Source organism: Culex pipiens, chromosome 3 (genome assembly GCF_016801865.2).
Source record: "Culex pipiens pallens isolate TS chromosome 3, TS_CPP_V2, whole genome shotgun sequence".
In the NCBI taxonomy this organism is placed as follows: domain Eukaryota; kingdom Metazoa; phylum Arthropoda; class Insecta; order Diptera; family Culicidae; genus Culex; species Culex pipiens.
The window spans coordinates 121,694,365-122,271,080 of record NC_068939.1 but is presented as its reverse complement, the minus strand read 5'-3'; the positions used below and the strand labels follow the sequence as shown (position 1 = coordinate 122,271,080).

Sequence of the window (576,716 nt, the reverse complement as noted above, 5' to 3'; positions counted from 1 at the left end):
TCACTAAATTTTCAAATGCCGATATCAATTTGTGAAATAAATTTCAATTCAATGCCGTCAAGATCAACATAAATAAAATTCATTAAAAAAGATGGAACGGTACTTTCAACTCGCTGGTTCTCGGGCATAACTCAACCAACCGGGACATTTTTTTTGAGTGAATTATAAGGATGTCTAGATGATCCTTAAACTTTGCAGAACTCGATATGATCAAATCTGTAATTTATGCGATCAAAAACGTCGATCCAACTTTTGTTTGCTCTAGTAAAAAAAATCGCCCGAAAATCCGCGGAGACAAGCCCGAAAACCTGTGAGTTGAAGTTACCGTTCCAACGTTTTTGGAAGGCTTTGGCATCCGTGTATATTGGACATGCGTTGGGCGTCCCAGTGTTAATAATTTCAAAGATATTGAAAAGATTTAAAAATTAACTTATTTAATTTTTTTTTGTTTTTATTTTGAGGTAATATCTCCAACCAAAAGTTGGATCAAAAATCTTAAATCGTAGATAATTGCCTATTTAAACAACTGAAAAAAGTGTAAAATAAATTCCAAATTTTAGTTCAATCTTTTTTAAATTTATCAAAACACGTAGTCGATTGCAAAATCAATTTAAAGTAAGAGTAAGACTTAAACAATTTGGATGTCCATGATTAAAATAATGATTTTTAGCGCGTTGTCTACAACTTTTCCAAAGACACGAAATCGATTTTTCTATACAAATTCAATTCAATTCAATTCTATACAAAATCGGTCTTTATTCTTAAATTTTAATTTCTTGATTTTTTTAATCCGTCTGAAACCTTTTTTGGTGCCCAAGCCATTTTGCATCATTAGTTTGTCCATATAGTTTTCCATACAAATTTGGCAGCAATGAAAATTAAAAAATCTGTATCTTTTGAAGAAATTTTTGGTCGATTTGGTGACTTCGGCAAAGTTATAGTTATGGATAAGGACTACACTGAAAAAAATGATAAATGGTAATTTACTTTGCTGATTTTTAATTTCACTTTTTGTCACTAAATCATGATTTGAAAAAACACTATTTTTATTTTTTTTTAATTTTGCCAACTTTTCAGAAATTTTCAGAACGGGCAAAAAATCGTTGTTTGAGTTATGATTTTTTGAATCAATACTGATTAAAAAAAATCGAAATATTGACCGCAACTTAATTTCAATTTTATTTTTCGATAAATCAAATTTGCAATCTAATAGTTAATTAGTGAAATTTTCATAAAGTGCACCGTTTTCAAGTTATAGCTATTTTTAGGTAAATTTTTTTTAAATAAGTTGCAGTTATTAATTTAAAAAAATTAGTGCCCAAGTTTGCATAATTTTGAAAAAAAAAATATTTTTGATATGCTGAGAAAATTCATTGTTGCTTTGTTTCTAAGATATTGCCATGCAAAGATTTTAAAACAGAAAAATTGATGTTTACTATCCAAACAACCCATAATTTTCTTATGTCGATATCTCAGCAACTAATGGTGCGATTTTCAATGTTTATAAATAAAACTTTCGTGAAATTTTCCGATCTTTTCGAAATCAATATTTTCAAAAAAAAATTAAGACTTACATTTCAAAAGGTCGTAATATTGAATGTTTGTCCCTGTCTCTGATTCTTGTATGGAGAAAAAAATTAAACAGCTCGACTTTTTTGGACACACTGAATCATTGGAATCAATCATGCTTAATTAAAAAGAAAAGTTGCTTTAGTTTGGATTTTTATGAATGTTTGGAATAAAATAAATATTAACTAGGAGCTTTCATAACTAGATATTTTCCTTAAATAAAATGAAAATATTTTTTTCCTGAAACAAAACTGTTCTATTTAATTAATTTCAATTTTAAGAAAATATTTTAAAGCGCATTTAAATTAAATCATGAATGCTGTTTATGCATCAAAATAGCTTTAATTCTTAAAGCATATTTATTCTGGATGCAATTACTTGCACTGCAATTCCATAATTTTTAATACATATGTTTTACTAAGTTGCTTGTTTTGTTGAGAGTATTTTTTACTTTCTGTACCATTTCAATAAATTGTTATACTGTTATTATTTACCTTAAACTTTGTGATATCATACTTTTTTCACACTTTTAAGTGAATTTATGTGGTGTTACAGCACCTACACAAATTAAAATGTTTTCTGTTTGACCCAATGTCACCCCCTCTAAAGGGTGAGTTTGAGTTAATTTTAAACGATTGGCATTTATGAACGGTGTGATTATACTAGCCATATTCTGGGAAAATGTTGGTAAATTCAGGAGCATTCCCCAACAATATTTATTTCGATATAATTTGAAATGTTTTTATTGTGTTAAAATAACAATAGTAATATTGTTTTTTGACCAAAAGTCACCACCACTGACGGTTCATCATTTGTGGATAAACATTTTTGAAATCTATATTTATTTTGTTTTTTTAAAGATTTTTCACCTGGGAGGAAAAAGCCACGTGGTCATATAAGGGGGGGGGGGGGGGGTTGGCGTGAAACCACGAAAAACGAAAAACCATGAGGGGAGGGGGGGGTCAAAAATTCTCCAAAAAAAAGGCCACGTGGTTTATGCACGACCCCAAATTAAAAAACTGTCAAAGGAAAATTTATGGGAAATAGGACGAGCTTCCCGGTAAAAATATCAACGAGACAGAAAAACCAAGTTTGTCAAAGATACAAAAACAAAAACAATGTAAGCTGTATTATTTAATATTGGGAAAGTTAAATATCCTTGTCTAACACTCTTTTTACTTTTTCAGAAATCACTTGTTCATGACAATTTGCAATAAGTTTTTGAAACATTAGTTAGTCAAAGCCAACCTTCGATAGATCACAAATTCGCGCCACAAGACACCACCCCAAACACGCAAGTCCACCTTCTCCAAGAGGTCCTCCAAACGGTTGGAAATGATTTATGGCCATCTTATTGGTTCACTCCCCCTCGTCGAACATCGCCCAAAACATCGACGCTCGCTGCTTGGGAAAATCGGGAAAATCACTTTCCCTCCCCCCTTGAAAATCCCGACCTTGCCTGCCGGTCGGATCCAAAAATGATAAACTTGGCGCAAGACAACTTCCTAGGTTTTTTTTTTCACCGTGCGTGACACGGACATGATATATGATCGAAGCGGAAATAAATTAAGGGACAATTCCCGGGCTCACGGTCATAAAGTTTATGCTGCTTGTTCTTTGGGCGCGGCGGAAAACTCAAGAAGTGGTTCTGCTTGTGTGAAAATGTGTTCAGAGCAGAGTGCGGGAGTGGAGTGGATTTATTCAATAAATATTTATGAACCGTGTAGGAATTTTCCTTCCTCAAGCGGGGACTCTGGCCGGCGAAGTGGCCGCCTGTGACAGGGAGCCTCCGGGGAGAAATGATATGGAGCGCATTGTGTCCAAGTGTTGCACAGGGATGGTTTACATATGAGCAAACATGTCAATCAGGGTGAGCAATTGGTGGGATGATTTTTTATAGAAATTTTATGAATTTTTTATTTTGATTATTTTGATCTCTTTTTTCAGAAAAACAAAACTCACATTCCCTTCACCACAAAGACCACGCGAATTTCGTGTTTGATCAAAATCATTCCCTGGAACCTGTCGAATTCCACTTGCACGGCACTTCTCAAGTTCAACTCCAGTGTTCGATAAATCAGTCCCTGTTTAAGGAATCCGATACGGCCACGACGGCGCGACGGCCTACAAATTTACGGCCACCGTCGCCGTCGCTCGCGATGGAAATTTTGTCAAACCCACCATCGCCATAAATCACCGCGAGAAAAGCCCCATAAAAGAGCTCTGTACCAAATCTCTCTGTTTTAAATGCATGTTTTCCTGCCCACAAAACAGATGTAAAGTGCTTTGTGTGGAGTGTGATGGCGTTTAAATTTCCTTCGATCTCCCAAAAGAAAAACTAGCAGAAAAACATCGAGGGAAAAAAAACCTCCCAAAATGCTTCTAATCTGTTTATTTATTTACCTCTAAGTAAAAATCATACTTAAATATCGGAGGCAAAACAAACCGCGCCATCATCGTCATCATCCCTGAAAATCTCTCTCTTTTTAACTGACCCCAAAAGTGACCCCGTGAAGCTCGTTGAGATCGTGCGTGCCGCGATGCTGGTTTTCCACTCTCACTGCATGAGGAAAATTGAGAAAAAAAGATGCCAAGTGGAAAAGTCAGGCAAGCAGACAAGGTCCACATTAAATTTAGAGAAGAAAAAATTGAGCAGCACATGCTGCCCGACGAGACGTGATCCTAAAATCATAAACGCTCTCGATTTTTTTTTCCAAATTTGAATTTGAAGGAAAAAAGTTGTTTCAAAATGGACAACAAAAACATCGACGACACACTTTTTAGCATTTTTTTATACAGACTAATGCCATCTGCATCGCTGCACTAGAGAGCAGATGCTAGAGCATGGTTCGTGTTTTTCTTAGTGTCAAAGTACTTTCTTTAGGTTGACATCCCCGGCAGGTTCGGGGTTAATGGCTAATAAGTTCATTGTACGTTATTTCTTGTGATTGAATGCAAGCCGGGCCTAGTCAGAACAGAATTGAAGATTGAAAATTGAAAACAAACAATTACATCAAAGGAAATCAATATATTTTTATTATTTTTTGTATCACATGCTTTAAATATAACTCATTCCTATTTAAACAATCTTAATTTCAAAAGATTTTAAAACCAAAAAAAATGATCTTGTGATGAATTTTATGTTCTCGTTAAAGTTAAACTATTTTTAAAAAGGTCGTTTATTGTAAGATCAGTTCCTAACTGGACAAAATAGGCGTCGGGTCAGAAGCGGGCATAAAAATGTCAAAATAATATTTTTCCGACTGAATAAAAATATTGCGAGCATGTTCAAACAATTGTTCCTGATGTCAGAGAAGTAACTAAAAATCAAAATTTTAATCCATAATTTTTCTAGAATTGAACTTTTTACCGTTTCCAATGACCGTGAGAAGATGCCAGAAAATCCAGCTACCAGCTAAATCCACAATATAATCGTGCCAAATCTAGCAACAAATTACGAAGGGTTCATTTTGATGTTTATTCTGACTTAAATGAAACATGCTTGTAGAACTCAAAAAGCAAACTGAAAGTTACAGACATGATATTTCATTTCCGTTCGCTAATTATGATAACATAGCAGAACCTTTGGCTACGGCTAGAATTTCTCATAAACATTTTGTTTATGTGTAGTTCGCGTTTGTGTTTTAAAAACCGAGCAAACACATGTTACCGAAACAAGCACAGACAGTTCTAAAAAATTAAACTGAAAAATGCAGCACCGGGAACCAGCAGCAACAACAGAGTATTAGTAGCCATCGATATTGATCAGCATTTAAAAATGATTTGAAAAAAAGATCTCCAAAAGCATAATAATGAAATTGAATGATATTTTTATTATTCATGGTAAAGGGATGTAACCGTTTCAAAACTAATAAATCACAAAACTGGTAGTTAAAGCATCGTAAAGTGACATTACCCACAAGAGTTCTCAGGAACGTGGGAAAACATATAAAACTAGTTTTAATTTTTCGAGTATAAATACCCGTCTTTTCCGAAGTTTGTATGAAAATCTGATTTGACGTTCCAGAACGACTTTTTACACAGATCCCAATCTCTATAATTTCCCAGAATCATATCAAAAATCAAATTATTCACTCTACAGCATTGCAATGCATTGCCTTGTCGTTCTCGATTGCGAGATTCCTACTTCCTAACAAAAACAAAACCAAAAACAAAAACAAAAACAAAAACAAAAACAAAAACAAAAACAAAAACAAAAACAAAAACAAAAACAAAAACAAAAACAAAAACAAAAACAAAAACAAAAACAAAAACAAAAACAAAAACAAAAACAAAAACAAAAACAAAAACAAAAACAAAAACAAAAACAAAAACAAAAACAAAAACAAAAACAAAAACAAAAACAAAAACAAAAACAAAAACAAAAACAAAAACAAAAACAAAAACAAAAACAAAAACAAAAACAAACAACAAAACAAAAACAAAAACAAAAACAAAAACAAAAACAAAAACAAAAACAAAAACAAAAACAAAAACAAAAACAAAAACAAAAACAAAAACAAAAACAAAAACAAAAACAAAAACAAAAACAAAAACAAAAACAAAAACAAAAACAAAAACAAAAACAAAAACAAAAACAAAAACAAAAACAAAAACAAAAACAAAAACAAAAACAAAAACAAAAACAAAAACAAAAACAAAAACAAAAACAAAAACAAAAACAAAAACAAAAACAAAAACAAAAACAAAAACAAAAACAAAAACAAAAACAAAAACAAAAACAAAAACAAAAACAAAAACAAAAACAAAAACAAAAACAAAAACAAAAACAAAAACAAAAACAAAAACAAAAACAAAAACAAAAACAAAAACAAAAACAAAAACAAAAACAAAAACAAAAACAAAAACAAAAACAAAAACAAAAACAAAAACAAAAACAAAAACAAAAACAAAAACAAAAACAAAAACAAAAACAAAAACAAAAACAAAAACAAAAACAAAAACAAAAACAAAAACAAAAACAAAAACAAAAACAAAAACAAAAACAAAAACAAAAACAAAAACAAAAACAAAAACAAAAACAAAAACAAAAACAAAAACAAAAACAAAAACAAAAACAAAAACAAAAACAAAAACAAAAACAAAAACAAAAACAAAAACAAAAACAAAAACAAAAACAACTTCTGACTTCTGACTTCTGACTTCTGACTTCTGACTTCTGACTTCTGACTTCTGACTTCTGACTTCTGACTTCTGACTTCTGACTTCTGACTTCTGACTTCTGACTTCTGACTTCTGACTTCTGACTTCTGACTTCTGACTTCTGACTTCTGACTTCTGACTTCTGACTTCTGACTTCTGACTTCTGACTTCTGACTTCTGACTTCTGACTTCTGACTTCTGACTTCTGACTTCTGACTTCTGACTTCTGACTTCTGACTTCTGACTTCTGACTTCTGACTTCTGACTTCTGACTTCTGACTTCTGACTTCTGACTTCTGACTTCTGACTTCTGACTTCTGACTTCTGACTTCTGACTTCTGACTTCTGACTTCTGACTTCTGACTTCTGACTTCTGACTTCTGACTTCTGACTTCTGACTTCTGACTTCTGACTTCTGACTTCTGACTTCTGACTTCTGACTTCTGACTTCTGATAGGACGCCGTCTATTTTTAGACGATGACTCAGCCCTTTTCCACTTTTGCACTTAAAAACCCCCAAGTGGCAGCACGATGTAACGTCACGTCACTATTAGAAAAATAAACAAAAAATGCAAAATTGAAGCAAAAATCAATAATAGGTTCATTTATCTCAGAAACGGTGCACTTTATTACAAATTTTGTAGAGCTTTATTTGAATCCGGTTTTGAATCTATAGGTGATGTTATTTTTTTAAGTTTTTTTTACAATTTTCAAAGCACTTTGTCAAATATTCTTTGGTCCATGCAAGGGTTGCCATGTCGAATTGAAAAAATCTGGCCAATTTCCATAATCACAATCTGATAAAAACTGATTGACAAAAGGTTGAATTTTAGTTAAAATCTAACTTAATCCACCTATGTGGTTGGAGCCTTCCTCACAAAATTGGCTGTACACAAGTTTCATCTATTTTTTAGATCCGGCTTCAAAAAAGTACATCGATATCACTTAAGTGGCCATATCTCGAGACAGGGTTGCCAAATCTTCAATGTTTTGGGCTCGTTGGAAAGGATTTTTGATAATCTAACCAACGTTGGGTCGGATGATGGACCCAGACATAGTTTACATACATTTAAGTGAGATCCGGCTTCAAAAAAGTATACCAATATCACTTAAGTGGCCATATCTCGAGACAGAGTTGCCAGATCTTCAATGTTTTGCACTCGTTGGAAAGGTCTTTTGATAACCTAACCAACAATAGGTCGGATAGTGGATCCGGACATAGTTTACATACATTTAAGTGAGATCTGGCTTCAAAAAAGTACATTAATATCACTTAAGGGGCCATATCTCGAGACAGGGTAGCCAGATCTTCAATGTTTTGGACTCGTTGGAAAGGTCTTTTGATAACCTAACCAACAATAGGTCGGATAGTGGATCCGGACATAGTTTACATACATTTAAGTGAGATCCGGCTTCAAAAAAGTATACCAATATCACTTAAGTGGCCATATCTCGAGACAGGGTTGCCAGATGTTCAATGTTTTAGACTCGTTGGAAAGATATTTTGATAACCTAACCAACAATGGGTCGGATGGTGGATCCGGACATAGTTTACATACATTTAAGTGAGATCCGGCTTCAAAAAAGTATATCAATATCACTTAAGTGGCCATATCTCGAGACAGGGTTGCCAGATCTTCAATGTTTTGGACTCGTTGGAAAGGTCTTTTGATAACCTAACCAACAATAGGTCGGATAGTGGATCCGGACATAGTTTACATACATTTAAGTGAGATCCGGCTTCAAAAAAGTATACCAATATCACTTAAGTGGCCATATCTCGAGACAGGGTTGCCAGATGTTCAATGTTTTAGACTCGTTGGAAAGATATTTTGATAACCTAACCAACAATGGGTCGGATGGTGGATCCGGACATAGTTTACATACATTTAAGTGAGATCCGGCTTCAAAAAAGTACTACAATATCACTTAAGTGGCCATATCTCGAGACAGGGTTGCCAGATCTTCAATGTTTTGGACTCATTGGAAAGGTCTTTTGATAACCTAACCAACAAAAGGTCGGATGGTGGATCCGGACATAGTTTACATACATTTAAGTGAGATTCGGCTTCAAAAAAGTACATCAATATCACTTAAGGGGCCATATCTCGAGACAGGGTTGCCAGATCTTCAATGTTTTAGACTCGTTGGAAAGGTCTTTTGATAACCTAACCAACGATGGGTCGGATGATGGACCCGGACATAGTTTACATACATTTAAGTGAGATCCGGCTTCAAAAAAGTATATCAATATCACTTAAGTGGCCATATCTCGAGACAGGGTTGCCAGATCTTCAATGTTTTTGACTCGTTGGAAAGGTCTTTTGATAACCTAACCAACGATGGGTCGGATGATGGACCCGGACATAGTTTACATACAGTTAAGTGAGATCCAAATATATGTGAAAACACATTTTTATACATAACTTTTGAAATACTTATCGAAACTTCAATCTGTATAAAACTCGATCTATGGGACCCTAAACCAAGTTGAATGCAACAAGTTCGGGTCAAATCGGTTCAGCCAGTGCCGAGAAACATGAGCTAGTTTGTTGGTCACATACATACATACACACATACACACACACATACACACACACATACACACAGACATTTGTTCAGTTTTCGATTCTGAGTCGATATGTATACATGAAGGTGGGTCTACGACGTTTTTATTCGAAGTTCATTTTTAGAGCAGGATTATAGCCTTACCTCAGTGAGGAAGGCAAAAGATGCTGAATTGTTTGGCGTCATCAGATTTTTGCAATCAAACTTTGATGCATGTTGCGCGATTGAAAATTTTACACGCAATTTTCTCAATATAGGTGCATGCATTAAATGATGATAATTATATTCTTCGATGGTCTTCAATATTGACAACTGGAGAGTCCACTATACATTAGGGCGACAAGAAAAATTGAAAATTTAGGAAAATCTTATTTGTTAAGGTCAAAGAATCACTTTTTATCGTTGAAATTTGTATGGAAAAATTCGAAAAAATGTATGGAGAAAAGCAAAACTTTCATAATTCCACCATAAGGTGGCGTTAAATGGTAGTGGCTGATCATTGTGTGAGATTCTTGTGTAAAATTTTATGACAAACAACTTTGTCGAAGACGGCAAAACGATCCGAGCGTTATTAGCGATTTAAAGAAGACGTTTTTGCATGAAAAGATTTTTTCACCAACCTTAACTGTAACCTTTGGCTCAAAATTGGCACAGTTACTTATTTTTACCTAAATTATCGAGCCATGGGATATCCCTGAAGACGATTATTTTATTGTCATTCTATTCATCATGCGACGTAGCATTTAAAATATTTCAGAGAAACCTTACCTATACATATATTTTTAATCACGGAGCTCGATGTTTTAGGTTTTAAATGTAAAGTTACAAGATACATGATGGCCATGTTTCTTTCTATAAATTACCCGATAAAAAATGATCTATTTTACCCTTTTTTGTAACACAAAAATAAACTATTACAAAATTGAACATTTATACTTATTTAAAATTCCGGTGCGGTGCCCACCTGCGACCTCCCTCAAGGAATAACTAATGATCCCGGCTGAATGCTAGGGGCGAATCACCTTCCCGGTAATATATGTATTTTCATCCCTTGATGGACCCTGCTGGTTGTAGATGGTGTCGAGATCGGCCTTGCTGATTAAGTAATTACACACCACCCACGGGCATCTTTCCTTGATTTTTTGCACCATGGACAGATAGGGGAAGACTACACGTAAAGCAGGACGAGGACGAGATCACTCCCGTAAATTACCCAACTCGCCGCACGGGCTACCGTCGTAGTGCAAGTGCATATTAGCAACCGCAGAATGGGGTGACTTTGGTCTCTGGGTTGATGAATTTTCTTTTTAAGTTGTTTAAAAAGTTTCTCAAAAAATGTAGGAAAGGTTAAATAAAAAGGTGCAGGTGGTTATGTTACACATGACCAGTATGACAAAGAACTTAGCAGAAAAGCTTTTAAAACTAAGCCATTTTGTTGAATTATGCGTCAGATAAAATCAAAGCATCATTGGATTTTATTTTCGCTCAATTTCTCTTTATGCTTTGTATAAAAAACCATGATATCTGTATGGTTCGATGTTTGTCCCCCAATCGGAACAATCGTGAGGTAGCGGCCTCTCCAGATTGTGGCCACCTTTTTCGAAATGGCCAGTATTGAAAACCATGAGTTGTGATACCCATAATGCCAATACTTCAGTTGGTTCAGTAGATGTCTCCCCGGGCAAACTTTCCTTTAGGGCACTGGCCACTCCAGCTTTTGGCCAACTTTTTTCTAAATTGCTATTTTTATTACCAATATTGAAAACCATGAATATTGATACCAATATTGCCCAAAATCGTATGGTTCGGTAAATGTCTTCCTGAGAGAACCTCCCTGGGGTACCGGCCACTCCAGGTTGTGGCCAATACGGTCAAAATGGCCATTTGCATTACCAGCATTGAAAATCATGAATATTGATACCAATATTGCCCAAAATCGTTTAGTTCGTTAAATGTCCACCTGGAACAACCTCCCTGAGGGCACCGGCCACTCCAGGCTGTGGCCAATACTGTCAAAATGGCCATTTTCATCACCAGTATCAAAATGCCAGAAGATTGATACCCATATTGTCCAGTCTCGTATGGCCTTCCATCGGAACAACCCGTAGGGATCTGACCATTCCGGGTCTTGGGGCCAGAATGTTCTGGTGGCTCTCAATAATTCCGGCTGGCCTGCCTCCGCTTGGTCTGCTCCTAGCTCCAGGCTAGCTGCTTTTCGGCCAACTGCTTTCGGGCCTCCAGGTCATCTGATTCCAGGTCCAGTTTGTTGTTTACTCCTCGGCGTCCAACGATAGATTGATTTCCCAGGGTTGACCGAGCGGGCTTATATTGGCTTAGAATGGAGACGGATGCCCCGCCCCTTTGCGCCGGTTATCCCATTCCTACGTCATTCGCTTTTTTAATGCACTGGTGGGGATGGGAAGTCGTAAAGGCAGCATTTTTGCCAACGATTTTCATTCCATCGTCATCGTTCGAACCGACAACATCGTAGCAGCAGCAGCAGCAGCAGCGGAAAAAACAACGACTGGAGGAAATCAAGAGCGAGCTCCGAGAAGAAGAAACACGCCAGCGTGTGCGTGAAATTGCTGCCAAAATGACGTCGAAGGAGAAAAACAAGGCCTACTTGGATGGACGCTCGAGAAGATGGCCGCAAGAATCAACTTCTGCTGCAATGCAATAAAATGGCGCTTTTCAGGGCCAACGCAAAATTCACGAAAGAGTTATTGTTTCAAATGATTCATGCACTGCCTTGGTGCATTGTTATAGCATTTGACGCTTGGCGTTTAAATTAATTTAAATATTTCCCCCAAAGTTTTCATTTTTAAAAAATTTGAACGAATATTAAAAATTTTCGCTTGCAAGTGTCAAACGATCGCAGTTGGCCTTGAACAAGCAAGCGCGTGCTTTGACCCACGCAAAAAATCTTTCCGCTCTCTGATTGGCTGTTTTGTTTTGCCGTGGAGTCGTGAAGGCAGCATTTTTGCCAACGATTTTCATTCCATCGTCATCGTTCGAACCGACAACATCGTAGCAGCAGCAGCAGCAGCGGAAAAAACAAGAGCGAGCTCCGAGAAGAAGAAACACGCCAGCGTGTGCGTGAAATTGCTGCCAAAACGACGTCGAAGGAGAAAAGCAAGGCCTACTTGGATGGACGCTCGAGAAGATGGCCGCAAGAATCAACTTCTGCTGCAATGCAATAAAATGGCGCTTTTCAGGGCCAACGCAAAATTCACGAAAGAGTTATTGTTTCAAATGATTCATGCACTGCCTTGGTGCATTGTTATAGCATTTGACGCTTGGCGTTTAAATTAATTTAAATATTTCCCCCAAAGTTTTCATTTTTAAAAAATTTGAACGAATATTAAAAATTTTCGCTTGCAAGTGTCAAACGATCGCAGTTGGCCTTGAACAAGCAAGCGCGTGCTTTGACCCACGCAAAAAATCTTTCCGCTCTCTGATTGGCTGTTTTGTTTTGCCGTGGAGTCGTGAAGGCAGCATTTTTGCCAACGATTTTCATTCCATCGTCATCGTTCGAACCGACAACATCGTAGCAGCAGCAGCAGCAGCGGAAAAAACAACGACTGGAGGAAATCAAGAGCGAGCTCCGAGAAGAAGAAACACGCCAGCGTGTGCGTGAAATTGCTGCCAAAATGACGTCGAAGGAGAAAAACAAGGCCTACTTGGATGGACGCTCGTGAAGATGGCCACAAGAATCAACTTCTGCTGCAATGCAATAAAATGGCGCTTTTCAGGGCCAACGAAAAATTCACGAAAGAGTTATTGTTTTAAATGATTCATGCACTGCTTTTGGTGCATTTTTATATTTTTTGACGCTTGGCGTTTAAATTAATTGAAATATTTTCCCCCAAACAATTTCCATTAAAAAAAAAATAGAATGAATATTAACAATCAAATGTCAAACGGTCGCATTTGGCCAACTTATGAGGTTGCGGCCAATACTGTCAAAATGGCCATTTTCATAACCAGTATCAAAAAACATGAATTGTGATACCCATATTGTCCAAAATCGTACGGTTCGGTAAATGTCCTCTCGGGAGTACCTACCGGAGCACCGGCCACTCCAGGTTGTGGCCAATACTGTCAAAATGGCCATTTTAATTACCAGTACCAAAAACCAAGAAGTTTGATACCCATATTGCCCAGAACCGTATGGTTTGATAAATTTCTCCCCGGGACAACCTCCCTGAGGGCACTGGCCACTCCAGGTTGTGGCCAATACTGTCAAAATGGCCATTCTAATTACGAGTACTAAAAACCAAGAATTTTGATACCCATATTGCCCAAAACCGTATGGTTGATAAATGTCTCCCCGGAACAACCTCCCTGAGGGCACCGGCCACTCCAGGTTGTGGCCAATACTGTCCTAATGGCCATTCTAATTACGAGTACTAAAAACCAAGAATTTTGATACCCATATTGCCCAAAATCGTATGGTTCGGTAAATGTCCTCCCGGGGCAACCTCCCTGAGGGCACCGGCACTTCAGGTTGTGGCCAATACTGTCAAAATGGCCATTTTCATCACCAGTATCAAAATCCAAGAAGTTTGATACCCATATTGCCCAGTCTCGTATGGCCTTCCATCGGAACACCCCTTAGGGTTCTGGCCACTCCGTGTCTTGTGGCCAGAATATTCCGGCTGGCCTGCCTCCGCTTGGGCTGCTCCTTGCTCCAGGCCAGCTGCTTTTCGGCCAACTGCTTCTGGGCCTCCAGGCCATCTGCTTCCAGGTCCAGGTTGTTGTTCACTTCTCGGCGTCCAGCGATAGAATGATTTTCTTGGGCTGATCGAGCGGGGTTTATATTGGCTCGAAATGGTGACGGATGCCCCGCCTTTTTGTGCCGGTTATCCCAAACCTCATCATTCGCTTTTTGTTTCAACTGTGTGGAAAATTCCACGCAACAGTGCCTTGTTGCGTCGCAGACCTCTTCCCCAGTACCAAGCATGCAACATTTTCGTAACGCGCGACATTTTTCGGTTTTCTGGATTGACACCTCACCAGAATAGAGCCCTTAGGACAAAGTTCTTTGTCAAAAAAGCGTTTTAAGAATTGAGTGTTAACTAAACAAAGTCACATCAACTCACTGTACCAACACAAGGTAGCCAAGGTGGCCCACCTCGGTAGCTCGGAGTGAGTACTTAAACGGAAATAAAAATAATGAGTACCAGCTGGGATGATAAGAGCGGATTCTCCGAGGGGTGGAGAGGAGATTTTTAATTCCTCCTACCAAAAGCCAAGGATGGTGGTAGTGGCCGTTAATCTCCTTGTTTTAGCCAACAGTTAGGGGGAAGTTAAAAAGTGCAGCTTGTGGAAGAGAGAGGGGGGCAGCGTATAGTCTCTACGCCACTGGAAATTATTAAGTGCTTAACATAATGGCTGCTTAGTGCCGGGGAGAAGGAGCTCCGGCCGAGGCTTTTTGGGTAAATTACCCGGGAAGAGAACTGTGCGGACGAGGGAGTGCTGAATAATGATTATTATGATTTACGGAAAATTGCGTTTTGACCGTCCGCCGAGAGACAATTAGGAGAGCGCAACCTGTCAAGGGGGCTAGATTTAGGGGGGAGGGGGATTTGGATGTTGGTGGGTGTATCCCGGATTGTGGCCAAAGCCATTTGCCAATTGTTATTGCTCCCTAATGATCAATTTGTCCGACGTGAGTGGAGCAGGTTGTTTTGTGGGATCGGTGTACAAGTGTTGACTTGTTGAGAGTAATTGGTTGGATTAGTTAAGATTTACTGCTTACATATTCGAAATGAGGAAGTTCAGGGAGAACAAGTGTGAAATAAAATTCCTAATTGATAATATATTTCTTTGAAAATTTGAAGAAGCATTTTTTTCAATCGATATTATATTGACAATCATGGATGCGATCCTTGTTTACAGTTGAAATTTTAACCAGCTAACGAGTCACTTGTTCCGAAAAGTATAACTTTTTGACACTGTTTTTGTTTTTAAATTGGTCAAAGTCAAATCTCACAAGTTACTTTTGTTTCTGTCATTCTCAAATGACAAAACGGCCTACTTTTCATCGCTAAAAATAATAGTACTGAAAACTCACTTTTCAGCATGCATTTTAGTGCTGAAAAGTTCAACTTTTCAGCATTTGTATCAAAAAGTAATTGAACTGCAAAAGCGAACTCAACAAAACTCACAACTGCAAACTCTGAATGGAATCCACCCCTGCCGACGCTGCTCCGTTCTTCGAAATGAATTAATTACGATGATAATTCATTCACAGAAATCTCCAACCGTGGTTGTGTTGCGTCCCTTCCAGTGGTCCCTCCCCACCACACTCCCGGAAGATCCTTTCCACCGTCGGTCATCGCCAGGTTTTGGTTCAAAGTGTGAAAGCTTGTAAGTGGCCTTTACCAGGGAGGTCCTCCAGTAAAATCCGTCACACACAAACACACAGAGCGTCACACACACGACCGGTGGGGGATGTTACGGCGGTTGTTATCTTAATTTTTATCTCCCAAGCCGTGCCACCGATGCTCGATCTCAATTATATGCTAAATCAAGGAGCCCTCCCTCGGTGGGAAAAGGGGATCGTCCTTAAGAGGGACGACTATTTTTTTTCAAATGTTTATCTTAACTAACTTGTCCCACGTCGTGTTTGACCTTGAATAAACAAAAACGAGTGCAGGCTATGTAAACAGTAACAAACACTTTTTGTTTGGTTGACAATTCTGTGTTGATTCTGTGCATTGTGCCAAACGCGTTCTGAGCTGAAATCCCTTTGGCCAGTTGTCGCACTTGCAGCAATTTTCAGGGTGTGTCAAGATAGCACGACAAGATTGAAACATCTTTCTCATGAAATGTGGCAAATATGCATGGAGTTGTTTCGGTTTTTATTGAATATCTCAGGATCGAAATCAAATTTTGAGGATCTGTGAAGGTCAAAAGGTGAGTCATTGACTCAATTTGGCCCAAAATGCGCGTGCCTCAAGTTAGCACGACAGTGACGATTTAAGAGTCCTAAAGTGATTTAGTAATCATCAATCACTTAAAATCTCATGAAAAAATATTGAGTGGGATTGAGTATACGAGTGAGCAAGAGCGATAAATTAAGAGACCTAAAGTAGTGAGTTTAAAGGGAGCAAGTTAGAATAAGTATGTAACTGGGCGAGTAAAAATAAATAATCAAAAAAATGAGTGGGTGAATGGGAATGGTAATTAATGAGTGCAAATTTGTGAGTGAACGTATGATTTTTTTATGGTCTATTGTGTAAGTGATTAAGTGATTAGTGAGTCCGTAACCATTAAAAAAAGAAAAAAAAACAATCTCTTGATTCTTGTCATATTTTTTCAGGATTTCTACATAAGACAGATGGTAAAAGTCAGTGAGTGTGTAAGAATTACTGAACGTTAATGAGAATAAGTGAACATTAATGTGAATTAGTAAGTGATGTAATGAAATAGTAGGCCGAAACAGGTGATTTTTTGATAATGTTTAAGTGAGTGAGAGAGTGAGTGAGAGAGTGAGTGAGAGAGTGAATGCGTGAGTGAGTGAGTGAGTGAGTGAGTTGGTCAGTGAGTTAGTATGTGAATTATTGAGTGAGTGTGTGACTGAGTAAGTGAGTGAGTGAGGGAGTGAGTGAGTGAGTGAATGAGTGAATGAGATAGTGAGTGAAATAATGAATGAGTGAGTGAGTGTGGGACTGAGTGAGTGAGTGATTGGGTGTGAGAGAAAGAAGGTGAGTATAAAAAGAGAGCGTCCAGTGACGTAGCTAGTGATTGAGAATAAGTAACAGGTTGTTGAAGTAAAAAACCCGATTTAATATCACTAGTGGTAAAATAAAACCTTTCTTATAAAATGATGAAACTCCGAAAAATATATTGGTGCAATTAATTTTTCAGAAACATAATGATATCACCCAGTGAGAATTTGACCTAAAGCTTTGAATCTTTTTAGACTTAACCTCGAATGCAATTTTTTGATTTCAGAAGTACATTATGGGTCGCAAGATAATTATATTTAATTAAGATAAACTTATTGGATTGACATTATTAGAAGAAAAGGGTACTCAGTCTTTAATGTTAGTCTATGATAAACTTAAAAAAAACATGTATCGATATTGCACTTTGTCGATCTATTATCAAAAGCCAGAAAGAACACTTTCATGCTCAGCGTAAAACGCACAGCGTAAATGTGCTGGCGTTTATGCTTCGACTTGACGACTGGTCGATCTTTCAAGCGAGAACGAGCTGGGACTTCGATTTTGATGTTCAATATATGATTCTGTATAAAACAAAAAAATTAATGGGAAAAAATGGTAGAAATAAGACGAAAAACACTAATATGGACTAAATTTTGAGCCCAAGCAGTTTATTGTGTATGTTTTCGAATGGCTTTTTGTTTGAAACTGAATTCTTTTAATTTGATAGTGTTATATGTAAAATTGTCTAAAAAATACGTCTAAAATGGCTTTGACCACATTTACTGATCGAAAATTGTGAATCGAAAAATAAAATGGTCGTCTCCGACCCCACGGCTACAGATCTGAAATACAAAAATTGTGGGTTTTACGAGTGGTTTTCCAATGATGGATGACACAAATTTTTAAGAGCTGATACAGACATCGCACAAGTATTTCAGAAAAAGAGCACTAAAAAAACAGCATTTGAGTTCCGAGTTTCGGGCCAAAATTCAATCGAAAGAGCGCATCAAAACCTTCAAATTAGTAATAGGATTTTTTTCTGGGACGATTCCATGCCGTGCACGAATTTTTTAAGATTTCTAAGAAAAGCGTTTTTTCCAAAGGAAACCTTAAACCTTCCTTTTATAAGAAAGGCAAAAAGTAGTGTATCCATAGGGGAAAGTGGGGAGACTTGATCCCCTGTTTTGTATCGCACATAACTCTGTCAATTACTCACAAAACTATGATCTTTTTGCGTGAATTGAAATCTTAAACATTCAACTATGTTTGGCTGATAAGAGTATTTCATCAAATAAACTCTTCGAATCATGCCAAGCGTTTTAAAAAAATATTTTAAACCAGCATTTTCAAAATGTTGGGGGTAATTTGACCCCCCTTTCAACATTTTGAAGAAATCTTAAGCAAAATGTTTCATTTTCATCCAAACTTTTAATTTTCTATAAGTTACAGCAATTTAACATTAAACCTGTACGTTTGTGTTCAAAATATAACAAGTTTAGCATGCAAAATATTTAAAAACTTAAATTTTTTTTTACTGAGCATGTTTACAAAAGCTGGTAATTTTTGTTTACAAAACTTTTGAAAAATGGTTCAAACTGCAGTAAGTTATGTACAACTATACTAAAGGAAACTATGTACGAAAAGCCAGCCCAATTATTTAATCTTGAGGCTGATTCCAGTGAATGTAAAAATGCAGGGATCAAGTCTCCCTAAACGCACTTTTTTAAACAATTGATTGTAAAAATAGTATGACGATAAATTTAATGTCAAATGCGTAAGGGTTTTGGAGTTGATCTGTTTATCAAACAATTCATGTATAAAAAATATTTTTTTGAACAATTTTTGAATTTTTTTGCTGCACTTTTTGAAAAATGTGTGTTTTTTGCTGCACTTTTTAGAAAAATGTGTGTAACTCAATCTAAACATTTTTTAATTTTTTTCTTTGTTTTCTTTAATGAGTTTTAGTCAATTTCGCACATCTTTCTAGAACAAAGCTAATTGTTTTACCCATATGCTGACGAGATATTGGCTTGGGATCAAGTGTCCCCGGGGATCGAGTCTCCCCACTCTCCCCTAAGTAAGTTAATGAAAAAGTAGATGAGCCATTGAATAAAAGATGATGATGGATAACAAGGATTGAGTTTGGAATTGATCAAAAGTAAGTGAAGGCGAGTTAGTGTTACTAAGTGAGAGTGAATGAGCCTGAGTGAGTAAAGGTGTACTGAAAGTTTAAGTGTAAGAAAGTTAGAGTGAATGGGTAAGTGAGTTAGACAGTGAAAGTGAGAAATAGTAAGAATGAGAGATCACGATTAATGTAAAAGTTTTAAATAATACTGATAGAAAGCACGAAACAGGCATGCAGATAAAGAGCATAATTTTAAAAATTTAAAATTGTGTTAAACTTGTTCTAAAATCTTAAAATTCAACAAAACATTGCCAAACGCAAAAAAAACACCATGCTGTCACCTCATTCGTGGACGCCTCCCCCACTACTCCAGAAGTAATTTAGAGTCAACATTAAAGTTCATCTGCTTCGCGATGCAACAGCCTGCTGCCTGCACAGTTCGATTGAGTAGCAGTAGCTCCAACATCCCCGACGACCGGTGGCCCACAGAGACCAATGCTAATGAATTGAAGGTGACCATGTCGGGAGGAACCTCACGATGGTGTCCAAGATTTCGCGAGATGTGTGGCAAAATCGACTTGATATGCGCTTATTTAGCACTTCCTTCGATTCAAAACTGAGCTAAAAATAAAAAAGAGAGAACCTCGAAAAAAAGACATGAATGAAATTTTACTCAAATGAAAGGGTCCCCACCGGTGAATCGCGGCTAAATTTATTCCATTTTCAAATTGCTGATGATGGTCCGCGGTGTTCAACCCAGGGGGGTCTTTTGAACCTCCGGTCGTCGTGGCGATGGGGGTTGACCCTTGACTCCGAACGGGACAACCCGCCGCCAACACCGTGGTGAAGTGTTATTTGCATCGTGTGCCGTGAATTAAAAACAACAAACCGAGCGTGGTGTGATATAAACGAAATGGTTTTCAGTGTGATGTAAATTTAAATTGAAAAAAAATCCATGGTTTGAGGTGCGTGGCGAAACTGTTACGCACCTATTTGATGGCGTTGATGAGCAAAAAAGTTGCGTGGACGAGTAAATAATAAAATGCACCATAAAATGGCGTTTAAAAAGGATATAAATCTAAAACCATTCTGCGTAATGCTCTTTTTACTGTTTTTGGGCTCTTTCAATCAGAGCTTAAATAAAGAACATGACGCTACTGGAAGAATCCGTAGAAACATTGAATTCTTAAAGAAAATAATAACACTATAAAATGAAAAATGCAATCCCAACAATTCACTGGCATTTTTACCTGGGTGCAGAATAGTGGTCCGCAAAGCGGCTTCAATTTAGAACTGTCAAAGCGGAACCAATTTACTGTTTGAAAAATGATGCCAAGAAGTGGCAAGTATTGTAATCGATCTATAGTTTATTTTGTCAAAAAAAGTCGAGGGCGTCGAGCTTTTGAGGTATTCAAAGTCAACAAATCTTTAGAAAAGGGATGAAATCGAGATTGTCATAATTCGTCGCTAACATTTCAATAAGCGCTATGTCTCACGCAAAACCTATGTTTACGAATTGTTTACGACGAATTATCAGTAACTGTGAATGACACCTGCCAAATAACATTGAATAATCTTACTCCTGTATTATCACTGCGCTTCAAAGATCCATAATCTTCTCTTTCTCTCTGGTTGCTCTTCTGATTCACAAAATTCCCCCACTTCAAACGCAATTTTTCATGACGTTGAAAACAAAGAAGGACTCTTTTGGCCACCCATTGTTTGGTCTACGAACAAAAAAAGCACGAAGAACTTAATTTTTCAGCGTAAACTTTAATATCATCAGATCCAAAATGTTTCAAAACGAGTCACTTCAGCAGCAAAAAATATGTCACGCTTGAGCTTGAACAAAGCCTTCTACTTTGTTTATATTTACAGCTGTAGTGCAGTTGTATTAGTAAGGAGCAATGTGGATCATTCGGAAATCACGTTACGCATTCTGTCTTTTCAGCACCCAGTTTTTACGATTAATTGGGATTTCATGAATCAATTTCTGTTTCTGTTCAGTTTAAACCATGTGCATTCTTCATTATTTTTGTTGTGTTTTTGAATATAAAACATTAAAAAGATTTATTGAATAATTTTCTTTATTTGTTGGATTTTGTTTGATCACGAGAAGATTTATAATTTCAGCGCTTTCTGTGAGTTCTGTGTTAATACATTTGCCTTAACTTGATTGCTCTTGAAAAACTTTCAAAATATTTTTGCATGTTTTTTTATTTTTTTAAAGCTAATAAAAATGATATTAATTATTTGCATTTCATTTAACATAATCCGTTTTACAATCTACTGTTTAAAAAATGCTATGGGCATAGAACTCTCTCAGACTTGTGGAGTGTATTTGTTTTATATTAGAGGTGGGAAAAAAACGTTTAAAGAGCCGGTTCACTAAAAAGAGCGAACGAATCATGGCTCACAAAAAAAAAGAACCGCGGTTCTTTTTGAAACTACGGTCTTTTGAATGAACCGTTCCAAGATGGAATGATTTTGAAACATTTGTGTATTTTCATGTTTATGGATATAATTAATTGCATTGTAGTATTAAATTTGTTTTTGAGAATTGAACGAATGGAGAATTAAAGAGACGAGGTGTTACTTGTAATTCCACTTCCTATAATAATATTAACCACAATTAAGTCTTGTCTTATTTTATTTGTCTAAAACGAGTCTTCATACAATTTTTTCAGCTGTCCATAAAAAAAAACAATGTAAATATTATGGAAATCTGTATCTTGACAGGGGATTTATGATATTTTTTAGTCTTTGGCAAATTGGAGGAGATGATGAGGACAATCTAAAAAACAAAATTCGCGAGGAGCAAACACTAAACGCAGAAAGCGCTTCATACTATCTGAAATCTTTAAATCATTTTCAAATAAAAAAAATCATTTTTTGGACCTAGATGTATGGGTATCAAAAGATCGGAAATTGTATGCCCTTTCCGATGCCACATAGGTTGACTTGTGAATTGTGGACCGGTTCGGATGCCGGCGGATTTTCCGACGACGTAATTCCGGGTTGGTACGAAATTCCAACGAAAAATCTATTCTAGCGATACAAAGAACACCAAAACGGTGTAATACCCACTCCAGAATGTTTATTTAGCAATTCTATGGTAATATATTGACATTTAGTCAAATTGAAAGTTTGCAAAATTTAGTTTATATAAGTTTTATATAAAATTTCCACAGTTTTATTAACTTGTATACTAAGTAGTTAATCATCTCCCAGAACACCAGGTAGCGGCGAATGAAGCTGATGTAGGTAATCTCGAAAACACAAAACTTTAAAATTCTATATCTCTGGAACGAAACATATTCATTTCTGTTGATAAGTGATTCTTATGTAAAATTGACCGGGGAACACGGTGGTGAGGTCAAATAAAAAAATAAGTTGAGGTGTCTTGAGATACGGCCGTTTCAAGTTTTCAATTGCGCAATACAGATAGAAAAAATAAATTAATCAACATTTTGATCACGAAAATGGATTCCACGTCGAATTTCCTTCAAAATTGAGTCTAAGACTGACCTTCTAAGATTTGTGATTCCTGAGTTATCGCCGTTTGAAGATAGGGGTTTTGTTCAAAAATCGGCAAAAAGTCGATTTTTTGGGAGGGTACAAAAATGGAGGGGGTGGTCCGATTTGGATGAAATTCGGGATTCTTGCATGTTTTGATAGTATCAACAGCCCTGCCAAATTTGAGCAGGATCGGAGAGGGTAAGAGATGGAATGACCCATATTCAATCCAAATTATTTTTTAAATCAGTCAAGGATGCCTATTTGGAGTTGGGAGACTAGATTTATGGTGATTTGTCAACAAATAACTTTATTTATGTTAATTTTTCGAAAGGTGTACAAACTTTTTTTGCACCTTTTTGATTTCTGTAATAGTATTTGTATTTTTAGACGATGACTCAGCACGATGTAACGTGACTTCCTATAATAGCACATAGAATTTAAGGGCGCTCGCCGCGCGATTCGAACTGCTGACCTCTGGATTGTGAATGCAGTGCGCGGTCCGATTGATTCACATAAGGCGGACACCGTCGTGATACCACGGACGAACGGACATGACACCAGAAACAAATTTTCTTCAAATTTCTGAAGCAAATTATCACTTGCGCCATCTACATACGAGTTGTCAAAGTAGCATCGCGCAATTACGCATGATTTCTCAAAATGTCTTATGCAATAATTAATTAAAACATTTAGCATTAGTATGGTGCTCGAAACAGTTTTGTGACATTGAGTTTGTCTTTATGATTCTATGTAATTTATCATGGATACTAAAATTGCCGAAAGTTTTATAGAAATGGCATTTTTAATATAAATTCATACGACTATTTCAAAAAATGCCCATGAGTTAGCATCATCTTCTGGCTTTGTTTACGTTTTAAACCACGTGACGCGAAGATTTTGACATAAGCGATCTCGCTTGCGCTGATTTTCGCCAAGAAGAAGTTAAAGAAAACCTGCTTCACTATTTGAAACCCCGTGTCATGTCCGTTCGTCCGTGGTGATATTACTTTCTTTTCCTGTCATCCTCCAACGACAAATCGGCTTACGGACCATCCTTAAACCACGTGGACACTTAAGGGGGGGGGGGGGGGGGGTATGGTGGTTGTCCACGCTCCATACAAAAAAAAATGTCCAAGAGGGAGGTGGGGTTGAGATTTACAAAAAAAAGTGTCCACGTGGTTTGTGGATGGTCCCCTACTTCTCTTTACAAAATAACAGAACCAAAAAGTAACCAAAAAAGTTTTATCTTTCAGCACTGGAATGTATTTTTTACTAGTATTACTTTTGCTACACATTTGATATGACATATAAGCTATAGCACGGGATTGAAACTCGTCTGAAAAACCTGTATCATTTTCTCAATCGAAACAGTGGCGCCACGTGGTGGTAGCTGCCCTGTTTATTACACTGTGAAATTATCCATAGCCAATCCAAGGAATTAGAAGGTGATAACAGAAATGTCTGTCCAAAAGAGGTGCTGCAAAAAAACTTATTATTTTTAACAAATTTTCGAACAAATGAGCAACGAATTACAAGTTTGACCATCGAACTTCCCTTAAAAATGGGTTTTGTTATTTGTTTTTTCACATATTTTTAACGAAATTGCCACATATTTTTAACGAAAGTGCCAAAAATGTTCGTAATCACCAACGTCATGATTCGAAATCCGGACACTTAAAAGCATATCATTTTTGTAATAGCTGGCAAAAAATCATGTAATTAGTAGGAAATGTAGAAATATCATAAGGATGTAGAATAAACAGTGAATTTGAAGAAAATACATGCAAAGTATGTCTTTTCTAATAATTTTTCATCAGAATTTTAAAATTAAAATGACTTGTTGTGCTTCGAATCCCGAACACTGATAAAAGCTGATTCGAAATCCGGACACTTTTGCTTCGAATTCCGGACACTCAATTTTACTTAAGAATCGCACAAATTTGGACTGAAATGTTAGTGAATGGCATTCTTTAGGTCTCAAATAAGCTGTTAACATCAAAACAATCGATAGTTTATATAAAAATTTGTTAGAATTTAAGGAAATCGAAACCATAAATTTCTGCTTTGCCTTTCCGGTGCTTCGAACGCCTATGAAATATTTCAAGTGAAATGCGAAAATTTTTGGTAAACTTATAATTTTATTGTATTCAATTGTTTTGGCATTAACAACAGCGTTCAAACAAACTTTAAATGAAAGTTGATGTTGGAATTCATCAAATGACACAGTTTTGACATTCATAGTGCGAACTTATATCCAAATAATTGATAAAACAAGATGAAGTGTCCGGGTTTCGAAGCGTCCGGGAATTCGAATCATGACGTTAATCACCTTTTGCCTATAGAGTTATCTACGTGCGCATGTATTGCGTGTACGTACACGAAAAAAGTGAGGTTAAATTTTGTACCAGCCAGCAAAACAAATGGTAGTGTGTGTGAGATCGGGCTTAGATAGCTCTATTGGTGCTGCTTTGTGTTAGTATGTGTGTGGTCGATGTTTGCGGACGTGCACGCAGAACACAGAACAGTGAGAACTAGCGAAAATGCCTCACTTTCTTCTGATACAAGTCGCCATATTGAAATTGTTTGAAGATTCATACCCGTGCTATAGCTTAAGTTTATACAAACCATGTGATTTTTTTTTTTTTTTCAAAAATCGAAAATATTACTCAAAAAATTGAAAGTTGTGTTGAACTAATTTACAAATTGATGTGTGCTAAAGTTTTTTTTTTCTTCATCATTAAAACTCCTAATTGATTAGTTTCGTTGAAAACAACTTAATGTGCCGAATCGGTTGCACGTGTTTGCGTATTCGTTCCCATCATCACACCCTGTACTTATCACTCAAAAACGTGTTTCCCAATTGACACGCATGGTAATCAGTCGGGGATCTGAAATGAGTGATAATCATTCTCGCACCTTTTTTTTGCGCTCACTTTTCACCAACATCAGAAGCGACTCAAACTTCAGTCACGTCCAGTTGGTTTGCGGACTCAATTTTCCCCCCAACCGCTGCCCCATAAGTCATTTTCCCCCCGGAGTGTCCATACTCCGTCATAAAAAAAAGCAAAACTTTGAAATGCCCCTCGCTTCTCCACTTGCAAGAGATCGTTATAAATTTGAGAAAATGATAAATGATACCCGGTAATGAATTTATGAAATGTTCGTTTACTTGGGAGTTTTTGAGCGCTGGTTGAACCTCGCACACTAATGATTGACGGACGTCTGTCCCAGGGCTCGAAAGTGGCAAACGATCATCATCAGTTCAGCTCGAAGGCGTTACCGTAAGTCATTTGGGTGATTCCAGCACGGGGTCTCTCCGCTGGCCACTTGACCCCCCCTTGGTGGGTTCTCTCTCCAATTGTTTGGTTGATGGCCGAGAAGAAAGAGATTTATAAACATTTCAATTAGAAATAGAGTTCATTAATTGGATTTACACGCTGGAGCGGCTTACCTGTCGAAGAGGCAGCACGGAGAAATGTTTGTCTTTTTGATTTTTTTTTGTTTTCAGCCCACTAACCCACCGACGTGCCTTCCAAGCGATGACGTTATGAGATGAACCAAAAAAAATCAAGAGCTTACCATTTTTGAAATGAGAAAAATTGTTAAGATTTGCAAAATGGACAATCGTTCTTCTCTCCGTGTATTCAGGTGAGTAATCCCCTCGGGGTCTTAAGGAGGGCTCTTGAGTGGCCGAGCAAATTCTTTCGTTTTGCACCCCATGTTTGGAGCACACAAAAAAAGGGAGCTCCTTCAACCCGCTGTTCAGACCATCCATGATCCCGATGATTAACCATCATTTTTCTTGCCTTTCAAAGCATCCAAACAAGACTTTTTGGCTCCTTCCTTGGAAGTCTCGGAGATGTATTTTTGTGTGTGTTGTCTGTTAGGACCCCCGATGGTTCCCGGGTGGGCAAATTGAAAAGAAATTGGGTCTCCCCCCTTGCTCCCCTTGCCGGTGGGTGAACTCTCGTTATTAGATTAAGCTCCACTTGATCTCGGGCTAATTAATCTAAACGTGAAAAGTGGCCACCTGGCTGGTGGTTGGGTCATGGCACCCAATTGTAGGTCATTTCACGCCGTTTTTTTCTTTGTTGAATTTGGAAAGGTAACACAAAGAAGTGGGAATAATATTTTGAGGGCGATCTAGGTGATCATTATGAGATGTTGTTAATCATGTCTGGTTAGGAATTTCCTAGACTTTCATTTTTTCCTTGCTTGATTTTTTCGAGCATTCTGAATAATAAAATTGCAAGTGAAGTGAAGTGAAGTGAAGTGAAGTGAAGTGAAGTGAAGTGAAGTGAAGTGAAGTGAAGTGAAGTGAAGTGAAGTGAAGTGAAGTGAAGTGAAGTGAAGTGAAGTGAAGTGAAGTGAAGTGAAGTGAAGTGAAGTGAAGTGAAGTGAAGTGAAGTGAAGTGAAGTGAAGTGAAGTGAAGTGAAGTGAAGTGAAGTGAAGTGAAGTGAAGTGAAGTGAAGTGAAGTGAAGTGAAGTGAAGTGAAGTGAAGTGAAGTGAAGTGAAGTGAAGTGAAGTGAAGTGAAGTGAAGTGAAGTGAAGTGAAGTGAAGTGAAGTGAAATGAAGTGAAGTGAAGTGAAGTGAAGTGAAGTGAAGTGAAGTGAAGTGAAGTGAAGTGAAGTGAAGTGAAGTGAAGTGAAGTGAAGTGAAGTGAAGTGAAGTGAAGTGAAGTGAAGTGAAGTGTCTTTCGCAACTGCAATCTAAATTCAATTAATTAAAAAAAAACAAAAACAAACAGGGGAAAATTCAGCTGTTTTAAAACTAGTAAATAAAAATAGTCTTTTCAAACATAACAAAGGCGAAAAACAAGCAATGTACCATTCTTCGCTTCGTCCCACGGTCCGTGAAAGGTCGAAATGGAGATATCTCCATATGATACCTTCCGCAGAGCTCACATATTAACCCAACGGCGTAAACCATTCCGCCGAGAAGGCGAAATTATTTTCTCTAACAAATGACTCACCTTGACCACGGGGTACTCACATCGTTCGTCAAACAAAACGAAACGCGGTACGAAAAAGTGTTGCCACAATCACACCTGAGAGTTGAACCCCCGCCCCTTCTGTGGTGGTCACGCAGCATCCCGCCATGACCTGCGAGCATAAACACTTAGGCCGTGTCTTCTCCTGCCTGGGGATCTAAAAAGATGCCTGCAACAAAAACTAATATCAAAGAAGCCAACCTTTTCTCCTCCGGACAGGGGTTTGGAACAATCAACCGATTCCACCGCGAGGAGCAAGATTGATGACCTCGCGCTCGCGAGGGCTTGATGGTAACTAATGGTCAAAACATAATAAATTTTATTCAATAAATTAAGGGAATTTGATGGTACTCGACCTGGGCTGGCGATGGAATTCTGGGCATTCCAAGAGGGAAAATTTGTTTTTAAGAATGTTTTGTATTTAGTTTTGTTTAGCATATTTTAGGAAAAGGTAAATTCAAAAAGTAATCAAAATACTTTAATTAGTAGTTACTATGTTTAATATGTACAAACAATGGGTATGCTTGGTCGTGGACTCGCTCTTAAACACTTTTTTATGTTAAATTATTATTTTTTAACAAGAGATTCAATTTTTTTTTTGCTGAACTGTTGTTCCCAAGAAGCCTATCTTTTTTAAAAAAATCCAAAACCAGAAAATAAGTTTCATAAAATGCATCTGCTCAAATCACAAAATGTTCCCATCCTCGATGCACTTCCTGATTTTTCACCTGCATTTTTTCACACATCGTTGACCACTGCCAGAAATAATCAAAAAAAGATAGGGGGGATGTACACCCTCACGTAAATGCATTACGTTACACAACGGAAGCCCACCACCAAACTGTGGAAAGTGCAACAATTAGTGTATCCTTTTTTCGATTTTCGTTGAGGTCCTGACAACGAAGGGGTGCTTCACCGCGGGGCACTGTCATGTCATGTCACGCTGCTTGGTTGGTTTGGCGTGGAGTAATTTATGGTCACGCTTCGATTCCGGTTAATGTGAAATCTGTGTTTGAACTGTAATTATTGCTGTGATGGGAAATGTGATTTTTTTTTTCTGTACCGCAGGATTGCTCGACAAATTATATTTGATTAATTTTTCAGTCACTTTTGCCTGACTTTTTGAGGGAAATATTTATGAGGGTGGGTAGCAAACGGTTTCCGCTTGATGTGTGGGAATTTTCACGTTCTTTTGGAAATTGTCCTTTGGGAATTGTGAGCAGTTGCGTTTTGAGTCCTTTCGGTTTTAATTTGGCACCCTCGATTTATGCCATGCGGACCATGATTTATCAGTTGAGGGACAGAAATGTTAAAACGAATAAAATGCTGTCAGCCAAGCGTGATAGTTGCATCGCCTGATGTATTTGGTTGAAAACGAACGTTAACAATCTCATAAATCGACAGTGTTAATGCATTTTTATTTAAAAAAAAAATAACAATATTGTGATCAATCAATTGAAGAAAATGTTATTTTAAAATGAGCTAGGCTTTAACTTTCATATTTCGACGGTAACATTTCAAAAGGCATCATGTACATTTTGACACTTTCTGGGTTTTTGCATATTCTGAAAGTACTCCTAATAAGCTACCTCTCCACCAAAAATAAGCAAAAGTTACTTCAGTAAAGTCTGTTTAATCATGATTTTAAATAAAGTAACATAAACAAAATCTCTGCCATCAGCAGTCCCTGTTTATATAGCCCTGTCAACCTGTCAAACAAAAGGCTACATAAACCTCGTGACGAAAAAAAAGCATCATGAAAAGACGCCATGTACATTTGCCGACGAAAAGCGAATCATAACAAAACTTCCTCTCCGCTTGCAAAAAGCGCCATGTACATTCGGCAAAGAAAAACGAATCATAACAAAGCGCCCCACTCAGTGACAGCAGGGTGATATCGACGTTGGTGATTTCAAAAGAAGTTATGTTTGTTTTTCTTAAATAAAATTACGGAAATAATGTTTTATTGAATTTGGATGATCAAGTATCAATAAAAGCAACGTTTTTCATCGTTTGTTATCATTAGAACATCTTATGTTGCTTTTATATTAAAATGGGAATTGAAAATGGATGCTCAACATTTAAATGCGTTTTTCTCAAAACGCATGGTTTGTACATGATGCTTTTTGAATTGTTGGCGTCGATTTGTCATTTTTTTCTAATTTAGGCCAATCAACAATGCCTCTCAAGATAACTAAGCCATGTATAGGACATAATTTTAAAAATCTGTACCATTAACCCTACATTTTGTGGGCTCATGAGAAAATTGTAAAAAAATCCTACTACAGAACACCAACAAAAAACCAGTGTCCACCGCCAATACCGCCCCATAAAATCAATGACGGGGCACCGGAAGGTGACAGTTTTACGGCGTTCTTAATTGAAAATCAAAACTACCGATTAAATGCACCTCTCTCTCCCGATTCAGTGAGGTCTGCCGACCTTCTGGGTCACACCGTCGAAATTTTGCGGCCCAACTTCAAAGTGTGGGCCAAAGCCCACATGGGTGTCATCAGCAAAAAAAAGTGCAACCACGCCACGCCAGCCAGACAGGTGCGATAAATTAACAATAAAAATAATAATTAATATTCATAAAACCAACCCCGGACACTTTAAGCTTCCTTTTTTGCAGCGTTGATGCGTTCTGATCCACGTTGAGGACAGGAAGCAAAAGGAGCAAAACTCAGTGTCTCAATGTCCAACAGTGCCATAAAGTATCGAAATTATTTGAAAGCTGATATCGAAACCCACAAGACATTGCCACCGCTTAAGGACAGACAAAAAAGAGGAATCCGTTAAGGAAGAAACTACAAGAAACTGTCATCGAGCCCCTTTTAGTCGTCTTCGGCACAAGTATCGAATGCTATCGGTTCCCCTTTTCCTAATCGGTTTATTAAAGACCGGAAGATGTATCGATTTACTCCGATCGTCCCCGTTTGGGATCATGACTCGCCACAGACGGCGGACCCGTGGGTCAAGAGCTTCTTCGGCAAAAGGGTAATGTTCCCGGTTGACATGCCAGCGTGGGACTTTGCTGTGGAAATTAATAAGGGTTTGAAGAAAATTTTACTAGAATAATATAATAGCTTGCCTCGACAAACTTCGTTCTGCCTTTTTTTCGTTTGTTGACGTTTTAAGCTTTTTTGCCTATTCAGCCTCCTGTGATCAAAATTTGATTTCATGTAACTTTTACATTCTGCAGGTTTTCCGGAATCGGTTCCAGAGTGGTCAGAGTTGTCCCTTTTTGGCGTAAGAACCTTCCTTGGGCTTATACGAACCCAACGCAACAAAAAGCACCTCGATCCGACGCTCCGTATTGAACTGATTCGCGTTCGAACAAAACCGACGAAATTTTTTATATATTTCAGAAATTTGAAAAGCATTTTATGCATCGAAACATGAATTTCAAAAATACGATTTGAAAATACGTTTTAAAATAAATAAATTTAAATTGCAAGCAATGGTTTTCATTTAAAAAAAAAAAGCAAAATTTATGCAATATTATAAAAATGTGTTGGAAAGAGCAAGTGTATTTCTATTAAAAATTAGTTTTTTTTTTTTGCCACAGAATTGAGGACAGGCGACAAAAAATACAATTCAATTTTCACCTAGTACCTAATGAACTAACCAGCTCTGAAAATGCCATCTCAGAGTTTATTTTAGACGGTCTTAATGTATGAATCATTCAAAGCTGGGAATTCCCTAAAAAGCTCTTGCATATTTGTTGGGCAACAGAAATTTCGACATTATGAAACGACCGGGATGCGTGGTGTAGAGTTAAGCGTGGTTGCCTCTCACCCAGTCGGCCTGGGTTCGATCCCAGAAGGTCCCGGTAGCAAATTTTAAGACGAGATTTGTCTGATCACGTCGAACGGGGAAGTACCGTAAAACGGGGTGACTTTGATAGCCGGGGTGACTTTGATAGGTTTGCGATTTTTCCGCAAAATGAAGAGTACAGTTAAAATACGTAAGGAATGGTTTAAAAGCATACTGACCGTGGTAGAGAAGTGTTCGAAGTACCTCAACAAGAACTTTTCATAAAATTTTGACAAGTTTAAAAAGTTAGTTAAGTATAGTTAAGAAAATGTTGATGAAAATCATTACTTTAAACTTCTCAAAGTGTCATGATTTTCTCAAAGAACATGATTTTTAATCGGAAAATGGAATGCATTTTCGGATTCTTTGGACAATTTTCCACTAGGAGAAGGTTAAAAAAATTGTAAATAATAAATAATATTTTGTTTTTGAAACACAATTAAAAAAATCACCAACTTTATTGGCAATTTCAGTTGAACAAATTTCATGTAAAATGTGAAAATCTGTGATTCGTGCTTGAAATTCAGTATAAAATCGATAATTTTATAAGCTTTTTATAAGGTTTTTACAAATTTCAGGCAAAATTCCGACTTTTTAACAATTTTACCTTAAATTTATATGTATTTTGCTAAAAAGCTTATACACATAGTTTACTAACTATAAACATTGATTTTTTTTCTTAAAACTATATCAGCTACATTAGGTAAATGTTGGCCCGGTCTAACATGGAGGTCAGGTCGTTAGCTCAGTCCAGGTGTAGGAGTCGTCTTCCTGGGTCCTGTCTCGGTGGAGTCGGTGGTCGCTGGTTGCTCACAAACGAGGGGTAGTCAGTTCGAATCCCGCGGTGGATGGCAGCTTAGGTGTAAAAAGAGGTTTGCAATAGGGGGATGGCGTCGCTATTTTTAGACCACATTTTCCACTTTTTCGCATCGAAACCGACTACTTTATCGACTTCATTTTGCTGGGCGAGATAGGGCGCCGTCTATTTTTAGACGATGACTCAGCACTTTTACACTCTTGCGCTTAAAAAAACCAGGTGGCAGCACGATGTAACGCCACGTCCCTATAGGGAAATGGCGTCACTATTTTTAGACCACGTTTTCCACTTTTTCTCATCGAAACCGACTACATTATCGACTTAATTTTGCTGGGCGAGATAGGACGCCGGTATCAGTATCGTGCAAGCAGTGGTGATGGGAAGGTGGATTTTTGTGGTGTTCTCTTTGTGCTATGTTCGTGTTCATGTTCAAGTCATGCATGCAGTGGGGGTAATTAATATTATTGCGCGTCAGTATCGTGTGGGCAGCAGGGCCAGGAAGATGGTTTTATTGTTGTGTTCGTTTTGTAATGTATTTGTATTGAAATCTAGCATGGCTTTTTGTGGTAATGGTATGGTTTTGGTGGTGGTGGTGGTGGTGTTAAAAAAAAACAAACGTTCAATTTACTAACATTGAGTCCAAAACCTCCCTACAAACATCTATACCACAAGGTGACGTAGAGATCTCTGCGCATTCTAGATAGATGTTTACTAACATACCTTCAAATCCCCGAGGTTAGCAAGGTACCGGCCAGGAGCCCCTTATCTTACTGGATAGTATTACACGCTCATCTAAAGAGGAAAACATGGTATTAATCTTCTCATTGAAAAGTTCCGGCGACAAAATTGGGCGAAAAGTTCACCGCCCGGAGATCGCGAGTTGGCGCGAGCGAATGAACATCGCGAAAAAAGATTCAAGGGTGCATTGGGGTTAAATGATTATTTCGTCATTCGGTTTAATTAGAAAATAATTATTTTTTCGTAAATATCGCTACTTTGAAGTGATGTAATTCATTTTTACAGTAAATTAGGCATATTTACATCAAATTTGACCATTTAAACGCACCAGAATGGCAAAATATTAATACAACAATGTTTGTCAATTTGACCGTTTTACCCCCAATTTCCCTAGTAGAACAAAAGAAAAGTTCATCCGCGGTCTGTCAGCAGCGCGCTGTTTTGTTTGCTGGATCAACATTTGGAAATGTCGAACGTTGAAGGAACGTCGCCCAAGAAATGGAAATTAGCCGATTTCAAATGTTCTGGCGGTAAATGAAAGGTAAGGGTGGCTAATTCTTGATTCCAATCTGTAAAACTAGCTCTGGTGAGGGTTCTGTGCACTGCGGCAATCGAATGTTTCGGCGGGTTGCTTCCAGTTGAATTTGATTGGAGGAGAAGGTTTTTCAATCCACTAGCGGCTTTTTCGGGGGAAACAGTTTCGGTAATCCGGAACTTCCGGTAAATTTCATATTTGCAGTGTTAAGCATAAAAAACAAACTTAGACCAATCTTTCAAACCCGTTTTTTTTTAGGAACTGAGTACAATAAATCCCCAAAGTGCGCTCTTTTTGGGGGGCGCAAACCGAGGAAGAGCGCAATTCTGGGGAGCGTTATTTCGGGGTTTGAGCGCAAATCGGGGGAGCGCTATTGCGGGGTTTTTGCGTAAAACGGGATTTTCTTTTTTAATGTACTTTATTTACAAATAAACGAAACATTTATATAAGGGGTCATCAATAAAACACTGATAAGGGGCCATCCTCAAATCTGGGTATCCAAGAACTACCGGAAGTCATGGCCTAGATCTAACGGGATCTATATGGGTGAATTAACCATCGGTGTAGCTTCAGGTAGCTTCAGTGAGCCACGATGGATACTCTTCGCCATGTTGGATTGTTATGGGTTCTCCAGGAACTCCCGAGAGTTATGACCTGATGATCTACCTGATCAACGGGGGTTATACCCTGGAGTATCTACGTGGTTAACTTAAGCTACTTGAAGCTATACCGATGATTAATATACCCATATAACCCCCGTTGATCAGGGAGATCATCAGGTCATAACTCCCGGGAGTTCCTGGAGGACCCATAACAATCCAACATGGCGAAGAATATCCATCGCGGCTCACTTAAGCTACCTGAAGCTATATCGATGGTTAATTCACCCATATAAACCGTCGTTGATCTGGTAGATATCCAGGTCATGATTTCAAGGATTTCTCAGAAGATGTATAACAATCCAACGTACCCCAGAGTATCCATCGTGATTCAGTGAAGCTACCTGAAGCTACACCGATGGTTAATTCACCCATATAGACAACCATTGCGCAGGTAGATATCCGGGCCATGACTCCCGAGAGTTCCTGGGAAACCCATAACAATCCAATATGGTGCAAAGTGTTCATCATGGTCCACTGAAGCTTCTTTAAGCGATACCGATGGTTGATATACCCATATAGACCCCCGTTGATCAGGTAGATCATCAGGTCATCACTTCCGGGAATTCTTGGATGATCGATAACAATCCAACGTACCTCAGAGTATCCATCGTGGTTCACTGAAGCTACCTGAAGCTACACCGATGGTTAATTCACCCATATAGACCTCCATTGATCATGATCTCAGAGGGTACCGGAACCCCGTAATGGCGGACAATAGGGTCCGAAAGTCCTATGTCAATTGTTATGTGCAACGGTAAAAAACAGATTAAAACCCATTCATGATCACTTTTTTCATTGAAATACAATAAATAGAACAGGGCAACATTTTTCCGTTGGATAAACTACGGTCCGCTTAGAACAAGCTGTCGATGTTATTTTTTTTTCAAATTGATTTAAAAATCGATTTTAAATCCTTCTCGGTCGTACAAAATGTCATTGGGATTGGATACCCAGATTTGAAGATGGCCCCTTATCAGTGTTTTATGGATGACCCCTTATATAAATGTTTCGTTTATTTGTAAATAAAGTACATTAAAAAAGAAAATCCCGTTTTACGCAAAAACCCCGCAATAGCGCTCCCCCAATTTGCGCTCAAACCCCGAAATAACGCTGCCCCAGAGAAGAGCGCACTTTAGGGATTTATTCTACTCAGTTACATTTAAAAAACGGGGTTGAAAGATTGGTCTAAGTTTGTTTTTTATGCTTAACACTGCAAATATGAAATTTACCGGAAGTTCCGGATTACCGAAACTGTTGCCCCCGAAAAAGCCCCTGGTGGATTGAAAAACCTTCTCCTCAAATCAAATGCAACTGGAAGCAACCCGCCGATACATTCGATTGCCGCAGTGCACAGAACCCTCGCCAGAGCTAGTTTTACAGATTGGAATCAAGAATTAGCCACCCTTACCTTTCATTTACCGCCAGAACATTTGAAATCGGCTAATTTCCATTTTTGAGCGACGTTCCTTCAACGTTCGACATTTCCAAATGTTGATCCAGCAAACAAAACAGCGCGCTGCTGACAGACCGCGGATGAACTTTTCTTTTGTTCTACTAGGGAAATTGGGGGTAAAACGGTCAAATTGGCAAACATTGTTGTATTAATATTTTGCCATTCTGGTGCGTTTAAATGGTCAAATTTGATGTAACAATGCCTAATTTACTGTAAAAATGAATTACATCGCTTCAAAGTAGCGATATTTACGAAAAAATAATTATTTTCTAATTAAACCGAATGACGAAATAATCATTTAACCCCAATGCACCCCTGAATCTTTTTTCGCGGTGTTCATTCGCTCGCGCCAACTCGCGATCTCCGGGCGGTGAACTTTTCGCCCAATTTTGTCGCCGGAACTTTTCAATGAGAAGATAAATATGTAGCACTCATAACTTGTCGACTGTTGAATAATAGTTAGATAGCTGTTTTGGATCAACATACGAGAAAAAATGTCAACGTTAGTTAAATATCAGTTTGTTTCACTACTTTTATAACTGTCTTATGTAACTCATGAGATGTGTGCCATACAAGTGTTAAAACACAGTCAACTTCAATTTTTTTCTTCTTTTACACACAACATAGCTGGAGCAACATTTGAAAAGGGCGCATAAGCATTTTGACAGCCAGCACTATTTTGCAAATTCCGAGCCAACAGGTATTTATTTAACAAAACGCACAGTGTAAAACGGTAGCTGGGAAAGCCAGCTATTGTTTAACATTTCGAGTTTTGTGAATAAGTTACCTGTTGGCCCGGAATTTGCAAAATAGTTCCAGCTGTCAAAATGCTTATCCGCCCTTTTCTCGTGTTGCTCCAGATAGGGAATATGCACTCGCTCCTAACTCCATCCAATTTGCTGATTTTCACTATTAAAACAATTTATTTTGGAACACTTTTGATAAAAACTTACTTGCTCACTTCCTATTGAGCTATTTATCACTTTATTTCACTCGAAAACACTTTTTATGAGCTGTAATTGAACGTCCAAGTGCTGATATGCCAAGATGCTGTTCCCTCATCAGCAATGTTTGACTCGAAAACTCCTGAAAGTAAGCTTGGAGCGCAAGCGTAATCCTCGTGCTTATTTTTGTACAGGAATTTTAGAATTTTTATTTTTGAAGGCTGTTTTGCCTTTTCGGCAATGGCTTGATTTAATTTGAGATATGTATGTCTTATGTAAAATTGTCCGGGGAACGATGGCGATCAAATAAAATATATATAAATATAAGGAATGTGTGAAAATCACGTTTTAAACCATAAACTGCAAATAAAAAAATCAGTTTTTTTTTAAAGAACCTATAAGCTATTCTGTTTTATATGTTTATAGGACCTATTTAAAAAAAACTCTAGAATTTTCGAAGGCATTTGAGGGTAGTCATTTAATTTTTAATGAATTACTTGATGAATTTGCAGGCCAAGGGTGATACTGATGATACCTCTTCAGTTGACGCTCAGGTGAGGAACATCCTGGAAGGAGCGTCACTGACTACGTCCGTAGTCCTGTTAGATCATTCTTGATCAGGACAGTATAGCTCTGGTTCCTTGCGAGTGTCCTATTTTCTTACCTCCACGTTGGCTTGGTTTTCATGATGACCTAGCTGGTGGCCTGTGGAAACGGATCGTAAACCTTTGACCAGCGAGGGTCAGAGTCGAGACGGCTAGAAGAAAGGGGCGCGTCAATGTGGGAAAGGGAAGTTATTTGTGATTGTAGACGGTATTGTTTTGATTCGCAGTATGTTGAGTCAATTGCTGTGGATGTACCTGAAACATCGCACAACGGGGTTTCTCTTCTCTTCATTCTCAGCTACCATCTATCTCCTGTTTATATTCTGCTCTACTGATTCGCACTTCTTTATTAATTCTTCTGTTTACCATTTGGTTTTTAATTTTATCATCTCTTGATTCTCGTATCTCTTAATGCTTGTCACACTTTTTTCCAAATAATGCTGCTTCAACAAATTGTGTGTTTTCTTTAAAATAAACCTTCCCTTAATGTACTAGTTATACCAAGTCTATTTATCATTTGCCTATTCTTTGTTGATTCACTTCTTTATTTATTTATTTGAATTATTTTTTATCTTGCCCATCATAACAATAATCTAAGCTTGTTGCTATCTCTATATATTTACTATTGCCTATTTCTACATCTACTACATCAAGCTTGTTCTTTTTATTTTTTAACATACAATTATGATTCTCTTACTATTGCTTCTTTATAAAGTATATTCTCCTCTACTGTCTATTGTTTTCTAACAAGTGAGGTTCGAGCCCTTATTCAATTTATGGAATGATTGAAGGATTAACACAAATACTACTATTGTACTTTTGGTAAACTTTTGAATAACATGCTTAGGGCCAAAAACTTGTAACAAAACATCGCGACATAAGAAATATCGACAAATAAACCCGACTTAACATTAGGGAATATTTCAGGAGAAAACAAAACACAGTAAAATAACAATTAGTTTTTGAATTCAAACTAAAATAAAACAGTTTTTGCTTTAATGAAAATTGATAGGCACACTATAAATGATTAGGCGCTTATACTTACATCAAACCCTACCCCGGCCGAGTTAAAATGTGTAACCGGAAAAGCCTGGCACGAACACTCAAAGCGTGTTCTAGCGTGTTGCTCGTACTGACTCAGAGCAAGGGTGAGATGTAGGTGTAAGGGCAGTGCGTGTTCGTCTGGAACCTAGTGCATAAGATCGGTCAAGGCCCGTTCTTACACTGAAAATTGCAAATTGCGAATTACTTGATGAATTTCCTATAAAATGCAACCAGAAGAAAGTCTCTTGGTCTAACAGTTGAAAATTTACGAGTAAAAGTAAAAAAAAGTTTTTAGAAAATCGTCAAAAAAGAGGGCGGTACCAAAGAAAGAGGGATGATCCAACCGGCAACCAACTTGGGATTTCTGTTAACTATCGATAAATGAACGTTCCCTGCAAGTTTGGCCCAAATCGGTGATTTCCCAATTTCCCAAAATCCGTATTTTTTTTAATTTTCGAGATTAAAAACCCTCTACTTTTGAGCTATTGAGAAGTGTTGTTCTTGAATTTCTTAACTACCTGGATTTTGGTATAAAATTAAATAAATAAATTGTGATCTCAAATACCCTCTCTAGCACATGAACACCAGACTTTTAATTAACTGTAAGAAATGTTCAACATTCTCTTCAGGACTATTATTTTCATTTCACAAAACCTCTCCCGATAAGCAAAACGAAACAAAACCAGCATACTCAACAAAACACTAAATCCTCTTTTTGTGTGTTGTTTCTTGTAATGTGCCCCTCTTCTCCCAAAATCAAGATAGTAAAGTACTTTGCCGCCTTCGTCGCCCGCTCCGTTTAGTTTGAATAATTGTTGCGTAAATAAACCGCCACTCAAGTAGTGAGCCCTATTTTCTTGGGTTTTCTTGCGAAAATCGAATTAAGATTAAGTGCGGCGTCTTAATTTACACTTCAAAACAATAGGAGAGAAAATCATCGTCGCATTTTGATCTGGACTTAATTTTATTCATCAAAATGGAAACTTTTACAACAACTTCAAGTCTGTCTATCTCGTTCGATTTCCTCCTTCCAAGCAGCAAATGATTTGTGCGCTTCGACGATGACACTCGGCCGCAACAACCTCAGCAATTAAAGTACGGTTACAGCTCATTTTTGGACTTTTTGGAATCGGGCTCGGAATCGGCGGCGGCGACACCCTCCTGGAACTGCTCGTACCGCTGCTCAAAGAACTTGAACACTGCATCCATGCACGAGTAGGACGTCATCTCGTGTTTGGTGTGACCTGTGGAAAAAATGAATATTCGAAAGGGGGAAATTATTAGCTCACTCTTGAGTCAAGTGGCGGCATCTGAATGGCAATATGCAAATGCCGAGCAACGAGTGCTCGAGTGCTCACCTGCTGAGAAGCGCGGCAGGTCGTTCTTGGTTACGGTGAGCGTCTTGTCGAGTGGCTCCGACGAGGCAGCCCAGTTGCGGCCAATCTGCAAACAAGTACAATTACCCAAAATTAGCTCAAAATTCAATTACAAAGCGATTAGCGAAAAAAACCTCAATCAGCCCCTTCGGCACGAGCGACGCCGAGTGGACACTGTCGGTGAACCCGACGGCAAACACTTTGTCCTTGAAAAACTCCGGGAATCGCTGGGCCAACTCGACGGTCACCACCCCGCCGTAACTGTGCGCCACAATCGCAACCGACTCCGGGTTACTCGCGATGACGTACTGCTCGAAGGCGGACACGGCGTGCTCGGTCGGGTTGCGGCTGCCCTTGATGGCTTTGCGGGTGCCACCGGACGTCCGGTAGTTGTCGTTGGTGTTGGTGAGCAGGACTTCATAGCCCAGCGAGCGGGCGCGCTCGATGTACGGGATCTGGGTGCCGCTGTCCAGGCTGTGGTTGATGATGAGGCTGGAAATTTAAAATGAGAGAGAAAGTTTACATTAGGGACTATCCATAAACCACGTGGATGCTTTTGTTGAAATCTCTTTGGTCCTCAAAAAGTACCTGATTTCAAATTCTTGCCATTTTTTGGTCTGGGGGTGAGATTGGGTCATAAGCCCGTTGCAAATATTTGAAGTTCATGTCCTTCTAACCTGACCAAAGTGCAAGTCTGTTTCAAATTTTGAGGTTTTTCGAAACAATTTTCAAAGATTAAAGAAATTTAAAAAACTAAACAAAAATTCAATAAATTAATAACAAAAAGAATTTAAGCAACATGAAATGAACACAATTCCTTACGAACTTGGATTAAGCAAATTAAAAAATTCAAAAAAAATTTAAAAATAAAAAATAAAAATAAATCAGAAATTTACAAAAAAGAACTAAAAAAAATTAAAAAATTTAATAAGTTAAAACATTTAAAAAAGATGAAAATTAAAAAAAAATTTAAAAAAATAAGAAATAAGAAATATAAGAAATTTAAGAAAATTAAGATATTTAAGATAATTAAGAAATTTAAGAAATTTAAGAAATTTAAGAAATTTAAGAAATTTAAGAAATTAAAGTAATTTAAGAAATTTAAGAAGTTTAAGAAATTTAAGAAATTTAAGAAATTTAAGAAATTTAAGAAATTTAAGAAATTTAAGAAATTTAAGAAATTTAAGAAATTTAAGAAATTTAAGAAATTTAAGAAATTTAAGAAATTTAAGAAATTTAAGAAATTTAAGAAATTTAAGAAATTTAAGAAATTTAAGAAATTTAAGAAATTTAAGAAATTTAAGAAATTTAAGAAATTTAAGAAATTTAAGAAATTTAAGAAATTTAAGAAATTTAAGAAATTTAAGAAATTTAAGAAATTTAAGAAATTTAAGAAATTTAAGAAATTTAAGAAATTTAAGAAATTTAAGAAATTTAAGAAATTTAAGAAATTTAAGAAATTTAAGAAATTTAAGAAATTTAAGAAATTTAAGAAATTTAAGAAATTTAAGAAATTTAAGAAATTTAAGAAATTTAAGAAATTTAAGAAATTTAAGAAATTTAAGAAATTTAAGAAATTTAAGAAATTTAAGAAATTTAAGAAATTTAAGAAATTTAAGAAATTTAAGAAATTTAAGAAATTTAAAAAATTTAAGAAATTTAAGAAATTTAAGAAATTTAAGAAATTTAAGAAATTTAAGAAATTTAAGAAATTTAAGAAATTTAAGAAATTGAGGAATTTACGAAATTTAAGAAATTTAAGAAATTTAAGAAATTTAAGAAATTTAAGAAATTTAAGAAATTTAAGAAATTTAAGAAATTTAAGAAATTTAAGAAATTTAAGAAATTTAAGAAATTTAAGAAATTTAAGAAATTTAAGAAATTTAAGAAATTTAAGAAATTTAAGAAATTTAAGAAATTTTAGAAATTTTAGAAATTTTAGAAATTTTAGAAATTTTAGAAATTTTAGAAATTTAAGAAATTTTAGAAATTTTAGAAATTTAAGAAATTTAAGAAATTTAAGAAATTTTAGAAATTTTAGAAATTTTAGAAATTTTAGAAATTTTAGAAATTTTAGAAATTTTAGAAATTTAAGAAATTTTAGAAATTTTAGAAATTTTAGAAATTTTAGAAATTTTAGAAATTTATTAAATTTTAGAAATTTAAGAAATTTAAGAAATTTAAGAAATTTAAGAAATTTAAGAAATTTAAGAAATTTAAGAAATTTAAGAAATTTAAGAAATTTAAGAAATTTAAGAAATTTAAGAAATTTAAGAAATTTAAGAAATTTAAGAAATTTAAGAAATTTAAGAAATTTAAGAAATTTAAGAAATTTAAGAAATTTAAGAAATTTAAGAAATTTAAGAAATTTAAGAAATTTAAGAAATTTAAGAAATTTAAGAAATTTAAGAAATTTAAGAAATTTAAGAAATTTAAGAAATTGAAGAAATTGAAGAAATTTAAGAAATTTAAGAAATTTAAGAAATTTAAGAAATTTAAGAAATTTAAGAAATTTAAGAAATTTAAGAAATTTAAGAAATTTAAGAAATTTAAGAAATTTAAGAAATTTAAGAAATTTAAGAAATTTAAGAAATTTAAGAAATTTAAGAAATTTAAGAAATTTAAGAAATTTAAGAAATTTAAGAAATTTAAGAAATTTAAGAAATTTAAGAAATTTAAGAAATTTAAGAAATTTAAGAAATTTAAGAAATTTAAGAAATTTAAGAAATTTAAGAAATTTAAGAAATTTAAGAAATTTAAGAAATTTAAGAAATTTAAGAAATTTAAGAAATTTAAGAAATTTAAGAAATTTAAGAAATTTAAGAAATTTAAGAAATTTAACAAATTTAAGAAATTTAAGAAATTTAAGAAATTTAAGAAATTTAAGAAATTTAAGAAATTTAAGAAATTTAAGAAATTTAAGAAATTTAAGAAATTTAAGAAATTTAAGAAATTTAAGAAATTTAAGAAATTTAAGAAATTTAAGAAATTTAAGAAATTTATATAAATTTAAGAAATTTAAGAAATTTAAGAAATTTAAGAAATTTAAGAAATTTAAGAAATTTAAGAAATTTAAGAAATTTAAGAAAATTAAGAAATTTAAGAAAATTAAGAAATTTAAGAAATTTAAGAAATTTAAGAAATTTAAGAAATTTAAGAAATTTAAGAAATTTAAGAAATTTAAGAAATTTAAGAAATTTAAGAAATTTAAGAAATTTAAGAAATTTAAGAAATTTAAGAAATTTAAGAAATTTAAGAAATTTAAGAAATTTAAGAAATTTAAGAAATTTAAGAAATTTAAGAAATTTAAGAAATTTAAGAAATTTAAGAAATTTAAGAAATTTAAGAAATTTTAGAAATTTAAGAAATTTAAGAAATTTAAGAAATTTAAGAAATTTAAGAAATTTAAGAAATTTAAGAAATTTAAGAAATTTAAGAAATTTAAGAAATTTAAGAAATTTAAGAAATTTAAGAAATTTAAGAAATTTAAGAAATTTAAGAAATTTAAGAAATTTAAGAAATTTAAGAAATTTAAGAAATTTAAGAAATTTAAGAAATTTAAGAAATTTAAGAAATTTAAGAAATTTAAGAAATTTAAGAAATTTAAGAAATTTAAGAAATTTAAGAAATTTAAGAAATTTAAGAAATTTTAGAAATTTTAGAAATTTTAGAAATTTAAGCAATTTAAGAATTTTAATAAATTTAAGAAATTTATATAAATTTAAGAAATTTAAGAAATTTAAGAAATTTAAGAAATTTAAGAAATTTAAGAAAATTAAGAAATTTAAGAAAATTAAGAAATTTAAGAAATTTAAGAAATTTAAGAAATTTAAGAAATTTAAGAAATTTAAGAAATTTAAGAAATTTAAGAAATTTAAGAAATTTAAGAAATTTAAGAAATTTAAGAAATTTAAGAAATTTAAGAAATTTAAGAAATTTAAGAAATTTAAGAAATTTAAGAAATTTAAGAAATTTAAGAAATTTAAGAAATTTAAGAAATTTAAGAAATTTAAGAAATTTAAGAAATTTAAGAAATTTAAGAAATTTAAGAAATTTTAGAAATTTAAGAAATTTAAGAAATTTAAGAAATTTAAGAAATTTAAGAAATTTAAGAAATTTAAGAAATTTAAGAAATTTAAGAAATTTAAGAAATTTAAGAAATTTAAGAAATTTAAGAAATTTAAGAAATTTAAGAAATTTAAGAAATTTAAGAAATTTAAGAAATTTAAGAAATTTAAGAAATTTAAGAAATTTAAGAAATTTAAGAAATTTAAGAAATTTAAGAAATTTAAGAAATTTAAGAAATTTAAGAAATTTAAGAAATTTAAGAAATTTAAGAAATTTAAGAAATTTAAGAAATTTAAGAAATTTAAGAAATTTAAGAAATTTAAGAAATTTAAGAAATTTAAGAAATTTAAGAAATTTAAGAAATTTAAGAAATTTAAAAAATTTAAGAAATTTAAGAAATTTAAGAAATTTAAGAAATTTAAGAAATTTTAGAAATTTTAGAAATTTAAGCAATTTAAGAATTTTTTTATAGAAAACAAAACTAAGAAAATTAAGAAATTTAAGAAATTAAAATAAATTAAGAAATTTAAGAAATTCAAAAAAATTAAGAAATTTAAGAAATTCAAAAAAATTAAAAATTTTAGAAAGTTAAGAAATTTAAGAATTTAAATAAATTAAAGAAATTCAAAAAAAAAAGAAATTTAACAAATTTAACAAATTTAACAAATTTAAGAAATTTAACAAATTTAACAAATTGAGGAATTTAAAAAATTTAAGAAATTTAAGAAATTTTAAAAAATTAAGAAATTTAAGAAATTTAAGAAATTTAAGAAATTTAAAAAATTTAAGCAAAAAAGAAGAACAAGAAATTTAAAAAAATCGAGAAATTCATATAATTAAAGAAATATAAAAAATCAAGAAAATTAAAAAAATTAAGAAATTCAAGAAAATTAAGAAATTTTAGAAAGCAATTTAGGCTTCATCCATAAAGTACGTCACGGTAAAATCAGCCAATATTTACCCCCCCCCCCCTCCCCCCCTTTGTCACGCTTTTCCTATACTTATAACACGCAATGTCACACTTGCTCAGACCCCCCCTCCCCCCTAGAGCGTGACATACTTTATGAATGACGCCATTATTCCAGAAATTAAAAAAAAACGAGAAATTGATAAAAACGTAAAAAGTTTTAGTTATTTTTTAAAAGAAATTCAAAATTATTCGCAATTTGCAATTTTTAGTGTAAGAATACGCACTGCCCTTACACCTACATTTCACCCTTGCTCTGAGTCAGTTAGAGCAACACGCTAGAACAAGCTTTGAGCGTTCGTGCTGGGCATTCGCAACATTCCGGGTACCGTCATCTGGGGCGAAGCGGGACATGTGTGACTTTGATCATTCAACATATTGAGTAAGGATTCGAAACTTACTTGCGGGAAAAAGGTCGTAGATTAAAACAAAAGACAGTAAAAGAAACCATGCTGCATAAAGTTTGATACTAAAAGAATAATTTTAGTTTAAAGAAAGAAGAGTAAGTAGTTCCAAAATATCGACAATAATTTATGAAAAAAGATATGTGATAAAGTAGGACGAGATGATCGATTTGTCTTTAGAAGAAATAGTCATCCGCAAACAGATTGAATGGGACTAAAACCTGACAACTTTCGAAGGAACTAATTCACAATTGTTTGCAATAATTTCTATCGTGTCTTCAATTAAATTGTGGCGGTGCGTTTTCCTGGTCACCCTATTCTCCTCGATCACTGCGCCATCTAGAGAGAAACGTCATTCGAGTCACAAACACAAAAACGAAAAGCACGTGTAAATTCTCGCGGAAATAAAATTAGTTTATTAGCAGGAAACTCGCTAGTGTTTCGATCGGTTCCATGTCCGGTTCTGACATCTGGTGACCCCGACGTGATATACGGTGAAAGTTCAAATCTGGAACTCTTCGGACATTTTTGATCGCGCTCGGGATAGCTTTCGCAAACTCTAACCTCAAAATGACTGACCCGCCGAGCCGCCGTCGTTGAACTAGCGGAATTCTGGAAAAGTGATCCGAAAATGTGTTTCACTCAAGCGGAAGCTCAGTTCCGACTTTTCCGGATAACAAACGACGAAACAAAGTTTGGCATATCGTCGTGTAAGTTGACCAAACTGTCACCAGCCATATTGCGGATCTGGTTACCGAGCCCCCAGACAAATAAAAATACAAGACCGTCAAAGATGTGCACATCGGCCTAGACATCGGCCGATTTGGGAAATTAACGAGACGCCACAAAATGTTTATGACATTTTCCTGTGAACTAGGTATTACCTGCTAAATGACTTGGACAGGGTTCAGAAAAAAAAGATGGGTGCAATATCGAGAAGAACACGATGATCCTATCTTCGGAATAATCTGGCAAAACTCGGTACTCTCGCTCGAAGTAAGTGAGAATGAATCAAGCTTTTACATCAAGTTTAAAACACCAAGGATGAAGCAGGGCTTGACTAAAAGTAACGAACCAACATGGACAAGACTAGCTGTATAGCAAAATTTTCCGAATTTTCCGACATGGACTCTAACCAGTGAAGTCTGTGTTTGGGAAACGAAAGACCCCTCTCCAAACTCACCTCCTCGCCCACTGCCCGGCCCGAACCACACCACTGCCGTGAATCAGCACCAGCAGCTTCTTCGGCCGTTCCAGCCGCTCCTGGGTGCAAAAAACAAAGCTGGCCTCTTCCGGCGGGGCACCCTCCGGCAGAACCAACCGCTTCAGTCCGACCTTCTGCTCGAGCCGCTCGTAAACCCACTCCGTGATGTGCTCCCCCAGCGCCTCGTAGTGTTCCTGGTTCTCCGTGGCGTTCGTGTAGATGTTGAAATCGAAGCCCTTGTCGGTCAACTTGCCCGTTTCCGGATCAATCTGCCGGAGCTTCCCTTCTGCAAAAGAAATTCGATTAGACATTGTTGCAATCTCTTCTTGCATATCTCACCCTCGTCGAACCCGTAACCGAAGCCCTCCAGCGTTTTGGGGTAGGTCTTGGTGCCGGACATTTTGTTGGTGGCGGAGGAAATTCCGGTCTGAAAGAGACGAGCAAAAGTCGAACGCATCAGGACGAGTGGTTCTTCTAAAACGCTGCAGCTACTGAAAAACGACAAGGACGACTAACAACAGCCACCAGAACTGAGGCAATTATGTAAATTGCACTGTTTTGATTGAGTAACATATCAAAGGGAGAGGCGCACAGTGTAAAATGTTGTTGTTGTGTTATTTACTTGCACTTTTTCTTATTTTGTGTTTGTCGCGTTGAATCGTTTGTTGATGTCGCGGCTTTAATTCGCGGTTTTTGTTGACATTCCGTTGCTGAACGGCGAGTTGCACCCACCCGGCATTGACAGTAGTGGGTGGAAGTGGGTGCAATTTATCGATTAAACTTTTGCCGATAGATGGCAGTGTGCAGCGCACTAGAGACATCTGTCATTTGAACTGCAAACTAGCTAGAATGCGCTAGGTGGCAGCAGGTGTTTAAAAGTGCCATCTCTTGAGAATATTTGAAATGCTACTGCATGAACAGACTCAACGCGCTGTGAACGTGCTCCATCATGGTGTCGAATGAAAAAATAAATTATCGATTTTGTTGCGATGACTCAACTTCGAAAGATGGTAAAATAGTGGTTTAGAAAGAATTTTACATATTTTTAGAAAGGTATTCATATTAAATTTCCAATGATTCAAAAGAGCTTTTTGGTGGAATTGTAAGATCTGACAATCCAATAAAAAGTTATGAGCACTTAACGTGAAGACTTACATCATTTGCTAAGGCTACCAACTCTTGCTGAGCAAAAATCCGTACACTTTGCCGAGGTTCCCCAGAATGACTCATTCCCCGAGAAGTGTTTTTCATTAGGATTGTGATAAGTTTAGATTTCGTGAAGTTTCGTCTTTATTGTTATAACTGCTGACAAAAGTTTAATTTTCCCTTAAAGTTGAATTTTGCCTGCTTTATAGAAAGTTAAACTCTCTTGCCTGTCAGTACCGCTAACAAAAAAATGAAATTTCCCTTTTAAGTTGAATTTTCCCTTCTTTAAAGAAGGGAAAACTCTCTTGACCGTCAATACTGCTGACAAATGTTGAAAGTACCCTTTAAAGTTGAATTTCCCTTTTAAAGAAGGGAAAACTCTTTTGACTTGTTATAACTGCAGCATGCTGAAACAAGTTGAGTTTCCATCTAGCAGTTATCCTCAGTAAAAAGATTTTTAGAATGAAAAAAATCAATAATTGTCAGCAGTTTTAACAAGTCACGATGTCTTCTTTGTGATTTGATTCTAATATTGAATTGGGTCCTAAAATGAAGCTTAGATTGCTGATATTATTATTTACAGCGATAAAGCTTATTTTTCTGAGTACAATGACCCTTTGTACAATTTTGAAAAATTAACCTCGCGGTCCTTCTTCACAGAAATAGTACTACCACAGACCATCGAACAAATTATGACTTGTCAACTTTTTTTTTACACAAAATAAAAAAAAGTGATCAGAAATGGGTTTTAAGCGTGTTTTCAATCGTTGTACATCAAAATTTACAAAGGGCTTGGACCCTATTGACCATTATGCGCCATTGTGCCAAATTACGATATTCCAAACGGCGTTATGCTAAATGGCATTATGCCAAATGGAAAACATAACATGTTTTCAAGGTCCTAAATATGGGTCAGTGGGGAGTAGAATTCTGGGGAATGGGATAGAATCCTTTGCCTATACGACCCCATGTTATAAAAAAAAACTGTCAAGGAAATGTTCAGATTAATTTAGGAATTTAAAATATAAAATAGTGTCGTATGAACAGTTTCTAAATTGCACCTAGCTATAAAAGTGTACATGACTTGCACGTTTTAAAAACATTCTCAAAATAAACAGTGATTTGCTGAATCAAATCTTCAAGGTTTTCCATTTTTTAATGTTTAAAAGTTTGGAAATGACAAGTTTGCTGAGACGAATAATATCGCTCTGAGTGTTATCGCGAAAATAATTCGATCCTGTTCAAAACGATAAAGCCTTTTTTTCTGACTACAAGGACCCTTGGTACGACCACAAAGGATTTAAAATGGATTTTTAAATCAATTTTGAAAAAATACCATTGTTGATCCGAAAAAAGTAGTTTCAGTCATCATATTTTTAGGATTTTTTGCTGAAAAGTTATTAGCTTCCAAAAAGGACCGTTTTTGCGCAGACGGCTCTAACAGCCAGGCTTACTGCGTAAAGTTTACCGCAGAGATGATTCTTTGAAGAGGGTTGAGTTTGAGCACAATTCTGGATCTACAGGAGAGGAAGAATCGTGTGGGGACACATTTTTTTTGTAAATATTGTTTATTTGACTTGCTTAAAACATAAACTTAATAATTTGATAACCACACATCAACGTTTGCTCCGAGTTTTAGGCAATTATTTGTTGGGAGCATCATGCTAAGAAGTTTTGGTGTTCCGGGACTCTTTGTAATGGGACATCGTATTTACTGGATACTATTTGCTGTGGTTATAGCGCCACAACTCGCTTCCTTTAAATCTATTAAATATTTTAAAAATATCAAAAACTAGTCGACGCCATGCTGTTTCTGGAGAACGTTCTCCTCTCATTTGACAGCGATTTGTTTTGTTTTGCTGCTCAGCTGATGCTGATTTTAATCGCGACTTTCGTTAGACATCGCAGCCAAATTAAATTAGTGGCCCCATAGCGCTTAAATTCTGTTCCAAAAATGCGTCGAAGACAGATCGACACGTTGAAAATATTCAATTTGAAGTAAGTTGAACCTTTGCAAATCAATAACGTCACCGAAACTAGCAATAACATTAATTTTAGCGTCCAAGAGGTCAAGGAAAACGAAGAGTATCTGGTCAACTTTGACTCCGGAGGTCGGGAAATTGCGATAAACATTATCTTAGGAGCCGGATTTCCCAACGAAAAGCCCAAGCTGATCGTCAGTCCCATCTTGAACCATCCGTGGGTGAATGCGAATACGGGCGAGGTTGAAAACGCCCCGGGGATCTTGAACGTAAGTTTTTGGCTTTTTATTTTCTTTCGGAAGTCTTAATTTGATTTACCTAGCTGATTTACTCGTATATGACTATCGTAAGATTGTTAATTTTGGTTTCTTCACAATCGATTTCCACCTCTAAACCGGACGTCAGTTTTTAGATGTTTATGGATCTGTACTAAGAAGAGATATTCTTCTTTTCTATACAGCAAAATGTATTTTACGAAAAAGTCTGGCCTTCGTGCTCCATCTTGTTTCGCAGTCAAGAAATAGATTGTACGGAAGGTACTTTGAATATTGGTTTGGTATGCTTGACATCCGGCGTCCAAATTATGTTTCTTTTTCCTCTTTATGACTTAACTTTCACATTTTCAGGCATTGAACTAAACGTCCTATCCATATAGAATAATAACCCCATTTGATAAAAATAATGTTATGAATAAAAATAGTATAGTAACCCCACATTCCGGACACTGAAACACTCAGTTTTGGTGTATTTAATGAGCCGGATGCACGCGTCGATATCGCCAAATGTTACTTCATACGCGGGACAGCCATTTTGACTTTAAAAAATGATTGCTTGAATTTTGAAGCAAATTGAATGCTCCATTTATGTCGATTATAAATTACATATGACAATTCAAACTAAGAGATTATGTTTCGATCAGTGTTGTACATAATTACGATTCGTTATTATGTCGATTGTAAGGTTACCTGCTTTCTTTTAATATAATATTCAAGATTCAGTTAGATGTTAAATTTATATTGTTTAGTGTTGAGACGCAACCACTGTAGCTTTTGGTCGAATCCTGTGATTGGGAAGTACTTTTAAAACTCTGATCAGTTTTTCAATCCGCTGTCACGGATATCTTGAGCCAATCCAGTAATCTTACATGAATTTAGGCCCGTTTTCCGGACGGATTTTTGTAGCTTTAGTTTTATCAGTTCCGGTAAGATCTGTCCATTTGGCGAGTTGCCGTAAAGCTTCATTAAAGCAAGGTTCTCCTGTATCCGTTATCAGATAATACTGATTTCCAATGGCTTCCTATCTGAGGACAGGCAATGAAAATTCACGAATAATGTGTGATTCAGTGTGTAGATGTATTGGTGTGTGTTTTATTCTTGATGATTTTTAATGTTTTTGCCTCCCACACCATACTGCGGAAAGGCTATAAAAACACCTGAAAAATTAACTTCTTGATTCGACCTCGTGGACCTTCACGTATACTTATCGACTCAGAATCAGATTCTGAACAAATGTGAGTCCGTGCACCAACAAAAAATGCACTCACTGCCTGAACCAGTAACCCTAGTTAATATTATGAAGTATTGAAAATTATCAGGGTGGCCACTCAAGAAATCGGGAAAGTCGGGAAAATGTCGGGAATTCGATAAAATCCGCCAAAAATCTGGAAAAAGTCGAGAATTTGTGATTTTTTGTCAAAAGGTCGGGAATCCCAAGCATTGCTGTTTGAAAATTATTTTCTCATTTTGTAATATTTTATACGATTTTCAAAATGATTTCACTCAATAATTGAATTATTCTACTCTAATAACTTACTTTAAATTCAAGGTTCCTTTCACAATTTCAATCTTTTTGATAATGCGAAGGATATTTAAGTCATTAATAATCCCATTAAATATTGGATGCATTTGACACAGATTTTCAAATGTGTTTTTTTAATTGAAAGATTTTTATTAATTTTAGTTTATTAAACAAGAACAATTTTGCAAACAACTAATATAGAAATAGATCCTAATTTCAACAGTTATGGCCGGCGTAAAGTTATGATTCTGTTTCATTTTGTCTCATTGATTAATTATGAGAAAAAAAATCCAACAATGGTTTATTTTTGTGGTTCAACTAGCGGAACCGACTAGCGGTTGGTCATTGCTCTGCGAACCGTACTACTGACCAGTTCAGATCTTTATCAGACGCAGAATTACTAAGATTAGTGTTTACAGTCCACTATGTAGTCCGTCCAATTTACTGACCGCGAAATATAACTGACGAATCAAGAATAAATGTTTTCTGTTTAACCCGCGAGTTCTGATTTGTTAACAAAGATCCGATTTTGCAAGGCACCGGGAATCTGACGCTAGTATGTGCGCAAACAATGTCATTTCAAATATTTTTTTCTTCTAGAAGTTTCTCTTGAACTTTTTTGTAAGCATGGTCTTGATTTTCAGTCATCGGAAAACATTTTTTTTATTTAAAAATATCGAATAAGATTAAATTGTTGTTAATGCTGGATTAAAAAATGTTTTACGAATTGGAAACATGAAAAAAATATTGACATTGCAATTCTGTAAAAAAAATATTGACATTGCAATACAAATAAATCCAAGAAATTTTGATGTTAGTTATTGCAAATATGTTTAAATAATTTTGAATACAATAATTTTGAATAGTGGAAACAAAATAAATTCTTATCACACTGAATAAATACTGACAACGAGACAAATTAACATTTATTCAAAAATTCAATATCAAAATTTACAAAATTAAAATGGGAACTTGGTAAAAACATTAAAAATATTAAACAAATTCTTAGATATTTTTCAATATTCTTTGATAGAATAGTAACAGGAATCATGATTTAAGCGTTAATTGATTTAAAATAAAATTTTAAATTAAATTATTTTTAACTTCTTGCCATTCCAGGTGAAACGAAGTATCTTATACGTTTACCAATTTAAAAAATAAACATTGAAATTAGGGGGAGAGAGGGGAAAACTGTGATTTCTCAACCATAACATCAATTCTGTGGAAGAATTTAGTTAGATGTTCTAAAACAACTATTTTTCTTCGTCACCCATGTGTAAAAACTCTTCAAAACCCCTCAAAATTGTTTAAAAATGCATATTTCTAAAAATATTTTTTATTCATTCCAAACAATCATGCGGGGCAATATGCACCACAACAATGGGACAAAATGAACTACCACGTAAAAGCAGTTTTCACTAGTCACCACTAGATGACACCGCTGTTTTTACAAAGGAGTATCACAGCGGTGCATTTTGCCCCGAATATCTTAAAATTTAATTAAAAATACATTTTTAATGTTTTTGGACTTACCTATCTATAGAATAATGAAGATTGTGGTAAAAACTATATACCTCAACACTTAGAATATCAATAAATGCTTTTTATATTGTTCAAATATCATATTGGAAGTTCAATAAAAATTAGATCAAAACACTACATTTTAAATGTTTGCAAATAACTTTGGCTGTGTTTATCCTACCATGCTCAAACTTTTCCAGCATAGTTTTAACAATGTTAAGCTTCCAATTTCTATGATTTTTTCCCCGGAAAAATCTTCCTAATATCGAAAAAAGCTGGGGGTGCGTTTTGCCCCGGGGGTGCATATTACCCCCTCTCCCCCTATAAGTATTGTTAATCATTCAGATATTTTCAAAGAAAAAAAAAACGTTAGTAGTAAAAAACAAAATAGAAACATAAACAATTAGTTATGTTTCTGCTCTGAATCAAAATTGAAGTTTTTTTTAAAAATTTTTTGTTATGATTCTGTATTTTTAGAAAATTGTCAACAGTTTGATTTTTGTTTGAAATCATTTTTATGATAAGAAATGGCAATTATTTGAGTTTCTGGAAAAGTCGGGAAAAATTCGGGAATTTGAAAAAAGGGTTTGAGTGGTCACCCTGCTGAAAAGTACTTCAAAAGTTATGCTAAAAAACAATTTTGGCTTAGGTTCGGAAGATTGTAGAAAGGATGTTTTTAGTAAGAAACTCCGTCTTGTTACATATTAATAGAAAGGTATTTGATAGACCTTTGCAATGAGCCTAAAGTTTCGAAGATCTGATAACCCTATCAAAAGTTATGAACACTTGTGTTATTCATGCACTTTTCGGAAGTAAAATCTCAGATATTTTGATGAAAATGATGCCCGGATCTAGCATGCAACTCATCGTTGGTTGAGTTGTCAAAAGACCTTTTAAATTAGCCCAAAATATTCAAGATCTGGCAACCCTATTAAAAGTTATTAGCACTTAAGTGTTAATGACATTCTTTTTTAAAGCCAGATCTCAGAAATTTTGATAAAAATGACGCCCGGACCAGTTCAATGAAAAAAGGGTTGTAAAATGTATTATATATCAGTACAGTTGTATTTCAATCATTAGTTTTTAAAAATCTAACATTTGTTGTGTTATAATTTTTTCGTTAGAAAACAATAGTCCACGTGGGAGAGGGGGTCCAGAAATTCAAAAAAAAAGTATTCACGTGTTTTATGGATGGCCCCACAGATATTGCTCCAGTTTTGAATATTAATTCACCAGATAGGCTCAAATCAGGAATAACATTTCAATCTCTTTCCAGTACACCATCCACTCCGACCTGGGCCGCATCGTGCAGGCCGTCAGCCGCGAGTTCGAGAAGCATCCGCCGGCGCTGCTCAACGAGTCCGGATCCAATTCCCACCAGAACGGTTCCCATTCCACTACCGAGCAAGACAAGCGAAATGCCGCCGCATCGCCCAGCGGAGAACCGGACGTCTTTGGGCTACAAGCGTTAACCCTGGAAGAACTGGCCCGTCTGAACAGTGACGAGGACTATTTGGAGGGTTTCATCGAAAAGTTGGGATTCGTGCAGAATCAGAGCAACGAGATGGAAAATTTGATGGGACAGATCGAGACGATCGCGACGGAAAATTTAGCTAAGCGGCAGTTGATTATGGACCGGCGGGAGAAGTTGGAGAGGATGGTGCTTGACTTTAAAGAGTTGGGCGAAAAGTACGACGGGAACAATAGGAAGTTTCAGCAAAAGTCGGAGGATTTTTCGCCGCAGCATATTAAGGAACTGCTGCAGATTGCCGTGTCTGCGGCGGATTCCAAGAGTGACGAGGAGGCGCAAAAGTTTCTGGCTGGGGACTCGGATGTGGGCACGTTTTTGAATAATTTTATTGAAACCCGGAAGAAGTACACAATGCGGAAGGCCAAAGAGGACCGGCTAGTGCAGCAACTGACCGCGCTGGAACGATCGGCCGCTTTTTGAGCGGGATTTCTTGGCGTGATAGTGATTAATAGCATTCTTTGGTTACTTATTGTTTATTATGATATCTAGGTGTATATTTATATATTTGTATGAAATCGATCGAATAAATCTTGAGCAAACATTCAACTGGTTTTATCATGTGGGAAAGAATCCTAATCAGCTGCAGCTGACACCAAAGATAACATTCTCTCAAACCCCCTTCTTTTTCAAACAAAGAACCGAACACGAAGTCGCACTCGAACTGCATCGGAATGTAAACCTTCCGAGTGCGCAGACTCTCTCTCGCGGAACTACCTCATCCCAAACCCCCAAAAATACCCGACTCCAGCTTAATGCAATTTCAAATTACTGTGTGTCACCCACTGTACTACAGGGCACATGAATGGAGCATGCAATCTGAAATGTAAAAAACGTGTTTCGTCCCCGCACCACCCACGCGCGGGAGACTTGTTGACTTCCCGCTGGGGGTCGGTGTCGTTGGCCAGACTAGCGCCACAAAATCGAGTCGAGTCAGCAGGCTGACCAATGTCAACTTGCGGAAACGCACAGAGTTGAGACTTCCAAAATCTTTGGAGCCATAATTTTATTAACGACCTTTTTGATTTTTAATAGAATCATGTGGCGCTGCGATCGCTAACAAAGTTAATCTGTCAAACTCTACTTGTTGTCGAATTTTACTTGCACATAATTTTAAACAAATTGTACTGGTTTCAACATTATGCGCAAAAAAAATCCAAATAAAAACTAATTTTAAATACCAAAACAACATGCTTCAAATTTCATCCCTGTCGGCAAATTAAATTTTCATCCTCGACGAGAAAATGCACTACATGTTGCGCGGAATCACGCGTTCGCTCTTTCTGGCATGCTCTCTCACCGAACGACTCCTTATCAAAAAGTCTCCTCTCTCTTCTCCCAGGAGCACCCCAGTCAGTAAACCACCCCACATGTGCTTTGCTCAGATGAGTGAGAAAAGTCATTACCACCCACTGGTTGCGGACCGTGAGCGGTGGTGAATTGAGTTTTATTACTATAGCAAGACAGGAATCGAACCCATCACCTTTCGCTTACAAGGCGATACCCGTAACCTCACGACCACGGTAGCTCGGCAATTGCATTACTATAGCTGCCTTGAAGACTATTTCCCGTGGTGATTTAAAATTATGTTACGTTCAAATAAATTGACTGTACTTGCACTATGACTAATTGTATATAAAAAAAATAAACAAAGTATAACAGTTGAAATAACACTTCGTCGCCGTCGTGCTTACTTGTCGCACGTGCATTTTGGACCAACTTGAGTTAATTTGTGCTTTTTTGTGCAGCTCACAGTTCCTCACCTTTTGACCATCACAGATCCCCGAAATTCGATTTCAATCCTGAGATATTCAATAAAAACAAAAAAAAAACGCAGTGTATTTTTGTCACTTTACATATGAAAGAAGTTTCAATCTTGTCGTGCTATCTTGTCACTCCCTGAAAAATGATGTAAGTGCGACAACTGGCCAAAGGGATTTCGTTCAGAACGCGTTTGACGCACGTACAACTTAGACTAGCGTAAACATTTGTGTTGTAACTCGGGACTCCCGCAACCAACTTCAACCAAACTTCGGGACAATGCAAAGAATGGTCAGCCAAACAAAACGTGTTTATATTGCGTGCTCTAGTTTCTGTTTGTTCAAGGTTAAATAAAATTAAAACGCGTTTTCTCGGAAAGTCGAAATGGCGGGAAAGGGGAAGGTGCCGTAATTTTTAAACTTTTGATTATTTCCAGTATGAGAAATTGTTGCTAGCAATGCAATTAGCTGATTCTACCGTCAAAATGACGTACCGTAAACTGGGGTGACTTTGATAGCCCGGGGTGACTTTGATAGGTTTTCCAAATGCCCGTCAAATTAATATCTAAACATTAAGAGAAGAGAATTTTAAGTATGTAAGCATTAAGGGATAGCTTATTATCGAACATATATGCAAAAATGTGACTGTTACATTGGATGTATCAAAATTAGTGGCCAAATCCAATTTCTATCAATGTCACCCCGGGCTATCAAAGTCACCCCAGTTTACGGTAAACAACACGACTTACACCTATTAAAAGTATGATTTAACTTTTGGTTATTTTTGTTGAGAGTTTAAAAAAAACCTTTATGCAATTCGGTCGTGAAACTAATTATTTTTCCTGTCATTCTTGAACGAAGAAACAGCCTACTTTTCTGTGCCAAAAATAACATAATCGAATAATAACCCTTTTCAAAACAAATGCTGAAAAGTTATGCTTTTCAACATTTGTTGACTCCATGCATGGACTCCATGCATGGACATTTTTCTATAATTCTGTTCAAAGGGTGTTTTCGGAATTGCAAAAAAACGTTGTATGGAACTCGTTGCAAAACTTGATTTTTTCATCACTCGTCGTATTTATCCAACTCGGTGAACCTCGTTGGATAAATGTACGACTCGTGCTCTTAACTACCATTTCAGGTGGGGCAAGTGTACCATATGGATTTTTAGTATGGAAAAAAATACGAATCTCTGTAACAACATATTTTATTGGGATATTTTATACGTAAAAGTACATAAAAACTGATAAACAGTTGATAAAGAAAATTGTCCACACAAAATATCGTGATATTATGAAAATTTACTATTTATCATCTAAGTAATTATTTTTTTCGAAAAAACGATCAAATTTGTAGTAAAATATATTCGGAACGGTTTCCAGATTGGCCAATGTTCAAAAATCATAGCAAATCGATAATTTGAACTTATTGATTCGTTTTTACCTTCATTTGAAAGCTTTTCTTGCGATCTTTCGAATGTTGTATCGAACATCTGCAAATTTTAACTTTAATATGAAGTTTTTGAAGAATTACTTTGACCCTTGAAATCCACAAATTCGGAACACTTTTTTCTTACGAATGTAAACAAACTTTGGATCTCTCCAGAAGTACATATTTATTACCAAATAATGACTTCACACACTGAAACCAATGAAACTCAAGCTTAGTGATGTTTTATACATGGTTTGATAACTTTTTTTTTGTGAAAATATCAGTTAAATTCAGGTGTTCCACAATTGTGGGAGGCACAATAACATCCCACTAATATGAAACAGGCCATTTGGAGGCAGTGTTTTGCTGCTCTGGGCAAAATAGTCTTTTTTTTCTTAACTTATTTTTATTAGATCCTTTTAGGTGCTGTGACCAGGTTGGGACCGAGGATCAGTAAAACAATATATAATAACAAAAAAAACTCCTTAAATTCCATACTTGGAGATCATGTAACTGACGAGGGTTACTTGGTCCAAGCGGGTCTTGCAGGTCTTGAACCTGCCGATGTACTCGGAGAAAATCCCCCACAACTCAGCCGAACTGTAGAGTACCTCCCCGGCTTCCTTCTCCATGGCTCCACCGTCTCGGGGGCCACCTTGGCTGCATCCTGCGGGACGAGGGCGATCCTTGGATTTTCCGTCCGGAACTGCGCCCGGCAGCGGAGGGAACTCCGCCGGCGTAAACGCCGGAACTGCTGAACTCTGCTTCTCCGCCTTCCTTGCCGGCGGTTTCGGTTTCGACGCCTGCTGGCGCCTCCGGATGAAGTTCGCACGCTTAGGGCAGCTGCGGTCCGTGGCTTCGTGGGCTCCAGAGCAGTTGGCACACCGCTTCGGCTCGGCTTCTTGGACTTTGCACTCGTCCGTCTTGTGGGGATCCCCAAAGTTGTTGCACCTGCCTTTCAGGTGACAGTTTCTGGTTCCATGACCCAGCTGCAAGCAGTTCCTGCACTGGGTCACGTTCGGCCGCTTGTTCCGGTAGGCCTCCCACCGGATGATAGTGCTTACCACAACTTTCATTGCAGAGAGCTTCTTCAGATTGGTGTATCCCTTGAGGAAGACCACAATGTACGGAGTTTCGTCCACGGTGTACTTTTCCTTCCGCTTGATGACATGCACCTCCAGCGCGTCCAACTGAGATCCCTCTTCAGAACAGGGATGCCAGATACACAGATTTGTCTGTGTTTCACAGACTTTTGAGCTTGTGCCAGACATTTTTTGAGGTACACAGACATTTAAAAAACTTCATTGAATTAATATTTTGTAATCTTTTTCGTCGAAACTTATTTCGTTAGACTTCAAATGCTTAAAAACGCGATTTCTGATGGATTTCAATGACTGTGAATTGATACATTTGAATTTTAGACAAATGCACATACATACACAGACTTTTTTACAGACATTTCTAAAAACCAAGTGGCATCCCTGCTTCAGAAGGTACTTGACCTCGTCCGGTTTCAGTTCATCAGGAAAACCACGAAGAACCACCCGAAGATTTCGTTCGCTCCACCGATCGTGGGTGTAGAATTCCACTTTCTTCTTCTTGAGTAGCTCTTGCAACTTGTCAAAATCTTTGACAGAGAAGCAGGTCACCTTGGTTCCAAATCGGGTTAGTTTGTAAATCGGTTTGAAACCTAATTTACAACTTTCCACTATCGCCACGAGCTTGTAAAAATCCGTGGTGTTCTTCACCACCAAAGGTGGTTGCTTTTGTTTACCTGCCGACTGGCCGGGTGGTGGAACCGCCGGGGCGTCCCCTCCTCCTGCTGGGCTGGCATTGTTGTTGTTTTTGTCGCCCGAAAGCGCGCTGAATTTGTTGCTATTGAGCAGGGTCTTCTCAACTTTTTCTCCTTCGATGCCGATTTCAGTGACCTCGCTGGACTTCTTCCGCTTCCGATTCCCGCGGACGGGACGAAAATCTTCCTCCTCGGAGGATTCCTCCACCTCCATCTGTCAAAAACTTCCAAGCACGCGAGATGACAACACGAGCAAAACACGTCTTAACTTGTCGCTGGCTGGCGACTGAGTCCGGCAAAATAGTCTTGGAATGAAGTTTTTTGTTCAAAGAGTACTAGTTTTACTAGTGAAATAGCAAGATAATGTCCAAATGAAGGTTCTAAAAATAGTAAGGTCGACAGAAAAGCCACTTTTGGCATGCTATTGACAAATTATCATAAAGGTTTGGCGAATTTGTGGGTGTTCCGAATATGTGGGATGACTGTATTATGTATATTTAATCTAAAAATGAAAGAAACGTTGTTTCATGCATTGTTCATGGGTTGTTCGTCTTGCCCCGCTAGTTGAGTAGAACATACGGGAAATCAAAAAAATTAAAATTATTTTTGTTTTTTACATTAAAAACAGGATTTTTTTTAAACTTGTTCTATCAAATTCTTAGTCAAAACCTGGAATAAGATGATTATAACAAAATCCGACAGATTTTTTGCCTTCCTCATCTTACTGAGGAAAGGCTATAAAATCACTCGAAAAAAGAACTTCTTAATTTGACCTCCTAGACCAACCTTCACGTATACGTATCGACTCAGAATCATGTTCTGAGCAAATGTCTGTGTGGATGTGTGTAGGTGGGTGGACAAAAAATTGTCACTCGATTTTCTCGGGACTGGGTGAACGGATTTTGACCGTATTAGTCTCATTCGATCCGTCTTGGGGTCCCATAAGTCTCTATTTAAAATCAGCAAGTTTAGTTAAGTACTTCAAAAGTTATGCTAAAAAAACGATCTTGACTACATTTCAGAAGATTGTAAAAAGGGTGGTTTTTGTTAGAAACCCCGTCTTGTTATACATTTTTAGAAAGGTATTCAAAAGACCTTTCCAACGAGCCCAAAACATTGTAGATCTGACAACCCTATCAAAAGTTATAGGCACTTAAGTGTTATTTACCCACTTTTATTAGGCCGGATCTCATATATTATGATGAAAACGTTGTCCGGATCTATCAAGCGACTAATCGTTAGATGGGTAATCAAAAGACCTTTCCAACGAGCCCAAAACATTGAAGATCCGACAACCCTATCAAAAGTTATAGGCACTTAAGTGTTACTTATCCACTTTTTCGAGGCCGGATCTCATATATTATGATGAAAACGTTGTCCGCATCTAGCATGCGACCCATAGTTAGATGGGTAATCAAAAGACCTTTCCAACGAGCCCAAAACATTGAAGATCTGACAACCCTATCAAAAGTTATAGGCACTTAAGTGTTACTTATCCACTTTTTTGAGGCCGGATCTCATATATTATGATGAAAACGTTGTCCGGATCTAGCATGCGACCCATCGTTAGATGGGTAATCAAAAGACCTTTCCAACGAGCCCAAAACATTGAAGATCTGACAACCCTATCAAAAGTTATAGGCACTTAAGTGTTGCTTATCCACTTTGTTGAGGCCAGATCTCATATATTATGATGAAAACGTTGTCCAGTTCTAGCATGCGACCCATCGTTAGATGGGTAATCAAAAGACCTTTCCAATAGTCCTAAAACATTGAAGATTTGATAACCCTATCAAAAGTTATAGGCACTTGAGTGTTGCTTATCCATGTTATTTGCAATTAAGTTTTCATAATACTGTTTGTTAAAGCATGTTCTCGAATATATAATCGACCTGGATTTCTATCGTTTTCCCCAAATTGACCTCATGCACGGGCTGATTCTCTCAGATGTTTTCTGGCAAACCACATTTTCTTTGAACAAAAAGGAAACTCAGAATTACTAGGTTGCATTTTTAGAAAGAATTTTATTTCTTAATGTTGATCTCTTCCGGGAGTTTCATCAATTAATCTTTCTTGAAAACCGTTAGTTTGAGAACTGGAATAATCTGAGTCATCCTCTCGTAGCCGCAGCACCACCCAGTTCCGTCCAAACCCAGTTGCTGCTGAGCTAGTTCTTTAGGTTCTGATTGCACTTCGCCACCAGCAAGAGGTTGTCCACTAGAGCAGATTGTCGTCGACTTGGTTCCGAACGCCGTCCAGTAGCTCACTATCGAACTGGTCCTGTTCCAGGTTGTGGGCATTTTTCCATCGGTGCAAGAACCTCTAGTAATGATTCTCCTTCTCTGGCTTGTGGTCAACATTTTTGTAGCCTCAATCCCCGCGCCTCTCACTTACGTCGGTTGCAATCCGGGCCAACAGCGACGACGACGGTGGTGATCTACTGCCAAGAACCCGTGCCAACCCGGAACAAGTTCCTGAGAACATGGACCGGTAACGGTCGATGGCTTAAACAGCAGCCGCCAGTGGGCACCGGAGCCGCACAGCTTCGTGAGTGACATCGCTCCTGCAAAAAGTGTAGCACAAAACCTGAAAGAGGAAGAAAATAGGAAAATTGAGTGATCCCTTTTTCCAACCAAATAACTCTAAAACTCACCCAAAAACTGCGGGCAATCAGATCCAGCTGGTCACGCTCTCGGTAACCAGAAGCAATGAGCTAGGGGAATTATGCCTATTTTCAGCCTATTAAGCGGCGACTCTTGATTTCTTTAAGAATTTCTCAGCTATTCTCAACTAAATCATCAAGTTTCTATGTTTATTGGAAAGAGCAACTCTTCCTGAACATTTTAATATAAAATAATATGAACTTCAGTTATTTAATCTATTTTTAAAATCATTTTTAATTCACTTCATCAAATTTGTATATTCAGCCTAATCAACCTATTATAATCACTCCCAGACCCCTATTCTAATCAACGCCTTTTAAGCAAGGGAATGATGGAAAGAGAGGAATCACAAATGCGTATAAATAATTTCAAGATTGTTCAGGTGTAAACCGAAAACGCGATCAAAAATTTAAAGTGGAAGAATAAGGCTTTTAACTGCTTATTTATTTGTCGGTTTACAGGCCGCCGCACGGTTTAATCATTTTCTGACGTACACTCAATTTTGCAGGCCAAAACCAATCATTGAATTGAAAAAATAAAATTCTTTTTCAAATTTTCTTTTCTTGATTTGTGTGCACCTACGTCGAAGACCAAGATTGTTTACTTTTTGCTCTTTGGTCTGACAGTCTTGGTCTGACAGATTTGGTCTGACAGCTTTATCATGGATTTTGGTCTGGTCTAGGCGAGGGATAGGACACAGCACCTTCCTGCTTTTAAGCACCACTACAAAGAAAATCTGCATGAAAGCCATAGAGTTATCTACGTGCGCATGTATTGCGTGTACGTACACGAAAAAGATTGAGGTTAAATTTTGTACCCACCAGCAAAACAAATGGGGTGCTAGTGTGCGTGAGCTCGGGCTTAGATAACTCTATAATCTCGAATTGCAAAGGGCCTGTGAAAACTTAGACAGTTTTAAAATTTGTTTTCAAAATGACCGTTATATTTGAAATAATAAACGCTATATTTTTTTCAAAATCAGGCAGCGTAATTTTAATAGAACTGCAATCAGGGGGAAATAGGGACAAAACTGACTAGATTTTATTGCAATTTAATGCATATTATAAAAAGAGCATGAAAATATATCGAAATACTATAACAGCGAATATTCAGAAAATCAATTCAAATGGTCCATATCGAAGGATTCCGATCTTTTTGAACAGCTGAAGTCGGACACAGCCGCAGCACTTAAAACAATGAAAATCGTTCCAACCACTTGTTTGAAAATAACACCTTAATACCCATGTTCAAGAAAAGATTGAATATCCTGTACAAAATTTTATTATTTTATAAGTGCTTGGGAGTTAACTGCCATAATAATGTCATGTAATTTTTTGACAATTTTGAGTTGTTGGAATTTTTATGTTTAGTCCAACGTATACTTAAAGAAAAAGACATACAATCTAGTACTTTACTCGCAAACCCATTAAAAACAACATCAAGTCTGTTCAATCGTTTTAATTCTACGCAAAATTGTCCCACCAAGTATTTTTTTTTCGCGAAATCATCGGCTTTACGAAGTTGATCTTGATTCTGCTGGTGGTGTAGTTTCTGGGGCCGCTTCCGGGCGGGTTGGTCTCGAGAAACATCGCGTTCTCCTCCGGTGCAGCGAATGCACGCATGCTGCTGGTTCTGCTGGTGGCGTAGGTACTGGGGCCGCCTCCGGGCGGGTTTTTCACGAGGAACGTCTTGTTTCACTCCGGTGCCACGAATGCACTCACGTTGCTGATTCTGCTGGTGGAGTATGCTGTTCCGGGGCCGCCTCCGGGCGGGTTAGTCTCGAGGAACGTCAGGTTCAACCCCGGTGCAGCGAATGCACGCATGTTGTTGGTTCCGCTGGTGGCGTAGATTCTGGGGCCGCCTCCGGGCGGGTTGTTCTTGAGAAACGTCTTGTTCCCCTCCGGTGCAACGAATGCACTCTCGTTGCTGATTCTGCTGGTGGAGTATGCTGTTCCGAAGCCGCCTCCAAGCGGATTGTTCTCGAGGAACGTCGCGTTCTCCTCCAAAGCGCCGATGTCGTCATGTGGGCCGGCAGTCACTGGTTGTTTTTGTTATTCCGGAGGTCAAGTGGTAGAGTTGCTTAGAATAAATAACGCCGACGAGGATTGTTGTCCTGGTTGCTTTCACAGCTCGGAATGGACAAATCCGGAAGGATTTCTTCGGGTTCTGAAACAAAAGATTTAAAAAATTTATTATTTGCTGCAAAATTACCTTTTTTTAACTCACCAGAAATAAAAAAAACAACACGCCACGAAAATTTTCACAATGTTGACACTGCTGAACTATCAACCAATTTTACAAAGGGTCTAATCAGTTTTCAAGTTGAAAATGACGCATGAGTTGCCAGTTTCGTGGCAAACTTGGATTGCATGGGAGGAAAAGATTTAGGAGTCATAGAAAAACAAGAAAAAAAATGTGTTCTCGTTTGGCAACACTGCAAATATGTTAGTGTTTGTGCCAGCTTGAAAGAATGCCGAAGTTTGATGAAAATACAATTGCAGCTGGTGTTTTTGAATATTTTTTAAAGTGAATTTTCTTACTAAAAACTAACATTTTCATGAAAAAAGATATTTCAGTGTAAATGTGGAAATGATTCTTTAGACGTTAGCGTCGAAAAAAGTTGTGAAGTGCGTTAAAATAAGTGAGAAATAATGAAAACAAAATGATGTGTTCCAAAAGACTGTGCTTAAGCGATCAAAAGTTATTTTCAAACCTGCCTAATCGATGCTTTCCAGACAAAGGAAAAATCGATCAAAATCATGTTTTTCGCAAATTTTCGTTAAAATAGCTTACTTTTGGCTCTGAAACATTTACCAGACTGCGTGCTTACTCGTCTTTGATCGTTTGGTTGGTATATTACAGTGAAAACACAATTTTTGAAGCTTTAATCGAGCAACAAACTCTCCATATGGCGAAGATAGGTGTTTGATTAGAATACATATATTTCCCCTATTTCCCCTATTATGCACCACGTCCAGAAATTCATAAAAATTTAAATGAGAAAAAATCACTTTATTTGATCGAGACATGACCAACATGACGAACTGCTGTGGAGTGCGAAGATTGTTTTGACAGTTTTCTGTTGGAGAAAACGAGAAAACAAACAACACTCGTCGAGGGGAGCGTGGATGGAAAATAGGTTGGCAGGATGTGTAACCGGGTGATGTCGGAGTCGTAGAATAGAGTTATCTACGTGCGCATGTATTGCGTGTACGTACACGAGAAAGATTGAGGTTAAATTTTGTACCAGCAAGCAAAACAAATGGTGTCCTAGTGTGCGTGAGATCGGCCTTAGATAACTCTATTATAAATACAGACAAAACAATGTAAATGGGTCAATGTCGGGAAATGTGAATTTCAGAAATTGGGTACTAAAGCTCTATGTCAATTTTTATACACAACGATAAAAAACACGATTAAAAACCATTTCTGATCACTTTTTTTTCATTTTAACGCAATTTTTTTTTTTGACAAGACAACATTTTTTCGATGGATCAACTATGATCCCCTTGGAACTAGCTGTCAAGTAGGACCTTTTCTGTCAAGAAGGGCCGTGAAGTTAATTTTTAAAAACTGAATTAAAAATCCATTTTAAATCCCTTGCGGTCGTACAAAGGGTCATTGTACTCAGAAAAATAAGCTTTATTGTTGTGAACAATAATAACTCAAATTTAAGCGTAATTTTAGGACCCAATTGTTGCCTTACTGAGGAAAGGCTCAAAACACTCGAAAAATGAACAATCATGGACCCATTCTTGAAAGCGTAATTAAAATTCCTATACAACGCGTCCAAAAGATAGAACAGAGAGATGGTATTTGTAAGTTGGACATTTTTATATTACCACTAAAACTATAATAATGTGAGGAAGGCATCAACCACCTTACGGTGGATTAAGTAACGTTTTTTAACGTTTTGAATGGGTTATAACTACAGTTTGTCTAGGAAACAGTTTGGCCAATGTTTGACAGATCCAAACGCGCTGGACACCAAACGCCCTTTACGCCCAGCAAAACTGGCAGTGTCGCAAGCGCAAAACATACGTTGCTAGTGCCTATTTATTGTGCATCGGCCAGTCTGATTCCCCTGGACAGTCTGTAGTTATAACGAGCATTGCCTTAGTTTGTTACACTTGCCCCACTTTCCCCTAATTGTTACAAATGGGCTCACATCGTTAGGTCGAATATCAAAAATCCAAAAAGCTTTGCAAAAAGCCGATCTTCAAAATCCGAAAACAAAAGGCTTACTTTTCAAACAAACGAACCAGTCCAAACACAGCCGTTAGACCCATTTTTTTTAGGCTAATCTTTTCATTTGTTCTTCAAGGGGAATTGAGAGTAAAACGGTCAACTTGGAAAACAGTTTTGCATTTTTTCACACTTATTTTGGACGTTTTTAAAAGTATGCCTCAAATTGAAAATTTCGAATTACAAACGATTGAAAAGATCAAAAATTTCGACGAAACAAAAATTGCAAATTAAAAAACTTTTGAGGATTTGAAGGTTGGAATCCATTTTTACCAAATTAGTTCGAAATATTCCGGCGAGATACGTTTGATTCCATTTAGTAATGTCCGAAATTGTTCAAAATTCTTGCAACATATGAAATAAATTTAATATTACAGAAATTAGTAAATAATGTCGGCTTCATTTCACACCACCGCTCGGTACTCTCAATTCAAACCTTCCCCAAAGTCGCAAACGTAATTCCAGGCACAATTTTCTCGCAGTCACACAGTTTCTCTCCCACCAACCCACCCACTAACCTCACCTCTCTCCGCCCATCCATCATCGTCGTCCTTGCTCTTATCGTCATCGGTCGTCGCTTTTCCACTCAACCTTCGGAATTTTCCGAGCAAAATCGGAGATAAAACATCGCCGAATCTCGCCAGAATCTTCATTCTCAGTGCCGTGGTCGACCCAAGTGGACGTTTTCTCCGTGTCTGCTCCGTGAAATTCGTGAAAACCCCCGTGAATCCGAATCGCGATTTTGTGTGTAGGAATTTTTCCTTCCAAGCTTTCCCCCGACAACCCACAACCACCCACCACTGTGAAATTTTCCCCTCGTCAGAAGAAAACTGTGTGCGTGTGAGTTTGTCGTTTTGCGTAAGTTTTTCCGTCGCGAGCCACAAGTTTTCGGACAAGGATTAATTTTCCGCCCGCCGAGCCGTGAAAGTGCGATTTTGGCGACAGGCCCCAAAGGCAATTTCCACCACCCACCCTCTGCGCTCCACGTGAAAGCCACCCACCCACGTGAAAAAGGAGGGAGTAATTGTGGGTGACGCGAGGTGGGAGGAATTTTCTCGCGGTGGAAAAATTGCCACGGAAAAACGAGCCTGTGCTGCAAAATTTATATGGCGATGTGCTCCAGTGAGGAAGAACCGATGGAAATCAGATCATAAACTCGGAGGGAACATTTCAAAAGGGGCATAAAAATTAAAAAAGCTAAACAAATTTTCTCAAGTCTCACAACTAAGCTCATATTACAAAGCTAACAAATAAAATTCAACCAAACTGTAAAATAAGTACCCTTCTCAAAAGTGACTACCCCTTTGAAAAGTGTTGAACAATCAGTGCGAAAGATAACGAAAGGAAAAGCCTTTATCGGAAGATCCGCGAGAACGCAGAAGAATTTAACATTCCACAAATAGACCGCATTTTCGCGGTGGAATTTGATTTCCGCCCCCCAACAAATCAACAACAACCTTTTTCTTGCGGGAAGATTTCCCGGATTTGTGCCAAAACGAGAGTGTTTTCCTGAGAACAACTTTTTCCATTTGCGCTGTTTATCTTGTCAACGAGATTTTTGGTGATACTGCAATTTGGTGGTTTTTCCCGCGAAACCAGATTTATCAAAACGGATTATTTGGTCTCGCCCATTAATGGCTTATCAACGTAGCTTAGGGCTGAACAGGACAGAGCCGAACACCTACGCAGCACAATTTTGCGTGCTGAGTAAATGTTGACACAGGAATATGTTTTTAATGTTTTCAGAATGAACCTTATTTAAATTATTCTAATTTCAAACATGGCGATTATTTTTCACGTTTTTTAAAAGAAGAAACATGGAAATTTCGTACTTGCAGAAGGGGTAGCTGAAACTGTCGAAACTCGTGTAACGTAATATTTGAACGAACCCTTTTCAGTTCTTATTTATAGGGACTATCCACAAACCACGTGGACACTTTTTTTGGTAATCTCAACCCCCCCCCCCCCTCGTGGACAATTGTCCATACAAAAAAAATCTTTTTTGTATGGAGCGTGGACAATCGCCATACTCCCCCCCCCCCCTAAAGTGTCCACGTGGTTTATGGATGGTCCCATAAGCGAATTCGACCAGTATTATAAGCGTATCCAAAACTGGTCTAAATTGCTGAAGTGCCGTTGCAACTAGTTACCATGTTTTCTTCTGGAAAGTTTAAAATAATATTTATTCATAACTCTAAAATATCGAAACCGAATTTAAAAAAATATATATATTTTGACAATCGTGGAAAAAAACATTTTTGGCTTTATATCTAAATATAAAATCAAAGTACATAGCATAAGATTTGATGTCATGCATACTTTTTTTTAAATTTTAGCCAATTAAAATTATTTTGTTTTCAAAAACGGGAACCATAAACCAACCTGATCCTATCAATTTTTTGTTCAGAGTTTTGTCATGATTACTACAGGTAAACAAAGTCACGTTTTTAACCAAAGATAATAATTTTAAGTGGCTGTAACATAAAACGGGACACAGTATCAAATTTTAAGGTACTGTATTTCAATTTAAAAAAGGCTCTAAAATCACTCAAAAATTGAACTTCTCAATTGGACCTCGCAGATTCGAAAAAACGAAGTTGACTTTATAGCTGTCGGCCACTATTACTAGTACCAACAACTAGTGTCTTCCTTTCAACTACAAGGACTTCGCCGCCCTGGGCTCCTAAGTGTTTTAGTACGGCACGGAGCGACGGCACCGGATACCTATATTTACACTTAGAATTTTAGAGCACCCACCGCGGGATTCAAACCAGCAACCTTTGGATTGTGAGTCCAGCGCGTGGTCCGATTGAACCACACGGGCTGGGCAACACGCAGATCCACCTTCAAGCATACATATCACACAGAATCAAATTCTGGGCAAATTTGTGCGTGTGTGGTGGAATGATGATCGACATAATTGCACTCAATTATCTGGCTGAACCGGTCCGTCTTACCATAAGTCACTATATATTAATTATGATGATGATGTAAAGTACTTCAAAAGTTATGATAAAAACCGATTCCGAATAAAGTCTGGAAGATTGTAAAAAGGGTGTCTTTTGTAAAAAAAACACGTCATGTTATACATGTTTAGAAAGGTATTAAAAAAACTTTTTTTTTCGTAAAATCGCGATAACTCGTGACGTTTATAAGCAAACCCCTTATGTTTACATATAATTTTTTATAATTGTCTGCTCTAAAACTTTGTAGAACACTCTAAAAAATAATCCTGCAAAGTTAGAAAAAACACGAAATTTTAAAATGAAAATTTTTATTCTAAATGAAAAAATACCCTTCTGGGCCAATGTAGATTCGAAATACATTAAATTTCCCTCAAAATGACATGTTCCAAAATTTTACAGTTGAGTAACGGAAAGTGGCTGAGTTTTTTTTTTAAATAGTATTTTTTCGATGAAAAATACGCTTTTTCGGAATTTTGAGTACGCTATCAAATCGGGCTTTCTCATCTCTTTATCCGGCTGCAAATTATTGAAAAACACCTCTTTTTTCGCATGTTCAAAAATGAAAGGGGCCGTACCGCCCCTCCGTTACGAGATATCAAAAAACGGACCACGGATTCGTGATCAGGGACAAAAGTTACCCCTTAGGACAAAGTTTCACGCAAATCGAAGAGGGGTCGGGGCATCTGCTGTCTGAGTTGACGGAGAATTACGCACATAAAATGTTATAAAATGTTAGCAAGAAGCACAGCACCCTAGAAAAAAAACATATTTTATAACATTGGCAAAATCACATATAACAAGTCACAAGCTTTCAACCAGTGTTGGTATTCTGCGAACGAAAATGCGAGCGTGAGCGAGAAGAGAAAAGTACTACCTTCCATACTACAAATAATGTGTATGGGCAAGAGGTGGGCCATCCAAGGCAAAAAAAAACTACAAGTTCTCTCCCTCGTTCGCGAACGAGAATTGCTTTCTTTCTTCTCGCTCGAATTCCAACACTGCTTTCAACCATTTAATTTTCTTCAAAATTGTAGGGTACGTTATTAATTAGTGGAGCCCTTTCCTATAGTGGCCCCTCTGAAAGGTTTTTGATGAAAACATCAATAAAATCACAATTTAAAGCGTGTTGTTGTCTACAAATCTTTTATTTGGCAAGTTCAGCATCATTTAAATCAATGTTGACTGATATTGAATTGTCCTTTTCACCAAAATAAGTGATTTGAGTTCGACATCTGAAATCAGCCATGGCCACTAGCATTTTCACAACAAAACTGCATTTATATTTTTTGATTGAAATAACTATTCAATCATTTTTTGACTGATTATTTAACTTCAGCAGGTCGAAATAATGTAAGTTTAAGGAACTAAAAATAAAGCGAAGAACTGTTCATTTTCGAGCAAAAATTAGGGGGGTCCAATATAGGACAACGAAAATCCAAACTTTTCCAAAAGTGGATCCCTGTTAATAAAACCTTCAAAAATGAAGAAAACTGTGTATTTAAGCAAAAATTTCTATTAAACATTCAATAAATGCTTGTTGTTATCAACCTAAACGCATATTTTTTTCAATTGTGAGTTTAAATATACTGCCCATATTCGCATAAATGTCCCATTTGCAAAAACAGCAAGCTGAGAAAAACGCATTTAAAGTTTGTCCCATACATAAGGCTACGTGTTAAGTTTTCGCGAAAAAACGCGATTTCCTCCTGATTTCTAGAACAAAGTACTGGATGTTATCACTTGTAGCACCAACGGGGTCAAAACTTACGCGAAGCACCAAGGGGGTCAAAAAAGTTGGAAATGCAACTTCATCCGGCTGTATCTCGGCGAAAACTCAACCGATTTGGATTATTCTTATTGCATTCGATCCGGAAGGATGTCAAGAATCACCTACAACAAGGTAGATCCAAAACAGATGCGTCTACCCTAAGTGACAATAAAAAAGTCATTTCCAACTTTTTTTCCAAGGTTCCAAAGAGCCGGTGTATTTGTATTTCCAACTTTTTTGACCCCGTTGGGGCTACAAGTGTTAAAGGCTCTTTTGAAAGAGCACACGATTTTGAACCAAACTGCATCAAAAACTCGAAATCGATGAAAATGCATATGGGACATTTATGCGATCAGGGGCAGTATAGGTGTTTCATGTTAAAAGCTGGGTGCTGAATAGTGGTTCGCAAAACGGCCTCAATTTTGAACTGTCAAAGTGGAACCAATTTACTGTTCGCCAAAAGTATAGAGTATTGTTATCGAAATGTTTTTTTTTTCAAGAATCTTAAATTTGTACCTTTTGAGGAAAAACTTGAAGGCGAGATTGTAATTTTTTTAAAATTATGTATTGAATTTGTTTATGGAGTCGATGCAGTTATATGCATCCAGAAGCTGTCTTAATCTTAATTTGACTCCCTTTGAAAACCTACTGGTCTAGTGAAAATCTTCTCTGTTGGTTGGATCAGCTTCACTAGAATTAGCGATGTTTTTTCGCTGGACCAGGAAGAGCTGCAGGATTAAAAATCAACCAGAGAATTCTTCTGCCTCATCGCATAATGACATTCCGTAGTTCTTCATCATCCGTAAAAAAGAAAAACCTCTTCTAACCGATCCAAACCTGAAAACACATACAATTTTCCAGCAAAAAATATCAAAAACTAGCCAAAATGATACACAAACAACTGATTATAAAACAGCTCATTTACCGGTAAGAAAAAAGTCATGCTTGTGCTTGAACAGTTCCTTCTTTGTAGATGTAAACAAAGTGGGATCATTCAGAAATCACGTTACGCATTCGCTCTATTCATCACCCAGGTTAAAAGTACCAAAAATGCCGTAAAAAAATATAATTAATCAAAACTTTAATCAATTAAACTTAACTGAAGCATCATAATTGCAGTTTTAAATGATATTTTATAATAATAAAAAAGAACAAAACATTTTTTTTAATAAACATGCGTGGTTTCATCAGCAACTGTAAACAAATCTATTGTTTAGTTTCGGTCAACCATTTATGTAATTATTATGAAAAAATGTGCACCAAAATTACTTTTTTTTTTATTAATTTTATGTTTACAGTGATTTTCGAAACAATTTCTCTGATCTTTTTCGGAAATAAATGTTTTTAAATGTCGGTTAGGTTTTTTTGTTGTTTAAAGCCAAATTTGTTAACAAAACATATTTGTTTATGATGAAAAATGAGCAAAATCCTATAGTGGACCCAGGTCCACTATAGGATAAGGGGGTCCATAACAGGCAAAAAAAACATTTTTTTTTTCAAATAGCTATTTTCCTGCTCAAAAACAAATAAACTGATGAAACAAATAGTCAAACTGTTCAAAAGACTTCACTTTTCATTGTGTTGTACAAAGGGTTATGAAAAAGTGCTTAAAATATTGAAAATTTGTGAAAAATGTGTAATGGTTAAAATACCCTAGAGTTCTTCAAAATTACTTTTCCAATGCTTTTTAAAGATCAAAAATTGGCTGAAAAAATGATTTTTCGCGAGTTTTTAGATCGAAGCCCGCTTAGAAACGGGGTTGGGCTATAGAGGGTTATGTGTTATTTATACAATATTTTTGATGCCGCATCTGAGATATTTTGATGAAATACTTGTCCGGATCTATTATGCGACCCATCGTTGAATTAGTAATCAAAAAGTCACAACAATTGAAGATCTGACACCCATATCACAAGAAATTAGTAATGAAGCTTAATTTTTTAAACATGTTAAGAGGGAATGATGCTATTTTGACAGAATGTAATTACTATATGAATGTAAGGAAGGCACCAACCACCTAAAGGTGGATTAACTAAGGTGTCATAGCTCAAAAAATTTAATTTTTATCATCTAACATATATTTATCATAAACTATTGGTGTGAAAAATCTAAACAAAAACAGGATTTTTTTTATAGTGTAACTTTTATCAGAAAATTTGTATGGACATTTTGTTACGGGGTCCAAAAATCCAAAGTTTTGCGTTACGTAATAAAATAACTCTCTCTTAAGCGCTCGGGTAGTCTTTTGACCCATTTTTTTAATCTTCTAACTTTTGATAAAAATTATCAAATCGTCTATATTTTCAACTGTGAGAAGAGGAAAAATATGGTTCAGAATTTTCCATAGACAAAAATGATAAAAAAAAAGTTATAAGCATAAACCCGTAAAAATGAAAAACTATACTAAACCTTAACTGGTATACCGAAACGGATTTCTTCTTTCCAATATTTTTACAAAAACTGGATGGACATTGAATTTAAGACTGAAGTACACGGGGTTGGATTGTAGAGGGTTGTTTTTTTTTTGCAGACAAAACAAGTAGCTTATCCACCTAACCGCTAAACCACCTGACATAATCATTATCACTAAGTAGCTGCCAAATTTATTATCACACTCCCAAAACGTTCTTCAAGTTTTGAGATGAAGACAACGACGTCTCCTAAATGATCCTCCGGGAGGAACATCCTCATCATCGTTTTAGCGCGCCAACAAAGATGAGACGGTAACGGCGAAGCACGAAACTTAATTTGATTAATTAGCAACCATTAAAAAGCACTGCACGTGGGGCATTACACGTGGTGGGAGAGAGGGAGGAGGGAGTTTGGGAGAGAATGTATGTGAAAATGATATTAGTGCGCAAGTTTTTCCAAAGACAAAGAAGCATTATGTTCTTTGAGAGAGTGTTTCAAAAGATGTTGGTAGCGTCATAACTAAGTTTCGTGCAAGTTTCATTAGGTAACAGATTCAGAACAGGAAGCCTCACTTTGGGAAACGATGCAATCTTCGAGCAATCATGCAATTGGTACACCCAAACGAAAGGTGCCGTACAATGAATGCCGAAAAGCTTGCATCAAAATGAAACAAAAGTCTTTCAAAGAGATCCGGATCAAATCTCAGTAAAATTCTAAAATTTTGTTTGATTTTTGCTGCTTGCATGACGTGACTCAATGATGATTCAATGTAAACGGGACAAAAGTAAATCACATCCACCCTCACACTCTTTCTCCCTTTCCGGAAGGCATGTCACGTTGACCACAAAGCGGCCACGTCCCGGCCATCACATAACCAAAGTGTCCAAAACGAGCGATTTAATTTGCTCCCCGTTTCTCCCTGCTCCACCGTGTACGATCACGTCCCAAACTCGTTTTCGATATGTTTACCAATTGTCCCCATCCCATATTTACATGCCGGAAGTGTCCTCCCGGGCGCGTAGGTGGGTAGCCACGTGTCACCCGGACATGCCTCGCAGCGGGGTGGTGAGAACCTGTCAGCACTCGGTGAAATTGCGTCCGTATTAGAGGTCACTTTGCCAATATCAGAGAGAGAGAGAGAGCGAATAAGAGGTGTTTGTTCGAGGAAATATTTGCCGTGGCAAGATAATTCCACTCGACAATGAACAGAGGGACTAAACGACGACGACGACGACAACGAGGAGACATCCGGAGAATCATTGTCCTCTGTCAACACGACGGGGACTTCATTGACGATAACGACGGTGTGTCGTCCAGGTCATTATTATTGTGCTCTCAAGTCAGTGGCGCTTGGCAGGCACTTTCTGATAAATTATCTGGAAATTCGACATTAAGATTTTCTGTTAAGAAAACGTTACTTAATCCAGCCTTAGGTGGTTGTTGCCTTCCTCATATAGAGGGTAATGCTATCCAAAATAGATACACAAGGGCGGACCTGTCAGTGTTCTATCAACTTGATTCATTATTCATACCATCGGATTGGGTAGTCAGATCTTCATAATTATGTGCTTATAACTTTTGATAGGGTTGTCAGATCTGCATTCTACTGAACTCGAACTCGGTCTTTTGATTACCTATCCAACGACAGGTCGCATGATAGATCCGGACAATGTTTTCATCGAAATATATGAGATCCGGCCTTTAAAAAGTGCATAAATAACACTTAAGTGCGCATAACTTTTAATAGGGTTGTCAGATCTTTAATCTTTTGAACTCGTAGGAAAGATCTTTCGAATACCTTTCTAAAAATGTATAACATGACGGACGGGGTTTCTTACAAAAACCACCCTTTTACAATCTTCCGGACTTTTGTTAGAATCGTTTTTTTTTAGCATAACTTTTGAAGTACTTTACTAAACTTTATAATTTTCTATAGCGACTTATGGGACCCCAAGACGGATCGAATTAGGCCAATACGGTCCAAATCGTTTCAGCCAGTGCCGAGATAATCCAGTGCAAATTTTTTTGATCAACATCCCACCACACACACAGACAATTACTCAGAATGTGATTCTGAGTCGATATGTACACACCAAATTTTTTATACTGAAATTCCGTAAAGTTTTACTGCATTTTCATATACTGAAATTTCAGTAAACGATTCAGTAAATTAGATTTTTCTGAATTCTCAGTTAATTGATATTCGTCACTTTGATAGATGATTTACTGAAATTTCAGTAAAATAGTTGTCAAAACAACTGAAATTTCAGCAAAAGAAACGTCAAATTATTTTGCTGATAATTCAGTAATTTTCTTGTGGCAGTTTGACAGATCATTTGCTGAAGATGAAATAAAAACACAACATGTGGATTTTCTCTCGGCAGCATCCCAACAATAAGTCATAAGTGACATTTCAGTTTGACAGATATGCAGTTACTGATTTTTCAGCAATGTTTTTGTTCATTACCAAATTTCAGCAAAAGTGATGATTACTGAATCGCATTCAGCTATTTTTTTTTTACTGAAATGGCAATCAAAAATTTGCTGTGTATACACAGCAAATTTTTGATTGATTGTTTACGCAGCAAACTGAAATGTCACTTATGACTTATTGTTTAGATGCTGCCGAGAGAAAATCCTCTTTCAAACATGTTATGTTTTTATTTAATCTTCAGCAAATGATCTGTCAAACTGCCACAAGAAAATTACTGAATTTTCAGCAAAATAATTTGACGTTTCTTTTGCTGAAATTTCAGTTGTTTTGACAACTATTTTACTGAAATTTCAGTAAATCATCTATCAAAGTGACAAATATCAGTAAACTGAAAATTCAGTAAAATCTAAATTACTGAATCGTTTATTGAAATTTCAGTAGATGAAAATGCAGTAAAACTTTACTGAATTTCAGCATAAAAAATTTGGTGTGTACATGAAGGTAGGTCAAATTAAGAATTTCGTTTTTCGAGTGATTTTATAGCCTTTTCTCAGTAACAAACATACAGGAACATATAAAAAACACCTTCAGTGGTGGTTCGTCGCTGTTGCACACACTCCAAAAATTGCATGCAATATATACAATTCGGTCCTGCCAGAATATTTTTGTAAAATTCAAAGTGCACGTTTTTCCGGGGACCCTAAACTTCATGCATCCCCTCGAGTTGAGCCTGCGCAGAAATTTTGTTGGTCGGTGTAATTGTATCTTCTTTTTCAAATATTGCGCGTATTCCCGAAAAAGACACGCGGCATTTCAGCCTCGAAACGACGCGCCGCACTTTCGGCAAATGCGCGCTGTCAAATCCCATACTGTGCGTTTTGTTTTTGTTGATCTTCTTCTTCGAATTGCATGGCATTGTTGCCGGAAATGTTCTTTATTGCACCAAAAGTGTAGAAAATCGTTGGCAACAGTGTCTGCGGCACATTCTGAAATGCCGCGCGGCGTGTACCTTCGAAAGAAACGGACAATAGTCCTAATCATAAAGTACTACTTTGCTGAAGTCATCAAATCGATTAGAAAATCCCTTCTCCAGATACAAATTTTCAAATATTTGCATAGGGAGCAATCTTTTATTACGTAACGCGAAAATGTGGATTTTTGGACCCCCTTCTCCCTCCTCCTAACAGAATTTCCATAACTCGGCCTTCGACCACCCACTCCTCTCAACTGCGTTACGTAATAAAAAAAAGCTCCTATAGCACTTTTCTTGAACAGGCCCCATATTCCTATGGAGACTTGTATGGAGAAAGCAATAATGTAAAATAGCTTATTTTAACCTGTTCATTCATATTAAAAATAAATACATAAAAAGAGATATTGTGTTTTTTTACTCTCTGTTTAATGTTATTTTTGTTTTAGAATTTGAATAAAGAAACATATTTTATATGAATTCAAGCTACAATTTTTTCAATGATATAAGATTGAATAAGGTTTTACTTATGTTTTTCAATGTTTTAATCATAAGCAATATTTGAACGGTTTGGTTACACAATAAAATACATTATTTTAACACGGTCTCTAAGTTCTTCAAAAAAAAAAACATTTATGTAAATTAAATTTTGCGAGAGGAATTCCACATTGACGTGCTATCTTGTGGCACCTTGAATAAACCAAAATTAGTGCACGTAATGTAAACAATAACAATCACGTTTTGTTTGGCTGATCATTCTGTGCATTGTTGCGACGTTTGGTTGAATGTGGTTGCCAGAGACCCGAGATATAATTACAAATGTTTATTTTAGTCCGGCCTGTACGTGTGTCAAACGCGTTCTGACCTGAAATGTCTTTGGCCAATTGTTGCACTTACAGCAATTTTCAGGGTGTGTCAAGATAGCACGACTAGATTGAAATTTCTTTCATATGAAGAGCGACCAACAATGCACGGATTTCTTCGGGTTTTATTGAATATCTCAAAATTTGTTATTGGTTTGATATTGGTTGAAAGCCAAAACAACATTGGAATAACATTTTTTTGTTATGGGACCATCAACTGTTATTGGGATGATCGGATTAGTTGTTAAAATAACAAAAAATAATAACAAATATTTGTTCGAAGAATAACTAAAAATATTTTTAGTCTGTTATTACAATAACAATCCAATAACAAAAAATTCATAACGACGAATAACAAATCCTGTGATAAATAACATAAAATGTTATTGGCCTAGTATTTTCGAATATCAAAAAATGTTATTCCCCAGTTATTTCCGTCTGCTCGGGTATGAATCAAAAATTTAAACTTTCAACAACCCAACTGGCCAGAGAATTATAATTCACAGCATCCTCCTAGCCCCCGTGACAGTGGGATGGGGTCAAGTGGTCCTCCAGAGTTGGGGCTGGGTCATGTTGAGCACAACCGACCTCCGTACAAACGCCCGCAAGCAAGCTTGCTATCAATCGATGTCGATGCTCTTCTGCGTTGAGGGTCGCCCCGAAATGTCCTCGTCTAATTCGAGGACCGTTCACCGAGACTCTCGACGAACGACGCCTTTTAGAGTTGACAAATTTTGCCCCCAAAGTGGACACTTCAAGTGTGAAGTTGCATGCAAGTATGTATGCGATTTGGTGTCGGTTTATGTTTCGTAGAAATTTGGAAATTAATGTTTGAATTTTGAACTTTGTGCTTAAACTTATAATCGATTGTAGCATTCAAAAAGGGGTTTGATTTAGATCGAAAAGAGAAGAAGTTGAAATTCAATCAAACGAATACTACATGCAGTTAGAAATCCAATATCATCCCACAGTACTACAGGGGTCGTGCATAAACCACGTGGTCTCCTTAGGGGGGGGGGAGGGGGTCCGAAATCCGACCGAAAAAAACCATGAAAAGCCATGGGGGGGGAGGGGGGGGGTCGACGGCTGACCACGTGGCCTTTATAAAAAAATCTTTTCTTAAAAAAAAAAACAAAAAAATACGCTTTTTGAATTTACTTACATGCATACATTTTTCTTACACTTCAAAACCATACAATTATTGTGTTTAAAATTATTACTTATATTTCAATGTCATAATATTTTCCAATTCAATATTGAATTATGTATATATCAATACTTTGAGCCTGTAATTGAATGTACACTTTTTAAAACTCATGTAACTACGTTTTGCAAAAGTTTAAAAGCTGTTAAAAAATAAAGAGACAGTATCCAAAGTTAATATACCCTAAAAAATGCGTACCAAAATGCAAACACAATTTCATCTTTTTGTTGATGGTATCAAGTAGCTAAAAATGTGCTTGCAAATTTGCATTGAAAGTAGATGTAGTCTTCGATAGTTCTATTTTGGAACAACTTAAAAAATAAATATTGCTTACAATTTTATAAGTTTTTCGTAACAAGGCAAAAAACTAAATATGTATTATAAATGAAGTGTCTAAAAATGATTCTATGCGAAAAAAAAAATCAAAATCTCAGATCTTAGCTAATTACCGTAGCTGGTCCTATAAGTGATCGAAGAATCTTAATCGAAAGATTTCCTTTTGAAACTTAAAACAAACTCAAGATATCTTGTATCTCCTCTCTCATGCAATATTTTTTTAAGTTCAAAGAAACTAAAAACCCCAATTTCAGGATTATCGCGCAAAATTTCAGTTTCACTACCTCATTTGCAAGTGAAACGTCTAACATTAAAAAACAACCAGTAACGAAAAAACGAACGATACATACTTTAAGATTCACCAAAAAAGTTGATGAATATTTTGATATAAAATATATTCCTTTTTTCATGGGTTACACAATTCGGATTGTTATATTACATAACATTTCATAAAATACACGTTTACTATCCATCGTCAAAGTTGTAGGTATTTTTTTATGTTAATAGGGACCATCTATTGAGCCAAAGAGAAACATGGGCAAACATTTTAGATTTTTAGAGAAAAAAAAACGAGCTTCAAGCAAACATTGTTTTTGTTTCTCAATTAATTGAAGATAAAAAAAATAGGGGCCAAAGGTGCCCTTTCCTAAAATATTAGTTTTTCTTTAAGCTGAGAAAATATACTATACCCTCAACTTCATATTTGAGATAAAACCACTCAAATATATAGACACATTAAAAAAATTTAAGTTTTAAAGAGTCACTTAATTTTCAAATGCCAATAACAATTTGTGAAATAAATTTCAATACAATGCCGTCAAGATCAACATAAATAAAATTCATTAAAAAATATGGAACGGTACTTTCAACTGGTTCTCGGGCCATTTTTTTGAGTGAATTATAAGGATGTCTAGATGATCCTTAAACTTTGCAGAACTCGATATGATCAAATCTGTAATTTATGCGATCAAAAACGTCGATCCAACTTTTGTTTGCTCTAATAAAAAAAAATCGCCCGAAAATCCGCGGAGACAAGCCCGAAAACCTGTGAGTTGAAGTTACCGTTCCAACGTTTTAGGGAGGCTTTGGCATCCGTGGGACATGCGTTGGGCGTCCCAGTGTTAATAATTTCAAAGATATTGAAAAGATTGAAAAATTAACTTATTTATTTTTTTTTTGTATTTATTTTGAGGTAATATCTCCAACCAAAAGTTGGATCAAAAATCTTAAATAATTGCCTATTTAAACAACTGAAAAAAATGTAAAATAATAAATAAATTTTAGCTTAATCTTTTTTAAATTTATCAAAACACGTAGTCGATAGCAAAATCAATTTAAAGTAAGAGTAAGACTTAAACAATTTGGATGTCCATGACTAAAAGAATGATTTTTAGCGCGTTGTCTACAAATTTTCCAAAGACACGAAATCGATTTTCGAGCAATTCTATACAAAATCGGTCTTTATTCTTAAATTTTATTTTTTTGATTTTTTTTTTTTGAATCCGTCTGAAACCTTTTTTGGTAAAAACCTTTTTTGGTGCCCAAGCCATTTTGCATCATTAGTTTGTCCATATAGTTTTCCATACAAATTTGGCAGCAATGAAAATTAAAAAAATCTGTATCTTTTTTAAGAAATTTTTGATCGATTTGGTGTCTTCGGCAAAGTTGTAGGTATGGATAAGGACTACACTGAAAAAAATGGTAAATGGTAATTTACTTTGCTGATTTTTAATTTCACTTTTTGTCACTAAAACATGATTTGCAAAAAAAAACACTATTTTTATTTTTTTTAAATTTTGCCAACATTTCAGAAATTTTCAGAACGGGCAAAAAATCGTTGTTCGAGTTATGAATTTTTGAATCACTACTGATTAAAAAAAATCGAAGTATTGACAGCAACTTAATTTCAATTTTGTTTTTAGATGTAAAATCGAATTTGCAATCTAAAAGTACATTAGGAAAATTTTCATAAAGTGCACCGTTTTCAAGTTATAGCTATTTTTAGGTAACTTTTTTTAAAATTAGTTGCAGTTATTAATTTAAAAAAATATTTTTGAAATGTTGAGAAAATTCTTTGTTGGCTTGTTGCTAAGATATTGCCATGCAAAGATTTTAAAACAGAAAAATTGATGTTTACTACTCAAACAACCCATAATTTTCTTCTGTCGATATCTCAGCAACTAATGGTGCGATTTTCAATGTTTATGAATAAAACTTTCGTGAAATTTTCCGATCTTTTCGAAATCAACATTTTCAAAAAAAAAAATAATACTAACATTTGAAAAGATCGTAATATTGAATGTTTGTCCCTGTCTTTGATTCTTGTATGGAGAAAAAAATTAAACAGCTCGACTTTTTTGGACACACTGAATCATTGGAATCAATCATGCTTAATTAAAAAGAAAAGTTGCTTTAGTTTGGATTTTTATGAATGTTTAGAATAAAATAAATATTAACTAGGAGCTTTCATAACTAGATATTTTCCTTAAAATAAAATGAAATTTTTTTTTCCTGAAGCAAAACTTTTCTATTTAATTAATTTCGATTTTAAGAAAATATTTTAAAGCACATTTAAATTAAATCATGAATGCTGTTTATATATCAAAATAGCTTTAATTCTTAAAGCACATTTATTCTGGATGCAATTAATTGCACTGCAATTCCATAATTTTGAATACATATGTTTTACTAAGTTGCTTGTTTTGTTGAGAGTATTTTTTACTTTCTGTACCATTTCAATAAATTGTTATACTGTTATTATTTACCTTAAACTTTGTGATATCATACTTTTTTCACACTTTTAAGTGAATTTCAGTTTTTTTATATATTATTAAATTGGTTTTAATGGTGTTGTTTTCTGATGGACCCAATGTCACCCTCTCTAAAGGGTGAGTTTGAGTTAATTTTAAAACGATTGGAATTTATGAACGGTGTGATTATACTAGCCATATTCTGGGAAAAAGGTTGGTAAATTCAGGAGCATTCCCCAACAAAATTTATTTCGATATAATTTGAAATGTTTTTATTGTATTAAAATAACAACAGTCATATCGTTTTTTGACCAAAAGTCACCACCACTGACGGTACATCATTTGTGGATAAACATTTTTGAAATCTATACTTATTTTGTTTTTTTTTTTTAATTTTCACCTGGGAGGAAAAAGCCACGTGGCCATATAGGGGGGGGGGGGGGGTTTGGCGTGAAACCACGAAAAACCATGAGGGGGGAGGGGGGGGTCAAAATTTCTCCAAAAAAAGGCCACGTGGTTTATGCACGACCCCTACAAGCCTCCCTTTAATACCGGGGAATCTTTTCTTTTGCTTCTTTCCGGAACGGTCCTGCTCAAGCAAGGGACGTGTGAAGGATTGCTTGATTTTATTACCTTCCCCTTAACCCGATGAGCCTGTCCAACCTTTTGGTGAAGATTCTCCGCACCAGGACGTTAGCTAAGCTCTGACTTCTTCGTTTGCCACTGCCGACGACCATTATCATGTCAATAGAGAGAGAGAGTCCCTTCTCCTCAGTCCGACAACAATGTCAACAGGGAGTTCTGTATCCACATCCCAGAGTCCCAGAGTCAGAGACCGAGTCAATCTACGATGGTGATGTTGTGCGCCCGTGGGTAGTAGATATACGTGACCCGGTCCTATTTCGGGTCAATGGGAAAGGAAGGACTGCTAATGTGCGCCATTCCGTCTGCCCTGCAGTTCTCTTTTATGGCACTGTTGGCCTCTCCATGGGGCTCAATGGATATCACGAGGACATCCACTGATACTTATTGTTGGCACCAGCGCAGCATCTTGAAGCTATTTGCAGATGATGCTCGAGTCGAGCCCTGTAACGCGTAATGTCCACGTGGGCGAACCTTGTCCAACGCAGGTTAAACCCAACTGTACGAAGGACTACTGTGGTACCGTAACGGTAACTTTCCGGATCTGTCCTGGAGCGCAGACTGTTACGGTTCATAGTGTGCCTTAGGGACTGAGGGATTTGTTTGATTCATGTGAAATTCTGAGGAGAGCCGTTTGTTATTCTCCGCCCAGCAATGTTATCGGGACGTTGCTCATTACGATGCAAATCGTTGCTCGCACACACTGTGCTGGCTATGTGCAAGGATTCCAAATATTTGTGATCGGTTAGTGAATAGTGAAAACCTTGAAATCTCAGTTAAGTGTTGAAAATGTCGTAGGAGAATTTACCTTGACATTTTTACATGATTCTCGAAAAATTTAAGCAAAATTTTACTATTCTTCATGATTAAATCGTAAAATACCCTCAAAGTGTATCGGGGCCACAATTGCAAAGAGTACAAACTTCAGTTAACAGATCGTTTCTTTTCGTTTTCCTACATGCTTGTGACAGTACAGTCATCCCACATATTCGGAACACCCACAAATTCGGAACACTTTTGTGATTTTTTGTCAATAGTATGCCAAATGCATTTTTTCTGGCGCCCCTGCTATTTTTAGGACCTTTATTTGGACATTCTTTTGCTATTTCACTAGTAAAAGTAGTTCTTTTGGGACAAAAAACTGCATTTCGAGACTATTTTATTCAGAGCAGCAACACACTGTCTCCAAATTGCCTGTTCCATAATTGTGGGATGTTATTGTGCCTCCCACAATTGTGGAACACCTGGATTAAACTGATATTTTCACGAAAAAAGTTATCAGACCATTCATAAAACATCACTAAGCTTGAGTTTCATTGATTTCAGTGAGTGAAGTCATTATTTTGTTAAAAATATGTACTCCAAGAGAAAATCAAAGTTTGTTTACAACCGTAAGAAAAAAGTGTTCCGAATTTGTGGTTTTCATGGGTCAATGTTTTTCTTTAAAAACTTGATATAAAAGTTAAGATTTGCAGTTGTTCGATACAGCTTTCGAAAGATCGCAAGAATAGCTTTCAAATGAAGTTAAAAGCTAATCATTATGTTCAATTATTGATTTGCTATGATTGTTGAACATTGGCCGATCTGTAAACTGTTCCGAATATGAGGGATGAGTGTACACTGGTTTGCGTTATTGAATAGATCGTTTCCAGAAAGGAACAATTATCAGTTGTGTTGGTCCATATGGCTACGTGACTTGATATTTTTCCGGAACATTACGATGTTTTTTAAAATATATTTTTGAGTTGAGAGCATTTCTCGAGCTAGTTTGCATATGGTCCTATCAATCATCACGACCTCCAGTACTAATTTGCTTTTTTTATCTAAAATAAATTGAATTTTTATTGTTCTTGATTTGAGAGCATTAAAAAAATTTGCAGATGAACAAGCCAGTTTTAAATTTGATTAATCGTAAATTGGACCGAAACCGAACTCGAAAACCGGTCAAAAACAGATGAGCAAATCTGTACGAAACTGGCTAATTTCGATAATTTTTTTTTTAAATTAGCTTTTTTCATGTTTCATAATATTTTGAATAGTTCAAAAAGTTCGTTAACTATAGTTAAGAAAATGTTGAAAAAAGTCATAATTTTAAACTTTTCAAAATGTCATGATTTTCTCAATGAACATGATTTTAAATCGGAAAACGGAATGCATTTTCGGATTCTTTAGACAATTTTCCACTAGGAAATGGTTAAATAAGTTTGTAAATAATAATAAATATGTGTTTTGGAACACAATTTTAAAAAATCTTCAAATTTATAGGCAATTTCAGTTGAACAAATTTCATGTAAAATATGAAAACTTGTGATTCGTGCTTTGAATTCAGTATAAAATGGAATAATTTTTAAAAGTATAAATGCATTATTTAAAAAAATCTAGTACTAACAAATTTCAGGCAAAATTCCGACTTTTAAACAATTTTACCTAACATTTACAGTATGTAAAAAAAGTATTTACACCCCTTGGGCACTATGCACAATTTGTGATGAAACATGTAAACAATTTAATGTTGACATAAACCTAGTACTACGTTTGTTCAGAAACTCATGCTGAACATTTTGCTGCAAAAAGCTCATAAAAAGATGTTTTCTATAAAAAAGTTATATAACAAATACTATTACAAAAATAAAAAAGGTGCAAAAAAAGTTTGTACACCTTTCGAAAAATTAACATAAATAAAGTTATTTGTTGACAAATCACCATAAATCCAGTCTCCCAACTCCAAAATAGGCATCCTTGACAAATTAAAAAAATAATTTGGATTGAATATAAAGTTTACTAATTACTTAGTATAAAAGTTTATATAACTCTGGAAATTCTAAATAAAACTTATCTAAACTTAATTTTGCAAACTTTCAATTTAACTAAATGTCAATATATTACCATAGAATTGCTAAATAAACATTCTGGAGTGGGTATAACACCGTTTTGGGGGTCTTTGTATCGCTAGAATAGATTTTTCGTTGGAATTTCGTACCAACCCGGAATTACGTCGTCGAAAAATCCGCCGGCATCCGAACCGGTCCACAATTAACAAGTCAACCTATGTGGCATCGGAAAGGGCATAAAATTTCCGATCTTTTGATACCCAGACATCTAGGTTTTCTATAAAACCCACGTTTTTAAATACCTAGGCAAAAACGTTGTTATGGTTTCGTTAGAGCAATCTGCCAAAAATGTATGGAATTTCGTAATTTTTGTTCTCGTGGATCAAACTTACTTTTTGCCCAGGTATTTAAAAACGTGGGTTTTATAGAAAACCTAGATGTATGGGTATCAAAAGATCGGAAATTTTATGCCCTTTCCGATGCCACATAGGTTGACTTGTGAATTGTGGACCGGTTCGGATGCCGGCGGATTTTCCGACGACGTAATTCCGGGTTGGTACGAAATTCCAACGAAAAATCTATTCTAGCGATACAAAGACCCCCAAAACGGTGTTATACCCACTCCAAAATGTTTATTTAACAATTCTATGGTAATATATTGACATTTAGTTAAATTGAAAGTTTGCAAATTAAGTTTAGATAAGTTTTATTTAGAATTTCCAGAGTTATATAAACTTTTATACTAAGTAATTAGTAAACTTTATATTCAATCCAAATTATTTTTTTAATCAGTCAAGGATGCCTATTTGGAGTTGGGAGACTGGATTTATGGTGATTTGTCAACAAATAACTTTATTTATGTTAATTTTTCGAAAGGTGTACAAACTTATTTTGCACCTTTTTTATTTTTGTAATAGTATTTGTTATATAACTTTTTATAGAAAACATCTTTTCATGAGCTTTTTGCAGCAAAATGTTCGGAATGAGTTTCTGAACAAAACGTAGTACTAGGTTTATGTCAACATTAAATTGTTTACATGTTTCATCACAAAATGTGCATAGTGCCCAAGGGGTGTAAATACTTTTTTTACATACTGTATATGTACTTTGTTAAAAAGCTTAAAAACTTAGTTAACTAAATATGAAACTTGTTTTTTGCCTTCCTCACCTTACTGAGGAAAGGCTATAAAATCACTCCAAAAATGAACTTATTAATTTGACCTCGTAGACCCACCTTCACGTATACATATCGACTCAGAATCATGTTCTGAGCAAATGTCTGTGTGGATGTGTGTAGGTGGGTGGACAAAAAAATTGTCACTCGATTATCTCCAGACTGGATGAACGGATTTTGACCGTATTAGTCTCATTCGATCCGTCTTGGGGTTCGATAGGTCTCTATTTAAAATCAGCAAGTTAAGTTAAGTACTTCAAAAGTTATGCTAAACAACGAGTTTGGCGTATGTCCGAAAGATTGTAAAAAGGGTGGCTTAAAAAGACCTTTCAAATGAGTTTAAAACATTGAAGATCTGACAACCCTATCAAAAGTTATCAGCACTTAAGTGTTATTTATACACTTTTTGGGGGCCGGGTCTCAGATATTTCAATAAAATTGATTTCCTGGTCCATCATACGACCCATCGTTAGTTAGATATTCGAAAGACCTTTCAAATGAGCCTAAATTATCGAAGATCTGACAACTTTATCGAAAGTTATTAGCACTTAAGTGTTATTTATACACTTTTTGGAGGCCGGATCTCAGATATTTCAATGAAAATGATGTCCGGGTCCCTTATGCAACCCAACGTTTGTTAGATAATTAAAATACCTTTCAAATGAGTTTAAAACATTGAAGATCTGACAACCCTATCAATAGTTATCAGCACTTAAGTGTTATTTATACACTTTTTGGAGGCCGGATCTCAGATCATTCAATAAAATTGATTTCCTGGTCCATCATACGACCCATCGTTAGTTAGATAATCGAAAGACCTTCCAAATGAGCCTAAAACATCGAGGATCTGACAATCCTATCAGAAGTTATCAGCACTTAAGTGTTATTTATACACTTTCTGGAGGCCGGATTTCAGATATTGTGATAGAAATATTGTCTGAATCTTCCATGCGAACTATCGTTGAGCATGAGCATGAGCATGAGAGACCACCCATGGTTGTCCTTCTCCGTTGCTGAACAGGACCGCAATACCCTATCAACTCGACTGATCGTACGCTTCAACGTTCTAGTGACGTTTCTCTTATCAACAGCATGTATGAATGCGTTGAAAAGATAAAACATCAAGATTTTCAAAACTAGAGCTAGAAAAAATAGGTAGCAGTCGTTGGCCACCAACGGCGCCCGCCATGTCAGTTTGTAGATCTCGGGGGAATGGGACGGGAATGTTAGTATGCACAGGTTGCTACCAAGGGTGGGTTCTATACAATATCCACACCCCCACGTGTGCCGGAAAAAACTACTTCTACTTGGGATTTTGTTAGTAGGTAAGGGTAATGATCAGGATTCATCATAGACGATGATGATGTGACCCAAAAATCAATATGTATTGTTTATAGGGTGATGTATTATTCTCAAGGCAAACAATCGGGTGCTGCTGATGAGACAATTCCCGTTTATTTGCTGTTGAGTTTAATAAATGGTTAAAATCTTAGACAGCCGGCTGTGGAAAGATATGACCAAAATGATATGAAGTTATTGGGACAGATTTTAAACTTGAACACTTTTTTAGGCTAAAACTTAATGATTGAGCAGTTAGCTTCGTGCTATAAAGAGAAGTTGTATAATAACGTTTACTAAATACTTGTCGCCGTGCCTCCCGAGCTACGATGCTAGAGGAAGGTCTTGTCTTGTGCTCTGTCACAAACGAATTATTTAAATCAACGCGGGATATTGCTATTTTTACTGAATGAATTGAATAAAGGAAGGCACCAACCACCTAAAGGTGGATTAAGTAACGTTTTTTTCTTAAAAACTATATCAGTTACTTTAGTGATGGTACATTTAACGTACAAATAATGTTTGAAAATCTAAAATATGATTTTAACAAGAAAAAATATGACTATATAAGTCACCCCGGAATTCAAACTAAGAGTTTTTAACGTAACTATTTGTCTAAACACTATTGAAAAACCTTACCTGTTGGCAAATATTCCAAAAACAAATTGAAATCCTATCAAAGTCAACCCGGTTTACGGTATATTAGATTTATATTCTATACATGCAAATAACTCGCATAGGCATTTGGAAGGTGTTAGCTCTGCCGAGCTTCGGTGATTTCTATGCAGGCTAGCCGTGCGCGAGGTACCTCAGCTTGAATCGACAAGCCCCGCCCTGAAGAACGTTTGCATCAGTCGGATTCAAACGTTATTTAGATTTTCCGGATCCTTGTCAAATGGACAAAGACCCAGCACGTATTAAGTAAGCAGATTTTTTATTATTTATGCTTTTTGGATGGATCTCACCAAATTTCAGTTGACTTCCCCTAAAGATGTAGTTCCCCAACATAACCAGCTCCTCCTACCCTTCCTCTTTGTCGGTTGATGGAAAACATGTAACAAACCAGATTTCACACACATCAATGGAGGAAACACCACGAAAGTCCACTTCAAGCATTTTCTGTGGTCCACACAGCATGTTCATAAAAAATCGTACGTAAATGTTTACCTTGTGGGGTAATATGGACACCTTTTTTGGGGTAATTTGTGGGGTAATATGGACACCTTTTTTGGGGTAATTTGGACACACGTTGAAGAATAAGTTTAACATTTGATTTTTTAAGCATGTTTTAAATCCTTAAACCTGGTTTTGTAATTGCTTTTATTAAAGGAAAAATTAGAAATTATTTCATTAAAGGTTCAAATAATGATTTTGTGATAGAATTATAATTCAATAGGAAGATAACAAATAGTTCAGTGTTGTATACATAATTTAATCATCCATTCTGAAATGATTTAAACATTGATACTGGATTAGGCACAAGTATAGTTTATAGTGATTAAGGTATCGTTTAGATTTATCGGAACCAATCTTTATATAGAACTAATTAACCTGAAACTATCATTTTTGTTTAAATTTTAGATTCCATAGCCCTCTAAATTTGAATATTATTGTAAACCAGCATATAGAAATTAGAAATGTCAAAGAAAATAATTCTAAAAATCTACATTAGAGTTTATTTGAACTCCTAATGTGCAGTTATCAAATTTTCATCAATTCAAATATTGAAATAAATTTATCTAAATTAAAAAATAGGGGTTTTGTGAATGTTCTAATTGGTCACATTCCTTTTTGAGTGTTTTGACATTTTAAATACCTCTAAATTTATCTGAATCGCTTTGAAAACTCCGACAAAGCATGAAAGCTACATTTTTTGCCTGACATGTAGACTTTCAGGTATGCCCAAATTACCCCACTAGCCATGTCCAAATTACCCCCATAGCATGTTCTATAAAAAATTGAAATTTTTGATGATAAAAATGGATAAAATGCACAATATTTATACGTACATATCTCAGGCATCGTCCAAGTAAACCCCTTAAACAAAAATTGTCCGCTTTTTTGCCATATAATCCCTGCAAAACCTTATTTCCCAACCCTCAAAAATTAGAACTAAAGGCAGTGTCAGTCGGCCTTTGGAAACTTTTACATATTATACCAAAACTACTTAACCTATTCCAATTTTTTTGGTTTGTCCATACTCCTTGGCCATTACTAGTACTAGCCTTTTCACTTAAATTGCCGTTTTCACTTTATATCCAAAGAAAAAGTGATTTTTAAAGGGGTGTCCAAATTACCCCTACTGTTCATATTACCCCAAACTCCCCTACTTGTTTTTTCTTCTTTTTTAATTTTTTTTTGCAAAAAATAATAAATTCCCAAAATTTGCATGTTTAAATTTTTGAAATTTTCTTATCTGTTTTAGGGGCAAACACCTAAACTTTTGTGTAACGTTTTTTATGTGTTTTTTGCCAAAAAAACATAAATTGCAGTCCAATAATTTTTAAGACTTCAGTTAGGCCGTTGCAAATGCCCCCCCCCCCCCTTCCATCAAAATCGGTCCGAAAAATAAGAGGGCATTTTTTTCAATTCAAACGTCTAAATTTTAAAGGAAGTAAAAGTCTAAGCTACTGAAAATAATAGAAATGCATTTCTCTGCGTTTCAAATCATTATCAGCATGTTTGGGATCGATCATCATTTAGAATCATTTAGAATTTTTGTTAAATTCCATTGCACAGAACACGGTGAACCTCGTTGGATAAATGTACGACTCGTGCTGAAAAAGTACTCTTTTTGCAACTTGTTGCATAAACTACTATTAGAAAATCGTCAAAAAAGAGGGCGGTGCCAAAAATAGAGGGATGATCCATCCAGGACCAAACTTGGGATTTCTGTTAACTGTCGATAGATGAATGTTCCCTTCAAGTTTGGTCCAAATCGGTGAAGGTCGAGTCCAAAAGTGTACCCAGTTGCCCTGGAATGACCCATATGCGTTTATGCCTACCATGCTTTATCGGTCTGATGGCCGAGCGGGCAAAGGCACCAGTCCTTACTGTTGGTGCTGGGTTTGAATCTCGTCGGTTGCAACATTTTTTTTTGTGTTTACAAAAATTGTACGAAGCTGATGTGCATGCTTTTGCATGCGATTTTATCATCGAATTTTTTGCTGTGAATAGATGTAAATGATAATTGCAAAACACATATAAAAAAAATATGATTTGGATACTTTTTCCAGCTAATGGAGGTGGAATAAACAATTTAAAAAAATAATGGTTTAAGGAAGAAAAAAAACCATGAATACACATGAAAATGTGAAGTAGATATTCATTTTTGTATAAAACTGTACAGCTTTAAAGCGAACATTTTGAAAATCAAAACATAAAAATGATGCGCACGCTCATATATTTATTTGTAAGTTTATATCGCAATCCTTTTTCGTTTTAATTTTACAAGATCAAACCATGATTGCGATGCCTTGTAAAAGAAAGCCTTAAAAGTGTAACTCTGGATCTTTGCTTGTAAAGAACTTTTTATTTTAAATCATCAGATTCAACAATTTTATATTTTTCGCGACTTAAAAATTAGAGAAAAAATTTCTTGGTATCGCAATCAAAATTGGGGGAAGCCTGGTCACGCTACTGATTTCAATAGATGTTTCATTGCCCAAAAAAATGGTAATAATGCATCTGGGAATGGCGACATATTTTGTGTGTAATTTGACATCTGAAACCGGTAAATTTAAGTTTTGGTCGATTTTTTCTTCTTTTTAACACATTTTACGTAAAGCTACACAATAATGAGGTAATGTTCAACCATCATATTTTCAATCTTCCAAGATTAAACATTTTTCACTGCGATAATCCACCTGTTTTTCTTTCACAAACAAAAGCACCACCATTCTTTCATCCAGCCACAAGCCAGCCAACCAACCAACCAACAGACCAAACCACCATGAAACAAACATCAACTTTGTAGTATAAATCATACATCTTTTGAAAGCCAATCCCTAACCTGTCTCAAAGTTGTTGTGCACCTCTACATTTATTTGCTGAGTGATTTACGATTTTCGACCCTTTCTTTTCTGTATCCCACATGGTTTTTTTTTTTTGGCACAATCTCACCCCACACACTGCACCACCACATCACTACACCACTCTTCAGACGACATCCAGCACTACACGGCGGACGACTGCCAGGTGACGCCGGTGATCCACGTGCTGCAGTACCCGGGCTGCGTCCCGAAGCCGATTCCGTCGTTTGCGTGCGTTGGCCGCTGCGCCAGCTACATCCAGGTGTCCGGCAGCAAGATCTGGCAGATGGAGCGGTCCTGCATGTGCTGCCAGGAGTCGGGCGAGCGCGAGGCGTCCGTGTCGCTCTTCTGCCCCAAGGCCAAAAATGGCGAGAAGAAGTTCAAAAAAGTATGGCGCATTTTGATCCCGCGAGGAGTTGGAGAGCTTTTTGTTGGTGTTTTTTGGTGTTGTTATGGTGCATGTTTGAACGATGCTTAATTTGCTTTTGTTTTATATAATTTTATTTTCATAGCTTGCCTTTTAAAGTGACCCAAAACCAGTAGTTTAACTTAAATTTGATTTTAAACTCATGAAATAAGTTAATTACAAAGCTTTCAGAACATTTTCATATGATTCTACGATATTTGAATGATTTAACTAACTCATCAATGGATAAAATATGTTGACCTCACTTTTAAAGTTTTTTTCATTCGAAAAGTTTAATTCTAACAAGACTTTACCTTTTAAAATTTCTGGATCAAGAAGACTTCGAATTTGGCCATTTTTATATTTTTATTTATTTATTTGAATCTTTTTTGCTTGCGAAATTTCTTCACCGCGAAAGAGAGAGGAGGTGAAACAGGCAAAAGAAAATCGCTCACGAACTTCTCACAGCAAATCAATCGACTGAAAATTTGTATGAGTTTTATTGTTAGCAAATCCAGCAATTTCGTTTAGTTTACAAACAGTAATTTCTCGACGTGTGACCTGCAAGTGTAGTAGTGAAATCGGTATTTTGCCAAATAATCCAGATGATGATTTTTTGAGTTTCGTTTTACCGATCTTTCGTGTGCGAGAGAGGATAGCCGAATTCCCTACCAATTCTTTCTCTTGATGGGCGTCAAAAGATTTTCTTCTGATGAAGATTCTTCCATCCAAGCTTCCATCACTGCTCCTGTCCATACAAAAATTGTCCGTGAAAAACTTTTCAGAAAAAAACAGGTGCATTGATTTTTATCGATTTTTTAAATAACATTCGTAAAAAAAATCTCTTTCCCAAAATATCTCTGTTTAATATTTTTTTAAGTTTTGAGGGAAAAAGGGAAAAATGATACCGACGAGTTGGTGTTTATTCGAAAAAAGAGAAGAATTCATACTCAAATGCTTTTTGACATTCTACAAAAATATGTAACTCTTCACTCTGATACAATTTAGCAATTTTCTACGAAATCGGTCTGTTTTTTTTTTAATTTTAATTTTTGTATTTTTTAATTCGACTGAAACTTTTTTGGTGCCTTCGGTATGCCCAAAGAAGCCATTTTGCATCTTTAGTTTGTCCATATTATTTTCCATACAAATTTGGCTGCTGTCCATACAAAAATGATGTATGAAAATTCAAAAATCTGTATCTTTTGAAGGAATTTTTTGATCGATTTGGTGTCTTCGGCAAAGTTGTAAGTATGGATATGGACTACACTGAAAAAAAATGATACACGGTAAAAAAAATTGGTGATTTTTTAATTAACTTTTTGTCACTAAAACTTGATTTGCAAAAAAAAAAAACACTTTTTTATTTTTTTATTTTTTGATATGTTTTAAAGGATGTAAAATGCCAACTTTTCAGAAATTTCCAGGTTGTGCAAAAAATCTTTGACCGAGTTATGAATTTTTTAAATCAATACAGATTTTTTCAAAATATCGAAATATTGGTCAAAAATAAATTTCAACTACATTTTTCGATGCAAAATCAAATTTGCAATCAAAAAGTACATTAGTGAAATTTTGATAAAAGGAACCGTTTTCAAGTTAGGGCCATTTTAGGTAACGTTTTTGAAAATAGTCGCAGTTTTTATTTATTTATTTTTTTTCAAATTAGTACACATGTTTGCCACTATTGAAAAAAATATTGATGAGAAAATTCTCTATATTTTGCTTTTTTGAACTTTGTTGATACGACCCTTAGTTGCTGAGACATTGCCATGCAATGGTTTAAAAACATGATAATTGATGTTTTCTAAGTCTCACCCAAACAACCCACCATTTTTTAATGTCGATATCTCAGCAACTAATGGTCCGATTTACAATGTTAAAATATGAAACATTCGTAAAATTTTCCGATCTTTTCGAAAACAATATTTTCAAAAAATTTAAATCAAGACTAATATTTCAAAAGGGCCAAATATTCAATATTACGCCTTTGTAAAATATTAGTCTTGGTTAAAAAAAGTGAGCAAACATGTGCACTAATTTAAAAAAATGAAAAACTGCGACTGTTTTCAAAAAAGTTACCTAAAAATGGCTTTAACTTGAAAACGATGCACTTTATCAAAATGTCACCAAATTACTTTTGATTGCAAATTTGATTTTACGTCGCAAAATGAAGTTGTCAATTTTTTGCGACCAATATTTCGATTTTTTGAAAAAAAAATAGTATTGATGACAAAAATCATAACTCGGTCAAACAATTTTTGAATTTGATGTCCCCTAAAACATATCGAAAATGAAAAAATTAAAAATATTGATATGAATTGAAATTATACCAATATCATCAAGATGTTATTATGAACAGTTCATTTCGAGATAAAGCATGCAAATATGTCTTTTCCAACATTTCTCATTTTAGGCACACTCTTTTTTTAATTTTTGGTTTTGAGATAATTTAAATAAGATTGACAACAATATATTTGTTAATGAATAACAATTTGCTGAACTGTTCACCTCAATTTCAGTAATATTTGAAATACTTGAAAATATGCTAAAATTGTTAGATAACAACATGCTTTTATTCCTGTAGATTATTTTAAATATTCTAACAAAAGGTTTAGTAAGCTTGATCGACATTTTTGAAAATTTGGCTGATAATTGCCTTGATTTTTGTTTTTGCGACGGTTCCAAATGGAACATTTCACATTTGTATGCGTTTAAAAATTCATGGAAATTTAAATCTAAAACTTTCATGAATTTAAATATTTTCTACACTCTATTTCTGAGTAATGAAGCTAACTGTAAATGTTTTATCTTGCTATTCGACAAACAATTGAAGTTGGTCTTGAACAAAACATTAAAGTGAACAACCCTTGAAAAGACCCACAAAAACCTTGACCACCACAAGTGCAATGATACCGAAAGCTCTAGCACAACCGACTCCCAAAAAAAAGCTCGTTTCTCACTGTCTGTGATGCATTCCTGTGGCTTTTCGTTTTTTTTTTTTTATTTTCTTCTTGCTCTTTTTTGTGTGTTCACCATCGTTTTCGCTTTAATTAAGTTGAGCTTGCTCCGTCGTGTGTCTGTGTGCATGTCGTTAACGTTGCACTCTCCCTCGTTGTGATTCTGTGTGCTGCGAAATATGCTAACTGGAGCGAAATTAAAGCATAAATTCTACAGGAACAAGAAGCAGGAAAAAAAAGTGCGGGATGATGCCCCGTGGCGGCGGGAAATGGGAGTTTCTTTTTTCTTGTTTTTCTCTCTCGACTTTTATTTCCAGCTGGTCACCTACATCAACGCAGACGAATGGAGCACACACACACATACACACACACCTTTGCACACATACAGCAACACCATCATCTTCTTTGCAGGCAGGATAGAACACCAAAAATGATAAAAACCGGTCGTGCTCATCTAATTAGAAAGTTTTTCCACAATTTTTATCACATCGTTTCAGATTTTTTCATCTGGGCAGCGTTTATCGCAATGAGTTTGCTCCCGCCCGAGGAATGTGGCACCAGTGAATGGGTCAGAAGATAAAAAATAATTATTCTTCGGCAAACGAAGCACGTGATGCATTAAATTATAAATTTTGAAAGAATGCAATCATGTGAAAAATAGTCCCGTTTTAAACCATTTATACATATCGTGCCTCATAACTGACTCTGATTACTACTCTGACTGAATTAAAATTCAACAATAGTCCCATAACAAAATAAATTATAGCGATGATTACAAAAAAATGAGAAAAGATAGCTTTTAAAATTAGAGCAGTTCTCTCAGATTTCGGTCATTCGATTTTTTTTGTATTTTTTAATCCGACTGAAACTTTTTTGGTGCCTTCGGTATGCCCAAAGAAGCCATTTTGCATCATTAGTTTGTCCATATAATTTTCCATACAAATTCGGCAGCTGTCCATACAAAAATGATGTATGAAAATTCAAAAATCTGTATCTTTTGAAGGAATTTTTTGATCGATTTGGTGTCTTCGGCAAAGTTGTAGGTATGGATACGGACTACACTGGAAAAAAATAATACACGGTAAAAAAAATTTGGTGATTTTTTTATTTAACTTTTTATCACTAAAACTTGATTTACAAAAAAACACTATTTTTAATTTTTTTTATTTTTTGATATGTTTTAGAAGGCATAAAATGCCAACTTTTCAGAAATTTCCAGGTTGTGCAAAAAATCACTGACCGAGTTATGCATTTTTTAATCAATACTGATTTTTTCAAAAAATCGAAATTTTGGTCGTAAAAATTTTTCAACTTCATTTTTCGATGTAAAATCAAATTTGCAATCAAAAAGTACTTTACTGAAATTTTGATAAAGTGCACCGTTTTCAAGTTATAGCCATATTTAAGTGACTTTTTTGAAAATAGTCGCAGTTTTTCATTTTTTTAAATTAGTGCACATGTTTGCCCAGTTTTGAAAAAAATATTTTTGAAAAGCTGAGAAAATTCTCTATATTTTGCTTATTTGGACTTTGTTGATACGACCTTTAGTTGCTGAGATATTGCAATGCAAAGGTTTAAAAACAGGAAAATTGATGTTTTCTAAGTTTCACCCAAACAACCCACCATTTTCTATCGTCAATATCTCAGCAACTAATGGTCCGATTTTCAATGTTAATATATGAAACATTTGTGAAATTTTCCGATCTCTTCGAAAAAAATATTTTTGGAATTTTCAAATCAAGACTAACATTTCACAAAGGCCAAACATTCAATATTACGCCCTTTTAAAATGTTTGTCTTGATTTGAAAATTCCAAAAATATTTTTTTCGAAAAGATCGGAAAATTTCACAATTGTTTCATATATTAACATTGAAAATCGGACCATTAGTTGCTGAGATATTGACGATAGAAAATGGTGGGTTGTTTGGGTGAAACTTAGAAAACATCAATTTTCCTGTTTTTAAACCTTTGCATTGCAATATCTCAGCAACTAAAGGTCGTATCAACATAGTCCGAATAAGCAAAATATAGAGAATTTTCTCAGCTTTTCAAAAATATTTTTTTCGAAACTGGGCAAACATGTGCACTAATTTAAAAAAATGAAAAACTGCGACTATTTTCAAAAAAGTCACTTAAATATGGCTATAACTTGAAAACGGTGCACTTTATCAAAATTTTAGTAAAGTACTTTTTGATTGCAAATTTGATTTTACATCGAAAAATGAAGTTGAAAAATTTTTACGACCAAAATTTCGATTTTTTGAAAAAATCAGTATTGATTAAAAAATTCATAACTCGGTCAGTGATTTTTTGCACAACCTGGAAATTTCTGAAAAGTTGGCATTTTATGTCTTCTAAAACATATCAAAAAATAAAAAAAAATAAAAATAGTGTTTTTTTGTAAATCAAGTTTTAGTGATAAAAAGTTAAATAAAAAAATCACCAAATTTTTTTTTACCGTGTATTATTTTTTCCAGTGTAGTCCGTATCCATACCTACAACTTTGCCGAAGACACCAAATCGATCAAAAAATTCCTTCAAAAGATACAGATTTTTGAATTTTCATACATCATTTTTGTATGGACAGCTGCCGAATTTGTATGGAAAATTATATGGACAAACTAATGATGCAAAATGGCTTCTTTGGGCATACCGAAGGCACCAAAAAAGTTTCAGCCGGATTAAAAAATACAAAAATTAAAATTGAAGAAAAAAGACCGATTTCGTAGAGAATTGCTCAGCTTTTAAAATTAGAGCAGTTCTCTCAGATTTCGGTCATTCGATTTTTTTTTGTATTTTTTAATCCGACTGAAACTTTTTTGGTGCCTTCGGTATGCCCAAAGAAGCCATTCTGCATCATTAGTTTGTCCATATAATTTTCCATACAAATTTGGCAGCTGGCCATACAAAAATGATGAATGAAAATTCAAAAATCTGTATCTGTACACTGAACAAAAATTATACACGGTAAAAAAAGTTTTGGTGATTTTTTATTTAACTTTTTGTCACTAAAACTTGATTTGCAAAAAAACGCTAATTTTTTTTTTTATTTTTTGATATGTTTTAGAGGGCCAACTTTTCAGAAATTTTCAGGTTGTGCAAAAAATCTTTGACCGAGTTATGAATTTTTAAATCAATACTGATTTTTCAGTTTCATTTTTCGATGTAAAATCAAATTTGCAATCAAAAAGTACTTAAGTGAAATTTTGATAAAGTGCACCGTTTTCAAGTTAAATCCATTTTTGGGTGACTTTTTTGAAAATAGTCGCAGTTTTTCATTTTTTTAAATTAGTGTACATGTTTTCCCACCTTTGAAAAAAATATTTTTGAAAAGCTAAGAAAATTCTCTATATTGTGCATTTTTAAACTTTGTTGAAACGACCCTCGTGGGTCTCGTGGCGCAGGGGTAGCGGCTTCGGCTGCCGATCCCGATGATGCTATGAGACGCGGGTTCGATTCCCGCCTTATCCACTGAGCTTCTATCGGATGGTGAAGTAAAACGTCGGTCCCGGTTTCTCCTGTCTCGTCAGAGGCGCTGGAGCAGAAATCCCACGTTAGAGGAAGGCCATGCCCCGGGGGGCGTAGTGCCAATAGTTTCGTTTTGAAACGACCCTTCGTTGCTGAGATATTGCCAAGCAAAGGTTTAAAAAAACAGGAAAATTGATATTTTCTAAGTCCCACCCAAACAACACACCATTTTCTAATGTCGATATCTAAGCAACTAATGGTCCGGTTTTCAATGTTGAAATATGAAACAATCGTGAAATTTTCCGATCTTTTCGAAAAAAATATGTTATACTAACATTTTAAAAGTGCGTAATATTGAATGTTTGGCCCTTATGAAATGTTAGTCTTGGTTTAAAAAAAATGAAAATATTACTTTTTTCTTTTTTATAACTTCACCAAAAAAAATACAAAAATTTAAATTTAAGAAAAAAGACCGATTTCGTAGAGAACTGCACATTAGTAAACCGCCGAAATTCGTAAGTTGAATCATTATATTTATTTATTCATTTTCATCAGCACAAATAAATTATGAAATCGAAAATTGCATGTTCCGTTTACTCTCTAGAATAACATTTGACAAGGGCGTTTATGGAAAAATTCAATGTATTAAAATATTCCTGTATCTCAAAACCCCTTTAATTGCACTACAAAGGTGTCATAGACATACTTGTTGGAAATCAAACGAGCATTTTGAAAAAACTAAAAGAAGAATACACGCTATTTCTATCGAGAAATAAAAGTGCAACACGAAGTTGAACTTTCTATCAAGCTGCTGTGAAGTTTTCCATAACAGCTGTGAAAGTTTCACTACATGTTAAAGGCTCACATCTTACTTTAAATTTCTCGATGAGGTTTTTTGATTTCCAAGGAAAAAAGTTCAATTCTGGAGTTTTTTTTTAATAAAATAAATCAAATTCTCAGTTTTTGTTTTTTGAGTGTTTTTTAATATCCTCAAGGCGATAAACGTTTCTGCTCTTTTCTATAAAAATAATACATTTTTTTAGAATCGAGAGTAACATTTTGAAAGGGTGAAACTTTGGATTAAATGTCTGGAGTTTTTTTTTTAAATTGTCCAATCAACCAGAGTTGAAAGAATTAAAGAATTAAAGAATTAAAGAATTAAAGAATTAAAGAATTAAAGAATTAAAGAATTAAAGAATTAAAGAATTAAAGAATTAAAGAATTAAAGAATTAAAGAATTAAAGAATTAAAGAATTAAAGAATTAAAGAATTAAAGAATTAAAGAATTAAAGAATTAAAGAATTAAAGAATTAAAGAATTAAAGAATTAAAGAATTAAAGAATTAAAGAATTAAAGAATTAAAGAATTAAAGAATTAAAGAATTAAAGAATTAAAGAATTAAAGAATTAAAGAATTTAAGGTCATTGTTATCCGAGCATTCGTTGGTGAAGATTGTCTGAATCAACATGACTCGTCGCGTCCCGGCGCAAAACGCCGGCAATATTGCCCTACCTGCGGCTCAAGCAGGCAAAAAAGTGGGAATTTCCAAAAGGAAGGTTGAGGCCTCGACTGATGGCCAAAAACCGGGGATTTCCAAGAGGAAGGTGCTTTTGGAAGTGACATCGAACAGCAAAAAGACGAAAAAGAGCGACGGTACTGTACCGATGGATGAGGAGGAGGAGAACTCTTCGTCGCACGAGGAGCAGCTATTGAAGAACAACAAGTTTGCTGGACTGCCTGACGAGGACCAGGTAGCGGAAGCAAAGGAGAATGAAGTGAAACAGCGAAAGGAGAAACTGCCTCCTTTTCATGTGCGGCAATCAGCAGCAACGATCGACTTTCGAGCGGGGCTGGTTGAACTCATCAATTCTGGGAAAGTCCAAGGCAACATTCGTCTGTGTCAGGACGGATTTAAGGTACTGGTGCAATCCAGGCAGCACTATCAACTGGTAAAGGATTACTTGACCGAAAACGAGGCGGAGTACTTTACCCATGATGTCGCCATGGATAAGCCGTACAAAATCGTCGTCAGAGGTCTGTACGACATGCCAGTGGAGGAATTAGCTGCCGAGCTAAAAGTTTTGAAACTGGATGTGTTGGCCGTGCACAAAATGAGCCGACGCAACAAAGACATCAAGTACCGTGACCAGCTCTACCTGCTGCATTTGGCTAAGGGATCGACGACGCTTCCTGAGCTGAAGGCAATTCGAGCGGTTTTCAACATTATCGTGTCGTGGGAGCGATACCGACCAGTGCATCGTGACGTCACACAATGCTTCAACTGCCTGGGTTTCGGGCACGGAGGTAAGAACTGCCACCTGAAGCGTCGTTGCGCCAAATGTGGTACCGATGCGCACATCACATCCCAGTGCATCCAAGATTCGCTGGTGAAGTGCCTCAACTGCAACGGTGAGCACTCGTCAACCGACCGAAAGTGCCCCAAGAGAGCTGAGTTCGTGAAAATTCGGCAGCAAGCATCGACGAAGAATCAGCCTCAGCGTCGTAGAACTCCTCCAGCCCTGCTGGAGCAAAATTTTCCACCTCTTCAACCGCGACGCCAGGTCCCGAACTTGGCACCGTTGCCGTTGGATCCCAGGAAGAGAGCTGAGATGAATCATCCACGGCCGGGTTCCAGCCAGGAACCGAGACCGCCACCACCGGGCTTCAGCCAGGAGCCAAGACCAACCCAAGAACTAGCAGTTGAGGAAAACGGTAATGATCTTTACACCTCAACCGAACTCCTCAATATTTTCAAACAGATGTCCGCTGCACTGCGTGGATGCAAAACCAAGACCCAGCAGATTGAAGTGCTGACCTCGTTCGTCATCCAGTATGGATCGTAGGTCCCTCAAGCTGCTGAATTGGAACGCTTGCTCCATTAGGAGGAAGAATTTAGAGCTGGTGGATTTTCTTCGCGAGAAGGAGATCGACGTAGCTGCCATCACGGAAACTCATCTGAAGCCCGGTGAAAAAGTTTATCTGCAAAACTACAAGATCGCGACGCAGCTCGATAGGACCACCTCTGGAGGAGGAGGTGTGCTTGTCGCTGTTCATCGTGATCTCAAGCCACGCCGGCTGCCACACTTTAAGCTGGACATCATCGAGGCCGTTGGGGTGGAAATTCCCACTTCGGTTGGCCCAGTACTCTTCATTGCTGCATACTGCCCACGTCAGGTGAATGCCAGAGATGGTTCAGCAGAAAAACTGAAGAGCGATATCCAGAAGCTGACACGGCGGAGCGCAAAGTACATCATCGCTGGTGACCTCAACGCGAAGCATGAAGTTTGGGGCAACAGCAGGAGGAATCGGAACGGAGTGATTCTGCACAACGATCTGCAAAACGGATACTACAACGTTGTGAGTCCAGATCGTCCAACGAGGGTGGCCCGGTCTGGGAATCACTCAATCATCGACTTCTTCATTACCAATATGGCTGAGAACGTGGCTCATCCTGAGGTGTTTGAAGAGTTGAGTTCTGATCACTATCCGGTGGTTGTGGAGGTTGGAGCTTCCGTTACTCCGCAGCGGCAACCAACCCGGAAAGATTACCACAACGTTGACTGGCAGCAGTTTCAGCAAGTGGTCGACAGCAACATCGACTATGATCAACACCCGGAAACTTCTGCCGATATTGATCGTTCGCTGGAGGTGATCCAGCAGGCTATCAGCCAAGCAGAGGCTGCCAACGTTCGGGAGGTTCCTGTTAATTTTAAGGTAACTGATATTGACGTAGATACTAAACACTTGATTAGACTTAGGAATGTTTATAGGAGACAATATCAACGGACTGGGGACTATGACAAAAAGATTTCTGTGAACAATTTGAACAAAATCATACAAGACCGACTTGACAATATCAGAAATCAAGAATTTTCAAAACATGTAAGCCAGCTTGGGAATTATTCAAAACCATTTTGGAAACTTTCAAAAGTTCTTAAAAACAAACCAAAGCCTATTCCTCCTCTTATTGTTGAGGATTCTCCTTTGATTACATCCGAGGAAAAGGCAAATGCACTTGGGCTTCATTTTGTTAGTTCACATAATCTTGGCGCTTCCATGACCAGCCGTAAAGAAACATCAGTTGCCAATAGTATTTCAACAATCAATGACTCTACCTTTGAATTTCCTGCAGATTCCCATGTTTCTGGTGAGGAAGTCAAAGTTGCAGTAAAACAAATGAAAAATATGAAAGCTCCTGGCTTTGATAACATTTTTAATCTGGTGTTGAAAAAACAGAGTGATCAGTTCTTTCAACATCTAGCCAATATTTTCAATAAATGTTTGCAACTTGGTTACTTCCCTACCAATTGGAAACTGGGCAAAGTCATACCAATTTTGAAGCCTCAAAAAGATCCAACATCGCCAACAAGTTATCGTCCCATTAGTCTTTTGAGTAGTCTGTCCAAACTCTTTGAGAAGGTCATCTATTCAAGGCTTTTGGATTTTACCAACGATAATAATATAATTTTGAATGAGCAGTTTGGCTTCCGAAAGGGTCATAATACTGCTCATCAGCTTACGAGAGTTACTAAAATCATCAAGCAGAACAAGCTTGAGTCTAAATCAACTGCTATGGCTTTGTTGGATGTTGAGAAGGCTTTTGACAATGTTTGGCATGATGGTTTGATACATAAACTGTATTTATACGGTTTTCCAATGTATCTTATCAAAATTATCCAGCATTATCTTTCGGAGAGATCGTTCAAGGTTTTTCTGAATGGGATTGCTTCTGGATTATTCAACATTGATGCTGGGGTTCCCCAAGGAAGTATTCTTGGCCCACTTCTGTATAATATTTTTACATCTGATTTGCCTACTCTTCCTGGTAATGGTGTGTTGTCACTTTTTGCTGATGACACTGCTGTTATTTATAAGGGTAAAATAACCAGATATTTAGTTGGCCGTCTTCAAAAGGGTCTTGACGTTCTTTCCGAATACTTTGGCGACTGGAAAATTCGCATAAATGCAGCCAAAACTCAAACCATCATTTTTCCACTTTCCAAATCGGCCCGATTTGTCCCAAAGGATGATGTTTTGATTAAAATGAATGATGTTTCGATACCCTGGTCAAAAGAAGTTGTCTATTTAGGTCTCATACTTGACTCGAAACTTTTGTTTCGACAGCATGTTGACAAAATATTGAACAAGTGCAGCATTCTCATCAGGTGTTTGTATCCTTTGATTAACAGAAAATCAAAGCTATCTTTGAAAAATAAGCTAGCAGTTTACAAACAAATAATTTACCCCGTTATTGAGTATGCAGTACCTGTTTGGGAGTGTTGCGCTAGAACTCATAAATTGAAGCTCCAGCGTGTCCAAAACAAGGTACTCAAAATGGTTTTGAATGTTCCTGGCTGGACAAGATCAAGTGAGGTTCATGAATTAGCAGAAGTAAAAATGTTGGATCAGAAGATTCAAGAAAAATGTTTGAAATTCAGGGAAAAATGTGCTATATCTGAATACCCCTTGATTCAAGGATTGGTTTAGTTTATTGTAAGTTTAAGTTAGTTTTAGGTTAGGTTATGTTTTCTTAACATTTTTTTTTCCTCATTGTACCTAGTGTTACAAAAATGATAAATCATATACTTTTAAAGTTAAGAAAATGAACAGTGTTTAAATCACGAAAAGCAAACTAAAGCTGAAGAGCCACAGCTGACCACTTATTATGTAAACCAAATGTAATTATTATAAGAAAGATTCAATAAAGTATATTTAATTCAAAAAAAAAAAAAAAAAGAATTAAAGAATTAAAGAATTAAAGAATTAAAGAATTAAAGAATTAAAGAATTAAAGAATTAAAGAATTAAAGAATTAAAGAATTAAAGAATTAAAGAATTAAAGAATTAAAGAATTAAAGAATTAAAGAATTAAAGAATTAAAGAATTAAAGAATTAAAGAATTAAAGAATTAAAGAATTAAAGAATTAAAGAATTAAAGAATTAAAGAATTAAAGAATTAAAGAATTAAAGAATTAAAGAATTAAAGAATTAAAGAATTAAAGAATTAAAGAATTAAAGAATTAAAGAATTAAAGAATTAAAGAATTAAAGAATTAAAGAATTAAAGAATTAAAGAATTAAAGAATTAAAGAATTAAAGAATTAAAGAATTAAAGAATTAAAGAATTAAAGAATTAAAGAATTAAAGAATTAAAGAATTAAAGAATTAAAGAATTAAAGAATTAAAGAATTAAAGAATTAAAGAATTAAAGAATTAAAGAATTAAGAATTAAAGAATTAAAGAATTAAAGAATTAAAGAATTAAAGAATTAAAGAATTAAAAAATTAAAGAATTTAAGAATTTAAGAATTTAAGAATTTAAGAATTTAAGAATTTAAGAATTTAAGAATTTAAGAATTTAAGAATTTAAGAATTTAAGAATTTAAGAATTTAAGAATTTAAGAATTTAAGAATTTAAGAATTTAAGAATTTAAGAATTTAAGAATTTAAGAATTTAAGAATTTAAGAATTTAAGAATTTAAGAATTTAAGAATTTAAGAATTTAAGAATTTAAGAATTTAAGAATTTAAGAATTTAAGAATTTAAGAATTTAAGAATTTAAGAATTTAAGAATTTAAGAATTTAAGAATTTAAGAATTTAAGAATTTAAGAATTTAAGAATTTAAGAATTTAAGAATTTAAGAATTTAAGAATTTAAGAATTTAAGAATTTAAGAATTTAAGAATTTAAGAATTTAAGAATTTAAGAATTTAAGAATTTAAGAATTTAAGAATTTAAGAATTTAAGAATTTAAGAATTTAAGAATTTAAGAATTTAAGAATTTAAGAATTTAAGAATTTAAGAATTTAAGAATTTAAGAATTTAAGAATTTAAGAATTTAAGAATTTAAGAATTTAAGAATTTAAGAATTTAAGAATTTAAGAATTTAAGAATTTAAGAATTTAAGAATTTAAGAATTTAAGAATTTAAGAATTTAAGAATTTAAGAATTTAAGAATTTAAGAATTTAAGAATTTAAGAATTTAAGAATTTAAGAATTTAAGAATTTAAGAATTTAAGAATTTAAGAATTTAAGAATTTAAGAATTTAAGAATTTAAGAATTTAAGAATTTAAGAATTTAAGAATTTAAGAATTTAAGAATTTAAGAATTTAAGAATTTAAGAATTTAAGAATTTAAGAATTTAAGAATTTAAGAATTTAAGAATTTAAGAATTTAAGAATTTAAGAATTTAAGAATTTAAGAATTTAAGAATTTAAGAATTTAAGAATTTAAGAATTTAAGAATTTAAGAATTTAAGAATTTAAGAATTTAAGAATTTAAGAATTTAAGAATTTAAGAATTTAAGAATTTAAGAATTTAAGAATTTAAGAATTTAAGAATTTAAGAATTTAAGAATTTAAGAATTTAAGAATTTAAGAATTTAAGAATTTAAGAATTTAAGAATTTAAGAATTTAAGAATTTAAGAATTTAAGAATTTAAGAATTTAAGAATTTAAGAATTTAAGAATTTAAGAATTTAAGAATTTAAGAATTTAAGAATTTAAGAATTTAAGAATTTAAGAATTTAAGAATTTAAGAATTTAAGAATTTAAGAATTTAAGAATTTAAGAATTTAAGAATTTAAGAATTTAAGAATTTAAGAATTTAAGAATTTAAGAATTTAAGAATTTAAGAATTTAAGAATTTAAGAATTTAAGAATTTAAGAATTTAAGAATTTAAGAATTTAAGAATTTAAGAATTTAAGAATTTAAGAATTTAAGAATTTAAGAATTTAAGAATTTAAGAATTTAAGAATTTAAGAATTTAAGAATTTAAGAATTTAAGAATTTAAGAATTTAAGAATTTAAGAATTTAAGAATTTAAGAATTTAAGAATTTAAGAATTTAAGAATTTAAGAATTTAAGAATTTAAGAATTTAAGAATTTAAGAATTTAAGAATTTAAGAATTTAAGAATTTAAGAATTTAAGAATTTAAGAATTTAAGAATTTAAGAATTTAAGAATTTAAGAATTTAAGAATTTAAGAATTTAAGAATTTAAGAATTTAAGAATTTAAGAATTTAAGAATTTAAGAATTTAAGAATTTAAGAATTTAAGAATTTAAGAATTTAAGAATTTAAGAATTTAAGAATTTAAGAATTTAAGAATTTAAGAATTTAAGAATTTAAGAATTTAAGAATTTAAGAATTTAAGAATTTAAGAATTTAAGAATTTAAGAATTTAAGAATTTAAGAATTTAAGAATTTAAGAATTTAAGAATTTAAGAATTTAAGAATTTAAGAATTTAAGAATTTAAGAATTTAAGAATTTAAGAATTTAAGAATTTAAGAATTTAAGAATTTAAGAATTTAAGAATTTAAGAATTTAAGAATTTAAGAATTTAAGAATTTAAGAATTTAAGAATTTAAGAATTTAAGAATTTAAGAATTTAAGAATTTAAGAATTTAAGAATTTAAGAATTTAAGAATTTAAGAATTTAAGAATTTAAGAATTTAAGAATTTAAGAATTTAAGAATTTAAGAATTTAAGAATTTAAGAATTTAAGAATTTAAGAATTTAAGAATTTAAGAATTTAAGAATTTAAGAATTTAAGAATTTAAGAATTTAAGAATTTAAGAATTTAAGAATTTAAGAATTTAAGAATTTAAGAATTTAAGAATTTAAGAATTTAAGAATTTAAGAATTTAAGAATTTAAGAATTTAAGAATTTAAGAATTTAAGAATTTAAGAATTTAAGAATTTAAGAATTTAAGAATTTAAGAATTTAAGAATTTAAGAATTTAAGAATTTAAGAATTTAAGAATTTAAGAATTTAAGAATTTAAGAATTTAAGAATTTAAGAATTTACGAATTATAAAAAAAAATAATAATTTAAGAATTTGAGAATTTAAGAATTTAAGAATTTAAGAATTTAAGAATTTAAGAATTTAAGAATTTAAGAATTTAAGAATTTAAGAATTTAAGAATTTAAGAATTTAAGAATTTAAGAATTTAAGAATTTAAGAATTTAAGAATTTAAGAATTTAAGAATTTAAGAATTTAAGAATTTAAGAATTTAAGAATTTAAGAATTTAAGAATTTAAGAATTTAAGAATTTAAGAATTTAAGAATTTAAGAATTTAAGAATTTAAGAATTTAAGAATTTAAGAATTTAAGAATTTAAGAATTTAAGAATTTAAGAATTTAAGAATTTAGGAATTTAAAAATTTAAGAATTTAAGAATTTAAGAATTTAAGAATTTAAGAATTTAAGAATTTAAGAATTTAAGAATTTAAGAATTTAAGAATTTAAGAATTTAAGAATTTAAGAATTTAAGAATTTAAGAATTTAAGAATTTAAGAATTTAAGAATTTAAGAATTTAAGAATTTAAGAATTTAAGAATTTAAGAATTTAAGAATTTAAGAATTTAAGAATTTAAGAATTTAAGAATTTAAGAATTTAAGAATTTAAGAATTTAAGAATTTAAGAATTTAAGAATTTAAGAATTTAAGAATTTAAGAATTTAAGAATTTAAGAATTTAAGAATTTAAGAATTTAAGAATTTAAGAATTTAAGAATTTAAGAATTTAAGAATTTAAGAATTTAAGAATTTAAGAATTTAAGAATTTAAGAATTTAAGAATTTAAGAATTTAAGAATTTAAGAATTTAAGAATTTAAGAATTTAAGAATTTAAGAATTTAAGAATTTAAGAATTTAAGAATTTAAGAATTTAAGAATTTAAGAATTTAAGAATTTAAGAATTTAAGAATTTAAGAATTTAAGAATTTAAGAATTTAAGAATTTAAGAATTTAAGAATTTAAGAATTTAAGAATTTAAGAATTTAAGAATTTAAGAATTTAAGAATTTAAGAATTTAAGAATTTAAGAATTTAAGAATTTAAGAATTTAAGAATTTAAGAATTTAAGAATTTAAGAATTTAAGAATTTAAGAATTTAAGAATTTAAGAATTTAAGAATTTAAGAATTTAAGAATTTAAGAATTTAAGAATTTAAGAATTTAAGAATTTAAGAATTTAAGAATTTAAGAATTTAAGAATTTAAGAATTTAAGAATTTAAGAATTTAAGAATTTAAGAATTTAAGAATTTAAGAATTTAAGAATTTAAGAATTTAAGAATTTAAGAATTTAAGAATTTAAGAATTTAAGAATTTAAGAATTTAAGAATTTAAGAATTTAAGAATTTAAGAATTTAAGAATTTAAGAATTTAAGAATTTAAGAATTTAAGAATTTAAGAATTTAAGAATTTAAGAATTTAAGAATTTAAGAATTAAGAATTTAAGAATTTAAGAATTTAAGAATTTAAGAATTTAAGAATTTAAGAATTTAAGAATTTAAGAATTTAAGAATTTAAGAATTTAAGAATTTAAGAATTTAGAATTTAAGAATTTAAGAATTTAAGAATTAAGAATTTAAGAATTTAAGAATTTAAGAATTTAAGAATTTAAGAATTTAAGAATTTAAGAATTTAAGAATTTAAGAATTTAAGAATTTAAGAATTTAAGAATTAAGAATTTAAGAATTTAAGAATTTAAGAATTTAAGAATTTAAGAATTTAAGAATTTAAGAATTTAAGAATTTAAGAATTTAAGAATTTAAGAATTTAAGAATTTAAGAATTTAAGAATTTAAGAATTTAAGAATTTAAGAATTTAAGAATTTAGAATTTAAGAATTTAAGAATTTAAGAATTTAGAATTTAAGAATTTAAGAATTTAAGAATTTAAGAATTTAAGAATTTAAGAATTTAAGAATTTAAGAATTTAAGAATTTAAGAATTTAAGATTAAGAATTTAAGAATTTAAGAATTTAAGAATTTAAGAATTTAAGAATTTAAGAATTTAAGAATTTAAGAATTTAAGAATTTAAGAATTTAAGAATTTAAGAATTTAAGAATTTAAGAATTTAAGAATTTAAGAATTTAAGAATTTAAGAATTTAAGAATTTAAGAATTTAAGAATTTAAGAATTTAAGAATTTAAGAATTTAAGAATTTAAGAATTTAAGAATTTAAGAATTTAAGAATTTAAGATTTAAGAATTTAAGAATTTAAGAATTTAAGAATTTAAGAATTTAAGAATTTAAGAATTTAAGAATTTAAGAATTTAAGAATTTAAGAATTTAAGAATTTAAGAATTTAAGAATTTAAGAATTTAAGAATTTAAGGAATTTAAGAATTTAAGAATTTAAGAATTTAAGAATTTAAGAATTTAAGAATTTAAGAATTTAAGAATTTAAGAATTTAAGAATTTAAGAATTAAGAATTTAAGAATTTAAGAATTTAAGAATTTAAGAATTTAAGAATTTAAGAATTTAAGAATTTAAGAATTTAAGAATTTAAGAATTTAAGAATTTAAGAATTTAAGAATTTAAGAATTTAAGAATTTAAGAATTTAAGAATTTAAGAATTTAAGAATTTAAGAATTTAAGAATTTAAGAATTTAAGAATTTAAGAATTTAAGAATTTAAGAATTTAAGAATTTAAGAATTTAAGAATTTAAGAATTTTAGAATTTAAGAATTTAAGAATTTAAGAATTTAAGAATTTAAGAATTTAAGAATTTAAGAATTTAAGAATTTAAGAATTTAAGAATTTAAGAATTTAAGATTTAAGAATTTAAGAATTTAAGAATTTAAGAATTTAAGAATTTAAGAATTTAAGAATTTAAGAATTTAAGAATTTAAGAATTTAAGAATTTAAGAATTTAAGAATTTAAGAATTTAAGAATTTAAGAATTAAGAATTTAAGAATTTAAGAATTTAAGAATTTAAGAATTTAAGAATTTAAGAATTTAAGAATTTAAGAATTTAAGAATTTAAGAATTTAAGAATTTAAGAATTTAAGAATTTAAGAATTTAATAATTTAAGAATTTAAGAATTTAAGAATTTAAGAATTTAAGAATTTAAGAATTTAAGAATTTAAGAATTTAAGAATTTAAGAATTTAAGAATTTAAGAATTTAAGAATTTAAGAATTTAAGAATTTAAGAATTTAAGAATTTAAGAATTTAAGAATTTAAGAATTTAAGAATTTAAGAATTTAAGAATTTAAGAATTTAAGAATTTAAGAATTTAAGAATTTAAGAATTTAAGAATTTAAGAATTTAAGAATTTAAGAATTTAAGAATTTAAGAATTTAAGAATTTAAGAATTTAAGAATTTAAGAATTTAAGAATTTAAGAATTTAAGAATTTAAGAATTTAAGAATTTAAGAATTTAAGAATTTAAGAATTTAAGAATTTAAGAATTTAAGAATTTAAGAATTTAAGAATTTAAGAATTTAAGAATTTAAGAATTTAAGAATTTAAGAATTTAAGAATTTAAGAATTTAAGAATTTAAGAATTTAAGAATTTAAGAATTTAAGAATTTAAGAATTTAAGAATTTAAGAATTTAAGAATTTAAGAATTTAAGAATTTAAGAATTTAAGAATTTAAGAATTTAAGAATTTAAGAATTTAAGAATTTAAGAATTTAAGAATTTAAGAATTTAAGAATTTAAGAATTTAAGATTTTAAGAATTTGAGAATTTAAGAATTTAAGAATTTAAGAATTTAAGAATTTAAGAATTTAAGAATTTAAGATTTAAGAATTTGAGAATTTAAGAATTTAAGAATTTAAGAATTTAAGAATTTAAGAATTTAAGAATTTAAGATTTTAAGAATTTGAGAATTTAAGAATTTAAGAATTTAAGAATTTAAGAATTTAAGAATTTAAGAATTTAAGAATTTAAGAATTTAAGAATTTAAGAATTTAAGAATTTAAGAATTTAAGAATTTAAGAATTTAAGAATTTAAGAATTTAAGAATTTAAGAATTTAAGAATTTAAGAATTTAAGAATTTAAGAATTTAAGAATTTAAGAATTTAAGAATTTAAGAATTTAAGAATTTAAGAATTTAAGAATTTAAGAATTTAAGAATTTAAGAATTTAAGAATTTAAGAATTTAAGAATTTAAGAATTTAAGAATTTAAGAATTTAAGAATTTAAGAATTTAAGAATTTAAGAATTTAAGAATTTAAGAATTTAAGAATTTAAGAATTTAAGAATTTAAGAATTTAAGAATTTAAGAATTTAAGAATTTAAGAATTTAAGAATTTAAGAATTTAAGAATTTAAGAATTTAAGAATTTAAGAATTTAAGAATTTAAGAATTTAAGAATTTAAGAATTTAAGAATTTAAGAATTTAAGAATTTAAGAATTTAAGAATTTAAGAATTTAAGAATTTAAGAATTTAAGAATTTAAGAATTTAAGAATTTAAGAATTTAAGAATTTAAGAATTTAAGAATTTAAGAATTTAAGAATTTAAGAATTTAAGAATTTAAGAATTTAAGAATTTAAGAATTTAAGAATTTAAGAATTTAAGAATTTAAGAATTTAAGAATTTAAGAATTTAAGAATTTAAGAATTTAAGAATTTAAGAATTTAAGAATTTAAGAATTTAAGAATTTAAGAATTTAAGAATTTAAGAATTTAAGAATTTAAGAATTTAAGAATTTAAGAATTTAAGAATTTAAGAATTTAAGAATTTAAGAATTTAAGAATTTAAGAATTTAAGAATTTAAGAATTTAAGAATTTAAGAATTTAAGAATTTAAGAATTTAAGAATTTAAGAATTTAAGAATTTAAGAATTTAAGAATTTAAGAATTTAAGAATTTAAGAATTTAAGAATTTAAGAATTTAAGAATTTAAGAATTTAAGAATTTAAGAATTTAAGAATTTAAGAATTTAAGAATTTAAGAATTTAAGAATTTAAGAATTTAAGAATTTAAGAATTTAAGAATTTAAGAATTTAAGAATTTAAGAATTTAAGAATTTAAGAATTTAAGAATTTAAGAATTTAAGAATTTAAGAATTTAAGAATTTAAGAATTTAAGAATTTAAGAATTTAAGAATTTAAGAATTTAAGAATTTAAGAATTTAAGAATTTAAGAATTTAAGAATTTAAGAATTTAAGAATTTAAGAATTTAAGAATTTAAGAATTTAAGAATTTAAGAATTTAAGAATTTAAGAATTTAAGAATTTAAGAATTTAAGAATTTAAGAATTTAAGAATTTAAGAATTTAAGAATTTAAGAATTTAAGAATTTAAGAATTTAAGAATTTAAGAATTTAAGAATTTAAGAATTTAAGAATTTAAGAATTTAAGAATTTAAGAATTTAAGAATTTAAGAATTTAAGAATTTAAGAATTTAAGAATTTAAGAATTTAAGAATTTAAGAATTTAAGAATTTAAGAATTTAAGAATTTAAGAATTTAAGAATTTAAGAATTTAAGAATTTAAGAATTTAAGAATTTAAGAATTTAAGAATTTAAGAATTTAAGAATTTAAGAATTTAAGAATTTAAGAATTTAAGAATTTAAGAATTTAAGAATTTAAGAATTTAAGAATTTAAGAATTTAAGAATTTAAGAATTTAAGAATTTAAGAATTTAAGAATTTAAGAATTTAAGAATTTAAGAATTTAAGAATTTAAGAATTTAAGAATTTAAGAATTTAAGAATTTAAGAATTTAAGAATTTAAGAATTTAAGAATTTAAGAATTTAAGAATTTAAGAATTTAAGAATTTAAGAATTTAAGAATTTAAGAATTTAAGAATTTAAGAATTTAAGAATTTAAGAATTTAAGAATTTAAGAATTTAAGAATTTAAGAATTTAAGAATTTAAGAATTTAAGAATTTAAGAATTTAAGAATTTAAGAATTTAAGAATTTAAGAATTTAAGAATTTAAGAATTTAAGAATTTAAGAATTTAAGAATTTAAGAATTTAAGAATTTAAGAATTTAAGAATTTAAGAATTTAAGAATTTAAGAATTTAAGAATTTAAGAATTTAAGAATTTAAGAATTTAAGAATTTAAGAATTTAAGAATTTAAGAATTTAAGAATTTAAGAATTTAAGAATTTAAGAATTTAAGAATTTAAGAATTTAAGAATTTAAGAATTTAAGAATTTAAGAATTTAAGAATTTAAGAATTTAAGAATTTAAGAATTTAAGAATTTAAGAATTTAAGAATTTAAGAATTTAAGAATTTAAGAATTTAAGAATTTAAGAATTTAAGAATTTAAGAATTTAAGAATTTAAGAATTTAAGAATTTAAGAATTTAAGAATTTAAGAATTTAAGAATTTAAGAATTTAAGAATTTAAGAATTTAAGAATTTAAGAATTTAAGAATTTAAGAATATAAGAATTTAAGAATTTAAGAATTTAAGAATTTAAGAATTTAAGAATTTAAGAATTTAAGAATTTAAGAATTTAAGAATTTAAGAATTTAAGAATTTAAGAATTTAAGAATTTAAGAATTTAAGAATTTAAGAATTTAAGAATTTAAGAATTTAAGAATTTAAGAATTTAAGAATTTAAGAATTTAAGAATTTAAGAATTTAAGAATTTAAGAATTTAAGAATTTAAGAATTTAAGAATTTAAGAATTTAAGAATTTAAGAATTTAAGAATTTAAGAATTTAAGAATTTAAGAATTTAAGAATTTAAGAATTTAAGAATTTAAGAATTTAAGAATTTACGAATTATAAAAAAAAAATAATAATTTAAGAATTTAAGAATTTAAGAATTTAAGAATTTAAGAATTTAAGAATTTAAGAATTTAAGAATTTAAGAATTTAAGAATTTAAGAATTTAAGAATTTAAGAATTTAAGAATTTAAGAATTTAAGAATTTAAGAATTTAAGAATTTAAGAATTTAAGAATTTAAGAATTTAAGAATTTAAGAATTTAAGAATTTAAGAATTTAAGAATTTAAGAATTTAAGAATTTAAGAATTTAAGAATTTAAGAATTTAAGAATTTAAGAATTTAAGAATTTAAGAATTTAAGAATTTAAGAATTTAAGAATTTAAGAATTTAAGAATTTAAGAATTTAAGAATTTAAGAATTTAAGAATTTAAGAATTTAAGAATTTAAGAATTTAAGAATTTAAGAATTTAAGAATTTAAGAATTTAAGAATTTAAGAATTTAAGAATTTAAGAATTTAAGAATTTAAGAATTTAAGAATTTAAGAATTTAAGAATTTAAGAATTTAAGAATTTAAGAATTTAAGAATTTAAGAATTTAAGAATTTAAGAATTTAAGAATTTAAGAATTTAAGAATTTAAGAATTTAAGAATTTAAGAATTTAAGAATTTAAGAATTTAAGAATTTAAGAATTTAAGAATTTAAGAATTTAAGAATTTAAGAATTTAAGAATTTAAGAATTTAAGAATTTAAGAATTTAAGAATTTAAGAATTTAAGAATTTAAGAATTTAAGAATTTAAGAATTTAAGAATTTAAGAATTTAAGAATTTAAGAATTTAAGAATTTAAGAATTTAAGAATTTAAGAATTTAAGAATTTAAGAATTTAAGAATTTAAGAATTTAAGAATTTAAGAATTTAAGAATTTAAGAATTTAAGAATTTAAGAATTTAAGAATTTAAGAATTTAAGAATTTAAGAATTTAAGAATTTAAGAATTTAAGAATTTAAGAATTTAAGAATTTAAGAATTTAAGAATTTAAGAATTTAAGAATTTAAGAATTTAAGAATTTAAGAATTTAAGAATTTAAGAATTTAAGAATTTAAGAATTTAAGAATTTAAGAATTTAAGAATTTAAGAATTTAAGAATTTAAGAGGGAGAGTTGGCAGCACTGCCAGGTGGAAGTTCGGTGTTTTGAAGCTCCGTATTATTTTGTAATTTCAAGCCGTTTTTGTGACCCTCCGGACGAGGTTTAGTGTCCGAAAGAAAGCTAAAATCGCGTTTCGCCGCGGGTGATTGGAGTTCATTAATTTTAAAACAAGTTTATGCAGAAAGGAACGTTTTTTTTTTCAAAACCATTGGCCGGCATTGTTTTGATTTTGTACCTGGCCTGCAGCAAAGTGCGTTTGCAACGTGAGGGCCAACTTCGCGCTTTTTGTCATTCCCGCAGGGAGGAATGTTTCGTTTTGCAGCTGCTGCATGGGCTTTGACAGGAGCTCGGCCGGCCGTCAGCTTTACGCTCGTTTTTTTGGTTTGCTAAAAAATTGAGTGAAAAGGAAAGAAATGAGCGGCTGGACGGAGAAAAAAAAAGTGAAAAGGAAGAAAAAAGAACCAACTCAAACTATGTCACTGATGGAAGTAAACATAAGCTGTGCAGTGTATCCTTTTCAAAGAATTAATTCAATATTTCTTTCAAAATTTTTCCTCTTATTTTTACTTATTGCTTGTCTATCTAACGAAAATCTCTTAAAAATAGACCCCCTTCTCCTCGCCCCGTGTCAGTTTTTCTCATCAAACATTCAAAACGTCTTTGCGATCTTCTACTATAAAATAATCTTAAATAATCTGGTACTATCTATAACTTTCCGTCCTCTCTTATTTAATTTTGATATATTCTAAAAGATTTCAGCAAGGTATGAAGGTAAATTGTTAAATGATAAATTGTAAGAATTGTAAATGATATATAAAATGCTACACTTCACACACACACACACACACACTACACAACAACAATGCAATTATTGATCGGAGCGTTTGGTACGGTATGTCCACGCATCCTTCCTCCCCTGTAGATTCTCTGAAATGTGATCCGTTCTCAGAATCCTCTCTGCGGTAAACGCAACGTAGTAGGGCTGGCCGCTTTAATTTTTGTATTACATTTTCGGGTGTTCTCGGATGTACTGCAATTATTAATAATGACAAGAAAAGTGCTTGGGGCGTCATCTAATCACAAGACTTTCCAGCATGCTTTCATCGGACTGGCTACGTTTGTGTTAGATTAGATTAGATTAGATTAGATTAGATTAGAATTGTCCAATCAACCAGAACTGGGCATCGGCATACGAGAGAATAAAGAGCACGATCCGGTAGTAAAATGGTACTGTGTGCGGACTGAGAGGATAAATCCCGAAATTACCGAGAGTCCATTACTCATGGGTATGAACCTTCAAAAAAAGTTCATCTTTAAAAAAAAAGTACCGGTACCGAGACTCGAACCCAAGATCTTCGGCATATTGAACCGTGCCTTTGCCGTATGGGCCACCATAGTTCGGTGACTAAGTGGCGGTCATGTGTCCATATAAGCCACTCAATAGGATGAACTGTTCCAACGAACGAATGAACACGCGAGAGGAATATACTCTCACAAAAATAGCACTTTCCTCACGTTTCTTTTCGTTAGGACTATCCCCCTCGTTCTTTAACTTTGGGTGAATATACCAAGTTTTCATGTTTTGCTTTTTGGGTGTTTCTTAATACCCCTGACTCAAGGCGGTTTCAAAAACACCCAAAAAGCAAAAACTGGAAATTTGGTTTATTGGACCTTATCAAATAAAAACTCCAGATGTGTTAATCTAACATTTCAATAGTTTCGTAATTTGCATCAATACCAAATTAAAATAATGAATTAAATAAGCAAGTAAATATTCTCATATGTACACCCAGAACTGGGCATCGGCATACGAGAGGATAAAGAGCACGATTCGGTAGTAAAATGGTACTGTGTGCGGACGGAGAGGTTAAATCCCGAAATTGCCTTGAGTACTTTACTCATGGGTTCATTTTCCAAAAAAGTTCATCTTTCAAAAAAAAAGTACCGGTACCGAGATTCGAACCCAAGACCTTCGGCTTATTGAATCGTGCCTTTGCCGTATAGGCCACCATGGTTCGGTGACTAAGTGGTGGTCATTTGTCCATATAAGCCACTTAATAAGATGAACTCGTCAATGAACGAATGAACACGCGAGAGGTCTTTACTCACGCAAAATAGTACTTTCCTCACGTTTCTTTTCAGGAGGACTTTCCCCTCGTTCTTTAACTTTGGGTGTACAAGTTGTTTTAAAACAGTCTTAAATTAACCAACTGTAGTCCTATTTTTAGGTCTCAATTTACGGAAAGTCAGTAGGTTTTAATTTTTTTAATTCTTTACTATTAACTTATGTATGACATAGAAACCAAACTCCATTCATAAAATGGCTTGTTTTTGTCTAAAAAACTTTTGTAAGTTGACTGGTCAAGTCAAGTTGACCTCGCTTGAATGCTTCGGTGGGTTTTGAACAAAAATCGTTTTGTGCGACGTGTGTTTCAAAGTCAAGTGTAACAATTGAAAAGAACTATTTTTCAATAATAAATGGACTTATTCTTGAGAGATGCCAGTCCAGAAAACCTGAGAGTGCATTACACTTCTCTTTTCAATGGAACGTTTTTAAATACAGTTTACTCTTGAGACTTTTTAGCATTGTTACGCTTAAGTTGACTCACGTTGAGTGATCATAAGCATGGCAAACGAAGCCTATATATTCCTTTGACGCGTGGCGCGCAAAGCTCCAAGGTTATAACTGGAGTTCTTATTTTGTGTGACTTTAGTTTGTTACTGATTCTGAGACTGTTTAGATGCGGATTCTCATTCCTTTTTTAAAGACGAACGTGCGGTGAATTTAAGTTTAATTTGTTTTAAACTGTTTAATAATGGTTCATCTGCGAAAGAATTATTTCTTCAGTTTGTCTTGGAATCCGTTTTGCAGGGTATGTATTATGATATATTTAGAACCACATCATTTTTTTTAATTCGAAAGTCATCTGAAATCTGTTTATACAAATTGTAGTCGTAAGTTAAAACATGTTGTATCATCATTGATGGGATAAAAGTGATGAAGTGCTTTAAAACTGAATCGAATTTCTTCCTGCCAAATTGTTTACCTGATCAAAAGCTAAATTTAAAAAATCAGCAAATCCATTGCGGTAACGCCAAATTTGTTCAATTGAATAAAACCCGACAAAAAAGGAAAACACTCTTGTTTGCGCGAGTAAAAAATCATAAAAAGAACAAACTTTACAATAATAGACCCCCACCCCCACACCTTCCAGTTCGGCGGAATATCAATGAGAGGCCGTCGTCGCGAGTGCCACACCCGAGTGCCGCAGAGTTGAGCGCGTTGATCCTTCTGCTTCTCCCCCTTGCTCCCCCATCACCAAGTCCTGGATCCTGGAACAGTGAGACCCCAATCAGTGAAGAAGAAGAAAACGAAGACGAAGAAGACAGAAATCTTCCCGTGTGTGTGTGTGCGTGTAACCAATTAGGCCAACAACAAAGCAAAATCCAGCCAAGTTGGAAGGTAAAATCTTCTCGGCGGTGAACAGCTTTCTCACTGCGTCGACCTTCGTCAAGGATATCCGGCAACTGATTATGGTGAGTGTGGGTCCGTCCTACTCGAAGTGTGGAGTTTTGATATTTGTGGATATGTTTGAATTTGAAAAGGTGATACATTTTAGGAGGTCCTCAGTGAATAATAAGCGATCCTATGTGTCTTACCTTGAAAAAGCTAAATAATGTTATTATTTTGTAAATAGAGCTAAAAATGAACAAGTAATAACCTTTTTTCAATTATTTGTGTTTTTGACGTAGACTACGTCTTACGCGAAGGTACTGGGGTGCCATTCCAAAAAACCCAGGCCGAAGGCCCTGGAATACTGCGTAATCCGTCAAACGCTTATAACCTTCTTCCCTAAAATCGAATCGGCACGATTACTGCTGCATTCGATTCGAAAATTATTCAGCAATTTGCTATTAAATTTTCAATGTTGGCAAAATAGTTTTACTAATGAAACAATCTAATGTTTTAAAATGTTTTCAAAATGCAAAGATTTTGCAAGCAAAATGAGCGCTTCCCAAACACGGACTAGAATGTCAAGTACCTATTTTGAAGGGAAAATCACCCGAGCACCGCGGCCGATGTCGGTCGCGAAAAAGTAGCCGAAAACATTTATAAGAAATTGCGCCAGTTTTCAGACCATCATTCACGTCTCAGACGTCGGACCGGCCAGACCAGCAGCAGCAAAGCAGGGAGACCAGAACAACAACAGCAGCAGAAGAGGACCAGAGCAGCAAGAGAGAGAGGGACCAGAGCTAAAACAAAAGAGCGCTTCGCTTTCTCGTCATCGACTGTTGCCTCTTGATGGCCGGACCGTTTGAATATTCTGAGAAAGGGAGTGAGGACTGCTCAACTCTTCGGAGTTGCCCTCACTCCCCGTCTCTCGTCCCACCCGGGACGAGTCTGCAACAACAAAGCGTCGCCTGCTGCCTTCTCGCCGAACATTTGCCTCTAGAGGGCCTGGAGCTTATTAGATAATAAGCTCCAGGCTCTCTAGTTGCCTCTCGTAGGGCAAGCTGTGGTTGTCAAACAAGAGGAAGGGCGTGAGGACTCCAAACTTTTCGGAGTTGCCCTCACTCCCCGTCTCTCGTCCCACCCGGGATGAGTCGGTGAAATGCCTTTCAGGAACAAATGTTGGTCTTCGGGGGTGACGGATTGCACAGCTTTCTGAGGCTGCTCTCGCCCCCAACCCTTCTCCCTCCTTCTCATTCTACTACCAAACATTCATTCGGCTCGCGAAAAAATCGTTTTTCGTTCTTCTCTTTCATTCCTTCATTCGATGTTGTTGTCTAGTCAAAGATTTACCAACACATTCAAAGTATGTTTACATGGCAGCTGCGGTTTTGTTCGCATTAGATTTGCCATCTCTTTCTAGTAAAAGTCAACTCAATCGGAATTCAATTCGAATCGTATACGAATTCCGTTTCAACAACCGGTACGTACACGGTCCGATTGAGTTTACTGGTTTACTGTATCTAGCTAATTCTTCAAAATTAAGCTATGGAAAACTCTATGTCCACTAGGGTGTAGTATCAAAATCGATTTTAAAGCACAGCAGTTTTTCAGTTCCTTTTGGGGCCCGAAACAACTCCCCAAAGTTTGGGACCGATTGGTTTAGTCCTCACTTTGCGCAAAGCAATTCAATTTTCCATATAAATTTGTATGGGGAAAACATTTTTTTTGGATTTTGATATTTATCAAATCCACGTTTCATGCTACATATATCAAAACCGGACTCATATTCAGAATGCTCTGGAATGTGCTCTACAACCTTTTGCGGAGGTCCTTTTAGGTTTTAACAGAGGTTTATCGGGGTTCTGTTACGACTTAGTGGTTTTACATAGGAGTTCAAGGCTTTGGCAACTGAATCCTAACAACATCCTCAAAGCCTTGATAAAACCTTTGTTAAAACCTAGTCAGGAGTTAAGGAAACATGACATTTCATACGTCTTCAAACGTCTTATGCAAAACAGGTTTTATTTTGGCAAAGAATAAGTTTTTGTCTTGCCAAATGATAAAATGGAGATGGTTTGCAGAAATGGCGATGATAAATAAAAGATATTGAAGGTAATCAAAATAATTTGAAAGCTGATTTCTCGCAAATGATGGCTCAAATTCAGCTGCGGTTGAAATTTTATTGATAAATGTAGGGAAGATAGAGCCAAAAAATCAACTCGCTTCATAAAAAAATCATTATTTGTTATCATAGTGTTAAAAGTTAAAAAATATTTGATGCAATTCTATGAAAAAAATGTTCAAATTATTTATAAATATCATTCGCTATAGTAATTATACCAGAAATTCAGCATAAATTAGTGTTTTCGTCAAATTTAAATGAAATTTATCAGTTCTCTATAGTTTCAACCAAGATGGCGGTCAATCACATTCAATCAGAACACGCGTTTAGCGCCATATTTATGCACAGCAATTCCCCACGAAAACAGCATGATTCGAAAAAAAAGTTCTCCGATCGGGCTCAAAATTTTTCTGGGGATTCCTTGACCGAAATTCGCGATTAAAAGCTCAAAAATTCCGACAGATGGCGCAAAGCATCGAAGAATGACGATTCAAATTTTCGCTGTTCGGTTACATAGGAATGCAAACTAAAAATTGAATTTACAGCTCTTAGAACAACTTTTGAGAAAAAATTCAACTAGAACGAGTGTAAACTTTTTGCCCCCTATAAAAAAACGCAATAAAAAAAATCAAAAAAAAAATAATTTTGAAAAAATAATATTGTTTAAAATGATAGAGCATCAAAAGTTAACAAAGTATCAGCTCGAATTTTTGCTCAAAAGTTGTTTTGAACGCTGGAATTTAACAAAACAGAATTCGCATACATAACCTCAAAGGGCAAAAATTTCAATCGACATCCTTCGCTCTGTTCTGCTACTCAACACTAGGTGTCGCATGTCGTTTAGCTTATGAATGCCAATTGCCGTTCAAGAGCCAAACGACATGCGACACCTAGTGTTGAGTAGCAGAACAGAGCGAAGAATGTCGATTGAAATTTCCGCCCTTTGAGGTTATGTATGCGAATTCTGTTTTGTTAAATTCCAGCGTTGAGAACAACTTTTGAGCAAAAATTCGAGCTGATACTTTGTTAACTTTTGATGCTCTATCATTTTAAACAATATTATTTTTTCAAAATTATTTTTTTTCAATTTTTTTTTTATTGCGTTAATTTATAGAGGGCAAAGAGTTAACAATCGTACTACTTGATTTTTTTCTCAAAAGTTGTTCTATGAGCTGTAAATTCAATTTTAAGTTTGCATTCCTATGTAACCGAACAGCGAAAATTTGAATCGTCATTCTTCGATGCTTTGCGCCATCTGTCGGAATTTTTGAGCTTTTGATCGCGAATTGAGAGATTCGACAGAAACGTGCACGCATCCTGGTGGCGAGTAGAAGCACTACGCAACGATGTTCGGAATGACAGCGTGCTTGGAAATATTATTTTTTTTGCAGTTTTTGATTTTTATTTCCTTCAAATATTTTTTAACTTCGATGAAAGTTATTGTAAAGTGTGGCAATCGCATAAACGAATCGAATGATGTATAAATCATAGGGGCTGAGTTAATTTTTCATGTTTTTTCCTCAAATTTACCAAAAAGATCTTTTGAAAAATTGATTTAAATATGTTTTATTTGATTGATAATGCTCCTTATGCGTATATTATTGATAGAACAAACTATTAGAGTCATATTACAGCATAATTACAATAATTTTCTGAAAAAATTCCAGTTATTCTAATTTTTCCAAAAAAAATCCAAAAAATCACCAAAATGCATTTTTATGGTCAATATTTTGCTCAAAGGAGAAGAAAAGTAAAGTTTTAACACTTTTACATAACAATTCATCATTACTTTTAACTTTTACAACATTTAACTCAAGTTATCCAAAATATCGATCATCTTTTTAGAAAAATCGTTTAAATAAAATACCAGTCACAATTAATCTCTACAAATCACCACGCATTATGATCGTTAGCAAAATTGCCACACATTGCAATACCCCACTTTTCTGAAAATGCTTGATTTTTCATCATAAACGCGATTTTTCCCTAAAAACTGCTCAAACTTTATGGGGGCTGTCATTCCGAACACCGCTGGAACAACAGCGAACCTAGCGGAAAAAACGTCGTCGAATTTTTCAATAATCAGACCCGATTTTTTTTTGTTTAGCCATTAGGGTGACCTACGCCGTATTAGGGTGGTCCAAAAAATGACAATTTTCGTCGGTTTTCGCAAAAACCACTTTTATCAAAAAATCATATCTCCGCGCCATTTCATCCAATTTTAGCTGTCTTAGGCGCAAAGGAAAGGTGATTAGATTGGCTATTAGGGGAAAATTAGTAAGAAGTTCCAAAAATCTAGTTTAACATTTGAAAAGTTCGTATGAAAACTTAAAATGCTGTTTTGAAGGTCTCGGGACCAAAGAGCCTATGTCTGAAAATATTTTTATCAGATTCCTCGGAAAGTTTTACATGACATATCAAAAAATGGTGAAGTTATGTTTTCAATACTCTGAGATACGATTTTTTGAAAATAAAAACTGGGTTTTTCGACGCGCCACCCGCAAAAATGGGAAAATAACGAAAACGGGAAAAATCGACTTTTTTCACTAAACTCAAAAATTTAACGATGACCTGTACATGTTAGGGAGCGTTCTTTTATTACGTAACGCAGTAGGGGGGGAGGGGGGTCGGAGGCCGTGTTACGCTCCATACAAAATTTTTAAAATTTGTATGGAAATTTGGTTACGAGGGGGGGGGAGGGGGTCTAAAAGTCCGATTTTTCGAGTTACGTAATAAAAGAACGCTCCCTTAGGGTACCAAAAGTTGCGTATTTCAATTACAAAAATTTTGGCTGGGTTAAAAGCTTTTTCAGGAGCTTGTGGTTTTAATTAGGCTTTTTGCATGCCTAATGGCACTTGACAGTAGAAACATCCTTGGTTTGAAAGAAGCATGCGATAAAACCGTTTGGCATGACATTGCCATTTTTGCCATCGGGTTTTGAAGACTCTCTTAAAACTTTCATAAAACCTTATTGAAAGCCTTTTTTGTCACAAGGTTTTATGTCCGAGGCATAAAACCTTGTTAGAACCTATTAGTTAGCTCTTACTGGTTGCGGTGAATGCCCAAATAAAACTATTAAGCAATCAAGATGCTACCATAAACCTTAATAAAACTAGATGGTGACTAGTTGGTTCAAAAATGTTACTTGTTAAATGCCACACACAAACCTTGACAAAGTTGTTTATTTAGTGTATCGTCATCGATTGCTGTGTACTTCCCCGTTTAAGTTTCCTACTCTTCACTATCAGACGAGGGGATTTTTATCTGCCTGTTTATTGCCCATCTTGTGAATCAGGCATTCTTTACTGCATGAAATCCCTTAACTATTTTGAAGGCTTTGTTATTATTGCCAGTATTAGCAACGATGAGCAACGATGGAATTTCGCAGTTGAATACTTTACTAAAAAAAATTCAAACGATTCACTTGATACGTTACATTTCTAAACATGCGATCCAAAACGATTCAAACTTCTTGTGCAGTTTGCTTGTAATGATGTTCTTAACAACTATTTCACATTCTCTTCAAATGTGATATCCATAAAATAAATCAAAACTAAGAATTTATTCCTGAACCGGAACAAGCTGGAATGCACAAATATGTACAGAACACTTACATCTGAACCAGCAACCCAACAAGCTCAAGTCTAGTGGTGGTCGTCTATGCAAATCTTATCACTTTAATTAGTTTTCTCGAACGGGCAGAACGATGTTTTTTTCGCTAGCCTCCAGCATGTTCCCAGAAGAGAATCCCCCGAGGGATCCCAGATTGAGGTTATGAAGGAAAAATGGAGAGGAAAAAGTTGAACCCAACGGGAATATGGAAAAAGTTTTGTTTTTTTGCTCGCATTTTCTTTTCAAAAGATGAAAATCCTTGTCGGACCGGGAGAAAAATATGGAACTTTTGTCTGTTTCAAATCCTGCGTTGATGGTGCTGCTTCTGGTGAAATTCGCACCGAGTGTTTATGTTAAGCCACGTGTGGCACATTTAACTTGTCGTTGAAAGTCTTTTTCAACACTGCAGGAAGTATTTACTTTGAAACAGATGTTTGAATTACGTTTAAGAAATGAATTTGTAAACGATTTCCCCTCCAAAACAGTTACATACCTTCAAAAATTCCTAAGTAAGCAAAGAACCCCGTTTACGCAAACTAATGATCCAATCCATCGGCAAACCTGCCATGGTTCAAAAGGCACGTGCCATCCTAAAAAGGGCTTACCATGCTCCGCCAGCTCAAATCGTGTGAAAATCCTAGCAAACATAATCACTCACCTCCCACGGCATCGGCAACGTGATGGAGAGGGCACCCACGTGGATGTTACGGATATAGACCCTGAACGACGCCCGAAGTTAGGCACCTGTGATGAAGTGCAGCTAATTTGATTACAAACGGAAACAATTTCATTCTGGCAACGTGAGTTCGCCGGCATAGGTATCATGCCCGCAGTTTAACGTGTCAAAGTATCAATTTCGGTGTGAATTTCGATCTCAATCAGGGATCAGGTATTGATGATTGGTTTGCAGTGTCCTTTGATGAGATAAAAGGAAAAAAAAAACTTTTGTCAATGTGTTATACTGAAACGATGGGCGAAATTTTAGAAAACTGTTCAACTGCTGAGCCTGCGTTTCCCGTTAAAAAAATATCAAGCTTTAATTTCACCCGGCAGTTATTACGCCACCCACTTGGATGGTTCGATTAAACCTTTTACTTCGAATCGAGCGTCGCGACGCCTGTCGTGCCAAAATTACGTCAAAATTGAAATTCCAACAAAAATCTGATTTTTTTTTTCGAGATTCCAGGAAAGCAGACTCTTGTTTACTTTTTGGGGTCCGTCCACCAGTCGGATATCTGGTGGATTTCGTTCCATTTCGGTAACTTAGGTTTATCTCTTGGGAATTCAACAACGATGGGAGCTGATAAAAATAACCTTGCCCAAAGGGGCAAAAAAAGCGCGTTGAGAAAGCATTTCTGCCAATTACGGTTAGGATGAACGCCTTTTTCTTCGAAGAAGCATCGGAATGAGGGAAAATGTGACCGGAAAAGTGTCAGTATTATGGCTTTTCCTGTCGATTTAATTTGATTTCACTCGGGAAAAAGGCGTCAAAGCGGATCGGCTTTGGGGACGGGACGAATTAAATCTGTTCTTTTACGGTTGATTTAGTTTTGGATCAACTTTCATATGGGAAGATTTTAAGGGAAAATTACAATTATTCTTTATTTGTGATCATCAATATTGGCTTTTGAAAAAACATTTCTATATCAACAAACCGTCATGACATCTGTTGCCAACCAATTAAAATACATGATACCTTTGAAACTAATCAGACAGTCTATGAATACGTTCATTGCCCGAAGTGGTGAATAAATTAAACTTAATAAAACTTTACTATAAGAATGCGTAGATGACTAAAACTCATAGAAAATTGCAAAAATCAAAAAAATTAAAACAAGTTTTCAAAGCATAAACATAAGCATACAACATTAACCAATTATATTCATTTTTTCGACTTTTGCTCAAAAACAAGCTTAAGGTGAAGACTTCCATCATTGTCATGATTTTTCGTTCAAAGATATAAATTTTGCGTCGCTTTCAATATTTTGACAAAATTCCTTCAACAAGTTGTTTAGAATTGTGCCCTACACATGCTGATTTCTTTTAGTAACGATTATCCCATTCCTTGTAAAGTTATGGAAACCGTCATTGATCAATGATTGCCAACTAGGACGTCAAAGACTGTGCCACAAAATTATATATGTTTTGAAGCACAATTGATTTAGATCAAAAATTCATTGAGTGGCTTCAAGATGGCAACAGCCGGCACATGCTGATTCCTTTTGGTGCTGAAATTCGTTAAATTGAATTTAATACAGAATATTTTATAGTGATGATCAATTTTCTTCGAAAATGATCAACGGCTTCACCTTAAAGTAAGCAATCAAAGAACACACGCGTCGAAATTTGTAAACAACAGTAAAAAATTTACAACAACTGTCAAGAGAGAAACTTTCTGTCATAACAGACCACCAAGTAAATTTTTCAAAATTGATTTAAGATTAATGCATGATCCCTTCAAATTCCCGCAACTTTGACGAAAATTCGCAAAATGCCCAACTTTTTTCTGATTATTTCTGTTTTTTTTTTCGATTTCGACTTCCGAACTTATGCGGCTACCTGAATGAAGTTGACTTTATAGCTGTCGGCCACCATTGCTAGTACCAACCACTAGCGTCTTCCTTTTTGTCTACAAGGACTTCGCCGCCCTGGGCTCCTAAGTGTATGAAAGTATGGCACGGAGCGACGGCGCCGAATACCCATATTTACACAAATAATTTTAGAGCGCCCGCCGCGGTTTTCGAACCAAAGACCTCTGGATTGTGAGTCCAGTGCGCGGTCCGATTGATCCACCTCCTGAATATATATTTTAATTCCAAGAATATTTCAAGAATTTCATTCCTCCATTAAATATCCATTCAACTGTAGAAAGATTTTTTTCGGAAAAAATGTCAAACTTTGAAGATCTGTACTCCAAATTTCCAAATTTTAATGTGATTTATACCAAAAGATGTGCAAGAATCTGGCCTACACGAAAATGATGTTGAAAATAAACGCGTCAGTGGCCAAAATGCCTCAAAAAGTAACTTTTTTGAAAAAAGCTTTTTTACGGGTTAAACACCATTTGAAATTCAAATGCAAAGCGCCACCTCCTTCCAAGTAACTTTTTTAAACCAACTAGCCACCAACAAGTTTTATTGTAGCATCTTGATTGCTTAATCCTTTTATTTGGGCATTCACAGCAACCAACAAGCAAGAGCTAATTAATAGGTTCTAACAGGGTTTTTTGCCTCGGACATAAAACCGTATGGAAATAAAAGCCGACTTGCTTTCAATAAGGTTTTATGAAAGTTTTAATAGAGGCTTGAAAGCCAGATGGCAATGGCATGCCAAACGGTTTTATCGCATGCTTTGTTAAAACCTATGGTGTTGTAGCTGTCAAGTGCCATGTAAAAGTGCATGTAAAAAGCTCACATATAACCAAAAAAAGCATCAAACCATCCACATTAACGACCCCCGGGTCTTTTGTGGTCTCTATTGCAAGTTTCTGCTCGAACCTAGGAGTCCGAAGGCTTGAATGGGGTGAGCACCCAAACCTCTTTTTATTCCAAGGAACCTTCCACCCCAGTGTGTTTGAACTGACGACCTTTGGATTGCGAGTCCAACCGCCGCCAGCGATTCCACCGGAGTAGGCTTGGTTTGGTGTGTTTTTTGTACTTATGGCATGGAGACAAAACTCCTACACCTGGAATGTTTTAACGGCCTAACAACCAAGGCCGGGACCGACATTTTACTTCCTCATCCGATGGAAGGTTGCAGCAGATGGGAATCGAACCATAAGCTCCTAAAAGAGCATTTATCGCGGCCAAATTGCAGTGCATAAATATGGCGCTAAACGCGTGCTCTGATTGAATATGATTGACCGCCATCTTGATTGAAAATCGAAAACTGAAAAATTTGATTTAAATTTGATGAAAACACACATTTATGCTGAATTTCTGGTAGGTTTTATAAATAGGCCGCAACCTCCGCAACCTTTTGCAGTGTTTCTGATCGTACAGTCATCCCACATAATCGGAACACCCACAAATTCGGAACACTTTTATGATATTCTGTCAATAGCATGCCAAAAGTAGCTTTTCTGTCGTCCTTACTATTTTTAGAACCTTCACTTGGTCATTATCTTGCTATTTCAACACTTAAAGTAGTACTTTTTGAACAAAAAACTTCATTCCAAGACTATTTTGTCCAGAGCAGCAAAACATTGCCTCCAAATGCCCTGTTTCATAATTGTGGAATGTTATTGTGCCCCCCACAATTGTGGAACACCTGAATTTAACTGATATTTTCACACAAAAAAACTATCAAACCATGTATAAAACATCACTAAGCTTGAGTTTCATTGGTTTTAGTGTGTGAAGTCATTATTTGATAATAAATATGTACTCCTGGAGAGATCCAAAATTTGTTTACATTCGTAAGAAAAAAGTGTTCCGAATTTGTCGATTTCAAGGGTCAAAGAAATTCTTCAAAAACTTCATATAAAAGTTAAAATTTCCAGATGTTCGATACAGCATTCGAAAGATCGCAAGAAAAGCTTTCAAATGAAGGTAAAATCGAATCATTAAGTTCAATTATCGATGTGCTATGATTTTTTGAACATTGGCCGAGCTGGAAACCGTTCCGAATATGTGGGATGACTGTACATTAAAGTATTAGCCGAATATAATTTTGAGTATTTCGAATTGCTTAACTATTAAATTATTACGAAACATAGAGATTTTTCCTATTGCCCGAATAAACTTCAGCGTTATAGACTTTATCGATCAAATCAGAATGTAGTAAAGAGTTAACAGAATATTTTCTCTAATAAAAATATCAGCATTAGTCCAATTGCGGCAGAAATAAACGCAATTTTAAAATTGATAGCAATTTCTCCAAAATCTCCGATTTTAGTTTGAATGCCATTCAATTATTCGAACGATTAGGTTCGAGTAGAAATGTTGACATAGAGACCGCCAAGGACTATGGTTTTTAAGGGTATCTTCTCGTTTTCAGTTAATTTGTTTCATATAATTTTTATAATTCCAATGTGAAAAAGGTTTAAACATCATTTTCATCCATATTTTGAAAAAGAGCGAAGGAGTTGAGCGAATGAAAAAGAGCGGTTTGCCCACCTCTAGAAAACTCACATGACTTTTCAAATAAAATTTAGTACATAAATGTCCCATATGCAAAAACAAAAAGTTGAGAAAATCGCAAGGCAAGTTTGTCGCAAACATAAGGTTTCGTGTTAAGTTTAACGAAAAAACTGGATTTCCACCTGATTTGTAGAACAATGTACTGGATGTTTTAGGCTTTTCTAAAAAAAACACACGATTTTGAACCAAACTGCATCAATAACATAAAAGTGAAGAAAATGTATATGGGACATTAATGCGATCATGGGCATTACATGTCATTTTTGAAAACAAGAACAAAAATATTTACGAACTGTTCATGTTTCATTTGTCAATTGAATGCTTAGGTTGGAGAGCACAAAATCACAGATATGATTTAAAATATTATTCAAAAATTTATATTAAAAAAAAGTTCAAAGAATTATTTATTACGTTGACAAACCCTCCCCCCGCACTTACAGCTATATTTATAGGGTGTGTCAAAATAACATGATCGAATTTCGATCCATTCAAACCTCTGGATTAGGACTAGACCGTGGTCCGATTGATCAACACGGGCGGTACGTTCTACTACGTACCTACGTACGTTGTAATAACAAGAAGCGTTCATATCGCCACTCCAATTGACTTATGATTGATGAAGAGAGAATGCATGCCACACTGCTGGAATCGATTTCTTCGGCTCTTCAAGGAGCAGCATCATAAAAGAAGGAGGTTTCTCCCCCCGAGCCATGGTTGATTCGGGTAAATTGACCATGATGACCACGACAAAGCACCATTTATCACAGCAGGGCAAGCAAGCTTTCACTTTTCCCTAACATCGTTCTCCGAAGTGGTCGACCTCCTAATGGGAGAGCCAGTTAAATGGAGTATTCCGACCACGTGACTCCTGCCGGGCCATGTGGCACGTTACTTCCATTAGACTATACAGGTTCCGACTGTGACCGGATCAGATTCCGAGGCGGGGAAGAACCCCAAACCGCATGGCATCCTGTGGTGCTGGGAAAACTTGTCCATTTTCCTTCCCGGGTGGAAAACTGCCAGCGAATTTCAAAGTTTTGCGCGTCAATCTTCGGTTTGGCCTTGGCATTTGTGTGTGTGTGTGTGTGTGTGTGAGCGGTTTTGGAAACCCCGAACGGAGTGCCGGCAAATCACAGAGGACGAGTAAACACTTCCCAGAAGCTTGTAAGCTTAAGAGTAAACCTCTTAACGATGATGATGCGTAAAATTGTTGGGGTCGTTGGAATATTTTTCCGCAAAATCAAAAAAAAAATCACTTAATTTTTGTTTTGTATTTATTTAGTTTTTTGAAAACCTTTTCCTACTTCTCGTTTAGTCAAATTTAATATATTCAATAAATTATGTGCACCTTGTTTGCTAAGCTGCTCCAAACATTTTATCACGCAAGAACAAACATGACCGATTTTCTCCAGCTTCCCCAATGCAATGTGGTTACGCGAATTTTCTGCAATGTTTGGAAAATCCGACTTTTCACCACCCTTTCCTTTCCATGAAGCTCTTGGGGTGTACTTGTTTCGAGTTTACCTTCTTTTTTTTTATTTGGAGCACTCAAAATCCAACAAGGAGAATCGTTTATATTTAATGTGGTGGTGGTATTTGTACATTTATTTATTTCACTTGGATTGATGTGCTGATTTTAATGTGGTTTTGGAAGCTGTGCAGGTTTGTGTCCTTTTGGGAGTGTTGACAGAGTGACATTTGTGAATGAATGAATTTTCATAATCTGGCTTCGTCATGCAAACTGGATAAATTTTGAGAGGCTTCACTCCAAATTTGGTACTATCTAGTTTTGAAATATCGTGACATTCGTGCATAATCTAAAAAACTAAAAACTAAAAACTAAAAACTAAAAACTAAAAACTAAAAACTAAAAACTAAAAACTAAAAACTAAAAACTAAAAACTAAAAACTAAAAACTAAAAACTAAAAACTAAAAACTAAAAACTAAAAACTAAAAACTAAAAACTAAAAACTAGAACAAAAAAAAAATACATATTTTTTATGGAATTGCAGCATAAAATGGATGGTGGAAAAACCCTAGGTGTCACCTAGGATTATCCAAAATCTCCCATATTTTCATTTCATTCTAGTCATGGTTGATCAATACAATGTCCCGTTAAGAATTTCAGCAAAATCAATGGGGACTTACTAATTTTGTTACACGTGCGCTTCCCACTCACGGACCTCAACATCAAGTACGGAGCACCCGCAGTGAAAAGCTCTCTTTTTCGATAATATTCACGTGGAGCTAGAAGGCATCAAGTAACACAGCATACGGAACACGAAATGATGCCGATGTTCTACGCCATTTCCGTAGTTTTATTGTCATAAATAATTTCTTTTTTCACGTTTTTGTAATGCATCCTAAACTTTAGCATGTATATGGCCCTTCCCATCCAACGTACCCTGGTTGAACTTCCAGCTTTCCAAAATCAAATGTGGATCTCAGCATCTTAAATAGGATATGAAAGTAATAACAGTCGTTGCTCAAAAAATGGTTTTGATCTAACGGCTCCAGCATTGATTTGAATTCGTCTTGAGGTCTATATGCTTGAGAAGTAGTTTAGGGTTATGGAGGCGATATAATATATATATAATAAGCAGGAATTCAGTAGTTGTGATCAACGATTGCCTTTACTACAGGCAAGGTTGTCTTCTAATTGCATTATGCGGTAGCATTTTTCCATCCCAGTGGATCGTTAGAGGTACATTCGTTTTGAATTCTTACTTTATTTAGGGCAGCAACAGTTACAACTTTAGCGAAGTCAGGCTTGACTGATCGAATTATAATCCAAATCATTAGTTTTTTCACATTTTTTTCTTGTGCTCTGCTGAACTCATTAACATTACTTTTTCCCGGTTTTCCCCTTGCCTCAGACTCGACAAACCAACGACCCAAACAGCGCCGAGCAGCAACAACAGAGCGAACCCGAATCGAACCAAAGCAGCACGCACCAGAGCAGCAGCCACAGCTACCAGCAGCCGTCGTCAACGCAGCACCGGTTGGCCGGATCTCCGTCGAGTAGTGCCAACGCGAGTCCCGTGATCGGCCGGAACATGCCCCGCCACCAGCACCAGGACACCGCACCCAGTGACGATGGGACCTCGAGCAGTCTGGACGGGAGTGTCTTTGCCGCCGACGGAACTCCGACCGCTTCGGGGGCGTTGGCCAGGACGCGCCGCTCGCAGACCTCGGAATCGATCACCTCCAGCAACTTCAACTACAGTTTGAACCGGAGGTTCATCTCCAAGAACCAGATGAAAGAGTTCCGGGAGGCCTTCCGGCTGTTTGACAAGGACAACGACGGGTCGATCACGAAGGAGGAGCTGGGCACGGTGATGCGATCGCTGGGGCAGTTTGCCCGTGTCGAGGAACTGCAGGAGATGCTGCTGGAGATTGACGTCGATGGTAGGTTCAAAAACTAGACGGCATGCTGTGATCATGAAACACATGTTTTTTTCTTTCCCCTTAGGTGATGGCAACGTCAGCTTCGAGGAGTTTGTCGACATCATGTCCAACATGACCGACACGGTGGCGGAGGCATCCGCCGACCAGGAGGAGCGCGAACTCCGGGATGCGTTCCGCGTGTTTGACAAGCACAACCGGGGCTACATCACGGCGTCGGATCTGCGGGCGGTTCTGCAGTGTCTGGGAGAAGATTTGGACGAGGAAGAAAGTTAGTTCGGTGATCTTACACTCTATCAATGACTAACTTTGCCGTCTTTTCCAGTCGAAGACATGATCAAGGAGGTGGACGTCGACGGCGATGGACGGATCGACTTTTACGAGTTTGTGCACGCCCTCGGAGAGCCGGAAGATTCACAGGAGAACGACGACGAGGAGGACCCCCTGTCACCTCCGTCACTGTCGTGTGACGTAAACGCCTAAACGTCAGCATTCCTAATTCGAAAAAGGGTTAAATTTGATAGAAGAGAAAAAAACAGCAACAAACAAACGATATCACATATTTACTATCTTGAGCAAATATTTCGCTTACTCGTAATTGTAATTCCTCTTGAAAGTTACAAACAAAAAAAAATCCAACAACATTTTGCTGATACGAGAGAATCAATATGATAAATTACCAAAACAAATCTAACAAACGGTAGTAGAGTGTATGCAAACATATCAAAGTTATCAACAGAAAAACCAAATCGCTAACCAATTTCGAACAGAATCCGCAAAATAAAAAACAATGCAATACACAAGAACTAATCAGAATTTTAAGCGAACCAAATCCAGAACGAAACATTCATCAAATCAAAAAAGTAAGAAAAATAACTAAACCATAAACTAAGAACATTCAATACCACTATCAATGTTGTGAACTTGAAATTTTTAAATTATCGATTTTTGCAATCTTTAACTGTTTTTAAAAGTCAAAGTCATACGCTAGTAGAACACACACAGTGCGACGGAATGTAACTTTTAGCTCGAGAAAGGATTGGAGAAGAAAAGGAGTGAAACCAAGCATTGCGGAGAAAAAATTTAACATCAACTTTTACAAACTCTTTAATATATTGTTACATAAGCGCCAGTGTACAATCTTTAAACATACCATGTTGGATAATAAACATTAAAACAATGTATTACTGTCAATGTTGGGTGGAAAATGTCTCAAAGCTAGTAGTATCACATTGCCTTTTTATATATACAAAATGATTTTTTCTTCTTATATTTGATCACCGCCATCTTGAATTTAAAAATTCTAAATCACTTTATCGTAATTCAGTGGTCATACTGAGGCACGACAATCAAAAATATGAGAGCAAAAAAAAATGTTTTTCGTGACTCGGTTATTCGAAGTGAAGCCGTTGCATTTTTTTTTTTTTAGGTTATTGAAGTATGCTGAAAAAGGCATGAAATTGGAACAAATTGGGAAAATGTTTCTCTAAAAATAAGCTAGTCAACGACAAATACTCTTCCATAATTTCATTGCTTATTTATTACTTCACATTAAATGCTTTCAAATCTTCACTTCCTAACCTCAAAATAAATTCAAACCCTCCAACGCCCCCACTTCCTCTCACTTACCGACTGAGCAGCTCCTTGGGCATGTGGCCGGTTTCGCCGAGCGTCCGCAGCGTCACCCTCCCGTCGTCCATGACCGAAATCCACAAACTTCGCAGCTTCCTAATTTTTTCATATTTTTTTCATTTTAAAGTTTTTTTAAATTAAAAATGCTATAAAATTTGTAATTAATGTTTTTTTTTAAATATATTCGAAATTTGACATTTGATTTGCCTTGGTTCAACAGCTGTGGAGACACCCTAATAAAACCGCCAAGGAGAGAAGCTGCCCTAACAATTCAACATACCTGCAACGGTTCGTTCTCGAGCACAAACGCTCCGGCAACGCCATGTGATCCGTGTCCGTGACCATGACCGCGACCCCACCTCCAACTTGCGACGCCTGATAGTGGTGGTGCGGCCCTCCGTGATGCACGTGGTGATGCCCTCCGCCAACCAATCCGTGACTAATCACATGGTGCCCACGGTGATGATTCTGGACGCCACTTCCGGCACCTCCACCAGCACCACTCGAGCTCCACTGGTTGCTGCCGTACGAATAGTTAAACAGGGAGTACTCGTGCGCCTGCGCATTCGCGTGAAGGTTGTTGTTGAGCTTGGACTGGAGCTGATTGGCAATGGCCGCAGCTGCTGCGGCTGCCGCCGCAGAAGAAGAAGAGGCGGACGAGGTTGGTATTCCGCTGCCGATGGGACCGGCGCTGCTGCTGCTGGACACGGCGACAGGGGTAGATATTGTCGCTGCCGCGGAAGAAGTGGGCGCGGTTTGAAGTAACGTCATGATTCGAAATCCGGACACTTAGTACCATATTATTTTTGTTATAGCTGGCAAAAAATCATGTAATAAGTTGGAAATGTAGAAATATCATCAGGATTTAGTATAAACAGTCAGTTTTAAGAGAATGCATGGCTGGGGGAGTTGGACTGCGTTGACAGAGTGTTGCTGGCCGTTGGCGTTGTTCGTGTTGTTTATTTTGCGTCATTTTCTATTCCGTTTATCAACAGAGCATCTTTTACATACTCTTTGAATATTTCGCAACCACTGCCTTCCCAAACTGGATGCGGTTTGACGAAATAGTCAAATATGGTGGAATTCGTTGGGGGTGTTTTATTTTCCATTATCCAGTAATTTAACACTGTACACTGCTTACCAACGAAGGACGCGGTGGCTTTCCAAAAGGCAGTAGGTACTGCTACATTGTTGGGCCCGTTGACGTCGTAATGGACATATTTTGAAGATCCATCTGCTGCTGTCAACAAAACGTGCATTCTCCCCTTCAAAACGATTGTGTAGTCACATTTCATGGCTATTTGTCTGATGAACATTTCTTTGTTCTTATTGATTGTTCTATTCAAAACTGAGTTTTCGATGTAAATATTGATAAGGTCGTTCGCCTTAGGATCAAATCCTACGTCTACAGCCGTAACTGAATGTCCCATATCATGACCCGGTCGCTGGTTACCTTTCAGGGATGATCTGAACATTTTTTTTACAGCTTTTGCTCCGGTATAACTGTTTGATCTTGACAAACCTTGCACCCTATCCCACAGCATTCCGCTTGGTGTCAACACATGGCACGTTATAATTGGTGATTTGTCGACCGTGCTGTATAACACGTCGTATAGTCCTTTTGCTGCGAACTGGTATGGCAGTGGAAACTCGTGCCCCAAAACAACGTGATCTGCTCTACAGAAAACATTTGGTGATGGGAGCGTAACTGTTGGTCTCGTGGAACTTGGTTGATATATCTTAACGGTCGGTTGTTGACATAGAAGATTCATATTGGTGAGATCCGGCAACGGTGGCAATTTTGTCAATGGTAGCATATCCGGAATGGTGTCCTCATCTAAATGCTTAAAGTACTCATAATCTGCCAAACTGGAGGATGAACAAACCGAATATGCGATAGAGTCGGAGTCACGCACACGGTCCAAGGTGTCTTCAATATCGTCGAATCCCAGCCCTCTGTCACGACGGCCATGTTTATGAAACCTAAATGTTCGACGCGAACATAAAGACAACAAAGAAGATGAAGAACGCATTTGCTGTCAAAATTGTAAACAAAGGTATAATTTCATAATGTTGAAATGATTTCCATGAAAAAATAACGACACGGGACGGACTTCCAAACACAAGTTCCCGAAGGACCCTACCCGCCAGAGACTATGGATAAATGCCCCGCGAAGTAGCGATGAAGACGGTTTTGCAAGTTCAAAGTTCTGATTTATTCGGACCACTTCGCAATGAACTTCTTGTGAGTCCACAAAAGGTCGGATTCTACACAAGCACGCGATTCCTTCGATTCCCTGTGCGAGTCGACAGCGGGAGTGGGCCAGTCCTCGAAGAAGGTTATCGAAGGATGCTCGGAAAGACCAGCTCCGCCAGAATCACCGGAATCACGGATGTTTCTGCACTTGGTCGGTTACTCCCTGCCGGAGATTGCAGCGAGTTGTTCGGAAGGATCAACAGCGGGACTTGGCCAGTCCCCGGTCCAGTACTACCCAGCAAATCTTACCGGTCAATCGACAGCAACAGTTTTCATCTTTTTTCGTAACAGATTTGCACACACAAAAAAATGATGTTTCTCGAAGATTTGGTATAAACAAACAGACAACACCAATACTGATACACTCACAGAGCCCACGCAGTAGTATTAGTGAAGAGCCCACGATAAACAAAGTGGGCTCTTCACTAATACTACTACGTGGGCTCTTCGAGGTTTTGGTGACTGTCAAACGTTCTAGACACTTACATTGGTGCCAGAGGGTTGTCGAATCCATACGATGTTGGTGACAGATCCATATCGGAATCTTCTTCCGCGATGTCGTTGTTGTCCGACGCATAGTCCGTCCAGAAATATTTTTTCTCGACAAACACAGCATCAGCTAGTCCTTCGACATCTTTTGTCTTACAAAAAAAGGGTATTTCGCTAAAATCAAACTTTCGGTGGCTATATCTTGAAAACGGAGCCCTTTATCAAAAATCTGTAATAGTAGTTTATGCAACAAGTTGCAAAAAGAGGATTTTTTCAGCACGAGTCGTACATTTATCCAACGAGGTTCACCGAGTTGAATAAATACGAAGAGTGCTGAAAAAATCAAGTTTTGCAACGAGTTCCATACAACATTTTTTGCAATTCCAAAAAACACACACTGAGTGAAATTTTATGTCAAATTTTCATGTATTTTGTCAATAAATCGTTTAAATCAAAAAAATGTTGAAAAGTGTTACTTTTCGAAACAAGTGCTGAAAAGTTCAACTTTTCAGCACCCATTTGAGTGCTGAAAAGTAGAACTTTTCAGCATTTATTTTGAAAAGTGTTGCTATTCGATTCTGTTATTTTTGGCACAGAAAAGTAGGCTATTTCGTCGTTCAAGAATGACAGAAAAAGTAAATAGTTTCACGACGGAATTGCAAAAAGTACTTTTCGATTGCAAATTCAATTTTGCATTAAAAAATAATGTCAAACTTGTTTTTGCGTGAAACTTCATTTTTTTCGTTCGTTCGGCAAATGTTCCTGTCCTCCATCGGAACACCCCGTTACGTAATAAAAGAAAGCTCTTTTCGTGGATTTTTCGTGCAATCTGTGCAGAATTTTACACAGATCTTTGTTATCTGGATTTTGCGTGTAGAAAAAGCACATTGTGTATTCTTTTTCTCAAACGTACGAAACGCTCTCGATTTTCCTTCGGAAGGTTTCGGTTCCGTGGCCGTTCCGGACAGAAGGAGGCTGAAAAGCTGTGAGTTAATTCTAAACAGAATTTGAACGAACTTTTGACGTAGGTGCCGCAGGGGGTAATAAATCGATTATTGCGAAATTATTGCAATTAAGAACAACTCTTTCGTAACCAATCCGAGCTCTGAAAAGGGCTATTTAATGTTTGATGTTGACCAAAATCTCAAAGAATTGCTCTGAGGGTTTGTTCAAAGATTACGTCCAGAGATTTTTCGGAATTTTAGACCCCCCCTCCTCCCCCCTGTCACGCACTATTCCTTTACGTTTAACATGGGCTGTCACAAAGTCCAGACCCCCCCCCCCTCCCCCTATTTATGGACGTAATTTTTGAACGAACCCTGAAGCTTTAACCGTTTTTCAAAGTTGGTGGTCTTTAAAGTGATAGGTTTTTAATTATTTTTAATCCCAGAGCAAATGGTGGTTCATTTTGAACCCCCGCTCTCTTTCCTTCAATCAATCTAATAGATTAAGAGTTTGCATTTTATTGGATTATTTTTATGTTCCAGTGACGCAGATGATGAACAACTGCCGGCTTGCGCAAACGAACTGTCCACGGAAAGAGTATTGCTCGTTATCACGACATTGTTCGAAAACGTTGACGGCAATGTTGGTGTAATAGTTAATGAAAATGAGTTAGTATTTTGAAAGCCCCTGGGCTTTGTCATAATGAGTGTCATAGGTTTGATGCTTGTTTGGCAAAGAGTATGATTTGATTCGATGTGGAATTAAAATCGAAGTGTTCAGTATATTGCTGAAGCTTCCATTTTTACACATGGACACCACTTCATGCTGCGAGAACCCACTTTGGCGTAGTCTCAGGGCTTAATCGATGGCTGGTAAGCTGTCATCGAGACAAGGAGGTTCTCTGATAGTGGAAATATCACATTTGTACAATGAACCGCTACATATGTGATTTTTCCCTATCTTAATGTGGGTGTCAGGTTAGGATGCGGGTTTAAAAAAATAGTGTTTGTAGAATTTAGGATTTTAACTATAAATATCAACCTTTTTATACTTTGCCTTTAGTTATTTAGGGACAAAATTAGTAACAGTGAATTTAGTAATTCTATCAGAATCGGTGATTTTCATTCAAGTAGCATAAAAACCATTCTGATTTGTCAAAATTTCCATAGAGTCTCGATCAATCAATAGTGAAATGATATCGGACTAAATTCGTTGATCTGTTGAACTAACGGTTGTCGGATTATGATTGTATCGACCATTGTTGCGAATCGAGGATCTACTGGAATTCTGACGAACAAATGGTCGTCTCTTTTTCAATTCACGACTTGTAAAATATCAACTGTTATTTATTTATTTATTTATTTTTAAAGAAGCCAAACAGGTTTTAAAAGAAACGTTTTTTTTTTTGGTTAATAATTAAAATGTCGGGGATTTGAGATAAGAGTAGCTTTCGGATAGGTTGCTTTAAATCTTGTATTCAATTCAAGTTAGGTAGTTATCCGCAAATGAATATTTGGACTTATATGAATAATTGAACATTTTGGACTTATGAATAACACACAACTGTGTCTAGAGTCAGATCCATACAGCGTCAGTGTTTATTTGGTCGAAGTGTACTAATTCATTGGCAGATCTGGTTCTAGTTGTAATGTACGACAAGACTACTGACGGACGTGACAGGACGAGGGCCCAGTTTAGAGGTTTCGACATCAACGATGTGCGGCTGGATCACCCTCCCAAAAAAAAAAAAAAATGAGTAAGTATTTTGAAAGCATGGGAAATTCAAAATAACAGCGCAATTTGTTAAAGCCTAGTTAACGTCATTGATTAATGACGATTTCCATAACTTTACAAGGAATGGGAACTCAATATATAAGGACATTAGCACAGTGGTCAGCTGGCATATGAATTTCCTCCCAGACCTTTTTCAAAACTCATGTAGATCGTGCAGCACTCGTTCCCCTCTGTACTTCGGGTATTCTTCAATTCAATTCAATTCATTTTATTTACCGAAATGACAATTTTACATCTTGTGTAATTGGCTGGTTCATAGAGATTTGGTGTTCCTTGCAACTATTTCTTTTACATTTACCGCTTGGTTACAGAAGGTTCTTTAAATGCAATTAAACAAAACCTAGGGAAAATTTGGACAAAAAACCTAGTGAGATCGAAAGTTGGGGTTCCTTGAAACTAATATCACAGACGAGTGGTGGGGTTGAGTTCCGCTCCATTACAGGGGAAGGATGGCTTCTATCAGTTCTATGAAATGAATTGATTTTCAAAATTAGCAATCTAACCTCAATCTCGCGTTTCTAATCCGGATCTCAGAATTGCAATGCAACTTAGCAAAAATAATAAAAAAAAGTCAATCGATAAAAGTTTTTATTTATTACCTCCTGTTAACTTTATTTTAATCCAAAAGATCAATTTTTATTTAAAAAAAGGTGCAGGTGGTTATGTTACACATGACCAGTATGACAAAGAACTTTGCAAGATGATTATTGAAATTTTCGATTAGAATGTCCGGTCCAAATTCCCCCTTTATAATAACCGTCCTATTGAACTAAGGGGACGGAAATTGCAAGTGGAGCTGAAATAGAAATCGAAGTGGAATCAATTTACTTTCCTTCACCACTCGTAAGTTACCAAGATGCGGGAATGTTATTGCAAGGCTGTTGCAAGCAATCGGTGGAAGTAAAGGAAATTTGAACAGCAGACATTAAAAACTACCCTTTACAGGGCTCTTGATGATAACGAGAAAGTTATTCTAAATTTCCAGAAACAGATTTTCGCAGTGGCACAAAAAAATGTGCATCGCAGTAATCTATTTATTACAATATATTTTAACTCTCGTTTTAACTGCTTAATTTCAGATAATGGCCAAATGCAACTTGTTATGTCCAGTATCAAAAATCATAAAGTTTGATACCCATATTGCCCCAACTCTTACGGTTCGGCAAATGTCCCCCCATCGGAACATCCGCGGGGCCTCCGGCCACTCCGGATTGTGGCCACGACTGCCGAAATGTCAAATTTTATATCCAGTATCAAAAACCATAAAGTTTGATACCCATATTGCCCCAACTCTTACGGTCCAGTAAATGTCCCCCCATCGGAACATCCGCGGGGCCTCCGGCCACTCCGGATTGTGGCCACTACTGCCGAAATGTCAAATTTCATGTCCAGTATCAAAAACCATAAAGTTTGATACCCATATTGCCCCAATTCTTACGGTCCGGCAAATGTCCCCCCATCGGAACATCCGCGGGGCCTCCGGCCACTCCAGGTGGTGGCCACTACTGCCGAAATGTCAAATTTCATGTCCAGTATCAAAAACCATAAAGTTTGATACCCATATTGCCCCAACTCTTACGGTCCGGCAAATGTCCCCCCTTCGGAACATCCGCGGGGCCTCCGGCCACTCCGGATTGTGGCCACTACTGCCGAAATGTCAAATTTCATGTCCAGTATCAAAAACCATAAAGTTTGATACCCATATTGCCCCAACTCTTACGGTCCAGCAAATGTCCCCCCATCGGAACATCCGTGGGGCCTCCGGCCACTCCGGATTGTGGCCACTACTGCCGAAATGTCAAATTTCATGTCCAGTATCAAAAACCATAAAGTTTGATACCCATATTGCCCCAACTCTTACGGTCCAGCAAATGTCCCCCCATCGGAACATCCGTGGGGCCTCCGGCCACTCCGGATTGTGGCCACTACTGCCGAAATGTCAAATTTCATGTCCAGTATCAAAAACCATAAAGTTTGATACCCATATTGCCCCAACTCTTACGGTCCGGCAAATGTCCCCCCATCGGAACATCCGCGGGGCCTCCGGCCACTCCGGATTGTGGCCACTACTGCCAAAATGTCAAATTTCATGTCCAGTATCAAAAACCATAAAGTTTGATACCCATATTGCCCCAACTCTTCCAGCAAATGTCCCCCCATCGGAACATCCGCGGGGCCTCCGGCCACTTCGAATTGTGGCCACTACTGCCGAAATGTCAAATTTCATGTCCAGTATCAAAAACCATAAAGTTTGATACCCATATTGCCCCAACTCTTACGGTCCAGCAAATGTCCCCCCATCGGAACATCCGTGGGGCCTCCGGCCACTCCGGATTGTGGCCACTACTGCCGAAATGTCAAATTTCATGTCCAGTATCAAAAACCATAAAGTTTGATACCCATATTGCCCCAACTCTTACGGTCCGGCAAATGTCCCCCCTTCGGAACATCCGCGGGGCCTCCGGCCACTCCGGATTGTGGCCACGACTGCCGAAATGTCAAATTTTATATCCAGTATCAAAAACCATAAAGTTTGATACCCATATTGCCCCAACTCTTACGGTCCGGCAAATGTCCCCCCATCGGAACATCCGCGGGGCCTCCGGCCGCTCCAGTCCAGGTGGTGGCCAGTTGCAATGATCGACTCCCGCGACTGGCATGTCTTAGCTGGTCCTTGCCTCCAAGCCATCTGCTCCCGGACCTCCAGGCCGTCTGCTACCGGGCCACCAGGCCATCTGCTTCTGATGTGTTCTCGTCGACGTCCAGCAATAGAATGAATTTTCTGGACCGACCGAGCCGAGTTTTGATGGCTCGTCGACGATCCAAAAATTATGAGGTGGAGTGGGGGTGATTTTAGATACATCAATCTCACGTCTCTCGATTGACTGATTGGGAAACGTTCGTTCATCCAACCAGCGTCCACCAAAAAGAGGGGAAATTTGCCGAGAGGGGAATTCGTCACGTAACGTTTTCGCTTCGCAAAAATTTTGGATTGACATCACGTATAGAAACCTTAGGACAAAGTTCTTTGTCAAAATCATAAAATAGTTTTACTCCCATTTGCACTAATCGCGCAAAAACGTAAACGTAACCTTATGGCGTAGATGGCGCATCAAGTTTTTAGCTTTGGGTTTGGGATCCTATTCTTATTATTTTGGCTCCAAGATTGTCACAGCCGGCTGTCTAAGATTGAATCATTTATGCTAAACTCAACACAAAATAACCGGGAATAGTCTCATTCGCATTGGTTTTGAACGCCTAATACAGACCTGCCCAACGTCCGGCCCGTGAAGTTATTTCGTCCGGCCCGCGAAGGCTTTTTAAAATATTTCTATGGGCTGGTCAGCTGGTCAGGTTGTTCATGAAGTATTAAATAAATAAAATTATTGTCTGAATTAAACAAATAAGCTTAAGATCAAATTATAACATATTATGAGAACATTCTTCATATTTAAATTTCATTCTTATAATTTTTATATTGATTTTTTTTTTACTGAAAAAATTGTGCAGGAAAACAAAATAATCCATTTCGTAAAATTGTGAAATTGATGTAAAAACTTGGATTGTTGTCTTAAAATTAACAAAAAGAGACTAAATGTTATTTGTTTCAGTTTTGACTGTGTTTACTTGAATTTGAAGTTTTTTTTTCTATTTTCTTTTTTTTAAATAAATAAGTAAGCAAAATTAATGTATTTTTTATGTTTTTCAAATATTGAGAAATGTATCAAAAACTTGAAAAAATTACAACGATCATTTAAATTTTTAAAATCAAGGTATATGAATCATATTAGCAACACTAGTTCTTTTATGTATTTGCTTTAAAATTGAAAAAATGTGTTTACTTTTTCAACTTTTATCAAATATTAATTCCGGCCCGCCACTGCTTCAGAAAAATCAGTACTTGCCCGCTGGGTCAAAAGGTTGGGCACCCCTGAGTAGGTAAATGGTAGTATTGGACCTTTTTCGTGGACTGACCACAAACCGAACGGCCCGAGTTCCCCCTGGGATGTTCCGGGACACAGTGTGACGTGTAGCCCTCGGAACTTTCCAACTGTCGCGGCTTGCAACAGGCTTTGACAGGTTGCGCTCGTATTGTAGAGTAATTGTCATCATTAAACATTTTCATTTTTAGACTCGAAAATCACCAGGGCCATAAAGAAAAAGGATCGTTGCCCGGAATGGGTCAAAGGAGAAATTTGTTTGTTTCTGTGCAGTGGGGTGAAAAATTGGGCAAATGTGCTAAAATTCCCAGATTTTATTGAAGCCATTTGTCCAATGGACCGAGTAGCCGTGGCGGAGCAGCAGCGCACTGATGTAAGGATGTTCCAGAGCTTTACAAACATGACATATTGCAGATACTGTCCGCATGCAGTAATTCGTTCCCGAATCCATTCGGAAGTTTTTCCGGAAAAAAATGTATGCACAGAGACCTCTGCACCAGGTGCAACAAAGTGTTTACCTGCGAGCAGTGATCGAGATGATCGATCCGACCAAAAGAGCTGCATTACAATTTGCTTCACTTCTACCTACAAACAAACTGCTGGACCGTGTTTGGAAGGCTACTACTATGATAAACCTCAGCAACCACACCCGCGACATTAACTGGAAAGATGTTCGAGCAGGGACTATCTTCGTTGCCATCATGCCTTGCTGCATGAATCAGGAAAAAAAACTCCAAGGCTTGATTTGTATGAGAAGTTGGAGTACAAAAATTGCGTCAACGACTTCTTTGCATCCGGATATAAATGTGTTTGAACCGGGGATACTAAGAAGGTTATTGCAATAATCTTTCCGAAATGCTCAGTAGTGATGGAAACTAATCCAGAAGCTGGCGGAATCCAGGAAGACTACCAGGAGTTCAAGAAGTTCGATGGAGAATACCTATGTCCTGACTGCCCGTACCGAACAATCACAAGAAGAGATACAAAAATTGTGCAACAATGCCACGCTGCTCAATCTGCAATCAACTTCTTCCAGGCAGAGCTCTTCATACCTGTAGAAAACTACCTGACAAACGTAGAGATTGTGAGCGATGTGGCTATGTTTTTGCTAATAGCCATGAACGAAAACGACATCTGAGACGCAATGGAAAAATGTGTAGTTTTAACAGCAACATTTTACACTACACTAAATTAGTCGAGCAGAAGCAGCGAGAAGACGAGGGGCAGGTTATATTTGAATTTGAAATTCCATCATTGCCTGATTGCCATACTCCAACGGGCTTCGAGAATGCGCTACTCCCCAGCCCTCTACTACTACCGTATATCTGAGGACTCGAATAGAAAAGTGTACCTGCAGAAGCTAAATTCAACACACTCGCTGAGCTAGTCCATTACTACAGCGTCCTGCACAAGGGCCATGTACTGATTACGGCCTTTCTATACCCGGTACCAAAGGAACAACATCCCACGGTGCCGGACGGACTTCATGATAAAGCAGAAGATAGGCGGTGGTCAGTACGGTGAGGTGTTTGAAGCAATGTGGAAACAGTGCGGTAAAACGGTGACGGTCAAGACGTCGAAGGACCCAAAGGCGCTGATAAACTTTCGGCCATAATGAAGGATTTGAAGCATCCAAACCTTGTACAGCTGATGGGTATGTCTAAATATATATTTTTGTATGTTCACCTTTGCTCAAAACTGTAGCAACTGTAGTCTCTCTTGTTTCATTACAGGTGTGTGCACGCGCGAACCTCCGTATTACCTTATCATCGAGTTGATGAGCCACGGCAACCTAGTCGACTTCTTGCGCTCGGCGGCGGCGGCCGTGCCACTGTTGTACATGGCCACTCAGATCGCGTCCGGTATGAACTACTTGGAGAACCGCAAAATTATCCACCTCGATCTAGCGGCACGAAATTGTCTTGTTGGCGATAACTACCTTGTCAAGGTGGCCGACTTCGGACTGGCCGTACTGGTGCAAGACGACTCGTACTCGGCCCATACCGGCGATAAGTTCGCGATCAAGTGGACCGCCCCGGAGGGCTTAGCGCATAACAAATTCAGCCCTAAATCGGCGTGTGTGGGCGTTTGGTGTGCTGCTTTGGGAGATTGCAACGTACGGAATGTTGCCGTACCCAGGGTTCGATCGAACCGAATTGTACCACCAGCTTGAATCGGGCTATCGGATGGAGCGACCACAGGGATGCACGCGAGAAGTATACGAGCTGATGCGAAAGTGCTGGCAGTGGAACTTTCAGGACAGGCCAACCTTCAAAACCATACTCCACGACTTAGAACACATGTTTCAGGCGGAACAGCAAAAACAAGTCGACGTTAACAACAATAATGTCGAGGTCGAGGTGGTTGATAAGCAGGTTCAAGTAGAACAACAATTGAACAGTTGGGTCAGAAGTAGTGTTCCGACGCGGCGCAGCAAATGTCGCCGTAGCAACCCCCCGGCTGGGTCGGTCATCAGCTCCCTTAGGAATGATGACAGCCGCGCAACCAGCTCTCGGACGTGTGTTGACAGCTAGGGGAGGAAACGTCATACGGAATGATGTGGGCAAAAGTTTGTTTACGAAGAAAAAAGTAGAAGGTTGCGATACCGTGTGTGAAGGAGAAAATTCCTGCGATTGACTGGATCAAGGCTGAAAGGGTTAATTTGACTGCTTTATTTCGCAACGGAAGTTGTAAGTACGGTGACAAAAAAGGAATATTTAAAACTAATCCTAAAACTATTTAAAACTAGGAGGTCCGCGGGGTAAAACCTCTTGTGTCATCGGCTGCTCTGTGAAGTAGTTGTAAAGTTGCCTGTGTGTGAGTTAATGTAAATAAGGAAATGTAAACAATAAGTTAATTCTAGAGTACTTTTTCAAAAGGTCCTATGTGCAAAAAACTCAATCTGAGTAATTTGATGACAAAGTTTTGGTGCACATTTTTAAATCGCATTTAAACACGCTTGGGTATTTTTCGATTCTGAAAACGCCCAAATGGGTCTAGAGTTATGCTTTTCAAGTGTGCATCTCGGGATCATAAAAAGACAATATTACACTTAGTTCTGAAGCAACTTGGTTCATACAACCTGTGAGTGCACATAGGACACGTTCATAGGACAAATTTTGCACATAAGACTTTACGCATTGGACTATATTCACGTGTCATTGCACATAAAACTTTATCAAATAAAATTTAAATCCCGATTTAAAAAATCAATACTTTTTTGATAACAATGTATGCTCAACCCTCTCGCAACGTGTAGGCAACAGCTGACGAAGAGCATGAAATATTTCAATGCTTCCAGTGCGTGAGAGGAGAGAGAAACCGTTAATAACCAATCAGACTTCTGTCAGATGGGTGGCGGGTAGGATAATTTACCATGTTAAATTAACCAATGCGCCAATGTAAACAATGATTATTGTTTACCTTGGCGCATTGGATAATTTGACATGGAAAATTGTCCTATCCGCCTATCGTGCTGTGAGCGCACATACTACTGTTGTTTTTATTTTTTTAAAGCAATATCAATCAATGTACGGTCGAATACAGGTGCGTATTTTATGCATAATTAATAAGGTGAGATTGTACATCGAATAAAATAATTTCAGCAACTGCAAAGCTTTTAGCTTCATTGCGTGAATGTCCTTTACATCGACGGGGTCCTCTCTGGTCGGCCCGCAATGACTCTGTTCGCGTGCATCACGGCGTTGACATCGCGTGCTAGTATCACGGCTGGTATCAAAGCTGCATACAAAGGACAATCGGCTCAGAAACAACTCCGGTGTAGGGGTGGTTGCCTCTCACCCAGTCGGTCTGGGTTCGATCCCAGAACGTCCCGGTGACATTTTGTGAGACGAGATTTGTCTAATCACGTCTTCAGTCGGACGGGAAGTAAATGTTGGCCCTGTCTAACCTAGAGGTTAGGTCGTTAGCTCAGTCCAGGTGTTGGAGTCGTCTCCCTGGGTCTCCTGCCTCGGTGGAGTCGCTAGGGCAGTTGGACTCGCAATCCAAATGTCGTCAGTTCGAATCCCGGGGTGAGGTTTAAAAAGAGGTTTGCAATTGCCTCAACAATCAAACCTTCGGACACCTAGTTTCGAGTAGGAATCTTGCAATCAAGAACGCCAGGGCAATGCAGTAGGGCAGCTGTTCTCAACCTTTTCTTGGCTAGGTACCCCTTTTCGTTTTGCCCAAGGTGCTGACACCCCTTAGTTTTTTTTAACATGAAATTTTTCGCTTATAGGAGTATCCTTTAAATTCCAAATATCGGATTTATTTGTACGAGAAACATTAATTTTGTAGAAAAAATCTGTTTAAATGTTCTGTAACTGTAACTCGGGGGACAATGATATAATTTAAACTAAATTTGGATTTTTTGGACCAAATTTTCCTTTTTTTGCTTCCTGGGTGTTTTTGAAACCGCATTGATTCAGGGTTATTCAAAAACACTTAAAAAGTGAAAAAATATTTTATTGGACATTAAAAAAAATCGAAAAATATTGTTAAAAAGTTAAGGCTTGTATCTAGAATTGTTTGAAAACAAGTACTGGGTAGGCCACACAATCTCCATGTACTTTTCTTTGATACATTTTTTCCAGCTGAAAAAAAATGGAAATATTGTAAATTTTACTAAAAATCTTTTTGATAAAGTGAAGTTTTCAGGTTGTAACTGCTTTCAATTTAAAAAAAATCAAATATTTTTCATCTCTAAAAACAAAATTCATCACTGCTTTTCTGGACATTGAACATTAGCGTGGTTCACGTTTCTATGAAAAAGACAAAAGTTGTTATTTTGTCTTGCATCAACCGGAATTTCGTTCTTTTATGTCCCCAGAAGCACTCCTGAAAATTTGAGCCCATTTGGTAAGGTCTAGGAGCTCCAGTTTTAATTTGAAATTTATATGGGATTTTGATTTATTTTCCATGGGAAACTATCTTTTTTTACATTGTATTAGGCATTTTTTTTATAAATCGATTAAATGACTTGATTCTTATAGTAGGAGATAGGTTTTGAACTGGGGAACAACTTTGTAGAACATACCAACATGCTAGGAAGTGACCCTTTAAAGATACAGATACTTTTAGATGGTGGCTGGCCCCTTCAAAAGCCACCATCTAAAAATATCTGTATCTTTAAAGGGTCACTTCCTAGCTTGTTGGTATGTTCTACAAAGTTGTTCCCCAGTTCAAAACCTATCTCCTACTATAAGAATCAAGTCATTTAATCGATTTATAAAAAAAAATCCTAATACAATGTAAAAAAAGATAGTTTCCCATGGAAAATAAATCAAAATCCCATATAAATTTCAAATTAAAACTGGAGCTCCTAGACCTTACCAAATGGGCTCAAATTTTCAGGAGTGCTTCTGGGGACATAAAAGAACAAAATTCCGGTTGATGCAAGACAAAATAACAATTTTTGTCTTTTTCATAGAAACGTGAACCACGCTATTGAACATATTAACATTCTAAACAACACGAAAGAGTGATTTGTTTGATAATTTTAAAATAATCTTGAAGTTAAAATAGAAAAATTCGAAAAAAATCACTTCATTTTTTTGTAACATTGAAAATAAGATCCATATTTGCCAAGATAACATCAATAAAAAAATTAGGTACCTTATTGGCAGTGATGTCAACCATCGCGACGCTCATTTTTGGTTCGCGGCACATTTTTTGTTTGTAGTGCTTTTCAGTTACGGAATTTGACAAAGTTGTGTATGAAGGACTTGTAGAACACACCAAATCGTACAACTTTGCTGAACATAGTATTAATTTTTGATGAATACTAAAAAAGTTACAACCAAAAATGCGTTTGGCAAACGAAAGCATCGCGAACCATTTGTCCTGAGGTCTGGAATCTTCTTGTATCTTTTTGCGTATGAATTTTACAGCTATACAATGTTCTGAAGAAATGTTGCTGTTGGTGAGTTCTACAAGTGCTTCGAACACCATTTTGTCGAATTCCGTAACTGAAAAGCACTACAAACGAAAAATGTGCCGCGAACCAAAAATGAGCGTCGCGATGGTTGACATCACTGCTTATTGGGTAACATTTACAATCAAAACATTTTTTCCTAAGTTAATTTTTTGGCAAAACTAAAAGACAGGTCGAATAAATAATGTTAAATAATGAAACTTTAGAATCTTTTACCAACCTTTTGAATTGTTCTAAGAGATGGTAGTTTTTTTTCTTTCTCTTCCAAATTTGAGACAAAAATTTGAAGAAAAAAATTAACAAAAATCTAAAAAACGGTACACTTTATTTAAATTGACAAAAAAATATTATCGAATGCAAGCGATTTTTCTCATTTAAATTTTTTTTTAATATTTTCTGTGTGTTTTGACGATTTTTTAGAATCATAGCATGGCCAATAATTAGAAAAAAAAATCTTTTTAGGAAAACCTTATCATACACTTTGCCAAAGATTTGTGATCAGAACATGCCATCACAATGTACAGATTTTCGAAAATATTCATAGCACTCGGACATAATCGACGTCAGAACCTACCGTGGCGCGGACATCGACTCGGACCACTACCTGGTGGTGGCAAAGCTGCGCCAACGCCTGTCTGAGGTCAACAAGATCCGGTACCGTCGCCCGCAGCGGTATAATCTGGAGCGGCTCAAGGATCCTGAGGTCGCTACCCAGTACGCGCGGGAACTCGAAGCTGCGTTGCCTGGCGAGGGTGAGCTCGCCGAAGCCCCTCTGGAGGCCTGCTGGAGCCACATGGAAGCAGCCATCAACGCAGCGGCATCGAGCGCCATCGGGTACGTGGACCGAGTTCGACGGAACGGCTGGTTCGACGAGGAATGTCAGGCGATTTGGGACGAGAAGAAAGCAGCGCGGGACAAGTGGCTGCTGCACAACACCCGTGGGAACAAGGAGTCGTACAAACAGTTGCGAAGACAGCAAACCCATCTCTTTCGGGACAAGAAGCGCCGCCTGGAAGAGTTGGAGTGCCAGGACATGGAACAGCTGTATCGCTCCAACGAAACGCGTAAGTTCTACAAGAAACTTAGTCAATCCCGGAAAGGCTTCATGCCGCGGGCCGAAATGTGCCGGGATAAGGACGGAGGCATCTTGACGGACGAGCGCGAGGTGATCGAAAGGTGGAAGCAGCACTTCGACGAGCACCTGAACGGCCCAGAGGCGGAGTACCAGGACGACGGGGGAAACGACGTCAGCGGTATGGTGGACGGCGGGGACGAGCCAGCGCCCACGATGAGGGAAGTTAAGGATGCCATCAAGAAGCTGAAGAACAACAAAGCAGCGGGTAAGGATGGTATCGGTGCTGAACTCATCAAGATGGGCCCGGACAAGCTGGCGGCCTGCCTACACCGGCTGATAGTCAAGGTCTGGGACACAGAACAGCTACCGGAGGAGTGGAAAGAGGGAGTAATATGCCCGATCTACAAGAAGGGGGACAAGTTGGAATGTGAGAACTATCGAGCTATCACCATTCTCAACGCGGCCTACAAAGTGCTGTCTCAGATCATCTTCTGTCGTCTGTCGGAGCGAGCAAAGGATTTCGTAGGGACGTACCAAGCCGGTTTTGTGGAGGGGAAATCGACGACGGACCAAATCTTTTTGCTACGCCAAATCCTCCAAAAATGTCGCGAGTACCAGATCCCGACGCACCACCTGTTCATCGATTTCAAAGCCGCGTACGACTCGGTCGATCGCGAAGAGCTATGGAAGATCATGTACGAGAACGGCTTTCCCGGGAAGCTGATCAGAATGGTGAAATCAACGATGGACGGGGCGCGGTGCAGCGTGAAGATTTCGGGTGCTATGTCCGACCCGATCGAATCGCGCAAGGGACTGCGACAAGGCGACGGTATCTCCGGCCTCTGTTTCAACATTGGGCTTGAAGGTGTTATGAGGCGGGCGGGCTTCAACATGCGAGGCACGATTATCAACCGGTCCAGCCAATTCATCTGCTATGCCGACGACATGGACATTGTCGGCAGAACGTTCGAAGAGGTGGCCAGGCGGTACACCGAATTGAAGCGGGAGGCGGATAAGGTTGGATTGAAGGTGAATGTTGCGAAGACGAAGTATCTGCTGGCAGGAGGAACCGAGTCCCTTAGGGCTCGCATAGGACCGAGCGTGACGATCGACGGGGACGAGTTCGAGGTCGTGGAGGAGTTTGTGTACCTCGGATCGTTGGTTACGTCGGACAACAACTGCAGCAGAGAAATTCGGAGGCGCATCATCACCGGTAGTCGTGCCTACTATGGACTCCACAAGACCCTACGGTCTGGCCATCTTTCCCGGCGTACAAAGTGTACCATGTACGAAACGCTGATAAGACCGGTCGTTCTCTACGGGCACGAGACGTGGACGATGCTCGAGGAGGACCTGCAAGCGCTCGAAGTTTTCGAACGGCGAGTGCTTAGGACGATCTTTGGCGGCGTGCGTGAGAACACTGTATGGAGGAGAAGGATGAACCACGAGCTGGCGCAACTCTACGGCAAGCCAAGTATTCGGAAGGTCGCCAAGGCTGGCCGAATCCGGTGGGCCGGACACGTCGCAAGAATGCCGGACGCGCTGGATGCGCGCCAACCGAACCGGACAATCAATCCGGTGAAGTTGGTGTTCAATTCGGAGCCGGTTGGAACGCGGCGGAGGGGGGCGCAACGTGCACGGTGGTTAAACCAAGTGGAGGAAGATCTGGAAAGTGTGGGAGTTCCGCAGCGGAATTGGAGAGTAGCAGCCCAGGACCGAGTCCAGTGGCAGCGCATCTGGAGACAGCTCATGACCCGGAGGTTGTACGAGCAGTAAAAGTAAAGTAAGTACTGTTTGTTTGTTTTTTTTTCTCTGTTTGTTTGTTCTTCTCTCAAATATTTTGTCTGGGATATTATTCAAATGTCCGCCATTACAGGGTTCGTCTTCCGGTACCCCCTGAGACCGCTCGTGGTACCCTAAGGGGTACATGTACCCCAGGTTGAGAACCGCTGCTGTAGAGCGAATAATTTGATTTTTGACGATGAAATGCCAGTTGAATTAGAGCTAGTTTAATCAAACAAATGGACGTGGTTATGTCCCCGCTGATGGACTGATATAAAGATTTTTTTATAGAGAAGAAAAAACAAAACATGTTTCCAAATTGAAACAAATCACCTTCTTATTATTTCAACTCTATCGTTTGAACAAAAAAGATAGCCCAATCAATTTTAAACATTTGTTTTCGAATTTTCACAGTCATGGTGTCGATCCAAATCCCAAAATAAAATTCCCTGACTTTTCCCTGACCTCTCCAGACCACCAATTTTTTTTTATTTTCTATTTTTTACTAACATATTATTTGGAGCGTTTTTATGGTTTCATGCATTTTCCTATTGGAAATTTAACACCTAAACTAACAAGCTCGAGAAAAAGGCGAAATTTCGGGATTGCCACAAAAGGCGATAACTCAATAGGCGAGATCTCGAAAGGCGAAAATTCAAAAGGCGAAAAAGTAGACCCACCACGCTAGGCGAAATAGCACAAAAGGCGAAATGGCTCAAATGGCGAAAAAGTATTATTTGATTAGGATTCCTCCTTTCTCTCAGACAATGAAGTACGAAGTGTAAACAAACAATTCTGGAGTTTTTTTTGAAAAGGTCCTATAAACCAAATTTTCATTTTTTGCTTTTTGGGTGTTTTTGAATACCCCTGACTCAAGGCGGTTCTAAAAACACCCAAAAAGCAAAAATTTAAAATTTGGTTTATAGGACCTTTTCAAAAAAAAACTCCAGAATTCATCCTGCTCGTTCGAGGATGGATTGTTTGTTTACACATCTACACTGAAATAAAAAAAAGTACGACATTGCTATTAGGGCCTTTGGTCCCATTTTAACGCGTGTAATGAAATGCCGTAAGAGCAATGTCGTACCGCCCCTTTCCAATGTGTTCCAGTTATTAAGTAATAAAAAAACCCAATTACTAAATAAGGAAAGGAGCCAAAATTCCTAGAATTTAGGAATTTGGTACTTTTTTTTTATTTCAGTGTAGAGTATTTTTAAAAGGTTCTATAAGCTATTGTCTTTCATAGGTTTATTATGTTTATAATCGGATTGATAATTGGATGTAGACATTTAAAAAAGCTCTAGACTTCGTATTTGACCTTTTACGTGGTTTGGTTGATCTGTAGTTTTATTGTGTAATGTTTATGCATTTTTAATTCTGAATCTTTATCATTCGGGTATGGGCAACGAACACACGACCTCTGGAAGTCCAGTACGCTGCTAGTTGAAACCCCTACGGTCAGGATTTCGAGTGAGCACTTTGCTCTTTGAAGGGAATCTGACTTTGGCGTGCCAAATAGTAATCTAGAGGCTTTGTTTTGGTCTAAAAAATTGTTGACAAATCTGTAATAACTAATTTGAAAAAAGAACGGGAATATTTGAGGAAATGCTTTATAAAAAATACATTTAGCGAAAAAATACCCAAAGTACGCGCCAGGTGGCCGTGTGCACCGAGGCCGCGGCCGAGGTGCACACGGCCACCTGGCGCGTACTTTGGGTATTTTTTCGCCAAATGTGCTTTTCGCCTTGTGTGGTTTTCGCCTTATGTGGTTTTCGCCTTTTGAAACATTTCGCCTAATGAATTTTCGCCTTTTGTGATTTCGCCTTTCGAGTCTTCGCCAAACGTAGGAGACTCGAAATTTCCATACCAAATTCCCCCTTTTTCTCGAGCTTGGGAGTTTAGGTGTTAAGATATTGAAGAACTTCAATGACTTTTTTATTTTATTTTTTTAACGATGGATTCTGCAAAAACTTAAAAACTTTTTTTATTTTGTCAATCATTTTTTTCTTATCGAACATCCAAAATGAGTAACCATAAAATTGTCCTATGTTTTGACAAAGAACTTTGTCCTAAGGGCTCTATTCTGGTGAGGTGTCAATCCAGAAAAACGAAAAATGTCGCGCGTTACGAAAATGTTGCATGCTTGGTATTGCGGAAGGGGTCTGCAACGAATGAAATGTGGCAACAATGGTGCAGCATTCTCGCGTGACAGTTCCAAGAAAGCAGGAGACGAGGCAAAATTTGCACCATGTTGCCACATTTCATGCTAACTATATAAGCTAACAGATAGCCTCTGAACAATTTTAGTTTTATTCGAAAATCCGTCAGAGACGGATCGACGGTAGTAATTTTATTGCTCACACACACATGCTCACATTGAAAGACACAGGTTCGCATTCGCATTCGCATTCGCATTCGCATGGAGATGGTGATCTTAGCGGGTTGCAGACTGGATTTCTTCATGTATATGTGATGATTGTCCAGCCCAGGTTGCTTAGAAAATGATTAAAGGGAATTAAAACCAATTCTACCCGAACAGGACAGGCAGCACCATGAAAGCCATCCATTGCCGGCCGCTCCCATCTCCACCATACACCGGGAGAGGAAAAAGGATTCGGAGCACGGGAAATGTTGATGCTTGACTTACTTAGAAAAAGGTAGCGAAACCGCAGGCTCTTTTTCCCAACCCTATTGTGGAACTCGACCAAATTGACCGTTTGACCAAATTTGATCGAATTTAAACAACAGGGCTGCGTAAGCGTCGCGTGGAGTTGGTATTTGTGTAGGGTAAAGGTCTGGGAGTCGCTCTAAGCAAGCGATACGACCATTGGCATAAATGAGTTTAGGTGTTGTGGCATTAATCTCAAGGCAAGCAATCGGATGCTGCTGTCGAGACACTTCCGGTTTATTTATTTGTCATATGTTAGAACTTTTATGAAGTGTTATATTATTCTCAAAGCAATAAAAAAGATACTGCTGTTGAGACAGTTTTTTTTAATTTAAGTTTTTGGTAATTTTAAAGCTTATCCCGACGCGAATATTTAGTTAAGATCAAATCTTAGGCAGCCGGCTGCGGAAAGATAGGATCCGTGTTCAATATAATTATTTCTACTCTTGACCGAAAGAGCATATCAATAACTACAACACATAAACTAATAAATTAACGCGTCCGTTGTCATTATGACTTTCTCTATCTTGCGGCATTGTTGTTTCCACAGAACGTAAAATGAAATTTAAGTTGTACCTATGATAAAATGAAATATTACGTATTTGCTGTATCTCCAGGTTTAATTCTGTATGCACGGATTAAATCGCAAAATGAAACAAATCCAACCCGACGTAAACGCGTTGCAAATCGTGTTCAAAAGTTCCTAAAAAAAAAAAAAAAAAATAGATCGCCCAACCACCGTAACGCGCAAAACCGAAACCAACCTTATTTGACGGCAAACCTTGCGACGGTAGTATAAATAATCTTTACGCGCAACGAACCGCTCAAAAAGTCCACTCCAATTTTCATAATCACAATCATCTAAGCTGAAAAGTTGTTTTTTTTAACAGAACATAAAATGAAAATTAGAATAAAGGGATACACTCACACTCACTTTTATTCTCAACTAAGCCGAAACCATAGAAACATCGGACATTTCAACGTTTCAAGAATAAAAGAAAAAAAAATTAAGAGCAGCAAACGGATGTTGCTTATTTGTCAGCACCCAAAACATGGCACCGCTCTCCTAAATATGCACATGCACACATTGAAAGACACAGGTTGTGCACCAACTTGGGAGGAATTCTGTTCTAACGAAGATTGTTAGATCGGTCACTCGAAAACCAGAATGATTTAAGGCAATGGGGTTGGGACCAAACTAGTAGGATATTGGCCACACCCGGAGTGGCCATGACCCTGAGGGAAGGTTCTACCGGGGGTACATTTATCGAACCATTCGACTTGGGGCAATATGGGTATCAAAATTCATGGTTTTTGATACTGGTAGTGAAAATGGCAATTTTGACAGGATTGGCCACACCCGGAGTGGCCATGGCCCTGCGGGAAGGTTCTACCGGGGGGACATTTATCGAACCATTCGACTTGGGGCAATATGGGTATCAAAATTCATGGTTTTTGATACTGGTAGTGAAAATGGCCATTTTGACAGGATTGGCCACACCCGGAGTGGCCATGGCCCTGCGGGAAGGTTCTACCGGGGGGACATTTATCGAACCATTCGACTTGGGGCACTATGGGTATCAAAATTCATGTTTTTTTATACTGGTAGTGAAAATGGCCATTTTGACAGGATTGGCCACACCCGGAGTGGCCATGGCCCTGAGGGAAGGTTCTACCGGGGGGACATTTATCGAACCATTCGACTTGGGGCAATATGGGTATCAAAATTCATGGTTTTTGATACTGGTAGTGAAAATGGCAATTTTGACAGGATTGGCCACACCCGGAGTGGCCATGGCCCTGCGGGAAGGTTCTACCGGGGGGACATTTATCGAACCATTCGACTTGGGGCAATATGGGTATCAAAATTCATGGTTTTTGATACTGGTAGTGAAAATGGCCATTTTGACAGGATTGGCCACACCCGGAGTGGCCATGGCCCTGCGGGAAGGTTCTACCGGGGGGACATTTATCGAACCATTCGACTTGGGGCACTATGGGTATCAAAATTCATGTTTTTTTATACTGGTAGTGAAAATGGCCATTTTGACAGGATTGGCCACACCCGGAGTGGCCATGGCCCTGAGGGAAGGTTCTACCGGGGGGACATTTATCGAACCATTCGACTTGGGGCAATATGGGTATCAAAATTCATGGTTTTTGATACTGGTAGTGAAAATGGCAATTTTGACAGGATTGGCCACACCCGGAGTGGCCATGGCCCTGCGGGAAGGTTCTACCGGGGGGACATTTATCGAACCATTCGACTTGGGGCAATATGGGTATCAAAATTCATGGTTTTTGATACTGGTAGTGAAAATGGCCATTTTGACAGGATTGGCCACACCCGGAGTGGCCATGGCCCTGCGGGAAGGTTCTACCGGGGGACATTTATCGAACCATTCGACTTGGGGCACTATGGGTATCAAAATTCATGTTTTTTTATACTGGTAGTGAAAATGGCCATTTTGACAGGATTGGCCACACCCGGAGTGGCCATGGCCCTGAGGGAAGGTTCTACCGGGGGGACATTTATCGAACCATTCGACTTGGGGCAATATGGGTATCAAAATTCATGGTTTTTGATACTGGTAGTGAAAATGGCAATTTTGACAGGATTGGCCACACCCGGAGTGGCCATGGCCCTGCGGGAAGGTTCTACCGGGGGGACATTTATCGAACCATTCGACTTGGGGCAATATGGGTATCAAAATTCATGGTTTTTGATACTGGTAGTGAAAATGGCCATTTTGACAGGATTGGCCACACCCGGAGTGGCCATGGCCCTGCGGGAAGGTTCTACCGGGGGGACATTTATCGAACCATTCGACTTGGGGCAATATGGGTATCAAAATTCATGGTTTTTGATACTGGTAGTGAAAATGGCCATTTTGACAGGATTGGCCACACCCGGAGTGGCCATGGCCCTGAGGGAAGGTTCTACCGGGGGGACATTTATCGAACCATTCGACTTGGGGCAATATGGGTATCAAAATTCATGGTTTTTGATACTGGTAGTGAAAATGGCCATTTTGACAGGATTGGCCACACCCGGAGTGGCCATGGCCCTGAGGGAAGGTTCTACCGGGGGGACATTTATCGAACCATTCGACTTGGGGCACTATGGGTATCAAAATTCATGTTTTTTTATACTGGTAGTGAAAATGGCCATTTTGACAGGATTGGCCACACCCGGAGTGGCCATGGCCCTGAGGGAAGGTTCTACCGGGGGGACATTTATCGAACCATTCGACTTGGGGCAATATGGGTATCAAAATTCATGGTTTTTGATACTGGTAGTGAAAATGGCAATTTTGACAGGATTGGCCACACCCGGAGTGGCCATGGCCCTGCGGGAAGGTTCTACCGGGGGGACATTTATCGAACCATTCGACTTGGGGCAATATGGGTATCAAAATTCATGGTTTTTGATACTGGTAGTGAAAATGGCCATTTTGACAGGATTGGCCACACCCGGAGTGGCCATGGCCCTGCGGGAAGGTTCTACCGGGGGGACATTTATCGAACCATTCGACTTGGGGCACTATGGGTATCAAAATTCATGTTTTTTTATACTGGTAGTGAAAATGGCCATTTTGACAGGATTGGCCACACCCGGAGTGGCCATGGCCCTGAGGGAAGGTTCTACCGGGGGGACATTTATCGAACCATTCGACTTGGGGCAATATGGGTATCAAAATTCATGGTTTTTGATACTGGTAGTGAAAATGGCAATTTTGACAGGATTGGCCACACCCGGAGTGGCCATGGCCCTGCGGGAAGGTTCTACCGGGGGGACATTTATCGAACCATTCGACTTGGGGCAATATGGGTATCAAAATTCATGGTTTTTGATACTGGTAGTGAAAATGGCCATTTTGACAGGATTGGCCACACCCGGAGTGGCCATGGCCCTGAGGGAAGGTTCTACCGGGGGGACATTTATCGAACCATTCGACTTGGGGCACTATGGGTATCAAAATTCATGTTTTTTTATACTGGTAGTGAAAATGGCCATTTTGACAGGATTGGCCACACCCGGAGTGGCCATGGCCCTGAGGGAAGGTTCTACCGGGGGGACATTTATCGAACCATTCGACTTGGGGCAATATGGGTATCAAAATTCATGGTTTTTGATACTGGTAGTGAAAATGGCAATTTTGACAGGATTGGCCACACCCGGAGTGGCCATGGCCCTGCGGGAAGGTTCTACCGGGGGGACATTTATCGAACCATTCGACTTGGGGCAATATGGGTATCAAAATTCATGGTTTTTGATACTGGTAGTGAAAATGGCCATTTTGACAGGATTGGCCACACCCGGAGTGGCCATGGCCCTGAGGGAAGGTTCTACCGGGGGGACATTTATCGAACCATTCGACTTGGGGCAATATGGGTATCAAAATTCATGGTTTTTGATACTGGTAGTGAAAATGGCAATTTTGACAGGATTGGCCACACCCGGAGTGGCCATGGCCCTGCGGGAAGGTTCTACCGGGGGGACATTTATCGAACCATTCGACTTGGGGCAATATGGGTATCAAAATTCATGGTTTTTGATACTGGTAGTGAAAATGGCCATTTTGACAGGATTGGCCACACCCGGAGTGGCCATGGCCCTGAGGGAAGGTTCTACCGGGGGGACATTTATCGACCCATTCGACTTGGGGCAATATGGGTATCAAAATTCATGGTTTTTGATACTGGTAGTGAAAATGGCCATTTTGACAGGATTGGCCACACCCGGAGTGGCCATGGCCCTGAGGGAAGGTTCTACCGGGGAGACATTTATCGAACCATTCGACTTGGGGCAATATGGGTATCAAAATTCATGGTTTTTGATACTGGTAGTGAAAATGACCATTTTGACAGGATTGGCCACACCCGGAGTGGCCATGGCCCTGCGGGAAGGTTCTACCGGGGGGACATTTATCGAACAATTCGACTTGGGGCAATATGGGTATCAAAATTCATGGTTTTTGATACTGGTAGTGAAAATGGCCATTTTGACAGGATTGGCCACACCCGGAGTGGCCATGGCCCTGAGGGAAGGTTCTACCGGGGGGACATTTATCGAACCATTCGACTTGGGGCAATATGGGTATCAAAATTCATGGTTTTTGATACTGGTAGTGAAAATGGCCATTTTGACAGGATTGGCCACACCCGGAGTGGCCATGGCCCTGAGGGAAGGTTCTACCGGGGGGACATTAATCGAACCATTCGACTTGGGGCAATATGGGTATCAAAATTCATGGTTTTTGATACTGGTAGTGAAAATGGCCATTTTGACAGGATTGGCCACACCCGGAGTGGCCATGGCCCTGAGGGAAGGTTCTACCGGGGGGACATTTATCGAACCATTCGACTTGGGGCAATATGGGTATCAAAATTCATGGTTTTTGATACTGGTAGTGAAAATGGCCATTTTGACAGGATTGGCCACACCCGGAGTGGCCATGGCCCTGCGGGAAGGTTCTACCGGGGGGACATTTATCGAACCATTCGACTTGGGGCAATATGGGTATCAAAATTCATGGTTTTTGATACTGGTAGTGAAAATGACCATTTTGACAGGATTGGCCACACCCGGAGTGGCCATGGCCCTGAGGGAAGGTTCTACCGGGGGGACATTTATCGAACCATTCGACTTGGGGCAATATGGGTATCAAAATTCATGGTTTTTTATACTGGTAATGAAAATGGCCATTTTGACAGGATTGGCCACACTCGGAGTGGCCAGTGCCATGGGGAATGTTCTTCCGGGAGGACATTTACGGAACCATATAAATTGGGGCAATATGGGTATACAAATGCATAGTTTTTGATACAGGTAATGAAAATTGCCATTTTGACAGGATTGCCCACACCCGGAGTTGCCAGTGCCATGAAGAAGGTTCTACCGGGGGGACATTTATCGAACCATACGACTTGGGGCAATATGGGTATCAAAATTCATGGTTTTCGATACTGGGAATAAAAATTACGGGAAGGTTTTCCCGGGAGTGTTCTGTTGGATGACGTTGTAGGGCTTTGGTGTATCGGGAAAAGTTGTAGAGGAGAAAATTTCATGAAAGTTTGTCAAAGGTGCCAAATTTGTAGCTCTTAATCTGCTCGAGATATACGCCATTTTTGCAACAATGGTTAAAAAGCACTTTTTTGGTGATAACTTAAAATGTTAGCATTTTAGCGGCCTACTATGTTCTGAAGAGTTGTTTATGACATAAAATTACACATCTTTGCCGAAGACAGCAAAATGTGTTGAGCCTTTATTGAGGAAGTATAACCATTTTTGAAACTGCCACAGAATCCGCTTTGTAATTGCTGGCCACTTGTAATTGCTGGGCACTCTGGAAAAGTTGCCGTAATTTTTCATAGACGATGTAATTTCCATAAAAATCGATCAATTTACCCTTCAATTTACCGATTTTCACCTTGTATTCATTATGATTTCGAATAACATTTATAAATAAATTTATTAAAAATCTGACGAATTCAAATTGAGATATCTGAAAATAGACACAAATAAACACGAAAATATTTTCAGAAAATGTAGTTGAAAGTGTGTACTTTCAGGTGCATTGTTTGATTATGCGCCAAAATGCGCCATTTGAAAACATTGCAACTTGAAAATAGGCTCAAAATCACTTAATTTTTTTATAAACTCCTCAATAAAGGCTCAAAACATTTTGCTGTCTTTGGCAAGGATGGGTAATTTTATGTCATAAACAACTCTTCAGAACATAGTAGGCCGCTAAAATGCTAACATTTTAAGTTATCACCAAAAAAGTTCTTTTTTACCATTTTTGCAAAAATGGCGTATATCTCGAGTAGATTAAGAGCTACAAATTTGGCACCTTTGACAAACTTTCATGAAATTTTCTCCTCTACAACTTTTCCCGATACACCAAAGCCCTACAACGTCATCCAACAGAACACTCCCGGGAAAACCTTCCCGTAATATTTATTACCAGTATCGAAAACCATGGATTTTGATACCCATATTGCCCCAAGTCGAATGGTTTGATAAATGTCCCACCGGTAGAACCTTCCCTCAGGGCCATGGCCACTCCGGGTGTGGCCAATCCTGTCAAAATTGCCATTTTCACTACCAGTATCAAAAACCATGAATTTTGATACCCATATTGCCCCAAGTCGAATGGATCGATAAATGTCCCCCCGGTAAAACCTTCCCGCAGGGCCATGGCCACTCCGGGTGTGGCCAATCCTGTCAAAATGCAGGGTTGTTACGGGAGAGTCGAAAAAAAATCCGCGCCAAATCCGCGCCGACCGAAAATCCGAAACCGCGCGAAATCCACGCAATATAAAAAAATATCGCGATCAACATTTAAGAAATTTTATGTTTTAATTTAGAAAAAACTAAATATTTGATTTAAAAAACTCGTTTTATGTTTAATGGCTCCAAAAGAATGAAAGCATGAAAAAAATCTTCAAAATAGAAAATACAATATAAAATTTGACTTCTAAAATTTAACCTAATAATTAAATCAAAAAAAAATTATTTTGGATCTGAGATTTTTTTTCTATATTGTTTTGAATTTGATATTTTTTTAGTTTTTGAATTTTTACTTTTTAATTTTGATTTTTTTTTTAATTTTAAAATTTTCGATTACCCAAATTTTTTATATTTTGAATTTCAGATTGCTAAAATTTTGAATTGCTTCTAATTTTGTAAATTACAATTTTAGAAATTTCAAAAAAAAAATAATATGATTTTGATTTTTTTTTTGTAATAAAAACTATTAAAACAATTTTTTTTCGAATTTTTGAATTTCTGAAGCTTTGAATTTGGAATGTTCTGATCTTTTTATTTTCGCCAAGAACGGTAAAATTTAGAAAAAAAAATATTTCTACCGATTAAATTCCATTCCCAAATTCGAAAGTGGAGGACAGCTTCTGTTACGTCCAATCAAGCTCATATTTGGCTCCCACCAGAACAAGCCCCAATAATAGTTTTTGTTACACATTCTAATGTCTATATCTTCTGGAAAAGTTTGTAATATTTGATTTACAAAATTAAAAATTGAATAAATCCAGTATAAAATTTAAAATAAATAAGGTTAAAAATCATTACTCAAAACTCAAAAGAAATTAAACATTCAGATTCGGATATGTTAAGAAATGACAAGAAACATATAAAAAATAACTTCTACATAATCTTCATCTTCATTTTTCGACGTTTCGTACTAAGAAAATTCAAACAAACATTTTCATAAGAAAATTCAATTAATAAAAATTATTAAATTCTTGCACTCAAAGGAAAAAACAAATTATCTTAATTCCTGATAATATTTTTCTTCATAACTTGAAAGTAATTACATCTCTCTCAATTAATTTATTTATCAAAATTGCCATCCGCGCGAAATCCACGCCTGAGCAAAATTAGCTAGCAAATCCGCGCCAGATCCGCGCTATCCGCGCGATCCGCGCGAAACGCGCCATCCGCGCCGTCCGTAACAACCCTGAAAATGGCCATTTTCATTACCAGTATAAAAAACCATGAATTTTGATACTCATATTGCCCCAAGTCGAATGGGTCGATAAATGTCCCCCCGGTAAAACCTTCCCGCAGGGCCATGGCCACTCCGGGTGTGGCCAATCCTGTCAAAATTGCCATTTTCACTACCAGTATCAAAAACCATGAATTTTGATACCCATATTGCTCCAAGTCGAATGGATCGATAAATGTCCCCCCGTTAAAACCTTCCCGCAGGGCCATGGCCACTCCGGGTGTGGCCAATCCTGTCAAAATGGCCATTTTCATTACCAGTATCAAAAACCATGAATTTTGATACCCATATTGCCCCAAGTCGAATGGTTCGATAAATGTCCCCCCGGTAAAACCTTCCCGCAGGGCCATGGCCACTTCGGGTGTGGCCAATCCTGTCGAAATGGCCATTTTCATTACCAGTATAAAAAACCATGAATTTTGATACCCATATTGCCCCAAGTCGAATGGTTCGATAAATGTCCCCCCGGTAGAACCTTCCCTCAGGGCCATGGCCACTCCGGGTGTGGCCAATCCTGTCAAAATTGCCATTTTCACTACCAGTATCAAAAACCATGAATTTTGATACCCATATTGCCCCAAGTCGAATGGATCGATAAATGTCCCCCCGTTAAAACCTTCCCGCAGGGCCATGGCCACTCCGGGTGTGGCCAATCCTGTCAAAATGGCCATTTTCATTACCAGTATAAAAAACCATGAATTTTGATACCCATATTGCCCCAAGTCGAATGGTTCGATAAATGTCCCCCCGGTAGAACCTTCCCGCAGGGCCATGGCCACTCCGGGTGTGGCCAATCCTGTCAAAATGGCCATTTTCATTACCAGTATAAAAAACCATGAATTTTGATACCCATATTGCCCCAAGTCGAATGGTTCGATAAATGTCCCCCCGGTAGAACCTTCCCTCAGGGCCATGGCCACTCCGGGTGTGGCCAATCCTGTCAAAATGGCCATTTTCATTACCAGTATAAAAAACCATGAATTTTGATACTCATATTGCCCCAAGTCGAATGGTTCGATAAATGTCCCCCCGGTAGAACCTTCCCTCAGGGCCATGGCCACTCCGGGTGTGGCCAATATCCTACCAGTTTGGTCCCAACCCCATTGCCTTAAATCATTCTGGTTTTCGAGTGACCGATCTAACAATCTTAGTTAGAACAGAATTCCTCCCAAGTTGGTGCACAACCTGTGTCTTTCAATGTGAGCATGTGTGTGTGAGCAATAAAATTACCACCGTCGATCCGTCTCTGACGGATTTTCGAATAAAACTAAAATTGTTCAGAGGCTATCTGTTAGCTTATATAGTTAGCATGAAATGTGGCAACATGGTGAAAATTTTGCCTCGTCTCCTACTTTCTTGAAACTGTCACGCGAGAATGCTGCACCATTGTTGCCACATTTCATGCGAACTATATAAGTAACAGATAGCCTCTGAACAATTTTAGTTTTATTCGAAAATCCGCCAGAGACGGATCGACGGTGGTAATTTTATTGCTCACACACACATGCACACATTGAAAGACACAGGTTGTGCACCAACTTGGGAGGAATTCTGTTCTAACGAAGATTGTTAGATCGGTCACTCGAAAACCAGAATGATTTAAGGCAATGGGGTTGGGACCAAACTGGTAGGATATTGGCCACACCCGGAGTGGCCATGACCCTGAGAAAAGGTTCTACCGGGGGTACATTTATCGAACCATTCGATTTGGGGCAATATGGGTATCAAAATTCATGTTTTTTTATACTGGTAGTGAAAATGGCCATTTTGACAGGATTGGCCACACCCGGAGTGGCCATGGCCCTGAGGGAAGGTTCTACCGGGGGGACATTTATCGAACCATTCGACTTGGGGCAATATGGGTATCAAAATTCATGGTTTTTGATACTGGTAGTGAAAATGGCCATTTTGACAGGATTGGCCACACCCGGAGTGGCCAGTGCCTTGGAGAAGGTTCTACCGGGGGGACATTTATCGAACCATACGACTTGGGGCAATATGGGTATCAAAATGCATGGTTTTGATACTGGTAGTGAAAATGGCCATTTTGACAGGATTGGCCACACCCGGAGTGGCCAGTTTCCTGAAGAAGGTTCTACCGGGGGTACATTTATCGAACCATACGACTTGGGGCAATATGTATATCAAAATTCATGGTTTTTGATACTGCACCCAGAACTGGACATCGGCCATCGAGAGTATAAAGAGCACAATTCGGTAGTAAAATGTTACTGTGTGCGGACTGAGAGAATAAATCCCGAAATTACCGAGAGTACTTTACTCATGGGTTCATCTTCAAAAAAAGTTCATCCATAAAAAAAACGAACCGGTACCGAGACTCGAACCCAAGACCTTCGGCATATTGATCCGTGCCTTTGCCGTATGGGCCACCATGGTTCGGTGACTGAATGGTGGTCATTTGTCCATATAAGCCATTCAGTAGGATGAACTATTCCAATGAGCGAATGAACACGCGAGAGGTCTATACTCTCGCAAAATAGCACTTTCCTCACGCTTCTTTTCGTGAGGACTATCCCCTCGTTCTTTAACTTTGGGTGTGGTAGTGAAAATTTCCATTTTGACAGGATTGGCCACACCCGGAGTGACCAGTACCTTGGAGAAGGTTCTACCGGGGGGACGTTTATCGAGCCATTCGACTTGGGGCAATATGGGCAATTTATATCCACAGAGGTGCCATTGAATGCAAATATTCAATTAGAATTAATTACTCAGGATTAAATAAATTGGCAAAGAACTAAAAAATATAAATAAAAATAGCATGATTTTTTGAGTTTTGTACAAAGTTCTTTGTCATATTGGTCATGTAGAACATAACCACCTGCACCTTTTTATATGTGGTGATGCCATTTTAAATGTTGCCCTTTACCAAAAAATCTAGAGTCCTTTTTAATGGGTCCTATAAACATATGAAACACAATAGCTTACAGGACTCTAGAAATAATTAATAATTACAATTGTTGCAAATTTCAAATTGCGATTCGATCAGTTGAAAATTCGAATTAAAGTAAGAAGACATGTTTAATTTTGAAATTGTTGCCTTTTGCCGAATTTTCAAACGAATTAGGCCGATGCCATTTTTGATTGTGTTTTTATAAAAAAAAATTCTAAAGGTTTTGGAGACAAAAACTTGAAAAAATATGTAATTTTGTAGAACCTTAAGAAAGATTAAAACAAAACTGAAAAACTATGAAAAATATACAATGAAATGTGAATTTTTCAAGTACATGTTTACGATTTTTAAAAAAGATCTAGGTCCCTTTCAACAATGATTGTATTTAAAGTAAACGGTTTTCTGGATATTTGAATAATTTTAAATAATTTTACAAAAAAAAACATGTTTGCTATAAAACAAAAAAATGGTTTCTACTTTGATCAGAGCCTACAGACGATCATTCACACGATCAATACATTTTATAAAAATAAAAACAAAATACAACCTGCTGGAGCCTTTCAAAAAGTCATTATTTATCAAACCTAGATATTTGGGTGTTTTGGATTAGATTCCAAATTTAAGCTCGATCTGACCACGGGAACTCCTCCTTGCAACCCCTTGAATATTTTTTTGGGAAAAATATGTAAAATGTAGTTGTACAATCCCTATGAAATCTCGGATGCTGGAAACAACTTTTCCGAAGAGACCATATTTTACGAATTCCGTTATTAAGGGTTGTTACGTAGAAATCGAAAAAAAAATCCGCGCCATCCCAAAACCCAATCCGCGTCATTTTAAGAAAAATAATTTTGCGACAAACAAAAGAGTTTTATAATAATTTCAATTTTGTAATTTCAGAACGCAGAATCTTGAAACGCTGAAAATGTATTTTTGCTATGATTAGGTAAACTAGAGGGAAAAGCCAAAACATGTTGGCAAAAAAAATCAAAAATTTCAACATATAGAAATTTGGATCTAAAAACTGAAAGAAATCTAAATAACAAAATAATAAAATTTCAAAATTGTAATAAATTCTCGATCATGAGATTTTAAATTAAAGATACAGTTCATGCTCGATGATCTTACCAAAGCATCACTTAGAAAAATCGAAGCAAATTTTCCTACATCTTCTTCTCAAAATTTCTCTAACCGAAATAAAAACTCCAAAAATACTTCAAATTTTATCAGGATTTCTGTAATCTAAGATGGCAACAAAAACGGCAGCATGCAAGAACCTAGGAATTTAAAATTTTAAGAATTTAAGAATTTAAGAATTTAAGAATTTAAGAATTTAAGAATTTAAGAATTTAAGAATTTAAGATTTTAAAAATTCAAGAATTTGAGAATTTCGCAATTCGCAATTTTCAGTGTAAGAACGGGCCTTGACCGATCTTATGCACTAGGTTCCCGACGAACACGCACTGCCCTTACACCTACATCTCACCCTTGCTCTGAGTCAGTACGAGCAGCACGCTAGAACACGCTTTGAGTGTTCGTGCCAGGCATGCACACCTTCTTTTCCGGTTACGCATTTTAACTCGGCCGGGGTGGTACATTACGTAGGGTTTGATGTAAGTATAAGCGCCTATCCATTTAAAGTGTGCCTAACAACTTTCATTAAAGCAAAAACTGTTTTATTTTTAGTTTTGTTTTCTCCTGAAATCTTTTCTAGCGTTGAGTCGTGTTTATATGTTGCTAATTCTTTTGTCGCGGTGTTTTGTTACAATTTTTGGTCCTAAGCATTTTATAAAAGTTTTTTCAAAAGTACAATAGTAATATTTGTGTTAATTCTTTGATCATTCCAAAAATTGAGTAATGGCTCGAACCTCATTTGTTTGAAGAAAAGGGTGAAGATTGAAAACAATGGACAGTGAAAGAAATATACTATTTGAAGAATCAAAAGTAAAAGAAAGATAGTAATTTATGAAGTAGAAAGAAATTAACAATATTGATAAATAGAGGTAACGAACAAGCATAGATTGTATTGAGGGCAATTTTTGCAGGGAAGATGAGAAATTATTTAAATAGATAAATAAAGAAAAGGCACATGATAAACAAAATTGACATCGCTGCCAAATTAAGGGAAAGCAGAAAGTTGGTTACAGAAGAATCAATTGGTAAAATAGAGTGGAAAAGCGTTGAGAAATAAGAGATTCAAATGAGTAAAATCGATACCAAATAGAAGATAGTCAACAGAAGCCGCGTTAGAAAATCAGTGAAACAAAATAAACAGAAGATAGGAGGTAGCTGAAATGGAAAGAAGAGAAACCCCGTTCTGCGATGCTCAGGTACATCCACAGCAGTTGACTCAACATACTGCGAATCAAAACAATACCGTCTACAATCACAAATTACTTCCCTTTCCCACATTGTCGCGCCCCTTTCTTTTAGCCGTCTCGACTTTGACCCGCGGTGGTCAAAGGTTTACGATCCGTTTCCACAGGCCACCAGCTAGGTCATCATGAAAACCAAGCCAACGTGGAGGTAAGAAAATAGGACACTTGCAAGGAACCAGAGCTATACTGTCTTGATCAAGAATGATCTAACAGGACTACGGACGTAGTCAGTGACGCTCCTTCCAGGACGTTCCTCGCCTGAGCGTCAACTGAAGAGGTATCATCAGCATCATTCGCACTTGGCCTGCAAATTCAAGAATTTAAGAATTTAAGAATTTAAGAATTTAAGAATTTAAGAATTTAAGAATTTAAGAATTTAAGAATTTAAGAATTTAAGAATTTAAGAATTTAAGAATTTAAGAATTTAAGAATTTAAGAATTTAAGAATTTAAGAATTTAAGAATTTAAGAATTTAAGAATTTAAGAATTTAAGAATTTAAGAATTTAAGAATTTAAGAATTTAAGAATTTAAGAATTTAAGAATTTAAGAATTTAAGAATTTAAGAATTTAAGAATTTAAGAATTTAAGAATTTAAGAATTTAAGAATTTAAGAATTTAAGAATTTAAGAATTTAAGAATTTAAGAATTTAAGAATTTAAGAATTTAAGAATTTAAGAATTTAAGAATTTAAGAATTTCTGAATTTCTGAATTTCAGAATTTCAGAATTTCAGAATTTAAGAATTTAAGAATTTAAGAATTTAAGAATTTAAGAATTTAAGAATTTAAGAATTTAAGAATTTAAGAATTTCAGAATTTCAGAATTTCAGAATTTCAGAATTTCAAAATTTCAGAATTTCAGAATTTCAGAATTTCAGAATTTCATAATTTCAGAATTTCAGAATTTCAGAATTGCAGAATTTCAGAATTTCAGAATTTCAGAATTTCAGAATTTCAGAATTTCAGAATTTAAGAATTTAAGAATTTAAGAATTTAAGAATTTAAGAATTTAAGAATTTAAGAATTTAAGAATTTAGGAATTTAAGAATTTAAGAATTTAAAAAAATATTTTTTTTTTGTTCTCTTCATTGTTTTATTTTAATTTTAATTTTTAAATATTGATATCTTTGATTTTTTTCATATTTTTTTAATTAAAAATCGGATCTGTATTTTTTTTTAATATGATTTTTTTTTTGGGTTTAAATACTATTTTTCATTATTTTATTTCCTAATTTCAGAATAATCCAATTTTAGATGTTGGAGCTGTAAATTTTTCAATGTTTTGATTTTTTTTTTATCTTTGTTCAAGAATGTTCAAACTAAAAAAAAATAAGTCTGCTGGTTGAATCCCATCTAAAATTGAAGGTATCCAGTATAAAAGAACACTAAATAAGGATAAAAAACATTACTCGCAAATTTAAAGAAATTCAATATTCAGAGTCCGTATGTTTAAAAATGGATTGGCCGGGTACGGTGGTAAGCGTGGTAGCCTCTAAACCCCAGTACGGCCTGGGTTCAATCCCAGACGGTGGCATTTTTCGTGATGGGGAAGTAAAACGTCGGTCCATTTACGTAAAAGAGGTTTTGGGTGAGTCACCACACATAACCTTCGGACGCCTAGAAATGAGCAGAAACTTGCAACAGAGACCACAAAAGACCCGGGGGTCGTTAAAGTGGATTACTTTGCTTTTTGACGTAGACTTACGTCTTTGTCGAAGGTACTGGGGTGTCATTCCAAAAAACCCGGGCCGAAGGCCCTGGAATATTGCGTCATCCGTCAATCGCTTATATCTTCCTTCCCTCAAATCGAATCGGCACGATTTTGGTTCCATCCGATTCGAAAATTATTCAGCAATTTGCTATAAAACTTTCATTGTTGGCAAAATAGTTTGACTATTGAAACAATTGAATGTTTTAAAATGTATTCAAAATGCACAGATTTTGCAAGCAAAATAAGCGCTTCCCACTCACGGACGGGAATGTCAAGTACCTATTTTGAGGGGAAAATCATCCGAGCGACGCGACCGAGTGTCGGTCGCGAAAAAGGAGGGGAAGTAGCAGACCGGAATCGTATATAAGAACGCGCGCTCAGCCCATTCCATCATTCACGTCTCAGACGTCGGACCGGCAGCAGCAGCAGGAAAGCTCAGCCCAGAGCAGCAGCAGCAGGAGAGAGACCAGAGCAGCAGCAGCAGCAGGAGAGAGAGGGACCAGAACTGCAAAAGAAGTGCGCATCGCCTTCTCGTCGTCACCGTCAGCCAGTTGCCTCTCGATGGCCGGACCGTTTGGATCGTCCCACCCGGGACGAGGCAGCAACAAGATGGGGCGCGCGCTTGCTCCTTCTCGCCGAAAAGTTGCCTCTCGTGGGTCAAGCCGTGGTTGTGAAACTTCCAAATTCTAGTTGTTAAACTTTCCAACTCTTCGGAGTACCCTCACTTCCCGTCCCTCGTCCCACCCGGGGCGAGGCAGCGCAATGAATAATTACAGTTTAAATTTCAGGAACAAATTTTGGTTTTCGGGGGCGACGGTCTGCACAGCTTTCTGAGGCTGCTCTCGCCCCCAACTCCTAAAAACCCGGGCCGAAGGCCCTGGAATACTGCGTCATCCGTCAAACGCTTATATCTTCCTTCCCTCTAATTGAATTGACACGATTTACTTCGGGGGTGACGGATTGCACAGCTTTCTGAGGCTGCCCTCCCCCTCATTCTGCTACCAAACATTCACTCGGTTCGCGAAAAAATCGTTTTTCGTTCTTCTCTTTCCTTCCTCCATTCGATGTTGTCTAGTCAAAGATTTATCAACACATTCAAAGTATGTTTACATGGTAGCTGCGGTTTTGTTCGCATTAGATTTGCCATCTCTTTCTAGTAAAAGTCAATTCGAATCGTATATAAATTCTGTTTCAACAACCGGTACGTACACGGTCCGACTGAATTTACCGATCGCATTCACGATCTTATTCCGTTAATGTATTTCAAGTGTCTAGCTAATTCATCAAAATTAAGAAATGATTCACATATCAAAACTTTACGTAGTCTACGCCATTCCGGTTATGTCTGTGACATAACTACTTTGACTTTTATGTTTAAAAATGAGTTGAGTGTAGTAATACATAATCTTCTTCTTTCGTTGTTTCTTAATGAGAAAATACAAACAAAAATTTTCGGATTCAATTATTAAGAAATCGATGTTTTTGCACTCAACGAAAAATAATTTTATCTCTCTCAATATTTTTTTTAAATTAAAACTGCTACCGCTCGAATTCCGCGCCGTCCGTAACAACCCTGTTTATTCCATAAATGTTTGTCTTACCTCTTCAATTCTTGAATTTAATTCTTTAATTTTTAATTTCATTTCACCATCACTATTTTGCTTACATTTTAGATTACACAAAATTAGATAACTTTGGATCATTTTTAAATCATAGTTCAGTTTAATTTCGAGATAAATAAAAATTTAAGTAACGAATACTAAAGTGAAATTTTGGAAAATTTTCTTACCTTACATTTTTTTTAGAATTTTAGAATAAGAATTTAAAAATTAAGAAATCAACAATACCAAAACATCAGAATTCCTGAATTTTTAAAATTTATAATCTTCATGGTTTAGAATTTTAGATTTTTTTTTTTAATTTTCAAATGTTCGATTTTTTTCACTTTTGATTTTTTTAATCATTCAATTTTTGTATGATATGATATGACATGTATGATATGCTGAGCAAACGACCAACTTTAGAACAAATCTCTGAGGATGGTGTGGCAACTGCCTCATATTGTCCCACCTTGTGAGCGCTAGTAATTTGTAATTTTCAGTTGAACTCAAACCCAAAGCAAATCCTCATTATTTGATTTTTAAACCTAAACATATTGCAAACAAGCTACGCGCTTTTCATCGTGACCCCTTTCTTAAGCATTCCCTATATCGAGTTTTGCGTTTCTTCCGGACTGACCAATATAAAAAATTAAATATTATCAATGTTGCAAAGTTTGGCCAGGAAGACATTTAAATACATCATCAAGGGTGAATTTTCAAAAAGAAATGAAATTTTGTTGTAATATTCCTATGATCATCGAAATTCCCTGACCCAGCTTAAAATTCCCTGACTTTCCCTGACTTTTCCAGGTCAAACAAAATTCCCTGACAATTCCAGGTTTTCCCTGACTTTTCCAGAAATCGACACCATGACAGTTTATACAACATATTTACATCGTATTCTTTGTCTTCATACTCCTACAACCTACATCTAAGTACCATCTTCTTCCTCTTCATCCGTTTTGCCGACACAGAACGATCCACGGCATCAGCCACATTGGATCGCGGCATCTAATGCTTTTCGAGAAGTTCTGTGAAAAGTTCTGCTCTGTCGATGTACGACTGTGGAAAGCTGATCGACGGGATGTACCGAAAGTGGGATAAAAATCCCGTGATTGTAACGTTTGACGAGAAGGTCACCCCAGTTTGGGCGATTTCGTTTCCTGCTCGGAGACGAAGGTCGTATGGAGCAAGGTGAATTGCGTCACTCTCGTCCAAACTTTGATCACCTCCATCACATGGGCTTCGGCTGCGGTTTACCCTCAGTGGAACGCTTAGATTGTAACCAACAATAAGCAAAAATGTTAGATTTGCATACCGGCCGATGCTGAAACTGGACGATCCAACAATTCCTTTCCAGATCGATTGCGCCGGGGAATGCTCCAGCTGGACCTTCCATCGGGATGCAAACTGTAAGGGATTAGACATCTGGTCTCGGGGCGTGGCCTGGCCATCCTGCAAATAACCATCGTTCTGCGATAGAAGGTTTCAGCGAGCTGTCATCCATTTCTGCGAGAATAATTCACGTTAGATACTATTTGATCATAAAAAATAAACAAATACAAACCATCAACGGAAACTGCTGGAAAATTCTCAACCTCTTCTCTTTGACTATCGATCGAGTCCCGCAGCAAATGAGGTATTCTTGATTCAGGCGTAGATGTGATGGGCGCGTTGAAATCGCCGAACGTAATGTCAAGAACGGTCAAATTCCCGGAATCTTCTTTTGGTTTCTGATGTTTCGTCTCTGCAAATAAATAATTTATGTAACTTGCATCTTTTGGTTTAAACAGTTCAATTTACATACCGGTCCGTTCCTTCGATTGACTTGATGTGGGTGTCGCTTCCTTCTCTGGGTATTCCAAGTACGACAGTACCAAAGCTGGCCGTTCGGATGGCATCCAATTTCATCGGTACCTTGCGGATGACACCTTGGCCCGTGCAGCTCAACCGGGGTCTTTCGAGGAGTTCGGGCAGGAAGGTAAATTTTGTTCGAACTTTTCACAACTGCCAACGGAGGCCCAGAGTCGGAACTAAAACAAAGCAAAGCAACTTTACCGGAATGGAAAATTCCATTTCTGGACAACCGTATCTCCCGCTGCTTCTAGAGGGCCGGGAGACTTCCGCAAAAGATCTTCCGCCGGTAAATGACAACCGAGAAGTACCGGAGCGTGTGCAAACCACAGAGCAATTCTCACTAGTGTCAAAACAAAAGTTATGCTTTTTTGTTCAATCCAATTTATGCTCACATTCGGCTCGCATTCAATCAATCCTATCTGTCAAATTAGAGAGAGGGCGGGTTGGTCGTTTTGCACTATTCCCTTCGGCTTTGGCAGCATTGAAACATTTCATGCTCTCTCCCAGCTGATGACTACACTCTGCGCGAGAATCGGATAGATTGTTTATTGTACATAAATTGAAGATTGTAAAATAATTTAGTTTCATACAAAAACGACGCATAATTTATGTTTTAATTATCCATTTTATCTTTAACATAGGTCATTTTGATGTGAGCGTATGCGTATATGTAAGGCTACCAACTGTACGGATTTTTTCCTTACCATACGGATTTTCGGACCTCTTCGCGGATTTTTAACAGGCCGGAATTTTTGTAGGGAATTTTACGCATAATACGGATTTGTACGGAATTTCAACAACTTTTTAATCATTGAATTGCTTTTTTGATTTGGTCGAAGCTTTTGTTAACTACACAGAAAAAATATGTGAATTTACTTGACACGGAAAAAATGAATTACATGTAAACTCAGTTGATGTTAACGTAAGATTCGACGTAAACGGTTGAATCACACGTAAAATCATGTTTTTACGTATAATTTGTTGCAAATTTACATCAAATTGCATTTAAATTTAAATGTTTAATGACGTGCAAAAGTGTTACATCATAAATGATGTAACATTTGGAAATATTTTTTTGTGTGTAGAAATTTTTATTTTTCTGTGAGTTTGATTTAAAAAGGGAGAGTTTTCCTGGGTTTCCTCAATTCAAACTTTATTATCAGTAATTCTAGAGTTTTTGAACTATTGTCTTTCATATGTTGATAGGACTTTTAAAAAAACTCTAGAATTGTTCTTTTAGAAATTCCTTACTATATATATTTATCCATTTCCAAAGGCTTTCTAAAACTTGTGAAAACATTTGAACATTTGAATTAACAAATCTAGAGTTTTTTTAAAGGTCCTATAAATTGTTGTGTTTCACATGTTATAGGGCCTTTTCAATAAAAAAAAAACTCTGGAAAAGTGTTCGTGAAAACACTAAGAACGATATTATTCGTAAAAGCAAACTTGACATTTTGTAAACTTTAAAACGTTTAAGAAAAAACATTGAAGAACATAATGATTTGATTCAAATCACGGTTTATTTTATGAATACTTTTAAACGTGCAACGTGTGAAATTTGTTAGCTGTAAAAACGACACAGTTTTATGTTTTTAATTTTCAAATTTATTAAATTTAATTTATATAAATAATTCATTGACAATTTTTGTTATACCATGGTGTCATATCGGCAAAGTGTACGGATTTTTGCTCAGCAAGAGTTGGTAGCCTTACGTATATGCATGATGATTAAAATACATTTATAATTGCTCATAGGTCGATTTGCTACCGTTCTATGTACACGTTCGACTGGAAAGCACATAGAACAACGAGTTGGTAAAATGACCTATAACCATTTTGTTAAAAATTTATTGAGAATAGTTGTAGGTTGTTTTGTAGATTAATAATATATTTAAAAATATAAGAGTTTCAAGAAATCGGGTTAGCGGATAGCATAGTTTTTAGTACACAGAATATAATGCAATAACTAACTCAGTTTGTTTACTTTTGGCGCATAGGACCTTTTGAAAAAGTACTCTAGAATTTAACTACCTACCTGTTGTAGTTGCCCGCAAACTACGGTGTTAAATTCTCTTTGGGAGTTGGTCGAATTGAAGAGTAAAACTAGGGTGACCGATGTGATTAGGAACAAAACGGAATTTAGTACTTAAAATTAATAAAATATTTTTAACTTTTAGCAAGCATTACACTAGAAACCGACGGTGTTTATTTGCTGAAAAGAGCCCGAAAACTCGTCCCAACAAGTAGCGGTAAACGAGAACATGTATGTGAGTGTGGAGTTACAATGAAACAAAAGAGAACTTGAACGAACATATAAGAAACGTCCATTTAGGCATAAAATCATACGTTTGTTCGGTGTGCGGACTAGCAGTAGGCTATAGAACCAGCCTAAATCATCATTTTAAAACCCACACAAAACCATACGCGTGTGAATGGCCCAGATGTGGACGAAAGTTCAGCAACAGAAACGCCGGCATGAAAAAGTGCACGTGAAAGGCGAGGAGGACGGCATGGACATGGATGATGAGGAGGACTAAACCACTAATTAGCAAACTCAACTAATATTTCAATCCGGACCGTATTGTTTCGCTACCTATCGACTCTGCAGTTCCGGCGGAATGTGACTCGCTTCGCCGAGCGACCGCAGCGACACCCTACCGGTGTGCCCAATCGCGATCCACGTCAGCGAGGCATGCTGCAGCGACATCCGGAGCCACGCTTCCGGCGGAATCTGCAACGCTCGACACACCAGATAGCGAATGACGTTGGCGTGACAAACCACCGGCGTGTACGTGTCGCCCTGCTTCTGGACTGCCCGGTGGAAGTACTTCCGGAAGGCGGCCACGATCCGTGCGTGGGTGGTGGCGATCTTGGAGATTTAAATTACGGAAAAGTCTATCCCGGTTTGAAGTGTTCTGTAAACTAACCTCACTGTCGGAATGCCGACTGGGCGATGGCGGATCCGGTCGAATCGGAGTTCCCTCCATCAGCAGGGGTTCGTCAAGGAGTTTCAGGCCGGGAAACGATCCGGAAATTATTTTCGCCGACTCCCGGGCACGTGTCATCGTGGAGCGAACGATCCTGTCAAATTTGACGCCTAACCGCTTGAGATAATCTGCCGTGAAGGCGACCTGCTTTTGGCCCACCTCGGTCAGATACCTTTCGGAATCGTTTCGTCCGTCCAGGTTGTACTGGCCGTGACGGATGAGGATCAAATTTCGGGTGCCTCGAGCTTTTGTTTGGTTGCTTGGACTGAAATAAAAGTGTGGTGTGTTAAGGCGCCTAAAATATTTCAAATTGCACAGATGTCAAATGAAATATTTCAGGCGCCCAAGTACTTACTAGTCCCAATTGTGATCCCATTTGCCACATTTGGCTACATTTTGTTTGCCGTAGGTTCCTTGCAGTGACCACTGCAATGTAGTCAAGAAACATAAAGCTGCCACAATACTGTTCAGCACTGCCATTCCGTTCTAAAATCAACAGTAGATTGAAATATTTCACTACTTTCGCTTGAACTCTTTACAGTTTCGGAACGAATCAAATTTTGTATGCTGAAAAAGGCATGAAATTGGAACAAATTGGGAAAATATTTCTCTTAAAAATAAGCTAGTCAACGACAAATACTCTTCCATAATTTCATTGCTTATTTATTACTTCACATTAAATGCTTTCAAATCTTCACTTCCTAACCTCAAAATAAATTCAAACCCTCCAACGCCCCCACTTCCTCTCACTTACCGACTGAGCAGCTCCTTGGGCATGTGGCCGGTTTCGCCGAGCGTCCGCAGCGTCACCCGCCCGTCGTCCATGACCGAAATCCATGTGATGGACGCGTGCCCCAGCGAAATGCGCAACCAGGCCTCCGGCGGGAACTGCAGCGCGCGGCACACAAAGTACCGGATGACGTTGGCGTGGCAAACCACCAGCGTGTACGTGTCCTGCTTCTGGTCCGGTTCGGCCCGGTGGAAGTACTTGCGGAAGGCGGCCTCGATGCGGGCGCCGTCTTCGAAGAACTGCTGCAAAAGGAGGGAAGACCGGAGCGGGGAGAGAGATATTGTGTTTAGCAGTCTTCCCGAAACGCGCGCACGCCGTACACGCCGTACAAGTTTTCAGTGCAGATGAACCTCAAACACACCAGGCTGCCATGTTCGAGTTCTCCCCGCACGGCGCACTCAAGTTTACACGCGGTGTAAACACGGGGTGCACACCTCGGGTACAACGCCGTGCGAGTGAAGAGCGTATAAAGAGACGAAAAAATGACTGCTTCTCACTCTCTCTGTGGCAAACACTGTAGTGTGACTGCAGCGGAGAATGAAACACCACTTTACAGCAGAGGGAGCGTGAGGGAACTATTTTTGTCTCTTTTCTGCGTCGTCGGCTTGCACGGGGTTTGTACCCGGGGTGCAAGGTTCGGTTTTAAACTCGAGGTTTGTGTGCGCGTACAGACTGTACACGGTAGAGTTTAGGTTTGCTTGTACGCGTGCACACGCGGTGCTGGTGTTTGATCGAGTACAGAAAACAGAGAACGCGGTTGAACGCGGTGCACGGGGATCACTGGTGTTTAGAGTTAGGGCCTTCAACAAAAACATTGAATTACGGCATATCGAAATAGTCCAAATCGGTGTTGAAAGTGATAGAAAAAACTATCATTTGATGATTCCACCAAAACATTAGAAGGTATAGCGACCGTCATTAAATTTAGCTCTCTTTTATCTCGTAAATTCCAGCATGAGCATTCTCTTTCTATCACTGCTTCCCGTTTCCTCGTTCACGAACACTCGCCGAAGATTTTTTTTGTTTTCTCAGGAAACCGCAAAGAAAGAACACGAGAGGAGGATTGGGAACCGACCACGCGTAACGTCCCGTTGAGACCAAATTTATTTGGAACCCCGGTCGTACAGGACTTCAAGTTAAACACGGGGTTCCAAATTACTGTGGGCTTAAACTGCGTTGGCAAATTTTGTTTCGAGGGAGAATGGTTGTGAATCCGGGAATGAAAGAGTAAACGGAATGTCACACATGATTGTGAAAACACGAGGTAGAGATCGTTGATTCTTTTTGTTGAAATAATGCGACTAGTGCCGAGGATTCCCGAATCCCGGGATTTTTTTTTATAAATTGTTCCGGATATTCACGAAATTGAACAAAAGAAAATCAAATTTTGCTCTGGAAATTCATGTTTGGTTGTGGAAATAGATAAACAGTTGAATACTTAACCTTTCGGAAGTCGCGTGTTTTTGCGTTTCATACAAATCGAGCCAAACATTTCATTAGGGCACAAAACCAAAAACCGCGATTCGAGAAAATCGCTTGCAAAAAGTGGCAACTTGTTTCAATTTCTATTCAGAAAAGAAGCTTGACTGATGGTATTTTTACAAATGATACGATAAAACACATCATTATCCTCAACTCTGCTTGAATGCTTCTTAATTTATGTTGATTTTCGCAATAAAACTCATAATTTAAATAAATCTCGATATTGTTCATAATGGGCCCTTTCTAAATGCAATTTCGAAGAGAACTGAAAGGGCACTAAAGCGCTGTCACGCGATTGTTGTTTTGAATGATGTTATGGGCCCTTTTGTTTAGTTAGAAATAATGAGGAATCCAGCGGAAATGTTGATAATTGGTGAAGTTTTGTGATCGAATGTTGTAGATAAGGTATGTGGAACATAAAAATTCTTCAAAAGTGTATTGAACAGCAGCCGCGGGACCGTAACAAATATTGTATTTCGACGAAGTTTTTTTCTGCAGAAATCCTTGGTGAAACGTAAATCAAACTTTGTTTTGAAGTGAATTAGTGTTAAGAATGTATGAAAAGTTCACTTTATAACATAGAAAGTTCCTCAACTACGAAAAACTAAGGAAAAGGAAAGGGCACAATTGAACTTTTTGTCTAGTTTGGAGTGAACATTGTTATGTGCCCTTTGTGTTTGTGATTTTTTCAATAGGAAACTGTTTGCTATCAATCTGAATCTTGGAGGGCACGTAGAGAGAGTGTACTAATGAATGGAATAGTGGAACAATCCCGAATGTTTACTTTTTGGTTTTGTGCCCTGATGAAATGTTTGGCTCGAAATGCCCTTACAAAGTGTGTACAAAGTACACGTATGCGACTGCCGGTGGGTCAAGGAGCTATAAGACCCATAAGACCAGGTCCCTGCAATGGCGGCCATCTTTTTGTAACCAAAGCTTCTGACGAGTACGAGAAGATAAAGAAGACAACAACAAAAAAACAAGTTGTCAAATTGTATCAACAAACCTAACCGCGTGCATTGATCCACTTGAAAAAATGATAATTTTAATTGAAATGAGGAGAATTTCGAAGAACGGGGTCTCCTCGGAGCCAATCCGCCAAACAGTCGGGCAGGTGCATATTGAGCAGGTTGAGGTTTTATGTTTTCTTTCAAAAAATCCAGGGTGCTCCTTTTTCAACAGGTTCACCGTTATTTTTCGGCCAGTGATTTAGACCACGACGGATATTCGGTGGTAGCCGCGACATTTCATTACTAAAGTTACTCTCTGATTACGCAAACATCAAAATAACATATTTTAAAGCCACATTTTCGCGAAAAAAAATTGTGGGGTTCGATCGCTTTGAATGTAAACAGTAGACGCCATCTACCACTACATCAGCAGCCGATTTCAGATAGGGGCTACTCACAAACACTTATGCGTGTGCTAGTTTTCAGACAGGGGCTACTCACTAATACTAATGCAAGATTATGGTGATGGACGAGTAGAGTATCCCTTTACTCTGATACCACCCCCTTGGATAAGACCATGGCAAGCAAACAAACTCGAACTTTTTGTGTTTGACAGTTTGCCAAACTCACAACCTTGGTTGCGGCTAGAGGGTGACGAGCGGGAATTCCCGGGAAATCGTCCATTTTTGGACTTCTCGATTCCCGGGAAATTCACTCGAGACTCCCGGGAAATTTCATACTTATATATTTCGAAGCAAAATTATATAAACTAATCAGAAAATTATTTGAAAAATTCTAAATTGTTTAGAATATTGGAAGTTCAATGTTCGATGTCCAAGTTCGAATAAACCAGTGCTTCTCTGATCTTCTTATTCAAAAAGTTTGAAATTTGACTTGTCGAAAATTCCAATAACTATAATTGAGAGAAGCCAAAAAAAAAACGTTACTTAATCCACCTTAAGGTGGTTGGTGCCTTCCTCGCATTCATGTTGTATTTTAGGTGGTATTTACAAATTAATTTAAGAGTTTTTTTTATTTTTTTTTCATTTGTTTTTTTTTTTAATTATTGGTTTTACTTGAACAGCAATTTTCAATTCTTTTTTTACCAACTCTTCAAAATAAAGGTGAAAAGTCTCATGAGTTATATATTTCAGTAAAAAGTTCGTGTATATCTTTGTCGAGACAAAATGATGCAGCAACATAATTAATACAGATTTTTTCCAGAAGAGACGCAAACACTGCTTAAACGATGTGGCTACCGGGCGATACGTATGCAAGGGGGTGTGGCTGCCAATCCCCCGCGTGGTCAAAAAGCCAAAAAAGCAAAAAGACCCGGCCTTTGAGGTTATGCAAAAATCACCCTTTTTGTAGCTACATAAAAACTTTTTTCTTTGCATAACTTTAAAAGTACTTCACTTAACAGAATAAAATTTAATAGGGTTTTAGGGGACCCCAAAACGAACAAAATAAGGCGGATCCGGACAAAATCGGTACAGCCAGTTCTGAGATAATCGTGTGGAAAAAAATCATGTCTACACACATCCCCACAGACATTTGTTCAGAATTTGATTCTGAGTCGATAGGTATACGTGAAGGTATATCTAGGAGTCGTATTTAAGAAGTTCATTTTTCAAGTGATTTTATAGCCTTGCCTCAGTGAGGTGAGGAAGGCAAAAAGAATTTGGACCCCAGAATTTATCTTGAAGCATACTTAGCAGTTACACCCCAGAAATGAAATCTATTTTTTTAAATTATTTTTATTTATTTTTTCTAAGAAGGGAAAGCTTTTTCAAAATAAGTTCAATTTCCATATCCTCTCTCGAGCATAGCAGTCCTCATAATCTGTTTTTTTTTTTTAATTTCGCTGTATCAAGAAAATTTCCCTTTTTTATGTCAAAAAGTGATTTTGTGTTTAGCTACTTTTTTTACTTCACAAAAATCTAATTAGTAGGTAATGCAACCAGCTTGTGAAACTTTTGAGAAATTACTCTGTGCGAATAAAGATTCGTTAACATTTTAGACTACAATTTTGAGGCCTAAACAGCACAAGAAACGATCTTGTATTTGCAGACTCAGAAAAAATATATCAAAAGGTAGATATCGTTCCTAAGATAAAAAGGATACTGAAGTTAACGTTCCATAGAATAAGTATGAATTAAATGTAACTTAATTGATTGAAAAGAAACAATATTATTACATTTCCTTTTAAATTATTGCCACTATTGGCATAGAAAAGAAAACTCCCGGGTCCCGGGAATTCCCGGGAAATGGCCAAATTCAACTCTCGATTCCCGGGAAATTGTAAATCTCGAGAATCGTCACCCTCTTGTTGCGGCAAACTCGCAAACAAAGCCAATTAGGTACTAAAGGCCTATGTCAATTTTTATGTACAACGGTAAAAAACACGATTAAAAACCATTTCTGATCACTTTTTTTTCATTTTAACGCAAAATTTTTTTTTGACAGGACAACATTTTTTCGATGTATCAACTATGGTCCCCTTAGAACGAGCTGTCAAGTAGGAGCTTTTCTGTCAAGAAGAACCGCGAGGTTAATTTTTCAAAATTGATTCAAAAATCCATTTTAAACTCTTTGTGGTCGTACAAAGGGTCATTGTACTCAGAAAAATAAGCTTTATCGTTGTAAACACGCAGAAAAATATTTTGTAGAATCAGCCTGTACGAGGTTTGATTCAACAAAATTTTTGTTGAATATAATCAACGCCGATTTTGCGTTGAAACAAACCTTGATTTTCTTAATTCCACAAAAATCTTTTGTTGTTTTGAAAAAGTTGCTTTGACGTTTAGCGTTGATTCAACAAAAATCTTGATTTTCAAATCAACAAAACGTTTTGTTGATTCAAATATGCCTTATTTTGCTGCGTGAACAATAATATGAGCAATCTAAGCTTCATTTCAGGACCCAATTGTGACTGACAATTCTGCAAACAAATACAGGCAAACTGCCAAACCGTCAAAAAGTTTTTGCCTTCCTCACGTTACTGAGGAAAGGCTATAAAATCACTCGCTTCTCAATTAGACCTCCTAGACCCACCTTCATGTATACCTATCGACTCAGAATCAAATTCTGAGCAAATGTCTGTGTGTGTGGTGAGATGTTGATCAAAAAATTGTCACTCGATTATCTCGACATTGGCTGAACCGATTTTGTCCGTTTTGGCATCATTCGATCCGTCTTGGGGTCCCATAAGTCGCTATCAAAAATTATGCAGTTTAGTTAAGTGCTTAAAAAGTTATGCTAAAAAACGATTTTAACAAAAGTCCGAAAGATTGTAAAAAGGGTAGTTTTTGTAAGAAAACCCGTCATGCTATACATACAGAGAGGTATTAAAAAGACCTTTCTAACGAGTCCAAGACATTGAAGATCTGACAAATCTATCAAAAGTTATAAGCACTTAAGTGTTATTTACGCACTTTTTGCATTTTGGATAGCACCCTTTAAATGTGAGGAAGGCGCCAACCACCTAAGGGTGGATTCAGTAACGTTTTTTTGTTTGCGATGGGACGGACAAGACTCGAGCGGCAGTCCAGGAAGAATAAAAAAAAGCGTAAAAACAGACAAAAACAAAAGTTCAGGTCTTTTATCGTCGTAAACAATCAAAGTTATCTGGACAGGTTTATTGTTTCAAATCTGCACAAACCCAACCAAAATATTCCACGACGAACATATGATAAAGCTGACTATCTTTTTTTAAATTACAAGTTTGTCCACATATTGTTTTCAATCGCGTATAATTTGCGATTGAAGAATGTCCAAATAAATGTTCACATTTGTCCCCAATACATACCGAAACCTCCGGCCGCCAGTGGCCCACGGGTGGCTCCGGCGGAATCGGCGCTCCCTCCTCGAGCATCGCATCGTCGTGCAGCTTGAGCTCGGGCAGCGAACCGGAAATAATCTTGGCCGTTTCCTGCGCCCGCGTCATCGTCGAGCGAATGATTTTGTCGAAATCAAAGCCCAGCTGCTTCAGCCGTTCCCCACTGCAGGCGGCCTGCTTCCGGCCCTTCTCGGTGAGGTAACGCTCGGCATCGGTGCGGCCGTCCATGTTGTACTGACCGTGGCGGACCAAAATCAGATGGCGTGTAACTCTGGTGCGCTTTTTGTCCAACTTTTCGTTGTACCGGTTCTGGACCACCGGGTCGACATTGTCCCCCACCGGTTCGACCAGGCTGCGCGGGTCGCGGCTGCTTGCGACGGAACAATCCCGTTAAACCCATTTAAAACGAATTAGAAAAAAGATCGAAACTTACTGATCCCAGTTGTAGTCCCACTTGCCGCACTTGGACACCTCAAAGTTGGTAGTCCACGAGGCGTGCACCTGCCGTTGGTTCCACTGGCGGGACGCGTACCAAAATCCGGCCGCTCCCCCCACGGCACCCACCGTCAGGCTGACCATTCGCTGCATCCTGGTCCACGATCCCATGATTGACTTTAGTGGCAAAATTGATAATACTGAGCAGTTGAGATTTAAATGCAACCGAACACAGCTTTTTGGCACAATGGATTGAACACAGAAATTATAAAATTACAATAAAATGAGAAAATAAGTTAAAAATGACGATTCACGATGCGAAGAGATCGGAGCGGAACAGAAACCGGCAAAACGCGAAAACGATTTGTTTTGACTTTTGCAAAGTGACAGAGCTGCAGGGTTGTGAAAAGTGCGAATCGCGGAATGCCTAGTGAGCAGAGTTCGGAAAACCACTCACACTCACAAATCGAGTAGGCTTCCTCACAGCAAACACTCTCGTTACTCACCGTGAGTGTGAGGGCTGAGTAAATTTACTCATATTTGAGTAAAATGAGGGCGTGAGTAGGCCGTTTCCAACAGTTTGTTATTTATAGAATCAATGAACATATCAATCCAAAATCAATCGTCTCTATCAATCGGTTGTACATTCGAGGTAGCGTCAATGTCTGTAAATCCGAAGGTTTTGTGTTGGTATTAATTAGGCATAAACTTTTTTTTTTTTTGTTGTCTGTCTGGTATATATTTTTTTTTTCATTGCTGAAAAGGAAACCTTGGGTTGTCGAAGTCCAGCGGCTGGCGGATGGGCAATTGTTTTCATAATTTTAAGATGGGCGACCGGTCGAAATCTGTTGTGGATTGACCTACCGCGGGATAAATCGGAGGCCGCAGACGGGGGCAGCTTCTGCGGGTGGATGTTGGCAGCCATACCAAAAGAAGATGGCCGTGTTGTTGTGGGTAATGGTCACTCCCTTCGATAGCTGTGCAACTGTGGTTCCCGGTCGCTGTCAGTTCTACCAATATGTCTTGCCTAAGAACCAGGACACGCCAGTGGAGCCTCAGCGGATGCCGGTGGCCCTAGCCTAAAGCTGTCCAAAGCACTGGATCGGCTTTTTTTAAATTTTCAGTGAACCTCCAAGCCAAAGCCACCGGCGGCTACTGCAACTTCTTCGGGATGTCCCGATTCTGCAGCATAACACATTTATACAACTGTCGACGACTGGGAGTGGCCACTTACCTCAGCAACACGGCCATCCACTGCTGGTAAAGCTATTAAAATCCACCCGCAGATGCATTCCTAGTCTAAACAACGTCCGACCCTAGGGGTTGGACAGAATTAATGGGTTAACAATTCGTCAATCTATTGACGACGGTTTTGATATTTTCGTCAATACTTTAACGAAAGGTTGAGCCAGCGTTCCCACCGTGTAGTTTTGACCTCGGTTAAAATTGACAGCTTAATTGTTTATAAACAAAAACATGTGTTTTTTTACTCGTGCGCAACAACAGGTAAGTTCTGTATTATAATTTATTTAGATTGCTGAAAAAGCTTTAATCTTCACGATTTGTTATTGATTCGACAGGTGCCATCTCTCCGGTGGAAATTACGACCTCAACAAGAATACCGAAGAAGGCGGCCTTTAACAACTCAATCGTTTCGAGTGAAAATTCCAGACCAAACCAGCGGAACCAATCAAACTTCCAGAAGCGCCTTCAGCACGCAGGTCGGCCGCTTCGAAAAAGGTGCAGCAAAACCAAGCCGGATGGTGCTTCTGTTCAAAGTTATCTGAAGGATAATTTAGTAACGGAAACGTTTCTCCTGAAACACTGCACCAACTCGGACGAGTTAAATTTATCTCGAATGTGCCGCTGCTGTCGTGGGGCCCAAGCTTAACTTTTTGCATCTTGTGCTTGGAACTGCTTGGCATTGAGAACTCGATCTTTACTCTGTCCAGCCTGCGCAATTACAACATGCTACGCAGTCGCGGCTCTCTAGGAAGCTCTGCAGTACATCTTTGGCAGCCAGCGTAGCAAAGACTACGGTGCCCGGAGAATGTCGGTACGGATGCGTCAGACTATGACAAGTAACAAGAACCTGAACATCAACTCATTTTGATTGTTTCCACAGGCCTTAAGGAAATTATGCGTGTATTCGATCGGGAACAACTGTAATCTGAAGAAACTGATGCCGTGCCCGCGTCGGCGGCAATCTCGGCATAAACTATAGAACTCCTGGCTAATCCAACCCGGGACAACATACTGCGCTACTGCAAGTACCTTCTACGTAAGCAAGAATACGAAGAGGTCTCTTGGACGGACCTGCTGGCAACTATCCCGGTCATCCGGAACCCGAAAACCAAACTATACGACACTATTGACCGCAACGACCCGGTCCAACTCAATGAGTTCCTCAAGCTGCTCTCGCTTTTGTTCGAATCAAACGCCTCGTCTGCTAGCGGGAAGACGGCCGCCGCGAGGAGTCTGTGCCAGTCGATGAAGAACATCAGCGACTTTGTGCTGCTGTAAAAGTCCTGGGAGACGAGACTGCTGATCGCATATGTGTTATATTTCCAGTGATTGTATGTCGATATCGATTAAAATCATCAAAAAAAACTCCAACACCCCCCAAACTCCCCCCTCCATCCACCCACTCTCACCAAGATTTTTATTTTGTTAAGATTGAAAGATAAGAGCATTTCGTCTATCGAAGATACCCTAGATAATTTGGGCAAATTGAAGAATTTTAGGAACATTCAGTCACTGCCGGTTCTTGCCAAGACCGCGCCAAGATTCGTTCGTTCAGCTTGAGGTGATTTCGCTTTTCGACGAGCTCGGCTAGGAAGACCAGATTCTCGAAGAAGGCGACCGTGCTGGAACTTGAGTTGAATGTTTCGTTCGCCAATGCGGACGACGTGCTTCCAACACGTGGACCAGCAGGATTTGGTAGCTTGGGAGACCCCGAAAAAGAAGCCAAACTTTAGCACCAGAATGCTATCTGCGATCTTGCCAACGGAGTGCATCCTCAACACCGAGATGTCTTGGCAATTCGGACTCGACATACCACCCTCCCATCGGATGGGGAAATAAAACGTCGGCCCCGGCCTTAGTTGTTGTTAGGCCATTAAGCCATTCCAGGTGTAAGAGTCGTCTCCCCCGTATTAGGACAAACAACACACCAAACCAAGCCTGGTAGATTTTGATCCGAATACTATCTGCCGGGAACAGGGATGCCAGATGGTTTTTTAAAATGTCTGTAAAAAAGTCTGTGTATGTCTGTGCACTTGTCTAAAATTCAAATATATCAATTTACAGTCATTGAAATCCATCAGCAATTGCGTTTTTATGCATTTGAGAACTAACTAAATAAGTTTTGGATAAAAAATTTACAAAATATTAATTTAATGAAGTTTTTTAAAAGTCTGTGTACCTCAAAAAATGTCTGACACAAGCCCAAATGTCTGTGAAACACAGACAAATCTGTGCATCTGGCATCCTTGGCCGGGAACGAAACGTAAACAAAAAAAAACTTGATTGAACGTTAATTTTCACTTTTTGTCGGAAGTCTTCAAAAATGGTTCTCGGTTTGAAAATCTGCGGCGATGCTTGACTTTTCAACGGAATTCGTGTTCACACCAATGTGCGGTTCGATTCGCAACATTGTCGTTGTTCAAGCCAAAAACCCTTTATTTCCCACACTGCATTTTTGCGGCGGATGCGGAGGTTACGTGCCCACCATCAACACTATGCACCTTCCCCGGATGTTTCCAACGGTTTGGAAGTCGCTGCCACCGTTTCTCCGGTATTTTACATTTTTCTGGAACGACTTAGTGAAACCGTGAACAAGAAATTTGTTTTGTTTTGATTTTATTATGACATTTCAACTCGTCAAGATTCTAAAGGTCATGGTGGGATCGAGTTAATATATTGACGAAATGTCGATATGTTAACAAAGTATTTTGATGCATTAATAATGTATTGACCGTTCTGTCCGACCCCTAGGTCCGACCTATCCGTCGGTAGCAAAAAACTCGCTGAAAAAAAAACAGATAAAAATCAAGATTTGCACCACTGTGATAAAAAAACTTCTAATTGATAGCACTGCGCCTCTACCATCAGGACTACTTTCCCGCTGTTTAGTGAGCAAGAAATTCACCAATGTAGAGTTTGACATCTCGAAATTTGTTTTCGAAAAAACCCCTAATTGTGTGATCCCAGTGTCGTGACTTTCGCCCGATTTCCTTCGGATTTCTTTTATTTCGGACACAAATAATAACGCACGTCTTTTAATGCCCAAACAAAACACACGACTGATTTATTTCTCGTTTTCTCACGCACACATTCTCAACTTCTCTCTCGGCTGACCTGCTCTCTCATTACGCTACATGAACGCTCTCTCTTCTCACTCTCTCTCTCTTCTCTGCCACACTCATTCACTACATCCTCGTTCTTTCCTACTCTAAAAATTCAATCATTTATTCAGATTAACATCAGCTTGGTGATCCTTTTATGCGGAAAATTCAGCTCATCTCAGAATTCGGCTTCAGCAGATGCTTCTCCGGTATCCTTGATCGTGACACATATCAGCCAGAACCCCAACGTCAACGTGGTTACCTGCAATTAAAGAAATAAAAAACGACAACTTGGAAAGCTATCGTGTAATTAATTGATTGAATAATACACCTGGAAATATACCCTTCAATTTTCCCAGAAATTCTATTAGGAGCTCTGATTCAAGTCGTGTAGGTTACAAGCCTATCGTTTCTTAAATCATCACTTCAAAAAGATTGAAAATCTAAACAATTCCTATAAAATTCCTAAAATTGTTTTGCTTTATCTTCCCTGAATCCAATCATAACCTTAAATTTAAGTTTTGCAAGTGATGCCTATCGATTCTTAAACCATCACTTTAACAATATTGAAATTCGAAAACAATTTTCCAACTTCCTAAACATCGATAAAATTTACCTCTTATTAAATCTTCCCTGAATTCCAATCATGAGCATGAATTTAAACCTGTCTATTCATAAATCATTTCTCAAAGATATCTAAAAAAAAAAAAAAGTCTTCTCAAACTTTTCTAACAATCGATAATATTTATCTATTAATAGATCTTCCCTGAATCCAATTATAAACTCAAATTTTAGTCGTGTAGGTTACAAGCCTATTGTCTGTTAAATCATCACTTCAGCTTGTTCAGCAATCGATAATATAGCAATATACGAATTCCAATCATTGTCGAGCCCAATTTTCCATGAATTTTGAATATTTCGGACATAAAAACAAGCTCTAAATTAGGTCGTGTAGGTTATGAGCCTATCGATTCTTAAACCATAACTTTAACAATATTAAAATCTGAAAATTTCATTCCTAACTTCCCCAACAATCGATATTTATCTTTTAAAATCCAAACATGAGCTCAAATTTAAGCCGTGTAGGTTATAAGCCTATCGATTCTTAAATCATCACTTCAAAAGATTGAAACTTCGTTAAAAATGACATACTTTTCCAACAATCGATTATATTTATCTTTCAATATAACTCCCCGAATCAAATCATTAACTCAAGTTTAAGTTTTAGCCTATCGCAATCACCACTTCAATAGATTGGAAATCTTAACAATTTCTTACCCAGCTTGTTCAACAACCGATAATATACCAATATATGAATTCCAATCATTGTCGTGACTTTCGCCCGATTTTCTATTTATTTTGAATATTTTGGACAAAAAATAGGCTCAAATTTAGGTCGTAAAGGTTATGAGTCAATCGATTTCAATTTATTTTTCCAACAATATTGAAAATCTGATTATTTGTTTTAATTCCAACTTCTCCAACAATCGATAAAATTTATCTTTTACTAAATCTTCTCTGAAATCCAATCATAAAGTCAATTTAAATCCTACAGGTTATGAGCCTATCTATTCTTTAACCATCACTTCAACAGTATTGGAAATTTGAAGAAAGAAAAAAAAAACTTTTCCAACAATCGAAAATATTTATTTCTACTATACCTTCCTTGAATCCAATCATGAGCTCAAATTTAAGTAATGCAGGTTATGAGCCTATCATTTCTAAAACTATCACGTTAAAAGATTGAAGATGTGAAAAATCTTTTACCAACTTTAATAAATCGATATAATTTATGTTATACTATCTTCCCGGAAATCCAATCATGAGCTCTAATTTAAGTCATGTAGGTGATTTAAAATTCTACCCTCTCATGGAATTCACGCTAAAAGACTCCCACATCGAAGCTTTATAATCACAAAAACTCAAGCCAAAAGCTCAAACATCCACGCGCTACCCTATAGGGTACTCAAGCCCAGAGATTTGTCCTTCACTCTCTAACCTTACATGGGACTCAAGGTAAAAAATATATCATCTTCCATGCTCTACCCTCGCAGGGGATTCAAGCCCACAAACTCAAAAAATTACGCTCTACCCTCACAGGGGACTCAAGCTAAAAAAACTACAGCAATCACGCTTTACCCTCTCAGGGGACTTAAGCTCACAAACTCCAATAGTCATGCTCTACCCTCACAAGGGACTCAAGCTCAAAACTCCAGCAAATACACTCTACGCTCACAGGAGACTCAAGCTAAAAAAAAGTCATCATCCAGGCTCTACCCTCGCAGGGGACTCAAAGCTCAAAGATTCATCTACCAGGCTCTAACCTCGCAGGAGACTAAAGCTAAAACATTCAATATCCACGCTCTACCCTCACAGGGGACTCAAGCTAAAAAAATCATTTTCCATGCTCTACCCTCGCTGGGGGCTCAAGTTTAAATATTTATGATCCACGCTCTACCTTCACAGGGGATTCAAGCCCAAAAACTCTAACAATCATCTTCCATGCTCTACCCTCACAGGGGACTCAAGGTCAAAGTTTTTTATAATCACGCTCTACCCTCACAGGGGACTCAAGCTCAAAAACTCCAAAAATCACGCTCTACCCTCACAGGGGACTCAAGTTCAAAACTTCAACAATCACGCTCTACCCTCACAGGGGACCCAAGCTCAAACTCAAAATATCACGCTCTACCCTCACAGGGGATTGAAGCTCAAAAACTCTAACAATCATAATCATCTTCCATGCTCTACCCTCACAGGGGACTCAAGCTCAAAACTCAAAATATCACGCTCTACACTCACAGGGGACTCAAGCTCAAAAACTCCAAAAATCACGCTCTACTCTCACAGGGAACTCAAGTTAAAAACTCAAAATATCACGCTCTACCCTCACAGGGGATTCAAGCTCAAAAACTCTAACAATCATAATCATCTTCCATGCTCTACCCTCACAGGGGACTCAAGCTCAAAACTCAAAATATCACGCTCTACCCTCACAGGGGACTCAAGCTCGAAACTCCAACAATCACGATCTACCCTCACAGGAGACTCAAGTTCAAAACTCAAAATATCACGCTCTACCCTCACAGGGGATTCAAGCTCAAAACTCCAATAATCACACTCTACTCTCACAGGAAATTCAAGCTCAAAAACTCTAACAATCATAATCATCTTCCATGCTCTACCCTCTCAGGGGACTCAAGCTCAAAACTCCAACAATCACGCTCTACCCTCTCAGGGGACTCAAGCTCAAAAACTCCAACAATCACGCTCTACCCTCACAGGGGACTCAAGTTCAAAACTTCAACAATCACGCTCTACCCTCACAGGGGACCCAAGCTCAAACTCAAAATATCACGCTCTACCCTCACAGGGGATTCAAGCTCAAAAACTCTAACAATCATAATCATCTTCCATGCTCTACCCTCACAGGGGACTCAAGCTCAATAACTTCAACAATCACGCTCTACCCAGACAGGGGACTCAAGTTCAAAAACTCAAAAAAACACGCTCTACCCTCTCAGGGGACTCAAGCTCAAAACTCCAAAAATCACGCTCTACCCTCACAGGGGACTCAAGTTCAAAACTCAAAATATCACGCTCTACCCTCACAGGGGATTCAAGCTCAAAACTCCAATAATCACACTCTACTCTCACAGGAAATTCAAGCTCAAAAACTCTAACAATCATAATCATCTTCCATGCTCTACCCTCTCAGGGGACTCAAGCTCAAAACTCCAAAAATCACGCTCTACCCTCTCAGGAGACTCAAGCTCGAAACTTAATAAATCACGCTCTACCCTCACAGGGGACTCAAGCTCAATAACTTCAACAATCACGCTCTACCCTCTCAGGGGACTCAAGCTCAAAAACTCCAACAATCACGCTCTACCCTCACAGGGGACTCAAGCTCAAAACTCCAAAAATCACGCTCTACCCTCACAGGGGACTCAAGCTCAAAGTTTTTATAATCACGCTCTACCCTCTCAGGGGACTCAAGCTCAAAACTCCAGCAATCACGCTCTACCCTCTCAGGGGACTCAAGCTCAAAAACTCCAAAAATCACGCTCTACCCTCACAGGGGACTCAAGTTCAAAACTTCAACAATCACGCTCTACCCTCACAGGGGATTCAAGCTCAAAAACTCTAACAATCATAATCATCTTCCATGCTCTACCCTCACAGGGGACTCAAGCTCAAAACTCAAAATATCACGCTCTACCCTCACAGGGGACTCAAGCTCAAAACTCCAAAAATCACGCTCTACCCTCACAGGGGACTCAAGCTCAAAGTTTTTATAATCACGCTCTACCCTCTCAGGGGACTCAAGCTCAAAACTCCAGCAATCACGCTCTACCCTCTCAGGGGACTCAAGCTCAAAAACTCCAAAAACCACGCTCTACCCTCACAGGGGACTCAAGTTCAAAACTTCAACAATCACGCTCTACCCTCACAGGGGATTCAAGCTCAAAAACTCTAACAATCATAATCATCTTCCATGCTCTACCCTCACAGGGGACTCAAGCTCAAAACTCAAAATATCACGCTCTACCCTCACAGGGGACTCAAGCTCAAAACTCCAAAAATCACGCTCTACCCTCACAGGGGACTCAAGCTCAAAGTTTTTATAATCACGCTCTACCCTCTCAGGGGACTCAAGCTCAAAACTCCAGCAATCACGCTCTACCCTCTCAGGGGACTCAAGCTCAAAAACTCCAAAAATCACGCTCTACCCTCACAGGGGACTCAAGTTCAAAACTTCAACAATCACGCTCTACCCTCACAGGGGACCCAAGCTCAAAAACTCCAACAATCACGATCTACCCTCACAGGGGACTCAAGCTCAAAACTCCAAAAATCACGCTCTACCCTCACAGGGGACTCAAGCTCAAAGTTTTTATAATCACGCTCTACCCTCTCAGGGGACTCAAGCTCAAAACTCCAGCAATCACGCTCTACCCTCTCAGGGGACTCAAGCTCAAAAACTCCAAAAACCACGCTCTACCCTCACAGGGGACTCAAGTTCAAAACTTCAACAATTACGCTCTACCCTCACAGGGGACCCAAGCTCAAACTCAAAATATCACGCTCTACCCTCACAGGGGATTCAAGCTCAAAAACTCTAACAATCATAATCATCTTCCATGCTCTACCTTCACAGGGGACTCAAGCTCAAAACTCAAAATGCTCTACCCTCACAGGGGACTCAAGCTCAAAATTCCAAAAATCACGCTCTACCCTCTCAGGGGACTCAAGCTCGAAACTTAATAAATCACGCTCTACCCTCTCAGTGGACTCAATCTAAATGTCCAACCAACCACGCTCTACCCTCACAGGGGACTTAAGCTCGAAACTCCTACAATCACGCTTTACACTCAAAATCAGAAGTATCCCTCAAAAGGATACTTTCTATCCTTTTTTCAAGTTCAAAACTCCAAAAATCACGCTCTACCCTCTCAGGGGACTCAAGCTCGAAACTTCAAAAATCACGCTCTACCCTCAAAGCAGTCTAAACATTATGCGAAAACACCACATAAAGCACTTTAAATTACCAAGATCAAATCTTAACTACGTTAATCTTGTTGTGAAACAGCAACAACATTCAACAAAAGTATTATTCGAACTTAACTCTTCAATTCCAGCACTGGTACTACAAAAATCGAAAATTCCGTCCAACATCAGCCCGACATCGGTCCAACAGTAAAGTGATTTCTATATAAAAACTTCGTGAAAAACTGGCCCACATTTATCTGTACTTTGTTCGTCTTACCTTAGCGGGGAAACGCTTCCACACAGATGACGTTTTTTTTTTCTCCTTTTCACTCTTTTCTTCCGGGGGCTACTGTAATTTTTAGCATACAGAACCACCAAAACACAGCTCAAGAAAAAACAAAAATCGCCACTCTGTCATTTCCCACAACACAGTTCTGTTGCAACCTCTCTGCCACCATGGTCACAAGCGTCAGATTTTCAACACTGTTGCCAAGATAACACCGTTGCCATCATGTCGTACGGCAAACAAATTTCTTCAAAACAACCCAAACACAGCTGAAGGAAGTGAAAAATTGCCACTCCGTAATTCCACACAACAAAGCTCGGCTGCAAATTTTCTGCTACCACCAAGGTCAAACAAAACCGACGCCATCATGGCTGCTGCCGCTGCTGCCACTGCAAAATCATTTCGCCTAGCAAAACGCCAAAATTCACTCTTTTTTCGTTGTTTTCACAAAATTACGCTACACACTCGCGATGGGAGCAATTGCTGCGCCAATGTCGTGACTTTCGCCCGATTTCCTTCGGATTTCTTTTATTTCGGACACAAATAATAACGCACGTCTTTTAATGCCCAAACAAAACACACGACTGATTTATTTCTCGTTTTCTCACGCACACATTCTCAACTTCTCTCTCGGCTGACCTGCTCTCTCATTACGCTACATGAACGCTCTCTCTTCTCACTCTCTCTCTCTTCTCTGCCACACTCATTCACTACACCCAGATCCGTACCGGGAATCGTCTGCCGAGGAAACCGGTGCAGTCCTGCATCCGATCCGGCCGAGCGTCGCACGAGGAAAGAGGCCGCGAGCTAGACTTGCTTTGTCAGCTGTCACCGAACCGTTCGATGGCTGCGTCCATGCACTGTCAGTGCATGGCTGCGTCAAGTCCATCGTACGAGGGGCCTATTCGACTCGATCCAATGGAGTGCGCTCACTTACACTGCAACAGGGTGTATCACTCCACACATCTCTCCTCTTCTCCATAAAAAAAAATCTTCCATGTTTTGTGCCACATATTTCTTTTGATCCACCATCGGCTCGCTCTTTAGCTGCTAGTCCATGACTCGGTCAACTGTTTGTGATACACCCTGTTGCAGTGTAAGTGAGCGCACTCCATTGGATCGAGTCGAATAGGCCCCTCGTACGATGGACTTGACGCAGCCATGCACTGACAGTGCATGGACGCAGCCATCGAACGGTTCGGTGACAGCTGATAAAGCAAGTCTAGCTCGCGGCCTCTTTCCTCGTGCGACGCTCGGCCGGATCGGATGCAGGACTGCACCGGTTTCCTCGGCAGACGATTCCCGGTACGGATCTGGGATCACACACTAATGAGCCCTCATAGCCCTCTTTGTGAGTAAATGAGCAAAGCCCTCACACTCACCAAGAGTGTTGAGTAATTTACTCGCAGATAACTAAGTTTTTCCTCATGGTTGAGTAACCCGTGAGTGAGTTTCCGAACTCTGCTAGTGAGTGTGAGCGTTCACGAATAAATGCAAGTTTCCTTCAGCATAAACTCAATTTTGAGTAAAAATATTTACGTAAAATTGTTTGAGGAATCCGAAAACCAAAAAAAAATACAAATTATTCGCTCTACAGCATTGCCTTGACGTTCTCGATTGCGAGATTCCTACTCGAAACAAGGTGTCCGAAAGGCTTGATTGTTGAGGCAATTGCAAACCTCTTTTTACATCTTAGCATGCATCCACCCCGGGATTCGAACTGAAACGAAACTATTGGCACTACGCCCCCCGGGGCATGGCCTTCCTCTAACGTGGGATTTCTGCTCCAGCGCCTCTGACGAGACAGGAGAAACCGGGACCGACGTTTTACTTCACCATCCGATAGAAGCTCAGTGGATAAGGCGGGAATCGAACCCGCGTCTCATAGCATCATCGGGATCGGCAGCCGAAGCCGCTACCCCTGCGCCACGAGACCCAGGAGGATTCGAACTGACGACCTTTGGATTGTTAGTCCAACTGCCCACCAGCGACTCCACTGAGACAGGACCCAGGGAGTCGACCTTGGACAGGACCAAGGGGCTGGAAACTCTAATATTACTTAAGAATACTGAGTATACTAACGATATTCCAGTATACTTATTAGTATACTAACCGAAAAGCAATAAACTGTCAGTATATTAAGATACTCTCAGTATATTTGTAAGTATACTGGTGATATGTAAAGGAAATAATAAGTATACTAACCTCGATACTAACATATATTTTGATATACTGGTTAACATAATAATTATAGCTCTAAGAGTTTCCAGTCCCTTGGACAGGACCCAGGGAGTCGACTCTTACATTTGGACTGAGCTAACGACCTTACCTATAGGTTATACCGGGCCAACATTTACTTCCCCATCCGACGGAAGGCGTGGTCAGACAAATCGCGCCTTGAAAAATGCCACCGGGACCGAGACCGGGACCTTCTGGGATCGAACCCAGGCCGACTAGGTGAAATGCAACTATGCTTACCCCTTCACCGCGGGTCCGATAATAATATTTTCAATTAAAGGCTCCGAGATCTCCAAACCGCATTTCATGTTTTCAAACGACCTTTTTAAATGACAGGCTAGTTCGAGGCGTGCTCAAAAAGCAAAATCTGAAAATTTTGTTTATTGGACCTTTAAAAAAAAACTCCAGTATTTTTAGTTTTTTCTGGTTTTTTAGTATTTTCTTTTATTTTTTATTTTTGTATTTTTGTATTTTTATATTTTTTTATTTTTGTATTCAGGCCGAGATTCAGGCCTTTGAAAAAAAAATCCAAAGTTTATGACACCCCTCCCCGAGCCCCTCCCAGTGCGTGGCCGAATGTTTACGCTGTCCGCTTTGTAAGCGGATGATTCTGGGTTCGATTCCCATCTGCTGCAACCTTCCATCGGATGAGGAAGTAAAAGGTCGGTCCCGGCCTTGGTTGTTAGGCCGTTAAGTCATTCCAGGTGTAGGAGTTGTCTCCATGCCATAAGTACAAACAACACACCAAACCAAGCCTACTCCGGTGGAATCGCTGGCGGCGGTTGGACTCACAATCCAAAGGTCGTCAGCTCAAACACTGGGGTGGAAGGTTCCTTGGAGTAAAAAGAGGTTTGGGTGCTCTCCCCATTCAAGCCTTCGGACTCCTAGGTTCGAGCAGAAACTTGCAATAGAGACCACAAAAGACCCGGGGGTCGTTAATGTGGATGGTTTGATTTTTTTTTTGATTGACACCCCTCCCCCTACTAAATTTGTCCGAAAAATCAGGAAGCAAAAAAAATATTTTTTCAAAAAACTTCAATAAATATTTTAATTTATTTATTTGGACACCAACAGGCTCGGGCCCCAATGGTGTTTTACCTTACAAACTAATACATAAATTAACGTCTAAAGAACAACAAGAATTTCCTTTTGATAACATCACGAGACAAGTTAAAATCGAACAAAGAAGCGACAAAATTAAACGCCCGGTGTAGCCCTGTCAGTGCACTGTACATCGCATAATTTGTTTGACGGATAGGGACACGTAGGAATGGGGAGTTCCGAAAAGTCCGAATGGGGGCGAAAATGTTCAATCCACGGAGAATGGCCGGACACTGCACTCTCGAGGTCAAAACGTCGGCAACTAGGAGTGATCGGCACACATTTCGTCGTACTGCTAGCGTGTCCAGGTTGATCAGCTCACAGCGACTTTCGTAGCTGGGCAGTTAGAAGGGATCCCGCCAGGGTAGAGATCGAAGGGCATATCGGATGAACCTTCGCTGCACACTCTCGATTCGTGCTACGCTGTTCTCGTAGTACGGACTCCACACAGAACAACAGTATTCTAGTGTGGAACGGACCAACGCACAATAAAGTGCCTTCAAACAGTAGATGTCAGTAAAGTTTTTGGCTGTACGGAAGACAAAACCAAGTTGCCGCGATGCTTTGGAGACGATGTAGGAGATGTGCTGCTTGTATGTCAGCTCCGTGTCTAGGAGCACACCCAGGTCCTTAACGCAGTTCTCACGAGGAATTGAAGTGCCGCAAATCTGGTACTCGAACTTAATCGGGTTACGTTTTCTGGAAAAAGAGATAACGGAGCATTTGGTTGGATTAACGACCATTCGGTTAATTTTGCACCATTCCGCGAAGTTGATCAGCTGTTGTTGGAGAACTTGAGCATCAGATGCATTGTCAATCCGGCAGTAGATTTTCATGTCGTCCGCGTACGACAGGCGTGGAACCGAGATAGAATGGTTACAGTCGTTGTAGTACAGCAGGAATACAAGTGGTCCCAAGTGACTGCCTTGTGCAATTCCCGAAAAGGCATCAAAGACAGCGGACAGCCAATCACCGATCTTGACGCTAATTTTCCGGCCGGTTAGATAGGATTGAAACCAACGCAGGAGAACCCCACCGATTCCCATTCTTTTCAGTTTTGCGATTGCAATAGAATGGTTCAGCTTGTCAAATGCGGCCGACAGGTCGGTATACACCGCGTCGGTCTGCGATTTGGCGGTGTGGTGTAAGCCTAACAACTCAATTTTGGGTAAGTGGGTATGTGAGCCAATTCTGAGCTAGTTTTGCAGGCCGTGTCGATTCTCACAAACTCACTGGGCACAAACTTTGACAGCTGCAGCTGATTTTTGTCGCGTTCGCTTTTGTGGTGATGTTTCGCACTTTTGAAGGAAGCTAAAAAGTGACTAGACAGAAATTTTTTTGGCTCATCTTTTTCGGACGCGCGCTGGTCAGGTCCGGTGACTGCGCGATTTTGTTGCGGTGGAAAGTCGGATTGTTTTGACTGTCGAGTGCGGGGAAGCCAATCCGGAACGTGAAACCTGGAAGTGGTGCGTGTGTAGGTGGAGAAAGACAATCCGTTTGGGCGACAAAGCAAGCCATTTTTCCTCTGTTGTGAGTGTGTGTGGTGTTACGACGACGACAACGACGAAGAAGACCAGAAGGAGGAGGAACGCGAGACGTCGCTACGGGTGACGTTTCCAACTTTGGCCAACGCGCAGCAGAAGGGAAAATCGCGGCCAACTTTTTTTTTTCTTCTCTGTGCCAGAGTGAAATTTGCAAAACAAAAGCCTTTGTGTTTGGTTGTCGTCGTCAGCGCCAACTTTGTCATTGTTTTGAAGCAGCTTCCCTTCGTTCCTCGTGAGCTGAGCGGAACAAAAACGGCTTCAAAAGTGGAAGTGTCTCAAGCGAAGAGGAAGCAATCCGAGATGGAGCTCACCCCGGAGGAAATCAGGGCCAGGCGGCTGCGGAAGCTGGAGACCAGCTCGACGGCGACGGCAGTCGTGACTGCGGTGGACCAGCTGGCGGCCACATCCGGCAGCGCCGGAGACGGCAAGGAAGCGGGGGAAGAAGGTAACTTTTTTTTTGGGTCCAAGGCCGCGTGACCTAGATTCGAGCAGGAGGGTTTCGATTAAACATGCGAAAAAGATTCTGTGTCAACGGTGGGAGTATTTCGCAGCGCGCTGAGAGGAGACGAAATTTGCGACGTCGTTGGTTTTGCGAAAGTCTCGAACTTTTCACCTCGCTTCTTCTCGAGCGCTGATGGGTGAAAAGTTTAATGACGGGGAAACTACGCAGATAAAAGTGCGTTGAACTTGTTTTCTTTTTTTCGGGGAAGATTGGCTTTAATTACGCATTGTAGGTTAATGTTGAAAAGTCATCACTTTTGCTTTCGTTTGAGTTTGTTTTGTTGGTTTCAACACAGCGTTGGCTTCACAATTTTCCAAAGCTCCTCCAGTTTCTAGACATGTTGAGGATTTTTAATTGCTAACTTCTTAAATGATAGATTATGAAGTTAAAAGTAATAATTTCTTAGACAATAAAAAATAATAAAATACCTCCTCGATTTACTGAAAAAGTAACTTTTTTGAACAAATTTGCTAAAAATCGCTTGGCATCAATACAAAAACTGTTTCAATCATGTGTGTATTGTCTTTGAACGAAAGGTTTTTGACCATAGATTATGTTTGGCTTCTCCCAGGCGGATTTATGTCAACAAAAATTCCATACTTTTTTTTCTGAAATACTTTTTTTTCTGAAATCTGGGACGAATTGCAGGCCAAGGGCGAATGATGCTGATGATACCTCTTCAGTTGACGCTCAGGCGTCAACATCCTGGAAGGAGCGTCACTGACTACGTCCGTAGTCCTGTTAGATCATTCTTGATCAGGACAGCATGGCTCTGGTTCCTTGCAAGTGTCCTATTTTCTTACCTCCACGTTGGCTTGGTTTCGTCATCATGATGACAAAGTGTGACCTTGCTGGTGGCCTGTGGAAACGGCTCGTAAACCTTTGACCGTCGCAGGTCAGAATCGAGACGGCTAAAAGAAAGGGGCACGCCAGGGAAGTAATTTGTGATTGTAGACGGTATTGTTTTGATTCGCAGTATGTTGAGTCAACTGCTGTGGATGTACCTGAGCATCGCAGAACGGGGTTTCTCTTCTCTTCATTCTCAGCTACCACCTATCTACTATTTTTATTTTGCTCTACTCATTCTCAATTGCTTCACTGATTCTTCAGTTTAATATCCATCATTTGATTTTTATTTTGCTAACTTTTGATTCTCTTATCTCTCAAAGCTTTTCCAATCGTTTTTACCAATTGATACTGCTGTAACAAACTTTGTTTTGTTTTTATTTTATTTTTTCCTTAAAAATATACTTTTCCTTAATGTACTAGTAATATCAAGTCTATTTATCATTTGCCTAATCTTTTTTGATTTTATTGCGAATTTATTCATTTGAATAATTCTTTATCTGTCCTATAAATTATCATTACTATAATCTAAGCTTGTTTTGTATCTCTATTTATTAACTATTGTCTAATTTTACATCTAATACATTTAGCTTCTCATTTTTATTCTTTAAAATACGCTCATCATTCTCTTACTATTGATTCTTGATTTTTATAAAATAAATTCTCTGTTACTGCAGGCCAAGGGTGCATGATACTGATGATACTCGTCAGTTGACACACCTAGGCGAGGAACATCCCGGAAGAGCCCAACTACATCCGTAGTGCTGTTTGGACAAAACAGCATGGCTCTGGTTCCTTGCAAGTGTCCTATTTTCTTACCTCCACGTTGGCTTGGTTTTCATGATGACCTAGCTGGTGGCCTGTGGAAACGACTCGTAAACCTTTGACCAGCGAGGGTCAGAGTAGAGGCGGCTAAAAGAAAGGGGCGCGTCAATGTGGGAAAGGGAAGTAATTTGTGATTGTAGACGGTATTGTTTTGATTCGCAGTATGTTGAGTCAACTGCTGTGGATGTACCTGAAACATCGCACAACGGGGTTACTCTTCTCTTCATTCTCAGCTACCACCTATCTTCTGTTTATTTTGTTTCACTGATTTGCTAACGCGGCTTCTGTTTACTATCCTCCATTTGATTTCGATTTTACTTATTTGATTCTCTTATTTCTCAACGCTTTTTCACTCTATTTTACCAATTGATGCTGCTGTAACAAACTATCTTCTTTCCCTTAATCTGGCAGCGATGCCAATTTTGTGCCTTTCTTTATTTATCTATTTGAATAATTTCTCATCTTCCCTGTAAGTTGCCCTCAATAAATCTAAGCTTGTTTGTTACCTCTATTTATTAACTATTGTTAATTTCTTTATCTACTTCATAAATTATTATCTTTCTTTTATTATTGATTCGTTACATAGTACATTTCCTTCACTGTCCATTGTTTTGAAACTTCGCCTTTTTCTTAAGCAAGTGAGGTTCGAGCCCTTACTCAATTTATGGAATGATTAAAGGATTAACACAAATATTACTATTATACTTTTGAAAAACTTTTTTAAAATGCTTAGGACCAAAATATTGTAACAAAACACCGCGACAGAAGAAATAGCAACATATTAACACGACTCAACAATAGGGAAGATTTCAGGAGAAAACAATACACAGTAAATAACAATTAGTTTTTGAATTCAAACTAAAAATATAACAGTTTTTGCTTTAATGAAAGTTGTTAGGCACACTTTAAATGGTTAGGCGCTTATACTTACATCAAACCCTACGTAATGTACCACCCCCGGCCGAGTTAAAATGCGTAACCGGAAAAGAAGGTGTGCATGCCTGGCACGAACACTCAAAGCGTGTTCTAGCGTGCTGCTCGTACTGACTCAGAGCAAGGGTGAGATGTAGGTGTAAGGGCAGTGCGTGTTCGTCGGGAACCTAGTGCATAAGATCGGTCAAGGCCCGTTCTTACACTGAAAATTGCGAATTGCGAATTGCGAATAAATTCTCTGTTACTGCCTATTGTTTTCAATCCTCACCCTTTTTTTTAAACAAGTGAGGTTTGAGCCCTTACTCAATTTATGGAATGGTTAAAGGCAAGATTAAAGGATTAACACAAATATTACTATTGTATTTTTGGTAAACTTTTATAACATGCTTAGGACCAAAAATTGTAACAAAACACCGCGACAAAAGAAATAGCAACATATAAACACGACTCAACACTAGGAAAGATTTCAGGAGAAAACAAAACACAGTAAATAACAATAAGTTTTTGAATTCAAACTAAAAATAAAACAGTTTTTGCTTTAATGAAAGTTGATAGGCACACTATGGGTCTAGCTCATTTCCCCGAATGCCATTTCCCCGAAAATCATTTCCCCTAAATGGCCACATCCCCGAATACCACTTCCCCTAATCAGCTACATCCCCAAATGCCATTTCCCCGAATATCATTTCCCCTAATCGGCCATTTTCCCGAATGCCATTTCTCCGAAGTGACACTTACGCCAATTGCCGTTTATTTAAATTGGGTATGCTGTTGATTAAATGTTGTAAGTTGGGTAGTAAAGCTCTTTGTCAATTTTTATGAACAACGGTAAAATACAAAATTAAAAACCATTTCTGCTAACTTTTTTTTCATTTTTATGCAAATAAAAAGTTTTTGACAAGACAACATTTTTTCGATGGATCAACTATGGTCCCCTTGGAACGAGCTGTCAAGTAGAAGCTTTTATGCCAAGAAGGGCTGCGAAGTGATTTTTTAAAAATTGAATTAAAAATCCATTTTAAATCCTTTGCGGTCGTTCAAAGGGTCATTGTACTTAGAAATATAAGCCTTATCGTTGTGAACAATAATATCACAAATTATAGCGGAATTAAAAGGAACAACTCGTCTCTTTGTATTCATAGTAATGCATTCTGCTAAAACGCTCAATCAAACCACAACAAATTTAAGCTTAATTTTAGGACCCAATTACAGTCCAGACTCGATTATCCGAAGTTCGATTATCCGAAGGTTTGTATGGGACTTCGAATAATCGAATCAAAAACAAAATTTTGTTTTCGTTTTTTTCTTCTTTTTCTTGTTTTAAACATCAAATTTGAGTTCTGCAACCCCATTTTAGTCAAATTTGAAAAGTTGATTGCCTATTAAATAAAAAAATGCTTTTTTTTTCAATATTTCAACACCGCCATATTGGCCTTGGATTTAAAAGTTCTAAATCACTTTAACGTAGTTTAGGGGACATACGATCGACAATAAAAAATAGGCATAACATTTTTTTTTCGTGATTCGATTATACGAAGTGAAATTTTTCCGAAACCTTCGGATAATCAAGTCTGGACTGTACTAGATCTTTTTGTCTTGTTTTTTTGTTTGTATTCAACCGCTTAATTAGATGTTGTTTTTGGGAAATTTGTCTTTTTTCGTATTTTTTTCAAGAACCCAAAAATGAAACAATTAGGTACATAAGGCTGGTACAAATTTTATTTATAGTTTTTGTTGATTATACTTTTCGCCAAATCCCAAACCAGCAATGTGAATAAAATGATCAGTGTGTACGGGGTTCTGTACTACGAAAATCGTAGGGTATGTTTTTTGAATTATAAAAAATAACAGAACTTCTATTGCATTATTATTATCATGTCTATAAGAAAAAAGTATTTGTTTTGAGAATATATGTATAAAAAAGGTCTGTAACAATATTCATTGTATTTGAATTTGTATTGAATCTCCCCTAAAATGCTACGTCTGTTCTGAATGAAGCCAAAAAGAAAGTTGATCATTCAAGGCCAATGCGAACCTTTAAATATGTTGTTTGATGTGATAAAAAATTGTCATAATTTTTTTTCTTTTAAAATGCCATTTCCCCGAACGCGGTCAAGCGGAAATGCCCGGTGCCCAGGAGCGCGCGCGCTCCGGGGCACCGGGCACTTCCGCTTGACCGCGTTCGGGGAAATGGCATTCAGGGAAATGACTATTCAGGGATATGACTAATCGGGTAAGTTGCATTCGGGATTGTGGCCCATTCGGGAAAATGGCATTCGGGGATGTGGACGATTAGGGGAAATGGGAAATTCGGGTAAATGGAATTCGGGGAAATGACTATTAGGGGAAGTGTCTTTTCGGGGAAGTGGCATTCGGGGAAATATCCCTTCGGTAATATGGGTTTCGGGGAAATGTCATAGATTCCACACTATAAATGGTTAGGCGCTTATACTTACATCAAACCCTACGTAATGTACCACCCCCGGCCGAGTTAAAATGCGTAACCGGAAAAGAAGGTGTGCATGCCTGGCACGAACACTCAAAGCGTGTTCTAGCGTGTTGCTCGTACTGACTCAGAGCAAGGGTGAGATGTAGGTGTAAGGGCAGTGCGTGTTCGTCGGGAACCTAGTGCATAAGATCGGTCAAGGCCCGTTCTTACACTGAAAATTGCGAATATAATCAACACCGATTTTGCGTTGAAACAAACCTTGATTTTCTCAATTCCACAAAAGTCTTTTGTTGTTTCGAAAAAGCTGCCCTGACGTTTAGCGTTGATTCAACAAAAATAATGATTTTTAAATCAACAAAACGTTTTGTTGATTCAAATATGCCTTATTTTTCTGCGTGTACCTATACCTTGACCTATACAATCAAATTTGAATATCAAATTGACATTTGAAAAAAGTATAAAGTTTGTAAACAAAATCCCTTTCTCCCTCCGCAGGTTGCAGCACCAAATCCGGCGACACGCCCAAACCTCCGCTGGAGAGTCCAACCAAACCAGCAGTCGAGAGTAGTTCGGACAAACCTCCAAAACCCGCAGCCGCAGTAGCAACAGTTGTGGTGGAACCCACCAAGATGGACCAAGAGGACGACTCGTCGTCCAAGTCGCCCGAGGACCGAGCGCGCGACGAGGCCGCCACCCGCGAGGAGCTGCAGCAGATTGTGTTCCGCATCATGAACATCAACAGCCAGATCCGGTACTCGGAGGCACGCTTCAGCGTCGATCCGGCCGTGCTGGAGAGTGCGCTGGAGGCGTTGGAGGGGCGGAGGTATCGGGAGTTTTGCGCGGAGATTATAACGGAGGTGGTGAAGGAGTTTTACGAGGGTCGGTTGATTGATTCGAGTGGGGGTGGAGGTGGTGGAAGTGGTGGACTTTCGGACAGCTGGAGCAGCATTCCGTCGAAGAAGGTGAAGCCGATCGAGGAGATTGAGGAGGTGTTGGAGGGTGGGAGTACGGCGATGGAGATTGATGACACGACGCCGCTGTGTTCGTCCAAGCCGAGCATGAAGGCGTTCAGCTCGAATCGGGTGGCGGCGTTGGATTATCTGATCAACTGTTACTGCCGGGCGAACGACGAGGTGTACAGCTACACGAAGATCAAGAAGAGCAAGAAGATGTACTTGGTGGAGATTTTGCCGGATGTGGCGGCAGTGATTCGGCAGCAAGCGCTCAAGTATGCGATCCTGCTGACGAAGAATCGTTTCCAAAACTTTGCCCAGATTGACGATCCGGCCAAGTTGATCTTGGAGAAGTCGCCGCTGCTAACGTTGATGTACGAGAACAAGGTTCCGTCGGATTTCCTCGCCAGCTTGATGGCGGAGGCGCGCAAGCAGGAGTCGGATTTTGACGAGATCTTTACGATCGTGCTGGACGATTTGTACGTGGACATGCAGAACGCGATCTGCAACGAAAACATCATCGGCGATCCGTTAAACCGACTGAAGGAACTGGTTGAGATAAAAGTTGAGAATACCAATCCGATCTGCAAATTGATCGTGAAGCACGTTGTGTTCCTGCCAAGACTGACCCTAGACAAGTACGCTGCCCGGGAAATTTCCAAGGTGTCCTTCCTGGCGCCGTTCCTCTCGCTGTCCGTTCTTCTCGACGAGAACCCAAAATTCGCCACGCACCACTTCCTGGACAACGCCTGCGATCGGACGCTGTCCGCTTCGTTCCAGACGTTGCTCGGTAACACCCGCAAGGTGCTGCACCAGATCTTCCTGTCCCTGCTAACCAACCTGGACAGCCGGCAGGAGGTGCTCAAGTACGTCTCGGAGATCCTCCGGACGAACCACAAGCGAATCCAGTACAACGCCGACGATCGCTTCCTCGCCAAGGACGGCTTCATGCTGAACTTCATGTCGATCCTCCAGCTGCTCTCCCTCAAAATCAACATGTCCCGCATCGACCCGTTCTACCCGCACCACCCGGAAGCCCTCATCGACATCGAGGACGAAACCAAGCTCAAGTGCTCCTCCCAGGAGTACACCGACTGGCTGGAGACGACCCGCGCCAACCGCAAGTGGGAAACGCCAAAATTCGTCACCCACTGCTGGTTCCTGACGCTGCACGCCCACCACCTCGGCATCATCCCGGCCATCCAGCGCTACAACAAGCTGCTGCGCGCCACCAAGGAACTGCAGCGCATGGTCGACGAACTCAACAACAGCAAGGCCCAGTGGGAGAACACACCGCTCGCGCGCCGCAACAAACAGGTCCGCGACCGTTGCGTCAACCAGATCAGCAAACTCTCCAAGGCCAAACTCAGCTGCGACATTGCGATCGTCGATCCGAACGTCCTCGGCGCCTGCACCCAGTTCTACTCGAGCGTGTGCGAGTACATGCTGTACCAGATCGAGAACCGCCCCATCGAGGGTCTGTTCGTGAACAAGCACCCGCCGATGTCGCTCGTGCCGAGCGAGAACTTTTGCGCGCTGCCCGAGTGGTACATCGAGGACATTGCCGACTTTATTCTGTTCTGCATGCAGCACAGCAGCATCACCGGTGAGTCGTTTGTAATTTCTGTTTAAAAACAATTGACACTTACCTCTGCGTTCCTTCGCCGTAGACTACGTGGACAATTCGATCATCACGTGGATCCTGACGCTGGTTTGCGCGCCGCACCTCATCAAGAATCCGTACATCACTGCCAAGCTGATTGAGGTAGGTTTTGCTTAGCTAAGACAACAAACAGGAAACATTAACTAGATTGGTGTTGGTAAAATTGGTAACAGAATCAAACTGCCGATTACGGACGTAATAATCAAGTACCTAGGACGAAAAACTGGTTCACTCGTACGAATCATCCGATCAAAGCTACTTTTCTTTTCGCAACCATATTGCATTTTGATCATGGCAAAGTTTTTCCTTTTTAATATAAAAGCTATCAGTTCTTGCGTCAGTGCCTTTTGTCGTGTCCGCTTGGCGTCGCCGTGCTGTCCACCGAACGTAACCTCAATTTTACCCGGAACCATCCTTCCGTGCCCGTATTCTTGGCGTTGGGTTGGGCTGTGAAGAAAAGTGCCAACATTGCTGCCGATTGCGTGCTCCCACAACCAAAGACTTCAGCTGCTAACAAATCATTTTTTTGTTGCTCTGGAATCTATACGAAGATTTGGCAAGCGATCAAGTAGGTATAAGTGAGCAATTGAGCGGATGAGGCTGTCAAATAAGCCCGGGTATATTTGTTTTCATACAGCATTATGTCGTATCCACGTAGGTACTTGATATTTACGTCGGCGTTTGGGAAGTGCTCGTATTGCCTACTTATTTTGATTTGTACTATATGAGCAATTCTCTGAGATTTCGGTCATTCGATTTTTTTGTATTTTTTAATCTGGCTGAAACTATTTTGGTGCCTTCGGTATACCCAAAGAAGCCATTTTGCATTATTAGTTTGTCCGTATAGTTTTCCATTCAAATTTGGCTGCTGTCCATACAAAAATTATTGGGGTCTTCGGCAAAGTTGTACAGGGTAATTTTTTTTGATGATTTTTTTAAACTTTTTGTCACTAAAACTTGTTTTGCAAAAAAAAAACACTTTTTTATGTGTTTTAGGGGACATCAAATGCCAACTTACAGGTTGTGCAAAAAATCTTCAACCGAGTTATGATTTTTGAATCAATACTGTTTTTTTCAAAAAATCGAAATATTGGTCGCAATTTTTTTTAATGTCATTTTTCGATGTAAAATTTGCAATCAAAAAGTACTTTAGTGAAATTTTGATAAAGTGCACCGTTTTCAAGTTATAGCCATTTTAGGGTAACTTTTTTGAAAATAGTCTCAGTTTTTAATTTTTTTTAAAATAATGCACATGTTTGCCAACTTTTGTAAAAAATAGTTTTGAAAAGCTGAGAAAATTCTCTATATTTTACTTTTTTGAACTTTGTTGATACGACCTTTAGTTGCGGAGATATTGCCATGTAAAGGTTTAAAAACAGAAAAATTGATGTTTTTTAAGTCCCATCCAAACAACACACCATTTTTAACGTCGATATCTCAGCAACTAATGGTCCGATTTACAATGTTAAAATTATGAAACATTTCAAATTTTCCGATCTTTTCAAAAATTATATTTTCAAAATTTTCAAATCAAGACTTACTTGATTCAATATTACGCCCTTTTGAAATGTTAGTCTTTGATTTAAAAAAAATGAAAATATTGTTTTCGAAAAGACCGGAAAATTTTACCATTTTTTTGCGTGTATAATTTTTTGGGTGTAGTTTCTTGTACCTACAACATTGCCGAAGACACGAAATCAATCAAAAAAATCCTTCAAAAGATACAGTTTTTTGAATTTTCATACATCATTGTTGTGTGGACACCTTTGGGAATACCGAAGGCATCAAAACAGTTTCAGGTTGATAAAAATATACAAAAAAATAAAATTCAAAAAAAAAGATCGATTTCGTCATTTTCTCCATGTATGTAACCCCTTAAATTAAATAAAGGATTTCAATCCTTGACAACGAGTAGAAATGATGGACAAAAACATTGAATAAAATTTGTACCACCCTAATTATAGAATTCTAAAAATCGATTCACAAATATTAAACTGTCAAAATTGTAGAAAAAATTAAAATAAATTTTTAAATTGTAGGTTTTTAGAATTCTTTTGAATTTGAAAAAAACAACCGTGAGATTCGAACCAGCAACCTCTGGATTGTGCGCGGTCTGATTTATCCACAGGGGCGGGTCAGTCGGATAATTGTTCGAAAAATTTATTTGCTTACAAATGGCGCTTAGGGCCTACTGAAAAGTAACCAGAGAATTGAAAATTTTTGAAACTAAAAAAAATGAGCTTCTATAATTCTAAAATTTTTTAATTCTTCAATTTTTTTTTATTCAAAAATTGTAGAATTCAACATTTTAAGGAAGTTTATATATTATTAAGTTTTAGAATTCCGAAATTACGATAATTCTAGAATTTTTCAAATAATCGAATTAATAAATACATTCTCAAGTTCTGAACTTCTTCAATCATAAAATTCCAGAATTCGGAAATAATAATTTCTATACTTCTATAAATCTAGAATTTTAGTGTTTTTTTAATAGGTTCTATAAACATATGAAAGACAATAGCTTATAGCCTTTAAAAAAAATCCAAAATGATGTGTGTGTGCAACCAATCAAACGGGACCACGTGGCCGCTTCTTACAAATTGAGTTGTTTCCATGTATTTTTGGATCTACATTCTATACATGCAAATAACTCGCATAGGCATTTGAAAGGTGTTAGCTCTGCCAAGCTTCGGTGACCCATTTCTACGCTGGCTAGCCGAGCGCGAGGTACTTCAGCTTTATCGACAAGCCCCGCCCTGAAGAACATTTGCACCAATCGGATTCAAACGTTATTTAGAACTTCCGAACCCTTGTCAAATGGACAAGGACCCAGCGCGTATATAGTTGATGGTGGTAACAGTATTCCTAATTCCAGTCATAGCTCACCAAGTCGCGATGGCCTAGTGGTTAGCATTTTGCTTACCAATCCAAAGGACGGGGGATCGAACCCCGACTCGAGCGACTTTGATTTTTCGTTTATGTTCAGAGTTTCAAGATTATTATTTCCTGTACTTTCTCGTTGGGAGCAGATGGGCATCGATCCCAGAACCATTCGCTTACAAAGCGAACACCGTAACCAGTCAGCCACGGCCGCTCTCTAACCTTTAAAAAAAATCCAAAATGATGTCCTTAAGCTTAAATTTTTTAAATCATTGTTCACAGCGATATAGCTTATTTTCTGAATACAATGACCCTTTGTACGGAGAAAAGGAATTTAAAATAGATTTTTAATTAAATTTTCAAAAATTACCTTCGTGGCCAGCGGCGCCAAGTTTTGAATGAGTATGTAGGGGGGGGGGGGGGGATTTGGGAGGTCACATGGGGGGTCTCGCCAAGGCAAAGGGTCAACATTTGGGGGAGGGGGGGGGGGGGTCAAAAGGACCCGTGCCCCCCATAATCGGCGCCTCTGTTCGCGGCCCTTCTTGACAGAAAAGTTCCTACTTGACAGCTCGTTCCAAGGGAGCCATAGTTGATCCATTGAAAAAATGTTGTCTTGTCAATTTTTTTTTTTCATACAAATGAAAAAAAAAGTGATCAGAAATGGGATAAAAATAAAAAAGTTTAAAAATTTACTTTGCGAGCCATGGTTTTAACACTTGAATAAAAAAAATAAGTTTTAAAATGCATTTTACACCTGTCCAGTTGTTTTGCAATCATTAGTTTGACGAAAATGTTATTTTTTGAAAAAAAAAAGTTTTTGCGATACTATGCATTGGAATTCCAGAAAAATTCTAAATATTTTTTATCCAGCTCAAACATGCTAAATATGACATCAATGCAGAAAAATGCATTTTAATCTGTTTTCAGTTGACTTCTATTTTCCTAAAAAAAAATTTGACCTCGGATTTTTCGGACCAATTATGAAGGGGGGGCGACATAAACTTTGAAAAAGATTTGCAACGGCCTAACGCTTGCAATAATCCGGTGTACAATCTGCTATAAAATAACGCTACTATACCTTGTCCTTTGCAGGTTCTCTTCGTGACCTCGCCGACCATCCAGACGTCCTCGCAGCGCCTCTACCTGCAGATCATCAACCACGAGCTGGCCCAGACCGCTCTGGTAAGTGCCCTTATGAAGTTTTACACCGACATCGAGACGACCGGCCAGAGCACGGAGTTTTACGACAAGTTCACCATCCGGTACCACATCAGCCACCTGTTCAAGGGCCTGTGGGACAGCGTCGTGCACCGGCAGGCGATCGTCAACGAGTCCAAGATTGGCAAGCAGTTTGTGAAGTTTGTAAACTTTTTCCTGAACGACACGACCTATCTGCTGGACGAGTGCCTGGAGTATCTGAAGCGAATCCACGAAACGCAGGTGCTAATGATGGACGACGCGGCCTGGGGCGAGCTGGGCACGGAGGCACAGTCGAGTCGTCAGCGGCAGCTCGTTCAGGATGAGCGGCAGTGCCGGTCGTATCTGACGCTGGCCCGCGAAACCGTGGACATGTTCCACTATCTGACGATCGACATTAAGGAGCCGTTCCTGCGGCCGGAACTGATCGACCGGTTAAGCTCGATGCTCAACTACAATCTGCAGCAGCTGTGCGGACCCAAGTGCAATGATCTGCGCGTGAGGAATCCGATGAAGTACGGCTGGGAGCCACGCCGGCTGCTCGGCCAGCTGATCGACATCTATCTGCATCTGAGCTGTGATGAATTTGCCGCCGCACTGGCCGCGGACGAGCGATCCTTCGAGAAGAACTTGTTCGAGGACGCCGCGAACCGTGTCGAACGAATTGGCATTCGAACGCCGATGGAGGTTGAGGAGTTCCGCAAGTTGATCCACCAAGCGTCGGAAATCTTCATCCAGAACCAGCAGAACGCGGACGAGTTCGCTGAGGCGCCGGACGATTTTAAGGATCCGCTGATGGACACGCTGATGACCGATCCGGTGATTCTGCCGTCCGGCACCGTCATGGACCGTTCGATCATCACGCGGCACCTGCTCAACAGCAGCACCGACCCGTTCAACCGGCAACCGCTCACCGAGGACATGCTGAAGCCGGACACCGAACTGAAGCACCGCATCGAGCAGTGGATCAAAGATTATCGCGCCAAGAAGAAACAATAAGACTACCCTTTTTGTGTGTGTCGACGACGAACGCCGTGACAGAGAGGACAAACACTCAAAAACTGAATTTACTATTATAACAATACACACACACACACACGCATATACATATAGACTAGGGTGTTTCACTCAAACAAAAAAGTTCTCAGAATCAGGCAAACCGAGGTTCCCCTAGTAGAGGATACCCATAGGGACTCTCATGCCAAATATCAGCCCATTTGGTTGAGAATTGGCCTGTCCCCAGCGGTTCAAAGTTTACATGTAAATTACTATGGGATTTTTATGCTTTTCGTTCAATCGTTCCTACAGGTCTAGGGACAACATGGATTCACTCGGAATAAAGACAGGTGTGTAAAGGATGGTCCAATGAACAAAGTCCAGAAGGAATTAGGGTTGTCCATTCTGTCCCCAAGGTGCGCATTGGATCGACGTCCGGTGTCTCCAGAATCAACGATTCACCCTTCAAATGCACGCATTGTCCTTAGTATGCTATGACGGCTAGCTGAAAATTACGACGCCTCATGTCAGACGGTGAACACGTGGCATAGCATCCGCTCAAGTTTTGGCTCAGAAACATACTTTAAAGTAATAAAATTATAATTTTTGATGTTCCTGTAACCATTTGAACTATTCCAAATAACGTAACATTATGATTTTGTAATAATAATGCAATCGATGCTTCCCCACGTGTTCACCGTCTGACATGGGGCGTCGTAATTTTCAGCTAGCCGTCATAGCATACTAAGGACAATGCGTACATTTGAAAGATGAATCGTTGGTTTTGGAGACACCGGACGTCGATCCAATGCGCACCTTGGGGACAGAATGGACAACCCTAATTCCTTCTGGAATTTGTTCATTGGACCATCCTCTACACACCTGTCTTTATTCCGAGTGAATCCAGGTTGTCCTCAGACCTGTAGGAACGATTGAACGAAAAACATAAAAATCCCATAGTAATTTACATGTAAACTTTGAACCGCTGGGGACAGGCCAATTCTCAACCAAATGGGCTGATATTTGGCATGAGAGTCCCTATGGGTATCCTCTACTAGGGGAACCTCGGTTTGCCTGATTCTGAGAACTTTTGGTTTTGGATGAAACACCCTAATATAGACGTATTTATATTAAAAGAAAGTATAGTGCTAAGCTAGGACTTACCTTTCCTCCCTCCTCCCAATTTCGACCCGCAAATCCCCGAAACCCCACCTCCTTCCCCCTTCTATCTATCGGTGCTGAGAAGTTGAAAGAAACAGAAAACTGGTTGTCACAACACACACTTATCAATCGCGTTGAGTCGCGCGTTATCGTTAGCTATTGTTCTCCCCCCACACCCCGCTGCTGAGATATGAGACCGTACAATAAACCCCAACCGCGTGCAAATTGGAGAGTAGAACAAATCAATCCTTCCATTTTTGTGCTCTTTGTGATGGAAACAAAAAAAAACGAACAAGGTTATTAGAGAAAAATTTCAAACAAAAAAACGAGAAGCGAATAATCTCAAACATGATTTAAAGGCGACGACGACGGCCACTTGGAAAGAAAACAATAAGTAAAATTAACGCATCTTTACTCACTCTCTCTTTTTTTTCTCAACCTGGAATAGAAAAATAATAAAGTTTTACCCTCACCCGTGCAAAGGATCGGCGCGAGAGCAGTGATGGATTCTGGGCTAGGATGGCGATGGCCATTGGGTATCTTTCCTCTTTTCTAAATCTGTACCGTGCATTAAGCTAGTTCTTTAAATAAAATTTAAAAAGCTCATATTGGTAAAAGGTTGCTTGTTTTGATGAGGGAACTGAAAAGAAACTTAGTGTAAACCGGGGGTGCTCACAGTTTTTGAATGGTGCGGGCCAAATGTGAAAATTTGTTATTATTATTAATGAATTAATGAAATCCATAAAACCGAAAAACAAAACATTTAGGGAGCCTTTTTTATTACGTAACGCAAATTTTTGGGTTTTTTTAAATGTATTTGAAGTTTATGTCCCTCCACTCTGGTCAAAGTAAAAAATGAAATTACAAGGCATGGTTATAACATATCAATGAAAAAACAGTTTTAAATGCGTTTTATACCTGCCCAATTGTTTTGCAATCATTAGTTTTCTAAATATCTAAGTACCTATTGACGATTTTTTTTTTTGTATCGCCGATTTTTTTTTTGCGCTGCTGTGCAACGGTACCGTCATCTGGGGTGAATCGGGACTACAGTCTGAATAGGGACAGCAGATTTTAGAGCACTTAAAGGTTTTAAATTTGGAAATGGATGCACACTAGGGTGCCCAGAATATGGGACTTTTCCTCAAAACCTCGCTCCACAAGTTGAAAATTGATTTTTGGGCTATTTTAGGACTCTGGGTCAAATATGAGCAAAATCGGTCAACATTTAGCTCTAACATGGTTAAAACTGCTGTCCCAATTCGCCCCAGTTGACGGTATTTCAGAAAAAAATCAAAATAATTTTGATCGATCCCAGACATGCTAAATATGATTTTGAAAGCTGGAAAATGCATTTAAGTTTGGGAGCGACATAAACTTCAAAAAATATTTGCAATGGCCTTATAAGAATAAAAAAAGCAACAAAAAATAAGTAAAGTTTGAGCCAAATAAAAACAGCATACTTTAAAAAATTTAAAATCAGGACTAACATTTCAAACGGGCCAAACATTCTACGCCCTTTTGAAATGTTAGTTTAGATTTATTTTTTTTTGAAAATATTGTTTTCGAAAAGATCAGAAAATTTCACGACTGTTTCATATTTTAACATTGTAAATTGCACCATTAGTTGCTGAGATATCGACATTAGAAAATGGTGGGCTGTTAGAGTGAGACTTTGAAAACATCAATTTTCCTGTTTTTTAACCTTTGCATGGCAATATCTCAGCAACTAAGGGTCGTATCAACAAAGTTCAAAAAAGCAAAATATAGAGAATTTTCTCAGCTTTTCAAAAATATTTTTTTCAAAGGTGGACAAACATGGTCACTAACTTAAAAAAAATAAAAACTGCGACTTTTTTCAAAAAAGTTACCTAAAAATAGCTATAACTTGAAAATGATGCACTTTATCAAAATTTCACTGAATTGCAAATTCGATTTTACATCAAAAAATTAAGTTGAAAAATTTTGCGACCAATATTTCGATTTTTTGAAAAAATCTGTATTGAAACTGGATGTAGGGTACGTTATCCATTAGGTGACCCCTTTCCTATAGTGGACCCTCTGAAGGGTTTTTGATGAAAAATTCAATAAAATCACAATTTCAAGCGTGTTGTTGTCTACAAATCATTTATTTGGCATGTTCAGCATCATTTAAAACAATGTTTACTGACATTGAATTGTCCTTTTCACCAAAATAAGTGTTTTGAGTTCGACATCTGAAATCAGCCATGGCCACTAGCATTTTCACAACAAAACTGCATTGATATTTTATGATTGATTTAACTATCCAATCATTTTTTGACTGCTTATTTAACTTCAGCAAGTCGAAATAATCTAAGTTTAAGGAACTTTACTGAAATAAAGCGAAGAACTGCTAATTTTCGAGCAAAAATTAGGGGGGTCCAATATAGGACAACGAAAATCTAAACTTTTCCAAAAGTGGACCCCTGTTAATTTAACCTTCAAAAATGAAGAAAACTGTGTATTCAAGCAAAAGTTTCTCTAAAACATACAATAAATGCTTGTTGTTATCAACCTAAACGCATATTTTTTTCAATTATGAATATAAATAAAGCTAAGGCTACCAACTCTTACTGAGCCAAAATCCGTATACTTTACCGATATGACACCATGGTATAACAAAAACTGTCAAGGAATTATTTAGATAAGTTTAGAATTTGGGAATAAAAATATTGTTGTTAAACGTTTAAAAGTTTACGAAATGTCAAGTTTGCTTTTACGAATAATATCGTTGTTAGTGTTTTCACGAAAACATTTCTAGAGGTCCTGTAAATACAAGCACAACACAAGGTTTTCACAAGCCAAAATTTGATCTTTTATTTAATAAATATGTTTTGTAAGGATTTTGAAAAGAACAATCATTGACAATCACGTTTGAACTGAGGATAACCCGGAAAGTTATGCAAGTTATCCCTGTAATATCAAACTGACAGTTAAATAAAAATATCTAATTAGAGAAAGCTTTGGCCCAATCAAAAAAGCAATGAAATTTTTAAAAAAGTTGTTAAAATTCCGTAAAGATCCGTATTATGCAAAAAATTCCGTACTAAAATTCCGGCCTGTTAAAAATCCGCGGAGAAGGTCGAAAATCCGTACAGTAAGGAAAAAATCCGTACAGTTGGTAGCCTTAAATATAGCTGTTTTCATGTTAAAAGTACCAAAAATGCTGAAGCCGTAAGAATTTTTAATTTATCAAAACTGTAGTTAATTGTACATTACTGAAGCATCATAATTGCAGTTTGAAATGATATTTTATAATAATAAATCAATAACAAAACATTTTTTTAAATAAACATGCGTGGTTTTATTAGCAACTGTAAACAAATCTGTTATTTAGTTTCGGTCAATCATTTATGTAATTAATATGGAAAAAATGCATCAAGATTACTTTTTTAAAATTATTTTTATGTTTATAGTGGTTTTGAAACGTTTTCTCTGATCTTTTTCCGAAATAAATGTGTTTAAATGTATGTTAGGGTTTTTATTGTTAAAAGCCAAATTTGTTAACAAAACATATTTGTTTATAATGAAAAGTGAGCAAAATCCATCTTTTATTCATTATATCTATCATTAGACCTACACCATGCATCAAAACATCAAAAATCGGTTAAATTTGGTATCAAAATAACAGTTTGCCTATAGTGGACCCGGGTCCACAATCGGATTATGGACCCGGGTCCACTATAGGAAAAGGGGGTCCACAACAGGCAAAAAAAACTTTTTTTTTTCAAATGGCTATTTTTCTGCTCAAAAACAAATAACTGATGAAACAAAAAGTCAAAATTTTTCAAAAGACTTCAGATTTCATTGTTTTGTACAAAGGGTTATGAAAAAGTGCTTAAAATAATAAAAATTTGTGAAAAATGTGCTTCGGCTCTACTAGGGGGTCCACTAATGGTTAAAATACCCTAATTTTCATGATTTACAACTTAAGAGCGAGTTTTTCACCGATGTGAAACTGGTCGTATCGATGTGCTCCGTTTTGGATGAAACTTTCAGCGTTTGTTTGTCTATGCATGAGATGAACTCATGCCAAATATGAGCCCTCTACGACAAAGGGAAGTGGGGTAAATCGGGCATTGAAGTTTGAGGTCCAAAACACATGAAAAATCTTAAAATTGCTCGCATTTCCGTAAAACTTCATCAATTCCAACTCTCTTAGATGCATTCGAAAGGTCTTTTGAAGCCCTTCAAAATGTGCTATAGACATCCAGGATTGGTTTGACTTTTTCTCATAGCTTTTGCAAATTACTGTTAAAAATTGTTTTTTTAAAAACCTTAATAACTTTTGGCAACAGCCTCTAACACCCATACTCCTATAGGTCAAAAGTTAGGGAATTTCATGGACTATAAGCCTACGGTATTAACTTTTTGGCCAATCGCAGTTTTTCTCATAGTTTTTCGATTTTTCTAGAACAAACATTTTACAACGTTAGTTTTTGCCCTGTAGGCCAAGAAGACGGCACTTTTTGGTCTCAATTTTGTCATATTCGGAATCCTCGGTCAATTTCACGTAAGTTAGAAGTATTGGAGTTGTAATTTTGATTTAAAAAAAATTAAATAAAACATTTTTGAAAAAAGAAATAGATCTTATTTACCCTATGATCAATACGTCAAATGCTGTATCAAGTAGGCGAAAACTTGTTTACCCCTAATCCGACAAAATTCTAAATAATATTTTAATTAATTCTAAATGGCATTTTTTCCAATCAAATTCAAAATTCCAACACTTCAATCTAATGTAAAATTTTCTGAGGATTCCGAATATGTCAAAATTGAGACCAAAAAGTGCCACTATGGAGGCCTACAGAGCAAAAACTAACGTTGTAAAATGTTTGTTCTAGAAAAATCGAAAAACTATGAGAAAAACTGCGATTGGCCAAAAAGTTAATACCGTAGGCTTATAGTCCATGAAATTCCCTAACTTTTGACCTATGGGAGTATGGGTGTTGGAGGCTGTTGCCAAAAGTTATTAAGGTTTTAAAAAAATCAATTTTTAACAGTAATTTGCAAAAGCTATGAGAAAAAGTCAAACCAATCCTGGATGTCTATTAGGTTTTACACCGTGACGTCATTTGACAGCTCGTGTGCACTGTTTACATGGTCTTCGTCGATTGTCGACGAATTTCCCCGAACAAAATCGACGACCGCATCGAACTGTGCTAAGTCCATGTAAACAGTGCACTCCTTCTAACCTCCAAATCGAGTCGGCGTAAAACCTAATAGCACATTTTGAAGGGCTTCAAAAGACCTTTCGAATGCATCTAAGAGAGTTGGAATTGATGAAGTTTTACGAAAAGGCGAGCAATTTTAAGATTTTTCATGTGTTTTGGACCTCGAACTTCAATGCCCGTTTTACCCCACTTCCCTTTGTCGTAGAGGGCTCATATTTGGCATGAGTTCATCTCATGCATAGACAAACAAACGCTGAAAGTTTCATCCAAATCGGAGCAACTCGATACGACCTCTAGAACAAACCGAGCAGAATCTACAAATCGACGTCGTCGTGCTATCTTGTCGCACCCGCCATTTTGACGTTCCGAGAAAAACGCGTTTTAATGTTTGACCTTGAATATTCAAAAACGAGAGCACGCAATGTAAACAATAACAAACACGTTTTGTTTGGCTCACCATTCTGTGCATTGTCCCAAAGTTTGGTTGAAGTTGGTTGCTGGAGTCCCGAGTTATAATTACAAATGTTGACGGTAGTCTAGCTTGTACGTGCGACAAACGCATCCTGACTTTCCTGGCCTGTAATCCCTTTGGCCTTTTGTCGCACTTACATCAATTTTCATGGAGTGACAAGATAGCACGACAAGAATGAAACTACTTTCATATGTAAAGTGACAAAAATGCACGGAGTTTTTTCGGTTTTTGTTGAATATCTCAGGATTGAAATCGAATTTTGGGGATCTGTGAAGGTCAAAAGGTGAGGCATTGTGAGCTGCACAAAATGGCGTTCTTAACTCAATTTGGCCCAAAATGCACGTACGACAAGTTAGCACGATGGCGACGAAATACTGCCTCTTAAGCACTTTTGTTAGGTAACAATATGTAATCCATTCTTTAAATATTTTTTGATGGTAAATTAAAGTTTGCCCAAGATTATTACCCTCGAAAACGTTTAAAAAATGCGATGAGCTATTTGCAAAAAAAGTTTTATAAAATAAGTAATTTCGGGGCAAAATGGCCACCTCCACGGGGCCACCCGTAATTTGTAAATTTGATTTGATAAAGGTTACATTTTTGAAGAATTTTTGACTGTTAAGACATATTTGACATATTTTCGATGAAACTATCAATTTTTAATCAAAATGCTGTTAAGACTTCATCCATAAAGTACGTCACGCTAAAATCAGCCAAAATTTACCCCCCCCCCCTCCCCCCTTTGTCACGCTTTCCCTATACTTATAACATGCAATGTCACACTTTCTCAGACCCCCCCTCCCCCCCTAGAGCGTGACATACTTTATGGATGACGCCTAACTGCCGGTTCGAAAATATTCCTTACTGTGATACAGCAAAATTCACTAAATAGTATTTATTTCAAAAACCACAATAATTCAGACCATTCACCTTCCCAAAAACCGTCCAACTCCAAGCGAAACTTACTTGAGGATACCGTGGAGATTTTCCCTTAATACTCTGAACAAAGTGGAGCATCAACACTTCCCGTCTTCCAAATCCCCTATCCTTGTCCCTGGTGCGCGGTGGAGATGGGAGCCGCCGGCAATGGACGGCTGCCATGGTGGTGAGAATCTAGTTCAGGTGGAATTGGTTCTATTCCCAATTATCGAATCCTAGGCAACTTGGGTTTAGACAATCATCACATCACACGGCGAAAATCCAGTCTGCAATCCGCTAAAATCACCGTCTCCTAGCGAAGCGAAGCATTGAAAATTCAGCAAGATATTGAGAAGCGAGACCAAGTCCGCCGTTTCAGTTCAACTCTGATTCCAAGCCGTGTGTCAATCCCGCCGCTGCTGCACAAAAGATGAAAAGAAACAGGTAAGACAAAATATCTTTTGAAAATCGTCTTTTAAATTGAATCGAATATGCTTAAGTATTGGCAACCAGATTGAGCTAGTTGCTAATGAATTGCGTGATTGATAACATTTAGGAAAATTTGTTCACTGATTTACGAATGGATACAACAGTATGAAATGACGAAAATATCAGATCAACGAAAACATAATATCTGTCACTTAAAAGCGGTGCACACAGATCTCACTTATATCAACATCAACATCTTAGGATTTTATAGATGGTAGAATCACTTCTCTTTAGTGTGATTTTATTGACTTAAGAACTAAGGAATAGTTGATGAAAGGCAAGGTGCAATCAATCTAACTCGTACTTTAATTAACAGAGAAGGTAACCTAACTAAGGCAGGTCTATTCTTTAACAACATCTGGACTGGATTGATGTGAAGTCTGTAATTGAGGAATAACCTATATCGAATTATTTATAGTAAAGTAAGTAACTCGTCGCTAACATTTTAGAAAGCGTGAGACAAATCGCTCTAATTTTAGCAACGATTTGACGAAACCATTTCAAATCGAAAGCTTTGTTTAAATAATCGAATGCCTCTAATAAAACAGCCCCGATAATAAATATCTCTCTTCTGTTTTCAACCGCCACGCAAGTTTATCTTCGCCCTGCAGGTCTGCAACCCACGATGACGTGACGCTGGTTGGTACTGCCTTTTGCCTACTCACCAGGCGTAATCGTCGTTGCATGTTCGACTTGCGAGGAACTCTTTAGCAGGGACACACATCAACCGATTCATTTTACGTTGCAATGACACAAACCTATTCTTTTTTTAGCTTTTTTGTTGTTTTTAATGGATTTCTTTTTGCTTTTAAAATTATTTCTATTAGGTTCTTATCGGTACTGGGACCTGGTTAGGCCCGAATCGGCCTTTGTAATTTCATTTTTTTAAAGCTAAGAGTAATTACAGCGGATCTTGAGTGTATAAAATAGTAAAAGGGGAGCCGACTCTAAAGGATTGGAACGAATAAAATTTGGGAGATTTTCGAGAAGGTAAAAATAAAACACAGAGTTTCTCTTCTAAATCTTTATTTTTAAATAATAATAACTTATCCAAAAAAAAGAAGAAATAAAAAAACACATAATAAAGTGGTAGCAAGTATAAAACCGGGGTAGACAAAACTTTGCAAACCGTGTGGCGTACGGATAATGGTATCCGTTCACAACGCAAAAAATACAAATATCAATTAGCGAAATGCATCCAATTGGTACGAGGGGGAGACAGCAAAACAAACGAATACTGATATCAAAAATATATAATTTAAGAACTTTTTTTTATTGTTTGTTCGATTACTCTAAGGCCATCTTTTCACGTCATTCTTTATATTTTCCTGTTTTGATTCTGTTCTTTGCTCGCTTGATGGCACCAAAATATTCACCTTCTTTTTGCTTAAATTTGGCATAAATATTGTTTAGTGGATATTGAAGAACTCTTCTAGTACAACTCTAACTCTTTAACTGACGCTACCGTTTTGGAATGGGGAATGAAACTTCTATTGTTTTGTGGAATTCTCAGTTACTGGAATGTATTGTATATTTATATTGTTCGTAACAAGTTTGTAAGGCGCTATCAAAGGTGTTTAAATAGTTCTACATTTATTTGTTTTGTTTGTGTGTTTTAAGAGCACTCTAATTTTGTTTCATTTAACCTCTCGCTAATAGGGAGGAAGACTACCATATTTAACTTGCTAGAGTTGGAACGTTTTCACTTCTCCTGCTCGACTTGGCTGCCCGCTTTTTTTTGTTCGTTGTCTTTGACACTTTCGAATGATTGTGTGGCATCTTAAACTTTTAAGTCCTAACTCGCACCGCGTTCAAGAAATGATAAAAAAAAACGTGGAAATTATAAAACAAACCCAAGCTTTCTCTCATCATTTACATATGTCTAGTGTTGCCAAAGTTGATGCCGCTCTGGGTCGCGCCCTTGTTCGATCCGTACTGCAGCGAGATGACGGTTTGGCCGGCCCGCAGCTGCTCGTCCGAGAACTGGCGCTCGTTCTTGTCCGCCTCCTTCGGCCCAATCGACGGCTTGCCGTACTTGCCGGCCTTGCGTCCGAGCGACTGCAGGCAGATCACCACCGAGTTGAGGTTCTGGCGCTCCCACAGGTCCACCGTCTGGAAGGTTTCCTGCGGCGGCACGCCAAACTTCTTCGCGCACTCCAGGAACGCCGAGATGTTCTCCATGCACTTGAACGCCATCTTGCTCGTGTTGATCTTCTTGACCGAGCCGGTCTCGATCGCGTTCGACAGGTTGCACAGCAGAACGCCGTCCTTGAGCACCTCGTAGAAGTTGTCCATCTCGCCGCTCGTGTTGATCGGCTCCCCGGTGACCTCCTTGATCCACTCCAAACACTCGGCGGCCAGCTCTTCGCTGTACTTGGAGTTGATCTGCGGGGATAAACAGAAAGACAAATGTTTTAGAAAACCTAGAAGCAGCACGTGCGTGTATCTATACTAATTCGATAACACTTTGCGAAAACGCCTTGCTAAATGGATTGAGATGGTAATACTCTTAATAACAGTCATCACCGCGAACCAGTTTCGTGGTCACGTTGGACAAAACGTCTTTTCCGAAAATGGACATGACCGCTGACCACCCTGACTGACTGACTGACTGATCTGGCGAATGCATGAGATAAGAAGGTTCGCCCAACCAACAACAACAACAAACAACTAAATCAATGGAAGACAACAATCTCAGGGACCTTGTCACAAGAATTTGTTGTTGTGAAAAATGCAAAACTTTTATTGTTGTCGCATTCCATAAATTTGAGAATAAGGTTAAAGGACCTTGATACTTTAAAACCGCCAGTAGACTACATATATGGATAATTTTATTGGGTTTTAGAACAGAATATTTTCGATGTCATACGTTTTTCATAACACTATTTAACATTCTAACGCCCAAGGTTCCAAAAAAGTTGGATTTTTTCCATTGATTTGTTAAGATGTCTAGATGATCCTAGAACTTTGCAGAACTCAATTAGATCAAATCTGTTACTTTTGCGATCAAAAACATCGTTTCAACTTTTTTTTACGTGTAAAAAAAATACCCAGAGGCAGTCGTTTTGAAAAAGTTGTAAAGATGTTTTTGGTCGCAGAAATTACAGATTTGTTCAAATGAAGTTCTGCAAAATTTCAGAATCATCAAGACATTCTTACAAATCCCTGGAAACAAGAATCGTCCAGATTGGTTGAGTTATGCCCGAGAACCAACGAGATGAAGTTGCCGTTCCAACTTTTTAGGGAAGCTTGGGCGTCCGTCTAAGTTGGACATGCGTTGGGCGTTCCAGTGTTAAAGGACAATTCTGCCCATGTTCACATGTCTTCAAGAAGTAAATTGCAAGCCAAATTCGTAACAAGCCTTAAAATCGTGCTTAAAATACATGTTAAGTTTTCTGAAAAAAAAAAATGATTTGGATGTAAATCGGGATTCTTGCACTTTTCGCTGTTATCAATAGCCCCAACAAAATAGAGCTTCTTCAGAAAAATATTGCCTTCAAGTGCTCATACAATGAGATGGAATGACCTAGGATAAGGATAATAAGGACTACTCATTTTGATTTTGATTGAGTATATTGCTGAAAAAAATGTACGATGAAAGGGGTAATTCTCTACCAACTCTTACAAAATCGGGAAAAGTTACACCGACCCCTCTTCGATTTGCGTGAAACTTTGTCCTGAGGGGTAACTTAGGTCTCTGATCACGAATTCGAGGTTCGTTTTTTGATAGCTCGTGACGGAGGGGTGGTACGACCCCTTTAATTTTCAAACATGCGAAAAAAGAGGTGTTTTTCAATAATTTGCAGAATGAAACGGTGATGAGATGGAACAATAAGGCTTTCTAGTCTGAAATTTACCAAAAACATTACAAGTATGTTTACATGACAGCTGGACGTTTGTTTGCATCAGATTTCCTATCTCTTTCTAGCAAAAGTTTTTTCTGTCAAGCGACAATTAGTTGTCAGCTAACATACTTCGCAGGGCTGTGGCAGCTTGAGCTCGATCATTGTTTGCATCAGTACACTGTGACGAGACGTTCGTTATTTTTGGGTTAAATTATATTTTTTGCACTGGGCCTAGAAAGCCTTATACGAGTTATCGCGATATTACGAAGGAAAACTTTGCTTGCTTTCCGTTTTCCGATTCAAAATCATGTTCGTTGAGAAATCATGACATCATGAAATCATCAGCAGTTCCCCACGAAAACAGCATGATGGACCGACGTTTTACTTCCCCATCTGATAGAAGACCAGGAGGATAAGGCTGGAATCGAACACGCGCCCCATAGCAACTTAGGGATCGGCAGCCGAAGACGCTAACCACCGCGCCATGAGGCCCTCCCAATGTTTTTTAATGCATGAAAAATGAAAAAAATCACCGTGGTACTAGCAGATTTTGATAGCTCTTTCAACAAGTAGAAAGTATTCCACAAAGTACAAAGTTTAACAGGGAGTTAACTATTCAGTAATTTCCTACGAAAACAGCAAGATTCGAAAACAAAGTTGTTTGGCCATTAGGGTAGTCCGAAAATTGTCATTTTCGTCGATTTTCACCAAAACTTTTTTCGTAAATAAAAGACGCAACTTTTGGTACCCAAAAATGTAAAGGTCATCGCTTTAATTTCAAAATTATCGCAGTTTTACTGAAAAAAGTAGTTTTTCCCGTTTTCGTCATTTTTTTCATTTTTGCGCGTGGTGCGTCGAAAAACCCAGTTTTTATTTTCAAAAAATCGTATCTCAGAATATTGAAAACATAACTTCACCATTTTTTGATATATTATGTAAAATATATATGTATATTATGTATTCTGAGCAATCCGATAAAAATAATTTCAGACATAGGCTCTTTGCAAAAATCGACAGAAATGGCATTTTTTCAGACCACCCTAACACGGCGTAGGTCACTCTAATGGCCAAACAAAAAAAAATACGGGTCTAATTATTTCGGCCAAGTAACACAGAGAAAATTTTTGAACCCGATCGGAGAAGTTTGTTTTCGAATCTTGCTGTTTTCGTAGGGAATTGCTGAATAACGTCATGATTCGAATTCCCGGACGCTTCGAAACCCGGACACTTCATCTTGTTTTATCAATTATTTGGATATAAGTTCGCATTATGAATGTCAAAACTGTGTCATTTGATGAATTCCAACATCAACTTTCATTTAAAGTTTGTTTGAACGCTGTAACAAACGCCAAAACAATTAAATACAATAAAATTATAAGTTTACCAAAAATGCGAAACATTTCAACTGAAATATTTCATAGGCGTTCGAAGCACCGGGAAGGCAAAGCAGAAATTTATGGTTTCGATTTCCTTAAATTCTAGCAAATTTTCATATATACTATCGATTTTTTTACGTTAACAGCTTATTTGAGACCTAAAGAATGCCATTCACTAACATTTCAGTCCAAATTTGTGCGATTCATAAGTAAAATCGAGTGTCCGGAATTCGAAGCAAAAGTGTCCGGATTTCGAATCAGCTTTTATCAGTGTCCGGGATTCGAAGCACAACAAGTCATTTTAATTTAAAAATTCTTATGAAAAATTGTTAGAAAAGACATATTTTGCATGCATCTTCTGAGCAATTCTCTACGAAATCGGTCTTTTTTCTTCAATTTTAATTTTTGTATTTTTTAATCCGGCTGAAACTTTTTTGGTGCCTTCGGTATGCCCAAAGAAGCCATTTTGCATCATTAGTTTGTCCATATAATTTTCCATACAAATTCGGCAGCTGTCCATACAAAAATGATGTATGAAAATTCAAAAATCTGTATCTTTTGAAGGAATTTTTTGATCGATTTGGTGTCTTCGGCAAAGTTGTAGGTATGGATACGGACTACACTGGAAAAAATAATACACGGTAAAAAAAAATTTGGTGATTTTTTTATTTAACTTTTTATCACTAAAACTTGATTTACAAAAAAACACTATTTTTATTTTTTTTTATTTTTTGATATGTTTTAGAAGACATAAAATGCCAACTTTTCAGAAATTTCCAGGTTGTGTAAAAAATCACTGACCGAGTTATGAATTTTTTAATCAATACTGATTTTTTCAAAAAATCGAAATTTTGGTCGTAAAAATTTTTCAACTTCATTTTTCGATGTAAAATCAAATTTGCAATCAAAAAGTACTTTACTAAAATTTTGATAAAGTGCACCGTTTTCAAGTTATAGCCATATTTAAGTGACTTTTTTGAAAATAGTCGCAGTTTTTCATTTTTTTAAATTAGTGCACATGTTTGCCCAGTTTTGAAAAAAATATTTTTGAAAAGCTGAGAAAATTCTCTATATTTTGCTTATTCGGACTATGTTGATACGACCTTTAGTTGCTGAGATATTGCAATGCAAAGGTTTAAAAACAGGAAAATTGATGTTTTCTAAGTTTCACCCAAACAACCCACCATTTTCTATCGTCAATATCTCAGCAACTAATGGTCCGATTTTCAATGTTAATATATGAAACATTTGTGAAATTTTCCGATCTTTTCGAAAAAAATATTTTTGGAATTTTCAAATCAAGACAAACATTTTAAAAGGGCGTAATATTGAATGTTTGGCCTTTGTGAAATGTTAGTCTTGATTTGAAAATTCCAAAAATATTTTTTTCGAAGAGATCGGAAAATTTCACAAATGTTTCATATATTAACATTGAAAATCGGACCATTAGTTGCTGAGATATTGACGATAGAAAATGGTGGGTTGTTTGGGTGAAACTTAGAAAACATCAATTTTCCTGTTTTTAAACCTTTGCATTGCAATATCTCAGCAACTAAAGGTCGTATCAACAAAGTCCAAATAAGCAAAATATAGAGAATTTTCTCAGCTTTTCAAAAATATTTTTTTCAAAACTGGGCAAACATGTGCACTAATTTAAAAAAATGAAAAACTGCGACTATTTTCAAAAAAGTCACTTAAATATGGCTATAACTTGAAAACGGTGCACTTTATCAAAATTTCAGTAAAGTACTTTTTGATTGCAAATTTGATTTTACATCGAAAAATGAAGTTGAAAAATTTTTACGACCAAAATTTCGATTTTTTGAAAAAATCAGTATTGATTAAAAAATTCATAACTCGGTCAGTGATTTTTTGCACAACCTGGAAATTTCTGAAAAGTTGGCATTTTATGCCTTCTAAAACATATCAAAAAATAAAAAAAATTAAAAATAGTGTTTTTTTGTAAATCAAGTTTTAGTGATAAAAAGTTAAATAAAAAAATCACCAAATTTTTTTTACCGTGTATTATTTTTTTCCAGTGTAGTCCGTATCCATACCTACAACTTTGCCGAAGACACCAAATCGATCAAAAAATTCCTTCAAAAGATACAGATTTTTGAATTTTCATACATCATTTTTGTATGGACAGCTGCCGAATTTGTATGGAAAATTATATGGACAAACTAATGATGCAAAATGGCTTCTTTGGGCATACCGAAGGCACCAAAAAAGTTTCAGTCGGATTAAAAAATACAAAAAAATCGAATGACCGAAATCCTAGAGAACTGCTCTTCTTGAAAATGATTGTTTATTCTACATTCTTATGATATTTCTACATTTCCTACTTATTAAATGATTTATTGCCAGCTATAACAAAAATGATATGCTACTAAGTGTCCGGGTTTCGAATCATGACGTTAGTTAACTTTAAAACTTTGTACTTAGTGGAATACTTTCTACTTCTTGAAAGAGCTATCAAAATCTGCTAGTACCAGGGTGAATTTTTAAAATTCTGCAGGTCTGATAGTTGGCACCATGAATGAAGGGTTCTTTCCCGACATTTTGTGGGGTATACCGAAATTTTTCGTCGGATGGTCTAGAGCAACTTTTTTTGAGAAGTCGCTAAAAACGATGGATTCATGTTGATATCCATCAAATGTGTTATGAATATTTGTTGAGGGACTCTGAATTACATATTTGACCAATAATTGACCTCCAATAAAAAGTTTCCGACCCAAGTTTAACAGATTTCTAGCTCTCTTTTAATTTGGTATCCCCTACAACCTGCACTATTTGTGTTGTTCTGTGTCTGTTCTATCCGAAACCAGTAAAAAATATCCAAAACTTTTTTGTCGCTGACTGAATTTTAATTGTTTTGCTTAAATACTATTAGTATCAAGTATTAGTACCAGTGCTGAAAATGTCAGGGGTCATGACGCGAAAATCGGCGACACTGACACGACATTTTCAGATCCAGTCACTGAACCGCAAAACCGTGACATAAACAAACCCGGTGCAGTCGTGAGTGCCCTAGCTCATTGAGCAGCTGCAATGCGAGACAGTAACGTCATGATTCGAATTCCCGGACGCTTCGAAACCCGGACACTTCATCTTGTTTTATCAATTATTTGGATATAAGTTCGCATTATGAATTTCAAAACTGTGTTTTTTAATGAATTCCAACATCAACTTTCAATTAAAGTTTGCTAGTACGCTGTAGTTAATGCCAAAACAATTAAATACAATAATATTATAAGTTTACCAAAAATGCGAAACATTTCACTTGAAATATTTCATAGGTGTTCGAAGCACCGGGAAGGCAAAGCAGAAATTTATGTTTTCGATTTCCTTAAATTCTAGCAAATTTTCATATAAACTATCGATTGTTTTAATGTTAACAGCTTATTTGAGACCTAAAGAATGCCATTCACTAACATTTCAGTCCAAATTTGTGCGATTCATAAGTAAAATCGAGTGTCCGGAATTCGAAGCAAAAGTGTCCGGATTTCGAATCAGCTTTTATCAGTGTCCGGGATTCGAAGCACAACAAGTCATTTTAATTTTAATATTCTGATGAAAAATTGTTAGAAAAGACCTATTTTGCATGCATTTTATTGAAACTGACTGTTTATACTACGTCCTGATGATATTTCTACATTTCCAACTTATTACATGATTTTTTGCCAGCTATAACAAAAATGATATGCTACTAAGTGTCCGGATTTCGAATCATGACGTTAGTTGACCAACGCACATTCGACGTTGTACGCACACACATAAAGAAACGAGTTTTTGCACAAAAAGTTTGTAGGGGAGAGTGGGGAGACTTGATCTCCGGGGACACTTGATCCCAAGCCTGTATCTCGTCAGCATGTGGGTAAAAAAATTAGCTTTGTTCTAGAAAGTTGTGCGAAATTCACTAAAACTCATTGTAGAAAACAAAGAAAAAAAATAAAAAATGTTTAGATTGAGTTACACACATTTTTCTAAAACGAGCTGCAAAAAACTTCCAAGAGATCTTTTTTTCATTGTTTTGATATGTATAGAAAACACTCAAAATTATTCACAAAAATATTTTATATACATGAATTGTTTGATAAACTTATCAACTCCAAAACCCTTACGCATTTGATGTTAAATTTATCGTCATACTATTTTACAATCAATTGTTTAAAAAAAGTGTGTTAAGGGAGAATTGATCCCTGCATTTTTACAGTCACTGGAATCAGCCTCAAGATTCATTAATTGGGCTGGGTTTTCGTACATAGTTTCCTTTAGTATAGTTGTACATAACTTTCTGCAGTAAGAAACTTTTTTCAAAAGTTTTGTAAACAAAAATTTCCAGCTTTTTAAATATTTTACATACTAAACTATGCCGGGACCGTGGTGTAGGGGTTAGCGTGATTGCCTCTCACCCAGTCGGCCTGGGTTCGATCCCAGAAGGTCCCGGTGGCAAATTTTGAGACGAGATTTGTCTGATCACGCCTTCCGTCGGACGGGAAGTAAATGTTGGCCCCGGACTAACCTAAAAAAGGTTAGGTCGTTAGCTCAGTCCAGGTGTAGGAGTCGTCTCCCTGGGTCCTGTCCTGGTGGAGTAGCTGGTAGGCAGTTGGACTAACAATCCAAAGGTCGTCAGTTCGAATCCCGGGGTGGATGGAAGCTAAGTTATAAAAAGAGGTTTGCAATTGCCTCAACAATCAAGCCTTCGGATACCTAGTTTCGAGTAGGAATCTCGCAATCGAGAACGCCAAGGCAATGCTGTAGAGCGAATAATTTGATTTGATTTGACATACTAAACTTGTTATATTTTAAACACAAACGTACAGGTTTTATGTGAAATTGCTGTAACTCATAGGAAATTAAAAGTTTGGATGAATAAGAAACATTTTGCTTAAGATTTCTTCAAAATGTTGAAAGGGGGATCAAGTTACCCCTAAGATTTTTAAAATGCCGGTTTAAAATATTTTTTTAAAACGCTTGGCATGATTCGAAGAGTTCATCTGATGAAATACCCTTACTAGCCAAACATAGATGAATGTTTAAGCTTTCAATTCATGCAAAAAGTTTATAGTTTTGTGAGAAATTGACAGAGTTATGTGCAATACAAAAAAATGGGATCAAGTCTCCCCACTCTCCCCTATTTATGCGTGGAAATGAATTTTTGAATATAAGTTCTGGTAGCTTTAAGTGTTTTGCACAGTCTAGAACCATTCAATTGTTGAAAAATAGTCAAATTAGTGTTTAAAGAGGATTTTACGAGTCAGTCATATGACACGAATTCAGTGAGTGTAGTTCATTTTTTCACGTCTCTCATTTCCAGCAGCCGACCGGCACGAGTCAGGCGGCAGTGGTTGAACAGACACAGTAGGCATACAGTCACATGCTAGCAGTGAACTGACATATTGGTTTGCTTCATGTGTACGCTGGGTTAGAAACATTTTGCAGGCCTGCTTGGGACATTTCCGGGAATCGAGAGGCTAAAAAATTGCCAAAATGTCCTAAAGCCCCTTACAAATTTTTATGTACAACGAAAAAAAAAACACTATTATAAAAATAAATTGACAAGACAACTTTTTATTGATGGATCAACTATGGTCCCCTTGAAACGAGCTGTCAAGTAGTTCCTTTGCGGTCAAGAAGGGCCACGAAGTTATTTGTTTTAAATGATTTAAAAATCCATTTGAATGCTTTGCTGTCGTATAAAGTATTATTGTACTCAGAAAAATAAGCTCTATCGTTGTGAACAATAATATAACAAATTTAGTCTTAATTTTAGGACCCAATTTCCCGGTAACTTCCGCTCGTCAATTTTAACTAAGAATAGCTAAGATAAAGCTTCTAAAGACAAACTTTATCTAAGATCCAAGATATCCAATTATATATAGTGCCGAATTCCAATTATAAAAATCAAATTTAAAGGAATAGACATCGTCTGCAATAAAGTGTATTTCCCGCCAGCTGCAGCCATAGTGATCCCTCGAACAAGTTTGACCATTGCGTCAACGACCTTGTCTCCGGCCGGACACCACGAGAAGAAACCTAAGCCGCACGGTTGACCACCGCCGAGATCCTGCCAAATATGGCGCTTCGTGGCCAGAAATACAAGTGTTCATGACGGACGACGCCACCACCACTATCCGAGGATCTATGATTCATCACCTGGTGGTGGGATCAAGATCAAGTGCCCAAACTGGTTGTCCGTAATTGGACAGGGGCGCGCGTGTGTGATCGATTGAATTGTTTGAGCAGCGCAAGTCCGTCTCTTAATTTGTACAGAGAAAGCTGGAACCAGAGCAGAGGAAGTCTCGAGCGTGTTATTGTTAGGTTTCGCGAGATAATATCGCCAAAAACGGACTGATATGCCTACCCGCGTGACGTCAGCTGTTGACTTGACTTGACTTAGCCTCGTTAGCTATTCACATCCTCTCGTCTCGATCGGAATCGAATTCCGGCGCTGAACGAGACTCATTTTATTTTTTTCGGGGAGGGTTTCTTGTACGTGACCGCCAAACGTAAACATAGGGTTATGGTGTTTGCAAATCATTTGATCACTATTGTGGCTTTGCTGGACGATTTTTTTTCTGCTGAATTTGTTTCAAATAGGACGTAGGTCGGTGAGGCAGGTTGTTGCTACCCCGCCAGAGTGAGTCTCCGGGTGTTGGTTGGATGAAGTAATTGGTGGACGTGCATTGAATAGGGGAATCCTCGTCGATTGAGACATCTCGTCAGGCTAAAAGCAATTTTGTAAGATTCACTTTTCAAAGGACGGTAGTCTGGAATTCGTCAATCATCACGACACGTGTCGTATATTTCCTAACTTCCAGCACTCTCCTTATCCATATACATGTATATCAATCATCATTGCCCGGCAAAATCCGATCTCCTACAGTATTATTCTTGGGATCTCCCAAAAAAAGTCAGCCCAATGTCAATGTGGCCATCATCCGCCGCCGCTAAGGCCATTCGTCATCACATTTGGCTTCGATTATTTATTCTGTTCTACAGCCTCTGTTGGCTGCGCTTGAACAAACATATTTAACGAATATTCCCTCCTCAGACGACGACGACTTGTATGTACTAACACCACCAACAACATCATCTTGTCCCAAGCCAAACCAAGTTGAGTACAGACAAGAATCTGGTTTGTTTGTCTCTGAGTGCGTCAAGTACACCCCCTCCCCTGCCTCCCTCCCTTTAACCATTTGTGGGTGTATGCGTTTCGTTCGTTCGTTTGCTCATTTATTAATTTCAATTTAACAGAATCTTCCATATTTGGCTTTAAACTTTTGCCAACCCGTTTGCCTCCACCGCACCAAACCGAACGCCGCGGAGAGACTTGATTCGAGCTCGAGCTCTCCTCCATTGAAGGATTGAGCGCGGCTCTTATATCATCGAGCACAGCACTTTTTCTCGTCGATTCAGCTGCTGCAGTCCTCAAACCTGTTCTGGGTGGCTGGACGAGCGATCGGGATGAGCTGAGCCGGGTTACGAATTGGCTCGCCTGGGATCAGGAGTTCAAATTTTGGCTGTATTTTTTTTTAATTTCAAGTCTTCAAAATGTTCTCAATAAATACGGAAGCAAAACAAATGTTTTGTGCTATATTGATTACACCTGATTTTCTTAGTAATAACAGAAAATTTCGTAAATTCATAAAAAATTTTAAAAAATATTTGTAGAGGGTCAACCTCGTTGGCGATACTGTTTAATTTCGTCTCGAGAAATGCCACCGGAACCGTCTGGGATCGAACCCAAGCCGACTGGGTGAGAGGCAACCACGCTTACCCCTACACCACGGTCCCGGTGAACTATATCACATCTAAAAACTGAGTACCTTCCATCGGATGAGGAAGTAAAATGTCGGTCCCGGCCTTGGTTGTTAGGTCGTTAAGTCATTCCAGGTGTAGTAGTCGTCTCCATGCCATAAGTACAAACAACACATCAAACCAAGCCTACTCCGGTGGAATCGCTGGCGGCGGTTGAACTCGCAATCCAAAGGTCGTCAGTTCAAACACTGAGGTGGAAGGTTCCTTGGAGTAGAAAGAGGTTTGGGTGCTCTCCCCATTCAAGCCTTCGGACTCTTAGGTTCGAGAAGAAACTTGCAACAGAGACCACAAAAGACCCGGGGATGGTTTGGTTTTTATTATTTGATCTGAAAACTGAACTATATTACATTTAAAAAAGTTTGAATAAATAAATTTGGGACCATTCACTAACCATGCGGACTAGGGCGTTCAATTTTCCCGGGACTAGAAATTCCCGGGAAACGGGAATTTTTTTTTTGAATTCCGGGATCCCGGGAAATTTTAAGAACAGTCATAAAATCTATGTTTTTCATTTTATTTGTTATGCTTAAAATCATAGAATAACTCAATACCATTAATTTGTGATAATTTACACTTCAATCAAAACAAGAACAGCAATTTTTTGATAGCCTAAAAGAATAAATAAAAATATTGTTCTTTGGTGTCCTTGGATTTTAAATAAATCACAATGTTTAATCCGTTATGATTCAAGTTAAAAAAGTCTCTCATATTAATAATTGTTTAATATGGCATGATTAGAAAAGCTTAAAACATCATTTTAAAAATGTTAAATAGAATTACAAGAAACAACAACAATTAAAACGGTACCAGTCAATGTAAAATTTCAGATAAGTTTAGAATTTCATGTTTTTTAAAAGCACATATTTTAAAAATTATATTTTAGTCACTACTAGTCAAAAATCGAGGAATAGGTACATCAGATTTTAGAGCAAAACATTTGGAAATCGGACCAATTTTTTTTGTTCCGTTCCTGTTTTGACCGAAATAAATTTAAAAAAACAAAACACTATGCAAATTTGCCCAAGATGCTGGTGTTTGATGAAAAATAATCAAATATGATATTTTTTTCAAATTAAAGATCCTAAATATACGTGACCCCAGTCTTTTTTTTAATTTTATTGAATAAAAAAGAAAACATTTAAACGCTGGGCATTTTGCAAATCAGTAAACTAAAATTTTGACAGTTTTCCTTAATAAGCCAAATTAATGCTGATATATGCCAAATACAAATTTTAATGCTTTATAATACTTATCGATTACTAAGTATTCAACTGTTTATCTATTCCACAACTCAATCTGAATTTCCAGACCAAAATTTGATTTTTTTTTTGGAAATTCCCGGGATAAAATATAAAAATCCCGGGATTCGGGAATTCGTGGTTTTGGAAAAATCCCGGGAATTTCGTCCCGGGAATTCCCGGAATGGACGCACTAATGCGGACAGTTTTTTTTTAAATCTCAGACCCCTACTCCCTCGTGAACATTTTTTTTGTTTGGAGCGTCGACAATCGCCAAACCCGATGCATTTTTATCACTTGTGTTCTAGAAATCTCGATGAAATGTAAGACAAACTTGCTTTGCCTTTTTTCTTATCTTGCTATTTTTGCATATAGGACATTTATGCAAACATGTGTAGTAAATTTCAACCTATTTTCAAAAAAGTTTTAAAATATAAATATATTCAAAATCAAGCTCCTCTAATTAAAAAAAAATGTTTTCTAAGTAAACCATTTTCTAAAAAAAATAAAAAAAAGCATCAAAATTGAAAAAAAGGTTTAAATTTGACCTTATCTGATATTTTTGCATTTTTTTTAATTTGTCGATTTTAAAACATTTGAACCAATACATTTAGGGTAGAGGACCCTGTTTTCGCCCTGCTCCAATTTTCGCCCACCTACTGGATTAAATCTGCATTTAGCTAACTTACATCATTTTTTGGTTGAATTTATTATGCAGGTTTACATATTCATTCATTTCTAGCTCTTATTAAAACTTTCCTAGTGAATTTCTATTGTTAATAAAATTTTAATAAACATTTAAAAAAAGCCTTATTGCAGCCGCCATATTTTTGCCAATTTCGACTATATCGGGTAATAATGTTAATGAGGGAAAACAACTCATTCTGTCCGAAAATAATGTATATGAATAATTGATTGCTTCACTGCATGTCTGAATTTCATGAAAATCTAGTGATTTACCAGTTTTAAAAGTTTACCAAAGGATACTTCAATAAAATAAACTGGGCAATTTCTGGGGTCATGAAAAAAAATGAGATCCAATTTTCGCCCAGGGCGAAATCTACTATTGTGTATTCAGATTTTATCTAGAACCAGTTTTCGTTTACCATAAAAACTTATCCAATCTCAGCGAAATGTGCTTGAAAATATATTTGGATTATTTTAGATCATTTTTGAAGGTTAATGAATCATTTTATTTTATTTCATTCATTAGGGTGTTTTTTTGGTAGAACCATCAGTTCAAAAATTAACCTAAACTCACCTAGTTCAAACGTGGTAAGAGTTTACTGGTACATAGGAGAACAAATTGAACAAAGGAGGGAAAAGTAGTTACCCAATATCCTTCCAAATAGCACATGTGCTTTAATATTTTTATTTAAGAGGAACTCGAAGTTTCCTATTGAGTCAATTCGGGAGCGAATGACCTATAGGGTTAAAGTTCCCCTTATAAAATCAACACCAACATGGAGCCAATTGTACCCGTGTGCCCTTATCTTGGGTGAATAGGAACACATGAGTTCTACTAGGAATTTTGATTTAGTCATATTTTTGTACGAGTGAGAACATGTTTTGGTTTTAGTTAGAATAGACAGAGAACCTCAAAACAAGTAGGATATCTGTTAGAAAAACTCCTAGGATTTTTTGAACCTCAATTTATAATACGACAAAATATGTGCACATCAATGAAATTGAGCTTCGGGAACATGTTGTGTATCAATAGGAGACCATATTTTCTTAGCTTTGTGCCATGATTTCATTTGATTTTTGTCGTGGGCGAAAAGTGGTTCCAAGGGTGAGCGAAAATTTGATTTAGGGGGCGAAAATAAGCACTCCAGAGCATTTTATTAAAACGCGAAATTTCAACAAAAATGAACTTGTAACTTGTGTAAACTTAAAATCAAATAGTTTATCAACGTTCTACAACAAATAGAACCGAAAATCACAAATTGTCATTGAATTCTTATCAAATTCCCACTATAAAGTGGACGATTTCTGGGTTCTCTACCCTATTATTTATTTATTATCTAATCACAGTCCAGACTCGATTATCCGGTGTTTAGATTGTCCGAAGTTTGCTTATCCAAAGGTTTGTATAGATCATCGGATAATCGAACCATGACCGAGTTCTGCGACCCCATTTTGGTCATAATTGAACATTAAATCAAATTTTAACTGCCATTTACATTAAAAAATGCATTTTTTTCTATATTTGAATAACGCCGTTTTGGCGACCATCATGGATTGAAAAATTCTAAATCTAATGAAATTTTTCGGAGGCTTATAAATATACACTAGAAGCTTTTTGAATAAACAAAATGTTGGAAAAATGTGATTTTCTGTTCGCAAATTTTTAAATAATGTCCAAAAACTACCTAAAATCTAAAAAAACTTCAACTGATGCATGTATTTTTCTGTTTAATATATAGAAATAAGGCTATTTTTTTTAAAATAACCATTTTTTTCAAATTTCAAATTTCAAATTTTTGTAAACTAAAATGTATTATGCTTAGTACAAGAAATAAACGTAAATTGAATTGCAAAAAAAATCCTTGAAAATATTACCTAACCCATCGCACAACACGAAAATAATGTTACAATCACTTTTAAAAATTCGACCATGTAAAAAAACAAAACTTGGCAACTTGAAATACAATTTGCAATCGGCTAATTGACTGCTCTTTTATACTGAGCAGTTCTCTACGGAATCGGTCTTTTTTCGTCAATTTTAATTAATTTTTGTATTTTTTAATCCGGCTGAAACTTTTTTGATGGCTTCGGTATGCCCAAAGAAACCATTTTGCATCATTAGTTTGTCCATATAATTTTCCATACAAATTTGGCAGCTGTCCATACAAAAATGATGAATGAAAATTCAAAATTCTGTATCTTTTGAAGGAATTTTTTGATCGATTTGGTGTCTTCGGCAAAGTTGTAGGTATGGTATACGGACTACACTGGAAAAAAATAATACACTGTAAAAAAAAATTTGGTGATTTTTTTATTTAACTTTTTATCACTAAAACTTGATTTACAAAAAACACTATTTTTATTTTTTTTATTTTTTGATATGTTTTAGAGGACATAAAATGCCAACTTTTCAGAAATTTCCAGGTTGTGCAAAAAATCTTTGACCGAGTTATGAATTTTTTAATCAATACTGTTTTTTTTTCAAAAAAACGAAATTTTGGTCGCAAAAATTTTTCATCTTCATTTTTCGATGTAAAATTTAATTTGCAATCAAAAAGTACTTGAGTGAAATTTTGATAAAGTGCACCGTTTTCAAGTTATAGCAATTTTTATGTGACTTTTTTGAAAATAGACGCAGTTTTTCATTTTTTAAAATAAGTGCACATGTTTGCCCACTTTTGAAAAAAAATATTTTTGAAAAGCAGAGAAAATTCTCTATATTTTGCTTCTTCGGACTTTGTTGATACGACCTTTAGTTGCTGAGATATTGCAATGCAAAGGTTTAAAAACAGGAAAATTGATGTTTTCTAAGTCTCACCCAAACAGCCCACCATTTTTTAATGTCGATATCTCAGCAACTAATGGTCCGATTTTCAATGCTAAAATATGAAACATTTGTGAAATTTTCCAATCTTTTCGAAAACAATATTTTCAAAATTTTCAAATCAAATATTACGCTCTTTTAAAATGTTAGTCTTGATTTTAAATTTTTGAAAATATTGTTTTCGAAAAGATCGGAAAATTTCACAAATCTTTCATATTTTAACATTGAAAATCGGACCATTAGTTGCTGAGATATCGACATTGAAAAATGGTGGGCTGTTTGGGTGAGACTTAGAAAACATCAATTTTCCTGTTTTTAAACCTTTGCATTGCAATATCTCAGCAACTTAAGGTAGTATGGTAGTATCAACAAAGTTCGAAGAAGCAAAATATAGAGAATTTTCTCAGCTTTTCAAAAATATTTTTTTCAAAAGTGGGCAAACAAAGTGCAAGTAAAAAAATGAAAAACTGCGACTATTTTCAAAAAAGTCACATACAAATTGCTATTACTTGAAAACGGTGCACTTTATCAAAATTTAACTAAAGTACTTTTTGATTGCAAATTCAATTTTACATCGAAAAATGAAGATGAAAAATTTTGCTACCAAAATTTCGATTTTTTGAAAAAATCAGTATTGATTTAAAAAATCATAACTCGGTCAATGATTTTTTGCACAACCTGGAAATTTCTGAAAAGTTGGCATTTGATGTCCTCTAAAACATATCAAAAAATAATAAAAAAAAAATAGTGTGTTTATGTAAATCAAATTCTAGTGATAAAAAGTTAAATAAAAAAATCACCAAATTTTTTTTACAGTGCATTATTTTTTCCAGTGTAGTCCGTATCCATACCTACAACTTTGCCGAAGACACCAAATCGATCAAAAAATTCCATCAAAAGATACAGATTTTTGAATTGTCATACATCATTTTTGTATGGACAGCTGCCAAATTTGTATGGAAAATTATATGGACAAACTAATGATGCAAAATGGCTTCTTTGGGCATACCGAAGGCACCAAAAAAGTTTCAGTCGGATTAAAAAATACAGAAAAAATCGAATGACCGAAATCTCAGAGAAAAACAAAACTTAGCAAAAACTTGAAATACAATGTGCAATTGGCTAATTGACTGCTCTGTTTTACTTTTTAAAATATTCTTACAGTGAAAAAAAGTATTGTCATCTAATTCTATCGTGCTTCTTATGTTGCCATATCAGCACTTTGACGTTGAATTACATCGCATAAGAGCGTTTTCAACTGAAATCGAGTGATAAATAACTTAATATGAAGTTAGTAAGCAAGTTTCTATCAACAGTATTACCGGTTGAATAATATTTGAAAAAATACATTGAAATCCTATCACCACAGTTTACGGTATTTATTTCAGAAACAACTGTAAATTTCCGCATATTCGTGATGAAGCTGCTCTACACTGAATGATTGATGACCAACTGCATTAAACCGTTCCCCTAACCTTGATTCGGCAGTTTTTTGCACAGCAGCAGTACTAATTTAGAAATCAGCTGATGATAACACGCTGATTATGTGTTAAAATTGAATTCAGACAAGCCTGGAGAAGCAACAGAGAAAAAAATCCGTGCATTTTATGGACACCTTGGGATATCTATTGTCCAAATCGGGTGCGAATTTTCCCCGCCAATCTCGCTTATCCAAAAAGTACTTGTTCAAAGAAAAACCCGCGCTGACATGCCGCGAATTGCCGGCAGGTTTAACAAACAAAAAAGAAAAGAGGTAGTTTACGGTTAGCCGAACTATATGGCTCTTTAGTTCCATGGTTAATAAATTTTGCACAATTTTTTGTTGTTCGCACTGTTGATCGAATCAATTAGCCGACCAGCAGTGGACGAGTCTTTGGCGGGATGATCGAATTTGGGCCGCAAATTTTTTCTTGGAAGATGCCTCAATTGTATGCCCAAATTGCTGGTCCACAGTGAAAGCGTCTCTAACTGTACTAAGGTTTTACGGGTGGGTCATTACTCTTGTTTGCAGTCGTTTTATATCGGGTTATTAGCTGAAAACGGTCGACGATATCGCGAAAGTTAAATTACCTCTCTGTGTTAACAGTTATCTGTTATCTGCGATCATGATTTAATAAAATCGATGATTACCTGAAATTAAAAAAGAAAAAAAGTATTGATTAGTATTGTGTGTATTGATGCTTGCTGAAAATACCTCAAATTATTATTTTTTTTCAATTTTCAACCCCCAACTGCTTTTCACCGCTTACCAAAAAACGACTCATCTTTCCAAGTGACAATATTATCACGATGATCGTGCAGGAATGCAATCTCTTTTTTGCCCTCCCTCAACTTCAGAGAAGCTTCGCACTGCTCAAAGTGGAGAAAAAAGAGAAAAGAAAGATTCCGCGGTTGCGGGTGTTCGACTGGGGCTGGAAGCTGCTGGAGTCTCGAGTTGGTGACCTGGTGACAGCAACCTCGGATCGAGGCGTAAACCCATACAAACTAACCGCAAGACCGGTTTCTCCCAAGTCAGGACCACGGCGAGACTTCACACATTGTTCTGGACGGTGGGCATGACACAGAAGATTGTGGTTGTGGATGAGACATAAAAACTCAGTTTGAAAAATTTAATAAGATGTTTAGAAGATGATTATATTTGCAAATCTGTGTTTGAAGTTTCATAATTTTTGCTAAGATGCTGAGTACTGAGCCACCCAGGCATGCCAGATTTTGAAGATTTTCGGGCACATCACAAAAACGCAAATGAGTTTAACTTGATGGCAAAATAATATTTTACAAATCTGTTTTTGGCAAAAGAAGCAAAACATTGTTACCTTTTTCGTGAGTAATACATTTGATTGAAAATCATAGAATAACATGGCAAAACAATACGTTTGAGCATTGAGCCTGTGCTAGAAAATCTTCAAATGTGGCATCCCTGGAGCCACCCTCAACCACAACAATGACAACGGTAAACGACAATCTCTACGAAGATGACGCCCTCTTGGAGGCCATTCACTATCTTGGGGGGATTTCCCCTCAGTTTCAGACTTTTGCCACTTTCACTAGCTCACTCTCACGACTCTGCGTTAAATATAGGTCAAGCGGGCAGATATTGTCTGGAGACTTCTTGTCAATTGGATTCCATTAGAGGGGTGTCAATCTTTTTATGGTTATTGAGAAGAAGAATTCTTTGTCTCTAATAAAAAAAATATTTCAGCTGTCTGGTCGGTTTGATGACAAACAAGTAAACGTAGAAAAGATTGTTGTCTGGGATTGTGTCATTATCGAATTAATAAAAAAATCCAGTGACAGTACAAAATCTTTCCGTTTTGATGGTGATACAATGTAGGTTTTTGAACAATTTAAAAAAAAATCTATAAAAAGATACAATTCTCGGGTTAGTTTGCAATACGTCATAACAGAAATAACGAAATCCGACACTCATTATATTTTTTCTCTTAAAGAAATCATTGTTTTTTTTTAGCAAAAAGCATTAACCCTCTACTGTCCAATTTTTTTTTTCGAATTTATATATTTCCCGTGTTCAGGAGGTCATTTAGAGCAAGTTCTGTTCTACGAAAAACTTTTTTTTTCTTGTTTCATTTTTAGTATTTAATTTGCATTTATCTTGTTTAGTTTATGTTTGTTTCGGATAGTATTTTGCTTACTCTACCACCTCCTATCATAACCTTTTGTCTATCTAGTTTTTTTTTTAATTTCTGCTTGTTTTTCACACTTTCTATTATAGAAAGATACCATTATCATTTAAATTGTTTAAAAATGCATAGATGCATAGCCTGGTACACTACAAAAATTACTACATACATTCAGATAATATAAGGTAAATGTTAATAAGAAACACAGCCAAAGTTTACCCCGGAAAAAATGATATTTTTTAAAACATTAGCAAAGTCACACTTCCAACCTTATAATTTTCAGAGTTATTCTTTCGAATGCCTTTTAGTGATTAAAAATTGGTTAAAAGATAGATTTTTGGCGAATTTTTAGATCGAAGCCCGTCTATAGGCGGGGTTGGGTTGTAGAGGGTTAAAGAATGCGCAGATGAACAATTTAAAGCATTTTTGAAGTTGATGTTCGTGAATTGCACGAGAATAGCTTTGAAAGAACAGCAAGGAAAAAGAGATAGTTTAAAATCGATTGCAACAGTTTGAGGAATGGAACTTAAAAAAAAATAGTAGTTTTTGCAATTCCGTCGTGAAACTACTTACTTTTCCTGTCATTCTTGAACGACGAAATAGCCTACTTTTCTGTACCAAAAATAACAGAATCGAATAGCAACACTTTTCAAAATAAATGCTGAAAAGTTCTACTTTTCAGCACTCAAATGGGTGCTGAAAAGTTGAACTTTTCAGCACTTGTTTCGAAAAGTAACACTTTTCAACATTTTTTTGATTTAAACGATTTATTGACAAAAAAAAATAATGAAAATTTGACATAAAATTTCACTCAGTGTGTGTTTTTTGGAATTGCAAAAAATGTTGTATGGAACTCGTTGCAAAACTTGATTTTTTCAGCACTCTTCGTATTTATCCAACTCGGTGAACCTCGTTGGATAAATGTACGACTCGTGCTGAAAAAATCCTCTTTTTACAACATGTTGCATAAGCTACTATTATGCAACAAGTTGCAAAAAAAAGGATTTTTTCAGCACGAGTCGTACATTTATCCAACAGGGTTCACCGAGTTGGATACATTCGACGAGTGCTGAAAAAATCAAGTTTTGCAACGAGTTCCATACAACATTTTTTGCAATACCGAAAAACACACTTTGAGTGAAGTTATAAGTCAAAGGTTCATGTATTTTGTAAATAAATCGTTTAAATCAAAAAAAAAAAATGTTAAAAAGTGTTGCTATTCGATAATGTTATTTTTGGTACAGAAAAGTAAGTAGTTTCATGACGGAATAGCAAAAAAAAAAAATTTTTTTTTTCGATGGAACGGAAAAATGGTGTGAGGTTTAATTTTTTGACTTTGAAAATCAGAGGCATATAGGCTGGAATATCATCACTTAAAAAATCGACGCAATTTTGGTGATGTAAAAACAATTTTTTCCTGCATTTCTTGCAGTTTTTTCGTGGAATTATTGGTCATATCTTCAATGTTTCTCAAGCAAATTAAAAAAAAATCTGATCATAAAAATCAGAGATAGTTATGTTAAATCATGACTTTTACAGGTAAAATAGTTTTTAACAAAAAAAAGATGTTACGTGACTATAACATGAACACGGCGCACGATATCAAATTTAATGTAAAACACTCTTTGATTGCATATTTGATTTTACAACTTAAAATAAAGTCAAAGTGCTTTATTTTTTTTTTACACGTTTAGGTCGTTGCAAATATTTTTCAAAGTTTATGTCACCCCCCCCCCCCTCCAAATTGGTCTCAATAATCAGGGGGCAAACAATTTTTTTTCCTAAAAAAATCAAAATTTAAGTGAAAATAGAAGTCTAATCAACTGAAAACAACCTAAAATGCATTTTTTCTGCATTGATATTCATATTTAGCATGTTTGGGCTTGTTTAAACATGTTTGGAATTTTTATGAAATTCCAATGTACAGCACCGCAATAATTTTATTTTTCGCAAAAAAAATAATTTTCGTCAATACTTAGATATTTTGGAAACTAATGATGGCAAAGCAACTGGACAGGAGGATAATGCATTATAACACACTTTTTTTCATTAACATTTCGAAACCATGGCTCGTAATTTGAATTTTCATACTTTTTTTATTTTTTCGCCCGCCCCCCCTCGACTTTGGTCAGAGTCGAGGGCCATAAACTTTATAAAATATTTGCAACGGCCTAACATTCTCAAAAAACGAAACGGCCTACTTTTCTCTACCAAAAAATCTAACTCGAAAAGCAATACTTTTCGATACAAGGGCTTAAAAGTTAAACTTTTCAGCACTGAAATGGGCACAAAAAAGTTTTACTTTTCAGCCCTTGTATCGAAAAGTAATACTTCTCGAGTAAGTTTGGAAAAAATGTTGTGTGCAACTCGTTACAAAATTTGGTTTATTCAGCACCCGGCGTATTTATCCAACTTGGTGAACCGCGTTGGATAGATGTACGAACCGTGCTGAATTTTTCTATAAACTACTATATAAATTAACATTGTCTACCCTCTTTATTTTTGTCTTAAAAAAAGCAAGGAGCAACAAGTTTGTAAACTGTTCAGAAAACTTTTTTTTTGTAATGAAGTAAGATATTTCAATCCTTTTTATTGTTTTTGAATTTAAAAACATATTTTGGAAAGGACGAAAAACGTAAGCAATACAATATTTTTGTGAATTTAAAAGCTGGTTTATTTAAAGTATTTGTTTTTGTTTCAATAAACTTCAAAATTTCAGTGGAAATTTAAGTACAATCAGCTGAAATCAATTCAAAATGCATTCACCTGCATTTAGAATCATTTTCAGCATGTTTGGGTTAGTTCAAAAATATTTTGAATTTTTGAAAAAAAATATTTTGAGTACCGCAAAAAGCGTTTTTTTTTCGGTAAAATTTTTGTTTTCGTCAAAGTTGTTTAATTTTTTTTGAAAACTAATGATTGCAAAACAACTGAACTAAAGTAAAATGCATTTTTCAACACTTTTTTGATTCAAATGTTGAGACTTGTTATTTCAAGTTTTATATACAGCCATTCCACGTCAAACAGGAAGTCTCCAAATCAAAAGTGCTCCGATTTGGCTCAAATTTGGAGTAGGGGTTCTTTGACATATTCGTAATTGAAAGACGCAACTTTTGGTACCCAGACATGTATAGGTTATCGCTGAAATTTTCAAGTTATCGCAATTTTAGTGAAAAAAGTAGATTTTTACCCGTTTTCGCCATTTTCCCATTTTTGCGCGCGGTGCGTCGAAAACCCCAGTTTTTATATTTAAAAAAAACATATCTCCGAAACATGTTAATGGATATTCGCAATTTTTTGATATGTTATGTAAAATATTACAAGAAATCAGGGAAACATATTTTCAGACATGGGCTCTTTTGTCCCGAGACCTTGAAATCGGCAAATAAAATTTTCATAGGACTTTTTCAAATATTCAGCTAGTTTTTTTTTTGGACCTCAACATATTTTTACTTAAAAGCCCAACTAATAACCTTTCATTTGAATTGTGGCGCTCAAAAATTGGTTCAGCCGTTCCGGAGATATGATTTTTTGAAAAATGTGTTTTTTTTTGCGAAAATCGACGAAAAACGCAATTTTATGGACCACCCTATTTGGGATAGGATTCTCTAATTATTTGGGCCAAATAACCCCCACTCTAATTTTGAGCCAAATCGGAGCACTTTTGATTTGGAAACTTTCTGTTTGACGTGGAATGGCTGTATATATTTTTTTGCATAGTTTCAAAGTTTTTTTTTGGAGAATTAGTGCTGTTCACTACTCTCACATATTGCATGCTATTAATGTTTGTATGCAGCAGCGACGAACCGCTCAAATTCTCAATTCTCGTAAAATACCAATCTAATAAATAAATTAAGAAAATAATTTGCATGACCAAACACACGAACTGTTCATTAATATGCACGAGACCTTCAATCCGGTTAGAAACTGAATAGAGAAAAAATAAAGCAATAACAAAAAGGTCCACTAGAACAATACATCACCAAGCCAGAGAGTTTTGCGATAATTATGTCATTGGGCGCACCAAACTGGCATTGATTGTGTGCACCGAGACCGGGTCGTCGTAAACCAACAAAGTGCTCGGCTCACAATGTACGTGTCACTCACGTTCAATACAGATTAGAGCTAGAAAGCCATTTGAAGCAACACCACCCCCGCCCTACAGCTGCGTGGACAGAAAGTATCATCGTTTCCAATCTGCAGGCTTTATTGTTGGCGGTTTTATTGATTCAACGCGTTAACAAGGGTGGGGTATCTGCAGGGGATTTAAGGTAAATATATTGATTACTTTATTTATAAGGTGAAATATGCTGATTTTGAAGAAAAATATTTTTTTTGTTTTTTTTTGTGTGTGCTAAAAATGAAAACACTCGTAAATTTTCATCGAACAGCAATTGCCAATCAGTTTGAAAGAATTGTACACCATCCACCCACCCTCTCTGCAAAAGTGTAATGATAAGTGATAAATGGAAAAACAAACAGCAATAATGACTTTGGTCGGCAATGACGCTCGAACCACATTCAAAAGTGAACAAGCGTAAATAGGTACACACAGTATTCCACCTATCGATACTCAATTTATTGCGGGGCTTGAGTGGATTGGACCATAAAAGTGCAACATTTGTGGTGGGCATGCTTACGAGAAAGAAAGAATGGTTCCAAATTTGTACTTTATGGCGTTGATAAGTAGTATGAAGTCTCTGCCTGAATTTGTTAGATTTAGAATGTTGGCCAAGTTTAGGGCATGCAATGTTGAAAGAAATCATTGAAATGTACGTTTTTCACACCTCAATAAACCTTCACGAATTTGTTCTGAATCTGCCATCGTGAATCATTCGCCACCTCGTTTATTGTCTTGATTCGTCCCAATATGGACATAATGTGAGTACCACTATAGGCTACCCTTGAAGTATTGACTCTAGTATTTTTATATATTTTTAACCATTGTATTTTAGTGTTTTTGAATTTTTGAATTTTTGTATTTTTGTATTTTTGTATTTTTGTATTTTTGTATTTTTGTATTTTTGTATTTTTGTATTTTTGTATTTTTGTATTTTTGTATTTTTGTATTTTTGTATTTTTGTATTTTTGTATTTTTGTATTTTTGTATTTTTGTATTTTTGTATTTTTGTATTTTTGTATTTTTGTATTTTTGTATTTTTGTATTTTTGTATTTTTGTATTTTTGTATTTTTGTATTTTTGTATTTTTGTATTTTTGCATTTTTGCATTTTTGCATTTTTGCATTTTTGCATTTTTGCATTTTTGTATTTTTGTATTTTTGTATTTTTGTATTTTTGTATTTTTGTATTTTTGTATTTTTGTATTTTTGTATTTTTGTATTTTTGTATTTTTGTATTTTTGTATTTTTGTATTTTTGTATTTTTGTATTTTTGTATTTTTGTATTTTTGTATTTTTGTATTTTTGTATTTTTGTATTTTTGTATTTTTGTATTTTTGTATTTTTGTATTTTTGTATTTTTGTATTTTTGTATTTTTGTATTTTTGTATTTTTGTATTTTTGTATTTTTGTATTTTTGTATTTTTGTATTTTTGTATTTTTGTATTTTTGTATTTTTGTATTTTTGTATTTTTGTATTTTTGTATTTTTGTATTTTTGTATTTTTGTATTTTTGTATTTTTGTATTTTTGTATTTTTGTATTTTTGTATTTTTGTATTTTTGTATTTTTGTATTTTTGTATTTTTGTATTTTTGTATTTTTGTATTTTTGTATTTTTGTATTTTTGTATTTTTGTATTTTTGTATTTTTGTATTTTTGTATTTTTGTATTTTTGTATTTTTGTATTTTTGTATTTTTGTATTTTTGTATTTTTGTATTTTTGTATTTTTGTATTTTTGTATTTTTGTATTTTTGTATTTTTGTTTTTTTGTATTTTTGTATTTTTGTATTTTTGTATTTTTGTATTTTTGTATTTTTGTATTTTTGTATTTTTGTATTTTTGTATTTTTGTATTTTTGTATTTTTGTATTTTTGTATTTTTGTATTTTTGTATTTTTGTATTTTTGTATTTTTGTATTTTTGTATTTTTGTATTTTTGTAATTTTTGTAATTTTTGTATCTTTGTTTTTCTTTTGTATTTTTTTTTATTTTTGTATTTTTTCTGTTAACCTGTTCTGCAGACCAATCAATTCATGTCGAACCCTCTCCAATTCGTCCTCCTTCCAGCGACAATCCATCCACGGAGATAGACCAGCCTCAAAGCCAAAGATGAAGTCATACCGATAGGTCACGTACGTACAAATTGAGTAATGGTTTGATTGCTGCTGCTGCATTTCATCAGCCACGTTTGGTCTTCTAGCTCGACCGTGTCTCGAGATTGTACCGACCGTGCCGCGATGATGATGATTGAAGTGCGAGAAACTGCAATTAGTTGGGTGCTGATTGGGTTGGAATTTTTAATATATTTGGATATTTGGCGTCCATATTGAACAAACGATTTGAAATAAGATTTTTTTAAAGTAGCTTTTAACCTGTAAATTACAAATTTTGTACACAAAAAAGTGATTTCAAATTCTAACCTCACAATTTTTATTTACAGTTTCACAGAACAAACTTTTTGAATGGATCGTAAAATGCTCACCAGAGTAGCATATATATTAGACTTGATGATGATCGCAGGGTGGGTTGCCTTGATTCCAAGATAGCAGCTTAATCATCCAGCTGCGCAGAAAACCGAGCTGAGCTGAGCTGACTGCATTTTATTACACCCGCATAACCACCAGGAAATCAAAAATTCAAACTCGATTCTTCAAAGGCTGGCAAACATAACCTCAAGAGGGCACGGTGAAAAAATATCAACCACATTTTCCAAAAAATAATTTATGTCATTTTTCACAAGATTTTCAAAAAACAAAAATTGCTATAAATTGCAATATCACAAAAACATTTCTGAAGTTTTTTTTTTTTTCATACAATGCAAAAATGACGCCTCTGACAGTGTTTTTTCCAACTCTGTCAGTGTATTATGCGCGCTCATCCAGCAATTAATTCGCTCTCGTTTCGACGCAGCAGCAGCAGAACAATAACATTTTCTCCCATTCCCAGCCGAATGAGCGCAATTAGCAGTCACTTGACGTCGACTGAGTGGGCCAAAACCGTTGAAAACGAAAACATATGATTCTCTCACCATCGTCATTAGTTGGAGTCCAGTAAAAGTCAGTTCAGGGCATGAGTCGAGACGCGTTTTGTTGAGCAATATAATAATTGATTATGTCAAATATGAGTATTGTAAAATACAGAATAATTCTATCATCAACTTATAGTACTCAAAATTTCATAGTCATTTCATAAAAGCAGTAGAAACAAAGACTCAACTTCACCTTAACCATGGTTTCAAACTTCCATATGCACCACTTCAGTTGCAACTGCCACCCGCATTTTGGCATCGTCACGACGACACGAGACGATAAAAGCAAATTGCAATCGTTTTTTTTTCTCTGTAGAGTCCCGCTGGCGGTGTTGTCATGCAATACTAACTACAACTCCAAGTCGGGAGAGCCTACAACTTTGTTGAAGGGTGCAAAACGATCCGAGTTAATCCTGATTTTTTTTTAGTTTTCACGATTTTCACCATATAAATTATAACGATAAAAAGCCATAACCGATTTGGCTCAAAATTGGAACAGTAACTTATTATTGCCTAAAAGTCGATTCAGGGGGTATCTCTTCAGATTTTCGAAAAATTACAATTTTTCTTGTCACCCTATTACACATCCAAAAATGGGTCGCATGATTGATCCGAACATCATTTTCATCAAAATATCTGAGATCCGGCTTCAAAAAAGTGTATAATTACCTAAGTGGTCATGAATTTTGATAGAGTTGTCAGATCTTGAATATTTTGAACTCTTTTGAATGTATAACAAGACGGGTTTTCTTACAAAAAACAACACCCATCTTCCGGAACTTAGTCAAAATGGGTTTTTAGTATAACCTTTGAAGTACTTAACTAAACTTGCTGGTGTTGAGTAGAGACTTATGGGAACCCAAGATGGATCGAATGAGACCAAAACGATCAAAATCCGTTCAACCAGTCCGGAGATAATCAAGTGATCATTTTTTGTCCACATACCTACATACACCCACAAAGACATTTGTTTAGAACTTGATTCTGAGTCGGTATGTATACGTGAAGGTGGGTCTTGGAGGTCAAAATAAGAAGTTCATTTTTCGAGTGATTTTATAGACTTTCCTCGGGTGAGGTATGCAAAAAGTTGCATTAACTTAAAATTTTCGGCCATCTTAATTTGCACTTATTTTTTCAAGTATATGAAAGGAGATTTTTTGATCGATATGATGTCTTCTGCAAAAATGTACACAGAAAAAAATGATGGTAATATTACACCTGGGAATGGTGACAGATTTTGTGTCAAAAAATGTGTAATTTTACACCAGGAACTGGTGAAATTTTCAAATTACGCTTAAAAATCTTTTATCCAAGCCTTCTCCCCCATAACCTTTTTTTATTTATTCATATTTTTTTAGTGGACAAAATTTCCAGTTTTTGAGATAACAGATTTTGTTTATTAGCCTGGTTTCGAATTTTCAAAAAATATAGATTTAGCAATCGATTTTTTTTAATTTTGACAAAATCGCGTTTTATGTATTTGCAAAGTTGTTGGTATGGATAAGGACTACACTGCAAAAAAAAATTCTGCAAGGTAAATTTTTTTTTGGTGATTTTTAATTTCACTTTTTGTCAAGTTTTAGCAAAAAAAAAACACTATTTTTATTTTTTTTTACTTTTCAGAAATTTTCAGAACGGGCAAAAAATGTTTGGGGACCATCCATAAACCACGTGGACACTTTAGGGGGGGGGGGGGGGTGGTTATGGCGATTGTCCACGTTCCATACAAAAAAGTTTTTTTTTGTATGGACAATTGTCCACGAAGGGGGGGGGGGGTTGAGTTTTCTAAAAAAGTGTCCACGTGGTTTGTGGATGGTCCCTTGACCGAGTTATGATTTTTTGAATTAATACTGATTTTTTCAAAAAATCGAAATATTGGTCGCAAAAATTGTTCAACATTATTTTTCGATGTAAAATCGAATTCGCAATCAAAAAGTACTTAAGTGAAATTTTGATAAAGTGCACCGTTTTGAAGTTACAGTCATTTTTATGTATCTTTTTAAAAATAGTTGCAGTTATTCATTTTTTAAAATATGTGCCCATGTTTGCCCACTCATGAAAAAAAATGGAAAAGCTGAGAAAATTCTCTATATTTTGCACTTTTGAACTTTGTTGATATGACCCTTAGTTGCTGAAATATTCCCATGCAAAGGTTAAAAAACAGGAAAATTGATGTTTTCTAAGTCTTACCCAAACAACCCACCATTTTCTAATGTCGATATCTCAGCAACTAATGGTCCGATTTACAATGTTAAAATATGAAACATTCGTGAAATTCGAAAACAATATTTTTTAAATGCTTAAATCAAGACTAACAATTCAAAAGGGCCCTTATGAAATGATAAAAATAAAGGATCACTAAAATAATACAAAAATCTGGGTGCAAAAAACTCGGGTATGCAGATGTGCACCGGTAAATCGTAAAAATCATCAATATGTTTTTCAAGCTATTCGTATTTCTATTAAGGGGTTAAATATATGTAGAAAATAGAAAAAAATCATGTTACAGAAAATTCCCTAAATCCACTAAAATGCTGATTTTTAATCTCTCCTGAAAGTTTCATGAAGATATTTCGTGACTAAACTGAGTAAGAGACGATTTAAGTTCACAATATTGCCATGCGTAAAGCGAACTGTAAAATTTTGTGAACTTTTTTCTCTAAACACCGAGTTGATTTACGGGTGCCACGATATCTCGAGACGAGATGGACGAAATTGGCTGAAATTTGGGGTGAAGACTCTCAAGGCATATCCCGTGTGCATGACAAAGCCCGATTTTGAAATTTGACTTTTTTTTTTGAAAAATACATAATTCAAAAACTATCGTTTTTTATATGATAAACATAAAAATATTTTTATCTGTTTTTTTAAATCAATTTTTTCAAAATCGGCCTTCGCCATGCACACAGGACCGGTTTAACGAGTCTTCACCAAAATTTTGAGCCGATTTGGTCAAAGTAGTGTTGAGATACCGTGGCACTCATTTTTTGAAACTGTTAACTTCAAATAGCTGTATCTCAGTAACGGTGCAACCAAATGTCTTCAAATTTATTTTGTTAACAGATGAAAATGTATATTTCAATACTCTGAAAACAGATTAAAAAAAAATGTTTAAATTTGTGTCCACAACACCCTATGACATTTTTGCCGATTTACATGTATGTAACCCCTTAAACATACTGTTGCCCATCGCCGTGATGTCATCGTCCTCATGAAGTTGTAAAAAATTGGAGAGGGGTCATTTTGGCTACGTTGTTGCAGAATTATGGAGACCGTCAAACTGGCGACTGCCCTGAGTTATATTATGCACTTTTTTTTATGTCACTGACATGCTCGCATGTCGCAATCACCATTTTTGTCAAAAAAAAAATGCATCTATTTTTTATAGTTTGAGATGGCAAAGAAAAAACCTTACAATAGTAGTTTATGCAACAAGTTGCAAAAATAAGATTTTTTCAGCACGAGTCGTACATTTATCCAACGAGGTTCACCGAGTTGGATAAATACGAAGAGTGCTGAAAAAATTAAGTTTTGCAACGAGTTCCATACAACATTTTTTGCAACACCCATTAAGTGAAATTTGAAGTCAAATTTTCATGTATTTTGTCAATAAATCGTTTAAATCAAAAAAATGTTGAAAAGTGTTACTTTTCGAAACAAGAGCTGAAAAGTTCAACTTTTCAACACCCATTTCAGTGCTGAAAAGTAGAACTTTTCAGCATTTATTTTGAAAAGTGTTGCTATTCGATTCAGTTATTTTTGATACATAAAAGTAGGCTATTTCGTCGTTCAAGAGTGACAGGAAAAGCAAGTAGTTTCACGACGGAATTGCAAAAAGAAACTTTTGTCATTTTCTTATCTTTTGGGTGTACGTTCTCTCGTGCTCCAATCTGCCATATTGTACAAACATGCTGCCCCTGTCTATCTGATTGTGCAACCCCTCGCGTAATATATGACAACGCCAAGTCGTCGTCGTCGTCGATTGATTCAACTCACCAACCGACCAGCACGACCGGCCCAGCCCGGGCTTGTGCCGTCCGGTATTTGCCCCAAACGAGAGACTTTCTAATAACGGTTCTAACATTTTTTCGCCCCTCAACCCACCAAAGACTTATCGCGCAAAAAGTCAAACCCCGGCAGTGAAGACTATAGGAAGGAAAAGGCAAAGTTATGATACGCGCTCGAGGGGTTCAGCCGTGTCACGTCATTCGGGGAGGCTCCCCTTCTGTTCATCAATCAACAATCAGCCAACGAACCGGCGACTAAACAGCGACTTCCTCTTCCTTAATATGAAGCAATTTGATCGAAAAATTTGTGCGACCAAGTCCATGCTGGGTAAAAAAAAATATAGAAACATTTGGAAAAGGGAAAAAAACACAAAATCAGATGTCAATCTATCTAGACGATACGCCCTTTTCAAATATGATCATCAATTTGTAGTGTGGCTGATCGAGAATGTGTGTCATTTCGATGTTCATATGATGCGTGCGTGCCTGCATGCGGTTTATGGAAATGGATGAGCAGCATAAACGCGATTAGATTAATATGCTCGACACAAATCCATTAACCGTCATCGCTGGCATTGGATGGTGATGGGGGAGGGGTCGCATGAATGGTCGCTCTGATGATGTCGATGGAGTCTTTCAATCAGTCATCATAAGCTATGTTTGGGATCGATGGTGGCGGTGAGGAATTTCGGACCTGCCGGCACGCGATTCGTGGAATGCAATTGTGCCCCGAAGAATCAAATTATTGCTCTTCAAATTGTAATCGAATAATTTATTTTTAGGCTTCGTACTACTTATTTTTCCTGTCATTCTTGAATGACGAAAAATCCTATTTTTCGGTACCAGAAATAACAGAATCGAATAGCAACACTTTTCAAAATAAATGCTGAAAAGTTCTACTTTTCAGCACTCAAGTGGATGCTGAAAAGTTGAACTTTTCAGCACTTGTTTCGAAACGTAATACTTTTCAACATTTTTTGACATAGGACTATGTCTCTACTTACTATATTGGGGGGCCAGTTCAGAAATTCGATCCAAAGCGTCACTTTTAAGCGTTAAAAAAGGGGACATTTTGAACGCTTATATCTTTTTTCCTTGTGAATCAATACAGACGGTTGGACCACCAATCTAAAGAGGAAGAATTCAGCTATTGTTTAACTACATAGATAGTTTGACTAAACATAGTTAAAGCACTTTAAACATGCAATCAAAATGAGTTATTTTTCAGTACAAATCGGACAGATGACCAATCAGAGCGAACGTATGCATTCGAGACCGCGCCCCTTTTGTGCCGTTCTCCGGCTGTGCCGCTATTTAAGCAGAAAATTTCGCAAAAGCAAGACACTTTGGAACGAGCACTCGAACTGTGCACGTCGGGCCGGCGCGGAGCAGCAGCAGCAGCAGCGGCCAATAGAAGAAGAGGACCAACAACCAGAAGGAAGAACCACCAGCAGCAGAAGGAGGAAATTCGAGCGAAGCGGACCGCGTTGAAGCCACTATGATGCGGCGGTTCTCATGAAAAATTTCGAATTGGTGGTGGAAAAAACCTGGAGTGGCCGGTACCATCAAAGAAGGTTCCCCCGGGGCCTGGGGGGACATTTACAGAACCATACGAGTTGTGGCAATATGGGTATCAAAATTCATGGTTTTTGATACTGAACATAATAATGGCCATTTCGACATTTCGACAGTAGTGGCCACAACCTGGAGTGGCCGGTGCCCTCAAAGAAGGTTCCCTCGGGGCCTGGGGGGACATTTACAAAACCATACGAGTTGTGGCAATATGGGTATCAAAATTCATGGTTTTTTATACTGAACATAATAATGGCCATTTCGACAGTAGTGGCCACAACCTGGAGTGGCCGGTGATCTCAAAGAAGGTTCCCTCGGGGCCCGGGGGAACTTTTACAGAACCATACTAGTTGTGGCAATATGGGTATCAAAATTCATGGTTTTTTATACTGAACATAATAATGGCCATTTCGACAGTAGTGGCCACAACCTGGAGTGGCCGGTGATCTCAAAGAAGGTTCCCTCGGGGCCCGGGGGAACTTTTACAGAACCATACTAGTTGTGGCAATATGGGTATCAAAATTCATGGTTTTTTATACTGAACATAATAATGGCCATTTCGACAGTAGTGGCCACAACCTGGAGTGGCCGGTGCCCTCAAAGAAGGTTCCCCCGGTGCCTGGGGGGACATTTACAGCACCATACGAGTTGTGGCAATATGGGTATCAAAATTCATGATTTTTTGATACTGAACATGATAATGGCCATTTCGACAGTGGTGGCCACAACCTGGAGTGGCCGCTGCCCTCAAAGAAGGTTCCCCCGGGGCCTGGGAGGACATTTACAGAACGAGTTGTTGCAATATGGGTATCAAAATTCATGATTTTTGATACTGTACATGAAAATTGACATTCCGACAGTAGTGGCCACAACCTGGAGTGGCCGGTGATCTCAAAGCAGGTTCCCCCGGAGCTCAGAGGGTCTTTTACAGAACCATACGAGTTGTGGCAATATGGGTATCAAAATTCATGGTTTTTGATACTGAACATAATAATGGCCATTTCGACAGTAGTGGCCACAACCTGGAGTGGCCGGTGCCCTCAAAGAAGGTTCCCTCGGGGCCTGGGGGGACATTTACAAAACCATACGAGTTGTGGCAATATGGGTATCAAAATTCATGGTTTTTTATACTGAACATAATAATGGCCATTTCGACAGTAGTGGCCACAACCTGGAGTGGCCGGTGATCTCAAAGAAGGTTCCCTCGGGGCCCGGGGGAACTTTTACAGAACCATACTAGTTGTGGCAATATGGGTATCAAAATTCATGGTTTTTTATACTGAACATAATAATGGCCATTTCGACAGTGGTGGCCACAACCTGGAGTGGCCGCTGCCCTCAAAGAAGGTTCCCCCGGGGCCTGGGAGGACATTTACAGAACGAGTTGTTGCAATATGGGTATCAAAATTCATGATTTTTGATACTGTACATGAAAATTGACATTCCGACAGTAGTGGCCACAACCTGGAGTGGCCGGTGATCTCAAAGCAGGTTCCCCCGGAGCCCAGAGGGTCTTTTACAGAACTATACGAGTTGTGGCAATATGGGTATCAAAATTCATGGTTTTTGATACTGAACATAATAATGGCCATTTCGACAGTAGTGGCCACAACCTGGAGTGGCCGGTGCCCTCATGGAAGGTTCACCTTGGGAGAACATTTATGACAATTTTGAGCATGAGCATGAGCATGAGCATGAGCATGGTTGACTGCCAATGAGCTGCTACTCCGTTATTGACAGATCAGCTGAAGTTAAACAATGAATCAAAAATGATCAGTGGGAGCCAACCATCCGTTCACTGTTTAACCTCTGAAGATCCCTACTTTATTAGTCAATACCGGCGCCCTCCCAAGAAGCCTGCAGTTCAACGAAAGGGAGGAATGTTAGTCCGATAGTTGAAGTTGCAGACTCATCAAGCACACAGTTTTTCGCTATATACTTGTTGATACCGCTTGAGACCGTTGAATCCACAGCATCTCCTTCAAGCATCACGTGATTATTATTTTTTTGGGTTAGTAGGATAAGGTATTGGCTTTTCGATGCCTCCCGAGCTACGATGCTATGGGGAGGACTTTCATAACAGACCCGTTGGCGAGCCTTCCGAGCAACGATGCTATGGGAAGGTCTTTTTGGTTAACACACAAAGTCACTCACACACAATTATTTCACTCCACTATTAATTAATCCAAAATGTCAGTGCGTCTTTCGATCATTATATAGAAATGGTTTTTTCACCATTAAAAATAAAACCTTATTCAAAACATTATACACAATTTACCCGACGCCGTGCCTTCCGATCAACGATGATATAGGAAGGGCTTTGAAAATCACAAAACAATTAATTAAGATCTCAAAAAAATCACAAAAAACACCAATTACTCAACGAAAATTACGCTCAAGACACAAATAATTCAGTAAGTCATGCTATTATTCGATCACCACAATCACTCACCCCTAACGAACAGCGACACAAAAGCACACAAAAAAAAATAACCTGCATAATCACGATTTCGCGTCCCCACTTCCAGCGCACCAATGATGCTATTATTCGATTAGCACAATCACTCATCCGATACGAACAGCGACACAAAAGCACACAAAAAAAAATAACCTGCATAATCACGACTTCGCGTCCCCACTTCCAGCGCACCAATGATGCTATTATTCGATTAGCACAATCACTCATCCGATACGAACAGCGACACAAAAGCACACCAAAAATTAACCTGAATAATCACGATTTCGCGTCCCCACTTCCAGCGCACCAATGATGCTATTATTCGATTAGCACAATCACTCATCCGATACGAACAGCGACACAAAAGCACACCAAAAATTAACCTGAATAATCACGATTTCGCGTCCCCACTTCCAGCGCACCAATGATGCTATTATTCGATAAGCACAATCACTCATCCGATACGAACAGCGACACAAAAGCACACCAAAAATTAACCTGAATAATCACGATTTCGCGTCCCCACTTCCAGCGCACCAATGATGCTATTATTCGATTAGCACAATCACTCATCCGATACGAACAGCGACACAAAAGCACACCAAAAATTAACCTGAATAATCACGATTTCGCGTCCCCACTTCCAGCGCACCAATGATGCTATTATTCGATTAGCACAATCACTCATCCGATACGAACAGCGACACAAAAGCACACCAAAAATTAACCTGAATAATCACGATTTCGCGTCCCCACTTCCAGCGCACCAATGATGCTATTATTCGATTAGCACAATCACTCATCCGATACGAACAGCGACACAAAAGCACACCAAAAATTAACCTGAATAATCACGATTTCGCGTCCCCACTTCCAGCGCACCAATGATGCTATTATTCGATTAGCACAATCACTCATCCGATACGAACAGCGACACAAAAGCACACCAAAAATTAACCTCTGGGAGAACATTTATGACAATTTTGCCGACAAATCTATGAAACAAAATAAAATAATCTTATTCCAGATTTCACTAGCAATCCAACAACACATTCAAATTGTTTGGTCCTATGTCTTTCGGTTATGTCTCTGACATACCATCTTGAACTTTTTTATTTGAACTATTTATTGACAAAATACATGAACATTTGACTTATAATTTCACTCAAAGGGAGTTTTTTGGAATTGCAAAAAATGTTGTATGGAACTCTTTGCAAAACTTGATTTTTTCAGCACTCGTCGTATTTATCCAACTCGGTGAACCTCGTTGGATTAACCCTCTACAACCTAACCCCGCCTCTAGACGGGCTTCAATCTAAAAAATCGCCAAAAATCCATTTTCCAACCGATTTTTGATCTTTAAAAAGCATTGGAAAGAAGAACTCTTAAAATTTTAGAAAATTTCAGAGTTGAGAGTTTAACTTGTTTTATGTGACTTAGCCAGTGTTTTTAAAAATGTCATTTTTTTAGGGGTCAACTTTGGCTGTGTTTTTTACTAACATTTCCTATACTTTCAGTAAAAAGAAGTATGCAGTAATTTTTGTAGTGTCCCAGACTATGCCTCTACGCATTTTTTCGCAATTTAAATGATGATGGTGCCATTCTATAGCAGAAAATGTGAAAAACATGCAAAAAATTGAAAAAATGATTGTAAAAACGTGAAAAAATTAGATAGGCAAAATGTAATTATATTAGATGGTAGAATAGGCCAAATACTACCAAAAACAAACATAAACTAAACAAGATAAATGCAAATAAAAATACTAAAAATAAAACAAGAAAAACATAAAACAAAAGAAGTAAAGTTTTTCGTAGAACAAAAGTTGCTCAAAATGACCTCCTGAACACGGGAAAAATAAATATTTTCGAAAAAAAAATTTGGGCAGTAGAGGGTTAATGTACGACACGTGCTGAAAAAATCTTCTTTTTGCAACTTGTTGCATAAACTACTATTTCAATCCCTCTTAAAAGTATCATGAAGATATTTCAAGATTAAACTGAGTACGAGAAGAGTTTAAGCCTAACATATTGCCATACGCAAAGCCTCAAACTTTGTCAAACTTTGTGAGCAGTTTGCTTCAAACACCGAGTTGATTTACGGGTGCCACGATATCTCGAGATGGAATGGCCCAAATTGGTTGAAATTTGAGGTAAAGATTCTCAAGACACATCCCGTGTGCATGACGAAGCCCGATTAAAAAAAATGCTTTGAAAAAATAATACAAAAATTAAAAACTGACGTTTTTTTTATATGAAAAACATAAAAATATTTTTTATCATTTTTGTATAAACGGAACCGGTTTGAACGAGTCTTCCCCAAAATTTTGAGCCGATTTGGTCAAAGCAGTGTTGAGTTATCGTGGCACCCGTATTTTAAAACCGCTAACTGTCCTCAAATTTGTTTTGTTATTAGATGAAAACGTATATGAAAAAAATGTCTGCACATACCAACCACTGACATTTCAGCCAATATATATTAATGTTACCCCTTAAACATATGAAAAAAACTCGAAAAAATGCGTATTTCAGGAATTTAACTTTAACTTCGGCTTTAGTAATAAAAAACTAAATTAAAAAAAATGGATTTTTTCCCGTGTACTTATTTTTTTGCCAAAAAGTCCTTAGGGACCATCCATAAACCACGTGGACACTTTTTAGGGAATCTCAAGCCCCCCCCCATCGTGGACAATTGTCCATACAAAAAAATCTTTTTTGTATGGAGCGTGGACAATCGACATACCCCCCCCCCCCCCTAAAGTGTCCACGTGGTTTATGGATGGTCCCTTATCATAACCCACAACTTTGCCGAAAACACCAAATCGATAAGCAAATTCCGTAATGCCGTAGGCTTCTAGTCTACGAAATTGTCTATCATTTTTGACCTAAGAGAGTAAGGGTATTGGAGGCTGTCGTAAAAAAAAATATTAAGGTTTTAAAAATATACAGCAATTCCATTTGAGAAGAGTCTAAGCCGACAAAAAGTTCTCCGATCGGGCTCAAAATTTTCCTGGGGGTTCCTTGGCCAAAATAATTAGACCCGTATTTTTTTGTTTGGCCATTAGGGTGACCTACATCGTGTTAGGGTGGTTCGAAAAATGGCAATTTTCGTCATTTTTCGCAAAAACCACTTTTTTCAAAAAATCATATCTTTGCGTCATTTCATCCGATTTTAGCTGTCTTAGACGCAAAAGAAAGTTTGGCTATTTGAGAAAAATAGTAAGAAGTTTCAAAAATTTAGCTTAGCATTTGAAAATTTTGAAATCAAGAGACTTTTCAGTTTTTGATGGATTTTTTTGGTCTTTGGTGGTTTGTAATGTATTGATAACTTTTTTTTCATTTTTTGCCAATGACCGCGTAAAATTTCTCGTGGTCATCACCAACCCTCAAAACTAGTCGGTGACGGTCACACAATGGACCCACATTGTCATAAACATAGAAAGATATTCACATTAAAAACGTCACACGACTTGACTCTGTACTCTCACTTTCGACCTAAGTGCGCTGATGAGTCGAACTCATAAGTAGGTCGCAGTTCCGTGCGGGCTGCCCAAACCAACCATTCTAGTACCACAGCTCGCCTCGGTGGGGCTTTCCCATGAGAGTATCTCTCGACAGCCTCCTCGAGTCCGAATACGGCTTTTCCGCAACCCTCGCGAATACCACGTTTTTTTATAATTATCGCACCCAAATGCACAAATATAGGTTGAATGAGGGCACGATGAAACATTAGCAATCAGCTGGCTCAGCACACAGACACACTCACACGGAGGTTTGGGGGTGCTACGAAAGCATAATTTTATGCCCTTATATGACCAGCACCCGTGATCGCAACAATCCAAGCAATCGTCGCGGGGCTTAGTCCGGTTAAGGTGGCACTGCGCGCGCCAACGATTCATCGATCACCGCGCAGTAAGCCACGGTTGATTCTCAGGTGGTTTGGTTGAAGTCGCAGCCCGAATCGTTGCCGTGGACTACTTGATGACTAATCTAGTGCAGTGCGCGCCCAAGTCAGCAATTTTGAGCGGTCGTCGTGTTTGTTCAACAGTTTGAGGGTTCAAATATCAATTGAAATGTGGCGCTCTTCAAGAGTTCACGATTTCGAGTCGAAGAAGAGGGTGACCATTTTTATGGGCTGTTTACGATATTTTTTAATTTCTTTACTACAATTATTCACATTTTGTTTTTCAGGCAAATTGACAAACGCACGTTCATCTGTAGTGCACACAAACACCATCGCACTGAATGCATGCATGAATTCCATAAAAACGACGTCGTTAAAGTCAGCTTTTATGGGGCATTGCGCCCGGCCGTGCTGATTGAAATATTAATTGATTTCGATGGAGCCCCCGAGGGGGGAAGGCATGTAGTTCGAGTCATCGGTTTCGTTGCAGTCCCAAGCGGAATATGATGGCATCACTGCATAAACAAATTGGTGCAAAGAAAAATTTGCATTTTTGGCTCAAAAAATTAATAAATATCAATTAAAAAGTGTGAAAAACTTCGAGTTTTAGTTTAAAAATAAACAGTTTCGTACCCAAGTAACCATCCAGCACTAACAGAAATCATTAATAGGCTGTAAACCAGCATTCAACGGCTAATCTGCTGTAAAACAGCTAATGTGAGAGCAAATCAGCTCTAAAGCAACTGCTCTAGCAATAGCTGAAATGCAGCTGATTTCGTGCAGGTACTAGCAACACTGCTTTTTTTCTTTTCCCATTTTACTGGCAACACAGTTGAGGAATGAAAGAGAAAGATTGGTGAAAACCAAAACAAAATATTCCTGGCTCGCTCATCCCTCACCGAAACAAACCAGCTGAACTGAGAAAAAAATTAGACGGCTTTCGGTCGCCTCTGCCATCCTCTAAGGAATCTGTCCAGCAGAAGTGATTGTTGATGGATTTTTCCCTTTATATTTTGCTACATCGCAATTTACATCAACAGCTTAAACATAATTTTAATCATGTAAAATATAAAAAATTTATTTAATCTCCGCTGTGACCGACAGCCGTTTCGTTTCTCCTCTGTTAAGATTTCTTATTTTACCAGTTAAAAATAACATGTTTATGCTGTTAAATTGCGGAGTAACTAAACATTTTTTGGAACAAAAACTTCTGATGGACAGATTTCTAGAAGGATAGAAGTTGGCGTTCTTTGGGCCAGTTTGGTATTCAACGCAAATGGCAATTGCCCCGTGGGAACCACAATGTCCCGAAGAGTGTAATTGATACAATCAACATTTTTGTTACGGTTCTCCGGACACTTTAAATAAGTCTGTTCAAGAAGGTCTTGGCAAGACCATCATTTGGATTTTTATTTAAGATAAATTAGCTCGAGCAAAAATGAAATGAACCTTCCAGCATGAAAAATGAACATTTAAATACTAACGTCATGATTCGAAATCCGGACACTTAGTAGCATATCATTTTTGTTATAGCTGACAAAAATCATGTTGGAAATGAAGAAATATCATCAGGATGTAGTAATAATGGTCAGTTTTAAGAAGATGCATGCAAAATATGTCTTTTCTAACAATTTTTCATCAGAATTTGAAAATTAAAATGTCTTGTTGATTCGAAATCCGGACACCTTTGCTTCGAATCCCGGATACTCGATTTTGCTTATGAATCGAACAAATTTTAACTGAAATGTTAGCAAATGGCATTCTTTAGGTCTCAAATAAGCTGTTAACATCAAAACAATCGATATTTTATATAAAAATTTGCTTGAATTTAAGGAAATCAAAACCATAAATTTCTGCTTTGCCTTCCCGGTGCTTCGGATGCCTATGAAATATTTCACGTGAAATGTTTCGCATTTTTGATAATCTTATAATTTTATGTCATTTAATTGTTTTGACATTACCTACAGCGTTCAAACAAACTTTAAATGAAAGTTGAAATTAGAACTCATCAAATAACCCATTTTTGACATTTATAATGCGAACTTATATCCAAATAATTGATAAAACAAGACGAGGTGTCCGGGTTTCGAAGCGTCCGGATGCCACCACATATTTAGGCGTGACGGCAAAGGTGCATGATTCGACCAAAATAATCATCAACAACGCGTTCCTGGCATCAAGTCTCCAACACCAAGCATTTCATCAAATAAATTGTTCCTCCTCTCAGCCGTTTCCTCAAACCAAAAATAGAACTGGGGTAGGAGGACGAGAGAGAAAGAGATAACAACATTTTTGCATCTCTTATTTTTTTGACGTTTTGCAGGGCCGGATCAACAACAGTAGGGGCCCAGCTCTAAAACAGAAATATAAAGTCCAAACTCAGCTGCAAATCAGCTGTAAAAGCGCATTTCCAGCAATTTCCGAAACAATTCAGCTGTTATTCACTGCAGTGTTATTTTGTTATATGAGTGAAAAGATAATCAACTATTAACTGTTTTGAAGGTAAAACAGTATCACCTTACGTTTCCAAACTGCATTTAGGCCGTTGAAAATAGTTTTTGAAGTTTATGTCCCTCGACTCTGGCCAAAGTCGAGGGGGGAGGGGCAAAAAAATAAAAAAATATAAATATTGAAATTACAAGCCATGGTTTTATCATTTGAATGAAAAAAGTGTTCTAAAATTCATTTTACACCTGCGAAGATGTTTTGAAATCTTTAGATTTCAAGATATCAAAGGATTGCCAAAATATTTTTTTCTGTCGAAAAAAAATAATTTTTTTTTTGCATTACTGTTCAACGGAATTTCACAAAAAATGTAGTTGATCAATCTCAAATATGCTAAGTATGATTTGATACGCAGAAAAATTCATTTTAAATTATTTTCAGTTTATTTCACTTCTTTTTCCATTATTTTTTTTTAGTTTTTGCCTTCCTCACCTCACTGAGGCAAGGCTATAAAATCACTCGAAAATTGAACTTTTTAAATAAGCCTCCCAGATATACCTTTACGTATACATATCGACTCAGAATCAAATTCTGGGCAAATGTCTGTGCGTGTGGATGGACGTAGAATTTTTTTTCTCACTCACTTTTCTCGGAACTGGCTCGACCGATTTTGTCCGGATCTATGTTTTTGGATTTGCCTTCAGGTTCTTTAAGTCTTTTTTAAATTTCATCCGGCTTGGTGCAGTACTTTAAAAGATATGTTCGAAAAACTTTTTTGGTTGATACTAAAAAGGGTCATTATTAACATAATTTGAAAGCTCCGGCGGATAGCTGTCGGAACTTTACACTCAGTGCACGCACACAAACACTGCAGTGCTTTCAAATGGTTCATTAAATTTATCATACCTAGATGGCAGCACTCAGATGTATAGTGTCTTTACTAAGTAAGCGTTAGCCAAAGCTTTCGTAGTGTGTGGTTGCAAGGCTTTTAGGAGGAAGGCAGCAACCGCCTTCCGGTGGATTAAGTAACGTTTTTCAATAAATATTGCTGTTTTTGCAACGGCCTTATTGATAAAGAAATAAAAAATCCTCAAAGTAAGAAATCTCTAAAATGTTAAGCTATTCAAATTTCTACCTATTTCTACTGAGTCGAATTTTCGGCCCGTTCCACATGCCACAACGCAAACCTTTATTTCACCCCGAGGATCCGTCCCAAATTTAGTAAAGTGATTCCAAACATGTGTTTCTTATTCAACTCTACTTTTTTTTGCAACCATCCGACCAAGTGCTGCGCTCCTGACATGAATATCCATTTTTGACCCCGCGCAAGCGTCGCCACGAGGTGAAATCCACGCAAACCTCCGAGAGACCCTCGTCAATATTAGGATAAGGGGGTCCAAAAAATGAGAAATTTGCTAGATGAACTCCGCATCGAACTGCCGTTGGTTGGATTTATTTTTTAAGGGGAGAGACACCCCAGGAAAGTTGAATCGAAAAAAGAAACCACACTCCATATTGACGGAGTCAGAAGGAAGAAAAAAACTGCTCAGCAAAAGCAAAAGGGAACCAGTTTTGCAGCTGAAAAGTGAAATGCCAAAAGTCGTAAAAAAAACACGAACTGAGAAAGGTGTCTGGATACGGGTTATTTTTGTTTCGTGGAGTTGTTTGTGCATGGACGAAAACCGGGATGGAGGTCTGGGGCTGAATTCCCTGACGGCTCATGACCACATCGTCGATGGGCTCTTAAATTGAAATTATTTTAATGAAGATTAAGGGGGGCTTGAAGGTGTGGTCATTCTATATCATACGTGTTTTAACACAGGTGAAATTGCTCATTGACGTGATAATTATAAGAAAATTGATCTTTTTAACAGTGTTAACAAGTTTCGAAAATAATCATCATTAAAAGTGTTTTTTACTTACTAAAAGTAACTGTTAACCTTCTGCTTCGATGCATTCAAGTTTGGAACGTACCTGAAAATAAATAACAGAAAATAACATTAGTGATTCGTGGCTCATATCAGCAATTAATAACTCTCAAAATATGGCTTCTACAGCAAAGTCAATTGAATCTTGAAAAATATATATAAATATATATTCAAAGGATTAAAAGTAAATCTTTCCCAGTTCCTGAGGGGAACACTCTGAAAAGTAACGTCATGATTCCAATTCCCGGACACTTCGAAACCCGGACACCTCATCTTGTTTTATCAATTATTTAGATATAAGTTCGCATTATAAATGTCAAAAATGGGTTATTTGATGAATTCTAATATCAACTTTCATTTAAAGTTTGTTTGAACGCTGTAGTTGATGTCAAAACAATTAAATGAAATAAAATTATAAGATTACCAAAAAAGTGAAACATTTCACGTGAAATATTTCATAGGCGTCCGAAGCATCGGAAAGGTAGAGCAGAAATTTATGGTTTTGATTTCAAGCGATTTTTTAGATAAAATATTGATTGTTTTGATGTTAACCGCTTATTTGAGACCTTTTTTCATAAATTTTTTTTAGGTCCTTTTCGGTACTGGGACCTGGTAAGGACCGGGTCGGCTTTTGTAACTACATTTGACTTAATTACAGAGGATCTTGTGTGTAAATGTTAGTGGGAGGGGAGCCGATTACCCGCGGCCTACTCGGGGTTAGTAGGGAAGGGATTGATGTTAAAAGACAAGTCGTGGGAAGGGAAGGGGGATTGTGTAGGGGTCTTAGTTGGCTCTGCTGGCCTTTGCTTTTGTCCTCAGCCGCAACTTGGTGTCCAGCTTATTTGAGACCTAAAGAATGCCATTTGCTAACATTTCATTTAAAATTTGTTCGATTCCTAAGCAAAATCGAGTGTCCGGGATTCGAAACAAAAGTGTCCGGATTTCGAATCGGCTTTTATCAGTGTCCGGGATTCGAAGCACAACAAGTGATTTTAATTTTCAAATTCTGATGAAAAATTGTTAGAAAAGACATATTTTGCATGCATCTTCTTAAAACTGACTGTTAATACTACATCCTGATGATATTTCTTCATTTCCAACTTATTACATGATTTTTTGTCAGCTATAACAAAAAGCTGCAGTGCGTGGCCGAATGGTTACGCTGTTCGCTTTGTAAGCGGATGATTCTGGGTTCGATTCCCATCTGCTGCAACCTTCCATCGGATGAGGAAGTAAAATGTCGGCCTGCTCCGGTGGAATCGCTGGCGGCGGTTGGACTCGCAATCCAAAGGTCGTCAGTTCAAACACTGGGGTGGAAGGTTCCTTGGAGTAAAAAGAGGTCTGGGTGCTCTCCCCATTCAAGCCTTCGGACTCCTAGGTTCGAGCAGAAACTTGCAATAGAGACCACAAAAGACCCGGGGGTCGTTAATGTGGATGGTTTGATTTTTTGAACAAAAATGATATACTACTAAGTGTCCGGATTTCGAATCATGACGTAAATACTAGAGGATATACCAATAGGAAAAATATGTTGAGGTCAGAAAAAAACTAGCTGAATAATTGAAAAGGTCCTATGAAAATTGCATTTGCTGATTTGTAGGCAAGCAAAGCAATCCACTTTAACGACCCCCGGGTCTTTTGTGGGCTCTTTTGCAAGTTTCTGCTCATTCCTTGGCGTCCGAAGGTTATGTGTGATGAGTCACCCAACACCTCTTTTACGCAAATGGACCGACGTTTTACTTCCCCATCCGATAGAAGGCCAGGAGGATAAGGTGGGAACCGTAACCGCGCCCCAAAGCAACTTAGGGATCGGCAGCCGAAGCCGCTAACCACCGCGCCACGAGGCCCTCAATCATTTGTAGGCCTAGGGACTAAAAAGCTCATATCTGAAAATATTTTTCCCTGATTCCCTGTAATATTTTACTTAACATATCCAAAAATTGAAGGATTTGGAGATATTATTTTTTGAACATAAAAACTTAAGAAAACGAGAAAAAATCAACTTTTTTCGCTAAAACTGCAATATCTTGAAAATTTAAACGATGACCTATACATGCATAGGTCATCGCTGAAATTTTAAAGTTATCACAGTTTTAGTGAAAAAGTTGATTTTTTGTCGATTTCATCATTTTCCCGTTTTTGCGCGTGGTGCTTCCAAAACTCCAGATTTTATTTGCGAAAAGTCGTATTTTGGAAATGTACGGTTCAACATCGCCATTTTTATATAATTTAAGTAATATTTTCCGAGGAATCCGATAAAAATATTTTCAGGCATAGGCTCTTTGGTCCAGACACGGTCAAATCGCAATTTTAAGTTGTTATACGACTTTTTGAAACGTTTGGCTGGATTTTCGGATCTCAAATCATTTTTCCATGAAAGGTTTTTGGGAAAATTGACAAAATTTGCCGTTTTTGGCTCTTTTCAAATGGTATTGCTGAATATCTACTAATCTTCAGACATTTTGAAGATTTTTGCTATAGAAAATTCTAGGGCTCAGAAGTCAGATCGAGCTCAGATTTGGAATTTTGTCAAGTGATTTCTCAAACTTAGATATCAAGGGAAGAAACACGATAAGAAAAACCTAATGTTTATACATTGCCTACCATTGATACCCTTGATGGGTTTGGTTGTGTACCTATTTTAAAGTCTTACAAAAAAGACAATATTTTGTTGAATGTCAAAATTCCAAAACGTTATTGCCAATCTTCGATTCGTTCGGTTCGACTCTGTCAACAACCAAATTTAAGAAAATTTTAGGACAGTGTACAGAACTGTTAACCATACTAAACTAGTTGGTCATTGTTTACATTGCGTGCTCTTGTTTATTTTGGTTAATTCTTAAAACGCCAAAAACTCAAACGAATCCTAACCGAAACCACGAGACCCACCATCTAACGAGTTAGATTCACACATTCCACATCAGAATAAGAAGGTACAACGAACTAGAGGTGGGCAAAAAAGAGCGAGCCGCTCAAAGAGCCGGTTCACTGAGAAGAGCGAATGAACCATGGCTCACAGAAAAAGAACCACGGTTCTTTTTTTAACTTCAGGCTTTTGAAAGAACCATTCCATATATAAATCATAAATATAATTTATTGAATTACGAACAAATTGTAGCATAAAATTTTTATTTGAGAGTTGTAAATGCTTGAAATATAATTTCTTATAAAAAATAATCCCAAAATAACATTGATGCCAAACACCACTTAAAAAAAATTAAACTCATTTTCAGTTTTCTTCATTTCTTTGAAATTCCGAAAGTAAATGATTTTCTAAACAAAATGAAAAATAATCATTGTACAACTAATTGTACATTAATGTGTTATCAAAATACCAATTTGAGCACTTGAAATTGCTTAACTTGTCAAATATTACCAAACATCTACTTTAGGAAAAAATCTCTTATCCGATTAAACTTTAGCATTTAAAGACTTAAGAAATTAGATCAGAATGTAGCAAAGAGTTCACAGAATATTTTTTCCAATTAAAATGCATTAGTTCAATTTTGGAAAAAATAAACGCAGTTTTGAAATCGATAGCGATTTCTTCAAAATTCTAGATTTAAGTTTGGATGCCATTCAATTATTTCAACGTTTTGGTTCGAGTAGAAATCTTGACATAGAGATCAAATTATTTATAAAAGTCCAATGTGAAATAACTTTAAAAACCATAAGAGCCGTGCAAAATGAGCGAACGAAAATGAGCGGCTCCTAAAAAAGAGCGGTTTTGCCCACCTCTACAAAGAACACTCATCAACACCTCTTTTCATGACGGTATCTCGGCACATCAATCTTTCACCTCATACTCTATGACTATTACTAGCACGAGGGAAGGACTTTTCGCAAGCCAAACGACTACTAACCCATCCATTTTAGCCTCGCAACATTCCAAATTTCAACCTGTCAGGAAATCGAAATCAAACGAGGATAACGAGAAAAGGAAGAGTTTGAAAAGAAAACAAGGATGATGACTCACCACGTGTCGTCGCCGCGAGTTGAAATGCCCAAATTCCAACCGAAAAAAAGAGGCACAGGTTTGGTCAAGGTGCCGCACAAAGCTAAATGGTGATTATTTGGAATGACCCTTGAGAGGGTGAGACCAAAGTGGTGGAGGCTCTTGTGAAATGGTTGAACAAATTCGCGCGAAATATAAAGTGAGTGCGTTTATGGTTTTTTGGTGATGTGAGCGATGATTTATTAGTATCGGATGTTCAGGGGGGAACGTATGGTCAAGGTAGGGTAAAAAAAGTTGGTGAATATTCAAATATTTTTGCCACGGAATTCACTTCACAGAACAGCCACCCTAGTCCACTTGCACCAAGTACTCTCTCACACGAGATTTAAATAAAAATGGAAGTTTCACAGTCAACCTTTTTTTCTCTGCTGTCGTCCTCTGCCGGGTCTGACCTTCGTAAATTAATGATGAAGCAATGAAGGACTGCCTCCATACGTATAAGGCTCTTCACCGGGGAGCTTGTTTTGTGAGCTTGATTTTACAGTCTGGGAAGACCAGTAAAGATTGACACTTTATCTTACTTGAGAGTTGAATTCTCGTGGGATTTTTATCTTGAGTTTAGCTTTTTGTTCAGAAAATATCAAAATCGATTGAAACAATTTCTAAACTTTTAAAATAAAATATCTGCTACCTGATTTTGTTAGGTGAATATCAAATTTGATATCACACTATCAAGCTTCAACATGACACGTCACAAATTTCAAACAACGTTTAATATTTCTTCTAGAACCATACCTTACAGTACATCACAGGATAGCTTGCACGGAGTGGCTCAAATTGATTATGCTGACGTTGCTCGCAGGAAATGACTTCATGTTCTTGGGCAACGAAAAAAGCAAACACAGTGTGACGTCAGACCGCGAAAGTGCAAACTTTGACGGTGATGTGATGGTGATGGTCACCACCACGAGGATGCCGGTAGATTGATTAGAGAAGCTGAATCATGTGTTATAAATAGAAAGCAATGTTTTTTTTGCGAAACAACCTGTACTAACCTAGCCTAACATTCAACAAAGTTATCAGCCGCCTTTTTTTGTTGATCAGAATTTCCTTTAGAAAAATCCAAACTTGCAATGACTCAACTTACACACTGAGCAAACATCAATTTGATTTATTTGTTTAATACTTTAGATTGATTAATACTTGTTTTGGCTGAAATCAGCCACGTTTTGGCCGAAATCAGGCGAGGCGAATCCGAGCAGACGGAAATCACTTGGGTTTAACATTAAAAGCTTTAAAGTGACAAATTCAATAATAAAATGCTGCCATCAATGTTACACGTTGTATTCCAAATAGAGAAGCAATTCTCTCAGTTTTCGGTCATTCGATTTTTTTTCTGTATTTTTTAATCCAGCTGAAACTTTTTTGGTGCCTTCGGTATGCCCAAAAAAGACATCTTGAATCATTAGTTTGTCCATATAATTTTCCATACAAATTTGGCAGCTGTCCATACAAAAACGATGTATGAAAATTAAAAAATCTGTATCTTTTGAAGGAATTTTTTGACCGATCCTACAACTTCGGCCAAGTTGTAGGTATGGATATGGACTACCGTTAGTGGGGGTGACTATGGGTCAAAAAACGATACACTTCTCGTAATTTCTTAATAACAAAAACAATTTAAATAACATCGGAAATCTTTCAACGTAGATTTGTTCTTAGATAGTTTACTAACATTTTCCCAAAATATGGTGGATTTTGATGAACTCTACCTTAAATTTCAATCGCTTGAAAATTGACCCAATCTCACTCCTTAGAGGGAGTGGTGACATTGTGTCAAATGAAACTAAAATGATGCTCAAATACAACGATATGGTAAAAACAAGTCATCCAACAGTGTTTCTTGTTCGAGGGAATCGTATTGACACGCTACAATGTTTGAAGTGAAGATTTTCAAACATTTGGATAGTTTTCAAGCAATTCTAACAAAAATATTAGAAAAATGATTTTTTGAGAGGTCATTTTTGGCCAAAAACGTGCCTCAACTTTAGACAGCTGTCAAAATAACAGGATTTGCTCTAGGAACGAGATTTTTTCAGCGAAGTCATCTTAAGATGTCCCCTACACAACCCCTTTTAACAGAATTCAGTTTCATTGAGAAGAATCTGAGAAATGGTAAAAATCCGTAAAAAATCACTTTGACCCAATCTCACCCCCACTGACGGTACACGGTAAAAAAGTTTTGGTGATTTGCAAAAAACACTATTTTTATTTTTTTTATTTTTTGATATGTTTTAGAGGACATCAAATGCCAACTTTTCAGAAATTTCCAGAATGGGCAAAAAATCTTTGACCGAGTTATGATTTTTTGAATCAATACAATTTTTTTTCAAAAAATCGAAATATTGGTCGCATTTTTTTTTCAATTTCATTTTTCGATGTAAAATTGAATTTGCAATCAAAAAATACTCTAGTGAAATTTTGATAAAGTGCACCGTTTTCATTTTTATGTAACTTTTTTCAAAATAGTCGCTGTTATTGATTTTTTAAAAATAGTGCCCATGTTTGCCGACATTTGAAAAAATATTTTTGAAAAGCTAAAAAAATTCTCTATGTTTTGCTTTTTTGAACTATGTGATACGACCCTCAGTTGCTGAGATATTGCCATGCAAAGGTTTAAAAACAAGAAAATTGATGTTTTCTAAGTGCTATAATTTCTGACGACATGAACATTTAGTGCAGTGCATATAGTGCAAACCAGGAAAAAAAGAAACATTTTCATAAATTCATAGAAAATATGCTAACATTTTCAGAAGCATAATAGTTATGATATTTTAAACCTCTTTTGACACTATGTGCATAATTATTCTGCAAATCATGCTTAAAAATCAAAACTTTGCTTTTTAATAATTAGGAATTAAAAAATATTTCTAAAATTTTACGGATATAGAAAATTGTCAAATTCCACGGGTTTTCACGAAAAGTATCAAATTTTACGAATTTCATGCGTTCCGCGATATCGTGAAAATTCACAATCTCAACAGTCTATTGAGCAGTTCTCTAGGATTTCGGTCATTCGATTTTTTTTGTATTTTTTAATCCGACTGAAACTTTTTTGGTGCCTTCGGTATGCCCAAAGAAGCCATTTTGCATCATTAGTTTGTCCATATAATTTTCCATACAAATTCGGCAGCTGTCCATACAAAAATGATGTATGAAAATTCAAAAATCTGTATCTTTTGAAGGAATTTTTTGATCGATTTGGTGTCTTCGGCAAAGTTGTAGGTATGGATACGGACTACACTGGAAAAAAATAATACACGGTAAAAAAAATTTGGTGATTTTTTTATTTAACTTTTTATCACTAAAACTTGATTTACAAAAAAACACTATTTTTAATTTTTTTTATTTTTTGATATGTTTTAGAAGGCATAAAATGCCAACTTTTCAGAAATTTCCAGGTTGTGCAAAAAATCACTGACCGAGTTATGAATTTTTTAATCAATACTGATTTTTTCAAAAAATCGAAATTTTGGTCGTAAAAATTTTTCAACTTCATTTTTCGATGTAAAATCAAATTTGCAATCAAAAAGTACTTTACTGAAATTTTGATAAAGTGCACCGTTTTCAAGTTATAGCCATATTTAAGTGACTTTTTTGAAAATAGTCGCAGTTTTTCATTTTTTTAAATTAGTGCACATGTTTGCCCAGTTTTGAAAAAAATATTTTTGAAAAGCTGAGAAAATTCTCTATATTTTGCTTATTTGGACTTTGTTGATACGACCTTTAGTTGCTGAGATATTGCAATGCAAAGGTTTAAAAACAGGAAAATTGATGTTTTCTAAGTTTCACCCAAACAACCCACCATTTTCTATCGTCAATATCTCAGCAACTAATGGTCCGATTTTCAATGTTAATATATGAAACATTTGTGAAATTTTCCGATCTCTTCGAAAAAAATATTTTTGGAATTTTCAAATCAAGACTAACATTTCACAAAGGCCAAACATTCAATATTACGCCCTTTTAAAATGTTTGTCTTGATTTGAAAATTCCAAAAATATTTTTTTCGAAAAGATCGGAAAATTTCACAATTGTTTCATATATTAACATTGAAAATCGGACCATTAGTTGCTGAGAAATTGACGATAGAAAATGGTGGGTTGTTTGGGTGAAACTTAGAAAACATCAATTTTCCTGTTTTTAAACCTTTGCATTGCAATATCTCAGCAACTAAAGGTCGTATCAACATAGTCCGAATAAGCAAAATATAGAGAATTTTCTCAGCTTTTCAAAAATATTTTTTTCAAAACTGGGCAAACATGTGCACTAATTTAAAAAAATGAAAAACTGCGACTATTTTCAAAAAAGTCACTTAAATATGGCTATAACTTGAAAACGGTGCACTTTATCAAAATTTTAGTAAAGTACTTTTTGATTGCAAATTTGATTTTACAACGAAAAATGAAGTTGAAAAATTTTTACGACCAAAATTTCGATTTTTTGAAAAAATCAGTATTGATTAAAAAATTCATAACTCGGTCAGTGATTTTTTGCACAACCTGGAAATTTCTGAAAAGTTGGCATTTTATGTCTTCTAAAACATATCAAAAAATAAAAAAAATTAAAAATAGTGTTTTTTTGTAAATCAAGTTTTAGTGATAAAAAGTTAAATAAAAAAATCACCAAATTTTTTTTACCGTGTATTATTTTTTCCAGTGTAGTCCGTATCCATACCTACAACTTTGCCGAAGACACCAAATCGATCAAAAAATTCCTTCAAAAGATACAGATTTTTGAATTTTCATACATCATTTTTGTATGGACAGCTGCCGAATTTGTATGGAAAATTATATGGACAAACTAATGATGCAAAATGGCTTCTTTGGGCATACCGAAGGCACCAAAAAAGTTTCAGCCGGATTAAAAAATACAAAAATTAAAATTGAAGAAAAAAGACCGATTTCGTAGAGAATTGCTCTATTATGGAAGTTTATTTTTCATAATGCCTCCTGCATAACAAATATTAAAATATAATGAGCATAGGCCTAGTTGCCATCCAGTATCAAAATTTTCACAAAAATACTTTCATAATCAATCGAAAGATATTTTACATCAAACACAGTCAAAGTCCCTTTTTCAAAATTTACAGAAAAAAAACAAGTTCCATTTAAGTCGACACTTGAACTCTTTTTAAATTTACACATTTCCAAAATAAATTATTTATGAAATTTTAGACGATTTATAGAAGATTTAAAGATAAAAATATCCTTTTTGTTATATTTTCAATGATTGTCTTAAAATGTAGATGATATTTTAACAAACCTTTTTCGATTAAGATTTTTTTTAGACTAATATGTTTTGAATTTTTTAAATAAAAGTTTATCAATCAAACTTTATTCCTTCCTAAATAATCAAGATTCTGTTGTTTAACAATACATGAATAAAAAACTATTTTTTTTTCTTTTTTTTCATCTGCCCTCAACGGACAATATTGAAATGACATTTTTGATTAAAATCAAAGAATTTTTTTAAAGAAATAATATATTCCATTGTGTGCAAAATAAAAATCAGCCTTGTCTAAACGATTGTTAAGGTTCTGTGCATCATTGCATCTAGAGGGTGACGATTCTCGAGATTTTCAATTTCCCGGGAATCGAGAGTTGAGTTTTGCCATTTCCCGGGAATTCCCGGGACCCGGGATTTTTTTAACTAGCCAATAGTGTTCCCTCAATCTACAAATACAAAATCGTGTCTCGAGCCTTTTTGGGACTCGAATTGCAGTTTAAAATTTTTACGAATCTTCATTCGCACTGATTGATTTTTCCAAAGTTGCACAATATTTTTGTTGAACTTGTTATTAGATTTTTTGAAAGTAAAAAAATAACTAATATATAATTATCCATTTATGCAATATGGCATTCTGCAATATGATAAATAACGACTCAAAACAAAAACTTTAAGTTGATTTTTCCTTCTTAAGGTCAACTGTAAATGTTCACAATTCGCGGACTTAGTGTCCGCTTACAAAAAAATGTCTGATTTTTATTCTTTAAATATAATTTAATATGCAAAACACAAAATGACTCGATAAAGCGAAATTGACTTACTTAGAATTTTAAAAAAATAGACTATGAGTTATGCTATGCTCGAGAGGGAATATGGAAATTAAGCTTATCTTAAAAAGGCTTTTCCCTCTTAGAAATAAAAAATATTTCATTTATGGTGTGTAACTGTTAATTATGCTTCAATGTTAATTTTAGGTTCCACATTTTTTGGTTACACTCAATTAAAGTTATTGGAATTTTTGAAAAGTTAAAATTCACACTTTCAGAATAAGAAGATTAGAGAAGCATTGATCAATTAAATCTTGGAAATCGAACATTGAACATCCAATGTTCTAAATAATTTCGATTTTTTCAAATATTTTTATGATTAGTTTATTAATTTTGGTTCGATATTTATAAGTATACAATTTCGCGGGAGTCTCGACCAAATTTCCCGGGAATCAAGAGGTCAAAAAATTGCCGATTTCCCGGGAATTCCCGCTCGTCACCCTCTAATTGCATCGCTGAGTGGCAATGTAATTTTTGAAGGGAAACTTGGTTTTAAATTCAACTAAACACGATAAAACATTTATTTTGTAAAATAAATTATGTGTTGATGATTTTGCTTAAGAAAAAAAATCAAATTATTCGCTCTACAGCATTGCCTTGGCGTTCTCGATTGCGAGATTCCTGCTCGAAACTAAGTGTCCGAAGGCTTGATTGTTAAGGCAATTGCAAACCTCTTATTACACCTTAGCTTCCATCTACGGTCCCGGATTTTACTTAAGATGAATATAATTTATCTCTCCTGCCTGAAGGGTTTCAGATATTCTTTTCGACAATAGAAGATGATTATTTTCTTGGAGTTTTCGTATCTGTGGTCCCACCATTAAAAACTGATTTAAAATAAATGAACGTTGTACAACGTATTACAAACAGTTGATAAAATTAAATTGTTAGCTATTTTAACATAACAGATGTTGTTTAAAAACGCGACCAAATTCGGGACGGATTTGTTCGACTTCGAAAACATTGACAAATGAGCAAATCACTAGTAATCCCAAAATAATGTAATCATCTAAAACATTTTTTTTTTGCTAAAATATTGAAAAAAATGTTTATAGTTTACTGGTGAAAACATGGAAATAAAACAATTTGAAACGGAAAATATTCAAATTTAATTATGTTTTCACTTGATCTTGATTGATGACAAAAAAATCGATACATTTGCACAATTGATTAAAGTAAGTTTTTGAAATTCCGAAGCTTTTTAGCCAAAAATTAGAAAAATTGAAATCATGGCACAAATACATTTATTTCTCAGTGTTATAGATTAACAAACCATTGAGCGAATCCAATCACCCATATCACGCTCCCTATCACTTATCGATAAAGGGTGTTTCCTGCGATAAAACGAATCCGTATCACCAGCTGGACGAATTGTCAAACATTGAAATATACTAAGCTGAAAGATAACTGAGCAACGACTTTTATGAATCGATGTTATCGCAAAAGAACATGATAAAAAAACGATAAAACGTGCTTTGATTCTGATAAAAGTTCAAACTGGATCTGAAAGGGTTCAAATCAGCGAAAGCCCGCGAAACCACCCCCCAGTTTGAGCAACGATCGCGCGTCCTCTCCTAGTAACCCACTGACGATAATGATGTAGAGCTCTTCGCACACACTTTGAACAACTTACATGGACAATAGCGTGGTTCACGTTTCTATGAAAAAGACAAAAGTTGTTATTTTGTCTTGCATCAACCGGAATTTCGTTTTTTTATGTCCCCAGAAGCACTCCTGAAAATTTGAGCCCATTTGGTAAGGTCTAGGAGCTCCAGTTTTAATTTGAATTTTATATGGGATTTTGATTTATTTTCCATGGGAAACTATCTTTTTTTACATTGTATTAGGATTTTTTTTTTTTTATAAATCGATGAAATGACTTGATTCTTATAGTAGGAGAAAGGTTTTGAACTGGGGAACAACTTTGTAGAACATACCAACATGCTAGGAAGTGACCCTTTAAAGATACAGATACTTTTAGATGGTGGCTGGCCCCTTCAAAAGCCACCATCTAAAAGCATCTGTATCTTTAAAGGGTCACTTCCTAGCATGTTGGTATGTTCTACAAAGTTGTTCCCCAGTTCAAAACCTATCTCCTACTATAAGAATCAAGTCGTTTCATCGATTTATAAAAAAAAATCCTAATACAATGTAAAAAAAGATAGTTTCCCATGGAAAATAAATCAAAATCCCATATAAATTTCAAATTAAAACTGGAGCTCCTAGACCTTACCAAATGGGCTCAAATTTTCAGGAGTGCTTCTGGGGACATAAAAGAACGAAATTCCGGTTGATGCAAGACAAAATAACAACTTTTGTCTTTTTCATAGAAACGTGAACCACGCTAATGGACAAACACACACACAGTCAAGTCTGACGGTCCGGCTTCCACAGCCGATGACATCATCGTCGTGCCCGGTGCCAGAGCTTCGGAGAACAACGCCGCAGTGCTTTCTCACCCCAGCCCAGACCGCAGACCTGGCCAAAAGGCCGCCTCATCATCTCGCACATAATCAAATGAATGAGAATGGTGGGACACGAACAGAGCCAAGCCGCAAAACGCTCTTTCGAGTGAGCAACTTGCGTGAGCGCAGGATAGGGTAACGGGAGAGGAACTTGGATTGGAGTGAGAAAGAGTGGAATGATCATAACAGAAATTGAGAATTATCGCGAGTGAGCAATCTTTTTCATAAATGAAATTTGTATTTTCTATCACAACATTAATTTTCTGGGTTTTAGTAGATTTGTTTATTTTTGAGGATTTTTACAGTAAAAAATAAAAAAAATTTAAAATTTATGGATATTTTTTTTCGCAGAGTCGAAGTTATCACCCTCAACCCTCTTGTATTCCTCGGAGAAATACCCGATAATGCAATATGGTGGAACGGAAAACAACTCAACAATCCTGGTTTGTTATGGGGAATTTAGGAGTGGTCCCCAACACAACTGTTGCTGCTGCTTCTTGGAGCCATAATGAGTGTTGGGTGTGTGCTGAGAGCGGGTGAAAAATTAGCTGGAATCCCCTTTGAAAGATAGACCAGCAAATGTCACGACAATATTGGACGTAGATAGTAAAACGAGCGTCCCAAAACTTGTCAAATGTGTAGAATGAAGTAAGCAAATACAAGCTCTATACCTCAAGGCGGAATGCCTTCCAGGAATAGATCAAAGTGAAGGTTACTAATAAAGTAATAATTATTGGGTTTTGTAACGGGAATCACGATTGCGACATTGGGAGGTTTTGTAAATTACAGATTTTGATTTACCAAGAAAATCAAAGTTTTTTGTATTTCTTATTGGTTTTTTTCGGGAATCCCCGGGACCCGAAATTAAAGGTTTTTTTTTTCAAAATTTTTGTGGCATCTTGCAAATGTTTGAACATTATATAATTTCGTTTCAATATTTATAAGTATCAAAATTCCTGGTAGTCTCGACCACATTTCTCTGGAATCTAGAGATTAGAAAATAGCCAATTGACCGGACATTTCCTCTCTCCATCCTCATCACTTGAACATCAATAATGTATGTTCAATTTTAAAATTCGACGCTTTCTGAATATTAAATATTTTATAGCAACTACTAACTGATACATTAATCTGAATCAAATTCTTCTCACTTAATAGTTTATTTTTAATAATTTTTCATAACCTTCTAATGATAACCAAACTCACGATTCTTAAACAAAAATAAAATTATGATTTTATTTGAAAACTTATTTGAGTAATTCTCTACCAACTCACACGAAATCGGGAAAAGTTGTCCCGACCTCTCTTCGATTTGCGTGAAACTTTGTCCTAAGGAGTATCGTTTGTCCCTGGTCACGAATCCGAGGTCCGTTTTTTGATATCTCGTGACGGAGGGGCGGTACGACCCCTTCCATTTTTGAGCATGCGAAAAAAGAGGTGTTTTTCAATAATTTGCAGCCTAAAACGGTGATGAGATAGAAATTAGACGCCCGATTTGATGGCGTACTCAGAATTCCGAAAAACGTATTTTTCATCGGAAAAAAACACTAAAAAAGTTTTATTAACTCTGCCATTTTCCGTTACTCGACTGTAAAAATTTTGGAACATGTCATTTTAAGGGAAATTTAATGTACTTTACGAATCTACATTGACCCAGAAGGGTAATTTTTTCATTAAGAACAAAAATTTTCATTTTAAATTTTCGTGTTTTTTAACTTTGCAGGGTTATTTTTTAGAGTGTAACAATGTTCTACAAAGTTGTAGAGCAGACAATTACAAAAATTTTGATTCATAAACATAAGTGGTTTGCTTATAAACATCACGAGTTATCGCGATGTCACGAAAAAAAAGTTTTGAAAAAGTTGGTCGTCGTTGATCATGGCCGTTCATGGCCACCCGACACGGACGACTAAACAAAGAAAAACGCAAAAATGTAACTTTTTCAAAACTTTTTTTCGTAAAATTGCGTAAACTCGTGATATTTATAAGCAACCCCTTATGTCTATAAATCAAAATTTTTGTAATTGTCTGCTCTACAACTTTGTAGAACATTGTTACACTCTTAAAAATAACCCTGCAAAGTTAAAAAAAAACACGAAATTTTAAAATGAAAAAATTTGTTCTAAATGAAAAAATGACCCTTCTGGGTCAATGTAGATTCGTAAAGTATATTAAATTTCCCTTAAAATAACTTGTTCCAAATTTATTTACAGTCAAGTAACGAAAAATGGCAGAGTTTTTGAAACTTTTTTAGTGTTTTTTTTTTCGATGAAAAATACGTTTTTTCGGAATTGTGAGTACGCCATCAAATCGGGTGTCTAATTTTACATAAAAGTCCCTTTGACACCAAAATTTTATCTCATCGACGTTTCAGGCTGCAAATTTTTGAAAAACACCTTTTTTCGCATGCTCAAAAATGGAAGGGGTCGTACCGCCCCTCCGTCACGAGATATAAAAAACGGACCTCGGATTCATGATCAGGGACAAACGTTACCCCTTAGGACAGAGTTTCACGCAAATCGAAGGGGGGTCGGGGCAACTGCTGTGTGAGTTGGTGGAGAATTACTCATTTATATAACTTTACTTTTAACAAATTTACAGCAAATTATTTTTTTGACTGAAATCCAAAATAAAATAAATTAGTTTATGATAAACCCTTAATATAATAACTCCAACTAAACACAGATTTGTTTTCAGAACTATTTTTGTAAACTTTTAGTGTTGTAAAATTAACCAACAAAGTAATGACAATAAAAACAACCCAACGTCAAATGTCTAGTGATAACACAAATCTTGAATCTGTTTGATAACAGCCCTAGGGCAGTGATAGCGAATCACACCCACTTGATCTTGTCTACCGTTTCGCAAGTGCATTGTTCATTGTGTAAGACCACAATAAAACATGCTATCACCAGCTTGGAATTTGTTTTCAGCTACTTTCTTAGAATTGAAGAAAAGGTTTATTGAATTGCTAAATTCAACCTTGTTTGATTTGCTTGCTTTTTTAAGTACAAAAAAAGTCTTATAAAAAAAAATTGGAAACCAATGGGTTCACCGGGCTTAAGCTGGACAACGCCATCGAAGCAAAAACTCAATTTTGAACTGCGTACCACCGGCTAAAGAAGCAGAAGAAGAAGAGAACCTCCAAGTATAAAAAGAAGGAATGCGTGTCCGCGCAGATAAAAAAAAAGAACCACACACTTTTAACATTGACCGGTCGGTGGACGTGGCCGGCCAAGACCGAGAGACCAAATTGATTGTGTCTTAGTGAGTAAAGAGGTACCCTTTGCGTTTGGTTTGGTTTGGCTTGCCGAAGCCTCACCTTAACCATTACCGGCCGCTGCGTCTTGGCGCAGTGTGTCACAAGGTAAATGGGAGAGAGACGATGACGATGACGACGAACGAACACGTTCTGAACATTGGATAATAAATAGGTAAGATTAGGGGAGGGATGGGTTTCGAGAGTCTCTGAAAATGATTTTTCTGTAAGAAATTTGCATATTAGAAGGAATTTGGTAAATGTTCTGACAAAATTACTTAATGTTAAAACATTTCATTGCAATGGGAAAGGGATTTGATTTTCAACTGTTTTATTCTTCATACCTAAGGCTACCAACTCTTGCTGAGCAAAAATCCGTACACTTTGCCGATATGCCATCATGGTATAAAAAAACTGTCAATGAATTATTAAGATAAATTAAATTTAATAAATTTGAGAATTAAAAATATAAAACTGTGTCGTTTTTACAGCTAACAAATTTCACAAAATGCTATCAGAGTGCTTATGACTTGCACGTTTAAAAGTATTTATAAAATAAACCGTGATTTGAATCAAATCATTATGTTCTTCATTTTTTTTCACGAACGCTTTTTCAAAGTTTTTTTTTTATTGAAAAGGTCCTATAACATGTGAAACACAACAGTTTATAGGACTCTAGATTTGTTAATTAAAATGTTCAAATGTTTTCACAAGTATTAGAAAGCCTTTGGAAATGGATAAATATATTTAGTAAGAAATTTCTAAAAGAACAATTCTAGAGTTTTTTTTTAAAGGTCCTATTAACATATGAAAGACAATAGTTCAAAAACTCTGGAATTATTGATAATCAAGTTTGAATTGGGGAAAACCCGGAAAACTCCCTTTTAAAATCAAACTCACAGAAAAATACAAATTTCTAGTTAACAAAAGCTTCGACCAAATCAAAAAAGCAATTCAATGATTAAAAAGTTGTTAAAATTCCGTACAAATCCGTATTATGCGTAAAATTCCCTACAAAAATTCCGGCCTGTTAAAAATCCGCGAAGAGGTTCGAAAATCCGTATGGTAAGGAAAAAATCCGTACAGTTGGTAGCCTTATTCATACCCAATAAATAGTATTGTTTTTTCATTAATACCAATCTATTTTTTTTTTCTTCCTTTTAGATCACATAAGTGATTAAAAAAAAAAAGAAAATAAACGCTTAATGTACACAGCAAATTTTCGGTTGCGATTTCAGTAAAATAATTAACTGAATGCGATTCAGTAATCATCACATTTACTGAAATTCGGTAATAAACAAAAACATTACTGAAAAATCAGTAACTGGCTATCTGTCAAGCTGAAACGTCACTTCTGACTTATTGTTTGGATGCTGCCTAGAGAAAATCCTCATTCAAATGTGTTTTTGTATTGTGATCTTTAGAAACAAAGGTAATAAAAATGTTAATAACAAATGCCTCGATGCTAACCACCTGTTTTTAAGGTTTGGACGATTGATGAAATAAATGAATGAATAACAGTATTTTAATGACAACCAAAATAAAATTTTTATAACTGAAAAACCAAAAATTGCTGAATCTTCAGCAAATGATCTGTCAAACTGCCACAAGAAAATTACTGAATTTTCAGCAAAATAATTTGACATTTCTTTTGCTGAAATTTCAGTTGTTTTGACAACCATTTTACTGAAATTTCAGTAAATCATCTGTCAAAGTGACAAATATCAGTTAACTGAGAATTCAGTAAAATCCAAATTACTGAATCGTTTACTGAAATTTCAGTAGATGAAAATTCAGTAAAACTTTACTGAATTTCAACAAAAAAATGGTGTGTACACACAAAAAAATATTTCCGAATGTTACATCATTTATGATGTAACACTTTTGCACGTCATTAAACATTCAAATTTAAATGCAATTTGATGTAAATTTGCAAATTATACGTAAAAACATGATTTTACGTGCAATTCAACCGTTTACGGCGAATCTCAAGTTTACATCAACTGAGTTTACATGTGATTCATTTTTTCCGTGTCGAGTAAATTCACATTTTTTTTCTGTGTAGAGTCTACCATAAACAGAATCACATTAAACATAGACCAAAATTTAGTTTTGTGTGTGTGTGTGTGTGTGGTCCAATCCAATACCCGCTAACCGGTAGCGAAATTATGGGAAAGTATAGTTTGTATCAGACTTTGTATATGCCGAATGCTGATACAACGTATCTCAGTCCCGGGTATTAGGTGGTGATAGCCCTCGCGCTGCTTCCAACGACCCATTTCAGAATGACAGAGCTCCTTGCGGTCCAATTCCGAGGTCGCTGGGCATTGTTCGGCCCCGCCTAAACATAGAAGCAAGCATCTGAAGGAAACTCAATCTATATTTAGACTTCCAATCCCCTCAGGCAAATCAGGGATCAGCGCGTATTTAATATGAGAAGATAACATGTTTCAACACTACGGATCAATTCACTGCTAGAGTGCAAACCTTCTGATGGCCGACTGCTTAGCGTCCCAGACCACCACCAATCCAAAGGTGTGAGTTCGAATCCCCCATCATATTCAAATTCCTGATTCCAAATTTCAAAGGTATCGACCGGGATTTGATCCCTGAACCTTCTGCTTGAGAGACAGAAGCCGTAACCATTAACCCACGGAGCCAGTTGAATGGGACGTGGTTCTCTGTATGGCTTTTTGCGAGATGAGAGCAGAGGACAACAATCATCTCAACGTTTCCACTTTACCCGGGCTAACGACCGGCAGTTCCAGTTCACGATGATTTCCCTTCATATGTTAAAAACCACTTATGATTTTGGCACATATTCCGTTTGTCAACGTTTCCTGTCATTACTGGCGGGAAAAATCTACGTGGAATCAGCTGTGCAGACCTCATGTGTGACAGGAATGCAGGTTTAGCGACTCCCACGTTCTCCAGGGTGCGGAGGAGGAGTCGTTCAAAAATTACATCCTTACTGAAATCCCGAAAATCTCTGGACGTAAAATTTGAATGGACCACCCTGCGGGGCAGAATGTGCCACCTTGAAAAACAAGCCATTTCGGCTAATACAACGTTGAAGGGTGATAAGAAATGACTTAAACAACCTTTTCAACATAGCTCCCATGACGTTTGATCACTTTTATAAAACTAGTCACAAACATTTTTAAAAATAATGTAAATATGTCCAAATAAGACACTTTTTTTCAAATAAGCATCCAAACGATTAAAAAATCAACTAATGTTGCAAAAATCAAAATCCAATTATTCGCTCTACTGCATTGCCTTGGCGTTCTCGATTGCGAGATTCCTGCTCGAAACTAGGTGTCCGAAGGCTTGATTGTTGAGGTAATTGCAAACCTTTTTTTACACCTAGGCTTCCATCCACAACGGGATTCGAACTGACGACCTTTGGATTGTGAGTCCAACTGCTTACCAGCGACTCCACCGAAACAGGACTCAGGGAGACGACTCCTACACCTGGGACTGAGTTAATATTCAAAATTTAGTTTTGAATATAAATTGTGTTTTTTTTTTATTTTATATTTATTCAGTTTTCTTTCCCATGTACATTCATTCAGTTAAAATATTATTGAGTGTCCAATCACAAACGATGACTTTTCACCTCAATTTTAAATACTAACAACTTTCATTTATTCATGAAATATTGTAGCTTTCGCTATTCAGTGATTTCAAATGTAGGAGGTCCTACATGTTCAAAAAGGAAAAGGGATACCTTAAAACTAACTTATAAACTATATAAAGAGCGGATCAATGCAGCTGAAGACTGCAATGATTTTTGTCGAAATGCATCAATTATCTTATTGGACATAACATCCAAAGTGTCAACTTCGGCTAATTGATGAAGTTCACTGGTGCTGAACCAGGGAGGAAGTTTCAGAATCATTTTCAGAATTTTGTTCTGAATCCTCTGAAGTTTTTTCTTCCTGGTTAAGCAACAGCTTGTCCAGATCGGCACAGCATAAAGCATGGCAGGTCTGAAAATTTGTTTATAAATTAACAGTTTATTCTTGAGACAAAGTCTAGAATTCCTGTTTATAAGTGGATACAAACATTTAATATATTTGTTACATTTAACCTGGATACTTTCAATGTGATCCTTGTAAGTAAGGTTTTTGTCAAAACCAAGTCCAAGATATTTCACTTGATCCTCCCACTTTAAATTTACCTCATTCATCTTTATAATGTGATGACTTTTTGGTTTAAGAAAATCAGCCCTTGGTTTGTGAGGGAAAATAATAAGTTGAGTTTTTGCAGCATTTGGAGTAATTTTCCATTCTTTCAAATAAGAATTGAAAATATCCAAGTTTTTTTGTAATCTTCTTGTGATGACACGAAGGCTTCTACCCTTGGCGGAGATGCTTGTATCATCAGCAAAAAGTGATTTCTGACATCGTGGGGGCAAATCAGGCAAGTCAGAAGTAAACATATTGTATAAAATTGGACCCAAAATGCTTCCTTGAGGGACGCCAGCACGTACAGGTAGTTGATCAGATTTGCTATTCTGATAACATTCCTGCAGAGTACGATCCATCAAATAATTAAATCGTGGTTTGGTAATTTTCCTGACACAACAGTTGTCAAAATGTTTATGAGTAGAGTTAGTGAAATTTCATGATTTCGCGGACAGCGTGAAATCCGTGAAATTTGGCTTTTTCCGTGAAATCCCGTGAAATTTTATGTCTGTGTGAAACTGTAACGATTTTACTCAAAATGATTTATCAAACTCAAATAAGAATAAAAATAATCTTTTGAAATACTGTAGAATTAAGCGAGTGAATACCCTTGTTTAATTACTAATATGGGTTAGTGATTTTTGACGATTTCGAGGACGGCGTGAATGTGAAATTTATCAATTTTCTCAATTCATTTTTTTTTTCTTCAAAATAGCTTGATATGAACCATTCGAAGAATTGTGCAATTTTTTTTTTGGAAATTAACCAAATTTAGTAATTTGTAATTTTTTGGAAATGATAGCCTGTTAGTATAACACATTGAATCAGATTAAGGAAGGACGTTGTGATGGTTACTTTAGGTTAGTTTAGTAATATTTCCATCCGCTGTAATTAAAATTTCACTGCTATTTTATTTGAAAAGTAAAGTTACTTAAGAAATTAAAAGAATCAAGCATTGTCTTATTCAAATTCAAATTAAGGACATTTTTTATCTATGAAATCAACTTTTAAAAATATTTCAGATTATTCTGAGTCCTGTTTAATTTTAACGATATTTGATTATTTTGGTGGATAATTCCCGTGAAAGTTTAAAAAATACTACTTTTTTTTTGTTTTAATTTTGAATTATTTTTTCAATTCAATTCGGTTTTATTGGTGAATAATCAGTTTACAATCACTTCTTTTGCAATTCATAACAGAATTTTGGAGTTCCTTTCAGCTGTGCGTTGCATCATAATCCATTTTGGAACAATTATTTCTATAACTAAAGCACTAACAAGAGCAAGAAAAATTTAAAAAATGCTAAAAATATCATTTTGAATAAAATTTTCGAATACAAATAATTTTTTTTTTGCATTTTTGCAGTTTCTGCGATTTAAACATAAGATTTTCAGAGTTATTTTAACATTTTTCACGTTCCGCGAAATTTGCGTGAAATTTGGTGTTTTGAAATTGAGGCCCCGTGAAATTTGCAATTTTCGAGCGTGAAAAATCACTAAGCCTATTTATGAGCCCTGTTACAATTATTGCAGCAGATTTTTTTTCAAGTAGATACAGTATTATTGTTCATTATTATTTTCATAATTGTTGGACCTGAAATAAATATTACACTTTTATGATCACTTTATTCGCAATTCAAAGGTTTTGAAAGAGAGATAACAGATAGGATCTTGGATATTCATTTCTAAACTTTCGTGAAAATTTTTATATCTAGCTATCTTTGTCATATGTTTTCCTCTACAACCAAACTTCTCTACTTAGCATCAAATTCAGGAAATGCTGGTCCCTGGTGTTACACCCTTAAAAAACTCTTTGAAAAATTGCAAATTAGGCTTGTAAAAATTGTATTTGAAATTTTTGTCCCTCAGCTCTGGTCGAGTGTGACGGAGAAGGGCACAAACATTAAAAAACTAAATTTTGAATTTTGTTAGTAATTTTTTTTAAATTTAGAAGCCAAAAGCATCACAAAATGCCTCATAGACTGCAGTTCTGTAACCGTCAGATTTTCAAGTTTTCTTAGAATCCATGAAATGTTTTTTATTATTTATCTATTTTTTCTTATTTTTATTTTTGTTAAAGTAAACACTTTAACACGTTAAAGTTAACACTCTGAACTGTGAAATTTGTAAAAAGATTTTAACCCCAAATTTGATTAAAAAAAACAAAAGGGAACGCTATTAGGTTTTACGCTGATTCGGTTTTTAGGTTAGAAATTTGACAGCTTGGCTGCACTGTTTACATTTTATGCACGTGTGTCTCAGTAAAAATGTGTGTGCGTGTGTGCTCGTGACGTCACGCTGTAAAACCTAATACATTCTGGGCACTATTTCCATTATTTACAATTTTTGATCTAATAGTGACTGACACCATCAAGTTTTTTGAATGACTATTTTCCATTTTTAACAATAATATTTTTGCTCTTGGATTTTTGAGGAAATTAAGAAGGGGGGGGGGAGACAAAAACTAATTCAAAAATTATTCAAAAAATGATTTAATCATTGAATTAATAGTAAACTAAAGGTGCATAATGAAGAAAAATTATTTGTGGAATCGAATAAGGCACAGACCTAAAGAATATCAGAAAATTAAAAAGTTAAACATGATGAATGAAAAAATCTGGAAAACGGAAAATTAAATGTGGATAAAACTAAAGTTGCGAAAAAAGACAAAACCTAAATATTTGATGAAGAAATGATTTTGAGTTGTTTTCTTTTAAGTCTTCAAAAGCAAATATTTACAAAAAAGACCATTCCTAAATATAACGAAAAAAAAATCGAGGGGAATAATTTAAGAAAGAAATTAAATGAATATCTTAGTTTTGATTACTCAGACAACTAATCCGACTCCTCGTCGATTTTTTTCCCAGATTTGTCACGATTTTTTGCACAGTTCACTTTAACAAATGTGATCATTTTTCGAAGAATTGGCGAAAAATCGCCGACAATTTATTAACTAAAACTTTTCCGCCAAAACGGATTGAAGCATGCATCATATTTGTTTTGTGAAGAAGTTTTTTTAGAAAATCGTCATATTTTCTTAGAAACTCCACAAGACCAAAATGGGCATTTGCTTGGTAGTTGGCAGGGATGGAATAATCGCAAAAAAATCATTTTCGCTTGCGAACTTTTTTCATCCGCGAAAGAGAGAGGAGGCAAATCACGCAAAAGAAAATCGCTGCCGAACCTCTCCAAGAAAATCAATCTACTGATGATTTTTTGTGAATTTCCTTGTCAGCACCACTTAAAAATATTTATTTCACTTTGTTTACACATATTGCCCATCTACAAAATGAGACAGGTCATTTTTCGACGTGTGACGTTACACTTGCAAGTGCAGTAGTGAAAAAGATGTTCCGCCGAATAATCATGATGATGATTTTTTTAGATTCCTTTTATCGATCTTTCGTGCGCGAGAGAGGAGAGCCATGCTCCCTACGGATTTTTTCTCTTGATGATCTCCCAATGATTTTCTTTTGATGATGATTATTCCATCGCTGGTAGTTGGTCTCAATAATTGATCAATATATTTAAAAAAATATGTTATTTTAGAAGATCAAAGTTCGAAATTTTAAAGATTTGGCGCAAATCACAGCTTTTGGATTGGTGGAAAATAATCTTTGTACAAGGATCACTCTTTTTGTTCTCAAAGAAACAAGATATAGGTTTTTTTTTGTATGTCTATTGAACTGTTGTTTTTTTTTTACTTTTAAAAACAATATTTTTAAACGAGCCCAAACATGTTAAAAATGATTATCAATGCAGAAAAATGCATTTCAGAGAGTTTTCAGTTTGTTAGTCTGCTATTTCTTTGAAATTTTTAAGTTTAAAAAACAATGTTTTTGCCCCCTGATTTTTCGAACCAAGTTTGGCGAAATAAATTTAAAAAAATATTTGCAATGGTCTCAAACACAGAATTTAGAATTTCAACATAGCTAATTTCCATCTAAATAAATCATTTAAGATTGTTAAAGGATCATAAAAATCTACTTCTTGTGCTTTTTCAGCACAATTGGTAACATATTGCCGACCTCAATTCATCTACCGGAAAATCCCCAACATTCTCCGAAACACATTCGTCGGCGAAAAAAAAAACACATCATTCTGATATCGGGCACTATCAGCAAACAGCACCCGCGCTACTAACTAATAGTCCTATCAACGTAGTAGCTCCAACTACCAATACCACAACGGCAAAGAGGTAACAACAGCCCTTATCTCAGTTTAAACCGTATACGGGAGGGAGGAGGGGTTTGAAACTCACCTTTCTCTGGGCTTCGGCGGCAAATCCGGATTTCGGGGCACGGTTGGTCGACATGATTGAAGTTGGGTTTGTGTTGTTGTTTAAACTTAGTGGAAAGTGGGATTTAAGACAGAAGCACTTTAAACCGGAAGAGAAATTAAAAAAAACGTTTACGGTTAAAGCATTACAAGGATTAAGAGTCACTTCTAGTCCTTTTCCCTTCAACCCTTCAGCGCAGAGTACACACGAGATGACAGATCAAGGCAAACAGAACAAGGTAACAAAACAAGATTAATTACTGTGGAGAAGAGAGATGGAAAACATGTAACAAGAAAGTAATCTCCTTATTGCTCCTGGATCTGTCCTCTCTGTATCACTGTGAAGGAATGTTGGTCAAGGATTGATCGTTATTTTTCTTCAAGAAATCGCGGCACACTTCGAACACTTTGAATCCGAGCAACTAATATCACAAAACTGCACAAGAAAGACTAGCAACCAAAGAGAACTTACACTTTTACGTCTTTACGCGAGCACGGCACTTGAAGAACTAAACTGAACTGGAGCTGGAGCTGGAAATCAAGAGAGCCGGGCATGAGTTTTTAAAATAGAAGAAAAAGTTCACGAAGATGGAAGCTTTGATACAGTGCCATCTGATGGAAAACATTGACAAAAGTTGAATTTACCAATACGTAAAAACGCACTAATACACTCTCGTTTGGGTTTGGTGGTGTGCGTGGAAAGCTTGAAATGTAAAGAGCTTGGAGCTGCCGCCATCTGTGTAGTTGGATTGTAAATTTCATGAAATATTTCTTCAATGCTCAGTTTGAAAGTAGGGGTTCTCAAATTTTCCAGAATAATAGGTAATTATTTTGCAAACTTTTGACGTTCAATAACATTTTAGGGTAATTCCATGCCAACTCACACGAAATCGGAATGACATGTTTCAAGAGTTTTTAACGTTGAGTAACGAAAAATAGCAGAGGTTTTAAAACTACTGAATTTGCTAGCAAAATGAGCACTTCCCTAACACCGACGGGAAGATCAAGTAGAATGCATACAATTTGTCACCGAAAAAGCGCTCCGCTAACACGAATTAAAACCTCTAGTATCTGGAATGCATAAAAATCGAAGAAAATGTTGCATTAATGAATTTCTAGTACCTCTCGGTAATGGGGTATCAAACGAAGTAAAATTTAGTATGGTTTTTCATTTTACCACAGTTTTTTTTTAATTTAAAAAAAATCAAAAATTCCCGCATTTTTTTTAAATACTCTTATTTTCAAAATATGCATTATGAGTATCAAACGAAGCGAAATGCTGCATGCTTATCATTTTATTAGAGTTTTTTTAAATACTAAAATTTCCACAAATTATCGTATTGTTTCGAAATTACTCAAATTTTCAAAATATGCAACATGGGTATCAAATGAAGTAAAATTTTGTATGTTTTTTCACGTTTTTTTTAATGCTCATTTTTTTATAATTTGCAATATGGGCATCATACGAAGCAAAATTTTGCATGCTTTTCACTCTACTACAGTTTTTTTTGAAAATTTCACAAATTACCTATTTTTTCGAAAATACTCAAAATTTCAAAATATGCAATAGTTGATACCCCTAGCAACGAAGCAAAATTTTGTATGCTTTTATCAAAGTGTTTTTTTTTTAAATACTATATTTTTTTGGGGTCGATTCCCGCCTTCTATCGGATGGGAAAGGAAAACGTCGGTCCATTTGAGTAAAAGAGGTTTTGGGCGACTCACCACACAAAACTTTCGGACACCTAGAAATGAGCAGAAACTTGCAACAGAGACCATTCGAGTATAACTTTAAAGAATAATATTCTTACCAAAAACTGAACATGCCAAAAGATGCTAACAATGTTTATCTTTTTGGCCAATTTAACAAAAACTGCTCAAATTTATTTTAACTGTAAAAAAAATCGTTTGTGTTTCGGGCCTGTGCTGAAAAATCTGTATTTGTGGCAAGCCTGCCCGGGGGTCGTTAAAGTGGATTGCTTTGTTTTTTGTATTTTTTGCCTTTCTTACTAAAGAAAGGTATAGGGTTTGCTTTTGGCTCCGACGCCAATTCAAGCTTCGTTCCCAAATCATTTCTCGAGAAATATTCATTCGAAAAATCTGCAAAAAATCATGGACGATCGATTTTCGACGCCCGATCGATTGACAATGACAGAATTGGTCTACCTCCAATATCCGAATTTTGGCGCTTGATTTACTGTAGAGCACGCGTGACGTCCGTGTGTGGTAAAAAAGTGCTCAATTTTGTGGTAGGGGGTTTCTCAGAGCCCACATTATGGATTTGAGCTCTCTTGGGCGCATTTGAAAGGGGATGTGCTGAACCTGAACCAGTTCCATACCAAATTTGAATTTATCCATTTTTTATGGGGACTCGGAGTGTGTTTTCACCAAATCAGGCGGTTTTCAAATGAAAATTCGGTCGAAAATTGAAGTATTGAAATCGTTTATTTGTCCAAAAAATTGCATTTTCCCAGCCCTACATCCTCCCAAATTTTCATCCATGTCGGTAATGTGGTTCTTGATTTACAGCTTGTGGACTAATTCACTGTGAGGGGGAAAAACCCCTAAAAAAGGTAAAAACCAATTTTCACCAAATGCCAAAACTATTCCTCTGGCATTTTATCTAATTTTTTTTCTCCACATCATAATCTAGACCATACTCGATGTTCTGAAACAAATTTGACCTCATTCGGATTTACCGTTCAGATTTTAGAAAATTTCCATTTTTGCCTTTCTTACTAAAGAAAGGTATAGGGTTTGCTTTTGGTTCCGACGCCAATTCAAGCTTCGTTCCCAAATCATTTCTCGAGAAATATTCATTCGAAAAATCTGCAAAAAATCATGGACGATCGAGTTGTCAAGTTGAGCTTCACATGCAGACGCGAGCAATGCTGGCGCGTGATGCTGGCGCGTATAGAGTTTTGATACTAGATTACCCCCTTTTAGTGCAAGTTGCTTTATCGATTGCTCGTTCATCACACATCGCCTATCATTATTTTCTATGCTAAGCTTCAGTGAACGCAAACTTGACGCAAGCAGCTATCTGTTCTGAAGCCTCATGCTCATTCTTTTGCCTTTCTTTTTGGGTAATTCTCCGCCAACTCACACAGCAGTTGCCCCGACCCCTCTTCGATTTGCGTGAAACTTTGTCCTAAGGGGTAACTTTTGTCCCTGATCACGAATCCGAGGTCCGTTTTTTGATATCTCGTGACGGAGGGGCGGTACGACCCCTTCCATTTTTGAACATGTGAAAAAAGAGGTGTTTTTCAATAATTTGCAGCCTGAAACGGTGATGAGATAGAAATTTGGTGTCAAAGGGACTTTTGTGTAAAATTAGACGCCCAATTTGATAGCGTACTCAAAATTCCGAAAAAACGTTTTTTTCATCGAAAAAAACACTAAAAAAGTTTTAAAAATTCTCCCATTTTCCGTTACTCGACTGTAAAAATTTTTGGAACATGTCATTTTATGGGAAATTTAATGTACTTTTTGAATCTTCATTGTCCCAGAAGGGTCATTATTTTGTTTAGAACAAAATTTTTCATTTTAAAATTTCGTGTTTTTTCTAACTTTGCCGGGTTATTTTTTAGAGTGTAACAATGTTCCACAAAGTTGTAGAGCAGACAATTACAAAAATTTTAATATATAGACATAAGGGGTTTGCTTATAAACATCACGAGTTATCGCGATTTTACGAAAAAAAGTTTTGAAAAAGTTGGTCGTCATCGATCATGGCCATTCATGGTCACCCGCGACAGACACGGACGACGAAACAAAGAGAAACGCGAAAAGTATCTTTTTCAAACCTTTTTTTCTTAAAATCGCGATAACTCGTGATGTTTATAAGCAAACCCCTTATGTCTATATATTAAAATTTTTGTAATTGTCTGCTCTACAACTTTGTAGAATATTGTTACACTCTAAAAAATAACCCTGCAAAGTTAGAAAAAACACGAAATTTTAAAATGAAAATTTTTGTTCTAAATGAAAAAATGACCCTTCTGGGACAATGTAGATTCGAAAAGTACATTAAATTTCCCATAAAATGCCATGTTCCAAAATTTTTTACAGTCGAGTAACGGAAAATGGGAGAATTTTTAAAACTTTTTTAGTGTTTTTTTCGATGAAAAATACGTTTTTTCGGAATTCTGAGTACGCCATCAAATCGGGCGTCTAATTATACATAAAAGTCCCTTTGACACCAAATTTCTATCTCATCACCGTTTCAGGCTGCAAATAGTTGAAAAACACCTCTTTTTTCGCATGTTCAAAAATGGAAGGGGTCGTACCGCCCCTCCGTCACGAGATATCAAAAAACGGACCTCGGTTTCGTGATCAGGGACAAAAGTTACCCCTTAGGACAAAGTTTCACGCAAATCGAAGAGGGGTCGGGGCAACTTTTCCCGATTTCGTGTGAGTTGGTAGAGAATTACCCTTTTTGTTTTGCTCAATCTCTGATCGAACTCTGAGCGAACGAATTTCTGGGAAACGTCTAAGCTTCCCATGTGCCAGTGACAACGCACATCGCGGGTTTGGTTTTCTAGCTTCGGTACTAGCCTTTTTGTGTATTAGTATTTTTGTTCATCGTACCAGCGCACCAAGGTGGTTTATTCGGTACGTTTGCGTTTGTCGTAGTGAAGTCCCACCGAGCGCTCAGTCGTTGTATGCTTCCCAATCCCAAAAACGCCTAAATGCTTGCTTATTGAAAGCTCACAATTTTGCCTAACGCCTAAATGACAGTTTAGTGAATTACAGTAGGCGTTTCAAAGCTTTCAAGAACATTTATGCGGCTTTACCGTTACATCGTTGTTTACAACACGGCAAATTCTCGGGTGTTGAAACACTTTCTGCCAGTCACGAGGGGAACGACACAGCGAAATATCCTGGATTTTGGTTCAATTTCCAGCATTTTCTTCAATCCGATTGAATCTGACTCAGCGTGTGAAATCCAACTAATCCGAGCAAATCCGATTTCAGCTAAGCAAATCCGACTTCAGCGAGCCGAAATCTCGACGAAATCGATCGGCAACCTGTCAAACGTTATGTCAGAAATGACACTTATGAAATTTTGTTTAGATTTTTTGCTAGCAAAGCACTCTCCGGTGTGGTCACGTATTGAAACGAGGAAACAGGTTCCCGAAAAGCTTTAATGGTGCGCATAATACTTACAGAGACGAGGGGGTCTTAGAGCCTGAACATGCAGGTGCGAAAGTGGCCGTGAAGGCTGACCCCGGAGCAGGGAATAGGAACAGGTGACCGAGACATCGGAAAAGGGGAAACTGGCGCGAGGAACCATCAAGCGGAGAAGAGTTCGGAGTGAAAGGGTGAATTGAGGTGGCCGGGTCAATCGGACGAAATCAAAAACACAAGGACGTGGTTTACTAAAGTTCTAGAGTTCTATCTTGCAAGTAGTGAAACACGATCCGGACAACGGTAGTCATTCCAGTGTCCGTACAGCACACTTGCGGCAAACTCACCATGAACATTTTAAGACCGTTGGTAAACCTTCCTATTGTCCTGGTCATCCGGGTTATGAGCCATCCTGAAGAGGTCATATTTAGAGAAAACATTTCACTTCAACTGGCTGATTAGGGCTGATTATTTCGTCTATCCAACTTTTGACTTGCTTTATTTCTTTTTTTATAAATTATCTTAATTTAAAATTTCACCATATTGACAAAACGCATTATCTTTTTTCGAGGTTATGTACAGTAAAAATCCAGTATAACGGTCCAGCGGATTCTTGCTTTTGTGCACCTCTTTCAGATTGGTCATCACCAAGCTCTTTTACCTCTGAAAGCCACCGGAATCGTCATGGTCGCGTTCAGTTCAGGTAGCAGCGTTTCGATTGGTGCGATGCTCGTCTTGAGAAAGTTGGAAGTAGATAAATGCCGGTTCTTTCAGTGTCTGTTAATGCGGAGTGACACGTAACCTCTCAGAAACGTCTAGTTAGGCGGCGTTGAGGGCACCGATAATCGACAACCAAACAACCATTGCCACGAGGCGCCCTCGTCCGGACCTCTTCCTCTTCCTGCATTGAAAGCGTCAGTGCCCTCGTCAGCGCCTCTTCCTCCTACATGGTTCCCTAGATGGTCGCAACGGTATTTCCCGCACCGGAACGGATGCTTGGCGCTGTTGTCGCTGCATGACGGCTTGGACGGTTTCCCTGCAGATGGGTGCGATGGCCGGGGTTCGACTGCTGTTTGCGGCTGTTCCGGGGCAGTTGTGATCGCTTGTGTGGCGGTGTTTGAGACAAAAGTTTGCCCGGCACACCGTGCACAAAACTGGAATCAGCTCCTTTTTTTCGCAATTTCGCAACGTGCACCGGTTGGTGTAGATTTTATTCTTCTCCGAGCGGCAAAACTAATCGATGTGGGCGCCCAAGGTTACGTCCGGTGAAACGTCTTGCGACGTGGGAACCGGCTCGCTACACCGCGGACAGACCGGCACCTGAACGTCCTTGCGGCTGGCCGACAGGCAGGAATGCGTTTGGTAGCTGGAGTGCTCCGAGCTGTAATAAAGAGTGAGAGTTTAAATTTTACGTGGAAGAAGCTATTATAATAAACACAGTATTTAGTTAAATGAGTTTTAACATCTCTACTTGTCTGGGACCCCTTCCCCCCATTCGTTCACAACAAAGCAACCTTGGACTTACCAGAAAATTTCTCTCTTTTCGCGCCGATAACCGACAACCAAACTTCAGCGCCTTCCAGGAAGATCATGATTCTTTGCTTGATACTGCTGTTGCAGATTTACAATTGAATTTCAACTCTGAGAGTGTCTCAATTCCGCCGTATTTGGCTCCGGAGGATTCTGTTGGACGGAGCAATCCGACGGTAGCGGATTATGCTCTAGTATCTGGCCAAAGGACAACACACACGTTTTCTCCAAAAAAATCAGATTTTCGCTTTGACGTTTATTTTGTTTTGATATAAATCTGTCACTTTGCGAACACACTAAAATGAAATCAATCAAAAATCGATTAAACACTGCAAATTCTGATGAAATCCGATAAAATCTTGGAAATCCGATTAAATGGATTAAATCGATGAAATCTAACGAAACGAATGAAATCGACGAAAATGATAAAAAGTAAACAAAATCCGACGTAATTAAACCGCAATGGATCACTGTCGTTCCCCTCGGCCAGTCATTTTGTAACCACTTTAACGCATTGGAGCAAGACGGAATTATTTTGTTTTCTCGTTAATTTTAAATATTTTGAAAAGTGCAAAAAAACACTCAGAGAATACGAACAATTTAGCGATATGCAGAAAACATTACGAACATCGCAAATTGTGAGCTAATTCTCTGCCTCAAAAATAATTTGTTCTGATTTTAAAAATCGAAAATGCTTGTGTGCGAGCACAGCTTACAACCGGCCATGGCAAATGGGGCAAAAACCAGCGCTTTATAAGTTATGTGAAAAAATAAGGTTGAGTTTAGAATTGTATTATGAATGGACCATTCATTCTTTATTTTGCTATTTCTTTGAAAAAAAAAATCAACTGCCGTTAACTTCCTTTTGTAAGAAAGGCTCTATCTCACCCCAGGTGGGATTAAATCGGGTTTTTTACTAATTACCGTATTTTTTTTGGAAAATACTAAAATTTTCTAATTAATTTTGTATGTTTCTTCACTTTATTTAAGCTTATTTTTGGAACATATACCGTTTTTTACAAAATGCCTTATTTTTTTCGAAAATACTTTTTTTTTAAATTTGCAATTGGATTTCTGAAATTATTGTGGGACCATCCACAAACCACGTGGACACTTTATTGGAAATCTCACTTCACTTTTTTATATCTTCATTGAATATTTTGATATTTTGAGTATTTGCGAAAAAATACGGTATTCTGTGAACAATTTTGAGTACATATTTTTACTTTGAAACTTACTACATTTTCAAAAACAATGAAAATTTAATGTGATATGGTTGAATTAATCGATTTTAGAAAGATTCAAAAAATAAGTTATCGTCCGTTATCGACGATAAGATTATCGCCGATTTAATTATTAAATTAAGATAACGATAACCATTATCGTTATCGTCAGACGATAATATTATCGACGTTAATTTTAGCGATTAACAAACTTTTTTATTACGTTTAAATTTACGTCCTCTTGAAATTTAACTTGGTACTAAATGGGTCCTAAAATTTGCGATACTATTGTTCACAACGATAAAGCTTATTTTTCTGATTATAATGACCCTTTGTACGACCCTTTGTAAGCTGGATTTATAAATCAATTTCAAAAAAAATTAACTTCGCGGCCCTTCTTCGCAATTCGCAATTTTCAGTGTAAGAACGGGCCTTGACCGATCTTATGCACTAGGTTCCCGACGAACACGCACTGCCCTTACACCTACATCTCACCCTTGCTCTGAGTCAGTACGAGCAGCACGCTAGAACACGCTTTGAGTGTTCGTGCCAGGCATGCACACCTTCTTTTCCGGTTACGCATTTTAACTCGGCCGGGGGTGGTACATTAAGTAGGGTTTGATGTAAGTATAAGCGCCTAACCATTTATAGTGTGCCTATCAACTTTCATTAAAGCAAAAACTGTTTTATTTTTAGTTTGAATTCAAAAACTTATTGTTATTTACTGTGTATTGTTTTCTCCTGAAATCTTCCCTATTGTTGAGTCTGTTTATCTGTTGCTATTTCTTTTGTCGCGGTGTTTTGTTACAATTTTTGGTTCTAAGCATGTTATAAAAGTTTACCAATAGTAATATTTGTGTTAATCCTTTAACCATTCCATAAATTGAGTAAGGGCTCAAACCTCACTTGTTTGAAAAAAAGGGTGAAGATTGCAAACAATAGACAGTAAAAGAGAATTTATTTTATAAAAATCAAGTACATATCAATAGTAAGAGAATGATGAGCGTATTTTGAAGAATAAAAATGAGATGCTAGATGTATTAAATGTAAAATTAGACAATAGTTAATTAATAGAGATACAAAACAAGCTTAGATTATAGTAATGATAATTTATAGGACAGATAAAGAATTATTCGAATAAATAAATTCGCAATAAAATAAAAAAAAAGATAAGGCGAATGATAAATAGACTTGATATTACTAGTACATTAAGGAAAAGTATATTTTTAAGGAAAAAAAAACAAAACAAAGTTTGTTACAGCAGTATCAATTGATAGAAGAGAGTGGAAAAGCTTTGAGAGATAAGAGAATCAAAAGTTAGTAAAATTAAAATCAAATGTTGGATATTAAATAGAAGAATCAGTGTACAATTGGGAATCAGAAGAGCAAAATAAAAATAGGAGATAGGTGGTAGCTGAGAATGAAGAGAAGAGAAACCCCGTTGTGCGATGTTTTAGGTACATCCACAGCAGTTGACTCAACATACTGCGAATCAAAACAATACCGTCTACAATCACAAATTACTTCCCTTTCCCACATTGTTGCGCCCCTTTCTTTTTGCCGTCTCGACTCTGACCCGCGGTGGTCAAAGGTTTACGATCCGTTTCCACAGGCCACCAGCTAGGTCATCATGAAAACCAAGCCAACGTGGAGGTAAGAAAATAGGACACTCGCAAGGAACCAGAGCTATACTGTTCTGATCAAGATAATTCGGATGATCTAACAGAACTACGGATGTAGTTAGTTACGCTCCTTCCAGGATGTTCCTTACGTGGACGTCAACCGAAGAGCACGCAACAAGGTCAGTGCCATAGAGGTTTCTACGTGCGCATGTATTGCGTGTACGTACACAAAAAAGATTGAGGTTAAATTTTGTCCGGCCAGCAAAATCAGATGGTGCGCTAGTGTGTGCTAGTGTGCGTACGCGAAACGTCATAAAGCTCTATTGCATGCTCTTAGGTATCAATCCTTGGCCTGCAACTTCGCGGCCCTTCTTGACAGAAAAGGTCCTACTTGACAGCTGGTTCGAAGCGGACCATAGTTGATCCATCGAAAAAATGTTGTCTTGTCAATTATTTTTTTACAATAAAATGAAAACAAAAATGTGAACAGAAATGGTTTATAATCGTGTTGTTTACCGTTGACATTAAAATTGACATAGGACTTTAGGACCCTATTATAATAGTGACAAGTCAATATACCATAAACCGGGGTGACTTTGATAGGATTTCAATTTGTTTTAAGAATATTTTCCAACAGGTAAGATTTTTCTCAAGATTATTATTTTTAAAACATGTACTGGGGTAGGCCACACAAAGTTCATGCACTATTTTGGAAAAAAAGTTTTTTTCAATAGTGTTTAGAAAAATAGTTACGTTAAAAATTCTTAGTTTTAATTCCGGGGTGACTTCGATAGCCATAGTTTTTCTTGTTAAAGTCATATTTAAGATGTTCAAACTTTATTTGTACGTTAAATGTACCATCACTAAAGTAGCTGATATAGTTTGTAAGAAATAAAATCAATGTTTATGTTAAGTCAACTAAGTTTATAAGCTTTTTGACAAAATACATATAAATTTTAGGTAAAATTGTTAAAAAGTCGAAATTTCGCCTGAAATTTGTTAAAACTAGTCTTGTTAATATAATTATCGATTTATATTGCATTTTATACTGAATTCGAAGCAAGAATCACAAGTTTTCACATTTTACATGAAATTTGTTCAACTGAAATTGCCTATAAATTTGGAGATTTTTTTTAATTGTGTTTCAAAAACACATATTATTTATTATTTACAAACTTATTTAACCTTCTCCTAGTGGAAAATTGTCCAAAGAATCCGAAAATGCATTCCGTTTTACGATTAAAAATCATGCTCATTGAGAAAATCATGACACTTTGAGAACTTTCAAATAATGACTTCCATCAACATTTTCTTAGCTATAGTTAACTAACTTTATAATCCTTTCAAAAATTTATGAAAAGTTCTTCTTGAGGTACTTCGAACACTTCTCTACCACGGTCAGTATGTTTCTGAACCATTCCTTACGTATTTTAATTGTACTCTTCATTTTACGGGAAAATCGCAAACCTATCAAAGTCACCCCGGCTATCAAAGTCACCCCGTTTTACGGTATTAAAACTTTGTAAATTACTTATTTTTATCGCGATGTGATATTTTTTTTTTGAATTTCGGATGCACTAAAACAACAACAAAAAGTTTCGTTTAAATATTTTTATTGATTTTATATATTTTATATATAAAGCATTTATTACAAGCATTAATAGAGTTATTAATCTTCTTTTCTGTTCACTTTATCATCTTTGTTTTCTTCTCAGCTTTCATTACTTCATACCTACTATCATCTACACAGATGCGTCATCATCATCTTCATCATTATCATTCCAGTCTACATACTTATCGTCATCATCCTGCCATTCTTTCACTGTCTTCTAGTATTGTTTGTTTTGTTTTTTCTTCTTCTTTAAATATGTGTTTGTTTTCCATTCTCATCTCAACATTTCAATCCCTTCCTTATCATTGCCTTCGAACCATTTTTTTTCTCTCTTTCGATTGCATCGAATATTTTTTGTTTGTTACGTATTCCACAAGCTCAAATTATTGTTGGCCGATTGCGATCTCTGTATTTGTGTGACTTTTGCTTTAGACAACCTGTTTTTACTTTAGCTTTTTAATTCGCGATCAAAATGTGTATTTTTGTGTGGAGTAAATACTGGATTTGACAAATCGATTTAATTTTTTTTTCTTTGAGTTGCAAATGCGTTCTACTACCGTAACAAGTTTCATGAGCAAAAAAAACGTAAACGAAAAACAATCTAGTACAGTGCGCGCGCACGCGAACCTTGCACGCAAGTTTGCATCCAACAAGAAGGAAGGAATCGAAAGGAAATGTTTATTTTTTTTTGTTTTTGCTTTTGTTTGAGAGAAAACAAAACGAAAATCGTACGCAAGAAAAAAAAGTTGATATAATTTAAGATTAATAGTAGGTTTGCCTTTTTTGATGCACTTTTCTCTCTTTTCTTTTTTTTATTAGCAAAAAGGGATATTTGATTTCTCTTGAATTTTAATGACTCTTTTAAATCGTGATTTTTCATCTTCTCGCTTGCTTACCTCTTCGTGTCAAAGTGTTTTCAGTGTTCGTGTGTTAGTGTGTTTGTGTATAGATTTATCATTAAATTACACCTATTTAATGGTTCATTTTTGCGTCAGCAATTTTTTTCTCAGTGTTTATTTTATACATAATTTAACAGATTAGAATACTAGGTTTTTTTTCTCTTCAATTTAAACAATTCTATTACTTTCGCATTTTAACGTCCCAGCGACACAATGCACTGCGCCGAGGGGAAAGTTTGAAACAAGTCAAACTAAACTGAATTCTGACTGATTTCAGTATTTTTTATTTTTATTTTTTTTCGATTACCTCAAGACTAAAACAAAGCCAGAAGTAATAAGGGCGCGGTTGCACAATTGGTAGTAATTTAATGGTTATAATAATAGTCAATCAATTGGATAGTTGTGTTTGTGTGTGTGTTTTTGTTTTTAAATGTATCAACATTGAATATATAATGATATATTTTGCTTTAATTTCAATAGTTTCCTTTTTAGTCAGTGTTTGCCGCTTGCTAAGCAGTAGTCAATATTCTGGAATCTAGTACAACACTGCGCAAATCTGGTTGAATTTTGACAGGCTTGAAAAGAAAAGACTTTTTCTGCTTAGTGGCTATTGATTTTTGATTACATTACGCGAAACAGAGTTTCCGCAGCTAGCACGCTGTCCATTCATCCTCAAAACATCTGTTAATAAATAGCACCTGCCGCAAGAGAAGATTGAGCCGCGCTGGCGGAGACCACCAACGGCGCCGGCCTAGCCAGTGTGAAGATCTCTCAATTTTAAATACTTTTTTTGGAAATCAAACCAATTTTTCGGTAAATTTTGTAATTGACACAAACCAAGACGTTATAAAATCACAAAAATAAATTGTTTTTACATAATTTTCACAAACAATTAGCTGCTACACTTAGAATCGCTCGCACGGAAAATATTTTCTAAAAAAAATAATCGCCCTCCCCACAAGCCCGGCTCAACGCCCTTCTCTCGCCCACCTTACCCCGGGAGTTTTTTGATTCACCCCCAGCTCCAAACCATCACTCTTTGAATAAAAACTAGCTACTTTTGAACAGCACAGATCATCGTTACTCACCTTCAGGTTGCGCCCTCTGTTTCCGGTTTTCCATCTGCTTTTTGCGTGTAAGTGTGAGTGTGTTTGTGTGTTCTAGTACTTCCTTCTAGTTTTTTTTGTTATAATATTTTTATATATAATATATATGCAAATAGTCGAATCAACTCGCGCGCGCTTTCTTCGTTCACTCCTGCCAATCATGCCTAACCTCATGCTCCTGAAACAACTCACTATATTAGTTTCCCTCTAGTTAGTATCTGTGTGTTTTTTTTCTGTTTTGTGTTTTTATATGCTTTTCATCTTTTTCATCATCATCATAATTTTCTGCTGCTGCTGGTGAAACTGTGTCTATTTGTCTGTGAACGCACGCGCGAATAAGCACAAAATCGGCGCGAGAATCAATTAATCGTAGTAGTTTAATTATTAAGGGGTAGTATCACTAGCGTGTGTGTGTTTTTATGTTTATGTGTGGTGCAGTACTAGAGCAACTTTTTTGTTCTCCCTTTTCTCGCTCGCATTTCACGACGGGGGGTTTCTTTTCGCCCCGCGAGAGCCGTGGGCGAGATGACTCTCCTCCACACCTTGTCTGGTTGGTGTGAGTGCGTGTGGTGCTGCCTCTGCCTAGCATATTTTGTTTTGTTTATTCGTTCACAAGAGCGACAAGTCTGGAATGGATGTGATGAAAAAGAGGATTAGGATGGTTTTAAAGACACGGAAACGAAAGATGAAAGAAAAAACACTCCACGATAAAATATAACACCAAAAATAGAGAACACACGCTGAAAATGTACCGCATTGTACCATTTGAAGAGATTTGTGATAGCATTTGAAAGAGAATGAAGGGACCCAACAAATAGTGAACACGTGTATGTACAGAAGTGTAGAAAACGAGAAACAATCATGAACCATTAAAACAAAGTACTAAACAAGTCAATCTAGTTCTTCACATCAAGTGACTCATTTCAATCGAGATTGTTAAAACTGACACTAAATGATTGGTACACACTTAGTTTTTTTACCGAATTCGATATTTGAAAACTCGGTAATGTTTAAATCGATAAATTGCTGTCAAAATAATTACCAACCGAAAATCGATGTTGAACTTAGTTAACAAACTTTGGTGTAATATTGAACCAAATTCGATTTTTTACAGTTAACCGAAGTGGTCAGCCGTTGAAAAATCGGTAAACTTTACCGATTTTTTAAAAACAAATCTGAGCAGGTACCATTAAAAATATTGAATGTCATACTTTCATCTAGATTTGTTGATCAATACATTTTTTTCTTACAGTTCCATTTTTCGATCAGCACATATTTTTCTTACAGATTCATAATCTGTTCTATTTGATAAAACATCAAAAAGAATCTTTTTGTTCAAAAAAAAAAAAAAAACGAAACTATTGGCACTACGCCCCCCGGGGCATGGCCTTCCTCTAACGTGGGATTTCTGCTCCAGCGCCTCTGACGAGACAGGAGAAACCGGGACCGACGTTTTACTTCACCATCCGATAGAAGCTCAGTGGATAAGGCGGGAATCGAACCCGCGTCTCATAGCATCATCGGGATCGGCAGCCGAAGCCGCTACCCCTGCGCCACGAGACCCACTTGTTCAATTTATGGTAAAAAATAGTTTGAAATTTCATAACTAGGAAATAAGGAGAAATGTTGAGCGCTGGTTACAACCTTCAATAGAATGGCATTAGAATATCAATTTTAATTTGCTGATTTATGTTTAAATCAATTCAATTACCGGAATCAATACCGGAAACGTGAAAAAATACAGTTTTTTTTCGAACTTAGCTCTTTCCAACAAATCATGCTTGCTATAAACTTCACACGGTAGGCCTGGCCAACGTTGCTAGATTATTTAAAAAATAAAATGGTCTGAATCATGTCGAGTTCAAAGCCATAGACAAAACTTAAGAACGTTTTGCAGCAGATTTAAACTTTTTTGTCATATTTGCACGGAGGAAAACAAGTTCCCAAAATCATGAAAATCGTTCATGACATTTGAAACCACGAACAAAGTGTTCACATTTCATGGTACGTTTCATAAAATTTGAATACATTCCTCGTGGTTCACGATTTAGGGAACTGATTTTTCTCCGTGTGGTCAATTGCTGAATTGGTGAAATTTTCTATAAAATCAATTTCAAAAATTCGGTCTAAACCGATATTTGTGATTTTGGGATCAAAACGTTAATTAATCCACCTTTTGGTGGTTGGTGCCAACCTCTAATTCATATATTACATCTCCGCTCGGGTACTATCTTGTTACACGTCTTGTCACAAAATCGCACACTAGTGATAACATTTAGCCAAACAGCATCATTCGCCCTAAACATATTTAATAATTTGAACTTCATTACACATTTTTTTTGTAAGATTGTCTTTTAGGATCATCGGAAGAATCTTTCAAATACTTTTCTTAAAATATAGAAAATGACGTATTTTCTTGGATTCGCTAATTCGAATGGAACTGCAATCGATTTATCGAATCCAAATACAGTAATGGTGTTCCTGGGTCGCTACAATAACGTACCTGCCAAAACTGGTTTACATTGTGATCAGACTGCAAGTCGAATTGAGTCTTAAAATTAAGACTTAAGTCCTCTTAACTTTGATAGGGTTATCAGATCTTCGATGGACCCGGACATCATTTTCATCGAAATATCTTAGATCCGGCTTCTAAAAAGTGTATAAGAACAATTAAGTGCTCATAACTTTTGATAGGTTTGTCATGAATATACGTAGTCTTTTTAAAATTTATATAAAATTAGATAGAAAATATTGAAAGCATTTTACCGATCTAAAATTTTACGAAAATTTTAACAATTTTCCTGTATGATCCAAATGAATGCTGATATATGCTAAATATTATTGTTTTTTTTTATTGATTTTTAAGTGTTCAACCGTTTAACTATTTCAACAACAAAATCTATACATCCAGACCAAATTCCCCAATTTCGTAAATTCCCGGGATGGACGCACTATTGTTACGTTTGTGTGTTATCTTGTGTCACGTCCCGTCTTTTTACAGCAAAAGCGTCACAAGATACGACGTAATGTGTAATTTTATGTAAATGTTCAAAACATTTTCAAACAAAAGCTTCATTTTTTGACATTGAAAACCGAACCAATAGTTGCTGATAAGGCGAAAAAACACTTTTCACAATCACTCTAAGAGGCAGCAACCAGTTGTCCGATTAACACAGTCTAGAACAGAAACTTGTCTAAGTTTTTTGATTTTATCGCCATAATCATTTCCATCGAACAATATTTTAAAAAAAGTAAAAAAATGTGTAAATTTAGAAGGTTTAAAATTATTTATCTTATGATGTAATATAAGCTTAAGGGGCTACATACATGTAAATTGACAAAAAAAGGTCAGAGGTTGGAGTGAGCACACACTTCATTTTATTTAAAATCTGCTTTCAGGGCATTAAAATATACATTTTCATCTATTATCAAAACAATTTTGAAGACATTTGGTTGTATCATTGCCGAGATATGGCTATTTGTAGTTAGCAGTTTCAAAAAACGGGTGCCAAGATATCTTAACACTGCCTTGACCAAATCGGCTCAAAATTTTGGTGAAGACTCGTTAAACCGATCCTGTGTGCATGACGAAGGCCGATTTTCAAAAAACTTATTTAAAAAAAAGATAAAAATATGTTTGTGTTTTTCATATAAAAAATCGTCAGTTTTTGATTTTTGTATTTTTAAAAAAATGTAAAATTTTAAAATCGGGCTTCGTCATGCACACGGGATATGTTTTGGGAGTCTTCACTCCGATTTCAGCCAATTTGGTCCATCCCATCTCGAGATATCGTGGCACCCGTAAATCAACTTGGTGTTTCGAGAAAAACACTCAAAAAGTTTGACAGTCCGCTTTGCGCACGGCAAATCGTCTCTAACTCAGTTTAATCATTTAATATGTTCATGAAATTTTCAGGAGCGATTGAAAAACATCTTTTTAGTGGATTTAATAATTTTTTTTTTTTTTTTTTCCTTAAATATTTATTTGGCTTCTTATGATTTACACATTTTTGGGCCAGGTTTTAACGATTTAACACTGAATTTCTTTATTTTCTTCTTCTCGGGATGGCTGAAGTCCAGATCTGGTGTGTCGTCTTCAGTTGTTTGTCTTCTGGGATCGTTCGGTGTTTGCTGTGGAATTTTGTGATCGTTGATTGTGTCGATGGGTGTTGGTTTTTTGTTTTCACTTTCTTCCATTGTTGCTGAACCACGCGGCTTCACGGTCAGCTTCTTTTGTTGTTCTGTATCTCGTTCGTTATTGTCGGTGACGGTATTCTTTTGGATTTTCGTTTCGTAGCATTTTTGTCCGGTGTGTAGTTTGCGGGAGCAATGGCGGCATGTTTTTGTTTGGTGGCTGTACAAAATGTACGCCGTTTCCTTTTCGATGGTCTCAAATGATGGAATTGGTTTATTGATTCTTATCCGCACCACCCTTACTCCGTTCGGAGTTCCGGGGAAAAAATCCCTCCAGACTTCGTCCCGGATTGATAGCACATCGCCATATTGTTGAAGATGTGCTGCTATCAGGTGGTTTGGCATTTGAGGAGGCAAATCGTGCACCTTTACCTCCGTGGCACCGTTCTCCACAAAAATGGGGATCAGGTACTTTTGGTTTTGGTGGATCATGAAGTGCTTAACGTTGTGGCTTTTTGCAACACTCCAAGCAAGCTCAGGTGTTGTGGCTTCGATGATTACCTGGTTCTTGGAGATATTCCACTGTAAGGTGCGTACAGCCGAGAAATCAAGTTCCAGGTCCTTGGTAAGAAATCTTCTTATTTTGTCCATATCAGGAGAAACTGGCAATACGTTGAAATCGATTACCAGTGAGTTCTTCCGATAATTTGACATCTTGAACACGAGTAGGGTAGAGTAGTCATCAATGAGACACGGGGAACAATGATAAAATGGCTCTCACAAGTTGTAGTTTCAACCAATCAGGCTCATATTTGGGGGAAAGGTGTGTCTACTGGATACACGTCTGCCATATAAGTGGCTTTAGTTATGGACGTTCCCTTGAAAAGTAATTCATAAATGTTTGATTCTGGGGTGTAAAAGTAAATCATGGACAAAAAATACTTTTTCGCTCGTAGGCTGCCATTTACACCAAAACTAATATTTCTTCAAATGTCTTTCGACGTTCCATAGGGATTAAGTTGGGATACAATGTCCTTTCATTAGATTTGGCCAAAATTTAGAATACACCCAGAATCCAGGACTGTCTCATTGTTCCCCACTCTTTTCAGCCCATGGGTAACAATGAGACACTTTGATTTTTCTTCAATAAAATTTTCAAAATCGATGGAAATCTTTCAAAACATGAATTAAAAGTGATTTATGGCATATTTATAGAGTTTAAACTTCATTTAACCAAAAATATAAAGTTATTTGGTATTAATATAAGGATTTTACAAAATTTCAATAATTTTTAGTGTAACTTTTGTTATTAAAAGTTTCATGTTGGCAAAATTGCTCTAAAATGTTCAAGGCAAGTCACCTGCAATGGAACAATACAAAAACATGATGTTTTGCTAGGAAAATGTTGATTTTTGTAGAGTGTCTCATTGTTCCCCAGCTGTCTCATTGTTCCTGCCAAGTGCGTCTACAATGAGACAGTTGAATAACTCTGGCTGTAGAGGTCGGATCGATCTCATATTTTGGTCAATCATAGAACACATTAAAAGAAAGATAATGCAACTAAAAGCTCATTAAGACATGCTGATGAAAAAATTAGAAAAATCGTTGAAAGTTGAAAACCAAAAGTGTCTCATTGATGACTACCCTACCCTAATGACGACCTTGGGTCGTACCGGCTCACAATAGAAAGTGAAGAATTGCACGGACGTGCGATACACGTCCACTCTGGCTCGCGTTTGAGACTCGACTTGTTTAATAAATTTTATGTAATATGAAATTTTGTGATTGTGTTTCTACATGTATGTAACCTCTTAATTTAGACTGAAAAGTTGCATTACAACGAAATATTGGTAATTTTGAACATTTTAAAATTTTACACATTTTTAGAGGGAAAATTACTCATTTTTCTTGACAAAAAAGAAGTCTATTTTTGAAAAACCATTAAAACTCTGATGCAAAAGATGCCGTTTATAGTATTCCAAAACATACAAAAAATGGAAAAAATGGATTTTGGGAATCTACTTTTTCTGATCAAAAGTTGAATAAAATAAATTCTTCTCAAGATACAGATTTTCAAATGTTCCCATATAAGTTTGTATGACGAGCTCACAAAATTGTATGGAAACCTGTCTGGAAATTTTTTGCCATGGTTTGAAAGATGTTTAATCGAAATAAAAAATACAAAATCTAAAATCCCTAAAAATTGCAAATTTATTAATATTCACAATTTTTGTTTTTTTTTGTAAGACCTGAAAATCCTCAACCCTACTATCAATTGCACTAAAAATCACTCAGATAATAAATACACCTGTTGAACCTGAAATTTCTGAGAAAAAACACACACAATAGATCAAATCACTCAAAAATACACATTAAATTCCCAACCAATTAAGATCAATTCCCCCTTCTTAAAACCTTTACAAACCCCTTTACTAACATTCTTTCTCTCTCAATCGGCCGACCGGATGGCCGCCATCAGGCAACCATAAATAAATGCGAAGACGTACAGTACCAGTGCCGATTGTTTGTAGGTGAGGTCTTTTTTTTTCAAGGATTTCAACCAATAGTGGAGGAGGTGGTGGTGGTGGTAGTTTGTGTTACAGGAAAGATGCATCGCGCAGCAGGATGTGTGAGAGCGTAGGAGGGTAGGATCAGGATGTTTGTTTGTGGTTGTGAGTTTTATTTTGTGGGTGTACACAGTAGTAGGGGAGCGGGGGAAAGAAAGAAAGAAAAGCAGAGGTGAGATAAGCTGGATTGGTTGTTGGTTGGTGGTGGTGGGGAAATGGTGGCAAGTGTAGTACTAGAATAAGTTGATCGTTTTTAAAGTTTTTTTTTAAATGCAATTCTAGTACTACAAAGTAAAAAGAGAACTTAAGTTTAAAAAGTGCAACGTAATTACGACTGATCGTGAAAGCAAAAGAAGTTTGCGATAGCTATGATACAAAACGGAAACTAACTAGATTTCACACACCAGCAAGTTTGGCGTACTAGAATGAGAAACCAAAAAAGAAAAGAAAAGAAAAAAACTCAAACTACGGATTTACCTCGGTTATCTTGACCGTCGGATGTCACGACTAGCCTCGTGGAATTGTTATTCAAGAAATTGCTATTACTGATCAGATTTGCGTCGCTGCCGCCAAACAGGGAGGTGGTGGTGTTGGTGGAGAAGGAAGTAGTAGAGCCGGTCACGACGAGACTACTACTATCATCATCGAAAGGGTTAACGCTACTGGAGTTGTTGATGTTAGTGTTGTTGTTGTTGATACTGTTGATGTTAAGATTGAACGGGTCTTGGTCGTCGGCGGGTTGCTGCGGCGGTTGCTCCGACTGCTCGGCCGTCAACGATTGGAAACTACTGAAATCGATCAACTGGCTCGTGGGTGGTGCTGCCACCAAGTCGTCGTTGGCAGCGTCCAACGGGTTAGTAAGATTGTCGGTGGCGTCCGACGGTGGCAGGACCGGGGCCAGCTCGTCGGCATCGTCAAAGTGCGTTAGGAATTTTGCATCAACAGTCGGCGGATTTTGTGTACTAGATTGGGTTATGGTTTTTTTTGGTTTTTTTTTAAATTTTTTTTTGGAAGGTAGATAAACAAACGAAAAGTAGATTAATCAAACTGATTAAAGCTGGAGAAGCGGCACAAAAGCCACTACTAGTGTTTGTATCGATGAGAAGGGAACATACAAGCTAATCTAGTACGTCAGCACATCAAACAGAAGCAGCTATTCTATTACCGCAATCGGATCTAAGGGGAAAATGCTCGTAAAGCGAGCGATTGCAGTACTGCCTTTATTTTGTCTGTCAACTGTTTCTATGTGTATATGTGTGAGTGAGTTCAAAACTAAAAGACACTAAGTTGTAAAACACAGCTGATGGATGGTTTCAAGGGACATTTTTGTGTGTGTGAATGTGAATGAGGGTCAAGGGGGTAAACACTTTGAGGTTAGACAATTTTGAGTGGGACGCTTTATTTATGGTTACACAAAAGATGTTCAACACGACACGACAAATGGTGGTTAGAGAGAAGCCACAGCGGAGAAACTCACTCTAGATTCGTTTTTTTTCTGTGTGCGTGTAGTTGTGTCTCTCTAGTACCCCATCATTGTGTCTCGTGGGAATTTCTTTGTAAATTTTGTACTCGTTTTGTTCGACCCCCAAAACATCACTCTCTAAATGTCCGCCACACGTAATCTAGAAGAGACGGTTAGTATCAGAGGTTTGGACGCTTGAACACTTGAAGAGAGACGCACACACAGGGAAGAAAGGGGACACTTCTAGCGCAGTACTAGATTAGTGGCAAGCGGAGCTTCTATAACATCGCTTGGTACAAAATGTAATCCCAAACAAAAATAACATACAAATTGATGCTACTTACAACACATTATCAATACTGCCGTTCTTGTGGCCGTTGGTTTGGCCGCTCATGATCGCGTCCTCGATGATCAGCTCCGTCGTCTCGGCGATCGTCGTTGCGCCGGGCGTCGACTTGCCGTTGGTGGTGGCGCCGGGCGTTGTCGAGCTCGACTCGAGCGACGAGGGCTGCTGGCTGCCGGCCGACGAGCCGTTGTTGTCGTGGCCGTTGTTGTTGAACGCACCGAGCAGCAGGTTCTCCTTCTCCGTTACGGAGCGCTCGTAGTCGCCGTTGTTGTTGTTGTGGTTGCCGTTGCCGTTGCTGTTGGCGTTGTTGTTGTTGTTCTCCAGCGAGAGCGCCTGGACGGCTTGCTCGAGCGATTCCGCGCCGGAGGAGGGCGCCTGGTCCTGCTCTTGTGACTGCTGCGGCTGATCAACGGATCCGAGCATCGATTCCGTCATCGACATGGTCGTGTCGGCCGTTACGGCCGGTGTGCTGGACATGACGATGTGGCTCTTGCTCATGGCGTTATCCTTCTCGTCGGATTGCTGCGGGGGGAGACAGTAGAAGGTTAGCAATATAGTATCTAACATTGAATTACGGCGGGTAAGGCGTCAGACACCGACGTTAACTCCAGGGAGACCTTGGAATACCCAGGACCCTCCTAACAAATCAAAAAAGTAGTCTACCGTACTCACTGAAGCTATGCGAGTATGATTCGGGGTTACAATTTGCCAACCTCTTATTTATTATGTCTGTAGATTCAAAGGTCTTAGCTCCAGGGAGTCTTTGGATGAACCAGGACTTCCCAATATAGCAACAAAGAGTCTACCATATTCACTGAAGGTTTGCGAGTATGATCCGGGGTCAAAATCCGCCGACCTCTCGCTTGTTACGGCGGTAGACGCAAAAGTCTTAACTCCAGAGAGTCCTTGGATGACCCAGGACATCCCAAAATATCAACAAGGTATTCTAACAAACTCACTGAAGCTATCCGAGTCTGATTCAGGGTCAAAATCCAGCGACCTCTCGCTTGTTACGGCTATAGACCCAAAGGTCTTAACTCCAGGGAGTCCTTGGATGACCCGAAACATCTCAAAATATCATCAAAGTAGTCTACCATACTCACTGAAACTATACAAGTCTGGTCCAGGGTCAAAATCCACCGACCTCTCGCTTGTTACGGAGGTAGACCCAAACCCCTGGTAGCCATTGGAAGACCCAGGATATCTCAAAATATCAAAAAAGTATTCTACCATACTCACTGAAACTATGCGAGTATGTTCCAAGGTCATAATCCAGCGACCTCACGCTTGTTACGGTGGTAGACGTACAGATCTTAACTCTAGGGAGTCCTTTGATGACTCAGGCCATTCCAAAATACCAACAAAGTAATCTACCATACTCAATGAATGCGAGTCTGATTAAGGGACAAACTCTTTTTAGGGCGGTAGACCCAAAGGTCTTAACTCCAGAGAGTCCTTGGATGACACAGGATTTCAACATAGCAACAAAGAAGTCTACCATACTCACTGAAGCTATGTGAGTTAGGTCCGGGGAGACCTTTTGCAAGTTACGGCGGTAGACGTACAGATCTTTACTCTAAAGAGTCCATGGATAGCTCAGGCCATCCCAAAATATCAACAAATTAATCCATCATACTCAATGAAGCTATGCGAGTATGATCGGGGGTCAAAATCCGCCGACCTTTCACTTGTTACGGCCGTAGACGTAAAGATCTTAACTCCAGGGAGTCTTTGAATGACCCAGGGCATCTCGAAATATCAACAAAGTAGTCTACCATACTCACTGAAGCTATGCGAGTATGGTCCGGGGTCAAAAACTGACTACCTCTTGCTTATTACGGCGGTAAACCTTCAAATCTTAGGGATTCTACAGAGAACTCAAACAAATCGGTACTCACCTTCGTCGGCGTGTTCGTCGCACTGCCACCCTTTGCCCGGGTACGCGACATGATCGCCTCCACCCGCTTCCGTCGCTCCTCGCGCTCCTTCTCCTCCTTCTTAAGTCGTTCGGCCATCTCGATGCGCTGACGTTCCGCTTCCTCGCGGGCCTTTCGCTCCGATTCTTCCCGCTCGATCTTCTGGCGGGCTTCCTCTTCACGGCGCAGCTTCTCTTCCTCCTCGCGCTTGGTCGCCTCCTCGATGGCCTGCTGCAGACGTTCCTCCTCCAGGCGGCGGGCTTCCTCGGCCAGCCTGATCGATTCCTCCTCGAGCTTGCGCAGTCGCTCCTCCTCCTCGTACTGACGCTGCGCTTCGGCTTCCTCTTCGGCGGCGATGCGCTGGCGCTCCAGCTCGGCCTGACGTTCGGCTTCCTCGCGGGCCAGCCGACGGCGCTCGGCCAGTGCAGCCTTGGCTTCCTCCTCGGTGGTGATGCGCTTTGCGATCATCGAAGCTGTCATCAGATCTCCGTTGGAGCCGTCCTGGGCGTCGAGCAGGTTGGTGACGGCAGCTGGCAGTGGCGCCGCCACGGTACTGTCCTTCATGTCATCCTTCTTCTCCTCGTGACTGTTGGCAACCTGATCCGGTTCAACCAGTTGTGGTTGTTCCTTAACGGGTTCCGGCTCGGCAACGACCTCCGCTTCCGTCTTGCTTTCAGTCACAATGATCTGCTGTTCCTGGACAACGCTCTCCACCGCTGCGATGGTCTCCGTCAGCTGTTCCTCGTGCTTCTGTTCCACGACCTCAACCGGCTTCTCGTCGGCGCTCTTGGCACTGACCGAGGAGCCCTCCTTGGGCAGTGGTGTCGCCAGCTGTTCCTGGCTGGCTTGCTTCTTGCCCGTCTTGACCAGCGAATCGTGCAGCGTACGGTTGGCCTTTTCCGGTCCCGGGGACTGCAGCGGCGTGGACGACGCCTTCGGAGTGCCGCGAGCGCTCGCACTGTTGCTGCCAACGCGATGTGGCCGCTCGGCGCTCGAGTGCTTGCGGGCCGGAGTGTCCGGAGCGGCCGGCTTGGCCGGTGTGCTGGTGCCGCTTTGGGATCGCTTGCGTTCCAGGCTGGTCGAGCTGGTGTTGCCCGTGGACGATTTCGGAAGTGGCGGTTTCTCTGTTTTTTTAGGGTGGATTGGGGAAGGGAGGTAAAGATCAGTTAGATTGGATGGAATGACCTTGGGATTATTCTGGGTTGATGCCAGCAGTTTGCTGGGTATGTTGAAGCGATTTAGGAGCGTTGGGTGGTACTAGATTGGTACTAGTTGCAAACGCACTACAGGTCTTAAAACCCGAACATATGAATGTTGTTGATTAATTTTGACGTTCCAGTCCTTAATCTAGTACCGCACCACAATCACTTCATCAAACCCAGCGCTGCCGCAACGCCCGGAATTGCGCTGAAATGGTTGAAATTTAGGTGACGGTGTTAGTAAGTGATACGATCGAACCGTTTAGCTTACACCAATTGCTCTAGGCACAAATCTGGTACTACATCATTTCACACATCGTGGTGTGAGAGTACCCAAATTACAAACAATAAAAAACTTATTTATAGGTGGGATACAGTACAGTTGAACCCATAAAAATCAAGAATTTAAAAGAACAACAGAAAGAACGTAAAAGCTACATAGAAATGAAAGTAAAACAAAAAAATATAAAAACTTTACATCGAAAGGTAGCGGGCTTTAGGACGAGCATTCCAGATGCCGTTCGAAAGTTGTTTTTGTACAAAAGATAATACTGTTTACAAGTGTTTACAGGTTTCGGTACGGGGAGAGATGTAGCGTTCCTCGGTGGTCGGATACGTGCTTCTTGCTCTAGTACCTCATTTTTTCTCAAGTGTAAGCTTACAGTCTACATCGGGGAGAGCTCAACGGGGGAAATCATCGAGGGATGCAAGGAACCGGGGAAAAAAGGGGGAGGTGGGGGGTCACATTCGGGAACTCTTTTTCATTCTTAGAATCAACGTCGATGTGTGAGAGTTCATGATGCTTGCGAATGATGGTGTGAGTGTGTTTCATGCGGTGATGTTGGTGATCGGGGAAAAAGTAGAGTAGTGATGGGTGTAGGTAATGGTGAAGTACTAGAATAGCAAACCTTCTTTCGCGAGGCCCGACACTCCGGTGACGGCGATCGAGATGGGGCGGGGCTTGCGCTGGCTTCCGGCGGACGCTGGCAGGGACCGCCGGTAGACGACGCCGGACGCGGTCGTCGAGCTGGACATGGCACTGCCCGGCCGGGACGGGTTCAGACTGTTCGGGGTGATTTCGCCGGAACGCAAACCTGTGTACACAACGCAAACACGGGACAGCGAACAGAGATCGCAGCGGCAGGCAGCAGTTGCGAAGGAGAAATACAGAGACGATAATGGTAATGGTGTAAAACGTAATGGGGTTGTTTTTTGTTTTTTGATGGGTAGAAATAGTTATGAATGATGAGTTGAGGTATGGTGGTGAATTTGTTGGAGTTGGAGTGTGGGACGTTATTTTGGGAAGACTGGTGGAAACGCATACTGCGATTGGGAAGACTGGTGGAACTAAAGGTTCGCATTTGGGAAGACTGGTGGGATTCAAGAGCAAATGTTGGGTGCACGGATAAAAATCCTGCAAGCAAATCCGGTAACTCTGTGTTGTTGAATTTGACAACATTGAATTGTTTCCAAAATCTTCAGCATTTTTTTTGCGATTTCGTTGCAAATGTTTTCAAAATCGACTACATTGTTGTTCAAAATCGAAAAAAAAGTTGACGAATTGGAAACATTTCATTGTTGTCAAATTACCGGATTTGCTTACAGGATTTCTATCCGTGTAGGAACTACGGAAGGATACTGGATTTGATCAGCTGAAGGGAAGTTGGGTATATATTTCATAAAACGAAGAATATTATGAATATGGATAAAACAAAATCAAACAAAGCGATAGTAGAATCAATATGATACGAGTTGAAGCGCATTCCCATTGTTTGCAGCGAGTAGTACTAGATTAGAACATTCCACTACGGTCATCTCTATTTACATCGAGGTTGTATTAAGGACCAAGCTAGCGAAGCTTCCGATTTGGAGAACCCCACCCGCTCGAAGAAGCGCGAACCATTACGGTGAATCCAAACCTTCACCATTACGTGATATTGTCATTGTGTTGCGTTGATATCTACCAAAAACTACTGAAAAGGGTACCATCACCAATACATAGAAAGTTCATGCGACTACGAATACTTAAAAGCTAGATGCACAGTTTGTACCATTTCCCTACAAAAATAAAAACAATTACCCAATTTAACCCAAATCATGCAAAAAGTTCAAAGAAGATCAGAGTTAAAGCAACTCTTAGAATGTGAAAGAATAGTAAAAGTAAGAAAAAGTTCAGAAAGAAAATAAACAATTCAGTGATCTTTTGACTATTCCTAAACTGCTTACTATGAGCCTTTTATTCTAGTGAGCAGCGATGCGCTCAAAGTAAGGATGTATTGGTAACAAGGCTAAACGTCAAATCTTTCTGTGTGGTTGTGTTTTTCTTGCTGATTTTCACTTCTTTGAATTGACAACCGTTAAAAAATTGTAGCCTTTTTCTGAACTTCTCCCAATAAAGATTTTGGTTATCTAGGCTTTGACAACGATAACGATATTATTATCGTCATCGCTATCGACCTTTTTCTATACTTTTGATTTATTGCGAAAATCCTAGTAAAATTTACTAATCTAAACGAACTCATTCAAACAAAAAACTCTTAGACGTAATAGTAATTAATAAAGTTATATTTATGCTAACATGGTAAGTTCAAAAGTATTTGCTCAAAAACATAATATTTTGCAAGGTTGTTAACGATAAAATTATCGAGGCTCGATAACGATAACGAAAATCTTTCTCAAATCGACTTAATTCAACCATACCATGTTAAATTTTCAATGGTTTCTCTAAGAATATTTTTGTATTATGTTTCAAAGTGTAAAAGGTACTCAAAATTGTTCACAAAATACCTTTTTTTCTGAATGTATTCACGTTTTCATAATGTGCAAAATCATACGAAACGAATTTTTTTTAATGATTTTTCTCTTTTTAAGAGTTTTTTTTTTGAAAAATACTAAAATTTTCACATATTGCCGTATTTTTTCAAAAATACTAAAATTTTCAACAATTGCAATATGGGCTTCAAACGAAGCGAATTTTTCACATTCTTAGATATTTTTTTTTAAAGTACTAAAATTTTCACAAAATACCGTATTTTCGAATGTACTTAAAGTTGTATAATTTGCAATATGGGTATCAGACGAAGCGAAATTTTGTTTGCATTTTGACATTATTAAATTTTATTTTGAAAATACTAACATTTTCACAAAACACCGTAATTTCGAATGTACTCAAAGTTTCATCATTTGCAATATGGGTATCAAACGAAGCGAAATTTTGTATACATTCCAATAAATTGAAATTAAAAAAAAAAACTTAAATTTTCGCAACATGCCGTATTTTTGGAAAGAACTCAAATTTTCATAATTTGCAATATGGGTATCAAACGAAGCAAAATTTTGAATGCATTTTCACATTATTAAAATTATTTTTTCGCAAACGCTAAAATTTTCACAAAATAACGTATTTTTTAACATATTCAAATTTTCATAATTTGCAATATCGGTATCAAACGAACAATTTTTTTATAATGCATACAAAATTTGAATGTTTGTATGAAGCATGCAAAATTTCGCTTCGTTTGATACCCCGATGTTTTGAAAATCTGAGTACTTTCGAAAAATACGGAATTTTATGAAAATGTTAGTATTTAAAAAAAACTCTTGTAAAGTGAAAAAGCATACAAAATTTTGCTTCGTTTGATACCTCTATTGAAAATTATAAAAGTTTGAGTATTTTCGAAAAATACGTTATTTTGTGAAAATTTTAGGTTTTTCAAAAAAAACATTTGGAAAGTTAAAAAGCATTAAAAATTTTGCTTCGTTTGATACCCAAATTGAAAATATTGAAAATGTGAGTTTTTTTTTTAAATCCGGTATTTTATGACAATTTTAGTATTAAGATGTTAGGATTTTAGTATTTAAAAAAAAAACACCACAATTTTCATTGTTTGCAACATAGTTGTTCAAAAACGCCAATCAATGAATGAAATCTATCAACTTCAGATATGGCGGTAAAAAAAATCAAATTGAAAAAAAAAACACATTTATCAAAATATTGTCATTCTTTGCAATATGACTGGCAAACGACACAAACTTTGAATGGATTTTTGTAACTGTAGAGTAATTGTGCAGTATTCAAATTTTCACAAAATATCACTTTTTGAAAATACTGACATTTTCAGAATTTGCAACCTATTTGTAAAATATGTAAAATTTTGATTAAAACGTTATAACATATCCAAAATTACTTATATGGCGTAAAATACTTAATTTTTTACAGAATTTAGTACATAAATTATCATTATTGGCGGCTCGGGCAAAAAAAAAAATTGAATTGATTTTCAAATTTGATCAGAATTTTTTTTCCTTAAATACTTATTTTTCATGGCACAGCAAAAGCACAGCCTGCCAACAAAAAAAATACTTATGTGGCGTAAAAAAGTGTAACTTTTGGAATACAGAAATTGGAATATTGTGTGGTTTGAGTGCTGAAAAAGGCGAAATTTTGAATTGATTTGCACAGCACTGGAGACGAAATAGTATACTACCATTTTTACAAAAACCATGTTTTTTTTATTTTAAATTTTCATAGTTGCATCACACGTGTCAAACATTTTACCTGGTGTGTTTGATTTTACAATTTTCAAACTGTATTTTTTAAATACTAAAATCTTGATAATTTGCTTATTGGATGATAAATGATGTTAAATTTGAATAGGTTTTCACAGCATTTTGGAGTATTTGAAGTAGAACACAACAATTTTCACATTAACCTTGTTTGAATTTTTTTTTTTGATAATTTACAACAAGAGTAATTTACAAAGCATTATTTAAAATATTTGCAGTTTAAGTATCAAATACTAAAATGATCACATAATACCGTATTGACACATAAGAATTTTGAAAATTTGTGTTATTTTTGTACCGTCATCAGGGGTGACATTGGGTCTGGGGGGGTGAGATTGGGTCATACAAAAATTCTGAAATTTGTATGACCCAATCTCACCCCAGACCCAATGTCACCCCTGATGACGGTATGACATCTTTTTTAATTGTTCAAACCAAAGATGCAAAATAAGAAAAATTTTAATCATATTTTTTTTACAAAAAAAAACACCTTATTTTGCTAAAATCCATCTATAATTGATATTCGTTGATTTTTATGAGTTCCTTTTTAATTTTTAAAAATAAGACTAAGAGAATTTTGTTTGAATAAGTATGCTTTAGTTATTTGGATTCATATGAAGCCAAAAAAAAAAAAAGCTTCAAGAAATGCAGTAATAGATCACATAAATCTGTTCCGCAAAATTTATTGTTCAGATGAGATTAGTGATTCTTTTTTTATTTTTTGTAAAATAGTAAAAATCTTAACGTGATTGCATCACAAATATTCTAGTACTAGATTAATACTTTATTCGAAAAAAATCAATCTCGTACTGCACAAAAAAAAAGAAATTCTACAGGCACGAAAAAATAACATTGCTTCAACAAAAACCTAATAAAGACACTTGCTTATCAATAAAAGAGTATCAATCTAGTACTCCAAAATAAATAAAATTCCTCGAAAGTGCGTTGAATTTGTTCGTAGTGCTAAACCGTCACATCAAAGGTCATCAGTCTTACTTCTCTAACTTAAGCTAACGACTGAAACCTGTAAATCTAGTACTACACTGTTCCCTTTCAAAACAAAAGTACTCCCTGTGCAAACGTAATCAAAACAAAAACCCATCCACCAAACCACACCGCTTGTGTCAGTTTTCGAGGTGAGTATTCCTGGCAGAGTTAGAGATCTACGCAGCGCCGCCTACTACGCCGCACGCTTGAAGTGGGTTTGTGTTGGTGCTAGCCGTGTATGTGTTTTTTTTCGCACTTTCGTAGTACTAGAATGCGCGGAACGCTGCGACCCGACCCGCCAGGTTTTGAAGAAGACAGTTCTAGCCTAAACGGTGTATGTGTGTGTGTTAGCCGGTTGACCACCTTACGAGAGACAGAGGGGTTACGAGGTTTCCAACGATTAATTACCAAAACGAAAAATTTAGATTACTGAGTGTGTGTTTTGTGATCTTAGGTTACACCAAGAAATTCCCGGAGATTTTTTTTGACGCAATCGCTCGCACCTGTTGCGGTCGTGGAAACCAGCGTGGAAGTCTGGTGGGAGCCGTTCAGCTGTTCCCGGACCTGCTGGCGGAGGCGCTCGGTTCTGGAGAGCCGCGTGGACGCGTGGTGCCGGCCGGCCGTGTTCAGCTGGGACATACTCTTGGAGGTGTCCGCCCGTCCCATCGGCGAGTCCGAGTGGGACGACGACGCGTTGAACGAGGACTTGCGGGCACCACGGCCGCCGACGGACGAGGACGACGAGTCGTGGAACCGGAATTTGCCACTGTGGTGGTGGCCGGCCGTCGCCAGCTGGGACATGCTGCGGGACATCCGCTTGCCGTCCGCCGTCGGGGACGACCGGGACGAGGACAGCGACAGCCGCGTCATGTTCTCCAGCTCCAGGGCTTGGCGGCGCTCGCGCTCCAGGATTGCACTGATGTGTTCGCCGTTACGGCGCCGCGGCTGGGCCAGCTGGTCCAAGCGTGTCATCGAGAAGGCTCGACCTGGGTACCCAAGTTTTGTTTTTTTTTTCATTGCAGTGGCGCGCACGCGGTGGAAAGAGGGTAAAAACAAAATCACGATGCAAAAGAAAATTAAAAATCGAAAGAAATAAGGTGTGTACACTGTGGTGAGACATGCAGTTTGAGCAAAGGGGACGTTCATAACTTAAGGAATACTTAAACTGTAGTACTAGAGTATAAAGGAAGACAACGGGGACAGTTCGCGTCTGACACCAGACGCGAACACACTCATGCAGTTTGCGCTAAAACGGCCACAAGCAGATGTAGGACACGCTCACAGTTTTGGCACAAAACGATACACGAGACAACATTGACATAAAAACGATAAAAAACGATAGAGCACTAAACTAACTGGGGACAACACAGTTCTGCTACACTACTACTGGATGAGTTGTTGAGGTGGTATTAGTGAAAAGGGGGGAGAGGGGGACGTTTACTAATGTGAGTGATTTCTTTTATTTTTTGTTAAAAGTCGGCATTTTTTTCGGGAAACGAGGGCTTGTTAGATTTGTAAACAAAAAATGGAAAATAAAATGTGAAAACAAATAAAAGAATACTACCTGGTGTTCTGGGGGTGTGAGTGCCGAGAGATGATCTAGAGCTATCGCGAGGACTAGGAATGGTGGGCATAAGATCGGTTTTGCGACGATTCACGGTACGCTGGTAGCTCATGTCAGCCGAATCGTCTGCACACGAACACATCGAAATCGAAGTTTTGGTGGTATTGGTTTCAGTTCGGCAAAGACAAGAGACCACAAAATCGACGACGCGCGAATGTTTGTGTGAGTGAGAGAGTTTATTTTTTTTTGTTTTGTTTTGTTTCGTTGGTTCGCAGGAAAAAGAGAAGAGAAAAAAGAAGAAAAATTTATTCGTTTTAAATTTTGCACTAAAAATCAGGGAGGGGTTTACTCTTTGCTTTAGTGTGGCTTTTGAAAGGAAAGAAAATCTTTTCCAAAAAAAATTGCGATAAAAATCGAGTCGAAATTCAAAAACAAACAAATGGCAACAAATATGTAGTAGACGAAAACTCTGTTAGGGGCGAAAAACGGAACAAAAATCAATCTCAAGAAGCGAACAAATCCGAGCAGCAAAAACATTCCTCAATGCGCGCAGCGGGAATTTGGACGGGGGAGGAGGGGATCGTTTTTTGGAAAAGTTGGAACGGTTTTCAGTATTCGCAGACACGTGAAACACGGTGGGACACGTTTTTATTTACATGGATGAGTTTGGACAAATGTTTGGGGACACAGACGAACGGCTAACGTCACTAACACTCATGCAGGCCGGCTTGAGACTGTTGGCAGGAACATGCACTCAAATATTTTTTTTTTTGGTTATTTTTTTTTCTACGGATGACGGCTTTAAGGTATTTTGTAGTACTAGAATATGAATTCAAAAACCCTCACTTAAATTTTATTCGGTTGAACATGACATTCCTGAATGTTTGCAAAACATCAATTCTTTTTTTCTATAATTATATTTTTCAATAATTTCGTAGCCGGTCCACGGTTATTGAATTTGTTAAGCACCAGTTCATACAAAGGGGGATTTTAGTTATTTTTTTCAGAGTGACAAATTGATGGATTAACTTCACTTTCAAAGGCATTTGGGTAGTGTAAGCTAAAATTTACATCAAACATGTGTAAGTTTATAAAAATAAATAAATGAGCAATAAATTTAAGTAACTTTTCGACACATTTCCACGTCAAAGACTACTTTATTTAGGCTGTTGCAAATATTTTTCAAAGTTGTTGTCTCCCTCGAGGGGCAAAAGATATATTTTTATTCAAAAAACTTCAAAATTTCAATGTAATTTAAGTACAATTAGCTGGAAGCAATTTAAAATGCATTCCCTTAAGTATACAATCAATTTTAACATTTTTGATTGAATTCAAAAATATTGTACAGTACCGCAAAAAGTTCTTTTTCCTCAAAAAACAATATTTTCGTTAAAACTTAGATTTTGTGAAAACACTCAAAACTAATGATTGCTGTATAATGCATTTTCCATGCCTTTTTAAAATGTTGAAATTCTGGCTTGTTATTTAAATCTTTATATTTTTTTTCAAACAATTACCGTTAATTTCAATATGTGGTAAAAGCGAAAAAAGTTGGAAGCAGATGATTATAATTTACCATAATTTCGTATCCGGCCTACGGCTATTGGACTGGTTGGGGCAAATTCTCAACTAATCAATATCCTATCAAAACAAACAGTATGTATTTTTATTTTGTTGTATTAGCTAAAACTGACAATAATTATGTGCAAGTCCTTGTGAATATAAATAACCTAAACATAGATTTTCTTATAATTATTGTCAATGTAATCTAATCCAACGTTATTTTTTTTCAATCAAAAGAAAATAAATTTAATGTTTCATCACGATAAATAATGTAAGAACCATTTGAATATATTTTTATGTAATTTCATAGCCGGCCTCTGGACATTGGACTGGTTGGGGTCTTTTCTCCAACTAATAAATAAATCATGATTTTGGTTTGCATTCATAAAAATTAACATGATATTTTATAATTTACGCTTCGTTAAAATTTTATTTACTTAAATTTTTCAAATGCAGCCTTATTTTTTTTACAGAAAATTTCCATAATTCGTAATGTTGACCGATATTGGAAACTTTCCAGCAACTTTTTAGATGTTGATTTCTATTTAAAAAACATATGAAAGTATTTTTTTTATTATAAAAAAATGATTCAAGAGATTATTATTGTTTCTTAATTTGTTTAAATTTCTAATGTTTCAAACAAGGCTACATCCATTAGAAAAGTAACTTAAGATTTATAAATATTAAGAGACATTCCATGAAAGTTAAGTTCAGAAAATAGATTTTTTTAGTAAAAAAAACTTTTCATTTGCATATTCGGATATATTTGAATTCCATTTTCAGCAAGGAAATTATATCGCTGACCTGGCAACCCTGTCTAAAAAACCATGGGGCAAAACAATTCTAAAGTTTTTTTTGAATAGGTCCTATAAACATATGAAAGACAATAGCTTATAGGACCTTTTTTTTTAAAAAAAAAACTCTGGAATTATAATTCAAAAATTTCAATATTTTCTTAGATGTAGGTTTGCATTTAATTTAAAACGATTCAAAAAGAATTTTCAATTATTGACAATAATTTTCAACATGTTTAGTTGCGGTTATTGAAATTTTGAATATTAGTAAATAATTAGTTATAATCAATGAAGATATGGCAACCTTGTAATAGGGGAAATATACCCATTTTAATCACTCTAAACCGTTCGACCAATTCTCATCACTTTTGCCGTTTTCCGTTATTAAATCAACATTTTCAGATGTTTCAACAATGGAGAGTTGCTTGCTCACTTTTATTTGAGCTATTTATTACTTTGGAACAGTCAAAAACACTTTATGAAAGCTGTAATTCATGATCAAAGTGCTGATAGGCCGATAATAGAAATAGGCTGAAAAAGGGTATAGTTCCCCTAATATACTACTACTACTCAAAAAGCCTAATGAAGGCAGGATAATGTATTTTTATGTAATTTAAATCGCTTAAAACATGTTTATCAAACATTTCCAAGCCGGTTATCAAGTTCAAAAAATACAAATCCGACGAGTGATAAAGATGAAAAATCTGGCCACCCTGTCATAAAATGTCGTAACATAAAGTAATTTATCATTTATTCCGAGGTCTATGTTTAGTTTTCTTATCAAAAGACTTTCAAACCCAGCTTATTTCTCACGTTTTATAATTCTTGGAAAACTTATTGATAATTCAAAGATCATCATAAACCTTGATCGTTTGGCAACACTTTTTTGATATATCGCCACCTCAGCCAGATTTACCATAAAAAGCCAGATATTGAAGGTTTGGATGAAAATATTATCTAGATCTTGTACAACCTTGATCGATGGATATTTTCAAAAACATTGTGACAATCTGGGAACACTGCCAAGTATTAAAAGTGTGGTGAAAGGAATAACTACCTACAGAAGTTGCTCGTACGTTTTGTATTTTACTTAAAATGAAATTCAAAAACTTAACTTAAATGTAATCTTTAAGAGAAATTGTCAAATTTTGTTAAGGAGAAAATTTGCAAGAACAAAAAAAGGAAATAAAATATTTTCTAAAATTAATAATACTCTTCAGAATATTGTATTATATTTCTATCATTCCTTTTAGAGGCGCAAATTAAAATATGTTTAATCTAGTATGTTTAACAAACAAATAATACAATATTGAAAAATAAACTTTATGTTTCATACATTTCAGAGAAGTCATGTTCAGTTCAACCGTTTGATACCTAATTTCAACTTATCTTCATGAAAAACCAGAACACACACTTGAATTTCATGAAGAAAAAAATATTTTTCTGCAGCAATATGTAGCATTGAATTCTAACCTAATGTTGTCATCTGAACGCTTAGCTCATACGATTATTCTCAAAATATAGTCAAACCATAAAAATAAAGAAGAATAATAAAATAAGAAAATCATTCTCAAGCAGAACAGGAACAGCAAAAAGCGAGAGTAGAGAAAAGAAAGAAAAAGCAAGAAGAAAATTGAAAGCAAAAAACAAAAGCAGTAAACTATTCAAAGAGTAAAAGAGATAACAGAATCACACTTGATATATGAGAGAAGAGGAAAACAAACTCGAAAAACACAACACAAGCAGCAAATATCGTAAACACAACAACTCGATTAACTCGGCAACAAAACCAGCATCATTCCACAGCTCGAACAAAGTAGAAAGAGAGAGACAGCTCTCAGTAAGAGAAGATGTGGTGGGACTGAGCAAAATTTACAAAATGTTTACAAAAAATGTTTTTTTCTATGAGTAAAATTGTACAAAAAGACACAAACTCGGAGTGAAAAGTTGAGCGCGCAGAAAGTAAGTCGAAGAAAAAAACAAACGAAACGAACAAGGTGAAACAAGTCAAACAAAAACGATTAGAAGAAAAGAACAAAACGCATTTTTTTTTCTGTTTGTTTGTTTTGGCTCCGCCCTCTGTCGTGTTTGACTGTGTCTGTTCATTAGCTGCAGTACTAGAACGCAGTCAGGTTCTGTTTACCCTTTCTGGCCGCGACGGCCGCCGCCGCCGCCGCACGTTCCGCCCGGGACGGTGGCTCGTCAATGTTGATGCCGGCACCGGCCAGCGACAGGGTCAACTTCTTGGGGCACTCGGCGCCGGAGCTGGCCCAGTTGAAGACCTCGTACATCGAGCTGGACATGCGTCTCATGTCTTCACGGGTGATGATGGTGTAGGTGGTGCAAAAGTGTGTGCCGCACACAGTGTTGTAGTAGTGGTGGTGTTGGTTTGGATTTTTTTTTTTCGATTTTTCAAATATTTATGCCGGTATTAGCACAGGTTCAACGGAAACGGAAAACGAGGCCAAGGGAAGGGGAGAAGAGAAAAAGAATGAGAGAAAGCCAATCGATGAGATTTGTGGGGGCAATTTTGAGTGGACATTTTTTTTTGTTTCACGAAAAACACATTCAATCATTATCGGTTGAAGAGGGTAAAGAAGAAAAGAAAACATAAATTAATAAAAACTAAGGTTAAAAAGGGGAAGAGAATGTACGGTTATTGACTGAGGGTTGATGTAATGACTAGTTTGGTTTTAGCGAACAAATGAGATTACTATAACGATCAAACTCATTCCGTAGAGAATGCAGAACTTCCTAAGGGCCTAACTAGAACTGGTTTCGGAAACTCAGAACTTTAGAACAAAATTTGAGCAATCTTGTCTAAAACTCTCAACTAGATCGGGACAGAGTAACCTAGCTATTGAAGAAATCGAAAAAATACCTTTAAAAACTTAAATTTCAGAAGGGTGTAATAAACTAAGAAATACCTAACATAAAACGCTTCAAAAATAAATCAACAACTAAAGCTAGGATATTTGGTCGCACAACAAAAAAGGGGAAAAAATTGCAGCAATACACTCTAAATCAAGAGTATACACACAGAACGCTTTTCTTTCTCTTGTAGAGAAAAATCTAAAGATGAATCCTAGAATAAACCAGCTGAAATCGAAGGGTGCGCGCGCTAGCCGAGGGGCACCAAAGTAAGGAACCTACCGTCGGTCGATCTGTCCAGGCCGCTGGCGGAGGTAGCACGCTTTTTCGAGCTTCCGTCGGTCAGTTCCCGCTCGGAACTGCGGCGCGTCAGCGGTGCCCCCGTGTACGCCACGTTCGTGATGGAGGTGGCCCTGGAAAAGAGAGTTGAAAAGCTTTATTACTTTATTTCATTTTAGGTAACATTTTAGGTTTTATCGTAATTGTTGCAACCGCTTTAAAACCTATCAGCCAAAACCAACGTTAAAACCACCTAGCCGAAACAACCTCCCCAGAACCCCGATAAACCTCACTTAAAACCCAAAAGGACCTGCGCAAAAGGTTTTTACGGCCTATTTATAAAACCCACCATAGGAGTTCAAAGTTTCACAATTGAATATTAACAACCTCCTCAAAGCTTTAATAAAACCTTTGTTAAAACCCAGTCAGGAGTTAGATTTTGGAGGTTATTAAATCATTTTTTTCTCGCAATTGGTGGCTCAATTTAGCTGCGGTTGAAATTTTACCGATAAATGTTAATGAGATGAAGCCAAACAAATCAACTCGCATCATCAAAAATAATTCTTTCGTAATTATAGTTTTTCATGAAAAAATATTTTATTGCAATTCATTGAAAAAAAAAATCCAATCAAATTATTTTTAAACATACCACCCGTTTAAGCGCCTTATATAGGCATTGCTATTTGGCCACGATAAATTCTTTCTTAGGAGCTAATGGTTTTAAGTAAGCTTTTTGCATGCCAATGGCACTTGACAGCTACAACGCTCTTGGTTTTAAAGAATCATGCGATAAAACCGTTTGGTATGGCATTGCCTTCGGAGTTTCAAGACTCTCTTAAAACTTTCATAAAACCTTATTGAAAGCCATTTGAATTTTATTGTCACCAGGTTTTATGTCCGAAGCATGAAACCTTCTTCTTGGATGCTGTTAATGCCGAAATGAAACTAGTAAACAATCAAGATGCCACAATAAAACCTCAATAAAACTAGGTGGTGGCTAGTTGATTTATAAAAATTTACTTGGGTTCTATTCAAAACGGTTTTTAGAAGATTTGATCAAGTTTCAAAGTGTTGATAAGACACTATTTAAAACCCATTTAAAATATATGCTTTTTCCCTAGATTTTTACATTGTTTTTCAAGATATGCAATCGATATCAGCGACATACATTTTTAATTCAGTGTGGTAGTTTGTCTGGGAAACAGTTTTTTTTTATTTTTAACTTTCCTGAAGAAAGTATGGTAATATTTTATTGCTGTCATTGCTATTGCATTGTAAGCATATATAATAGTGAGCAATTCTCTGAGATTTTGGTCTTTCGATTTTTTTTTATATTTTTTTATCCGGCTAGAACTGGTGCCTTTGAACATTGTTACACTCTAAAAAATAACCCTGCAAAGTTAGAAAAAACACGAAATTTTAAAATGAAAGATTTTGTTCTAAATGAAAAAATGACCCTTCTGGGTCAATGTAGATTCGAAAAGTACATTAAATTTCCCATAAAATGACATGTTCCAAAAAATTTTACAGTCGAGTAACGGAAAATGACAGAGTTTTTAAATTTTTTTAGAGTTTTTTTTCGCATGTTCAAAAATGGAAGGGGTCGTACCGCCCCTCCGTCACGAGATATCAAAAAACGGACCTCGGATTCGTGATCAGGGACAAAAGTTACCCCTTAGGACAAAGTTTCACGCAAATCGAAGAGGGGCCGGGGCAACTTTTCCCGATTTCGTGTGAGTTGGTAGAGAATTACCCAGTGACAAAAAGTGAAATTAAAAATCACCAATTTTTTTTACCTTGTATCATTTTTTTCAGTGTAGTACTACAACTTTGCCAAAGACACCAAATCGATCAAAAAATTCCTTCAAATGATACACATTTTTGAATTTTCGCATATCATTTTTGTATGGACAGCTGCCAAATTTGAATGGAAAATTATATGAACGAACTAACGATGCAAAATTTTGTTAAGACTCGTTAATATGGCCGATTTTAAAAAAAGTTTATTTTAAAAAAAGATGAAAATATTTTTATGTTTTTCATATAAAAAATCACTAGTTTTTGATTTTTGTTTTTTTTTTTTAAAGCAAAACTTAGAATTCGGGCTTTGTCTTGCACACGGGATATGTCTTGGGAGTCTTGACCCCAAATTTCAGCCATTTGGTCCATCCCAACTCGAGATATCGTGACACCGTGAATCAACTCGGTGTTTTAGAGAAAAACGCACACAAATATCTTCATGAAACAATGTGATAAAAAATCATCTTTTAGATGGATTTAATAAACTTTCTGTAACACGAAAATTTGTGATTTTCTACATGCATGTAACCCCTTAAAGGGTTGTTTTTGTCCTGCTTTATTCCAAGAGAGCAATCCTATCTTATCTTGGAAATGCATGAACATAAAACAGGAACCACAATTCAGAACATGGAGCTCGCCAGAAAACAAAAATTAAGGATCGTCATGGTCATGGTATGGAAACTTGTGTGACCGTATCAGTTCCATGCAGACATGCATTGGCACTGCACTTGGTTAGCACGCGTGCTATTTTTACGGATAGCACTGCGTTTTTGATCATAGCACTCGCCCTCGCACTCTAACTAAACTGGTAACTAAGTTGATTTTTCCATTTGTTGACAAGAAAACAACAGTCACCAACATTAAAATAGTGATGCGAGTAATTTCAATCATTTACATCAGAAAGTTTGGTGCATTGCAAGCGTGCAAGGCTTCGATGTGAAAGGTTCATGGTTCTATTCTCTCTGAAGTGTTTTTTTTTCTTTAGTTTATTACACGATTTTATTTTCTTTTAGATTGTCGCGGAGAAATGACCAGAGAATCAAGAAAACGGATCAAAGATTGTCCACAATTCTTAGCGCTGTCAGTTCAAATCCAAAGTTTAAAGTGAGAGAAAATACCGTTTATGGGCTCATCCCAGCCTTCAGAAGTCAATGGCCTAGAAGAAAATTAAGCGAAAAAGGCCCTCCAAGACCTGAGAATCGTTTTACAAGGTAGTTGCGCAGATAGTTTCAATTGTCCTGGCGCTAACGACAAGTAAAAAAAAAAAAATTTTTTTTTGGCGTGCTATTTGGGTGCTGCTTAATAGCACTAGCACTGTGCAACGCGTAGCATGCGTTGAACTTGGTGCAAGTGCTAAATTTGAAGTTCCAGTGCAGAGCGTGCCAATGCACGTCTGGTTCCATGTAATAGTTTCATGCAGTATTTGTCCACACGATACACGATACAGCATTCAATTTCACGATGGAAACGATAAAATGTTTATTTATAACTTCTTAACAATGGAATGTAAACAATATCGTGTATGACCTGTGTTGTTTAGCGGTATTTAATAATGAAATTTTAAATTATTTTTTGTCCATGCATTTACATCACAAATTGCAAAAGAAATTCAAATTTGTTGTGCCTCAGAGACCAAAATGTATTTTTAACAAAATTATTGAAGTTCAAGGTTCCGCCAAAACTCACCTCCGGTGCGCCCAGAACGAGCTGCACATGCCGCTGTCGCTGGTTTCGATCATGCGCGGCGTGCTCGACCCGAACGCAAACTGGATCGAGCTGCGCTCGTTGCGCCGCTTGGCGTCCATCCGCTGGTCCCGCTCCTGGTTCTTCTGCAGGATGTACTGGCGGCGTTCGTTTTCCGCTTCCTGTATCGCGCGGCGCCGCTCCTCGACCTGTGACCGCCGGTCGTTCTCCCGCCGCCGCAGGTCCTCCATCCGACGTCGGCGCTCCTCCTCTTTTTGCTCGCGGAACTTTTGCGCCGCCAGTGCTTGTGCCTTGAGTTCCTCTAGTTTGCGCTGCCGTTCCTCATTCTGGCGCTCCTTCGTTTGCTTTATTCGCTCCTCGCGTTCCCGCTGGAGCTCGTCTGCGTGTGCGTTGGAGAGGGGAGCAAATGGGACGGGAGAGAAAAAAGTTCATTATCAAATTCAATTCACCGGGGGTTAGTTAATAGGGCATGATTAGTGAAAACAAAGTGATTAAATTCATTAAGGGGACCACTAATTGTTACTGCAAGCTGTTATGACAGTCCAACTCTGGTTAAAGAAATGTTAAATTGCTACAAATTTAGACCCTCCTAAATCTTAAACAATTCACCTGTTGAATTGCATCGGCTAATCTAACCTCAAAAACCGGTAGCCGCCTCCATTACCTTACGTCTTACGAAAAGGCCAGGTTGGTGTTGGAAGATGACAGAGGGTCGTAACGGCTCCGGCGAGTTCACACCTTAACCTACACAAGTCTTTTTTATTTGGACTTCCGCACTGAGCACTGTGCTGAGTTGAGTTAAGCTGCGAAGAGTCCCACCCGCGAGGGTGCAAAGTTGATGGTTAATTAATTAGCAGAACCGATTCCCATGCCAAATTGAGCTGCTCGAGCTAAAGTTGACACAGTAAACAAATCATTTAAATCTTCAATTTATTTTAAATCTTAGAAGATTCTAGATCTTTTTCCAAAATTTGGCTCCTCCAATGATCTTTGTTTACAATCAATTGAGAAAAAAGATCTCCATAATAACGATTTAATCCACCCTCACCGGCCAGAGGCCAGACCGTCACTTGCCGATCATAAATTAATAAAATTTCCTCGACCAGGCAATTATTTGCCGGGAAGGAGGATGGAGTTGTGCTCAATTGTGCTGCGCGGCGAATTATTTATGACTCAGTCGTGGAGAGAGGAATAATTGTGCTCCAGCTGAATGAGGAATTTCGGTAGATTTGGGTTTGCAATTTGAAATTTTTGCTAGCTGGAAAGAAAATACAGTATAACTACTCGGGAATGGAAGTCTTTGCCAATCCAACGCAGATTTTTTGCTGGCTGACATTGTTAAATGATGGCCTTTTTTGTAATTCCATCCTTTCTTTGATCAAATATGTTGTTCATTGGAACAATTTTACAAGTTTGAATGTGAGTGAAAATATTAAATTTCGTTAAAATTTTCATCAAACGTTTTCCAAAATTAGTTATAAATGGTTCAAATTTGATTATAGTAGAAAATTGCAAAAAAAATGTTATTTTGAAAGGCCATAAACTAATTTTACACTTAGAATATCGGGATTCAAACTCATGACATTTAGAATACAATTCTTACATTCATTTTCCAAAGTTTCGAAATATTATTTTCAAAAAACTCTCAGACCGTGGTCTTACACAAATATTCGCAGGGGCCTAACCTGATTTCTATGTTTCTTGTGGCATGAAAACTGCAATAAAAAGTTCATGAATAATAATCTTTGGCTATTTTTTAGGTTTTGTTGTATGATAATTTCTGCCAATTGATTGGAAGCTTTCTTGAACAACACTGTTGGAATATTTCCATTTTCTATTAACTAATATTTAAATGACAAAAATGACAAAAACAAAATCCTGAAATTTGGAAGTCTTCAACTGATAGATGTGTGTTTTAGTCTTAAAGATTGAAATAACGTGATATAATATTTTTTAAACGATTTTTCACATTTAGTTTGATTAGTTAAAATTTAACTGTTCCGGGAGAAATATCTGAAGAATTGAAAAAAGTCTGTTTTTAACAATTTAAACAAGCCAACAAAAATGGAAAAAATGACAGAATATTCTGAGCTCAAGGCGAAGAATCATGTGCAGTTTGGGATGTTTGGGAAGGCCAGTGGTTTTTTTTTTCAATGTGTGTATGGATAACTAGGGCAGTTTGTTTCTTCTACATATTATATCAGGGTGACAACCCAAACTGTCTTTTTTTTGTCTTTGTCTATAACTTTTTGTAACTTTGTCTATAAAAATCAATATTGATGTACAAACAAATTGTTTAAATTAATTAAGATGCACATTCTATAAATATATTTGAAATGACCTAATTTATGAATTTATGACCTGAATTTATTTAGTAATTATTTTCAAAATAATATTTCAAAAGCAAAAAAGTTAATTTAAAACAAAAAAAAGGTTGTTGAGGTGAGTTTTTTTTTTCGATAAATGAAAATTATGATTCATCTAAATTTTTTCACGTACTCATAAACAAAGTTTACGGGGATCAAAACTAAGGAAAAAAATGTCTGCAATAACTTAATAAATTAAGTTCAATAAACATAAAATATTACCTGCAAAAAAAACTATTCCCAAACTTAAATGTTTAAACAATGTGACAAAATCAGAAATTAGATATTTCATGTTTTCAACAATAAATTTATTGTAATTATAAATTGTACTATTATTTTCTACATGATTTAGTCACGAAATGTTTTTACTTTATTGTAAAACCATCAAGTATTTACTTTGAAATTAAATGGTAACTTAGATGTTTTTTCTTGATGAATGTCCTCATAAAATTTTTTATTGTGATTTTGATTTGTAAATATTGGTATTTATCTGATTTTTTTTCTTCTGAAAATCTTCCCTTCTTCGTATTTTTGTCGACTTTATTATATATTTCAATGTAAACACAAAAATAAAACTAAAACATCCTTGTAATCCCGGTAAACTTTTTATTAAAGAAATGATCATTTATTTATAATTACTTCTGAATTTTTGTCTATACTTGTTTATTTGTTGAGAAAAAATCGCACGAATAGTACTTTTTAGTACATTTACCATGTTATTTTTTAATTTTTTTTTACAGTTTGTTTGAAGTGAGAAGCGAATATAACATTGCACAATATTTTTAACGGTCTTATATATTTAATCTTTTGACTTTTGTTAGTTGAGATAGTTGCCTTGGTAAAGAATAATATTTGCAAAAAATGCTTTTTAGGAGTTTGACACAAGCTTTGATGCTTAATGTTTCGACGATATTTTGGAAGCTACTTTCCCAGTTTTACAAAATAAATTAAGCGATTTCTTAATAAGTTCTAAATAATATTTAACCGAATATGCTTGTAAATCCTTATATTAGTATATAAATGTAAGCGCATATCTTACAAACAAAATATCTTTACAATCACCCTTTTTATACGCATCTTGGTATGCGTAAACTGAATTCAATAATGCATCATCATATTTCAAATATTTTAAGGTGAAGCCGTTGATCATTTTCGAAGAAAATTGATCATCACTCTAAAATGCTCTGTATCTCATTAAATTTAACGAATTTCTGCACCAAGATGAATCAGCATGTGCCGGTTTTTGCCTCCTTAAAGCCATTGAAGGATTTTTTGATCTAAATCAATTGTGCTTCAAAATGTATATAATTTTGTGGTACAGTCATTGACGTCCTAGTTGGCAATCAATGATTATTGACGATTTCCATAACTTCGCAAGGAATTGGATAATCGTTACAAAAAAAGTATCAGCATGTGTAGGGCAGTATTCCAAACATTTGTAGAAGGAATTTTGTCAAAATATTGATAAGGATTCAAAATTTATATCTTCGAACGAAAAATCATGGCAATCTTGGAAGTCTTCACGTTAAGGTAACAGTAATTTTTTCAGTTCAAATTTAATATGGAAATGTTAATTGAAGGGAATATTGCAGAATTCGAGTTAGTTTCAAATTTATTAAATAAGTTCAGGATTTTTTTTGTTAAAATCGACATTTCAGAACAATTCATTCAGCAATCAGCTAGGTGTTAATTTTTCAATCTATTCTAACAGGTACACACTCCGCCAAACACATCCACAAACACACATGCAGCTGTTGCCGGTGTATGTGTATGTACCTTCGTTCCCATAACCATTAGTAGCAGTGGCAGGGGCAGCACTGTCCAGGTCCTCGCCCACGCAGGCGAACCAGTGCAGTGTATGATTTACAGAATGTGGACGCTGGTGCCTGTCTGTGGAGAAGTGTGGTGAGTTGGGCGATAAATGGTTTGGTAAATTGTTGATCATGTGCGAACGGAAATTTAGATGAGAATATCCCACAGCCTCTAGGATGATGAGTCTCGCAATGGTAACCTTAAGAAGAGTGATAGACGATGGTTTTTAAGAAAATCATGAAATTGGCACCAACCTTTATTGGCTGAAGATGGCCTTGTCTGTTTTTGTACGCTTGCATCCCTGTTTCCAGCTGAAAGTAGACGAAAAAAGAAAGATTTCTTAGTATAAAGAATCCTCAAATAGAGAAATGTGTAGGACTCATGAATGGCAATCCGACTGATTGACTGACTTGTTGACGATGGGATAGAGTTGCCAGATTTAGCGATGATTCAATCCCACCGCTAATCGCCATTTATCGCGCGTTTCAGCCACCCCCAGTCCACAAATGTAAACGTGAGAGTGCGACAACAAAAGCTTCCCAGAGAGTTGTGCCCACCCACATATTCTTATTCAGAATGACAGCCAACGGGGAAGACAGATTTATGTGGAGAGTTTGAAGAATTTCCTCTGAGCGGTGCTCGATCAATAAAGGCTGAACAAATAACGTTCCATTACCACCTTGCGAATCGTTGAGATGTATTTGAATTGTACTTGGATTGTATTGACGAAATTGTGATCAAAAAGCTTTAACAGTTGTAAAGGTCATCTTTTTTAAATAATCAAACTTTTTGGTCATTCGAACTTTTCTATTTTTCAGAAACATAAATATTACACAACCTGTAAATTCCTAACTGTTGACATAGCACTTAATTTATCTCCTATGATAAAATAGTTCCCACCCACGTCATCTGGCAACACTGCCACTGGTCACTTTACCATATACTATCTTGCGTTTCTTTCTACGACCCGCCACTATGATTTACCACCCGCTGGAACTATTTTGACGCACCCACGCAGTTTGCATCGCAGGATTCCGCAGGGGGTAGCGCAGTTTAATGGGGTTTGCCACCAAACGCCATCCAGTTATCTAACTTTGAGGCCGTTCCCAAATTACGTTACGAAAAATCTCCAGTATAAATTTTCTTGATTCTTTTTGAAATGTTACGAAGTATTCGAACGAACTCCAATTTCTAGAATTTACTACTGCCACAAAACCACCACACCGGAGGCGCCAATTTGCGACCCACTCACCACACCGTGACTTCGGACCACGGTGAGATCGCGACCAATCTTGAGCTCAGGTACAACCCCCCGCTCAAAGTGGACCACAGTGCGTGTGTGTGTAAATAGCCATCATAATCGCGTGCAATAAACATTACTGTCAATTTAACGAGCCCGCGCCACGATGTCCCACTCCACAGGTCGTGATTTGAGCAAGCTTGGTGATCCATGATCGGTTTGATTTGGTCAGTCGTTTAAGGGGTCTCGGGATCAGGGACCCGAGCATTGGATTAGGTAATCATGTTGCAGGGTGACTAGTTTCCTTTATCCTAATAAATATGAAAATTTATGCATTTTTACTAAATTTTATTTTTGGTATACTGGCCAAATTAAACATAAGAAGCTTTTGTTATAAATTTTATCAAATATTTTAGCAAAAATTTTAGAATACCCTTTAAAAAAGAATTGGCAACACTGTAGGGGAAATAAACCCATTTTAAGCCTAATTAGCGGTCTTGTTTGAATGATGCTGGATAATCTGGAGTGTTCCTTGAAATTCAGTAAAACCAAGTACACCAACGAGTAGAGCAACTTTTTGTGAACATTTCTGTTTATTTTCACTTTTATTAAAAGTGATGCTATTCCTTTTACAAGCATTTTAAAAAAATATTTCAAAAACGCAAGCTCTGCTGGTGGTGTTGGTGGCCACCCTTTGTTCTTTATTTGCCTTCGCTTCTCGCTCGGTTTTCTTCAGCATTCGATTGGAATGGGTGGTCAAACATGAAACGTCAAAAGACTTAGCGCGTTTGTTTTTCTGATGGCGCTTGCTAGGGTACGTTATCCATTAGTGGACCCCTTTCCTATAGTGGACCCTCTGAAGGGTTTTTGATGAAAAATTCAATAAAATCACAATTTCAAGCGTGTTGTTGTCTACAAATCTTTTATTTGGCATGTTCAGCATCATTTAAAACAATGTTGACTGACATTGAATCGTCCTTTTCACCAAAATAAGTGTTTTGAGTTCGACATCTGAAATCAGCCATGGCCACTAGCATTTTCACAACAAAACTGCATTTATATTTTATTATTGAATTAACTATCCAATCATTTTTGACTGATTATTTAACTTCAGCAAGTCGAAATAATGTAAGTTTAAGGAACTTTACTAAAATAAAGCGAAGAACTGCTCATTTTCGAGCAAAAATTAGGGGGGTCCAATATAGGACAACGAAAATCCAAACTTTTCCAAAAGTGGACCCCTGTTAATTTAACCTTCAAAAATGAAGAAAACTGTGTATTTAAGCAAAAGTTTCTCTTAAACATACAATAAATGCTTGTTGTAATCAACCTAAACGCATATTTTTTCAATTATGAGTATAAATATAGCTGTTTTCATGTTAAAAGTACCAAAAATGCTGAAGCCGTAAGAATTTAAAATTAATCAAAACTATAGTTAATTGTACTTAACTGAAGCATCATAATTGCAGTTTGAAATGATATTTTATAATAATAAATCAATAACAAAACTTTTTTTTTAAATAAACGTGCGTGGTTTTATCAGCAACTGTAAACAAATCTATTGTTTAGTTTCGGTCAACCATTTATGTAATTAATATGGAAAAATTTGCATCAAAATTACTTTTTTTAATTATTTTTATTTTTACAGTAGTTTTTGAAACGTTTTCTCTGATCTTTTTCGGAAATAAATGTGTTTAAATGTCTGTTAGGTGTTTTCGTTGTTTAAAGCCAAATTTGTTAACAAAACATGTTTGCTTATGATGAAAAGTGAGCAAAATCCATCTTTTATTCATTATATCTATCATTAGACCTACACCATGCATCAAAACATCAAAAATCGGTTGAATTTGGTATAAAAATAACAGTTTGCCTATAGTGGACCCGGGTCCACAATCGGATTATGGACCCGGGTCCACTATAGGAAAAGGGGGTCCATAACAGGCAAAAAAAACTTTTTTTCAAATGGCTATTTTTCTGTTCAAAAACAAATAACTGATGAAACAAATAGTCAAAATTGTTCAAAAGACTTCAGATTTCATTGTTTTGTACAAAGGGTTATGAAAAAGTGCTTAAAATATTGACAATTTGTGAAAAATGTGCTTCGGCTCTACTAGGGGGTCCACTAATGGTTAAAATACCCTAATTATTTACATGTTTCGGGATTATTTTTCAAGTGAGTGACTAAGTAATGGTCAAAAGAACACGTTGCCGGTAGTTGGAAGCAATTTTATATCTTAAGCGCTTTGAAATCGTTAGCGCAAGTGAAAAGATATTGATGGCGACTTTCGTTAAGCAGTTAACCTCTGATCTTGCGTGTGGATGTGTGTGCCACCAAAATGATGAGAAATGGTCTCGCAAAATAGAAATTATGATCAATAGTGCATTCAATTTGATCTTTTTGGCCAGTAAATGGCATAAATTTGCGTGCTTACTCGAGGCGGTGCTGTTGCTGGTAAGTTTATAGCCTAAATAGTATTTTTGGAGCTTTAATCGAGCATCAAACTCTCCATATGACGAAGATAGGTGTTTGATTAGAAAGGGTATATTTCCCCTAGTTCTGTCTGAAAATTAAAATATCTAAATATTCAGTTAAATTTTATTAAATTTGATTCGATTGTTTTTACAGAAGTTTGTTTCAATCAACAAATCAAACAATCATACTCCTACGTCAATTATTTTTCTCCTTACTGCTTTTAGGGAATATTTAAACTCAATGAATCAGCTGGCTTTTTGTCTAACGTCAGCACTGTATGCTTTTTATAGATTGTACTATTTTTAAATACATGAGATAATTCTCTAGTCAAGCCTGTGCACTGATTTTTCTCATGGAAAAAACAAATCTGTCAAAAACAAAATCAACGACATGTTAAAAACAGAAATTATTTGATTTTTAAACGGTTTAGAAAAAAAGCATTTAAGTGTACATATTTTTCTGATATGATATTTTTAAAATCCAAAATTGTTTTGATTATCCAAGGAAAAGTAAAAAAAACAGAAATAAACCCTTAATAAGAAATACAAGAAATCAATTGATTGGCAATTCCTTTAAATAAAACAATCAACTAAGAATCTTTTTGGAGCATGCTTATAATAAGTACCTTTCATATAAATACATGACAAGTGGTCGGCTTAAATTCTCTCATCTTTTGCCTTTCTTACAAAAGAAAGGTTTAAGGTGGCTTTTGGAAAAACGCTTTTTTCAGAAATCTAGAAAAATCGTGCACGGCGAGGATTCGTCCCAGGAAAAAATCCTATTACTAAATTGAAGGTTTAGATGCGCTCTTTCGATTGAATTTTGGCCCGAAACCCGGAACTCAAAGTCTGATTTTTGAGAGCTCTTTTTCTGAAATACATGGCCGATGTCTGTATCCGCTCTTAAAAATTTGTGTCTTCCATCAGTGGAAAACCGCTTTATTTGTCGATTCACAATTTTCGACCAGTAAATGTGGTCAAAGCCATTTTTAGAGGTATTTTTTGGACTATTTTACAGATAACACTATCAAATTTAAAGAATTCAGTTTCAAACAAAAAGCCATTCGAAGACATGCGCCATAAACTGTTTGGGCCCAAAATTTGAAGCTTTTCCAAAATGTATTTCCAGAGATATAGCGATTTTAATGTTTTTCGTCTTATTTTTACCCTATTTTTTCCTATTAAATTTTTGGATTTATACAAAATCATATACTGAACATCAAATTCGAAGTCCCGGCTCGTTCTCGTTCTCGTTCTCGCTCGAAAGCTCGACAAGTCGTCAAGTCGAAGCTTCAACGCCAGCGCTTTTACGCTTGCGCGTTTTACGCTGCGCGTGAAAGTGTTCTTTCTGGCTTCGACAAAGTGCAATAGCGATACATATTTTTTTAAGTTAATCATAGACTAACATTATAGACTGAGTACCCTTTATTTTTTTTCTAATAATGTCAATCCAATATGTTTTTCTTAATTAAATTTAAATGTCTTGCGACAAATAATGGCCTTAAAAGATTCGAAGCTTTAGGTAAAATTCTCACTGGATGGTATCATTATGTTTTTGAAAAAATAATTGCACCAATATATTTCTCGGAGTTTCATTATTTTGTAAGAAAGGCTCTATTTCACCTCTGGTGATATTAAATCGGGTTTTTGTTCCTCTTGTTCTGTTATATTTAAAACGTTAAAATAAATTCTTTTAAAATTTGAGACCTGATTGAAAAGTTTTAAAAATATTTCTTTTGCAATTCCGTCGTAAAACTACTTACTTTTTCGGTCATTCTACACCCAAAGGAAAAATATATCTCAAAATCTGCAACAGTGGATTTGCTGCAGAAAATGTTATATTTTATTACATTTTTTGCAGCAAGCCCATAGATCATTTTTGCCCGCGTGTAAACACGTCAGCGATCTGCAGTTCTCACCAACACATATAATGATGGCGCGTCCCCGAGCAACACTCCAGAGAGAACATTATGTTCGCGCTCTGTCCCTCATCATTCATCAAGCGTCCATGGCGCGGTGGTAGCGTGTCGGATCAGCAACCTAGAAGTTGATGGTTCAATCCTCGTTCTGTTAACATTTTTTTTCTGCAATACAATCAATCTGCCGTCGGTAATGTCGATAATTGTCGGTAACGGGCAAAAATGTCATACCCCTATATCGCAAAAAATGCATGAGGACAGTTTTCATGCAGATTCTGATATACATTCATGCCGCCATGTACCACAATCATGCGACCGCCGGTTAGGTGTAGGACGACAAAACAGCCTACTTATCTCTACCAAAAATAACAAAATCGAACAGAAAGACTTTTCAAAACAAATGCTGAAAAGTTCTACTTCTCAGCCCTGCAATGGATGCTGAAAAGTTGAACTTTTCAGCACTCGTTTTGAAAAGAAATACTTTTCAACATTATTTTGATTTAAATCAATCAATTAACATTCGTTTTGAAAAGTAATACCTTTCAACATTATTTTGATTTAAATCAATCAATCAATTTAAATCAATACATGGACATTTGACCTACAATTCCATTCAAAGAGTGTTTTTCGGAATTGCAAAAAATGTTGTATGGAACTCGTTGCAAAACTGCTATTCAATTTATTATTTTACTAGGCAATCCATAAACATGTGTTTCATGGTTACTTTTACCTGAAACAATATTTTTAAAATGTGAAAAAAGTAGAAAAAAATAAATTAATGAAGTCTTTTTTAAACTATTTAAAAATAATAAAAAAAACTCCTAAATGAAAAAAAAAATCAAATTCAATGAAAATTATTTTTATAAATTTCTTTCGCTAGCCCGCAACATTTTTTGTAAACTTCAATGAAAAAAAAAACTAAAAAATGAATGAATTCTTTTGGAACTGGAAAGCATGAGTTCATCCAATGTAACAAATATAAAGAAAAATACAAAGAAAGTAGATTTGAGATTGAAAGAATTGTTCAACTAAAAAAATATATCTGCCAAACTTGGATTACAAAAAAATGTTTTGAAAGTTAAAATTCTTCTAAAAATAAAAAAAAAATCGAACTAGCAAAAGTTTTTTTGTATGTGTAGTCAGCCCTGCTTCTTTGACAATCAAATCTTCTTAAAATATCTTTATTATCAATGGCATTATCTCAAAACATTTTTCTTCACTGAGAAAACGCAACAGTGAAAATCTTCCCAGACGTCTCAATAGAACATTTTTGTTTATGTTCACTGCACAGCACTGTCCGCAACGTATGACATTTTACCTGCGAATGTATTAGTGAGATCGAAATTCGTCTCGAAAATCTCAAAATCTTTCTTTTTGTCGATATTTCGCACTTGGTCTCTTTCAAATTTTGCTCTGAGTGAGGGCTCGGTGAACCTTTTGATGAAGATCCTTACCATCTCTGAACGACACGTGCCGATCCGCCGGCTTCCGCGACAGCAGGTGCTGATCGGTCAGGCTGAGGTTCTCGCGGGACAACGATTTGACTAGAATCCCGCGCAGCACCGCCAGCGCACTGCTCGAGATTTCGCTCGAGACGCCCAGATCGACACCCATTTTTTTTTGGCTTTTACTATTACTACAAACTTTTTGATTAATTACTAAAAGATTCCACTTTGACGCGTCGAAAGGAGATATCGTCGGAGCATCAGTTGATCCGGTCCATCGTAATTGATCGCTGCTACTCGTTGTCGTTCAGCACGTTCAGCAGCTATTCCACCTGACTTTCGATTGACTAATTTCTAATTTGCATTTGCACTGCGCGTCACCACAACCAACACTACCGTATTACACTGCTGCTGCTGATGCTGTCAACACGTTGACGTTGAACCCCTCTCTGTACTGAACAAGGTGCTAATTTATGCCACCTGAGCCATGACTTCTGTGTCGCGAGAGAGCTGTGCCAACTGCAAGCCAACACTAGCTTTCCATGGCAATTTTTCCTGTACACTCTAATCACCACGTAGATCTACGTTGAACTCTCACTTTGCACCGAGTGCGCGAAAAAAGTAAACAAAACTACCTTTGAACTCGCGCGAGATTCAATACGTCGTTGACGAGCTCGCCTGTACTGGGAAGTACGACAAAACAATATTATTTATTGCTGGAAATGATCACACCACTTCGTCATGACTAGACTCTCTACTCTTCTCACATAGATCAGCACACTGTGTTACGCAAAACTCCCCAAGAGGTATCTTCAAAACGATTCACTACTTTTCACAACGATCGAATCGAATCGTTCAACCTTGGATTACTTCCCACCCAAAACCAGATCTCGACTCGGACTACCGCAACCTCATCTGCATCCAATCTCTTCGGAAGACTCTTTGGTAAGCTAACAGCGCGATTCGAGAAGCCTGTCCAGTGTCACGCGTCAGCAACAACACCTGAGAAACTTCAAAATTCAGCACTCTGTGGCGCGTTGCGAGGGCCATGCGTAGAGGTTCCGTTCCGAACGAGAGTGTGGAAAAATCGGACAAGTGGATATTGGATTTCGCCAAGAAGGTGTGCCCGGACTCGGTGCCGACACAACCATCATTCGACGTTGTTGATGGGAGCGATGCTAATCCTCCCTTCTCGATGATAGAGCTCTCCATAGCTCTATTAACGGGCAACAACACTGCTCCTGGTTCGGACAAGATCAAGTTCAGCTTGCTGAAGAATCTTCCGGACGTCGCCAAGCAGCGTCTGTTGAATCTGTTCAACACGTTCGTGGAGCAGAACATAATTCCACACGAATGGCGACAGGTCCGGGTGGTTGCCATTCAAAAGCCCGGTAAGCCGGCATCCGACCACAACTCGTATCGTCCAATCAGCTTGCTGTCGTGTCTACGCAAGTTGCTGGAGAAGATGATCCTCGACCGCCTCGAACCATGGATGGAACGAGAGCACTTGCTGTCTGACACGCAGTATGGCTTCCGGAGAGGCAAGGGAACAAGCGACTGTCTAGCCTTGCTGGCCACAGGGATCGACATAGCCCGTGGTAAGAAACAGCAAATGGCTTCTGTCTTTCTAGACATCAAGGGTGCATTCGATTCAGTCTCCATCGATGTGTTGGGAGTAAAGCTGCGGCGGAGCGGTCTCAATCCGACGATGTGCAACTTCCTCATCAACCTGTTGTCAGAAAAACACATGCACTTTGTGCAAGGTGATCTGGCAATCACCCGGATAAGTTACATGGGTTTGGCACAAGGCTCACGCCTTAGTCCATCCATGTATAACTTCTACGTCAGCGACATCGATGATTGCTTGACCGGAGACTGCACCCTTATACAGTACGCAGAGGACGCAGTGGTTTCAATCGCTGCCAAGAAGGAAGTCGATCTGCTAGAACCCTTGCAAGATACCCTGAACAACTTGGCCCATTGGGCAGTTGGAAAGGGTATTGAATTCTCTCCGGAGAAGACGGAACTGGTCGTTTTTACGGGGAAGCATGAACCGCCGCAGCTCAATCTTTCTCTCTCGGGAAAGACTATCGAGCAGTCGGACCACTTCATGTACATGGGTACCATCTTTGATCAGAAGGGAACATGGGGGAAGCACATTAACTACCTGAAGCAAAAGTGCCTGCAAAGAACTAATTTTCTGCGCAGTGTCTCTGGCAACCGGTGGGGTGCTCATCCTTCTGACCTGCTTCGACTGTACAAGACAACGATACTCTCGGTGCTGGAATATGGCAGTTTCTGCTTCCAATCAGCTGCGAAATCACGCTTGTTGGTTCTCCAGCGGATACAGTACCGATGTCTTCGCATTGTCTTGGGATGCATGCACTCAACTCACAACATGACCCTCGAGGTCTTGGCGGGAGTGTTGCCTCTGCGAACTCGTTACTACGAACTGTCTTACCGGTTCCTGATCCGGTGTGATTACAGGAATAAACTGGTAATTGACAACTTTGAAACGTTGCTGAACCTTCACGTTGAGTCTCGGCGCATGCTTCTATATTATGACTTTATGTCATCGTGGGAGTGGAGACCGAGCACAACGGTACAGCGCACGCCTCCGTTAACCAGCAGCACCCTGATTGGCTTCGACACGTCCATGAAAGCCGATACTCGCGGTATCCCAAACCATCTTCTGCGGGGAGTTGTACCGACGATCTTCGCATCAAAGTACAACCATGTTCCTCCAAACAACAGATTCTTCACCGACGGCTCCAAGCTCGACGGCTGTACGGGCTTCGGTGTTTATCATGAATCTTATCAGCTGTTCTTTAAGCTGAAGGACCCGAGTTCGGTTTATGTCGCAGAGTTAGCCGCGGTTTACTGCGCACTGCGAATCATCGAGACCATGCCACCTGACCACTACTTCATCTTCACCGATAGCTTTAGCTCTGTTGAGGCTATCCGGTCTCTGAAGCCGACCAGGGAGTCTGCGTTTTTCCTCACGGAAATACGCAAGACTTTAAACAACCTGGCGGCTCAGTCCTTCAGCATCACGGTGGTGTGGGTCCGCGCTCATTGCTCGATTCCGGGTAATGAGAAAGCGGACTTGCTCGCCAAGAAGGGTGCTGAGAGTGGAGACATTTTTGAAAGGCCAATTAGCCTACAAGAATGCTACGGTTTTCCGAGGCAGCGTGCGCTTCTGGATTGGCAAAAACAATGGGACGACGACACCAAGGGACGTTGGATGTATTCCATACGACCTAAGGTGCAAAGAAAAGCCTGGTTCAAGGGAATGGACTTGACGCGTGGATTCATCAGAACGATGTCCCGCCTTATGTCGAACCATTACTCGTCCAAGGCTCATCTGTACCGTATCAACATGAGTGATACAAACTTATGCGACTGTGGGCAGGGTTATCAGGACATCGACCATCTCGTATGGGCGTGTCCAGATCACCAGGCTCACAGAATTAAGTTGAAAGATACCCTCAGGGCCCGAGGAAGACCACCAGAAATTCCGATGCGTGACGCGTTATCTCAACAAGACCTTGATGTTCTCTATCCGATCTATCAGTTCCTCTTAGATTCCAATATATCTATTTAGTTTTTCTTCCAGTTAGTTTTCCTTCAGTTAGTTTTCCTTCAGTTAGTATAACTCGCCTTCACACAAAGCCGTCGTTTCTGGTTGCACCGGAAGCAAAGCAAGAACGCCCCAGCAGCTGGACACCGAGTTGCGGCTGAGGACCAAACGCAAAGGCCAGCAGAGCCAACCAAGACCCCTACACAATCCCCCTTCCCTTCCCACGCCTTGTCTTTAACATCAATCCCTTCCCTACTAACCCCGAGTAGGCCGCGGGTAATCGGCTCCCCTTCCACTAACATTTACACACAAGATCCTCTGTAATTATTAAGTCAAATGTAATTACAAAAGCCGACTCGGTCCTAACCAGGTCCCAGTACCGAAAAGGACCTAATAAAAATAATTTTATGAAAAAAAAAAAAAAAAACTTCAAAATTCGACAACACTTTTTCGGACAACCGGCCTCGCGACACTTCCAGAACTGACTAAAGACTCAACTGCAAAGTACGACCTCCCGATTGATGACAACAAAACCAGCGTTACGTCACGTCATCGTTGGTTCTTCTTAGGTAGAAGAGGTACTGACTGGCGCTGCTGATAGAGAGGGACTCTGACTCCCCGGTGTGTCTTGGTAGTTGAACTCGCACACACAGAGGTTCGGGAAGCTGTAGCGAAACGCAGGCAGTAGACACGGGCGGAAAGAAGGAAGCGTGGGTATACGGGTTTCTTTGACTAAACGAGAGACTAATGGGGCTGTAGAAGAGAAATGACTGTTATGATTAAGTCTGGTTGAAGATTGAAAGTATGGATTAGGGTTGCATACGACAAGTTAGCTTTCAAAACCAGACCGTACTTATCTTGACAGACTGCACTTCCCCAATTGTACACAGGTTCCTTAGAGATTGGACACGCTGTCGAACACTGCAATCGAAGTGATAGAATGGAACAAAAAGTGTGAAGTGGTGTTGGACACCGGCTAGGGATGCCCCGCTGAGTTGATAGGGTATATGTGTTACCACCAGTCACGAACTGATCAGGTGATCACCGGCGGAGAGTGCCTCAATCACACTCATGTGGGAATTAGTAAACAGATCGAGCTTGACCGCGGTGGTGGAGAAGGGTTTAGTAACTTCTTGGAGAAATGGAAGTTGTTTAACAGATTTCAAAAGAAAGAGGTGGAATTTTCTAGGCTTGCAGTTTTAACCGTCAAATTAAAAATCAGAGGCGACTCGTCCACCTGTTCAACCTGTTCATTGAACAGGTAGCCGATTTCAAGCGGATATTTTTTTATTTAAGTACCGCGGTGCTTTTTCAACCAGCAACATACAATTACAATTTTTGTTTGAATATACGTTAACAAAATCGACACCCTATGTTCAGCAGCGCTGCATGCACCAAAAAAGCATTGGCCCGCCACCCTTTACTCTTTACCCAAATCTTTACATCTCTTTACAACCCACCAATACTAAAGCGAGCCAGCCTGGCGGGCCACGCGCAAATGCTCGTCGCGTTCACACCGACCCTCTGAACGTCGGGGAAAAAATCTCCATACGGAAAAAAATCAACACATGTAAAGAGCTTCCTATTCATATGCAGCGGCATTATCGATGTGTTGGTAAATCTGGTTCAATCTGAGAGCGTGAACTGACAGCATTTTTGGGAGAGAGCGAAATGCCACCCCCAAGCCCCAGCTGACTTAGCTCGCTCAGCTCTGCAGGGAGCTGCTTGCAAAAGGTAAACAAGCCAGCGCGTTGACAGCACGTTGAGAGCATGAATAAATGAGAGAGCGCGAGAGCACCACAGATACTGCTCTATATTTGGCGCACTTTTAGGCATCAGGCTGTTTTGCGCAGACTGGTGATGGCTTGTTTTAAAACTGGAATGTTCAACTGCGCACGTTGAACCTTTTCGATCTTTTTGGTTACTAGTGGATTCTTGCTCTACTGGAAAGTGATGTAATGTTAAGTTTAGATAGTGTGATTGATAGATTGAATTGAAACAATTGAAACAAAAAAGTACTGTGTTTTTTCCAGACTCGGGACATATGAGAAAAAATATGACAGTAGATTCAACCATGATCGTTATTTTATTTTAAGAATGGTTGTATTTAAAGCGGATGCAGTCCTAAAAAGTTTAAGATTTGATGCCATTAAATGCTCCAAAAACGACTGTGTTTATTCAAACTGTTGGTCCGGTTCACTCTAGTTGAATATATTATTATCATATATTGTAGCATGAATTTGTTCTGAAAACTTTTTTTTCACTGATGCTAAAAACAAATATTTTCATTATCTCGGATTCATGTCAATATAGTTTTGTTTTTAACATCAGAAGCTCTTCTTTTTATTCAGAAATTGAATTCCAAAACCATGAGGACATAACAGTGAGTAAATTCAATTCTCTAAAAATTTGACAAAGGATCAAAAGCGATACGACCTGGTTCTAAAAAGTATAAAGTAAAATGTCAATTTAATTTTAAAATAGTAACCAAGTTAGCTCAATATTAGTTGGGCCTAAAAAAGCCCAACAAACAGTTTTCCTTTGTGAAGGATGTGGTATTTTTTCTGAACATCCTGATGAATAGTTTTTAAATTTATTACAATATTCAATAACTTCTCTTGAATTTCGATAAGGATGGCAGAGCGATTGCTCTTTTTTTCCACATTCGCCACGCTAATGATTAAGTCTTAAAAATACATTTTAACGAGATAAAAAGGTCTTAATCATAAGTGTAATTAATTATTTGCATAAACAGAAAATTATAATAGTATAAAAATAATAAAACGTAAAAATAAAAGCCATTGGAAAGAAAAAAGCTTCAAAAACTTTTTTTAACATTAAGGGTGCACAGCAACGATGGAAGTTGTTGTCTTCTTATTCCAACATTATCAAACTTACGGACCCAATCCTGCAACAACGCAATTATCAAAATAGTCAAATTTTGTTGTAAATAACTTTGTGGACTGTACTTTAGGGGATGAATAAAAAAATATTTTGATAGTACCCGTAATTTTGAAGATACTAAAATGTCTGTAAGAAAAATCTGGGTGCAAAAGCTCTGGTTGACGTGCACCGTTAAGATTCAAAAATTTACTACGATCTATAATCAATATTTATTAAAAACAACATTGTAACCGGGTCGACTTCAAGCACGAAGTCAAATCATCCAAAAGAGTTGAACCAGCCTCCGGCTGAAAAACTCTATAATAAAGAATACCTAATAAAAAAAATAACATTGAACAGGTACTTCATTCGGGCACGAGTCGCCTCTGTTAAAAATAAGTGCAATATCCAAATCTTCAAATCAAAAACATTTGTTTACTCATTAGAAAGTTGCTCATATGAAAATTCATGTGTGAACTATTTAATAGTTGATTTGTTAATTACACAACTCGACATTTTCGAACTTGATGTCCGTAAAAGCTTCAGTTACGTCAAGATATGACAAATTTGGCTTCCCTGAACACGCTTCAATCGACAGAATAAAATTGCAGTGATTTCAATTTGTGGTATTAGAGGTTAGTTGCAGACTAACTAAAACTAGAGAATTAAAATTTTTCTGACTGGTTGTAAAATAATCTTTTGAAAAACAAAAACAACAAGAAAACATGATTTCAAAGTTCGAAATTAGTTACAGAATTACTAACATTCCGTTAATTAAAAAAAAATAAACAGAAATTGATGAAAAATCGTTAAGAAAAATGTGTTTTCGACAAGATTAATCACGAGTTTACTAATTAAAAAAAATAGGAAAATGAAAAAAAAATAATGAGCAAGTCAAGGTTGGTCACCAACTAAACTGGTTCATTAATAACCGAGCAACTAGTTTAAAAAGCTAAGCAATTCTCTACGAAGTCGGTCTGTTTTTTTTTTTTAATTTTAATTTTTGTATTTTTTAATCCGGCTGAAACTTTGTTGATGCCTTCGATATGCCCAAAGAAGCCATTTTGCATCATTAGTTTGTCCATATAATTTTCCATACAAATTTGGCAGCTGTGTGTGTGTGTGTGTGTGTGTGTGTGTGTGTGTGTGTGTGTGTGTGTGTGTGTGTGTGTGTGTGTGTGTGTGGTCCAATCCAATACCCGCTAACCGGTAGCGAAATTATGGGAATGTATAATTTGTATCAGACTGTGTATATGCCGAATGCTGATACAGCTTATCTCAGTCCCGGGTATTAGGAGTGCCCTCGCGCTGCTTCCAACGACCCGTTTCAGAATGACAGAGCTCCTTGCGGTCCAATTCCGAGGTCGCTGGGCATTGTTCGGCCCCGTCTAAACATAGAAGCAAGCATCTGAAGGAAACTCGATCTATATTTAGACTTCCAATCCCCTCAGGCAAATCGAGGATCAGCGCGTATTTAATATGAGAAGATAACATGTTTCAACACTACGGATCAATTCACTGCTAGGGTGTAAACCTTCTGATGGCCGACTGCTTTGCGTCCCAGACCACCAATCCAAAGGTGTGAGTTCGAATCCCACCTAATTCATTTTAGTTTTTATTTATATTCAAATTCCTGATTCCAAATTTCAAAGGTACCGACCGGGATTTGATCCCTGAACCTTCTGCTTGGGAGCCAGAAGCCGTAACCATTAAGCCACGGAGCCGGTTGTCCATACAAAGTTGGCAGCTGTCTATACAAAAATGATATATGAAAATTCAAAAATCTATATCTTTTGAAGGAATTTTTTGATCGAGTTGGTGTCTTCGGCAAAGTTGTAGGTAATGGATAAGAACTACACTGAAAAAAAATGATGCATGGTTAAAAAATTAAAATTAAATTTTTTGGTGATTTTTAATTTCACTTTTTGTCAGTAAAACTTGAATAGCAAAAAAAACTTGTATTTTCTGATTTGTTTTAGGGAACATCAAGTGCCAACTTTTCAGAAATTTCCAGAATGTGCAATCTTTGATCAAGTTATGAATTTTTGAATCAATACTGATTAAAAAAACGAAATATTGGCCGCGATTAGTCGCAGAATAAATGATCGTTGAATTTATGTTAAATGAATTAAAGAAAAATCAGGGGCCTGGTTATAAGTAGGGTTAGTGAATTTTCACGATTTCGCGGACAGCGTGAAATTCGTGAAATTTAATGATTTCTGCAAAATCCCGTGAAATTTAGCATTATTTGTCTAATCAATGCTTAAACATAAAAAATCTTTTATTTCAATTTTATTAGTTTTAAATTGTGAAAGCATTGAAGTATTGGAGGGATAAAGAAACTTACATTAACATAAAAATTCTAAAACATTTATACAAAAATAAATGCTATGATTCATAAGTAGCCTATGAATACTTAAATTATGTAAATAAAAATCAGTTAAAAAATATTCATTGAATTACAAGTTATCCCCCCAGCGGTTAAAAATATGCAGAAGATCAAAGTAATTTTAATCATTTTGGCTAAACAAGACTTAAATCACGGATCCCCGTGAAATTTTAAATTTTTGAGCGTGAAAAATCACTAAGCCTAGTTATTAGGTAAGTCGCTGACTATCTAGTTTAAAAAGAACCAAATAAAAACCAGAAGAAAAACATTATTCTCAGGACGGCCTAATTTTTAACGTTATGGAGGCCACTAGAGTTCTAAATATTGGTTATAAACAACTCTGAATAATGGTTATAGCAACACCTAATTGGAGTATCAGTTGAGGTTAGTCGCAGATTAATTAATTTCTGAAATTATCTTGAAAAACTACATAAATTCAAATCGAATTTTCAGGGAAAATAGATGAAGTAAAATTTATTCAGTGGATCTTAAATGAATTTTTCAAAACTTATAACACAAAAAAACTGATCTATTCTTGTAGGTTAGTCACTGACTAAGCACGCCCAAGCAGTGCTGCACCTAACCGAGTGCCAAGTTATAGTAAGATGCTACTTTGTATTAATAGAGAGAATAGAGAACGAATTACGGGAATCAATCGTGAAGAATTTCACCTGACAAGTACGTGCATTTACATTATCGGTCGAAATGCTGTTTAGTTGAGATTAGTAGCCGACTGACTTGTTATCCGGATTACGATTTTAAAATGGACAAAAAACAAATAACTCCCCCAATAATTCCAACAAAACCACATAAGCATCCCTAAATCTCTTCATTGAACACCTCCTGTCTTACATTGATTGGTTTCCCATTGTCCCGCAAGTACGAGTGCCCCCTCTCCCATCGATGATACACCAACGCAAAAAGTGCACAAAACAGAGTGTGTCACTTCTCTTGTGTGCACTTTTGCGTCAAGGTCAAGTGCGCTTTTCCAACAAATCTCCCAGTGGAGAGAAATTCTACCTAAAAAATGTCGTCACCACGCGATAACACCTCGCTTTCGTTGTAACTTCCTGTGATTTTTGCAAGAGATTCTTATCAGCCACGGCACGACTTAACGGCGGTGTCTGATAAGCCGATCTACGATGAGCAAGGTCGTCTATATCTACCTGCCCGTTTAAAACGGGCTGATTCACAACCTCACCAAACGTGTTGAATCATAATTGAGCCATGACGGCAACAAGCCTTAACCAGGCTCGACTATATCCTTGACGGGCGCCACCACAACCGCCGTATGCTTCGGAGATTGTAGAACGGTAATCATATGCTTTGGGGTGACGCTGTTGACCACGCTCAACCCCATGATTTCGAGCGCGCTTAAGGGTCTACCGCATGAACACATTAGTGTCGGAGAAAAGCCAGACGCATTTTTAAGGTTGCGGTTTGCGGCGTGACATCCGAATACTTCCAATTGAATCTCCGTTGCGACGGAGTCGCGAAGAATCATTAATCTTCGTTGACCACCATCAATCTCGCGCTGAAACTGTATCGCTCACTTAGCAGAAGGGGTAAACATGACGAAAGCCGGTCAGTAAGTCGAGATTACCAGCGAAATGAAACCGAACTCAACGTTTTGGAAGGGTTCAACGAAGCTTAATGGGAAAATGATGACATGTCTTGCATCGATGTGATCATCTGGCTTGGATCAATCCGGACATTTGTAAACCTTGTCCGACATTATCAACCATCTGAAGTTCTGCAACATTGTGGTAATTCAACACCCCGAGTTGTCCACGGAAACAGGTTGCGTCGCCGCCAACGATTACGTCACTTGGCAATTGTCGACTTGACGAATCGATTCGACACTCAATATCTGCGGAAATTCGATCCGATTTCTGAGTGAACAAATCTGCGCGGACTACGCGGTTGATCGCGCTTGACCAGCGCGCGCGCTCAGGTGTCTTTGGAGGAGTTCTAATTATAGCTGTTCTAAGGCGTTGAAAGGTAAAACATTTTCCATTTTTCAATCCAGCTGGATATGGGAGGAAGTGTTACTTTCTCGACATCCAGACTTGGAGAAATTGACTTGAGCTTCCTTGGGACTTTGTTGCCACGTAGGTTCTTCAAACGTCAGACGATGCCGTTGTCAGGTGACGACATCGTCCGGTGTGAGCACCACACTAGTTCGAATGGGCAATTTTGTGACAAGCTGGGACGTGACTGGAATTGGCCGACTTGGAGGTACGCCTCAATCAAGTGGTAGAAGGAAAGGAACAATTGGATACCTCTTGAATGGTCATTGATTTATGTTCGATATTGGTCAATTAGCATTGGCGACAGTGATTAAACCTTCTTGATCGACCTACCTACAAATGAGGTGGTATTCTTTGGTAGAAGCAATCCATGAATAACCAACATACGATAAAAACTAGTCCGTAACTCGTAACTCTTACAATCTCATAGACATTTAAGAACCAGGGATCGATGTCTCCTGCTGTAGCTGTAGATCCTCGAACTTCAAGGCAGATTCTACAATACCTACGAATCGACAACCTTTGTAATACCTCTTTCGAAGTTAGGGCATGACTTCGTGGAGTTCCAAAATCTCTTCAAAGAACTCATAATTACAACAAATCGCTCCATGACACAACAGCCAGAACGACTACTCCTCACAAATGCCAATCCGTCGATAATGCCCCACTCCTCATGAGCGCAATAAATCAACCCAGTGAACTATAGTAGAGTGTGTGTACCCAACAACAACCCCCCAAGGACACGACCAACCGCGCGTTTCTTCAGTCCGCCAAGTCCGCGCGCTGAAACCTGTACCGCCACCGCACACATTCCGATAAAGGCCGCGCCGCCATCATCTAGCAAGTTCTGCCCGGCCATGCAAATACTACGAGGCACATAGAAGTTTGCCCAACGCAATCAACCGAGTTCGCCTACGGTATCCTGAGCTTAACTTCATTCATACGAGCGCGACTCGACTACCAAAGATGGAAGCTTGACGCGCGCGCCGACGAACTCACCTAGCAGTTACAACGGGCTTTCAAGCAGATCGATTGCAAGACTTCTTTTTTGAAGAGAAAAGAACTCGCCGAATGCCAAAAATCGCACTCGTGTGACTAATTGTCAATCGTTGATCGTCGAACCTCGGCACACCTTCAACGCGAGTCCTTCCCACATCACTTTGTAGTTGTTATCGCCAGCCGAATGTTTACCCACAGCTCAGCTCAGCTGAGCAGATATTGAAGAATTCGGAGCCATAAATGGAGAGACACACTGCACGATCTGCGAGCCGCTCGTGACCTAAGGTAAACGCGGAACCACTTCTACCTTCTGATCATAATTGCGTCACATCGCATCGGCAGCAGCGAAGGAGGGAGCTAATTGTTATTGCTGTAATCTTTTGGAACACCTGCTTTGAGCACAACTTACAAAGCTGCCCTGGAGATCTGCGCGAACATTAAGACATTAAGAGATTTACAACCAGAGTCCGACCGACTGCCGCTACTAACTGTCCTCAATGATGCTTTGTGTTGTCTCGGAAAGAGTTATTATCAACGCGAAGTTTCTGGGTTTCTGCAAGGGTTATCGACGGTAGTTTCACTTTTGCTTTTACAAAGAAACGGGGTAAAGATAAACGGTGCCACCGTGTAATCTGGATGGATTGCAGTAGGGCTGTGCGACACTTTGAGCGGTGCAGTGATTTGTGCAGCTGAACGGTAGTACTGGGTCGTAAAGTACAGTTAAATTCGTTCTGGGATATGAGCGGGCAGCAAGTGTTGACTTAAGTTCACAGTTGAGGATCATCGTAACGGGCTGGTTGAACATCATAAATGACAATGACAGTCTTTACCCTGAGGAAGATCCACCAGGATCGAAACGTCAGTAATAAATACAAATTTGGTTATCGCGAAGTTCCGGTAGTTGAGGACTGAGGGTTTAGGTTCGTTACAGAATGTGTGTCACCTTTAATTCATTATCAATTAAATATAAAACTTCCAAATAATCTTTTCAATAAGAGCATCAATAAATTGACAAAATTAACTGAACCATGCAAAGCTAATGACCAACGTTTTTAAACGATAATTATCACCGATAAAGTTATCTGCGACGATAACAAAAGGTTAGCGTTATCGCCGGGTATTGTTATCGAAATACGATACTGTTGGCGACGATAACCGATAATAACTCATCGAAAGTAACTTCTTGGATTTTTTTTATAATTCTTAAAATTATTCAAAAAAATGTTCTCAGAGTTTGACAGCATTCACAAAAACATATTTATCAACGTTTTCAGAAAAAAGATTCTAATATTTCAAATATTGATATTAAACCACGCACACTTTTCAACGAATCCACATTGATTAACAATTTTTGGTGTTAAAGTCTCAAATTTCCGTTTGATACCCTTATTGCAAGTTATGAATTTTTGAGCATTTAATATTCACCATACCGTATTTAAATACGGTATTTCGTGAAAATTTAGGTATTTCACACAAAAAATTGTAACATAAAAACAATAATACGGTAAAAATATATTGAAAATTTTGCGTCGTTTTTCATTTTTCAAATAATGAAAATTTGAGTACTCAATTAACAAAATATGTTTTTTTTAATTTGAAAACATTGTAATAGAATGGAAATCTAATAAAACTTGATGACCACATTGAAAATTATTAAAATTTGAGTATTTAAAAAAAAATATTCGTGAAAATTTAAGTATTTTATACTTGAAATTGTATAAAAGAGAAAACCTTTTACATATTTTGCCACGATTAAAAACCTTATATTAAATTATGTAAATTGGAGTACATTAAAAAATACGATTTTTTGTGAGAATTAGATAACTTCACACTTAAAAATTGTAATACAGTGGAAATCCAAACACATTTTTTTTTTCGTTTGATAGCAATATTACAACAAAATATAAAATTTGAGAATTTCCAAAAATATGGTATTTATTGACAATTTGAATATTTTTACTTAAAAATTGTAATCCGGTGTAAATACATTCAAAAGTTTGGCGATTGTCCACGCTCCATACAAAAAAGATTTTTTTTGTATGGACAATTGTCCACGAGAGAGGAGGGGGGGGGGTTGAGTTTTTCAAAAAAGTGTCCACGTGGTTTATGGATGGTCCCTATCAAGAATGTAAATAAAGATTTTAAAAAAATCATATATTTTTCTGTTTGTTTTTCATTGTGTTTTGAAAACCGAAACTAATACTAAAAAAATGCTCTAATTCGTCGCTGTCGTGCTAACTTGTCGTACGTAAATTTTAGGCCAAATTAAGTTAAAAACGTAATTTTGTGCAGATCACAATGCCTCAAAAAACTTCGTGCATTGTTGTCGCTCTTCATATGAAAGAAGTTTCAATCTTGTCATGCTATCTTGACACAGCCGGAAAATTGATGTAAGTGCGACAATTGGCCAAAGGGATTTGAGGTCAGAACGCGTTTGACACACGTGCATGCCCGACTACTGTGAACAGATGTAATTATAACTCGGGACTCCAGAAACCAAATTCAACCAAACTTTGGGGAAATGCACAGAATGGTCAACCAAATAAAACGTGTTTGTTATTGTTTACATTGCGTGCTCTCGTTTTTGTTTATTCAAGGTCAAATATTAAAACGCGTTTTTCTCGGAACGTCAAAAAGCGACGTACGACAAGTTAGCACGACTGCGTCGAATTGATCATGATATCAATCCGTACACTGTACTGCTTCAGAACCACATTTTCAACTCGGTTGGATACTGCGCATACATGAGTGTCTGTATCAAGTATTTTTTTTAAATATATTTTTGACATCAAATTATGTTGCAAAAATAGAATAATTTTCTTAGGGAGATCCAGATACTCTAGAACAGCGATTCTCAACCTTCTTCTAGGCTGGTACCCCCTGCCATGTAAATCAAGTAGGCCCTGTACCCCCGTTGATAATCGCTGCTCTAGAAGGTTCTTCTAGTGTAGGCTTACAACGGAACAAACCAGCTTATAGCGAAAATCACACTGAAATTGCTTTGTTGACTGCCAATTCACCTCAAGAAATCGCTCAAATACCGTGCTCGGTTATGACTTTACAACCTCAAATCACGTCATATTCCTCTGTCATAACCGCTCGAAATTCCTCAATCTGAGCGTTATCCTATTCCAACGTGCTGTTGACATTCAAACTCCGCTCAGGACGCACTTATAAATAGACCAGTGAGAGAAAGAGAGGAGCGAAAAGGAGAGAGTGATTCCACAACGTTAAAGGTTTTGGACGGAACGCGTACGTGCCGGTACAATTGACAAATTGAGATTCCCTAACGCTCAATTACACATTCCACAATTTTTTACGGTCGTTATCTTATCGTGTTTTCACACACAGTTAACAGCTGACTACGTGAGAGGAAGTGAGAAGGAGAGAGAGAACGAGCCAAAACGAAGTAGAGCCCGAAGGGCTCCGAATGTCCGAACACTTCTTCGTTCACGTGCGTGACTCATAATGGTCTTTTCAAACTGTCACACCGGAACTTGTTCTACAAAATTGCTGCACGTACTTTCTTCAAAACAATACACACAAAAAAACCGAAACAAAAACAAAACACGAGCAACGCGTGATCCGACCGACGACGACCTAGTCCGACCGCTGTTAGTTTGCGTACTGACTTAACCGCTCGTAATTAAAGACCGCGCGCGGCCGATCTTGGACTTTACGACCTGGAGATTTACAAACACCAACTAACGCTCGCGCGTTAGTATGCGCGTCGTTGGTGTGTTGGTAGGCTCCAACGATCGCCAACTTTTTCCGTGTCCAGATTTGTTGTTTGTTTTGCTTAGCGCCGGCTTAGAGTTGTCCCGTTCGTTGTAGTTGTGAGTTAGTTAGTCTCCCGTAAAGCGGTGCAACTAAGCACACGCATCTCCCAACTTAGATCGGAATGTGGCCAAAAACGATGCTCACGAGAGTAGGACCTACGATTTAGAGGTGCACACTGCACACACGAACTAAGAGTTGGTGTCAAGTGTAACGAGAAGAAGTTTGGGGCGACGAGCCAATTTTTCCAAGTTGCTAAGGGGGGACAATTTTCATAACTTTATGGATCGTAACAAAAGAAGCATTGTAACTACATTGTCGGTAGGTGCCTACTGTTGGGGGAGAATGTGAATTGCAATTCAAATTTGTCGAGTACGGTGAGACACGATCTGGAAATAGAAGTTCTGGTGCGTGTGAGTTAACGTGCAGGACAGTTGAAGATGGTCTTAGTATTTTTTCTGAGTCATTCAAATTAAGCTTGAAATTGTTGCTTAATAAGTCATCGCAGACCATAAATGTTTAATTTTTATGTGAATCAATGTAAGTAATATTAATGAAAATAAATTATTAACAAACTGAAAACGCATTATACTTATAGAATAATATCTGAGATGTTTGACTTCAAAATTTGTCTTGATTACCATTTTAATAAACATGTTTATTTTTAACTGGTATGAGCAGTTTTTCCGAAGTTTGTGTTCACAGACAGAAAATCCAATTCGTTCACCCGATTTTTTATGTAAATGTTTCAAAACAGTTTTGTTGAGAAGAGCACCCGAAAATCTGCATGGATAAAAAAAAAAAAAAAAGGCTAAATATTTGAAAATATATTTATCTTCTCAAATTTTGAACATTATTCCTCACTCACCTACAGGAGCGCATGATATATTCGTGAGGAATCAGAACATGGACTGAGAGCAGGCTGGCCACCAAATTTCGACTGCAAATTTTTGTTTTTCCCATTTTTCTCCCGAGACCAAAAGAAATTTTCCCGGAAAGTTTTTACATCAATTTACAATATTTATTAGCTGAAGATAGTATTTTATTTTGTTTAATATTTTCATTTCTCACGGTAACTTTCAAAATTTAGACGTTGTAAGCTGTTTTTGATCGCCTTTCAATCCAAACCCCATTTATTATGAATCTTAGGATATTTCATCGTTTTGTTTTAGGAATTGATAAAAATTTAGACTGGAGAGCAGGATTTGGCTTTTTTTTAAATATAAAATTAGGGTAAAAAAGATTTACAAGAAATTAAGTTTACATTACATCTTGTAAATTGAAGAAGAGAAATTCTTCCAAAAAATAGCAATTTCCTTGAACGTTTTTATTTTGAATTTTTTTTATTGGCTGACATTTTGTGAGTACTTTCTTGTGGCAAAAAAGCCCTTTTGTGTCATAAGTTCACCCATGTATGTCTACAAAAACAATTTTGGCCGCTGTCCATACTAATGTTTATTTACCTTGCAAACGATTCTGATTATTTTTTTGCCTTCCTCACTGAGGTAAGGCTGTAATCATGCTCTAAAAATGAACTTTTTATTAAAAGCTCTTTTGTGTCATAAGTTCACCCATGTATGTCTACAAAAACAATTTTGGCCGCTGTCCATACTAAAGTCCATACTAATGTTTATTTACCTTGCAAACGATTCTGATTATTTTTTTGCCTTCCTCACTGAGGTAAGGCTATAATCCTGCTCTAAAAATGAACTTTTTATTAAAAGCTCAAAGACCCACCTTCATGTATACATATCGACTCAGAATCGAAAACTGAACAAATGTCTGTGTGTGTGTATGTGTGTGTATGTATGTATGTGACCAAAATTCTCACTGAGTTTTCTCAGCACTGGCTGGACCGATTTCGACCAAACTAGTTGCATTCGACTTGGTTTAGAGTCCCATACATCGCTATTGAATTGTTTGAAGTTTCGATAACTAGTTCAAAAATTATGTATAAAAATGTGTTTTCACATATATCCGGATCTCATTTATATGCATGTAAACGATGTCCGGATCCATCATCCGACCCATCGTTGGTTAGGTAATTAAAAGACCTTTCCAACGAGTCCACAACATTAAAGATCTGGCAACCCTGTCTCGAGTTATGACCACTTAAGTGATATATTTGTACTTTTTTTATGCCGGATCTCACTTAAATGTATGTAAACGATGTCCGGATCCATCATCCGACCCATCGTTAGTTAGGTAATTGAAAGACCTTTCCAACGAGTCCAAAACATTGAAGATCTGGCAACCCTGTCTCGAGTTATGACCACTTAAGTGATATATTTGTACTTTTTTGATGCCGGATCTCACTTAAATGTATGTAAACGATGTCCGGATCCATCATCCGACCCATCGTTGGTTAGGTAATTAAAAGACCTTTCCAACGAGTCCACAACATTAAAGATCTGGCAACCCTGTCTCGAGTTATGACCACTTAAGTGATATATTTGTACTTTTTTGATGCCGGATCTCACTTAAATGTATGTAAACGATGTCCGGATCCATCATCCGACCCATCGTTGGTTAGGTAATTGAAAGACCTTTCCAACGAGTCCAAAACATTGAAGATCTGGCAACCCTGTCTCGAGTTATGACCACTTAAGTGATATATTTGTACTTTTTTGAAGCCGGATCTCACTTAAATGTATGTAAACGATGTCCGGATCCATCATCCGACCCATCGTTGGTTAGGTAATTAAGAGACCTTTCCAACGAGTCCACAACATTGAAGATCTGGCAACCCTGTCTCGAGTTATGACCACTTAAGTGAATATATTTGTACTTTTTTGATGCCGGATCTCACTTAAATGTATGTAAACGATGTCCGGATCCATCATCCGACCCATCGTTGGTTAGGTAATTGAAAGACCTTTCCAACGAGTCCAAAACATTGAAGATCTGGCAACCCTGTCTCGAGTTATGACCACTTAAGTGATATATTTGTACTTTTTTGATGCCGGATCTCACTTAAATGTATGTAAACGATGTCCGGATCCATCATCCGATCCATCGTTGGTTAGGTAATCAAGAGACCTTTCCAACGAGTCCAAAACATTGATGATCTGGCAACCCTGTCTCGAGTTATGACCACTTAAGTTATATCTGTGTACTTATTTTTCTGGATCTAAAAAAAAAATAGCTGAAATATGTGTCCAAACCACTCATATTACCCATTGTTGGTAAAAAGTGAGGAAGGCATCAACCACATATGTGGATTAAGTTAGTTTTTTATGTAAGATTTTCTGATCATTTTCGAAAATTGTAGGAATTGATGGAATGAATTCTAGAAAGAATGTTACTATCTTAAAATATATTTATTTTTAATTTTTTTTCTCATGAAAAAGGAATTACACAAAATAAACATTCTTTAATGTTTAAAATTTAGTCATTAGCGTCATCAGTGCATTATTGGCAAAGGGAGCGCGTGGTCGTTGAATGGTATTCGGAGTGAAAAGTGATTTTTTGTGTGCCTTTTGTCGTGAATTGTGTGTGTCGATTGCGGGCGGTGGGGCAACGCGCTTGCTTGACAGGATCGATCGTGTTTTTATGTGTCCTATTTCTTGCTAGCAATGATAATATCAGTCCTTCCTTTATCATCGTTGATCGGAGGGCACGCCGCCGGTTGAGTTTGTCGTAGTAATTGTGTTCCAAAGTAACAGGGTGTTAATTGTGTTTCCTGCTTCAGTTGATTGCGGGCGGCGAGGCCACGCGCTTGCCTTACTGAATTATTTGTGTCTTGAGCGTCATTTTCGTTGAGTAATTGGTGTTTTTTGTGCTTTTGTAATCTTAATTGTGATTTTCAAAGCCTTTCCTATATCATCGTTGATCGGGAGGCACGGCGTCGGGTAAATTGTGTATAAATTTTTCAAATAAGGTTTTATTTTTTACGGTGAAAAAGCCATTTCTATATAATGATGGAAAGACTTACTGACATTTTGGATCGTCGAGTTAATAGTGAAACAAAATAACTGTGTGTGAGTGATTTTGTGTGTTAACCAGAAAGACCTTCCCATAGCATCGTTGCTCGAGAGGCATCGAAAAGTAAAAAAGTAAAATAGCTGTGGACATTGTACGCAAATTTGATAGGAAAACTTGCAATTCATTAACATAAACTAAGAAACATATTTGCAGGACGACAACTCAGCAACTCACATTTTAAAAGGCTCAAAAACAATAATTCGCTTCGCTTCACTAGGAGACGGTGATTTTAACGGATTGCAGACTGGATTTCGCCATGTGATGTGATGATTGTCTAAGCCCAAGTTGCCTAGGATTGATAATTGGGAATCAATTCCACCTGAACAAGATTCTCACCACCATGACAAGAAAAGGCTCAAAAACAATAATTGTCGATCACATGATTGTTCGGCTTTTTTCAACAGTTTTCGAAAATTAAGTCTTTTTCAAAAAATTGGCAACACTGCCACATGATTTTCGATTAACTTGTGTCAAAAACGCAAATTATCAAAACTTGTTACAAAGAAACCTCTTTTTACGCGGTGCGTTACGTTTTTCTAATTTGTCGCTTTCTCTGGAATGACGCAACATTTTTGCAACCTTTTAAAAACAATTTGTAGGTTTTTGTTTAGATCTACAAAACGCCTTTTGAAGCTTGCAGAAATATTGTATGGTTTTAGAGAAATCGACCAAATAAATAGCATAACGGCACCGCGTAAAAAGAGGTTTCTCTGTATTTAGCGCAGTTAATTTTTCGTGTGAAAAATCAAATTAAAAAAGCAGGTAAGTATTTGTTATTTGAGCAACCCAAAGCAATACATACAACATTGGCGAAGACACTAGATCGATAAAAAATCCATTATCTATGTAGATTTTTGAATATTTGAAAAGACTGTATGGACAGTAGCCAAAATTGCATGGAGACTTGTATGGACGAACTAATGTCGCAAAATGTCTTCTTTGATCATAGAAAACGTTTATACTAAGTTCAATCCAAATCAAAAATACCAAACATAATCACTGTCCGAAGCCTCAGAGAATAAATCTATAACAAAATCATGTATCCATCATCAACACCAAAATTAACAAAACACACGCGTTTCTTGCGCGATCCGTAACGCATTGCCCCGCGCAAAAAACGCCTACAGTTAGACAACCGCACGATGGAGAAGGAAGCACGAGCTCATTCAAAAACGTGTGTCTGCATAACTCCCATGTGTGTTGTGTACGTACAAAGCCGGCTCTACTAAACACATAAACATGACGACAGTTTTGTTCAATTATACGTCCACGTCTCGTCAGCTGTCTCGTGTCGGTTGTCTGTGTCTGACAAGCCTTTCTAGGGTGAAGGTTTCAATAGTTGGATTGTTGTTAGGTCCCTTTAATCGATCAGTAATCGCTCTTCAAAGATTTGCTCAGCGCTAATGGATTCGCCATTCAAAAAATGGAACGGATTAAGTTTTATTTATGATCAACGCGCGACCGTCCGTCCAGCAACCTGACCTCTTTTATGGATTTTTGTGTTACTGTTCGTTGACGTACTCCCGGGTATTCACACAACACGACAGAGAGAACCGTTTCTGATGAGATCATCTCACTTCTCCAGAAAGAGGGTGAAATCGATAGCCACAAATGCGGACGACAAAAGAGTCGAGAGAAAATCGCAATCAATCTCAATAAACTTTACGAAGAATTGCGCAAAAAATTGGTTAAAAATGACCGAGCGCAAACAAAAAAAAAACTGGCAAATTTGAACACAGTTACTTGTGGTGGCCGCACACACTTGACAAGCCCCGCAAGTCCCGCGACGAGGAGTTCAATGAATGGGGTATCTCGGATGGATGCATCACACCTGAGGCGCCGCCGCAGTACAAACAAAAACTGCTGATGATGGTCTTGAACAGCAGCGACGGCATGCGAAGCGAATAATTAATGAGGCACCATTCTTCCTCTTTGTCTACGTTTTTCGCGCATTATCGCGATGTGTGAGCAGAAAAAAGTTCGATAATTGAACGCGAAAAAGCGGTTCGATCATCGCACTTATCGCGATGAAAGTGGACGAACACCGTTGTAGCGGTGGTAGCGAGATTGGTTCTGCAAATTGACAGCTGTCAAATAGTAACGCTAACGCTTCAGGTTGGAGCGTTTGTTTTGATATTTGCCAGTTATGCGAATACCCTTCTGTATTTCGTTAGAAATACTGCAATTGACACTAAACGAACGTCACTTGGAAACGCTAACGCTTCAATCGAAGCATTCGTTTTGACATTTCTTGTGATGGCTACGCTACAACTGTCAATACCAAACGCTAACGCTTCCCTTCACGCGTTCGCCTTGACATGTTGAAATGCTGCCAATAAAACGAAATTTCTCTATCACGGCAAAAGTTGGCAAACTTTCAAATCCGCCAACCAATTCCGCAAAGGATGTACCCAATTTAAACCCAATTGGTTATCGTAGAAAACGAATTGCCCCTCCAAACCTTACATCATTTTCACACGACCCCCTTGCCTTGGGGAAGGTGCAAAAGTCATCAAAAATAAATATATGGCCGCCGCCGGCGGTGAACTCATTAATCATCCGATGAAACGGATCACATCTGGATCGCCGTAATCACCGGAACAGCCACCAGCGTCAAAACAAACGAGAGCATACTCGGCTTCGGAACTATTAGCCGGCGGTGACCGGCGGCGGTCTTTCAAATTTCAGAGCTCAGTGAAATGCCACTCTTTTGATTAATGAATTGGCAAACGCGGTGATCCAAGCTGAGGAGGAGGAGGTGAGGATGTGATATAATTGCCACCCAATCGACGTCGAATGCGGACGAAATGTCGATAATGATTTGCTGATTGCAGCGCTGTTATGTGGGCTGGTTAAGTTGCAATTTTTGGCAAGATTAAAAGGCTGGAACTTCCGGTTTTTAAGCCGTTTTGCAAACGACTGTTGTTTGGCAAACTGTTTGGAAAGGTCGAAATGGTTAGTTTAAGTCACTGTAACGGCTCCTGTTTTAAACCGATTCGATCTTGTAGTCCGATCTTCGTCAGGGAGAAAGTTTAACATTGGAATCAAGAGATTCAGAAAATCAACCCGAAGCTACACAATCTGTCAAAACGTAAATATTGACTCCCGTTGATCAGGTTCACCCTGTTCAACATTCCACAGCGTTCACGGATGATCCAAATGGGTTATGTTCACACAAAAAACGCACGACACCAATGTCAACCGCGAAAATCGGTATTCCATGTGTCAAATCGACGCCAATTACCGGTGTCAATTTTCCGCCAATCATGTGTATTACCCAAAAAGACCGCGCGCGACTCGGAATGCCGTAACCGACCTTCTCCTCTTCGTCGATCATCACCAACTTTCGATTTCGTCTTCTGTGCGCGATGTGACCCTGAGGGGCTTTTCGCCTGCCCGACTTACGGTTCTTCTGTTCACTCTAGGCAAAGAAGGTTGCGTAATTGCATAGCTTTATTCTCAGTTGTTCGGATCACAACAGAAGCTAACCACGGTAGCCAGGGTCATGTAGATCGTCGGGATGTACGCCAGGAACCAGGCGACCATCCGCGCCGGTTGACGCACCACCACCACTGCGTACGCCATGGTATGAACAATCCGCGCGATTCCGACGAGCCGGAACAGAGTCACGGCCAGCGTAACGTCGGGCCCGGTCAGCAGGTACAGGAATCCGATCGCCACAAACAGCGGGATGTTCTCGACGTCGTTCTGGTGGGCGCGGCGTACCCGCTCCACCTCCGGATCCGTGCGGACCTCCTTGGCCCCGGTCATGGTCCTCCGGGTTGGCGAACACTTTCTTGCCGAAGCGCTTGCGGCCCGTCAGGTAGGACATCATGAGCATCTTGAACACGAGGACGGCGGACCAGAACACGTACGAGCGGAAGGCGCGCGGGTCGATGGCGTCGAAAAGGGTGGTCATGGCTGTGGTTACACTGTGAACGTTCGGAAGTGACTGGACGGAGTTGGTGGTCGCTAGCGGTGTCGATTTGTTGTCTTATCTGAGAAATTCTCTACCAAAACCGGAAATGGATTTTATTTGTATTTTTTGATTTGGCTCAAACTTTTTGGTGGCCTTCCCTGTGACCAAATAAGCTATTTTGTGTCATTGGTTCACCCATACAAGTCTCCATACAATTTTGGCTGCTGTCCATACAAAAATGGTATGTAAATATTCAAACAGCTGTAACTTTCTAGTGAATTTTCTGATCAATTTGGCGTCTTCGGCAAAGTTGTAGGTATTGTTGAGGACTTTTGAGAAAAAAATTGGTACACGGAAAAAAAATTTGCAGATTTTTTAATCAACTTTTTTTTCACTAAAACTTAATTTCCCAAAATACGTATTTTTTGATTTTCGAGATTTTTTGATATGTTTTAGGGGACTAAAATCCGCAACTTTTGAGCTATAGAGAAACATGGTCAAAAAATCTGCCGCCAAGTTATGATTTTTTTTTAAAATAGTGATTTTTGGAAAAAATCAAAATTTCATGCAAAAACAAATTTGAAATCAATTTTTAATGCAAAATTGAAATTGCAATCGAAAACTACTTTACGATTTTTTTGATAAAGGGCTTCGTTTTCAAGATATAGGCACCAAAAGTTTGATTTTTGCAAAATATTTGCAGTTTTTCGATTTTTAAAAATAGTGACCATGAGCGACCATTTCTAAAAATATTTTTTTGAAAAGTTCAAAAAATTTGCTATAAAATTGTCTAAGAGACATTGAAGATTGGACCTCGGGTTGCTGAGATACAGCCGCTTTAAGAAAAATAAACACTAAAATTCTTGACTTTTTTTTGATAAGGTCCTATAAACAAATGTAAACATTGAGTGTATCCCGCTTACTCCGATGGACTTTGACATAAGGTGTGAAAGGGATACACTCAATGTTTACATTTGTTTATAGGACCTTATCAAAAAAAAGTCAAGAATTGAAGTTTTCTAAGTCTCACCAAAACAACCCACCATTTTCTAATGTCGATATCTCAGCAACTAATGGTCCGATTTTCAATGTTAATACATGAAACATTCGTGAAATTTTCCGATCTTTTCAAAAATAATATTTTGAAAAAAATTAAACCAAGACTAACATTTTAAAAGGGCCAAACATTTAATATTACGCCCATTTAAAATGTTAGTCTTAATTTAATTTTTTTCAAAATATTTTTTTCGAAAAGATCGGAAAATTTCACGAATGTTTTGTATTAACATTGAAAATCAGACCATTAGTTGCTGAGATATCGACATTAGAAAATGGTGGGTTGTTTTGGTGAGACTTAGAAAACTTCAATTTTCGTGTTTCTTTTTCTTAAAGTGGCTGTATCTCAGCAACCCGAGGTCCAATCTTCAATGTCTTTTAGACAATTTTATAGCAAATTTTCTGAACTTTTCAAAAAAAATATTTTTAGAAATGGTCGCTCATGGTCACTATTTTTAAAAATCGAAAAACTGCAAATATTTTGCTAAAATCAAACTTTCGGTGGCTATATCTTGAAAACGAAGCCCTTTATCAAAAAAATTGTAAAGTAGTTTTCGATTGCAAATTCAATTTTGCATTAAAAAATAACTTCAAATTTGTTTTTGCATGAAATTTGGATTTTTTTTCCAAAAATCACTATTTTTCAAAAATTCATAACTTGGCGGCAGATTTTTTGATAATGTTTTTCTATAGCTCAAAAGTTGCGGATACATATCAAAAAATATCGAAAATCAAAAAATACGTATTTTGGTTATTGAGTTTTAGTGAAAAAAAAGTTGATTAAAAAAATCTGCAAATTTTTTTTCCGTGTACCTATTTTTTTCTCAATAGTCCTCAACAATACCTACAACTTTGCTGAAGACACCAAATAGATCAGAAAATTCACTCAAAAGTTACAGCTGTTTGAATATTTACATACCATTTTTGTATGGACAGCAGCCAAAATTGTATGGAGACTTGTATGGGTGAACCAATGACGAAAAATAGCTTATTTGGTCATAGGGAAGGCCCCCACAAAGTTTGAGTCAAATAAAAAAATACAAAAAATAAAAATGGTCGAAATCGGCCGATTTCGTAGAGAGTTGCTCATCTGAGTTTTTAGATAAGATTTATTTTGTGCATTTGCCTTGTAGTATCTCGAAGTCTTATCGAAATTGCCTAGGTCACTGTTTGGTAGCCTAGATAATCCCTTGAACGGCAAATGGTAGAATGACCAAACGTCGAATAGACCAAAGGTTGAATAGACCAAAGGTCGAATAGACCAAAGGTCGAGTAGACCAAAGGTCGAGCAGACCAAAGGTCGAGCAGACCAAAGCTCGAATAGACCAAAGGTCGAGTAGACCAAAGGTCGAGTAGATCAAAGGTCGAGTAGATCAAAGGTCGAGTAGACCAAATTTCGTATACAACAAAGATCGAGTAGACCGAAATTCGAGTGAACCAAAGGTCGAGTAGACCAAAGGTCGAATAGACTAATGGTCGAGTAGACCAAAGGTCAAGTAGACCTAAGGTTGAATAGACCAAAGACCGAGTAGACCAAAGGTCGAGTAGAACAAAGGTCGAGTAGACCAAAGGTCGAGCAGACCAAAGGTCGAGTAGATCGAAAGTCGAGTAGACCAAATTTCGTATATAATAAAGGTCGAGTAGACCAAAAAGTCGAATAGACCAAAAGTCGAAAAAACTAATGGTCGAGTAGACCAAAGGTCGAATATTCCAAAGATCGAGTAGATCAAAGATCGAGTAGACCAACGGTCGATTAGACCAAAAGTCGAGTAGACCAAAGGTCGAGTAGACAAAAATCGAGTAGAACAAAGGTCGAGTAGACCAAAAGTCGAGTAGACAAAGGGTCGTTTAGACCAAAAGTCGAGTAGACCAAAGGTCGAGTAGACCAAAGATCGAGTAGACCAAAGGTCGAGTAGACCAAAGGTCGAGTAGACCAAAGGTCGAGTAGACCAAAGGTCGAGTAGACCAAAGGTCGAGTAGACCAAAGGTCGAGTAGCCCAAGGGTCGAGTAGACCAAAGGTCGAGTTTTCGACATAAAATTATCTCAGATACCTGAGATCCCTGCTAGATGTCCAACATCCCTCAACGTTTATCGATTACCCCCTTCGGGGAGTGATCCCAAGATCCACTACTCCACAATGCAGCAGTCCGAACGCGCGCCTCAATAGCGGTCTTTCATCGGTAATCACCCTCGTACAATCACTTTTATCAGCTCTCGCACCACGCGGTGATCTCCCATTCCGTCTCCCTCTTCGCCAAAGTCGATTCATCTGCGTTCATACAAATTGGCCAATTAACCGCGGACACTTGAGAGTTGAACGATCCGCAAATATATGTGGAGGGCGGGGACAATGACGGGACTGGGAGTCAACGAACGAAACGACGTGTCCACAGACACTTTTTGGGCAAGTTTGCAGGTCTGACCACTGGAAGGGATCACCAGGGATCACCAGGCTAACTTCCCAAGTGATCAAGTGCTTGAGGAATGTTGATACAGATAAAAAATGGAAAACTACAGTAAATGGCAGACAATGTAAACAAACATGATTCCTCAACATCACCTTACACGATCGGAATAACTTCAGTCTGGTCCAGTTGTTCGACTTACCTGGAAAGGAAAAGAGAAAAGAAAGGCATGAATTAGCTATTGATTGCAACATAAAAAAATCTATCAAACAAGAGAAGCTACATAATCAACACATGTTCGAAGGTTTCACCAGAGTCAATTAATCAACGCAGCAACGTTAATTGATACCCTCTAGCCTGGCTCAGCACAGTAGCTGCAGATAAGAATTCAAATTATGCCAGGACATGGTGACGACCGGGGAGACCCCCATTACCGCGCTGCATAATTACACCGCAACTTCGTGTGGCCAGCACTAAATTCCTATAATTTCCGCTAATTCCATCAACACATTGCTGAATTATGCAACCCGATCTGAGGCGGCAGGTTCAGCCGGTATCATAGACGGTCGCACTCAGACATCACAGGAAACGGGAAATTTTTACATCACGTTGTACCAGATTCTTCGAGAGTGCGCGCCCGCACGTGTAGCAGCCGGCTTTGACGGATTGACTGACCCGCTCTTCTGGACGTTATGAGATGTGTGTCTTGAGCGCAGACGATGTCGTCGGTGGGCACGTTCAAAATTGTTTCGAATCAGTGAAAGATTTAGTATCGGACTAACATTCCTACCCATCCTTCGAACTGCTTTACCAATTGAGAGGGCGCCGGTAATGACCAAAAAAATGTACATTTTCAGAATTTTCACCGAGTGTCCAAATTTAGTCGTGTCCATTCGAAACCTTCCCTCGCCATGTCAAAAGGGTCGAGCGCGCGTAGACGCGCCAAGAATCCATCAAATCATCGCGCAGCAGTTGACTTGCTTGTTGTTGTTGATAGCCGGGGCCAAGTCCATTACACGGCCGGACGCGCCGCAACGACTTCATAATGGGGGGGTCGGCTGGTATCTCTTTAAAGGAAGACCTATTAAAAAATTCATCACCAAGGCCCGCGACTGTGCGATACCACCATAGCCAGTTCAAGCTTTCGGTAAGGCTCTTAAGGTGAAATTATTGTTATTACCTCCAAGTCGCGGCGACGACGACGACGGTTGGGGCCAACAATCTTGATAATGGGACGGTCGAGGGCGTCGGAGTGCGAAAATCGCACACTTTGAAGGTGTTAATGGGCTTCGGGATGTTAGAATCGCGTAATATATGTTTCATTCACAAGTTCGCAGAATGATGCGTGGGTCAGGATACCCTTAAGTGGCGGCTTAAGTGAGTCTAATGGATGACTTGGTGAGAGTCGTTTCGTTCTGAAAGAAGCATTTCTTCGACATTCAAACGCCCAAATTTGTTTGCAGAACAATTGAAGACGATACACGTCGAGAGATCTCCAGGACTTGTCAACGAAACAAATTCCAAAACAATCGTGTAGCGACAAATTGAAGAGTGTTGACGTCTCTTGCACCACTCCAAGACTTCCGACAACTTTTTTTCCCCACAGAGATCTCCTCACAACAGGCTTAATGAAGTGGCAAAATTCCATTTTGGCGCTATTGCTCAAGCGCAAACGAGTCGTCGTAATGGTTCATTCACATCGCCCCACAACTCCGGCACACTGTTTGTGAAGAGTTCAAACCATTTAATGACATTTTAATTGAAGCTCGTCGTCGATTGCGCGATTTGCTGATTTGCGCTTTCCCGCCGGCGGGCGAGTACGTGCAGGCTGGCTTCAAACCCCACTTGGACACGTATTTTGGGTCCACTGGGACGAAAATAGGTACAATTACCCGCAAAACCGTCAGTACTTACAGCTGCGAAGGCGTTAATGAGAGACGGCTCGGATCGGAAATTTAATGCTTCGTATATAAAGAGAGACTCTTTCGACTTAAAAAGGGACTACGCCGCACTCCACCTCACACACTACACTCTTGTTGGAGTTGAGTTTACGGACAAAAAAAAAACGTCTGCGAAGAGGAGTTCATTATCCATTCCAAGGAGTTGGTGGATCGCGAAAAATGAAACACGCGCACGTGAAACGTCAACCGGCTAGACTTTCTCCTTCCTTTTCTTGTTGGAGACAGTTTTGTAGAGGAGGAGATTTTGGGGTTTTGGTGGTGTACACATGCGGTGTCCGACTGAAAGTGTCCTAGCAGGGTGGATTTCTTTGAATGTCTCGAAAAGGTTTAAAATTTAAATTTTGATGATTAAATTTTGAAGAATAAGGTATCACACAACCATAAGGTATTATTACAGTTGTACTTAAGACTTGAGCCGTGTTGTAAATGAGTGATGGAAAAAACTATCAGAAGATAAAGCGACCGTCAATATAGCTTGTGAGTTCTCTTCTTTTATCCCGTGATTGCTAGCGAGAGCATTCTCATCCTCACACTCTTTCTCTTTTCCTCTCTCACGAACACTCGCCGAAGATTATTTTGTTTGTTTAGAAACCGCATTTATATAGCGCGAGCTGGGGATTGGCAAACATTGCTGGTCCCAAATTTTGAGGATATATATAAATTTATAAAAAACCATATTTTTCTGAAGTTTAAATTCTTTTTTTTAAATAAAAGCAATTTTGAATCCCATTTGATTTGATTTGAGAAATGTAAAAAAAATAACATCATAAACATTTCCTAATCCATTCAACAGAAGAAAATTTGAATTATTTTAATTAAAAAAAATCTTAAATTTTGTATGAATATTTAGAAAAAAGTTTAAGAATGAATTCTTAAATTTTGATAATAAAAACTTGTTCATTCCATGATATCAATATTTATTCATTTAAAAAATCCCAATTGATAAAAAGCTAGATTATGCCTTTTCGAAACATTTAGGCTGGTACAAATTTTATTTAATGTTTTTGTCTCCACCCCCCTAAACCCCCCCCCCCCCCCCTTCAAAATTGGCCCGGAAAATCAGGAGGCATTTTTTTTCAAGATCTTTTGAATTTTTGGAAATGTTTATTATCGCAAAAAGTGTTTTTTCGCTAAAATTTTTGTTTTCGTCAAATCTTATATTTTTTGAAAACTAATGATTGCAAAACAACTGAACTAGTGTAAATTGTATTTTTAAATACTTTTTCCATACAAGCTTGTTATTTCAATTTTCAACCCGTGGGAGTCGCTCAACCTGCATTCCTGTCACACATGAGGTCTGCACAGCTGATTCCACGTAGATTTTTCCCGCCAGTAATGACAGGAAACGTTGACAAACGGAATATGTGCCAAAATCATAAGTGGTTTTTAACATATGAAGGGAAATCATCGTGAACTGGAACTGCCGGTCGTTAGCCCGGGTAAAGTGGAAACGTTGAGATGATTGTTGTCCTCTGCTCTCATCTCGCAAAAAGCCATACAGAGAACCACGTCCCATTCAACCGGCTCCGTGGCTTAATGGTTACGGCTTCTGTCTCCCAAGCAGAAGGTTCAGGGATCAAATCCCGGTCGGTACCTTTGAAATTTGGAATCAGGAATTTGAATATGAATAAAAACTAAAATGAATCAGGTGGGATTCGAACTCACACCTTTGGATTGGTGGTGGTCTGGAACGCTAAGCAGTCGGCCATCAGAAGGTTTACACTCTAGCAGTGAATTGATCCGTAGTGTTGAAGCATGTTATCTCTTCTTCTTATATTATTAAATACGCGCTGATCCCTGATTTGCCTGACGGGATTAGAAGTCTAAATATAGATCGAGTTTCCTTCAGATGCTTGCTTCTATGTTTAGGCGGGGCCGAACAATGCCCAGCGACCTCGGAATTGGACCGCAAGGAGCTCTGTCATTCTGAAATGGGTCGTTGGAAGCAGCGCGAGGGCTATCACCACCTAATACCCGGGACTGAGATAAGCTGTATCAGCATTCGGCATATACAAAGTCTGATACAAACTATACTTTCCCATAATTTCGCTACCGGTTAGCGGGTATTGGATTGGACCACACACACACACACAAGCTTGTTATTTCAATTTTCATATTTTTTATTATTTTCGCAAAAAAGGTATTTACCTAAACTACTCAAATGAACTGTTTGATAATTGAAAATTGATAATATATTTTTTACATCAATAGTTTAATTTCCCTTCTTTCAAAAAGGCCTTAAAAATGCGGCAAAAAATCGCCGAGATTTTTAAAAAAATGGGAAATGGTTTCAGAATTTTGAAACAAAGAGTATTACCAAATGCTTTATACAATTTATTTACCGAAAATTTGAAAAATATCAGTTAATTTTTTTAAAATTTGTTCCTCCTAAACTTTTATGTATTTTTCCGATCTGTGGTGGAGCCAAACTCCAAAACCAAAAAAAAAAGTTTAAGAAGGCCTAATTCAATAAAAAAATACAAAAATAAAGTTCAAACTATGTATTTTTATAATATACAATGTTTTCTACCAGTTTTTTTTCTAATGGAAAAAAAAACTGGTAGAAAACATTGAACTTTATTTTCTTATTTTTCAATTGAATTAACCTTCTTAAACTTTTTTTTTTGTATACCTTAATTTTTTTGGTATAAATATAAATTGATTAGCCTCCTGATTTTTGGGGGAATTTTTAAAGGGGTACAAAGACCGTTGTAAAAAACTTCATGATTTATATTCCTACTTTAAAAAAACCTAAAAACAAATGAGCCAAAAAATGCCGAAATTTTTGAAAAGGGTTTTTTTTTTCTTTATAAATACGTTTTATTGTTTATTTTGCAAAGATTTTCTTTAATTTATTCACAGGGGAAAAAATAAAACAAGCTTATTTTATCCAATAATTTATGGTTAACAACTTTTTTATTAATACTCATTGAATTGCCAAAAAAAAAAATCAACAAGAATATGTTATTTTTAAGGTAAAATAAACTAAAATAATGTTTGAGTTAATTATATATTTAATAGTGATTTTTGGGGCTAGTGACTTTCCGCGATTTCACGGAAGCCGCGTAATCTGTGAAATTCGACCCAGGCCGTGAAATTTGGGAAACACCGTGAAATGCCGCGAAATTTCACATATTCAATTGATAAATCGCTACTCAGTGCATTTAAGCTTTTTTTTATTCAAGCATTTTACAAGATTTCTAACAAGCATATTAAAAACAGTTTACAAATAAAAAAGTTTTTCATATTAGATCAAAAACAATTTTTTGAAAATATTGTTCATTCGAATAATCAAAAAAATGCAAATAGTTTCTTTATTCCACAAAATTCAAAACAGATTTTAAAAGAACATTAATCAGCACTTCTCTGAAAGAAAACGCAAAAAAGAGCTTTTTTTTGTAAAATTTATTTCAATTAATCAACGATATTGAACAACGATATACAAATTCCATTTTTGAATATAAATTATGTGTTTTAATCAAATTGATTAATAAAATAATACAAATATTTGTTAACCATTTTGCAATGTATTCTAATCTAATCTAATCTAATCGAACACAAGCGCAGCCAGTCCGAAGAAAGCATCCTGGAAGAACTTGTGGTAAGATAACCATTTTGCAATGTATTATATTTTTTCTTGAATTATCAATAAATGTAAAAACTGCTTTTGATGAAGTTTTGCTTGAACTATATAAAAATACTGAAATTTTTCTATTGTTAAAATTAAGGCTAAGCAAAAAAACCCCTTTTTTGCACTTATTTTAATGATTCTAGTTATAATGAATTAGAGGTTCAGGACGTGCTTCGTTTTGGAGGTATTTGAGCAACTGAATCATAAATTCTTCACTTTTTTTATTGGGTCCTATAAACAAATGTTAACGTTGAGTGTTTCACACTGTATAATTTTGCTAAAAAAATACATTTTGCCTTCCTCACTGAGGTAAGGCTATAATCCTGCTCGAAAAATGAACTTTTGAAAAACAGCTCGTAGACCTATATTCATGTATACCTATCGACTCAGAATTGAAAACTGAACAAATGTCTGTGTGTGTGTGTGTATGTGTGTGCGTATTCACTTTGGTGCTCAAAATTCTTGCCAAGTTTTCTCGGCACTGGCTGATCCGATTTGAGTCAAACAAGTTGCATTCGATTTGATTTGGTGCCCCATACTGCACTATTGAATTGTTTGAAGATCCGATAAGTAGTTCAAAAGTTACGTATAAAAAAGTGTCAGAGTTGCGAATCAGGTGCTGGAATTTTGATGCCGGATCTCACTTATCTATATGAAAACTATGTCCGGATCTATCATCCGACCCATCGTTGCTTAGGTAATCAAAAGACCTTTCCAATGAGTCCAGCACATTGAAGATCTGGCAACCCTGTCTCATGTTATGACCACTTAAGTGATATTTATGTACTTTTTTGAAGCCGGATCTCACTTAAATGTATGTAAACTATGTCCGGATCCATCATCCGACCCATCGTTGGTTAGGTTATCAAAAAAACTTTCCAATGAGTCCAAAACATTGAAGATCTGGCAACCCTGTCTCGAGATATGACCACTTAAGTGATATTAATGTACTTTTTTAAAGCCGGATCTCACTTAATTGTATGTAAACTATGTCCGGATCCATCATCCGACCCATCGTTAGTTAGGTAATAAAAAGACCATTCCAATGAGTCCAAAACATTGAAGATCTGGCAACCCTGTCTCAAGTTATGACCACTTAAGTGATATGTATGTACTTTTTTGAAGCCGGATCTCACTTAAATGTATGTTAACTATGTCCGGATGCATCATCCAACCCATCGTTGGTTAGGTTATCAAAAGACCTTTCCAACGAGTCCAAAACATTGAAGATCTGGCAACCCTGTCTCAAGTTATGACCACTTAAGTAATATTTATGTACTTTTTTGAAGCCGGATCTCACTTAAATGTATGTAAACTATGTCCAGATCCATCATCCAACCCATCGATAGTTATGAAATCGAAAAACCTCTCCAACGAGTCCAAAACATTGAAGATCTGGCAACCCTGCCTCAAGTTATGACCACTTAAGTGATATTTATGTACTTTTTTGAAGCCGGATCCCACTAAAATGTATGTAAACTATGTCCGGATCCATCATCCGACTCATTGTTGGTTAGGTAATCAAAAGACCTTTCCAATGAGTCCAAAACATTGAAGATCTGGCAACCCTGCCTCAAGTTATGACCACTTAAGTGATATTTATGTACTTTTTTGAAGCCGGATCCCACTAAAATGTATGTAAACTATGTCCGGAACCTTCATCCAACCCTTCGTTGGTTAGGTAATCAAAAGACCTTTCCAATGAGTTTAAATCATTGAAGATCTGGCAACCCTGTCTCAAGTTATGATCACTTAAGTGATATTTATGTACTTTTTTAAAGCTGGATCTCACCTAATTGTATGTAAACTATGTCCGGATCCATCATCCGACCCATCGTTAGTTAGGTAATGAAAAGACCTTTCTAATAAGTCCAAAACATTGAAGATCTGGCAACCCTGTCTCAAGTTATGACCACTTAAGTGACATTTGTGTGTTTTTTTTTATTGAGAAATAGATGGAATTGGTGACCAAACCCATCATATCACCACTGCCCACCATTGAAAAAACGGCTAATATCCACTTTTGGCAAAAACGAGATATTAGCACCAGGCGGTAGAGGATGTTCCAACGCATCTTCTGGAACTTGAATTTCACTGAAATAGTGTTTAGACTTGGCTGCCGATGCGAAAAACCAAACGGCTAATATGCCACTCTTATGGGAAATTGCCTTGACGGAGATTTTGTGCCAAACACTAAAACGCGTTTTTCTCGGAATACTTGATTTGGCATAATAGCCGAATTTTCAATTATGGGCAGACCAAATGTTGGTAAAATGTGAGGAAGGCGCCAACCACATAGGTGGATTAAGTAAGTTTTTACGTTTATTTTGAGCAGTTTTTATAGTACCGTGAAATTTCAATGTTTTGTAATTGGCATGCCGCGTAATTTCGATTTTTTGCCGTGAAAAATCACTAGCCCTACTGATTTTTCAAAATAATTTGAAACCTCTGATTCAAGGTTTGAAAAAGATACACGGAAAAATCATCATTTCCCGGAAAAAGATACGCAAAAAAAACATCACCAAATAAAAAAAAAATCATTTCCCGAATTCGTGAATTGTGTTCATGAATTTGAGAACCACGAAGGAATATATTCACGTTTATGGTGCAAATGCACCATAATCATGTTGTTGTAAATGTGTGTGTGAGACTGATTACAGAGCCTCAGGCCGGCTACGCAATCATCAAATCAGAAAAAAATATCAATTTAATGAAACTACAGAATAACCTGATAAAGGTTTGTGTTTTTAACGATATTGTATTAACGCGAAATTTCAAAATTATGTTTTGTTTAAATTTGTCTAAATAACTTTATAACTTTGGATTGGAAAAGTTGTTTATAACTTTGGATAGAATAAAACTCTTTGTAACTTACAGGTTTCTCCACTTTTTAAGCTTAGAGGGATAAAAATGGCATAACAAGTAAAACATAATTACCATATAATTCGCAATACCCGTACTCAATTCCCACCAACCCAACAATAAACCTGCATATTATGATTATTTTTGCATCGGTTTTTATTGTTATTTTCAAAAATTCTCCCCATCATCTCATAAGGAAGTCAGGCGAATGACTCCACCGAAGAAGAGACTAGCACCACCCACGTTCACAACGGTAGTGGCTCTTTGTGGTGGTGCAGATTTATGCCACATGTGTGGGAGGATATGCGCAACCATTCCAGCAACCAACCAGCATGCCCAGACTCTGTTCCTTGGAGTTTTGCAAAATAAAGAAGATAAAAAAGATGTCTGTCTGGAATGAAAATCGATTTAATCGTCAACGAAGGTTGTACCTTTGCTCGGTGAAGATTAAATATTTATCGGTAATAAAAGAAGACTTCTTTCCGGAATTGCTCGAAGCGAAATTGAACTCCCCCGGTTGAAGGTTGAGCCCGTCTGGTATCAATTATGTGTGTAGAACATCTCATGACTCAGAGGCAAAACGTGCCACTTTTCAAAACAACAACAACAGCCACGCAGGAGCAGTCGGAGGGGGGCTTTAGCTAATTAGCATCCTAAAGATCAACAACCATTACCACGATGATGTCGGTAATGAGACTTTGCGCGACCGCGAGGTTCAAAACCAATAACAACCAGTGCAAAACGAAGCAGTTTTCTTCCAGCTTTGCCGCGCGGTTGCACCAGCTAATGACAGCTCTGTCAGGCACTTCATCTTCTCTAAACACACACACGTGTGTCCACCTCAATCGTGGTAAACACACATTTGCACCAGGCAGGGGGTTGCAAATTATGCAACAATCAGCATAATTATGTTCTCTCTTCTTTGAAGGGAGAGACTCCGAGAAGAAACAGCTCCGAGAAGAAAACATCATCCAGTGCATCGATTTAGTGGGGTAAATTGTCAGAATTTAAGCAAGATCGACAGCGTCCGCGACGCGACTTGTCGACTAGCGACTTTGTCGCTTTAGACGAAATTCTTCAAGGCATTAGACGGTTCTAGGAATGGTCTCGATTCAGATTGAGAGAATACATTTACTGTTCCACAACTGCCAAATCACCCTCACTCTTCACAGTCTCCGCGCTGGAGACTTATGAGAAAATGACTCTCACTCGGCGGCGGAGGCCACCGTGCCGTGGAAGTCACGTTAATTCTAGGTCATCACAATTACCCGTCATCAGTCGAGTTAGTCAGACGTTGATCGCGAGCGCTCGCGCAAATTGGAACAATGTGGCTTACTCTTTCGGCTCGAGACCTGCGCGATTTTTAACGGTATGACCACACAGAGCAATTGTGTGAGTAATAGAGGTAAATCGAACTCAACAATTGCAAATAGATCCTCCAGCTGCGGCCAGGAGGGGGGCTTTTTGTGCACTCCTCTAAGGGTAGTTCTGGGCCTTCCCGTGCTGCTGTCATTTTGTGAGCGATGCAATCATAGCAATTTTGACTCGAACTAGGTTGAGGAATGTGGAGTCTGGGAAAAACATGGTGCAGCAATGACAGATGGTAATCGTTAAATTGAAGCTGAGATCTTGATTTGTGTGCGAGATGCAGCAAATTTTAATTAGATTTGGAAATAGTTATTTCTCAACACCTTTTTCTCAATTCGATGCCTCTGTGCTCTTTTATGCTAACTGGATGGAAATCCCAGCAAGTTCAGCTCAAGAGAGCACAGAGGAATTGAATTACAAAATAAAAAATAAAAATGATAGACGTCTCTATTTTGAACCGACTAAACAAGACTACTGATCAAAGCTACGTAGCACTAAAAACGCATGGCAGAGAGCTGTTTGTTAAAAAATATTCAATTATAGAGTTTTTTTTTTTTTTTTTGAATAGGTCCTATAAACATATGTAAGACAATAGCTTATAGGACATTTTCAAAAAAAGAAAACTCTGGAATTTATCTTAAGAAGAGTTTTTCTAATCTTGAACAAAACTGCTGGTATTGATTATGACTTAGAATAAGTGAGAATAAAGAAAAACATTATTAATTACACTTTAAGCCTTTCTTACAAAAGAAAGGTTTAAGGTTTGCTTTTGGAAAAATGCTTTTCTCAGAAATCTTAAAAAAATCGTGCACGGCGGGGAATCGTCCCCGAAAAAAATCCTATTACTAAATTGAAGGTTTAGATGCGCTCTTTCGATTGAATTTTGGCCCGAAACCCGGAACTCAAAGTCTGATTTTTTCTGAAATACTTGAGCGATGTCTGTATCCGCTCTTAAAAATTTGTATCTTCCATCATTGGAAACCCGCTCGTAAAACCCACAATTTTTATATTTCAGATTTGTAGCCGTGGGGTCGGAGACGAACATTTTATTTTTCGATTCACAATTTTCGACCAGTAAATGTGGTCGAAGCCATTTTTAGAGGTATTTTTTGGACTATTTTACAGATAACACCATCAAATTAAAAGAATTCAGTTTCAAATAAAAAGCCATTCGAAAACATGCGCCATAAACTGCTTGGGCCCAAAATTTGAACCTTTTCCAAACTGTATTTTCAGAGATATAGCCATAGTAGTGTTTTTCGTCTTACTTTTACCCTATTTTTTTCCTATTAAATTTTTGGTTTTATACAAAATCATATATTGAACATCAAATTCGAAGTCCCGGCTCGTTCTCGCTCGAAAGCTCAAGTCAAGTCAAGTCAAGTCAAGTCAAGTCAAGTCAAGTCAAGTCAAGTCAAGTCAAGTCAAGTCAAGTCAAGTCAAGTCAAGTCAAGTCAAGTCAAGTCAAGTCAAGTCAAGTCAAGTCAAGTCAAGTCAAGTCAAGTCAAGTCAAGTCAAGTCAAGTCAAGTCAAGTCAAGTCAAGTCAAGTCAAGTCAAGTCAAGTCAAGTCAAGTCAAGTCAAGTCAAGTCAAGTCAAGTCAAGTCAAGTCAAGTCAAGTCAAGTCAAGTCAAGTCAAGTCAAGTCAAGTCAAGTCAAGTCAAGTCAAGTCAAGTCAAGTCAAGTCAAGTCAAGTCAAGTCAAGTCAAGTCAAGTCAAGTCAAGTCAAGTCAAGTCAAGTCAAGTCAAGTCAAGTCAAGTCAAGTCAAGTCAAGTCAAGTCAAGTCAAGTCAAGTCAAGTCAAGTCAAGTCAAGTCAAGTCAAGTCAAGTCAAGTCAAGTCAAGTCAAGTCAAGTCAAGTCAAGTCAAGTCAAGTCAAGTCAAGTCAAGTCAAGTCAAGTCAAGTCAAGTCAAGTCAAGTCAAGTCAAGTCAAGTCAAGTCAAGTCAAGTCAAGTCAAGTCAAGTCGAAGCTTCAACGCTTGCGCGTGAAACTGTTCTTTCTGGCTTCTCATAATAGATCGACAAAGTGCAATAGCGATACATATTTTTTTAAGTTAATCATAGACTAACATTAAAGACTGAGTACCCTTTATTTGTTTCTAATAATGTCAATCCAATATGTTTTTCTTAATTAAATTTAAATATCTTGCGACAAATAATGTAACTCTGAAATTAAAAAAGGGCATTCAAGGTTTAGCCTAAAAAGATTCGAAGCTTTAGGTAAAATTCTCACTGGGTGGTATCATCATGTTTCTGAAAAATTATTTGCACCAATATATTTCACGGAGTTTCATCATTTTGTAAGAAAGGCTTCATTTCACCTCTGGTAACATTAAATCGGGTTTTATTCTAGGAAGTTGAATACAAAATTCGATTTTTCATTATTATCAATTTATGAAATGTAAATCTAATTTTTTATTTGGCTCAAAATTTCTAGGGGCTTTCCCTATGACCAAACAGCCACAAGCAAATTGAAGTTTTTTTAAAGTATCATCCAAACAGCCTTTTATTTAATAGTACCAATATCTAAAAAAAACAGGTGATGTGCATCCTTTTGCATGCGATTTTACAATCGGGTTTTTTTCTGTGTACTTTTCGATTGCAAATTTTATTTTACATTAATAACTAAAGCCAAACATTTTTTTGACTGAGGTTGCAAAAGTCTTCAAACAAATATGCGTGCTAATCATACACAATAGGTGTATAAATATTCGAAAATGTGTATCTTGACAAGACATGTTTTAATCGAATTGGTGTCTTTGGCAAAGTAGTAGGTTATGACCAGGACTGTACAAGGAAAATAAATTCATTTTATCACATTTAAGAACTTAAAAATTGAATCCTTAAAATATAGTTTTTTTTATTCTATATTAAAATTTAAAAAAATGTAATTTTTTTCAATGTAAGCATATTTCATGAAGAAAAAAGTATTGTGAATTGTTTTTTTTTTTCGTCCAATCAGCCAGATATTTAACTGATGATTTCTTGGCAACTTTTAATTCGATTGTCAATGTTATAAAATGAATCCCTAGTGAAATTTGCTGTTTTTTACATATTTCATTATATTACATAAACAATTTTTTCAAATCAAGTCTAACATTTAAAAAGACAAAAAACATTAAGTTTGGATTTTGTTCTATAAATATCTGAACATATTTTTTCCAAAAAATAGCTCATATGAAAATTTTACCGAAATCGCTGGAGATAATTTTTGATTTTTTAAACCCTTCTTTGAATAAAAAATAAGTGATTTTATTCCGAAAATCACAAACATAATTTTGCTATGCAAAATCGAAAACTTGCACAAAATGAAATTTTCACCAGCGCTATTTTAAAACTGGAAGAGTTCTCGTAGAGAGAAAAAGTCGTAAAAGAGCGATTAAGTCATCTCTCTGTCGCGAAAAATCAGTTAAATGAAAGCTGAATGAATGAATTTCAAGATTTTTGGGAACAGTTTCGTTTTTACTAATAACTAATAATTTTACCAATAAATGAAACGAAAATATCGTCTACTCATTGATGATCTTGATGATCACGGGTAAAAGAAGAAAACACGCGATTTCCCTCTCTGTCATTTCTATTTCATAAACAAGTATTTGTTAATATTTCATAATTGACAAGTTAAATTTGCTACAAATTAGTTCAACAAACAATAATATCTAGCACAAATCAATTTTCTGAAGAAAAAAAAAATGATGATAAAACTGATCAAACACTGCACAAGCTTCGCTCAAAACAAACCGGTCCGATAAATTGACCGGCATCATTCAATTTCACGCCAAAAATTAGCACTTCGTTTCTCATCCAAAACTTCGGTTGGTCGGTCGGTCGATCGGTCACAAGCCGCTATGACTAGGTAGAAACACGGCCAGCTGGCCAACCACAATCATCATCTTGTGTGAGAGAGCCACACAACATATCGCTGTATTTGTATGCATTTGTGTGCTGTGATTAACCCGAACTTACCTACCACCAGATGAAATAAAATTTCTTCTTAATTTTCTGCACTGCTTTCCTTTTCTTCTTCTTTTTCTTCTTCGATAAAAAAAATGAAAAACAAACTAATAAAATAAGTACGAGCTTCGGTAATTTCCGCTCCACCAACCGTCACTAGTCACTGCTGCTAAGCACGACTACCAGCCATCACCACACACACACACAATGGAAAATTAACAATCTAATAACAATCGAAAGAAAAAAACTCCTTCAGTGGAAAATACGCGCGCCCGGTAAGTGAGGCTCGCCTCGTGTGCACTGTTGGAAAATGTTGGAAAATGACTAATCCAGTTCGATACGGTTTCGTGGATTTGTGAGACACAGACACACACACAGTCGAACGGAGAAAGAGCGAAAGAGAATGTTGATAGCGCGGTTGCGGTTGGTCGGTTGGTGGTCTTCGGGAAAGAAGGCTTTTCCTCCTCCTACTGCTGCTGCTACGTCAGACAGTATCAACAATTGCCAATCAACAATTGTGGTAGCAAAATGCGCGGTGGCGACGACAGTGATTTTGAAATTGAAAGTTGAGCAGATTGAGGATTAAAACCAGCTATTTTAACATCAAAACAAACAAAACATATTTTTGCAATTCCGTTGTGAAACTATTTACCCTTCCTGTCATTCATCGCCAAAATAATACTACTAGAAGTAGTTTTCAGCATCCATTTGTACTTTTGAGCACTCGTATCGAAAAGAAACACTATACGCAATCAGTTTGACATTTATTTTGACAGCAAATAATACACAGAAAAAAAAAATGATGGTAATATTCATCAGGAAATGATGACAGATCTTGTGGCAAAAAAATGTGTAATATTACATCAGGAATTGGTGAATTTTCATCAGTTTCTGATGAATATTCATCAGGGTCACATTTTTACACATTTTTTGAGTAATATTACTCAAAAATTGAGTAATATTCAACCTTCCAAATTTTCAACATTCCAAAATTCAACTTTTTTTTTGCTGTGTATTCAAATGAAGAAACAAATGTGTTAATGAAAAAAAAAAACATTTCAAAAGGGTGTTTTTCGGAATTGCAAAATAAAATGTAGACTAACTAGATATTTTCAGCCAAATTTACCAAATTTTTAGCTTTTTTTTATTTTCTTACTTTGCATCAACTTTAAATTCAGCGATTATGACGAACTTTTAACACGAGATTCACACTTACCAAACGTGTATGTGTAAGCTCTATTTAACGATGGTGTCAAACTGAAAGTCTATCCCGTTCGTTTGCGACAATAGGTATCAAACTATTGGGGTTTCAGTATTTATTGTTGTCATTTTTTGCCTAAAAATTTTCAGAACTATCATTCTCAAAAAAACTCGAAAAAAATATTGCAAACATGCGTTGTTTCTTTGCATTTGGTTTTGAATTTGTTTTAATTTTTTTTTAAAGGTTCCAATTAAACAGAAATTTGAACAATCGGATCAATAGTATTTGATACACCGTTAGATTTTAAATGGGATCTTGAATAATGAAAATATTCTGCAAGAAAAAAAAATCATTTTTTATCATTAAATTCATTCCTGTCACAGCCGTACTTCGGAACAAAAAAAGTAAAAAAATAAATTACAAATTTCAGACAATTTCTTAACTTTTTTTTAACTTTGACATCTATTAAGATTTTCCTTTCCATAAACATTCATTCAGGTAAAATATTGTTGAGGGCAGATCACAATCCGTGAATTTTGAGCTCAAATTTCTGAACTTTTAATTATATTTCAGTGGTGGGCAACACTCAAAAGTTTTTGCAATAAGAAAAGCCATTCTTTAAAAACTTATGCAAAAAAAGGCTAGAATTAGAAACGATGCAATTTATAAAAATATCAAACATGGTTTTATTGTGGGTCTCGTGGCGCAGGGGTAGCGGCTTCGGCTGCCGATCCCGATGATGCTATGAGACGCGGGTTCGATTCCCGCCTTATCCACTGAGCTTCTATCGGATGGTGAAGTAAAACGTCGGTCCCGGTTTCTCCTGTCTCGTCAGAGGCGCTGGAGCAGAAATCCCACGTTAGAGGAAGGCCATGCCCCGGGGGGCGTAGTGCCAATAGTTTCGTTTCGTTTTTTTCGGTTTTATTGCTGAAAATTAAATTTAATCAACAAATGCCTTGAAATAACTCAAATAGAATCCATAGATCCGGTATATTTTTTTTAAAATTTTTGACGGATTTTTCTCAAGAAAAAAAACTTAAAATTGAAAATTTTATTGAATAAACATAAGCAATCGTTTGTAAAGTAACATGAATAAAAAAGTGTATTAATAGTAGTTTTTGCAACAACTTCTGTTTTGATAAACATTTTGAAGTCGTTTTAAAATAATGTTTAGCGTCCTGATTTTTCGCGGCATGAACTTAAAATGACCTAATTGTAATCAAAAATAAAAAAAATCAATTGAAAAAGTGTTTTATATTTGTTCAACTAAAACCATTTGGTCTATTTATTCTCCTGTTTTCTCTGTCGGGTAATTCGGTACCCAGAATCGTTCAAAGTTATTTAATTTTGATATTATTTTTTCCCCCGTGATCACGAAGTAATTGTGAGCAGCTTTTATTTTCGAAAACAATACCTCTCTTGTTTCGTATTTCAGCTTTCATTAAGTGTTTTATTTTGTCTTTATTTTGTTCAGTTATAATTTTTATACAGTAAAAGGCCGATTCTAACTCCAGATTTTAGTAGATTATTTATGTTTAGCCTTTTGACGCTTAAAAAATAAAATCATCAGATATAAAGTCGCAAGAAAGGCCGTTAAAACTTAGTCTGGGACAAAACAAAAAATTTTGCATACACAGTAAAGAATCTGATGGTGTAATATAACCTCTTTTATAATGTAATATTACCTCAATTTGGTCTGAAAAGTAGCAAACACTGGGATATAAGTGAATTAACACATTTTTAGAGGTGAAATTACAATTTTTTCTGATGTAATAGATGTAGCCACTCCCATATGTCCCAATATCACAATGATTTTTTTTTACTGTAAAAAAGCAAAGCAATCCACTTTAACGACCCCCGGGTCTTTTGTGGTCTCTGTTGCAAGTAGTATTATGTGTGGTGAGTCACTCAAAACCACTTTTACGCTAATGGACCAACGTTTTACTTCCCCATCGGACAGAAGGCGTGATCAGGCAAATCTCGTCTCAAAAAATGCCACCGGATCCGTCTGGGATTGAACCCAGGCCATACTGAGGTGAGAGGCTATCACGCTAACCACTGCGCCACTGTATAAATATAATATACATAAAAAACATTAACTGTGTAAAACATAAACATATTTTTCTAACATTTATGAGTTCTTCTTTTCAATGCTTATTAAAAATCCAAAATTAGCTTCAAAAATGTTTTTTTGACTACTTTGATATCGAAGTCCGCCAAGAAGGGAAAGTTTTTCTGCACACAAACCAGTACTTCAAGGTTTTCAAGCCGAGCAAAAATGGATAAGACTGCGGCTTTGTCCGCACGCATATCAGACCGATGAGAAACCTATCAACATGTTAGGGTTTTATGTCAGAAAAAAAATTAATTTTACTCTTAAAATGTGTAATTTTGCCACTTTTCTGGAGTAATGTCACTTTTTCAGTCTAAATTGAGGTAAAATTACATCATGAAAGAGGTAATATTCAACCTTCCAAAATTACACCTTCCAAATTTACACATTTTTTTACTGTGTACTTTTCTATTTTTGCTCATGTACAACTGCTCTAAGTCCCAAATTTTTTGGAGCAAATTCCTGACCTCTTGATTAAAGCGAAACTATTTCAAGATCGAGTCAAAAAAAAAACTGTATAGTTCTCATTTAGTATCCATAACACAAAACTATATCTTTATGTCTTTTTCCTTGGAAAATCTAAACTAAACAATACAAGCAAAGGGGGTCATGAACACATGTATGAATGTATGCAGGGACCATGAAAAAACTTCTTATGGAGCATTTATGAGAAGAACCTTCAATTAAAGCCCCAAGCCGACAAACGTTTGCCGCCTATGAAGGCCTGGTGTGACCCTTACAAAGAATTACTTCACGCTGCCATCGTGGTGGTCGGGATCTCCGCACATCATATGCAAAATTTGCAAATAAAAAATTGGCGCAACCAACGCTTAATTACCCCCACTTTTTATACGTGTTCGCTTATATTGTCTTAAATTTCCGTCCATTTTTCTTATTGCCTCTTCTTCTTGTGATTTTGTGCTGACAGCATAACCCGAAGGGAAGCAAACATAATGTCAGAGAAGGAAAACTAAAACAAAGACAATCATAATTATTCGAATAGCGCAATGAAAGCTGTGCGTGTAATCTTGTCGCGCCGAGAGAAGAAAAAAAAACAAACGTCTAAATAGTAAAGAGAGGCAATAAAAAAGTAGCACAGTTTCAAACTATTCGAGTTCAGTGTTAACCCCGTTTTAGGCATATTTTCAATGGGTTGCACAGGGGAAGGTAAGGGGGGAGTGTTGTTGTGTACGGTGGTTTTATGCTCACCGACGTTGTCAACATAATGGAGGACTTTTGGCACCGTGTCATTACGGTGCAAATGAGCCTTGTGGCTGGCTGGTTGCTGACTGACTGCTTGCGAGCACTTGCCTTGTGTACTTGCAAGGAAATTAAGTTTAAATGTTGGTTAAAGTGTCATGCTGTTACACCGGAGCTGTCAGATTTGTTGATTGTTTTACGGTACGAGAAGTTTTAGTATTTAATATGGATAATCGTTAAATTTGTTAGTTCATAAAGTATCATTTTCAATATTTTAACAGAAGTTAATTCAACTAGTTGCAAAATGATGATCTTTTCAGCACTAGTCGTACACAATCGGAAAACTGTGCTGATGTGCTCGAACGATTATTGTAGGTAATCTAACAGACCCACCAAGTAGAAGTTTGGCCAATTTTCAAAATTATTCAATTAGAAAACAATACTTCCAAAGTCATTATCGTTTGAAGTACCTGCCACCTTCATCACCACTTCATTTGCTTCATTCATTCACTTGAATGCCTGAACGGTCCAGAGTCATTTTACCACCCACCCAACCACCTCTTTCCCGTCGCAGTTGTCTACAATCATCGAGGGGTGTCTGATTCGCGAATGGTTGGCAACACTCTGGCGCTGCCGTGGAAAATCGGGCGGAACTCTTAAGAGGTGATAATTCATTACAATTTACCATTCGTGACGAGCTTGTGTTGATTTTTTGAGCGGATTTTCGCTTCTGTACTGGGCTCACAACCCATTGAGTACAGTATCATATCCACTCGAGAGAGCGCGATGGTGGAGAAGATTCACTTTAAACAAATATTTTGCCGCACATTTGGCGGGGTATTTCTCTTTTTTGTTGTTTTTAATCACATCGTTTCGTTTCGAGTTTACCGGTTACGCGCAAAACACTTAACTCTTCTGCTTACTTGGCCGGCGATTGCCATCGCATCGGAGTGTGATGTGCCGTTGCGTAAGTTTCCGTTTCGGAATGATGATGATCGGATGTTAACGAACTGCTTCGAAGCCGGGCTGTTTTTCTTCAATTTGATGAAATGCTGTGCGCAGATTAAACCATATGATTGCGGCATATGCGCTTGCAAATCGTGTGAAACGAGGTGATGTCACTTGGATTGGAATTATTTTAACCCTCTAATGCCCGAGATTTTTATTCGAGAATTTTTAGTTTTAATTCCAAGGTTATTTGAGCAACTTTAGTTCTACAAAAAACTTTACTTCTCTTGTACTAGGTATTTTTTTTTGTTTCATTTTAAGTATTTTTTTTAATTATCTTGTTTAGTTCATGTTTGTTTCTGATAGTATTTGGCTTATTCTACTACCTCCTATAATTCTAGTTTTTTTTTATGTTTTTACAGCCACGTTTTCAATTTTTGCTTGTTTCTCACACATTCTGCTATAAAACGAAAAATATGTTTTAAAACATTGGCGAAATCATTTTAAAACGTGGGTTTTATAAACCTAGATGTTCGGGTATCAAAAGATCGGAAATTTTATGCCCTTTCCGATGCCACATCATGTGGGTCTTTGTATCGCAAGAATAGATTTTTAGGTGGAATTTCGTACCAACCCGGATTGACGTCGTCGGAAAATCCGCCGTCATACGAATCATTCCACGATTCACAAATCAACATGTGACATGTTGATTTGTGAATCGTGGAATGATTCGTATGACGTCGGATTTTCCGACGACGTCAATCCGGGTTGGTACGAAATTCCACCTAAAAATCTATTCTTGCGATACAAAGACCCCCAAAACGGTGTTATAACCACTCCAAAATGTTTATTTAGCAATTCTATGGTAATATATTGACATTTAGTTAAATTAAAAGTTTGCAAAATTAAGTTTAGATAAGTTTTATATCGAATTTCCAGAGTTATATAAACTTTTATACTAAGCAGTTATTAAACTTTATACTCAATCCAAATTATTTTTTAATCAGTCAAGGATGCCTATTTCGAGTTCAGAGACTGGATTTATGGTGATTTGTCAACAAATAACATTATTTATGTAAATTTTTCGAAAGGTGTACAAACTGTTTTTTGCACCTTGATTTTTGTAATAGTATTTGTTATAGAACTTTTTATAGAAATCATCTTTTCATGAGCTTTTTGTAGCAAAATGTTTGGCATGAGTTTCTGAACGAAACGTAGTACTAGGTTTCTGTCAACATTAAATTGTTTAGATGTTTCATCACAATATGTGCATAGTGCCCAAGGGTGTAAATCAGGGGTGCCCAACCTTTTGGCCCTGCGGGCCAGATCTGATTTTTCTAAAGCAGAGGCGGGCCGGAACTGATGTTGGTGAAAGTAAAAAACAGTAAACATTTTTTTTCATAAAATTTATTTTAATAGATTAATTTAAGTAAACAAATACATAAACAAGTGTTGCATATAAGATTCAAATAGCTTGATTTTAAGAAAGAAATACAAAGATTACTTTCAAAGATGTGTTTATTTGATTTACTTTTATTTTGTTTTGGACAAAATTGTATTGTAATTGTTCTTGTCGATTGAAATTGAATTCCGACACCATAAACTAAAAAAATATCAAAATTGCGTCGTTGCAAGTTTTTATTCAAGTTTGAAAAATCAACAAGACAAGATAAAATTTATTAAAACGAAATTTGGATTCAAATCTTCTCTACGAAAAAACAATTTTTGCGTTGTTGTGCACCTTTATTCAAATATTTTACAAAACATTTTAAAATTATTTTAAAGACATGAAATTCAAAAAAAAGTGTATACAAATATAAATCTGATTCGTCATTCTTCAAATTTCTTAGAATTATTGAGGATCATAAAAAATGCTATCTAATTTCTTGACTTCTTTAGATTGTTTTTTTTTAATATTTGCAGCGATCTTTATTTTCAATATGATTAATTTGCCTTTTTTAAGCTATTTCCCAGCAAAACTTTATCATTGAAAAGTTGCTCTGAAAAAATAATAATAATTAATCAAAATCCTCAAAAAAGAAACAATTGAATTAGAAATAAAAACAGCCAAAACTTTAAGAAATTAGAATTCAGTGTCTTTTGCAATCTTTTTGCATATTTTTCAAGTTTAATAATTAATTCTTATAACATCAATATTGAAATAATGAGAATTAAATTCAAACATAAAGAATGTTTAGATGTGAAATAAAATCATTTCAAAAAATACAAAGGCATAATCCTAACAAACGTTGAATTAGTAACATTGTATGTCAAAAGCAAAATAAACAAATAATTGTTTTGTTATAATATCTGAAAAATTGATCTCAAGATATTTTTTTTATTTAGACACTCAATTAATTTATTGAATATTTTATGAAGGGCCGGTCATAGAACCATTTTGAAAAGCCGTCGCGGGCCGGATGAAATGGCTTCACGGGCCGGATCCGGCCCGCTGGCCGGACGTAGGGCAGGCCTGGTGTAAATACTTTTTTTACATACTGTATTATTACATCACAAATAACGTAACCATACACACAAGCATCAGAGCATTCACACATTTACGTTGCGTAAATTCTCTACATTTGCCATGCCTATATCCTAAGAACATAAAATTGTCGTTTAAGGAAAAAATTGGGAAATCTTTCATTAAATTGAACACAAAAAGTCATATTATTTGCATTATCTGTTGCGAAACATCCCAGCGAATCATTGAAAAAATAACCTCCAGATCAACGAGATCATTCGCTCACCACCGAACCGATTAAAACTGACTCACAAACGCCGTATGTTTCCGTCCAGAAAAACTCGCTTCGCGATGATCTCAGCCCAGAAGAATCCGTCACTTACCTAAAAAAAGAAAAAGAAAGAGAGAAAAAAACAGCTACAATTAGTAACTTTCCAGCTGACCTGCGCGGTTTTGACATTTAAATGACGACGACGCCGGGTACGCCACACGTACGTACGCGTAAATGGCAATTAAACGGACTCTCTCGGACTCGGAGGTACAGTATAAAATGTCCAAATTTATGTGTGGGGAAGCGACAATGGCCTTCGGGGTGTTTACTTGAAACGTCCGACCACGGAGCGGTTGGGCGGTCCGCCGTCCATCAACTGGGAGGTTGAGGAGGTCGTCGAGGGCCATCTCTTGAAAGAAAGCGAAATTTCTCGCTGGACATATGGGCATTTTACCCCGGTTGGATTGACGGGGCCATCGCGCGTGATATCATTGCATGTGAAAAGATACAACAGGGTACTGGGTACATATCCGGTGGAGGGAGTGACCAGTAAGGGAGGTGTGCTGCGGGAACGTACTCTTGAAGTATTACGCTGAATGACCGGAGGACAATCAGCGTTCGCGAGTGTTATGGAGAGATGAATTAATCAAAAACAAGCAATTTGGTGTTTATGAACCGGATAAAGTACACCCAACCGGCGGTCGCATGATTGTGATGCATGGCGGCATGAAAGTATATCAGAATCTGCATGAAAACTGTCCTCATGCATTTTTTGCGATATAGGGGTATGACATTTTTGCCCGTTACCGACAATTATCGACATTACCGACGGCAGATTGATTGTATTGCAGGAAAAAAATGTTAACAGAACGAGGATTTAACCATCAACTTCTAGATTGCTGATCCGACACGCTACCACCGCGCCATGGACGCTTGATGAATGATGAGGGAAAGAGCGCGAACATAATGTTCTCTCTGGAGTGTTGCTCGGGGACGCGCCATCATTATATGTGTTGGTGAGAACTGCAGATCGCTGACGTGTTTACACGCGGGCAAAAATGATCTTTGGGCTTGCTGCAAAAAATGTAATAAAATATAACATTTTCTGCAACAAATCCACTGTTGCAGATTTTGAGATATATTTTTCCTTTGGGTGTAGGTATACTGGTAAACTGCACAAATAATCTGTCACGGGGGCTTGTGCATTAACCACGTGGCCTCCAAATTGAAAAAAAGCATTGGAGGGTCCATTCTACTGTAAGTCAAAGATATCAAATTCGAATTTCTCTCTCGCTAACCACCACTATAAAAAGCGATCTCTCCGTACACCGCACACACAGTTCCATGTATCGTAAAAGGCTAATTGGAGTAGTGCTCTCATTTGGAACCCTATTTTCTCCTCGTTTCCAAATCGGTCGATTAATGGAAGATTAGCCGAGGCTCTTTTGAACCTGATTCGACACGAGCACGTCCGCTTCCGACTGCGAACACGAAAGCATACGAAGAATTGTCACTTTTACTCCACACAGCAAATAAAGTAGTAATCCAGCTGCGTGTAAAAGGCCTCGATGTAAAATAAATTTTGCATTATTTTATTAAATTCTGTGTAATATTACACCCTGAAATATGTAGCCCATCAGTATGGGAAACCTACTTGACCGAAATGTCAAGCTGATATATGCGTTTATCCTTACAGCTTTCCATCGGTCTGATGGCCGAGTGGGCTAAGGCGCCAGTCCTTACTGTTGGTGCTGGGTTTGAATCCCGTCGGTTGCAACTTTTTTTTTGTGTTTGCAAAAATTGTACATGCAGCGTGTAATATTAAGTGTCTTTTTTGACGAAGGTGATGTACATTAGCCTGTCCCATTTTGAGGTCATGTCGAGGAATTTCAGGTGCTCACTTCTTAAATGATAGATTATGTTGTTAGGAACAATGTTTTCTTAGACAAGAAAAAATAATAAAATACTTTCTCGCACCCCCTAGTCGATTTACTGAAAAAAGTCACTTTTTTGAACAAATTTTCTAAAATCGCTTGGAATCAATACAAAAACTGTTTCGATCAGGTGTGTATTATCTTCAAACGATAGGTTTTTGTCCATAGATTAAGATGCACTATCAATAATGGACCAAAATTTAAGTTTTTGGACTCTCCCAGGCGGATTTATGTCGAAAAAATCGCATTTTTTCGAAACTTTTTTCAGAAATGTTCATTTAATTTAGGGTAGCCTATTTTTCCCAGTAAAACTAATACATGCAGCTTGTAGGAAATTTCATGGCGAACATTTTTCCCTCTGAGAAAATGCAATTTCGACACTCCAGAGCCGAGATATTTGAGTTTTAGTGAGGAAAAAAGTGCCAATTTTCAAAATTTCTCAGAATTCAGAAGCAAGGCCTACTAATTACACGATATAGCAAGCATATGTCTCAATGGTCAGGGTATGCTTTTTTATAGTAATTTTGGCCGCTGAATCCGAATCTGAAATCAAATTTCGTGTAAACAGTGATGTTTTGGAGCTACACCCTTTTGGAATGTTATTTGCGTGTTTAAGAGGCAGTTTTTGTAAATATTGCTCGGTTTGTTCTAGAGGTCGTATCGAGGTGCTCCGATTTGGATGAAACTTTCAGCGTTTGTTTGTCTATACATGAGATGAACTCATGCCAAATATGAGCCCTTCATGACAAAGGGAAGTGGGGTAAAACGGGCATTGAAGTTTTAGGTCCAAAAAATATATAAAATCTTAAAATTGCTCGCATTTTAGTAAAACTTCATTAATTCCAACTCTCTTAGATGCATTCGAAAGGTCTTTTGAAGCACTTCAAAATGAGCCATAGACATCCAGGATTGGCATTGAAGTTTGAATTTTCCGAGGATTTCGAATATGACAAAAGTGAGACTAAAAAGTGCCGCTATGGATGCAAGACAATAACTAACGTTGTAAAATGTTTGTTATAGAAAAATCGAAAAACTATGACAAAAACTGCATTGGCCAAAAACTTATTTCCGTAGGCTTATAGTCTATGAAACTACCAATCTTTTGACGTCTGGGAGTATGGGCGTTGGAGGCTGTCGCAAAAAAAAAAAATGAGGTTTTAAAAAAAACATTTTTAACAGTAATTTGCAAAAGCTATGAGAAAAAGTTAAACCAATCCTGGATGTCTATAGCACATTTTGAAGTGCTTCAAAAGACCTTTCGAATGCATCTAAGAGAGTTGAAATTGATGAAGTTTTACGCAAATGGGAGCAATTTTAAGATTTTTTTATGTTTTTTGGGCCTCAAACTTCAAAGCCCGTTTTACCCCACTTCCCTTTGTCGTAGAGAGCTCATATTTGGCATGAGTTCATCTCATGTATAGACAAACAAACGCTGTAAGTTTCATCCAAATCGGAGCACCTCGATACGACCTCTAGAACAAACCGAGCAATATTTACAAAAACTGCCTCTTAAACACGCAAATAACATTCCAAAAGGGTGTAGCTCCAAAACATCACTGTTTACACGAAATTTGATTTCAGATTCGGATTCAGCGGCCAAAATTACTATAAAAAAGCATACCCTGACCATTGAGACATATGCTTGCTATATCGTGTAATTAGTAGGCCTTGCTTCTGAATTCTGAGAAATTTTGAAAATTGGCACTTTTTTCCTCACTAAAACTCAAATATCTCGGCTCTGGAGTGTCGAAATTGCATTTTCTCAGAGGGAAAAATGTTCGCCATGAAATTTCCTACAAGCTGCATGTATTAGTTTCACTGGGAAAAATAGGCTACCCTAAATTAAATGAACATTTCTGAAAAAAGTTTCGAAAAAATGCGATTTTTTCGACATAAATCCGCCTGGGAGAGTCCAAAAACTTAAATTTTGGTCCATTATTGATAGTGCATCTTAATCTATGGACAAAAACCTATCGTTTGAAGATAATACACACCTGATCGAAACAGTTTTTGTATTGATTCCAAGCGATTTTAGAAAATTTGTTCAAAAAAGTGACTTTTTTCAGTAAATCGACTAGGGGGTGCGAGAAAGTATTTTATTATTTTTTCTTGTCTAAGAAAACATTGTTCCTAACAACATAATCTATCATTTAAGAAGTGAGCACCTGAAATTCCTCGACATGACCTCAAAATGGGACAGGCTAATGTACATGCTTTTGCATGCGATTTTACCATTGGATTTTTTGCTGTGCACTGACGTTTTAAGGTATTACGACAACATGCAGGTGTCGTTAACCTGTGTGGGTGGGTGTGTGAAGATGACAACTACTCAAATACTTATTTGGAAAATTTCAATTATGTCAACAGAATAGCGATTTTTTTAAATCGAATGCAAAATTGTAGGATAACGTCATCAAAATCCCAGAAAACGATATTGTGTGATCTTTGCTTCTAGCCACCCACGCACACCAAAAAACACACATACACACATTCAAAGTCGGCACAGTGTGCCATTTGTGCCGCGGAGAGAAAAGAGCAAATATAATTTTCTTGGAATTCAATTAAAGTACCGTGCAATGCGCTTCCTTTTGCGCGAGAGAAAGAGCGCTTCCTATATTATTTACTGCTATAATACACACCAACAATCACAAAAAATTGCACACCAACCAGCAACTCAATCATTTAGCCAGGTCTTGGTGGTGGCGGCGGCGGTGCGGGCGCGATATTCACAATTACAAAGGCGGCAAAAGTTAATTAGCTACTGGTGCTCTGAGCGCATTTGTGTAATGGAGAGCAGTTAGGTTATTGGTGCTTACTGGATTTTTGAGATTTTTTTTCGGTTTAAATACAGTAACAAATAAAAATGAATACAGCAAAATAGAAAATACAACATATTGAAAAAATATATACATTAAAATTACAAGTAAGAATTTCAACATTTCAATGACATTGACATTTCAATTCTACGAATTTATCAAACAAATATTTAAAGAATGAATGGCAATCCTATCAAAGTTCCAGATCGCAAAATAAGATGGAAATTGATTTTCCGAAAAATGATGAATTTTTGGAGCATGGAGTTTTGACGACACCAATCAGAAGAGTTGTTGCAAATGGAAAGGGCTCACTTTTTGATTTCGTTGGAAAACAGGGTGGTTAGAAACCCACAACATGACCAAAAATCGATATTTTGACACTTTGTCTCAATTCTGTGGGCAGATTCAAATTCAGCGGACAAAATTACTTGGAAAACACGTAGTTAGACTGTAACCACATCATTGTGAGTCCCTGTATGTATGTTTGCTAAGATATGTTGGGTCAGCTAGGACACGCACCAAATTAGGGAAACTTTGCTTTTTGATCGTCGCCACCTATGGGAGGATAGCAGAAACCCTATTTTGCACCGTTTTGCTCGAAATAAATGATTTTTAAACAAATTGTGTTCGGTTTGAAATTAAAGCCAATTGGGAAGCATCTCCTGTGTAAATTTTTTGAAGCTCAATTTGTCCTTGAAAATTAACAAGAAAGAGAGCAAAATGAAAAGTCTTTTGTATCAAAATTTGGGAGAAAACTAAGATTGCCGGTTCGTACAAGCGATGAAGACTGACTCTCGTTCACTTTGGCAGAACTCGTGACACAGTCCGGATCGTTTTGGAAGTATTTTTACGACCGTGATAATTAGCGTCCTCTGATCGTCGTCAATTGCGATCAGGTGAAATCGTGGCAGTGATAATTTTTGAAAAATTAACAGCACTAAGTGCATCTGTGCAAGGTAGTTTTGGTGATATTTTTTTTGTAATTGGTACTTGATCTTGTGTAATTAAATTTGCAGTCGAGGTGTGAAGAATTTTCGAGGCAGATCTGTGATCGAGCCTAGTTGGCAGGAGAAATTTGCAGGTGTGAGGCCGCCGCAATCAGAACGAGTGAGAGAGGTAAGTTTTAGTTTTGACGATTTAAATTTGGAGTTCGCTCATTGGTTTGTGCACGTTGATTTAGGAACCCATCAACGTGGGTGGCTTATCTGGAGCTGGAAAGCTCAAACGTGGTCGTCTGGGAGCGCAATCCTGGATCGGAAGCAGTTTTTTTTGGAACCGGAAGTGAAGTGTTTGTTAACCTTGAACTTTGAGAATCTTTTGGTGTGTCGGAATTTGGGGACAGCCCGTCGCTTTTCGCTGTTGGCACAGCTCTATTGCCACCCCCAGCGGCAACCGGAAAAACGTCACACCGGTAACGCCTTAGTCGGTCTAGGACGCCATCTCGTAGCACTTTAGCGAGAGCACGTTGGGATCGAACGCTAGAGGTCAGTGTGGGATCGGATAACGCTACACGTCCGTAACCCCTCTGCCACGTGTTTGCTTTCGGGGTGGGTTAGCTTCGGCTCAATACTCCCACGACTTCCGGAAACGCACGCCTGAGTTGGTAGCAGGTCCTTGTTGGATCAATGACGCCCCTCAGCATACACTGACCCACCAACACATGTGCATTTGACCGATTTAAGCCCCGACAACTAGCACCATCTATCGGCAGGACGCCAAAGCCGCAACAACAACACGCGCCGGCGCTCAACCGTACGCCTGAGCCGGTAACGCCTCGCCTCGCCTCACACGCTTCAAGAATCGGCCCGCCTTCGCCGATCGGTCCAGCCGACATCGGACCGGAATTGTCGACACATCGTGGGAGCACCGCACAAATCGCAAGTAACGAACTCCGTAGGGACGTTTAGGAACCGGATAGGGAAATAGGGACGTTTAGCGGTCAGAAGGAGTAGGGAAAAAGGATTAGGATCACACCTGGACTGAGTTGAATTGTCCACGCAAAAGATGGAGGTTTTTTAGCTTGGCTTTTCCTCCCAATAAAAAAATATAATCAAAACTACAAAAGTTTCTGGCCTCAGTTTTTTTCTTTTAATCTGAGAGATAAAATATAATCTTTATTCTTTTCTTTTAATACAAATAATACAAATTTAATCGGTCCTTAGTGAACTTGGGTCGAAGTCAGTTGGTAAACGAAGTCACATATCGCAATAGTTTCAGCTAAATCAATAAATACACATAAATATTGGCTCAAATCTTGGTTTTCTTTCACAATTTTCAATAGTACAAAATCTTAGTTTTCGGTCTTTAGTTTTGGGTTAGTTTGATGAACATTTTGGTAGGTGCCACTCCGTTTTAGCCTGCCCGAAGAGAGAGTTTCTAGCCGGACCTCCAACTGCGACAACAGCCTTCCGTTTGGAAGTGGCGCTTAAGCTGTTGAACGTTTCGTGTGCAACGCAGAATCGTTACAAGACAATTTTCGCATTTACTTGAAAATTATACAATTTCAAATGAAGATATCTCGAGTGATTTTCTCAGCATTTGTAGTGTTAGATCTACCATTTCGAATGGAAACCTGGCGCTTAAAACTTGGTGTTGAGTCGCGGGGGGATGTCGAACCGGGCACCGGTTCCGTGAGCGGAGTGGCGGAATAAAACTCCCATTTTCCAATCGCTACAGAACTGCAAATGGTTATTATCTTAATTAATTACATTTACAGTTCACAACATTCTAAAATAACTTACAATTTCGGTGCTTTATCACAGCCGACCTGTCCAGCTGCGCCCGTGATCCCGCTAACTCAATTTAATTTGTTCTGTTTTGACTTCTTAGAGACAGCACGGGCACCACATAAACAATAACAATCACTGACACTACGAAACACAGGGGGTTGCTTCAGCGCCGTACGAGGGACGCGCTCCGTCGCAACACTTGGCCTGCGCTTATTCGAGATATTTAGGTTTTAAAATTGCATTTTTGTTTACCTTAAGGGTGCACAGCAACGAAGGAAGATGTTGTTTCCTTATTCCAGAATTGTTAAACTTACGAACCAAATCCTGCAACAACGGGATTGTAAAATTTGTCAAACTTTGTTGTAAATTACTTTGTGGACAGGACTTTAGGGGATGAATAAAAAAATATTTCGATAGTACTCGTAGTTTTGAAGAAACTAAAATGTCTGTAACAAAAATCTTGGTGCAAAAGCTCTGGTTGATGTGCACTGTTAAAATGGCTCTAACTTTTTTCCAATTTTCCTCATAGTTTTCAATTCAATTTTCCACATGGTTTTCCGATCTGCACAACACTGTGCAATTTCACCCAGCTTACGGCAACTCTAACAACGTGCACAGGGTGGGTCAACTGGTCCATCTTCCTCAAAAAGAGTCCTAAATTTGGTCAGGAGGTGCCCATAAACGACGTAACTTTCAAAACGTTTCTTGATTTCTGGATTATTTCTAGATTACTAGATTTATTGAAATCGCAAAAAAAATACATAAATCATACGAAACCACCAAACTGAAAATTCTCTTTAAAATGTATGCCGGATTTGAAACATTGCTGTTTTTGGAAGTTTTTGCAAATAAAAAGAGACAAACATTTGGCTTGGTTATATATAAAGATGGTTAAAGTAATCTTAGAAGAGAGAGAAAAAAACGTTTCGAAATTGTCAGCAGTATCATATTGCCTTAATGCGGCCTTTTTAATGCTTAACCCAAATCCTAAACACCAAGCTAACAAAGTTACCTGGAACTTCTGAACAGGAACACGTCTAAAGGTTATTTTTATAAAACTTGAATGAACCACAGTAATTCTTTCTGGAGCTTGTTTGGGGGGGGGGGGGGCGGCAGCCCCGACCCCTCTTCGATTTGCGTGAAACTTTTTCCTAAGGGGTAACTTTTGTCCCTGATCACGAATCCGAGGTCCGTTTTTTGATATCTCTTGACGGAGGGGCGGTACGACCCCTTCCATTTTTGAACATGCGAAAAAAGATTCGTTTTCAATAATTTGCACCCTGAAACGGTGATGATATAGAAATTTGGTGTCAAAAGGACTTTTATGTAAATTAGACGCCCGATTTGATGGCGTACTCAGAATTCCGAAAAAAACGTATTTTCCATCGAAAAAAAACACTATTTTTTTTAAACTCTGCCATTTAAAAAACTCTGCCGACTTAAACATTTTTGGATCATGTCATTTTATGGGAAATTTAATGTACTTTTCGAATCTACATTGACCCAGAAGGGTAATTTTTTCATCCAGAACAAAAAATTTCTTTTTAAAATTTCGTGTTTTTCTAACTATGCAGGGTTATTTTTTAAGAGTGTAACAATGTTCTACAAAGTTACAAATACAATTATCAAAATTTTGATATATAAACATAAGGAGTTTGCTTATAAACATCACAAGTTATCGCGATTTAACGAAAAAAAGTTTTGAAAAAGTTACAGTTTGCGTTTCTCTTTGTTTCGTCGTCCGTGTCTGTCGCAGGTGACGATGAACGGCCATGAACAACGACGACCAACTTTTTCAAAACTTTTTTTTTTGAAAATCGTGATAACTCGTGATGTTAATAAGAAAACCTTTTATGTTTATACATCAAAATTGTGTAATTGTCTGCTCTACAACTTTGTAGAACATTGTTACACTCTAAAAAATAATCCTGCTAATTTAGAAAAAAAAAACAAGAAATTTAAAATAAAAAATTGTGTTCTAAATGGAAAAATTACCCTTCAGCGTTAATGTAGATTCGAAAAGTAGGTACATTAAATCTCATGAACATCTCATGATCATTTTTGGCTGTAAATAATTGAAAAACATGTATTTTTTCGCATGTTCAAAAATTGAATGGGTCGTACCGCCCTTCCGTCACGAGATATCAAAAAACGGACCTCGGATTCGTCACCACACGGAGAAAAAAGCGTTCCCAAATTCGTGAACAAGCGTTCATGAAAACAGTAACCACGAACAAAGTGTTCAGTTCCCATGGTACGTTTTTGAAAAACGCATTTCAAAACATTTCCATGAACGCTTGTTCATGATTTCGGGAACTCTTTTTTCTTCGAGCAGGGACAAAAATTAGAACTTAGGAAAAAGTTTCACGCAAATCGAAGAGGGGATGTGGCAACTTTTCCCGATTTCGTGTGGGTTGGTAGAGAATTACTTATTGTATTTAATTTGAAATAAGGTTAATTTTAATTTCAATTTAAATATAATTTAATAAATTCTATTTAATAATTGACAGTGTAATTTGTTAGCAAGCTTGATTTTGTACAGGGCTGCGAAAAATACAATAGATTTATGTGAAAGGGTAATATCTGTCGAGTTCAGAAATGGATCATAATTTCCCTTTAAAATGAATGAAAGAAACATCCATAATAGCATATAGGGCGTCCAATTTTCCCGGGTTTTGAATTTCCCGGGAAACGGGAAAAATAATTTTGAAATCCCGGGAATTCCCGGGATCCCGGGAAATTTATGAAGCAGTCATAAAATCTATGTTTTCATTATATTTGTTATGGTTTTCTAGCTTAAATCATAGAATTAGCTCAAAACTGTTAATTGATGATAAGCTACACTTCAATCTGAACAAGGACAGCAGTCTTTAGATAGTTTAAAACATATTAAAAAAAAAAGTTCTTTGATGAGCTTTGGAATTTAAATTAACCACAATTTTTAATATAATTCTTTTATTTATTTATTTATTTATTCATATAATATGACTACAAAAGCTTAAACAATTTAATTGAAACTGTCTAAAACAACAAGAAATAAAATTACAGCATACAATGTAACACATTGGATAAGTTTACAATTTTATGTTTTATCTTTAAGTCACTACCGACAACTTGGAATAATCGGGACTGCAGTCTGAATAGATACAGGAGATTTTAAAGCAATAGATTTGGATATCGGTGTACTAATTGTTTTTTTCTGTCCCTGTTGTAACCGAAATCATTCAAAACAATCAGAACATCACTCAAAAAAAATTGCTTAAAGAGCTTCGTTACATTTGTCCTGATTTGCTCCAGATGCCGGTTTTTGATGAAAAGTTAAATAATTTAAAGCATTTTGCGGATCTGTAAGCTAAAATTTTTAACAATTTTCCCCAATAAGCCAAATTAACGCTGATATATGCCGAATACAAATTTTAATGATTTAAAATTCATATAGATTACTAAGTATTCAACTGTTGATCTGTTTCCACAACGGGAATTCCCGGGACAAAATATTAAAAATCCCGGGATTCGGGAATTCCCGGTTTTGGAAAAATCCCGGGATTTTTGTCCCGGGAATTCCCGGGATGGACGCACTAATAGCATATAACCCCCCTCCATTGCCCCAAGCACTTACATATCCACACGTTCCCCCGCGGGGTATCCTCCAGAATGCGGATGTTGAAGTCGTACGCGGCCAGGTCCTTCCGCAGGCTCATCGCCTTATCGTAGGTGAGCGCACATTTTGGCACCAGAAACAAACTGTCCAGCTCGTCGTAAATGTCACTACCAGCCTCGGACAGCCCACTGCGACTCTTGGTCGGGCCGAGCACGCTGTTGTTGCTGTAATACAAACTGCCACCGTTCGCGATGATGGCCGGTCCTCCTCCGGGGCTCCCACCGGAAGAGTACCCCCCGCCGAGGTACGGACTGTTCCGGCTGCGGATCAGCCGGTTGTTGTTGTTGCTGCCGGTAATGCCGGAGACGGCGGTTCCGTTGGACTTTCCGGCGGCGCGACCTGCACTGAGGCTGCGTACTTGGACCGGCACGTGGTGACCGTTGTGGTGGTGGTGCTGCTGCTGATGATGATGATGGTGAGGAGTTGCACTGAGATTGGTAGCTGCGCAACGTTTCACTGATATCATAGCTCTACAGGGAGGAGTTGCCGGGGGCTGCTGCGGACGAGGAGGTAGAGCCAACGTTTTAGCTCCTCTTCTGCCGCGCACACTGCTGTTGGGAACACTGCTCTGAACACAATCGAAACACTTTTTCCGTTTATTTATTTTTTTCGGGCAGAGGTACTGCGTTGAAATCTTAGCTCATTGCTTCACCTTTTCCAGGTTATCACAGATGTATCATCGCACACAACACTTCTTCACCGTCTTCTTCGTCTTCGGCTGCACTTCTCTTCGGACTTTGGCTCAAGGCATTACCACCTCGGGTAAGTCGGTCATCTTCGTTTGAACACACACACTTTTCCTCCTGAACTGAGTTGCTGGTGCTGCTACCTTGCTTCAGCTGCACTTGAAGAAATTAAACTCAAATCATTAGCACCTTCTTCGTTCTTTTCTTCTTTTCTTGGTGGCCGATTTGATTGGGTGAAAACACATTCCGCGCGTGGGGGTGGGTTCAGGAAGCAGGCTAAATGTGCCACGGGGACCTACGACCGCGAAGAACCAACCTCTACCAAGTGAACCGTTCAACTGGGTCCTCGGCGGTAGCACACACAAAAAAAAAGCAGCAAAACTCTTCTTGGAGAGCAGCCAAAAGCAGTTCGGGGCTGTCGCGTGCACGCGCCAGCCGAAAGTCGCGAGGATAATTTAGAGCGCTAATAACCATTTGGTGGTGAGCCGGCTGAACCTGTAATCACGCCTGCTGGCACAGACAAGCGGAGGTGAAACTTTGAGGGGAAAAGCAGGTGGGGCGGGATATTTTGCTGACCGCACGATCTAGGATTTGCAATTTGGTAATTTTGTTGGGCTATGCCATCTAAAATCTAAGAAGTTGAAAATTTCCAAAAATAGTGTCTATTATTGTCTTTTTCTGAAACATAATTTAGGTTGAAAAAAAAAAAACCTACAGTTTGTTTTGTTTTTCAACATCGAAAATAAGCTTAGTGATTACTTATATACAGGTATTTGAATATTTGACTTTATTTGGGATGCATCCAGAAAAACTAACTTTTCTTTCAGAGGCTGTATTATCTTACCAAATTATTACTGGCCAAATTATTAACCCTCTACAACCCAACCCCGCCTCTAGACGGGCTTCGATCTAAAAAAAACGTAAAAAATCTATTTTCAACCAATTTGTGATGTTTTAAAACCATTGAAAAGACGAACTCTTAAAATTTTAGAAAATTGTAGGGTTGAAAGTTTGACTTGTTCAACTATGGCTGTGTTTTTTTTATAACCATTACCTATATTTTAAGTAAAAAGAAATATGCATTATTTTTTTTTAGAGTCCCAGACCAGTGCTGAAAATGTCAGGGGTCATGACGCGAAAATCGGCGACTCTGACACGATTTTTTGAGATCCATTCACTGAACCGCAAAACCGTGACATAAACAAACCCAGCGCAGTCGTGAGTGCCCTAGCTCATTGAGCAGCTGCAATGCGAGGCAGTAGTCGACCAACGCTCATTCGACGTTGCACGCACACACATAAAGAAACAAGTGTTTACACAAAAAGTTCGTATTTATGCGTGGAAATGTAATTTTGAATATAAGTTATGGTTGTTTTAAGTGTTTTGCACATTCTAGAACCATTCAAGTGTTTTAAAATAGTCAAAATAGTGTTTAAAGAGAATTTTACGAGTCAGTCATATGACACGAATTGAGTGAGTGTAGCTAATTTTTTCACGTCTCTCATTCTCCAGCAGCCGACCGGCACGAGTCAGGCGGCTGTGGTTGAATAGACACAGTAGGCTTGCAGTCACATGCTAGCAAAAACATGAAAAAATTAGAAAGGCAAAATGTAATGATTGGATGAGGTACAATATACCAAATACTACCAAAAACAAAGAGCAAAAGTTTCTCAAAATGACCTCCTCAACACGGAAAAAATAAAAACTTTCGAAAAAAAAATGGGCAGTAAAGGGTTAATGTATAAGAAACAAATTTGAAGGACATTGCCTAATCTCCACAAAAAAAAGGTTCAAGAATAATGGAAGGTGGTTTATATTGAAAAAGTTGAAAATAACTATTTTCTGAGCAAAAATACCTTTTTGCAATTCCGTCGTGAAACTACTTACTTTTCCTGTCATTCTTGAACGACGAAATAGCCTACTTTTCTGTACCAAAAATAACAGAATCGAATAGCAACACTTTTCAAAATAAATGCTGAAAAGTTCTACTTTTCAGCACTGAAATGGGTGCTGAAAAGTTGAACTTTTCAGCACTTGTTTCGAAAAGTAACACTTTTCAACATTTTTTTGATTTAAACGATTTATTGACAAAATACATGAAAATTCGACTTAAAATTTCACTCAATGGGTGTTTTTCGAAATTGCAAAAAATGTTGTATGGAACTCGTTACAAAACTTGATTTTTTCAGCACTCGTCGTATTTATCCAACTCGGTGAACCTCGTTGGATAAATGTACGACTCGTGCTGAAAAAATCCTCTTTTTGCAACTTGTTGCATAAACTACTATTAAAAATTACTGCATTTGAAAACGGTTTACTTTATACATATTATTTATTCCAAATTTTAATTTATAACAAAAAATGAGATCAAAAAAAAATTTCGACGAAGGTAGTATTTTTGCCTTCCTCACCTCAATGAGGAAAGGCTATAAAATCACTCGAAAAACGAACTTCTTACTTTGACATCCTAGACCCAGCTTCATGTATACATATCGACTCAGAATCAAATTCTGAGCAAATGTCTGTGCGGGTGGTTGGATGTTGATCAAAATAATTGCACTCGATTTTCTCGGAACTGGCTGAACCGATTTTGTCCGTTTTGGCATCATTCGATCCGTCTTGGGGTCCCCTAAGTCACTATCTATAAATGGTGATATTTAGTTAAGTACTTCAAAAGTTATGCTAAAAAACGATTTTAGCTAAACTTCGAAAAATTGTAAAAAGGGTGGTTTTTGTTAAAAAAAAAACTCGTCTTGTTATACATTTTTAGATAGGTATTTGGAAGACCTTTCCAACGCGTCCAAAACGTTGAAGATCTGACAACCATATCAAAAGTTATGGTCACTTAAGTGTTATTTATACACTTTTTTGAGGCCGGATCGCAAAAATGTTGATGAAAAAGTGGTCCGGATCTTTCATACGATCCATCTTTGGATAGGTAATCAAAAGACCTTTCCAACGAGCCCAAAAGATTGAAGATCTGATAATGCTATCAAAAGTTATGAGCAATTATGCTAAAACATAATTTTGACGGAACAAAAAAGGGCTGAAATTGCTACAGATCCAACTGAGGTAACTTTATGGAATTAGCCTAGTTAGCCCAAGCTTTCTTCATATTATGGCTATTATGGCAGAATCGTAAGTAATGCTTTTTTTAGCATTTTGTTTGCATGTATTCAGGCGCAACTGAATACAAGCAGAAAGCTTTTTCAATTGATTTTAGGAGGAAGGCACCAATCACGGAGGTGGTTTAAAGTAGCCATTTTTTTATTATGTTTTTAAAACATATTGGAGCATGATATTTTTTTGTGGCTTTCATGTTTTTTTAAATCAATTTATTTTCAAAAACTACGTTGCACAGAAAAAAATCGTAATATTCATCAGGGAATGAGACAGATTTTGTGTCAAATAAGTGTAATATTACATCAGGAACTGGTGAATTGTCATCAGTGTCTGGTGAATTTTCATCAGTTTCTGACAAATTTTCATCAGATTTACATTTTTATACATTTTTTAGGTAAAATTACAAAAAAAGTGGTAATATTCAACCAGTATATTAATAATTATGTAACATTAATGATATAGAAAAGTGGGTAAATTTTGATTAGAATTTAACAACGTTGTTCTGAATTTGTAAGGTTGAATATAACCTCTTTTATGATGTCATTTTACCTCAATTTAGACTGAAAAAGTGACATTACACAAGAAAAGTGGTAAATTACACATTTTTTAGAGGTAAAATTACACATTTTTTGTGTCATAAAAGATGTACCGTTTCCCAGGTGTAATATTACCATGATCTTTTCTGCTAAGAAAAAAATTGTAATTTTACCTCTGAAAATGTGTAACTTTACCACTTTTCTGGTGGAATGTCACGTTTTCAGTCTAAATTCAGGTAACATTACATTATTAAAGAGGTAATATTCAACCTTCCAAAATTACACCTACCAAATTTAAACATTTTTTACTGTGTGGAATTGCAAAATGTAGATTCTAACCGTGGTCGAAGATAGAAGCTAAAAAGGAAAAAAATCAACACATTTTTTCAAATCGTGACGAAAAATTACGTCCGAAAATTCTTCAAAATGTTTAAATTTGTTACAAAAGGTATTGACATTTTATAAATCAACACCCATAGCCACGCGGGCTAAGGCGCAGTCTTCAACGTGTGAACTGGGTTTGAATCCCGTAGTTTTGTTTTTTTTTGTGTTTTCAGTTAAATATTAAATTACTTTTCTCACAAAATTTATATGCATGCTTTTGTTATTTATTGGTTTTTTTTTGCTGTGTATGATGCAACTGTAGGAAAGTGTTCACAATGCCATTAAACAACACTAAAAACGGTAAAAATTGAGCAACCAAATATAGAATGTCACGTATTGCAATGTTTCTCGGGTCACGAGTCTTTTCATATTGTTGTCGCTGAGTATTTTGACGTTTATAAGGTTGTCGCCGAAATTTTTAATAGGAATAACTATAACAGGTTTTCACACTTTATTGGACATTGCAAACACTGCTCCTTTTTATACGTTGCTATCGATACTTTTTGACAGTTTTCATTCATCCAAGGGTTACGCGAGCGTTACCTCCATTTAGTTACTTCATATACACAATGTCACACGAGAAACATGTAACTTTCCTTCACGACCATAACACGTAATCGCGACGAGTCCCCCGAGCGTTCTTTTCGTGTCGATGGATTACCTTTGACACCACCCAGTCCTAGCGAGCGAGAGTTCAATCACACAAACACTACCCCCCGACTACCACTACTAGCGCGAGCGCAAAAAAAAAGGACAGGTTCCTCCACACAAAGTCCGCGCGCACGAGCCTTCAACCACGAAGCTCGCACCGGCACTGAACTAGGCCTGGGAGGAAGAAAGGTTTGGTCCGACCCGGCTTCCGAAGTCGGTCGATGTGCCGGTTAGGAGTGGAAAATTTCGAAACCTCAAAAAATCCCGCAAGACTGTGAGTGTGTGCCGGCACACGTACACGCACACACCCCGCCTTGCGGCGGAAAAGCGAACCTGAACTATTCAAAGTTGAACTTGAAGAAGGTTGCAAGGAGGAGAAAGAACAAGAAGCAGCTCCTTCAAGGTGTAAGATTCGTTGGAGTAGTTGTTTGGCTTTGTTTTCATTAAAACGGTCGGAATCCCAAACCCGAGTGGGCCATTACCACCCTCGGACATCAGCTGTTGGCAGGCAGGCCGAAGAGGTGCGAGAACACCCAGCGTTGGGGAAGCAGATCATGATCAGCGAATCGATGCGAACAAAGAAGCAGACAGACCTGCTTCGCGAATAGCGAAGAACAAAACGAGTACGAAGCAGACACACAAAAAGCTGTTCCCAATTTCGGGTGATTATCGATTGCGCTCGCAGCACGTTCGGATTTTCGCAGCTTCTGAACACACACACTTGCGTTGCGATTATTCCCATTATCTGCTCGTCTAGGTTCGGCTTCTTCTGCTTCTTCCGAGCGATCGCGAAACCGGTGAGCGAAAAAACAAACATTCGTGCGAAGAAGCCGAACGTATACTTGTGTTAGTGAGTAGAAGATTAATTGAAAACAGTTCGCGCGGTGATCCCTCTTTCCATCAATCCCAATCCGATTCACAATGTACTGTTAACAAAGTTAATTGTTTTTTCAGCCTCCCGTGTACGGTTCCCAAATTACAGACCACTACAACTGACTGTCTGTTTGGCTTATTCCAGAAGAAGTGCACTTTTTTCGGCGCGCACCAGTTGATACCCGTTCATTTCTTGGGGTGCCGATTGCACACTATCATTAGGCGATGGGGTGATTCCGTCAGAGAGATAACACAAGAAAAAAGTTGCAACCAAGAAGATTGACAAGAGCGTGAAACAATGTGCATACTGTGAAGTGAGCGGTAGCTGCAGATCTATCTTTTCGCTAAAAATATAAATTCTGAATACTTAAAAAATTGAAAACAAAAAAAAAACATTTTTGTTTGATGCCTTTAGCAAATATAGCTGTAATGATCAGTGGGCGATACAGTTGTGTGAAACAGAGAACAATACACAAATGATTACAGGTATCTAACTACAAACGATCACTTGCCATTGGTTGGGCTGGTTTCGTCCCATCGTTCCTCGGGTATCATGCCGAGTCCTGGTGATGGGAGAGAAAGTGTTGCGAGTGCTAGTATCAGGTCTTGTGGAACTCGCGATTCGCGATTATGTGTATGCTCAGAGTTCGAAATATGTGTGAACCCGAGCTGGTGGGAATAACAAAACGAAGGCCATTTCAAGAATAAGTCCTGTTCAAATAACTAATTTTGTCAAAAAATTGTCGAAAAAATAATAACATCCCCATCACTTAATCTAAAAATTGTTATTGAACAGATCTTATGAGAGAGTTAGACAATAACAGCACAAGGTATGGAATAAGGAAAATCATTTAATCATTGATCGCGTTATTCATGTGATATTCTAACTTTAGAAAAACAATCAGCAGTCATAACCTAATTTGTTATTATTTTTTACTGTTGAATTTTACATTAACTCTGGGAAAATTATGACCAATTTTCCGTAACCCAATTTGTTATTATTTTTGAATTTTGATAAATATGGCCAGAACTATGAGAAAATTTTGGCGAATTCTGTCAAGAATATTATTTTGACCATGAAATGTGTTCCTAATACCAAAACTTTTTTTAAAAGTAAAAAAATGTAGAGTAGATTTTTTTAATTATTGATATACCCCCTAAAGAAATCAACAATTTAACCGAAAATTTTCTAAGTGTCCATTAACCAATTTGTAATTACTTTTTATTTTGCTAAATATGGCCAGAACTATGGGAGAATGTTGACCAGTTTTGTCAAGGACATTATTATTACAAAGATTTGTTCAAAGAATAACTAAAAATGTTAGTCTGTTATTACAATAACAATCCAATAACAAAAAAAAAATCATAACGACGAATAACAAATCTTGTTACTTTCAAATATAAATAAAAAATATTCCCAAGTTATTTCCGTCTGCTCGGGATACCACCTAGGGAAATCAAAATTTATTAGAAAATTTTTTAAGTGTCCACAACCCAATCTGTTATTTTCTTTTAATTTTGCTAAATATGGCATTGATAATCATATTTAGCATGTTTGGGCTTGTTTAAAAATGTTTTGAATTTTTATGAAATTCCAATGTACAGCACCGCAAAAAAAATATTTTCCGCAAAAAATAAAATTTTCGTCAATACTTAGGTATTTTGGAAATTACTGATAGCAAAACAACTAGACAGGTGTATAATGCATTTTAAAATGTTGAAACCATGGCTCGTAATTTCAATTTTCATACTTTTTTTATTTTTTTGCCCTGATTCGAAATCCGGACACTTTTGCTTCGAATTCCGGACACTCGTTTTTGCTAATGAATCGCACAAATTTGGACTGAAATGTTAGTGGATGACATTATTTAGGTCTCAAATAAGCTGTTAACATCAAAACAATCGATATTTTATATAAAAAAAATGCTAGAATTTAAGGAAATCAACACCACAAATTTCTGCTTTGCCACCCCTGTGCTTAGGACGCCTTTGAAATATTTCACGTGAAATGTTTCGCAGTTTTGGTTATCTTATAATTTTATTTTATTGTTTTGATATTAACAACAGCGTTCTAACAAACTTTAAATGAAAGTTGATGTTAGAATTCATCAAATAACACAGTTTTGACATTCATAATCGGAACTTATATCCAAATAATTGATAAAACCAGAAGAGGTGTCCGGGTTTCGAAGCGTCCGGGAATTCGAATCATGACGTTAGTGCAGGCCAAATGAGCACCGCTATTTAATTATTTGATATACCCCCTAAGGGATTTTGCTAATATTGGCTAGAACTATGGGATAATTTTGACCATTTTCGTCGGGGTCATTATTTTAGCCATGAAATGGGGTCCTTAAGCTAAAATTATTCTAAAAAGTTGAAATTTTGAAAGTTGATTTTTTTAAATTATTTGATATACCCCCTAAGGGACTTTGCTAATATTGGCTAGAACTATGGGATAATTTTGACCATTTTCATCGGGGTCATTATTTTGGCCATGAAATGGGGTCCTTAAGCTAAAATTATTCTTAAATGTTGAAATTTTGAAAGTGGGTTTTTTTAATTATTTGATATACCCCCTAAGGGACTTTACTAAAATTGGCTAGAACTATGGAATAATTTTGACCAATTTAATCGTGGTCATTTATTTGACCATGAAATGGGGTCCTTAAGCTTAAATTAATCTGATAAAATTAACTTTTGAAAGTTGTTTTTTTTAGTTTGTTATATTCTCTAAGGGAATTGATTTATTTATTGAGAATTTTTGAAATGTGAATAACAAAAACTGTTATTATTTTCACAGAGCGAGGAAGTCGGAGCTGACGTTGAAGTTCGAGCTGGAGTGAGACCTCGGAGACGGCATCGGATTCAGCTTATTTTCAACAACTTTCACTTGGAGTCGGAATCTGTGAAGTCGGGTACTTTTGGAGAGTTGAAGTCGGCGTTGACGTCATATCCTGCATCCAGAGTCGGAGTTGTCTTCAAAGTATGGATTCAAAGTCGCTTGAAGGAACCCGACTCTGCAGCCCTGACTAGTACAGAAGAGTTATGGCAACTGCAGGTTTATTTGCAAATGGCAAATAAACCAAAACAATAACTTTTTTTGTTATGGAGACATACAAGTTCAATAACAATTTTTGTTATTATGCTGCTCCACCTCTCCGCACAAAATAACAAATCTTGTTATTCCTTCATGATTCCTTCTGTGTTATTGGTTTGTTATTGCAATAACAACATAATAACAGTTTAAGTTATTCTTCGAACAAATCTTTGTTATTGATTTTTGTTATTTTAACAACTAATCCAATCATCCCAATAACATATTTCGATCTTCTCACAATATCAAAAACTGACCTTCCCAAGTTATTTCCGTCTGCTCGGGAATGCATGAAACAAAATGTTAATTTGCTAACAATTGAACTATTATCACTTAGATACATCAGATTAGAATGTATTTGAAACGTTTCTTTAATTTTTAGATTAAATAATGATATTTTACAAAATATTTGATCGTTTTTACGAAAAAATAAATAAATTACTTAGATGAAAAACGAAACGAAACTATTGGCACTACGCCCCCCGGGGCATGGCCTTCCTCTAACGTGGGATTTCTGCTCCAGCGCCTCTGACGAGACAGGAGAAACTTAGATACTTAGATGATAAATACTAAATTTTCATAATACCACTTTATTTTTATGGACATTTTTTTTTGAACAATTGTTTATCAGTTTTTAAGTACGTTTATGTATTTTTTCCCATTAAAATATGTTTTTGCAGCAATTCGTATTTTTTCCATACTAAAAATACATATGGTACACTTGCCTCACTTGAACAAGATTTTTCAAAAGCTCTCAATAAAAATAACCAAAAGTTAAATCATACTTTATAATAGGTGCAAGTCATTGGTAATCAAAATTGTAAAAATTACGGCCGTACGAGCGATTGTTCCTCTTGCCCGATATGGTCATCTTGCCCCACCTTCCCCTACTAAAACAATCGAAATCAGCCGATTTCGTAGAAATTGGCTCACATGTGCTTATAACTTTGGATAGGGTTGCCAGATCTTCAATCTTTTAGACTCGTTGGAAAGGCCAGTTTAATATTTTTCTAAAAATGTATAACTTGACGGGTTTTCTGGCAGAAACCACCCTTTTTATAATCTTCCGGACTTCAGTGAAAATCGTTTTTTAAGCATAACTTTTGAAGTTCTTCAATTAAGTTAATAAATTTCAAAAGGGACTTATGGAACCCCAGAAGGGATCGAATGTAACCAAAACGATTAAAATCGGTTCAGTAAGTGCCGAGAAAAAGGGTGTCATAATAATAGGACATTCAATGTGACTCGGCGTTGGATAGGATTTTGAAAGACTTTTCCAAAAAGTAAAAAACTCTGAAGAGTTGGTCACCCGATATTAAGATATACCCACCTAATCCAACAATGTTGTAATGCCAAATCTCAATAATTTGGATGAAAGTAATATCCGATCCTTCAATGTGACTCATTGTTGAATAGGTTTTTGGAAGACCTTACCAAAAAGTCAAAATTGAAGATTCGGGCAATCCTATTTCGAGATATAACCACTTATGTTATGATTTTACTTATTTTACACCAGATCTCAGATATTTTGATGAACATTAAACCCGTTATTAAAAACGATGTTGATAGATCTTTTCAAAGAGTAAAAAAACTAGTATGATCTGGTAACCCTTTCTCAAGTTCTCAAGACTGTGAAGCTTTCTCACTTAAGTGCATTTCGTATCCTTTTTTGAAGCCGGATCTACGTCCAGTCTTTAAGATGATATATTTTTGGTGAGAAGTGCACCCAAAACTGGGCAGCAACGTCCGAGAGAACAATGGCCTCGAGTCGAGAAAATCGTGGTTCCATTCACGGACACAGAGAACACAGCTTAATATGGGCGAAAGAATTATTCTCGAGGTTCATTTGCAAAAAAGTTCATCCGTCAAACAAAAAACCAAAAGTGTCGACTACGGGAATCGAACCAGAGACCTTTGACAGACTAACCCAATGACTTAACTGCCTCGGCCACCACAGCTTGGTGACTAAGGAGTGGTCAGATGAACACATTTGTTTTGATGGTGTGAGTTGGTAGCATTATTCTTTCGATTTTGGCACTGAGCCCTCAATAAATTTTGAGGGAACGATTCTCACGACTCTGAATTTTGGGTGGTAAACCGGATTTTTATAGAGTGAAAATTAGTTTAAAATGATATCATAGAATATTGTAAATAGAAAATCTTCGAAAAATAAGTAGGTTATCATTGTTAGCAGTAGCGTGATCATTGATTTGGAACGCAATAAAAACAATCAAAAAAAAAACAAAAGTGAAAAGTTTTCATTCTTTATCCCACAAACTTTGAATTGCGTCACGCTTCCACCGGCAACGAATCTTGGCGGCATCATCGCCAACAAGCTTCCTACAATTCACAGAACAGCAGAGAAGACCATTCTCAGTTCCCGACTTGGTCGGCACTTCTGTCGGCTCGACCTAGATTCCTGTTTTGGAGGAACGAGAAGCCAATTCGCTTGAAAAAAGAATCTATTTTTCGATGCAAGGTAACAATAAGGAAATGCCGACCAACGAAGCAACAAAAAAGTCGACACGCAGGCGTGAAATTGCGCGCGAGCTTAAATTTGTGCAAACTTCAATAAGTTGCAGCAAGAAGTGTGTTGCGGGGGGAAAGAGAAAGTTCGCAGCTTCCCTTCGATTTGTATCAATCAACCGAGCTTAGATTTGGGTGTGACCCGTTGCTACTCCTCTTTGGAGGAGGGTTATTTCTTTGTTTTTCTTTCCACTATGACTGTGGAACCAGGAACTTGCCGGTTACGGAAGGGTTTAACTCGAGTTATTATTTATTGGCAACGTGCTCGCGAATCTACAGACCTAGTCTAGGCCGAAGTTAGTTCAAACACATAAATTGCAGCTCGCAAAAGTGGTTTTTTTTATCTAGTTAATAAACGTGCAAATTAAACAATCACGCCGAAGTCGGTGCAGCTGCAGACTGTGTGCAGCTATCTCCTGCACTTTGCTCCAAAATAAATGGCTAATGTCTGTGCGGGATTTATGGCACAGTTGGGTGGGCCACCCAAAGTTTTGGACACCAGCGAGAAGTTGGGCACGTTTTGCACCGAGAGTGAGGTACAATAAGGTAATATATGACCAGTCGAAGTTGAATGGAGCATAAATCAACGCTTTTGTGAAAATGAAATTGCACTCCGTTTACTTGATAAATCAAGACCAGACGCATTACCATTAGATATCAAACTCAGAACCTTGCAAACCGTCAAAAGCTTATTCAAATTCCCCTTATGTCGAATATCTGGCAACACTGTCACATATTCTGGCTACTTAGTGAAATTTATATAACTTGTCAAGTCTGGTGTAAATTTGGTTCAAAATGAATTCCAGAACCACCTTTTTTGTATTGTTGGAATGATTTTTGAATTACATAAATCATAAAAGTGGACTGTCTGGCAACACTTTCAAGAGAAATCGTTACTTATGTTGACTTGGTAAAAAATGGCTTCCGGTACCAATTTTTCTGTACATAGTTGAAGAGATTGAAAGAATGATTCCAATAAGTCATACAGTTTGAAGATCTGGCAACACTATCTTGAAATATCTGGAAACACTGTCTCTGATATCCCAAATTGTGACTCTTGTGGAATTTACAGAACTTTGCAAAGCCAGATACTGTGAATTTGGTTATGCAAATAACTTGAAGAAACTTTCCAAAAACTTATAAATTATAATGATCTGACAACTGAACATAACATTCTAAACAAATGTTAGAAAGAACTCAACCAACGCAATTGCATAACATGTAATGACCCTGAATGACTAACATTTAGATATCCAGAGGATCAAGAATGATTCAATTAATTGAAAATTACAGAAAAAAATATTATAGGGAAAAAACTGAACAGTCTTTTTTTGGTTGTTGCTAAAGGATTTTTAGAGTTAGCAGTTAATCATCTGGAATTCTCATTTAATTTTAGAGAGTAAGAGTTTTTCAACTTAAATCAAGAATCAAAAATTTAATTTTAAAAGTCCAAGGGTCCTCAAAACCCTCCGCTTCACACGAAATCACAAATCGGAGCCGACACAAACCTTCTCTGATATATTCCTAACGTGATTCACTGCCACACCAATCACTACTGAATCCTCTCTTTTCTGCTCTCCCTCTCCCTCTCTCTTTCTTTGTTCGGCTAGTATTTGATTGGCTCAGACAAGCCGATTGCACTTTGTGGCTCCCAGCTGATTCAAAATCTCCTGCGATTGCTTTAAATCATGTTTTCAACAATATTTTTCGCTTTTTTGGTGACACAACATCAATTCGGAAGTTTGTGCCGCCGACGAGCAGAAAAGGCTTAGCAACTCACGAATGGCTGAGTGAAACGATCGACCAAATCGCTGGCTACTCGCGAATCGTGGTAGCTCACGATTGGTTGCTCGCTGGCGATTCAAGCAAATGGATCGGCGATGAGTGATTTCCGAACTGAAAAGCCCTTGCCTACAACAAACAAATAAAGCAACGTGTTCAGTTTTATTTGTGGCCAGTTTTCGGTCGCGTGCCTTGAACAATTATATTTTCTCTCTTATTTTGTTTTGGCACGTCAAAATCACCTTGGAACGCCGTCGTCCGCCAATTTGGTGCGGCAAGACGGCGAACAAACAATAATTAAGCCGGATAATTAGTATCAATTGTTTTTCGTTTAAATTTGCTCCATCACCAATCATCCAAAAAAAAGTCATTTAACGAACGATTTGGCCATATTTTGGCAAACAAAATTGCTTTTTGGAAGTCATTTGAACCTCAACTTTCAAAATGTCTTCAAGAATGCAACAATTCTTTAACGATCTTTTCGCGTGTCTCAAGCTTGCCCCAAAGGCTCAGCTGAAATTCGATGCACGCTCAAACGGAAGCCGACATTCGTCGGCGTAAAACGATCCAGAGCTCAAGATCCAAGAGCGTGGTATCAAATGACGCCAACCTTGACTTTCGGAGATCATCGACCCGTTGTTGCACCAGAGATTGGTGTCACACCCATCAACGCGCGATCATGGCTTGGATCGTTGCCTAATCGATGGTCATTGATATACTGTACGTCTACTTATTGACGTGATTGAATCTTGCAGTGATCACGAATTTGATTAGATCGAGCTCGGGTAGTTTATTTCGACCAGGGTTGCCATTCAGTCGTAATGTTACAGGCATAACAAAAATGACGAAGAACGGTGCAACAAGACCAAAGTTGCCCGTTGAATGACAGTGACAAAACCGCCAAAAGGCAGCACTGACTTCTGCTATCAAGAGTCCATTCAGATGGATGAATGCAGTTTATTTCAATTTTCAAGCTCATTTTTGCTGGCTGACATATACCGCGCGTGATTGCAATCGTCGTTACTCAATCTCTGGATGGTTGATTATTTTTTGCGCCCGTACAAGAAAACCCTCGTGTCATGATTGGAAGCAAGGAAATTAGTAACCTGGGCACGCAATAGAAGGGGTTGGGACTCGGTTTTGGAGCGTCAAGCTCGGCACAAATTGGCAAACATTGATTATGTTGCACCGCCGCGACTCCAACACGGGTGTAATTATAGGACTTTTTCTCTCTATTGGTGCAACCGACAGTTCCAAGTAAGGGCGAGGAGGTGCAGATTTACCCACTTCGATTATGTCACATTAATCAGTTTCGATACAGTTGTTGACACAGTGAGGGGGGACACGACTTTGTTTCAATTTCTTTGAACTCGTTGTCAATCAGCTGACGTTGACGTCAAAGCAACGCCCGCCTTACGTCAGGTCGGAACCATCGCATGTTTTCAATTTGGGGTTCAAAAAGCTGATCAAAGTATCCCTTTGGGGTACGAAAATTTAATCATCATCACGAAACTCGCGGCCCCTCTACAAAAGCGAATCAATGTATTTCGATTTTGCCCATCGGCGAACTTTGGCCGGTTTCCAGGAACCTGCGCTGTCCATCGATACCAATCGGTTGCGTGAAGCTCGTTCCCAACTTTGAATGACCCTGCCCCGGTTTGGTGGATACTTTACATGGCCTCGGCAGAGGGTAGTTTAAGTTTATTAGGGCACGCACGGCGGCCTCTGGAAAGTTTATGTGTGGGAATCCGACGCATGTTTTTTGAGTTTTTTTTAACGATGTTATCAAGGGAGACTTTTGAATTGAATACTCGAGAGGCAGACTGAGATTCACAGAACGAAAAATGTATTATACTAATACATGGAACAGTCTAATCATAACGAATATCACATGTAAATTTCTATATGATTTGATGTAAATTTCATTCAACATTGGTACATGATTTATCATGAAATTTTTTTTTCTGTGTAAGTTTTATCAGCTAACTCCATATTTGATACAAACTATTCTTTCCCATAATTTCGCTGCCGGCCAGCGGAAACCCAACTATTTTTGTTGAAATTCTAGCAAATCTTTCTTTTAGCGCTACGCGTGTGTTAATAACTTGCGTGACAATGATACTTGCGTGGAGGTCAGTTATAAACGATTGGATGGATACACACAAAAAAAATCATGGCAATATCACATCTGGGAAGGGGTACATCTTTTATGTCAAAATGTGTAATTTTACCTCTGAAATGTGTAATTTTACCACTATTCTGGTGTAATGTCGCCTTTTCAGTACAAATTGAGGTAAAATTACATCATAAAAGAGGTAATATTCAACCTTCCAAAATTACACCTTCCAAATTTACAAAAAAATTTACTGTGTAGAACTATGTTTAGCTGAAGGTCGATAACCGGGAAACATTCAACATGTTTTGGAGCGTATCATCCAATGTGTATCTGAATATTGAAACTTCTTCAATGATTAGGGTCAATGTCACACTAGGGTAACAATAAAAAAAAATCGACATCAGAGATACCCTCTGACTCTATTCCTAATGCAAAAATAAGTATCTGTGCCAATTTTGAGCCAAATCGGTGAAGGCTTAGGGGTCGCTTTTCATCGTTGAAGTTTATATGGGGAAAATCACGAAAATGTATGGTGAAAAACATCGTTTCAGTAATTTTCTGCTAGGTAACGCAGGTCTCGCCCAAAATTGTCCAAGTGCGAGATTCTTGTAGGAAATTTAATTCCCTACAACTTTGTCGAAGGGTGCAAAACGATCCTGATTTTTGGTGATTTTTATAGAAAAAAATATTTTCTTATATACTTCCTATATACCCCTTGTATACTTTCAAGTATATAAGCCGATTTCTTTTCATCGCATTGCTAATAACTCATCATGATCAACTCGGATCGACTTGCACCCTTCTACAAAGTTGTAGGTAATTAAACAACCTGTTAAACGTACGCTTTTGCGTACAATTTTCACTCATTTTCGAACCATTAGAAGTCTTAATTTTTGTCTTCTTCCCTCGTAGCTCGTCTCGATCCGATTTGGCCCATTACGTCCCCCCTCCCTTTTTCCCCAGCGACTCCCTGAATCTCTACTTCACCATCACCGGGGTTTGCTCGTGGGTGAGCCATTAATCTGTGGAAAAAAAATAGCCCTACTAAAATAAATTGCCAACCCATTACGGTCGATTATAGCGTTTTTAAGCGTGTACTTTTGCCCGCCAGTTTGGTGGTGACCACGACGTTTCTTCACTCCAACAGCAGCTGATCCATCAAATTCGACGAAAACATGCCGTCGTCGCCGCCCCCGGCAGGTGACCACCACCGGCGGCTATTTGGCCGGCAGCGATCGGTCGCGAAAGATTAGACAAACTGACGACCCGCGACCGGGGCGGGCGATTTGGGAAGGGTCTAGGTGGATTTTGAAAACAAACGGGTAAATTAACTCGCTTTACTTTAAATAAATGCACAAAATTTACGTAGAGACTACGAAGTTGTTACTAACAATTTGATCAAATTAGTTTATTTTTAACAATTCGACTCGAAACACCTTTTCCAAATGTAACGCCCCAAAACTCGCCGAGTAATGGGTTTTCGAGCGCGCTTTTAGCCTCGCGTCTAATTGGATTTGGGGAAACCGACAGAAGTAGGCAAAAACAGTTTGGTAAACCAGCAAAAAACCCATGTCTTAACCAGCCGTTCGGGGACCGTCATCCGACTACTGGGACAAGAATATACTCCTCCAAAATTCCAAGGTGGTGAAGCGCTGTATAGGTGTTGTGAAAAGACGAAGTAACAGAAAAAAATCAATAACACTAATTGACGAAACTGGTAGGACTTTGTTTTTCGGACACAACCCGACACAAAGTTCAGTCGGTCAGGCAAGTTGGCCGAAGCCGGGCACGAAACCTTGTCGACCTAGCGAAACAACCCCAAAATACTGGCTTCTGGTGCGTGACCTGGTTCAGCGTGTTAATGTCACACGAACACTTTAAAGGAAAGTAAAATACGTTCATATTAAAAGTGTATCAGGTTTTAAACGAGTTCTCATCTCATGGCATCATCCATCCTATTATCATTGCTCATTTCCACCGTTTAAGGGCAATAGCGCCTTTTACCACGGAACCCTTCTGGCACAGCAGTAGGACCGCACCACACATCCCGCGAAGCGCACCCGTATAACCACTAATTAAGCAGTTATCAGCCATAATCGCTCGGAGTCTCGAGTTGGAGTCTCACCAGCGCTGGTGGCACAAAAAAACAAGTTGTACTCGCCTCTAGGTGTGGTGACGACCCTTGCCATATCACCCTCCAGGCTGTTATGCGAATCAGCTGACGAGCTGGCCAAACCGGTGTGATATGAACCGGACCAGGCAAGAAGCATTCATAGCCATGTAACAAAGTTGGCGCCTCAAAAGCTTACATGCTTGAACTCACTACTTTTTAACGACATTGGGCGAGTGTGAAAGCGAAAGTTTTGTTAAATCGACGCAAGATTTGTTTGTTTTCTTTTTTTTTTTTTTGGAACACATCATGCGTCATGGAGCTCAAGCAGGTCTTCCGGATCGCCGAATGTCACCCACAAGCAAAAACATGTTTCAAGGTTTTGCTTTCCTGTTCTAGAGCTCGTATACGAACACTTATTTCATTGAAGACACAAAGGTTTCAATTTATGACAATAACAATCAACGGAGCACCCGCCGTCGAGCAGTTTTTGACAGTTCGTTCCATAAAAAATACATTGTAGAAAAAAGCAAAAACTGCTCGAATGGAACGTTTTCTAACTTGTATTCTTTGAAAAATCACATGACTTCTTCAGGATAAAAACAAACACGTTTAAAGAACAACAAAAAAAATTCAAGTGGCTATAACTTGAAAAGGTTAAAAAGCTAGCTAAACTAAACTTTCATTAAGAAAATGTTGGTGAACAGCATTATTTCCATATTTTTAAAGCTTTCTCAATGAACATGAATTCGAATCGGAAAACAGCATGCACTTTTTGGTTCGGATTCTTTGGGCAATTTTCCAGTAAGAGAAGGTATAATATGGTTGATAAATAATAAATATTAAGTGTTTTTGAACAAAATTAAAAAAAAAAACTTAAGATTTCAGGGTATTTCAGTGAAACAAATTGCAAATAAAATGTGAAAACTTATGATTCGTGCTTCGAATTCAGTTTTAAATGCGTCAATTTTATTTAAAAAAAAATGTTTTGACGAATTTCAGGCAAAATTCTGACTGTTTAATAATTTGACCAAAAATTTATATGTATTTTGTTAGAAAGCTTATAAACTCAGCGAACTAAATACAAACATTATTTAAAATCTGTTTTTAACAAGAAAAACTATGTTGATAGTCATAGTCACCCCGGAATTCAAAATAAGAATTTTCAAAGCAAATTGTTCAGAAAATTCGTTTCCAAGATACAGATTCTTGAATATTTTAATAGCCTTTTTGCCTTCCTCACCTTACTAAGGAAAGGCTATAAAATCACACGAAAAATGAACTTCCTAATTCAACCTCGTAGACCCACCTTCACGTATACATATCAACTCAGAATCAAATTCTGAACAAATGTCTGTGCGTGTGCCTGGATGTGAGTCCGTGCACCCAAAAAAATATGCACTTGATTATCTCCGGACTGGCTGAACCGATATGGACCGTTTTGGTCTCATTTGATTCGTCTTGGGGTCCCGTAAGACCCTAGTTAATATTATGAAGTTTAGAAAAGTACTTCAAAAGTTATGCTTAAAAAACGATTTTAACAAAAGTCCGGAAGATTGTAAAAAGGGTGGTTTTTGTAAGAAAACCCACCATGTTATACATTTTTAGAAAGGTATTCAAAAGACCTTTCCAACGTGTTCAAAAGAATGAAAATCTGACAACCCATCAAAAGTTATCAGCACTTAAGTGTTATTTATACACTTTTTAGAGGCCGGATCTCAGATATTTTGATGAAAACGTTGTCCGGATCTATCGTGTGACCCCTAGTTAGATTAGTAATCGAAAGACCTTTCCAAAGAGGCCAAAACATTGAAGATCTGACAACCCTAGCCAAATTTATGAGCACTTAAGTGTTGTTTATTCACTCGTTTGAAGCCGGATCTCAGATATTTCGATGAAAATTATGTCCGGGTCCATCATGTGATAGGTCGTTAGTTGGATAATTGAAAGACCTTTAAAATGTGCCTAAAACATCGAAGATCTGATAACCCTATCGAGTAATGAGTAAATGAAGTTTTATTTAGAGAACATTTGTAGGTAGACATTTTTATTTTACCAAAAATAACAACTATACTTTTGTGAGGAAGGCATCAACCACCTTACGGTGGATTAAGCAACGTTTTGTATGGAACATGCCAAAAAATAGTTCTAACATGCAAAATGTTTTCTTTGTTCATTGACAAAATTCCGTAACTTTCATCGCAAAAGTAAAAAATAGTTTTAAAATCACTGGAAAGGGGCAACTTTTGGTTTGGTTAAAAATTAGACTGATTTTGACAATATAACTTTTCAGAAATATTTTTTGAGATTTTTTTTGTCTTGTAGAAAGTTGTTGGGCTTGCCAATCCAAGCAACTTTGTCGAAGACACCAACATTTTATCTCGTAATCTACGCCTGCTACGACCAAATTTATAGAAAGCATCTGAGCAAACCTTAAAAAATCAGTTTTTTGAACGTGGCAATTCAGTGTAAAGTTTTAGAGAAAAGTGATATTCGGGGCACTTTTAGAGCTTTAAAAAACAAACATTTTTATTTTTTGACAAGTCAATTTGGACTTAAGGGTCAAAAATTACAGCCATTTTAAGCTAAAACGATGCAAAATTGAATCTCAAATGTTTCGAAAAGGCGCAAGTCAAATTTTAAGCGCCAGGTTGCATTTGAAAGTAGAGATGCAGCACTACAAACGCTGAAAAAAAACTCAGGGGTGTTTTACTTTAAACTCGAGATATCTTCATTTGAAAAGGTCAAAGTTTCAAGGGAAAACCATTTGGTTTTCCACGCTGACGAAATTCGAAAATTGTCCAAATATATGGGTCATTCCACCTGAAGCGGAACACCATTTGAAAATTACCATCTCCGATTCTGCTCAAATTTGGCAGAGCTGTTAAGACTATCAAAACATGCAAAAATCCCGAATTTCATCCAAATCGGACCACCCCCTCCATTTTTGTACCCTCCCAAAAAATCGACTTTTTGGCGATTTTTGAGCGAAACCCCTATCTTCAAACGACGATAACTCAGGAACCACAAATCTTAGAGGGTCGGTCTTAGACTCAATTTTGAAGGAAATTGGACGTAGAATCCATTTCCGTGATCAAAATTTAGATTAAAATATGTTTTCTACCTGTATTGCGCAATTGAAAACTTTAAATGGCCGTATCTCAAAACAGCCCTATTTATTTTTTAAATTTGACCTCACCATCGTATTCCCCGTCCGATTTTACATAAGAATCACTTATCGACAGAAAGGAATATGTTTCGTTCCAGAGATATCGAATTTTAAAGTTTTAAGTATTTGAAATTACCTATAATATCTACACTCGCCGCATCTGCTAGAAGCACTCAGTCGTGCTGATCAATAATAACTACCTGCTGTTCTGTAAGATGAATTATTTTTTCAATTTTATACGATTTTGAGATAATCAATACCTTGAACAATCTATTTTTTGTTTAAGGAATATTTATTGGGTAATTTTTAATGCACTATTTTTCCTGATCTCAGTGTCATTGAACCATATTAAGTAAAATTTGAACTTTTAATATTTATTTGCAAATGCTACAGAGTTTTTACAATACAATTTTCGAAAATTTATCATTATTCTATTATTTTCATATTTTTTCTAATTCCTCATTTCTTCCCACTTTCTCAAATTATTTCTTTTATTTCTTCTTTTATTTGAAACGAGAACAAATGTAGAGCTGGCTGTAGTAGATGAAATAATTCTCATGGGTTCTAGAGCTTTTGCCATGTGCGGTAGCGAAATAGTGCCATTCAGCAAAAACCCCAAATTCTGCCTTAGGGTTTGAAAGATTGATCATATTAAACCGATTTTTATAATGTGTTTCATCAGAATAATTGATGATTTTTTTTTTCAATTCTGGTACATTTAATTTCAAAAGCAATACCATATAGGCTTCATCCATAAAGTACGTCACGCAAAAATCAGCCAAAATTTACCCCCCCCTCCCCCCCTTTGTCACGCTTTTCCTATACTTATAACATGCAATGTCACACTTGCTCAAACCCCCCCCCCCCCCATCCCCCCCTAGAGCGTGACATACTTTATGGATGACGCCATACTTCTGATACATGTGAATAGCAGCTGTATCGTCTTCCAAGATTTCGAAATGATTGACAAACAAAAAAAAGATTATTGTTCGGACGGTGTCAAAATGAACACAACTGAATAATAACACAACTAGATAATAAATCAGATTAATCGTTGTGATTTTCTTACCTTTTTCCAGTTTTATACTTTCCAGAAATCCTCCTCCTTAATCATGCTTCACGAGAGTTTTGTTCATATTAATTCATAATTTTTAACACGATAATGTATCGTACACTTTTTCTTAAGTTACAAGATCAATTACAATTTCCTGCTAGCTCTGCGGGAATTCCATTCTGCCCTGTATTGCGTGTCGTTCTTGCTTTGTACTGTGGGCTAGCACACAAATTCACCGTATACAGCAGTTTCCTACAGTGGTGTACATTACATTTTTGCCTTATTTGCTAATGATTATTTGGGATGAAATCATAATTCCATAAATAACCAGGTAGCAGTTATTGAACAGCGCTTCTGAGTGCTTCTAGGATATGCGGCGAATGAAGCTAATGTAGGTAATCTCAAAAACTAAAAACTTTAAAATTCGATATCTCTGGAACGAAACATATTCCTTTCTGTCGATAAGTGATTCTTATGTAAAATCGGACGGGGAACACGATGGTGATGTCAAATTAAAAAAATAAATAGGGCTGTTTTGAGATACGGCCATTTAAAGTTTTCAATTGCGCAATACAGGTAGAAAACATATTTTAATCTAAATTTTGATCACGGAAATGGATTCTACGTCCAATTTCCTTCAAAATTGAGTCTAAGACCGACCCTCTAAGATTTGTGGTTCCTGAGTTATCGTCGTTTGAAGATAGGGGTTTCGCTCAAAAATCGCCAAAAAGTCCATTTTTTGGGAGGGTACAAAAATGGAGGGGGTGGTCCGATTTGGATGAAATTCGGGATTTTTGCATGTTTCAAGTTTCAACAGCTCTGCCAAATTTGAGCAGAATCGAAGATGGTAATTTTCAAATATGCATTTTTTCTTGCACACTTCAGGTGGAATGACCCATATGTAAATACAAGCCTAACCCAACAAACTTCGTCTTGTCCTTTTTTGTTTCTTGACGTATAGGGACCATCCATAAACCACGTGGACACTTTGGGGGGGGGGGGGGGATTGTCCACGCTCCATACAAAAAGATTTTTTTTGCATGGACAATTTTCCACGAGGGCCTCCTGTGCCTCCTGTGATCAAAATTTGAGTTCACGTAAATTATCCCATACAATCTGCAGATGCTCCGGAATCGGTCCCAGAGTGGCCAAAGTGGCATATTTTAGCATATAAACCTTCCTTCCGGAATCTCCGGAATCTACTACGACATTAAGCATTCTCTGAAGAAGATACAATACCAATTTTGAATTTTGGGAAGACAGGAAGTGTTCATGCTCCACTATTTAAGGATATATGGGAGACTTTGCACGGTTAAAACAGATTCTTGGATCCTATACCAGTGTAAGTCCTTCCATGATGCAAAAATGAACTCCTCTTTCATATAACTCGGAGTATACAGAGTAGTATTTTACGTGTCTTTGTTTTTGGCTCCCAGCCCAACTCAAGTTAAGTGACCCACTTCCGTTTGCAGCGCCACATCCTAGACCTTTTGGCGTGGTGGCCATTCGCTAATGACAGTGTCACGCAGCAGTGTGGTGACCTGTCCTGCAATGCCGAGCCGAGGATTTCCAATTCTAATGTCGCTTTAATTCGCTCGAGAACTTTTTTCTCCCCCCAGAAAGTTGACCAGCCCGGGTGGTGACAGAAAATAAAAGAACCAAGACTTATCGCACTCCATCGCGAGTTAACCCCAATTGTTTGACCTAGAAGAGTGCGAGAAGAGAGAGGTTAATGTATTCGTCGCTCTTCTTGACGGCGGCGGCGTCCACCAGTCTAGCGACAAAAAGTGCCCTCGAATCGAACGATGACTATCACACGCCCCACTCCAACTGACCAAGCCCGGGCAAACCAAACTAATTTCCTTCCCATAATGGACTGGACTCGGCAAACTAGCAGTGTGGTGTGATGAGGGCAATAAAAATGTGAATAATCGCCACCATCGGGTATTGTTCATCTAACGTGTATTCTTGGAATAAAACCACACCAAGAACCGGTTGTCAACCGCGGCGGATTCAGCGGTAGCACTTCTCAAAGAATGAGAACTATTCCGGTTGTAGATTTTATGGACCCGACGACACGAAAGGCATCGCCGCCACCGCACTACTTTGGACAGTCCGAACCATGTTGTTCTAGCGATGTATAAACAGTAATCGGTGCAGGTTGGCCAAAGCTAACCAACGAACAACTCCGATGGCTGCGAGTTGATTGGATGTTCGGTGGCGCGTTAAGTTGTTATTAGTTTTCCCTCAACAAAACGAGAATCTATTTTGAGGCACGTTAGAAGGTCGAAGATTTTCAGGTGTTATCAACCGATCTGGACTAGTTTGAGTTGGGTCTGACAAACGCAGAAATCTCGTTTCGTATTCTTCACCAGAAGTGCGATGTGAGACGTCGGCTTTTGAATACTGATGTAACTGATCAACTGCTGAACTCAAAAATAGTTGGCGTCAGTCAGCGACTAGCCTGTTGTCGGATTTGCATCAACTTGTTACAGATTGTTTAACTCGAGCAAAGTTTTCATAACCTACAAAAGCTTCCCCAAAAACGCAGTTCAATATCCTTCAATCGATTGCGCGAGGTCGGCTCGGCAAGTTTCTCTGTGTAGCGTGTACTTCACAACTAGTGCGTCCATCCCGGGAATTCCCGGGACAAAAATCCCGGGATTTTTCCAAAACCGGGAATTCCCGAATCCCGGGATTTTTTAAATTTTGTCCCGGGAATTCCCGAAGTTCCCGAAAACAAATCAAATTTGGTTTGGAAATTAAGATTTGGTTGTGGAAATAGATGAATAGTCGAATACTTAGTACTCGATAAGAATTTCAAAGCATTAAAATTTGTATTCGGCATATATCAGCATTAATTTGGCTGGTTAGGAAAAATTGCTGAAATTTTAGTTCACAGGTCCGCAAAACGCCTTGCCCTTTAAATATTTTCTTTTAAATTTTATTTATTTAAAAAAATGGTATTATATTTTCGTATATTTATGACTTTAAACTTGAAAAAAAAAAATCAAATCAAGACAAAAGTAAGGAATTTAGACAGCTGATTTAGCCAATTGTTTTGCATAATGTTCTGATTGTTTTGATTGATTTTAGTTACACCGATTTCCAAATTTATTGCTCTAAAATCTCCTGTATCTATTCAGACTGCAGTCCCGGTTATCTCTAGTTGGCGGTAGTGACTTGAAGATAATTTTTCAAATTTGTTTTAAATATAATACGAGAAATTCTAGACTTATACTAAATGTTACATTTTCTGGTATAATTTTATTTGTTTTGGTTGCTTGATTTTTTTAGACAGTTTCAAAGAAATTGTTTAAGCTGTTTTAATCATGTCATAAAAATAAATAAATAAAATAAATATCTAAATAAGAAGCTTATTTAATTTGAATCACATCAAGAATGGCTTTTTAAGAGCGAGTCCACGAACAGGGCATACCCCTTTGTATGGGACGTCGTTTGGACCTCACCAATCTGCCTGAAATTTTCAGGGGTTGTTTGTACATATGAAACTAGCATCTGGCCAAAATATGAGCACTCTAGGTCAACGGGAAGTGGGGCAAATCGGGACACAAATTTTGAAGGTTCAAAAACGTCAAAAATCTTAAAAAGGCTATAACTCAGGCAAAATTCAATTTAATTTCAAAATTCAAAATGCATCTGAAAGGGCTTAATGTATTTTAAACTAAACCTATTAAATAGACACTTTTACTTTTAGTGAATTTTTTGGTTGTACATTTTTGCTCGGGGGACCCCTTAGATCAAATTTTTCGGTGATAATTTTATCATATTCGTGTTCCTGAGACAATTTCACAATAGAAACATGCATAAAGATGTTTATTTTCATTCATTTTAACCCTTAAAAAAATTAAAGTTAAAAAAAATCTTCGATTCACATTTATTGAAAATCAAGTTCGTTTCCAAGGATACTAGATGACACCAGAAAAAAAGCAGCTTCTTAATTTTTTTTAACTTTCATTTTTTAAAGGGTTAAAATGGATGAAAATAAACATTTTTATGCATGTTTCTATTGTGAAATTGTCTCAGAAACACGAATATGATAAAACTATCACCGAAAAATTTGATCTAAGGGGTCCCCCGAGCAAAAATGTACAACCAAAAAATTCACTAAAAGTAAAAGTGTCTATTTAATAGGTTAAACTGCCTTACCCAAAGTGGTCTTAGTCTCAGATGGTAGTCCCAGATGTCCCCTACAAGCTGCAGTTCGAACCGAGTTGATATCTGGATGGAACACTTTTTTATTTGAGTTTGAAAATTATGCTATTTTTTCACTAAAATGCCAATAACTCCCTTTAGATTTAACCAATTGGGATGCTTCTCCCTGCATTTTGTTGCATTTTTTAAGCCCTTTCAGATGCATTTTGAATTTTGAAATTAAATTGAATTTTGCCTGAGTTATAGCCTTTTTAAGATTTTTGACGTTTTTGAACCTTCAAAATTTGTGTCCCGATTTGCCCCACTTCCCGTTGACCTAGAGTGCTCATATTTTAGCCAGATGCTAGTTTCATATGTACAAACAACCCCTGAAAATTTCAGGCAGATTGGTGAGGTCGATGCGAGATGGGTATGCTTTGCTCGTGGACTCGCTCTTAATGTATTTTAAACTATCTTAAAAACTGCTGTCCTTGTTTAAATTGGAGTGTACATTATCACCAATTAACAGTATTGAGCTAATTCTGTAATTTTCGGCTTGAAAAAACATAACAAACATATTGAAAATATAGATTTTATAACTGCTTAAAAATTTTCCCGGGATCCCGGGAATTCCCGGGATTCCAAAAATATTTTTCCCGTTTCCCGGGAATTTCAAAACCCCGGAAAATTGGACGCCCTATACACAACCTAGAATTCCCTCCTCACTTTGTGACGCAAGCGGTCACGAATGTGGCTCGCTGCCAGAGAGTTTGTAAATCGACAGAAAAAAAAAGTAATACAAATTTAACCAACAAAAAAACAGGGTCAACACCACGCCACATCAAGGTTGGTGAGTAACCCCTTCGGGCCAAATGTCGCGTGTGTTGACAAAAATGTAAAACTCCATCAAACAACAACAAAAGTCTTATCGAGCCAACAGAAAGCGATTTTCTAATGTCTAGCAGTATGCATGCATTTGACAATTTCCCCTCTTTTTTTGGAAAACACAAAGCAACGGATCAATTAATTTCCAATTACGGAGCAGACTGGGAGATTCTTCATTCGTACATGGGCGGTTACCGCCTGGAGGAATCTGCCAGATGACCTACTTCTGTTTTTGAGCGTTTTTTTGTCAACGCCGTTTTGTAGGGGAGCATGCACTTTTGTTGGTACTAGTACCAAAATATTGAATTTGAAAATTCAAAAGAGGGAAAGAGATGAAAAGTTTCCAAAAAAAATCAAAAAACCTCGACAAATTTCACAATTTGACTTGAGAAATTTTAAACAGATAATAAAAAGTTATTTGACACACAATAAAAAAAAAAATACGAAAACGGATTTGAAAATTTGTAAGTGTAAATTAGCCTCTTTTTTATAATTTTGTTTAAGAGTTAAACGTGAATTGCATGGAAAAATATTAAAAAAAAATCATTTTCATTTTAACTACACACAATTAATGAAAGATTTTTTTATAATAAAACGTGCAAATTTAAATCCAAGCTATTTAAATTTCCTTTTTTTTATGTAATTTTGCTTTTTTACACAGAAATTCAGGTAAAATTACATCGCCGTTTTTCTACTCTTAAAAAAAATAAAGTTAATTACAAAAATGTAAGAAAAAATCGTGAGACACAAAAATTCATACCTAAAACATTTTAACGTTTTGAAATGACCACAATTAGTCTCCTCCCATTTGGTTACGGCGTTCGCAGTTATTCTGTTTGTTTTACAAAGTGCTGCGGTCTGCGACAAAAAAACAATGTCCCGAAAAACAACCCACAGCTTTATGGCTTTATTGTGGACAGCTTTACGTATTTCTAGAAGAGTTGAAAGTGCTTTCCAGTGTGCTTAATCAGACAAAACCGAACAAAATGTTTTGGTAACAAATTTGTATTTATAATAAAATCACGACCGGTGAAACAATCTAAAAGCTCGTTTAGCACGAGTATAATCTTTGAAATAAACAATTTAAAATAGACAAATCAATTTAAGCCACTTTCAAAGGTTATCCCCTTTCCAAAAACACACGCACATAGCGTCGATTGTCAACGATACGTGTAATTATTGGATAATTATTCATTTCCTGGTCGTTTTGTTTTTGCCTTTTCTTTTGACATGTAGTGTATCGTATGTCATACCACAGTCGAATAGCTGAAAGAAAACAGTTTTCGCCTTTGACACACACGCAATGTTAGACACACCATCGATCGCTTATTTCGTCTTTTTATTTTTAATTTCAAGGTGTGTGGAGGGAAATTGTTATTACTTTCGCCCATTATGAGATGCTGTCCCCACATATGGGTTAACTTCTTTTTCATTACTCTACCATCCAAAAGCGGCCTAGGCAGATGTCGCATCTGCGTGACTTACTGTGTGTCGCCAAATTTGTTGACGTTTGATGACAGTCACGTCATAAAATTACGCGTAATTAGTTACGTGAACGGGGTGAACATACCTGGAAAGAGAATTGGGATATTGCAGATTTGTAGTATGAACAAAAACTATGTCTTTGTAGTAAATGGCAGCAAACCTCGAAGTTATATGAATTGTTGTCATAAAAAATATTGCCCACACTTAAGGATTTGGGCAACCTATCTTTGAAATGTACAAATAAGAACAGAACAGAACCACACACACAGACACACATTTGAAAAGGATTGGTTAAATTTTTGAGCAAATATCTTATCATATCAATCGGTAAAATTGTTATATGACATTACTACATGAACCCTTTTTTTGCTAATTGCTTAGCAACAAGTAAATGAAAAAGCCTAAACATTACGTCGCTAACCAAATTGTCACAGTTTCCTGAAATTCGCAGAGTTGTCACGATAAAGTTGTGCCATTAAATCTTATCCTTAGAGGACAAAGAAACACCCCCAAGCAGGTGTAACAGTTTCACCATGTATTATTCTGATATTGCATATAGCCCAACTACGTCTTCAAAATTATTCAACACTTCAAGCACCAAGCAAAGAATTTCTTCAACATCTTTAAGATGCCACCTGGTGCAATCAACGTTGCTTATCGCTTCGCTTGTTGGTAACATCAAGTGCAAGAAATTCCCATGGCCAAATTATCCAATTACGGGTGTCCTTTGAACACCTTCAGTACGGACACGTACGACGCCACCATCTGCTAGAAGAAATCGAAAGGCGGTTTTGTTTTCCCACATTTTAGTGTAATTTACAATGCAATTTAATGTTTTGCTTTATTTCTACTTTGTTGGCACCAGGTTGAACGAAATTCCCATGGTGGAATTATCCGTTGACACGAGTCCTTTGAACACCTCCGTGGTGGTTAGTCTGTAGAGTATGAAGGATTCGTTACTGATTCAGTTCCGTGGATTACGGTGAACAATATGGAACTATTCTGGGGAGCTCGATTTGCGATCGAAAAGTGGATCCTCAAGTTGGTGGAGTGCTCCCAGGATCCCTTCTGGTTGTTGGACAAGTTTTTGATTCTTGCCGGAACTCGATTCACCCCCCGGAACCGTTGGCAACGCATCGGCTGGATACTTTACCGAATCCTAGCCTGTCCGCATCCGTCGATCGCCCTGTTGTGTTTCATCAGTTCTGTCATTTTCAATGAAGATACAGTGACAATCATCAGAAATTTTGTAGTTTTTGCTTCATTCTCTCTGTCGTTGGTCAAGGAACGATTGCTTTCGCAAAAGTTTGGTGGGATTCTTACGATTCGGGGGTTACTTGAAGCGCATGATTTCTGTTCGGGAAATTCGGACTTGGATATTTCTGTACGGAAACGATTCAAGCGAACATCGCGAGCAATCATTATTACCATCATTTCGATTACCTCGGTCCAACAGATTGTTTGTTGGATTCCGAGCGAGCCGCGAGACATAATTTTCAAAATTCCCCCATGGATCGCTTTGCACTGGGGAGAAAAGGTATCTTTAGCGATCAAAAACTGGTACATATCCGTCAGTTTCATATGTTGGATTTCTAAAATGTATATATGCACTGTAACGACAGTCGTTTTGATGATGGGATTCGAAGCAGAGCAAGCCATTTTGGCTCACAACTTTGGCAACATCGAGGACAGCTTACAGGATCTTCGCCAAAACTATTGGGACTGTGAGCTTACAAGAATACAGTACTGGAAACGTTTAAAGACACTCGTCAGGGTTTCTTTAGTCCAGCAACAGCTGCTATTGAGGTAATGTAATCAAAATTGGAAATGACATCACAGAAAAGTTTAATACTTTGCCTACAGATATCTTAAGGAGCTGCAATCACTTGTCGAAGATCTGTTCCTGTGGGTTTTCTACGCTTCTCTAGTTCTTTTTGGAATGGATTTTTTTATTGTTATGAACGATTCATCTATTTTCATGTGTGTCACAGGAGCAGGATTTGTTTTGCTTTGTTCATTGGAAGTTTACAGTATATGTTATCTGGTAGATTCTCTTAAAGACGTGGTATGATATACGTGTGGGTTTATTTGAACAGCTCTCATTGAAATAAATCATATTGCAGTTCGAACAAATCGCCGGGCACATGTTCTATCTGTGTGCTCGGCTTCCGTACTCAAAGGATCATCGCAAGGATTACTTGGACATGCGGAACACCCTGCAAATCATCGCGATGTGCTCCCGCAACGCCGTTTCGTTTGGATGCGCCGGAGTTTCCGAAATTTCAGTTAAAGTTTTTGCGGAAATGCTCAACAATTGCTACTCGGTGTTTAAGTTTCTGCGGGAGATGATCTAACGATGCTACAGCAAGTGCAGCATTTCATAGAAGAAACATCATGTATTTGTTGAGAAAAAAAATAACGTAGTTGCACAATAAAGACTTGCTAGATTCAGCACCTCAAAAGTAGTTTTTCAATAATTTATTATGAAGAAACCTTCCAGTACCAGCTAAGTCAAATTTGGTAAGGTTATTTTCCCTTTAAGCACATTCAGCGGTGTCTGACGTTTTATCTGCTATTGTATTTGTGTGATCGACAATCTTACCAAAATATAACGATATTTAACTCGAGCCAAAATTCTCAGTGGGAATACTCGCGTGAATCATGGAGTAGGGGCCAGCCATAAACTACGGGGAATATTTAACTTGGGGGGAGGCGGGTTGGCGGTTGCGATCGTCCAGGCTCGAAACAAAAAAGTGTTTTTGTATGGACAATCTCCACGAGTCGGGGTGGGGGGATAAGATATCCAACAAGGGGCTGGAAACTCTAATAAAACCTAGGAATACTGAGTAAACTAACGATATTCCAGTATACTTGTTAGTATACTAACCGAAAAGCAATAAACTGTTAGTATATTAAGATACTCTCAGTATATTGGTAAGTATACTGGCGATATGTAAAGGAAATAATAAGTATACTAACATATATTTTGATATACTGGTTAACATAATAATTATAGCTCTAAGAGTTTCCAACCCCTTGATATCAAAAAAAAAGTGTCCTCGTTGTTTATGGTCGTTCCCTTAGTTTCCAAATTGTTCCAATTGTTCCTGCCAAGTGTTTCTACAAAAAGACAGTTAAATAACTCTAACTTTAGTGATCAGATCGATCACATATTTAGGTCTATGTTAAAACACTTTAATAGACAGAAAATGCAACAAAAAGCTCATTAAAAATTCTGATGAAAAAAAAACTAAAATCATTGAAAAGTCAAAAACCAAAATGATGACCACCCTACCCTACACTCTAGCTGAATTGATTCGTAGTGTTGGAACATGCCATCTTCTCATATTAAATACGCGCTGATCCCTGACTTGCCTGATGAGATTGCAAGTTTAAATATAGATCGAGGATCCATCTGGTGCTTGCTTCTATGTTTACGCTTGGCCGGACAATGCCCACAATGTATTCTGAAATGCGTCGTTGGGAGCAGTACGAGGACTATCACAACCTAATACCCGGGACTGAGATAAGCTGTATCAGCATAACCCAAGAAATGTTTGGGTGCTTCGGAGAGTATCCTCAAGTTGATTGATTGCCAAAATGTTCGATTTCAAGCAACGATGCTATCAAACTTAAGGGTTTATGCAGTTATATTAAATGATACAGGTATGTGAATTATTCTTAGAAGGTCTGTGAGCTTATTTGGAAATTTACTTAAAATTCGAATACATTCCGTTTGTTTTGTAAAACCTGCAGTCCTTTTTTTGCAAAGCAACAAGTTATTCCAATAGCCAAAACAAATCGTTGGTAACTGATTTGTCACAGTTGGGACATTCTCACGACAACAACAACAACACGACAACAACTCCTTTGAACATCTGAACTACGGATACGTATGACGCATTTGTTACGATAAGTGTCACCATCTGCTAAAAGGTATCCAAAGGCGATTTTGTTTTCCCACATTTTAGTAAACTTAAGAATGATGCTAGATTCTTCTCTGCAAGAACTAGGGTAAGCGAATTCCCACGGCCAAATAATCCAATTTAAAAATCCTTTGAACATCTCCAAGACCGGAGTTGCTATTTTAGACACGTATGACGGATGCGTTAAATGTCAAAATGTATCTGAACACAATTTTTTTCCCAAATTTCAATAAAAACTTTAATGTGAAATTTAACTGTTTTGCTTGTAGGCAACAACCCGGCCGGACTCAGTTCAGTGGACACCAATGAACAATATGGAAGCAACTCTGAAAGCTCGCTTCGCAGCGATCGAAAAGTGGATCCACAAGTTGGTGGAGTACTCCCAGGATCCCTTCTGGTTGTTGGACAAGTTTTTGATTCTTGCCGGAGCTCCATTCACACCCGGAAACCATTGGCAACGCATCGGCTGGATTCTGTACCAAACTACGGCCTATTTTCAACTGTCGATTTCCTTAGTTTGTTCGATCAGTTTTGTCATCTTCGAGGAAGATTCCGTGACAGTCATCCGAACTATTCTGATGTTTCTTACGATGACTCTGAGTTTTGTCAAGCTACATTTGCTCTTGCAAAACAGTAGTGGAATCCTTAAGCTTCGAGATTTACTTGAAGCGCCCGGTTTCTGCTCGGGAGATCCGGACTTTGATGAATCCGTGTGGAAACGATTCAAGCGAACATCGCGAACAATCACTATCACCATCACCTCGATAATCACGGTCCAACAGATTCTTTCGTGGATTCCCAGCGATACGCAAGACATAATTTTCAAAATTCCGTCGTGGGTCGCTTGGTGCTGCGGAGATAGAGTTTCCCAAGTTATCAAAAGCTGGTACATATCCTTTTGTTTTCCAATTTGGTGTTGCAAGCTGTATGGATGCACCATTATGTTACTGGTTTTGATGCTTGGATTGGAAACAGAGCAAACTATATTGGCACACAATTTTTTACCGAATTCAGGACGGCTTGCAGGATCTTTGTCAAAGCTATTGGGACTGTGAGATTGCCAGGAAACAGTACTGTGAGCGATTTAGGACTCTTGTCAGGATATCTTTTGACCAGCAGCAACTGCTTCTGAGGTATGTAGAGACGATTCGTAAGGATACATTAAATTATCAAATGTTTATCCACTAGACATCTTAAGGACCTTCAATCATTCGTTCAGAATCTCTTCTTTTACATCTATTACTCTGCCTTGATTCTGATTGGATCAGACGTCTTCATAGATATGAACGATCCATCGGTTTTCATTTTCGTCGCAATTGCCGGAACGGTATTTATCAGTTGTTTGGAATTCTTCAGTCGGTGTTACTGGGTGGATTCCTTAAAGGATACTGTAGGTTTGTGTGACCTTTTTCACCATTCAATAATTAAACTACTTCCAATATCCAGTTCGAATCTATCTCCGGACACATGTTCCATGTATGTGCCCGGCTTCCTTACTCAGAGCATCATCGGAAGGATTACTTGGATATGCGGGCCACCCTACAGATAATCGCGATGTGCTCTCGTTACGCCGTTACGTTTGGATATGCTGGAGTTTCCGAAATTTCGATTGCCGTTTGCAGTGTTTACGTTTCTGCGTGAGATGATTTAAGAAAGCCTCCGCAAGCGGAAAAAATATCATGTATTTGTTATAAAAAGAGAACAACTTGGAGACATGTGCCGAACCGTGGGGGTGCTTAGACCTTGAGAGATGTTCTGGCGCGACATTATGGACGTAATGGATTTAAAACTGCTTGATTTCAACAGTTGATTTTAATTGCATTGATAGTTACTATGAATGTTATTCAGATGTCCAAGAAGAAAGCAAGAGTTTATATTTTCGATGTTCTACCATTCGTGAAAGTACTTTTTTGATTATTACTTAACAATACGTTTATGAAATCGCCAAAACATAACGTTGCTATCCAATTTGTCACAATTGCATTTAACAAGCGTAATTCTCACGACAAAGTTGTGTGTCCATCGCTTTACTATGAGGACAAAGAAACCCCACCAAGCAGGTGTTACAATTTCGCAAAGGATTATTAGAAGATCGACGTCAGTCAATATGTTTCTTTGAGATTATTCATCACTTGAAGCACCAAGCATAAAAAAAATCAAAACGAAACATGGTACAACAAGTGCGCCAAATCCCATGGCCAAATTATCCACTTACACGAGTCCTTTGAACATCTTCACTACGGAAACGTATGACGGATTCGTTAGTATGTCACCATCTGCTGAAGCATACCGGAATGCGATTTCATTTTCCCACATAACAAAACAATCGGAAATGGAAAATTTCACTGATTTGCTACTTTTGCAACAAACTCAAGATTCAGTTCAGTGAACAACGTTGAACAAAATGGAACTATTCCGGAAGGCCCGTCTCGCCAAATCTCGGCTCGACAAGTGGTTTCTCGAGTTGGTGGAGTGCTCCCAGGATCCCTTCTGGTTGTTGGACCGATATTTAATCCTGGCCGGCACTCATTTCACACCCCGGAACCGTTGGCAACGCATCGGCTGGCTTCTGTACCAATTCGTGACCTATTCGAACCTGACGATTGCCTTGATGTGTTTCATCAGTGCTGTCATCTTCGAGGAAGATTCCGTGACAGTCATCCGAACTTTTCTAATTTTTGTTACGATGAGTCTGAGTTTGTACAAACAACATTGGCTATTGCAAAACAGGGTTGGCATTGGCAGGCTTCGGAATTTACTTGAAACGCACGAATTCTGTTCGGGAGATCCGGACTTTGACGAATCCGTCCGAAAACGTTTCAAGCGAACATCACGAACGCTCATTATCACAATCTCCTGGATAATCACTTTGCAACAGATTCTCTCTTGGATTCCTAGCGATACGCAAGACATAATTTTCGAAATTCCTTCGTGGATCGCTTGGTGTTGGGGAGAAAGAGTTTCGTTAGTAATCCAAGTCTGGTACATATCTATCTGTGTTACAATCTGGTGTTCCAAACTATATGGATGCACCGTTACGGCAGTGACTTTGATGGTTGGATACGAAGCAGAACAAAGAATTTTGACTCACAGGTTCGAACATATTCAAAACGACTTGCATGATCTTCGTCAAAACTATTGGGACAGCGAGCTAGCAAGAAAACAGTATTGGGAGCGTTTGAGAACTCTTGTTAGAGTATTTTTCAACCAACAGCAGCTGCTTTTGAGGTATGTAAAAGTGATTTGCATTGAAATAATTAAATAGTCACATGTTTATCCTACAGACATCTGAAGGACCTACAATCGCTGGTTCAGACTCTCTTTTTTTCCATCTACTACATCGCTTTATTTCTGTACGGATCAGACATCTTCATAGTTATGAACCATCCATCGGTTTCAATGTACATTATCGTAGCCGGTACGGCCATTATTAGTTCCTTGGAATGCTTCAGCCTATGTTACCTGGTAGATTCTCTGAAATATGCTGTACGTTTGGGTGACTTCTTTCGTTTCTCCAATCATAAAGTCACCCTATTCTTTTTAGTTCGAGGCAATCTCCCGACACATGTTCTACCTCTGTGCCCGGCTTCCCTACTCGGAGGATCGTCAGAAGGATTACTTGGACATGCGGGCCACCCTGCAGATCATCGCAATGTGCTCCCGTAACGCTGTTACGTTTGGATGCGCCGGAGTTTCCGAAATTTCGATCGCCGTATTCACCGAAATGCTCAACACGTGCTACTCGGTGTTTACATTTCTGCGGAAGATGGTGTAAGAAAGCTGCCGCAAGCAGAACAACAGATTGAAAGATATAATTTTCATATGTTTGTCATAAAAAGTAGGAAAAAAAAGTTGCACAATAAAGATTCACTAGATTGAGCACCTCAAAACTAGCTTCGCGAAATTTCTACCAGATTCACAGAACATTCTTGGAAGTGCCAGTTGTTCTTGTAATGAGTTTGTTCTGACAAGCAAAGCTATACAATCGTTAAACTAGTAGAATTCAATGTACATCCCTATGACCGCCCAAGTGTTGCAATGTTGATGTGCGTACATAAATAGCCCATTCAAAGCTGCGTTTTTATTACACCACTTGAGTTAACCCGCAACACTAGAACTCTTGAATAAAAGCCAACTCATCTTCGTACAATTTGCGTTCCCGTCGGTAACTTTTGACATTTTGGGGCTACAGAACGACCCTTTTCCGCGGGGTGAAGCCCACCTTGATGAAGGTGAAGAAGTCCATTGTGTTTACTTCGGCGTATCGAATTCCGGGGTGCTTCCGCAATTTTCCCGCTGACAGAAGAACTGAATGTCTCGGTCCAGGTTTGATGAGGATCCTAAAATAAGGTTTACGCCTTTTTGTGCTGAGGTAATTCGCGATTGAGGAATCACGTTAAGAAGTTTGGATGAAATTTGTTAGAGAATCCAAAAAAATGTGGCTTCTGACAATTGTCTATTACACCCAGAAAAAGACTAATCTGCAGAATGACTGCATTCTATCTCTCAACTAACTTAAAATCTGAGCTTCCAGAGGAACATTTTTCTGCATTTGTATGACAAACCATTAATCATTTCAATCGAAGTAAGAAATCACCGCCATTTTACAGTGAACAATTTAAAGCAAGCACCACTTACTATTACTCAAGGAAGTTGACCAACACCCACTCAAAACCATTTAACTGCGTATAGTGAGCATTACAACAGGTTCACCCGAAAACCCCTTCAAACTTTACGACACCACGAGGGAAGATCCTTTCGATACTGCCGCGATTCGCTCCGATACCCACTTCAGAGGGGGGCGTCGTGACACCGAAACCGACCCCGTCCAACACGCAACACTTGGCGTTGCGTAACCTTGAGCAACATTTTACACCACCTTAAAAATTAAGTGTTTGCCTACTCGGAAAAATCTGCCTAAAACAAAGAACGCGGCAATTAAAGTTGGTCTTCTTCCTCGGACTAGATGTGCCAATCGGCTGGACTTCCTCATGTTTCGCGAGCTTTTCGGAGGAGCCCCTTCACTTCAAATTTTACGGACTTTTGGTAGAAAATTCAAGCTGGTCGCGTCAAGACTTCGACCTTGACCAGGCCAGACTGATGTGCTTGGTGAACCAAGAACTGAATGGCGGTGTTGGTTGTTGGTTAAAAATTGAAAGTTGACGGACTGTGGTCACTGCTGCAGGTTCTCATTAAAAAGGTACAACTTTAATTACCGTCGTTAATTATCACACTATCGCACACATGTGACTGAGCAACAAAGTGCCCCCCAACTTTGGTTGAGCTGCGCGTTGCAAAACGTTGTCCTGTCCTGCGTGATTTGTTCAACCTTAAGTGCAGGATCGATTTGCACATTCGCCGGAATCTTGCGTTCTTCGGAAGCTCAGGTTACCTCCGTCGAGGACAAAGTAATTTGTAGAATGAAGATGTTCAATCAACTGACCAGCAGCGAAATTATGAAAAAGTAGAATTTGTATCACTATTTCAGAATGGCGTTCACATTTCGAGGTTATTGGCCGTTGCCCAGCTCCGATCTTTTAACCTCCAATTTCATGTGTGAGATTTATTCTGATGTTTTCGGTCACAATCCAGTCGTCGCTGTCAGATTATACAATTTCATCAGAGGCCGCGCGGGATAAAACCTGTCATCCTCCGAATCCCAGTCTGTTGCGTACTTAAAGTAAAGTGATAACAATTTGATGACGTTGATTCAATTTCAAGAGCATTGCGCAATGTTCTTTGCCAAATTGGTCATGTGTAACATAACCCCCTGCGCCTTTTTAATAAAGCAGTTTTTCAGTTGATTGGCAACCAATCTCTTTTCACACATTAAGTCGTGGTGACTAATACTGTAAAGACACGGTTCTGGCGATCCCTGGAGCAATTCTATTTTTATATATTTTTTGAAAAAAAATTCTCAGATGGTCCGATTTTCAATGTTTAATGTTTCAATTCGAGAAATTTTCCGATCTTTTCGAAAACAATATTTTGAAATTTCTTTAATCAAGACAAACATTTCAAAAAAGTGTAATTTTGAAATGTTAGTCTCGATTCAGAATATTGTTTTCGAAAAGATCGGAAAATTTCAAGTATGTTTCATTTTTTAACATTGAAAATCGAACCATTAGTTGCTGAGATGTCGACATTACAAAATGGAAAGTTGTTTTGGTGAGAATTAAAAAAAACAATTTCCTGTTTTTTTTTTTGTTTTATCCGCTATAATCTCAGCAAACAGTGATCCAATATTCAATTTTTCCTATATAAAATTATAGGACATTTTCTGAACTTAAAAAAAAATTCAGGGATGGTCAATCATAGACACTATTTAAAAAAAAAATCAAGAAACCAGAATTTTTCGAAGAAAATTTAACTTTAAATTGCTATGTTTTGAAAACGGTGCACATAATCAAAAAAAAAAAGTGAAGTACTTTCCGATTGCAAATTCGACTTTACATAAAAAAATAGATCAAAAAATTTTAAGTACAATGTTTAAACTTTTTACAAAAATTACTATTTATAAAAAAAAATCATAACTCGTCGGCAACATTTTGGTCCATACTTCTGAATGGCTTAAAAGATGCGGGGTTTTGTCCTCTAAAACATATCAAGAAATCTCTAAAATAAAAAATAAGTATTTTGGGAAATTCAGTTTTTTTGTAAAAAAAAAATTATTAAAAAAATTACCAAATTTTGTTTTCCTTGTATCTATTTTTTCGGAATAGTCTTCATTAGGGTTAGTTAGCGGACAGCGTGAAATTCGTGAAATTTTGTAATTTCCGTGAAATCCCGCGAGATTTAACAATTATCCAAAATCAATGCTTGAAAATAACAAATATTTCATCTAACAAACCATTTTACGTAAATTTTACTAGCTGAAAACCGTAATATTGAATTGAAGAAGGGTAGTTCTCTACCAACTCAGACGAAATCGGGAAAAGTTGCCCCGTCCCTCTTCGATTTGCGTGAAACTTTGTCCTAAGAGGTAACTTTTGTCCCTGATCACGAATCCGAGGTCCGTTTTTTGATAACTCGTGACGGAGGGACGGTACGACCCCATCAATTTTAGAACATGCGAAAAAATAGGTGTTTTTCAATAATTTGCAGCCTGAAATGGTGATCAGATAGAAATTTGGTGTCAAAGAGACTTTTATGTAAAATTGTACGCCCGATTTGATGGGAATTCCGAAAAAACGTAATTTTCATCGAAAAAAACACTTAAAAAGTTTTAAAAACTCTGCCATTTTCCGTAACTTAACTGTTAAAAAAATTGGAACATGTTAAAATTCCGTGTTTTTTTAACTTTGCAGGGTTATTTTTTAGAGTGTAACCATATTCTACAAAGTTGTAGAGCAGACAATTACAAAAAAGGGGTTTGCTGATAAACATCACGAGTTATCGCGATTTTACGAAAACAAGTTATGAAAAAGTTACTTTTTGCGTTTCTCTTTGTTTCGTTGTTCGTGTCTGTCGCGGGTGAAAACATATATTTAAACAAAATGTTACCCTGAACCCCTGAATTTTATTAGATATTTGACTTCTAAATCAAATCTTATTTATTTTCCAATAACCTTCATTTTAATATAATTTTATATTGAATGCTGAATTATAAAAAAAAATTAGATTTAAATTGGGTTTATTCAAGGTATAAATTTTGATTCTAAAATCAAGCGCCTTTAAGAATAATTCAGATTATACCTGAGCCCCGTAAAATTTTACGAAATTTGAAGAGTTGGTTAATGGTCGCCGTAGTTAAGTTAAAGGATATGCTCATTTAATTTCATAGATTATTATTTATAGATTATATGTTTGCATCTTGATTTTTTAAGTAAAACTTTGGAAGGAGAGAACTTGTTTTTCGAAGCCTATTATAAGTCTGTTTACATATTTCACTCTAAATCTTCGCTTTTGTTCTAGCCGGAAGAAATTTAGAAGTTGTAGAAAAATAATAGCTGATTGAAAATACTTTAAATTAAAGTAAAAAAGCGCTTACTCTATTTAAACGAAAGGTTCTGGTGAAGAATTACTCTTATGTTTTATTAAATCTAATTTTTGCATAGCATTATTATGCAATCAAAAAACATCTTTTGATGCAAATACCGCTCCCACTTTAATCAATTGAACCAAGTGTTTGACAGAACTCTCTGCCCCATAGCGTGACATCCCGTCTTCAACAAAGCATTTGATCCTACAAGATGACATACACATGCCACCAACAATCATCATCCATCTCTACTCAAAAGAATCTCAACCCATGGTCGCGGTACAACTGTGTTAAAAAGGTTCTTCGAACCCATCGCCGCCACTACACCAATTGAAGGTTCGCAAATTTATTGCCTCACTATCGGGCGCCCCTCGAGGGAGAAGCACCACCTTGACATTTTTGTACCAGCTAACCTCAAAGCCCTTGTCTGTACGGTAGCAACGGCAACAGTCGTGGTTTCTGCGATCTTCAGATCAGATGATTTACGATCCCTTTGACCCCCGCGGGACGACGGAGCGGTTCAACAACAACAACTTCGGTTCGACCTCTCAGCTTGATCACCGCGCAATTCCCAGTTGATCGAGTCGAGGAAAGTGGAAAAGATTTTGTTTTTCTGTTACAAAGTTTCCGCTCAACTGCACAAGAAAGGCCGAACCTTTGGGTGGAGACTTCAACGGGCGTTCGACGAGAGTGAAACGATGATGAGCTGTCAGATCCATGGGGAGGTGATAACAAGAGAAATTCCTAAACTAACACGTTCGATGCATTCCTCAACGCAGAACTCCGACTGAACACACGTGTCGATCTGGAGACTCTTGGTAGACGACGAACCCCAACATTTGACCGACTACAAAACCAGTTCTAGCCCAACGTGGTAGAGGGCAGAACTCCGCAGGTCAACGAATCCATTATCAGCTGTCAGAGCTGGGCACATTTCACCACCCCCCTTCTTCGGAATCACTGTGTTTCTTCAACAACACCGAGGTTCGTCGCTTCGCGCGCAAATCTTCTCAGTAGCGTAGTCTCCGCGCGGGCGCGCGCAGGGCGGGTTTTCTCCTAATCAAATCAGCAATTCGAAATTCAACTGGGGGGCTTTCTTTTCCACTCGGTGGGCAGCAGCCGGCTGCCCTCACAAAACACGCACAAATTTCAACAATTTCGAACATGAGTTCGAACGCGCGCGCGCGCTTGATTGATTTCTCGCGCGAGAGAGTTCGCTCGAACAAATCTTGGACCGTTTTCACTTCATCACTAAACACTTTTTCGTTGAAATCCACAGCGTCCCTCCCCGCTTCTGGTTGCTCCGCTTAACTAATTTAGTTAAACTTTTAAATCATCTTCTTCTCGCCATTAAGGCGCGTGGATCATCCGACCAAAAACAAACACCGAACCGCGATGTCTACTCTCTGCACGTGAATTTAAGGTTTCACTTGTTTCACGACTGATGAAATGGTCAGCTTTGGCGTTGCGTTGTGGAGATGGTTGGAGATGGGAGGTTTCGCTCAGAAATGGCAATACAGAAAAGGCTTAAGGGAGGTAGATGTGGGTTATTTAACGTGGGAAAGTACGAGGAGTAAGATTCGGGGAAGCCCTTATTAGGATCTGCCCGAATTTGCAGCCGGAAATTGCAAAAGGATTGAGTAACTACGCAGTGCTGACGTAGGCATTTTTAACGTGGATGTGGTTAGCATCTTTATAAGTTCTGTCATTATGAAAATATGCAACAACAACAAGCTGCTGAAATAAAAGTTGCCCTTTTAACCTCAAAGAGATTATTGCGAATCTCACATTTATGTGGTTAAAAATTCTGTAAACAAAAATACCGATATCTCTTTACAAAATTATCTGATTTCCATTATAAATCTTTCAAATATCCATCGATTATCCGAGGTTCGATTATCCGAAGTATGGGACTTTGAATAATCGAATCATGAACAATTTTTGTCTAGTTTTTTAAATTTATTTTCTTACTCTTAACATCCAATTCGAGCTCCCAATTTTATTCAAATTTGAATAGTTGATTGGCTATTAAAAAACAAAATGCATTTTTTTTTCAATATTTCATCACCGCCATTTTGGCCGCCATCATGCATTTAAAAATTCTAAATCACTTTAGCGTTATTAAAAGGTCATAATTGAGCTCGACAATCAAAAATAACCCAAATATTTGTGATTCGATTATCCGGAGTAAAATTTTTCCAAGGCCTTCGGATAATCGAGTCTGGACTGTATACTTTTTTCATAAAACTTGCTTTCCCGCCAAGCTTTGAACTGCCACAAATAGATAAAACTTGACGTGCGATTGCCTTTTTCCGCATTTCGTTCAACTGGAGCGTTTGGTACGGTATGTCCACGCCTCCTTCCTCCCATGTAGATTCTGTGAAATGTGATCCGCTCTCAGAATCCTTTCTGCGGTAAACATGGGTAGTAGGGCTGGCCATCTTCGAACGGTTACATCTTTAATGTAAGAAAAAAATAGTTAATTTATCACTTGTTTGGTGTAATGCCACTTTTCCAACCAATATTAGGAAAAAAAAATACATCATAACAGTGGAAATGTTACAGTATAACAATTTAAACCACAATTCAAAATTTTACGCATTTTTCTATGTAACGATTTTCTTAACTCGATTGTTTTGTGATCTCATTTTCATGTTCAATACGGCGTAAAAATAAAACTTTTCTTATGTAATTATACATCAATCAATTAATCATAAAAATTTAGAATTACACGATGCAACGATGTAAATTTTCCCTAAATAAGAGAAAAAGCTTACTTTTGCCTACTCTTTGAGGTGAGGCTACACTGTAAAAAAATGATGGGCGTAAAAAAAAAAAAAGAAATTGGTTAAATTTTCATTATTTTTTTTTTTCATTTTTACTCATTATTTTAGGTAAATTACTCCTAAAAGAGGTAACACCTCAATCAACAAAATTTCAGCCTTCCAGAAATCAACTTTTTTTACTGTGTATAGAGCAAAAAAAAATGAATAATAGATTTTAAGTCAGAAAAATGTGTAATATGACAAAATGAAATGGTAAAATTTTCATCAGGTCAAGCCAATGACCAGGGTAGACTGTTGTTTATAAATTCACATTTGCTCATTTACATTTTTTTGCTTGCGTTTGTGTTGATTTTCACTTCTTTGCAAATAAATTTAGGTACAAAATTACAAAATTAGGTAATTACACAAATAAGTGGTAATATTTAACCATCAAATTTTCGAACTTCCAAAATTAAACGTTTTTATGCTGCGTGTATTCCTGTTCTAAAAACGAACTTTTCACAAAAGCTCGAAGACGACGTCTGAAGTATTTTTTAATAGGCACAATAAACAACATTTTATTTATTTTGTGTTTTTGATTTTTGGGCGTTTTTGAATACTTAATTGTTTGATGATCCGATAAGTAGCTCAAAAGTCAACAAGTGACCATAAATCGACTAAAGTACCGTTTATTACACATCGTTAGAATGGAAATTGAAAAACCTTTCCGATAAAACCAGTAGTTTGAAAATCTGGCAACCATGTCCCAAGTTCTGATCACTTTAGTAAAATTGACATCTTTTTGAGAACGGATCTTGGTTGGACCATGTCTGGTACCACTCAGTTTCCAAAGAGTTAATAATTCCACACATATTCTAAAATTGAATTTAAACCGACAGCAGCATTTTAAACAAAGAAAAATATATTTAAAATTTTAAACTGATAAGCTCTAATTAAGGCCAATGCAAATTTGATTGGAAAATGTTTTTCCAAAAATCTATGCCACCTAATTTAAACTATAAATTTACTCCCAATCCAATTCCAACCCGAAACCGGGACCATCTCCAACAATCTCCCCCCACAACAATTAGCACCGATTTCGCAGAAATCGGTTGCCAACTGCACCGCACACTCATTGCATGCATTTTCAGAGTAGTAGAAAAAGAAGCCTGATAAAACGCCTTCTCCACGCTCTCCTCCGTGCTCGAATAATTGTTAAACATTAATTTCAATTTGCAAATATTTATCCACTCTTCATCTTCTGCCGACCCCGCGTGCCTCTCTGTTACTAAGTAGTGATTTCCACCGTTTTTTTCTCTTCTTCTTCTTGCATCTATTATGCTGCCTTCCACAAGTTTTCTTCTTCTTGCTCTTCTTCGCTCGCAATTTTGCTTATCTTTTCTGCACCAGTTTATGCACGATTTGTGTTGTTTTATGAAGAGAGGCACGCTTACGTCGCTTAGTTGTTTTGACTTTTGCTTAATCTGTCTGCCGCTTCTTCTTCTTTTTGCTTCGTTTCGCATCGTCTTCTTCCTGAACGCCTGCACGATCGCAGCAAAAAAACGACGACGACCACTCTTCAATCTAATTACAATAATAAAGCACTGCTCAACACACTCACACACGCACAAGTTGGATTAGATCACTTTTTGATGCGGTGTGTTATCCTAGTATGGTTCTACTTTGCATGTATTTAAGGCAGTTGATGACTTTGTGTGGTTTTGGTTGTTGTTGTTGCTGATTACGGCAGGTGGGCGGTTTGCAAATCAACCAACAACAAAACTCGCACAAACAAACCCTCACATTCACACAAAGTGATTGGTTTGTTGGTTTAAATTGCAAATTACGTTACGAATTCGATAACCACCTTCGTTTTCCAATAAATTGTATTCGTGTGTCAAACACGATGCATCGCGTCGCTAATGATATGCAACACACACACACCAACACACTCATACAAAAAATCCACTTGATCGCTCGAGCAATTTAGAGCTAATTGCGCGTGACTCGCTTGTTTTGCTGTGTGTTGTTGTGCGACGGTTTCTCTTATCACAAGACCGTCTACGCGTGTGACTGTGTGGTGCTCTGTGACTCAGAGGGCGCGCGCGCGATCGCGATTCCGAACTAAACTAAAACGAAGACGACGACGGCGACGAACGACACAAGTCTGTTACGAGCAACTGTTAACGATGTACTAAATCACATTTTATCCAAGACGTCGTCGAGAGGTGCGGCGGCGGCGCCGTTGAACGTACGAAGATCTCCGGCCACTTACAACGGCTCACACTACAACTAGTGGCAACAACAACAACAAAAACGATACACAAGTGAGAAACTATCCGCCGCTGGAGAAGATGTGTGAGCGCTCTCATCTCGGCACAGACTCTCTCTCCCTCTAAGTTTACACACGACGCATGGTAATGTTTTTATTGTGAATCCATTTAACCACGTACAAGTCGGTACACCATATAAAAATCTTCGTGTAATCTTACATGCAAAAGCATGATACTCAAACTCTTCAAAATGCAGCTAAAATTGGTTCCTCACACAAAAAAAAAAAGTTACATCAATTTTCACTGTGAGTTTCCCTTCTTCATCTCATGTGGGATTAAAACGTTGCATCGAAAGCTCCCACACAAAGGGAGAGAGATGCATTCAGCATGCCACAACACCACAAGAAGAGTCACCGGTGTGGAGGAGCAACCCTGTCGGAAAGTGAGACCGTGCGCGAAAGAGAAACTTTTGTGAGTCGCGAGCGCGAGCGAACCGGGTTTGATTTGAGAGCGAGAGAAGAGCGAATAAAAACGTGTGTTTTTTTACTCGCTTGCTTCGTGTAATATATTTTTATTAAAAATGAGAGTGGGAGAGCGATGCCGGTGTCGAGTTACTAAATACACGCAGACTTTTTGGAGGCGAGCCGAGTGTGTGTGTTTTTGGATTATAGTGGAGAAATGTGTCACTCCTTATTTGGTTGAGTATTCAAATTCGTGATGCCGGCGAAAGCAGAAATGGTATAATTAGTTAGAACGATACAGAAAATCGAGTTCATTGCGTCCTCAAAGGTCGTTATACGAAATGAGAACGAAGAAGTAGACTAGCAGTTAAAAAATAAAAATAACAAAAGGCATACAATTCTTAAAATTATTTCATAGTCTGTACTTGACCCTGTAAAATAAAGTTCAAATTGACCCCTCACCCTAAATCATAACTAACCCCTCTCCTTAAAACTGTTTATTCTTATTAATCTTATTCTAATATTTCTTCAACAGTGAGCGAGTTGTGGCGCTATAACCACGGCAAATAGTGTCCAGGGCATTTGTGGAAATACAATGTCCCATCCCCGAGAGTCCCGGAGCACCAAAACTTCTTAGCATGGTGGCTTCCAACGATTTATTGCCTATAAAACAGGAACGTGAGCGGGGGATCCCCACGTTTCTTCCTCCCCTGTAGATTCAGAACTGTATTGCTGTTTGAATATTCGTGTTCAAATTCAATCCAGTTCAACGAATCATCTTTGCGGTAAACTTTACGCAGTTGGCCTGGCCGTTTCGACGTTTGTGATGTTTCAATGCATGTTAATGCAATGGCGCACTGCAAATGTTGATAATGACAAGAAGATGCTAGGCGTCAATCAACCTAAGGCATTCTCCAGGATGCCCTCGAAAGACTGGCTGCGCTAGGGTTAGATTAGATTAGATTAGATTAGATTATTTCATAGTCTGTACTTGATTGCCTAAGGTCCTTGCAAAAAATTTACTTCGTATAATTGGATCACATTTTTTATTGTCTAAGTTAAGTCATTGAGCGAAAATATGAATGTAAAAATTCTCCAAAAATCTATTTCAAAATGTGTTATCTAAGACTCTATTATCCGAAAGACATGAAAAAAAAATCACTTCGGATAATCGAATTACGAGTAAACATTTTTTTTTTTTCGTTCATAATTTTTGATTGTCGAGCTGTGTGACCGCTAAGCAATTCTAAACTTATTTAATTTTTTTTTATTCCAGGTGGCGCATAGCAATTATGAAATATTAGGAAAATGCATTCGGTAATTTAATAAAGTAATGATAATTTAATTTAGTAATAAGTAATAGTAATAATTTGTAATTTGGTAATTAACCAAAATCGAGGGGGCGAGGGGCAAAAAAAAATTAATTTAAATTAATTACAAGCCACGGTTTCAAATTTTTAATGAAAAAAATGCTCTAAAATGATTTAAACATGTGCTCAGTTGTTTTGCAATCATAACTTTTCAATAATCAAAGTTTTAACGAAAAACAAAATTTCAAACGACCCCAAACATGCTCAATATAATAATTTGGATTGGATGAATGAATGTTTTTTGAAAAAATATTTTTTTGCCTTTCGATTTTTCGGACCGTTTTTAAAGGTGGGAAGACGAAAACTTTGAAAATGTTTTCAACGGCCTTATCAGATGTTCCATATAATTGAAACTTCAGTTAATCGGTGCTTCGAATAATCGAGTCTGGACTGAAATGAAAAATTTAATTATGTGGAGGTCAAAAAGGCTGTTGCAAATATATTTCAAGAGACTATTTTTTCAAAAAACTTCAAAATAACAATTTAATTTTAAGTGCAATCAGCTAAAAACAATTTAAAGTGAATTCCTAATCATTTTTAACATTCCTTCAAAAACGTGTGAATTTACAGCTTTTCATGCGTAATTTTACTAATTCTACACAAATTGACGTAAATTTGCATCAAAAAAGAGGTAACAGCCACTTTTTACGGTATATCGGTAGGTAATAAATCCTGTTTTTTTAAGCCTTAATTTTAAAATCATGAGCAATATTCGGAGAATTCTCTTCTGTTTCAGATATTCAGCATTAACTTTGCACAACTCATTACAAGCTAGGACAAAAGTTAATCGCAAAACAAACAACTCCAAAACTTCTTATCACAACAGACGACGACTGCACCTCTGTTTGTCTTTTTTTATCACCTTCCCTTGACGTGTCGCGACCGAGCAAAACTAAAAACAAAACACGAGTGCTGGCTTCCCTCGCTCTTTTACTCTCACTCTCTCGCTCTCCCTAACAAGTGAGTTGGTTACAACGTGGCCAAAGGTAAACACACATTTGCATTCCGATCGGCTCCCCGAGCAGACGGAAATAACTTGGGAATAACATTTCATGTTATTTATAACAAGATTTGTTATTCTTCGTTATGATTTTTTTGTTATTGGATTGTTATTGTAATAACATTTATAGTTATTCTTCGGACAACCTTTGTTATTATTTTTTGTTATTTTAACAACTAATCCGATCATCCCGATAACAGTTGGAGGTATTCTTCCATAACAAAAAATGTTATTCCAAAGTTGTTTTGGCTTTCAACCAATATCAGGCCAATAACAAATTTTGTTATGATAACATAAACTGTTATTAAACTCTTATGCAAAAATGGAGTTTTCAAGAAGATTCCATAATACTTTCTGTTATTCTAACAGTATTTGTTATTGAAACAGCACGACTTTTGTTATTACCGTCTGCCCGGGTCGGTTGTAGATGTTTAGCTTCGTTGAGAACGATTAGGTACTACGTTTTCAGTGAAACGTTTGTTTCTCCGCTTTAATGTAATGTAAAGATAAGTGTCTGACTCTTTGGTCTAACATCAAAACAATACCAAAAAGTATCACTTTTCGATACAAGTGCTGAAAAGTCTAAATTTTTCACACTCAAATAGATTTTAGTTATTTTCGGCATAGAAAAGAAGGCCATTTCGTCATACGAGAAAGTAAGGAGTTTTGCAACGGAATGGCAAAAACTTAATTTTGAAGTGAATACAAAATTTGTTTGAAAAACAACGCCAAATCTTCTCTTTTTCAAATATATCACTAATCGTTCTCTAAAAGGGTTTTGTCTAGCCAGTTCATGGCCCCCAGGAGCAGCATTTTCTTTCTCCTGCCCGGGCAGACGGAAATAACAAAATTCATGCCATTTCAATAACAAATTCTGTTAAAATAACAGAAAGTGTTATGGAGTCTTCTTGAAAAATCAATTTTTGCATAAGGGTTTAATAACAGTTTATGCTATCATAACAATTTTTTTTATTGGTCTGATATTGATTGAAAGCCAAAACAACATTGGAATAACATTTTTTGTTTTGGAAAAATAACTCCAACTGTTATTGGCATGATCGGATTAGTTGTTAAAATAACAAAAAAGAATAACAAAGATTTGTTTGAAGAATAACTAAAAATGTTATTAGTCTATTATGACAATAACAATCCAATAACAAAAAAATCATAACGGCGAATAACAAAACTTGTTATAAATAACACAAAATGTTATTGACCTAGTATTTTCAAATATCAAAAAATGTTATTCCCACGTTATTTCCGTCTGCTCGGGTACAGTCTAAACTAACAGACACCGAGCAGTGTCGTTACAAGATGCACCGGAAAGTTGGTGCAGACAAATTAATCAACTAAACGAGGAAATAAAAGTGGATTTACTCAGGATGAATGTGTCGCACAGAGGAAACTCCAACGATGGATGCTGGTGGCTTTAACGGGTTTTACAGCAGAATTTTATTCAAAGTAATGATTTTAGAAAATCGTTCATAGGTGAAGAGTGAAAGAATGTAAAATTCGAGTCTGTTAAAAATCTGTGTTTTAAAATATCGAAATATTTAAAAAAATAAATTAAATTGATTTAGATGGACTATTTGAAGAATTTTGGGTGGACTGTACTATATTTTGTGATTTACAATATGATCAAGTTTGCTGCCACTTAGGGGTCGTGCATAAACCACGTGGCCTTTTTTTGGAGAATTTTTGACCCCCCCCTCCCCCCTCATGGTTTTTCGTGGTTTCACGCCAACCCCCCCCCCCCCCTATATGGCCACGTGGCTTTTTCCTCCCAGGTGAAAAATCTTAAAAAAAAAAAACAAAATAAGTATAGATTTCAAAAATATTTATCCACAAATGATGTACCGTCAGTGGTGGTGACTTTTGGTCAAAAAACGATATTACTGTTTAACACAATAAGAATTTTAAATTATATCGAAATAAATAATGTTGGGGAATGCTCCTGAATTTACCAACATTTTCCCAGAATATGGCTAGAATAATCACAACGTTCATAAATGCCAATCGTTTTAAAATTAACTCAAACTCACCCTTTAGAGGGGGTGACATTGGGTCAAATAGAAAACATTTTAATTTGTGTAAGTGCTGTAACACCATTAAAACCAATTTAATAATATATAAAAAAAACAGAAATTCACTTAAAAGTGTGAAAAAAGTATGATACCTCAAAGTTTAAGGTAAATAATAACAGTATAACAATTTATTGAAATGGTACAGAAAGTAAAAAATACTCTCAACAAAACAAGCAACTTAGTAAACAAAATTGTGGAATTGCAGTGCAATTAATTGCATCCAGAATAAATATGCTTTAAGAATTAAAGCTATTTTGATATATAATTGATTTTGATTCATGATTTAATTTAAATGCGCTTTTAAATATTTTCTTAAAATCGAAATTAATTAAATAGAAAAGTTTTGTTTCAGGAAAAAAATATTTTCATTTTATTTTAAGGAAAATAACTAGTTATGAAAGCTCCTAGTTAATATTTATTTTATTCCAAACATTCATAAAAATCCAAACTAAAGCAACTTTTCTTTTTAATTAAGCATGATTGATTCCAATGATTCAGTGTGTCCAAAAAAGTCGAGCTGTTTAATTTTTTTCTCCATACAAGAATCAGAAACAGGGACAAACATTCAATATTACGACCTTTTGAAATGTTAGTCTTATTTTTTTTGAAAATATTGATTTCGAAAAGATCGGAAAATTTCACGAAAGTTTTATTTATATACATTGAAAATCACACCATTAGTTGCTGAGATATCGACATAAGAAAATTATGCACGGAGAGACTGAGCCCAGAAATTTTAACAATTAAAATTGTTGATTTTACTTTCGTGAATTTTAACAAAAACGTACTTGTTACTGCCAATATTCCGTTAAAATAACTAAAATTCAGTATTAATTTAATAACCTGTTTGTTGAAAATGCTAGAGGCAAAAAGCTAACAGATTTCCCGAACTCGAATGAACGTGCTCGACTGTTAGCTTTGGTTTTAGGAAAATCAAAAAATTTGTTGGTTGAATATAATTAACAATTGGTTGAATATTTAAAAGATGAACTTGGGTTTGTTTACGTCTGTCATTTGAAGCCAGGATTCGAACAAGAACGGTCGATTTGTTGAGTCTGTGTTGTTAATTATGAAGTGAGAGGATGTGAAAGGTGCAAATCAAACTATTTGGTTAATGTTAAAGGGAGCAACATCAAAGTAAACACTGTTGCAACTGTGGAGGTGCAATTGGTGAGTAAGCTTGTTGATGGTTTATTTGCAGGTGGTAAACTATGAAGAGCAAGAGAGGACATTCGCAATGGGGACCTCTGATGTGAGGGGACTTTATGATAATGTTTGGAGGAAAGAGAGGGGCAGTGGAAGGAAGAGGCGGGCCAACTCTTGCCCGACAATACTTGCACGGGCAAAATTAACAAAATTTTGGTTAATCTAAGTAAGTATAGGTTTAATTTTTCACAACAATTTATCTATTGTGATTTTAATTAGAAAACTGAATCATCAGGAACCTTCGTGCTTACGATGGATACAATTTAAATGAACCATTATTTTTTCAGAATCATCAACCATAAAATACATGGAAATCCGTACACATCATATCAATGGTGGGATGGTGGGAAATGTCTAAAAAAAATAAAATTTATAAAAGATATACAAAAGAAGATATTAATATTTTAAAAATGCTGTTGAAAAAGACTGCTCAATAAACTGGTAAGTAAAACTCAAAATATTGTTTTCAGGAATCGGAGTACGTTGAATAAATTGAATCAAATGCAATGAAAGTGTGTTGCCAAAAGTAGTTGTTAAAATAGTGCAAACTTGGTAAGTAGCATTATTGATATTTCTTGTTAATAATTACCTTTATTTACGTTCCTGTTATCAGTTTAGAGCCGAAATTATTTTTTTTATTAGATTAATAATAAATTTTATATGTCTATTTGCAGCAAAAGGGTCGCTTTGGTGAAAATTCTGTGTCCAACCACAAGAAAAATAACTAAATATGAGACCGTTGTAGATGATGACGACTTATCGGATGTTTTCACAGTGATGGTAAGTGAATACAACACTTAATTGTATACAACATAATAAAAATATAAGCTTAAAACTTGGTGAAAATTTTACTCGGTTTCTACTTTTAAGGAATTGACGAGAAATTAAACATCCTTTTTGAACATGTTTAACAAAATTTGTAAAATGCTTTTTCTGTTATAATTTTTTTAAACATTAATCAAACTTAACATGTTTTATAATAAAAATTAAAAAAAAATAAGTACAAGTACAACAAATTAATTTGTGAGGCATTATTATAAAATTTAACGCAAATTCAATAAAAATATTGCTAACAACAGCTAATTACTGACTATATGTACGAATATTTTTCTGTATTCAAGTAAGACATTAGTTAAAAATATAGCTAGAAATTCGGCCCAGCCTGTATCGTTAAATAATTAAAGAAAATATATATAGACACTAACATAAATTATGTTTAATTAAGAAATGTTTTGTTATAAACCACTAATAATTTGCTGCATGCAAAAATATTTCAGTTGATACAACGAAAAAAATTGTTAAAAAATAGTTGATAAATATGGTCCAGCCTGTTTTCTACAGAATATTTAACAATATTTCAGCTGAAAACAAAAAAAAATAGTTAATTTTCTGAAAAAAATATTCTAGCAGTCGACTGCTAGAATTTTTTTTCGGTCATTTAACCAACCAAAATGGCAATTCTAAATATTTTTTTAGTTACTTTTACCTACTGGTGGTCAGCAATTTCGGGTTAACAAAATCAACAATCGATTGTTGAAAAAAAGCTGTGTAAAAAATTAACCCATACTTTTAGTTAAATTAACCAAGAATTTCTTGGATTTGCCCTGGCCGGTCTCTCCGTGTGGGTTGTTTGGGTAGTAAACATCCATTTTTCTGTTTTAAAATCTTTGCATGGCAATATCTCAGCAACAAAGCAACAAAGAATTTTCTCAGCATTTCAAAAATATTTTTTTTTTCAAGATTGAGCAAACATGGGCACTAATTTTTTTAAATTAATAACTGCAACTATTTTTAAAAAAAAGTTTCCTTAAAATAGCTATAACTTGAAAACGGTGCACTTTATGAAAATTTCACTAATGTACTTTTAGATTGCAAATTCGATTTTACATCGAAAAATAAAATTGAAATTAAGTTGCGGTCAATATTTCGATTTTTTTTAATCAGTATTGATTCAGTATTGAAAAATCAAAAAATTAAAATTTAAGAATAAAGACCGATTTTGTATAGAATTGCTCGAAAATCGATTTCGTGTCTTTGGAAAAGTTGTAGACAACGCGCTAAAAATCATTCTTTTAGTCATTGACATCCAAATTGTTTAAGTCTTACTCTTACTTTAAATTGATTTTGCTATCGACTACGTGCTTTGATAAATTTAAAAAAGATTGAGCTAAAATTTGGAATTTATTTTACATTTTTTTTCAGTTGTTTAAATAGGCAAATATCTACGATTTAAGATTTTTGATCCAACTTTTGGTTGCTGAGATATTACTTCAAAATAAATACAAAAAAATATATTAAATAAGTTAATTTTTCAATCTTTTCAATATCTTTGAAATTATTAACACTGGGACGCCCAACGCATGTCCAATATACACGGATGCCAAAGCCTCCCTAAAACGTTGGAACGGTAACTTCAACTCATAGGTTTTCGGGCTTGTCTCCGCGGATTTTCGGGCGATTTTTTTTACTAGAGCAAACAAAAGTTGGAACGACGTTTTTGATCGCATAAATTACAGATTTGATCAAATCGAGTTCTGCAAAGTTTAAGGATCATCTAGACATCCTTATAATTCACTCAAAAAAAATGTCCCAGTTGGTTGAGTTATGCCCGAGAACCAGCGAGTTGAAAATACCGTTCCATCTTTTTTAAGGAGTTTTATTTATGTTGATCTTTAACGGCATTGTATTGAAATTTATTTCACAAATTGATATCGGCATTTGAAAATTAAGTGACTCTTTAACACTTAAATTATTTTTATGTGTCTATATATTTGAGTGGTTTTATCTCAAATATGAAGTAAAGGGTATAGTATATTTTCTCAGCTAAAAAAAACTAATATTTTCAGGAAAGGGCACCTTTGGCCCCTCTATTTTTTAATCTTTAAATTAATTAAGAAACAAAAACAATGTTTGCTTGAAGCTCGTTTTTTTTCTCGGAAAATCTAAAATGTTTGCCCATGTTTCTCTTTGGCTCAAGAGATGGTCCCTATTAACATAAAAAAATACCTACAACTTTGACGATGGATAGTAAACGTGTATTTTATGAAATGTTATGTAATATAACAATCCGAATTGTGTAACCCATGAAATAAGGAATATATTTTAGACCAAAATATTCATCAATTTTTTTTGGTTAATCTTAAAGTATGTATCGTTCGTTTTTTCGTTACTGGTTATTTTTTAATGTTAGACGTTTCACTTGCAAATGAGGTAGTGAAACTGAAATTTGGCGCGATAATCCTGAAATTGGGATTTTTAGTTTCTTTGTACTTAAAAAAATATTGCATGAGAGAGGAGTTACATGAGTATTAAAATGTGTACATTCAATAGCAGGCTCAAAGTATTGAAAAGCCGAAATATATAATTCAATATTGAATTGGAAAATATTATGACATTGAAATATAAGTAATAATTTTAAACACAATAATTGTATGGCTTTGAAGTGTAACAAAAAATGTATGCATATAAGTAAATTCAAAGCGCGTATTTTTTTGTTTTTTTTTTTAAGAAAAGATTTTTTTTTAAAGGCCACGTGGTCAGCCGTCGACCCCCCCCCCTCCCCCCCATGGCTTTTCATGGTTTTTTTCGGTCGGATTTCGGACCCCCTCCCCCCCCCTAAGGAGACCACGTGGTTTATGCACAACCCCTTACGAGTGTTTGAATTATAAGATACATACCTGAAAGTAAAAAAGAATAGTTTTGAATTAATATTAAACGGTAAATAATTATAAAGTTGTATTGAATTGTATGTTTTTTTTACCAATTTTGGATTTTAATTCCAGGAAACAACTCAAGAGGGTATTTTATCTAATCTAGTCTGATCTAATCCAACCCTAGCGCAGCTAATATTTCAAAGGGCTCCTGGAGAAAGCCTTAGGTTAGATTACGCCTAACCTTGTTGTCATTGATTAACATTTGTAGTGCGCCATTGCATTAGAGTGCATTGACACATCACAAACGTTAAAGCGGCCAGGCCTACTGCCTGAAGTTTACCGCAGAGATGATTCGTTGAAGTGAGTTAAGTTGAGATTGTTTTTTTTTTCAATTAGGTCCACGTACGATAAGTATGACGTCACAAATGGTTCCACCTAGATCGATTCTTTCCAGGCATTCTTTCCCAACCGTAGATAATCCACCCCTCGTTTGCTGCGAGTGTTCTCCGCACAAATGACACATTCGCTGTGCCCAAGTACAGCCATAGTAAAGATTCCAAGGTGAACATTTCTTTTCCAAAAGGCCAGCTCATGTCCATGTAGGAAACTCTTTCCTCCGAGTGCCCACATCGCGACCTATTTCAAGAATTGTTCATCCATTCGGATCGATTGAACGACGACGTTCGATTCGCTCAAGATCCGCAAAGGTAATTAGTGCTGACCATCTTCTTCACCACCGCTACAGAACAACATTCCATCACGTCGACGTCCAGGCAGGGACACAACACAACACAAAGAAGTTGTTGCAGTTTGCACACCATCGACCGTGAAGATCAGCTTGGCGGCGATAATTACCGTTGCGCAGCAGGTTCTTCCCCAACAAAGAGGTGTCCGGTACGCCGTACAAGGACATTATTCCCGCAACCGGACCGGACTGGACCTGGGACAAGAATCCGAGCAATGCCGGTACCGTGTTTCGTGTCCTCATCGTCGCAAGAAAAGGCCCTAGAGAAAGTGGTTAAGGTTGTCACGGTCGTTTGGGACGTTTCACCGAATTGGTCATTTGATCAAAATCGGGTTTTCCATGATTGATGTTATTCCGCGAAAAGTGCCCACATTGCTAAAAAGACATTCAACGAATGCCAGACTATTCTTCTAATGACCAGTTTCATCGAAAGTCCATTTCACCGATTGGTCGTTTCATCGAAAGAGTCATTTCACCAAATGAGTCATTGCGACAAATACTTCAAAAATAGCAGCAACTAATCTGCACTCAATTAGAACGTTCTACTAGGTACCAATTCGCCTATTTGACCTTTTCGGTGAAATGACCCACAACGCCTCTCGAGGACCTCACTCTCCATCGATCAAGTTCAATGTCTTGCGAAACGGTGGCGTTCGTCTTTGCGATTTTGGGTGGGGCCTCCCCCCACCGTCACAGTTTCGGTTGGGTAACTCCGGTCTTCGACCAAATTGTCCACCGGGTGGAGCCGCCAAGGTCACGTAGGTTGTTGGAAAGGTGTATCATGATGAATGAGTTGTCTTCTGTGTCGAACAATTTGCGAACACCGCACTGAAGGTGGCAATTATTGCGCAGGTGAGCCAGCCAGGTAACGATTTTGCGCAACTTTACTTCTGGTGAACGAGGGCGAGAATCAATCGACGGGATGTGTGTGTGTGTCTGCTCAACGAGCAGAAAGTCGTAAAACTAATGCGTTTTTGTAAACGTTTTCTAAAGATTTTGGCGTGTAGTGAATTAATTTTGCTTTTGAAATCAAAAAATGTTGCTGTTGGCGGAAGTTTGTTGTAAAATTTTGGCAACAATTTGAACCATTTTTTTTTTGGTGGCAGCCAGGTGTTGCACACACTCGATTAATCAAAGCTGGTAGCAGTTATTAAAAATGTCGTCATTATAAATTCTTGCCGATGAATGCAGTCATTGCCGCGAATGATTCATTCCTTTGTTCGCTAGACAGGCATGACTTGCGAAGGATGTCCATTACGATATTGATGTTGAGTATCTTTGTTCTTGTTTTTTCGTCAAATTAAAAAAATCTACAGCAACATGGTTGACTATGTAAATTTTTTGTTAACTTTAGTAAAATATAGCAAATCGTAAACAGTAAAAAAAAAATATGGTAATATTTATGTACATCTGAGAAGGGTTGAATCTTTTATGTCAGAAAAAATGTGTTATTTTCCCTCTAAAAATTTGTAATTTTACCACTTTTCTGGTGTAATGTCACTTTTTCAGTCTAAATTGGGGTAAAATTACAAGAAGTAATATTCAACCTTCCAAAATTACACCTTAAAAATTAACATTAGTTTTTACTAAGTATTGTTAAAAGAAGTCCTTCCAGTGTCATCATGTCATGGATGGCAGTCGGCGGCTAAGTTGAAACCAAACATCTAGCAAGTAGGCCTGTGTAATCGCTTTATTCTCCAAAACTTAAGCGTGTTTTGCCTTCCTCACAGAGGTAAGGCTATAATACTGCTCTAAAAATGAACTTTTAATGTAAAGCTTTCCCACTTTCACGTATGCCTATGACTCAGAATCGAAAACTGAACAAATGTCTGCCAACCTATTGTTGGTTAGGTAATTGAAATACCTTTCCAACGAGTTCATAATATTGAAGATCTGGCAACCCTTTTTCAATTTAGGACAACTTAAGCCAAAAACGATGTTTTTGTACTTTTCTGAAGCCGAATCACACTTATCTTTACGTAAACTTTGTCCGGATCCATCATCCGACCTATCGTTGAATCGGTTATCGAAAGACCTTCCAAACGAGTATAAAAGATCGAAAATCTGGCAACTCTGTCAATACTTTTTGAGACTAGATCTTAATTGAACTTAATTGGTTCCATAACTGGTTTCCTGCGCACTTTTTTTTTCTAGAAAGCTTAAAATCCAGATAAAAATTATTGTTGGATCTGTCGTGTGGCCCATATTTGGTTTAGAGTGAGGAAGGCACCAACCACGTAGGTGAATTAAGTTAGTTTTTTTTTACATTATCCAGATCATTCTATGTGTAGGTTTATTTATACAGCTCAGTTGAAAAAAGTTGATTTTGCCCGTTTTCGTAAAAATATTAAAAATAAAAAAAATATTCAATATTACGCCCTTTTAAAATGTTAGTCTTGGTTTAAAAAGTTTAAAATTATTTGTTTCGAAAAGATCGGAAAATTTCACGAATCTTTCATGTTTTAACATTGAAAATCGGACCATTAGTTGCTGAGATATCGACGTTAGAAAATGGTGGGTTGTTTGGGTGAGACTTGGAAAACATCAATTTTCATGTTTTTAAACACTTGCATGGCAATATCTCAGCAACTAAGGGTCGTATCAACAAAGTTTAAAAAAGCAAAATATAGAGAATTTTCTCAGCTTTTCAAAAATATTTTTTTCAAAAGTGGGCAAACATTAAAAAAAAATGAAAAACTTCGACTATTTTCAAAAAAGTTACCTGAAAATGGCTATAACTTTAAAACGGTGCACTTTATCAAAATTTCACTAAAGTACTTTTTGATTGCAAATTTGATTTTATATCGAAAAATGAAGTTGAAAAATTTTTGCGACCAATATTTCGATTTTTTGAAAAAATCAGTATTGATTCAAAAATTCATAACTCGGTCAAAGATTTTTTGCACAACCTGGAAATTTCTGAAAAGTTGGCATTTGATGTCCTCTAAAACATATCAAAAAATGAAAAAAAAATAAAAATAGTGTTTTTTTTGCAAATCAAGTTTTAGTGACAAAAAGTTAAATAAAAAATCACCAATTTTTTTAAACAGTGTATCATTTTTTTTCAGTGTGGTCCATATCCATACCTACAACTTTGCCGAAGACACCAAATCGATCAAATAATTCCTTCAAAAGATACAGATTTTTTAATTTTCATACATCATTTTTGTATTGACAGCTGCCAAATTTGTATGGAAAATTATATGGACAAACTAATGATGCAAAATGGCTTCTTTGGGCATACCGAAGGCACCAAAAAAGTTTCAGTCGGATTAAAAAATACAAAAATTAAAATTCTAAAAAAAAGACCGATTTCGTAGAGAATTGCTCTATTTCAAAAGATAGGCTAGAATTTTGAAACTTCAAACTATTTATTTCTTGAAAGCAAACTTATCACCTTTCATTTGCGTTCAAGACAACTAAAATCGGTTGAAATGAAGCAAAATTATGGCTTTTAAAAAATGTGGTTTTAGTGAAAATCGACCACAAAGGGCAATTTTTTTAACTACCCTAACATTGTGTAGGTCACCCTAATGTTAAAAAAAAATTGGGCCAATTTTATTTTGTTTAAGGGTGCACATCAACCAAGGAATTTGTTGTCTTCTTACTCCAAAATTGTAAAACTTACGGACCCAACCCTGCAACAATCTGATTGAAAAATAGTCAAATTTTGTAAACAGTACTTTAGTACAGTACAGTATTTTTATTAGTAGGTTTCGTAGTTTTGAAGGTACTAATATGTCTGTAACTAAAATCTTGGTGCAAAAGCTTTGATTGATGTGCTCCGTTAACTTTCATAAATATTGGAAAATCTGTTTCTTTTAAGGAATTTTCTGATCTGATCTTCGGCAAAATTGTAGGTATTGATAACATATTAATTTCTACATTTTTTGTCTGAGCTAATACCACCCCTAATGACGGCACACGGAATATTTTTTGCCGATTTGGAAAATAACTTTCTTTATTGACATAAGATCAAATTACGCAAAATCCTAATTATTTGAATTTTTTATATGTTTTAGAGGACAATAACTCGGAACTTTTGAACCATAAAGAAATATGGGAAAAAATGTTTTATACAATTTTAAACAATTTATTAAATCGAGTTTGCAATCGAAAAACCCTTTACATAAATTTTGATTAAGGAGGTATGATACCTTCATGATTAATTTTAATTACAAATTTGCTGTTTTTAGATTTTGTTAAATAGTGACTATGAGCAGGGTAGCCAGATTGCCTGATAAATCTGGGAATGGCAGATTTTCCAAGTGTCAGCCAGAATAAAGATTGATCATGATTTGTGCAAGATTTTGCCATATTTTTAAGTTTCTGCCAATTTCGAACAACTTTTTAAGTAAAATGAACGATTTTTATCAAAAATCGCAAAATTAAGTAAATATCTACAGTTTTTTTTTTTTTTTTAAAAAAAGATTCCATAAACATATGAAATCAAAAGCTTATAGGATCTTTTAAAAAAACCCGTGGTGTAAGGGTAAGCGTGGTTGCCTTTCACCCAGTTGGCCTGGGTTCGATCCCAGACGGTCCCGGTGGCAAATTTTGAGACGAGATTTGTCTGATCACGCCTTCCGTCGGATGGGGAAGTAAATGTTGGCCCCGGTCTAACCTAGAGGTTAGACATACTTGACTATGTTTATTTTTTGTGAATTTTAGAAAAATGTATAACTGACCATATCGTTAAAAGAAGTCCTTACAGTTTCATCAACCGACGGTAAAGCTTGTGTAATCGGCTACACAGAAGAAGAAAAAGTTGATTTTTTGTTGAAAGCAGACTTACCTTTTGACGGGTGCGACAACGGTTTGCTATGATACCGGTTTTTCTATGCGCACCATTTCTCGTCACGACCCAAAACCCGACACAACTCGGTAGCTTGATCGGTGCACCAAACCGAAGTTTGGTGTGACGGCGGTGTGGATCGGGTACACAAAACTGACATGGTTTCTGCGCCTACCACACGGGAGAAGTTTGGAACTGTTGATGCCTTGCAAGCCAACTGAACTCAACAGTTCTTAATGGTGTGGTTGTCAAAGGCAGTGCATTAGTATTTTAAAGGTTCTTGGTTCGAATCTCGACAGCTATTATTTTATTTTTTGAATGTTTTTTATTTGTTTAGAATAGTTCGTTAGGAATAGAATTTCGTAGTGTCATGAAATATAAACTTTAACTTCTCGTGCATATAACCCTGAAATAGGCATTTTCACTTAAACCTGCCTGCATAATATGGAATGTTTTCTCTATTCCACTACAAAAACCCATTCAATTTTCTAACTCTTTGACTAAAGCGTCGCAGGTTCGAAGAAGTTACTTAACAAATGTATATAATCAGTAATTTTGACAGCAAATATTGAAAAAAAAAATCCTCAAAAATATTTGTACCCAGGATTGAACCAGGAACCTCGTGGTAAAAAGACGGAGACAACAACCGCCACGCCATCCCGAAGTTGTGAATGATGGCTGGCAAACCTCAATGAAAACAATGTCGCCTCCGGTTTACTTGGATCAACCATATGTTGATTTGCATCCTTGGTATACAGTTTGGGTGCACCGGTGGTGTACCAAGGTGCTTTCGGTACAGTTGCTATGGTGTGACAACAAACAGCTCGGTTTGGTTTCTAGAGTGACACGAAAACCGCACCACGGCGCACCAGATCTTGGTGTTCAGTGAAGCCTGGTTGAAAGTAGAAAATTTGGTTTGTTGAATTAGCTCTTTTTGAGTAATTTTTCCTTAAAAATTGGTAAAAATGTGAACCAGATGAAAAATTCACCAGAAAATGATGAAAATTCACTAGTTCTTGATGTAATATTACACAATTGCTTTCGATGATAACAAGTTCTTTTAAAAGAGAAGTTAGAGCAGATGCATAGTCCTGAGATATTATCATTGAAGAAGAAATAAAACATTTGTGAAATTCTATGATCTCTTTATAGCAAATTAAATATCTAAAGTTTTATTTAAATAAGGAGCAATTTGCTTTCAAAACCGGAAATAGATTTTATTTGTATTTTTTATTTGGCTCAAACTTTGTGGGGGCCTTCCCAATGACCAAAGAAGCCATTTTGTGTCATTGGTTCACCCATACAAGTCTCCATACAATTTTGGCAGCTGTCCATACAAAAATGGTACGTAAATATTCGAAAATCTGTAACTTTTAAAAGAATTTTCTGATCAAGCTGTAGGTATTGATGAGGACTGTTCAGAAAAAATAAGTACACGGAAAAAATCTCTAAGATTTTTCACCAACTTTTTTTTACAAAACTCATTTTCCTAAAATCTGTATTTTTTAGATTTCCGAGATTTTTTATATGTTTGAGCTGTACAGAAGTATGATCAAACATTTTGCCGCCGAGTTATATTTTTTTTTTGAAAAAATGTATTTATTGAAAAAAAGTACATTAGCTTTTTTTTAACTCATTTGTTTTATTTAAACTTGAATTTGCAATCGAAAAGTACTATACAGATTTGAGCATGAGCATGAGCATGGTTGACTGCCAATGAGCTGCTACTCCGTTATTGACAGATCAGCTGAAGTTAAACAATGAATCAAAAATGATCAGTGGGAGCCAAACATCCGTTTAACCCCTGAAGACCCGGACTTTATTAGTCAATACCGGCGCCTTCCCAAGAAGCCTGCAGTTCAACGAAAGGGAGGAATGTTAGTCCGATAGTTGAAGTTGCAGATTCATCAAGCACATAGTTTTTCGCTATACACCTGCTGACACTGCATGAGACCGTTGAATCCACAGCATCTCCTTCAAGCATCACGGGATTCTTATTTTTTGGGTTAGTAGGATAAGGTATTGGCTTTTCGATGCTATGGGGAGGACTTAACGAAGCTATGGGATAACGCGACAAACCCGACGAACTCAACTATCAACGTGCCTTCCGATCTTTTTTTATTTCTGTTAGGCGGATTAGGTATTGGTTTTCGATGCCTCCCGAGCTACGAGCTTTGGGGAGGACTTTCATAATAGACCCGTCGGCGTGCCTTCCGAGCAACGATTAAACGGTTAACAAACAAGAACACTCACACACAGTTATTTTAATATCTATTAACGGTGCACATCAACCAGAGCTTTTGCACCCAGATTTTTGTAACAGACATTTTAGTATCTTCAAAACTACGGGTACTATCGAAATATTTTTTTATTCATCCCCTAAAGTACGGTCCACAAAGTAATTTACAACAAAGTTTGATTAATTTTACATTCCCAATATTGCAGGATTGGGTCCGTAAGTTTGACTATTTTGGTATAAGAAGACAACAACTTCCTTCGTTGCTGTGCACCCTTAAATGAAAATTTTGCTCCACTATCAACTCGACGATCCAAAATGTCAGTGTGGCTTTTGATAAACGAGTTCTTCACCGTGAAAATTTTACACGTTATTCGAAAAATTTTTGCACAATTTACCCGACACCGTGCCTTCTGATCAACGATGATATAGGAAGGGCTTTTAAAATCACAAAAAAAACCAATCTTAATTAAAGCACAAAAAACTACAATCACTGAAAAGGACGCTCGAAACACGAATAATCCTGCAAGGCAAGCGCGCAGCCTAACCATCAAAATTCGACTGCTCGAAAAGTACATTACAGATTTTTTGATAAAGTGCCCCGTTTTCAAGTTTGATTTCAGCGAAACAATCGATTTTTTAAATTTAAAACATAAAAAAATAGTGACTAAAAATATTTACAGTGGATTCTCTCGTTGCCGATATTGAAGGGTCCGTCGAGAGCGGGAGGTATCAAATTATAGGACGAAAAATCAAAGCATTCTACTTGAAGGGCCTGAAAGATTTATTGACAGCTGGAGCAATATTAATCGAGCAGATCGACAGCCAGAGAGTTTGAAAAGTTCAGAAAATTTGCTATCAAATTGTCTAAGAGGCATTGAAGATTGCTTAAAGAATAAGATACAGGAAAATTGAAGTTTTCAAAGTCTTACCCAAACAACCCTCCATTTTCTAATGCCTATGTTTCAGCAATTAATGGTCTGATTTTCAATGTTCTAAAACTAAAGATTCTGGAAATTTTTCGATCTCTTTGAAAACAAGACTAACATTTCAAAAGGGCCAAACATTCAATATTGCGACATTGAAACATTCAATATAACGCCTTTTTGAAATGTAATTTAAGTACGATTGGTACACAGCAAAAAAAAATATCTTGTAACTCTAATGACCATTACATTTTGAGGTTATAAACAGAGAAAATAAAGTACAAGCATTGTTTTTTTTTATTGAGGTGAAAGCGTTATAATAAACAAATGCATTGTTAATCTTGTTTTTTCCTAATATATGTTTTATTGCTTATTACTCATCAATTTTGTTCGCCTTTTTCAGAACTTATGGCTGAAACACATATTATTTGGTGGCGGCTTCAGAAAACTACGTAAGTGCCAGTAACGTTCCCAAATTAGTTCAGCGACCCCAAATTTTATATTTTAAATCATTTATTCATTTAGTAATTTGATCATCCAAAGAGAAATTTGGCGAAGATTTCGGATAATCGAGTACGAACAGTACAGATATTTTAAAAAAATACAGCATTTTTGTAAAAACGTCTGCCAAAATTGTATCAAGATAAGTTTCAGCCGAATCAAAATGCTCTTTCTTGGGAGACTAACACTAACTCACTAGTTGCAAATTCAATTGTACTTGAACATTATTTTTCATCGTGATTTTATTGCAGTTTTTACATGGTTTTTCTCAAAATAAAAAAAAAACTTGCAAAAGTAACGTCGGAAAAAAGATTATTCAACATTGTGACACCAACTGCTAATCAGTATGGTACTAATGATTTGATTCACACTATACAATTTAATGAATAATTACTCTTTTCACACTAAAATCACAAAAATTCCTATGAATCCATATAACGTCAATTAGCAAAATTACCACGACGGAATAGGGACGTGGCGTTACATCGAGCTGCCATCTGGTTTTTTAAAGTGCAAGAGTGGAAAAGTGCTGAGTCATCGTCTGCTGAGTCATCGTCTAGGACGGCGTCCTATCTCGCCCAGCAAAATTAAGTCGATAAAGTAGTCGGTTTCGATGAGAAAAAGTGGAAAACGTGGTCTAAAAATATCGACGCCATCCCTTTATTACCAACATCGATTAAATCGAGGGTTACATTCAGACGTGTATCGGCACTACGAGCTCTTCTTACTGGGAATCTTCTACGTGACATGCCAAACAAGTTCTTCTAAAAGAGGAGTTAGAGCGGATGCATGTCTGATTACATTGATGGATGGACTCTTTGGTACATACTTGTGTTTAAGTCTAGGTTAAATTATGTTGTAGTTGCTATTCTTACGCAAACAAAAGAATCCTCAAACTCGCCATGACTAAGACCGGTTTAATCAACAATGCGCCGTTCCAGCTGATGATGCACAAATTGAAAAACAATAAAGTTCACAGCTAAGATACAACCAGGCACAACAGTCCAGCAGTTATGCAACAAGAGGTGTGCAATTGCATTGCAAAATTGGATGCAGTTATGCTGTGTGTGCGCGCGGGTCCTCGTCGGCCTTACAGATTCCGACTAATGGCCACGCGGACGAGTTGTTTAGCAGAAGAAATATTACAAGCCACCCAGCGCAGCGTCACTACAAGTCATGGTGTGGTCTAAGAGGACTCCACCAGATCACTGCCTTCGGCAGCTGCAATCCAAACCGTAATTGATTCGTAATTGCCTGGTGGTATTTTTTTATTGTATGACATAAGTGGATTTCGCACGAACTGCAATCGCTGCTCCGATGTTGAAACCTATGGGGTGCGAAGCATGGTCCGTTTGAGGTGTGTCCTCCCGGTCTTGAGAAGGTTCGTTGCAGAGCAGACCGGGTAATTTCTGCCACTGAACTTAGTTTAATTACAGCCAGACCTTATCAGTTTTCGCAATCGTGTCCGTGTGCAGATGATGCATTGCTGTTTTTTTTTTCTCTCTCGAACATCCAGGTGGTAACTCTGGGTGACGTTTTATGGGTCCCTTAATGCAATTTGCGCTAATAAATGGTGTGTTACGAGGCGTTGTGACAAGCCCACCCAAGTCGGTAAAATGGCTTTATCTAGCGCTGTGGCCCATTGTTCGACTAATGGCAATTTGGCTCATTCACCTTTTGCTGCCACTGGTATAGTTGTAATTACAAGCACTTTAGTTTAGTGTTTTGAGTAGGTTCGATATAATCGTGTAATGTTGTATGACAGTTTTCAAGACTCGATGCTCACATGTGAACCAATTCCCAATTGGTGATCTTCAACTAAATATAAAAAGAATCGGTCAAGGGTGATTTCGTGATACCCAAACTTGCAAAAACTACAAACAATAACATGAAAATATGATTGCCGGAAGATGCGTAGCGAACAACTGGAGATTTTGCATCTAAAAGGAAATGCAAATCATTCATTTGATCACTAGATTAGAAGACAACCTCAAGCAAAATTAAATTACCAGTAAAAAAACTCTAGAAGAGTAAAAAAGTGTTATGCGATGTCACCAAAGAAATGCCTCTCAAGTGTTCCAAGCAACAAGCAATCTCTATCTACAACCTTTCGTCTTGAATTCACTCCTCTGACCTTAATGCCAACAAGAATGCACGAGTCGTTTTCAATTTCGTGCAATATGCAACAGCGAGTCTGAAAAAAAACAAAAACAACATAATAAGCACGTGCCACCAGTCAGCAACCGTCAGTTTGGAGCTGTTTTTGTTATGGAATACCACCCCCTGACGAGAGTCCTCCCAAAGGCATTTCGGACTACAACGTTGCGTTGCGGTTGTGTTGCAAGATCATCAGCGCGCGCGCAGTCACAATTACCCTTCCGGCCAATTTTGGCCGGCGTCGGAATTGGGGACGGAGCCACATCCAAATTTGGTCAAATTAAGTAAAGTTCGGGTAATAAAATAATCGCGGTGATCGTTATTGAATTAATAAACGAACCGAACGAATCGAACGTGGCGCGCAGCATGTGGAAGGTCACATTCAAAAATGTCCCATGTCACAGGTCAAAGTGTTGCATCTTGTCACAAGTCACAGACCAAAAGTCATAGCGTCATTCGCGCTGATCCCTTTGTTGCCTTATGAGATTGAAAGTTCAAGATGGGTCTTCTTGCTCTATGACTAGGCGGAGCCAAATAATGACCAATAACCTCAGACTTTAGCCCCCCATGCAAGGACTATCACCACCTATTAAACACGGGATTGAAATAAGCTGTGAGGAGAGCGGGGCAAAGTTACGCACCTAATGACTATCACTCTGTCACCGGTGACCATTAAATAATTCGGATTCAACCTGTTTTCCAAAGTGTACCCTTAAAACTTGCCTTAAAAACGTAGTACCAGGATTTACCCCAAATTGCTTGTATCTCGAGAAGCAGGCGTATGAGGGGCAAAGGTACGCACTACGCGGGACAAAAGTATTTTTCGCTTATTTTATGTGTGAAACTAAGTTTTTCATGTTGTTTTCAATAGAGGGTCGTTTTTTACCCCAAATAAAGATAATTTTATGGTAATTGACTTTCGTGAACTAAGTAGTACTTATATAACTAAAGTTTAATTTTTAGGGTTAAAAACGATTCTATTTTTGCATAAGTTTTATTATTTGGTCCGGACGATGATTGGCTCGGAAAACCAACAAACAGACCATAAACGCAGGTCCGATTTTCAGTGATTTTGAATCTGGGTAATTTTCTACCAACTCACACGAAATCGGGAAAAGTTGCCCCGACCCCTCTTCGATTTGCGTGAAACTTTGTCCTAAGGGGTAACTTTTGTCCCTGATCACGAATCTGAGGTCCGTTTTTATGATATTTCGTGACGGAGGGGCGGTACGACCCCTTCCATTTTTGAGCATGCGAAAAAAAATGTGTTTTTCAATAATTTGCAGCCTGAAACGGTGATGAGATAGAAATTTGGTGTCAAAGGGACTTTTATGTAAAATTGTACGCCCGATTTGAAGGCGTACTCAGAATTCCGAGAAAAACGTATTTTTCATCGAAAAAACACAAAAAAAAAGTTTTTTAAACTCTGCCATTTTCCGTAACTCGACTGTAAAAAATATTGGAATATGTAATTTTAAGGGAAATTTAATGTACTTTTCGAATCTACATTAACCCAGAAAGGTCACTTTTTCATTTAAAACAAAAATTTTCATTTTAAAATTTCGTCTTTTTTCTAACTTTGCAGGGTTTTTTTTAGAGTGTAACAATGTTCTACAAAGTTGTAGAGCAGACAATTACAAAAAAATGATATATAAACATATAGGGTTTGTTAGTAACTATCACGAGTTATCGCGATTTTACAAAAAAAAGTTTTGAAAAAAAACACGAAATTTAAAAATGAAAATTTTTGTTCTAAATGAAAAAATACCCTTCGCGTAGATTCGAAAATTACATTAAATTTTCCATAAAATGACATGTTTCAAATAATTTACAGTTGAGTAACGGAAAATGGCAGAGTTTTTAAAACTTTTTTAGTGTTTTTTTTCGATGAAAAATACGTTTTTCCGGAATTCGGAGTACGCCATCAAATCGGGCGTCTAATTTTACATAAAAGTCCCCTTGACACCAAATTTCTATCTCACCACCGTTTCCAGTGTTGCGATTTTGAGCGCTCATCCGCTCATGAGCGAGCATTGTTCGCTCATTCGTGAGGAGGAGCGCGACGCGAGCTAGCTCACGTTTGCTCGTGCTCGTGTTTGCTCATTTATTTTATGAGCGAAAATGCTCATTGCTCGCGCTCGCGCTCATTTTTGCTCATTGAGCAAAATGAGCGGTATGTTTTTACCTGTAGAGAGTAAACGATAATAACTTTTTTTCAGCAGAGCTTCGAGGTTGTTTTTTGTTTAATTGGAGGCTTGAATAGGCAAATCTTATATATTCGATGAAGATATTTTTCATAATTTCTGTTTTGAAGCTTGTTTTGGAGTCAGAATTAAGGTGTTAAATTAAGATTTGTACACAGTAAAAAAACCATAGTAATATTACATCTGGGAAGGGGTACATCTTATATGTCAGAAAAATGCGCAGTTTTACGTCTGAAAATGTGTAATTTTACCACTTTTCTGGTGTAATGCCACTTTTTCAGTCTAAATCGAGGTAAAATTATAACATTCAAGAGGTAATATTCAACCTTACACAATTACAACTTCCAAGTAATATGTGAAAGTGATCACAAGTAAAAACATGTTTTTATATATAAAAAAAAAACGATTGCCATCCTGTTTACAGCTTATTTAAGACCTAACAATTCCGATCCTTGACAGTTTACTCTAAATCTGCAAGTTAAATAAGCTAAAAAGAGTGTCTGGGATTCTATGCAAATTAAGACACCTTAATTGCGAATCAGCCATATTTCATTTATTGGGATAAATTCCCAAAAACTAGTTTTCTTAATTATCAAACTCTGAAAAAAAAAATAAGCTGAAAACATTAGGGTTTCATTGCTAATTTGATTTTGGTTAACCGTGGTAAATTTTCATGAAAAATTACGAATTGTCAAAAAATCCACCAAAGCATTTACCACATTAATCACACAAAAAACTGTGGCAGAAAAGTATCCCCCGCAATCCACCGCGATCAACTTTTGACAGTTCGACGTCAACGAATTATTTCATAAAAATTTACCGCGGTTAACCAAAATCAAATTAACAATGCAACTTTGATGAGTTCTATCCCTTTTTCGCGATTAAATTATCTTCAAAAGTGGCAATCCAATCGGCCTGTGCCAGATTTATCAACAATACTAAAAATCTACCTGCTTTGCTGATGAGCGCTCATTGAGCGCGAGCGCATGCGATGAGCATGAGCGAGCACGAGCTACCTGTGAAGTCCTCATGCTCATGAATAAGCGAGCACGGCTTCTGGCTCGCTCGCTCATTCGCAACCCTGCGTTTCAGACTGCAAATTATTGAAAAACACCTCTTTTTTCGCATGTTAAAAAATTGTTGGGGTTGTACCGCCCGAAATATTTAAAAACGGACCTCGGATTTGTGATCAGGGACAAAAGTTTCACGCAAATAGAAGAGGGATCGGGGCAACTGCTGTGTGGGTTGGCGGAGAATTACCTACCACACAGTTTTTTGACCTCATTTTTTGATGTAAAATTGAATTACCAATCAAATAGTACTTTACAGATTTTTTGATATAGGGCTCCGTTTTGAAGATATAGCCACCGAAAGTTTGAATTCAGCCAAACATTTGCAGTTTTCTAAGTCTCATCCAGCCGAGCTCCCGTGGTGTAGTGGTACGGGTTTCGCTTTGTAAGCGGAAGGTCGATGGCTTGAACCCCATCTGGCGTGGCAAAAGGGGAAGGTGGCGGTCGAGGGGGGATTTCGGCTGCTGCGGGAATTGACTTTGTCAAGTCCCAAGCCTCCCCAAAACCCATCCCATCCAATCTCTCGGACGATCTGTTGGCGACTGAGTCTGAGCGTTGAAGAACTCTGTAACAATACGCAGAGAAGAGCTTCAAATGCTACTTTCGACTCGGTCACATGCTCTCAGGTAAAATTCGAGCTGAAGATTGGGCTATATGATCGGTAACGATCTCTAGATGGGTCAAAAAATAAACTAGGTTTCCCCTCAATCTCGCTCATCTCCACGTCCTCGGATCGGTCTCTCGTGCTCGTGTGGCATGGCATTGGGGGATTGGTCTGGGGAATGAGAGGGGGCAACTGCTCGAATAATTCGTCAAATACTGTCTCGCTCAAACAATAGCGCTACGGAAGACGATCGTTCGGCAGGCTGTAACAGCAGCAAAACAGAAAACCTGAGAATAGAGCATACTACAATACATACGCAAGTGTCGCAGTGGTCCGTGTCTGTTCACAGTAAAAAAAAAAGTCTCATCCAAACAACCCTCCATTTTCTTATGTCGATATCTCAGCAACTAATGCACCCAAAGTTAAAGAACGAGAGGATAGTCCTCCCGAAAAGAAACGTGAGGAAAGTACAATTTTGCGAGAGTAAAGACCTCTCGCGTGTTCATTCGTTCATTGAAACAGTTCATCCTATTTAGTGGCTTATATGGTCAAATGACCGCCATGGCCCATACGGCAAAGGCACGGTTCAATAAGCCGAAGGTCTTAGGTTCGAGTCTCGGTGCCGGTACTTTTTTTTATAAATGAACTTTTTTTTAAAATGAACCCATGAATAAAGTACTCTCGGTAAATTTGGGATTTATCCTCTCCGTCCGCACACAGTACCATTTTACGACCGAACCGTGCTCTTTATCCTCTCGATCCTTCGATTTTCAATTTTAAAATATGAAACATTCGTAATTTTTTCGATCTTTTCAAGAACAATATTTTGAAATTGTTTTTTTTTATCAAGACTGATATTTCAAAAAGCGTCATATTGAATGTTTGGCCCTTTTGAAATGTTAGTATTGTTTAAAAAATGAAAATATTGTTTTCGAAAAGATCATCAAATTTCACGAATGTTTCATATTTTAACATTGAAAATCGGACCATTAGTTGCTGAGATATCGACATTAGAAAATTGAGGGTCAGAAAACTTCAATTTTCCTGTTTCTTTTTCTTAGGCCACTGCACAGTGGGCGAAATGGAACCCAAAATCGGACTTAATTGAACGCGGCTGGTTCCCTGGTATGAAACATAGTGTTTCTTATGTAAAAAAATCCGGGGAATCGATTGGTGATGGTTTCATCCACCGCACGTAACGGCAAAGGGTCCATTTTGCCCTAATTCCCCAGTTTTTAACATTTTTTCTTGAAAATCGGTCTGTATTTAGAGTGGAGGCTTTATGCGGCCATCCAAAATGCACTTAACTTATGTGAAAATGTCCGAGGAATCCAGTAAAAATAACCACATGCACCGCAAAAATCATCTAGGGTCCATTTAACCCCAATTCCGCTATAAAATCATTTTTGGCCATTTTCAAATGTTAGGTCAGATTTTTAAAATCTGAAAATATTTTTATCGTAAAGATCAGACAATTTTACATAAGAATGACGATTTGCACTTGATTGTTTGACACATTTATGTTGATATAGAAATTAAACTAAATAAATAGATTGAAGAATCAGTTTTGGGCCAATTTTTCCAAACGCAGAATAAACTGCTTTTTACATAATTTTTATTTTTAACAGCATAAATGGGTTAAACTATCAAGTGCAAATCGTCATTCTTATGTAAAATTGTCTGATCTTTACGATAAAAATATTTTCAGATTTTAAAAATCTGACCTAACATTTGAAAATGGCCAAAAATGATTTTATAGCGGAATTGGGGTTAAATGGACCCTAGATGATTTTTGCGGTGCATGTGGTTATTTTTACTGGATTCCTGGGACATTTTCACATAAGTTAAGTGCATTTTGGATGGCCGCATAAAGCCTCCACTCTAAATACAGACCGATTTTCAAGAAAAAATGTTAAAAACTGGGGAATTAGGGCAAAATGGACCCTTTGCCGTTACGTGCGGTGGATGAAACCATCACCAATCGATTCCCCGGATTTTTTTACATAAGAAACACTATGTTTCATACCAGGGAACCAGCCGCGTTCAATTAAGTCCGATTTTGGGTTCCATTTCGCCCACTGTGCACTGTATCTCAGCAACCACAGATCCAATCTTAAAAGTCTCTTAGACAATTTATAGCAATTTTTCTAAACTTGAAAAATAATATTTTCGTTATATTTTGCGTATCTATTTTTTCTGAATATTCCTCAGCAATACCTAAAACTTTGCCGAATACACCACATTGATCAGAAAATTCACTCAAAAATTGTATGGACAGCTGCCAAAATCGTATGGAGACTTGTAAGGGTGAACCAATAACACAAAATATCTTCTTTGGTCATAGGGAAGACCCCCATAAAGTTTGAGCCGAATAAAAAAAATACAAATAAAATCCATTTTCGGTTTTGGTAGAGAATTGCTCATAAGATAAGCTCGTGTTACAAGTAATAAAATATCTTATGTTGCATGTTGCATGTTGCATGATACACCCAGAACTGGGCATCGGCATACGAGAGGATAAAGAGCACGATTCGGTAGTAAAATGGTACTGTGTGCGGACGGAGATGATAAATCCCGAAATTACCGAGAGTACTTTACTCATGGGTTCATCTTCAAAAAAAAGTTCATCTGTCAAAAAAAAGTTCATCTGTCAAAAAAAAGTTCATCTGTAAAAAAAAAGTACCGGTACCGAGACTCGAACCCAAGACCTTCAGCATATTGAACCGTGCCTTTGCCGTATGGGCCACCATGGTTCGGTGACTAAGTGGCGGTCATTTGTCCATATAAGCCACTTAATAGGATGAACTGTTCCAATGAACGAATGAACACGCGAGAGGACTATACTCTCGCAAAATAGCACTTTCCTCACGTTTCTTTTCGTGAGGACTATCCTCTCGTTCTTTAACTTTGGGTGTAGTTTCTTCTTGTAAGTGTTGCAAGTTGTCAAGTTAGTCACATTGTGAAACATGTTGAAAGTCACAATTAAAATTACATCTTACAAGTAGTGTTACAGCTCCAAATGCTCCGAAATCAAATTGAGTGCCAAATTGACTAAAAGTACACGAAATGCTACTTCATTCGTGTACGTACCACTTAAAACTCGCACTGCAGAAAAATGGGTCAGCCCCGGTTTAGCCGCGGGGCGATTATCTCGATTTTGCAATTTTCACCGCAACTCGGCAGGCACACGCCAAATCAACCTTACGCGCGAGTAACTAGTAAAAGCATCACCCCGGAATCCGCGTCCGATCGTTATTCAATTTCGATCATCAGGTAAACTTTCGGAGATGGTACACCTGTGCGAGGCTCGGCAAAAATATAGAAAATTGCACGCAGCGAAATCTGAATTAGCAGCGTGTTTAGGTTGATTGGGTTTTTTGGTTTGGCTCGGACGATGATTGGCTCGGAAAACCAACAAACAGACCATAAACGCAGGTAATTTCGGATGCAAAAGCGAGTTATTATGTGCACACTTGGTACAGCAATGTTGTGTCCAAGTTGACTCATGAACGGTTGTGCACGAATGAATCTGGAATCTCAATTTACAAGTCGCAAGACGGCAGTCTTGTGTCACATGTTGCAACTACAAAAAAAAACCTAAAACTAAGAAAAAACAAGGTTTGAACCCAGGTCGCTGGATTGCCACGCGACAGCTTAACCAACAAAGCTGTTGTAGCTACATGATTAAAATCGTCCAGATTTTAAAAGGAACAATCTTTCGCTTAAATCATCTGCACAAGTAATTTCGCTGCAATTTTTCTCTTTTCTCGACCAACATCATCCGGCATATGCTGCCTTTGCCTTTAGTTGGGTGGGAAAATTTCCATTTCCAGCAGCTGATGCACACGTGTGTGTGTGTTGGAAAATTAGAACAGACACACGCTTGGCTGATTATGGCGTGCGCGTGCGTGTGTCTGTGTTTATTTATGCTTAAAAACCAATTGTAAACAGCGCGTTTTTTGTTGCATGCTAGCCAAAACTCCAAGGGCCGTTATTAGTGGTGGACTTTCACGTGGTCTAGACTGGCACGCAATCCGGCAGAGCGTCCGGAACCGGGGTGGAAAGCCGGACAGGGAAATAATATATTTGTCGATTCTGGGCTAATTGTTTGAGGTGGAACATGTATTTTTGGTGAGAAAATGGTTGAAACTTAATTTGAAGGCGAGAAAGATGTTTAACTTGAATATTATAATACATATATTAAATTTTATGATTTCTTTTGTAATGTTTAATTGGTTGCTCATACCTTTTCCATTCATGGAATATGATTATTTCCTTAAATTTTCAAAATACATTGGAAAAAACCCATACCAACACAAAAAAAAATTGAATTATACAAAACATACCTTCATCATCTTGCATGGAGCTTATATAAAAATCTGAAAAGTGAAGAAAAAATAAAAATTATAAAACAAACAAAATTAAGCTTGATGAATGAAAAAAAAAACAATTAAAAAATGCAATTAAATAAAACACAACTCATAAAACATCACTTCCTAACTGTCAAAAGCAACGCACTAACCTCGCTCTACAGTTCACCTAGCACGAGATGATACCGGTATGATATCGCGGCGGCTTAATTTAATAACCGTCAGCGCGCCAATTTCCGGCAGTTGGCCATTATGACATTTTAATACTGCGTCGCATCGCCAACTTGCGCGCCAACGGATTTTGCAAAAAACGAGCCGACAAAATGTGTTTCCTTACCGGAGTGTGGCGATTCAAAGTGACACCTCTTTATAAACTAATATGCTACGATGTGGTTAGTCGAATGCACTGTTAAAAATTGTTAAATGACTTTGAAAATAATGTTTCTTGTTTGAAACGTGCGAAAAGATGCAATGAAATAAAAACATAAAAACAAAGAAAAAAGAATTAAAGTAACAAAAATACCACAAAACTAATAACCGTCTTCAAACTCTGCTTTAACTTTCTCACATTCGGCTGGAAAGTGCGACATCCCGCGAAATAGAGAGAGCAAAAAAACGAATAAAATAATCTCCACCATGGAGGTTCCTTGTTATCCGAATGCAGAAGATTTCCTGCAAAGAAGTGTCGTACGTGGTTATATTACTTTTTGGGACAGTTGGGGTAAGATAGATTTTATTGATTTGGTACTTCAAAAAACAGAAATTTTCATGTAATTTTCTTTTCTTCTAATATTTTGTCTAAAATAAATTTACAAAAACCAAACTTAAAAAAATAATTTGCTTACCGTGACATTGGGTCTGCGGGGTGAGATTGAGTCATACAAAAATGCTGAAATTTGTATGACCCAATGCCAAATCCCAGACCCAATGTCACCCCTGATGCCGGTATATAGTATGTTTTTTTTTCCTTAGCAGTCCTCTTAACTTTGCCGAAAATACCAAATCGATTAAAAATAAACTAACATTTCAAAAGGGCGTAATAATGAATGTTTGGCACTTTTGACATCAATTTTCATGTTTTGTTAATCTTTGCATGCATATCAGCAAAAAAAAAAAACAAAATAAGATGAAAAATTTTCGCGACCGATACTTCGATTTTTTGAAAAAATCAGCATTGATTCAAAAATGCATAACTCGGTCAAAGATTTTTTGCCTATTCTAAAAACTGCTGAAAAGTTGGCATTTGATGTCCCCTAAAACATATCAGAAAATGAAAAAAAAAAATAAAAATTGTGTTTTTTTGAAAATCAAGTTTAAGAGACAAAAACTGAAATGAAAATCACCAAAATAGTAGTTTACGCAACAAGTTGCAAAAAGAAGATTTTTTCAGCATGAGTCGTACATTTATTCAACGAGGTTTATCGAGTTTTGCAACGAGTTGCTTACTACATTTTCCGCAATTCCGAAAAACGATATTTGAATGGAATTTTACGTCAAACATCCATGTGTTTAGTTAACTAACGGTTCAAATCAAAAAAATATTGAAAAATGTTACTTTTCGATACCAGTGCTGAAAAGTTCAACTTAAAACAACTTTTCAGCACTGGTATTGAAAGGTATTAATTTTCCATGCTGTTATTTTTGGTCGGAAAAGTAGGTTGTTTCGTCGTTCGAGAATGACAGGAAAAGTAAGTTGTTTCAAGACGGAATCGCAAAAAAATAATTTGCAATTCTGTCACAAATCTCCTTACTTTTCCTCTCATTCTCGAACGACGAAACAACCTACTTTTCTGTACCAAAAATAACAGAATCGAATAAAAACACTCTTCAAAACAAATGCTGAAAACTTATACTTTTCAGCACTGAAATGGATCCTGAAAAGTTGAACTATTCAGGAAAAAGGGCCCAAAAAATTACCGCGTCATGGTTTCGCGCAAACCATCGATTGTTATACATCAAAAGCTTCTTTTTTGTGCCAGGAACAATTCCACCGATCTCTGGGGGCCACATATGGACCCGCATTAAGAAACAGCGTAAACTAGTCCTGCGACTTCTTAATTTTGAATGGGAAACTAAGTTTCACACTCCTCTTTTAAAAAACACGAAGCCTATAAAATTGCAAAATGCACTTTTCCAATACATATTGAAATTGTATACCTCATCATCACCATTTCTGGCGCCATCTTCGATTTAAAAAATTCTGAATCACTTTAGAGTATTATACCTAATATTTAAGCTCGACAATCAAAATAAGTAAACTAAAAAAAACGTTAATCAAACCACCTTAAGGTGGTTGGTGCCTTCCTCACGTTAGTCACGCTAATATAGTTTCTATTGTCCAAAATAATCATGTTCGACCTACAAATGTATCTAAATTAAACTTCTTATACTCATAACTTTTCATAAGGTTGTCAAATCTTCAATATTTTGGGCTTGTTGGAAAGGTATTTTAAAAACCCTTTCTAAAAATGTATTTCTTACTAAAATCACTCTTTTAACAGTCTTCCGGACTTTAATCGAAATCGTTTTTTAAGCATAACTTTTTAGAAATATGCAAAAAATAAAATTATTAATTTTTGTTTTACGAAACTAAATTTTAACTTTTGAGCAACTCTCTACGAAATCGGCCGATTTCAACCATTTTTATTTTTTGTAGTTTTTGATTTGGCTCAAACTTTGACTATTGACCCTATGACCAAATAAGCTATTTTGTGTCATTGGTTCATCCATACAAGTCTCCATACAATTTTGGCTGCTGTCCATACAAAAATGGTACGTAAATATTCAAACAGCTGTAACTTTTGAGTGAATTTTCTGATCAATTTGGTGTCTTCGGCAAAAATGTAGGTATTGTTGAGGACTGTTGAGAAAAAAATAAGTACACGAAAAAAAAATTTGCAGATTTTTTTATAAACTTTTTTTTCACAAAAGCTCAATTTCCCAAAATACGTATTTTTTGATATTCGAGATTTTTTTATATGTTTTAGGGGACAAAAACCCGCAACTTTTGAGCCATAGAGAAACATGGTCAAAAAATCTGCCGCCGAGTTATGAATTTTTGAAAAAAATAGTGATTTTTGGAAAAAAATCAAAATTTCATGCAAAAACTAATTTGACATAATTTTTTAATGTAAAATTGAATTTACAATCGAAAAGTACTTTACAGATTTTTTGATAAAGGGCTCTGTTTTCAAGATATAGCCACCAAAAGTTTGATTTTAGCTAAATATATGCAGTTTTTCTATTTTTAAAAATAGTGACCATGAGTGACCATTTCTAAAAATATTTTTTTTGAAAAGTTCAGAAAATTTGATATAAAATTGTCTAAGAGACATTGAAGATTGGACTTCCGGTTGCTGAGATACAGCCACTTTAAAGAAAAGAAACACGAAAATTGAAGTTTTCCAAGTTTCACCTAAACAACCCACCATTTTCTAATGTCGATATCTCAGCAACTAATGGTCCGATTTTCAATGTTAAAACATGAAACATTCGTGAAATTTTTCGATCTTTTAGAAAAAAATATTTTAAAAAAAATTAAATCAAGACTAGCATTTTCAATGTTTGGCCCTTTTAAAATGTTAGTCTTGATTTAAAAATTAACAAAATATTTTTTTCGAAAAGATCGGAAAATTTCACGAATGTTTCATGTTTTAACATCATGTTTTAAACTTAGAAAACTTCAATTTTCGTGTTTCTTTTCCTTAAAGTGGCTGTATCTCAGCAACCGGAGGTCCAATCTTCAATGTCTCTTAGACAATTTTATAGCAAATTTTCTGAACTTTTCAAAAAAAAATATTTTTAGAAATGGTCACTCATGGTCACTATTTTTAAAAATAGAAAAACTGCAAATATTTAGCTAAAATCAAACTTTCGGTGGCTATATCTTGAAAACAGAGCCCTTTATAAAAAATCTGTAAAGTACTTTTCGATTGTAAATTCAATTTTACATACAAAAATTACGTCAAATTTGTTTTTGCATGAAATTTCGATTTTTTCCAAAAATCACTATTTTTTCAAAAATGTATAACTCGGCGGCAGATTTTTTGACCATGTTTCTCTATGGCTCAAAAGTTGCGGGTTCTCGAAAATCAAAAAATACGTATTTTGGGAAATTGAGTTTTTGTGAAAAAAAACGTTTATAAAAAAATCTGCAAAAAAAAAATCCGTGTACCTATTTTTTTCTCAATAGTCCTCAACAATACCTACAACTTTGCCGAAGACACCAAATTGATCAGAAAATTCACTCAAAAGTTACAGCTTTTTGAATATTTACGTACCATTTTTGTATGGACAGCAGCCAAAATTGTATGGAGTCTTGTATGGATGAACCAATGACACAAAATAGCTTATTTGGTCATAGGGAAGGCCCCCACAAAGTTTGAGCAAAATAAAAAAATACAAATAAAATCCATTTCCGGTTTTGGTAGAGAATTGCTCTTTTGACAATTTTTTTATTGATATGGGTTTTCGGAGCCGTCGCTCCGTGCCATATTTTCATACACTTAGGAGCCCAGGGCGGCGAAGTCCTTGTAGATAAAAAGGAAGACACTAGTGGTTGGTACTAGCAATGGTGGCCAACTTCGTATTTTTTATTGATTTTTTTTTTCCTTAATCCCCTAATTGTCTATTTAGCCATCTTTTTTTTTAATAATGCAAAGAAGTTGCTTTGGTTTGCCGGAATCCTTCTCCCTCTTTCGACTCGCACAGACCAATCAATTACCGCACACCACCACAACAACCACCGACCACCCTTCTTAAACAAGATTATTATCCATTCGCTGTTAATTTGACATGATAGTGGTAATAAAAGTCTACTTGCGCGCCCTCTGGGTACCCCGCACGTGGTGGGCCTACGGGCAGCGGACACCCTATAGGGGGGAGAGGTTTGGCTCAATATCCCATTACTTTGGAGAAATTTCCAAAGCGAGATTCACTCACGCCGGCCGCACAGCGATAAGCAGATGGAAATTGAGTTTTCACACGCCAATATATGGCGGGAGAAGTGGTGGGAATTAACCCTTGACGCATTAACTCTTGAAATTGAAGGCAGTTATTGAATTGCAAAGACTTTGGATTTATCAATTAAGGGTTAGCCCACCACAAGGAAGTGACGCGGCGGATCTTTATGAACAGCATACGCGACGGCGTCGTTGCGAAAGTGTCGGAGGAAGTCTGCGTCTGCGAGATGCGGTTTGTCCGCGGACTTCACTCTCAGGGCCCAGGATGGATTTCGATACGGGCAATCACCTTCGAGTAATCTGACTGGACCGTCTGTTGTTGGTGCTAAGTGGTTATGCACACGTGTGGTGGCGCGTTTGTTGGAGGTGTCACCGATCTATGTGGCCGTCCGGATATTGAGTAATTGAACGCGAGACTTGCAAATTATGTGGCACCGACTGAGCGGGAGTGTTGCGTCACATCGGTGAAGTTGCACTTTCTTGGTCTAGCTGGTATTATTAAAAGGCTCAGAAACTAACAGCAATACTTTATGGCAAAATAAGTTTACTTTTCGAATATCTGTAATAAACAGATAAGGATAGTTTATAAATTTAGAGCAAAAATTCTTACACAGATTTTTTTTAATTTTCGATTTTTTTAGAATGTATCAAAGTGTCCAACAAGGCTTATCAAAACCTGACTTCAAAACAAAAATAATACCAATTAATAACACCAAAGCTTTAGAACTGACCATCTATACTATATTTTTTAACAAAATAAAAAAAACGCAGAAATGAAGTCATTTACTGAAGGCTAACATTTCATTTACAACATTTTGTGTGCAGTGTTGTGCCAAGATTTAGCACCAAAAATAACTCAAATGTCCAACAATTTCTCAACTTTCAAGGGTGATAAATTACAAGTAAAGCAAAGCCTCTAACCACCTCATAAATCATTCAACATTTTGTACCAAAAAAAACCCACAAGTTTGACCTTCCCAACCCCTTTATCTCCCCATGACTTTTGGACCACTTCTATATTATTTCTCTTTTAGGTTTCCGTTCAAATGGCAACACTATAACGATATAGTTTACACCGAGTAGGTAATTGATTCGAAGATTTTCGAAATTCATCTGCAATAATTTAATCGAAAACTGTTCAAATCAGTTATGCACCTTTCGAGCGTAACGACGTGGAAGGGCTTTTAATGAATTATAAATAAAACGTTTGTTTTCTGTTTTTCAACTACAACCAATTCATCACCAATCGAATGTGAATCAAAACGTTTGTTCGATGGAACTCTTCCTAATGAAAACATCATTACCACACACGTGAGGACCACACCCCACGAGAAGGGATTGCGCAAAACATCGCCGCTCCAACTTCCCCCCCTTCAGCATAAACACTTATGCTCAGTCGAAATGCTTCCGCGGGCTGAACTTCGACTGTGGGGTTCAAATACGGCACACCGCACCGCAGCCAACAGGTAAAAAGCGAAAGTTATATTATTTTATACTTTTAGAGCAAATAAATAAACATAAAGCCGCTGATGATGAATGATTTGGCGGCGGCACCGCGAGATAATGATAAATCTCTCGCTCGAGAGTTGTTGCGTTGGTCATTATTTGCCAGTCGGTAGTGGTGCAAGAAATGGGCCGGACCAGATTTTGAATCGCGTCATAGAGATTGCTGGGTTGGTGGTTATCCCCAACGGCGGCACATTTTATTTGAACAAGATATGCCTCTTGAGAAATGACGAGCGGGAATTAAGATAATAGTAGATCTTTGCTGGTTAATGTTACGGCGTGTAAGTGTCAAAATAACAATGTTAAGAAACGATAGCAATCCATAATTTTATTTTATCTGCAAAATGTTGTGTTTTGACTTGTATAGATATTAAAAAAGTTAATGAATCCGCCTTAGATAGATGGTGCCTTCCTCATATTTATATAGTAACTGTTTCAAAAAAGCATCATCCGGTCTTAACACTGAAACGCAAGGGTAGTCATTTGTCCCCTACTTTTTTTTTTCTTAAAAATCTTATAACATTTGGTAGATTTGACCAAATTGGATGCTTCCGGTTGCAAAAGATCCAGATTTGTCTATATTTTGAACTGTCAGATGGAGGACCAATATGGTCCATTTTTACCGGAGAAATTCCGGGTTCCGTTGGAGTACCTCGGCCCTCCTATATGGGTTCGGTCAATATAACAAAAACTTTTCGACAGAACAATGTTGGAATTAATACAAAACTTCAAGGGATCATCCTAATACATCATCATGTAAAATAATTGACAAAGTCATGTCCTACGGGGCACCGGAGCTGGTTCCAATTGGCCACCATTTGACATCAGCTCAGTGCACCGTTTCCGGTTGGAACCTGTTCCGGTGCCTCGACGGTCTGGACCCAAGGGGGTGTGGCTGCCAATCCCCCGCGTGGTCAGACCAAAATCCGGCATAAAGCTGTCAGACCAAAACTGTCAGACCAAAGTGGGTTTGGCTGCCAATCCCCCTGTCAGACCAAAGAGCAAAAGATAAACAAACTCAACACAAATTAGGCAAGACAATTTTGCAACAAAAATATTTTTTCAACAAAAAATATGTTTTGGAGCTTAGAAAAATAGTCTATCGACTGTAAAATGATTCAATTAATCGGCTTCTTATCGAAAACAGATAAAATAAAAATATTTCTAGCCTTTTTTGTTTATTTAAGAGGCAGTATTTGTAGATTTTGCTCGGTTTGTTCTAGAGGTCGTATCGAGGTGCTCCAATTTGGATGAAACTTTCAGCGTTTGTTTGTCTATACATGAGATGAACTCATGCCAAATATGAGCCCTCTACGACAAAGGGAAGTGGGGTAAAACGGGCATTGAAGTTTGAGGTCCAAAAAACATGAAAAATCATAAAATTGCTCCCATTTGCGTAAAATTTGATCGATTCTAATTCTCTTAAGTGCATTCGAAAGGTCTTTTAAAGCACTTCAAAATGAGCTATAGACATTGGATATTGGTTTGACTTTTTCTCATAGCTTTTGCAAATTACTGCTAAAAAATGATATTTGTAAAACCTCAATATCTTTTTGCAACAGCCTCCAACACCCATACTCCCATAAATCAAAAGATAGGTAATTACATGGACTATAAGCCTACGGATTTAACTTTTTGCCAATCGCTGTTTTTCTCATAGATTTACGATTTTTCTATAACAAATTTTTTTCAACCTTAACTTTTGCCCTGTAGCCCAACAGCACTTTTTGGGCTCGATTTTTACATATTCGAAATCCTCAGGAAATTTCACGTAAGTTTGAAGTAAAGGAGTTGTAATTTTGATTTTAAAAAATGCTATTTAAAATGAATTAAAATAATTTTTAACATTTTGTTGGATTCGAGGTAAAACAGATATTCGCCTACTTGATACAGCATTTGACGTATTGATCACAGGGTAAATAAAATCTAACTTTTTTTCAAAAATGTTTTTTTTTATTTTTCAAATCAAATTTACAACTTCAGTACTTCAAACTAACGCGAAATTTCCCGAGGATTCCGAATATGGGTCATTCCAGGTCAACTGAGTACACTTTTGGACTCGACCTTCACCGATTTGGACCAAACTTGGAGGGAACGTTCATCTATCGATAGTTAACAGGAATCCCAAGTTTGGTGCTGATTGGACCATCCCTCTATTTTTGGCACCGCCCTCTTTTTTGACAATTTTCTAAAAAACTTTTTTTTCTTTTAATCATAACTTTGCAACTATATGAGCAAAAGACTTTCTACAGGTTGCATTTCATAGAAAATTGTCCAAAGAATTCTATCAAAATAAAATTTTAACCCTTAAATGCCCACTAATATTATATTTTAACGTTTTAAGTATTAAAATTCAGTTTTGACCAATTCCTTATATTTTTATTTGTTTTATTTTATCACCATCGTGTTTCCCGGACAATTTTACATAATAATCAATGTAGACCTCAAACCAGACATGCACTGGCACTGCACTTGACTAGCACGCGTGCTATTTTAACGGATAGCACTGCGCTTCTGATCATAGCACTCGCCCTGGCACTCTAACTAAAACGGTAACTAAGATGGTGTTGCCCTTTGTTTATTCGAAAACTTCTGTCACAACCACTAGAATGTGGTGCAAATATTTCCACTAGTCTTTATCAGAAAATATAGTGCAGTGCTAGCGTTCAAGACTTGGATGTGAAAGGTCCTTGGTTCTGTTCTTTGTGTGGCATAAATTTTTTACCTTATGCAAATCACAAGCAAAATTTTATTTCTTTTAGATCATCGCGAAAAATCTTCAAAAATGGCGAGAGAGCCTGAAAATCAGTGAAAATGGAAACATAAAGGAAACAGATCGAGGATTGTAGTCTTTTGGGACCCAAAAATGTCTCTTTTTGGCCACCACTTAAAGTTCCCACACGAAATTAAACTGAAATTTATTTGGCGTGCTATCCGGGAGTGCTAAATAATAGCACTAGCACTGGGCAAGCGCTGTGCGCGTTGCACTTAAGGTAAGTGCTAAATTTGAAGGTGCAGTGCAGAGCGTGCCAATGCACGTCTGCCTCAAACTAAAATGAACTATTGGCGAGATACAGCGATTTTACTGAAAAAAGTTTGATTTTGCGCAGCCTAAAAAGTGCCGTCTTCTTGGGCTACAGGGCAAAATTTAGGTTGAAAAAAGTTTGTTATAGAAAAATCGTAAAGCTATGAGAAAAACAGCGATTGGCCAAAAAGTTAATTCCGTAGGCTTATAGTCCATGTAATTACCTACCTTTTGACCGATGGGAGTATGGGTGTTGGAGGCTGTTCCAAAAAGATCAATCAAAAAGATATTGAGGTTTTAACAATATCAATTTTTAACAGTAATTTGCAAAAGCTATGAGAAAAAGTCAAACCAATCTCGGATGTCTATAGCTCATTTTAAAGTGCTTTAAAAGACCTTTCGAATGCACTTAAGAGAATTAGAATTGATCAAATTTTACGCAAATGGGAGCAATTTTATGAAACAAACGCTGAAAGTTTCATCCAATTCGGAGCACCTTGATACGACCTGTTACACACTGGTGAAAAACTCGCTCTTAAAATTTCAATCAAATTTTCGGTGTTTACAAACAGAATTACTTTTTGAAAACTTTTCTTACAAATTTTGCCTGGCTGAGAAATATCAATATAACTTGTAGAATTATCCGACTTTCCAGATATTTATTATAGGGGCAGGGGGGGCAGAATGGACCAGGGGGGCAGAATGGGCCACCCTTGGTTTTGGGCTTTAGAATGGATTTAGACCAATTGTAAGGCAAGGGTCTTATAAAGGACGTCAAATAACATCACCATACCGAAAACGACGTTTGAATTCATTGTATTTTTCGAATTATGAGCAAAAATGTAAATTTATTGAAAAACCACGCAAATGTTGTTTATTTTGAGGTTTTTAAATAAGCTTTCTGAAAAGTTGGATTGTTTGAAAAAGTTTGCTCAATGCTTATAACGTTACTAGATGCTACTGCCAAGGTATACAAACAACAACGGAACCTTCAAATCATTTAGAGGCTTGGTAGTGGAAGTGTTATATTAAAATCCACTTGGGGGCAGAATGGACCACCCTTATCCTGCCTTATAAAAACAATCAAATGTTATGAAATTTGGATTAAATGGATTATTTCACTCCTGGTAGCTTCACAAATCACCTTTAATGCAACAATAGTTGATTTTTCAGTTGTTTTGACGCTTATTTGTAAAAATAGTGTCTTATTTCAACATATTAACACTATTTTCAAAAATGTTTGTTTTGGTAAGTGACTATTTTTATAAAAGTGGTCTAACTTCATGGAAACTATGTTAGAAAGGTACCTTAAGTCATTTCTTATCTCCCTTCAACGTTGTATTAGACGAAATGGCTTGTTTTCTAAGGTGGCCCATTCTGCCCCGCAGGGTGGCCCATTCTGCCCCGCACCCTGGAAGATAGTCGAAAAAACATTTTTTTAAAAGTGGCTCAAAAATTGTTTTAAGCTAAAAATTTTCATCAACCAAGTATACAACATTGAAGGGAACATCCCAAAGCATAAGCCACACTGAATTCATAAGTTTTCATGTTTTTCTATGGTTTTTGGCGCATTTTACTTAGGCGGGCCATTCTGCCCCCCCTGCCCCTATTGTCGTGTGTCACAGCTTCCAGTACTATCCATTGTGATTGTTTGCGATACGAATTTTGCAAACACTGACCCAGAGCAAAAGCCAACGGATTATCTATCGAAACCAGCAGAACAATCTTCTGGTTTATTTGGGCACAAGCGACTGCCGCCGGAAAAAAAATCCATAAATTTCCGATTCTAGCAAAACTAATTCCCTAAACAGCGAAGATTATAGGCTAGTAACCAGCAGAAAATTATTTTGGTTGATTTTGGAATTGGGTAGCTTTTCCTGATCCAGCGAAAAAAATAGCTGATTTCTAAACAGAGAAAATTTAAACTAAGCCAGTATATTTGAGCGGTTTCAGGTATTTTTATAAGACTGAGACAATAACGACTTATTTTGCTAGTTTCAGCGAACTTTATCGCGTTTTGCCAATGGATCCGCTTTCAGTGCAAGAAAAAAACACGTTTAGACCAGTTTTGAACACGCTGTATCTTTTTTTGTTCACAACACCTTGCAGAGCAACCGAATCTAAGTTCAATTTTAATATTGAAACGTCGATTTTTTAAATACCAAAACAAACAGAAAAATCCCCATACATTTTTTTTCAGGTAGAGAGTTGAATATTTTTTTGATTGCCTTTTTTCAAGTTTAAGAAAACAACGGATCCCAAACATCATTTCTTCACAATAAAACTAGAGAATAAATCTGATCTAAACTATAAATAATTGTTTGTGATTTTGTTTTATTTTTACGAGGACATTTTTTAGTTTTGGTTAAGGTTTTCTAAACTGTACATTACTTTTTTACTTTGTGATGATACTCATGTCAATGGAATCACTTGCAACGTTTTTCCAACAAGCTCAATCTTATTCTCGTCCGTGTGGATCAATCGGACCGCGCACTGGACTCACAATCCAGAGGTCGCCGGTTCGAATCTCGCGGCGGGCGCTCTAAAATTCTTTGTGTAAATATGGGTATTCGGCGCCGTCGCTCAGTGCCATATTTTCAGACACTTAGGAGCCCAGGGCGGCGAAGTCCTCGTAGATAAAAAGGAAGACACTAGTGGTTGTTACTAGCAATGGTGGCCGACAGCTATAAAATCATCATCTCTTTTTTTTCAATCTCGAAAAAAACAAACCATCCACTTTAATGGCCCCCAGTTCTCTGGGGCTTTCTATTGTAAGTTTCTACTCGAACCTTCAAGTCCAAAGGCTTGAATGGGGAGAGCACCCAAACCTCTTTTTACTCCAAGGAACCTTCCACCTAAGGGTTCGAACTGACGACCTTTGGATTGCGAGTCCAACAGCCGCCAGCGATTCTACCGGAGTAGGCTTGGTTTGGTGTGTTGTTTGTACTTATGGCATGGAGACGACTCCTACACCTGGAATGACTTAACGGCCTAACAACCAAGGCCGGGACCGACATTTTACTTCCTCATCCGATGGAAGGTTGCAGCAGGTGGGAAGCTTAATCTCAATTATCGCCGAATATGCTCAAATTTCGCACAGAAGCTTAGAATGTTACTGAAAATCAGTTCTCCGTTTAGGCAGTATGGGATCATTGTTTATTGACTTGCCAGAATCAAAGATTGCTTTTCCTGGAACTTCTCTTTTAAAAATCACTTGTTTAAAATCTGTTAACACTGGAACGCCCAACGCATGTCCAACTTACACGGACGCCCAAGCCTCCCAAAAAAGTTGGAACGGTAACTTCAACACGCCGGTTCTCGGGCATAACTCAACCAATCGGAACGATTCTTGTTTCCAGTGATTTGTAAGAATGTCTTGATGGTCCTAAAATTTTTCAGAACTTTATTTGAACAAATCTGTAATTTCTGGGACAGAAATCATCTTTCCAACTTTTTTTTAAACGACTGCCTCCGCGGAATGTTTGGCGAATTTTTTTTTACAAGCGAAAAAAAATGTAAGAACGATGTTTTTGAACGCAAAAATTACAGATTTGATCAAATTAAGTTCTGCAAAGTTCTAGGATCATCTAGCCATTCTAACAAATCACTGAAAAAATAATCATCTTGATTGGTTGAGTTATGCCCGAGAACCAGCGAGTTAAAATTACCGTTCCATCTTTTTTGGAGCCTTGGGCGTTGGAATGTTAAAATCATTTCTTTATCATACTCTCGTCGTAGAGATCAAAATTTGAATTTTCGAAAAGGTCTAACGCTTAGATGTAAACATTGTGGACGAGTTATTTCTATACATCTATTTTTTTTTTTTTTTTTTTTGGGAGGGTGGTCCAGCCGCACATCGTTGATGTTGAAACCTCTAAACTGGGCCCTCGTCCTGTCACGTCCGTCAGTAGTCTTGTCGTACATTACAACTAGAATCAGATCTGCCAATGAATTAGTACACTTCGACCAAATAAACACTGACGCTGTATGGATCTGACTCTAGAATAAATGCACAGTTGTGTGTTATTTATAAGTCCAAAATGTTCAATTATTCATTTAAGTCCAAATATTCCTTTGCTAACTACTTTGGATTGAAAATCTAAACTTTAATCTAAAATCCTCTAAACTTAATGTTCAAAACTAAACATTGCTTTACCTGTTATAGCACTACTTCTATCAAAAAAATAAAAATTTATGAACTGATATACAAATAGGATAGAAACCGCGATTTGAAAAAGAAATGACCATTTACGACAAAAGATCCGTAGTTCCTCGATTCGCAACAATGGTCGATACAATTATAATCAGAAAACCGTTAGTTCAACAGATCAACGAATTTTGTCCGATATCATTACATTATTGATTGATTTTGTCCGATATCATTACATTATTGATTGATCGAGACTCTATGGACAACTTGACATAAAAGAATGCCTAGTATTCTACACCAATCAAAGTTTATTGACAGCATTCCTCTAACTTAACAATTGCAACTAAATTTATCATCAAATAGATTTAGAAAAGATACAGATTTATTTTTAATGCTAATGCTAAGCAACAAATCAATTGTACTATCCTAAAGTCCCACCTAAATCCCACATTGTGATAGTGAAAAAGTCACAGAAGCAGCGGTGTCTTGTGCAATTGTGATATTTTCACTATCGGAGAACTACCTAGTTCACGAAGACAGCTTATCGGTCAACGCTTAAGCCCTATACATCTATTTAAAATCATTATTTTTTAATATGATAGACACATTGCCGATGGGATGTTTAAAATACGGGTTATTCTCAAGACACTACAATGTACGCTATCGCTATACTGCTCATGTTTGTATAAATGTACCATATGCAAAAACAGTAAGCTGAGAAAGCCGCAAAGCAAGTTTGTCCAGTTTAGGCTACATGTTATCTATTCGTGAACAAAAACTGTAATTCTATCGGACTATTAAATATTTTCAGTTTTTATGAAAGTACACATTATTTTGAACTAAACAGCATAATTTGACCCTCTTCACAGATTTTTAGCCGGCCGGATTTTTGTATGGATTTTTTAGTACAATACGGGCTAGGGTGCCCAGAATATGGGACTTTTCTCAAAACCTCGCTCCACAAGCTGAATATTGTTCCTTAAGCTATTTTAGGACTCTGGGCCAAATATGAGCAAAATGGGTCAACATTTACCCATTGATACTCGAAGGTGAAATTTGCATGGGAAAAATTAAAAAAATGTATGGAAAACCCAACTTTTTTACTTTTTTACGGTTTGGTCTCCACGGTGCGCTACTTTCATCCGAATATTCCCAAAAGTGAGATTCTCATTGGAAATTTAATGCTCTACAACTTTGTAGAACATACCAAAGCTGTAAAACTTGATCCTGAAAAGTTATTAGCGATTTAAAAAAGTCATTTTTGTATGAAAAACATTTTTTTCACCATCTTTAGGCGCTGGTATCAATGGGTTAATCTCAACAAATTTCGCTCAAAATTTACACAGATGCTTTAAATTACTCAAAAAACTGTTTTCCGCTTGTGGAGCAGGGGGTATTTTTTTCTGGGCACCCTAATACGGACTTGTATGGAATTTGATGATGGCAATAAAAACTTTTTTCAAACATAATGCTTATTTGCTTTTGCTAAAAGCACATTTATTTAATTGTTTTAAATTATATTTGCTTAGTTTTTCTCCCAGTCTTTGACCGAATTGGCTCAAAATTGGCACAGATACTTATTTTTGCCTAAGGAATCGAGCCAGGGATTGTTCATAATTTCATTTTTTTTCTGCGGGTTCAAACCCAGCAGTATAGAAAGGGGTATACAGTCAACCCACATGATCGAAACGGTTTACAGATCTGCCAATGTTCAAAAAATCATAGAAAATCGATAGTTGACTATAGTGATTTGCTTTTACCTTCATATGAAAGCTTTTCTTGTGATCTTTCGATTGATGTATCGACCGATTGTTATTTTTTACGTTTTGTAAATATCATTTTTCTAAAGAAAACGTTACTTAATCCACCTTTAGGTGGTTGGTTCCTTCCTCACATTCATAAAGTGAATACACTACACAGCATCAGAAAAGTGTATAAATAAATTTCAGATTTTCAATCTTTTGGTTTCTTTGGAAAGATCTCTTGATTACCCATCCAACACTAGGTCGCATAGTAGATTCGGACAACGTTTTCATCAAAATATGTGAGATCCGGCCTCTAAAAAAAATATATATATAAAACTTTTGTGGTCATAACATTTGCTAGGGTTGTTAGATCTTCAACGTTGGAAAGATCTTTTAAGTACCTTTCTAAAAATGTATAGCATGACAGGTTTTCTAACAAAAAACACCCCCACAATCTTTCGAAGTTTATCTTAAATCGTTTTTTAAGCATAACTTTTGAAGTACTTTTCTAAACTTCATAATATTGACTAGGGTCTTGTGGGACTCCAAGACGGATCGAATGAGACCAAAACGGTCCAAATCGGTTCAGCCAGTCCGGAGATAATCGTGTGCATATTTTTCGGTGCACGGACTTACAGACATACACACACACGCACAGACATTTGTTCAGAATTTGAGTCGATAGGTATACGTAAAGGTAGGTCTACGATGTCGAATAAAGAAGTTCATTTTTCGAGTGATTTTATAGCCTTTCCTCATTGAGGTGAGGAAGGCAAAACATTGACTCTTGAAATCCACAAATTCGGAACACTTTATTATTACGGAGGTGAAAAAACTTTGGTTCTCTCCAGGAGTACATATTTTTGACAAAACAATGACTTCACACACTGAAACCAATGAAACTCAAGCTTTGTGATGTTTTATTCATGGTCTAATAACTTTTTTTGTGAAAATATCAGTTAAATTCAGATGTTTCACAATTGTGGGAGGCACAATAATATCCCATAATTATGGAACAACAATCTGGAGTCAGTGTTTTGCTGCTCTGGATAAAAACGTCTTGAAATGCAGTTTTCTGTTTGAAAAGAACTACTTATACTAGTGAAATAGCAAGAGAATGTCCAAATGAAGGTCCTAAAAATAGTAGAATCGACAGAAAAGCTGCATTTGGCATTCCGAGCTGCATTTAACGAAGTTGACTTTAAAGCTGTCGGCCACCATTGCTAGTACCAACCACTAGTGTCTTCCTTTTATCTACAAGGACGAGCTGCATTTGGTGTTCCGAATATGTGGGATGACTGTAGCCAATATGAGCTTGATATCTTAGTCAAGTAGTTTACCCATATTTTGAGAAAAGCTGTGGAGATACAAATTGTACTTCTCGGACATTGTGGGAGCACTGCGGTTGCATTCCATTATAAATTCAAATTTTCCCAACATTCTCCGTACAAACAACGATCTCACCTTGTTTTCAACCTTCTTAAATTAACCTAACAGTAGCCTAATTAAAACGTAACCCAATCTAAATCTAGAAGACCTTATAGCTATTCTACTCGATTTACTAAGCAAACTCAACTTGCGAACACAACTTCATGATCACCGTCCAACGGTATCCTCTGTTCGCACCAAGAGGGTGCTAATAAACTTCTCCCCTCGAAGTTCTCAGGGGGGCCTCAGCCACAAATCTTCGCCACTGTGCTATCCGCTTTCATCGGCTACCGGTCGGTCGGTCCACGTTCCGGTCCATTTCACCGCGTTCCGTTCTAGCTTCCTTACGGCTTGCCGTTTATATTATTCGCCGACAATTGATTGCTCCAGCCTCTCCACGTGACTTACCTAAAACAAAAGAATAAGATATTAGATAATGCTGTTCCTCTTTTTGGGTGGATATATTGTTTGGTTGGGCAGAAGAACAAGCCAAGAAGGGAATCGTTCGAGTTTCGGCAATTGAATTAAATCACCACTGGACTGGCCGAGTGGCATTTGGAATCGACAGAACACAGCAGCGGAGAGAAAGTCCATTCAAGAAGAAACATGAGAAATGGCTTCACGCTAGACGGCGTCGTCGCTGCCAACAACCCAGATATCGATCGGGGAGAAGGTCAACGATTCTGCACTGCTATTCTCTGCTGATAGATGATACCGCAGACACGGATATTGGCCATGCGGTCGTCCTCGTCGGAACGATGCGGTAAATCTGTGTGCAAATGACGTGATAATTTCCCCCGAGAGACATTCACAGTGAGCAGAGTGTTTATGATTTTAAAGTTTCATTCATCGGTGTGTGGCAATTGCGCCAAGCGCTTTGCCAAAATTATAAATGACTTTGTCAATCGGCTTAGGAACCTCACAGAGCAGCTGGGACGCTTCTCGAAGCAGTTCTCAACCGGGTTGATTGAGATCATTTGGAGTGACAAATTGTGTCTCACGCTGAGCTACTGCTGCTGATGTTGTTGTTGTTGTCATTTAAGCAAATCTCGGTCAGTTGGTCGTCGCGCCATTCACAGTCGAGTGAGCTTGTACTCCTCCTCCTCATCTAAGAATGATGAGGAATTAAGTAAATACCACCTCGCTAAATGTGCGGGGGATCATCTTGAAGAATTTCTTGCCACTCATCGTGAATTAGCATGAAATATAATTTAAACTTTGACGTTTGTCATACGACGCAGCCTTCGTAAAATTACATATTCGACAAACAGAAGAAAAAACAACCAAAAACATCCGGTTGTGACGAAACGATTTCATCACAACTTTAGAAGAACCTGTGCGTGCATTCTGTGATGTTTTGTGTCACCCTCTTACAATGCAGACTCACACAACACGATGAAACTGGTGAATGGGCTGGGACGAAAATAGGTCGGGAAATTTATAGACCACTCCAGAAGGAGGGAAAATTCCACCATGGCACCCAGTCGAGGTGTGAAGTGATGAGTAAGAGAGCGATTTTCCTCGACCTGAATTGGGGTGGGTTCTTTGTGTTTTGTTGTGTCAAAAGAGAAGGTAGTATTTGGATCAATTGGCTAAAGTTCAGATTTAAGAGTTTTTTTTCTTCCGCACCTTGCTGAGGAAAGGCTATAAAATCACTCGAAAATGAACTACTTAATTTGACCTCCTCATTTATACTTATCGACTCAGAATTGAGAATTCAAATGTTTTATTGCAAAAACTACCCTATTTCGAACCTTCCCCATCCAACCTCCAACCAGTCGTCATCACTAACGGGGAAATCAGCAGAGTCAGTCGTCGTCCACTATATGATGTCATCGCAAAAGTATTGTCGCCGCTCCTCCTGTCCATGTTCCATGTTCTTTCTAGTAAATAGCAACACTCCCGTTAGACTGCCGCTGCTGACGAAGTTCCAACAGGGTAAACCACCACCAAATCGTGTTCAGGCAAGACCAACCTTCAACCGTACCGATCCCGCGGAGTCCGATAATGCAAAACAATTCCAAGTATGTGTCACATTATCTTCGTGTCACATCGCTCAGTGGCCGGCCGGCAACTTGCCACCGTAATTACGCCCTGCCCGAGCGATTTCGCCGTAAAATTTGAACATCTTGAAGGCATCGCGATTTTTTGGGGCGACTTTTTACGACGTTTTTAGTGGACACCTCGAGAGCGAGATAGATCGCCAGGGTAATTGGATCTCGTTGGCGGCGTCTACGCAAAAGATGTGAAACTCTAGATGATGGTCGACCAAGTCCAACCGTCGACTTGGCCGCTAGACGCCGCGGAATGCAATGGCAGTCCCGACGATACACAAAGTCGGAGTTGAGTGCACGTGTGACATTTTCCCTCGAGTGCTGTGCAGAAATGCGACGAAGAAATGCATTCCGGGTTTGGTCGATCGGTACACTTTGGCACATGCTTTTACGGCATCGTCTGCTGCTGCTGCTGTAGTATTGATGAGGTAGAGAACGCCTTAAAAATAGAACATGGCGCATTTGTGCTCCAATATCTGCGCCAAGATTGTCTCTATCGGGCGTGGTGGTGTACCGAGGGTAGGTGAACCTATTGTTGGCATTGTAGATGAGATGCAACACAACCGGCGGGCATGTCACGCGTGACTTGTCGCACGACTGTCCTTGCGACGAATTTTGTTCAACGCTTTGTTAGGGTTAGTACTTGCAATACAGTCCTAGTAGTGATCTGAAATAAACTTACTAACAATCTTGCAACAACTAATGAAAAATGTATGGTGACAATTCTCGCAAATAGTATATGTATATTAGGGTGGTTCGAATCCGAGCTTACTCCAGGCTACCCCTTGAAATCAAAGATTGACCCATAAGTAGGCTAAATTCTAAATTTGAGCTCATTCTGACTACGGGAACCCCTTTTTCTAAGCCCTTGAAGCAAGGGTAATGATTTTAAGTTCAAAGATCAGAAATCACTCACTCATCACCGAACGAATCTTTGCCGACTGGAGCGCGCAACCATTCGCGAGCGAACACGACACGCTGGCTGCCAGCGGCTTGCTCAATCACTTCACTCAGCGAAACAAATACTTCGTAAATTTCTTTTCCTACTCCTTCCGTCAACCCAAATCACACAAGAATATGCTCAGAGAAGAGAGAGTCTAAAAAATGCTAGCGCGGCGCTCACTTGGCCTGTAATACAACAGTTTGCCGTCAATTAGAATTTGGCATGGTGGAAATTGCTGCCAAATGTGTCTTTGATGTGTAAACAACAAAAATTGCAAAATATAATTAATATGATTGATTTGAAGCAATTTCTTAAATGATCGATGCAAAGCCGATCGCAAACTATTTTCAGTCAGCTTTGAGCGACTCAACGAAATCGGTCTCTCTGAACCATTCGCTGTACTACCCGATTGGAGTGAGAGGGAGAGCAAAGAGAGAGTGTTCAGTAGCGATTGGTGTGGAAGTGACAAACGGTAGGAATACATCAGAGCAGTTTTTCGTCGCGCTAGATTTGTGCTCGCGAGTGACTTAGTCTTTTTGGAGCAATCAAGACCCTTCCCTTGAAGTTTGTATGGGAAAAATCTTCAAAATGTATGGAGAAAAGCAAATGAAATTTGGAAACAATTTCTCGAAGACACCATATTTTAAAGGTTTTTTGCTAAAAAGCTATTAGCTTCCGAAAATCACATTTTTTTCGCGGCCGGCTCAAAGGGTCAACATAACAGGTGCATTGCCAGGCAGGCAAGCTAGCACGCACGTGAGTTAAAAAAATGTTTCTAGGTAGCCCCTTCTACAGGAAAAAAAAAACAGAAACAGTTACTTTTCGCCATACATTTTGGCGAGTTTTTCGATACAAACTTCAAGGGCTTAGAGGGAGGGGTTCCTGTGGACAGAATGAGCTCAAATTTGGAATTTAACCTAGTGATGGATCAATCTTTGATTTCAGGGGGTAGCCCCGAGGAAGCCCGGATTTGGACCATCCTAATGTATATGAAACATATGTTGCAACAAATCGTACGCGTATCACTAATTTTTTTTGTATGTCTTGTGACAAATCTTGAAATTTGTTTGTTCTGCAACCATTTTTGGAAAGGTCGTGCAACAAGGCATAATAAGAAGAAACAATTCGATCGAACAATTTTGATGAATCTTGTGACCAATTTTGCCCCACGTCTTGCAACAGGAAAAACGGAATCGACGTAACACCTTATAATGTGGCCCTCTTAAACCTTGCGGTTTCGTCAACGGATCCACAGGCGTGTATCGTTCTTTTTGCGACAAGACTCCGCCTCCCGGGTCTCCTAAGTGTGAAGGTATGGGCACGGGGAGAGGGCACCGAATACCTATATTTACACTTAGAATTTTTGCGTCCGCCTCGGGATTCGAACCAGCGATCTCTGGATTGTGAGTCCAGTGCGCGGTCCGATTGATCCACACAGGCAGACAACAGCAACAGGTCTTCAATGATTAGGCATTACTCGTCCAAGGCTCATCTTTACCGTATCAACATGAGTGATACGAACCTTTGCGACTGTGGGCAGGGTTATCAGGACATCGACCATCTCGTATGGGCGTGTCCAGATCACCATGTTCACAGAATTAAGTTGAAAGATACCCTCAGGGCCCGAGGAAGACCACCAGAAATCCCGATGCGAGACGCGTTATCTCAACTAGACCTTGATGTTCTCTATCCGATCTATCAGTTCCTCTCAGATTCCAAAATATCTATTTAGTTTTCTTCCAGTTAGTTTTCCTTCAGTTAGTATAACTCGCCTTCACACAAAGCCGTCGTTTCTGGTTTGCACCGGAAGCAAAGCAAGAACGCCCCAGCAGCTGGACACCGAGTTGCGGCTGAGGACAAAAGCAAAGGCCAGCAGAGCCAACCAAGACCCCTACACAATCCCCCTTCCCTTCCCACGACTTGTCTTTTAACATCAATCCCTTCCCTACTAACCCCGAGTAGGCCGCGGGTAATCGGCTCCCCTCCCACTAACATTTACACACAAGATCCTCTGTAATTATTAAGTCAAATGTAATTACAAAAGCCGACTCGGTCCTAACCAGGTCCCAGCACCGAAAAGGACCTAATAAAAATAATTTTATGAAAAAAAAAATGATTAGGCAAGTCACGATCGCTTTGCAACTATTATTTCTCAAAAGTGTGTTGTAGTGTTGTAATTAAACAATTTTTTTCACAGAATCTCTCAAGGCAAGTTTTTAAGATAGTTTCAATGCCAAACGAATTTCACAACAAGTTTTGTACGAAACATATCAACGGGTCACAGGCACGTAACGCGACAAGTCTTGAAACAAGCATTGTGACATGCTTTGCATGCGACATCCAAATGCGTTTTGCAAAATCGTCGCGGCAAAGGTCGATCCCTTCTCCCCCTCTGGTTGGGACATTCCAAGTCGGTGTATGTCGCCGATTCTGGGGTGGTGTCATCCAGCGCAACGTCATGGCTTCTTGCCGGCAACGCCAGTGGAAGCACATTGAGCGAATACGGTATTTTTAGGTTGACCAAACAGATAAATATCAATTCAGCGCCACCATTACAGACGCAATGAAAAGACAATAAAGTTTTTGTAGAGAAGTCAAAAAAATAAATAAAAATAAAAAAGTGCGCAAATTGTAAATGATTTCTATAAACAAAATAAAGTGATGAGTTGGAAACAAAAGAAATCACCCCAAACCACGTTGACCAAGAGAAAGAGAGAGACATTATAAATTAGACCGTGAACCGTTAATCTCTGCGGTTTGTTGTTGTTATGTGTGCGCTGGTTGTAATTAGTTTTCGCAGAACGCTTACTCGTGAGTTTGTGACGAGGGTGAGCGCATAAATATACGTTTTTTACTGCGACGATGGTCTTTCGTCATCGATATGTACGGTCTTTGGGTGTGTTGGTAACAACAACGAGTGAAAATTGCGCACAGATGTGAATTTATTGTTTTTTTCATGGCAAATGAAAGGATGATTTTATGTTATGTTTTTAAGAAAACAAGATGAAGGTGGGTATGTTACAGACATGGCCATAAAGACAAAATTCGTAGAAAGGAAAAATGTTATGATTTGAAACCCTCGTAATCTTCGTAATCCCACAACTCTCACCACGGAACATTTTCCAACTAGTCAAACAAAATTAATTTAAGTTAAAATTGAAAGTCCACGTGGACCGACACGATTCACTCGAAATCACTTCGACTTTTTTATCGACTTTTCATTGCGGCTCCACTCCGCTTTACGACAATCTCCCGGATTAGTGTGACTCTCGGTCAATATAAACCTGTAGAGTTCATCAAATACCGCAAGAGCAAACGGGATCGAAAACAGTGACTCTACGAGTCACTTTGGGCGTGTGCCACCGCTCTATAGCCGGTCAGGAGTGTGGAGTGGAGACGATAATTGAATTATCGAACCAATTCGATGGGTGTCCCGGAGTAAGGTTTCGAAAGGGCTTAACATTTTTTTCCAAGGTTGTTTTCAAATTAGTTTTATGATTCACAATAATTTTTGGTGATTACTTTCGAAAACTTTCCCTCAAGATGTCGAGACTCCAGATGTTATCCAATATCAACATATCAACCTGTCAGAAAAAGTGTGCTCTTGAAACTCGCTTCCACTCGCTTCTTTCGAGTGGTTTCAAGTCGTGTTTACCAGGTCTGTTAATTGATTTATTCTCCGGTCGAAAATCGCGCTCGCCGCAGTGCAAATTCCACCTCCAAGTTGACTGTGTGTTAGTACTCTACTCTAACCATTCTTGGTTTATTTTTAGTGATTATCTTATCTGGCCTGAACTTGCCGCTTGCTTACGGGGGCGCTTCAAGTGCAGTACGCAAGACTCTTGGATGTCACGCTGCAGTAGTCGTCGTCGACGACGACGAAGGAGAGCTTCATATCTCTGGTGCAAATTTCATTTTGTTCTGAGCGCAATACTTCCGCTGGATGCCTCGGCGGTGACGAAGACGAAGGGAGAGAGAGCTGTCAACGGAAGGAGTTTTGTACACAGTAACTGTAAACAAGTTACGTTTTTGTTACTTAACCCATAACTCAACCATAACAATGGTCGTAACGCTTGCTTAGGGCGTATCCTAGACATTTACCTTGTCATGAAAACCAACGAACTGCAAGCGAAACTTATTTGGGGATATCGTGGAGAATTTCCCTTATCCCCTTAAAAAAGTGTTATTTTTTACAGTGTTCCAAGCCTGTTCTTACAGCGTGTTGGCGTTTCTTACGCCGCTTGGAATGATTGATAGAAGTCGGTCAACCGCATCAGCTAGACGAAGACGAAACCCAGCGCCAAGAATCACGGTCACTTCCGGATCGGATATTGTCTGTCGGTTTTCCTGCGACACTGCTACATTGATTTTCCTCCCCTAACCTTCCCCAACTCTTGGGACTCCCTCCCTCGGACAACTTTTATGTCATCATCGTATACATAACGTTACGTCATGCGGAAGACGCGCATAGAAAAAAGGACATCGTTGTCAGAGCGCCGCGGGGAAAGTCTCTTTTGGGGGCCATTAGGACCATGTCTGGGACTGCCGGAAAATGGCAGAATGCCACTTATTGTTTGAGTGAGCTCTGACTTTAATGGCGATTCCTTGGCATGTGACACGATAGTGGTGACCATTGGAATGCCTGCCGGTCCCTTTGGTGTGAACAACCAAACAGGCCAATGCAGATGTGAGACGCGCTGGTCAGTCAGACGTCACTCTGTCTATCGCGTGAGTGGTGTTGCTTATGGATTTGGCACATGAAACATGAAGGTAGATTTTGTGGATGTTGTGAATTCTGAAATAACACTTCAAGGAGGACCTCTCAAGACATTTAATTATTTCAGATCTTAATACTTAATTTTAGCTCCTAAAGCACTACTTCAACGTGAGAAATTTCACTCGTTGACCGTCCCCCAAAAAGTGCTGCCAGATAGTCGTTGACGCGGGAAAAACCTCCCCCAGGGCAAGTTTGCGACGGCGAGAAGCCTCATACATATTTCCGCACTTCTTTCTTTTTTTCGGTAAAGAGTATAGAGCATTACATCACTCACTGCTGGGGGTTTGTTGCGAAACTTGCCGGCAACTTTTGGTCGTACATCAACTTGAGCAGTTTTCGAGAGGAAGTACCTACTAGCTGGGTTCGTTCCAGCTGGCAGGAACTGAGCTTCAAGTGGTTTAGTCGCAAAAGACAATGTGACAGCCGTGAGTTGCAAGGTGGCATAGTTTCGCGCGAAAAGAAGCGACCAAATTGGATTGTGGGGCTGCACATTTCCCAAAAAAAGAAAAACTTTTCGGAAGCAGAATTTCCGCAGAAAATGCGGAATACGAATTTGGGCCACATTTCGTTGCCATACCTTTGTAGCGCCAAAGTTGAGGGGCTCTCCAAAGTCATAACAGGATTGTTTACGCTCATTTAACTGCGGAATGCCCGATTCGGCATGTACAATTGGGAGCTGGCACGGTGACAACAGTTCCGAATGCAAAAAAGGTCGTTGTTGCCTTTGTGTACCCGATGTCCAGGTTGTAGTCGTGTTTGTGAAATTGCTTGGAAGGAAATGTTTTCATTGTTAAGATGCATTGCACTATTTTCGATTTATCGTGTTTCAAAATATTCAAATGACGTTAATAATATTAAAAAATAAAGAATTTCTCCCATATTCTGGAACTGCCCGTAGGAGGCTACCCGTGACTGATTCTGAAATGGCCAAGATGGGTCAGAAATTGTCATAATTTCTAATTTCATGCAGTTTGATACGTCGGAAGACAGGGTTTCTCTTTGTATTTTTGTATCGTATTGTATCGTTTTGTATCGTTTTGTATCGTTTTGTATCATTTTGTATCGTTTTGTATCGTGTTGTACCGTTTTGTATCGTTTTGAATCGTATTGTATCGTATTGTATCGTTTTGTATCGTTTTGTATCGTTTTGTATCGTTTTGTATCATTTTGTATCGTTTTGTATCGTTTTGTATCGTTTTGTATCGTTTTGTATCGTTTTGTATCGTTATGTATCGTTTTTTATCGTTTTGTATCGTTTTGTATCGTTTTGTATCGTTTTGTATCGTTTTTTATCGTTTAGTATCGTTTTGTATCGTTTAGTATCGTTTAGTATCGTTTAGTATCGTTTAGTATGGTTTTGTATCGTTTTGTATCGTTTTGTATCGTTTTGTATCGTTTTGTATCGTTTTGTACCGTTTTTTTTTTTTGTATTTTTGTAATTTTGTATTTTTGTGTTTTTGTAATTTTGTATTTTTGTGTTTTTGTGTTTTTGTATTTTTGTATTTTTGTATTTTTGTATTTTTGTATTTTTGTATTTTTGTATTTTTGTATTTTTGTATTTTTGTATTTTTGTATTTTTGTATTTTTGTATTTTTGTATTTTTGTATTTTTGTATTTTTGTATTTTTGTATTTTTGTATTTTTGTATTTTTGTATTTTTGTATTTTTGTATTTTTGTATTTTTGTATTTTTGTATTTTTGTATTTTTGTATTTTTGTATTTTTGTATTTTTGTATTTTTGTATTTTTGTATTTTTGTATTTTTGTATTTTTGTATTTTTGTGTTTTTGTAATTTTGTATTTTTGTGTTTTTGTAATTTTGTATTTTTGTGTTTTTGTATTTTTATATTTTTGTATTTTTGTATTTTTGTATTTTTGTATTTTTGTATTTTTGTATTTTTGTATTTTTGTATTTTTGTATTTTTGTATTTTTGTATTTTTGTATTTTTGTATTTTTGTATTTTTGTATTTTTGTATTTTTGTATTTTTGTATTTTTGTATTTTTGTGTTTTTGTAATTTTGTATTTTTGTGTTTTTGTATTTTTGTATTTTTGTATTTTTGTATTTTTGTATTTTTGTATTTTTGTATTTTTGTATTTTTGTATTTTTGTATTTTTGTATTTTTGTATTTTTGTATTTTTGTATTTTTGTATTTTTGTATTTTTGTATTTTTGTATTTTTGTATTTTTGTATTTTTGTATTTTTGTATTTTTGTATTTTTGTATTTTTGTATTTTTGTATTTTTGTATTTTTGTATTTTTGTATTTTTGTATTTTTGTATTTTTGTATTTTTGTATTTTTGTATTTTTGTATTTTTGTATTTTTGTATTTTTGTATTTTTGTATTTTTGTATTTTTGTATTTTTGTATTTTTGTATTTTTGTATTTTTGTATTTTTGTATTTTTGTATTTTTGTATTTTTGTATTTTTGTATTTTTGTATTTTTGTATTTTTGTATTTTTGTATTTTTGTATTTTTGTATTTTTGTATTTTTGTATTTTTGTATTTTTGTATTTTTGTATTTTTGTATTTTTGTATTTCTGGATTTTTTTTGTTTTTATTTTTATTTTTATTTTTGTGTTTATTTGTATTTTTGTTTTTTTTTTGTATTTTTAATTTCATGTGTGTTTTTGTTTTTATTTGTATTTTTGTTTTTATTTTTTTTGTGTTTTTTTTTGTATTTTTGTATTGTAGAAAAAACGAGTTAAACTTGCTAAAAGGCTAAGTGAACAGAACCGGTAATTTAAATTTAAAAAATATATATCTCAAGAATAAGTGATCAGTCAAGGGATAACCCCATACTGTTTTTATGTCCAAGGAAAGCACAGCGGAATTTTAATGAATGACCACCTCACTTTACCCCCGGTACCAAACCAGGCAGTTTTTCATGTGCCATTTCCACAGTCCAGTTGGGAAGGAGGGTGGAAAAACACAACCCGTGCTCGGAATGCAAATGTTCTCACATAAGGAGCCACCACTTGCCAAGATAGGTCATTGCGGTGGTGGTCCAGAGCCTATGTAGCGTGCGGATCCCTCAAAGTGACCACAAATTTGTTCATGTGGTGGAGAAAACACCCTCCTCTCTCTTTAACGCGCTGTTTGTGTATCGATTTTGTGGTTGTGGAACAATGTTTGGTCGTGTGGTCTTCTAGGTTAGGGATGACCTTGGTGCAATCAAGGGAATTGGTGTTTTGGTTCATGTAGGATACCTTGACCCGATGCCATTTTGAAGAGTTGGTAAAACTTCAATCTCAGTATACGACCTGAACTTCAAAACAATTTTACGAGCAGACTCTTTGTTTCTTGAAAAGAATCAAAATCCCGGTTCGGAATCGATTTCAAATCAAGAAATCAATTGTTGCTTACCTCACCAGAAAAGGCAGAGGACCACCGTAATACCGTAAAAAGCTGATAGCATCATCAAACCCTGATGGCACACGATTGTGTGATGGATGCGGAAATGTTTATTTTCGGCACTCAAAAAACCCAATCGGACAAGAATCAACCAACTAACCGGTACATCGGCATCGGCAAACCAAGCCAACAGAGAGAAAGAGTGTAGTTTTGTTGTTGTTTGCCGTTCACCGTAAAGTCTTCAAATTTTCGGTCAATAGCTTAGACTACAGGTCAGGCTGCTCGAAAGTGTCAACAGTGTTGTCATTTGAGAAATTGATAACAATTTTTGAGATATCTTAAAAATTTCTGTCAATTATCAAGACATAACCTGAAAAAACGTTGCAAAAGTATCTTCTGCCAGACCTCAAATAAACCTCACTGGTGCCATACCGGAATCTCTGAACGCCGCCGATGAAAGCAACGCATGCGAGGACACGAAAGTCTAGAATCGATGGAATCTGACAAATCGGCGGCGGCGTCGATGTGTCATCGCACACCTCGAAAAAGACTTGGGGTCGGTATCGGTAGTTTGTCGGTAGCATGTTTGTCGAATTTGAGGTTACGTCACCGCTGCGGACACATGCTCAGCGTCGTGGCACTCAATCTCGACCGAGAATGAGACATCATCCTCATGGCTTAAGATGCTCTAATGACACCATCAACTCCCGGTTTAATCTGGAGTTGTTCACCTGAGTCAAATCAATTTCCTAAACATGGGCGTCAACAAACTGGGAGCACTTCCAGGAGGGGGAAATCGCCGTTTTGTGAACAATCCAGCTGGTGAGCTCTCCACTCTCGTCGACAGGGGAAAATTTGCATTGCAAATTAGGAAGAGAATACGCTACTGCCGGAGGTTCACGTACTCTCGTAAACCGTGTTGTTCCATCTAGGAGAGTTGACTGACTGGCACGAGGTGGCTGGCAACACTGGCCCGTAACAGCAAGCGCTTTACATTGTTCGAATTACTCATCGCACCCTCAGGGGTGAGAAGTGGTTACGTTAGTCGGTGAGATGTAAACGAGGAATGCCCTCATCGGGGAGCGATTTGATGAACTTGAACTTGTTTGAGATTTGAACGATGAATTATTAAGAATAACTGAGTTTTAAGCTTTAAACTGAAGACAGCTGTTGAGAATTTTACAAGGATGTATTTTCAATTGATTTGTTCATGAACTATTAAAAATCCTACAGTTTTCTGCGTTCATCAACCAGCACCAGCCGCGTCACCAATCCCACCCCAAATTACCGTGAAATTCAACGGCAATATCCGACAAGGAGAGTGCTGTGGTAACACAGGTAGCACTTGAAGGAAGTTGCCAACTTCCTTTCCCCCCTCGTAACATAGGGGAAAAAACTTTCAAGAAGAGGTGTACCCATCATTCTCCACCTTCTTCGAAGGTTGTGCAAAACCAAACCAAAAAAAAATAGAAACCTGATCCATCGCAGCACTTTTTTACCGCCACGCTAGACGAACTTTGAGGGGGTTCGTACCTTTTCCTTCCTTTTATTATTTTTTAGCTTTGACTTTAACTCCAACTCTTGCCGCACACTCCGCTTTCGACCAAAATTAATCTTTAAACCATTAGCTCGGCTACCTCTTCCACGACTGTTTCAGGCCATTTCTGAGGAGTCAGTACCGGTAATGCACACACAGCCCAATCAACGATAGGATCGGGTTTCTACGAAACCTGCCCGCGGACTCATCGAACCTGGGTGGACGGGTTCGAACTTTGCGGCAATTAAGTTTTGAGTTTTTCGAACTTTTTTTCACTCTCTTGTATTGGGGAGGATCTTTGGTTCATGGATCACCAAGGGCGATGAAGAGGTTCAATTTATCCAGCAAAGTTATCCCTTGGCTTACCAAAATTTGGTTGACTGAGGTCAGAGAATCTTATTTAATCTAGTCTAACCCTAGCCATTCCTATTCTATCAATTTGTCTTGTCATTATAAACATTTGTAGTGCGCCATTGCTTTCTAATGTATTGAAGCATCACAAGCATTACTTCGACCAGGCCTACTGCGTAAAGTTGACCGCAAAGGTGATTTCGTTGAAAGGGATTGAGTTTGAGCACGAATGTTCAAATTCAATCCAGGCCGAAGTTTAAGGGTCTCAACTCGGGTCAGAGGAAGGTTTCGATAGATCAAGATCTTTTAGATCTTTTAGGCCCAAAATTAAAAATGAATAAATTCTCTGGTTAGTTTGCAATACGTCGTAACAGACATCGCGACCTACGACATTTATTTGAGTTTTTCTCTGAAACAAATCAAATTTTCATTGTTTTCAGTAAAGAGCACTTAAAGGACGAGCATATGAACAATTCGAAGCCTTTTGAATTTGATTATTCGTAAACTGATTGAGATCCTATCGAAAAACGACTTTGTTTACAAGTGGTGCTTAGGACCTTTTGAAAACTATACCGAGTAAATAAACATTACGCTGTGTATTCTAAACAGTTAACAATTTTTTTTTCACAATTTTAAAGAATGCACACATCGAGAAAATGATTTTCGTTGCTTCTGACGAGTGAAATGTATTTGTGGGCCAAGTTTAGAAGGTTTGCAGATGTGATTTCAGAGTTTCAGCCATTTGAAAATAATATTTCAGGATTTTCCTACCGATTTTTTTTTTGTGTCCCGTGCGATCATTGTTTTAACCCTGTGCTTGATTGAATTAAATTTTCATTGTTCTCGTGTTCAGGAAATTTGACGGGCATTCTGAAAAAGAATAGGTTTTTTGGTGGTTTTGGCAATTTCTATATGACAGACTTGATTTTTCAGTCTCGAAAATATTTTACCAGAAAGCTCTTCAAATTTCCCATAAGTTTGCCTTTGACTTTTTTCAGATTTTTCAGGAAACTTGATGTTTTCTAAGTCTCACCCAAACAACCCACCATTTTCTCACTTCGATATCTGAGCAACTAAAGGTCCGATTTTCAATGTTAAAATATGAAACATTCGTGATCTTTTCGAAAGCAATATTTTCAAAAAATAAATAAATCAAGACTAACATTTCAAAAGGGCTAAACATTCAACATTACGCCCTTTTGAAATTGTCTCAGCTATTCAAAAATATTTTTTTCAAAAGTGGGCAAACATGTGCACTAATTTAAAAAAAAATGAAAAACTGCGACTATTTTCAAAAAAGTTACCTAAAAATGGCTTTAACTTGAAAACGGTGCACCTTCATCAAAATTTCACTAAAGTACTTTTTGATTACAAATTTGATTTTACATCGAAAAATGAAAAAAATTTGCGACCAATATTTCGATTTTTTAAAAAAATCAGTATTGATTCAAAAATTCATAACTCGGCCAAAGATCTTTTGCACAGCCTGGAAATTTCTGAAAAGTTGGCATTTGATGACCCCTAAAACATATCAAAAAATAAAAATAGTTTTTTTTGCAAATCAAATTTCAGTGACAAAAAGTTAAATAAGAAATCAACAATTTTGTTTACCATGTATCATATTTTTTCAGTGTCGTCCTTATCCATACCTACAACTTTGCCGAAGACACCAAATCAATCAAAAAATTACTTCAAAAGATACAGATTTTTGAATTTTTATAAATCCTTTTTGAATGGACAGCTGCCAAATTTGTATGGAAAATTATATGGACAAACTAATGATGCACATAGATCTAGATCATCATAGTTTTGCCTTCCTCACTTTACTGAGGAAAGGCTATAAAATCACTCGAAAAACGAACTTTTTAGTTAGACCTCCTAGACCTACCTTCATTTGTACATATCGGCTCAGAATCAGCTGAGCAAATGTCTGTGTGTTTGGCTGTATGTAGACATGTGTACCAAATCAATGTCACTGGAATATCTCGTCACAGGCTCAACCGATTTTGGCCGGAATGGTTTTAATCGATCCGTCTTAACGTCCCCTAAGTTGCTATTTAAATTCATTCAGTTTTCTCATGTATTTAAAAAGTTATGTTAAAAAAACTGTTTCATATTAAATTAAAATTATAATAAAAAGGGTGGTTTTTTCATGAAACCCTCACATGTTATGTATTTGTAGAAAGCATATGAGAAGACCTTTCTTGTGGATTAAGAATTTTCAAGATCTGACTTACCTATCTAAAATTACAAGCGGTTTAAAAAATGGTCTGAATTTACATAACCTCAAATGGTCCCGTCTGATCGCCACGAAAAAATCCTTGTAGAGGCATGCCATTTTCCTGAAAGGCGGTGTCTGTATAATCTTGACAAAAAGTCTGTAGGAAGTCTATTTTTTTTACTCGTCACTTATTTTTATTAGGACCTCTTAGGTGCTGCGATCACGTTAGGGGAGATCCATAAACCATGTGGACACTTTAGGGGATTGTAATCACTCTATAAATGAGAGGAAGGCACCAACCACCTAAAGGTGGATTAAGTAACGTTTTTTTTCTCAAAATTTATTTTCCCTAAAAGAACACCCAGTTAGCAAAATCTAAACGTAGAAATATGTATCCTCCCTGCAAAGGCTTATGAATTGATCTCAGTTGAAAGGTTCTCCAAATCTCTGAATTGCAAATGTAACATCATCCTGGAGCAGAACTGTTAAATTCTAATAAAAACACAATTGAAAATTGAAAATTGAAACTAATGATGTAAAATGGATTCTTTGGGCATACCGAAAGCACCATAAAAGTTTCAGCCGGATTAAAAAATACAAAAATTAAAATTAAAAAAACGATTTCGTAGAGAAGTGCTCCAGTGTACTGTCAACATTTATGCAACAAACAACAATTTGTTTGAACAAATAACAAATTGAATTGATAAAGAATATTTTTATATGACCAGAAAATACACTCAAAGAACAAACTACAAAAACTTTTCTGTTGTTGTTCACCATGGACTGAAACGTTTTTTTAAATTTCAATCAAAATCAATGTTACCAGGGGTTAACTTCCCAACAAAAAAAACCCGCTGACCCTGATCATGAAACAGAGAAAGAGAGAGGAAAACAATTATAACAATTTTTTTTTCACAATTTTAAAGAATGCACACATCGAGAAAATGATTTTCGTTGCTTCTGACGAGTGAAATGTATTTGTGGGCCAAGTTTAGAAGGTTTGCAGATGTGATTTCAGAGTTTCAGCCATTTGAAAATAATATTTCAGGATTTTCCTACCGATTTTTTTTTGTGTCCCGTGCGATCATTGTTTTAACCCTGTGCTTGATTGAATTAAATTTTCATTGTTCTCGTGTTCAGGAAATTTGACGGGCATTCTGAAAAAGAATAGGTTTTTTGGTGGTTTTGGCAATTTCTATATGACAGACTTGATTTTTCAGTCTCGAAAATATTTTACCAGAAAGCTCTTCAAATTTCCCATAAGTTTGCCTTTGACTTTTTTCAGATTTTTCAGGAAACTTGATGTTTTCTAAGTCTCACCCAAACAACCCACCATTTTCTCACTTCGATATCTGAGCAACTAAAGGTCCGATTTTCAATGTTAAAATATGAAACATTCGTGATCTTTTCGAAAGCAATATTTTCAAAAAATAAATAAATCAAGACTAACATTTCAAAAGGGCTAAACATTCAACATTACGCCCTTTTGAAATTGTCTCAGCTATTCAAAAATATTTTTTTCAAAAGTGGGCAAACATGTGCACTAATTTAAAAAAAAATGAAAAACTGCGACTATTTTCAAAAAAGTTACCTAAAAATGGCTTTAACTTGAAAACGGTGCACCTTCATCAAAATTTCACTAAAGTACTTTTTGATTACAAATTTGATTTTACATCGAAAAATGAAAAAAATTTGCGACCAATATTTCGATTTTTTAAAAAAATCAGTATTGATTCAAAAATTCATAACTCGGCCAAAGATCTTTTGCACAGCCTGGAAATTTCTGAAAAGTTGGCATTTGATGACCCCTAAAACATATCAAAAAATAAAAATAGTTTTTTTTGCAAATCAAATTTCAGTGACAAAAAGTTAAATAAGAAATCAACAATTTTGTTTACCATGTATCATATTTTTTCAGTGTCGTCCTTATCCATACCTACAACTTTGCCGAAGACACCAAATCAATCAAAAAATTACTTCAAAAGATACAGATTTTTGAATTTTTATAAATCCTTTTTGAATGGACAGCTGCCAAATTTGTATGGAAAATTATATGGACAAACTAATGATGCACATAGATCTAGATCATCATAGTTTTGCCTTCCTCACTTTACTGAGGAAAGGCTATAAAATCACTCGAAAAACGAACTTTTTAGTTAGACCTCCTAGACCTACCTTCATTTGTACATATCGGCTCAGAATCAGCTGAGCAAATGTCTGTGTGTTTGGCTGTATGTAGACATGTGTACCAAATCAATGTCACTGGAATATCTCGTCACAGGCTCAACCGATTTTGGCCGGAATGGTTTTAATCGATCCGTCTTAACGTCCCCTAAGTTGCTATTTAAATTCATGCAGTTTTCTCATGTATTTAAAAAGTTATGTTAAAAAAACTGTTTCATATTAAATTACACGGAGAGACCGTGCCCAGAAATTTTAACAATTAAAATTGTTGATTTTACTTTCGTTAATTTTAACAAAAACGTACTTGTTACTGCCAATATTCCGTTAGAATAACTAAAATTTGGTATTAATTTAATAACCTGTTTGTTGAAAATGCTAGAGGCAAAAAGCTAACAGATTTCCCGAACTCGAATGAACGTGCTCGACTGTTAGCTTTGGTTTTAGGAAAATCAAAAATTTTGTTGGTTGAATATAATTTACATTTGGTTGAATATTTAAAAGATGAACTTGGGTTTGTTTACGTCTGTCATTTGAAGTCAGGATTCGAACGAGAGCGGTCGATTTGTTGAGTTTGTGTTGTTAATTATGAAGTGAGAGGATGTGAAAGGTGAAACTTACACTATTTAGCTAATGTTGAAGTGGCACATCAAAGTGTTGCAACTGGGGAGGTGGAATTGGTGAGTAGGTTTGTTGATGATTTCTTTGCAGGTGATAAACTATGAAGAGCAAGAGGACGATTTGCCATGAGGACCTCCAATGCGAGTGAGTTGAACATGTTAGAAGAATGTATGATGGAACGAGAGGGCAATAGAAGGGAAATGCGGGCCGACTCTTCACGGATAGAGCAGCCCGGGCAAATTTAACAAAATGTTGGTTAATCCAAGTAAGTATGGGTTTATTTTTGCACAATAATTTATCTAATGTGATTCTTATTAGAAAACTGAATCATTAAAAAGCTTCGTGCTTACGACGGATAAAATCTTAATGAACCATTATTTTTTTTTCCAGAATCATCAATTATAAAATACATAGAAATGCCATGTGTAACCAACATAAACAACATACAAAATAGAGATGAAGTAAAATATAAAAAAAATAAAAATATATAAAATATATAAAAGAAGATAATTATTATCTTGAAAGTTTTGTTGCAATACGACTGCTCAATAAACTGGTAAGTAAAACTCAAAATATTTTTTTCAGGAATCGAAGTACGTTGAATAAATTGAATCAAATGCAATGAAAGTTTGTTGCCAAAAGTAATGGTTAAATTAATGCAACTTTGGTAAGTAGCATTATTGATATTTCTTCTTTCCTCAATATAATTTCATTTATTTACGTTCCTTTTTTCAGTTTATAGCCGAAATTAAGAATTTTGTATTAAATTACTAATACATTTCACATGTCTATTTGCAGCAAAAGGTTCACTTTAGTGAAAATTCTGTTTCCAACCACAAGAAAAATAACTAAACCTGAGACCATTGTAGATGATGATGACTTATCGGATGATTTCACAGTGATGGTAAGTGGATACAACACTTAATTTTATACAACATAATAAAAATATAAGCTTGGTGAAAATTTTGCTCGATTTCTATTTTTCAGGAATTCATGTTAAATTAAACATCTTTTTTAAATATGTTTAACAAAATTTTTAATATGGTTTTTCATTATTTTTAGTTTAATGCAACGTATTTTTTTAAAACATTAATCAAACTTTACATGTTTTATAACAACAGTTAAAAAAAAGTTTTGTTTTGATGCTTTTAACAGTAACTTAACAACTTCATGCAAAAAAAAACAAATTAGTACAAAACGTTAAATTTTTAGGCAGAATAAATGCGAAAATAAAAACACTCAGCATTAATTTGTGAGGCATTATTACAAAATTTACTGCAAATTCAATAAAAATATCGCTAACAATTGCTAGTTATTGACTACATGTACGAATATTTTTCTGAATTCAAGTAAGACAATAGTTAAAATATAGCTAGAAATTCGGCCCAGCCTATATCGTTAGATAATTAAAGAAAATATATATCAACACTTACATAAATTATGTCTTATTAAGAAATGTTTTGTTATAAAATACTAATAATTTGCTGCATGCAAAAATATTTCGGTTGATACAACGAAAAAAAAATTGTTGAAAAAAAGTTAAAAACATTTCCCAGCCAGTCTTCAACAGAATATTCCACAATATTTCAGCTGAAAACAAGAAATTTTTAGTTAATTTTCTGAAAAAAATATTCTAGCAGTCGACTGCTAGAATTTTTTTTCGGCCTTTTAACCAACAAAAATGGCAATTCCAAGTATTTTTTTAGTTAATTTTAATTATCAGTGGTCAGCAATTTCGGGTTAACAAAATCAACAATCGATTGTTAAAAAAAGCTGTGTAAAAAATTAACCCATACTTTTAGTTAAATTAACCAAGATTTTCTTAGATTTGCCCCGGCCGGTCTCTCCGTGTGACCACCAATTTTTTTCGTTGTTTTTGTTTTCTAATTTTTAAAATCAAATTTGAGTTCTGCGACCCCATTTTAGTAAAAATTGAAAATTCGATTGTCTTTTAAATGAAAAATAACATGGATTTTTTCAATATTTTATTACCGTCATTTTGGCCGTCATCTTGAATTCAAAATTCTAAACCATTTTAGAATAGTTTATGGGTCATACAGCGAAAAATTATTTTTTTCGTTATTCAATTATCCGAACAAACCATTTTTTTGCTAAAATTCAGTAAAGTTTTACTGAATTTTCATCAACTGTAATTTCAGTAAACGATTCAGTAATTTAGATTTTACTGAATTCTTAGTTAACTGACATTTGTCACTTTGTCAGATAGTGTACTAAAATTTCAGTAAAATGGTTGTCAAAATAACTGAAATTTCAGAAAAACAATCGTCAAATAATTTTGCTGAAAATTCATTAATTTTCTTGTGTCAGTACGACAGATCATTTGCTGAAGATTTAGCAAACGTTGCTGGTATTTCAGTTATCAAAATTTGATTTTGCTTGCTATCAAACATGTTTTCAGTACTGTTATTTATACATTTATTTCATCAATCCTCCAAACCTAGATGGTTAGCATCGAGGCATTTGTTATTCACATTTTACTTACGGGACCATCCACAAACCTCGTAGACACTTTTTTGAAAATCACATTTGAAAGATGATTTTCTCTCGGCAGCATCCAAACAATAAGTCATACGCGACATTTCAGTTTGACAGATATGCAGTTACTGATTTTTCAGCAAAGTTTTTGTTCATTGCTGAATTTCAGCAAAAGTGATGAATACTGAATCGCATTCAGTTATTTATTTTACTGAAATGGCTATCCAAAATTTGCTGTGAAGTGAAATTTTTCCGATGCCTTGCGTTTTTCTCAGCTTGCTGTTTTTGCATATGGTATTCCCGTAAAAACTACTTTTATCAGGGTTTCTTTTTAATTTTGTTGATGACGAATCATCATCATATAAAACCGTTTTTTATATAAACAATTTGGAATTAAATTTAAGATTTAGTCATTTTAAACTTTTTGCCATCCCTTTATTTTCCAGTTAGAACCGAGGAACAAAAACTTTATGTTTTGCAATTTAAAAATGAACTTCAATTTTTCTGCACTGTAAAGCTTTTTTATTATTTTGAAGATTTAAAGACTGAACAGTTTTCTCTTTAAGTCGAAATTTTGAGTGCTTTTAAAATATATTGATAAGTTTCTATTTTTTACAAAAGTTGTCAGCAGCTTGATTTTTTAAAATTTATTCAGAAAACTTGTTCGATCGCTGATATTAACTTCTAAACGCAATTTCAATGAAAATGTTTTATTATTTCCTCGTAACCTGTTTTCATACTGTTTTGACTTCCTCAACTTACTGAGGAAATATAAATTTCACAATTTGAAAAAAAGGGTGGTTTTTGCATGAAAACCTGCCATATTATATATTTTTATAAAGGTTCTAAAATTACCTTTCTTGTGGATTACGAATTTTCAAGATCTGACTTACCTATCTAAAATTACAAGCCATTTAAAAAATGGTCTGAATTTACATAACCTCAATCTGGAGTCACTCTATAAATTTGAGGAAGGCACCAACCACCTAAAGGTGGATTAAATAACGTTTTATCTTTAAACTTGCTCAAAAACCTAAAATTTAACTTGGAACAGAAACCACACAAGACCCCGGGGGAACTTCCAAGTTTCTGCTCATTTCTAGGCGTCCGAAGTCCGAAGGTTATGTGTGGTGATTCACCCAAACCCTCTTTTACGCAAATGGACCGACGTTTTACTTCCCCATCTGATAGAAGGCCAGGAGGATAAGGCGGGAATCAAACCCGCGCCCCATAGCAACTTAGGGATCGGCAGCCGAAGCCGATAAACACCGCGCCACGAGGCCCTCCCTTTATGCCTTACGGGCATAAATTGCGAAAATTTTAGTTGTTAAATCAATTAACAGAAAAATTAATTTTATTCAAAATATAAATTATGAAGCAAAACGATAAAATACAAAACATATTCTTACTAATCCTAACGTTCTTGTTCATGAAAATTCATTTAATTATAGAGTTTCTGACGGCTTCAGGATATGTTAAAGGTACTTTTTATGACGTTTTGTACTAACCAACAAAGAACTTAAATGTCAATAAGTCAATATTTTGCTGAATACTTTTTTCGGTGTCAAACTGAGATTCTCCATTCTCCAGTTTCGCTTGAGAAATTTCGGTACGAAAACCTTATTTTGACAAAGGTAGAAGGCGTGATCAGGCAAATCTCGTCTCGAAAAATGCCACCGGGTCCGTCTGGGATTGAACCCAGGCCTTACTGGGGTGAGAGGCTACCACGCTAACCACTGCGCCACCGGACCCGGCAGAGGGCACTTTTTGGAAATTTCAGATCTTCCCCCCTTGTGGACAATTTGACATACAAAACAATTTGTTTGTATGGAGCGTGAACCACCCTTTAAGTGTTCACGTGGTTTATGGATGGCCTCTAAATATAATGATTTAAAAATGTTTTATTTATTGATTATGGATGATCAAATCGATTGTAATCTTTTGAACATTATAATTTGCTTTGTAATAAGAATTGGAAAATGATGCTCAACTTTTCAATGCTTCATACCTAAAACGCATGGCTTGTACATGACGCAATTTGAAATATTGCCGTCGAATTTTAGTTGAAAAGGAGATATTATAGAACTGTCCTCTCGTTTCCGCTACAAATATAGCAATTATCTTAGTTTTTTTTTTGTATTTGTTTATGCGATTTTGAATTTTGTTCATACATTTCTACGTAAAAAAAGTCAAATTGTGTTTCGAAAATAGCATCAACTATTGACTACCTGTCAAAAAAAAAAAAAAAGGATTACGGCCAACTCTCTACGTTCTTGCAAATCGACTTTCAATTGTATTTTGTGTTTTCAGTTTAAAAGTCCAAGGCCAAGCTATGATTTTTGAAAATATTTGATTAATTGCACTGTTTCCATATTATAACGAGGTATTTTTTTTCTGAAAAATTTGCCTCGTTAATTTCTTAAATAAATATTTTCAAATAACTGAGAAATTTTTCTACAATTTTCCGAAATTTCTGAATCATACAATCATACAAAGTCTTATACCTACAATTTTGCCCAAGACACAAAATCGATCGGAAAATTCATTCTCAAAATACGGATTTTCGAATATTTTCATAGCACTTTTGTATGGACAGGTTCCATCTTTGTATGGAGACTCGTATTAAGAACCCATCGAGTTTGAATGGCTCATTTCAAATTGAGAAATCGATGGACAATGTTTCATTCAAATCGAAAAATCCAAATTCCAAAATCGCTAAAGAATTGCGAAACGGTAGAGAACTGCTCAAGGGCAATTCGACTTTGTTTGTTTCCCTTCACACATTGTACATTGACGATACGTCCATTTAAAATCTTGGAACCTAACAATCAATGCTCCACAATTGTAGGGGAGCTGGGGGTAAGACGGCCACCCTAAGGGAGGAGTCTAATACAATTTACACAACAGATTATTTTGATCTCAAATTACGTACATATTGTTCTACCAGTAGTCCATTATAGAAATGACAAAAATTAGTTGGTCTAAAAACCAATTTTCAATACTTTTCAGCAATTTAAAAAAAAATTGAAATCGTATATATATGAAATACGCGGGGTAAGACGGCCACCCATGAGGGGGAAAGACGGTCAGTGCTATAAATTAACTTGATAACTTTGCTAAATCCACCCAAATACCTACATGGTTAGTTGAACAGACTTCTCTGAACATCATAACTATTTTGGTTGAAAAAATCAAGTTTCAAATGTGAAGAAAAATGCTATTTAAAAAAATCATATTTTGGCTCAGTGAATTTCATATCATTGCGACCACATTTTATGAAAAACTGTGAATTTTTACTACAAAACAAACACAATTTGATGCAAAATAATTAGTTTGTGTATTTCGATTAGAATAAGTAAATCAAAACTATGTAAACAATATTAAATTAGCAATTTTTATGAAAAGTTTGATAGGATTTCATACTATTCAATGAGTTTTGCTATATCACAGTGAAGAATGTTGTGTTAACCATTTTGATTAAAAATTGATAGTTTTATTGAAAATGCTTTTCCTTATCTACAAATATGTCTTAATAGTCAAAAAACCGTCAAAAATATAACCTATATCAAATAAAATTTACAAATTACGGGTGGCCGTCTTACCCCCGGAGGAGGTGGCCGTCTTGCCCCCAAAATTTTTTTTTAAACATTTTTTGCAAATAGCTCATCGCATTTTTTAAACTTTTCCGAGGGACATAATCTAGGGAAAACTTCAATTTAACATGAAAAAATATTTGAAGACAGGAAAACATATTGTTATCTAACAAAAATGCCTAAGTTGTAATTCAAGAAAATTACATCCAGTTTCAAGTTCAAAAATTATTTGTTTATTTTGAGCTATTTTTATACTATTTCAAACAATATGTTTGGCAAAGGTGGCTCCATATGCATTATTTAGCATGAGGAACAGTATTGCATTTTAGTAATATTCATTAGTATATTTATTAAAACAGTGGGGTGGCTGTCTTACCCCGCCTGGCCGTCTTACCCCCAGCTCCCCTATCATCATTTGGGAAATCTTTTTTTTTGCGATCTAGACTAGGATCTAGACAACTACAGTTTAGACTCGATTATACGATGTTCTCGCAGAGAGTTTAATTCGGATAATCAAGTCTTCGGGTAGTCGAATCACGAAAAAATTAACATTTAAAAATCATGACCCTCGACATTTTCAGCACTGCTCAGGAAAATGTTCGTTATAAATATTGAAATATATCAACGGTAGCAGGACTTTTTCTTGAAATTGCAACCCTGCAAAAGCAGACACGTGCCTGTTTTATTGCAAAAAAAAAAACTAAAACCCCTGCACGTCACCACCCACCACGGGAGGCGGTGGGCGTCTAAAATTGTGATAAACTCCCGCGGAACGCGCTTTGGGGGTAATGAATAATGTAGCTATCAATTAAGGTGAAAGTCAGCAGCAGCAGCAGCACTTTTCGTGTGCAACCGGTAGACGCGCGGCGGCACTCAGCAAAAGTTTCCCGAAAGCCAGCGCTGGCAAGACAAAGGACCACGTTGCCACGGTTTGGTACGGTGTGGCGGCCATGGCAGATAGTCGTAGACTTTCGCACCCAACTCGCGATGCGATATGGGTCAGCCAGCTGTGGCGAAAAACAACGAAACTCTAGACGCGAACCAACCGAAAAAAAAATGGCTCATATGTAGCAGCAGCAGCAGCAACTAGAAAGAAAATCGCTCATACATTTTCATAGCCGCAAGGGGCTTGTACGTGTGCAGCAGTGTAGTCGAAGCCCGGGGCCACCCCCGCAACGCAACGCAGCAGTACGAGCAGCAGGTAGCGGTTCAACAACTCCTCTGGAATAAGTCGGGGTCTTCTTGGTATAGTTCGTAGATTGATCAGCTAAAGCTGGTCATTGGCCCGGATAACCCGAATTAAGACACCTCGAGGAAAACGGTGCGACCTCGGTGGCAGGTTCTCGCGAACCTGTCGGAATAATAGCTGCGGGGGACCGCGTTCATGCCAGGTGATGTTATATTTGGACATGAAGCGCCGTTAGCAGCTTAGTCCGACTGGGAATGGTTCAACACAACATGATGAGCCGTGGCCAGGTTGTTTCTTTATTCACTCGTAAAATCTACACTAAGGAGAAACGGGACGTCATTCCCTACAAAACAAGAAGGCAACATAGAGAATGAAAATATTCAAAAATGAAACGTGACACAATCTGCCTACACTTGGCCAAAAAAAGCATCAACTCAATTTGAACTTTGAAGCGGGCGCCTTATCAAAACCCCTTGCAAAATCGCAAGAGTTCAGGTCGAAAACCAAGACTAAGACGTGCACCAAAACACACTGCGACCAGGTGGTAGACCTTGTGTGTGTGTGTTTATTTTTTTTTCTTTTCCGATTAGTTTTTGCTGTTGTTTCCCCTCCAATGCAGCACGAAACAATGAAGCCTTGATAAGCCTGCTAGGCTTGAATTTCATGGCGAATTCCTGCCAATAGAGTCGACCTACCACCGTTTCGTTGACGATTGGAATGCTAAAAGTTACTACGATATGTACTCTATTGACACACAGAAATAGAGACTCATAAAAAATAAAGCCGGTTACCAGATTTATTTTGTTGTTGTTGCATTCGTGAAAAGTTCGCACCGCTGCACGCATATCAGTGTAGTTGCACTGAAGAAATCAGCTGGCTCTTATCGTGGCCACGGAGCTTCCACCGTCAGTTCTTTTTTAAACTTGGGGAGCGTTTTATTGAGGAAGAAATAAAAATAAATGAATGAAAAGCTTGCGCTCGAGCTTCGGTATCAGTGCGAACGATTGTTTGTTTGTTTGACAGGGACAATCTGCAGTCAATTGACGGTAAATGTCAATATTTAATGTACTTGAACTGAATTGTTTGGAAGCGAAGATTTTACAACAATGCATTTTGGTGATTTTTTATGAACATTTTTTGTTTTGTTGAGTTTTAAATTAAAAAATAATTTCCTAAAGGATGCATGAAAGCGAACGTTTTTTTGTAATACCAAAAATAAAAAAAAAACTGGCAGCTCTATCTTGTGTTATATATAACAAAACTCTAATAGATTTTAAAAGCCAAATGTCGTGGATTTGATGAAAATTACTTACGGATTTGTTAAACTATTATAATTATTATAAGACATGTATTTGGTGCAACCGTGGTGTAAGAGGTAAGCGTGATTGCCTCTCACCCAGTCGGCCTGGGTTCGATCCCAGACGGTCCCGGTGGCATTTTTCGAGACGAGAATTATCTGATCACGCACGCCTTCCGTCGGACGGGAAGTAAATGTTGGCCCGGACTAACCTAGAGGTTAGATCGTTAGCTCAGTCCAGGTGTAGGAGTCGTCTCCCTGGGTCCTGTCTCGGTGGAGTCGCTTGTAGGCAGTTGGACTAACAATCCAAAGGCCGTCAGCTCGAATTCCGGGGTGGATGGAAGCTAAGGTGTAAAAAGAGGTTTGCAATTGCCTCAACAATCAAGCCTGCGGACACCTAGTTTCGAGTAGGAATCTCGAACGCCAAGGCAATGCTGTAGAGCGAATAATTTGATTTTTTTGATTTGGTGCAACTTAACTTGATGATCTGGCAACTCTGTTTTTAAACTTGAAAATCTAATCTGATGAAACATAAACTTTGAAGATCTGGTCACCCTATCATGAAATATCGCTACTAGAGCTATTAAATAAACTTTTCCAAGCACGGATGCGATAAATTTAAATAAAAATGATTTTTCTAGACGCCTTACTGTGAATTGTCATACACTCAACCCCCGGTGGTTGGTCACTTTTTCGTTTGACACTTTTTTAGTTTGTACCCCGTTTGTTGGTCAAAGTCAAACTAAAAAGTGACGAACTGTCATTTTTTACACGACGCTCACGCACACTATCAAAACAAACGTTAAGTAGTGTGTGTGAACTCCGTGTAAAAGGGGTGTCAAACTAAAACGTGACCCCGTTCGTTTGACAACAGTTGGTGTTGGTGGCAAACCATCGGGGTTTGAGTGCATTGTCTTAGATATTATGAAGAAAACTTTTTCGATGAATCAAGACTTTCGGAGATCTGTCACCATTTTTCATTTTCACTTTTTTTTAACATGTTAGGTTCATTGTCCATACGTTTGGCCATATTTTATTTGAAGTTTTTGTGCCACCCTTAATCATATTGTCGAATAATGAGAGAGCAAAAAATAATTTATTTGAAAAAAAAACATTTGCAATTTATACACTGTATAAAGTTTATTTTTCCATTTTTCATCAAAAGAGATACTGGAGCAATTCCCTGGGCCTTGTAAAGTCAAGGGGCATGATTTGATCCTAGTGCATTAGTTAAAATTTGGGTATACATTCTTTTATATAAGCACTATGGACACCACTTCATGCTACGAGAACTCGCTTTGCCGCAGCCCCAGGGCTTAAGCGATGACCGATAAGCTGTCTTCGTGAACTAGGTAGTTCTCCGATAGTGAAAATATCACAATTGCACAAGACACCGCTGCTTCTGTTACTTTTTCACTATCACAATGTGGGATTTAGGTTGGGACTTCAGGATAGCACAATTGATTTGTTGCTTAGCATTAGCATTTAAAATAAATCTGTATCTTTTCCAAATCTATTTGATGTTAAAGTTAGTTGCAATTGTTAAGTAAGCGTAATGCTGTCAATAAACTTTGATTGATGTAGAATACTAGGCATTCTTTTTTGTCAAATTGTCTCGATCAATCAATAATGTAATGATATCGAACAAAATTCGTTAATCTGTTGAACTAACGGTTTTCGGATTATGGTTGTATCGAACATAGTTGCGAATCGAGGAACTACGAATCTTTTGACGTAAATGACCATTTCTTTGTAAAATCGCGATTCTATGCTATTTGTATATCAGTTCATAAATTTTTATTGTTTTTGATAGAAGTAGTACTACAACAGTTAAAGGAATGGTTAGTTTTGAACATTAAGTTTAGAGGATTTTAGATCAAAGTTTAGGTTTTCAATCCAAAGTAGTTAGCAAATGAATATTTGGACTTAAATGAATAATTGAATACGTTGGTCTTATGAATAACACACAACTGTGCATTTATTCTAGGGTCAGATCCATACAGCGTCAGTGTTTATTTGGTCGAAGTGTACTAATTCATTGGCAGATCTGATTCTAGTTGTAATGTACGACAAGACTACTCACGGACGTGACAGGACGAGGGCCCAGTTTAGAGGTTTCAATATCAACGATGTGCGGCTGGACCACCCCCCCCCCCAAAAAAAAAAAAAAAAAAAAAAAACGAGAAAAAACACAAAAAGAGTTCTAAAAATTCTGCCATTTTTCGTTTGGGACCATCCACAAACCACGTAGACACTTTTTTTTTAAATCTAGCCCCCCCCCCCCGTGGACAATTGTCCATACAAAAAAAACTTTTTTTTGTATGGAGCGTGGACAATTGCCATACCCCCCCCCCTTAATTGTCCACGTGGTTTATGGATGGTCCCTTACTCAACTGTAAAATTTTTTGGAACATGTAATTTTAAGGGAAATTTTATGTACTTTTCAAATCTGGATTTACCCAGAAGGGTAATTTTTTAATTAAGAACATTTTTTTTCAATTTAAAGTTTAATTTTTTTTATAACTTTGCAGGGTTACTTTTTAGAGTGTAACAATAATGTTCTACAAAGTTGTAGAGACGACAATTACAAAAAAAAATAATATATGGGTTTGCTTATAACCAGTGTTGCAAATAAGTGATAGAAAAGCTGACGTCACGTTAAACTGCGTTTGAGAAATTGGTTTTGTGTCGGCTTTTGTGGTTAAACGCTGTTGCGGTAGGATGATCGTGGAAGCGGGAATGAGAGAGAAAAGAAAAATGTCAATCGCGAGTGTGTAAACACGAAAACATGTTCGGCTTTGTTCGGCGCTGAGAGTTTCAATAAGGAGAGAAGAGCAGTTGTATTTGAGGCATGAATATTAAGGCAGGATAATTGTAGTTGCTGAGAGCTGATATTTTGATATTTTAACAACCCTGCTTATAACCATAGCGAGTAATCGCGATTTTATGAAAAAAAAAGTTTTGAAAAAGTTACTTTTTGCGTTTTTCTTTGTTTTGTCGTTCGTGTCTGTCGCGGGTGACGATGAACGGCCATGATCGACACAGAAACTTTTTTAATACTTTTTTTTTCTTCGTAAAATTCAGATAACTCGTGATGATTACAAGCAAACCCCTTATGATTATGTATCAAATTTATTGTAATTGTCTACTCTGCAACTTTGTAGAACATTGTTACACTCTTAAAAAATAACCCTGCAAAGTTAGAGAAAACACTAAATTTTAAAATGAAAAAAGTCACGTTTTCAGCTTAAAATGAATTTTAAGTGGCTAACTTAAAAACGGTGCAGGATATAAATTTTTATGTAAAGAACTTTTTATTGTAAATTTGATTTCACATATAAAAATAAAGTCATAAAATTGGTTTGACTTTTTGGCAATTAAATTTCAAAAGAACACATTTTTCCTCTCAGTAAACACTTTAGTTTTTGTCTAATTTTGTTTTATTCATTTGCAAAATACAGTTAAACCTCGCATATGCAACTCATATGGGGGTTTCTTATGCGAAGCACGCATATGCGAGGTACAGGGCTTATGGGATTTTGGCTATATGGGAGACATGGCCGATATTTTTATGAAAAATCATCCTAACTATACAAATTTATAGTGTTTTGGAATCGTTATGAAGTAAGCTTTACAGCTATACCATATTTACAAGGTTTACGATGTTCTAGGTCATCCGAAACTTCCTCAAGTTAAGGCCTATGTGTTCACCGCCATACACGTATGAGGTAGGCGATTGTGACTGTGGTTTTTGACCTCAGATCATATCCGGATAGCCTCAGGGCGGTTCAGGGACTAGTCTACCGATGTGTGGTGATGTTCTGGGTCTGCTGTAGAGTCCTGGGAGTTACGGCCGATGGGTCTACCGCCGTAACAAATTAGAGGTCGGAGGTTTTTGACCTCAGATCATATCCGGATAGCCTCAGGGCGGTTCAGGGACTAGTCTACTGATGTGTGGTGATGTTCTGGGTCTGCTGTAGAGTCCTGGGAGTTACGGCCGATGGGTCTACCGCCGTAACAAAGTAGAGGTCGGAGGTTTTTGACCTCAGATCATATCCAGATAGCCTCAGGGAGGTCCGGGGAACAATCTACCGATGTGTGGTGATGTTCTGGGTCTGCTGTAGAGTCCTGGGAGTTACGGCCGATGGGTCTACCGCCGTAACAAAGTAGAGGTCGGAGGTTTTTGACCTCAGATCATATCCGGATAGCCTCAGGGAGGTTCAGGGACTAGTCTACCGGTATGTGGTGATGTTCTAGGTCTCCTGTAGAGTCCTGGGAGTTACGGCCGATGGGTCTACCACCGTAACAAGATCGATGTCGGAGGTTTTTGACCTCCGATCTTATCCAGATAGCCTCAGGGAAGTTCAGGGGCTAGTCTAATGATGTGGTGATGTTCTGGGTATTCTGTAGAGTCCTGGGAGTTACAGCCGATGTGTCTACCGCCGTAACAAGATAGAGGTCGGTGGTTTTTGACCTCAGATCATATCCGAATAGCCTCATGGAGGTCCGGGGACAAGTAAACGTATATCTAAAGATGTTCTAGGTCATCTGTAGAGTTCCGGGAGTTACAGATGGGCTATAACTCCTGGAATTCTTTAGAAGACCCCGATCATCACCACATTTAGAAAGACTAGTCCCTGAACTACCCTGAGGCTATCCGGATATGTTGTGAAGTCAAAAATTACCGAACTTTGCCTTTTAACGACGGTAGAACTTCCGGCCGTAACTTCCAGAACTCTATAGATGACATATAACCTCCGACCTCTATCTTGTTACGGCGGTATAGCCCCTGAACCTCCATGAGGCTATCCGGATATGATCTGAGGTCATAACCTCCGACCTCTATCTTGTTACGGCGGTAGACCCATCGGCCGTAGCTCCCGGGACTCTACAGAATACCCAGAAAATCACCACATCGTTAAACTAAACCCTGAACCTCCCTGAGGCTATCTGAATATGATCTGAGGTCAAAAACCTCCGACCTCTATCTTGTTACGGCGGTAGACCCATCGGCCGTAACTCCCGTGACTCTACAGAAGACCTAGAACATCACCACATACCGGTAGACTAGTCCCTGAACCTCCCTGAGGCTATCTGGATATGATCTGAGGTCAAAAACCACTGACCTCTATCTTGTTACGGCGCTAGACCCATCGGCCGTAACTCCCAGGACTCTGCAGGAGACCCAGAACATCACCACACATCGGTAGACTAGTCCCTGAACCGCCCTGAGGCTATCCGGATATGATCTGAGGTCAAAAACCACAGTCACAATCGCCTACCTCATACTTGTATGGCGGTGAACACATAGGCCTCAACTCGAGGAAGTTTCGGATGACCTAGAACATCGTAAACCTTGTAAATTTGGTGTAGCTGTATAGCTGACTTCATAACGATTCCAAAACACTATAAATTTGTATAGTTAAGATGATTTTCTATAAAAATATAGGCCATGTCTCCCATATAGCCAAAATCCCATAAGCCCTGTACCTCGCATATGCAACTCTTGCGACAAAACTGAATCAGGTGGAATGACTCGTATATGCAAAGTTGCATATGCGAGGCGCTCTTATGCGAGGTTTGACTGTATTCAAGCAAATGATTAGTACGCTGGCAGTGGGGACGCGCTGTCTTGGTTTTTCATGTTTATTTTAATTTCGTTCATTTCTTTTGTATCGCTGTTCGGAGTCGATTGCAGGCAGCGGGGCCTCGCGTTTGCTCTGCAAGTCCGATCGTGTTTTTCGGCACCCTTTTTTCTAGCTAGCAGTGATAAAATCAGTCCGTTCTTTTCCTGGTCAATACCGGAGTAGCAACTACGGGTAGACAACAATGCTAAACTATGCTATGCCTTTTTGATTAATTTATTTGCAAAATGTTTCCAGCAAATTTCGAAGTACAGTTTTTTTTGTTTACTCCATGTTTAATTATAAGATACGCAAAATTTTGATCTGATAATTCACAAAAAATGAATTGAATTGACCTTTTATGTTTGAACAGCCCGCAACATTCAAAAATCTAAAAATCTTTTTGCAAAAACGTAGAGGTTAGCTGAAATAATTCACTTACTAAACAATACAATACTTTTCCAACGTTTCGTAGTGCTCATCAACTGACGGAACATAGCTGCAAAAGAGAGGGAGAGGCGAGTTGGTGGCGCCAGCTACAACTAAAGTGCAACATGCAACAGCGCACATAGTTTTGACTTTGATGAAGGCTTTTTTTTGTTATTGTAATTGTTGTTGCTTTTGTTATCGCAATACAATACCAGTGAAGGTGCTCGAGAAAAACTTTTACACTGTCACGGCCATGGCTACTAAACACACTGCAGAAACAATTGCAAAAAAAAGCTAAAGATATTGGATTTGTTTTCAGTGTTGGTGCTGTAGATAAGGTGTGAATTGGTAGCACCTTAAGGTATAGCTATGTGGAATGCAGGCAACCGACTAATGTAAAAATGCATTGCAAATGTAGCTGCTGCAGCAGCGAAAATGTTTGGAATTTTAATTCTTCCTCAAAAGGATACCGTGTGTGGGCGGCCGGAGTTTTCGGCACGATTGATGGCCAGATTAGGAAGTTGTTGAGTACGAATTCGTTTTGCCAAGTTTGAATTGAGGTTAGAGAAAGTTGGCATTTTTTGGCGCGAACAGCTGTGCAATTAGTCATACATTAGAAGTCACAAAAGGAGGTTGAAACGTTTAAGAAAGAGTTTTTTAAACAATATAATCGAACATAGATTAGTTATTTTGGATTCAATTCTTAAAATTGCACAAGGCATCAATTTTACCTTCAAAAATGTAATATACTTTTTTGTTTTATTGGATATCACGTTCTTCTAAATTACAAAAAAAAACTATTTAAGCTAAAGTCAAGTTTAGTTTCAACAGTCACGTAACAACATTTTCAGTGCTAATTTAATGTTTACACTGACATCAGGTGTATAGTAGTATACTGTATAGATATTGTTTGGATAATCTGATTTACTGCTTAGTTAGGTCATCAAAGTGTTTGTCTGAAACGTCATGGAAATACATTGTAACAAAATGCATTATGAGTCGTTTTATTAGCAAGTAGTCGAGAATGCTAATGCATTTTCACAAATCGCTTTTTTGTTGAAATTTCCGATTGAAATAAAATCCATAACTTACGTCCAACAAGCAATTTTTAATCATCGGGGTTTCCTTACAATGTTTCATTTTCATCTATAAGTTTAAAAATAAAGTTACCCAATCTTGGTTGAATAAAAGTACTTTTTTTCAAACTTTCAACAAAATGCATCAAGGTTCTTCCAGCTGTTTCAAGCAAAAAGCCAAAACCACACTCAAACTCAAAACATCTCTTCTCATAATCGGCCTCACATTAACAAAACATGCTTCAACAATACAAAATACTTGTGCTGCTACTTGCGTCCACACACTACACTACAATCGAGCAGGAGGAAACTCGTGCAAAGAACCGTAAATTTAACCACTCTTCACCCTCTTCTTTTTCTTAGTCTCAGTCACTTCTCTCTCCGCTGCTTTTCTTTTGCTTTTGCATTTATTTTCTTTCTTTATTTTTTATTTTCGTCGATTCCGGCCGGCATGTTTTGCTCCATCGCCCTGCCACCCCCATTCAACTACCTTGACGTTTCGTTGTGTTTTTCCTTGTTTTCCCTTCATTTTTTTTTCCTTTCAAAAGTGTGGGTGTGTGAAGGTGATTATTATGCGGCAGTTTCAAGTGTTGGTGGTGGTCGTTGGGAGGGTAAAGGCATTAAGTGAGTAGTTTGAATTTCTTTTTTCCACTTTTCCCAACAAATAAACACCGTATAACAAACATACACACACATACTTGCGGAGCAAACCGCATTGAAAGGGTGTTTTGTTGGAGCGAAAAACTTTAAAAACGCATGCATAGTAACTCTAGTAGCAATCAGCAAAAATCATATGAACTATTGAAAAAATAAGAAATTGGGAAATGTTACAGTAGACTGTTAATTTGTTTCACCATAAAAATTACCAAAAATTAAAAATTAATTTAAATAAATTGAATTTAAGGAAAAATTTCTCAATTATTTTATTCGAAAGACTACTTGCAAGTCATCCCTCATTACTTACAACAAGCAGCATTCACACGCACTAAAAAACCCTCATAAACACAGCACACAAACACACACGTTTAAAATTCATCACTCACGAGAGAGGGGGGAAGACGGAGAGCCATGTGAATTGTGGCGAGTTGTTTTCATTCGTATATGTTCATCTTTTCTTTTCATTTCCATTCAATCGCCCAGCGAACCACCCACCTACAGACTAGAAGCCGGGAAACATTTTCTTCCGGTGGATGTGTCATGTGTGTTTGGAAAGTATGTGTGAATGAGGTTAAGTGACAACATTGGTAGTGAACCGTGTTTATCATAAAGAAATAAAAAAAAGGGATAATTTAGTCCAAGCACTTTCTGTTTTGAAAGTTAATCGGAGTGCCACACAAATATATTCTTACAAAAAGAAAAGTTAAGATTTCTATGGCTTTTGATTTATTTTTAAGAATATTTTATTAAATTAAATTACATGTAGAAAAGTACTTCAACTTTTCGCAACAATTGGGATATTTTTTTTTAGATTTTTTCTTAATTACTTCAGAGCAGTTCTCTAGAATTCTCTTTGACACCAAATTTTAGAATCATCACCATTTCAGACTGCAAAATCTCATTTCGATTTCGAGAGCGTATTTTTCAGTATGTTGTAGGAGACAACAAAAAGGCATCAGAGTAATTCTTTACCAAAACAAGAAATGGATTTTATTTATATTTTTTTAATTTGGTTCAAACATTGTCTTTCCCTATGATCAAAGAACTCATTTTGTGTCATTGGTTCATCCATACAAGTCTCCATACAATTTTGGCAGCTGTTCATACAAAAATGATACGTAAATATTCAAAAATACTTTTGAAGAAATTTTCTGATCGATTTGGTGTCTTCGGCAAAGTTGTAGGTATTGATGAGGACTATTCGGAAAAAAACTAGGCACTCGGATTTTTTGCTGGTTTTTAAATTAACTTTTTCTCACACCAATTCAATTTTCCAAATCTATATTTTTCAATTTTTGAAATTTGTAGGGGACAAAAAGCGCAACCAGCTATAGAGAAGTATGGACAAAAATTCTGCCGCCGAGCTATGATAAAACAAAATTGTGGAAAAAACTAGAAATCTTAGTATTTTTTTAAATTCAGTTTTGAATGTAAAACTTAGTTTGCAAATGAAAAGTACAGATTTGTATTATAAAGTGCAACCGTTTCAAGATGTAGCCACATTAATTTTATTTGAATTTTAAAATTACCGTTTTTAGATAATTTTTTTAAAAAGTGTCCATGTTTGTTCATTTCTTAAAATTATTTTTTTTTCAAAAAGTCATTTATAATTTTTTTGTCCCCTTAAACATATCGACTAATTTTCAAAATTAAAAATATGGAATTTATCAAATTGAATATTTGTATTCCGTGTTTTCCCTACTAAATATCTTGGAATTTATTGGATTTACAATGCTAATAAGTGAAACAGTGTGAAACTTTCTGTTGTTATCCATAGAAATACTTTTTTTTGTCTGTAAATATTCCAAAGTCTGTATATTGCGACTGAATTTTCTGTGAGATTTCGTGTTTTTATCAAAATGCAGGCTTTCAGTTATTTAGGGGAAAACCAAAACACTTATTTGATTTCTTCTTCAAGTTATATAACATTTTCCTCAAAAAACCGAAAGCCAACCAAACCTAACCTCAAAAGTCTTTTGAGGCGGTTGAATAAATAAATGGATTTTGCAAAAATGTTGCAATGTCTACACGAAATTATAAAAATCATTTTTAAAATTATTAACACAAAAAATAAACATAAAAAAGTTATGGATTTTTTCTTATTTAAACGGTGAATTTACTAAACACATGGACATTTGACTTAAAAGACCGTTGAAAGGCTGCTTTTTCTTCTTTGTTTTACACAGAAAAAAAATCATGGTAATATTAAATCTGGGAAGGGGTACATCTTTTATGACAGAAAAAAGGTGTAATTTTACCTCTGGAAATGTGTAATTTTACCACTTTTCTGGTGTAATGCCACTTTTTCATTCTAAATTGAGGTAAAATTACATCATAAAAGAGGTAATATTCAACCTTCCAAAATTACAGCTTCCAAATTTAAATTATTTTTTACTGTGTAGCTTAACGGTACACATCAACCAGAGCTTTTGCACCAAGATTTTTATTACAGACATTTTAGAATCTTCAAAACTACGGGAACTATCGATGTGATAAATTAAATTAAATAGATTTGAGAATTCAAAATATAAAATTGTGTCGTTTTTACAGCTAACAAATTTCAGTAAATGCTATCAGAGTGCTTATGACTTGCACGTTTAAAAGTATTCATAAAATAAAGCGTGATTTGAATCAAATCATTATGTTCTTAATTTTTTGTTAAACGTTTTAAAGTTTACGAAATGTCAAGTTTGCTTTTACGAATAATATCGTTCTCAGTGTTTTCACGAATACTTTTCAAGAGTTTTTTTTTATTGAAAAGGTCCTATAACATGTGAAATACAACAGTTTATAGGACCTTTAAAAAACGTTACTTAATCCACCCTTAGGTGGATGGTGCCTTCCTCACATTTAGAGGGTAATGCTATCCAAAATAGATACAAAAGGGTTCTATCAACTTGATTCATTATTCATACCATCAGATTGGGTAGTTAGATCTCCATAATTCAGGGCTCTTATGTGCTTATAACTTTTTATAGGGTTGTCAGGTCTTTCAATTACCTATCCAACGACCAGTCGCATGATAGATCCGGACAACGTTTTCATCAATATATATGAGATCCGGCCTGAAAAAAGTTCATAAATAACACTTAAGTGCGTATAACTTTTGATAGGGTTGTCAGATCTGCAATCTTTTGAACTCGTTACAAAGGGCTTTTAATTACCTATCCAACGACAGGTCGCATGATAGATCCAGACAACGTTTTCATCGAAATATATGAGATCCAGCCTCCGAAAAGTGCATAAATGACACTTGAGTGCTTATAACTTTTGATAGGGTTGTCAGATCTTAAATATTTTTGACGCGTTGGATAGGTCTTTTTATTACCTTTCTAAAAATGTATAGCATGACGGGTTTTCTTACAAAAACCACCCTTTTTACGATCTTCCGGACTTTTGTTAAAATCGTTTTTTAGCATAACTTTTGAAGTACTTAACTAAACTTTATAATTTTCAATAGCGACTTATGGGACCCCAAAACGGATCGAATGAGGCCAAAACGATCCAAATCGGTTCAGCCAGTGCCGAGATAATCCAGTGCAAATTTTTTTGATCAACATCCCACCACACACACAGACATTTGCTCAGAATTTGATTCTGAGTCGATATGTATACATGAAGGTGGGTTTAGGAGGTAAAACTAAGAAGTTCGTTTTCTGAGTGATTTTATAGCCTTTCCTCAGTAAGGTGAGGAAGGCAAAAAGCAATTCAATGTTTAAAAGGTTGTTAAAATTCCGTAGAAATCCGTATTATGCGTAAAATTCCCTACAAAAATTCCGGCTTGTTAATAATCCGCGAAGAGGGTCGAAAATCCGTATGGTAAGGAAAAAATCCGTACAGGTGGTAGCCTTATTCATCCCCTAATGTACTGTCTTCAAAGTTATTTACAACAAAGTTTGACTATTTTTACAATGAGGTGGTTGCAGGATTGGGTCCATAAGTTTGACAATTTTGGTTGCTGTGCAGCCTTAAGATTTACTTTTGGAGCATTTTCGCTGAAAAACATACTGGCGTTTTGTTGATTTTAAAAATATAATAAATTATATTTTTTAAGTTGTTTATACAACAAGCTACAAATTAGTTGTTTAGCTCGATTTGTACGTTATTCAACATTTATTGCAATTAAAAAAAAAACTTTTGAATAGAGACGCCGCTCTAAAGCAGGGAAACCCGATTTACTGGGAAATCCTATTCAAAAGTTTTTTTTTAATTGCAATAAATGTAGCGGAGCAGTTCTCTACGGAATCGGTCTTTTTTCTTTAATTTTAATTTTTGTATTTTTTAATTCGGCTGAAACTTTTTTGGTGCCTTCGGTATGCCCAAAGAAGCCATTTTGCATCATTAGTTTGTCCATATAATTTTCCATACAAATTTGGCAGCTGTCCATACAAAAATGATATGTAAAAATTCAAAAATCTGTATCTTTTGAAGGAATTTTTTGATCGATTTGGTGTCTTCGGCAAAGTTGTAGGTATGGATATGGACTACACTGAAAAAAAATGATACACGGTAAAAAAAATTTGGTGATTTTTTATTTAACTTTTTGTCACAAAAACTTGATTTGCAAAAAAACACTATTTTTAATTTTTTTTATTTTTTGATATGTTTTAGAGGACATAAAATGCCAACTTTTCAGAAATTTCCAGAATGGGCAAAAAATCTTTGACCGAGTTATGAATTTTTGAATCAATACAGATTTTTTCAAAAAATCGAAATATTGGTCGCAAAAATTTTTCAACTTCATTTTTCGATGTAAAATCGAATTTGCAATCAAAAAGTACTTTAGTGAAATTTTGATAAAGTGCACCGTTTTCAAGTTATAACCATTTTAAGGTTACTTTTTTGAAAATAGTCGCAGTTTTTCATTTTTTTAAATTAGTGCCCATGTTTGCCCACTTTTGAAAAAAATATTTTTGAAAAGCTGAGAAAATTCTCTATATTTTGCTCTATTGAACTTTGTTGATACGATCCATAGTTGCTGAGATATTGCCATGCAAAGGTTAAAAAACAGGAAAATTTGTGTTTTCTAAGTCTTACCCAAACAACCCACCATTTTCTAATGTCGATATCTCAGCAACTACAAATCCGATTCACAATGTTAAAATATGAAACATTCGTGAAATTTTCCGATCTTTTCGAAAAAAATATTTTCAAAAATTTAAAATCAAGACTAACATTTCAAACGGGTCAAAAATTCAATATTACGCCCTTTTAAAATGTTAGTCTTGGTTTAAAAAAATTTAAAATATTTTTTTCGAAAAGATCGGAAAATTTCACGAATGTTTCATATGTTAACATTGTAAATCGGACCATTAGTTGCTGAGATATCGACATTAGAAAATGGTGGGTTGTTTGGGTAAGACTTAGAAAACACAAATTTTCCTGTTTTTTAACCTTTGCATGGCAATATCTCAGCAACTATGGATCGTATCAACAAAGTTCAATAGAGCAAAATATAGAGAATTTTCTCAGCTTTTCAAAAATATTTTTTTCAAAAGTGGGCAAACATGGGCACTAATTTAAAAAAATGAAAAACTGCGACTATTTTCAAAAAAGTAACCTAAAAATGGTTATAACTTGAAAACGGTGCACTTTATCAAAATTTCACTAAAGTACTTTTTGATTGCAAATTCGATTTTACATCGAAAAATGAAGTTGAAAAATTTTTGCGACCAATATTTCGATTTTTTGAAAAAATCTGTATTGATTCAAAAATTCATAACTCGGTCAAAGATTTTTTGCCCATTCTGGAAATTTCTGAAAAGTTGGCATTTTATGTCCCCTAAAACATATCAAAAAATAAAAAAAATTAAAAATAGTGTTTTTTTGCAAATCAAGTTTTTGTGACAAAAAGTTAAATAAAAAATCACCAAATTTTTTTTTACCGTGTATCATTTTTTTCAGTGTAGTCCATATCCATACCTACAACTTTGCCGAAGACACCAAATCGATCAAAAAATTCCTTCAAAAGATACAGATTTTTGAATTTTCAAACATCATTTTTGTATGGACAGCTGCCAAATTTGTATGGAAAATTATATGGACAAACTAATGATGCAAAATGGCTTCTTTGGGCATACCGAAGGCACCAAAAAAGTTTCACCCGGATTAAAAAATACAAAAAAAATCGAATGACCGAAATCTCAGAGAATTGCTCAGCGGTAAAAACCAGAACAGTGTCGAAAAGTTTTCCTTTCGAAACGAGTGCTGATAAGTTGAACTTTTCAGCAACCAAATGAGTGCTATCATGAACTTTTCAGCACTGTCATTTTTGATAACGATAAGCAGGCCATTTTGTCACTACGGAATGACAGAAAATTAAGTACCTATTTTCAAAATGGAATTGCTAAAATGATATTTTTGAACTTGGAAGTTGAAATTGTTTCATTAAAGTGAAACGCAAAATTAACATGAAAAAAAGCAAATCAACTAGACAAGCTTTTGTCATGTTTTTATGCTTTCTCGAATGCTTCATTCTGTTATTATTTAGCCGAAGATTACCCTGCGATGTCATTGCTAACGAAACATGTTTCTGGTTCCATTATTTGATTAATCCAAGCAAAAAAAAAGACCATGCCAAAAAATTGCTGCAGGGATTTTCTGATAAAGCTGTCATGATTCGAGCAAACACGAATTTTCTGCGGTTACGAGCCACCGCGAATATCTTCAGGCTGACGTCAAAACGATAGCAGTATGTACTGACTAGGAGGGTTTAGTCACGATTGTAACGTTGAACTACACCAATAATAAAAAGTTCGCTTTACATTTAAAAAAAATGACCATTTTTATTGTTCCAAATTAATGATATAGGATAATTTTGGAGCCATTTCAAATTTCATAGTATTTTTACAAAAAGTTGAAATATTTTCATAGCTTGAGTAATTGCAAAAAAGGTCAGTTATGCTGCACCGCGAACCACTGAGTACATCACCACCGCGAACAAATACACATGTGTTCCGTCACTCAGTCTCTAACTAAAGAGACCTTGGCGCACGTCCATAAACGATGATTTGAATTACTCGCACACGCAATGAGTCACCGTGCTGCTCACAATGAACGTTCGTGTTGCGTTGCGTTCTAATTATAAACCAACTCACGTGCTTTACCAGTGTTGATTTTACGGCTGAAAACATGAAAATGTCAGTGTGTAGTGCAATTCTTAAAAAGGTCTAATTGGAGGTATCCGGACGAAATTTTGTGCACATGGTCGCACGAAAATCGATCCCAATCTCCGCTAATAAGATTGATCAGATTGTTACGTCAAATTGACGCGTGACATCACAACAACAACTCCTGAAACCAAAATAATCATCATTAGTGTTGGTGTTTTGATCGAGGAGGAGGAAGCCAATCAAGCGGCAACCAATACCAATTCATGCGAGTTTGGCGAAATTGGATTCTAACCTCGACGATGCAACAGCTCAAAGCAGTCCAAATACGTCAAACGAGCTGTTTTTTATGTGTTTGTAATGATGGCATAATAACATTGTTTGCTCAACACTAACAGGGTAGGAAAAAAATCCAATTCTCGAATTAATCACCGGCGTGCTAAAATTATCACTAATCCTCCTATACAGACTATGCCATGCACCTGCTTCGTACCTTTTATTTCGTGGTCTGCTGCTGTCAGGAAGTTGCCCTTTTCTATTTTTGTATTGAATAGTGTGTTGTTGTTGTTTTTGTTTCACACTGCAGCGCATGTTGGTGTTTGTATTGAGCAGAAGTTTGAACCAATACAACCAATAAATCAAGCGAGTTCAACGCGAGAAAAGGTCAACTTTGCATTCATTTAATTAACTAGCCTAGGCATCATTAGCCTAGTTGGTAAAGTGGGCACTCCAAGGTTGACAATGATGTGGGTTCAAATCCAGTCGGCTACCAACATCTTTTAATACAAATGACGATTCAAACATGGCAAAATACCAAAAAACTTCCCATGCGTAACGCACCCCGCGAGAGAGCGCGAGAGGTTCATCGACCTGGTTTTGCCCCGGAAGAGATGATCTTGCGCGGCCTTGACATTAACGGTGCTTTTCCAAGCCTCATCTTTATGGAACGAAAAGTCAGCTTGGCCCCGATCATCATCAGTTCGTGCTGGTTTTTCGGTTCGGTTCAAGTGCACAACACTTTTCTCTTGGTCCATGTTTTGCTCGTTTCGGCGGTTTTTGAGTGATTTTTCATTTGCTCTCTTTGTGGAGATCTTTTCGTTTTCCTCTCTCTTTCTCTGTTTCATGATCAGGGTCAGCGGGTTTTTTTGGTTGGGAAGTTAACCCCTGGTAACATTGATTTTGATTGAAATTTTAAAACGTTTAAGTCCACGGTCAACAACAACAGAAAAGTTTTTGTAGTTTGTTCTTTGAGTGTATTTTCTGGTCATATAAAAATATTCTTTATCAATTCAATTTGTTATTTGTTCAAACAAATTGTTGTTTGTTGCATAAATGTTGACAGTACACTGGAGCACTTCTCTACGAAATCGTTTTTTTAATTTTAATTTTTGTATTTTTTAATCCGGCTGAAACTTTTATGGTGCTTTCGGTATGCCCAAAGAATCCATTTTACATCATTAGTTTCAATTTTCAATTTTCAATTGTGTTTTTATTAGAATTTAACAGTTCTGCTCCAGGATGATGTTACATTTGCAATTCAGAGATTTGGAGAACCTTTCAACTGAGATCAATTCATAAGCCTTTGCAGGGAGGATACATATTTCTACGTTTAGATTTTGCTAACTGGGTGTTCTTTTAGGGAAAATAAATTTTGAGAAAAAAAACGTTACTTAATCCACCTTTAGGTGGTTGGTGCCTTCCTCTCATTTATAGAGTGATTACAATCCCCTAAAGTGTCCACATGGTTTATGGATCTCCCCTAACGTGATCGCAGCACCTAAGAGGTCCTAATAAAAATAAGTGACGAGTAAAAAAAATAGACTTCCTACAGACTTTTTGTCAAGATTATACAGACACCGCCTTTCAGGAAAATGGCATGCCTCTACAAGGATTTTTTCGTGGCGATCAGACGGGACCATTTGAGGTTATGTAAATTCAGACCATTTTTTAAACCGCTTGTAATTTTAGATAGGTAAGTCAGATCTTGAAAATTCTTAATCCACAAGAAAGGTCTTCTCATATGCTTTCTACAAATACATAACATGTGAGGGTTTCATGAAAAAACCACCCTTTTTATTATAATTTTACACGGAGAGACCGGCCGGGGCAAATCTAAGAAAATCTTGGTTAATTTAACTAAAAGTATGGGTTAATTTTTTACACAGCTTTCTTTCAACAATCGATTGTTGATTTTGTTAACCCGAAATTGCTGACCACCAGTTACTAAAATTAACTAAAAAAATAGTTGGAATTGCATTTTTTGTTGGTTAAATGGCCGAAAAAAATTCTAGCAGTCGACTGCTAGAATATTTTTTTCAGAAAATTAACTAAAAATTTCTTGTTTTCAGCTGAAATATTGTGGAATATTCTGTTAAAAACTGGCTGGAACATATTTTTCAACTATTTTTCAACAATTTTTTTCGTTGTATCAACCGAAATATTTTTGCATGGAGTAAATTATTAGTGGTTTGTAACAAAACATTTCTTTATTAGATATAATTTATGTAAGAGTTGATATATATTTTCTTTAATTATCTAACGATATAGGCTGGGCCGATTTTCTAGCTATATTTTAACTAATGCCTTACTTGAATACAAAAAAAATATTCGTACATGTAGTCAATAATTAGCTGTTGTTAGCAATATTTTTATTGAATTTGCAGTAAATTTTATAATAATGCCTCACAAATTTATGCTGAGTTTTTTTATTTTCGCATTTATTCTGCCTAAAAATTTAACGTTTTGTACTAATTTGTTTTTTTTTGCATTAAGTTGTTAAATTACTGTTAAAAACGCATCAAAACATTTTTTTTAACTGTTGTTATAAAACATGTGAAGTTTGACTAATGTTTAAAAAAATTACATTAAATTAATTAAAAAAAAAAATAATAAAAAAGCATATTACAAATTTCTCGTGAATTTCTTAAAAATAGAAACCGAGCAAAATTTTCACCAAATTTAAAGCTTATATTTGTATTATGTTGTATAAAATTAAGTGTTGTATTCACTTACCATGACTGTGGAATCATCCGATAAGTCATCATCATCTACAACGGTCTCAGGACACAGAATTTCCACCAAAGTGAACCTTTTGCTGCAAATAGACATTTGGAATTTATTAGTAATTTAATACAAAATTCTTAATTTCGGCTATAAACTGAAAAAAGGAACGTAAATAAATGTAATTATAATGAGGAAAGAAGAAATATCAATAATGCTACTTACCAAGCTTGCATTAATTTAACAATTACTTTTGGCAACACACTTTCACTGCATTTGATTTAATTTATACAACGTACTCCGAATCCTGAAAAAAATATTTTGAGTTTAACATACCAGTTTATTGAGCAGACGTATTGCAACAAAACTCTCAAGATAATAATTATCTTCTTTTATATATTTTATAGATTTTTATTTTTTGATATTTTACTTCATCTCTATTTTTTATGTTGTCATGTGTACGCATTTCTATGTATTTTATAATTGATGATTCTGAAAAAAAATAATGGTTCATTAAGATTTTATCCGTCGTAAGCGTGAAGCTTTCAAATCATTCAGTTTTCTTATAAGAATCACATTAGATAAATTATTGTGCAAAAATAAACCCATACTTACTTGGATTAACCAACATTTTGTTAAATTTGCCCGGGATGCTCCATCCGTTAAGAGTTTGCCCGCATCTCCCTTCTACTGCCCTCTCTTTCCATCAAACATTCTTATAACGTGTTCAACTCACTCGCATTAGAGGTCCTCATGGCGAAGGTCGTCCTCTTGCTCTTCATAGTTTATCACCTGCAAAGAAATCATCAACAAACCTACTCACCAATTCCACCTCCCCAGTTGCAACACTTTGATTTGCCACTTCAACATTAGCCAAATAGTGTAATTTTCACCTTTCACATCCTCTCACTTCATAATTAACAACACAAACTCAACAAATCGACCGCTCTCGTTCGAATCCTGACTTCAAATGACAGACGTAAACAAACCCAAGTTCATCTTTTAAATATTCAACCAATTATTAATTATATTCAACAAAAAAAATCTTGATTTTTCTAAATCAAAACTAACAGTCGAGCACGTTCATTCGAGTTCGGGAAATCTGTTAGCTTTTTGCCTTTAGCATTTTCAACAAACAGGTTATTAAATTAATACTGAATTTTTGTTAATTTAACTAAAAATTGGCAGTGACAAGTACGTTTTTGTTAAAATTTACGAAAGTAAAATCAACAATTTTAATTGTTAAAATTTCTGGGCACAGTCTCTCCGTGTAGAAAACATTAAAAACAAGCAAATCATTAAAAATAGAATTTAAAACATGAAACAACTAAAAAGGTAAAAGGTAATGATAGGAAGTGAATAAGCCAAATATTATCATAAACAAACATGAACTAAACAAGATACATATATGCGAATTAAAATACTAGAAATTTAACAAGAAAAACATAGGCGGACGCAAACAAAATCTAAGTGTAAAAATAGGTATTCGGTGCCCTCTTCCCGTGCCATTCCTTCATACTTAGAAGAATAAGAAAATTTAAGAGGGCCACATTATAAGTTGTTACGTCGATTCAATTTGTTTTTTAACATTTTAAAATATTTACTACAAAAAAAAAGTTGCTAAGCACAAGTTGGACGATTCCAAATTTGAATTTAGATATGCTTGCAGATTAACATTTCCATTTCGAAAAGTTCAAAATTTGCGGAATACTCTTTAATCATTCCAAATCAACATTTCAACACTAATCTGGCTTCTTGCTCCGCTCTGGACACCTTAATCAATTTGTTCGTCTTATTGGAAAAAGAAAATCACTTTGATCTTGCAAGTTGTTCCGATACAAACCGAATCCAAAACACCGCAAAAGAATCAAAGAAAGAAAAAAAACAGACCTGCTGCAGCAATGCTGCTGCAGAACCAGTGACGACGACGACGACGGTGTGCCCATGTAGGGCTTCATTTAGTTGTTTTATTTATTTTTTTGGGGAGGTTTTTTTGACGTAGACTTACGTCTTTGTCGAAGGTACTGGGGTGTCATTCCAAAAAACCCGGGCCGAAGGCCCTGGAATATTGCGTCATCCGTCAATCGCTTATATCTTCCTTCCCTCAAATCGAATCGGCACGATTTTGGTTCCATTCGATTCGAAAATTATTCAGCAATTTGCTATAAAACTTTCATTGTTGGCAAAATAGTTTAACTATTGAAACAATTGAATGTTTTAAAATGTTTTCAAAATGCAGAGATTTTACAAGCAAAATGAGCGCTTCCCACTCACGGACGGGAATGTCAAGTACCTATTTTGAGGGGAAAATCATCCGAGCAACGCGACCGAGTGTCGGTCGCGAAAAAGGAGGGGAAGTAGCGGACCGAAATCATATATAAGAACGCGCGCTCAGCCCATTCTATCATTCACGTCTCAGACGTCGGACCGGCAGCAGCAGCAGCAGCAGCAGGAAAGCTCAGCCCAGAGCAGCAGCAGCAGCAAAGCTCAGCCCAGAGCAGCAGCAGGAGAATGGGAACAGGTCTTGAAAAGAAGTGCGCATCGCCTTCTCGTCGTCACCTTCAGCCAGTTGCCTCTCGATGGCCGGACCTTTTGGATCTTTCGTGGTAGGGGGTGAAGACTTCCCAACTCTTCGGAGTTGCTTCACTCCTCGTCCCTCGTCCCACCCGGGACGAGGCATCAACAAGATGAGGCGCGCGCCTGCTGCCTTCTGCCAAAAAGCCTCTCGTGGGTCAAGCCATGGTTGTATACATCCAACTAGCTCGTCACATTCGCGACGAGCGCTTCTGAAAGAGTTACGTCGTATTCAATTCCAAACTGTTGAAAGAGTTGCCCTCATCCCCGGGATGAGGCAGCGAACTGCAATAATTTCAATTTAAATTTCAGGAACAAATTTTGGTCTTTGGGGGCGACGGAATGCACAGCTTTCTAAGGCTGCTCTCGCCCCCAACCCCTCTGCCCTCCCCCCATTCTGCTCTTAGCATTCTTGCAAAAATTCATCCAATAAACGCAATCAATTCCCAATTGTTAGTGCTTGTGCCCTCAGGGCATCTGCAACGCTGGAGTGAAAATCAAATTTTGCATCCGGCTTATAAATACCGAGATCAAATTTGCCACCTTGAAAAAACTCCGTCATCGCCACCGCTAGGGTAGCAAATTTGCCACCGAAACAAGCCCACTGCGGGAGGCAAATATGGGTTTTATCATCTTTTGCTCTCGTTTACCTTCAAAATCAATAATTATGTATTGATTCATGCTTAGAAATGCTAAAAATTTATTAGTCTTTTTAATCCTATTGAAAATTTCAAAGAATTTCATTTTTTCGAAAATGTCGAAAGTTAAACAACTTGCTACCCGATTTGATTCTCACCAAACCCACACATCTAAACTTTACGTAGTCTACGCCATTCCGGTTATGTCTGTGACATAACTACTTTGACTTTCTTTTTTGGTAAATTTGCGATATTCTTAAAGAGCAGCTTTCTAAAATATCGATTCAGACGTGACAATCAAGTTTATTGATAGACTACTAATCGCGATTTACAACCCAGCTGTTCTTCAAGCGAAGAATTGCTGTGCCAATAATTCCACCACACTACAGTCCGTCCCGGGGAAACGAGGGGACAAGGGGAGGGACACATGCGCCGTTCAACTTTACGGATTACCCGTTGGCAACGTGATTGGGAACTAATTTCTGGTTCACCAAGGTTAATGACTTCATTGCTTTGATCGATATCCGAATGTTCCGAAACTCGAAAGAGTGCCCGTTCTGCGGATCTTCTTCCCCCGACCTCAAAAGTGGCCACAGTACCTGGTTGATTCTTGCTGAGCTGGTGCTGCTGCTGCTGCAGATCGTCGCCGGATTCCGCCATTATTCCAAGGTTGTCGTTACTGCTGCTTCTGGTTCGCCCGGGTTGGCTCGTCACTTCTGCTGCTCGTTTTTTCGGTTACGGTCTGCTGCTTCTGCTTTTGCGGCTTTCTGCTGGCCAAATTGGACGAGAGAATCGTTTCTTTTTCCTTCACCGTGTATTTTCGTTTCTTTCTTCCTCGACTCTCTTCTTCTGCAGCTGCGGAACAGTAGGCCTTGACACGGGGGAAAATCCACGATTTCTTCTGGCTTTCCAATTTCCGGGACTTCCTCCGGAACGTCGTTGGTTCAAACGCGTAGGATGATCAATCAGGCCACCGTCAAATTCTGAGCAGGGGGGACCACCGGAACCTTCCGGAAGAATCACACAAAACACACGTACACACGCACCGACACTTGCACAATTACACACACTGCCAACCGAACTTGGAGGTTATCCAGCTGCTCAATTTCCTCAAATCATGCAATTTTCTTCCTTCACAATTCCTCGACGGAACCTGTGCCCTGGCCACCAAAAACCTTCCGGGGGGACACGGACACCCGCGTGCACACAAACACGCACGCACACACACACACACTCTAACACCGCGAACGTCGTTCCTCAAAGGGGGTCTGACGGATGACGTAGTCTCGCCGTCGAGCAAATTTTCCACCCAACTTTTTTTTTCTTCGTTTTTCGTTTTAAAACACCTTTCCCGGCGGATGTTCCGGATCGCGACTGGGGGGAGAGCTCCTGGACCTGGACGACGACGGACAAACGGACAAACGATGGATCGAAACTCGCACTCAACTCGAACTTGAAACTCTCGCGAAACTGCTGCTGCTGCAGGCTGACTGTGAGCTGACACTGCTGCACTGAAATAAAAGTGCAGGGGCGATTGAAAGAGGAAAATCGAGCAAGAGCTGTCAGCTGTCAAAACTGGATAGGGCTGGGCGGTATTTGGAGCGGAGTGCCCAGGGAGTTTGACGTTCAAATTTAATTTAAGTTCTACACGCTTATGCAAATAAACTAAGTTTGGGTTTAAGATTTTCTAAAATAAAACTTTATAAATTACCCAACAAATTTCTGAAATCTAAGGTTAAACCCTAGGGGGTGAAAAGATAGAACGCGTAATGTGATTTTCGAGGTTTGCCAACCAATTTCAAATACGCAAATGATGGGTGATAAGTTGGCCTTTCTAAGAAAAATAATAAGAAGTTTCAAAAATCTAGCCTAACATATGAAAAAGGCGTATGAAACATTAAAATGCCGTTTTTACGGTGTCTGAACCAAAGAGCCTATGTCTGGAAATATTTTTATCGGATTCCCCGGACATTTTTACGTAACATACTAAAAAATGGGAGGAGTTCATGTACAGGATTTCGAGATATGATTTTTTGAAAATAAAATCCGTGCTTTTCGACGCGCCGCGCGCCAATCCCGAAAAATGACGAAATCGGCAAAAAATCAACTTTTTTCACTAAAACTGCGATAACTTTAAAATTTCAGCGATGACCTATACATGTCTGGGTACCAAATTTTTTGTAATTGAAAGACGCAACATTTTCGTTTGACACATTTTTAGTTTGTACCCCGTATGTTGGTCAAAGTCAAACTAAAAAATGACGATCTGTCACTTTTTACAAGGCGCTCACGCACACTATCAAAACAAACGTTTTGATAGTGTGTGTGATCTCCGTGTAAAAGGGGTGTCAAACTAAAAAGTGACCCCGTTCGTTTGACAACAGTTGCTGTCAAACCATCGGGGTTTAAGTGTACCAGGGTGTTTCAACCAAACAAAAAGTTCCCAGATCACGGCAAACCGAGGTTCTCCTTGTAGAGGATACCCAATGTAACGATTCTGCGTTGCAAACGAAACTTTCAACAGCTTAAGCGCCACTTCCAAACGGAAGGCTGTTGTCGCAGTTGGAGGTCCGGCTAGAAACTCTCTCCTTGGGCAGGCTAAAATGGAGTGGCACCAACCAAAATGTTCATCAAACTAACGCAAAACGTGTTCACCGTCTGACATGTGGCGTCGTGGTTTACACAAAGCCGTTATAGCACACTAAGTAAATGCGATGCTTTTGAAGGGTGAATTGTTGATTCTGGAGACACCGAACGTCGATCCAATGCGCACCTTGGGGACATAATGGAAAACCCTAATTCCTTCTGGAATGTGTGCATTGGACCATCCCCTACACACCTGTCTTTATTCCAAGAGAATTAATGTTGTCCCCTGTCCTGTAGGATCGATTGATTGAAAAGCACAAAAATCCCACAGTAATTTTCATGTAAATTACAACTCGCTGGGGACAGGCCAATTTCAACCAAATGGGCTGATATTTGGCATGAGAGTCCCTATGGGTATCCTCTACAAGGAGAACCTCGGTTTGCCGTGATTTGAGAACTTTTTTTTATTGAAACACTCAAATATATACACACAATAATATTACTGTAATGAAAAAAGTAACTTACTTTTGAATTAAAAAATAGTTAAAATTTGCTACTTTACAAGTTTTTTTTTCTTGTTTTAAAAATGAAAACTTTTACTGCTAAAGTTTTTGGAAAGCTCGTTGGAAAGCTCACTACCAACTGATTTAAAAAATAGTTTTGAATACGACTGGATAATTTCTTTCAATTTGTCGTTCTCGTATAAGGCTAGTATGCAGATCGGAAGGATATATATAGGGGTCAAGAAACAGCTTTACGAACAGCAGAACAAAGGAGAGGGAGCGATTTCTTGGGGATTTTCTTCACCCTCTCTGACTTGCTTGCGCTGTCGCTGCTACCCATTTGATTTTTTTCTTGACCGGTTCCTTCCGAAGTGCGTATACCGCTATAACCGTGTACGCCTAAGTCCCAAATGTATACAAACATTTTGGTAGTGGTGGTGAGTGAGTTGTCTACGATGCGAATCAAATCCGCACGCGGCAGCGGAAGGTGGGTGGTGCCGGTGCCAGACGAGGATTGGTTTTCGAAAAGGACAAGGCCAGCTTCCTGCAGAACCTGTAGCTTTTCCACATCCGGAATGGGCAATAAGGAAACTTCGTTATTTTTTGGGGTATGTGATTGATTTTGTTTGTTTTTGCGGTTGCCGAAGATCGGATATCGAGAAAGAGAATTTGCACCGGTTGCATTCGGTGGTGGTGGCCCAGGTGAGTGGTTGCAGGTCAATTCCTGCGAAGACTGGGACGAGATCTTAGAGGAGATAACGCTGCAAGCGTTGCATTGAAGCAAATTTACATCCAGTTTTTGGACAAGTACAAACAAGTTAATTTTCACGACGAGGAATGAACCGACGGAAGAGCAGGACGACGAGAAGCGACATAATCGGAGGTGTTCAGCGCGGATGTTGCACTCGGTGCCGACGGAAGTTAGAACGAGATCCGACGAACCTGATCAAGAACATCTTCCCGGAATACCGAAGAAGTCACCGGTGAGCATTGAAACGTGTTCAGTGTCTAGCCAACTTCACTTAGTTTCCAACTCTTTCAGCAACTACCCGCACGCAAACGCTCACCTCGCGATGGCGCAGTTTCGGCCGAATGAACTTGGCCGACGAGCCTGCAACATCTCGAACGAGGACAAAGTGCTCGAATTCGAATCCTCACCAGCCTCAAGTCTCGGAACCTTCCAGACACTTCACTTCCCAGCCGGGAAAAGTCGACTACCATTCCTGAATCAGCCAATGGCCGACTCCTCCAAGCTTGTTCTGATGATATGCCTGGGATATTCGGAGGTTAACGGTGGCGTACCGTAAGGATCGATACACACAAAGAAAAAATACTCTAATTTTAAAAAGATCGTTCGTTGGATTAAAAGTTCGCGTTGGTGAATATTCGTAGAAAGTTCAAACTTTTTAATTTAAAAGTTGGAAAGTTTTTGATACTACCATGCACTTCTGGAACAAAATCGTTGTATCGGTAAAAGTTTTTTACTTTTATTATAAGAAGAAACTTTTTATGGCAACAATAAATAACATTTAACATTACAGTGATGATTTTCGAAAAATGAGATGGATTTTATTTCTATTTTTATTTTTATGTTAATATTAAAACTGCTGCTTATGCTGCTTAACATCGCGGCCTACATTTTGGAGCGCGACAGCGATGTAGAGAACAGGGTAGTCTCGTTGCCGGTCATCATCAGGACAGGCTTGGAGGCTAACTTGGAGGAGTTGGCCATTGGGTGTTAATTCGGGAAGGTAAGTCGACGTTTTTCGACTGGGAAGTGAAGCGCCTAAACCGATAGTTCCCGATCGAATCGTCCTCCTTCGAGAATGGCACAGATGTTGCCAGTTCATCCGGCCGAAGCTGCGCCGTCGCGAGTTGAGAGTTTGCGGGCGGGAGTTGCTGAAAGAGTTTGAAAGTAAATTAAATTAGCTAGACACTGAACACATTCTCAATACTAACCGGTGACTTCTTCGGTATTCCAGGTAGATGTTCTTGATCAGGTTCGTCGGATATCACTCCAACCTCTGGAAGTAATCCGAGTACGACAGCTTCAGGACCTGCGACTTTCGTACAGACGGTTCTTCCAGAACTGGTTGAAACTGTTCTTCCGGATGTTTATGTAATACTCGTCAAACATGTCCCGCACCGAGAAATGGACTGCGGACCCTCAGGACATCCCACACTGTTCCGTCAACACTTCCGGCACCGAGTGCAACATCCGCGCTGACCACCTCCGATCGCTTCTCGTCGTTTCCCTCTTCCGTCGGATCCTTCTCCTCACCGTTAAAATTAACTTAATCGAATACAACCGGTGCAAATTCACATCCGCATAAACGGCGTCCTACAAAAACAAACAAAATCAAACACAAACGCCACCAAACACCCAAGCTTTCTTCTTACCCATTTCGGTCGTGAAACAGCTGCAGATCCGGCAGGAAGCTGGCCTCATCCTTTTGAAAACCAACTTTCCCCTAATCCCCTAACCTTGTTCCGCACCACACCATCCTCCTTCGAAGGTATCCGTGTCCAAGTCCTGGCTGCGGACGCGTTCTGTTTTGATTGACGTCGTGGACCACCACTCACTAACCACCGGAATCACCTAAACGTTTGTTTACATTTTGGACTTAAACGTACACGGTTTCACGAGAACGACAAAATGAAAGAAATTATACAGTCGAATTAAAAGTTAAAACTTTTAAATAAGTTAGCAATGAGATTTTCAAAAACCGTAGCAGTAAAAGTTTTTATTTTCAAAACAAGAAAAAAACTTTTAATGTAGCAAATTTTAACCACTTATTAATTCAAAAGTAAGTTACTTTTGTCATTACCATAATATTTTTTTGTGTGTACAGCTTGGACCTCGGTAAAAATGATACTGTAGTATTAAATGTTGTTTATTTTTGCCATAAAATTTTATTTTAATATTAACAGAAAAAATCTTTTACTGATACAATGACTTTGTTCCATAAATGCATGGTACTATCAAAATCTTTTCAACTTTAAAATACAAAAATTTCAACTTTCTACGAATATTCACCAACGCGAACTTTTAATCCATAAAACGATATCGCAGTCCAACAAACGATATTTTTAACCGAACAGTTTTTTTCTTTGTGTGTGTGAACGCCGTGTACAAAATGCCAGTTTATGGATTTTTAGTTCCAGCCAACAGGGTACAAAATAAAAAGTGTCCATTCACCGAAAATTCTGTGTACTTCCAAATTTTCAAATCCCATTTTCCTCAAAATTTAAAGGAGTTAATTTGAATTTGACAAAAAATATAATATTACATTTGCGTTTACTCTCCTGTTAATTCACAGACTCAAAACTCACTGGGCTGATTCCTTCGTCGATTTTCTGCACAATACCGCCCAGCTCTACTGGAAATCCCTGTTGCAAAAGTTGTCGATTTTTGTCAGCCGCCCAACCACGCAAAGATGACGCAAGCTGTCAGCACCACCTCAGAAAAAAGAGAGTCGCAAACACCTGATTCTTTCTCATTCACGGCTTACCGGCTCATTCATCATATTATTTTTTCAAAGAGAGTAAAGAAGACAAAACACACACCGCAATCTCGCACGTTTCTTTGGAATGCACGACGATATCGCAGTCCTCTGAGTAAAGGAAGAGAAAAACTTTTCCCTTCAGTCGGATATCACGATCGGGAGGTGGTTGACGTGTCCATTGTTAAGGTAAGCTCTCCAGCTGACCACTTTGGGGAGACTTTCATTCATAAATAAGTTTTTTTTGTCTTGAATTGCAGGAGGAATTTGCAGAGATTTCATCAGATTTGTAAGAAATTTCAAAGATGTCATCGTTGGAGGAAGTTTACATCGTTTCGGCCGCCAGGACACCGATTGGTGAGTTAACTTTTATTTCTAATGAATGAAATTTCTAACAAGAAAAATAACCCCCCGAAAAAAGAGTTACATCAATGAATCAGATCCCGTTATTGTTGTTTGCTCTCTTTTACACTCGAATGAACATGTGCGTGTGCTTTCTCTTTTCTTCAGTCTAAACAGCACTTTCTTTCGTGATGCGTAAATTGCAGTACTAGAATGTGGATTCATTCTTGACTCGTTTCGTTCAGATTTTCGCGCCTCGAAACTTCGACTTCAAAAAGTATGAAATTTAAATTTTCTATTTGCATCACAAACCAGCCTGGAAACTGGTTTTGTTTGTTATACAATTCCTCAACGTCGGTGAGATATTCAAGGGTGTGTTAGATAAATCGCACATCTTCGTTTTGAAATTCAAGGTAAAGGGTTATATATTTGGCCAAACCGGAATTACTGAAGGCTTTTGATATTGAGCTTTAAATGGAAACAAACAGTAATAAAGTTATTATTTTCAATTATTTTATAAAGTCGAAATTCGCATGAAGACCTTATTTATTTCGCTCTGTCCACATAGGCATGTCACTTCCCAGCTGTGGTCGTAACCAGAATCCATAAATGCAATTGAAAACTGTTTTATCACGTGTACCGTCAGCAAAATGTAACGTGACAAAGAAGAGAGAGCGTACACTTTTGTGAGACGTATCATATTATGCAAATATTTATACCGTAGGTACCAAAGCGCTTATTCGCAAATAAATTGAGGAGATTCGGTACAAACGTGAAAACAAATAGACCGACTTAATTAATAAGTAAGTATTCAAACGAAATTGCGTTTATGTCACCTACCCTAATCTTGGGGAAAAATGTAACGGTCTTCACAGAACCGAAAAACGGGCCTAATCTTTGCAAAATATTTGCATCGGCTTAAAGCTTAGTTTTTGTTTTGTTTTTAGTTAGGCTGGTAAAATTTTATTTAAAGTTTTTGTCAGCCCGAAAAATCAGGGCGCAAAAAAAAGTTTTTCGAAAAACTTTATAGAAATTTAAGTGCAATCAGCTGAAATCAATTTAAAATGCGTTCCCCTACGTTTAGAATCATTTTTAGCAAAACGAAACTATTGGCACTACGCCCCCCGGGGCATGGCCTTCCTCTAACGTGGGATTTCTGCTCCAGCGCCTCTGTCGAGACAGGAGAAACCGGGACCGACGTTTTACTTCACCATCCGATAGAAGCTCAGTGGATAAGGCGGGAATCGAACCCGCGTCTCATAGCATCATCGGGATCGGCAGCCGAAGCCGCTACCCCTGCGCCACGAGACCCATTTTTAGCATGTTTGGGTTAATTTAAAAATCATTTGAATTTTTGAAAATGTTCAATGTATAGCAAAAATGTTGTTCAATGTATAGCAAAAATGTTGTTTATTTTCGTCAAATCTTGCAGTTTTTGAAAATTAATGATTGCAAAACATCTAAACAGCACACAAAGAAAAAAGACTCTAAATTTAAAAAGATCGTTCGTTGGATTAAAAGTTCGCGTTGGTGAATATTCGTAGAAAGTTCAAACTTTTTAATTTAAAAGTTAAAAAGTTGTTGATACTACAATGCATTTCTGGAGCAAAATCGTTGTATAGGTAAAAGTTTTTTACTTTTAATATAAGAAAAAACTTTTTATGGCAAGAATAAATAATATTTAACATTACAGTGATGATTTTCGAAACATGTGATTGATTTTATTTCAATATTTAAATATTAAAACAGTATGTTTTCGATTTTTTTTGTATTTAACGGCTCTGCTTATGGTTGGCCAACTTCCGCGTCCAAGCTGTACCGATTCTTACGGTACGCCACCGGTCACATTCGAAGGCCCCAGGCTGAGCAGGTTGCGGATGGATGTTTCATTGGGGAGCAACATCGCGGCCTTTATTTTGGAGCGCGACAGCGATGTAGAGAACAGGGTGGTCTCGTTGCCGGCCATCATCAGGACAGGCTTGGAGGAGTTGGCCATTGGCTGTTGATTCGGGAAGGGAAGTCAACGTTTTCCGGCTGGGAAGTAAAGCGCCTGAACGGATAGTTCCCGATCACTTCGTCCTCCTTCGAGAATGACACAGATGTTCCAACTCGCCGTCAAAGTTCATCCCGCCGAAGCTGCGCCGTTGCGAGATGAGCGTTTGCGGGCGGAAGTTGCTGAAAGAGTTTTAAAGTAAATGAAATTGGCTAGACACTGAACACATTCTCAATACTCACCTGTAACTTCTTCGGTATTCCAGGTAGATGTTTTTGATCAGGTTCGTCGGATCTCGCGCCAAACTCTGGAAGTAATCTAAGTACGACAGCTCCAGGACCTGCGGCTTTCGTACAGACGGTCCTTCCAGAACTAGTGCAAACTGTTCTTCCGGATGTTTAGGTAATACTCGTCCCGCAACGAGAAATGGACTGCGGACCCTCGGGACATCCCGCACTGTCCCGTCATCACTTCTGGCACATAATGCTGCTGATGGTCGTAAACCGCCGGCACCGAGTGCAACATCCGCGCTGACCACCTCCGATTATGCCGCTACTCGTCGTTTCCCTCTTCCGTCGGATCCTTCTCCTCACCGTGAAAATTAACTTTTTCGTACTTGTTCAAAAAGCGGATGTAAATCTGCTTCAACGTCAATCTCGTCTACCCACCCCGGGCCACCACCACCGAATACAACCGGTGCAAATCCACATCCCGACCTCCGATCTTTGGCAACCACATAAACGGCGTCCTACAAAAACAAACAAAATAATCTCAAACGCCACCAAACACCCAAGTTTCATTCTTACCCATCTCGGTCGTAAAACAGCTGCAGGTCCTGCAAGAAGCTGCAGCCATGGCCTTATCCTTTTGAAAACCAACTTTCCCCTAATCTCCCAACCATGTCCCGCACCCGAGCCCGCACCATCCTCTTTCGAAGGTTTCCGCATCCAAATCCTGGCAGCGGCCGCGTTCGGTTTTGATAGTCGTTGTGGACCTCCACTCACCGGAATCACCAAAACGTTTGTTTACATTTCGGACTTAGTCGTACACGGTTACACGAGAACGACAAAATGAAAGAAATTTTACAGTCGAATTAAAAGTGAAAACTTTTAAATCAGTGAGCAATGAGATTTTCAAAAACTGTAGCTGTAAAAGTTTTCATTTTCAAAACAAGAAAAAAACTTTTAATGTAGCAAATTTTAACAACTTTTTAATTTTAAAGTAAGTTACTTTTGGCATTACCGTAATATTTTTTTGTGTGAGGGGAAATATACCCTTTCTAATCAAACACGTATCTTCGACATAAGGAGAGTTTGATGCTCGATTAAAGCTCCAAAAATATTATTTAGGCTATAAACTTACCAGCAACAGCACCGCCTCGAGTAAGCACGCAAATTTATGCCATTTACTGGCCAAAAAGATCAAATTTAATGCACTTTTGATCATAATTTCGATTTTGCGAGACCACGCAAGATGAGAGCTTAACTGCTTAACAAAAGTCGCCATCAATATCTATCTTAAGATATGAAATTGCTTCCAACTACCGGCAAAATATTCTTTATAACATTAGTTAGTCACTCACTTGAAAAAATAATCCCGAAACATGTAAATAAGCGCCATCAAAAAAACAAACGCGCCAAGTCTTTTGACGTTTGAATTTTGACGACCTATTCCAATCGAAGGCTGAAGAAAACCGAGCGAGAAGCGAAGGCAAATAAAGAAAAAAGGGTGGCCACCAACATCACCAGCAGCGCCTGTTGGAGTGAGCCAGTGATGCCAGGAAACTTTCTCTATAAATGCTTCCTTTCGTGAGAGAGCACTGGAAAAAAAAATAGCTGAAAATAGAAAAATGGGCGTGGCCCAATGCATTCTCGTCTGATTAGAATACATATGGGAAATATTTTTTTTAAATGCTTGTAAAAGGAATAGAATAACTTTTAGTAAAAGTGAAAATAAACAGAAATGTTCATAAAAAGTTTCTCTACTCGTTGGTGTACTTGGTTCTAGTAAATTGCAAGGAACACTCCAGATTATCCAGCATCTTTCAAACACGACCGCTTATTAGGCTTAAAATGGGTATATTTCCCCCAGTTTTAAGTGTAAAATACATTTAAAAACACGTTTTGCATTCAAATGTTGAGACTATGAATTGTTATTTAATTTTTTTTATTTATTTTTTTGTTTGAGGGGGGGGGGGGATGGGGCTTGACACCGGCCAGAGCCGAGGGACAAAACCGAAAATATTAAAAATCAAAACAACCCAATCGATAGTTGTTATGTTTAGAGAACATTTCTACAGATTTTTTAAAGGACCTATCTATACATTTGTGTATGACCCAATGTCATCCCTGGAAACAATATATAAATGTGAGGAAGGTTGATTTAGTAACCTTTTTAAAGTTATTTTACAAAGTATCAGTATTGGAATTTTAAACATGAGCATTAAATAAAAAAAAGAAAAACACAAAACCCTACCATACTTTAAAATAGTCCAAATTTATTCAATAATGTAGACAGAGTGGAAAAATGCTTTTTTCAAGTATTATTTCTATTGAGAATAAATTAAAAAATTATGAAATTTAGATTTTCAATTTATTTTTGCATCCTGCTTTTTGTTTGCGGTAAAAATAAATGTCTTTGCAAAGAAACCTAAACCAATACGATTAGTTAATTAGAAAAAGTTTGAAAAGGGTGCAATCCATCACTAATAAAGTACTTAATGAAATCAAGTGCATTTGCCAAATTCTCTGCACTTCATTATCGTATTTACTATAGCAAGATAAGATTATTTTTGTCACTGTTCACTGGTATCAAATGTTTTGATTTCTGTTATCAAATAGTAATAAAAAATGCATTGACGCATTTAAGGCCGTTGCAAATACTTTTCAAAGTTTTTGTCGCCCCCCTTCTAAGTCGGTCTGAATAATAAGAGGGCTAAACACTTTTCGAAAAACTTCAAAAATTTTATAAAAATTAAAGGTAATCAACTGTAAACGAGTTCAAATTCATTTTCCTGCGTTTATAATCATATGTTGCATGTTTGAACTCCTTTGAAAACATTTTAAATTTTTATGAAATATCAATATACAGTCCGACGAAAAGTTTTTTTTTCGCGAAAAAAAAAATTTCCTTCGATACCTCGATATTTTGAAAACTAACGATTGGAAAGCAACTGGGCGCATGTAAAATGCATTTTAAAACAATGTATTCGTCCAAATGGTGAAACCAGGGTACAATATACTCGAAATTATTAGTTATTCCATTCATAACTTTTCCTTTCCTTACAGGCAACTTCCTGGGCACACTCTCCTCCCTCACCGCGGCCGACCTGGGCGCCGTTGCAATCAAGGAGGTCCTCAACCGCGCCGGTGTCCCACCGGCCGACGTCGATGAAGTCATCCTCGGTCAAGCGCTGACCGCCGGCCAGGGACAAAACCCGGCACGCCAGGCATCACTGAAAGCCGGCATCCCGAAGGAGGCGCCCGCCTATCTGATCAACTTGCTGTGCGGTTCGGGCCTTAAAACGGTCGCCCTCGGCTATCAGGCGATCCGCTGCGGAGATGCCTCGGTGGTGGTGGCCGGTGGCCAGGAGTGCATGTCCAAGGCGCCGCACGTGCTGCACCTGCGCAGCGGGACCAAGATGGGCGAGGCCAAAATGGTCGATACAATGCTGTGCGATGGGTTGACCGATGCGATCTACGACATGCACATGGGCGTGACGGCGGAAAATCTGGCCAAGGAGTTTGAAATTAGTCGCGAGGAGCAGGACGCGTTTGCCGCCAAGAGTCAACAGCTGGCGGAGGAATCGCAGAAGAAGGGTTACTTCGTGGATGAAATTGTGGCCGTTCCGGTGCCAAGTCGGAAGGAGACCATCAACTTTGACAAGGATGAATATCCGAAGCATGGGACTACGGCGGAAGGGCTGGCCAAGTTGAAGGCGTGCTTCATTAAGGATGGAACCGTTACACCGGGAAATGCGTCCGGAATTAACGATTCGGCGGCGGCGGTTTTGCTGATGTCCGGAGCCGAGGTTCAGAAGCGAGGCGCGAAGCCGTTAGCCAAGATTGTGGCCTTCAGCCAGACCGGAATTTGTCCCAAGGTGATGGGCGCTGGGCCGATCACTGCGGTGACGAAAGTGGTAAGTTCGATCGGCTTCTTAATCCGTTATCCCACCTGACGCAAATGTCTCAACTTCAGCTCGAAAAGGCCGGCTGGAAGATGGACGAGGTGGATCTGTTCGAGCTGAACGAGGCGTTCGCGGCCCAGGCGCTGGCCGTCAACAAGGGTCTCGGCGTGAACCCGGAGCGGGTGAACGTTGGTGGGGGTGCGATCGCCCTTGGCCATCCGATCGGTGCGTCCGGTTGTCGGGTGTTGGTCACGCTGCTGTACGCGCTCAAGCGCACCGGAGGTAAACGGGGCGTGGCTTCGCTTTGCGTCGGCGGTGGAATGGGCGTGGCCATGGCGGTGGAAATTGTTTAGAGATTATTATGTTGTTTTTTTCTAGTTGTGTTATAGATTTCTACTAACAACGATAGATTTCCCCCACCAGATTTCGATGGCTAGTATTTTGATTTTAGTACAACTGTTACTTAATGCCGCAAGTCAATTTCGGAAGGTTTATGTTACGTTCAAGTATTTTCGTTTTTGTACTGTACTCCTCGAAGTGTTGTAGAATAGTGTAAAGAAAAGTGGAACCGAGGACAATAATAAAGCAACTTTTGTACTTACTTACCACGTTTTCTGTGTATTTGAAAGAAATTTCTGTGTGTTGCATGTATATTGGATAAAAAATATTGATTTTTTTTAAATATATTTTCGTATAAGGATTTCAGAAAATACGGAAATTTTTACAATCTTGAACAATTTTGTATTCGATATAATAATATTGAAAATCCAAGTTGTCTGGCCAAAATTGCAAAATCTTTAACCCTCTACAACCCAACCCCGTCTCTAGACGGGCTTCGATCTAAAAATTCGCTAAAATTCATTTTTCAACCAATTTTCCATCTTTAAAAAGCATTGGAAAGAAGAACTCTTAAAATTTTTGAAAATTTCAGGGTTGGAAGTTTGACTTGTTTTATGTGACTTTGCCAATGTTTTTTAAAAATGTTATTTTTCAAGGGGTCAACTTTGGCTGTACTTTCTACTAATTTGGGCAATAGAGGTTTAAATGCCGAAGATAAAAAAGACAGATTTCGTTTTTTTTTTGCTCAGAATGAATTAAATCAGAGAGAAAAGAAAGAATTAGAACATTTTGAAATTCAAACTTTCAAAAATACAAAAACTCGAAATTAAAAATCAAAAAAATTAAAGACTCAAAAGTTTCCAAATTTTTAAACTCTAAAATTTAAAAAAATAAAAAAACAAATAAATTTAGGATTCAAGACGTTTAAAAATGGACAAATCTAGCGATTTGAATGTTTAAATACAGTTTGTACACTATTACCAGAAGTCCTCGCCAAAATTTCACTTAGGATAATCGAAAAACGAAATTTTCTTTTTGCTATACTGCCGTTCTACGCATAATTGTCCCATGTCAGTTTTTGACGATTTTGACTTTATGCCATTTTTAAGTTTAGTCTGATGTGTACTTTAAGAAAAACACATAAAATCTGATACTTTGTTCGGAAACTCATCAAAAACAACACCAAGTCTGTTTGTCCCATCGTTGAACTTCTACGCATAATTGTCCCACCAAGTATTTTCTTACACGGAATCATTAGTTTTACTAAGCATTATGCCTTGTTTACCTGTTGTATAGCAAGAGGATCACAAATAAGGGTGATAAAATGCTAACTGGGGCGATTAGGGACACATAGGGCGAATAGGAACCCACGGGACAATTATGCGTAGAAACACAGAAATCGGTCGAAAAATTTCAATCGCATTTTTCTCAGTTGCACTTTTTTGAACATGGGACAATTATGCGTAGAACGGCAGTATAATACCTAAAATATGATTTCCAAAGTTATACCTATGATCTTCTGTATTCTAAGATGACGGCAAAAATGGCGACATTTAAAAACTTATTTTTTTATTGTATCATCAATTTAATTAGATTTATTTAAATGTTTATTTTTTTTATTCTGAATTTCGTTGTTTGTAGTTTTTTGATATTTTTAATTTTTTTTTCGTTTTAATTTTGAAGCCTAATCTCATATGACGGCAAAAATGGCGACACTTAAGATCATAATATTTTTAGAACCTTATAACACGTCCGTGCTTCTAATTGAAGAATTTAAGAATTTAGAAATTTAAGACTTTTGTATTTAATTTTATTGAAATTTAATTTTCAATATTTTGATATTTTGAATTTTTGTTTTTTATGCGGTCTGAATTATTGATTTTTTATCGTTTTGAATTTTTGAAGTTATTTTCTTTTGAAAATTTGATATTTTAAAATTTAGGTATTTAAATTTTTACATTTTGTATTTGTATTCAGATTTTTGAATATTTTAATCTTTATTAATTTTCCCCAAAACCTCAAGCGAGCCCACGGTCACACGCGCTCAAACCCTAACCACAGACCGAACTGCCAACATTTCTTGACCTCGTTTTTCAGGGAGCTCCGTATTTAGCTTCCGTAAGTCCCTATGTAAATTTTTATGTATACAACGGTAAAAAACACGATTAAAAACAATTTCTGACATATTTTTATTCATTGATATGACAACATTAGAGGCACGCTGGAGTTAGATGCTGTTCCCCTACAAAGAGTCATAGTCAGAAAAAGAGCTTTATCGTTGTGACAAATAATATCACAAATTTGAGCTTAATTTTAGGACCCAAATACCTAAAAATGTCAAAGTTTATGTAAAAAATCGGCGCTCAATGTGAAATCTAACTGAACACAATTTTTAAGCATTTTACACTATTTTTAGGTGATTGAACGCACTTGGTAAGGAACCGATCAAGGAAAATTTCAAATGAACAGTGTGAAAAAAATCCCCAAGAAATCTGCTGTGCGTAAAACTGTTTCTTGATCCCTTTCCTTTGGAGCTGCGTATTGGCTCTTAATTTAAAAAAATGGTTTCCTTGTCAACTTGCGGTTCCACTGGGTTTACAGATATCGCACTTGAAAATTGCGGTTTTCGAATTTTTTTTTTTGGCGAAAAATGCGAAACTTTGAGATGGTGGTCCGGATTGGACGAAAATCGAGATTATTATTTTTTAAATTCTAAAACAAGTGGGACATTTGAAACTTAAGCTGATCAAAAACTTTTTATTTCGCTTGATCAAAATAAAATCATAAATTAAAGCTTTGAAACATTTTTAATTTCTTTGTTTAAAAACATAGCCTTTTGAAAAACAACCCTTCATTCACTTCATTCACAAGTTCACGCGAGTTTCATTCCATGTTTTCATTCATGCCGGCTTGCCAACCTCCCCAGTCTCGTTTATTCCTACCACCCGCCCGACAGTGCTCGAACCGCCAGGTGAAACTCTTTCCCATATTCCTCCGACATCGACCATCCCTCCCTCACTGGGTCCGAAACTGTCAAACTCGTTCGCTCGCGAGCTCATCTTCTTTATTTGCATCATTCACTCCTCTTCAGTGTGCCGCTGCAGGCTGACACGTCCCTTCTTTTCGCAGCGCCGTGCCGTGTTTTGTTTGCCCCGCGGAAATTAAAAACTGCCCGTGTACCGTAACAACGCCGCGAGAACCCGTTTTAATCTGTCGGCGGTGGGATGTTCCGCTGACCGCTGCGGGAGTCGTTTTCGAAAACTGCTTGAGTTTTTTCTCGGAGCAGCAACAGGGTAGAGAGGGGGAGGAGGAACCATGATGGCCCGGTTCCAGGTCGTTTTGCTTGTGGGGTTGGTGATGGTGGCCGCGGTTGTGGCCAGCGAGGCCGGTGCTGTCGTGAATTCGGGTGGACCGCAAATGGTCAAGCTGCTTGATGAGGAAGGTTGTGCCCAGCTGCGGAATCTGTGTCCGAACATTCCGCCTGGGGCGGAGGATCTGAAGGGGCTGGAGTGTGTCCAGAATCTGTCCCAGGAGCAGGTGGACGCGCTGAGTGACGAGTGTCAGCACCAGATCTGGAGCCACACGTTGGCCCTGATGGACGATCGGAACATTGAGCGGCTGGTGCAGAAGGGTGAGTTTTTCCGGGTTGATGATAAATTGTTTTGAAATTTCAATTAATTTTATTGTGGTCACCCGATGAATGAACGGAATGCACTCCGAAGATGGCAGTGGTGCCAGAGATTTTGCTAAAATTTTATTTTCTCTCCTCTCACAGGTTGTCCCAAGCACTACGACAAGTTCCCCTGCACGGTCAAGTCCGAGCCGGGTCAGTTCCTGGCGTGCGTGATCGACCATCGAGAACTCGTCAAAGGAAACGGCTGTCGCGAGTTCATCCAACGGCTCGAGTACGTTGCCTTCTCCGATTACCGGCTGATTGGCCACTTCCTCAAGGACTGCACGCGGGACATTGAGGCGCAGGGCTGCGGCCGCATCAGCAACGACAACCGGAAGGTCTCCCAGGGTGAGACGATTTCCTGTCTGCAGAACCGGTTGGACAATTTGAACGGAGAGTGCAAGAAGGGTGTGCTGCACCTGTCGGAGATTCAGTCGGACGACGTCAAGCTGGACCGGCAGCTGTTCCTTTCGTGCGCGGTGGACGCGATCCGGTTCTGCCCCTCGATCCCACCCGGGTCGCAACTGGTTCTCCGGTGTCTGATGAAGCACCGCCAGGACACAACCATGACCGAACATTGCCAGAAGCAGCTACTAAGAAGGGAGCGACTGATCGCGCACGATTACAAGCTGAGCAAGGGTCTAACCAAAGCATGCAAGGAGGACATCAAGCTGCACCACTGCCGACGAGGCGTGTCCGACGACAAGGACGTCCGGTTGGCGCAGATCCTCCTCTGCTTGGAAGCGGTTCAGAAGAACAACACCAAACTTGGACCAGACTGCCTCTCGGAAATCAACGACCACCGTCGCATGCTCATGGAAGACTACAAACTGTCGCCGGAAATCCTCACCGGTTGCGCCGACGACATCGACAAGTTCTGCAGCAATCTGGACGCCGGGGGCAAAACCATCCACTGTCTAATGGACCACGCGCGCCCGAAAAAGAAGAAAGAACGCCGCGTAACGGAGGTGTGTCAGCGGGCGCTGGAAACGCTCGTTAAGATTGCGGACGTCGGTGAGGACTGGCGGGTGGATCCGGTGCTGAGGAAGGCGTGCAAACCCGTTGTGGACATGGCCTGCGCGGATGCGGAGGGAGGCGATGCGCGGGTCATGTCCTGTTTGATGGAGAAGCTGGGCACGAAGTACATGCAGCAGGATTGCGAGACGGCGTTGCTGCAGATTCAGTACTTTGTGGCGCGGGACTTCAAGCTGGATCCGCAGTTGTACAGGTAGGTTGTTCAGAAGTAAGGGGGGAATTTTCGTTTTTGATTGGTAAATGTCCTTATTTTTTCATATAAAAATGAAAACTACGAAAAACTAGTCTAAAATAATCAAAATATTCACATACTGTTTTGGTTCGCTTTATAGCTTTGTAAAACATTGTTACATTATGAAAACCCATCCTGATTTGCAATACCCCCAATCCCCCCACCACCACCATAAACATCATTACCCCTTCCCCCCCCCTCCCACAACCCCCCAACCTAAAGCACAGTTAAAAAATTGCCTCTCCCCGCCTATTCCACCCCAAACCGTGATCCGGGACCATTCACATTTACCCCTTTCGATAGCCCAACGTTACTAGCTCAAATTGCAAGAGGGGTCGAGGGACCAACTTTTTTCCATTTTGTGTGAGTATGGTAGAGAATGTCTATAAAGCTAAAAACGTTACTTCATCGATCCCTTTGGGGTTGACCATTGCCTTCCTCACATTATAACTAGGTTTTTTTTTGTGAATTTAGAATTGCCCACGCCCGCAATATTCACCCCATCCGCCTAAACACACACTTCCACCCTACCACATAACATACCTTTCTATACTCATAAACTACTCGATAGGGCTTGTCTGACCGCTCAATCTTCTCTAGGTTGCCTTCGGACCACTAGGTCCCTGTCTATGATCTACCCCTCCCCCAAATGGGTCGCATAGATTAACCTCCGGACCACCAATTTTCATCACCATATGCTGAGGATACCGGCCTACCCTCTAAAAACCGTTTACCAATTGACACTTAACTGTGGGTCCATAAACTTTTTCACCTGAAGGTTGTCCGCCATCCCCACGATTTTTTGACCACCTTGCAAAGCTCTTTGTACAATACACTTCGTAAACCACATGTATAATACCCCGGCAGCAAAAAACAACCCTTTTAACACATCTTGCCCGCACTTATGTCCACAAATGGTTCTTCTTCCAGCATCCTACCAATTTTGACGTACTTGTCCTAACTTGTTGATGTTCCCAACATAGCCCCCATGGGCCCCCACGCCGGATCACTCTAGGAGTACCCACCCTGGCCAACTCCGTTTCCGCCAAGTGCGGAGATTACATCGAGTTGACATTTAACCCCTTAAGGCCTAACAAGCGGTCGTGTTTTGAAATCGGATGCAGTGGTATATATTCTGGGATTGTTACCTTGGAAATTCACTCTGCTCAAAAACCAAGTATACACCCCCGAGACTCTCATCTAGAGCAACTTTTCTCGTGAACATTTTGTCATCTCCACTTTTATTAACAAGGGTATGCCATTCCTTTCACAAGCCATTTTGCAATAACAATCCATTTCCCCCCCACAAACCCACCAGCCTACACCTCAGACGTCGAGTGCATTGGGCCGCGCCCATTTTCCTATTTTCTGCTTAGTTACTCATTTTTTCTTGCCCCCGCTCGGGTAGTGGCACTGCTTAGTAGCTGCCCCCCCATTGTCATGAAATTTTAAGCGAACACTCACGAAAAGTAGCATTTATCACTGGCTCACTCCAACAGGCGCTGTTGGTGGTGTTGGTGGCAACCCTTTGTTCTTTATTTGCCTTCGCTTCTCGCTCGGTTTTCTTCAGCCTACGATTGGAATAGGTATTCAAAATTCAAACGTCAGAAAACTTAGCGCGTTTGTTTTTTTTATGGCGCTTGCTAATTATTTACACGTTTCGGGATTATTTTTCAAGTGAGTGACTAACTAATGTGCAAAAGATCATGTTGCCGGTAGTTGGAAGCAGTTTTATATCTTAAGCGCTTTTAAATCGTTGGCGCAAGTGAAAAGATATTGATGGCGACTTTTATTAAGCAGTTCACCTCTCATCTTGCGTGTGGATGTGTGTGCCACCAAAATGATGAGAAATGGTCTCGCAAAATAGAAATTATGATCAAAAGTGCATTAAATTTGATCTTTTTGGCCAGTAAGTGGCATACCTTTGCGTGCTTACTCGAGGCGATGCTGTTGCTGGTAAGTTTATAGCCTCAATAGTATTTTTGGAGTTTAATCTCGAGCATCAAACTCTCCATATGACGAAGATAGGATACTTTTCAAGTGAGTGGCTTAACCATGTTAAAAAAATAAGTTGGAAGTATTTTTTTTATCAAAAGCGCTGTGAAAACGTGAGCAAAAGTGAAAAGTTGATTTTGGCGTATTTCGTTAATGTTTAACGAATCATCCTGAAAAGTACTTCTTCCCAATGCTTTTAAAGATCAACAATTGGTTCACGTGAAATGTTTCATCGGGAAAATTTCTGAGATCTCTATTTTAAGTTTTTTGGTTTTAAATTCCTTTATTATTTATTGGAAACTTTATACTAACAGTTCAGAAAACTTATCAAATGATGTGTTTAATGTGTCATTTACTCATCAAAATGTGCAAAATAAGACAAGAAACAACTTTGTAGTAGGTTGCAAACCGCTAAACATTTTGAATTTTGTTTTGTCTGAGTTTTTGAATATATGGGATTTATTAAGAAATTAAAATCATAAAACAGCGTAAAAAATATGTTTACAAGAATTATTAGATTATTACATATTTTTTGCGTACAAATATCACGTGTCTGCTTTGATTTAGCTTGTTCAACCGAAACTTTGGCAGGTTTGTGATTGTTAATGGTATTATTAAATTTTAATGAATAAATTTGATAACAGGAACATAAATACAAACATGACTTAAAATCGAAAATATACTACGTTGCAAGCTTCAAAAGTCATAGTTTCATGGGTATAAAATAAAGATAAAATTTTATAAAATGTTTTCTGTTGAAAATGCACTTATAAGTAGCAATAAAACTCGAGTCTTCCAATTCAGAATGCTGAAAACACCGTCACAAACCTTTTTTTTTGTTTGAACAAAATGAAATATTATTTTAACAAAAAAATCAAACAGACATTAACTTTCCAAACTATTTGAACAAAAATCAAGAAATATTTATTTTTAAAGATAAGATTGAAGATGGAGTATTATAAACTTCTGAAATATTGGTTATTCCTTGATCATTTAATACAAAAAAAAAAACTAAAACAATCATTTCAAACTAATGAAAAGTATTTCCCCTAAAGCTTACAACAGTAGTTTGCAGTTTAATTTCGAGTATTAAACATGTTTTGTATCCATGCAACTGGTTAATGTTTGATTAACACTCAAACGCTCGGGTAGTCATTTGACCCCTATTTTTTTTCTTAAAAATCTCATAACTTTTGGTAGAATTGACCAAATTGGATGCTTCCGGTTGCAAAAGATCCAGATTTGTCTTGTTTTGAACTGTCAGATGGGGCACAAATATGGTCCAATTTTACCAGAGATATTCCGGATTCCGTTGGGGTACCTCGGCCCTCCTATTTGGGGTTTTGGTCAATAGAACAAAAACCATTGCATAGAAAAATGCCGGAAATGATGCAAAACTTCAAGGCATCATTCTAATACATCATCCTGCGTAGAAACATGGCATGGCCAAGACCTTCGGGCACCGAAACAGGTTCCAACCGGAAACTGTTCACTGAGCTGATGTCGATTGGTGCCCAAATGGAACCGGTTCCGGTGCCCCGTAGGACTTAACCATGCCAATTATTTTTGATGGATGATGTATTAGAATGATGCCTTGAAGTTTTGCATCACTTCCGGCATTGTTCTGTGAAATGATTTTTGTTCTATTGACCAAAACCCCAAATAGGAGGGCCGAGGTACCCCAACGGAATCCGGAATATCTCCGGTAAAAGTGGACCATAATTGTCCCCCATCTGTCAGTTCAAAATATAGACAAATCTGGATCTTTTGCAACCAGAAGCATCCAATTTGGTCAATTCTACCAAAAGTTTTGAGATTTTTAAGAAAAAAAATAGGGGTCAAATGACTACCCGAGCGTTTGAGTTTTAAGGAAATATGATATTTATTCATAAAAATCTTGTAATTCCAAGCTGAATCAGAGCAGACCGGTGTTAATTATGTAATAATCTATTTGTTCAGTATTGGGACTGATTGTTTATTTACCCATTTGTTGTTGTAAAAATAATATTTTAATGCGGTTTTATGATTTTAATTTCTGAATATCTCCCACCTATTAAAAAATCGGTATTTTCAAAAATGTTTAGCGGTAAGTTGGTCGTCATCGATCATGGCCGTTCATGGTCACCCGCGACAGACACGGACGACAAAACAAAGAGAAACGCAAAAAGTAACTTTTTCAAAACTTTTTTTCGTAAAATCGCGATAACTCGTGATGTTTATAAGCAAATCCCTTATGTCTATATATCAAAATTTTTGTAATTGTCTGCTCTACAACTTTGTAGAACATTGTTACACTCTAAAAAATAACCCTGCAAAGTTAGAAAAAACACGAAATTTTAAATGAAAAATTTTGTTCTAAATGAAAAAATGACCCTTCTAGGTCAATGTAGATTCGCAAAAGGCAGAGTTTTTAAAACTTTTTTATGGTTTTTTATTTTCGATGAAAAATACGTTTTTTTGGAATTCTGAGTACGCCATCAAATCGGGCGTCTAATTTTACATAAAAGTCCCTTTGACACCAAATTTCTATCTCATCACCGTTTCAGGCTGCAAATTATTGAAAAACACCTCTTTTTTCGCATGTTCAAAAATGGAAGGGGTCGTACCGCCCCTCCGTCACGAAATATCAAAAAACGGACCTCGGATTCGTGATCAGGGACAAAAGTTACCCCTTAGGACAAAGTTTCACGCAAATCGAAGAGGGGTCGGGGCAACTTTTCCCGATTTCGTGTGAGTTGGTAGAGAATTACCCTTTTAAAACAAAAAACTTAAAATATAGATATCTCAGAAAATTTCTGATGAAAAATTTCGCTCTTAGAAGCATTGGAAAGCTGAGAGAATTTCCTATAAAACACTTTTGAAAGTAGCGATGACTATTTTTTCTCCTTAATATTGCCCAGAAAACACGCCGGGGGTTGATAATCGACATTTGGTTAGTTTTTAAATCGAAGCCCGCCTAATGGCTAGATTGGGTTTGAAAAAAAAAATGAAGCTTAGATTGCTGATATTATTGTTTGCAGCGATAAAGCTTATTTTTCTGAGTACAATGACCCTTTGTACGACCACAAAGAGTTTAAAATGGATTTTTAAATCAATTTTAAAAAATTAACCTCGCGGTCTTTCTTGACTGAAAAGCTCCTACTTGACAGCTCGTTCCAAGGGGACCATAGTTGATCCATCGGAAAAAAGTTGTCTTGTCATTTTTTTTTTTGCATTAAAATGAAAAAATGTGATCAGAAATTGTTTTTTAATCGTGTTTTTTACCGTTGTACATAAAAATTGACATAGGGCTTTAGTACCCAATTCCAATAAATAAACATTCCAAATGCTTGAACATTTTTTGATCGTGAACATTCAGAAGAAATGTTTAGTGTTGACGTTCCCAAGACAGTTTACAGAATATTAAAGACTGTAGAATGATCAAGTTATAGAGTATTCAAGTACTCTGAATGTTCATGCACTAGAATGTTTTAGTTATCTCAATGTACAAGCCCGTAGCGTTGAGAATGTTCATGATTTCAGAATGTCCAAGATTGTAAAATGTTCAATTTATAAAAATGTATACAGCTTTTCAGAGTGTTCATAACTAGCGAAATTATAAACTCTCTGAATACTGGAGAATTTGAACATTTTAAAAAGTTGCTAATGTCTTGATCATTCTGAAGACTTCAACATACTGACAACTTGAACATTCCCAATTCTTGAACATTTAAAAGACTTGACGATTCTGCAGTCTTGAGCATTTCGAAAACGTTTAAAGATCTTGGAAACTTTTTTTTTTTTTTTTTTTTTTTTTTTTTTTTTTTTTTTTTTTTTTTTTTTTTTTTGCAGGCCAAGGATTGATACCTAAGAGCATGCAATGGCACTGACCTTGTTGCGTGCTCTTCGGTTGACGTCCACGTAAGGAACATCCTGGAAGGAGCGTAACTAACTACATCCGTAGTTCTGTTAGATCATCCGAATTATCTTGATCAGAACAGTATAGCTCTGGTTCCTTGCGAGTGTCCAATTTTCTTACCTCCACGTTGGCTTGGTTTTCATGATGACCTAGCTGGTGGCCTGTGGAAACGGATCGTAAACCTTTGACCACCGCGGGTCAGAGTCGAGACGGCTAAAAGAAAGGGGCGCGAAAGTGTGGGAAAGGGAAGTAATTTGTGATTGTAGACGGTATTGTTTTGATTCGCAGTATGTTGATTCAACTGCTGTGGATGTACCCGAAACATCGCACAACGGGGTTTCTCTTCTCATCTTTCTCAGCTCAGCTCTCCTATTTTTATCTTGCTCTACTGATTCGTACTTCACCACTAATTCTTCTGTTTACCATTTGGTTTTGATTTTATTAACTCTTGATTCTCGTATCTCTCAATGCTTGTCACTCTTTTTTTTCCAAATAATGCTGCTTTAACAAACTGTGTGTTTTCTTTAAAATAAACCTTCCCCTAATGTACACACACAATTATGATTCTCTTGCTATTGCTTCTTTATAAAGTATGATTCTCTTGCTATTGCTTCTTTATAAAGTATATTCTCCTACAGTAAATTTATTTACTCAATTTATGGAATGATTGAAGGAATAACACAAATATTACTATTGTACTTTTGGTAAACTTTTATAACATGCTTAGGACCAAAAATTGTAACAAAACACCGCGACATAAATAATATCAACAGATAAACACGACTCAACACTAGGAAAGATTTCAGTAGAAAACAATACACAATAAAATAACAACTAGTTTTTGAATTCAAACTAAAAATAAAACAGTTTTTGCTTTAATGAACGTTGATAGGCACACTATAAATGGTTAGGCGCTTATACTTACATCAAACCCTACGTAATGTACCACCCCCGGCCGAGTTAAAATGCGTAACCGGAAAAGAAGGTGTGCATGCCTGGCACGAACACTCAAAGCGTGTTCTAGCGTGCTGCTCGTACTGACTCAGAGCAAGGGTGAGATGTAGGTGTAAGGGCAGTGCGTGTTCGTCGGGAACCTAGTGCATAAGATCGGTCAAGGCCCGTTCTTACACTGAAAATTGCGAATTGCGAATTTAAAGATCTTGGAAACTTTTTAACTTGATCATCACAGGTCTTGAATATTCTGTAAAATTATTAATTATATTTGTTTGTAACTCTATAACATTTAACAAAAAAATCCCGAAAATTAAAAACTCTCCAATCTCCCCCCAACAGAAACTGCAAGGACGACGCCATCCGCTTCTGCAAGGCGAAGAAAACCTGGGCCGACCTGGACGCCGCCCAGATGGACCCGGAACGGGGCCCCCTAATTCTGCCCTGCCTGCACCGGTACGCGTACCACCCGGAGAAGGACATGCAGCTGCGACCGGAGTGCTTCCAGGAGGTGAAGCGGGTGATGCGACAGCGGGCACGGTCGGTCGAGTTGATTCCGGAAGTTGAGGATGAATGTTTGGACGATTTGGCGTATTTTTGCTTCGATAAGACGGGGAAGGGGGAGGAGATGTTGTGCTTGCAGGAGAATTTGGAGAAGCTGCAGCAGCACTGCAAGGACGCTGTTTCGAGTTATACGGAGGAGGAGGCGGCGCACATTGAGTTGAATCCGGTGGTGATGACGGTTTGCGGGGATGCGATGCAGCGGCACTGTGCGGAGTTGCTGAAGAGTGGCAAGGATGAGGGCGAGATGATGGAGTGTTTGATTTCGTACAAGAACGATCCGGATCTGAGGGCGGATGTGAAGTGTCGCGCGGCGATTGAGCACTTTCAGATTATATCGTTGAAGAATTACCATTTTACGTACAAGTTCAAGGAGGCTTGCCGGTCGTTTGTGACGAGGTTCTGCCCGCAGAGTAACACAAAGTACGACGTGGTGGCGTGTTTGTCCGAGGTGATGCGGAATGATACGATTAAGGGGGCGAAGCATTCGATTCCGAAGGAGTGCCGGCAGCAGGTTCGGGCTCAGTTGTACCAGCAGCGGGAGAACATTGACTTTGATCCGAAGCTGAAGGCGGCCTGCAAGGAGGAGATCGAGTCGTACTGCTTCAACGTTCCGCACGGATCCGGCCAGGTGAATACGAACAATGCAAGTGTGGTTTGTCTATTGCTTCTCTGTCGCTCTCTGTTTCTCATTTCATTTCATGGCTTCGATTTGTCGAACGTAACTTAACGACCCCTTCTCCTATTTCCAGGTCCTGGAGTGCCTCCTCACGCACCACGGTAAGCTGGGCACGCAGTGTCAGCACCTGCTCTTCACCATCAAAAAGTCCGAGCTCAGCGACTCCAGCACGGATTACGTCCTGCTCAACACCTGCAAGTCCATGATCCAGCAGTACTGCCGCGAGACGGAACCAACCGCCATGCTGGGCTGCCTCAAGATCCACAAGGACGAGAATCTGTTCGACGGGCAGTGCCACCTCGTCGTCGTGAACCGCATGATCGAGCAGAACATGGACTACCGGTTCAACCCGACGCTGCAGAACGCGTGCGCCCGCGACATTGCCGACCACTGCACGGACATCGTGGCCGGTGCCAAAGCGAACGAAGAGCTCAACGGGAAGGTCGTGGGCTGTCTGAAGACCAAGTTCCGCGAGGGCAAGCTGCACGCCGACTGCGAGAAGCAAATGACCGAAGTGCTGCACGAGCAAGCCCTGAACTACAAGCTGAACCCTCTCCTCCAAAGCGTCTGCCGGGACGAGATTCAGGTGCTGTGTAGTCCAGCCGTGGACGCCGCAACCGTCGAAGATCACGGCACCGTCGAAGAGTGCCTCAAGCAGGCTTTTATCGGCAAGCGGCTGGTGAATCCGGCCTGTAAGATCGAGGTGGCGGAGCTGATTCAGGAGGGGAAGGCCGACATCTACGCGGACCCGATGCTGCAGCGAGCGTGCGCCGTTGATTTGCTCAAGTACTGCTCGAACGTGCAGAGTGGGAATGGAAGGCGTGAGTTGGAAGTGCGTTTGAAATTCGATTCGGATTTTGTTACAGATTTTTTTTGGTTTTATTGCAGTGCTGAAATGTCTCGAGGTGATTCTGCAGGACGAATCGAAAGCCCTGGACGACGACTGTAAAGGCACGCTGCTGAAGCGGTTGGAAATGTTCCGGAATGCGGCGGTGGTAAGTTTAGTTGTCATTCATACATTTTAAACTGTTTTAACTCTTGAATTTTAAGTTATTTTTGTGCCAAGAATTTTGGTTTTGAATTTTTCCCCGCTAACATTTAAAATATGGCCATATACATAATCCTGCCATGCCCAATTCTGGCTGAATTTAGCAAAAATAATTTGAGGATCTAAAAATCTAACCTAACATTTGAAAAGGTTGGGGTTTAGGGGGTTTAGCCTTGTAAGCGGCAAGATCAGAATCCCTCCAAAGAAAAAAAAATGCTCACTGAGAATCCTGACCGGTAGGGGATGGGTTTCGACTTGCCACGTATTGGATTTCCAATCCAGAGACTGTGAGTTCGATTCTCGTACCGGGATGATGAAGTTTTTTTTTTAAATATCATACTCGAAAATGGGAGGCGTTGATTTGCAAGATTCCGAGATATGATTTAAAAAAAAAAAAAAACTTGGGCTTTCGACGCGCCGCGCAGAAAAAAGAGAAAATGATGGAAAGGGTAGAAAATTTAGGTAGGTTATCGCTTAACCCTCTACAACCCAACCCTGCCTTTAGAAGGGCTTCGATCTAAAAAATCGCCAAAAATCAAATTTTCAACCAATTTTTGATTTTTAAAAAGCATTGGAAAGAAGAACTCTTAAAATTTTAGAAAATTATAGGGTTGGAAGTTTGACTTGTTTTATGTGACTTTGCCATTTTTTTTTGAAAATGTCTTTTTTTTAGTTGTTAACTTTGGCTGTGTTTTTTACTAACATTTCCTAAGTTAAAAGAAGCATGCAGTTATTTTTCTAGTGTCGCAGACTATGCCTCTGCGCATTTTTTACAACTTAAATGATAATGGTGCCATTTTATAGCAGAAAATGTGAAAAACAAGCAAACAATTGAAAAAGTTACTGTAAAAACATGAAAAATTTGAAAGGCAAAATGTAATGATTGGATGTGGTAGAATAGGCCAAATACTACCAAAAACAAACATAAAGTAAACAAGATAAATGCAAATTCAAATACTTATAATTAACCAAGAAAAACATAAAACATGAGAAGTCAAGTTTTTCGTAGAACAAAAGTTTATCAAAATGACCTCCTAAACATGGGAAAAATAAAAAAAATCGAAAAAAAATTGGGCAGTAAAGGGTTAAATTCAATTCTTAAATGCCTCAATTTTTGACGCTATCTTAACTTACAGAAAATTAGAAAACTTTTGAGCATTTATTTTAGATTAGAGACCTCATTTTGAGAAAAATAAACATTTCGTGTAGCTGGGACCGTGGTGTAGGGGTAAGCGTGATTGCCTCTCATCCAGTCGGCCTGGTTCCATTTAGAACGTTACCTGGTCACCTATTGTGAGACGCGTCATTATAACAATCCTGTCAAGATCCTCCACTCGGAAGCAATCATAAATGCATATTGCTCCACTAACCTATAATACTCAAGCCTTCGCATCACAGTTGATAGAACTGATCGTCAGCCAGTCCTCCTGCCTTGTAGCGAATACTTTGATTTTTTTTTTGCTAAACAATCAATCATATCGAGGTACTTTTCCAAGCCAAGCCCCCCCATACTCAAGCAATTCAATAATAATATTTATTTTTCAAATCCTAGATTTTGAAATATGAAATTTCGAATCTCAAATTAACCATTTCAATTTTAGGATTTCTAACTCAGAAATTATATATTACCAAATTTTTAATTCATTAGTTAATTTTCAAATAAAAAATCAAAAATAAAAATACGAAAATTTAAAAAAAATCTAAATATTTCAACATTCAACATTCAAATACAATGCTCTAAAGTTATCTGATTTTCTGTAAATTTTAGATTTTCAGAATTTCAAAATTATAATTTTGTGATATTTAAAATTAAAAATTTTATCAATTTAGAACTCCTTAGAATTTTATAATTATTAGAATTTAGAATTTTAGAATTTAAGAATTTTAGAATTATTAGAATTTAGAATTTTAAAAGAATTTAAATTTTAGAATTATAAATTTTAGAATATGAATTTCGAATTTAAATTTAAAAACTTAAAAATTAGAATTTTAGAATTTTAGAATTTTAGAACTTTAGAATTTTAGAATTTTAGAATTTTAGAATTTTAGAATTTTAGAACTTCTGAATTTCCGATTTCAATTTATCTTCGCCCAATATTATCAGTCTCTGCTACAGGATATCTCCCCAACCCTTCTAAGACCAAATAAACCACTTCCCCTCTTCCACTATCAATTAAAATTGACTATTAAACAAAAACACAAACTAATCAAGTGGCATCACTTCAAAGACCTTGGCAGGGACGGTACATAAACTAAAAAAAAAGCTTAAAACCTTTAAATTAAAATATATATAATTTTAGCAGTTTTAATAATGGATTTGTTGTAAAAAGCTAATTTTGCACAAAACAATATCAAAGTTTGTACCTTTCCCCATTCCACAGGTGATCCCCCAGGCGGAAAGCCTCGGCCAGCTGTACACGCAGGTGGTGGACTCGCCGTCGCGGCACTTTTTCCTGCTGGTCCTGTTCAGCTTCGTCGGGTTCATCTTCATCTTTGGGCTGCTGTGCGGACGCGTCACGCGACGAACCATCGCGATGAAGAACAAATAGTCACGCCGGAGGTGCCAGCGCTGGTGGTGGTGGTGGCCATCGCTTTCCTGGCCACGGTGCAATCGTCGGCGGAGGTATCCGGTCGATGATGACGATGCCACCGCCAGGCTGGTCGCTTATCTGTAAGGCATTTCGCGTTTTAAATTTTGCTTAAGGTAAGTCGCCAAAAAGAGATAAAACAGCTCGCGCGGCTGTCGCGCTATTCTTGTCTGTGTTATAGACTTACGATTAACTAGCGAAAACTGCTTAGAATTTTGAGGATTTTCTTCTTTCGCAAAACCAAACTGGTTCAATTTGTCATTCTAAGTCGAAACTTATATATTTTAACAATTAAAAGCGAGAAAAAAAGCGGTCAGCCCCTCTATAAGTCCATTTTTTGTAATATATTAGTTAGATTATTTAGATTTTTTAACCCCTTAATACAAATCAAGCTAAAACCCAGATTGGTACTCCGTTGTCACCTAGTTTAACTGAACGGCACACGCTATACGAGAAAAAAAAGTGACTAATCCATTGCAATCGTGTGCGCTCAGTAGCAGAGCGGTGGGAGAATGAAATTGTAAAGTGAAAAATATAAGAATAATAAAAAAAACCTATAATTGTGAAGAGAAAAGCAACTAACCAGTGGGCAACTAAAAGTAAGTTTTCCCGATATTGGCGAGAGTGTAGTTTTTGCCGCTCCCTTGTAGAAGACAATTTTTATACGTAGTTTTAAACCGTTATGCCGTAAGAATCCAAACAGAAAAGAGTGAAATAAAGAAAATAAAACTGCAAGTTATAGAAAATAGAAGCGCTGTGTGTTTTTGTTATTTGAAAGATATTTAACGATTATATATTAAATCAGAATTTACCTGAGCAATTCTCTACTAATTAATTTCTTAATTTTAATTTTTGCATTTTTTTAATCTGGCTGAAACTTTTTTGGTGCCTTCGGTATGCCCAAAGAAGCCATTTTGCATCATTAGTTTGTCCATATAATTTTCCATACAAATTTGGCAGCTGTCCTTACAAAAGAAATATATGAAAATTCAAAAATCTGTATCTTTTCTTTGTGATTTTTTATTTCACTTTTGTCACTAAAACTTGATTTGCAAAAAACACTATTTTTATTTTCTGATATGTTTTAGGGGACATCAAATGCCAACTTTTCAGAAATTTCCAGTACGGGCAAAATATCTTTGACCGGGTTATGAATTTTTGAAATAATACTGTTTTTTTTTTTTTTCAAAAAGCTTAAATATTGGTCGTAAAAAATATTTCAACTTCACTTTTCGATGTCAAATTGAATTTGCAATCAAAAAATATTTTAGTGGAATGTCGATAAAGTGCACCGTTATCAAGTTATAGCTATTTTTAGTAACCTTTTTGAAAATATTCGCTGTTATTCATTTTTTTAAAATAAGTGGCCATGTTTGCCCACTTTTGAAAAAAAAAATATTTTATATTTTGCTTTTTTGAACTTTGTTGATACGACTCTTAAGCCGCTATTCCACTATCACAAACAAACAAGCAAACTAGACAAGACACAAACCAAAAACGCTTCGCAAACAAACAAACAATTTGTTTGCCCATTACACTACAGCAAACATGTTTGGCAAACTTATTGGGAAAAAGTTTGAGCAAACTTACATGCATATGAAATTTTTGGAAACCGTGTTCTATTATTTTATAAAAAGTATTTCTTTTAGCATATTACGGTATTTCCACAGACTGTCTGTGGTATTTCTGTGTGTTTCCTTTTGTTAAACAGGTATGGAAATCAACATACCTTCTGTGTTACCTGTATAACTTCAATTCTAAAAATTATTAGTTCTTTATACTGAAAAATATTTTTAAAGTACAAATTAAAGCAAAATCTTCGAAATATAAAAAAAAATAAAAAAAAAATAGTTAAGCAGTACTATTTATTCCTTTTACTATATTCATCAAGCAAAATTAAACATGCTGTGACTGTTCAAAAGTTATGGGTCAACATATTTTTTAAAGTCCATCACAATAACATTTATATATGTAGTCAAAATTTATTCAAGGTCAAATAATTTATTTTATGTCAAATAATAATTTACATTTAGATTGCCCACTTCTTTGTAAGGAGTACTTTTTATTCATTATCTTACACCTACACCTACACTTTCATTTGTATCCATAATAGTTACTTCTATACTAGTACGAATAATATTTTTACTAAAAAACACGGTTCTAAAAAATATGTTATTGAAGGGCAACCAAAAATGTACAGTGCAGAAGTTTGAACAAACAGTTTGTTTGCCTGCAAACTTGTTTGTTAAACTCGCAAACTGTTTGTTAACAAACTTTTCCGCAAACAATATGGCGGAGCAGGCAAACTGTCAAACGCCAAAAAGGTGCGTGTCTTGTCTAGTTTGTTTGTTTGTTTGTGATAGTGTAATATCGGCTTAAAGGGTGTAATGTTGTATGTTTGGCCCTTTTGAAATGTTAGTCTTGATTGAAAAAAAAGGAAAATAATGTTTTCGAAAAGATCGGAAAATTTTACGAATGTTTTACATTTTAACATTGTAAATCGGACCATTAGTTGCTGAGATATCGACATTAGAAAATGGTGGGTTGTTTGGGTGAGACTTAGAAAACATCTATTTTCCTGTTTTTTAACCTTTGCATGGCAATATCTCAGCAACTAAGGGTCGTATCAACAAAGTTTAAAAGTAAAATATGGAGAATTTTCTCAGTTTTTCAAAAATATTTTTTTCAAAAGTGGGCAAACATGGGCACTTACTTAAAAAAATGAATAATTGCGACTATTTACAAAAAAGTTACTAAAAAATGGCTATAACTTGATAACGGTGCACTTTATCGACATTTCACTAAAGTACTTTTTGATCGCAAATTCGATTTTACATCGAAAAAGGAAGCTGACATTTTTTTGCGACCAATATTTCGATTTTTGAAAAAAATCAGTATTGATTCAAAAATTCATAACTCGGTCAAAGTTTTTCGCCCATTCTGAAAATTTCTGAAAAGTTGGCATTTGATGTCCCCTAAAACATATCAGAAAATAAAAAAATTGTGTTTTTTGCAATTCGAGTTTTAGTGACAAATAGTGCACGGTGCATTTTTTCGAGACCTCAAAGATAAAAAATTCGGTATGTCTGATATTTGACACCGTGAAAGAAGGGCTCTTTTCCAACATTTTGCGGGGTACACCGAAATATTTCGTCGGTGGGTCTAGTGCAACTTTTTTTTTTTTGAAGATTATTTTCGATTTTATGGGATATTTGTTCAAAAAAGTCATAGAAAATCGGTGCATTCATGTTGATATCATTCAAACTACTTATGAATATGCCTTTGGGACTCTAACCAACTATATTTGAACAATATTTGACCTCCAATAAAAAAATCGAATCAAATTTACCAGATTTCTAGCTATCTTCGAAATTAACCCAAAATCCTAGCTGGAAACCCCGATACGACCGAAAGTAAATCTTTTCTTTGTACAATTTGTCATGAAATAACAGCAACACATTGCCCAGATACAAATTTGAGCATTAAACAATACAAAACACAGATTATTTATTTAATAAGCCGTTTACTACCCAATAGGTTCCGAAAATTATTTTTTCAATCCTCTGCCACATTACACCATTAAATTTTAAGACATTTTAGAATCAATCACATTGTAGAAAACAGTTTGCTGAACAAGTTCCATAAAAAATTATCACTTTTGGTTCAATATAAGCAGAGATATGCCCAATTTCCTGAAATAAATAGTGCCTTTCTTCAAAATTTTCTTAATTTAATTATCTTTCACATGATGAGTACTGCCTACTAAGATATTTTTTATGATGATAATATGTTATTAAAACATAAAAATTATAACAAGTTTTGACGAAATTTATGAAAATTATTCTATAGCATTCATTACAAAACTCAGTAAGCAGTGCCTTTTGTGTGAAAGGTAATTAAATTAAGAAATTTTGGAGAAAGGCACTATTTATTTCAGGGAATTGGGCATATCTCTGCTTATATTGAACCAAAAGTGATACTTTTTTATGGAACTTGTTCAGAAAACTGTTCTCTACAATGTGATTGATTCTAAAATGTCTTAAAATGTAATGGTGTAATTTGGCAGAGGATTGAAAAAATAATTATCGGAACCTATTGGGTAGTAAACAGCTTATTAAATAAATAATCTATGTTTTGCATTGTTTAATGCTCAAATTTGTATCTGGGCAATGTGTTGCTGTTATTTCATAACAAATTGTACAATGAAAACATTTACTTTCGGTCGTATCGGGGCTTCCTGCTTGGATTTTGGGGTAATTTCGAAGAAAGCTAGAAATCTATTAAATTGGGTTCGATTTT

At 37.1% G+C, this 576,716-nt stretch overlaps 13 protein-coding genes, 5 long non-coding RNA genes and 3 pseudogenes across 46 annotated transcripts; 11 read left to right on the top strand and 10 right to left on the bottom strand.

Moving 5' to 3' along the window:
* Window positions 1-39,170: 39,170 nt before the first annotated feature.
* Window positions 39,171-46,964, bottom strand: LOC120413048 (FAM172 family protein homolog CG10038). Of its 3 annotated transcripts, none has more exons than XM_039573742.2 (6): window positions 46,869-46,964; window positions 46,586-46,673; window positions 46,226-46,532; window positions 39,738-40,095; window positions 39,586-39,670; window positions 39,171-39,471 (listed from the first exon to the last, which is right to left on the bottom strand). In XM_039573742.2, exons 2-6 carry the CDS (start codon window positions 46,644-46,646, stop codon window positions 39,329-39,331), a joined length of 954 nt encoding a protein of 317 aa, XP_039429676.1. In that variant the 5' UTR covers window positions 46,647-46,673; window positions 46,869-46,964; the 3' UTR covers window positions 39,171-39,328. The 3 variants fall into 3 exon arrangements, with proteins under 3 accessions (XP_039429676.1, XP_039429675.1, XP_039429677.1); XM_039573741.2 differs by having other exon boundaries at window positions 46,763-46,902; XM_039573743.2 differs by having other exon boundaries at window positions 46,839-46,886.
* Window positions 46,965-49,234: 2,270 nt separating this feature from the next.
* Window positions 49,235-54,764, top strand: LOC120413074 (vacuolar protein sorting-associated protein 37A). Its single transcript, XM_039573776.2, has 3 exons — window positions 49,235-49,390; window positions 49,451-49,643; window positions 53,969-54,764. Exons 1-3 carry the CDS (start codon window positions 49,347-49,349, stop codon window positions 54,641-54,643), a joined length of 912 nt encoding a protein of 303 aa, XP_039429710.1. The 5' UTR covers window positions 49,235-49,346; the 3' UTR covers window positions 54,644-54,764.
* Window positions 54,765-63,312: 8,548 nt separating this feature from the next.
* On the bottom strand, window positions 63,313-64,191 carry LOC120413073 (uncharacterized). Its single transcript, XR_005604904.1, has 2 exons — window positions 64,096-64,191; window positions 63,313-64,035 (listed from the first exon to the last, which is right to left on the bottom strand). It is a non-coding gene; the product is annotated as an uncharacterized LOC120413073 (long non-coding RNA).
* Window positions 64,192-66,767: 2,576 nt separating this feature from the next.
* Window positions 66,768-133,571, top strand: LOC120413053 (uncharacterized). 6 transcript variants are annotated; one of them, XM_039573754.2, is made up of 5 exons: window positions 66,768-66,948; window positions 118,459-118,780; window positions 132,450-132,981; window positions 133,046-133,249; window positions 133,304-133,571. In XM_039573754.2, exons 2-5 carry the CDS (start codon window positions 118,778-118,780, stop codon window positions 133,459-133,461), a joined length of 897 nt encoding a protein of 298 aa, XP_039429688.1. In that variant the 5' UTR covers window positions 66,768-66,948; window positions 118,459-118,777; the 3' UTR covers window positions 133,462-133,571. The 6 variants fall into 6 exon arrangements, with proteins under 6 accessions (XP_039429688.1, XP_039429685.1, XP_039429686.1 ...); XM_039573751.2 differs by having other exon boundaries at window positions 66,768-66,954; XM_039573752.2 differs by having other exon boundaries at window positions 66,768-66,972.
* Window positions 91,931-92,313, top strand: LOC120413028 (bursicon; the record flags this gene model as incomplete). The annotated part of the gene is made up of 1 exon (XM_039573702.2): window positions 91,931-92,313. A coding segment is annotated over one exon (381 nt), but the record flags the coding sequence as incomplete, so codon positions are not given.
* Window positions 133,572-134,490: 919 nt separating the features above from the next.
* LOC120413054 (midnolin homolog) lies at window positions 134,491-136,180 on the bottom strand. Of its 2 annotated transcripts, none has more exons than XM_039573757.2 (2): window positions 136,133-136,180; window positions 134,491-135,425 (listed from the first exon to the last, which is right to left on the bottom strand). In XM_039573757.2, the coding sequence occupies exon 2, from the start codon at window positions 135,379-135,381 to the stop codon at window positions 134,824-134,826; it is 558 nt and encodes a 185-aa protein (XP_039429691.1). In that variant the 5' UTR covers window positions 135,382-135,425; window positions 136,133-136,180; the 3' UTR covers window positions 134,491-134,823. The 2 variants fall into 2 exon arrangements, with proteins under 2 accessions (XP_039429691.1, XP_039429690.1); XM_039573756.2 differs by lacking the exon at window positions 136,133-136,180 and adding an exon at window positions 135,752-136,105.
* A 9,144-nt stretch (window positions 136,181-145,324) lies between these two features.
* Window positions 145,325-146,351, top strand: LOC120413029 (tyrosine-protein kinase Abl-like; annotated as a pseudogene).
* On the top strand, window positions 146,223-146,570 carry LOC120413030 (fibroblast growth factor receptor homolog 1-like). Its single transcript, XM_039573703.1, has one exon. The coding sequence runs from the start codon at window positions 146,223-146,225 to the stop codon at window positions 146,568-146,570; it is 348 nt and encodes a 115-aa protein (XP_039429637.1).
* A 30,478-nt stretch (window positions 146,571-177,048) lies between these two features.
* Window positions 177,049-185,339, bottom strand: LOC120413059 (serine/threonine-protein phosphatase Pgam5, mitochondrial). Its single transcript, XM_039573763.2, has 5 exons — window positions 184,965-185,339; window positions 184,502-184,898; window positions 178,226-178,503; window positions 177,412-177,736; window positions 177,049-177,353 (listed from the first exon to the last, which is right to left on the bottom strand). Exons 1-5 carry the CDS (start codon window positions 185,135-185,137, stop codon window positions 177,078-177,080), a joined length of 1,449 nt encoding a protein of 482 aa, XP_039429697.1. The 5' UTR covers window positions 185,138-185,339; the 3' UTR covers window positions 177,049-177,077.
* On the top strand, window positions 178,435-179,536 carry LOC128093538 (uncharacterized). The gene is made up of 3 exons (XR_008212570.1): window positions 178,435-178,553; window positions 179,055-179,164; window positions 179,215-179,536. It is a non-coding gene; the product is annotated as an uncharacterized LOC128093538 (long non-coding RNA).
* Window positions 185,340-185,741: 402 nt separating the features above from the next.
* LOC128093539 (uncharacterized) lies at window positions 185,742-187,972 on the top strand. Its single transcript, XR_008212571.1, has 3 exons — window positions 185,742-186,472; window positions 186,547-187,022; window positions 187,092-187,972. It is a non-coding gene; the product is annotated as an uncharacterized LOC128093539 (long non-coding RNA).
* Window positions 187,973-199,717: 11,745 nt separating this feature from the next.
* Window positions 199,718-214,996, top strand: LOC120413040 (ubiquitin conjugation factor E4 B). The gene is made up of 5 exons (XM_052710770.1): window positions 199,718-200,419; window positions 206,025-208,088; window positions 208,153-208,247; window positions 212,118-213,337; window positions 214,340-214,996. The coding sequence occupies exons 1-4, from the start codon at window positions 200,275-200,277 to the stop codon at window positions 213,219-213,221; spliced, it is 3,408 nt and encodes a 1,135-aa protein (XP_052566730.1). The 5' UTR covers window positions 199,718-200,274; the 3' UTR covers window positions 213,222-213,337; window positions 214,340-214,996.
* Window positions 214,997-222,462: 7,466 nt separating this feature from the next.
* On the bottom strand, window positions 222,463-291,234 carry LOC120413041 (myophilin). The gene is made up of 3 exons (XM_039573731.2): window positions 291,082-291,234; window positions 290,593-290,709; window positions 222,463-223,838 (listed from the first exon to the last, which is right to left on the bottom strand). Exons 2-3 carry the CDS (start codon window positions 290,644-290,646, stop codon window positions 223,326-223,328), a joined length of 567 nt encoding a protein of 188 aa, XP_039429665.1. The 5' UTR covers window positions 290,647-290,709; window positions 291,082-291,234; the 3' UTR covers window positions 222,463-223,325.
* A 4,252-nt stretch (window positions 291,235-295,486) lies between these two features.
* LOC120413031 (AN1-type zinc finger protein 2A-like) lies at window positions 295,487-300,531 on the bottom strand (annotated as a pseudogene).
* Window positions 300,532-301,710: 1,179 nt separating this feature from the next.
* Window positions 301,711-448,341, bottom strand: LOC120413036 (inner centromere protein A). Of its 20 annotated transcripts, none has more exons than XM_039573710.2 (14): window positions 448,045-448,340; window positions 402,832-403,717; window positions 335,916-335,972; window positions 335,626-335,739; window positions 331,466-331,862; window positions 327,983-328,113; window positions 326,973-327,143; window positions 322,473-322,598; window positions 321,412-321,894; window positions 316,264-316,449; window positions 314,139-315,280; window positions 312,239-312,762; window positions 310,910-311,394; window positions 301,711-304,357 (listed from the first exon to the last, which is right to left on the bottom strand). In XM_039573710.2, the coding sequence occupies exons 2-14, from the start codon at window positions 403,337-403,339 to the stop codon at window positions 304,341-304,343; spliced, it is 4,341 nt and encodes a 1,446-aa protein (XP_039429644.1). In that variant the 5' UTR covers window positions 403,340-403,717; window positions 448,045-448,340; the 3' UTR covers window positions 301,711-304,340. The 20 variants fall into 20 exon arrangements, 19 of the variants coding, with proteins under 19 accessions (XP_039429644.1, XP_039429643.1, XP_039429652.1 ...); XM_039573709.2 differs by having other exon boundaries at window positions 402,832-403,712; XM_039573718.2 differs by lacking the exons at window positions 402,832-403,717; window positions 448,045-448,340 and adding exons at window positions 342,747-343,420; window positions 358,142-358,218.
* On the bottom strand, window positions 365,820-366,339 carry LOC120413037 (microsomal glutathione S-transferase 1-like; annotated as a pseudogene).
* LOC120413032 (uncharacterized) lies at window positions 436,497-439,667 on the top strand. Its single transcript, XM_039573704.2, has 2 exons — window positions 436,497-438,669; window positions 438,976-439,667. Exons 1-2 carry the CDS (start codon window positions 437,836-437,838, stop codon window positions 439,204-439,206), a joined length of 1,065 nt encoding a protein of 354 aa, XP_039429638.1. The 5' UTR covers window positions 436,497-437,835; the 3' UTR covers window positions 439,207-439,667.
* A 98,433-nt stretch (window positions 448,342-546,774) lies between the features above and the next one.
* On the bottom strand, window positions 546,775-548,216 carry LOC128093493 (uncharacterized). Its single transcript, XR_008212529.1, has 3 exons — window positions 547,855-548,216; window positions 547,414-547,795; window positions 546,775-547,353 (listed from the first exon to the last, which is right to left on the bottom strand). It is a non-coding gene; the product is annotated as an uncharacterized LOC128093493 (long non-coding RNA).
* A 778-nt stretch (window positions 548,217-548,994) lies between these two features.
* On the top strand, window positions 548,995-556,019 carry LOC120413065 (acetyl-CoA acetyltransferase). The gene is made up of 4 exons (XM_039573769.2): window positions 548,995-549,146; window positions 549,218-549,314; window positions 554,580-555,430; window positions 555,490-556,019. The coding sequence occupies exons 2-4, from the start codon at window positions 549,263-549,265 to the stop codon at window positions 555,769-555,771; spliced, it is 1,185 nt and encodes a 394-aa protein (XP_039429703.1). The 5' UTR covers window positions 548,995-549,146; window positions 549,218-549,262; the 3' UTR covers window positions 555,772-556,019.
* On the bottom strand, window positions 551,336-552,113 carry LOC120413066 (uncharacterized). Its single transcript, XR_008212528.1, has 3 exons — window positions 552,099-552,113; window positions 551,535-552,040; window positions 551,336-551,474 (listed from the first exon to the last, which is right to left on the bottom strand). It is a non-coding gene; the product is annotated as an uncharacterized LOC120413066 (long non-coding RNA).
* A 2,814-nt stretch (window positions 556,020-558,833) lies between the features above and the next one.
* LOC120413045 (Golgi apparatus protein 1) lies at window positions 558,834-573,016 on the top strand. 2 transcript variants are annotated; one of them, XM_039573737.2, is made up of 6 exons: window positions 558,834-559,388; window positions 559,533-560,658; window positions 567,884-568,733; window positions 568,855-569,602; window positions 569,670-569,776; window positions 572,211-573,016. In XM_039573737.2, the coding sequence occupies exons 1-6, from the start codon at window positions 559,073-559,075 to the stop codon at window positions 572,376-572,378; spliced, it is 3,315 nt and encodes a 1,104-aa protein (XP_039429671.1). In that variant the 5' UTR covers window positions 558,834-559,072; the 3' UTR covers window positions 572,379-573,016. The 2 variants fall into 2 exon arrangements, with proteins under 2 accessions (XP_039429671.1, XP_039429670.1); XM_039573736.2 differs by having other exon boundaries at window positions 567,884-568,748.
* The last annotated feature ends 3,700 nt before the right edge of the window (window positions 573,017-576,716 follow it).

Bases quoted from the DNA above. Each gene is read 5' to 3' on its own strand.
- LOC120413048 (XM_039573741.2), bottom strand. From the start codon at position 46,819: ATGTTACTCAATCAAAACAGTGCAATTTACATAATTGCCTCAGTTCTG. The intron at 46,533-46,585 runs GTGAGATATGCA...TTTCTTTTGCAG, and splicing joins CGGTTACGGGTTCGACGAGG to AAGGGAAGCTCCGGCAGATT. The intron at 39,671-39,737 runs GTTTTTTTCGCT...ACTTGTTTGCAG, and splicing joins TGCCGAAGGGGCTGATTGAG to ATTGGCCGCAACTGGGCTGC.
- LOC120413074 (XM_039573776.2), top strand. From the start codon at position 49,347: ATGCGTCGAAGACAGATCGACACGTTGAAAATATTCAATTTGAA. The intron at 49,391-49,450 runs GTAAGTTGAACC...CATTAATTTTAG, and splicing joins TTGAAAATATTCAATTTGAA to CGTCCAAGAGGTCAAGGAAA. The intron at 49,644-53,968 runs GTAAGTTTTTGG...ATCTCTTTCCAG, and splicing joins ACGCCCCGGGGATCTTGAAC to TACACCATCCACTCCGACCT.
- LOC120413053 (XM_039573750.2), top strand. From the start codon at position 118,060: ATGGTTCATCTGCGAAAGAATTATTTCTTCAGTTTGTCTTGGAATCCG. The intron at 132,982-133,045 runs GTAGGTTCAAAA...CTTTCCCCTTAG, and splicing joins GCTGGAGATTGACGTCGATG to GTGATGGCAACGTCAGCTTC. The intron at 133,250-133,303 runs GTTAGTTCGGTG...CGTCTTTTCCAG, and splicing joins AGATTTGGACGAGGAAGAAA to TCGAAGACATGATCAAGGAG.
- LOC120413054 (XM_039573757.2), bottom strand. From the start codon at position 135,381: ATGACGTTACTTCAAACCGCGCCCACTTCTTCCGCGGCAGCGACAATA.
- LOC120413030 (XM_039573703.1), top strand. From the start codon at position 146,223: ATGGAGCGACCACAGGGATGCACGCGAGAAGTATACGAGCTGATGCGA.
- LOC120413059 (XM_039573763.2), bottom strand. From the start codon at position 185,137: ATGGGATCGTGGACCAGGATGCAGCGAATGGTCAGCCTGACGGTGGGT. The intron at 184,899-184,964 runs GTAAGTTTCGAT...CGTCGCAAGCAG, and splicing joins TGGGACTACAACTGGGATCA to CCGCGACCCGCGCAGCCTGG. The intron at 177,737-178,225 runs GTAAGTGAGAGG...CTTTTATTTCAG, and splicing joins CCCAAGGAGCTGCTCAGTCG to TCCAAGCAACCAAACAAAAG.
- LOC120413040 (XM_052710770.1), top strand. From the start codon at position 200,275: ATGGAGCTCACCCCGGAGGAAATCAGGGCCAGGCGGCTGCGGAAGCTG. The intron at 200,420-206,024 runs GTAACTTTTTTT...CTCCCTCCGCAG, and splicing joins CAAGGAAGCGGGGGAAGAAG to GTTGCAGCACCAAATCCGGC. The intron at 208,089-208,152 runs GTGAGTCGTTTG...CCTTCGCCGTAG, and splicing joins GCAGCACAGCAGCATCACCG to ACTACGTGGACAATTCGATC.
- LOC120413041 (XM_039573731.2), bottom strand. From the start codon at position 290,646: ATGTCGACCAACCGTGCCCCGAAATCCGGATTTGCCGCCGAAGCCCAG. The intron at 223,839-290,592 runs GTGAGTTTCAAA...TTATCCCCGCAG, and splicing joins CCGCCGAAGCCCAGAGAAAG to ATCAACTCCAAGTACAGCGA.
- LOC120413036 (XM_039573710.2), bottom strand. From the start codon at position 403,339: ATGATATCAGTGAAACGTTGCGCAGCTACCAATCTCAGTGCAACTCCT. The intron at 335,973-402,831 runs GTAAGTGCTTGG...GTCTACTTTCAG, and splicing joins GCGGGGGAACGTGTGGATAT to CTGGAAACAGGGATGCAAGC. The intron at 321,895-322,472 runs GTAGTATTCTTT...TTGGGTACCCAG, and splicing joins TCACACCCCCAGAACACCAG to GTCGAGCCTTCTCGATGACA.
- LOC120413032 (XM_039573704.2), top strand. From the start codon at position 437,836: ATGGAACTATTCCGGAAGGCCCGTCTCGCCAAATCTCGGCTCGACAAG. The intron at 438,670-438,975 runs GTGATTTGCATT...TATTCTTTTTAG, and splicing joins TGCTTTTGAGGTATGTAAAA to TTCGAGGCAATCTCCCGACA.
- LOC120413065 (XM_039573769.2), top strand. From the start codon at position 549,263: ATGTCATCGTTGGAGGAAGTTTACATCGTTTCGGCCGCCAGGACACCG. The intron at 549,315-554,579 runs GTGAGTTAACTT...CTTTCCTTACAG, and splicing joins GGCCGCCAGGACACCGATTG to GCAACTTCCTGGGCACACTC. The intron at 555,431-555,489 runs GTAAGTTCGATC...TCTCAACTTCAG, and splicing joins TCACTGCGGTGACGAAAGTG to CTCGAAAAGGCCGGCTGGAA.
- LOC120413045 (XM_039573736.2), top strand. From the start codon at position 559,073: ATGATGGCCCGGTTCCAGGTCGTTTTGCTTGTGGGGTTGGTGATGGTG. The intron at 560,659-567,883 runs GTAGGTTGTTCA...TCCCCCCAACAG, and splicing joins CTGGATCCGCAGTTGTACAG to AAACTGCAAGGACGACGCCA. The intron at 569,603-569,669 runs GTGAGTTGGAAG...GTTTTATTGCAG, and splicing joins GCAGAGTGGGAATGGAAGGC to TGCTGAAATGTCTCGAGGTG.